This window comes from Rhineura floridana, chromosome 10 (genome assembly GCF_030035675.1).
Source record: "Rhineura floridana isolate rRhiFlo1 chromosome 10, rRhiFlo1.hap2, whole genome shotgun sequence".
NCBI classification, from domain to species: Eukaryota; Metazoa; Chordata; class Lepidosauria; order Squamata; family Rhineuridae; genus Rhineura; species Rhineura floridana.
Window position 1 is genome coordinate 57653856 of NC_084489.1, and position 563676 is coordinate 58217531.

General features: G+C 42.3%; 2 protein-coding genes across 4 annotated transcripts; both read right to left on the reverse strand.

Annotated features, from left to right (window-relative positions):
- Window positions 1-73596: 73596 nt before the first annotated feature.
- Window positions 73597-289712, reverse strand: ITGA8 (integrin subunit alpha 8). 3 transcript variants are annotated; one of them, XM_061586063.1, is made up of 30 exons: window positions 289190-289712; window positions 282549-282673; window positions 255186-255286; window positions 241666-241789; window positions 240684-240745; window positions 238781-238826; window positions 236231-236356; window positions 233171-233215; window positions 230047-230090; window positions 227520-227576; window positions 227289-227341; window positions 220354-220559; window positions 219446-219637; window positions 207629-207674; window positions 204657-204764; window positions 192390-192445; window positions 190074-190228; window positions 189077-189214; window positions 188514-188581; window positions 184877-185024; window positions 176380-176472; window positions 168775-168854; window positions 166444-166524; window positions 159801-159906; window positions 156190-156348; window positions 153590-153712; window positions 148362-148475; window positions 127956-128057; window positions 83998-84120; window positions 73597-77684 (listed from the first exon to the last, which is right to left on the reverse strand). In XM_061586063.1, exons 1-30 carry the CDS (start codon window positions 289441-289443, stop codon window positions 77598-77600), a joined length of 3222 nt encoding a protein of 1073 aa, XP_061442047.1. In that variant the 5' UTR covers window positions 289444-289712; the 3' UTR covers window positions 73597-77597. The 3 variants fall into 3 exon arrangements, 2 of the variants coding, with proteins under 2 accessions (XP_061442047.1, XP_061442048.1); XR_009758065.1 differs by lacking the exons at window positions 73597-77684; window positions 83998-84120 and adding exons at window positions 102401-102683; window positions 104653-104767; XM_061586064.1 differs by lacking the exons at window positions 73597-77684; window positions 83998-84120 and adding an exon at window positions 102402-102683.
- A 6701-nt stretch (window positions 289713-296413) lies between these two features.
- MINDY3 (MINDY lysine 48 deubiquitinase 3) lies at window positions 296414-341052 on the reverse strand. The gene is made up of 16 exons (XM_061586743.1): window positions 340840-341052; window positions 340215-340530; window positions 334439-334518; window positions 332633-332690; window positions 330571-330744; window positions 326490-326541; window positions 325109-325223; window positions 323266-323339; window positions 322813-322892; window positions 318225-318295; window positions 316662-316742; window positions 302784-302856; window positions 301973-302045; window positions 300933-301020; window positions 298172-298243; window positions 296414-297584 (listed from the first exon to the last, which is right to left on the reverse strand). Exons 2-16 carry the CDS (start codon window positions 340309-340311, stop codon window positions 297435-297437), a joined length of 1338 nt encoding a protein of 445 aa, XP_061442727.1. The 5' UTR covers window positions 340312-340530; window positions 340840-341052; the 3' UTR covers window positions 296414-297434.
- Window positions 341053-563676: the final 222624 nt, after the last annotated feature.

The following is a 563676-nucleotide window of genomic DNA, read 5'->3' on the forward strand; positions in this document are numbered from 1 at the left end:
CACCAACAGATTACAGACGGTATTAATCTGGGACCCATATTAGAGACGCCAATTAAAAACGTATTTTATTTGTTCAGATCTCTGGCAACATTTACATTCTGAACATCCGGCATACAATTTATCTGTGTGTTTTTTTATTTTGTCATCTCTCTATTTTTTCATTGATCTTTATTATTGTTGTGTTATTTTAATTTTATTTTTATTCTACATTACAGGGTGTGTTTCTATCGCTATGCCGTTTAAATTATTGGTTGTAAGCCGCTGGGAAGGCATTGATGGTGGAAAAACAAAGTGCAAATGCTTTCAGTAAATGTCATGCTTCAAGCTGTTTACTGTGTGCTTTGCTGCCACCACGAGCCAGAGGTTACATTACATTTGCCATAGGGGGAGGTGCCATAAAAAAAGCCTCCCTCTTCTAAAACATCTAGAACGGAAGTGGGAAACCTCAGGCCCAGGGGCCAAATGCAGCCTTCTCTATCTGGCCCTAGGGACTCACTCTAGGCTACATCCCTTTCTCAGCCACATCCTCTCGTTAGCCCTACTTTGCCCCCTCCCAGCACCTTGGATAGCTCCGTGAAAGTTTAAAAGAAAACCCGAAGCAGATTCCGCTGCCCCACTGACATGGAGCCACGAGCTGCCACTGCACCTTCCTCAAATGTTTTTGCCTGGCTGGAATATGTCCTTGGAACTCTGACAATGCCTCTTGCTTGCCTGAAAGAAAGAGAGAGGGCTGAGCATATGTGTGTAGAAACTAGCCTGCTGTGCAAAAGAAACAATTACATTCGTTGCTCCTGCTTTTGCCTCTGGCACCATCAACTACTGGCATGTGGCCCCTAGGAGGCTGCTTGGAAGGGAATGTGGCCCTCAGTCTGAAAAAGGTTCCCCACCCTAGAGCTACTCACCACATAGATCACTCCCACCATAATCCTATTATTATCTTTCCAGCGCCAAGTTAAAACCTTCCTCTTCTCTGAGGCATTTTAATTTAAGTTAATTTAATTTTAAATGTGTTGTAATCTGATTTTAGATTTTGTACTTTTTATATGCTCTGTTGTATTACTGTGTAATTTTATTGTATTTTTTGTTGTTCACCGCCCAGAGAGCTATTGCTAGTCGGGCGGTATATAAGTTTAATAAATAATAATAAATAATATCAAGTTAACAACCAAACTGCTGAGGGGGAGAGCTCTCTTATCCTAGGGTATCTTGGTTGCCTACCATCCTGCCAAAACATGGCAGCGGCTCTTCAGGCCTGCAGAGGGGGGGCAGATAAAGCTCTGTCCCCCAGAGCCAAAAAGGTCCCACACTTCTGACATGAAGCCCTTAACAGCTTGGGACCAGTCTATCTAAAGGATTGCCTTATCCCATGTATGCCTGCTTGAGTGATTTGATCTGCAGAACTGGCACTTTTATGATTACCATGTAATGTGCATATTGCACTTGCAGGGAACTGATCCTTCATTGTGGCAATACTATACTGTGGAACTCCCTGCCCATTGATATTAGGCAGGCACCTTCACTGTATTGTTTGCAGCACCTCCTAAAAACTTTCTGTGTTTAGGCAAGCCTGCACAAACATGTAATTTAACATGTAATTTTATCTTATGATGTACATTTTTAACAACTGCTGATCATACTTATGTTGTAATAATTTGTTTGTAACGTTTGATTTTATCAATATTTTAATGAGCATTTTATATTCTATGTAAACCGCTTAGATGTTGTTAATGATTAAATGCCACATCAATCCTGTTAAATAAATAGATACTGTGGATATTATCATATAGCAGAAAGACCAATAAAGAAGCATCACTCCTCAGTGTGAAAGCAGCCATCTCCAATATGGCCCTTTTTTCTCCATCTGTAGATTCATTTTGGATATTTCTTTTCTTTTTCTTCCTTGCAGGAACAGGAAAAGTTCTATGTCTGCAAGGAGAAAAATGGATGACCTAAGAGCAAATGCCAACTGTGTTGCATCACAGAAAACAAAGCTTTTCAATGTGCTCTTGAAATCAAAATTATAAATGAGTGTGCCAGCTTAGCTCCTGACCCTTGTTAACACATTTAAAAAATGGTACATTATTTGGCTGTAAATGTATCATGTCTGGCTGTTTTTGTGAAATCGGTGGAGAATGCCATTGGTCTACCAAAAATATGTCAGATGGTTAAAATGCAGGGTGAAAGATCTTACAAACCGCACTTTAAAACTACTGTTATTGTGGCCTGGGTCACATAACAAGCTTAGTACTAATCGCAGTAAAACTGCCTTACTTTTCTTTTCAAATGCTGATGGAAAAGCAGGTGCCTGGGAAGACTGCCCAGATTTTGAATTGGTGGGTACAATCCTGAATTAACAGCAGGTGTTAGGAAACCCAATGCCTGTAACTAATGCTGTGTTCCTTTAGCATGTAGAGCAGAGTGGCCAACCTGGCACCCTCCAGATATTGTTGGAATGCAACTCCTATCATCCATGATAATTAGCCAAGCTGGCTAGGGATGATGGGAGTTAAAGTCCAAGAGCAACTTGGAGGGCACCATGCTATCTATCCCTGATTCTCAGGTCCCTTCATCATTAAACTGGAGAAAATGGGGTACAGGGAGAGGTCAGGAATTGACAAAAGTATATAGTTAAGATGGGACTTCTAAGGTACTATTCTTCAACCTAGAGTCCCCAGAGGTTGTTGGACTACAACTGCTATTATCCTTGGCCATTGGCTAAGCTGGCTGGGGTTGATGGGAGTTGTAGTCCAACAACATATAAGGACCCAATGTTGAAGAACACTGTTCTAGAGGAGAATGTATCATACTTAAAAGTTACACTGTTTTAGACAGTCATATTTTTTCTTCAAGAGTGCATACATCCAAGCAACTGTAACTGGTTTGTATTTTTAACAATGCATTCATAAAAAAGTGAAAACAAAGTAAATGTGCTCTATGATTCTACAAGCAAGGCATTAGAAAAGTATGTGGGCTAGTTCATGTGTTCCTATCACAGCTTATGTGATAGGCCTTACCATTTGGCAGAGTGAGTCAACAACCTGAGGCAGCTGTTTTTGAGTCTCATGGAAAGAAAGCAAAGTGATACATTGAAAGCTCATTATAACACAGGAGGCAGGGGACAAAGGATGCATCCATGGTATAAGGCTTGCGTGTTATGAAAATTGCATGGAAATGGTTAAAACCAGCAAGTACTGGTTCCTAAAGAGGCCAAAAACCTCTGCTGCTGTGGCTGACGAACAGAGTGGGAAGGAAGAAGCAGGAAGGGTAACAGAGAGGGAAAAACAAGTTAATAAAAATAAAGTTTCACAGAAGTAATATGAGAAGGCTTGAAAGATAAGTGTCCCATAGGAAAAAAATGTCATGAAGGGAGGGAGGTGGACGTCAGGAAAGAGATTTTTAAAAAGAACACTGAGAAGAAAAAACTCAGAAATATCTAGGGGAAGCAAAGAGAGGACTTACCAGGAACAAGGAGCACAGAGGATGAAAAAATGAAGTATAATAAACAGAAAACAGGGTATACAGTATTTTACTTGGGAGGCATGGTCATAGCCACAGTATATCCAAATCTGTGGTACAGTGAGAAGTGTCATGAGTTTCCACTGTATTTGTTATTATTGTAATTTTTACTGTCAGGGATGGGGAGAACTTGTATTTTCTTGCCTCAGATGCCAAAATTACTAGGCTAGCTTTGAGAACTGTACACCTTGACTATTTTTTGAAGGTGGTATCACTTTCTGCATTGCCCTAAAATTTCTTGGACCATCCCTATTATTAAGCCAAGTGGCAGACTCCATTCTCATGATATTCTCTCCTCCCTTCTTCATGTGTCATGATACAACACTTCTTGGGTTATTTAACCATAGTTTCCTGTTACATACAAACCAAGAAATTATGTTTGTCAGGAACTGAAGTAGCCAAGATCTTAAACATAGCTATTATTTGGATTTTGTACTTCTACAAGACTTGTGATGAAGTTTTCAGGTTGAAAAAGTACCAAAATGCATTTTTTAGGATAAAATACATTTAGAAATGCACATTAGCTGAGAAAATGTAAATACAGTTTTTGTATTAGGTTTTTTAAAGTATCAGATTAGTGCAGAAATAGACTGGAATGGGCTTATAAAATGAATACATGCAGAAATGCCACAGACAGGAAATAGACTGATCTGCCCAGCCAAACTTAAAGTGACACCGAGTGATATCATAATCCAGCAAGGTCTATCCTGGCAAACAGAAAATCTCCACCTTGGTATAGCATGATTACATTTGATCATAATTAAGCTACTTGTCTGACCTTTGGACATTCTCAGTAAGAAGGACCTTTTCTCATTTGATGTGCCAGCAAATCCCCTCAGCTGTTTTGGACAGTCGTTACAGAAACATCCTGTATGATCAAAGATGCTCTATTTATGGCACATAAGTTGCAGAGTACCTCCATCATGATTTATTTCACTGTTCTATTTATAAACTTCAGAAATTGACTGCATTTTGTAAACAGAACATTGAAATAAATGATGTCCCACATCATACTGCAAATACAAGGTTTTTGATCACACAGGATTTCTAAGGCTGCATTCCTATACTAGACACACCCGGGAGTCCCACTGAACTCAGTTGGTCCTATTTCTGAGTAGACATATATAGATATCATTATGTGATAAGACAATTTTCCCCACTCCACATGGCTTCCTTGCCATTTTCACTTCCAGTCTGATTTCCACCCACCCCAACCCATTCCCCATATCAATTTTTAAATTGGGAGACAAGTTGATGGGGAAGGTAGCAATTTTTGCTTCATAGCAGAAAGATTCAGACAAGCCTATATAAATAAAGATGCTTATGATTTTTTTTAAAGGATGCCTGTTATTTAAACTATTCTTACTTTTCTGCTGTTTACTGTCAGGACCTATGATTAAGTAACATATTCCTACTAATATATGATCTAATCTGCAGGAAACTGGGCATTTACTTGCCAATAGTAACAGCAAACGTCATTTTATTTACTTTTTTGGCAGTAAAACTATAATCAGTCTATCTTGGATATGTATGTAGTAACAGAGCTTGGAAGATTACTTTTAAAAAGCAATAAATTACTGTTACATGGCCCCAAAATGGAATAAATTATTATTACAATTACAATTGTTCTGAAAGGAATTGATTACTTTATCATTACTCAAAAGTAATCACTACAATTACACTTAAGTTACTTTTTAAAAAGCTAGAATGCCTCCAAGGTGCTGGCTTTGGCTGCTTAAAGTAGCTTAAAACAACATTAAAAATAAATACACACATACAGAAGTAGTAGAATCAGGGCTGGTACCAGGCGTGATTTGTCCCTTGGGCACCAGCCTGCCCTAGGCCTGCAGTGCCGTAGCTCAACACACACCCCATACAGGCAGCATGGGACTAATAAGCCCGCCATGTGCTCCACCTTCCTCTTATGTCATGTGAATGATGTGTGCGCATAATGCACATGTCTGCCATCAACCAAGATGGCAGTGGGGGCATTAGCCCCTTAGGAAAGCCCCACCACCCTCTTGGGTGATGGCAGGCATACTCACACAGCATTCAGACTGATGAAAGAGGTAGGTGGTGCATGCGTGGGGGCTTATTGAAGCCCATGCTATCAGTATGGGGGGATGTTTGGGAGCTCCCTTTCCATGATCCATGGCAGGGTCAGGTTACAGGACCCGATGCTGCTGTGGATCACAGAATGGGAGCTCCACCCTCCCACCCTAAGGAGGGGCCCCTCTGGGCTGCAGGGGCCCAACCTGGCCACCCTCTGGTGCCAGCCCTGTGTAGCATAATTATTTTTATCCATAAGACAGCAGTGGTGGTCTCTCCACTGGTAAGGGAGGCGGGGAGGGAGGCAGAGACTACTGCTCAGATCTTTGCATACCAAACCAAGTGCAACCCACACACTCTCTCTCTTTCATCCAGCAAGCGTCATCTCTCTCACTCAACCACATCCCAGATCCTGCCCTGCCACCAACTAAGGCACACCCATCCAAGCAAACATTTTCCCCTGGGGTACAAAAAAGTTAAAACACTGCAAATGTAGCAAAGTACCCAGAGAGGGCGGCAGAGGCTGTTTCATGCACCAAGTGCAAACACAGTATTAACACACACATACATCGTCTCTCACCTCCACAGTTCTTTATCTCAATTCCTCTGCTGCCTCCATCTCCTACTTCATCTATGTCCTTGCCCTCAGGCTTCTTTCTCCTTCCACTCCATTCTTCTCCACCACTGTCCATTTTTTAAACAATTGTTTTCTCCACTCCACCCACATTTCACTCTCTACTTCTTCCCTCGTTGCCTCCTACCCACCCAGAGAGCATGAGGGAAGAATGAGGCTGTGCAAAAGTCCAGTTTGAGGCGCATGATTTTCATCCACGAATCTGAGGAGCAGAAGACTTCCCCTGCTCCCACCCCCAGTAACTCCCAAAAGTAATGCTGGAAACATTACAATTACTTCTCAAAAGTACTCCTCACTCTATTACAATCAACATGTAAAGAGATTACCCACTCATTCCTCAAAACAAGTAATAGATTACAAGCAATTCATTTTTAAACTAATTACTTCCAAGCTCTGTGTAGTAGAATGTTAACAAGGTCTACTGATAGGACTCTCAGACAATTTCAACAAAAAGAGAAACGGGAGTGGAAATTGCTGATTAGGGCCAGCACCAAGCATAAGCGGGCCCTTAGGCACCACCACCCCCATAGTTGGTGTAGACTTAAATAGGCCCGGCCACCCTGCCTCCCGTGTTATCATATCAGCACACTATCGTGTTGCAAGTACATGCCTTCACACACACTGGCATGGCAACATGGGAGGCGAGGTGATGGGGCCTATTTAAGCCCGTACTGGCTGTATGGGGGCAGGCATTGTCGGGGGGGGGTGGAACTCCATGATCCGTGCCTGCATCAGGTTGTGGAGCTTGATTTGCAACATAGAGTAAGGGGTTGACATTTACCACAAATCATGTCCCTTGACCTGACGCTATCACTGAGTAGTAGCTCTACGCTCCCAGAGGACCTTGGGCCCTTGCCCTACCTGGCCATCTACTAGCACCGGGCCTGTTGCTGATGTTCACTTATTCATCTCATGTCCAGAACAGAAATCAATCTAGTGAAGGCAATTTGTATTTACAGTTCTTGTTTTACTCCATAATACATAATTGATTACATTTTCCCTCCATTTGCATTATGTTTCCTTTGTATTAAAATAAAAGGGGTGAATTAACATAATGACAATGTAAATTGCATAATTTATGTAATTAATTATATAAAGACTCAATATGGATCAGTTCAACATCACAGGGCTCAATTTCCTCCCCCTTGGGTCCTTAGATAATGGACACAAAAAGAGTGGGAAGACTCAACAATACAGGTGTATGCCAATAAAAAAGACAGTCAAAGTCCAAATGAGGCTGGGTCAGGTTAACTAGACCCAGCGGCCTAATTCCACTTTCAGTTCTTCAAGGCTCTGAGTTCTGACTTCCTCAAAGTTACTTGCCACTTGGAGCTGTACCTGTTGTCACTTAGCTTCTTGTTGTCTTGACTGGTTTGTCTGGTAAAGATACAGTTGTAGCAGCTTTAGTTCAGTCAGGCTCCAGCTATGGCTCTGTTCCTGGGCCCATCTGTTTATTGCCTCAGCACTTCAGAGAAGGCAGGCCCAACCATTAGACAGAGTGAGGCACCTCCCTTGGGTAACAGATAATGGGGTAGGGAGCAGCAGCTCCTTGCCATTCTTCCTGAGCTCCCTAGCCATTTCCTCTGTTGGAGGGCAGATCTATGTGTGCCATGCAGTCTTCTCTGCTTGCTATGGCTGATGGGAATTGTAGCTGAGCAACATCTGGATGGCCAAAGGTTCCCCATAGCTGCCTTAGATGGATCCACACTGACTTCATCCATCTGGCTTCAGCTCACTTTCAGCGTTTGACCTGCTCTTAGCTTCCTCACTAGCCTGTGGATGTGTCCATCGTCTAGCCCCATTCCTCTGTCCTGTCCTGAGCTTCCTTCCAGGTATTGCACTGTCTCTTGACTCCACTTCCAGCCAACTCTCTCAGCCCACAACTCACATGGAGGCTTTGGAATTCTTACCTTTCAAACATACTATGAAGCTTACCAGCTCAGGCAATTAATTAATTGCACTGAACTAGATGACATATACATAGGCTCAGATACCAATGCAAGACTGGGTAACCCATCTCCCATCCTTGAGAGCTATACCTTCTGCTCTTCTTCGATAACCTGTCCCTAATGATTTCACAAGAGCTTCAAGAATACAGACCAAGAAATTAGCTCTTGCTGTCTCCCTTTTAATTCCTGTTCTAAAGCACCCAATTTTTTATGACAGCAGTAAGTACCACCAGCTAGTGTCCTGGCCCAGAAAGGGGCTATACAGATTCAAAGATCTGCTTGCTCATAACCTGCTTGTCTTTTCCAAACAGCCGTCTACACCGTCTTGGGCAACACTCACCTATGAGGGTTCAGATACATCAAGTGTAACATATTGTCACCAATCCAATGATACAATCTTCAGCATATGCACTCACTGATTTTGAATAATTGCATTCAGTCTGCATAGTTCACAAAGTTTGCTTTTTCTATATTAGATATATTAATTGAAATCACTTGTTGGAAATACTGAAGGACCAGGGAATGTAAATTTCACCTGAAAAGTGGTCTGCATTATGAATTAGGAAATGGGGTTGACTAAATATTACTACTTCTTATGTTGACACCTGTTGCCTTAGAACAGTAATACGGTAGCTGTGGCCCTCTGGACGTTGTTTGACTCTATCTCCTATCAGCCCAAGGTAGCATGGCCAAGGATGAGGGATGATGGGAGCTGTTGTCTAACAGTATCCAGAGGTACACAGGTCACAATGGAGAAAGTCACATTTTAAGTATGTTTGTCCAAAATCTGAACATTTCTTTATTATTATTTATTTTTGACTTACAAACATCTCTTGAAGACTTTTTTTTGTGTGTTGACAGACCTATGCAGCTGTTTAAAGTGGTCTTTTTATAGTAGCCAGTCATTTTAATGATTGTTTTATATTGCTTTTAAAAGTTTTATGTTGCTTTACACTGCCCTGATGTTTTGCAAGAGGGCAATATATAAATAAAATACAATAAAATAAATCACTACTATTACTGTTAATAATAATCATTTCATTTATTAATCACTTCCCATGAGGCATCTTGAAGCAATTTTAAATATAATAAAAACATTAAAAAAACCTTTAGATATATAAAAAACATTTAAAGCAATTGCATATATAAGAACAATATTTAAAACACACACACACACACATTTTAAAACAACAACAGCACATACATAAAATCAATTCAAATCCATTTCAGATACCAAGTGGTATATTAAATGGTAAATACCCACAGACGATACAAAAAGGTATTATGAGCATGCAGCCATCCACTAAATATCTTTCTTCTTTTCCATATTTTCAAATTCTTTCTCACATTGTTTATATTGTGAATGTAATCTCCTTCAGTAACCTTGTTGTATGTATTGTAAGCCAAAGGAAATAATTACGGATTTTGTTTAGTCATTTTATATTCTTGCTCTTGCTAAAGACTTCATATACAATGATTAGATCTAGACTGAGTAATACTTTGTTACTCTTCCACCGATTTCAATGGGTATACTCTAAGTGTGACTTAAGTTTGAAGCAAATCGCAAAACTTTCCAGTAAAAAAGGTTTTAAATGATAAATAAATAAAGCAACAAATGTGTGCTTTGGAGTCGTTTCTTGATACAGGGTGCAGGATGGCCCTTCATGATATTGTTATGTGCACCCCAATCTCTGAGACGCCAGGAATTCCAGGCTTACCCAGGATTCAGTTTCCTTGGAATGAAGGTCACTGGAGACTGTGGTATCTTTATGATATACGGTTTTATATACACATATATACAACCCGAGCGTAAGTGGAAAGGCTCACAGCATTAACACTCCAACAGATCTTGCTTCCCCATTAGGTTTCCAGGGAGCCCTCCTCCCAAATCCATAACTTTTGTTTCAGGTCAAACCTCTTTCCAGCTCCCAGATCCAGACCATACTAGCAAAGGCTAGCCCCTGGTCTCATACCTCTAGGATAGGAGTGGGGAACCTTTTTGGCTCCACAGGCCAAATCCTTATCAGGTTCAACCTACTAAATCCTGCTGCCTTGGCCGCGCAATCCTATTCCTTGCTGGGAACAGGCGTATAGTCAAGGCAGGATTAAACCCTCTCCTCCTACCCATTAGCTGATATCACCAGTGGGGGAAATGGCCTTGTGGGGGGGGGGCAAGAGTGGCCTACAAGTTGGAGATTCCCCAACCCTACTCTAGGATGACATGGCCTCCAGCCAGGTGAGGGGGAAAAGACTAACCCCCTTCTTCTGGAAGCATCATTAGCTAGTTGTTTCTGTGCCAGTATGGTCCACTTTTTAATCATGCTGATAGGATGCATACCAGACTTGGCCAGGGCCCATATCTTAACAAAGAGGCTAGTTGCCACATCACTCTACTCTTACAGATACAAAACTGCAGGACTGGAGGGGACCCAAGGACATCATACAAGCTAAGCCCCAATTTTATAATACTATTGTTAGTAGCATCATTAGCTAGAAATTGACTGATACATGCAGGCATTCATTTCCATTACATGATTATAATCATGTGAGGCTGAGTTTAAGCATGCCCCATCTCCTTGTCACACCACAATATCCATATTTACAGCCCCTCATGAGTTGAGGGGCATTCTCTTGAAGTGAGGCGGGGGGCATCTGAACTCGTAAAGGCACTCCTCACATGCCTAGTGCCAGAGGGCGGCTAGGTTGGGTCCTGGCCGAGGGCTCCTGCAGCTCAGAGGGGCCCCTGAAGGGCCCTTCCTTAGGGTGGAACAGTGGCACTTCCATTCTGTGATCTGCAGTAGCATCAGGTCCTACAACTCAACCCTGCCGTGGATTGCAGAGAGGGAGCTCCCAGGCACCTCTCCAATATAGACAGTGTAGACTTCAGTAAGCCCACAAGCATGCCCCACCCCACCTACCTGTCCCATCAGTGTGAATGCTGTGTGCGCTGTGTGCGCATGCCTGCCATCACCCAAGGTGGCAATGGAAGCTTCCCTAAGGGACAGACACCCTTGCTGCAATCATGGCTGGTGGCAGGCATGCGCACAACACATGCACATAATTCATACAACACGTAGGTTGTGTGTGCAGGCAGGGTTATTAGCCCTAAACCGCCTGTATTAGGTGTGTGTTGGGCTACAGAGCTACAGGCCCGGGGCAGGCTGGTGCCCAAGGGCCCAGTCATGCCTGATGCCAGCCCGGATCCCCACAATCTAGCATGCAGTTGATGCAAATTTCTAAATTGCAGGAGAGCCTCCACAAATTCAGGAGGCCTCTGCTTCAGAAAAAGGAAAGGTTTTAGATATGGGGACTGTGACATGTCAGAGGAGCAGGGCTTCCCAGTGCAGTCCTGCCGTTCCTCACAAGATTATAATCATGCAAGGGAAATTAATGCCCAAATAGTACTCTTCTCTCTGTCTCTCCCTCTCTCTTTAAAAATATTATTTTATTCTTAAATATATTACATTCTTAGTACTCATACCATAATATTTGTATAATTTATTTATATTAATAATACAAAGATGTCAGTAAATATTCATACTATGCACCAATAAATAAAATAATGGAAGGATAATTAAAAGTTAATTATCAGGTTTTTCCTGAACTCCTGAGATACTAACATCACCTTCCACTCTTTCGTTAAATAATTTATTTAACTCAAAAAACCCCTCAAAAATGAAATCCCCTGACCTTAAATTTTTAATTTGTTCTTTACATACTCAGTTACTAAACTCCAACTATTAATCACCTTTCAGGACTGTTCTTTCTCCTTAAACATTGAATGCAGAAGGTCTCAGCTTCAGTCCCTAGCATCTCCAGTTCTGAGAGAGAGAGAGAGAGAGAGAGGATCAGGTAGCAGAGGAAGAGCAAAGCCATCCTGGAGAGCTGATGTCAGTTACAGCAGATGACAGTGTGAACTAGCTCAACAAATAGTCTGACCTGGTATAAGGCAGCTTCCTATGTTATTTTCAGATATGTGACTTCCACAATCTACACTTCTACCTATCCAATATTTTTTACAGTTATTATGAACCTTAATTACAATATTATTTACTGTTATTATGAAACTTAATCATCCAACTCAAGCTACATCTTGATTTTTTTAAATGGATCAAAATAGCATGACTATTTGGAACTGGTGGTAGAACCCATGGCCTGCAGATTCTGCAAAACTTCACCCATTCTCACAGCTGATTTTTATGGAGCCTTGACACCAGACTACATAAGGACTCATCTCTAATTTTGACTCAGTTGTCATACAGCGTTGGTCTCCCAATACATCTCCCATGCATATCTTCTCTTGCAGGTACTTATTCAGTTCTACTGGATTCTATGGCATCTGTAGCTATAACAAATTTACAAAAGGCTCATTCCCTTTGATGCACAGAAAGAATTAATGGCAAGAACACAATATAGGCGAGTTCTCTTCCTGCAACGACTAGATTTAAATTCACTTTTTGTTGTTGTTATATGTCTTCAAGTTGATTATGACTTATGGCAACCCTATGAATCAGCGACCTCCAATAGCATCTGTCGTGAACCACCCTGTTCAGATCTTGTAAGTTCAGGTCTGTGGCTTCCTTGATGGAATCAATCCATCTCTTGTTTGGCCTTCCTCTTTTTCTACTCCCTTCTCTTTTCCCCCAACATTATTGTCTTTTCTAGTGAATCATGTCTTCTCATTATGTGTCCAAAGTATGATAACCTCAGTTTCATCATTTTAGCTTCTAATGATAGTTCTGGTTTAATTTGTTCTAACACCCAATTATTTGTCTTTTTGGGGGTCCATGGTATCCGCAAAGCTCTCCTCCAACACCACATTTCAAATGAGTTGATTTTTCTCTTATCCGCTTTTTTCACTGTTCAACTTTCACATCCATACATAGAGATTGGGAATACCATGGTCTGAATGATCCTGCCTGTAGTGTTCAGTGGTACATCTTTGCATCTGAGGACCTTTTCTAGTTCTCTCATAGCTGCCCTCGCAGTCCTAGCCTTCTGATTTCTTGACTATTGTCTCCATTTTAGTTAATGACTGTGCCAAGGTATTGATAATCCTTGACAAGTTCAATGTCCTCGTTGTCAACTGTAAAGTTACAAAAATCTTCTGTTGTCATTACATTAGTTTTCTTCACGTTCAGCTGTAGTCCTGCTTTTGTGCTTTCCTCTTTCACTTTAATGAACATTCATTTCAAATCATTACTGGTTTCTGCTAGTAGTATGGTATCATCTGCATATCTTAAATTATTGATATTTCTCCCTCCAATTTTCACACCTCCATCTTGGTCCAATCCCTCTTTGAGTATAATATGTTCTGCATATAGATTAAACAAGTAGGGTGATAAAATACACCCTTGTCTCACGCCCTTTCTGATTGGGAACCAATAGATTTCTCCATATTCTGTCCTTACAATAGCCTCTTGTCCAGAGTATAGGTTGCGCATCAGAACAATCAGATGTTGTGGCACCCCCATTTCTTTTAAAGCATTCCATATTTTTTCATGATCTACACAATCAAAGGCTTTGCTGTAATCTATAAAGCGCAGGGTGATTTCCTTCTGAAATTCCTTAGTCCGTTCCATTATCTCACGTACTGTTATGAGTTTGGAGGGGGTTGGAATGGATGATACCTGTGGGTCCCCTTCCAGCCTCTGATTTGGAGACTTGCACCTGGGGGAAAAGAAGCTCGCTCTGCTGGTCAGATGAGTCTCTCCCTTGTTAAATAAATAGAGTGGCCAGGTAGGCTGATGGGATTATTGGTGCCCAGCAACTGGTGAATGGGCCAGGAAGACCCTTTTGTCATTTAAACTCTTCAGGAGAGCATCCCCCCCCCGGAGCCCAGGAGAAGCTTGTAGTTTTAGTTGTGTCTGGAGAATGCTGGGAGACTGGAGGCAGGCAGAGAGACTGGCTCTCTGCACCATGGCATTTGGGGTGCCTCCTAAAATACCAATGGAAAAGCTGGATATTGGGCTGCTGATGCCTTGAACCCCTCCATCCTAAGCTCAGGTTGGAATGTGTGTAAATAAATAAACCATATTTCATAAAGACACCGCAGTCTCCGCTGACCTTCTTCCCAAAGGAAACCAAACCCTGGATGAGTGCAGGCACCCCAGAAATCTCACCGCTTGGAGATTGGGGAGGCGCACAACAGTGTGTTTGCGATATGATCTCTTGTGCCTCTTCCCTTTCAAAATCCAGCTTGGACATCTGGCATTTCTCGCTCCATATATGGTAAAAGCCTTAGTTGTAGAAACTTGAACATTACTTTACTTGCATGGGATATTAAGGCAATAGTTCGAAAATTACTGCATTCCCTGGGATCCCTTTGTTTGGAATTGGGATGTATATTGAATGCTTCCAGTCTGTGGGCCATTGTATAGTTTTCCATATTTGTTGACAATTTTTTGTCAAAATTTTGACATATTCAGTCTCAGTAACTTGTAGTAACTCTATTGGTATGCCATCTGTTCCTGGTGATTTGTTTCTTCCAAGTATTTTAAGAGCAGCTTTCACCTCACATTCCAAAAATTCTGGTTCTTCATCATATGGTTCCTAACAGACAAAAAATCCTTGCAGTTTAAGAACGTACTTATAGCCCACAGATATTTCTATCAAACTTTGAAAAGCAGGGAAATTGGGCAGCTATCGTGAATGCACAAGGGGATCAGGAAGCCTGACCTCCTGTCTGATATATTGTACTGCCCTACAAATTTGTAAAACTTCAAACACAATTTGGGTTGGTCTTTCACAGTCCAATCCACTTCCTCTGTAGCTTGGAAGATTTGGGTAACATGTGGCTCTGAGCATATGGTGAGTGGTGGCAACACCTGCAATCAGCCCAAATAAAAGATACAAGACATGTGCAGTGCTGATCTTGTTTTAGCGGGGAAGAAGCAACAATATCAAGACAGATGATATAGTTCAGATAGTCACTTTAAATATGTTTGATTTATTTTGCAATGTTAGCGAAGCATTTTATTTTGCTTCTGTTTCTGTGAATACATAAAGTACAGCAACACTTTTCATAATTTACATTAAAAAACTCCAAAAACAATTGTGGAATAAATGGCACTGACTATTCTGCAGAATAGTCTCCAATGGACATCAGGAGTGTTTCAGTTTGCACAAGATAAAACAGTAGGAGGTGAAATTATACAGCCAAGAAAGTGCTCCCCTTGTGCATTCACTATACCTGTCCAATTTCCCTGCTTTTTAAAGTTTGATAGAAATATCGGTTGGCTATAGGTATGTTTTTAAACCACTAGGGTTTTGGGGTTTTTTGCTTATGAGAGAATTTATCTGCTTTTTAATTTTAATTAAGAAATGAGATCCTGAGCAAGTTTGCTGAGAATGGATTGATAATTTGCATGTTTATTGAGTTCAGTGGGATTTACTCCCCTGCAATCATGCTTAGGATAGGTGAAACTCACCATGGGGGAGGAGGAGAAAGGGGGAGGGAAATGGAAGGGGAGGGGTGGGGGTGGGAGGGAGGAAGTGGAGGGGATAGGAGGGAGGAAGTGGAGGGGATAGGAGGGAGGAGGGAAGTGTAGGTTTGATCATTTGCATGCTTATTGAGTTCTATGAGATTTACTCCCGTGCAATCATGCTTAGGATAGGTAAAACTAACCATGGGGAAAGAAGGGAGGGGAGAGGGGAGGGGGAGGGAGGGTAAAAGGAAGCGGGAGGGAAGGGGCAAGAGAGAGGAGATAGAGGGAGGAGAAGGGGAGGGAAGGTTTGATCATTTGCATGCTTTCTGAGTTCAGTGGGATTTACTCCTGTACAATCATGCTTAGGATAGGTGAAACTGACCAGGAAGAGCAGGGAGGGGGGAGAAGGGGGAAGTGGGAGAGAAGGGGAGGAAGGGTAGGGGTAGGGAGGAAGGGGGAAGGGTGGAAGAGGGGAGGAGATTGGGTGGCCACATCCACACCAGACCTTTATTTCACTTTAGACAGTCATGGCTTACCCCAAAGAATCCTAGGAACTATAGTTTGTGAAGAGTGCTGAGAGTTGCTAGGAGAAGACCTATTCCCCTCACAGAGCTGCAATCCCCAGAAGAGGAGCTGACTGTTCAATGACTCTGGCCATTGGAGCTCTGTCAGGGAAATAGGAGTCTCCTAACAACTCTCAGCACCCTTCACACACTACACTTCTCAGGATTCTTTGAGGGAAGCCATGACTGTTTCAGATGAAATAAATGTCTGGCATAGGTGTGGCCACCTGATTAGCCAAGCCCAACTGCTATGAGTCTGGCTTTAAAAACACTGACAGTTGGTTCTTGCTGAGCTTGCTGGGCGCTATACTAGACTTCAATGTTAAATTTATTAAATTAATTAAAAATCAGCCAGGCATTTGTTTAACTTTTAAATTGCAGAAGATGAAGATCAGAGTATGAGGCAAGGTCAGTAATAGAATTACAGATACTCTGTGAACATGGCTGATTTTTAATTAATTTCAACAAATTATGACTGACAAAAAAATCCAACAGGGATCTGGATTTTTTTCTGTTGTTTTACACTTTGAACTCTCATTTCTTTCTGAGTGTTTTGTATATTGCTGTGAAAACTCAGAAGGATGTTAAGCAAATGTTTCTGAGTTCAGGACTATAAGTTTTGTAAAGTTTCATTTTGAAATGAGCTTCTGGGAAGCAGCAGAATGGCATGGGGGGTATTTTCAATTTAACATTGCAGAATGCGAAAAATCCATGCTGGCTATAGCATACAGCCACTCTTGTGGCTGTATACCTAGATAGTTTAAACCATCACTTAACTCCAACTCGATCTAAATTGGCTATTTAGACACTACTAGTAGTTCAGTCAACTGAACAGTAGATGGTGATGGTGTACTTCCAACAGATTTCAAATGAAACAATGGTGATTATACTCTTGGTTAACGCATATGACATTATTACTCATGACAAATAATGATTGCTAAGCATACCTGACCTTTTAGGTACTTAATACAGCAGAAGAAATCAGATATATCTGTTTGCTTTGGCTGCCTTGCAAACATTTATTTTATCTGTCCCCTGTAATTTTTTTTTAATTAACAGGAAGTGTAACTTCTCTTCCTCCCAAAAGTAAATGTAGTATTTGAAACCAATGTATCATAGAAGTAGGGTTGGATGGATCAGTCTGTTTCCATTCATGTTAATTTTACAGGTGTTCATTCATAAATCAGTTCTGTCTCATTTCTGTTGGTTGTTGTTATGTGCCTTCAAGTCCATTTCAACTTAGGGCAACCCTATGAATCACCACATTTCAAATGAGTTGATTTTTCTCTTATGCACTTTTTTTGCTGTCCAACTTTCACATCCATGCATTGAGATCAGGAATACCATGGTCTGAATGATCCTGACTTTGATGTTCAGTGACACATCATTGCATTTGAAGACCTTTTCTAGTTCTCTCACAGCTGCCCTCCCCAGTCCTAGCCGCCTTCTGATTTCTTGACTATTGTCTCCATTTTGGTTAATGACTGTGTCAAGGTATTGATAATCCTTGACAAGTTAAATGTCCTCATTGTCAACTTTAAAGTTACATAAATCTTCTGTTGTCATTATTTAGTCTTCTTGATGCTCAGCTGTAGTCCTGCTTTTGTGCTTTCCTCTTTAACTTTCATCAGCATTCGTTTCAAATCACTAATGGTTTCTACTAGTAGTATGGTATCGTCTACATATCTTAAATTTGATATTTCTGCCTCCAGTTTTCACACCTCCTTCAGCTTGGTCCAATCCTGCTTTCCATATGATATGTTCTGCATATACATTAAACAAATAGGATGATATAATACACCCCTGTCTCTCACCCTTTCTGATTGGGAACCAATCGATTTCTCCATATTCTGTCCTTACAGCAGCCTCTTGTCCAGCATATAGGTTGCACATCAAGACAATTAGATGCTGTGGCACCCTAATTTATTTTAAAGCATTCCATATTTTTTTCATGATCTACATAATCAAAGGCTTTGCTGTAATCTATAAAACACAGGGTGATTTTCTTCTGAAATTCTTTAGTCTGTTCCATTATCCAACGTATGTTTGCAATATGATCTCTGGTACCTCTTCCTTTTCTAAATCCAGCCTGGACATCTGGCATTTCTCACTCCATATATGGTAATAGCCTTAGTTGTAGAATCTTGAGCATTACTTTACTTGCATGGGATATTAAGGCAATAGTTCAATAATTACTGCATTCTCTGGAATCCCCTTTCTTTGGAATTGGGATGTATATGGAATGCTTCCAGTCTGTGGGCCATTGTTTAGTTTTCCATATTTCTTGACAGATTTTAGTCAAAATTTGGACAGATTCAGTCTCAGTAACTTGTAGCAACTCTGTTGGTATGCCATCTGTTCCTGGTGATTTGTTTTTCCAAGTATTTTAAGAGCAACTTTTACCTCACACCCTAAAATTTCTGGTTCTTCATCATATTGTTCCTCTGTGACTGAATCTGTCATCTGTGCATCTCTTTTATATAGTTCTTCAATGTATTGCTTCCACCTTCCTTTTATTTCACCTCGGTCAGTCAATCCCCTGTGGATTATTCAACATCCCTACTTTTGATTTAAATTTCCCTTTAATTTCTCTGATCTTTTGGAATAGGACTCTTGTTCTAGCTTTTTTGTTGTCCTCTTCTATTTCTATACAATAACTATTGTAATAGTTCTCTTTGTTCCTAAGTAGTAGTCGCTGTATCATTGCATTTAGGTTTCTAGCTGTGTTTCTATCTCCTTTTGCTTTTGCTTTCCTTCTCTCTTTAACCATATTAAGAGTTTCGTCACTCATACATTGAGTTCTTTCTCTCTTTTTAACTGGAGGTATTATCTTTTTACATTCTTCCCTGATAATGTCTCTGACTTCAGTCCATACTTCTTCTGGTTCTCTACCAACTAAGTTTAAAGCCTCAAATCTGTTCCTTATTTGATCGTTATATTCTTCTGGGATGTTATTTAAATTGTATTTTGGCATTATGACTGCTTTGTTGGTCTTCTTTAGCTTTACTCTGATTTTCGATACGACCAGTCCATGATCTGTACCACAGTCTGCTCCTGGTCTCATTTTCACAGAAAGTATGGAACTTCTCTATCTTCTGCTACCAATTATATAATCAATTTGATTCTTATATTGACCATTTGGTAATGTCCACATGTACAGTCATCTTTTCGGTTGCTCAAAAAATGTGTTTGCAAGAAACAAATTATTGGCTTCACAGAATTCAATAAGTCTCTCTCTTGCTTCATTTCTATCTCCTAAGCCCCATTTCCCCACAATTTCTAGTTCTTCTCTGTTCCCTACTTTTGCATTCCAGTCCCCCATGATTATCAGCACATCTTGTTTTGGTGTGTGATCAATTTCTTCTTGTACTTCTGTGTAAAATCTCTCCAATTCCTCTTCTTCTGCATTTGACATCGGAGCATAGACTTGGATGATCGTTATGTTGATAGGTTTCCCATTTAATCTCATTGATATCACTCACTCAGACCTTGCATTGGTTATCCCTTACACCAGCATTCAAATACAGAATGAATCCCTTCTTGTGTTGAAAAGACATGGTGGATATGGCACTTGAGGGTGGCCTGTGAAATAGCTCTGTTGAAGGGCAGCATTGATTTCTGTAATAAATGAGATAAGTGGGGGATTTGCCTGAATTAGTTTTTGGAGGGCTGACGCTTACTGTTTCTCTGAAGTAGTGCTAAAGCACTGTGAACCTCTGTGTAGCATTACAAGCTCAGATCTTAAGGTAAGTTAACGAAGTCCCCACAGGTAAGTTTCCCAATGCCTTCTGTGCCTTCCAATCCCCTGTGCTCCCCCAAAAGCCCCTTTGGAGGGTCAGAGACCCCTTCTCAATGATGTATGATGGGGTGGGAGGACTGCAAAAAGGAGGAGGAGAATAAGAAACCTTCTTTCCATGAACTTTGTTAACTTAACTGAAGATCCAAGTCCAATTCTGAATGATTGGACAATGGAACCAATGACCTACGATGGTGGTGGGCTTTCCAAGACTGGAGGCATTTAGGGGGCAGCTGGACAGCCACCTGTCAAGTATGCTTTAAGTCGGATTCCTCCATTGAGCAGAGGATTGGACTTGATGGCCTTATACACCCCTTCCAACTCTACAATTTCATGATTCTATGATTCTAGAGTGTCCTATACCTCATCACACATTGTTTAGGAGGGGAACTCAACACTCGAGGCAGACTTTTTGTGGGGAGGGGGTACAGATTGCTGCAGGGAGAAGGGAGAGGTGGGAAACTTTCCTTCCAAAAAATTCCTCCAATGAACTTACCTTAGGGTCCAGGTCTTCATCAAGTTTAATGATCTCAGAGCCAAGTTATTCCCCATGTAAACTATCTCATCTGCTGAAATAATTAGATGAATTATCTAATTCAGTGGGAGGGGCAAGGCAGCAGGGGAGGTTGGTGCTGTGGAATCTTGTGTTTCCCACCCACCCTTCCTTCATAGTTGGCAAACTTCAGCTTACAAAGGTTTCTAATTGAAGGTGAAAAGTCTTTGTAATTAAAAAAACACATGACCTTAATTAAGTTTAGAAATTTTTACTAGACTTCCTCTCATGTGTCCTTTCCAGCTTTCTTTGGCTTCATCTGGTATATTATGTGTGTTTGTTTTGTATCAAGGAAAGGCATTACTGATAATCCAAGAAAAATTTCTCCAAGGAATTGTACAATGCACACACACACTTCAGCATACTGTAAGAGGGGAAGGCAGAAAGAACTGAGCTGTGCTGAGATACCTTAACAATGACCAACATGGAAAGTGTTCAGTTCAGAGACTCAGCTGTGTGCAATGGGCAACTATAACGATGGGCTGTAATTGGATGTGCGGATATGGGTATGCGTTTATACCAGATCCAAAGTTAAATCCTAATTTGTGGCTGACTACATCCAGCTCCCAATCTGCCGGCATTAGTTCCCCTGTTTTTGCGTATGCAGCTGCATCCAGTGTGAGTCTGTATGCAAGGAACAGCTGTACTGTGTTCTCAAGTTCCTACCACAGGTGTAGTCGTAATGTTGGAAGTGCAGAAGATCATCATGACAGTCCCCATAGCCATATCCTCAAGGCTCTGTTGATGCATTGTATGCTCACACCTTGAAGAGCAGCAGTACATAGCGTAATAACCAGTTGATTAGGTTTAGCATGACTACAGTCCTGTGCATAGTTTCCTTGGAGTAAGCTCCATTTAACTCAGTGGGGCTTACTGTTGTCTGCATAGCATCAGCTTGTCAAACAAACTGAGCTTTAACAAAAAATCTTCAGCCAGCTGAAATGCAACCCTTGGCACTTAATTTTAGAAATGCAAACTATCTTGCAAAGAAGCAGGAACCCATATAAAAAAGGGGAAAGTATCTAGACTCTGGTTATGTTGCTAATTCTCTGACTTCCACAATGCTGACCGATCACAAATTCAAAAGACACATTATCATGTCATTCACTTGCCAGAGCATGGAGGCTCTGTTAATTGGCCTGGTACTCCAGCAGATGATACCATAAATCCTGCTCTGAAAAAAGTCTCCAAGACATAATCGCCCTGCATTCCCCTTCCACTACACTACTGGCCCCTACCACACATGAAAGCTGACTGGAGGATCAGGTTCAAGGCAGGCAGGAAAAATTACCAACATCTGTTCGTTCGGACACCTGAGATAGGCTGAAAGTGAAGGCTCAGGACCAATCAGGCCTCAAACATATGGATCAACAGGCTTGACATATGCAGGAAGCATCCTTGGGCAGTTGTTGAGGGTTTGCTACTACTGATGAAGTTGCTGTGGGCTCCCTTTTCTGGTGCTCCAAAGAGTGTTGGGCAGCTCTCATTGTAATTGTTTATAATGTGATGGAGTAAAGCAATGTTGCTCTCACTGGCAGTGGTGGATGGTGGGGTGGGATGGGGTGGGGTGGGGTGGGGCGGGGTGGGCCAGCACCGCCTACCTGACCTCCCAGTAGCGAAGTCTTTGCTGCTTACCGGGAGGGTGGGAAGGACAAGGCATCAGGGAGGCACTGTGGAAATGTACCAGCAGGAGCACCATATTGGCTCCACCAGTGCATTTGCACAGCACCACCCACCACCTCGCCTTGCCCTTCCCACTTTCCCTCCTGATAAGCAGCAGAGGGGTCAATTCCACAGGGTGCAGGTGATGCTCTGCAAGTAGCTGTCCCTAAAGGAAAGCTGTTGAGCAGAGGGGTTGATTCTGCACGATGTGGGTGATGTTCTGCAAGTGGCTTCCTTTAGGAAAGCCATTTGTTGAGCATCACCCACACAGGATCAAGCCATCTGCTCAAGAGTTGTGCAGCAAAGGGGTTGATTCTGCAGGGTGCTGTGATGCCTCCCCCTGATCAATGCCTCCTCTGAGGCATTGATCAACGGGAGGGAAAGCATCACAGTACTGTGCAGAATTTACCCCTGTCTTGGTTGGGAGGAAGGGAAGGAGACACAAGGACTTCTTTCCCCATCCCTCTCCCAGCTATATGTTTAATCTGGGTTCTAAACCTCTAATTAAGCCCCACCCCCAAACTTATTCGGGACTGGATCTGGGGCAGGGATGGTGGTCCCCAGGTAAGGATGGCTGAGAAATTCAATTCAATTCCCATTTGAAGCTGAATCTTTCAAATCTGTGCTTTCTGAAACAATACAAGAATCAAAACGCAGCCATCCTTTAAAATTTGCACGTTTACAAGTTTTGCAATGCAGTTTGCCAACCAATGTTTACAAAAATGTATATGTAACGGGAAAGTGTACATAAAAATGAATATGAGTGAAAATAACACACACACAAAAGCATTATATAACAAGAAATGGCTAGCAAAAATGTGTATGTTAGTCAAAAGTGCTTACACAAATTTGTTTCCAAGGAGAAATTCGCACTAAAATACCAGAGAATTTTCATGAGGATTTTAAAGAAAACAAAACTCACAAATTGCTGCAGAAATGTGGAGAACTGAATTTAAGACTGGAAAAATGAGAATCAGAATGGACTTTCCATCCCTATCCCCAGGTCAACCCAGGGCAGGTCAGCCTGATGCTCCCCTGGATCAGAGCCACAGGGCAGATGGGCAGGGTGTGTTTGTGTAGCCCTACTTGTATTGAATCATAAGTAAAGACCTGTCTTAATTGTTCCTGATATTAAAAGAGATAATGAGTGCCACCATCTGACTTATTCCTTAACTCTAAAACCGTAGCCTAATGCATACAGGGTTGCATAGGGGCTGCCAATGTGATACGCTCTAGATGGTCATCATCCCTGACCTTTGCTGCCTGTGGCTGATGGGAGTCGTAGTCCAAAACATCCGGAGGACACCACGTTGGCTATATCTGTGATAATAGCTATTATCTGTGATAATAGCTCCTCTTTCAGAGGGTTTCCAAAGCCTTTAATAAAAAAAAAATAAGGAAAGAGAAACATGTGTTAGAATGCATAACATTTGACAGAGAATGAGATGCCTTTTGCAGCATAAATTGTTGACTCCCTTTATGCACAAAAAAACCCACTATTCTGCATTTGGAATTTATTCCAACAGCTTCTGCTTGTACTTTTTGGAGTAAACATTAGTGTTTTATTTATAGAATGGGATATTGCTCATTTTTTCTGCTTTTCATATCTCCCAGTCCTACATTCATGAACAATCCTAAATTGTTGATTCCAAAAGGGAATTCTGCTTGTTCCGCTTAAGCCTAAGTTGGCTCAAATACTTTCATATTGGAACAGATTTGTGGTTCTCCTTTAGGGTTGAGGCATAATCCCCTTCACAGAACTAAAACATTTTATGTTTTTTGGCCACCTTCATTATATTGTCTCAAAGATGTATCTAAGCCAGTCTTTAAAACTTACGCTTAGTGCTTTTGAAATCAGAGACAGAATTAACTTTTTGGACTATGTGTAGTTCTGTAAATCAATAAGCTTCACAAAAAGCTGCATGTGTGCTCCTGTGCGTGAGAACTCCAAGCATGTATTAGCCAAAATATTGTCTGGGCTGTTGACCAATTACCAGTTGCCTGATTTTGGTTGAGGGCAGGTTGACGTGAAAAGCAGAAGTCTCAATTCAGTTGCCCACCTTTCCCAACAGGTGAGAGTTACTGCTAGTTGGTCCCAGGTTATGGTCTGAAGGTGCATGAGGCTATCACCTTGCTGAAGCTAAGCAGGACTGGGTCTGATCAGGGCCTGGATGGGAGACCGCTTGGGAACCGCATGTATGCTGCCTTGGGTTCCATGGTGAGAGAAAGGCAGGGTATAAATGTAATAAATAAATAAATTGCTGGAGGTTTAGGACAAGCATTTATTTTATTTATTTATTTATTTTATTTAATTACATTTCTAGACCGCCCTATAGCAGAAAGCTCTCAGGGCGGTGTACAACAAATAAAATCACAATTAAAATATGAGCAAGTGTGGAAAATATAACATGATAAAAATCCAAAATAGAATTACCATGAGTTTATAAATTAAAATCCATATTAGGTTTAAAATTAAATTTAAAATGTTTAAAAAGCCTGGGCGAAAAGGTAGGTTTTTACCTGGTGCCGAAAAGATAACAAAGAAGGCGCCAGGCGTATCTCGTCTGGGAGGGCATTCCATAGTTCGGGGGCCACCACCGAGAAGGCCCTAGATCTAGTTGTTGATCTCCGGGCCTCTTTATGAGTTGGGACCCGGAGAAGGGCCTTCGACGTCGAGCGTAGTGAACGGGTAGGTACATAGCGAGAGAGGCGTTCCACCAGATATTGCGGTCCGATGCCGTTTAGGGCTTTATAGGTAAGAACCAACACTTTGAATCTGGCCCGGAAACATATCGGTAGCCAGTGCAGCTGCGCCAGGACAGGTGTTATATGGTCAAATTTCTTTGTCCCAGTGAGAACTCTGGCCGCAGCATTTTGCACTAGCTGAAGTTTCCGAACCGTCTTCACAGGTAGCCCCACGTAGAGTGCATTACAGTAGTCCAATCTAGAGGTTACCATAGCATGGATAACTGAGGCGAGATTCTCCCTGTCCAGATAGGGTCGTAGTTGGGCTACCAGCCGAAGCTGGTAGAATGCATTCCGTGCCACCGAGGCTACCTGAGCCTCAAGTGACAGGAGCGGATCTAATAAGACCCCCAAACTACGTACCTGCTCCTTTAGGGGGAGTGTAACCCCATCTAGGGCAGGTCGAACGTCAACCATCTGGGCAGAGGGCCCTCCCACCAACAGCATCTCAGTCTTGTTAGGATTGAGTTTCAGTTTATTAGCTCTCATCCAGCCCATTATCGCAGCCAGGCAGCGGTCTAGTACATCAACAGCCTCACCTGACGAAGATGAAAAGGAGTAGTAGAGCTGCGTATCATCAGCATATTGCTGGAAACGCACTCCAAAACTCCTGATGACCTCACCCAGCGGCTTCATATAGATATTGAAAAGCATGGGGGACAGAACTGAACCCTGCGGGACTCCATATTGGAGTACCCAGGGACTCGAGTAATGTTCCCCCAGCATCACCTTCTGGAGACGATTCCCGAGATAGGAGCAGAGCCACCGCCAAGCAGTGCCTCCCACTCCTAAATCCGTAAGTCGCTCCAGAAGGATACCATGGTCGATGGTATCAAACGCCGCTGAGAGATCAAGGAGAACCAACAGAGTTACACTCCCTCTGTCTTTCTCCCGACAGAGGTCATCATACAGGGCGACCAAGGCCGTTTCTGTACCAAACCCCGGCCGAAAGCCCGATTGAAATGGGTCCAGATAATCAGTTTCATCCAAGAGAGCCTGGAGTTGGCGAGCGACCACACGCTCTAGGACCTTGCCCAGGAATGGAACATTTGCTACCGGCCTATAGTTGTCCAAATTATCAGGGTCCAAGGAGGGTTTTTTTAGGAGCGGTCTCACCACCGCCTGTTTCAGGCAGGATGGGACCACTTCCTCTCGTAAAGAGGCATTAATCACCTCCTTGGCCCAGCCGGCTGTTCCATTCCTGCTAGCTTTTATTAGCCATGAGGGGCAAGGATCCAGAGCAGAAGTGGTCGCCCGCACCTGTCCAAGCACCTTGTCCACATCCTCGAGCTGTACCAACTGAAACTCATCCAGTAAAACAGGACAAGACTGTGCTCTGGACACCTCATTAGGATCAACTGCTACAATAATGGAGTCAAGGTCCCGGCGGATGTTCATGATCTTATCACAAAAGTGTCGCGCAAACTCATTACAGCGGGCAATTGATGGTGTTATTGCGTCCTGGGGACCAGAGTGTAAAAGTCCCCGGACAACTTTATAAAGTTCCGCTGGGCGGTTAAGAGATGACTGAATAGAGACAGCAAAGTATTGCTTCTTTGCTGCTCTCACTGCCTTCACATAGAGTTTGGTAGAGACCCTCACAAGTGCATGATTACAGCCGTCGGGAGTTCGCCTCCATTTGCACTCAAGCCGTCTCCTTTCTTGCTTCATCACTCTTAGCTCCGGGGTAAACCAGGGAGCCAATTGAGCTCTGCAACGGAGAGGGCGCACCGGGGCGATCGTGTCAACTGCCCGGGCCATTTCTGTATTCCACAGCGTGGCCAGGGTTTCAACAGGACCGTCAATTCTATCAGCCGGAAAATTCCCTAGAGCCATCAGAAAACCCTCAGGATTCATTAGTCTCCGGGGACGGACCATCTTAATTGGTCCTCCACCCTTGCAGAGGGGAGAAGACAATGTTAGTCTAAACCTTAATAGGCGGTGATCTGACCATGACAAAGGAATAGATGTAAAATTCCTCACTCTCAGATCACCATCCCCTAATCCAGAGGCAAAAATCAAGTCCAGAGTGTGCCCCGACACATGCGTAGGGCCAGTAGCAAATTGAGACAGCCCCATGGCTGTCATGGAGGTCATGAAGTCCTGAGCTGCTCCAGATAAAGCGGCCTCAGCATGAATGTTGAGATCCCCCAATACCAAAAGTTTGGGGGAACGCAACAATAGATCCGAGACCACCTCTGTCAGCTCAGTTAGGGAGGCTGTTGGGCAGCAGGGTGGACGGTACACCAACAGTATTCCCAGTCTGTCTCGCTGACCCAACGTTATGTGTAGACACTCTAGACCATTAGCCACCTGGATAGGGTGCCTAACAAGAGGGATGGAACTTCTATAGACCACAGCGATTCCCCCTCCCCGACCCTCGGATCTACCCAGATGCTGAACCGAATACCCAGGTGGGCACAACTGGGAGAGATTAATACCTCCCAGATCGCTCACCCAGGTCTCGGTAATACATGCCAGATCGGCCGCCTCATCCACAATTAGGTCATGGATGAGGGAGGTTTTATTATTTACTGATCTGGCATTGAAAAGCAGCAACTGGAGATCCGAGGGTTGGCTGATAGAACTACCAGCAATCCTGTGGGTGTGGGGAGGACCGGAACACGTCACAGCCACCAGTTGTCTGGGGCGAGTTCCCCTTAACTGGCATGTCCTACTCACAGCACCATACCTCCCATTACCCGTCACTACACTAATAGGGGCCCCCTTTGGTCCACCCTCCCACAACACTGTCCCCTCGCCCAGGCACATAATAAAAATAAAATAAATAATAAAACTCATGGCATATACACACAATCACACACTCACTCATACAACCCACTCATACATTCAGACAGCACAGCAGCATCCGAGGGGCTTCAGCAACCGGCAGTCCGTAGTAGCTGATGTAATAGGGGCCCAAAAGCGATGGACAGCAGGCAATGGGTCTCCCAAGCCCCCTCAGCCAGCCGGCTTATATATCCCCTCCAAAGAAGGGACAGATGGAACAGTATCAGGCACAGCTGGCTGAGTACCTGAGGCCTGGTCCTGCAAGGTGCCCACGTGCAGAGCAGGAGCCCAAGAAGGAGAGAGCAGAGATGTTGACCAAGCAGCAAAGCAGGCAGATGGCTCTCCCTCCCTGGGTGGTGATGGTCCTCTTCCCTTGCAGGCACTGGCTTCATTTAGCAAGGGCCCAGATTCTGAATGCATTTCCCCCCTCCAGTACACCAAAGAGTGCAGCTAGGAAGGCAATTTGCATTTGGAAGCCTTCATCCACCTGCAAATCATGACTGATGAATGGGGTTTTGGAATCAAGTCTTGGACAAACATTTTATTTATTTGCTTATTTAATTGCATTTCTTTCTTGCCTTTCTTCATGGCAACATTCATAGTGTTTCCCCATTTTATCCTTGCAAGTGAGATAGGTCAAGCTGAGAGACAGTGACTGGCCCGAGGTCACTCAGTGAGCTTCATGAATCAGTAAGGATTTTGTTGGAAGTGGGGCAAGAACAACTCCTGTTTGAGTTCTTTTGTTTGTATTCCAGAAGGAAGATAGAGTTAGGGTCCTCCAGCTGGCTAGGCTTGCCTACCTTTACCTGTGCTCTTCTCTACCTGACTTCCTTCCTTCCGTTGTAAACTGGAAGCTGGAAGCTGACCTGCCCCTCCTTCCTTTGTCTTCTTCTTCGACTGTCCGAGGAGAGAAGAGACATCTTTGTCTTTGCTCTCTCTCCTGAGCCATGAGGACAATACCCAAGCCTAGGCACTGCGCCCCCAACTTAGTTAGTTAGAACTAGGAATGTGTTGAGCCCCAACTCCCCCAGGAGGAGCAAGAAGAGGAGACGGTCGAGCCCCAACTCCCCCAGATAGATCAGGGAGAGGAGCCAGAGGTAGATGAGGTTTTCGAAGGCATTGAGGGAGGGGGTGAAGTCGACAGCCCACCAGTTTCCACGGACAGTCCTCCTATCAAAGCAGAGCTTGCTCCACCTACAGGCACCCCAACAGAGCCGTTAGGGGACAACCTCTCACGCGAGCCAACTCCACCCCCCAGGACTCCCTGCCTGGCACTTCAAACGCTTCCTTGCCAGCGGGTTCCCCGCCCCCTGAAGTCAAGCCGACACCAAGCGAGCCTGTACTGTCAGATGAGCAGGCGAAGGCAAGATGCCATGAGAAGTGGGTCGGTCAGAAGGTGGAACTTCAAAGGAGTCAGAGATTATGGGCAAAGACCTTTCCTGTTTAGGGCGGCACCCCCCTGACTGGGGTGCTGAGTCAACTTACTCCACATGCTGCAGAGCATGCTTAGGTAGTCTAGTTAGGGCCAGTAGTGAGCCCGCATTGAGAGGTCTATGAAGCGCACTGCTTTCAATTTAACCATTTCTCTAATAAAACAAGAATTAATTCCAGTCTCGTCTCCATCTCATCTCCCGGACTCTGGGCAGGACAGTATGCCTTTCCTATCTACTATGTATTTCTGTAAATAAAGTAGCTTTTCTTATTTTACTAAGTTTCAGTTATCTAAATGCAGGGTAAAAGCTTGCTACTTAGGTAAATACACACACACACAGCTCAGACACTGAGTACCTCTGCACATTTCCATAACAGATTTGAATCTCTGTCTCCCCGGTCCTAGTTCAGCGCTCTAACTGTTACACTCTAACTAAGGAATGGCTGTAGCTCAGTGGTACAGCATCTGCTTTGTATCCAGAAGGTTCCAAATTCAATCCCTGGCATCTCTAGGTAAGACTGGGAAAGATTCCCTGCCTAAAACCCTGGAGAGATGTCACTAGTCAGCATAGTCAATACTGAGCTTGATGGACCAGTGGTCTGACTCAGAAAAAGATAGTTTCCTATGTTCCTATGTACCACACTGACTTTTCTAAGCCATGTGCTCATGAGACTCTCTTCTCTGCGTGGGCCCCCCAAGGGAGGTATGAAGGGTGGCCACAGGAGAATGGGCCTTTTCAGTGGTGGTCCCTCATCTGGGGAATGCTCTTTATAGGAGATGAGCCTGGCACCATCACTGTCAGCTTTTAGACAGGTGTGTTTTCGCAATGCGATACTTTTTTTTTTGCAGGCTGCCCCTTCCTGGAGTCCCTCTGTCTCTACAGCCAATCAAGTTGCGGAATTACCATGTGATAAGTGTGCATTTCCTGGTTGCCTTGGGACAGAAGAGAGAGTCACGAGGACCTGAGAGATAGAAGTTTACATAGAGAGGAGGGTGGACAGCCAGGTACTCACTTTCTTATGATCACTGCAAGCTCAGGCTGCCGGCCAGCAGCAAGCTTTGGAGGAGTGATTGGGGCTTGCTTTTTTAAAATGTGAAGAATGGAGCAGCATATGGGTCCTTGCATGCTGAAGATGCTGTTGTCTGCCAGTGAGTGCTTCCCTTCCCTTTGTCCCAGGGAGCCCAAAGCCAGGTGTTAGGAAGGGAAAGAGAGAGAAAATAAGTTGGGGAAGGGGGATATGTGTGTATGTGCGCACGTGCGCAGATCGATAGCAGCTGGATGTGAGTCAGGATTAGGGTTGCCAGGTTCAGGGCCTGAGACTGATCCTGTATCTTTAGGAGAAGAGAAAGTCAGCCAAGAGCAAGTGTTCTTGCAACACTGTAATGGAAAAAACCACAAGGTGGAATTCTCCCTTCCCCCTACACAACTTTTAAAGATACAGAAGACCTCTTGGAGGCTGGGCCTGGCAACCAAGAGGTCTTCTCTATCTTTAAAAGTTGTGCAGGGAGAAGGGAGAATTCCACCTCGTGGTTTTTCCCATTACAGTGTTGCAAAAACACCTGCACTTGGCTGATTTTCTCTTCTCCTAAAGATACAGGATCAGTCTCAGGCCCTGAACCTGGCAACCCTATCTTCACTATTCCATAACGTTTTGGAGGAACACCTGACCACAGTTCGAGAAGCTCTGATTGAAGACAGAAAGGTGTACAGGTGTACTCTGTACTGTCTTGCTGTGCTCTCCCTGTGTATATGGAAGTGTGTGTGTATAAGAGCATGTATCACATCTGAGTATGTGTCTTTTACACGACATGCAATCCTAACTATGTAAAACAATGGGCATTTCATCGCCAATGTAAATGATGTTTAGACCAGTATGCCTTTGAAGGCATTACAACACTGTTCTTCAACCTTGGGTCCCCAGATGTTGCTGGACTACAACTCACATCATCCATGGCCATTGGCTAAGCTGACTGGGGTTGATGGGAGTTGCAGTCCAACAATATATGGGGACCCAAGGTTGAAGAATAGTGCACTTAGAACATAAGAAGAGTCTTGCTGGATCAGGCTAAAAGCTCATCCAGTCCAGCATCCCATTATCCTAGTGGCCAACCAGATGCCTATGAGAACCCAACAAGCAGCAACTGAGTGCAACAGTGCTCTCTCCACTTGTGATTCCCAGCAACTGATATTCAAAGGCATAATGCAAAACAGAAGATAATACATGTCAACTGAAGCTTGTTCATAAGCCTTCATTTCATAAGTTTGCACAGGAGAACTTCCCAGTGGACTGTGTCCAAACTGAGCTCTACTCAAAGACCTTTCCTTACAGTATTTGTCTTAACAAAATAAATGGAATATAGCTATCTCATGTGGCACTACTAGCACTCACATACCTCTTTGTGTGATTTTGTGCTATGCTGGGGGTGGGAGAGAGAGAGAGAGTGAGGGATCTACACGTTTTGAAGCCAATCTTTTATGGAAAGTCAATGGTTAACAAAAACCCGTGCAGTAAAACTAAGTAGAAAACAAGACACCAGAAAAGGAAATAATGGTCTTGAGATTGAAATCTAATACAGAATGGAATAAATACTGGCTTTCTTTGTGGATTCCAGGGCCTCATGGATACATTATCATGTCAGCTTTGGCCAGAGGCTATTGTGAAGAGGTTTAAATCTCAGGAACCCAGATAGAAAATAATAAAAAAGAATGCAAACGTAAAACGTATAAGCACAACTCTGATTTAACTTTCATCCACAGGTTGCATTTGAGAATGCAAAGAAGGAAATGCTCTTTTAGGTTAGTCCTCTAAGCATTTAAAGTTTTCATATTTATTTTGGGAGTCAGAGACCCTTTCTGAGATTTTTATGTTCCAATAAACTAGGTGTAACTAATATAAAGAATGCAGTAAACCACATGATGCAAAGAATACGAGCCTAGTTTATTCACAGCACAAATCTTCAAAAGAGCAAACGAAGAACTATTTTAAGGAACATTGAGCCAAGCAAAGTTCAACTGGATGAAGTTCTCAGATTTGCCACACAAGTATGTGGCTATACTTCACATCACTTGTGCAGAATTGCACCCCATTACAGAGTGTTATTGCTATGTATTTGCAGAGCCCTTGGATCTTTCAATGGAAAGATCCGGTTTTCAAAATTCATATTCATACAACTGACCCCTGCAACAAAATGTTGCAGTGTTGAGCACTGCTGTCAAGAACTGTAATCGCTCCATTCTGTTCTCTCTCTTCCCTCCCCCAGTTTTCCATTTCCCACCAGCAGTCAGCCAGCATTACATGCCCATTGATAATGAGCATGCTCAGTCTCACTGGGTTGTTTTGGATTTCTCTCCTCCAGTCTCGTTCTGGTCTTTTTGAGAGGGAGAGGTGCACACTCTGGTGCCCAGTCTCAGCTGCCTTAACATCTTGGATTTCTTCATTGTGTTCCATTGGTAGTTTTCACTTCCATCCCCAGGGACATTGAAAAATAGCTTCTCAATGTGAACCAGGAAATGACCCATCCAGACAATGAGATGGTTCTAATATGTATAAATCACTCCATTCCTCCTCTCTCCCAGTTTTCAGTGTTCCCCATCTCACCCACTCAGCATTCTGTTCTGTGGCCACTGAGTCCTCGTCATAGGGCTGGTTTTTTTTTAAAAAAACTCCACACCTCTGAAGACTTTCTGTACCTCTGCAAACCTCTGGGTTACCGTGAGTCTACTTATACCTCCTTCTTATGTATGGGTGATAGTTGCAATTTTGGCTACTTTGGCGTATGCATATGAAGATGTGATTGGAAATTGGGGGGAAACAAGAGGAACTTGCAATAAAATGCTGCAGTGTGAAGCACTCCTGTTCGTGGCTAGCTGGCTGGATCCCTGTCTGCTTTCTGGATACTCCTTTTCACTGCCCCTCTCCCCCAATGTTCTGTTTTGTGTTTTCTTTTTCTTCCCTCTAAAAGTAAGCCACCATTAAACATGCAATGCATATGCTCTGCCACTGAGTTATGGTAGATATGTTTAAAATTAGACGTGGCATGTAGAAAGTGGCTCAGGAGATCTTTTTCTCCTTCATAATGCTGAAACAGAACCATCCATTGAAGCTGTATGTCCCACAAGATGTCCTGAGGGCCACCAACTTGGACGGCTTCAAAAGCAGATTAGACAAATCCATGGAGGCTACTAGCCATGATGGCTGTGTGCTGTCTCCACTATCGGAGGCAGTGTGCCTCTGGATACCAGTTGCTGGGAATCACAAGTGGGGAGAGTGCTCTTGCAAGCCGGTCCTACTTATGGGTTTCTGAGAGGTGCCTGGGAGCATGCCTGTCATCAACCAAGATGGCAGCGGAGGCATCAGCCCCTTAGGGAAGCCTCAGCCACCATCTTGGTTGATGGCGGGCATGCGTGCCCAGTGCGCCCAGTATTCACTTCAAGAGAAAAGTAGGTGGAGTGAGTGGGCGGGTGCCAGGGCCTGGGATAGGCTGGTGCCCAAGGGCCTCAGCCTGCCTGCCACCATCTCTGAATATTTAGATGGTATCATCTGCCCTCAATGCATTCCACATAGGTAAGAATATAAGAAAAGACTGCTGGATCAGGCCAATGACCCATCTAGTCCAGCATCCTGTTCTCACAATGGCAAACCAGATGCCTGTGGGAAGCCCACAAATAGGACTTGAGCACAAGATAAGGTTATAAATAGTTACTTGTAATCAGAGCTTGGAAAGCCAAGGCAGCACACAACAAGAAATAAATCCATTTAAAATCGAACCACCATAAAAACAAAAACTAAAAAGTTGCAAAACAGCTTAAAATGGCATGATTCTGAATTTTGGGTTGGGTGAATGAAGTTGCTTATCATTGAATTGCAGGCCTATGCATGCTTCCCTGTCTGAGTAAGCCTCATTGAATACATTGGGACTTGCCTCTGAGTAAACATGTATAGGATTGCACTATAAATATCTTTACGGGTTGTGTAAATAATAAACATCTTTGACAGTCAGGCTTATACAAATATTTCTTCAGTAAGAAATATTTCTGCTCCTGCTTGCTTCACTTGCCAACCCTGCTTACTATCACAAGTGCTCCCCACATGGGTCACCAGGACTCCCCCTCCCTCCCTGCACATGGGTTGCCAGCGCTCCCCTCCCTCCTCTCTGCACATGGGTCACCAGCACTCCCTGTCGTGAGCCCTGCTGGAGGGGGGTGGACTGATGAGAATGAAACGGAGGAGGAGGAGGAGGAGGACTTAGAGTGGGATGGTCAAGCTGGTGAAGGGCTGAGTGGGGAGTTGGACTCAGAAGGTGCCCCAGCTCTGGACTTTGACAGTTCAACTCCAGCAGCTCCAGGTATCCCTGTGGAGAGTCAACCTGGCCAGCCAGTTGTTTCCCAGCCTGACACTTCCTCTCTCCCTGTGCCCGCAGGCAGCTCTCCTTCCTCTGAGGGGCAAGACGGGACAGTGTCAGAGGCTCTGCCTTCGCCTCATGCCAGGAGGTGAATGTGGTGGGAAATTCAACAGACACAGTTGAAGTGGGGTCTTCGCCTGTGCATGTGCACCCAACAGTGATAGCACACGCAAGCAGGGTGCCCGCCCAGACTTGCTTAAGCTGAGGGAGGGAGGGAGATGTTGCTGAGTTAAAGTCTTAGTGCAGCAAAGTTGTGCATAGTCAGACGTAGAGAGTTGCTGAGCTCTGAGTAAGCCGTAGGTAGATTCATGAAGCGCATTGAATTGAAACGTTTTCTTACTTCAATAAAAGAAAAAAAACACAGCCGTGTCTGAGTCTGAGTTCTTTGAGTTGAGGCAGGACACTCCCACTCCCTCCAGCCTTCCACCTATGGGTCACCAGCATTCTCACCTCCCTCCTTCCCTGCACATGGGTCGCCAGCACTCCCCCTCCCTCCTACCAGGTCATCAAAACATCCCTTCCTCCTCTTCATATGTGTCACCAGTGATCCCCCTCCCTCCCCCCACAGGTCACCAGCACCCCCCACAGGTCTCCCGCCTACCCACCGAGGCCCAGGCCCAGAGCACAGCCGCCTCAGCCGGCACAGCCTCAGCCCCCCCTGCCCCCCCTCTGCCTCCGCACCTCTTTCTTTCTTGCTGGCACACCTTACTTGTTGGTACGTCTTACCTGCTGCCACCCTGCTCGCTGCAATGCTTGCTCGCTGCCACATCTCTCTCACTGCCACCGCCATTACCTCTGGGTGCCTCGTGCTCGCTGCAATGCTTGCTGGCTGCCACCGCTGGACACCTCATGCTCACTGTCATGCCTTGGTCATTGCTGTTGCCAGGCACCCCAAACTCTCTGGTGTGCTCACTCACTGCTGCCACTGCCGAGCACCTCTTGCAGGGCCGGCTCCAGGAATGCCGGAGCCCTTGGGCATCAGCTTGCCCTGGGCCACAGCATGTGTGTGTGCGTGTGTGTGCTCATGCACGCACGCACGCAGCCCCCCACCTACGTGTCTGCTGTCTTTTACCATTGCCCTTAATGAAGATGGCGGCCACGGTTTCCGTACGGGGATGATGCCTCTGCCGCCATCTTTGTGGATGGCATACGTGCATGCTACGCGCATGCATCTCTGCCATCAACTAAGATGGCAGCAGGGGCTTCAGTACCTTAGGGAAACCACAGCCGCCATCTTCGTTAAGGGCAATGGTAAAAGACAGCAGACACGTAGGTGGGGGGCAGTGGATCGCGGAAGGGGAGCGGAGGAGTGGCTGAGGGGCCCCCTGTAGCTCCAGGGTCCATCAGACCAGTGCCCCACCTGGCTGCCCTTTAGAACAGGCCCTGACCTCTTGTTTCTTGTTGTGCCTTGCTCTCTGCTGCTGGGCACTTCATGCTCGCCACTGTGACCACCACTGGGCATTTTGTGCTTACTGTTGTGCCTCACTTGCTACCAGGCACCTTGCACTCACTGCCACCCCACCTCGTCCCACCTCTAAGCATCACGCTACCCATGAACACACCTGTGGAGAAGCATTCACAGGTAGCATGATGCTTAGAAAAATATATAGTAGGAAATATATGTCTCTATAAGTATCTGATTTCTCACTATGGTTGTACATTACTATTTCCTCTACATTTTAAGTGCGTCCTTCCTTGGGGTGGTCATGGCTCCCCTCTGTTGTTTTCACACTGGGGGGCAGGTTAGACTGAGCCACATAGAACTCAATAGGACTTATTTCTGAGTATATATGGTTAGGATCGTGCTGTTGGTAAGGCTTAACTAGGGATCCTCTGCAAGGATATCCATATCAAAAGAGGGTTGGCAACCCCCTGCATGGGATGCCCTGCCTGCCTTTTAACGTGGCTCCTCCAAACATCTTTACAGACTTGACCCTCCACTGCAGAGAGAGGTTGGAGAAATGAATAAGAAGATTCTCTACCCTTTCCTGCCTACCCTGTGGACTGCTATAAACTCGCTGACAGCCAACCCAATTCCAGTGAGTAATAACTGACAAAGAGAAAACACACACGGTTTGGTCTACCTTCACAGGCATCCCACAACCAGTCAGGGTCCCTAACCAAAAATCAAACTAAAAGAATCCTGGTAGCCAGTCAGCCAAAGTCACAGAAATCCCCATGCAGCACAACTTGACCCAGGAGCTGCGGTTAGTGCAGAATGCTGCAGCATGATTGCTAACATGAGTGAGACCCTATCAGTACATAATACCTCTGCTCTGAAATCTGCACTGCTTGCCAATTTGCTACCAGGCCAAGTTCAAAGTGTGCTTTCCATGTTACAGGTGCCACATAGTACTTTTTCTGATCTTGTAAGAAATCGATCCTTTAGCTTGGCAGCACCTACACTTTGGAGCTCCCTGCCTATTAACATTAGGCAGGTGCCTTCATTGCACTCTTTTTGGCACCTGCTAAAAACATTTTTGCTTAGGCAAGCCTACCCAAGCATGTAGAAGCTATTATATTTTATCTCATTATTGGTCTTATTGTTTTGAATGTTTTTAAATACCTGACTTTAACTGTTTTTGCCAATAATTTTATTGTTTTAATTCTTTCTGTTAACCACTTTGAGGTTTTTTTTACAATAAAGCCGTATATAACTGTTGTAAATAAAATACATAAACAAATTTTGGAATCACTGTGATCCTTGGGTCCCTTGCCTCTTTTAGGAACAAAGGAATCTGCCTTATACCGACTCAAGCCATTTGGTACCATCTAGCTCAGTATTGATGACATGGACTAGCATTGGCTCTCCAGGATTCCCAGCAATAGTATTTTCCAGTGATTGGATTTTGGACCTTTGCATGCAAAGTATGGGTCCTACCACTGAACTATAGCCCTTTCCCTGTTTAAAAATTATGTTTTAAAATTGTTGTTTTCAATTCACTAATGCACAGCATACCTAGGGCTGATCCACACTATGTATTTGAAGCATATTCAACATACATTTGAAGTGCATGAATCCCACCACAGAATCTTATTATCTTTTTTTAAATTTCTGTGATTATATGATGCATAATCAACAGGAAAACCCTCATAAATATGTGCATACAATAAGACAGGTAATGTAATACAAAAACAACTTGCTTAGAACAACAGCAGCAGCAACAACAGCAACATGTAACACTTCATACCAATTAAATAGGCAGCATGATATTATGGTACATGCTGTCTTTTCTTCCTTTTCCTATAGATGGCACTAAAATGTTAAAATGATAAGGGCATCTCGGATTTCTCAAGTACTTTCTGTTATGGTTCCTATATGGAATTTGAAAATGTAACAAAATTGAAGCTCAATGGAAGGGGGAGAATAGCTTTACCTGCTTGTTCTACTGGAGAGAAATTTCCCCTTCTAAAGTTGCACAAGGCTATTGTGGATGGAAGGGCAATGCAATGTTGTCTAATGTTCAGGAGTGGAATAAGAATCAGTTGACTATCCTTGAAAGCTCTCTTTCCAATTTGGTGTGCCTTTTCTTTTTTTGCCTTCCCAGAGAGATTAATTTGACAGTCTTCAGGAAAAGAGACAAAGGAAATAATAGCGAAAGAGTAGAGAGATTCATATCAGTGAACTTAGTTGTAAGCATTTTCTTTCTTTAAGAGCAGGGACACTCAAAGGGACGTTTCATGAGTCTAAATATCTGCACGCAACAAAGACTTCAGAGTGTGTTCTTCAGTGATGCAAGGGAAAGGCCATGTTGTCACTTTCAGCTGCTAGTCACCAAATGCGATGACATCAGAGGCAGAGACAGGAGGCAATGTAAATGCATTTGTGAATCAGCCATAGAATTCATAGATGGATTTATTTTTAAGGGGGAAAGTATCTTTAGTAGCTCCCCTTACATCTTACCTCAGCAGTGGAACACTCGGCCCACACTAAAGCAGCAAAGCTGTGCCCTGACACCACCATTCGAAGGATCTTGAAGTTCCATACTGATTGGCTACACTCAGACATATCTCAGTTTACTATGATATACACAAGCCTTTTGCTTGCACGTGGTGCTCCTTTGGTCTTCCCTTTGCCATAAGCCATGATTAAACTAGGAAGCCTCTTATTAACCATAGTTTTCTGTAGCACCCAAACCAAGAAACTATGGTTACCAGCTTCAGGACCAGCCAGGATATTAAAAATGGTTTGAAGGTGGTTTAATATTCTGATCTTCCAATGATTATAACCATAGTTTCCCAGTTAAGATGAAACAGGAAACTATGGTTAATTAGAGGCTTCCTGCTTTAATGGTGGTTTACAGCGGAGGGGGGAGCAAAGAGGTTGCATGTGGGGGTAAAAACTTTGTGCATATCTTGGCTTAATAAGGGGTGATATGATCACCTGAACCAGGCTGTTGTTTGTTCCACCTGATGACCAAAACAACCCTGGTTTCCATGTGTTGATGTATATTTAAATAAGGTTGTAAATGGCAATTTTCCCACAGCAAGGTTAGTCACGTTGTCCACTATGTGGATGTGGAACATTTTAGGGTGACATTTGGTTAGGATTTTTTATTTAACATATTTATAAATTGCCAGTCTGTAAAAATATTCTAAACTATGTACAAAAACCAAGAGATCAACAATAATAAAAAATTAAAAGCAGCAGATTTATTTACTTATTTGTATCTATGCTGCGCCATAACCAGAGTTCTCTAAGTGGCTGACATTAAAAATTAAAATTCAGTCAAAAGCCAGTAAAAGTACAAAAGCAAATGTCAGCAGAGGTAAAAAAAAACAAAACCAGTAAGTAAGATCTTCTAAAAAAATCTAAATAAACCTTAAAAGGAAAGGCAGAGGATTATTTTTAACAATGTCATTCAAAACAAACTATAGCATTAAAAGCACACCACTACAAAATGTAAGGACTGATAAAAGCTATTAAATGCCTCAGTGAACAAGTTCATTTAAATTTGTCTCCTGATTATTTCTCAGGAAAGTGCATTGCATAAATTGGGGTGCCACTACTGAGACAGTTGCCACCTGCCTCATTTCATCTGGTGGTAGAATTCTGGGAAGGACTTTGGAGTCATTCATATTAGAGAACATGGCCCTTCAAGTGTCCAAATCCCAAGCTGTTGAGGGCTTCAGAGGTTAAGACCAGCACCTGGAGCTGATCCTGGAAAGACACTGGAAGGATTTGGATGATCAATTTTTAAAATAAACACTCCGAAAATGACCTCAAAGCTGTGAACTTTCTGTATCATAAACAGCTATCTATAGGGACGGGGAACCTGAGGCCCAGGAGCCATATGTGGTCCTCAAGTCCTCTCTGTTAGGTCCTCATGACTCCCCTAGGCCACACCCCCTCCCCAGCCACCCCCCTTTCTCCAGGCCACACCCCTTACTAGCCCTGCTTTATTACCCTCCTTGAGTGTTTTTACCCAGTTGGAAATGTCCTTGAGCTCTCTGATAATGCCTTTTGATTGCTTGAATGGAGGATAGAGAGGGCAGCATGAGTGTATATAGAAACAAGCCTGCTGTATGAAAAGACAAAACTCATATCTGTTACTTTGCCCATTTTTGCCTCTGGCTCCCGCATGACTGGCATGCCCCCCCCGACATTTGCTGAGAAGGAAATGCAGCTCTCAGGCTGGAAAAGGTTCTTCACCCTTGTATTGTCTCCATACAGAGACAATTCCTTTTACTTCTCAGCAGAAGTGTAGTCGTCCAGGGTCTCAGGGGGTTTTAGACCCCTTGTTTTTTTAGGAGCAGGGTCCTAACAGAGTCCCTATGTCTCCGGCATCCTGTGAGCCAATCAGCATGAACAGGGAGAGTGTTAGCCACTGAAAAGAGTCTGCTAACATGCTTCCTTGTCCTTTCCTGCTGCTTGGAGACAATCAGAGTGAAAGGAGGTGAGTCAGTCACTGAGAAGACTCTTCTCAGTAGCTAACACACTCCTTTTTCATGCTCATTGGCTCCTAGGAACATCTGTTGTGGTGGGCGAAGGCATTAACAAGGTTGTCATTCTTGTCCCAGCAGCAAAAAAAGGAGAGGGAGGGGAGGGGAGGGGGCATGGATGTGACTATCATGAAGGGACCCTGCACTTCTGAATTTGCCACTACACTACCACTTCTCGGCCTCCATTCAAGGAGCCCTTCTGGAAATGCATTGCTGAGCTAATGACAATGCAGTGATGTTTTAGTAATACTGTTGTGTTTTACCAGTTTGCTTTCAGTCCCCACGGGTAAGATATTTCCATAAGAAAATGGTGTGTTTCTTTTTTGTTGGCGGCCAGCCCCCAGCATTCAGATTGGTGAAAGGTGAGAAGGATCCAGAACTCATATAGCGCTGTTTGCTCTTCCAGCACAACATCCTTTAGAGACAGAGTGGCTGACTTTAGATGTTATTTGCAACCTACGGTCAGGGAATGACCTCCCTTTGATCTTGCTCCTTTGCATTGTGGCATCCAGCCACCACCTGCTGATACCAAAGCCACAGGGTAGCCGGCCCGGGGTTCTGCTGGCAAAGAAGACATAGTCAGATAGTGGACAGCCTTAATGAGAATCTGAGCAGGCTAAGGAGGGAGCCTTGGAGGCTCAAGGGAGAGGAAAAGGCCTACGAGACTCAGAGGAGAATCCGAGTGAAACAGTATCTCTACCTAGACAAGGAAGATCACAGGAGGAAAATGCAGAGATCACAGGAGGAAAATGCAGAGAATGAGCTAGTGCTGTCAGAAGGAATTCACATGAAAGCCACAGAAATTCAGAATAAACAAAAGTAGGGTAGCTTGAATCCTGAGGCCCCATCTGCACTATACATTTAAAGCAGCATTGTACCACTTTAAACCATCATGGCTTTCCCTAAAGAATCCTGGGAACTGTAATTTGTTAAGGGTGCTGAGAGTTGTTAGGAGACCCTATTCCCCTCACAGAGCTCTTCCTGTCTCTAGGAAGAGGAACTGATTGTTAAGCCACTCTGGAAATCGTAGCTCTGTGACAGAGCTTGGAAAAGTTACTTTTTTTGAACTACAACTCCCATCAGCCCCAGCCAGCATGGCCACTGGATTGGACTAAAGGGAGTTGTAGTTCAAAAAAGTAACTTTTCCAAGCTCTCCTCTGTAAGGGGAATAAGAGTCCACTAACAACTCTCAGCCCCCTTAGCAAACTACTTTTCCCAGGATTCTTTGGGGGAAGCTGTCATTATTTAAAGTGGTATAACAGTGCTTTAAATATAGAGCGTAGCTGGGGACCTCCTTTACAGAGAACAATCCTCTGTTTAAAAGGCTGACAGAAGATAGCCCTTTATTTGAAGGTGTCTTCTGTTTGAAGGGCTGTCTGGTCTAAATCCAGTTTAAAGACAGAGAAAGTCCAGTTTAAAGAGAAAGAACTCTAAGAAGGGTTAGAAGCAGGGTTGAGCACATTGCCCATCAACAGCTAGCACCCGGGCAACATACTGAGCAGGTCCAGAGCTCACCTGCCCACTGCCTTCCCCATTATGATGAGAGGTGCTGTAGTTGGATGTAAATTCAATTAGCAGATGGAAGTTGTATGCAAATCAGTGTCCTCTGTTTTGCCAATGTGTAAGTGGCCATCAATAAAAGCCAAAGGAGCAGTTTCACTCTCTTCCCCTTATTTGATCCCTACCTTCAGCCTTCAAAAGCTGCTGTGAAAACCAATAACCTGGGGCCCTCTCAATGCCCCCAAGATACAGTAAATTTCATACAGATATACAACCACAACCACAAGGTGACAAATCCTTATTCTTCTGGATCCCCATTTGATGTTAATAAAACTTTCTCACTTCCCCTGGCCTTTATTTTTATTACACCATGTGGTGGTGTACTTGTAAGATTATATAAGCAGAAAAGAATCACAGGGATTCCTCAGCTCAAGGTGCTACTTCCCTGTCTTGTAAGATGTCTATTTGGGTGGCTTTCATAGTATATGCACTCAAAGTGGATAGATAGATAGATAGATAGATAGATAGATAGATAGATAGATAGATAGATAGATAGATAGATAGATAGATAGATAGATAGATAGATAGATAGATAGTCCCTCTCCTAGTGGTGACTGGTGGCTCCATGTCAAAGGGGCAGTGGAATCTGCTCCGGGTTTTAGCCGGAACTTTCAAGGACCTATCCAAGGTGCTGAACCTATTTTGGACTTAGACTTAAGGTGCTGGACCTATTTTGGGATTAGACTTATGCACCTTGGACAGTGCCTTAAAAGTTTAGAGTAAAGCGTGGAGAGGATTCTACTGCCCCACTGATATGGAGCCACCAGCTGCCAGTGCCCTCTCCTGACCCTTCTTCTATCCTTCCTTTTTCATTCTTTTTTTTTTAAAAATAGGACCCCTTTTCTGGTGTTCTGAATGGGGTTTAAATAAACATACAAGAAGGGAAGATTCCCCATGAGTGTGCTAGCTCTGCACCACTGTTCCCACATCCTTCATGTGTTCAAGACTGATTGACTGCTCCAGGAAAGTCCTCCAGTACTCATGCAGGCTGCCACCCATGGAACTTTGATTCCTCCATGAGTGCAGGAGGCTTCCCTGCTGAATATGTCACCCTTGAACACAGGGAGGCTGATGGGGGTGGAGACAGAATGATTGTGCACACTCTTCCCTTTTTGCATGTTTACTTAAGCCCCATTTGGAACATCTGAACAGGGCTAAGGAATTTGCATCACTGCATCTACAAAATTAGGGGGCTTGCTAATTTTGTCTCCTATTTCATAATCCCAAAGCCTAACAATTTCACTATCCAATCTCAAAATTCAGTCCCCCACCACATAAATGTTTATTCTCCTTCAATGCTCTGTTTACTGACCAGTGAGTGTCCTGGGATTCATGAGAGATACAGAGTCGCTCTGGGCCTCATCATTTCAGGCTGGACCTTCAGTCCTCTGTGTGGACAGGTGGGAGGTACACTCACAAATAAACACATTTTTTTCAGTCACCATGGTGATGAAAACACATTTTGAACAGTTCAGCAAATGCAAATTGCATCAGTTTGCGCTGGGCATAATCTGTGCTCTCCACCATTCACTGCAGCACATCGGTTTAGTGTTAAGTTTTAAACATCTAAGATGGGGATTTGAACATACTCACAACAGGAACAATATTTTTTGAAAAGGAAAAACTCACAAGTTATATATATTAAACTGCTTATTCTCCAGGTGTTCTTCCTTCAGACAAACCACTTTAAATAGTTTCCAGGTTTCTTTGCAAACAATGTTAGATTTGCTAGTTTATAGTTTCCTGCCTTGAGGCCCATTAACATGTATTTGAATCAATCTTACTACTCTGTAATCTTTGGGACTCTCCCTTAAATCTAGTGCACTTTTTAAAGTGCCATTAAAGGTTCCTCACTGTCTAACCCACTACAGTTTCATAGATGTACATTATCTGGACCTGGAGCTTTGTCTATATAGACACGGGAAAACGTTCAACGAGTTTACATAATGTTTTTATTGCCACTGCCATTCTTATCTGTGTTGTCATCTGTGGGTGAGTGATCCCTGACGTGGGTAGGCTACACATCCCCATTCCTTTGTATGGACAGATACAAATGAGCTGTTTCACAGACATGCCATTTCCTATCATGCTATATCCGCTTGCTGCTATCTTTCTGCAATGCACCCAACAGTTATCCTTTGCCCATTGTGTATATGTCTGAAACACAACATTTGTTATACTAACCATGCAGAGCTTGCAGTGCCCTAGGAAACCACGGTCACTCCTTCAGTAAGAATGAGTAAGAGCATTGAGAGAGAGAGAGAGAGCTGTGCTTTAGAGTTAGGATGGTTTCATATGTAATAGTTTTACTGCTAGACTTCAATAGCAGCCTAGTTCGACACTGACTGCAGTCTCAGGATAAGTATACCCTGCCTCAGGGACAGGAAGCTTTTTTCAGATTCAGGGCATTTCTTTGCGGGCAACCTTCTAGGGGCAGCACTAGTGGGTAAGACCAGATGTCAAAGTGGGCAGGGCAAAGATATGGGATGGAAGAATCTGTCAGTTTTGGTTCTCTGTTCCTCATCTTTCCAAACTTAAATTCAGCCCTCTACATCTCTGCAGCAATTTGTGAGTTTTTTTTAAATTGTCATGAAAATTCTTCAGCATTTTAGTGTGAAGTTTAACGTACACAGCAAACAATTTACCTTAATATAATGTACTTTTGTATGTTATTTTCATAATATATTCATTTTTATGCACCCTTTCTCCTACTAGATGAATTTTTGTAAACATTGTTTGGATGGAGAACTCAGATGTGTGAATTTCGAAGGATGTCTGTGTTTTGGTTCTCATATTGTTTTTGAAAGTGCAAATGTGATCGATTCAGCTTTGAATGTGAACTGAATTGAATTTCTCCCCCATCCTTAGGCAATATGTAGGGATGGACAAATTTGCCAGTTTTGGTTTCTGCTAATTTCTCATTTTTCCAAACTTGTTCAGTTCTCCATTTATACATCAATTTGTGATTTTTTAGAAGTCCTCATAGAAATTCCTTTTAGTGCTAATTTCTCTTAATATACATGTTTATGTGTGCAATTTTGCCCATTATACATATTTTTGCAAAGCTAATTTCCCTAATTAATAAGATGTATTTTTGCAAAAGTTGGCATTTGTTTTTATTGTATTTTTAATGTTTTTATTGTATGAGGTTTTTTTAAACTTGTAAACTGCTTTGACGTCTTTAACAAAATAGTGGTATACAAATATATTTGTAAATATAAATAAATATAAAATATAATACCTTTTTCTGTTATTTTCAGTAATATATGCATTTATATGCACAGTTTACACTAGTACATGCATTTTTTTACAGATTACTTGAGTGGAGAACTGCACTGCAAAATTCAGAGAAGTGCAAATATTGGAGGATTGTTGCGTTCTACTTCACATATCATTTCAGAAAGTGTAAATTAGGTAAGTTCCCTTTTGAATGTGAACTGAATTGAATTCCGCCCCCCTATAAAGATGTGACTCTTACCTTTTCTATAGTAGGGTACGTTAGAGCATCACCACCACCCATCCCTTCATCTTCCATCCAGGCAAGCAAAAGGGATGATCACAGTCTAAAGATACGTTCCAGTGAGGCAAGGGCACTCAAGGGGAGTATAGAGCAAGACTGATAATGGCCTTGGGAGGGTCTCAGAGGCCAAATAGGCTTGGGGAGCTGCATTTGGCTCCCAGGCTTGTGGTTCCCCACTCCTACCCTACTGAACTGAAGACTAAGCATATGGAACTATATTTGCTTGCATTCATCCATTGTTCCCTTTGGCCCTTCCTCTGTTGTCCCCCTTCAAATGGTTACAAAAATTACATTGTAAGTTCCTTGTGACAAGTGGCTTTTGTGCCTTTGTAAAGGGCTATGTACAACATTCCATGAATGGAACACAAATCTTGCAATGGATCTTTCCCTTTCCGTCTTACCCCTGCAGACCCCGAAAAGCCTCTCCAGAGGGCCTGGGAGGATCTGCCAAACATTCTGGGTTTTGCCATCCAGAGCTGCAACGGGAAATGGAGGAATCACCCAAAATGTAGTGGAGGGATGTTGCACAAATGCTGGGCAGGTCCCCTAGTCCCCTGGAGAGGCTTTTGGAGGGCTGCAAGGGGAGGAGATCCACTGCACAATCTTAGCTTCTGCTCATGAAATATGTGATACAACTCATAGGAAGTTACCAAATACCAAGTCAGGCCAGTAGTCCATCCTTCTCTACACCAGATTTCCCAGCCAGCCTGGCCAGTGGTGGCATCAGAGATTATGGGAGCTGTAATCCAATAACATCTGGAGTTCACCAGGTGAGTGAAGCCGGGTCTATACTGACTAGAGACAGCTCCCCAGAATTCAGACAGGAGCCTCTCTGAGCCCTCCCTGGAGCTGCCAGGAATTGAACTGGGGACCTTTTGAATGCAGAGCATGTGCTCTCCTCCTGAGCAATAGCCTTTCCCGAATGTATGCCAAAGCCACCATAAACATAAATATCCATGTTTAGATGCAACATAGTTGTGTGTGCCAGATGGTGGGACAAACATCAGGAAAGCCTCTTTGCTTGATGCCCTGCTTGTTAGCATCCTAGAAGCATCTGATTGGCGGCTGCTGGATGCAGAATACAAGACAACATATGCAGCTGGTCCAACGAGACTCTTTTTATGGTTGTATGTAGATTAGCTATTCCTGAGAAATGTGGTGCATGAAGGAATCCATGTCTGTAAAGGAGCCTGTTTTCAATCCTCGTGTCGGGAGGAAAAGAATCTGACCTTTCCTTGAAGAAAACTCCCTTTGATCAGAATGATTTCATGTTTGACTCTTCTCTCATCCATACACATGAGTTCCAAATTGCAGTTGCAACCCATGGCCAAATCTGCCCAGACAAACTTGTCTAGGCTGTTTGAGTCACAAAAATTCTACCTCCAGTAGATGGCTGTCAGTAAGGCTAAGCCTTGCCATTTTGATATAAAGGCATGAAGTACTTCAGATTTCTTGATTATTTCCAGAAGTTCTCAAGATGAGGTGTCTGCAGTATGCAGACTGTTGTGCTTATCAGCAGCTACCCTCCGTTCATTTTGAAGAGTATCTTAGCTACCAAAATAGTAGCATCAGGGCAGTATGATGTTATGTGCCTGCTTTTGTACACTGGCACCAAGAGTGGCATCCTGTCATTCTCAAGGTCCCAGAGAACGCACTTTCAGGTTCAAGTCCAAGCAGAACAATTAATTCTAACCTTTGCAAGCTTCAGGAACACATAGCCTTGAACTGCATGCATTTTCTGTGGGCTTTCACAGATCGAATATGAAAAAAGGACCCATAGTCAATTTTGTGGAGGATGGTATGTAAAGGAAATCCTTATCATTTCCATTGGATATTTCAGGATTAGTGCAATGGGTTGGAGCCAAACCAACCGTACAATCATCTGCACGTCTGCTAGAAGCAGCTCTCGCTGTGTACAATGGGACTTACTCCTAGGTGTGGGTTTGTAGGGCTGCTGTCTAAACTAAACCCTATTTAGACATTTCTCTAGGTGAAGAAAGATTTGGGGCTACAATTCCCATCAGCCCCAGCCAGTTTGGCCAATGGTTAAGGAAGATAGGAATTGTAGTCAAAAACATCTGCAGGGCACTACATTGCCTATCCCTAGGGTAAAGCTTTCAATAGTAAATACATCTTTATTATATTCACACTATTGTTTTTATGGTGATCAGGTCTATGGTACTAAGGAATGTGTGTTAGGAGTGAACAAAAGAGTGGACTAAGAAGCAGCTGTGTTTATTGTGACCTCTCATAATAATATAAGAAGAGCCTGCTGGATCAGGCCAAAGGTCCATCTAGTCCACAGTTCTGTTCACACAGTGGCCAACCAGATGCCTTTGCGAAGCCTGCAAGCAAGTCCTGAGTGCAACAGCCTTTTTTTAATGTAGGTTCCTGTGCTGGTTTCTGTTAGAAACTATAATATGGAAAGTACGGGGTGGGAAGGTTTGCCGGAACCCACCTTATTCACTACATCATGCCTAATCATAGTGGTTCATCTGCTTCTCTGCTGGTCAGCCAGAGAAAGCAACACTGTTTAGGCTTTTTGACAACTTGAATGAACTCTGACCAATTTCTGCTATTGGAAATAATGAGGTGGTTCAGATGTACCACCTTACCAAGGTTTGTAAAACCAAATCATGGCTTGTCATGATAGCCAAACCAGCACCATCTGATAGTTTGTGAGTGGCTGGCCAACCAGGTTTGTTAAACCTTTTTTCAAAGTTGGCTTGCCAACCACAGTTTAGAAAAACTGATGTCACATCCAAACTGACATACAATGGCTTGGGCCACTGTTTTGCCCTTAGAGGATGCTGTTTGGGATAGTATTCAGAGATTCCCAGGAAAGATAGGGGAAGACGGGAACAACACAAAATGAAGTTGGCCTGCACATCTGGAACACAAATAATGGGCTGGAATTCAAGCTACAGTTTGCACAAACCATGGGTTTACACTATATCTGAACCATCCCCACATGTGGTAACAGGTCTGCCTGATCTCATGCAGATATGATAGTCATTTATACCTTAAACCAGCCTTTCCCAACCAGTGTGCCTCCAGATGTTGTTGGACCACAATTCTCATCTTTCCTGACCATTGGCAATGCTGGCTGAGGCTGATGGGAGTTGTGGTCCAACAACATCTGGAGGCACACTGGTTGGGAAAGGCTGCCTTAAACAAACAAGCAAAAATACCTTTTGTGAAGCTTCTTTGCCTTGTTATCTGGAAGAAGTTTATACTGATGATAAAAAGCTAGGCAAGTAACTATTTATGATTCTGTACTGGAGGAACTCTGTAAGAATAGCTCTTTCTTGCACTTCATAGGTTATGCTGTAATGGCAAATTCTGAAGTGCCGGGTCCCTTCATAACAGTCACAGTATGCTCCCTCACAGCCATGCCCCTAGGATTCACCATCTCTTCTGCGATTACAGAATTACAGACCAGAATAAAACTGCTGTGTGCATAGGCTTCCTCCCCCCATCACTCAATCTCTCTCTGTAGGGGCTAAATGTTGACAGAAGTATTTTGATTTTCTAAAGTGAAGCCCTGTGTGGGACTAGGATTTGGGAGACTAAGCTCCTTTGCCATGAACTCACCCTAGGAGCCCATCAGCATGAAAGGGGAGGTGTGTGTTGGCTACTGAAAACAGTCTTCTCAGTGACTTACTCACCTTTCGCTGTGATTGGCTCCAATCAGCATGAAAGGACAAGGAAACATGTTGTTAGCCAAATGAGACGTCTCTCCTCGTGGCCAACACACTCCCCTTTCGTGCTGATTGGCTCATAGATAGTGACTGCTAGGACCCTGCTCCCCAAAAAGGAAGGAGTCTACGGCCCCCACGACCCTGGATGACCACACCTCTGCTGCTGCAATCTTTTAGGTTTGTGTCAAGTATTTGGAATATGAAAAAATGGTCTGCTGATTTACACAATCTACTAAAAGTTGGTAAAAAAAATAAGAAAATGAAAGTAATGTCACATCTGCATTACCTGTTACTTTGATCTCATCTGCTCAGTGGACATGCTTTGAATGCAGAAGGTCCCTGGTTCAATCCCTGGCATCTTTAAGTAGGCCTAGGATAGGCCCCAGTCTGAAACCCTGCAGATACATTGCCAGGAATTGCAGACAATACGAAACTAGTTCAACCAATGTACACTCTATCTAAGTGTAAGGCAAATCTCTATGTTCCTAGACTTAAACATGGTAGACTATGAGCAGGACTGCAGCTTTCAAATTAATATCTGGAGGTTTCATGGACAGGATAACATCTCCCACTCCTCACAACCTTGCAGAAACATTTGGGATTTCTCCTTACCTCATACTTTGGTAATGCATGTTGGTTTTGTCATGCCAATTAACTTTCTTTGAGTTTCTTTGTAAAGGAAAATGGGATATTTTTACTCAAGAGAAACAGACAGGAGGCAAAGATGATTTTGATAAGGCCAACTCTTGTTTCAGTTCAGCAAGATCTGGGGCCACACCAGGCCACACCTCATCAGGCAAACTGTTGTGCAAAACATCTAACATTTTATTTATTTTAAATGCATATCCCATTTTAAAAAAGAAGTATATAAATGGGCTTTTGGCCTGTTTTATCTAATAACTGTGTGAGGTGAAAATTTAGCTTTATCTAGCTAATTAAAGGGAAAATTAAGTTTATCTACATAATTAAAATCACAGTGCAATCCTATGCATGTCTGCTCAGAAGCTGTGTTCCAGCTAAGTGTGCATAGGATTGCTGCTTGAGTGTTCAACATGATGTTTTGAGATTTGAATTAGAATAGACAATCCTGTCCTGTAATGTCAAGCTTATTAAGGGAGAGTCAGTAAGTGGAGATCTAATACAGAATCAGTGGTGTAGTGATACATTTTGAGGTGCAGGAGCTCATCATGGCTACCCCCAGAGTAAGAAAAAATGCAAGCAGCTGGCTGTGTTGTTCCATATATCCATATACATACACCCCCCTCAAAGAGCAGCAATACAGAGCACAACGATCAATTTATTAGGATCAGACAGTTCTTCATAGGTTAGATGTTTATAGAATAAATTCAGCTTGTAAAGGGGATTTAATAGAAGGTCTTGAGCCAGCTGAAATGCAACCTCTAACCCAGCAGTTCTTAACCTTTTTGGGGTTGTGGACCCCTTTGAGAATCTGATGAAAGTTAATTTTATTGCACTGGAAATTGATTTTTTTTTGCATCCCATTCATGGAACCCATGAAGCCCATCCATGGACCTCCTATAGGTCCATGGACCACAGATTAAGAACCCTAACTTTATCCTTTTGACCTTTCAGTTTAGAAAGGCAACCAAACTTGCACAGGAGGGTTACCATTTAAACCGTTAAAGTGAGGTAGGAAACCCACTGAAGCAAATGAAAGGGCTATCCAGCCTCTGCTTGATTATTTTCCTTACTCTCCGCATTCTCCAGTGCTCATCTGTCACAAACAAACTTGAAAGCTGCATTATCACCTCATTCACTTTCCAGATCAAGGAGGGCCCATCAATTTCCGTGGCCCTCTGGCAGATGACATCACCAGGCCTGCTCTGGAAACGGCCCTGCAGTCCCACTTCCTCGTGTTCCTTCTCCACAACACCACAGTACAGAATATAGAAGCTGCTCAGATTCTTCTTTGATAAGAATGTTCGATCATTTAAAAATACTATTTGTCCATGCTGGTCACTGACCGTAACAATAAAGAATTGAATTTAATACTACTTGTTTCAAAAAGCTAGAGGCCCCACTCACCATCCTGTTATCCTTTTGTTCTGTAACTAATCTAGAAAAGAAAACATGTTCTGCCGATATCTTTTTTTAATTTAAGGGGGTGTTTTGGGGTAACGTTCTCATGAGTACGCCTCTTCTCCTGACCTTCTGACCTACGTTCTGGTGACAGGAAGTCAGTTGGATTTTGGAGGAGGGGTTTTGATTTCAGGGATGCTGTTGCTGCTCTCCAAAAAAGCTAGCAATCGTTTGAGGTCACCGGGTCTTCAACATACCTTCCTCTTTGTTTTCCTGTCCTCGGGGGCAATAGCTTTGAATAACAACTCTTCCCTTCTCATCACTGAGGACATAAAAAACACTCTCAGAGGCTCAGATCCTGGACTTTACAAGCAAGGTTCTCAGCATGCATTAGACTCCAGCTATTGTGTCTGTTTTGCATTGTGTGATGGCTGCCTTTATATTATTGACCCTGCTGTAGACTGTAATCAAGACCAAGCCCCATTGTGCTAAGAAAGGATGGTGGGGAAACATAAGAAGCTGTGATCTTAGCCTCAAAGGGGACAGCGCTGAACATAATCAGGGGAAGGGTAGGAACAAGAGGCAACAGACAAAGCAACATTTTAGCTCCCTTTTCCAGACCCACCAGCAGCAGCAGCACACAGCTGCCCCATCAGTGGCGCTGTGGTGAATCACAAGAGCTTATGCTTCAAGCTGTACAGCTGGGACCTCTGATAACATAGAGGGCAATCCCCAGGTGAATTTATCTCTTTCTTCAGTCTCTCCTACTGAAACCGATGGGACCTGAAAGCTGAGCGGTGAATGGATTGCTGCAATCGGAACGGATTTTCATTTTTTGATAAAGTTGTCAAAAAGCAAAAAAATGATTATGATTGTAGCAGTCCATCCGAAGTTAAACTTCTAGGCCTCAGTGATTTTAATCAGGCTTTTGAGTGTGCCAAGCGCTTCATATGCCTTACACTATGCAAGCCCCCACGAGCAGCAGATGTCGGTGATTGCAAAGTGCTGCACACGCAGGAGTGGGGAAAAGCAAGAGATGGCAAGGATAAGAACAGAAAGGATAAGAGTGTTTGCTTAAGAAAAATGTTGGAGCCTGGCCTGCAAACCCCTCCCTTCTCCAAACTCCACTTCTCCAAACTCCACTACCCACTTTTGCTGCTAGACTGTCCTTCATGTTCTTGAACAGACAGATGGGTTTGTGTTCAAGGTGCAGAGCTGGCCAGGCAGGAATCTCCCCCCAATTTTTTTTAAGTGTTTTTAAATCTGTATATTTGTTTTTAATGTTTTTAATTGTTGTAAACTGCCCAGAGAGCTTCGGCTATGGGGTGGTATACAAGTGTAATAAATAATAATAATAATAATAATAATAATAATAATAATAATAATAATAAATAACTCCTCCCCACAGTCTTCGAGGGAAACTGATAGGAACCAGCATAGATGTGGGTCATGAACAAAAAGAGTTTCTGAGCGCTTTTTTATACACAGCTCCTGCTACCTATGACAATAACTACACCCAAGATGGTATAAGTCACCACCAGGGGTGTAGTCCTCTGGGGTCCTGGTGGGGGGATGTTTCAGACCCCTTACTTATTTTGGAAGCCAGGTCCCAGCAGGAGCCCTGTGTCTCCAGCATCCTACGAGCCGACCAGCATGAAAGGGGTATGTGTTAGCCACTGAGAAGAGTCCCAATGAGTGTCGATTACAAACAAGCAGTTATTAATTCCTACTTCAAAAGCCAAGACAAGTTGTAGAGCATGAGAATTCTGTCATTGCAGAAGAAGAGACAGTGAATCCCAATGACAGCATCCCATCTACATCATCAAGCAGTTTGGTTAGCATCAGGAGAGAAATGTATAGACACTGAACTCAGGAATTCAAGCAATCTCTCTGACAGTGAGAAAGGAGAGAAGCAGAAAGCAGTATTAAAGTGTGGCCAGATTATTCTATAATTTTAGGAAGCTGTATAATCTTAGAAGGGGCATGCCTATGAAGGGACTTGGCTGTGGGCATCATGAAAGACCCTGCTCTTCTGAATTTGCCACTATACAACTAGACTCACCACAGCCATCACTTCGATTTTTTTTTAAAGATCATGAACTCAAAAGAGCAGACAACACATTTGTATAGCCAGTAAACATAGGGGGCAAATCAGATCACGCCTGCCATCTCTGCTTCCAACTTCCATGCATTCACTGGACAGTCTGAATGAATCATATGCGCCCATGCAAGTTGTCCATGCAATTGGAAACAGGGTCTCCTCACTTGTCCATAAGGAGCCTATTTGCATGCAGCTGTACATGCATGAGCTCTGTAAAACTTCAGCTGAACTCAGGGAGCAGCAATGAGCTTGATTGTCCCTCACATTCACCCAACAGGGAAAAAAGGACTTATATCCTCTGCAAATTGAGTTTCAAATTCACACTGGCAAATTATTAAGGAGACCTCCTCTTTTTTTCTTTTGCAAATATTGATTTTGCAGTATGAGTGTCTCTCCTTTGCTCATCTTTGAAACCATATATTTCTGCTATATTAAATGCAGCAACCTGATGCTTTGAAGATAAATTGCACTGGTGATGGCAATACCATAGTTTAATGGCTATTTTTTTCCTTCGCTATGACCTAAGGTCACATGAGGTTGCTTCAGAGTCAAAGGCCGGTAATAATCTGTATGTCACAGATCAACATGCACCTCCTGTAAGTTCAACACTGAGTTGTTTCTTGTACCCCTAGTCGAAATGAAACATATATAGGTTTCTTTACACATATATAAACACCTATATGGAAATAAACAACATTGCAAGCTTCAGAAATTCTTCCCTTTGTGTGTAAACGGGACATATTTGCTGAAACTTCCAAGAGAATGTAAAACAGTTTTAATGGCACATGTTATAGGCAACTCAAATTTATATCACAAAGTTCCTTCTTCCAACAAAAGGAGTATGACAAGAACATTACTTTTATTATTATTATTGCTATTATTTTGTTTACTAGTATTTCCCAAAGAAGAGAACATTTCTGAAAAGCTGTGAGAGAGACGTATTTTACACACACACTTACTTCAGTGTCCTTGAGTTCCCTCTAAAATCTGGGAAATGTCTTTATTTAACTCTTTATGAGTGGGTGGAAGACAGATCAGCATTTGGAAACAATTTGGTTCAGAAACCCCATGTGGCTAAATCAATAGGCTTTGTGCCCCAGGCTCACAATCAGTTCCTGCTTGATGTTCTCAAACATACATCTACAAGATGCTTCTTAGAGGGCTTTTGCTTCACTGTGAGGCAAAAGGAGCTGTTTTACACTGCCAAATTCCTCCATGCTCTCACATATACAGGTACACAGATGTGTCAAGGAAACATAGTGCGAACTGAGCTTTGAATGCAGGCAACCATGTCTGGCTGTAGCCACATTCACACTGCAGATTTATTCCACTGTTCTTCCACTTTAAAAAGTCATGGCCTTCTCCCAAACAATCCTGGAAAATATAGTTTGATAAGGTGGTGAGAGTTGTTAGGAGACTCCTATTCTCCTCCTAGAGCTACAATTCACCAAGCGGTTAACAGTCAGCCTCTCTTCCCAGAGAACGCTGGGACCTATAGCTCTGTGAGGGGAATGGAAGGGGGGATCTCATAACAACTCTCAGTACCCTTCACAAACAACACTTCCCAGGATTCTTTGGGGGAAAACATGAAAGTGGAATAATAGTGGAGTAAATGCATGGTGTGAATGTGGCCTGTGGTTGTAAGAATATGTGCACCCACAATGGCAAAGTAGCTGCCAGCTCTTCCTACTGAAGCCTTCCCCAACTTGGTGCCCCCCAAGATGTTTTGGACTGCCACTCCCATCAGCCCAGGCCAGCATGGGCCTTGTAGGTACATTCATTAGAATGCCTGAAGAACGTCTATTGGCAGTTATAGAAACCCAGTTGCTGGAACCTGCCTTATTCTTGCAAGGCTTATCTTGTAGTCTTGTAGCAATGTTTGCTTTGGAAAGTCAAAGATAGGTGTTACAAGAAGAATTACGTGAGAAGGGTTAACAGGGACTTTCACAGGAAGTGTTTGCCAATTCCAAAGGGAGAGTGATGGGGAAACTTTGCGTCTGTGGACTCTAAATAAATCTGGAAATGTTTGTGCAGATTTTTTCCCCCTGCACTCTGTACTCCTTTATATATTTATTTTCAAAAACATCAGTAGCAAAAATGACCGCTCAATATTTTTAAATACTATGTTCAGTGATGAAGGTAGCAGATGCTGTTCTAGCCAGTTGCACAAAGAAAGGAAAAGATATTATTTATTCATTCATTCATTTTTTCTGTCCATTTAAAATATTTGATAAAAATATAGTGGCCGTATTATCAGTCAAGGGGCTTGCAAGTCTGAGACAAGAATCTGAAATCCTGCAATCAGAAAAAATGAATTTCTCACTTCGAAGGAGCAATACTTGAAAGGTTGTCATGCAGAGGAGGGCCAAGATCTTTTCTCAATCATCCCAGGAGCACAGGATATGGAATAATGGGCTCAATTTATAGGAAGCCAGATTTTGGCTGAATATCAGGAAAAACTTCCTAACTGTTAGAGGGGTACAACAATGGAACCAATTATCTAGAGAGGTGGTGGGGTCTCCAACACTGGAGGCATTCAAGAGGCAACTGGACAGCCACCTATCGGGTATGTTTTAAGTTGGATTCCTGCATTAACCAGGGGGTTGGACTCTAGGCCTTCCAACTCTACTGTTCTATGATTCTATATTCATTTGTATAACTTCAAGTTTCATTTTGGTAGTTTCGGGGGTGTGGTGTTAGGTAGTAGCTAGTGCTGGTCTCCATGATCCACCAAATCCGGCTTGACCGGATGTAAACATGGGCAGGCTGGAAGTGTTTGGCAATGCTCTTTCCTACCCCATCAGCATATAGAGGCGAACGGCAGCTGGGGAAGGGAGAAAGAATTGTGTTTCTCAGCTGTGGTGGAACAAGACTTATCTTTGCCACTTCAGGGTCTGTCTCAGGGACGTCTTTAAAAGACAAGGGAAGCTGCAAGGTACAGAACCTTATTGGGATAAGGGACCCACTGGAGCCTTATATATAACCATATCTACTCAGAAGTAAGTCCTACTGAATTCAGTGAGGCTTACTCCCAGGTAAGTGAGTTTAGGATTGTAGCCTCAGTGAATGCAACTTTGACTTCGGGTATAGTCAGAGCTTGGAAAAGTTACTTTTTTGAACTACAACTCCCATCAGCCCAATCCAGTGGCCATGCTGGCTGGGGCTGATGGGAGTTGTAGTTCAAAAAAGTAACTTTTCCAAGCTCTGGGTATAGTGGAACAAAAATAGGTGAGGGAAGCATTGGGAAGCAGCAGGGTGAGAGGACACAGACAAACAAAAGAGAACCTGATGATGAGCTGAATCTCAGCCTTCCTAACTAAAGGAAAAGGGGATTAGGGATGAGTGAGAAATTCAATCTGGTTCGCATTTCAAGCTGAATCTATCAAATCTGCACTTTCCAAAACAATATGAGAATCGAAACATGGCTACCCCTCAAAATTTGCGCTTATTTGAATTTCGCAATACAGTTCACCAACCCATGTTTACAAAAATGTGTATGTTAGGGGAACGTGTACAAAAAATGAACATCTGAGTGAAAATCATATTCATAAAGGCATTATGTTAGAAGAAAGTGCTTGCGAAAATGGGTACTTTAGACAAAACTGCCCACAAAAATGTGGAGGAATTTGCAGGAAAATGTTGGAGAATTTTCATGAGGATTTTTTTTTAAAGTCCGCAAATTGCTGCAGAAATGTGGAGAACTGAGTTTAAAATGAGAAACTGGAGGAATTAAACTGACAGATCTTTCCAACCCTAAAAAGGGCTCACCAGTCCTCTATAGCAAGAGGGAGGAGGTTAGTGGTCTGAGGGCACTGCGAATATGATACCATAGAGAAAGCTCCTTTTGACATTCAGATTGATTTTCATCTTAATTTTTTAGAAATAATTGAATTCTGGGTTATCTGGAATTTGCATTTTCTTTGATTAGATAATGAACATCTTCATTTAAAACAGTAACAACTAACAATGCAATCCTATGCATACCTTCTCAGAAGTAAATCCACTCGGACAATATCCAGCATTTGGTTTCCACTCATGCAATGGGACTTTTCCTTCCTCTCCTCCCTCCTGTAGCCCCCGATGCTGTTCCTAAATCTGTTTCAGAGGGTCTCAGGTTTGGTTAAGGTGGAAGCAGGGATGGAGAACTGGAAACCATTCCACAAACATTGCCCATTCCACTGGCAGGCAGACATGGTTGCATATCACCCACTGAGCTCCTGGGTAAGAAGGTATAAGACTGCAGGGTGAGTATCTATAGGATGCATTTATGAAGTGCGCAAGCACTTTATTTGGGTACCATGAGATTGCAATAAAATCATTGGATGTGTTATTTTCATGCAAGCTGCCTTATATACAGATGCAGTCTTTTATTAAACATGTCCTAGAGAAGGAATGAATAAACATTAACCAGCAATTCTGATGTCCCTTAAGCTTTTACCATAAAGCTATCTCATAATTTATTTGATTTTTAAAAAGGATTTGTTTATCAGATGAATCAGCAAATGTATGCATAAAAGGAGGTCATCAGTCAAGAGTAGATTGTGTGTGCGTGTGTGTGTGCGCGCGCGCACCTATGCTCCTAATTCCCTTACCCCCAAACCAAAACATTTCCATTGGTATCATGACAAATCTGAAAAAAACCTGCTCTGTTGGCACTTCAAGGACCTCTGCTGTCCTTCCAAACTTAAATCTGCCAAGTGCTGACACAAAATCTAAGGTGGGATAAGACATCTAGATTTTTATGTCTTTTAGAGCATCTGGGATCTTTAAAACCAGGAAAGGCTTTATGATTTATTGTCTTTAATTGTCTCACACGGATGTTAGACAGAATAGATTCTTGCAAGAAACCAACATAATGCAGATGTTCCACTGCTAACACTTTGCTGGAGGGAGTATTTCTCCCCCTCTTTAGGAAATAAATAAATAAGAATCTTATCTTTTCCCATTTTTCTTGACACATTTTCTATTTTTGTCCATACTTGGAGAGACATTTATGGACAAAATCAAAGCTGCAGAGCTAACTTTCTTACAGACATGTTCAGTGTCCTAAAGCCCTGCCGATTGTGAACTCAACAGGAAACCATCCCACAAAGTTGCTTCATTCCACTGTGAAAATAGATATCTCCAAGTGGGAGGGAGGCTCTTCCCTTGTGCATTGCTGTAGCTACTAATCTGTGTTTGATTTTTACTGTGGTCTTCCTACAGCTTTGCTGGTCTCTCGGGAAATGAATAGGTACAGAATAGGGATAGACAAATCAGTCAGTTTTCGTTTATCTCACTCACTGTTCCAACCTTAAGTTCAGGTTATTCCATTTCTCCATTATTTTGCTTTTTTAAAATAAAAGTCTGTGCAAAACTTCATAAGCATTTTCATGCACATTTATCCTAATATATGCAGCTTTCCTACAGGATTTTGCCTTAATATATGCATTTTTAAAGCACTTTTACTTAATATAATGCACTTTTGAAGATTATGTCCTCTAAAATATGCATTCTATTACTTTGATTGGAGAACTGCATCAGAAACTCAGAGACATGTGAATTTCAAAGGAAGACTGCATTTCAGTTCACATATTGATTCAGGAATTGGGAAGGTTTGCATCAAAATATGAACTGAACGAATTTCTTTCCCTGCACTACTAGAAAACATTGCAGCATGTTGCTGAAGATCACCATGTAACTACACAGCATCATCCTTATCACAGTTTAAATATGAGTAAAAGATTCACATTCAGAGCATTTCTACAGCAGTCGTCTGATTCTTTAGGTGGTAGCATTCCAGATGTGAATTATCCATGCCATACTGCCATCCCAAACTAGAAAACATAAAAGAAATGGTCACTACTAGATGTGACCATTTCTTATCCAGATGTGACTGTTAGCATAATTATGCTTCTGGACAGGGTCTAAAATAGAATCAAATGCAAGGACATTATTTTCCTGCACAGCACCATTCTTCCTCTGAGAGGTATGGTCTACTCATACTAGGGATGGGTGAATCTGTCCATTTCAGTTTTTCTCATTTTCTCATTTTTCTTATTCTTTGCATCTCCACATCAGATTGTTAATTTTTAATAAAAAATTATTCATGAAAATTCATCAGCATTTTAAGTATATATCCTTATACACATTATTGCAAAGAATATTCCTGTAATATAATACATGTTTGCACCTTATTTTCACTAATATACAATTTTTATGCATACTTTGCTGTAGTATATGCATTTTTGTACACATTATTTGGCTTGAGAACTGCACGGCAAACTCTGGAGAAATGCAAATTTCAGAGGATGGCTGTGTTTCGGTTCACTTATTGTTTCGGAAAGTGTGAATTAGGTACGTTCACCTTTAAATGTGAACTAAATCAAATTTCTCCCCTGTCCTTATTTTATCCCCCCTCTTCTCTTCAGTTTACTACATCAATAGTAGGAATGGCAGGGGGCGAAGACAGCCTGAGCTGATGGCGTGAATTCAGACCTTGTAAGAACGAAACCTGAAATATCCACTATCTAGCAACAGTACATTCACTGTAACTATTCTCTTTTTACAACATCTTTGATGGTTTCATATGATTTGCATAAGTCTCTTGCCTAGTTGCCATCCCAGATGATGTACAAGAAGGTAAGAACAGGCTTTCTTGAAAGCATGGATTTGTCCTGCTGTGCTGTGTCTTGCTGTGCTCAGAAACAGCAGGCACCGAAATTAATGTTTACAAGGCCAAAGAGACTGCAGAGTTTAATGTTCTGGGTTCGCCATGCAAAGATAAAGCCAAACCCCATACAAGTTCTCCTTTGCGGGCTGCGCCCTGTTTTTCCAGTCCAGGATGAATGTTTGGATGTCTTCTGCAACCATCTAGCTACTTTAGGAAATCAGCCAGGATCTATGGAATGGATTATTCATGGCACAGGGATGCAGCAAAAATCTGGAAAAGATATATTGCGGTGACATGGGATGGAGTCAGCCTTTGCAGATTTGGGGAAGGACAATAGCTAGGCCTCAATGAGTAATAGTTGAAGCTCTGCATATTGACGCAAGTGGGTGTTGGCATTTGTCAACTCCCATCAACATGCATGCCCTCAGGCTGAGCTGAGCAAGGCTCATCTATCCCACTCAGGTCTAGAAATAATCTGGTGGGCGTGGGTTATATTTGGACTGTCCCGATGGGAATCATTCATCCCTAATGATCAACACTTGTTCATGGCTGGCATCTAGTGGGAAGGTAGGAACCGATTCTGGAAGATATAGAGATTAATGAGATCAAAGAGGAGCATTATTAGACTTGAAGGGCACATTTCAGCCAGGCAAAAGTACTAGAGGAGGATATTGAGTGGGGCCAGTGAAATCCCAAGGGCCAGACAGAGAGACTGGGGTGACTATATCTGGCCACCATGCCTGAGGCTCCCCCCTCCTGCCCTATGGAACGCAGTTTGCCAGAACCATTTGTGATGTTCCTGTATTAGTGTATATATGGTAACTGTTGTTTGTTTAGAAGATACATGGTAAGTGGAGTGAAAGAGGAGGGGGAGTGAATGGGCAGTAGAATGCTAGATGATTGGCTGAGTGTTTAAAATGGCTGAGGGTATAAATGGAAGGATGACAGTGGAATCAGGGGGAGGTGATGAAAGTGAGTGGGTTGTTTTGGTGGGTTTGAGAGAGTTGTTTGTCAGGAGAGCGTGGAGAAGGAGGGGGGTGGAGTTCGGATTAGTATTAGATAAAACCATATGCTTATGTGCCTTATGAAGTAATCTTGTTATCTTTGTTATCTTTGTTATTTAATAAATACTTAATTTGGTTTACCAAAGGCCTGATCCTTGGCTGGGGTTTCACAGACAAGAAGGGAGGGTAAGGTAATGACCAAGGCTGAAGGGAAACTATAACAAATGGTGGCAGCGGTGAAGAGAATAACACCACAAGTATTCAGAGTCTCTGGGAATACGGGTTATAGGACGTGACTGGTGGTGCTGCCTAACAGGGGGATCTGTTGAGATCTGTGCTAGAGCGGGGAGAGAAACCATAAAAAAGGACAGTCCAGACTGGTGGAGTCCCTGGTGGTGCCTAGTGACAGGCAGTAACCACGAGCAGGTAGGAACCTGACAGGGAGAGCCAGGGAAGGGCGTCACACCATTCAGGATTATTTAGCAAGCTCAATCCCTTTCCTATAAGCATCTGGGATGGTGAACTTTTGCCATCTTCATGTCTCTTGATAAAATATCTGATTGCCTTCTGGCCTGTTCCAACCCATCAATATTTACATCTAATAGCTGTTTCCCCCCCACCCCACCACCACTCTGGCCAAATAATACTTTTCTATGGAAATAATTGCATGCCAGGATGTTCACATTTATAGAGCAGACCACTTAAAACTGTTGCCAGGGCTTTAATGTATTCCAAGTTTGTGTATTCCTGAGGCGATAGTTATCATGCAGGCAGCCCCTGTGCAGTGTGGTCCCTTTCATTCCAAAATGTGAGTTTTAATTTAGGTCTCTCCTTGGTTTGCTTTTCTCCTTCGGTTTTGTGTTTATCTGTGTCTCCAGATTTCTGAGTGGTGGCAGGAGGATGGTGGTACCGATAAAGATGCACGAGATCAAAGGCTGATCTAGCCCAACGCCCTGTTTCCAACACCAGCCATCCAGATGTCTAAGGGTTCATATAAGCAGGACAGCAAAGTTAGGGATGAACAAATATGTCCATTTTGGTTTTTCATTTTCTTCCTCTTTTTCAGTTTTCCACATTTTCACATCAGCTTGAAAATTTTGTTTTTAAAGTCCTTGTGAAAATCTATCGGCATTTTTGTGCATGTTTCTCCAGCTATACACATCTTTGTATGCACTTCCTTCCAAATATATACATTGTTGCAAGCAGTCTTCCTGAATATAATACATGTTTGTGTTGTTTTCAAGAACATGTGCATTTATATGCACACTTTATCCTAGTATGCCTATTTTTGTACACGTTGCTTGGTTGGAGAGCCACACTAAAAATTCAAAGAAGTGTGAATTTTGAAAGATGAGTGTGTTTCAGTTCATGTATTGCTTTGGAACGTTGAATTAGGTATGTTCACTTTTAAATGTGAGCTGAACTGACGTTCCCTTTCATCCCTAATCAAAGTAATCACCTTCTACCCTTATATTTCCTTGGTATCTTTTACTTAGAGATAAACACGGAAGTTCCTTTTTTTTCTGGTACAAGTGGATGGTGCCATTTTAGCTACATGAAAATACATACCCAGGAAATAAAAGATTACAGTGTGGAATGTAGTTGTTCAGGGTTCCAGCCAGCCATGCTCTTTCTCAGGATACTCCGTTCCATTTCCTCTCTCTCTGGTTTTCTGTGTCTCCTCAACAGACGCTCAGCATTCCTTGCCCACTTGGCATGCTCAGTCCTCATAGGACTGTTTGGGATTCCCCCCCACCCTCTGGCCCTGGTGCTGGTACTCGTACCTTGACAAAGTGCCATGGGTGCCACCACAAAATGGCTGCCATGGGAAACAAAATAAAAGAGGTGCCAGTACTCTGTTCTGGTAAGTACTGTTACCCCCTCCAAAAAAGCTCTGGGGATGGGACAGGGTGAAGCAGCAGTGGTGAAGTTGGGGGAGGTCTGGGGTGGCAGCCCACAGGTATTTCTACTTATGGGGCTGCCAGTGCCTTGCAATTCCTCAGACTTCACCATCCTTTCCCATCCCAATGAGCACAGCACCACCCCCAGGAGGATGCCACCGCTCCCTTGCCCCCCACTTCCACCGCTGCTGCTGCTGCCATCTCCCTCTTATTTAAAAGCAGTTATAAGCTGTTTAATATTTCAAGAATCTCTAGCTACATAAAGGCCCACAGTCTGAGAATCAGTTCACTATTTATACATAAAGGGTTTGATTATTTATTAATTAGTATTTTTATTGAACACATTTATCTCTCACATTTCCTCCAAAGGTGCTCAAGGTTTTCCCACCATTCTTCTATAATAATAATAGCCTACCTTAAAGGGTTGATGTATGGATTATTGGGACAGGCAAAGTTCTTTCGGCATTGAGGAAAGGGGTTTGCTGTTTTGGGAGGTAAGGAAAGAAAGTTATGTTTTTTTAAAAAATCTAATATGGCTGCTTCAAGGAGGCTGAAGACCACTTTCTCCACACAACTTGAGTGTAACCATCAGTCTTGAATTTGAAGGTAATAATTTAAATTTTTAGCCTAATTAAGATCAGCTAGATTGTTTACTTGCGTCTTTTTTCATTTCTATATCTGTTCATCATGGGCAAAGTAGCAGTGGCACGTGGCAGAACTGGAACACAAAAAGATGCATCAGGGAACCAAGGCAAGCAGATTTGTATTCAACAGTATTCTCACATACCATTGGAATTTCCACAAGGCCTGGATTCACTGAAACGAAGCAGCCCCTTTCTGCAATCTCCCTGAAGAAAACAACATGGCTATATACAAGAAGTCTCCGTGTTGCCGACATTTCAGCTGTCTCTAAGCCACAGCATTTAACTCTCTCCAGATGTAACCCTTCAGTTTCCACTCTTTTTACAAGTCTATTCTCCTTAAAAATAATAAAAGCATGGGAAAAGGTTTTGGCAGATGCCGATCAAAGTGAAAGTGGCCTTCTATAAGGAATTAAGTTGCTCCTCATTTTCCTCCCCATATGCGGCCCCGAAAAAAATGTTCCCCAACCCAAAGCCCTGTTCTTCCTGCAGAGCCTCCTAAGCTTGAATAGCTCTGGATTTCAGAGTAAGTAGGTCTCCCTGTTCCCCACTGAACAGCGGCTCTGCACATGTGCGCATGGGGGCAGCTCTGCACATGTACGCAAAAGAATATAGCTGCAGACTTGTCAGTTTCCATTTATGTGAATGGGGCAACCATTCATCAAGAATGTCACTTTTATGTAATTATTCCTTTTTAATGTAGCAGCATCCATTGGTCTATCCAGCTCAGTGTTGTCTAGGCTGACTGACAGTTACCTCTCCAGGGTTACAGACAGGAATCTTTCCAAGCCCTACCTGGAGATGTAGGGTATTGAGCATGGGACTCCCCACCCCAGCAGGCCAAACATGTGTTTCATCACTGAGCTAGGGCCCTTCATAGGTAGGTAAATAGACAGACAGACAGGGTGTTTTCAACAAGCGTTTATTATAGGATTGGTTCTTCTCATACATGCAAGATTTTTGCAGCGCCCAGGGAAAATCCAGTAAGTTCAAATAAGCAAAAACCCTGTTGTCAATGACCCATTTGTGATATTTCAAGAACCCATTTATAATATTAAGATAGATATTGATTGCTCTTGGTTCTCTGTTGGTGCACAGAAACTGCATGAAGAACTGCTTTTTCATTTTGCTTTGGGCTGTATTCTTTTTCAATTAATTATTTTATTGTTATTATCATTGCTTTAATTACAACCACAAGATGAAAAAGCAAGAGGATAGCAAAATTTACTATGCTTATACAGTATATAAAGGCAAGAACTAAAGATTCAACATTTGTCACGTAAACCCATCCCTGTTCTGCCTAGAGTGCATATTAGATGTTTCAATTAATTCAATAACATTAACACAGCCACTGAAATGTTATCATTGTTTTTAGTGCTAAGAGCAGCATATAAAAGCATATGATGTATAATGTAAGCTTAGCCACTGCTGTATAAAATGTTTATATCTTAAATTAATAAAGCAACACCCTTTGATTGAACAAATCATGAGTTCCTTTTGCAATATTCAATAAATGAATCCCGCTTTACAATGAATTTATCTTATTGCTGTTCGTTGTGCTCTGTTTTTATAAAATTGCATGAATTTTGCCATTAAGGTGAATTCTCAAACTCAAAGGGGGGGGGGAGCACCCCTCAAAAGACTGGTACCACATATTATGGAACAGAGTGTCCCTCTGACAATATTTTACGGATGTCGGGCTTCCCATAGATATCTGGCTGGCCGCTCTGAGAAGAGGAGGCTGGACTGGATGGCCCATGTTCTTAAAACAATTATGTGGGAGGTCCTTTGCGACAAATCTTAGGAATGCAGGAATATAGAAAGCTTCCTTATACTGAGTCCAACTAGCTCAACACCCCTAAGTTGTGGAACTCCCTCCCCACTGAGGTGTGTCTGGCAACTTCATTGTACAAGTTTTGGCAAATGCTGAAGACACACCTCTTTACCCTGGCCTTCGACACCTGAGATGTGTATTTTTAGGGCTTACCTGGTTTTCTGTGATGTTGTGTTAGATGCTGTTGACACGATGGATAATAGTTCCTGTGTTGGTTGCTTTCCTTGGATGTAGCATCAGAGGATTATAGAGCTGGGGGGGATCTTGGAGGCCATCTAGTCTAACCCGCTGCTCAGTGAAAGATCTACCATGCAGGGAGTAAGTCTAAGAAAAAAAATGAGAAATGTATCTCAAAGATGCTAGAAAGCGTGAATGTTTATTTTAAACGAGCCCATCACATTTTGGCTCAAATGCCTCAAAAAGGGCTTAAACAGAACAACAGTTGCTAAATACATATTAAAAAACCTTTAAAAAACAATAAGATATCATTATAAAAAACTAATTTTCAAGTCAAATGAATAGAAAGAAACCTATTTTAACTAGATCCAGCCATATCTTGTAGCCCATACAAACATACTCATTTGTTTCTTCCACACTGTGCAGAAACCGTGTGTTTCAATCATTCTAGTTATATCTCTTTGAGACAATATTTCTATTTTTTGTTCACAGCATTGGATGCTTCCTGTTCTGTGTGTGTTTCCTTTAGGCTGAAACCAGAGCTTGGAAAAGTTACTTTTTTGAACTACAGCTCCCATCAGCCCCAGCCAGCATGGTGCTGGCTGGGGCAGATGGGAGCTGTAGTTCAAAAAAGTAACTTTTCCAAGCTCTGGCTGAAACTACAGCATCCCTTGGAGGTGGCCATCCAGCTTCTGCTCAAATACCTCCTGCCTTGCCACCTGCTTTCAGATCCAGCTCTTGGGTAGCAGAGGCAGACCTCTTTGCCCCTCAGACAAGTGAGCCGCATCAACTGGAAGCTCTTCCAGAGGTCAAGGACTAGTGCTTGAACAACTCTGGCCTGTCAGTGCAATGCTTGTTCCCTTTTTTTTTTTTTCATTTGGCCAGAGCCTGGGGGAGCACACAGCTTAATCCACTCCCTGATAGCTTTCAGGTCACTAGCAGGCTCAAGTCCAAACAGTTATCCAAGCATGATTCTTTCAGTGGAGAGGGCAAATCTACATATGCCAATGAAGACACACACATGGAACTGCTACATCAATTGAAATGGGAAAGGCCTTGTGGACATAGTGACTCCCACAGGAAAGTGTTGTACGTTTTGGTGGTATATCCTATTGTATTCTTCCCTAACCTGCTGCCCTTAAGGTATAGTTCACCAACTCTAGCCAACATGGCTAATGACAAGGGATAACAGAAGTAGTAGTCCAAAACATCTAGAAGCACAAGTTGGGCAATGGCTGTCCAACTGCAAAAACTCTGCTGGCTCTGATCCTACAGGTTCACTGTATCAGGGATGGGGATGTGAGGCTCTCCAGATTTTGTTGGACTCCCATCATCCCATGACCATGCTGGATGTGGCTGATGGGAGTTGGAGCCCAAAACATCTGCCCCCCCCCAGATTTCTCAACCCTGCCCCGCCCTATATAATGGCTGATTCCCATCCTCACGCAGACACCATACTGCTCATAGAATCCAAGTGTGTATTTGATTCCTCTCTATTTTTCTTAAGTCCTTTGCTTGGAGCACTGCAGCCATTCAAGCACAGAAAAGAGGTATAACATATCGGCTAACAAAAAAATAAATAAATCAAAAGCACAGTTTAGCTTTGTTCCCAATGAAAACTTTGTAGCCAAGTTCCACATGCCACATCAACTTTCTTGATAAATAGGGTCCTTTAAGAAGGACCAAGGGCAGATCCCGATAGGACCTGTGATTTGGAAGTGGAAAGGATTTTATTGAATATTAATGGCTCCCACCCACCTGGCAGGCTATACACAACAGCCTGGGAAACAATTATCTGATGGCACTGAAATCTCTTAATGTTTGCACTGAAATATGAGTTCAGCTGGTTTCAGGCTGATGGTAATGGAATAAACAGACCTTCCAAATTTTAGGAATGAAGTCCAACTCGAGTCCTGGTGCCCATTAATAATAAACCTAGTTCATTAAATAGGTTTATTATATGACATCAGTAAAAATGGTTGCCTTTTTGTGAAGCAAAGACGAACTATTTAAAAACAAGATAAAACCAGCCACTTTAATATTACATTTTACAACAGGCTGAGAAATCATCAGCAACAAGCAATTAGGGTAATAATAATGCATCCAGAGATTAAACAATCTCCCCTAAATGTATTTGATGCTCAAACAAAAAAAGTGAAATGCAGTTACTGCCTTACAGTTCTTTCAGCTTCCTAGATCTTACTCCTAGATTTCATCAGTACCAAATATCTGTAAGTCATACCTGCGTTTTGTGCTGTTTAAACCTACTTTAATATCAGTGTATCAGCATATTGTTGGCCTGCTACATTAGCTCAAGCACCCCGTCCTATCTGCCTATTTTCTAATGCAGTACACTGAAGGGTCAGGCTGTTACAGAAGCCACTGAAACCTCCCATTATATTGGCAAGGAGTTTAGGACTCTGCGTGGACCAATCATGCATACACACTGGAAATTGGGGGATGTGTCCTCTAAGCCCAAAAAGCGAGAAGCTTCCAGATGATAACAGAATTTTTTTTCCCCTCTCAAATACCTATGTTTTCATTACAAGCTGCTTATCTCAAAATAGTACGCTGAGAGCCTGAATGGGCTTCCAGATTTGGGATGCACGCAAGAACAGGTCTTCCTGTTTCTCAAAAAGAAAGTCAGTGATGCTTTGAGTTTAACTACAATTTCAATGGGATGATAGGTAATGAGCAGGCAGGAAACTTAATTTCTATGATCCTCTCCCATGGATTTGTCAGTGTTCTTGGTTCAGGGAGAAGATTCTTTCTGGAGAAGCAGTACAGCATTGGCATATCCCTGTTTATATAGGGAAAAAACCCCAAGAGTATGATGATTACTAAGTATCTTACTCTGATAAATGTTGGGTAATTAATTTCTATGGAATACAGTGGGGTGAACTGAATGCTGAATTTGATCTCCCCCAAGTCTTTCTCCAAATCAGCTTATTTTTTTGCACACCGTAGGGCAGCAATGCAGAACAGCAATGTCTCTGCAATACAATATGAAGTCAGTCAAAACAAGCACCAGTCCTTAGATATTAAAAACATTCCTGCTGTGTCACATCATGGCGCCGGTGAAAGCTAAAGTCAAGACTTTATATTGTCAAGAGGCACTAACTTCAGACTGCATTACAACATGGATGTTTGCCAGCAAGCATAAATAAAGAACTTGCTCATAAACAATATCTTGAGGCTGTATGTCAAGCATTTTTTTTTCTTTTGCAGAAAAAGCTTGCTACAAGCATTTAAGTACCTAGCATGATCATCTGTTTGGGACTCTCCATTGTCCTGTTGACCGTTGAGTTTTAAGACAAGCTTTATAGCAGTTCCCAGATGCTGGCGTATCTGGCAAGGGTACGTATAAGAAAATAAATGATTAAACCGTTTGTACAGCCTATGGCTTGCTAGCGCCAGAGTTCTTCATGTTCTTTTGTATATATCCAGATTCGGGCTGAGGGAGAAAATCAATTCAGTTCACAGCTAAAGCTGAATTTATCAAATTTGCACTTTTGAAAAACAATATGGGTACCAAAACACAGCCGACCTTCAAAATTCACATTTATCCAAGTTTTGTAGTGCAGTTCTCCAGCCAATGGCTACAAGAATGCATATATTAGGGGAAAGTGTGCATGAAAATGAACACATTAGTGAAAATAACACACAAAATGCAGATCTGAACACATTCTAAATCTTGACCGTAGTAGGCCTTTGAGGAACTTTGGGCTTGCCTAAGGTAAAATAGGATCTGTATGAAACTGCACAAATCAAAGCAGGGACTCCTGAAGTGTTTTGTGGTCCAGGCCTCAAAAAATGTTGCTGGCAAGCACCTGCTAATAGAAAACCAGTGTCTCTAAACCTACCATATAAGGGAAGCATCAAGGTGTGGGAGAAGCGGAGAGAGAGCTTTGTAAAATCAACACTTCTCCAGTTTAAGGGAAATGCCAGAATCAAGAGGGGTGTGGAGGAGCTTTTTCGCAACAGATAGGTGTAGCTTATAACCAGAGGGAACTATGTTACCTGGAATGTGAATGCCCTTTAGAAGCAGTTTTACAGGCACTTAGTGCAAAAGCCTTTGGACCTATTTGTCTGCAATTTGGCAGGGATATCTCTCTCATGCTTGCAATTTTCAGACCAATTGCCCACAAAAGACTAAGGGAGATTAACTGAACAAACTAACTCAGGGGAAGCTGGTGTAAGTTGTGCTGGAGCAACAGAAGGCGACATAAAGTTCTGCCATATCCAATTGCCATTCAGGAGCCTCTGGGTTGGCTGAACACCAGCTCAGTCAGGAGCTGTGTGCAGGGAACAGAAAGGAAAAGCCTGCTCTCCCAAATACCCCTATGGGGGAGTAAGCCCTATCCATTGACTTCTATTGCAAGTATTTTCTTAGACTGACTTTTTCCCTGGCGTAACTTTTGCCTGAACTGGGACCAGCAGCAGCACTCCAAACATGAGTTGGATGTGGCCTAAGTCCCCTCACCTTGGCTCCTCCCCTGACACACCCACGACATGCCCCTTTCTGGTCCGTACACCACCTTAACCTGGCTCCACTTGCACAGGTCATGGCTAAGCTGGCTGGGTCACAGCTGAGCTGAGCTGAGGGACTTATGCTGGCATAGCTCAGCCGAACTGGGACTCAGCTGGAGATCCACTGCATCCAACTCCCCTCACCCAGCATAAATGAAGTTGGATTGCATCCTAAGTTATTCTTCTTTTTTTTTACCCATCCTAAAGCTGTAATACTACCCTTGCAGGAAAAACACTGCAGCTAACCTTCAGAAATCTGGCACGATTCATTCGCTGGGAAGGAGAAACCATATGTAAATTTCATCCAATTCTCCACCCAAATAAAAGTTACAACCCCTTTTTAAAAGTATCCAGCACAAAAGCCCCTGGACCTATTTCCCAATAGTGAAAGGGGGACAAAGGGAGACAAGGAGTGGACCCGGATGGATCTCAAGCCAATTTGGGCAGCCAGTGAAGCTCATTGGGCTATTTTCCAAAACACCAATTTGGGGTCCAAACTGAACTTTGTGGATGGTGCATACTCCTATCATTTAGGTGGAGCAAAGAAGATACATTGCAAAGCTGCCCTCCAATATAATATTCTCAGGATGACTCACACAATATATATAAAACCAATATCATAACAATATCATAAGCATAAAACAGCAGATGAAAACTGGCAGCAATAAAGTGATCACACCTTAATCATTAAAAGTCTGGGGAGAAAGTCTCTACCTGGTGCAAAAAAATAATAATGGTAAACAGGGCTGGTTCTAAAGGGCAGCCTGATTGGGTACTGGCCCGAGGGCCCTGGAGCTACAGGAGCCCCTGAGGGGCCCTCCGCTCCCCTTCCATGATCCGCCCCCCACACCCCCCACTTACATGTCAGCCGGCTTTTTAGCATTGCCTTTAATGAAGATGGCGGCCGCAGCTTCCCTAAGGTACTGAAGCCGCTGCCACCATCTTAGTTGATGGCAGAGATGTGCGTGCGTAGCACACACGTGTGCCATCAACAAAGATGGCGGCGGAGGCTTCATTCCCCTTAGGGAAACTGCGGCCGCCATCTTCATTAAGGGCAATGGTAAAGACTAGACAGGTAGGGGGGCTGTGGGGGGTGGGGGCACTTGCACGTACGCTCACGCACACACACACACACACACTCCGACCTGGGGGCCAGGGCAAGCTGATGCCCAAGGGCCCCCGCATGCCTGGAGCTGGCCTGATAGTATAGTAGGCACTAGACAAGCCTCCCTGGGAGGATTATTCCATAAATTCTTTGTTTGGATTGATATATTGTGTTTGGATCGACATTGGACTGTTATTGTAATGGTATATTGATATGCATTTTTTCTGTTGTGTTGTGAGCCACTTTGGGTGCATTCGTGTGGAAATATGTGAGCGCCACCACTGAGAAGGCCAAAATCCTCCAGTCACCACCCACTTCAACTCTGATGACAGGCCATCCATCTCAGATGACAATTTCAGCACATTAGCTAATGCGGAGGAGGCAGGCATTCCTTCTGGTACCTTGGTCCCAAATCACACAGGGCTTGAAAAGTAAACACCAACACTTGGATTTGTAATCAGAAATAAATTGGAAACTGTCTAAGAGAGGATGAGATATTGTCACACCTATTTGTTCCCATCAAAGCTCTCTATGCTCCATCCAGATCATGTATGATTTATCATAAGACACGCCCAATATCTGTGGCCAGCTCCCTATTTCTACAATACTGAAATCAACAATCCAGTGGTCTGCATGGCAAAGACACATTGCCTTCTGTTTATTTCTTTAAAGAAGGGGTTACTGACATCTGTGGAGGACCTTGCTATTGTTATGAGTTTTTTTTTTAAAAAAAAACAGAACCAAAATATTATTAAAACACTTTTTTTTTGGCAGTTTCATCTTGAATACATCCAAGAGTGGGACTTTGAACCTTGCCCTTCCAAATTCAAAATGGATCCTGTCTGGCCTCCATCAACTCCTGACCTACACTGCTTTTATCCATCTATAGCTGCATCCTGTGTTGGTTTGTGCTATGGAGCAGCCTTCCCCATCCTGCTGCCCTCCAGATATTGATGGGCAATGGCCAGGGATGATGGGGGTTTCAGGCCAACAACATCTGGATGGCACCTGGTTGGGATTGTTGCTATGGAGGGTCTAGTGTGCCAATATAGTATTTCACTATATGCATCAATACTGATCACATTGCTTTGGCTTAGTAAGAGGGAACTAAGCTTAGCCCCCTTTTGATCATCACAAAAGGTTGTATCCAGTGTTAGTTCTACTCAGAGTTAAAATTAATGGGCATGCCTGAGTTGGGTCCATTAATTTCAATGTGTCTACTCTGCACAGATGTTAATTGGATACAGCTCTTGGTGTTTAAGTCAGACAAAGAAAACAGAAAACTGGGCAATCTTGTCAAGTGATACACATTTCCAGGATTGCACTCTGGCACATGAACTAGGTTCCATGGTCTGAGTACCAATTAAGACATGGTAATACCCACACCTGCACATATATATAAGATTTCTGAGCTTCCTATTTCCAATATCAACAAATCTGAGGAAACTGCTAAAAAGCTACAGGCCCTGACAGCAGAAAGCTACAAATATTATAGTGGGGAGTTTAATATGGCAAGGAACAGAAATCTGAAAGTAAGCAATGTCAGATCATGCGCCTCCAACTTGCTTTCCTGTGACACTGTGCAGCTGCAACAAATGGACTTCAGCCAAACTAGTCATGACTGATGTTGTTGTTTCCATTTCTGTAGCCTCCCATTATTGCTCTTCATTCACATAAATGTTAATGCCTAGGAACTAGGGATGGGAGAGAAATTTGCTTCGGTTTGCATTTTAATGTGATTCTACTTAATCGGTGCTTCCCCAAAACAAGATGTGAACTGAAATGCAGCCATCCTTTGTACTTCTCCAAATTTTGTGATGTGGTTCTCTAATAGAAAAATGTGTATAAAATGCATATATTAGGCAAAAGTGTACATAAAAAGGCATCTATTATTGAACATGACAGATATATTAGGGAATATTGCTTGCAAAAATGTGTATAAGGCAAACCTGCATGCAAGAGTGTGTGCAAAGACAAATGCACACAAAGCTGCAAATATGTGAGAGTACTTTTTTAAAGTAAAGAAAATGCAGACTGAGGCAGAAACATGATTCAAACATAAAACTGGAAAAATGAGAAGCTAACTTTTGTGCATCCCAAGGAGGAACTGAATTCAGTACAAATTCACTTCAATCCCAATTGCTCTGGATGCTTCAATGCATGTACAATTGCCCTCTTGCACTGTATTGATTCCATTCATTTCAGTGGCGGAGCAGATCTGTAGGACATGTTGAAATGAATGGCTCATTAGGGTAGTACTTATGGGTGGAGTCAGCACTGGAATTCCCAGGGAAACAATGGACTCTTAGTTCCACCGACTCTTAATTCATCTTGCTTCATATACAACTGAAAACATTTTAAACACATGCTAACAAAGACAGGGAAGATTTTTTTATTTGTTTGTTAATCAATATATCCAAAAGTTTTTAAAGAACCACAAATGCCAGTGTAAACATGTGTCAGGTATATAGTTAATATAAAGTATTGCACATAGAAGAAGAAAAAACTTCCATATTTCCCAATGATATTTCATCCATCTAAGAGGGTTGTCTGTAGTCAATGTGCAGGTGTTCAGTCAAGCCATAATTCTGGATAAACTATGAGTATAAGTCAATAATTCATTATTTACAAAAGAGATGCAATTCATTTATTTTTCACGGGTGGATATGAGTAAGCTGGGAAGTGTGTAGAAATCTGCAAAGTGTTTTGATTGCTGAGGTGGCCATCCTTTGCATGTTATGAGAGCATAAGAGAAGTAAAAAGGTTTTAGCAAGAAGCCCCGATATTCACAGTTCTACCTGGATTCATTTTTCCCCCTGGCTGGGTGTCTGTAATAACATAGATCTACAGTAAATCTGATGGTAGAGCAGGTGAGAATTTCAGTGCAAAAACTGCAACAAGCTTGAGGACCTTAAGGCCTAGCAAAGGAATGGGGTTAGGCCTCTGGCTTTCCAATTGTTGGGCACCAATTCCCATCAGCCCTAGCTAGCATGCTCACTGGTCAGAGATAATGTGAGTTATAGTCTAACAATGGGTTCCCAACCCTTAGACTAGCAGATGCATGAGATTTCACTGAACAGACTCCATTTCTTTGGGTGCATGAAGTGCTATTCTCAGAAAAGCACTTCATGTATGTAAGGCTTTCATAGAATTGCCCCAAACTGTATTTATTGCATTTCATAGCCATTTGGCCCCACTGTTTACAAGAGACATGGTGACCCTCTAGGATGTATCCCAAATTAAGCCTGTCAGGGGTCCTAATTTGGCCTAAAAGGCTGGTTTTCTTCAGCTATGCTCACCTGCTCCACACCTGGCATCATGATGAAGCCACTCCCTGCCACACTGGGATTGATTCTACTCCAATCCATGTTTAAGCAGAGCTTGCACTTGGTGCTGAATGCAAGCCCACTTTTGGCAGGAACCTTTGCAGCCCTGGCTTGAATTCAAGGCAGGGATGCAAAGGAAGAATCTAGAGCGTACTTAGAGCTCCCAATTCCCCTTTTAAGTTGAATTACTTGACCTCATATGATGTCAGATTGATAGGTAGGTGGCACTGCCCACCTGCCCAACGCGGCCTGTAGAGGGTAAGGCAGTTCTGGATCTGTCCATCATCGGCTGATAATTGCATTTGAGGAAATGGACTCTAGTTCACAAAAGCTTACAGCGTAATAATAAATCTGTTAGTCTGACAGCCAAAAGACACGGTTGTTTTTGTCGCAACAGGACTAGCAAGACTATTCCTGTGCAAGTTGTTAATAGGATAGGACAGTAGTTTTCAAACTTTGTGCCCTTAGGGGAGGGGCTGGAACCTGTGGCTCTTCAGACACTGCTGGGCTACAACTCCCATCATCCCTGACATTTGGCTATGCTGGCTCAGGCCGAGGGAAGTTGGTGTTCAACATCTGGAGGGCCATGGGTTACCTGTCCCTTCCATAGGAAATTCATTCCACCTAGTCTGCTAAGCAGCCATTTGCATGTTGCAGTAGATTCTGGGCTGAATTCAAAGGATCATACTCAGCTCATGTGGAACACCAGCCAAGCCTGCTGTGCCGTCTAGGGAACTGGACATGCACTTTAAAATGTGTCTTATACACTCTTACAACTGGGTATTGCATGGGAAGAGTCATATAGGCCCACAAGTCTGTGGTCCGTTACTGATCTTCTGAATGAGGAAACCTGGATAAGCTTCTGAGGAACCAATGGATTCTTCATTTTTTTTTTTACAATCCACTGGGATAGATTTTGAACTTCCCTGAGCCAAGGATCTCTGATTTCCACATCCTCCCCATAGTTCCCCATTCGTGTGAAACATATCTGTTGCAGTGAATTCACAGGAAGCAGACATCCTATCCAATTTTATATCACTCAAAAGGCAGTTCATTTATGTATATGCTGCTATTCATAATGTGAATTTGGATCAGGATGCATCAATATAACCAATTCCAGGAATACATGCCATTTTATCTCACGGAACTGGAAAATAAAAAGGTGAAATTCTCCTTCCCCTGGAAGACTTTAAGAAAAAGTATTCTAAAAGCATGACTGGAAAGCCACAATGAATGCTGCCAGTTTATGTTAGGAATTATGATCGGGATTAACGTCTTGGTATCTTCTAGCTATTGACTTTGTTTTGAGGCTACTTAAAACAAGCTCAGCTGTGGCTGGGCAGAATGGGATGTCCTACTGAGCCTTTTGAAGTGCCTTTGTCCGGGGGTCAGCAAGTATGATGTGAGCTAACACCATCTCTACATGGGAAAAAGGCTGGAAAAATATCCATTTATGATCCATTTTAGAGGCAGAATGGGGCTCAGGGGTCAATTGTCTTTTCTCTCTTTCCAGCCTTCTGACAATATACACTATATAGTAGTTCTGGTTTTTGGCAAGGCAAAAGTTAGGATTACTGGAACAGTTGAATCTGGGTCATATGGTGCTAAGCATGAAGTCAACAAGCCAGCCAGGGAGGAAGACAAGAAAGAAAAAGAAAGCAGTTGGAAAGTACTAACATTTCTACATTGTGCATTTTACTTGTGGATTCAGAAGATACAAGTAGACTAAAGGAACATAGGAAGCCCAAATGCTTCATGCAGATGCTTTTCACCACTGGCACAAGCACATTTGGAAGCTATCCAGGTTTTTTAGGCAGGGGACATTCCCAGCCTTAACTGGAAATGCCAGGGATTGAACCAGGGACTTTCTGCAAAGCAAGACCCACTATGCCAGTGGAAGGTACTCTGGTCCAGCCATTTCAAAGCCTATGGGCTGGTGGCTATTGCAGAAGTTGGTGTTTATAGGAAAGCTTGCTGGATTTGGTCCAGTGGTCCGTTGCACTCTATAGTTAAGAGAGGATACAATGGGTTGCATCCAACTAAGTTATACTCAATGTAACCCCATTGAAATTAATGGACTTGAAGTTAGTTATATCCATTAATTTCAATTGACCAACTCTGAATAGGACTAACACTGGATACAACCCAGTGCATTCGTAAGAGTCAACAGAGAAACAAGTCAATTGTGGATAATAATTATAAAAAAGAACATCCCAATTCAGATGTGTATATGGCTTTCTTCCATGCACAATGTCCTAATTCATCTCAATGCTACCATGTTTGTCTTCACACATGAAAAATAAATGCACACAGATTGGCTCTCTCTCCCCAGGCCTGTGATTCTATGATTCTTTATTATATACTCCATCCTATAAAACAATGTATCATTTTGCTTCCCTTCAAATTCTTATAACTGGTATATGGAATGTGCAGGATACATTCACTCTATTTACATGCAAAGTAATGCAACTATTTACCATCAGTATAAAACCTCAGAGCCTAGTTTTGTTAGGATGCCCAGTCTACAAAAGATGGAAAAATAAATAATTGTGCCTCGCTTATGAAAAGTATTTTTAAAGGCTACTTTTGCTCTTTTTTTCAGAAGTACTTTCACAGTACCAACAATATTGCTTGTCTCCCTGAGCCAGAGTTTCACCAAAGTTCCTATCCTTAGGGAGGCGCCACAACATTCTGCCATTATACAGTAGAGATTTGTCTTGTTTGTCCTTAAGCCGTACATCAACACAGGCTTTTTATCTCCACATGGTCCGGACTAAAAGAGTGCTTCTAATGCAACCCATGTGTGCATGACTCAAGTGATGTTTTTAAATAAAACCTTTTTTTGTATTGCTCATCAGCTGGTTATGTTTTTGAGGCAGTGATAGCGTTCTTTTCTTCCATCTATGGCCATTATGTAGTGAATGTGTGGAATGTTGCATAGTTCGGATTACAACAACATCTTGGCAGTCTTGAGTTCAAAGGAAGGTTCCTGATAGATTGAATCTGTAGCACATTTCTGCTCTCGATCAGGACTCTCCTCTTCCTATGCGTCAGTAGTCTTGTCACTTGTCAGTTGCACCCTGTCAGCCATATCATCTCTGGGAGGTCTTGCTCTGTCAAAGAAGCCACACTAGAACAGAACAAACAGTCAAGAGTGGGCAAGCTGGGAAAGCAACCATGTGACTGCCATACCACCTTTTCTGATCTTTCCCTCAGACTCCCATTAGGGCTTCGTTGTACACACCTGTACAAACACATAGCGGGGGGAAAGTATGCATTGGCAGGGCTTTTGCCTTCACTTTTAATTGATCTTCTCCATACAAAAAGCAATGTGGAAAATTGTTGCGAGATCTTTTTAAGGATTAAAAAAGATCTCAAACCAAATCCCCAAATTTCTTTTCATACGGAGAAGATTGATTAAAAAAACAGGTCCACAAGGCTTGGATGTGATACATTTCCAACCCCGCTAGGAACAGTGGCAAGACAAAAATGCTCATCCTTTTCACAAACTCTTGCCAGCCTCAACAACGACACGGAATTCAAAATGTCACATTCCGCATGTGGAGACCATAGAAAAATGTGCATGCACGGCTCAGAGGCAGTAGCTGTTGAAATCCTATGACTGCGGTCGGCCCTGCTCACGAGGAGTTTCCCAGAGCTGTTGGCATGGAGTCTATCCATGGAATCAAGGCCATTCCAGTGGTAAGTGGATTTCAGACATGAAGTCTCCCTAACATGCAGAAGCTGTTTTTAAAGGCCCCCACAAAAATGTGTGAATGTGTAAGAGTACCATGTAAGTGAACAGGCCCTTAAAAAGCAGCCTGGACTGTCTGTGGCACCAATTGCTGAAAGGAAATATTTCAGAAAAAATCAAGTGTGGTATAGATTGCTTGCAGCCACTGAGTTCAATCAGGCTACTCTGGAGTAGGAGTTTGCACCTTGCCAGATCAAGCAAAAAGTGAATTCATATGAACAGTCAAGGGTGTAACTGAGATGGAGAAGGCACTACAAGGTGATTTTTTTAGGAGGCAAAGGGACTGTCACAGTCACGTAGTGAGACTGCAGCCTGCAAAATCTTGAGTCCCTTGTAGATGTGGGGTCAGCCAGCACATGTGGAGCTTTTGCCTGCAATCTTATGCACACTTGCCAGAGAGAAAGCCCATTGAAAGTAATAGGAATTGCTTTTGAGTAAGGATTGAGCGGCATCCCTCATAACAGGGCTGTGGCAGTCCAAAGTGCTGAAACCCATTCCCAAAATAGGTTTCAGCACCTTGGACAGCTTTGGGAAAACCCCAAAGTGGATTTCACTGCCCCAATGACATGGAGCCACCAGCTTCCACTGGATGTGGGTGTCCTAACAGCTACACTCAGACAACTTAATGAAGCATGGTGTTATTCCAGATGTTACTACAGGGATATATCAACAATGCTGTTGAAAAATACAGTGGAACGGATGTTTTGGATTGGGGAAATAGCTTTGCTATAATTCTTCATCTTTGCAATGCGAAAAACCTTTTGTTTTATGATGATGACAGTGGATTGAGTGCTCCTATGGAAGAAATGCTGGTGAAAACCAGGTGTTCAGTATCAGTTTTTAAAAAAGTTTCACACAGGAGAGCTAGCCTGCAACTCTTCACAGCTGTGTGCCATGAATCATCCAGTGGGGCAGATCAAAATAAATGGCGAGTGCTCTGCTGAATCTTATCTGTGCACTTGCCATTTCATACAAACTTGCACTACAGCTGACCTGTCCTGCAGCTGACCTGTTCTCCAACTATGGAGGCAAAAAGTAAGCACAGGGCAAATGACGAAATGATGAGAGTGTGGTGTTGGGTAAGAGCCACTCACCTGCTTGAATAGCTATTCTAAGTGACTGGATTTGATTATCTGCCCCACCATGTCGGGATCTTTTAAGTCCAAACAGAGATGATATAAAGGAATGGAATGTATTTTTATTAGATCTCTGCATGGCAGTTTTTGAAAACATCTGCTGGAAGGGTGAATAAGAACAAGAACCATGCATACTCTGTTCTCCTGAAAGAGCTCTTGTGCCAAGCCTGGGCAACTTGTGACCCACCAAGTTGAAAACAGCCCACCCACCTTTCTGCCCAGGGGCTCCAAAGAGCTCCTGTTTTCAGAGCCTGGCGCAATTGCAACAAACAAACAAACAAAAACAGGGGGTATCAAACATCTGGCCAGATCTGATCAGATGCTGTACAAGTCTATCTTCCATGTATGGAGGATTTCCTTGTTGAACTGCTAACATACATACCCTTAGGTTTGCCATATTGCCTAGTTAGCTGGATTTTACCCAGATTCTAGCCATGCTACGAAGTCCCACTTAGCCCATTTGGTGGCCCAGATTCCCATTGTTCATTTTTTTTAAAAAGCAAGTCTCACAAGGCAAAACGTGGAGGCAGTTTTCTTCCCAAACATTTTATGAGAAATCAATCTACTCCCGCCTTCCATTGTTCTTAGCCAATGAGGGACACCACAGCTGTCCTGGGAAAATCCAGACTTTTAGCTTGCTTGCCTGCTGCATATGCAGAATTTAGGCAGTTTAACCTCTCTATAGAAAAGGCTGCAGTATTAGCGTTTGCATTTTCTGGCCCTGGCCCCACCCTGTTAAATGGTGCTGACTCCTAAGTAAACTTGCATTGGAATGCAGCCTCGCTCACCCTGTTGCCTGCGACACAGCTTCTCTTCAGAAAAGGCTAAGAAGTATTTTTAATACATATCCTTCTACAAAATGACTGGCAGGCATCTCCCTACCAAAGATCATCCTCCTTCATTTCCTCCCCAGGGATGGATGTGTGCGTGCGCATACACACATGTATGTTATTTATTTATTTGATTTATATCCTGCCCCACACTCATCACCCTAGGAAAACTTATTTGCTTACTATGTGCCATTTTTTCCTGTTGGTGCTACAAGTCTGTCCCCTGGCAGTGACTGAGATCTTTGCCATTCCCACTCCTATGCCAGGTTCTTGGGGGGAAATATGGGCTGGGGATTTAGTTCCTTCAGGGGACACCACCGGCATCATTATTCATGGACATCAGAAAATGGCTGGCTGGGTAAGATACATCCCCCTTTCTCACTATAAGCTGTCCTGTCTAATGCTAACACAGCTTGCTAGGTCTCCAGAATTCACTGCATATTTGCATTTTTTTTAAAAAAAATTCCTGATTTCTATCTGCATTACAGCTATGGTCATTTCACATTTCCTAATTGTTGGTACAGAATATTACCTTCATTGAGGTTTTGCTGGTTTTTTGTTTTATCCTGGATTTTTATACTGCTGCCCTGAATTGTTTTTTGTTTTTGTTTCCATTTTGTAGTTTTATTATGTTTTTATATTGATTGTGTATTTTTAGTGTTTTTATTACGTTTATAAGCTGCCCTGAGCTCTGTTTTTAACATTGGAAGGACAGGATAGAAATCCTCTAGAAACTAGAGTCTTGGCATTTAATGCTGAAAATGTAAGTTAAAAAAAATCCTCCCCGTTTTTGGTGGTAATTACGAGGCACAAAACCAAAACAACAGGACAATGCAACAATTAATATGCTTCATTTGCACAATATGCAAATTAGTCTGCCCAGATTTGTGGAACTGGAATATGGTAACCCTAGATATCCTGGACCTCACATGACTTTTTTCAGGAGCTAAAAATCAATGTGAGAGTTACTAAACATTTTATACATTGTTAATATTCATATTTTTTAAAAAAATTAAGAAATTAAGAAAAGTAAGACGTTTATGATGGACGAACCAAGTAGCAAGGTAGATACTTTTTTTAAGAACCCAAATCAGATGTTTCTGATTTTTCTTTAAAAAATCTGTGTTGTGTCATTTAAAAAATATTTTAATATTATATTAAAAAATATAACCAAGTTCAAAATCAAAGCTGAAATTAATACAAACAAACATTTAAAACTGAATTCATGACCATCTGTCAAACACTTTCTTTTTTACATTTAACTTACTTTTTATGTTGGGAAAACCCTGGGGAACAATATTTGACTTCTGATGTCAAGCATTAAAAATATTAAATATGATGTCAAGCATTAAAACATAAACCATGTATTGTATTTATTATTGTTGCCAATTATAAATATTAATAACTCTTATCTACCAAACAACATGAACATTATGTTTCATCTCACAGAGAAACACTGTTTGACTCAGTAATTGTCAGTTTTGCTTCTAGAAAGTTCTGGGCACAGTCTAGCACACTTAACTCTCCTGAATTACGGTCCATGTCTTCTATTAAATGATTTGCTTAGAGTCCTCGCATGTGTACAGAGAGTAAACACTAAATCTATTAAATTCATGCAAAACAAACATCACTCTGTAGTGCAAAAGATGTGGTGGGCTACATAACATAGGCTTTGGAAAAAATAATTTCATTCCTTTGTATCATCTGTGTTTGGATTTAAAATGGAAATGGACTGCCTTCAAGTCGATTCCGACTTATGGCGACCCTATGAATAGGGTTTTCATGGTAAGCGGTATTCAGAGGTGGTTTACCATTACTCTGAGGCTGAGAGGCAGTGACTGGCCCAAGGTCACCCAGTGAGCTTCATGGCTGTGTGGGGATTCGAACCCTGGTCTCCCAGGCCGTAGTCCAACACTCTAACCACTACACCACACTGGCTCTCATGTTTGGACTTAAAACATCCCCAAACAATGGTGCAGATAATCAAATAGGAAATGTCCAGTATGAATACATTTATCAGGATGGAATGCCAGATGGTATGAATGCAAGGCAACATTAGGACTGAAGGAGGGAATCTATATCAATTATTTAATTGGTCTTTTTTATCTTGGGGATTTAAGTAATCATTTAAATTGCTAACACTATAAATGGTGTTATAACAGACTTAAAGTATGTCCAAACCAGTTGGTTTTCTGGATTTTGCCATCAAGAACAAAGGGTGGCATTCAATGCTAGTCCTACTAAAAAAAAGACCTATTGAAGTTAATAGATATAACTAACCTAGGTTCATTTATTTCAATGGATCTACTCTTAGGATTTAGTTTAGTACTACCCAAAGTATCTAGAAGCCATGCATGTGAAAGGCAAGAATAACTTTCATGTGTTAGCTGATCTTTCAGAAGATTGCTGTTATTGATTTAAGATGCCTTATATATTTTGTTGTTTGTGACAATTAGTCAACTCACAGCAGGGATGGTAAATCTGTGGCCCTCCAGATGTCACTGGATGGCAACTCCCATCAGCACCATCCAAAATGACTAATGGTAAGGGCTGATGGGAGTTGCAGTCCAGCAACATCTGGAGGCCCATAGGTTCTCCATCCCTGCTATGTAGAAAACATCTTCATTAGTGCCAAACTGAAAATGTCTAGTACAAATATACTTCTCAAGAGAGAATGCCAGATGGTATGAATTCAACGCAACATTAAGACTGAAGGAGGAATCTATATTAGTAGGCAAATATGAATTTAAAGAGCTGGTGTGTTAAACTAGGACCTGGAGACTAGGGTCCAAAACCCAGCTGTGAAGGTCACCTGGTAATCTTGGGCCAATCACTCTCTTTCATCCTAACCTACCTCCCAGGGTTTTTGTGAGGATAAAATGGAGAGGGGAGAATAATGGATGCTGCCTTGACCTTGTTGGGGGAAAGGTGGGAATATAAATGAAATAAATACAAATCTAACTTTATTTTTAATTACTCATAATTTTAGTATGTGGTGTTTTATTTTAGTAATGCTCACCAAGAGGAAAAGATTGAAGGAAAGAGGAAAATGAAATAACTGGGGAAAAACTGGATTATGATTCAGAACCCAATGTGGTCACTGATCTGCATGATCAAGATCACTGGGAAATGACACCCATCATGCTGGAATTAAAACTATGTCTGTGATGTGTAAATGTTATGTTTTTAGATACTTTGAAGTCTATTGTTTCCAAGTCCCTGAAACAAAAATTCGTACATTGCTAGTGACTCAGTGACTTTAGTGACATAGTAAAAACATCAAACGGAACCTACCAATATTAAAATAAAATCACTTGCAGCCTTAAAAAGATAACATTTATTTCCCTCTAAATAGGGTGCCAGATCATGTTTCAAAAGATAATTCCTTGAGGTTTTGGGAAGAAACAAACCTTGAGATGGTTCTTTGTAACATACTGCAGAAGTCTGAACTTCCCGGGCAATGGAAGATCATAGGTCTTGGGAATCACAGCCAATCTCTCACTGCTCATTTTATAATATAATAACAATGCAAGACTTTGAAAACATGCCTCCTCTTTTTAAAGGTCAAAACCACAAACATGTCAGCGATCCAAAATAAACAACATACCCATCTTGTACATATGTGATTATTTTGCTCAGATGAACACACAGTTTCCCCCCTGCCCACCTCCCAGTTTTGTTTTGGTAGCATCCTCTCTAGCTCAACACCAATACATAACATACCTTCCACAAAGCTAAGGTCAACATAGCCAAAACCAGCAGTCCAAGGAGTATGGCTAATATTATAACCCACAGGGGGATTATAAAGGAAATGTTTGGAGTAGCCCAAATGACAGATGTTTTGATCTGAAATGGAAGATGGGGGGGGGAAAGTGAAAGGGTAAGTGAAGAGGAATGACCATGTAACAGAAAGTGATTATATATGCAGAATTAGAAACCAACAGTGTATTCTTAAAGTTGCTGTTTGAAAAACTCATCATACAACTTTAGTTATTTATTAAATTTATATCCCACCGTTCCTCCCAGAAGGAGCCCAAGGCAGCAAACAAAACAATAAAAACACTCTAAAGCATCTTAAAAACACTTTAAATAAAACCAAACATCTTTAAAAACATTTTAAAACTAAACATCTTTTAAAACAACTTTAAAAAGAAAGCTTTTAAAACATCTTAAAAAGCAATTTCAACACAGACACAGACTGGGATAAGACCTCTACTTAAAAGGCTTGTTGAAAGAGGAAAGCCTTCAGTAGGGGCCGAAAAGAACAAAGATGGCCATGCCTGTCTAATATTTAAGGGGAGGGAATTCCAAAGGGTAGGCGCCACAACACTAAAGGCCTGATTCCTATGTGGTGTGGAATGGACCTCCTGATAAGATGGTATCTGCAGGAGGCCCTCACCTGAAGAGTGCAGTGATTGACTGGACATACAAGGGGTAAGACGATCTTTCAAGTGTCATGATCCCATGCTGCATAGGGCTTTGCACACCAAAACCAGAATCTTGAACTTGGCCCTGTAGCTAATGTGCAGCCCGTACAATTCTTTCAACAGCAGGGTGGCATGGTGGCGATACCCTGCCATAGTGAGCAGTCACACCACTGCATTTTGCTCCAGCTGCAGCCTCCAGAACAACCTCAAGGACAGCCCCACACAGAGTGCATTACAGTAATCCAGTCTGGAGGTTACCAGCGCATGGACAACAGTGATCAGGCTATCCCAGAAATGGCCATACCTGTCTTACCAACTGAAGCTGGTAAAAGGCACTCCTAGCCACGGAGATCACCTGGGCCTCTAGTAACGAAGATGGATCCAAGAGTACTACCCACACTATGAACCTGCTCTTTCAGAGGAAGTACAACCCCATCCAAAGCAGGCAACTGACCAATTATTTGAACTCGGGAACCACTAACCCACAGCGCCTCTGTCTTGCTAGGATTCAGATTCAGTTTATTGGCCCTCATCCAGCCCACTACTGGGTCCAAGCACCAGTCCATGGTTTGCACGGCCTCTCCTGATTCAGATGTTATAGAGAAATAGGGCTGGGTATCATCAGTGTACTGCTGACACCTCACCCCAAATCTCCTGATGACTGCTCCCAAGGGCTTCATGTGGATGTTAAACAGCATCAGGAGCAAGATGGTACCCTGCGGCAACCCAAAGCCCAATTGCCAGAGGCCGAAAGACACTCATCCAATGCTATTCTCTGAAAACAACCCTGGAAGTAAGATAGGAATCACTGTAAATCATTACCCATCTCACTAAGTCGGCTCAGAAGGATACCATGGTCAACAGTATCAAAAGCTGCCGGAGATCAAGTAAGAATAACAGGGTAGCACTCCCCCTGTCCTTTTTCTGATAAAGGTCATCTATCAGGGCGACCACGGCCGATTCAGTCCCATAATCAGGCCTGAACCCAGATTGGAATGGGTCAGGATAATCTGTTTCATCCAAGAGTACTTGCAATTGTTGTGCCACAACCCTCTCAATCACCTTCCCTAAAAAGGAGGAATTTGCGACAGGGCAGTAGTTCTCACAAACCAATGAATCCAGGGTGGGCTTTTTCAGGAATGGTCAGATCACTGCCTCTTTCAGGGCAGCTGGGACCACTCCCTCCCGCAAATATGCACTGACCACACCCTGGATCCACTTGATTATATCCCCTTGGCAAGCTTTAATAAGCCAAGAAGGACAAGCATTGAGAGGACATGTTGCTAGTCGCATCGCCACAAGCACCTTGTCCATGTCATCAGGCCATATCACCTGAAACTAATCCCAAGAAGTTGCAGCAGACATTGCACTGGATACCCCACTGGGGACTACAGTAGATGTGGATGGGGCATTAAGATGGCTATGGAGGAGAGCAACTTTACCCTCAAAATGCCTTGCAAACAATTCACAGTGGGCCTCCGAGGGGTCTAAAATTCCATTTCCTGGAGATGATGTCAACAGACCTCTGACAATACAGAAAAGTTCCACTGGACTGCTACTTGAGGATGCGATGGAGGCAGAGAAGTGGGCCTTCTTCGCCGCCCTCACCGCCACACAATAAGCATGGTAATGATGTTTTACTCATGTCTGATCAGCCTCACAGCATGTCTTTCGCCACTTGCGCTCTAGCCATCATCCAGTCTGTTTCATCGCCCTTGGTTCAATGGTGTACAAGGTGCAAACCAGGCTCCACAATGCTGAAGAGGGGGCTCAGGGGCAACAGTGTTAATTAAATTTGTATCCCACCCTTCTTCCCAGAAAGAACCCAGGGTGGCAAACAAAAACACTTAAAGCACTCTAAAGTATCTTTAAAAACAAAAGACTTTAAAACACATTAAAACAAAACATCTTTAAAAAATGGGCTCCGCAATGCCGGAGAGGGTGCTCAGGGGCAACCATGTTAAGAGCCCAATGCTGCTCGTTGTTCCACAGCATAACAAGGACTTCAACAGTCACCTGCTCTATCTACAGGAAACTCCCCCAGGCCATTCAGGAATCCAGTGGGTTCCATTAGTCTCCGGAGGCGGACCATCTGTCATAACTTCACAAAACTCAGTTCTAAAATTAGAGAGTGCATATCTATTAGGCTGTATCCAACTAAGTTTCACTTAGAGTAGACCTGCTGAAATGAATGGACCTAAGTTAGTAATGCCCATTAATTCCAATGGGCCTATTCCAAGTGTTCCCCTAATTTGGAGTCCCTGAGGGCTTAGCAGAAAAGGTGGGATACATATGATTAGATTAGAGCAGGGGGAGCCAACATGGTGGCAGTGGGAGCTACAACTACCATCATCCCTTACAATTGTCCATACTGGCTGAGGCTGATGGGCATTGGAGTCCAACAACATTAGGAAGGCGCCACAGTGGCTTCTCCTGGATTAGAAATCCATATACCTCTCCCAAACTACAATTGTCAGGGTTCTTGGAGCTGAGGCCACGACACCTCAATTTATTCTACTGATAAGAACATAAGAACATAAGAAGAGCCTGCTGGATCAGGCCAGTGGCCCATCTAGTCCAGCATCCTGTTCTCACAGTGGCCAACCAGGTGCCTGGGGGAAGCCCGCAAGCAGGACCCGAGTGCAAGAACACTCTCCCCTCCTGAGGCTTCCAGCAACTGGTTTTCAGAAGCATGCTGCCTTTGACTAGGGTGGCAGAGCACAGCCATCACAGCTAGTAGCCATTGATAGCCCTGTCCTCCATGAATTTGTCTAATCTTCTTTTAAAGCCATCCAAGCTGGTGGCCATTACTGCATCTTGTGGGAGCAAATTCCATAGTTTAACTATGCGCTGAGTAAAGAAGTACTTCCTTTTGTCTGTCCTGAATCTTCCAACATTCAGCTTCTTTGAATGTCCACGAGTTCTAGTATGATGAGAGAGGGAGAAGAACTTTTCTCTATCCACTTTCTCAATGCCATGCATAATTTTATACACTTCTATCATGTCTCCTCTGACCCGCCTTTTCTCTAAACTAAAAAGCCCCAAATGCTGCAACCTTTCCTCGTAAGGGAGTCGCTCCATCCCCTTGATCATTCTGGTTGCCCTCTTCTGAACCTTTTCCAACTCTAGAATATCCTTTTTCAGATGAGGCGACCAGAACTGTACACAGTATTCCAAATGCGGCCGCACCATAGATTTATACAACGGCATTATGATATCGGCTGTTTTATTTTCAATACCTTTCCTAATTATCGCTAGCATGGAATTTGCCTTTTTCACAGCTGCTGCACACTGGGTCGACATTTTCATCGTGCTGTCCACTACAACCCCAAGGTCTCTCTCCTGGTCGGTCACCGCCAGTTCAGACCCCATGAGCGTATATGTGAAATTAAGATTTTTTGCTCCAATATGCATAATTTTACACTTGTTTATATTGAATTGCATTTGCCATTTTTCTGCCCATTCACTCAGTTTGGAGAGGTCTTTTTGGAGCTCTTCGCAATCCCTTTTTGTTTTAACAACCCTGAACAATTTAGTGTCATCAGCAAACTTGGCCACTTCACTGCTCACTCCTAATTCTAGGTCATTAATGAACAAGTTGAAAAGTACAGGTCCCAATACCGATCCTTGAGGGACTCCACTTTCTACAGCCCTCCATTGGGAGAACTGTCCGTTTATTCCTACTCTCTGCTTTCTGCTTCTTAACCAATTCCTTATCCACAAGAGGACCTCTCCTCTTATTCCATGACTGCTAAGCTTCCTCAGAAGCCTTTGGTGAGGTACCTTGTCAAACGCTTTTTGAAAGTCTAAGTACACTATGTCCACTGGATCACCTCTATCTATATGCTTGTTGACACTCTCAAAGAATTCTAATAGGTTACTGAGACAGGACTTTCCCTTGCAGAAGCCATGCTGGCTCTGCTTCAGCAAGGCTTGTTCTTCTATGTGCTTAGTTAATCTAGCTTTAATAATACTTTCTACCAGTTTTCCAGGGACAGAAGTTAAGCTAACTGGCCTGTAATTTCCGGGATCCCCTCTGGATCCCTTTTTGAAGACTGGCGTTACATTTGCCACTTTCCAGTCCTCAGGCACGGAGGAGGACCCAAGGGACAAGTTACATATTTTAGTTAGCAGATCAGCAATTTCACATTTGAGTTCTTTGAGAACTCTCGGGTGGATGCCATCCGGGCCCGGTGATTTGTCAGTTTTTATATTGTCCATTAAGCTTAGAACTTCCTCTCTCGTTACCACTATTTGTCTCAGTTCCTCAGAATCCCTTCCTGCAAATGTTAGTTCAGGTTCAGGGATCTGCCCTATATCTTCCACTGTGAAGACAGATGCAAAGAATTCATTTTGAATGAATCCCAGCATACCTACAGAACACTACACACCTCTTTAATCAGCTGACAATCCTTGACTGACTATAGCCTTGATTGACTATAGCCTGCTTGAAGGCTTGCTGGAGGCATCAGGTAGGATCAAATTAAATTCTATCCTTAAAACAACCCTGTGGGATATGTCAGGTGGACAGATAGTGAGCTGTCCAAGGTCACCCACTAAGTTTTGCTGTTGAGCAGCGATTTGAATCTGGGTCTCCCAGGTCAAAGCTCAGCATTGTAACCACTACATCAATGGGTCTCAACTTGGTTTTACAGCCACAGCTTCACCTCCAAGATCCCTGAATACTGTAGTTTATGTGGAGAGTAGGGATCTCAAATTATCAAGGGTAGACACCACCATTTTGCATTTCTATGCTTGTATTGGCCTTCCCCAATGTGTTGGCCTTCCCCAATACCTGGCCCTCCAGATCACTCCCATCACCCCTGACCATTGGCCATGTTGGCTGGGGCTGATGGGAGACAGTCCTATTGCATTTGGAAGACATCAGGTTGAGGAAGAATGGCTTGGCCAATCACTTCTGAATCAGACACATGTAGAAATCACTACTTTAAACACATGTAATTGTTAGGAAGTATGTATACTTTGTACTTGGGTATCTACCTAAATGCAATACGTCAGCTGAAGTGGGACTCAGAAAACCACAGTACCTGGGATTGCTACAGTTAAACAGGTTTAAGTTTATATTATGGGTTAAACTAATAAATCTGAGCCTCTTTAGGCAAATGCACAAGCAAGAACCAAATTCAACATATCTATGGTTTGTATTAGACATTGTGGTCTCAGACAGTTGACGCAGCTACATACCTTGGACAAAATGCCCCTTAACAAGACTTCTAAGACAAAAAAATACACAGTCTTCTCGTTACAGGAATAACATGAAAAAGGTATCAATTGGGCTTTTTTCCCTTTGAAAAAATAGTCTACGTCATTTATAAAGACAGGCTAGCAAACTTGTAGAATGGCAGGTAACAGTCTTAGATTGCACATCCCATATAAAAATAACTCAAAATTCAACAGAAATATAAAATGCATTAACACCATTCTCCTGCATTCCGGCTTAGCCCTGACCACAAAAGCTGGACCAAATCAAAAGAGTTGCAAAGCTTTTGAAATATATTTAAGTTTTATAATAATAATAATAATAATAATATTTAATTTGTTTGTTGCCTATCTGGCAATTAGCCACTCTAGGCGACGTACATTAAAAGAGATAAAATACAATAACAGATGTAATCACATTAATAACAATAAGTAAAATACTGGACAGTCATCAATACATATAAAAGCAATTATAATAACAACATACGATAAATGACAGAATCATGGTGATTTACCCAATGACCTCAAAGGCTTGCTGGAATAGCCACGTCTTCAGGGCCTTGCGGAATACATCTAGGGAAGGGGCATGTCGAAGATCATATGGGAGGGAGTTCCAGAGAGTGGGGGCCACCACAGAAAAGGCCTTCTCCCTAGTACCCACCAACCTAGCTGTTTTGGTTGGAGGGATTGAGAGAAGGCCTTGTGTGGCTGATCTAGTTGGGCGGCATAATTGGTGGCGGTGGAGGCGCTCTTTCTTTTGGCTTTGTTGGGTCTCCCGAGGAAAATTATGTGCTTTCCAGCAAAGGGAAATTATATATTTTTCCAACCCTGCACATTTCCAACATTCTAAAGCTTTCTTTCCATAGATATGTATATGAAATACTGAATTTCCATCTATCTGAGGTTTATGGTACTGCTGAACTCTGATATCGCCCACTCAGATTAATGGTGTGTTAACTGAAATTTGAATACAGAAGGCCTCCTCATACTTCCTGTGGTGTGTGCATGTGGGGATACTGTAGATGCAAGCACCACTAAGGATTTCAAATGTGTGCTTGCAATGTTGGCTTGTGGATCTTACCTACAGTCAGATCGGTGATCTACAGTGGATGTGGGAGCACACAGCTCTGACCACAGGTGAGGTCCACAATGCCAACAGATTCTAAGCTGAAATATAGTTCCAAGTTAATGCTACTCCTTGATTTTTGTCTACTCTCATTTTTCTTATCTCCTAAGCCACTTTATTTGGAACACCACCAACTCATCCTCTCCCTAAAGCAACCTGCAGTCACTCAGTATGAGCTTTTCTGAATCAGCCAATTACCTCCCATTGCGAACAGCAGGTGGTGGTGGTGGGGAAAGGGAATTCCAATTGGGACCATGCCAGAGGTACAGGATTCAACTCCTCTATCCAGCCCCCCATGCCACCAACATCAAACTCTGCAACCACCTTCACATCTGGTTCAGCCCTCATAAGGGCCATCTATGACAGGGATGGGGAACCTCAGGCCCAGGGAACAAATGCAGCCCCCCAAGCCTCTCTATCTGGCCCTCAGAACTCTGAGTCACACCTCTCACTAGCCCTGCTTTACCCCCTAAGTGTTTTTGCCAGGCTGGATTGTGTCCTTGAACTCTAATAGTGCTCCTTGCTTGCCTGGATGGAGGACAGAGAAGGGTGTGTGTGAACGCTAAGCTACTGTTCAAAAGTAAAGTGTACTTTGGCTTCTCTGCCCACTTTTGCCTCTTGCCCCACCCACCATTAGAGACACATGACCAACAGCCACTTCAGAGCTTTACCCAATGGGCCTCTTGCATTCTGATTGCATTCAGACAGCAGCTGTTAGGCAGAATGGTAGATATGTACTAGGGATGGGGTTCTCTATCTGATTCTGTTCCATTTTTCAATTCGTCAAATAGGATGCCAGTTCCTATTTGCTATAAATTGTGTTCCACCAGTGAACCGTGATTCCCGGTTCTCCTCCCCCCCCGTTATTTTTTCCAAAAAATTCCGTAGTTTTCTCTGCTATTCCTTATGCTGCTGTATAGTTATATATCATATACAGCAGCAGCGGATTACAAAAATAATTACATAATTCTCGCCGTGCATTTTTTAAAAAAAATCACGGTGTCGCTAACGGCCACAAACGCACGCAAAGAGTGGGAGTCTGTCCGATGATAAGACAAACTTGTGGATTATCCCAGAATTTGATACCAAATCTGATTTTGCAAATATTCTATACCAACCCTAATATGTACACTTTAAATATGAAAATAAAATATCCCAAAGTACTGGTCTAGGGGAATATGCAGAACGTCATTGGCAGTTCAGAGAAATTCTAATACCAAATCCCCAACACAACCAAGTACATGGCATAATGTGAATTTAAACAGCTCGCTCTTTAGGGTTTTTTTTTTTTGAGCACTGATCATTAATTGTGGAGGCTTCCTAGGTCAGTAAGTCCGGTGGTCACAGTGGTAGAAGGGGCTCATTTTAATTAGCTAATAAATATTGTTGAATGGCTTTCCTTGTGTTCCTTAATAATGCTCTCTCTAGCTGGCATGAAAATATAAGGGCAGGATGAGCAAGAAAAAGGTCAGTGGCTCTATTTGCAGCATTCTACACAGAACACTCAGTCAAGGAGACAAATTAACTAGTGCAGAAGGTCTCAGGATGTGAACATAACAGACATTACAACATCTGAGACCAACTTGGCCAGAGCACAGAAGCAAGGATTTTTCTCTCCTTCATGACAGATCTCGCTCAACAGATATTTATGTTCTTTGTTACAGTACGAGACATCTTAGCAGCACTCTTAGGCATATAGCTATATTATTACATGCTCCCTATTCTCCAAAGTCAGGGAAGGGGAACCATTTTGGTTCCATGGACCAGATCTTTATTAAGATCGGTCTTCCGGGCCAAATTTGACAGGTGGGCAGGGCTTGTGCCGGGCTTCAAGTGTCAGACAGCTAGCTGGTTGTTGGGCACTAGGGAAACTGCAATGGCTTCAAAGCCTTTTTGTTGTTTGCAGATGGCTTTAATACATCCTCTCGCTCCCATCTGACCCTCTGGAGCCTCAAATGGGAGTGGAGGGTGGCTATCTGAAAGCACTTTGCAAAAGCATTATATGAAGCAGCATCCCCCTCCTTTAAACATTTCTTGGCTGAATAAGCAGTGGAGAGTTAAGACGGCGGTGAGGAACTGGATTTAGCCAGTGACCCAGATCCTTATTTCTCCCGCTCCCTGCAGGCCAAGCTTGACAGGTGGGCAGAGCAGCCCATCAGCTTATCACCTGATGCCACAGTGACATCAGGTGACCTATTTTCACCCACACAGCACTTTGAAGCCCTGACAACCAGGCACAGCAAATCCCCTTTTGGCCTCACCTCGCCTGCACTTTCCCCACCCCTCAAATACGATGTCTGGTGTAGGACAGGTGGGTGTGACTGGGCAGAAACAGCCTCACAGGCCAAATGGGGAGACCTTGTGGGCCTAATTAAGTCTGTGGACCTGAGGCGCTCCACCACTAACTTAAGGGGTCTTTGTAATGTATTCTTTATTTACAAATATACACACAGAGCACAAACAGGCACCTGTGAGATAGATGACTCCACAAATAGCCATTTGGCCCAAACCAGAGGCTGTTCTCCCTTGCTTCAGGTAGCTGCAGTTCGAAATGCACAGCTCTCACTCTCTCTGTCGCTCTTCTAAGCTGCCGATAGCTGTTTCTGTCACCTCTCTGCCTGTTCTCCTTGGTCAGAATGCTCCAAGCTCTGATGGGGATCTCATTCAAAAGCACACAGAGAGTCCTAACTACCAGGAGACGATCTTCTAAACTGTAGTTCCCACTGACAAAATGCTAGCTGCTCACCCTGGACTGGAGGCTGCCTGGTTGGCACTGACCCACAACGGGGCCTTTTCAGTAGCAGTTCCATTTGTGGAATGTCCTCCCTGGTGATGTGTCTCTCTGTCGCCCTCATTATTGACTTTCCAGAGGAATTTAAAAACATTCTGTTTACCCAAGCATTTGATGGTTGAAAGACACTGTTCCTGGCAATTGTTAAATCACTGGTTAAGATAATGTTTTTAACAGTTTTTATAAAAATGTGAAAGTAATTTTTAAAAAATTATTATTGGTATGTTTGTCATCTTGGGCTGATTCAGGAGGAAGGGTGGGATATAAGCTGAGCTTGAATCCTGGTAAGATGGAGGCGCTGTGAGTGAGTGCTTCCTGTGTTGGACAGATTGGTCAATTGCCTCCCCTGGGCGGGGAGGCACTCCCCCTGAAGGAGCAGGTATGTAATCTGGGGGTGCTCTGGACCTGGCTTTGTCACTGGAACTTCAGGTAACCTCAGTGGCAACAATTGCCTTTTATCAGCTGTGCCTGGTACGATAGCTATGGCCATTCTTGGACTGGGAGAGGTGGACCGCAGTAGTTCAGGCACTGATGACTTTAAGACTAGATTAGTGCAATGCACTCTCTGTGAAAGTTCAACTGCACTTGACCTGAAAAAACTGCAGTTAGTGCAGAACACGGCAGCAATATTGTTGACAGGATTGAGATACCGGCAGCATATAACATCTCTGTTCAGAGATCTGTACTAGCTGCTGATTTGTTACTGGGCTAAGGTCAAGGTGTTATGATTGGAATATAAGACCCTTAACCGCTTGGGACCAGTTTACCTGCAGATCACCTTATCCCATATGTGCCCACTCGATCTTGGAACTGGCACTGTCACAGGTACCACATAATACTTATTCCACACTTGTAAGAAATCATTATTTTAGTGTTGCAGCACCTATTCTTTGGAACTCCCTGCCTAGTGACATCAGGCAGGTGCCTTCACTATATTCTTTTTGGGGCCCTGCTTAAACATTTCTGTTTAGGCAAGCCTATCCAGACACACAGAATTTGAGGTGTTTTTGTCTTTTTTATGTCTATTGCTGTTTTTAATTGTTTTTTAAATGTTTCTAACTTGTTTTTAACTGTTATTGACGATTCCAATGTTTCTTGGAAACCACTTAGAGGTTTTTCACAATCAAGTGGCGTATCATTTTATTAAATAAATGATCAAATTGAATAAATAAATAATAAATAATATTAACCAGCACTCCACCTAGCAAAACACACACACACACACACACACACATCTATATCTATAATCAATTGCAGAGGAGTCAGTTGCATCATATATCAATGGGAACAAGTAAACAAATAGGCTGCAATAAAAAAAAAATGATGTTCTACCCACACCTACTCTTGGGACAACCTGTGTCTGAGGCAGGGGGAGGGGTGTTTCTGCTTCCACCTCTAGTCCTTTAACTTCCTCTTGGGTCTTGCCAATGGTCACTCCTACCCTACATAATTCCCTTCCCAGAACTTAAGAGCCCTTCTAGATGAGACTAAAGTCCCATCTGGTTTGACATTCTGTTCCCACAGTGGCCAGCCAAGTGCATAAAGGAAGTCCACAAGAAGGACATGAATGCCATGGCCCTCTCCTGCTAATGTTTCCCAGGAACTGGTACAGGGAGACATACTGCCTCTGATACTGGCGGCAATATATAGCTATCATGACTAATAGGCATTGGTAGAATGCAAAAAGACCTCTAGTTAAAAAGAGAGAAAGACAATGGATAACTGACAAAACTCTTAAAATGGTTAAAGAGAAGAAAAGCAAAAGCAAAAGGAGACAGAAACACGGTCAGAACCGTAAATGCAATAATACGGCAACTAGTACGTAGGGACAAAGAGAACTATTACAATAGTAATAGAAATAGAAGAGAATAATAGAAAAGGGAAATTCAAACCAAGAGTAGGGATGTTGAATAATCAACAGGGGAACACACTGACTGACGGAGATAAAATAAAAGGAAGATGGACACAATACACTGAAGAACTATAAAAGAGATGTAAGAATGACGGATTCATTCACAGAGGAACTGTATGATGAAGAACCAGAAATTTTAGAATGTGAGGTGAAAGCTGCTCTTAAAGTACTTAGAAGAAACAAATCATCAGGAACAGATGGCATACCAATAGAGTTGCTACAAGTTACTGAGACTGAATCTGTCCAAATTTTGACAAAAATTTGTCAACAAATATGGAAAAGAAAACAATGGCCCACAGACTGGAAGCGTTCAATATACATCCTAATTCCAAAGAAAGGGGATCCCAGGGAGTGCAGTAATTATCAAATGATTGCCTTAATATTCCAGCTGAACATGAAGAAGACTAAAGCTGAATATCAAGAAGACTAAAGTAATGACAACAGAAGATTTATGTAACTTTAAAGTCGACAATGAGGACTTGTCAAGGATTATCAATACTTTGGCAGAGATTAACCAAAATGGAGACAATAGTAAAGAAATTAGCAGAAGGCTAGGACTGGTGAGGGCATCTATGAGAGAACTAGATAAGGTCTTCAAATGCAAAGATCTATCACTGAACCCTAAAGTCAGGATCATTCAGATCATGGTATTTAAAGAACATCTAAGATGGTGAAGATCTTGGCAGCTACAGTGTCCGCTGTCTCTCAGCACCACTTCTTCTGCCAGTTACAAGGGGGAGGTTAGCCCGAAATTGCCGATACTACCTGGTGTTTATGCACTGTTACTTCGGCTTGAAGCCAGCAGCCAATGCTACTGTGGCCATCTCCCCCAGCATGACAGAGAAGGTGAGGAGGGGTGCCTGGAGGTGTCCAGCACAATGCCTGGGACGAGGGGCCACCTGCCATGCCATACGCAAGGTTGCCAATTCCACCCGCCTGCCTGCAGTCACCGCGTCATGGACCCTGGTGCAGAAGGGTGGGGTATCAAACAACGGAGTGGGGACGCTGGGGGGTGCCGTGTTGTGTATTGTGGGGAGCATTTGTCCGAGCTCTGGGTGCTCTGTTTTGTCAGAGGTGCTAACTTGTCCAGTGTCTTGCCTTTCTGCAGTGTCCATCTGGATGCTTTCTGGGGGAGCCTACAAGCAATAGCCCTCTCCCACTGTGGCTTCTCTCCAGCCACCGGTGCCTGGAGTCAGTCTGCCTCTGAACATGGAATCTTCATATAACAACAGCCATCAGCAGAGACTCTTAACATTAATGTTTTAATTGATTGATAGCTTGTTTTATAATGTTTAATGATGACTTTAAATGTAATAATGCTTAGGTAATCAATTGGAGTTATTGTTGGATTGTTATGTTCTGAATTGATTTGAAACGATTGTTATGTTTTTGCACTGATTGCTATTGATGTCGTCATTTGCATTTTTGTAAGCCAATTTGGGCATATTTGTATGGAAAAGTGACATATAAATTCAAGTAATAAATAAATCCCCGATCTCTATGTATGGATCTGACAGTTGGACAGTGAGAAAGTGGATAAGATAAAAATAAACTCATTTGAAATGTGGTGTTGGAGGAGAGCTTTGCGTATACCATGGACTGCAAAAAAGATGAACAATTGGGTGTTAGAACAAATTAAACCAGAACTATCACTAGAAGCTAAAATGATGAAACTGAGGTTATCATACTTTGGACACATTATGAGAAGACATGATTCACTAGAAAAGACAATAATGCTCGGAAAAACAGAAGGGAGTAGAAAAAGAGGAAGGCCAAACAAGAGATGGATTGATTCCATAAAGGAAGCCACAGACCTGAACTTACAAGATCTGAACAGGATGGTTTAGAACAGATGCTCTTGGAGGTCGCTGATTCACAGTGTCGCCATATGTTGAAATTGACTTGAAGGCACATAACAAAACAATTTATACACTCCCCCTTTAAAGCCATGTGGTGGAATAAATTATTTATTTATTTATTTCATTTGTATACCGCCACGTAGCCGAAGCTCTCTGGGCAGTTTACAACAATTAAAAACATTAAAAACAAATATACAAATTTAAAAACACATTTTTAAAAAGCAATTTAAAAACACATGTTAAAATGCCTGGGAGAATAGGAAAGTCTTGACCTGGCGCTGCAAAGATAACAGTGTTGGCGCCAAGCACACCTTGTCAAGGAGATCGTTCCACAACTTGGGGGCCACCACTGAGAAGGCCCTCTCCCTTGTTGCCAGACTACCAGCTTCCCTCGGAGGAGGCACCCAGAGGAGGGCCTTGGATGTTCAGCGTATTGTACGGGTGGGTTCGTGTTGGGTGAGGCGTTCCATCAGGTATTGTGGTCCTAAGCTGTGTAAGGCTTTATAGGTTAAAACCAGCACCTTGAATTGAGCTTGGAAACATACAGGCAGCCAATGCAAGTGGGCCAGAATCGGTTTTATATGTTCAAACCATCTGGTCCCTGTTACCAATCTGGCTGCTGCATTTTGCACAAGCTGCAGTTTCTGAATCGTCTTCAAAGGCAGCCCCACATAGAGCTCATTGCAGTAATCTAGCTTGGAGGTTACCAGAGCATGGACAACTGAAGCCAGGTTATCTGTTCAGCTAGGGGCGTAGCTGGGCCACCAACTGAAGTTGGTAGAAGGCACTCCATGCCACCGAGGCTGAGCCTCAAGTGACAGAGTTGGTTCTAGGAGAACCCCCAAGCTACGAACCTGCTCCTTCAGGGGGAGTGCAACTCCATCCAGGACAGGTTGTACATCCACCATCTGGTCAGAAGAACCACCCACTAGCAGCATCTCAGTCTTGTCTGAATTGAGCCTCAGTTTATTAGCCCTCATCCAGTCCATTGTCTCAGCCAGGCACTGGTTCAGCACATTGACAGCCTCACCTGAAGATTCAAAGGAGAAATAGAGCTGCATGTCATCAGCGTACTGATGGCAATGCACTCCAAAGCTCTGGATTACCACCCCCAATGGTTTCATGTAGATGTTGAACAGCATGGGGACAGAACTGACCCCTGTGGAATCCCATACTGGAGAGTCCAGGGTGCCGAGCAATGTTCCCCAAGCATCACCTTCTGGAGCTGACCCGCCAAGTAGGAACGGAACCACCGCCATGCAGTCCCACTCCCAACTGGGCCAGTCTTCCCAGAAGGATATCATGGTTGATAGTGTCGAAAGCCGGTGAGAGATCAAGGAAAATCAACAGAGTCACACTCCCCGTCTCTCTCCCGACAGAGGTCATCATACAGGGCGACCAAGGCTGTTTCCATGCCAACACCAGGCCTGAAACCCTTTCAGAAGTTTGGGGTGGTGGCGGCCTGGGAGAGGGCATTCTCTGTGGCAGCCCCCAAGTAGTGGAATTCCCTCCCTAGGAAGGTGTGCCTGGCACCTTCACTGTACAGTTTTCAGCAAATGCTAAAGATATGAAATAAAACTAGGGATCACCTGGGGTAAATTATACACTGTATCTATTATTTTATGATATACCCAACGTATTAATTTAACAACTGGTACTTTATTTTTATTATTCTGCATGATTGGACTGATGTAATATGGAACTGATATTGATATGGGATATACAGCTACTCTGTATTGTATTTTGTACTGTAATTTAAGGTTAGCTTAAAAACTGAAATAAAAACATTAAAAAAAGGTTTAATTACTACATCTTGTGATAGCGACTTCCATAGTTTAACTATGTGCTATGTGAAGAAGTACTTTTTAAAATCTGTCCTGAATCTTCCCACAATCAGCTTCATTGGATGACACCAAGTTCTAGTATTAGCAGAAACCTCTCTCTATCCACTTTCTCCACACCATGCTGAAAAATACAGCTGGCTTCAGATTTTAAAGAAAGTTTTAAAAAACATTTTAAACCATATGTTTCCACGGGCTGTTAATTGAAAATTTTATTTTATATACTGCTGCTGAGGTTTCCTGGTAAATGCATTGTGTTTATTTAAATTGATTGTTTTATTGTAAACTGAATTGCATATTTTAATGATTGTATATATGTTATTAATGTAAGGCACCTTGGAAATGCTGAAGTCTTGAAAGGTGGTTTAGAGATATTTGAAATATATGAACAAACATCTTCCATTGATACAGATTTCACCAGAAACAAACCTAATAATAATTCTACCTTTAAGGATCCAGAGAGAGAGAGAGAGAGGGAGAGAGAGATACATCTGGAGCTATATGCTGGAAAGATTTTTCTTTGCCACAACTTTATAAGCAAAACAGCCTTTCTTGTATGGGAATCTGTAACTAATTTTACTCATATCAGTTTTACTCTGGTGTAACACTGGAGTCCAGAATTTCATGCTATAGCATAAAAATAAAATAAAAATGAAAGCCTGGTATCAGAATAAAATAATGCAAACCAGGTAACATTGCATATTTTTAAAGAAAACTGTACAGCATATCCTTGGGGGAATCATGTACGGGATCTGTTTGAAAGGCGTAGCAGTTGAATTAGGAAATAATAGGTATGTAAAGCTATGCAACCATGGAGCGGCAAGGAAATGTTGAAGGGTAGGAATGGGCAAATCTGTCTATTTTGGTTTCTTTCAGTTTCTCATTTTTTTCAAATCTTAAATTCAGTTCTCTACATCAGTTTGTGATTTTTAAAAAAAGTTCTCATGAAACTTTACCAGCACCCAGTGTGAATTTCTCTTAATACAACATTTTTGTATGCAATTTTGCCTAATATGAACATTTTCCCCACAGCAATTACCCATAATACAATGCATTTTGTATGTTATTTTCACTAATATATGCATTTTTACCAACAGTTTTTCTACACATGCATTTTTGTACAGATTACTTGGCTGGAGAACTGCATTGCAAAGTTCAGAGAAGTGCAAATTACAAAGAATGGCTGTATTTCAGTTTATGAATTGTTTTGGAAAGTGCAAATTAGGAAGGTTTGCCTTTAAATGCAAACTGAATTGAATTTCTCCTCCATTTCAACTGAGAGGATTGTTCATTTCATGGTCACTGTATGTACCACCTATAGAAGAATAATTATTTTCATTATAAGGTGTGTATGGCATTTCTATAGAATGTTCTGAGATGCTAAGTACTTTAACATTCAAGTACTTTACAAAGTACTGGAAGGTGGGTTAGGCTGAGATGATGATGATGTATCTAAGGCCACTCACTCAGTGACCTTTATGAATGAACAAAGATTTTGCACCTGGGTTTTCCATGTGTGACCCCAAAAACTTTTCTATTACATCACTTGAAGCTTCTTGGCCTTCAGGATGTTCTGTAATTTTTGTACACATGTTTTCAGTTTTTTCTCCACTACCCTGAGGACTAGGAATACTTTCTTTGACAAGAGAGAGAGAAGCTATTGTTCCCACAACTCTGACGAAGCCATCATATTTTGCACCTCAAAATCAGACTGCATGTTGTAAGGTCAGATGGCAGCCAGGCATAGTTTGGTTTTAAATATGTACGAAGGAGAAGAGCAGCTAATACTTTGACAGTTCAGTTGTCACCCTTATTGATGACTTTCCCATGCCAGATAAAGGTGTTTGTGTTCAATCGTGTTTTGGGGGACAGCTGAAAATGGAAACCATATTTGGACACTAGAATGCTATGGAGATACTGAAGCCTTCTCCTGTGTTTAATTTTTTACAGCTGGTTTTAGATTTTCTTCTCATATTTTATGAGGTGCTGTATTTAATGGATTGTATAAACTGTCCTGGGGTTTGGTTGGATGAATGGCTGGGGAGAAATGAAACTAAACTAACCAACTCAGTAAAATACTTTGTGCTCTGCCTAGTAATCCTGGTCACAGGAAAACGCACGAAGTGAGATATCACACTTCCTTCCGTATACCATCCAGTGGAAGGTGAGTCGCATACCTATGAACTTCAAATGCAGCATCACAGTAACAACATAGGAAGCTGCCTATTACTAAGTAAGGCCTATCAAGCTCGGTACTGTCTACACTGAGAGGCAGTGGCTCTCCAGGGTTTCAGACAGGGATCTCTCCCAGCCTCACCTGGGGATGCCAGGGACTGAACCTCGGATCTTCTGCATGCAAGGCAGATGCTCTACAACTGAGCTATGGCCCTTCCTAGCTATTACTGAAAGTGGTGTCATATACCAATCTGGAAAAACATGCAACAGGGCCTTTTTCATTTAATGCAGAGACATGACTTCATGACAGGAAAGCTACCGGCACTCATAGAAACATGAATGCATCACACTGAGGGCAAAGGGATGGAGGCATCTGCCAAGTGTGTGTATGCGCCCATAATTACAAAGCAGTCCACATGCTATCCCCAAAGAGCATTTCATTTATGAGTTCATGTAGATGTGTGTTCTTCAGCTTGGATGGCTCCTGTATTTTCCCATGTGGTTTTAGGTTTAATACTAGGCTATGAGCCTATAGCCTGTAATAGTTCAAAAGTGCTTTATCTCTTTTAACAATTTTTATTGCACTTGAAAAAAATTACAATGGAAGAATACTTCTTAAAAGTTAGAAATGAAACCACTCAACTAATATTCTTTTGCTCATCCTTTTATCCAAGGTGGTCAGTGATGCAGCTGTGGATTTTTTAAATATACATCATATGCTGTTTTTGGCAGAGCATTTGTGGCACAGACTGCCTTCTTCACATGACCAGTGTAAAAAAAAACAAAAAAAACCTCCTTATGCTTAACACAGAGAAGGCTTCTCTATCAAGGCAAAGAACGGTTATGGGTGGAGAAATGAAGCCGTGCTGAAGGGAGTGACTTGCAGCAGCTCTCCAGGGTCTCAGGCGGGAGTCTCTGCCATCTCAGCTACTTGAGGTCCTTTAACTCAGGGGTGGCAAACCCGTGGCCCAACAGATACTGTTGGGCTCCACCTCCCATCAGATCCCAACCAGAATGTCCAATGGTCAGGGATAATGAAATATATAGTCCAACAGCATCTGGGGACAGGGAAGGAGGACTCTGTCAATTTTTTTCTCTCATTGTCCCAATCATACGTACAGTTTGCCACATTTCTGCAGTTTGCTTTTTTTTTAAAGAACTCACAAAAAACTCAGCATTTTTGAGTGCATTTCTTCTAATATATTATAACCATTTTTGTATGCTATTTTGTATATATATATAGAATGCACTTTCCACCATGCACATGTTATTTTCATGACTATGAGTATTTCCCTGCATACTTTTCCCCAATATACACATTTTTGTACAATTTTTTTGTTGAAGAATTGTGGCACAAAATTCAGAGAAGTGTAAATTACCAAGGCTAGCTGCATTTCAGTTCACAAATTGTTGGGAAGGGCAACATTCCCAAGGTAGGCTTGCATTCAAATGTGAACCAAATCAATTTCTTCTCCCATTCTTAAGGGAAACAAGGTTATGCATCTCTGCTTCAACTTGAGATTGCCAAAGATTGACTCTGGGACCTTTTGAACACAAAGCATGCACTCTGCCACCGAGTTATGGTTGCTATCCATATGAGGATAGAAAGTGGGTAGAAGACTGGTCGCAAAGAATATGAACAAGACCTAAAGGCTAAAAGAAAATATGGCAAATACTTTTAATGTGCCTTCAGAAAAGAAGCAGTAAAGATAGGACTGATCTACATTCTCTATAATAGATCTAGACACTCACTCAAAAGTCCAGAAATAAATTCAGTTCTGCCATCTCATGACAAAATGAAAATATTGATGTATCACTTGGCAGTGATCTGGTTACTGCTACTCATGGTTGTTTCCAGTGCGCTGTGGGAAGCATCAAGACCACTGGGAGCACATGGAAGGGGGCTGATAATCTGGTTTTTTTCACGTCAGCATTAGAGCTCCTTCAGTGTGGGGAAATACCTCCATGGAAATTTAACCACATTGTCAATCACTCCCACATTCTCTCAATTACGGGAGTGTTGCAGGAAGTAAACCAGGAAGTAGCAACCACACTGCTCCAGGTGATGTATAAATGAGGCCTTCTGTCACTTCCTGCATTGGGGTGCTAAACAGCAGACGGTACAGGAAGCTGTGACGTAATTGAGGAAGCAGGCATTGCACAAAGGCAAAACTCTTTGGTTGTCTTTCCAGAGTACAAAAATTAGGGAGTGTTATTACACTGGAAGGTGAATACCTACCTGAAGACCTCCTCGGTGGGGCTGGGAGAGATCCCTGCCTGAAACGCTGGAGATAAATCTGGACAGGAGTTACAGAGCAAACTTTGAGGATTTGATACACTTCTCAAATCCTGAATGTTTTATTTTTTATTATTTTTTTGTAAATGGCAACTGAATTACCACACTGATCTATCTGCCACAGATTTAGAATTACAGTAGCTTTTGATTTACAGTAAATGAGTTATTCCTGTCATGCCATTGGTGCTTGTGTATACAATAGCTCTTTCTCTGATCTTTAATCATTTCTGCTTACAGGGGTTGAAAGATCATAAATTACTCTTTAATAGTCCTGCATGTCACTCTCAAACAAACATTTGCATTTTTTTCTGTTTTGAAAAAGGGCCCAAAGCAGTATCTAAAAGCTCCTCTGAGCTTAGACACGTAATTGATATTGACACGTGAATTTGCATATTATAACTCCCTTGTATAAATAGGGAGCCCAAACATTTAAAATAAATATGCCTGGAGCTTGATTTTGTAGAAGCAGCACTTAAAATGCAGAGCATTTAAACCTCCAGTGTCTATACGCTATGCCAATAGTACCCTAGGTGACACCAGTTACATAATTCAAGTATATTTATTCCTTCTCCTCCAAATATTTGTTTAAGAGTATTTACAAATGGCACAATCCATTGCAAGTTAAGCATGTTTTTAAAATCCTACTAAAAACTGGTGGGAATTAAGTATTTTACTTTGAACTTTACTTTGAGGAAAAATATTGTTGACTATGACAGGAATGTCAAAATTACCTTGCATCTTCTTCCCTCAAACTGCAATTTCTTAAAGGTCTCCTGAAGATGTTGGAAACTATTATTAATCTTTGGAGCTCTTTGGATCAGGCCCCAAATATAATCCAAGTATGGCCTGATGTAAGAGAACAGTGATACATTCAGCAATTAAGTTCACAATCTATTTTCTCCATTTATGCACATGGTGACTGGATGAAGCAGCCTTTCCCAACCAGTGTGCCTCCAGATGTTGTTGGACCACAATTCCCATCTTTCCTGACCATTGGCAATGCTGGCTGAGGCTGATGGGAGTTCTGGTCCAACAACATCTGGAGGCACACTGGTTGGGAAAGGCTGGGATGAAGAATAACAAATATGGGCTGGGAATGCTTAGTGAAGTCAACGGAACACACATCAGGCACAAAGATGAGAAAGCAGAGCCATACATTGCTTTAGCATCATGACTAAAAGGTCCATTAAGAATGTTAGATAGCATATACTATACACATAGAGGGTATGTTTACACCAACCTTCACTAACCTGATGCCCCCCAGATGTTTTGGACCACAACGTCCGTCACTCACTGGTGGCCCCATGTCAGTGGGGCAGTGGAATCCGCTCTGGGCTTTTTTAGTCCAAACTTTCAAGGAGCTGTCCAAGGTGCTTCAGCAGAAAGTCTGAACTAAAACCTGGAGCGGAACCTGCTGCCCAACTCATGTGGAGCCACCAGCTGCCACTGCCATCAGCCCCAGATAGGTGACCGCTAGTTTACATCATGCATTATATTAGTCACAACAGCTAAAAGTCGGAGGCTACTGCTTTTCTGCCCAGCTTGTAAGCTTTCTAGGGCTATCTGGCTGGCCACTATCCTTTCCAACAACACTAACGGGCACTTCACTTCTTCACATAATAGAATTTGCTGTCATAGGGACTCCTAGTCTGAAACCTTGGAGAGCTGCTGCCAGTCATTGTATACAACATTGAGTTTGATGGACCAGTAGTCTGAGTCAGTGTAAGACAGCCTCCTGTGTTCCTATTCATGTTAGCTATATGCTACTCAGGGATCCGAATACAGCAAAAGGACTGTAGCTCAGTGCTAGAACGCCGCTACATTTGAATGCAGAGGGTTCCAGGTTCAATCCCTGGCATCTCCAGCTAGGGCTGGAAAAAGACTCCATGTCTGAGAGCTACAGCCCTCCCTGCTACTGCCAATCAGTGTCAACAACACTGAACTAGATGGACCAATGGTCTGACTCAGTATAAGGCAACTTTGTATGTTCCTACACAGCAATTGCTGGGAAACAATCTCCTGCTTGTGGATGTCCCACAGAGCAGCGGTGGGGAACCTGTGGCCTTCCAGATGTTGTTAGAGTATGGCCAGCGATGATGGGAGTTGTAGTTCAACATCTGGAGGGCCACAGGTTGCCTATCAGTGTCACAGACATTGGCTGCCAAACAAAGAGGAAGGCCCCCAATATAAGAGCAAAAAGGAAGAAAATATAGGAACCAATCAGCAAGAGTAAAGTGCTGTTAATGTGACTTTGTACAGATAATTCAGGCAAAGAAGGACCAAAATATGAAGGGATAATAAATTATTTTTTAGGCAGTATTTGAATTTCTCTTTTGTGAAATTTTCACCCCCTGGATTATGGTTTGTATGCATTTATTATTTCATTAATATAATTTTTGATATGGTTTACTACCTGACACTGATTTTTCATTTTATTAGAGTGGTTCGGTTATAACCACTGAAGTTATCCACATGTTTGGATGGCAGGTGCAGAATTGCAACAGGTAAATTCACTGTATTATTGATATTTTTCTACAAACAAATTTAGTTTTTGGGTAATTATTTACTTATTATATATTTTCACAATCTAGTCTTAGGACATATTCCTGAAGAAACTAATACATTAACCAAGAATTTGAGGCAATGGGGGTTTTAAGAAAACAGTACCTGACACGTAGGCATTAGACACAGACATAGACATCTGCAGGAAAAACTCCATATGCTTTTTTAAAGTTTTTATTTTTACAGGTGTTTTGTTTTAATATGTTTTTAAAGATGTTTTGTTTTAATATATTTTAAAGTCTGTTTTTAAGATGTTTTGTTTGCTGCCCTGGGCTCCTTCTGGAAAGAAGGGCAAGATAGAGGATATAAATTTAATAATAAATAAATAAAATAAATATGTGCATAGGCTTTCCATGTGAGCTGGAATCTTCCGTGACTGGGATTCAAGCACACATGGAAAACATGCAGATGTTCATGCCTAATACATGGACATTGAAGGTGAGGGCAGGAGAAGTCCATGCATGAAGGTAGCTTAGATTTCACATAGAAGGAACTTGAACTAAAACCAATCAATTTAACTGAAACATAGGTCTGATTTATACAGGATGCAAACTTTGGACAAATCTTTTGTCCATATACCACGCACATCCCATAGTATACTATACAGTATATATGCACTTTTGCCATTTATGTGTGCTGTTAGCACACCATCATTTGATGAAGGCGTGGGGAATCTTTGATCCTCGAGATGTTGCTGAACTGCAACTCCCATCATCTCTGAACATTAGTTCTCTGTGTTAGGGATACTGGGAATTATAGTTCAGCAACATCTGGAGGGCAACAGGTTCCCCACACCTGATTTAATAACTGTGTGGATATGCTTCTGGAACTCTCATGGTACACATAACTGGGCCAACTTGCATAGAAAGAGGATTGAATGTTTCATGGGTGAGGACTTTATTTGTAGCTTATGTCCTACATAAGCTTTATAACAAATGGGTAAAGAAATTGCATGAAACCAAGAACAAATATATTAACCCTATTAATACATCAATATTTATGTATTACTCTTACCACTGAAATAGTTCTGTAAATATAAAATGGTAACCATTTCCCCAGATTCAGTTAGAAGGAACGGTCAAAAGCAAAATGAGCAGTATCTGTCTGGATCACTTTCATTTTGCAGAAAACATGGTATCAGAATTGCCCAAACTCTGTTCTTCTGAACAATTTGCCTGTGCTGATGGCCAATGGATTGACAGTAGCGTGGCCTATGATTACCAGCTGGACTATCTCGATGGAAGTGATGAAGATGCAGCAGCTTCATTACTTCCATTAACCAGCTAAATCACTTCTTCTGAAGGTGATACAGTAGCAGACTAGTGAAAACATATAGCTACAGCCAGGAATAACTAAAAGGCAACCTCAAGCAGGGATTTTCTGGAGAATGTTAGGGCCCTATATAAGGGCCCTATACAAGTGCTCTAGTTATGTCTCTAAGATGCATACTCATTGATCACATAGGACCCTTTCTAAATCTCTCCATCCTGCTTTGAACTCTGCAAGAGTCCCTGTTCAGACATCCTGAAGATCCTCTGATTACTTTCTTAGGGGCAAAAGAAGACGAAAAGAGAAGCCTCTCTAATTCCTTGTCACTGGTTAACTAGGATTTCAAAGACAAATCTGTCTCTGTGTTTGATTGGTTTGAATCACACAGGGGTCCCCATGTAGGGTTCTAACTGAAGTACAAATCCCTTCCCCTGCCCCTTCCTACTACTACTTGTTTTTTGTTGTTGCTAAAGGCACACTCTCAACCCCCACTGAAGCCTTTTTTCCTTTGGTGTTGGGGCCATCAAAATTACATTATTATTTGTGGGAGCAGTTTTTATTTCATGTTTGTAAGCAGGCTCTTCTACTGGGAAAGCAGGCTATCCCTTTAAAAGAAAGCCTCACATAGGTAAGACCTCTGAGATCACAATGACTGTTGCTTACACAAAAGCGTTCAGAGTTCCAGCTGGAGTCACCTCAACTGTTGCTTTACATTTCTAAGAGCAGTTAGAACAGTTGGGGAGCACCAAGGGCCACAGAGATTGTTGCTAGGTTCCTAGTTAAGTTTCTTTTCTTTACCTGCAGGGTGAATTTATGTTTTCTTTATATGTCCATAGTGTTATTCAGTTATTCAGGTATTAGTGACTAAGGCAGAGACGTCAGGTAGCAGGCTAGTGAAGCTGTGGCATTTGACTGTGTTCATGAAGGCAAAAACCTAAGATCTCTTGCTTAGGCTTCTGAGTCAGCAAGGCAGGCAAACTTCTTTATTGCCTACTGGTAGGATTTTTTCATTTGATTTGTGTGAGATGCCTTGTGGGCTATTGTTGCAGAAAAACAGCATATCTGTTTTAAAATAGTTTTATGTTAACTAACTCTATGAGGTCACAATAATGCTTGCCAAACAATGCCCTGAGTAATGTCATCACCAGACAGTTGCTGCTTGGATGTGCTTGTTCCTAACTGAAGTGCTGGTGAAGTTGAAGAGATTTTGAAACATTTACCTACTCTTTTCATTTGGTCTGGTTAAAATGTTTGTGTGTGTTAGGTTTATACTGAGTTCATTACACATTGTGTTTACAGAGAGGATTTTGTTTGTATTTCATGTACTCATTCACAGCAAAAACTGAAGTAAACATCACAAAGTCATTTCTGACTGAGCCAATGGTGCAGGTAGAGAACAGAGTGGGTTATATCTGTTGTATATATTTGAATTTGATAACTGTCTAGCTTTATTGTTAGTTTACCTATGCATCCTACTTTTACTCACAGGAATTGCTTTGTCTTCCTTTTACATATTTATGATGATACTTAGTAGTTCAATGTTTAAGGTATTATTAACTTATGAAGAAAGGTTAGGTAGGACGGTTAATATATGATATGTGAGTCTGTTCCTTCACACAGGTATAGCCATCCATGAGGTAAGGCTCCAAAATATTTTCTTATAGAGTTTCTTTAAATAAAAAATAAGTGAATTTTTGGGGAAGGAGCGCAGATCAGTCTTTAAAGAGAGACCTTCCTGGTTAGCTGTGACAAGTTTATTATTTCCTCCAGGCCATTAGAGAAGGAAACATGAATAAGTTTGGGCTTTATTTTTAAAGGATTGTTCTTTACATTTTCATCTGTGATTCTTTTCATAGGTTTACACAGGTAAGTTAATATGTTGTGTGTGTGTGTGTGTGTGTTTTTACATTTAACTGTGTTCCTTCATTGTGCAGGCAAATACTTCATTTACCAGGTAAGAGATCAAAACTAATCATATTTTATTGCAGGTTTTCTGCACAACTGGTAAGTAAACTGGTAAGTAAACACATGCACCACTCACACACACAATCTCCCTGTCCACAAGACTGTGCAAGCACAGAGACACTGCCCACATGCACGAACACACATGCCAAATGCAGACACCACACATGCACACACAACACACACTGACATTGCATACATACAAACACTGCAGACACACATTACACATGCAGACGCTCTCTACACGCACAAAATCCAACCACACCACAGATTGTCATTGCATGCACACATCACAGACAGACATCATATACACACAAAAACCACATGCAGACACTGCACACACACGTACACACTAACACTGCACACTGGCACAGACACCACATGCACATGCAGTAACCACACACACCACCCAAGCACACATGCACAGAGGCACTGCACATACAGACCCAAACAATGGGTGCATAGACACTTCACACACAAACACCACACACACATGAACACACCACACATGCCACACACAGGCAGACATTGCACACAAACACCACCCATGCATACACACAGTTCACACACACACACCACATATGCACACACAAAATACAGACACTACACAAGCACACACCACTGCACACTGCATACACCACACACAGATACCACACGCACACACAGTGATGGCACACACATAAACCATGCACACACCTCCACTGTGCATGCACAGGCACAGCACCCACACGTGAACATGCCATCCACAGGCAGACATGCACACACGCAGACACCGCCCATGCACACATGCACAGGGAGATACTGCACACGCATACACACACACACAAAGAGCACACATATATAGATACACACAGACACACATTCATGCACATTGCACAACACATACAGATATGTGCACACACTACACACACTGCATACACATGCACACATAGAAATCACATGCAAAGATACACAGGCACTGCACACGCACACATTACACATGTCCCCTCACACCACGCAAACATACACACACAGCGTAAACACACACAGCAACTGTGAGCACATGCCAAACAGACACACACACACAGATGCACTGTCACTACATAAGCACACATCACACAGCAAACAGCACACACAGACACCATATACACGCACAGAGACCACATGCACAGACACTGCACACGCAGTTACACTGCACACTCATACACAGGCACCACCCAAGCACACACAGAGACACTATACATCCACACACAGAGACACCATACAGAGTCACTACACAAACACACACTGCACACAGACACCATAAACACACCATACACGCGCACACAGATACAAACACTGGGTGCACTCACACAAACCACACAGACACCACACACATGTAAACACGTCACACACAGGCAGACATTGTACACACAAATGCAGACACCACCCATGCACAGGCACACAGACACTACACACACACACATAACATACACTGCATAAGTGCACACCACACTCACACATGTGCAGATACACAGGCACATTGCACACACCACACACAAACACTGCATGCAGTTGTGGACACACACACACATACACACACACAGTGCATGCATAGGCACTGCTGGCACATGCGAACATGCCACACACAGATACCACATGCACATGCAGTAACCGCAGACACCACACACACAGAGGCACCGCACATACACACAAACACACAAAGACACCACATACACATGAACACACCATACATGTCACACACAGGCAGACATTGCACACACACAAACACCGCACAGGCACACATACACAGAACCACACACTGCATGTACACACGACATACAGACACTACACAAGCACACACCATGCACACCCAGAGACAACATTCACAGCCACTGGGCACACACACACATGTACCATGTAGATACCCCCACTCTGCATGCACATGCACAGCACACACACATGAATATGCCATCAGAGGAAGACATGCACATACAGACACTACCCATGTGCACACAGAGAAACCACACACACCGCACAAGCACACACAGACACAGTACAAACACACTGCACATGTACACATGCCAAACACAGACACCACACACGTATATACATCCCACATGTATACACACATGTGCAGAAACCACAGACACTGCGTACATGCACACACAGCCCACACACAGATACTGCCCACACAAACACACAGATACCCTACAGGCAAACATACCACACACTGACACTGTACAAGCACACAGACAACGCACATAGAAAGGCACACCTCAAATACACACACAACATATAGACACCGCACATGCACACAGACACTGCACACACATAATACAGATACCAATCCTCCACAAACGCTGCACAGATACAGCAGCTGCACACACACAATCCAGACACCAGACACTGTTACTGGACACATGCACAGACTTCACATATGCAAATAGTGCATATAGATGAACACACAGATATACCCTGCAGACACACACAGACAGTTGGCAAATGTACTATGCATACCGCCCACCCAGACATTCTGCACATAGACACAGAGAGGGGGGCACTTTGCAATGCACACTACATATGCACACGCAAACCACATAGGGACTACACATGCAGACACTGACACCAGGGATGCACACACAAATTCCATACACACTACACACTGTACAGTGTGTGCAGAAACCGCATGGTGTATGTGTGTGCATGTGTCTGTGTGTGAGGTATCTGGATGTACATGTACAGTGTGCATATATATATATATATATATATATATATATATGGGGTCTATGTGTAGTGTCTGTGTGTGCAGTTTATGTGTATATGCTGTAGGTGCATGGCATTTGTATATGCAGTATTGATGTCTGTGTGAAGAGCCTCTGTGTGCGTGCACACACATGCTTGCAGTGTCTGTGTGAATGTGGGCATGGTGTATGTGTGTCCGGGGTCTGTGCGTTTGTATTCCCACATGGTGTCGTCGTGTGTGTGATATGTATGTGGAATGTGTGTATGATGTCTGCCTGTGAAGTGTGTGTGCAGTATCTGTGTTTGTATGGTGCCAGTGTGTGAGTGTATCTTTGCAGTGTGTGCGTCTGTGTTGCAATGTCTGTGTATATATGTGTGCCACTGTGTGGTGTCTGCGTGTACACATGTGCAGTGTGTGTCTCTGTGTGCAGTGCATGAGCAGTGTCTGTGTACAGTGTCTCTCTGTGTGTGTTGACCACCTGAATGTGTAATGTATCTGTGTGTTTGCGTGCGGCACCTGTGCATTTGTGTGAAGTATGTGTGTGCACGGTCGGTGTTTCTCTGTGTGTGGTGTGCCTGCATGTGCATGCTGCGTGTGTGTGTGGCCTGTGTGTGCAGTGTCTCTGTGTGTGAAGTGTATATTCAAGGTCTCTGTGTGTGTGCATTTGGTATCTGTGTGCACATGTGCAGTATCTGTGTGCATGTGCAAGTGGTTCTGTGTTTGCATGTGTAGTGTCTGCATGCGTGTGTGTGCTTGGGTGGTGTGTGTGGAGTCTGTGTGCTTGCAGTGTCAGTGTGTGATGTGTTTGCATGTCCATGCATGTGTGCAGTGTGCATGAATGTGTGGTGTCTGTGTACATGTTTATATGTGCAGTGTATGTGTTTCTCTGCAGTGTATGTGCATGTTTGTGTGTGTCTGCATGCATGGGTGGCGTCTATGTATGTGCAGTGTCTGCCTGTGTGTGGCGTGTTTGCATGCGTGTGCTGTGCCTATTCATGCATTGTGTGTGTGTCTATCGCTGTGTGCAGTGTTTCTGTGTGTTGAGTGTGCAGTGTGCCTGTGCATCTGCACACATGTGAGTGTATTGTGCAGTTGTGTAGTGTATGTTATGCGTGTGCACGTATGTGGTGTGTATACTGTCTGTGTGCCTGTGCATGGGTGGTGTCTGCATTTGTGTTTGTGTACAATGGCTGCCTGTGTGTGGCATGTTTACATGTGTGTGGTGTCTGTGTGGTTTGTGTGTGAGTGACTGCACCCAGTGTTTGTATCTGTGTGTGGCGTATACTGTGTGTGTGCAGTGTCTGTCTGTGTAGTGACTGTATGGCGTCTCTGTGTGTGGATGTGTAGTGTCTATATGTGTGCTTGGGTGGTGCCTGTGAGTGTGCAGTGTCAGCGTGTAAGTGCGTGTGCAGTGTCTGTGCATGTGGTCTCTGTGCGTGTATATGGTGTCTGTGTGTGCTGTTTGCTGTGTGATGTGTGCTTATGTAGTGACAGTGCATCTGTGTGTGTGTGTCTCTTTGGCATGTGCTCACAGTTGCTGTGTGTGTTTACGCTGTGTGTATATGTTTGCGTGGTGTGAGGGGGCATGTGTAATGTGTGTGTGTGCAGTGCCTGTGTATCTTTGCATGTGATTTCTATGTGTGCATGTGTATGCAGTGTGTGTAGTGTGTGCACATATCTGTATGTGTTGTGCAATGTGCATGAATGTGTGTATCTATATATGTGTGCTCTTTGTGTGTTTGTATGCGTGTGCAGTATCTCCCTTTGTGTGTTTGTGTGTATGTGCGGTGCCTCTGTGTGTGTGGTGTCTGCGGTTACTGCATGTGCATGTGGTATCTGTGTGTGGCATGTTCGCATGTGCCAGCAGTGCCTATGCATGCACTGTGTGTGTGTATGTGTGTGTGTGTCCACAACTGCATGCAGTGTTTGTGTGTGGTGTGTGCAATGTGCCTGTGTATCTGCACATGTGTGAGTGTGGTGTGCACTTATGCAGTGTATGTTATGTGTGTGTGTGTAGTGTCTGTGTGCCTGTGCATGGGTGGTGTCTGCATTTGTGTGTACAATGTCTGCCTGTGTGTGACGTGTTTACATGTGTGTGGTGTCTGTGTGGTTTGTGTGAGTGCACCCAGTGTTTGTATCTGTGTGCGCGTGTATGGTGTGTTTATGGTGTCTGTGTGCAGTGTGTGTTTGTGTAGTGACTCTGTATGGTGTCTCTGTGTGTGGATGTATAGTGTCTCTGTGTGTGCTTGGGTGGTGCCTGTGTATGAGTGTGCAGTGTAACTGCGTGTGCAGTGTCTGTGCATGTGGTCTCTGTGCGTGTATATGGTGTCTGTGTGTGCTGTTTGCTGTGTGATGTGTGCTTATGTAGTGACAGTGCATCTGTGTGTGTGTGTCTGTTTGCCATGTGCTCACAGTTGCTGTGTGTGTTTACACTGTGTGTGTATGTTTGCGTGGTGTGAGGGGACATGTGTAATGTGTGCGTCTGCAGTGCCTGTGTATCTTTGCATGTGATTTCTATGTGTGCATGTGTATGCAGTGTGTGTAGTGTGTGCACATATCTGTATGTGTTGTGCAATGTGCATGAATGTGTGTCTGTGTGTATCTATATATGTGTGCTCTTTGTGTGTGTGTATGCGTGTGCAGTATCTCCCTGTGCGTGTGTGCATGGGCGGTGTCTGCGTGTGTGCATGTCTGCCTGTGGATGGCATGTTCACGTGTGGGTGCTGTGCCTGTGCATGCACAGTGGAGGTGTGTGCATGGTTTATGTGTGTGCCATCACTGTGTGTGCGTGTGGTATCTGTGTGTGGTGTATGCAGTGTGCAGTGGTGTGTGCTTGTGTAGTGTCTGTATTTTGTGTGTGCATATGCGGGGTGTGTGTGTGAACTGTGTGTATGCATGGGTGGTGTTTGTGTGCAATGTCTGCCTGTGTGTGGCATGTGTGGTGTGTTCATGTGTGTGTGGTGTTTGTGTGTGAAGTGTCTGTGCACCCATTGTTTGGGTCTGTATGTGCAGTGCCTCTGTGCATGTGTGCTTGGGTGGTGTGTGTGGTTACTGCATGTGCATGTGGTGTCTGTGCCAGTGTGCAGTGTTAGTGTGTACGTGTGTGTGCAGTGTCTGCATGTGGTTTCTGTGTGTATATGATGTCTGTCTGTGATGTGTGCATGCAATGACAATCTGTGGTGTGGTTGGATTTTGTGCGTGTAGAGAGCGTCTGCATGTGTAGTGTGTGTCTGCAGTGTTTGTATGTATGCAATGTCGGTGTGTGTTGTGTGTGCACGTGTGGTGTCTGCATTTGGCATGTGTGTCCGTGCATGTGGGCAGTGTCTCTGTGCTTGCACAGTCTTGTGGACAGGGAGATTGTGTGTGTGAGTGGTGCATGTGTTTACTTACCAGTTTACTTACCAGTTGTGCAGAAAACCTGCAATAAAATATGATTAGTTTTGATCTCTTACCTGGTAAATGAAGTATTTGCCTGCACAATGAAGGAACACAGTTAAATGTAAAAAAAAAAAAACACACACACAACATATTAACTTACCTGTGTAAACCTATGAAAAGAATCACAGATGAAAATGTAAAGAACAATCCTTTAAAAATAAAGCCCAAACTTATTCATGTTTCCTTCTCTAATGGCCTGGAGGAAATAATAAACTTGTCACAGCTAACCAGGAAGGTCTCTCTTTAAAGACTGATCTGCGCTCCTTCCCCAAAAATTCACTTATTTTTTATTTAAAGAAACTCTATAAGAAAATATTTTGGAGCCTTACCTCATGGATGGCTATACCTGTGTGAAGGAACAGACTCACATATCATATATTAACCATCCTACCTAACCTTCCTTCATAAGTTAATAATACCTTAAACATTGAACTACTAAGTATCATCATAAATATGTAAAAGGAAGACAAAGCAATTCCTGTGAGTAAAAGTAGGATGCATAGGTAAACTAACAATAAAGCTAGACAGTTATCAAATTCAAATATATACAACAGATATAACCCACTCTGTTCTCTACCTGCACCATTGGCTCAGTCAGAAATGACTTTGTGATGTTTACTTCAGTTTTTGCTGTGAATGAGTACATGAAATACAAACAAAATCCTCTCTGTAAACACAATGTGTAATGAACTCAGTATAAACCTAACACACACAAACATTTTAACCAGACCAAATGAAAAGAGTAGGTAAATGTTTCAAAATCTCTTCAACTTCACCAGCACTTCAGTTAGGAACAAGCACATCCAAGCAGCAACTGTCTGGTGATGACATTACTCAGGGCATTGTTTGGCAAGCATTATTGTGACCTCATAGAGTTAGTTAACAAAAAACTATTTTAAAACAGATATGCTGTTTTTCTGCAACAATAGCCCACAAGGCATCTCACACAAATCAAATGAAAAAATCCTACCAGTAGGCAATAAAGAAGTTTGCCTGCCTTGCTGACTCAGAAGCCTAAGCAAGAGATCTTAGGTTTTTGCCTTCATGAACACAGTCAAATGCCACAGCTTCACTAGCCTGCTACCTGACGTCTCTGCCTTAGTCACTAATACCTGAATAACTGAATAACACTATGGACATATAAAGAAAACATAAATTCACCCTGCAGGTAAAGAAAAGAAACTTAACTAGGAACCTAGCAACAATCTCTGTGGCCCTTGGTGCTCCCCAACTGTTCTAACTGCTCTTAGAAATGTAAAGCAACAGTTGAGGTGACTCCAGCTGGAACTCTGAACGCTTTTGTGTAAGCAACAGTCATTGTGATCTCAGAGGTCTTACCTATGTGAGGCTTTCTTTTAAAGGGATAGCCTGCTTTCCCAGTAGAAGTGCCTGCTTATAATATTGCTATTTTAATGATTGGCTTCTCCACTACAGTCATGATTGCAATGATTATAACATTGCTATTACTATCACAACAAAAAGTATATTGTCTGCTTAACTTTGCTCACAATAAACTTATTGATGAGGATGTTCGGGTTTTTTTATTGATGTATTGAATTGCTTGACTGTCCATAATTTCACACTATCCTTTTGGGAGGACCATGAAGAGTCAGACTTCAGTAACTCCCTCTGCCTAGGATTACTGGTTTGCAACCGTAAGACTCACTTTTTAAATTACAGATCTTGCAGCAGATGAAGCAGCTGCAGCTTCTGTCTCCTGTTCTTTCCTTGGTCCTCTCAATAAAACTCTCTCACTTTTTGCAATCCACAGAAATCAAAGTGTGCTGCACAACACGTGGAGAAGCAAGATAGAGAAGACACTTCATTGGGGATCTCCAGATTGCAATGTTGCAACTCTATTTTGACCCTTTTGTGTTTTCAATATATAAAAACAGATGCCATACTGTTATAAGCGTCTAATAAAAAAATGGGGGAATTTTTTAAAGCCTTGGGATCAGGGGTTGCCAAACTGTGGTCCGTAGACCACTGGTGGTCCCCAAGCTTTATTCAGGTGGTCCATGGAATGTCCGTAAAAATACATTTAAAAATCATGCAGCATCTAGCACAATGCATCACAGGAAGAAAAATCCTTAAGTGGTCTGCCAAGATCTTTGGCAATTTTCAAGTGGTCTGTGGTGAAAAAGGTTTGGGAATCCCTGCCTGAGATAGATGCAAGATCTGGTATATCCATTTAGTTTTTTTCTCTGAGAAAAAAACCCCTCCATGAATTTCCTAAATGGCAATGTTTTCGATTTGTGATTTTTATTAAGCTTCTTTCGTTTCCACTTCATACAGTTGTTCCCCTGGAAACAAAACTGTCTTAGGTTCTGCTCACTGAAATTAAAAGGCGTGTGTGTATGTTTGTGAAGACTCTCAACAATCAAGCATATGTTCTACTGTAACTTATTTATCTGTAAAATGAGTAATGAAAATAACGGTGATTATGCCTGCTAATCTTTTATTATTGATTATCATTCTCTGTATAAGAATATATACTACAACTGTAGACTGAATATAAGAGATCTCTCTTTTGCCCGGTGTCCTACACAATACATTCTCAAAATGTCAGTCAAAGACAAAGCACACTTTCCTTCCTATCACCCTATTCATACGCATCCATGCATGGTTCATGGACCAACCCTGTAGGTATACTGGGAACGATCAAGAAACCAGAAGCAAAGCAGTTTATAGCATCTTATGCAAGGGCGGTAAACAAGCACATAGGAATGCCACAGCAAGGTCTGAAGGGAGTTTCTATGTGTGTTTGACAGAACACTTAGAATACTCTGTGACCAGGAATCCTCATGAAGCAGGATTCCCGATTGTCTGTAGGCTTCTAGGCACATTCAGTTGAATGCACTTATGGGCCATGCTCAGATCTCCCCATTCAGAAAGGTCACGTTTACATTCTGGAGTCAAAAGCTAAAGTATGACTTGGCTAAGAACAGCGAGAGCTGATGAACTTTGTGGGAGTCAAAGTTTTCTGTGAAATGGAACACAACCTAGAAATTAATGCAGTGACGAGAGAGATGGCTGATGACCCCAAAGTCCCTGTTTTATTGCTGAGATCCGAGATTAACAATGAACAGTCAGTCAAGAGGGGGAGGGGATGGCAGAGAATCCGACTGCAATGGAGAAGGCAGTAAAGTAACAAAGGTTGGGTGGTGGTGGTGAATAAAGTTTTTTTAACAAGAACATAAGAGCAGGCTACTCTCATATAAGCTTTTAGAGGCCCTTCTCCACATCTCATATCAGTGGAGGATCAACATGCATGCATAAAGGGTATAACCTTCTCTGTGGCGGTGCCTGGATTGTGGAGATCCTTCTCTTGGTGGTCTTCCATGCTTCCTCTTTCTCTGTATTTAGACATGCCCATAAGGCCTGGGTCTATGCAAGTAACAGAATGAGGAGACAGAATCTTGAGTTGGCAGGATGGATTGCACCCCTTCAGGTTGGAGCCAGCAGATGCTATTTTGAATTCTCCATTGAGTGAGCCAACTCAGCTAGAATTTAGCATGGCTCAGATGAGCTTTGGTGTCACTGGTACCGCCATTATCTGTCTGCTCCCATACCCCATTGCACGACCTTGGGGAGAGAGGAAGAGGGAGTGGCACAGCAATGGCACCAAAGATCTGGGTGAGCAGGAGGTGCACTTCAGGAGGATATGAGGCACTGCCTCACCTCCCTGGGTATTACTGAACCAGCCCTAGTGGAGGCTTGAAAATCAGAGCAGCAGCAACCATGGCCTAGAGGAACATACCAATGAGGTGAGGTTCCTTTCCTTGTTACTTGATATTCTGGGGAGACTCAGGGAGTGTGACTAATAGAAGCCATGCGGTCAGGGCTGGGTCTTCTGAGGCATGGGCAGAGAGGTCATCCTTGTGCATCCTCCACAGTGGTGGCTGGTGCCTACTAGACCTGGTGGGGATGCTAAGAGGTCAAGGGTGTGTGGCCAGGTTGTTCTGGTTTTCTCCCCATCCTCTCTTGCAAAGTTATTGTACACACTCACACATTATTATTATTATTATCATCATCATTATTTTTATCCCGCCCTTTTTCCAAAACTGGAACTCACGGCGGCTTCCAGATAAAAGCACACATATAATTAAAAACATACAAAAGTCTAGATTAAAATCAAATTAAACAATTTACAGTATTAAAACCATTCATACATACAGTTAAAATAATTCAAACTCAGTTTAAAATAATACAGTTAGGCAATGCAGCACCCTTCAAGACCTGTCCTTAACAGCTTTCAGTTCCAAAGGCTTGTTGAAATAAAAAAGTCTTTGCTTGCCGACGGAAGGACTGCAAGGAGGGGGCCATTCTTGCTTCCCTAGGAAGGGAGTTCCAAAGCCTCAGGGCAGCCACCGAAAAGGCCCTATCTCGCGTCCCCACTAGTCGTGCTTGTGAGGACGTAGGTATTGAGAGAAGGGCCTCTCCTGAGGATCTCAGGGCCCAGGCAGGCTCATATAGGGAGATACAGTCTGACAGTTAGCCTGGACCTAAGCCATATAGGGCTTTATATGTCATCACCAGCACTTTGAATTGTGTCCGGAAACAGAGTGGCAACCAGTGGAGCTTTTGTAACAGGGGAGTCGTATGGTCCCTGTAACCAGCCCCAGTTAACATTCTGGCTGCAGCACGTTGCACCAACTGAAGTTTCCAAACAGTCTTCAGAGGCAGCCCCACATAGAGCGCGTTACAGTAATCTAAGTGGGATGTAACTAAGGCATGTGTCACCGTGGCCAGATCAGACGGCTCAAGGAATGGGCGCAGTTGGCGCACTAATCTTAACTGTGCAAAAGCACTCCTGGCCACCGCAGAAACCTGGGCCTCCAAATTTAAAGCTGAGTCCAGGAGCACACCCAAACTGCATTGCTGTTTTACAAATAGTTTAGCATCTAACTAAAGTGAGAAACGTCTTACTTTGGTTCAGAAGGGCCCCCTGCAGCCACAGTTGCTTCTCTGCTGGCAGAAGAGCTGTGTGGCCCCCACCCTATCCTCCTTTGCAAAGAAAGAGTGGACACTTAAACATTGCCGTTTTATTAACGCTTAGAACATTCTGTTGGTTCAGGAGGGGTCCCTGCTGTCACAATTTCTAGTGCGAATTTATGCCAGAATAGCTGTACATTACTCAGAGCTCTACACCCCCACTGAATTCCATGGCGATTGTTCACTGGCAAGTATGTCTAAGATTACAGCCTGAATTTGTTAGTTTTAAAGGTGCCATGCGTGACTGTTAACAAGGGACCTCACACATTTCCACACCTGTGCGAAAGTATTATTTCCCCCCTCCCCCAGTGTATTCATTTCCACAGTGTGGAATAAAATGCAGAGACATTAAGTGGGCTTGGACCTTGAAGACTACAGTTTAAATCACCACTCAGCCATGAAGCTCACTGTATGACCTCGGTCTAGTCACTGTCTCTCACCCTGACCTACCTCACAGGGTTGTGAGGATAACATGGAGAAAAGAAGGCCCATGAATGCCACCTTTAGCACCTCAGAGAAAAGGTGGAATGGATATAAACATAATACTGATAAATAAGGAATAAACAAAAAAACATTTCGCTCCAGCCTGTCTGCCCCCGATTCTGAACTGGAGAAGGGTACCCAGGTTTGGAATCATGAAAAACACTTAACCTAAAAATCAAAGAAAAAAATCTGGGACACAACCAGGATATTCAGGCCTATAAACATTGGACTTTACATGTAGGTCCCTGGCCAATTCAATGTGTGGCTGTCTGCTAGGATGAGCTTGCCTGGGTGGGATGTGCAGGCAGGGTGCAATCCATGATTTTGTAGTACATAAAGGTGTTGCACACTGAGTACTCCTCTGAACAAGCCTGTGCACCATCCTACTTTTTGTAATAACATTTTAAGTTTACCAAATTGTTTTATAGTCTTTTTATCCTCACAGCTACCCTGTAAAGTAGATCATAGTGCAATGTTAACAAAACAACCAAAAGAACAGTACTAGCACTTTAAAAAACCCAACAAATGGTATAAGCTTTGGGGGGCTAAAGTCCATTTAATCAGATGCATAATTCTTGGTAATCCATGAAATCTTATGGAATAATGTATTTGCTAGCCTACAAAGTGTTATTGTTTAATTTCAGCTATAAGCCATGGCTAGCTGCTACCCCTTTGATTGAAAGAATACCAGAATGATGTCTCCAAGAACCCACAATGAGCCAGTAACAGAGAGGAGGATTTTTAAGTTTTGAGATCGTCTGGTGTGTTTGTTTTTTAAAGGTATGAAGACAAGGAGATTCTTGCCAGTTGGCTTACTGGGAAGGAGGCACTATTCTACTGAATCAAAGTGTGATGCAGCCCAAAGGGGTTAACTATAAGCACCACCAACTCCTCCTTGCAAACCACAGCCTCCTCTCACAGACTTAGAGGAGACATGATTAAAAACTGTAAGCCTCAGAAATAAATGGCATGAGCATGCACAGAGTGCACATGACTCACTAATATAGAACCTCTGTTTGTATTTAATAAGATGATTCCACAACAGGTATCCTTTGCATAAACAGTACATCTCATAATCAACCACAGTAGAAGAGCCTGCTGGATCAGGCCAAAGGTCCATCTAGTCCAGCATCCTGTTCTCATAGTAGCCAACTAAAAAAACACACAAGCATTTGTAAATCTAAAGAAAAAGGAATGCAAAAGCGCCATACATCTCTCATATCTAAAAGGCACACATACATTTATATCTGCACTTCCAAACTTAAACACAACACACAGGGACACAGAGCATTTTTTTTTCAAAACTAAAGAAAAACAGAAATGCAAAATATCATACTTCTCTCAAACCTAGAGCCCCACAAACCCCACAGTTCCAACAATGCTCAAGTTGCATGTACAAAATCGACCCATTTCTTCTCCCAGTCTTCCTCCCCCATTCATGTACATAAATGTAAATGATTAAGTAAAAAATAGATATTATAGAAAGATACTTACACATTCTGTCCACTATTGCTTTTTAAACTTTTTTTTAAAGACCACACTGCTCAACATAGCAACCACCCTTCTTCTAGCTAGCTATAAACAACATACTTCTAGGTGCGGCCTTCAAAAAAATAACTCTGAGCATGCTCAGAACCACAGCTACCATATTGGGGGGCTCTTAGAAGCAGCCCGCTCTCACTCCTCCCTAATTTGCTATACAGGTTGTATTAGATAGCCCTCATAACAACAGATGAAATAGAAATGGGCTGGAACAGGCAGACCCCTCCATCACATGGCTTTTCTGCTTAGAGACTTTGCCATAGTCTTTTGCATTTGGATTGACTGAGTGGTGCAGAGACGTGATTGGCCAGAGAACAGGAGATTGACAGACATGCCCCCCCAAGCCTCTGGAAGTTCATAGAAGTATAAAATGTCTTTGGGACAGGAAAGAGTGTGTGGCTTTGAGGAGGGAGATTCTTGTTTTTTTTTAAAAAAGCTTGACATTCACCTTAGGAGGGCTATGCTCCAGAACCCCTAGTGGAGCAACCTCCACTGCATCCTTGTACAATCTCCATTTTCCATCTGAGGAAGTAGGAAATGAGATGCAATCCAGGAGATCTTGTTAATAACTGGAACATTTGGAGTACTTTGTTGTGTCTATTTGGTAGCTAATCAATGCCTGGCTAACTGCATCTGGAATATTTGGAGTATGTTATTCAAGTCTATGTGGTAGCTTATCAATGATTTATTATCCTTTCATATTTTGCTTCTTCCCTGCCTGTATTATCTGTACAAGTTCATATTAACAGCACTTTATTCTTGCCTGTTGGTTTCTCTTTAGATCATTGGCCACTGAAGGAAACAGGATGCAGAACTAAAGAGGCATTTCATCTAACCCAGCAGGGCTCTTTTGTTCGCACATTACAAGCTTGGCACATAACTGTGTGTAATCCATAACGTGTGCAATGAAGACATTCATACATAAGACAGAAACAAGGAGAGAGGTATGACAGCTAAGTGAAATTTCCAAGTCCAGAGACAGTATATCTTTGAATACCAAATGCTGGGGAAAGAACTACAGAAGAGGGATGTTGCCTTCCGACCCTGCTTGTAAGCTTCCTAGAAGCATCTGGATGACCAGTGTTGGGGAAAAGAAGGGTCATAGCTCAGTGGTAGAACATCTCTTTGTATGCAGAAGATCCCAGGTTCAATCTCCAGCATCTCCAGGTAGGAGACCCCCTGCCTGAAATCCTGGAGAGCCACTGCCAGTCAGTGTAGACAATACTGAGCTAAATGGACCATTGGTCTGATTCAGTATAAGGCACCTCCCTATGTTCCCATGTTCCTATGAATGCTGGACTAGATGGGGTCTTTGGTCTGATTTAGGAAGACTCTTATGCTTTTATCCTAGAATAAGGCACTGAATTAATGGCAGCTTCTGATTCATTTATATGCTGCAGGGGCTGGTCTAGGTTGAAGTGAGCTGAAAGAGTCAACAACCCGTGACAAGATCAGGCGTTCTTGGCTCATGTCTGATTTTCATTTATCAAGGGGCCATACAAACAATTGCAAGATTGTTTCCTCTAAAGCATGGAACTGATTGTTCTGCAGAGAAATGGTGCCTCTTCAATGACACAGAATAGCAAGGTTGGTTGGTTGAAACACTGGAGCTTTTTATTCAAGTATTTCAAGACAACAACCTTGTCAGGGCAATGTCTGAACCTTGATTCTATCAGCACAGTGTAAAGAGCAAAAATTCAAGCGCATGTGATCATCATTCTGAATTATAACAATGAAGCATTAATGAATGTCCAAATGCTTTCCGTACTTACATCTCATTAAAAAGCCTCCTTTTGATAAACCCTCCTAGACAAATCCTCACTAGACAAACCCTCCTAGACAAACAAGGAATCCACTACTGATTGACTTCAGGAGAAGCGAACATAAAAAGTATTGCCAACAGAAACTTCAAAAGAACTTCTGCCTACAACACATCAAGCTGTATTGTTGGCAAACCTCCACTGCCATGGTCAGATCTGAAATGGACATAAAAGCACCATAATTTTTCAAGAGTTTACAGTTGCTGTTTTGGGCATCTGGCAGTAAATCAACTCTGTGGAATAATTTGCCTCATTCTCAAGTAGTACTATAAAAATGCTTATCTGATCATTCAGTATATCTTCAGAGATTTGTTGAGAACAGCAGGCTATCACCTGTGGCAGAATACCATTGAACAGATGGAGACAGTACTTAGTAGCCATTTTGAGCAACATGTGTTTCTGCTACAGAACATATGTGGGTGGGTTGGGGGGAGTAGAAAGTGCCAGAATTTATCTTTGACTGTGGTATCTTTGAACCTCTTTGGATGAGCAATGAATATTAAGGATCAAAACATTCCACTTTCCAGCCTAAAGGTAAATCATCCCTGTACAGTGGGCATCAAAGAGAGAAGCCAGCCATGAGCTAGACAAAAAATCCTGTCTATTGGCTGCATCCTTCCCCATCTCCCAATGCTTTTCTCATTATGGTATTAGTTCTGCTGTATGGAGGAAGACACCTTTGCTCTTAATAACACACAATATGGACAGTTACTTTTCTCTCTTTCTTTCTTTCTTTGTCATATAAAAAGACATATAAAAGTCTTTTAATTTCTTAACATCTTAAGGAAAAGGAATATCCTGAATACTTTATATAAGTCTAATTCATATATCCTTATTTGTGTGTGGTATAAGAACATCACAGCTGGATCAGACCAAATGCCCATCTAGTCCAGCATCCTGTTCTCACAGTGGGCAACCAATGGGAAGCCTGCAAGAAGGACCTAATGCAACAGCAGTCTCCTTACTTGTGATCCCCAGCAACTGATATTTAGAGGCATATTGTCTCTGACAGTGGAGGCACAGCATAGCCATTGTGGCTAGTAGCTACTAGCCAGTGATAGCCTTATCCTCCATGTATTTGTCTAATGCTCTTCACTACATCCTGAGGGAACGAAGTCCTTAATTATGTACTGTGTGAAGATGCACTTTCTTGTGTCCAACCTAAATCTTCCAACCTTTATTTTGATCATTTTGGTTGCCCTTTTCTGAACCTTTATCAACTCTACATTATCCTTTTTGAGGTGATATGACGTGAACTATACTTAGTATTCAAAGTGTGGTTGCACCATAGAATTGTATTATGATACTGACAGTTTCATTTTCAGTCCCTTTTCTAATGATCCCTAACAGGGATTTTGCCTTTTACACAGTTGCCACACGCTGGGTTGACATCTTCACTAAGCTATCCACTAGGATTCCAAGGTCTCATTCCTGGTCAGTCAATGCCAGTTCAGACCCTATTAGCATATATGTGTAATTAGGATTTTTTGTCCCAATGTGCATCATGTTGTACTTGCTTACACTGAATTTGATTTGGCATTTTATTGCCCTTTCACCCAGTTAAGGGAGATCCTTTTGGAGGTCCTCACAATCTCTTTTTGTTTTAACCACCTTGAACAATTTGGTATCACCAGCAAACTTGGCTATCTCACTTCTTACCCCTAACTCTAGATCATCATTCATGAACAAGCTGCCTTATTGACAAATTATAAATTGGCAAATCACCAGGTCCAGTTGGCATCCAGCTGAGATAATAATGACAATTATATATATAGATATAGATATATATAAGACAGTTTTGAAAGCAACAAACAGAACTTCACTCAAGCTTGCTCTGGATCCCTATAAGGATTCCGTTAATCACCTAAAATATATATAAACATAATTGTGATTAACCAAACAGAGGTTTTTATTATATTAACAAAACGTTTCAGCTTCCGCCTTCATCAGCTGCTAACATACAAAATTTTATATATATAAAATTGTCATTATTATCAAGGTACAGGATCTTAGATCCTGTACCTTGAACAGTTCCTCCTTTTTAGAATAGTTGCTCACAATTAGAATGGGAAGTTCATATCAATTTGGCAAGGTGCTTCTCTCTCAAATGCATCAGACAGATTTTGTCAGCATTATAGATGCAGCTAGTTTAAGCCAATCAGCTCAATTTAGGAATGGAATGTGTGTCTGATACAGGCCCCATCTGCACTATATGTTCAAAGCAGTATCATACCACTTTAAACAGCCATTCCTTTTTCTAAGGAATTCCCAGAACTGTTGTTTGTTAAGGGTGTTGAGAGTTGTTAGGTGACCCATATTCCCTTCAGAGCTACAATTCCCAGAGTTCCCTGGGAAGAGGGATTGGTTGTTAAACCAGTCTGGGAATTGTAGTTCTGTGGGTGGAACAGGTGGCTCCTATCATGACTCTTTAAAATGGTATGACACTGCTTTAAATTTATAGTGCAAGTGGGGTCACAGAAATGTCAAGAAAGCCCATGAGGAAACAAGAGGGGCTCACAACATATAAAGTTTGCAATCTGGAAGGTATGAAACCAGGAAGAGCTGAGGATGCCTTGACATCCACCTGTTCCATCTCCAATTAGAAACAGGAAATGAGATCACTATCTCTTTATGAATGAGCAAAGATTGGTTGAACTATTTTTAGGAATGAACACAAAAATAAATCATAGAAGCCTAGGACTGCAAGCTCAAACCTGCTTTTCTGGAGTAATCTTACCATTTCCAAAGGGCCTATTCTTGGGATAGATGGCAGCAGACAGCCACAGATGTTCAGCCTCCAAACAGAAGACAGTGTCCCCTAATGCAGGGCCCTGCAGTTGCTGTTAGACTCCAACTCCCCCCAGGCGCAGCCAACATGGCCAATGGTCAGGGATGGTGGGAGGTGCAGTCCAGGAACATCTGGAGGGCCACAGGTTCCCCATCCCTGTCCTAACCCTATAGACAATCAATGCAGGTTCCGATTCTCACGCTATATGAACTGAGTTCTGTCTGGATTAGTCCACTCCCCCCTCTAAGCATCATTATAATAGAAACACAACCACTTAACAAATGTTAGGATTATTTTAAACTCTCCCACATAAATAACCTTTAAATAACATTCAAACCTGCACTAGAAACACAGGAAGAGGACTTATCTTGGATTTCCCATCTATAAATATCTTATACAGCAGCAATCAGGATGACCTAAACAATGCACGTGTTTTGCATCAATGTGTTATTTGTTTTCTCTGCTACTCACTGCTATGCTTCCTTCGGGGAGGTTTGTTGGCTGAACTTTGTAAGGCATCTTCTTTACTTCGAATGACACATTGACGGAAAGCGAGTAGTGGTCATTTTTCCTCTGGGGGGGAAAAATATACAGACAGGGGTTTTCAAACAATGTTTTAATTAGTGTTTCTGAGTTGAAATATCAGTTTGATCTCCCTTAGGGCCACATCTCATGTTAATGGAAATAGCATATACATGTGTTGTACCATGTGTAACTAAAATGTTCCCCATAATATGAAAGAGTCACTGGCTACATTTGCACAATCAAATTGTGGCTTAATACATCAGGATATGCATGAGTTGCATGTACCCACACTAGGGATGGAAAGTTTTGCCAGTTTTGGTTCTCTCAGTTTCTCATTTTTCCAATCTTAACTTCGCTTCTCCACATTTCTTTTTTCTTTTTTACTTCTCCACATTTCTGCAGCAATCTGCAATTTTTTTTAAAAAAAATCCTCATGAAAATTCTCCAGCATTTTAGTGCAAATTTCTCCTAATAAACACATTTTTGTAGGCAGTTTTGTTAATGTACACATTTTTGCAAGCATTTTCCGGTCACATAATGCATTTTATATGTTATTTTCACATATATTCATTTTTATGCACACTTTCCCCTAATATATACATTTTTGTAAACATTGATGGGGGAACTGCTTTGCAAAATTCAAAGAAGTGCAAATTTCGAACAATGGCTGTGTTTCAGTTCTCATGTTTTGGAAAGTGCAAAATTGATAGATTTGGCTTGAAATGTGAACTGAATTGAATTTTTCGCCCATCCCTAACCCACACATATTCCCTTAGTGCAAGTGGGGGGGAAAGCCAGGAAACCACAGTTTACTATAGCTTTTGATTTTGCATGCACTGGGAAACTATGGTTGGTGGCTTCCAAATAAGCCTCTGGCCCTTTAGATGTTGGACTACAATTCTACATCGCCCCCACCCCCAAAAAAACCTTTGACAATTGGCTGGGACTGATGGGAGTTGGAGTCGAGCAAAGTCTGGAAGGCCACCCATTCCCTATCCCTTCTATACACACTTTCCTCAGGATAAGTTCCACTGAACTCACTGGGGCTCTTTTCTACTTAGACATGTGTAGGATTGCACAGCAAGGGTCTTATTCTCAAATGCTCCTCCATAGTTTGGCACCAGCAGCTCACAGACTTCATTAGTGGCCAAGGAATGAATTGGCAACGCACCCGAATTATCCTAACAATATGATCCAAACACAGGTTTTGACTGAATCCACATGCAAAGCTCACTTTCATTACAATTAAAATCACAACAGGCCCATGATGAAGTCTGTTTGGTAAATAAAAAAATGACAAAAAACAAAAACTTAAATTTCTGTTCTTCTGAAAGTATAGTTTCATGCAAAAAGAAACATAATACACACCACTTTCGGATGCATTTTGGACAATACTGATATCATACATAATCACTGCATTTCATATTTTGTCTTTCTCTCGGTTACAGCTTTGGCAGAATTCAAGAGCTGAAACTTCATTGTCCGTTTTAAATCCTGCACCTGGGAAACTCTTCTTTGTTTCTAAGGAGGGGATCTGCCTTCTCTGCTTCAGGACAAACAGATTCTGGGGCTCTCTGTTGCACATTTTCAGTGAGGCCAGCATTCTCATCTCACCATTGCAGTGTTTATATTCTTTGGAATTTCCTGCAGCATCAGCTTGCTCCCCCATTATTTTAGTGATACTGTCTCTCCCTCTGCAGCTGCTGTTCAGTGCAGGCCTCCTTAAGTTATTTTATCTCTCATCAGTAAAGAGGATTTATGAGTACACTAATCCCTGACCTCTGCACTTGAGGGCGGGGCTTATACAAACACACACTCATTTCAAGGGACATGTACATTTGAAAAATGTGCCATTGTTCCCCAAAGTTGAGAGCTGCTTCTTTAGTTTTAATTTTAGTAACAAGAAGTCAGCTAACCAATTCTCTTCTCTCTGAATTTAAACGTTGACATCTTAACTTCAGTGCCTTTTAAACATTTTGTCTTTAGGACCAAAGAGCTAACAAAAGGAACCTTTCTAGACTTGGGGAAGGAGAGGGTGATTCCCTTCCATATACTCTGCCACTTGCTCTTAGATTCATTTTTCTGATTTCTACCACGGATACATTCAAAAATTATTTTAGAACTCAAGACTCCGGATCCAGAGAAAGCCTTGCTGCCTATAAGGAACACAGCAGGGAAGGGGAGCCTGTGGCCCTCCAAATGCTCTTGGACTCCAACTCCCATCAGTCACCAGATGTTGTTGGAGTTTATCTCCCATCAACCCCAGCCACCATGGCCAATAGTCAGGGATGATGAAATACCAGATGTGATGAGAAGAGAAGCATGTTTTAAAAGACTTATTATTTTATGCTGAACAAGGCTTTTTGGTTCAGCCCAGAGGGGAAGACTGGAGTCTGGATGGGAGATGAAGGCAAAGGTTCTTATTTTACTCTCCTGTCTTTCTTCTCTCATTCTCGGTGCCACCCCATTGTGTCAAACTCACTAGTACTGTTTTGGTTTCCCTTTCTTGAGTTGGATCTAGGCTTAGTTTTAATTAGGTTCCACTGAAATCAGTGTGAAAAATTAGTCATGATTTCATTTCTGTTCAGATGAACAAGGGCATCTACAGTGTGGTTCCAACCCTTTACTCTGAACATTAGCATGGAGCACAAGCATAAGAACAGTACAAATTCAGAGGCAAAGGCCTGAACATTGGCCTTTCTGCACCCTACTGCATCTAGCTATTGGTCTTGAGAGATGCTTTGGTGTTGGGAAGCGTTAGGAACATAGGATGCTGCCGTACACTGAGTCAGACCCATTGGTCCATTTAGCTCAGTATTGCCAAGGTGGACTAGCAGCAGCTGTCAGGGTTGCAGACTTGGGACATTGCCAGGCTTATCTGGAGATACTGGGAACTGAATCTGGGAACTTCTGCATGCAAAGGAGATATTTCATCCCTGAGCTACAGTCCTTCCCCTACGTTGCACCTTAACACTTTGTGGTTTAACTTGTGATGGCCAGTTCATCCCCCAAAGCCTCTTATCTGCTGCCTCCCCTTTCCTAAGTAAACCTCCACCTCACATGTTCTTAGAGGGAGAAACAATCCTGAGGAAACTGGATTTGAATAGAAAGATCAGGGGAATAGAGCTTTGTCAGATTAGTATGTATAAGAAATCTTAATGGCCAATGTTCAGGCCTTTGCCTCTGAATTTGTACTGTTCTTATGCTTGTGCTCCATGCTAATGTTCAGAGTAAAGGGTTGGAACCACACTGTTCATCTGTACAGAAATGAAATCATGACTAATTTTTCACACTGATTTCAGTGGAACCTAATTAAAACTAAGCCTAGATCCAACTCAAGAAAGGGAAACCAAAACAGTACTAGTGAGTTTGACACAATGGGGTGGCATTCAATGCTAGTTTTACTCAGAGTAGACCCATTGAAGTTAATGGATGTGACAAACTTAGGCACATTTATTTCAATGTGTCTACTCTGAGTAAGTTGAATACAACCCTAGGGATGTCAGAGAATTCCAATAAAAATGGGAAAGGAAGCAGAGATTGCTGCAGTTCGTGTGTTCGGCTGTGTTCATGAAAAAAATCAGTCAAGTGAATACGACTGGCATTCATTCACATAATTGTTCTTGTTTACACATAATGTTGTTGACACATAATGAGGTTTTTAAAAACACTGTTTTGATGTTTCAAATGAATGCAAGTTACACAAGTTACATAGTTATGTAACTTACACTAAAGAGCGTCAGCAAGGAAAATACTATAATATTTGACAGAAACTCAACTGCAGCAGAACGGAAACAGCACTGATTGTGATGAATACAGGTTGGAATGGAAATCACTGCCTTCTTGCATCCCTATCTGATATTGATTAGAGTCACAGGACTGGAGGACATCTGGTTACAACATCTAATGCCCTGCTCCGGCATCTTCTCCAGTCCAGATGACAGTATATTGCAGGAATGGGCTGTAAGCAGAGCTGGGTCAGAACAGTCTTTTACATGTTGTCTTCACCTTCATCATTGTCAAGAAGCCAAATTTCAGCTTTCTAGATTGTTTGGCAATAGCTCCATTGTTTGGGAGTGCACTTTGAGTATCCCATTTTGAGGGGAAAAACTATAAATGCCCAGTTTTCAGATTTTTCTAGGAACCATTCTGTCTTGGGTTATGCATGTGCCAAATTTCCACACTTCCTGATTGCTTGTCAGAAAGTAACGAGCAAATCTGATACTCTCACAAGCCCCCAAGTGTCTTTACAAACATAAGGCCAGCACTTTTACTTATAAATGAGAGACCTTCCTGTGATTCCCAGGTTTTGGGCCATTCTATAACCACAAGGTTTCAACCTAATACAACACTCCCACACCAGCACATGACCCCCTATGACATTTTTGTATATCATCCTTATTAGATCTTGTCCCTTGTCTGTTGTTTCCAGCTACTGAATCACCGGATGATATCAAACATGTTTAGTATTAGCACCCAAGTATATGACTATAACATTTTTTGGCTAGTCAGTCTCATGCCGTTTCTATTACTTGAGTTCATGAGGTTGTCCCATTTACCCTATATAATTTCTTGACCCTCATCTGTAGTAATAATACTGCCTCCCTATTTGGGTTATCAGCAAATGTCATCAATGTACTCCTACTTCCCTTGTACTTGCATTCCCTATAATAAAATGGGTCCCACACTGGTCCTGGAGGAGCTCTATTAATTACTTGCCTTCAACTTAAAAGTCTACTTTCTGGCAAAAGCAAAAAAAGAGAAAGTCTCATTTCCTTTAACCAGTTCCTAACCATTTTACTATGCCTGCTTATACCCATGTTTTCCAATCTGATTGGTTACCCTCTATATGCTATTGCTGAAATTTAAATTTCTGTTGTATTTCCTTTGGGGTGACATTTGGCTAAAACTCTTAAAACAAAAAAACTATTTAATGATCTAGCTATATGAAAAATTAAGAAAAGCTATTTAATGAATGTATATGCATATGACAGTCTTTAAGATAAATTAGAAGGAAATGTAACGTTAAAATGTTGACAATAAGATCCTATAAATACTCTGCCTTTTCACATTTTCTAAATTCTGGAGAGTGAGCATTCCAAAGCTTATATTAGGCAATTTAGCACCTCACACCTCAGGAAGCATTGCATGCTCAACTGCTCATGTCCAGGCAAGCTAGTAAGCATACTGTATATAATTTCTAGAGAGATCTTGAATGAACACCATATCCTGTCTTCCTCATTAATTTGATTTTATCAGACCATGGAGCAATATCCCACAGGGTCCGATTGATGGATGAGCAGTTAAGGGTATTAGCCATTTCCAAAGACCCTTTACAGTAAAGGGTCATCAACCATTAAAAAAACCACACTTTATTTCACCACTGTATACATTTAGTTCAGTTTTAGGCCTATATTACTAGCAGCAACCCCACCACAGGGCATTTCCTGGGAATTAACATCTGCCAGAACTTAAAAAAAAAAACCACCTTGAACTGTGCCTTGGGCCTCTGAATCCCCACAGCCGCTTCTCAAGCTCCAAGAAGTATTCTGGAATTCAATTTCGATCACTGAATAGAAACTGAAATTGTGTATGTGTATCTGTATGTGTGTTCGGGAGGAGTGGGGAATGGTACAATGTCTTATTTCAACATCCACAGAGCCATTTGTGTGTGATAGAAGAGCACTCATACAATGAGCAGTCAGCAACAACCTGAAAGCGAATCCTCTGGTATTGTCCAGACTTCTCTGGGATACAGACACCTATTTATGTTTTCCCTACTCATGTATTCTGCTGGAGAATTCTCAGTTCAATATCCAGGTGCAATATTTCATCCATCAGAGAACAAGATTTAAGCCTCCTGTGCTCAAACACTCAGTTTTTGCAGGAAGAGCAGATATTAGTAGTATAGAATTGCAGAAGAGGTAGTAGCTATGCAACAAACAGATCTGCCTCCAGATTTGTTTTCCAGTAAAACTTTAGCCTTATTCAGAAACTGCCTTCCACACCTAGGGCTAAATGCACAGAGAGGGAACAGAACTGTGTTTCATTCTCTGCCTCTAACGTATGAACATCGGAAGTCGCCTTATACTGAGTCAGACCACTGGCCCATCCAGCTCAGTATTGTCTACACTGACTGGCAGCATTTGTTTAGGATGTCAGACATGTGTCTCACCAGCCCCACTTCCAATGTTCACAGAGTGCCCATCTAATCACATCCAGCTGAATGTGTCTAGGTGCTCCATATGACCGGGACTCTTGTGTAACAACTGTGGGTCCTGATCTCATGGAATACCTACCTATGTCCAGCTGAATGCAAGTTGATGCCCCTATGGAGATGTTTGTGCTCAATATGCAGACGTCAAGTAGGTGGGGCAAGTAGCATAAACTATGTCAGGGCAGGGTGTGTTGCCCTTATCCATGTATTTATGAGTAACATGTTATTGGAACAAATATAAAACATGTTTCCCTCTCTTCAGCGCTGTAGTTCACAGACCAGTGGAGGCTAATCTATTAAGTCAGGTTGCGTACTAACCCACCAACCCCACTCTGCTGTCACCTAGCTCCCACCTGTCCACCTTCTTTCTTACACCCAGGGCAGGGGGTGGTTGTGCTACCTGTAAGCTTCCTCTTCCTTAGGCTGTGTGTTGCACTTGTAGAAGTCAGCAGGGAGGAGGATGGGGACAAACTAGAATTAGTTGGCTCTGCTTGTCATTGGCTCTGCCTCCACTACTCTTCGGGCTCCCTGCATTTCATCCCACCAGTCTCGAAGGGTACCAGCTATCACTGCACAGAATGAGGTGATCAGGGATCTAAAGAGCTTCATGATCTTAGCCTACCATTGCACTGATATCTTTATCACTGTCAGGAGGACCAGGGGGACCTAACCTTGGTATGTTTAAACACAGAAGTTCAATTATGATATTGAAAAATCAGACCTCTTGTTTTGGCCATTGAAAAACACATGAGTACCTGGATGCAAAATAGTTAGGCACTTCCAACACACATTTGAGAACAGTAACTGTCTGCATACTAGCCAGACACATGCAGAGGTAATTTGGAAAGCACACCAGTCTCCCAGCCCACCTAAGTAGTAAAAAACAATTTAAACGAGTTCTTGGTAGGCATGTTGATGGATGATGCTGCCTGCTTTGGTCTCAATGAAGCACAACAGCAGAAGTCAATAACCCACTCCAAAAGATGTAAGGTGGAGGCCAAGCAAGGTACATAAGGACAAAGAGAGAGAGAGAAAGAAACTTGCATCTGGCTTGCAGGTGGGAATGTTGGAGGAGGAAGAAGTGAAATATGTTGTTTTAGCCACATGGAACGGTTACCTGCATCAAGTAGGGTTCTTATTTTCCTCTCAGATGATCCAGCCTTTGAAAATGTATTAGCTACTGCACCAGAGAGCCCAGCCCCATTGAACTTCATCTTGTTGAATTATGTTTGAGGGATAGCTTTCCTTTTCAGGAGGGAGTGCCAGTTGCTGGGAATCGCAAGTGGGGAGAGATCTGTTACACTAAGATCCCACTTCTGGGCTTCCCACTGGCATCTTGTTGACCACTGTGAGAACTGGATGCTGAACTAGATGGGCCATTGGCCTGATTCAGCAGAGCTTATGTTCTTTTGACAGTATCATCAACCTTCCTAAAAGGGAGAAACTGACAAAAATCTGCTTTCCTTAATTGAGGTCTTGTGGTAGTTCTGAACTTTGCTCCCCCTAATTGAAGCGCACTGTGAAATAACATTTTCTGATCATGTTATTGTAATAATGTTAGTCCTGCTTCATTGAAAATAGGGACAGAGAGAGGGAGGTTACACCTCATTTCCACTGAAGTCAAGCCACATTTAGATGGAGGAGAGTGAGGAATGTAATGTTGCCATTGAAACGTGCACTTTGGGACTTCATTAGCACTCCTTCTCAGCTTGAGATCCAACTACTAGGAACCAAGCAACTGCCAAGAAAATGCCCCTGAACGAATGTACGTAATAAAAGTCATGCAATATTTTACTCCGAGAATACATTTTGTAAAAATGTGTTTACCATTGCCTGGAGAGAGACCATTATGCATAAATATAATTTATAAGAGGTAAAATTTTCCTGAAGACTGAATGCAACCTGATGGCGTTCTCAGTGAACCTCATTCCAGGTATTAATTTGTTAGGATGTGTATTATCTATTTATTTAAAAGGAAATGCTTAGAGGAATTCAAATAAGAATAAGACAAAGCAAAAAGCAAAATTGGGTGGTGGTAGTACAGAAAATGGAAATGGACTGCCTTCAAGACGATCCCGACTTATGGCGACCCTATGAATAGGGATTTCATGGTAAGCGGTATTCAGAGAGGGTTAACCATTGCCTCCCTCTGAGGCTAGTCCTCCCCAGCTGGCTAGGGACTGCTCAGCTTGCCACAGCTGCACAAGCCAGCCCCTTTCTTGTCCGCAACTGCCAGCTGGGGGGCAACTGGGCTCCTTGGGACTGTGCAGCTTGCCCATGGCTGCACAGGTGGCAGGGCACGTAACCCCTGAGCCACTCACTGTGGGGGTGATCTTTAGCTGGCCCTTGACACCCAGGAGAAACGAGTGGGGATTTGAACTCACAGACCCTGGACCAGGCCAGGCTCTCCTCCCCACTGTGCTATACCAGCTGTTGGTAGTAGAGAAGCCCTAGCAAAATACCCTTTATACTAAAGGATGGAGAACCACTGGCCCTCCAGATGCTGTTGGACTCCAACTCCCATCAGCCCTAGCCAGCACAGGCATTGGTCAGGGATGATGGTAGTTGGAGTCCAACAACCCAATTCATAGGGCCAGACATTCCCCTTCCCTGCTTTATACTGTTGGGTTTACGCTATGCAGTCAGGAATACAAAATATTGCAAGAATGGATTATAAGAATAAACAAACAGTGACCACTCTTAAATATGAAATGTAGAGAAACCCACTGGGCTATTACTTTTGCATCTTTGTGGGCCTGGATGTGCTTGGGACCATGTTTCTAAGAATGACTACACAAGCCTCAGCAACACAGCTGAAAATGAGTTGTTATTAGAGATTCAGTAGAGATAATAATTGAAGGGAGGAAAAGCTTGGAAGGGTATCACAAGGAAGAGATGGTACATTTAATTGCACATGTATGAAATTTAGAAGGCTGTGGATAGGAATTCAAATTTGGCATCTAGCTGAAGTGCGCGAACTTGACTGTTATAAATTAATGCGATTGCTAACACACTCTCCACCATGGTTAATAGTTTGAGAATGGGCTGTGGGATTGCTTATTACCTTCAGAAAATTCTTCTTTATTTTAACCATGGTTTAAATATTTTGACGGCAGTTACGTTAACCATGGTTAAGGCTAAAACAGGGTTCCCATGTAACCAGCATTTGAAACTAGAATTTCAAGCTGGTGAGAAAACCCTGGTTAAGTGGAAACCTATCTTGCTCTAAATATGGTTAATGCTGCTGCTGGAATGTTTATCCATGGTTACAGTCGGACAGTAAAATTTCCTACTGAGGAAGGAGGATGTTGTCTCCTTCAGACAATAAGAACTGTGAAGTTAAAATCTACCTTAACATAAATACAGTGCTCCAAAAAATGGTTAAGGTACAAGCATATAATGCAATATTATAAAATAATATAAAAATTTTAATATATATATAAACAAGCAATATAAAATCCTTATAGGTGTTCTCATATAGTAGTACAAAGATGGCAAAACAATTTTTTTGTAAACAACTCAGTGCCCATTGTGATGTTCCTGTATTAGTGTAAATAGGGTAAGTGCTGTTTGTATAGGAGATACATGGTAAGTAGAATGAAAGAGGAAGGGGGAGTGAATGGGCAGTAGAATGCTGGATGATTGGCTGAATGTTTAAAATGGCTGACAGTATAAAAGGAAGTATGACAGGTAAATCTGGGTGGATAGGTGGTGAACGTTGGAGTGGATGTTGATAGGTTGTTTTGGTGGGTTTGAGAGAGTTGTTTGTCAGGAGAGCGTGGAGAAGGAGGGGGGTAGAGTTCGGATTAGTATTAGATAAAACCATATGCTTATGTGCCTTATGAAGTAATCTTGTTATCTTTGTTATCTGTGTTATTTAATAAATACTTAATTTGGTTTACCAAAGGCCTGATCCTTGGCTGGGGTTTCACAGACCAGAAGGGAGGGTGAGGTAAATAACCAAGGCTGAAGGGAAACTATAACAAATGGTGGCAGCGGGGAAGGGAAGAATAACACCACAAGTATTCAGAGCAAACCAGAATTATAAGCAGTCTGAGTAAACCAAGGGATTGGGACAGCTTAAGCACGCAGTCACAGAGGTAACCTAATTGAGGGAGACTCAGGCAGAGTCTCTGGGACTACTGGTTATAGGACGTGACTGGTGGTGCTGCCTAGCAGGGGGATCTGTTGAGATCTGTGCTAGAGCGGGGAGAGAAACCATAAGAGAGGACAGTCCGGACTGGTGGAGTCCCTGGTGGTGCCTAGTGACAGGCAGTAACCACGAGCAGGTAGGAACCTGACAGGGAGAGCCAGGGAAGGACGCCTCACACCCATACACAATAAAGAATACACAATACACAATAATATGGTCAAAACAATATCAATATGGACATAAAGGGCAACTTTTAAACAATGGCCAATATACATAACTCAATGCCCATGGAATGCAAAATGTATAAACTAGCCAAACTCGTTTCGACAATTAGTCTTCTTCAGAGGCCTTCAAGATGGATAGCCAAGAGGCTAGACTCCAAGCAGGGGCACCCAAGGTGGAATGGTCAAAGCTGAAACACCAGACTAAGATGCATCCAAACTCAGAGGAAGGCAATGGTAAACCACCTCTGAGTATCTCTTACCACGAAAACCCTATCAACAGAGTATCCAAAATGCAACACAAGATAGTGCTGGAAGATGAGACTCCCAGGTCAGAAGGCACTCACCGAGCTACTGGGGAAGAACAAAGAACAAGTACGAGTAGCACTGTGACTAATGACGCAGCTGCGTCAAACCCGAAAGGAAGCCCAGAGGCTGATGTGCACTGATGCGAAAGGAGAGTCCGGAGTTGTATGATGCACACAATAGGAACATGGAATGTGAGAAGCATGAACCAGGGAAAGTTAGAAATTGTCAAGCAAGAAATGGAACGCATCAACATTACAATACTTGGTGTGAGCGAACTAAAACGGATGGAAATGGGACATTTCCAATCAGGCAACTACAAAATATTTTATGCAGGAAATGAAAAATTAAGAAGAAATGGGGTTGCTTTAATAGTGAGAAGTGATGTAGCAAGAGCAATTAGGAGCTGCAACGCAAGGTCTAAGTGAGTGATATCAATGAGATTAAAAGGGAAACCTATCAACATAACCATCATCCAAGTCTATGCTCCGCCAGCAAATGCAGAAGAAGAGGAATTGGAGAGATTTTATGCAGAGGTACCAGAAGAAATTGATCACACACCAAAACAAGATGTGCTGATAATCATGGGGGATTGGAATGCAAAAGTAGGGAACAGAGAAGAATTAGGAATTGTGGGGAAATGGGGCCTAGGAGACAGAAACAAAGCAGAAGAAAAAGACTTATTGAATTCTGTGAAGCCAATAATTTGTTTCTTGTGAACACATTTTTTGAACAACCGAAAAGACGACTATACACATGGACATTACCAAATGGTCAATATAGGAATCAAATTGATTATATAATTGGTAGCAGAAGGTGGAGAAGTTCCATACTTTCTGCAAAAACAAGACCAGGAGCAGACTGCGGTACAGATCATGGTCGTATCGAAAATCAGAGTAAAGCTAAAGAAGACCAACAAAGCAATCATAACGCCAAAATACAATTTAAATAACATCCCAGAAGCATATAAAGATCAAATAAGGAACAGGTTTGAGGCTTTAAACTTAGTTGACAGAGAACCAGAAGAACTATGAAATGAAGTCAGAGGCAAAAATGCAAAAAGACAAAACCTCTAGTTAAAAAGAGAGAAAGACCCCAATGGATGACTGAAGAAACTCTTCACATGGTTAAAGAGAGAAGGAAAGCAAAAGGAGATAGAAACACAGTCAGAACCCTAAATGCTACAATACAGCAACTAATACGTAGGGACAAAGAGAACTATTACAATAGTTACTGTATAGAAATAGAAGAGGACAACAAAAAGGGTGGAACAAGAGCCCTGTTCCAAAAGATTAGAGAAATGAAAGGGAAATTTAAACCAAGAGTAGGGATGTTGAATAATCAACAGGGGAACACACTGAATGACCAAGATGAAATAAAAGGAAGATGGAAGCAATACACTGAAAAACTCTATAAAAGAGATGCCAGGATGACAGATTCATTCACGGAGGAACCATATGATGAAGAACCAGAAATTTTAGAATGCGAGGTGAAAGGTGCTCTTAAAATACTTGGAAGAAACAAATCACCAGGAATAGATGGCATACCAACAGAGTTGCTACAAGCTACTGAGACTGAATCTGTCCAAATTTTGACTAAAACCTGTCAAGAAATATGGAAAACTAAACAATGGCCCACAGACTGGAAGCGTTCCATATACATTCCAATTCCAAAGAAAGGGGATCCCAGGGAATGCAGTCATAATCGAACTATTGCCTTAATATCCCATGCAAGTAAAGTAATGCTCAAGATTCTACAACAAAGGCTCTTGCCATATATGGAGCGAGAAATGCCAGATGTCCAAGCTGGATTTAGAAAGGGAAGAGGTACCAGAGATCATATCGCAAACATACGTTGGATAATGGAACGGACCAAGGAATTTCAGAAGAAAATCACCCTGTGCTTTATAGATTACAGCAAAGCCTTTGACTGTGTAGATCATGAAAAACTATGGAATGCTTTAAAAGAAACAGGGGTGCCACAGCAACTGATTGTCCTGATGCGCAACCTATACTCTGGACAAGAGGCTACTGTAAGGACAGAATATGGAGAAACCAATTGGTTCCCCATCGGAAAGGGTGTGAGACAGGGGTATATTTTATCACCCTATTTATTTAATCTATACGCAGAACATATATGGAAAGCAGGACCAAGAAGGAGGTGTGAAAATTGAAGGGAAGATATGCAGACGATACCATACTACTAGCAGAAACCAATAATGATTTGAAACGAATGCTGATGAAAGTTAAAGAGGAAAGCACAAAAGCAGGACTACAGCTGAATGTCAAGAAGACTAAAGTAATGACAACAGAAGATTTATGCAACTTTACAATTGACAATGAGGACATTGAACTTGTCAAGGATTATCAATGTCTTGGCACAATCATTAACCAAAATGGAGACAATAGTCAAGAAATCAGAAGAAGGCTAGGACTGGAGAGGGCAGCTGTGAGAGAACTAGAAAAGGTTCTCAAATGCAAAGGTGTATCACTGAACACTAAAGTCAGGATCATTCAGACCATGGTATTTCCGATCTCTATGTATGGATGTGAAAGTTGGACAGTGAAAAAAGCTGATAAGAGAAAAATCAACGCATTTGAAATGTGGTGTTGGAGAACAGCTTTGCGGATACCATGGACTGCAAAAAAGACGAACAATTGGGTGTTAGAACAAATTAAACCAGAACTATCACTAGAAGCTAAAATGATGAAACTGAGGTTATCATACTTTGGACACATAATGAGAAGACATGATTCATTAGAAAAGATAATAATGCTGGGAAAAACAGAAGGAAGTAGAAAAAGAGGAAGGCCAAACAAGAGATGGATTGATTCCATCAAGGAAGCCACAGACCTGAACTTACAAGATGTGAACAGGGTGGTTCATGACAGATGCTCTTGGAGGGCACTGATTCATAGGGTCGCCATAAGTCGTAGGAGGCACATAACAACAACAACAAGGTAAAATTGAGTTATGTATATTGGCCATTGTTTAAAAGTTGCCCTTTATGTCCATATTGATATTGTTTTGACCATATTATATATTTCGTTCTTTATTGTGTATGGGCACTCAGTTGTTTACAAAACATTTTTTTGGCCATCTTTGTACTACTATATGAGAACACCTATAAGGATTTTATATTGATTGTTTATATATATATTAAATTTTTAATATTATTTTATAATATTGCATTTTATACTTGTACCTTAACCGTCTCCTTCAGACAAGGCACAAGCTGTAAACTAAGAACAAAGTTTTGTTGCAGCTCATTGTTTCTTTGGAGTGAGAGAAACCATGAGCCCAGGTTTGGATGACAAGTTAAGTCAAACCATTGTTTAGCCCTAGGTAGTGCAGAAGTAGGAGGAACAGGGGAAGAATGCAGCATTCCCCTTCAAGAATCCACATGTTTACGCATTCACCCTAACCCATGGTTTGGCTTCACGTTATATGCGAACCAGGTCATTAAGTCTGCACAAATCCTCAAATGAAAATACCACACACACGCACACACACACGTACGTTAGAGGCAAAGTACACAGATGGTTTATGTTCAGAAAAGCAGCTGCTGGAGGCTGCCATTTAGAGTGGAAAAGTAGTGCGGAGTTGCTTAATCATGTCCTCCTTCATTCCTTCTCAACTCCAAATCTTCCGGCAAGCAGCTCCCCCTCCCTGAAATATAGGGGGTGGGGAAAATATGAAGTACGCCCTTCCCTTGTTGATTCTCCACTTCAAATCACAGTCTTCCAAAGCAGGTTTTTCAGGGCATCACCCCATATGTTTGTATATGCATTGTTTACCTCTTGACTAGAGTTTATTTTATAAACACATCAGATATCCCATAAATTACATAGATGGAAAACTAATATAAGCCATAGTGGAAACATAATGCACTCTCTCCAAATAAGGCTATTCCTTCTTTGTACAAATTAGGCAATTAAGAACATAAGAACATAAGAAGAGCCTGCTGGATCAGGCCAGTGGCCCATCTAGTCCAGCATCCTGTTCTCACAGTGGCCAACCAGGTGCCTGGGGGAAGCCCACAAGCAGGACCCGAGTGCAAGAACACTCTCCCCTCCTGAGGCTTCCGGCAACTGGTTTTCAGAAGCATGCTGCCTCTGACTAGGGTGGCAGAGCACAGCCATCATGGCTAGTAGCCATTGATAGCCCTGTCCTCCATGAATTTGTCTAATCTTCTTTTAAAGCCATCCAAGCTGGTGGCCATTACTGCATCTTGTGGGAGCAAATTCCATAGTTTAACTATGCGCTGAGTAAAGAAGTACTTCCTTTTGTCTGTCCTGAATCTTCCAACATTCAGCTTCTTTGAATGTCCACGAGTTCTAGTATGATGAGAGAGGGAGAAGAACTTTTCTCTATCCACTTTCTCAATGCCATGCATAATTTTATACACTTCTATCATGTCTCCTCTGACCCGCCTTTTCTCTAAACTAGAAAGCCCCAAATGCTGCAACCTTTCCTCATAAGGGAGTCGCTCCATCCCCTTGATCATTCTGGTTGCCCTCTTCTGAACCTTTTCCAACTCTAGAATATCCTTTTTGAGATGAGGCGACCAGAACTGTACACAGTATTCCAAATGCGGCCGCACCATAGATTTATACAACGGCATTATGATATCGGCTGTTTTATTTTCAATACCTTTCCTAATTATTGCTAGCATGGAACTTGCCTTTTTCACAGCTGCCGCACACTGGGTCGACATTTTCATCGTGCTGTCCACTACAACCCCGAGGCCTCTCTCCTGGTCGGTCACCGCCAGTTCAGACCCCATGAGCGTATATGTGAAATTAAGATTTTTTGCTCCAATATGCATAATTTTACACTTGTTTATATTGAATTGCATTTGCCATTTTTCCACCCATTCACTCAGTTTGGAGAGGTCTTTTTGGAGCTCTTCGCAATCCCTTTGTGTTTTAACAACCCTGAACAATTTAGTGTCGTCAGCAAACTTGGCCACTTCACTGCTCACTCCTAATTCTAGGTCATTAATGAACAAGTTGAAAAGTACAGGTCCCAATACCGATCCTTGAGGGACTCCACTTTCTACAGCCCTCCATTGGGAGAATTGTCCGTTTATTCCTACTCTCTGCTTTCAGCTTCTTAACCAATTCCTTATCCACAAGAGGACCTCTCCTCTTATTCCATGACTGCTAAGCTTCCTCAGAAGCCTTTGGTGAGGTACCTTGTCAAACGCTTTTTGAAAGTCTAAGTACACTATGTCCACTGGATCACCTCTATCTATATGCTTGTTGACACTCTCAAAGAATTCTAATAGGTTACTAAGACAGGACTTTCCCTTGCAGAAGCCATGCTGGCTCTGCTTCAGCAAGGCTTGTTCTTCTATGTGCTTGGTTAATCTAGCTTTAATAATACTTTCTACCAGTTTTCCAGGGACAGAAGTTAAGCTAACTGGCCTGTAATTTCCGGGATCCCCTCTGGATCCCTTTTTGAAGATTGGTGTTACATTTGCCACTTTCCAGTCCTCAGGCACGGAGGAGGACCCAAGGGACAAGTTACATATTTTAGTTAGCAGATCAGCAATTTCACCTTTGAGTTCTTTGAGAACTCTCGGGTGGATGCCATCCGGGCCCGGTGATTTGTCAGTTTTTATATTGTCCATTAAGCTTAGAACTTCCTCTCTCGTTACCACTATTTGCCTTAGTTCCTCAGAATCCCTTCCTGCAAATGTTAGTTCAGGTTCAGGGATCTGCCCTATATCTTCCACTGTGAAGACAGATGCAAAGAATTCATTTAGCTTCTCTGCAATCTCCTTATCGTTCTTTAGTACACCTTTGACTCCCTTATCATCCAAGGGTCCAATTGTCTCCCTAGATGGTCTCCTGCTTTGAATATATTTATAGAATTTCTTGTTGTTGGTTTTTATGTTCTTAGCAATGTGCTCCTCAAATTCTTTTTTAGCATCCCTTATTGTCTTCTTGCATTTCTTTTGCCAGAGTTTGTGTTCTTTTTTATTTTCTTCATTTGGACAAGACTTCCATTTTCTGAAGGAAGACTTTTTGCCTCTAAGAGCTTCCTTGACTTTGCTTGTTAACCATGCTGGCATCTTCTTGGCCCTGGCGGTACTTTTTCTGATCTGCGGTATGCACTCCAGTTGAGCTTCTAATATAGTGTTTTTAAACAACTTCCAAGCACTTTCGAGTGATGTGACCCTCTGGACTTTGTTTTTCAGCTTTCTTTTTACCAATCCCCTCATTTTTGTGAAGTTTCCTCTTTTGAAGTCAAATGTGACCGTGTTGGATTTTCTTGGCAATTGGCCAGTTACATGTATGTTTAATTTGATAGCACTGTGGTCACTGCTCCCAGTCGGTTCAACAACACTTACATCTCGCACCAGGTCCCGGTCCCCACTGAGGATTAAGTCCAGGGTTGCCGTCCCTCTGGTCGGTTCCATGACCAACTGATCTAGGGAATAGTCATTTAGAATATCTAGAAACTTTGCTTCTTTGTCATGACTGGAACACATATGCAGCCAGTCTATGTCCGGGTAGTTGAAGTCACCCATTACTACCACATTTCCTAGTTTGGATGCTTCCTCAATTTCATATCTCATCTCAAGGTCTCCCTGAGCATTTTGATCAGGGGGACGATAGATCGTTCCCAGTATTAAGTCCCTCCTGGGGCACGGTATCACCACCCACAACGATTCTGTGGAGGAGTCTGCCTCTTTTGGGGTTTCGAGCTTGCTGGATTCAATGCCTTCTTTCACGTATAGAGCGACTCCACCACCAATACGTCCTTCCCTGTCCTTCCGATATAGTTTATATCCAGGGATAACCGTATCCCACTGGTTTTCTCCATTCCACCAGGTCTCGGTTATGCTCACTATATCAATGCTCTTCTCTAAGACCAAGCACTCCAGTTCTCCCATCTTGGTTCGGAGGCTCCTAGCATTAGCGTACAGGCACTTGTAAGCAGTGTCTCTCTTCAAGTGTCTTTGGCACTTGTGGTTAGGCCTGTGGTAATTTTGCTCTTCTGAATTTATATCCTGTGCCCCTGCTCTCACAATGCCTACTTCTAGGCCTACCCCTTTTAAAATTTCATCATTTCTTTGGTTTTTATCCCAGGGGGGAGGTTTATTCCGAACCGGACCTTTCTCAGCTCCTGTCGGGTTTCCCCCCTCAGTTAGTTTAAAAGCTGCTCTGCTACCTTTTTAATTTTAAGTGCCAGCAGTCTGGTTCCATTCTGGTTCAAGTGGAGCCCGTCCCTTTTGTACAGGCCCGGCTTGTCCCAAAATGTTCCCCAGTGCCTAACAAATCCAAACCGTTCCACCCGACACCATCGTCTCATCCACGCATTGAGACTGCATTGATGATTTGCTGGTTCAGCTAGGCTGACTACAAAATTTAACATATGTTCTTATGTGCTTCCAAGCTTTGAAGAAAAGCCAAAAACGATCCTGTCCCTTCTTGGCATTGATTCAACTGCCTTCATTATCTTTGTTGCCTCATTGGGAGACCCTGGGCTGCTTGTTTACCCAAACATGCTTAATCATCTCACTTCTTTTAAGTGCAGTTTGTGATAAAATTTTAGGTTTTTAGGTGGCAGACTGCAACATGCAGTGACAGATGTCATTTTAACATGGCAAATGTCATTTCAATACTGCAGAAAGTTAGACAGTCATTGAATACATTGCCAAAATATCTATATAATTAATTCATTCTTTGAAATTAAACATGCTGTTCTTTATTCCAAAAATAAATAAATAAATCAGAATGGATTAAATGCTCATCAGGAATACACTTTTGTATCTGGAAATAGCAGCTGTTCCATTATTATGTATCATGTCATATTGGACCAATTGGGTAGGGTACTTTGGAGAAGAAGAAAAAGTGCCTCTCTTTTTTTTTTTAATTCCTCCATCAGATATTTTGCACAGATTGTTGCGTAGACAGACAGGCAGATAAAGACTGTGCAAGGCAATTTTAGGGGAATCAGATATATTAATAATTCATTTTATGTGATCCCTGAAGTGTTTCAGCCTATGCAGATGATGGCAATTCTGGCAGGATTTACATAGTTTCAGGAGGAATGTTATTGCTGGATCTAATCTGCATGACATAGGTCTCTGCTGGTAGTGAATGGCGTGGTAGGGCAATGGCACTCACCTGACCTCCTGACAGCTGAGGTGCTGCTGCTTATTAAGAGGGGAAGCGGCAAGATGGCAGGGAGGATGGTACAGTCCAAATGCAATGGCAGGAGTGCTGTTACATCTGCAGTGTGCCAACCTCTCTGTTGCCCTGTCCCTTTCCTGGGAAACAGCAGCAATTCAGTGGTTGGGAGGTCAGGTGAGCACCACTGCCCAATCAGGGCATCTGCTACTGGTCCCTGCAACATTCCTGAGAGCCAAAGTCGCCCAGTGGATAATTGGAAATGAAGTCAAATGAAATTTGCCATAGTTTCAAGGCTGCTTCACACATTATATTTAGTTTATGGAATGCTCTCCTCAGGGAGACATGCCTGGTACCATTGTTATCTATCTTTAGGCACCAGGCAAAAGACATTTCTCTTCTCCCAGACATTTGGCTCTTAATTTTGGAAGGCTTTTGGAGGGTTTTTGATGTAGCCTCTTTGAGGAGGTGGGCTGTCCCACTGCCTTTTAGATTTATGTATGGTGTTTTTAAAAACGTTTTATCTGTTTAGTTTTTTATATTGGTTTTCATTCTTTGAAATGTAAGTTGCTTTGAGTTCACTATTGTGAAGAAAATCAACAAATAAATTTAATAAATAATAATAAAATAGTATTTCTTGGTATACTGTTTACTAGAAAAAGTCTAAAAATTAAGCATTTGTAAAGATTTCTCTTAAAAGGTAGGGACCAAGTTTGCATCCTAAAACAGTTAAGTTGCTTCCACATCATTTAGAAACTTCAGCCTTCTAGAAGGCCCAACCCAGAATAGCTGATTACCAGAGAACTGTGTGTGATATTTTGACTGTCTCTCCTTTGGAATGGATGGGATTCCCAAAGGCACTTCAACATTAGTTAGAAAGCTGAAATATGGTACATACAAAAATGGCATACATTGTGTTACATTTTAATGCCGAGACATCTAGTTTACCCCAAACTGGCCCTCTGGAACAGAGAAAACCATGGTGCACATGGAAGAAAGAATTGGGGTTTTGAAGTTCAGTTTCCCCTTCACACACTTGAATCAGGGTTAGACTGGGGGAGATGAGATTTCTAGTATTTTGTTGCTGGACTCCAGCTCCTATCAGCCTCAGCCAGCATGGCCAATGGTGAGGAATGATGGGATTTGAGTCCAACAACATCTAGACGGCCACAGGTTTCCCTATCCCTGACCTAGGAGCAGCCTGCAGCTATGCTTTCAGAAGCAAGAGGCAAGCTTCATTTTGTAGAACACAATACACATGCACACACAAACTTGAAATCCTTTCCATTATTTTAGCTTGCATTTCCTTACCTGTAGAAATGTTGAGGCCCACAAACGGGACCGTATTTTCAGTGCAGCACTTTTTCCTCTTTCTAAGAGTCCAACTGAACAAGTGATCATTAAGCATTCCACATTTGTGCAATTCTGTGTAAGAAATAATACAACATTCTAACTATCCTTTGGTATCTAGATAAGGTCATTAACAGATATTGTGTCCTGCATGGAATGTGCAATCCCAGCATAATGGGCTTTCATTTTTTAAAGGAAAAATAAGCTGAATTTATTTTTAAAAAGAAAATGAAAATGCATTACTTAAAATGCATATATACTGTAGTCAGAAGAAGAGTCTGGGTTTCCTTGGCAGGAAATTTCATTCAATATTCATTCACAATATTTTCATGGTTTATACTAAAAAAAACCCCTCCAACTTTCCCTGTAAACTTTAAAAATGAGGAAACTACAATTTTTTTGCTGTATTTTAGTGGTGTCTTCATTTTGTTGGGCTCTAACACACTCCTTGAGTAGGTGTGGAGATCATGAAACATACACGGACATGTCATCTAGTTACGCTAAGACTACAGAAGAAGTTTATGATGAGAATTATCAATAATGTAAGCAGTAAGGAGATTAGCAACACTGAGAGTTGATCAGCTAAAAGCGAGGATTGATTAAAGGGGTTGATGGAGCCACCTGCAACATTACATGACAGAATAAACACCATCTTGTAAGGCTTTTCTGCTATCCCTGACTCCCCAAACATAGAAATTGATGCTTTAATTTAGTTTCTGTAAAATTACACTCTTTCTGTAGAACTGTTATCTCAGGAGAGGATTTGAATGCACGTAATTGCAAACTGTCCCAAATGGCAGTGGAAAGTTAAATTTGTTCACAGAATTATACGACGTTATACAGAACGGTCCTACGTTAAAACTGAATGTACGATTGTGCTTTCTTAGCTCCCATCTACTTCCTCAGCAGGGCCTTGATTATACAGAACCTACTGAAAGCCAATGTTTAGAGGACGTGTTTGTTTAGTTTCTCTTATTTAATCACTCTTTAATCTAGCCTGATTTGTTTATTTCTCTGTCTTGTAGCAGCAAGTGAGGTATGTTTTATTTTTTAATTCATAATCGCACCAGACCAAAAAAGAGTCACATAATGAAAGGTTCAGCAGATACTCTTATTTTTTTCAGATGTATTCAACTTGCATGCTAAGGGTGATTTTGTTGTTGTTAATGTTGCAGGAATTGAATGAGCTTTTGGCCCAGGATCCAAAGAACCTCGCAACTACTTTTCTGCACTCAAGGCCCCCTGCATTCCGTATGGTAACTCTGCTTTTGAAACTTCCCTCTCTTTCAAACACTGTTTGGCATGGAGCTTGCTGTTAAGAGGGGGAAAATATGTCAAAAATTCAACTGTGCTAAGGCAAACCATGTGGCTTGCCAGAAGTAGCTTTTCTGAATCCTAGCCATGGGCTGCAATCCATGGCTGTAATGCAGCACAAGACTCTAGGTAAGCAAGATGTTTGTTCCTCTCCATGTTGGGGAATGCTCCATGTGCACAATGGAATTGCACATGTGGGGCATTCCTCGTCCAAGACAGAGAACATGGTAGTCTCTCAACAGAGCTCCTGTATGAGTACTGGAATCACTAAAGGGGGATGCTGAGGCAAGTAAACAATACAGCACAAGAAAAACGATGTGGTTTTCTCTCCTCTTAATTGTCTCTGGTTATTACTATCCAAAATATGATTTGTGAAAGAGACACCATACCAAATGCTGTCAGGCTAAATCCAAATACAATAAGCTTGGATCAAACTACTGAATAAAAGATATGGTTCTGTTTATTTTTACTATACAAAATGCAGATCTCCCACACAGTTAACATTGGGACTAACCATTTGCAGTTGTTGAATTTGTAACGGCAAATACAAAGATTAGTCATCGTGAAAGAGAATAGATAATGAGGCATTAACAGTTTTTATGGCAGTGTGGCAATTATTAAAAAGGTGGTCTCCATGGGATTTAGAATTCGTTTCAGTTTGGCCTTGATGATCAGAATAAGAAACCAAGGTAACTGAGAAGATACTCTTTTAAAAATCAAATTAAATCGCTTAATAATTTCAGGCTTTTCTCCTACAACAAAACAAAACTTGATCTCTCTGTTAAGAAAAGAGGTATGGAGATGTGCTTGTATTAAATTTCATGCAGAATCTAACTTTTTCTGTGCCATATTATTTTCTCTATTTGCAAAGTTCAGGGGAGATGGATGAACCTTATGTAGCCAAAATGGCACTATCCATGCAAAAGAGGGAGATATTAGCAGGCTTGATGCAACCCCATGGTTTGCAAAAGTATAAACAACAACAACAACAAAACCTTATGGAGAGAAAAAAACCCTGAAGGTGGGAGAAAACAACTCCTTCGCAAATCACAGAATGATTTTTTTTGTATCTGGAAGGAACAGCTGTTCCATTCTTATTTTCAAGAAACAATAAAATGAAAACTTAAATTTAGGTAATTTTGTTTTTAATATAAAAGAACTGGGAAACAAATAAGCTGAGTTCCCTTTTGGCAGCTACCCTAGCGGTACTTCTAACAGCTGTTAAACACAATCCCTCTTCAGGTGTTCCAAAAGAACACATGAGAGCTCAAACTGGGGAGGATGGATGGATGTGCACTGCACATGTCCATTTCATCCTGACCTTCCTGTATTGAGCGGGAATAACTGAAGAGAGCTCCTACGTGTGTTCAGCTGAATATACGTAGAGGCCATCTTGTGTTTAGCAACCCTGATAATGCAGGGTTCCTGACTATATTGAGGCTCCTAAGCCCATTCAGCTGCACATGTTTATGTCCCCTTCAGACTCTCCCACTCACTGTGCGAAGGTCGGGGATACAGTGGGATTGCCCGATGTGAATGGGCAATCCCTCCCTGAGATAAACGGCATGCAGCTTATTTGGGTAAAGAACCAACAACTCACAAAGCTCCCTAAGCCTGATTGGCCTGGGGCCCTTTTGCCATATCCTTAATCCCAGGGCTGGGTTTCTTGCCATGCTGGGCAGGCCTAAAACTCCTAAATCTAGAGCAGCTGGAGAAGGCATGTGACCCCCCACAAATGGGGCATTCCTGCCACAAAATCCCTTGGCACTGAACAGAGCAGGTGGGGTTGAACCCCCTACCCCATGACCCATTATTGTTCAGGCCTGTTTGGACTTTTGGAGTTATTCAACAGAGTTGGCCCTGGACCTTAATTATTTGGTTGGACATGCTTCCCAAGTGGGTTTAGAGGGCTGAGGGAGACCCTAGGTGCCTTAATCAGGCCTGTAAAAAAGTAAATAGGGAAATCCACCTTGCCCTTGCAGACTTGCATGGGGAGGTTGTTCTTCACCCTGGGGTGAAGTGTTCAAGGGTGAAACTCTGTCAGCTGAATGGAGTTCATTCGTCAGACTTGGGCAACAATTTCTTTCTGAAGGATCTGCAGTGTGCCCTGCATGACATTATTCCCTGCAGGTGGAGAAAAGAGGGCGAAGCAGAGGCTTGTCCTCTTCTGTGGCAGCTATGTGCGGGAGGTTTACAGATTAGGTTATTGGCGAGCACCCTTAGGCATCTTTAAGGTGAAAGGTGACACCGAAGACTGGCCTTTGGGTTTGTGGTGGTCTGTTGGCAGGGTAGGGATCTGGGCTAACCTGTGCTACCCACTCGGAGCTGTGTGGCACCAGGAGGGGGTGAGTCAGGAAGGCCTCCCTATTTATCTTTAGGGTAGGGCCGATGAAAAGGGGGTGGAAGTTAGGCACACACACACCCTTTTATATGGCAAGGTGGGTCTCGTCCAAGGGATTGAATATCTGGTTTCCCACACATGCACACTGCACACAGTTTGTTCATTTAATAAAGTTTATTAAAGTTAAGTTTAATAAACATGGGCCAATTTTTCACCCAACTTCACCTGTGTCTTGCCTCTTTATTTCATGATTGTGGTTGCAATGAGAAGCACACAGTGAGAATCAGGGGTTTTGCATGGATAATAGTGGATATCTTTAAAAAAGGTTCAAAACAGGGATATCATATAAACATATGAAGGTGCCTTTCACTGAGAAAGACCATTGATACATTTAGTCTAGTACTGTCTAACTGGCATCAGCTTTCCAGGGTCTTAGGCAGAGATTTTTCCTAGCCCTGTTACTTGAGATTCTTTAATAGGAGAGACTGGGGACTGAACCTGGGACCTTCCACATATAGTAGTGTAGTGGGAAATTCAGAAGTGCAGGGTCCCTTCAGGATTGTCACGTCATGCCCCCTCACAGTCATGCCTCCAGGATTCAATCTCTCTTCCACAATTACAGAATTATAAATCCAGAATAAAACTGCTGTGTGCATCGGCTTTCCCCCTCACCCCCACTCAGTCTCTCTCTCTATGGGGGCTAAACGTTGCCAGATATGTTTTAAGAATTCTGAAATGAAGCCAAGTGTGGGACTACGGTATGGGAGACCAAGGTACTTTGCCTTCTCACTTACCCTAGGGACCCATCAGCATGAAAGGGGATGCATGTGTTTGCTGCTGAGAAGAGTCTTCTCACGGACTGACTCACCTCCTTTCACTCTGATTGGCTCCAATCACCACAAAAGGACTAGGAAGCATGTTGTTAGGCAAGTGAGAAGAGTCTTCTCACTGGCTAACATGCTCCTCTTTTCACTGACTGGTTTGTACATTGGGACCCTGCTCCCCAAAAAGTAAGGTCTATACCTGCTTGCAACCCTGGATAGCTACACCCCTGTCTACATGCTAAGTATGTGCTCTACCAGCCTACCTATGGACGCTCCTTCACAATCCCTGAAAATGAGAGAAGCCTGAGAGATACATGAATCTGAGAAGCAAATGTTATCTCTGATTGTGCATGATGCTCACCACATTTGTATTACTGTTGGTAATTTCATATTCAGCTTAACACTAAAAATTGGCCCTCAGAACTCCAGATCTGTGTGGTTGATTGCCAGAAGTTTATTTAGACACGGGATGGAGTTATATGTGGTACCCAATAACTAGTACCTGAGTGTTTCTGCATCTAGTTCTTTGTTTACGTAAGAACAGATAGTTAAAGCTTACAGCATAATCCTGCCCCCCCAATACTAAGGGAAGTGGAATTGTTGCTGGCCATACCAACATCAGAATAAAAGCAATCCTCCACTCCGCCCCATCCTTAAAACTGCGTTCAGAAGCTTTCAGTATGTGGCACTACAACCTTCAGCTATCTCACCAGAACTTTTGCAGAGTTCTTTTGATACTCCACCACTTTGGCTTCCCTCCGTCCAACATAGTGAGGAATGGAGGAGTTGCGCAAAAAAGCAGCAAGTTCTGGAGTGTCCTCTGGGACAGCAAACTGCAAAGGGAAAGAAAAGAGAGCTGTAAACATACTCTACAATTGCTCTAACAGAGATCGTGGGTTTGATACTAACTTTTCTTCTTTTCATTTAACAGCTCTTTTCTGAAAGCTTATACTTTGCGCTCTTCAACCAGCAGGAGGATTAACTACTGCCCAGAAAGATGTTGTAAAATATTTTGTTTAAAAAGACTAGATAACTTCTTTTTTTTTTGCTGTTTGAATAACTCTTGTGATTATATTTTGTATTAGTTAAGCTCTTGGATCTCGGTTCTGTCCATTGTCATGCAGATGGAAACTGAGCAACACTCTACTGGTGTCTAGAAATCCTGTGGGTAGTAGTGAATAGTTTTACTGGCACCAGTAAATACTTTTGGTATGATCACTTTTTTAAAAAAAACTTTCTGGAAACCTAATTATTCCAATTGAGGTTTTCTGAATTGGGGGGGGGGGAACCCGCTGGACAAATGGCTCCAGATATAACATATGTTGAAGAAATCTTAGAACTAACATTTGTTTTTGTTGATATTTGGGTTTTTGTTCCTAATTACAATAATTATTTTTTATTCATTTTTGTTTTTCTGCAAATGGAGGATTTCGGAAGAAACAGAGAAATTATTTTCTGATGTGAGTCTTGCGACTAGAGTAAATCTGAACTTTTTTTAACAGGGTTGAACAAATTAAATCAAAACATTATACAGCTCATACTTTGATGCTGGCAACAAAAGTGATCTTGGTATTACTTCAGAAACAAAGAACTGGGAAGATCTCAGAGGAGAACAATGAAGATAATGAAACAATTTAGAACACATCACGCATAACAGAAAGAAGAAAGGCAGAAAGAAAAAGGCACAACCTAGTCAATAAAAAAAGAGACACCACATAAAGGGAGGGGCAAATCTGTCAGTTTTGGTTTCCCTCATTTTCTCCCTTTTCCAATCTTCAGTTCTCCGCATTTCCACATCAGTTTGCTTTTTTTAAAAAACCTTTTGAAAATTCATCAGCATTTTAGTGTGAATTTCTCTGAATATCATTTTTGTATACAATTTTGCCTCATATATTGCATTTTTATGCATTCCCCTCTAATGTAATGTCTTTTTGTACGTTATTTTCACCAATGCATGCATTTTTATGTACACAACCCTCGTATGTAAGTTTTTGTGCACATTAATTGGCCTGAGAACTGCATGGCACAGAAGTGTCAATTTTGAAGGATGACTATGTTTCAGTTCACATATTGTTTCAGAAAGTGTGAATTAGGTAAGTTTACCTTTAGATGCAAGCTGAATCAAATATTTGTCCCTTCCCCAACAACATAGCAAATGAAACTATGAGACTGGGTGTGGTCCTAGAGAATTCATAGCCTCTTTGCTCCTATGCAGGATCTTTACTGCCAGGCCACACTGAGCTAAGCCAATCTTTGGCTTAGCATGCCATGTGATCTAGGACTTATGGTTTAGCTCTCTCCTCACTAGCCAGGAGCTGCATTCTTCCCCAGGCATTTTTCCACAGAAGAAAATAATTGTATTACAATTGGCTCATGGATGGCTTAAATCTAGACCATCCTGCATTTGCCCAGGGACAAACTGAATGCTCCATGACATATTCGCCAACATTGTTCAAGCTACAGGAGGATTATTTTGACAAATTAAAAATGGACTTCCACAAGCATTGCTTGGGGAAGATTTTGGTATGAGGACAGGATTAATTCCGGTGTGTTTTGGGGGGAAAATCCACAAGCAACCATTTATACTCACAGCATAACACAATACATTTACAGTGAAATCCTAAACCATGTCTGCTCTGGGGTAAATCCTATTGAATTCAACTGGGCTCACTTCCACATAAGTGAGGTTAGGACTGCAGCCTCAGCCAACGATTCTCTCTACACCGTGGAAGAATGGCTACTGGTGCCTAAGAATAGATAACAATGACACCAAGAAGTTACTTCTTTGGGGCTGATTCAATCATACCAGCAGCTGCATTAGAGGTCACCTGAAATAAAACCATGGGAAAACTGCTCCACCTGCCAGGCTCTTCATGTCGAACAGTTTCCCTTGTAGTTGTGGCATCTTCACTGTACACCTGCAAACTAGCAAAAATTGAGGGTTTGTGCTAGTATCACCCAGTGGTTGGAAATAGATGGTAAGCCATTTCCTATGCTCTGTATGGAGCAGCTGCCACATGCTGTGGTCCTTAGATGAAAACAGTCTAGAACAGGGGCGGGGAGCCTCTGGTCCTCCTCATGTTGTTCTTGGACTCCAACTCCCATCAGCACCTGCTAGTATGGCCACTGGTGAGGGATGATAGTTGTTTTAGTCCAGCAGTTTTCCCATCCCTGCTCTGTGGGACTTCAATGAAAATAGTCTAAAACTACTTCTAGCAGTAACTTATTTGAGAGACAAAATTTAGAGGAGTCCAAATAAAGAGACGTTTACCATATAGGTGAACTAAGAAATTCCATGTAAACATCCTACCTTTATTTCCAAACTGTTGATTGCAGAGCTGGTTTGACACTGGAGAGGACCATGTGACTGAATGTGAAGGATGTAAAGGAGGAATTCCTTTCTGCTCAGAACTGGCCATTCCACATACAAGACAGTGTCATTGATGGCACTTGGTCCGACATTGTGCAACTATGGATTAAAAAAAATGAAAATAAATTAAACTAGGAACCTGCAAGCCAATGATTCTGCTTGTTGGTTCACATCAATTCTGTCCTCGCCCTGCCCCAATATTTTTTGGCTCTCGTTGTCAAGTTGCTACAACTGTCATAATTCCCTTGCTCCAGACTCTAGGCCTAGACACTAGTCCCACTTCCTCACTAGTCCTTTCTTTCCATGCCCACTTCCTTCTAGACAATTGTTCATAGGCCTTCATTTCTCTAGGCCTTTTGCATAGTTTTTGCCCCAACCTACTTTCTTCTAGACTCCTTCTTTCAACTCTGTATCTCCCTCATTGTTTCCTTGGAGTCTTGCTTCTCAGATCACTGCCAATGTTCTTCCCCCCCTTTTTTTTATTCAGTAGTGAATAAACTTTGGCCCTCTAGATGTTGTTGGACTCCAACCCATAAGCCCCAACCAGTATGGTTAATCATCAGGGATGATGGGAGCTGTAGTTCAGTAGCATCTGGAGGGCCACAGGTTCCCCTCCCTTTTTTTGGCTATTTTCTTGACCAGTTTCCCTAGCATTCTTCTCTCCCGGCTCCAATAGTGTACAGCTCCTCAGTCTTAAGTGTTTTGAAGTTTCTGCAAAGCTTCTTCTTTAATTAATCTCCTCTTTCCTCAATTTCTTTTCCTGAAGCCTCATGCTTCATCTACACTTCCTTCAGGTTCCCCTTCCTCAGTCCAGTGCCTACTCTGTACCTGTCCTTCAGCCACCTACCTTCTGGGCTCCCTGTTCCTTCCTTGCCTCATACTGCCGCTTCCCAAGTCTCAGCCAAACTAGTTTTAATGCCAGCTAAAATGACAATGTTCACAGAAGCAAGTCTGCAAACTTCTTTCTTTCCTGAAGAACTGAACATTCTGAGTTGAACATTCAGCCAATCAGTGCCATAGGCTTCACCACCACAAGCACAGTACAATACAATACAGATGTGACATGTTCCAAGAACATGACTAATTTCTTAATTAGCATATATCCATTTTCTTAATTAGCATATATCCATTTTCTTGGAAAGAAACATCCTTACAATCATATATCACTCACTATTCCTTTTTTAGTTTTAACTTATGGGGAACAGAATAATAAAGGAACAAAGTGAGTGGATTAGGATAGTTGATTATCCTGTGGAAGAGGTATGTTTTTCCATATTACAGTGACCAAGACTATTTGGCAACTTAACACCCAGTCCATATGTGTTTTAAGCTGACTGGAACCTTGTTCTAAACATTAGTATTGCCATATCTGCATGCGAGGCCAATGTTCCAAATGTTTCCAGAGTGCCTGAGAATCAGGTGCAACTGTGCAAGGGATCATCAGCTAGCAGAATTCCACATCCATTGATGCTGCACCACAAGCCAGACTTTCCCCTTGAACTTACATATGCATCAGCAGCAGCCAACTGTATTGCTGTGCTGGCCTATAAGAAACAAATATGTGAATGTGATCCCAGTCCAGCCAGTATCTCAAACCTCATTGCAAATTGTTGAAATTTGCTGGTCTCCTTTTGCCCTTGATATGATATCAGCATATTTCACATCTGGCTTCTTACCACTATTACAACCTCAAATCAAATTACTTAGAGCCATCACCTGGATTTGTATTTCCCAAGAAATGGTCTTTCTAAAGGATCACAGTCTAAGATCATGATGGGAGTGTTCATCATACAAGCTAATCAGAGTATTAGACATGATTCCAAATTATGAACAGAATAATTGGCCCTGTCTTGAGATTTCTTAATATATAACACAACTACAACACGATTGCAAGGTTTGGACTGCCATCCTATAAATGTATACTCAACAGTAAGATCCACTAAGTAATGAGACTTACTCCTATTGAAGTGTGTATAGGACTGCAGCATTAAGCTCATAATTTTGTTTATGTTTTCTCATCTATAGTTCCTTCTGAAATTACCCACTCTGTCTTGCCTACTGGCTTGTAAACAGGGACCATATGTAAAACATACTGTTTCACCCTCAAACATGAGCTATCCATCAATTTAGAAATAATTTTCCAATTCGTTACTGCTCCTCCCACCCGCACCCCAAATGTTCATTTTTGGGTGCCTGCTTGTGTTTTAATCAGTGAATCTTTAGGATAAGATAGTGATGATGATTTATATTTCTTACCCATCCTTCATAGAAGGTCCCAGGGTAGGTTACAGCATTATTATACAGCCACGAGAGTGGCTGTATGGTATAGCCAGCATGGATTTTTCACGTTCCGGCATGTTAAATTGAAAACATCCCCCATGCTATTCTGCTATTTCCCATACGCTCATTTCAAAACAAAACCTTATAAGACTTACAGTCCTGAACTCAGAAATGCTTAGCAACCCTCTAAGTTTTAATAGTGACACACAAAACACTCAGAGAGAATTGAAAGTTTAAAGTGTAAAACAAGAGAAAAAAATCCAGACCCATTGGACTTTTTTCTGTCAGTGGTTTCATAATTTGTTGAAATTAATTAAAAATCAGCCATGTTTACAGAGTACCTGTAATCCTATTACTGACCTTGCCTCATACTCTGACCTTCATCTTCTGCAGTTTAAAAAAATCATGGCTGAAATTTAACATTGGAGTCTATGATAGTGCAGGCATGCTCAGTAAGAACCAACAGTCAGTGTTCTAAAAGCCAGACTAACAGCTGTATGGCTTGGCTAATCAGGGGACCACACCCATGCCAGACATTTATTCCACTTTAAACAGTCATGGCTTCCCCCATAGAATCTGGAGAAGTGTAGTTTGTGAAGGGTGCTGGGAGTTGTTAGGAGACTACTCCTAGTCCCCTGACAGAGCTCCAGTGGCCAGAGTGGTTTAACAGGCAGCCCCTCTTCTGGGGAATGTAGCTCTGTGAGGGGAATCAACCAAGATGGCAGCAGAGGCTTCAGCCCCTTTGGGAAACCTCAGCCGCCATCTTGATTGATGGCAAACCTGTGCGCGCAGCCGCAAAAAACAGCAGAGAGAAAGATAGGTGAAGCAGGGGAATGGCGGGCAGCTCTGAAGCTCCTGCCCTGCTATCTGCGGCAGCAATCCTGCCGCGGATTGCAGAAGAGGAGCGCAGGGGCCCTCGGCCAGTGCCCCACTTGGCCACCCCTTAGAACCGGCCCTGATCCTAAGCATGATTGCATAGGAGTAAATGCCATTGAACTCAATAAGCATGCAAATGATCAGACCTGCCTTTCCCCTCCTCCCCCTCCCTCTCTCCTTCCTTCCCGCTATCTCCTTCCCCTCCCCTTCTCCCTCCCTCCCCTCCTCTTCCCTTCTTCCTCCTGTCCTGCCCTGTTTGGATGCTAGATGGAGATTGTGGCTCTGATTATAGATACAAACACTGGCAGAGAAGAATTTCATTTGTGCATCTGCGGAAACATTATTCCATAAATCCCTTGAATGTCAAGGGTTTCAATGTGTGTGATATATCGTACCTCATATATATGCTCTACCAAAGGTCCAATCTCATCTTCTTTAGTAGGTTCATCCTTTGGTTCCCAGTTATGAATTGGCAGAACAATTTGTGGAGGATGAGAGACTCTGAAATGGTCCAAAATCATTGCCATGTTGGATGAATTGTCACTTATACTATGTTTAACAAACGCAAAGCATTAAATCTGATTCAAACTATAAAATAAAAATAAAAATGGATATCAACTGGAAATTGACAGTAAGAGACTGGGAATTTTTCAATGAACTCATCCATGTCTATGTCTTTAAAAACAGTGGGAATGTGGTATAATGTTTAGAGCACGGGTGGGGAGCCTCTGGCCTATTAGGCTAATTAGGTCTGGCAGGGCCCTAATTTGACCTGGGAGGCCATTTCCACCAAACCACATCCACCTGCCCTACCCTGATGTCATATATGATGTCAGATGTGAAGCAAGTAAAGGTGTAGCTGCCATCACTTTGAAGTCTGCTTGTAAGCTGTTTCTATCGTAAATGCATATAAACTTCAAAGTGATATCACTTAGTGCCCATCAGCTGATTGGTGCTGAGACATTTCACCTTTGAAGTCCATTTGCAAGTGGTTTATATTAAAACCTCTTCCAAACAGAATTTCAAGTTGTCATGTGAAGTCATAATGGCATCAGGTGACTAGCACTGCCCATCTGTCAAGATCCATTTCCCCTCCTCCGCAGTTTAGAGTGTTGGTCTGTAACAGGGGTAGGGAATACCTGTGGCTGATATTCTTTATTTTATTTATTATTATATTTATATCTTGCCCTTCCTCCAAAAAGGAGCCCAGGGTGGTAAATAAAAAGTAAAAACAAACATCTTAAAAACAACTGCAATACAGATGCCACCTGGGAAAGATCTCCCACGCAGCTCCCATAATTCCTTGCTTTGCTGGCAGGGACTGATGGGATTTGTAGTCCAACAGCATCTGGAGAGCCACAGTTTCCTTACCCCTTATCTAGAACCAGAGAGATACACATTTAAATTCCTGTTGAGCCATGAAGCTCACTGGATGACCTGGGGCTGGTCACTCTCTCTCTCTCTCTCTTTCGCACAGCCTGACCTATTTCGTGAGGACAAAAGGAGGAGTGTAGAAAATTGCCAGGAACTCCTTGGAGATAATGAGAGCTATAAATACAATAAATAGTTAAAATTTTAAAATAAGGGTAAAATCCATTAAGAGCAAACATATAAAGGGAAAATCCATTAAATGTAATACACCAGAAGCTGACTGTAATCTGGTTTGGTACATTTTGCTACTTATTGATTTATATGTAAACCACAGAAGAATCTGCAATGAAGATGATGGTGCCAATATATCCCCCAGCCTACTATGTTTGTACAGTTATGAAGCTACTGGTGGCAGATCAGGGATTTTGCTACACTAGCAAGGTGGGGTGGAAGTTGGGGAAAGTTGCTTCTGTTGCTTTATAGAAATAATTCCCTGTACACAACCGTAGAAGTATGAAAGTAAAAGATTATGTGTTTTTCCCTTTTAAAGTCCCATTTTGGTTAATTCTGGCTAGTACATCTGGGAACTGGTCCTGCCCAGAATTACATTTCTGTATTTATTAACAGTAATCAGGTTTAAGTAGTATCCAGACCCCACAGCAGTTAACACCTACAGCAGTGTTGCTGTAAAAACAGTTCTGTGCTGATTTTAAAGTTGCCACTGCTGCAGATGGTTTTGCCATTTTAACTCATTTTTCTCTGTACTTTGAGCTATAAGCAAATACAAAGAAACAATTATATAAAGCAATTGAATACTAATTTCAAACACATAGTATCGCAATCTATCAATATCTGTTTTAACATAGATGCTCCCCAGTGAGTGGCGCATGAGACCAGCTAATTGGGCCTTGTTCAGCCCAGTCAATGATGAGTCAGCGGCTATGCTTTTAAAAGTTAGTTGCATGTCTTCCTTGGCCCTCAGCAGGTCCCACCCAACTTTGACAATGCAGATGTTTGTATAGATGCATCTCTATCATTTACACTTAACAGGCAGGTTCAGATGTAACACCATACCATCAGTTGATGCTATGTGAATGAGACTTAAAGACCTTGAACTGTGCACTTCCCTCCCACACACACAAACTTGCCATGATTCCTCCTCCTTCAGTGGTTTGCGCTGAACCATAGTTTATATTTTCATCCAAATTGCAAACCATTGTTTCTGCTTGACCTGCAAATTAGGCTTGCAAACCAGGATCAAACAGGGGTTTGCAGGGCATACACAAAGCATAATGTCCAGTGCAATGTCTGCTGCAACTTCTTGGGAAAGGTTTCAGTTGATGCAGCCTGATGACGTAGACAAGGTGCTTGCGATGATGTGGCCAGCAATGTGTCCTCTCGACCCTTGCCCTTCTTGGCTTATTAAAGCTTGCCAAGGGGGTTTCACCGAGTGGATCCAAGGTGTGGTCAATGCACCTTTGCGAGAGGGAATGGTTCCAGCCGCCCTGAACCGTTCCTGAAAAAGCCCACCCTGGACCCATTGGTCTGCGACAATTACCGACTGGTTGCAAATACCCCCTTCTTAGGGAACGTGATTGATAGGGTTGTGGCACAGCAATTGCAAGTACTCTTGGATGAAACAGATTATCTTGACGCATTCCAGTCTGGGTTCAGGCCTGGTTATGGGACTGAATTGGCCTTGGTCGCCCTGATGGATGACCTTTATCAGGAGGACAGAGGAGTGCGACCCTGTTATTCTTACTTGATCTCTCAGAGGCTTTTGATACCATTAACCATGGTATCCTTCTGGGGTGACTTGGTGAGATGGGTATTGGAGGCACTGTTTTACAGTGGTTCTGATCCTATCTCCAGGGTCGCTTCAGAGAATAGCATGGGCGATTGTATTTTGGCCTCCTGGCAGTTCTGCTGTTGGGTGCCGCGGGGCACCATCTTGTCCCCCATGCTGTTTAACATCTATATGAAGCCTTTGGGAGCAGTCATCAGGAGATTTGGGGCAAGATATCAGCAGTACACTGATGATACCCAGCTCTATTTCTCTGTAACATCTGAATTGGGAGAGGCTGTGCAAGCCCTGGACAACTGCCTGGACTTGGTGGTGGGCTGGATGAGGGCCAATAGACTGAGTCTGAATCCTAGCAAGACAGAGGTGCTGTGGGTTGGTGGTTCCCAAGTTCAGATAATTGGTCAGTTGCCTGCTTTGGATGAGGTTGTACTCCCTCTGAAAGAGCCGGTTTGTAGTCTGGGGGTGCTCCTGGATCCATCTTTGTTGCTAGAGGCCCAGGTGACCTCAGTGGCTAGGAGTGCCTTTTACCAGCTTCGTCCGTTTCTGTACCGAGATAGCCTGATCACTGTTGTCCACGCACTGGTAACCTCCAGGCTGGATTACTGTAATGCGCATTATGTGGGGCTGTCCTTGAGGTTGGCCTAGAAGCTGCCACTGGTGCAGTGAGACTGCTCACTGGGGCAGGGTATTGCCAACATGTCACCCCACTGCTGAAAGAAATGTAGTGGCTGCCCATTTGCTACCAGGCCAAGTTAAAGGTTCTAGTCTTGGTGTACAAAGCTCTATACAGCTTGGGAACAGGATACCTGAAAGACCATCTTATCCCTTATATACCCAGTCGATCACTGCGCTCTGCAGGTGAGGGCCTCCTGCAGATACCATCAGAAAGTCCGTTCCACACAACATAGGAAATGGACCTTTAGTGTGGCGGCACCTACCCTGTGGAATTCCCCACCTTTAAACATTAGACAGGTGCCATCTCTGTTATCTTCTTGGCGCCTATTGAAGACCTTCTTCTTTCAACAAGCCTTTTAAGTTGAGACCTTATCCCAGTCTGCGTCTGTGCTGGAATTGCTTTTTAATATTTTTTAAACCTTTTTTTAAAAAACAATATGTTTTTAACCTTTTAAAAAAAGATGTCTTGAAAGCTTTTTAAAAAACTGTTTTTAATGAAGTTTTATTTTAATGTATTTTAAAGTCTGTTTTTATGATGTTTTAAAGTGTTTTTAGTGCTTTGGTTTGCCGCCCTGGGCTCCTGTTGGGAGGAAGGGAGGGATATAAACAAACAAACAAACATAGCTAACAAGTAAATCAATAGTTTGTCAGTTTGGATGAAACAATAAACTATGGTTTATCACAAACCAACGAGGAGAGGGGGGAACTGCATCACGCAATAGGAGGAGAAAGCACATGAACCCAAGGGTCCTTCAGGTCCCATTTGTGTAGCACCAAAACCATAGTTTGATATTATACCTAAACCAATCCTAGTATGGAAAACACCTATGTATCTGCAGCAAACATGACTGCTGTGTAAAGCAGTCCTAAGTTTTGGTACTCCATATGGCAGACATGGTCTGGGTTCAGCCTATCTCCTCCCCACTGTATCTCCCACAATTCCATTTCCCATCTGTGGGGTTCTCCACCACAGCCAAGCTGGGTACTCAATATCCATGTTTGAGTCAAATGGGGGGGGGAAGTGATGAATGCATAGATAATTGCCTAGTAGTAGTGCTTTCTTGTACTCTCCCTGCCCCCAAACAATACAACAGCTTTCCAAGGCTCTAAGTACAGCAGAGAGGAAGGGCAGGAATGTTGGTTTCATCCTCGTGACATGGAACTCCAGGCTTTAAGGAAGAGGCAGGTGTGCATGAACCTAATCACAGGCTTCTTCCAAACAGGGCATTGCTCCAAATTTACACAAATATCTTAAGGGGACATCTCTTAGATAAATAGTTAATAACAAATACAAATAACCAGACTGGAAAAATTACAATATATCCATTTAAACTCACCCATGAAGAGCACCAAGGACCAATAATAAACAGTTAGGGTGGTATTCAATGCTAGTCCTACTCAGAGTATACCCACTGAAGTTAATAGACATGACTAACGGGCTCATTGATTTCAATGGGTCTAATCTGAGGATTTAATTGTATACAACTTCTACTTTTTAAAGGGAATGTTTTGCAACAAGCAACAAAAAGAAGCATGGACATTTTAAGTGGTTTGTTTGGCCAAAATAGAAAAATGGACTGCCTTCAAGTCGATTCCGACTTATGGTGACCCTATGAATAGGGTTTTTATGGTAAGCGGTATTCAGAGGGGGTTTACCATTGCCTTCCTCTGAGGCTGAGAGGCAATGACTGGCCCTAGGTCACACAGTAAGCTTCATGGCTGTGTGGGGATTCAAACCCTAGTCTCCCAGGTCGTAGTCCAACACTCTAACCACTTTGTCAAAGATGTATTATTTCACAAACAACATCTATTTTAACATCTCTTTGGAGATCAGAAAATGGTTTCATTTTATGCAAAGTTCGTAAAGGCTAAACAGGCAGGATATACCTATAGGAGCCACAAAAACATTGCTTAGACTGGCTATGTTGAGCCATCAGATTTTAATGTCCGGTACTATTCTTTGTATTCCATGACCTGCATCCTTCTTAGCAACAGATGTTTAATTTTAGACACTTGGTTCAAAGTAGATGTGTAGGAATATGCAAACTTTTTCATTAAAGTATACTTAAGATTGCCAATATCTTATTAAAGAAAGTGGCCACTGTCCAGTGAATTGCACAATTAGTTCCATGAGTTATGTGGGCCTTAGGCCATCTTTTTGGGAAGAAGTGTTCTCCACGCTGCAATGTAAACTAGTTTGGAAACTTGGAGAAGTTTTAGAAGCGATCTGTGAGGCTGTGGGAATGCTGCACTAAGGGAATCCCACTGAGTGCACAGAGTGCAACCTCAAGGAGCTCTCTGGACTATGACCCACATCTAAACTCTATTAAGAAAACAAAGGCATTGGGTCTGCCAGCTCTATTCTCTCTAACTTTTAATTGCTTTCCATATTTTCAGTTTAGGAGTTCTGAATGTAAAGAAGCACTAATGCCCTGCACTAATCCAAATGTGCTTGGGTAAACCAGAAACAACCACTATGAACGAATGGGATGTGTGGTCACAATGTGCAACCTGTCATGTAGCCCAGAACTATGTTGAGAGAAGAGGAACAAAGGCCCTTTTTTACAACCATTTTTTTTATTCTCCACAGTGAAGTTAATATACCCACTTGTATATATGCAATCTGCCCTTTGGATGATAGGGTAGTATCAGAACTCCAGGCTCCTATGCATTAAACCTTTTGTGAGAAGAATTGTTTTGGTAAAATGAGAAACCAGTGGAACTTCTAAACTAGAAAGATATTTTGAGCAGGGATGGCCTCAGACATTTTGCTGCCTGAGGCAAAGATGCCCCCCCTCCATTCCAATTACAGAAGATGACTGGGCTGGAAATTGATTCTTACATCAACTATGGCAATGGGAGTCTTTCCTCTAACACACTTGAGGACAGCAAGATGAAAGGGGACAGAGCAGGCTGGGGGGGGGGCACAGAGCACAGATATGTCCTCCACCAGAGAGGAATGGCTGGGGGGGCTCCGGACAAATAGATGGGATTCCCCCTTGCATTCCAGCATCTGCAATCTGCTGCCTTACCCTGCCTAATGGTAGGATCAACTCTCTGTTTGAGTTTAATCCAGTCTTTGACCGAATCAACACTGTGGCCTAAATATTGCCCAATCGCAGTAAACTAAATTAAGCAAACAGTTATAGTTAGTTTTTTATGTCCAGGGTGAAAATAAATGTACTTACCCTCTGACCTGTACTTGAGCTACTGCACTTATGTCGATTTGAAGGTCAACCAAATTACTGTTGGGATTAACCTTGTTGGAACTGAAATACATTTGTGCAAACGTTAATTATGTTTCAAATACATAAACCTGAAAGCATTTTAACTTCAGTCTATCATGCTCAAGGCTGTAGCATTTATTAGATTAACAATTCTTTCTTTCAGAGATGGAACAGTGTAGTGGAAGCTGCACCTCATTGTCTGGGGCCACTGAGATAATGGATAATGGTCTCCATGACATGGGGAAATGGCTCATGTATGAAGGTCTTGAGAACTCTGGAGGAACCGGCTCTCATAACATGCCCCCCATGCTCTCATAACATCTTAATTATAACCTACCCAAATTAGGATATAGATTATGAAACATTCTCCCCAAATATGATTGGACAATAGCTGTTGCTTAGGGCAGTGGCTAACACTCTTCAATAAAAAGAAAAATATTAGGCCAGTAGTATTCTGTGTTTGCACCATCCTTTGAAGGCACAAGAGTTTACAAATACCTCCAGAGGGTCCCTGCACCACCTAGCTAACAACGAATACACTTGGAAGTATCAACTGTTGCATGGGTTTGAATCTTTTAAAACTATCACTACAGACTAGCTTCTTCCAGTGTCACTTTGTCTGGAGATAAATCACAGCTCTACTACATTACTGCCTACTAACACTGGCTGATTTCACAAATTTAAAAAGGACTAATAATATAGGTACATATTTAAATGAATATGAAAATGCATTTGCTGAAAACTGAGAAATGTGTTCATAATGCCACAACTCATACAGCATTACTGTATATTATTATATCAACATGAAAATATATTTACTATTATAGTAATCAGATTACATGTTCCAGTGATGCAACCAGATCAAGGACTTCAGAAGACAAATCTTTTTATGTGGTTATGACACATATCCAGAGTGATGACAGCTACACTTTGGAAACTTTCCTTTTTAGCCCCATTACATACAGTAGGGCCCCGCTTTACGGCGCTTCGCTTTACAGCGCTTCGCTAATGCGGCGGCTTTCAATTAGGGAAAGTCCCCACATTAAGGCGCTTGTTCTGTTTTTACGGTGGTTTTTTTCCGTCGCGCGCCATTTTGACGTCATTGTCGTGCGATGCGTCCCATTATCGTCAATGGGTTTTGCTTTACGGCGATTTCCGCTTTACGGCGGGGGTCCGGAACGGAAACCGCTGTATGAGCAGGGCCTTACTGTATGTATATTTTTATCCAGCAGTCTTTGCTTGTATACCAACTGCACCAAATTCATTGACATTTAGATAGGACTAGTGGTAACTTATCTTCTGCTTTGTAAGCTTTGCTTTGAACATTCCTTAAAGATGTAACTGCTGAGAATGATGAAGAAACTCCCAAGGAAAACAATACTTTTCAGAGGTTCTCCTACCCTTTCAAGGGAAGAAAAACCAAGTTTCTTTATCATCTCTCTGTCAATGACATACCACAGAGCAGGGATTATGAACACAGCACCTGTAGGTCTTCCCCTGGTGCTCACAAAGACTTTGAGTTCCCCCCACTAACCTACTAAAGAAGGAATTTGGAAAAGTGACCCTCTTTCCCACTTCTTCTTTCAGCTCGATGTGGTTTTTAATGCTCAGATTGATTCTACTGGATCTGACTTTTACAGAGATCCCTTGGAAAAGTAAAATGCGTGTGTGCATGTGGCTACACTTTTCCTTCCTTCCTTCCTTCCTTCCTTCCTTCCTTCCTTCCCTCCCTCCTTCCTCCCTCCCTCTCTCTCTGTGGGCTGATTCAAAAATGGGGAGAGAGAAGTGACCAGAGGGAATGACACTCATGACACTTGCTCAAAATCTCCAAATGTGTCTGTGGCCTTAAAATGTTGACAACCCTTCTTATAAGGAACCATTAATTTTCTTCTAAACCAAGGGTGAGGAATCTATGGCCCTCTAGATGTTGTTGGAATACAACTCCCATCACCCCTGGCCCTTGATCATGCTGGCTGGGGCTGATGGAAATTGGAATCCAACAGCATCTGGAGGACTATGGGTTCTTCATCTCCGTTGTAAACTCAGAAATTACATTCTTGCTTCTACCCCAAAGAGCAAAAACTGAATTATCACAATAAACACATTTATTTTGTATAACTTTCTCTATTTCCTAGATTCAAGTGTTCAATCACTTTGGAATATTCTAGCAAGAAACTGGTAATTGGGACAGGAAACAAGCATATGAACTAGATCAAAATAAATCAGTGAATCAGACATGGGTATAGAGAGCCAGGCAACTGTGCTCTTGGTTAAAAACAAAAAACTGCTTACCTTCTCACTTGCAGTTCAAACTGGATGCTGAATTCGGCATTTTCAAAACGCTGAACAGTAAATCTGATGCCTGTAGAAAACTAGGAATCAGAATTCAATAATTAGAAGACTGAACTACACATGAGATTTAAGGGGATAGGTCTCAGTTGACCTACACTGCTCCTGAGTGGTACTATTAAGCAGCCATTTTGAAATATAAGGTATGTAAATGCAGTGTTGCAAATAATTATTCAGGCTCTGGTTGCCCACCCCCTGCTCACTTCCTAACTTTAAAGAGCCAACAGCTCTTTTACTCTGGGCTCCATAAACAAAGAAGATTACCAGATGGGCTATTCAAGGTTAGAAGGAAGAATGACAAATTGTCCTCATGCTCTGCATGAGCTTTGCATAGGCACCTGTATGGCCACCAATGGAAGAACAGGTTACTGGACTAGATCAGCCTCTGGACTGATCCAGTAGAGCTTTTCTTATATTCTTAATGCAATATTACCTAAATTGTGCCATTTGGGTAGGTGCATCAGGGCACTCCTCACTGGCCAGGCTTCCCTGCCAATGACAGACCTTGCTGCTGGTGGAGGCTGGCAGATCTGGGCAGGGCTGGGCAGAGGGACACTTCTGCTCCATGCAAGCCCCCTCCAGCATATCAGAAGTTTCAATTGTTCCACTCATAGCCTAACCAGAATGCATTATTTTTTTTAGTAACAGACCCTTGCTTGGATTATATAACAGAAATCTAGAGTGGCCAACAACACCAAACTATAATTACAACAGAAATACCTCATAATAATTACATAATAACATCAAAATCAACAATTGATGGATATAGCTATTATGAATATGTATATTTATGCATTTGGATTTTTCTTCATGTAAATCACGTACATTGTGTTTATTGTATATTTATTTATTTATTCATTTGGATTTTTCTTTATTGCAAACTGCTTTGAGGTCTGTAGATAGCAAGCAGTCTGTATAAATGGACTTTATACATAAATGTATGAAATGAATATCCATCAAATGATTGCAGAGTAAAGAATCCAAGTATACACTGGTCATCATCATCAACAACAACCAAGTGCTGGCCCACTATGCTGTACAGCTATTCCACAGTAAACATCTACTGCAGTTTTAAGGACATGTCTATAGCATCTGCCTCTGGCAACAGGCTGTGTAGTAATCCAGTTCCTTGAGATCCACTGGAGCTGATGCATACCACAGTTCTGATGATCTCTGAGACCACACCACATTAGACTCACTTTAATACTTTAAACAAAACTGCACTCCTGTTGTAAGAAACTAATGAGCAGCAGATGGTGCCTTTGTGTGGCAATGAGTTTTAAAGGTGGCTTGTAGTCCTTGATACTCCTACTAATAATGGGCAAATGTGGTTTGCATACGCCAGCAATAAAACTCCATAGTTTAATGCACAGAGTTAATGCATAGAGTTTTACTCAGTTTAGTAAGTAAGAAAATAAGAAGAGCCCTGCTGAATCAGACCAAAAGCCCATCTAGTTCAGCATCCTGTTCTCACAGTAACCAACCAGGAACTTATGGGAAGCCCACAAGCAGGACCTGAGCACAAGAGCACTCTCATAAGAACATAAGAACATAAGAAGAGCCTGCTGGATCAGGCCAGTGGCCCATCTAGTCCAGCATCCTGTTCTCACAGTGGCCAACCAGGTGCCTGGGGGAAGCCCGCAAGCAGGACCCGAGTGCAAGAACACTCTCCCCTCCTGAGGCTTCCGGCAACTGGTTTTCAGAAGCATGCTGCCTCTGACTAGGGTGGCAGAGCACAGCCATCATGGCTAGTAGCCATTGATAGCCCTGTCCTCCATGAATTTGTCTAATCTTCTTTTAAAGCCGTCCAAGCTGGTGGCCATTACTGCATTCTGTGGGAGCAAATTCCATAGTTTAACTATACGCTGAGTAAAGAAGTACTTCCTTTTGTCTGTCCTGAATCTTCCAACATTCAGCTTCTTTGAATGTCCACGAGTTCTAGTATTATGAGAGAGGGAGAAGAACTTTTCTCTATCCACTTTCTCAATGCCATGCATAATTTTATACACTTCTATCATGTCTCCTCTGACCCGCCTTTTCTCTAAACTAAAAAGCCCCAAATGCTGCAACCTTTCCTCGTAAGGGAGTCGCTCCATCCCCTTGATCATTCTGGTTGCCCTCTTCTGAACCTTTTCCAACTCTAGAATATCCTTTTTGAGATGAGGCGACCAGAACTGTACACAGTATTCCAAATGCGGCCGCACCATAGATTTATACAATGGCATTATGATATTGGCTGTTTTATTTTCAATACCTTTCCTAATTATTGCTAGCATGGAACTTGCCTTTTTCACAGCTGCCGCACACTGGGTCGACATTTTCATCGTGCTGTCCACTACAACCCCGAGGTCTCTCTCCTGGTCGGTCACCGCCAGTTCAGACCCCATGAGCGTATATGTGAAATTAAGATTTTTTGCTCCAATATGCATAATTTTACACTTGTTTATATTGAATTGCATTTGCCATTTTTCCACCCATTCACTCAGTTTGGAGAGGTCTTTTTGGAGCTCTTCGCAATCCCTTTGTGTTTTAACAACCCTGAACAATTTAGTGTCGTCAGCAAACTTGGCCACTTCACTGCTGACTCCTAATTCTAGGTCATAAATGAACAAGTTGAAAAGTACAGGTCCCAATACCGATCCTTGAGGGACTCCACTTTCTACAGCCCTCCATTGGGAGAACTGTCCGTTTATTCCTACTCTCTGCTTTCTGCTTCTTAACCAATTCCTTATCCACAAGAGGACCTCTCCTCTTATTCCATGACTGCTAAGCTTCCTCAGAAGCCTTTGGTGAGGTACCTTGTCAAACGCTTTTTGAAAGTCTAAGTACACTATGTCCACTGGATCACCTCTATCTATATGCTTGTTGACACTCTCAAAGAATTCTAATAGGTTACTGAGACAGGACTTTCCCTTGCAGAAGCCATGCTGGCTCTGCTTCAGCAAGGCTTGTTCTTCTATGTGCTTAGTTAATCTAGCTTTAATCATACTTTCTACCAGTTTTCCAGGGACAGAAGTTAAGCTAACTGGCCTGTAATTTCCAGGATCCCCTCTGGATCCCTTTTTGAAGATTGGCGTTACATTTGCCACTTTCCAGTCCTCAGGCACGGAGGAGGACCCAAGGGACAAGTTACATATTTTAGTTAGCAGATCAGCAATTTCACCTTTGAGTTCTTTGAGAACTCTCGGGTGGATGCCATCCGGGCCCGGTGATTTGTCAGTTTTTATATTGTCCATTAAGCTTAGAACTTCCTCTCTCGTTACCACTATTTGTCTCAGTTCCTCAGAATCCCTTCCTGCAAATGTTAGTTCAGGTTCAGGGATCTGCCCTATATCTTCCACTGTGAAGACAGATGCAAAGAATTCATTTAGCTTCTCTGCAATCTCCTTATCGTTCTTTAGTACACCTTTGACTCCCTTATCATCCAAGGGTCCAACTGTCTCCCTAGATGGTCTCCTGCTTTGAATGTATTTATAGAATTTTTTGTTGTTGGTTTTTATGTTCTTAGCAATGTGCTCCTCAAATTCTTTTTTAGCATCCCTTATTGTCTTCTTGCATTTCTTTTGCCAGAGTTTGTGTTCTTTTTTATTTTCTTCATTTGGACAAGACTTCCATTTTTTGAAGGAAGACTTTTTGCCTCTAAGAGCTTCCTTGACTTTGCTCGTTAACCATGCTGGCATCTTCTTGTCCCTGGCGGTACCTTTTCTGATCTGCGGTATGCACTCCAGTTGAGCTTCTAATATAGTGTTTTTAAACAACTTCCAAGCACTTTCGAGTGATGTGACCCTCTGGACTTTGTTTTTCAGCTTTCTTTTTACCAATCCCCTCATTTTTGTGAAGTTTCCTCTTTTGAAGTCAAATGTGACCGTGTTGGATTTTCTTGGCAATTGGCCAGTTACATGTATGTTTAATTTAATAGCACTGTGGTCACTGCTCCCAATCGGTTCAACAACACTTACATCTCGCACCAGGTCCCGGTCTCCACTGAGGATTAAGTCCAGGGTTGCCGTCCCTCTGGTCGGTTCCATGACCAACTGCTCTAGGGAATAGTCATTTAGAATATCTAGAAACTTTGCTTCTTTGTCATGACTGGAACACATATGCGGTCAGTCTATGTCCGGGTAGTTGAAGTCACCCATTACTACCACATTTCCTAGTTTGGATGCTCCCTCAATTTCATATCTCATCTCAAGGTCTCCCTGAGCATTTTGATCAGGGGGACGATAGATCGTTCCCAGTATTAAGTCCCTCCTTGGGCACGGTATCACCACCCACAACGATTCTGTGGAGGAGTCTGCCTCTTTTGGGGTTTCGAGCTTGCTGGATTCAATGCCTTCTTTCACGTATAGAGCGACTCCGCCACCAATACGTCCTTCCCTGTCCTTCCGATATAGTTTATATCCAGGGATAACCGTATCCCACTGGTTTTCTCCATTCCACCAGGTCTCCGTTATGCTCACTATATCAATGCTCTCCTCTAAGACCAAGCACTCCAGTTCTCCCATCTTGGTTCGCAGGCTCCTAGCATTAGCGTACAGGCACTTGTAAGCAGTGTCTCTCTTCAAGTGTCTTTGGCACTTGTGGTTAGGCCTGTGGTAATTTTGCTCTTCTGAATTTATATCCTGTGCCCCTGCTCTCACAATGCCTACTTCTAGGCCTACCCCTTTTAAAATTTCATCATTTCTTTGGTTTTTATCCCAGGGGGGAGGTTTATTCCGAACCGGACCTTTCTCAGCTCCTGTCGGGTTTCCCCCCTCAGTCAGTTTAAAAGCTGCTCTGCCACCTTTTTAATTTTAAGTGCCAGCAGTCTGGTTCCATTCTGGTTCAAGTGGAGCCCGTCCCTTTTGTACAGGCCCGGCTTGTCCCAAAATGTTCTCCAGTGCCTAACAAATCCGAACCCTTCCACCCGACACCATCGTCTCATCCACGCATTGAGACTGCGAAGCTGGGCCTGTCTGGCTGGTCCTGCGCGTGGAACCGGTAGCATTTCAGAGAAAGCCACCTTGGAGGTCCTGGCTTTCAGCATCCTACCTAGCAACCTAAATTTTGCTTCCAGGACCTCACGGCTGCATTTCCCCATGTCGTTGGTGCCAACGTGCACCACGACCACTGACTCCTTCCCAGCACTGTCTACCAAACTGTCTAAACGACGGGCGATATCCGCAACCTTCGCACCAGGCAGGCAAAACACCTTGCGGTCTACACGCCCATCACACACCCCACTGTCTATGTTCCTAATGATCGAATCACCCACTACAAGGATCCCTCCACCCCCTGGAGATATATCCTCAGCACGAGAGGATAGCTGCTCATCCCCCAAGGAATGGGTCCCTTCTAAGGGATCGTTTCCCTCTTCCTCAGCTGGATGCTCTCCTTCCCCGAGACCATCGTTCTCCATGATAGCAGGAGAGCTATCATTGTTGGAGTGGGACACAGCTATAACGTCCCTGAAGGCCTCCTCCACACACCTCTCGGCCTCTCTCAGCTTTTCCAGGTCCGCCACCTTGGCCTCAAGGAAATGAAGTCATTCCCGGAGAGCCAGGAGCTCATTGCACCGAGAGCATACCCATGACTTCTGTCCAACAGGCAGATAGTCGTACATGCTGCAGGCGGTGCAAAACACTGGAAAGCCCCCACACCCCTGCTGGCTTCTTACCTGCATAGTTTTGTTTAAGGTGGGTTGGAGACTGCGGTTCAGTTGAGGTCAGGGAACAGACGGGCAGAGTGGGGGGCCCTGGCCTCCTCGCCCTGCTGCCGAACTCACTCTGCTGCTTAACTCGCCTTGACGCTTCGTCAGCTGGGGCTCCCTCTAGCTCGTGGAGCAGGCTCCCTCGCTAGGGTGCTCTGACTTTATATGTGTGGCTGGTTCCTCCCAGCTACTGCTGCCAGCCAATGATGTGTTACTTGAGGCTGATGGCTATCAGCTGGGGCTTAACTCTTTAGTATTCTCTCAGGCTTCCTTCCTGAGCGAGGGGCGGGGCTGTTTAAGCTTTTGGCTGCTTTTAATCTCAGCAAGGGGCTGCGCCTTCCAGGCAAGTCTTTTGTGTTTGTTGTTTTCCCACCTAGAACAGCCCACTTGTGTTCCCCAGCAACTGGTATTCAGGGGCATATCACATCTGATATTGGAGGTAGTAAACAACCATCATGACTAGTAGCCATTGACAACCTTCTCCTCCATGAATTTGCCTAACCTTATATATAACCCTTATACAGCCATCCAGGTTGCTGGCCATCATTACAGCGTACGCAATGAATTTCACAGTTTAAGTAATCACTGTGATTTAAGTAATCACTGTGTGTGTACTTTCTTTTGTCTGTCCTGAAACTTCCAGTATTCAACTCCTTAGGATAGCTGCAGATTCTAATATCATGAGACAAGCAAACAAACTTCTCACTATCCACTTTCTCCACACCATACCTAATTTTTCTATACCTCTGTCATGACACCTCTTACAGAACTTTTTTTTTAAACTAAAATTTCCCAAATGTTGCAGCCTTTCCTCATAGGGGAACTGATCCAGCCCCACCATCAGGTCTCAGGAACCTATCCATGAAGAGATTTTACCTCAGTGACATAATTCTAACCAAGCACATAATTTTTTAAAAAATGTAATGAATTTTGGTTGGATTGTTTATATATCCAATGGCGTTTCATACATATATAATGACCTTAAAGTCCATCCCATCATCGAATATTGAATGGGTATCAGCAATTCTTATAAAGGTATATATTTACCTATAAATATAGGGAACCAGTAGACTGCAGCGTAGAGATAAATGTGCTAGAATTCAAAAGTTCAAGTACTTTGCTGAAACTTAGTTTGGTATAGAAGCCTTTGAGTGGAAACTTTTGAAAAACCCCATCTTTAATAAAGAAGTTTAAAATTTCATGACAAGTAAATAATAATTATGTGATTCTAACATTAATTGTGATTCTAGTGGCTCTGGTGTAAGCAAACCATAGTAAGAACCAAGTGTAACATTTTAGTGCTTCTTCCATAACAGAACAAATAATATAATCAGACTATGGAAATTCACATGTGACTTGTCCTTAGTAGAGTCATTCCTTTCTTACTCAAATGTACCTACTACATTCAGAAATTGTTCATAAGGGACGCAGTCCAGAGTATATTGAATTATCATTGACAGTGCAAGCCTTTACATGCCTATTCAGAAGTGAGCTTCATTGAGTTCAGTGGGGCTCGCTCTCAGGTAAGCGGATAGGATTAGAGTCTAAAACTCAAGGGAAGCAATGGGACAAACATACACTTAAGTACTCAAGTCCAATTAATTTCAGCAGAATATGATCTGATTACTTCAGCTGGATTGTGGCCTGGGTCATAAATAAGTTCACCAATCAGTTTATTATCTTTTACAAAAATATATCGTAATACTGTCTTCTATTATACAAACAATTTCCTGGCCAAAGACTTTTTTTTTAAGCTGCCACTTATTGACACAAATCCCCCTAATTGAGGTAGTTTTCCATTAACTCCCCAAACAATTCAATTTGATAAAAATCAGCAAATGTTTCTGGTTTTGTCTTACATTTGTTCCAGCTGCCATGGGGTTCCCAAGGTCACAAATAACCATTCTAGTTTCATTTTCCATCTTGTAATCGCAGCTCAGCACACGCAGTGCCTGTAACAAAAGAACACCAACATGGAGGTCAAAGGTCAATTCTGTTGGCAAAACGAATGTTTTTTAGATGGCAAGATTACTTGTGATTCCAAACACCTGTACAGAGGCCCAGTATTTCATTCATGCTGCAGCTTGACAACTGGAAGAGAATAAACGATATCTGTCAATTTTTGAAAGGATAGGGAAAGAGAAGATTTGCATATTTTATTTCTTGTATTGCTGTTTCATTGCAGATGCAAAAGGAAAATATAAATATAGAACAAAGCCATGCTAGTAGACTAGTAAAGTTGTCTTGACTCCGTATTGCTTTTACAGCATGGCTGAGCTTTAGGGCAATTTTTTTTTTTCTGCAATACCCAAGAGCTTTGCAAAAGTTGATGGGAATACTTTACCTTTTCAAATGGCAGTAGTTCAACTTCTATATTAATTTCAGGGGTGATGTTTGTGCTGCTGATTGAAAAGGAAGGTTCCCCACGGGAGGCTGTCAAGTGTACTTTCTCATGCCGACGAACCATGCAGTGCCCTAACATTTAAATAAAAGTTTCCTACCTGGGCTGGGTGCTGTCCCCTATATGTGCAATACTTGCAATGCAGCACAACCACTCTCTGGGATACACAATGCTTGCATGTAGAGACTGTGGATATATAGGTTAGTGCATGAAGTAAGATCAGTTAGTGGTTTCCATGCTGGGGTTTTACTATTTGGGAAGGGCCATAGCTAGCGACAGAGCAAATGCTTTGCATACAGGAGATCCTAGGTTCAAACACTGACAGCTCCAGGTAGGGCTTGGAAAGACTCCTGCTCGAATTCCTGGAAAGCCGCTGCTAGTCAGTGTTGACAGTATTGAGCTTGATGGAGCAAGAGTCTGACTCGGTATGAGGCAACTTCCTAAGTTTCTAGAAGGCCCCAAGAAGAAAAGATGGAAGAGGATGCCTTTCAGTGAAGACAGACACAGGATTTCAAAAGCAGTCACAGCAGCTTCTTCACCAGTGCTGTTTCTCAATCAGCACTGTAGACATGCAACCAACAAACAAGTGACTGCCTGAGTGCTTTGGACTGGCTGCAACGTGTCCTTGAACAATGAGAATGCTGTGCAAAAAATAAGAGCCACATCCATTGCACTTTTGCCTTGGGCCATGCCCATGTTTGGCTCTGGCGCCACCCACCATGGCATGTGGCCCCCAGAAGAGAGTTCACAACAGAATGTGGCCTTGGGCTGAAAAAGGTTCCATATGGTGACATCACAGGCACTATCCAATAGCCAACCTTCAACAGAGTTTTCACCATTCAACTTGAGGCTCCTTGAAGATATGCACAGCTTTAAAAAAAAACAAAAAACTCTCCCTGGGGCCTCCCTTGGAAGAAGTGGGAAAAGTACATTTCTTTACAGATGACAGAGGCACCATTGAGCTATTTCTGTTAGTCTTAAATTATTCCATCTGTCTTCACCTTCTGAAAGGGCTCCATTTATTTCTGCCCAAGAGAAGTAATTACACTCTACCCCAGAACTGTTCACATCTTTGTTTTTCTCAAACACCCCAAGGGAAACACTGCTGACTAGTGATGGATGTTCCAAAAGTGGTGAGGGCACATCTAGTGGTAAACCTTCAATAAATCACTAATTACTAGTACGAACGCAACCAAGGGTTGTGAAGTTAGTGCAAGGGTGGGGAACCTCAGGCCTAGGGGCCAGATGCGGCCCTCTAGGCCTCTCTCTATGGACCTCAGAACTCTCCCTAGGCTGCACTCCCTTCCCAGCCACACCTCCCCAGGGCACACCCCTCACTTGCCCTGCTTTGCACTCTGGCAGTTTTTCCCTGGCTGGAACTCTGAAGATGTCTCTTGCTTGCCTGGATGAGGATAGAGAGGTTGAGCGAATCTGTGTAGAAGCTGGCCTACTGCACAAAAGGCAAGATTTACATTCATCGTTCTGCCGACATTTGTCTCTGGCCCCACCCACCACTGGCATGTGACCCCTGGAAAGTTAGAATCCCAGAATAGTAGAGTTGGAAGGGGCCTGTAAGGCCATCGAGTCCAGCAACCTCCTGCTCAATGCAGGAATCCAAGTTGCCCAGAAGGGAATGTGGCCCCTGGGCTGAAAAAGGCTCCCCATCCCTGAGTTAGGGTTATGCCATCTCTGTGTCCTGACTTTCAGCCTATCTCAGGCTATTTTTGATGTTTTGATGATGCTCTTATTTCTTTTACTTTTTTAAAAAATAAAGACACTTCTGATCTTCCTGTTTATTATTATCTCTGGCCTCCATTCTCTAGCCAGGTCATCTGTATAAACACAAGGAAACAGAGGGAGAAAGAACAGGGAGCTGCAAGACAGGAGAAGTTACATAACATGGACTTAGAACAAAACAAAAATCAGTCTTATTTGCCTTTCTGTTTTGGCATTGTTAGCTACAGAAATAAAATCGCATGAGGAATGTATGCGGAAGTAGTTCTGAAAATCATAATGTGCTGTGTGCATCCCAATCGGAGTGCTTTTGCAAACGGTGGCTCCAAAATGTGAGGGACCCTATTCTTTACATAACATCAAGCCAATTTATCAATAAGGGGCAAGCTAGTTGCTCCTAAGCAGCAGTTTCAAATGTGGTGCTTGTGGGGGAATGTATGCCTGCTGCGGCCTTCCTGGTGCCCAACGGGTCTCCTCCCCCCACCCCACCCCACCCCACCCCACCCCACTGAAATTGGGCTTGAAAGAAGCCCGTATAATAGGTTGCAGTGTGTGTTTGGTTGTGGCATGTGGGTGTGGTGCACACAACAGCTCCTCCGGATTGCAAATATGCCCACAGGCCCAAAAAAGGTTGGCAACTCCTAAAGGAATTTCAGGAATGTAGTTGTGTCATGTCAACCTAGGTTCTTTCCTGACATCATCTGAAAGACTACCTCCTTCCCTTCATGTGTTAAGATTGTCAGAGGGGCTTTTGATGGTTCTACCACCCTTAGAAGTTTGGGAGGTATGCTAAAGCATGCCTCTTCGCTCAAGATATATATACCCACCCTCATCTTCTGATTATAAAAGGTGTTATGCAATGCTTGTCCTACTCAGAGATAATAGACACAACTAACTTAGTTGAATACAAACCAAATTGTTTTAATTGAATTTAATCTTGTATTTGGATGTTGTTGCCCTCAGACCCTACGATGAACACAGTGAGGAGGGGATGTTCAAGTCAGCTGATACTCAGGGTTGCTTCACATCATGTGAAAAAGAGGGGTTTGGAACATAGAAAACTGCCTTGTCCCAGATTAGACTACTAGTCCCTCTAACCCAAAACTGTCTACTTTGACTGGTCTTGTCTTGGACAAGAAGCTGATTCATTCTAACTCAAGATGCCAGGGATTGAACCTGCAAAGCATGTGCTCTACCACTGAGTTACAGATCCTCCCCTTAAGGGTAGGGAAAGCCTCTCACTTCACTGAATAACATTAAAACACCTGAGCGAGCATCACTGGGCATGATACCTAAATGGACATGAGACAGACAGACAGACACACACACAGACACACACACACACACACAGAGAGAGAGAGAGAGAGAGAGAGAATTGTGTAAAGCAGCCTTCAGTCTCCTTCTTTAGGTAGACATGGTAGCAGTGACCTGATGCACCAGATTACAAACTTTCTGTATTCAGAGAGCCTTTGCATATTAACTTTTTTGCCAAAGACCCCAAAGCAGAGGATCTTAGAGTATGCCCTTCATTCATATTGACTACATTTATTTTATGTATTTATTTTTCCATTTTTTAAAGACAGCTAAACATCAATACAGCAGTGTATAAAAAATATAAACGAAGAAACACATCAATAACAGAATAGTATAAAAGCACAATATTCTAGTTTGCCATCAAAATGGGGACCAGGAGAAAGAGGTCAGCCTCTTTGTAGTCAGAAGCTGGGGTGGCTGTTAATCCTTACCTTCAACATAAGTTCTCCCTCTGTCTCACAGCCAAAGATGAGACCCAAAAGGTGGTGGCAGCAAATGGTTAAAGCCAATGAAGGCACAACATGCAGTCCTACCTAACAAGGTTGGTGTGTGCCCAAGAAGCATTACACCACTGAGCTAAATGAGTAACAGCTCTGTTCCCACCAAGTAACCATAGTTTAAACCCACATAGCTCAAGGGATGGCAAGTTTGCAGAAATCTGTGTTTGTACTGGAGAATCTGGGTTTTGCAAAGGAGAACAACTGACACATGTTTGATTGGGGCTCTCCTGATCACATATGCTAATCCATTAGCACCTCTGAATAGTAGCCACACTAGCCTTTTATTAGACCCTAGGAATGATTCCTCCCCCCCTCTTTATAGAAACACATGGCCATTCTGAACAGTAGCAAAACCTGACCAATTAGCATTAGCACAACCTGGATCTTATTTGAAGAGGAAACAACAGGAAGACAGATAAAAATAGGCAATCTAGCAGAACTCTTGGATTCATAAAGCTGTGTAGATTTTAAAACTAGCTGAGCTGCTTGCATGATGATGATTAATCACTGACCACAATGGATTTCCCCAAAGGTCTGGATATTAATGAACTGAGTGTTAGCTGTTGACATTCAAACACCCAGATGTGGCATGGAAAGCCACATGGCATTAAGTACCACTAGAATCAAGGACACCTGGCTCCTGGAGTTAGTGTATTTAAGACTTGGAAACTAGTACTTCTTCTCTTCCCTTCACCTCCTAGGTGGTGGTGACTCTAATTAAGCTAATTATTATTTTTTAGCTAGCAGATAAAACACCTCTCCCAAATGAGCAAAAAACACACACACACACACACACACACACACACACACACACACACACACACACACACACACACACACACACACACACACACACACACACACACACACACACACACACACACACACACACACACACACACACACACACACACACACACACACACACACACACACACACACACACACACACACACACACACACACACACACACACACACACACACACACACACACACACACAGAGAGAGAGAGAGAGAGAGAGAGAGAGAGATGTTGAGTTCCTGCTTTGAGTGCCCCCACAGCTTGATGATGACGATGATTTATTCATTGCTTTCTGAAAAAATGTCTCAAAGTGACTTACAAAATATATAAAATGTCAAACGTCAACCATTTACAAACCAGATTCATGGATTAAACATACAACAAAACAAAAAGTGTTCATCCAACAATAAGAATAAAAACAACGAATCCTTTCCCATCCTATGAAAATATGAGCACCAAAACAAGTCCATAAATCATACAGCAGTATGGTCGACTTTAAGAACCAAAAGCCTGGGCAACAAGGAATGTCTTTGCCTGGCACTTAAAAGCTGACAATGTTGGCACCAAGTGTGTTTCCTTGGGGGAGCATTCCACAATCAGGGAGTCACCACTGAAAAGGCCTCCCATTGCTACCTTCTGCACCTAGGATAGGCACTTTTTTGCAGTGGTACTGAAGCTGCGGAATTCCCTTCCCAGGGAAGGTGGTCTCCCACATTGTCTTTTAGATGCCAGGGGAAGGAGGTCCTTTATCAATGGCCTTTTAGGTTGCCCTGATTAACTTCCTCCTTCGTTTCTGCTGCTTTGATCAATATCGCTGCTAATTAGTATTGATAGGGGGGGTGTTGTTTTTTGATCCAGCATATTTTAAAATTATTTTGTACAGTTTTTAGTAATGTATTGTTCATCACCTTGGAGGCTTTTAGTCAAGAGGCAGGTTACAAATTATTTAAATTTAATAAATGATGTTTCTCTCAAAAACTGCTCAGGACTTATCCCAGTAGTAGGTGGTCATTGCAAATGCAACAAACATGAGCTTCCTTATACATTTTGGCCAATCCACGCCCATGATCTGTAATTGTTTTCTACTCACCCACCTCCCCACAAGGAGACAAAGACAGGGTTACATCACACATTACAAAATACCTGATTTCTCTCAGAACTTAAAAGCCACCACGCAAAATACAGAGTAAGTGATCTTACATCACCATGGCCTTTCCTCCAAATGACTGATAAAACTACTTCATTGCTTTCCTTCGTTACCTTTTGAAAATCTTAGAAACTTGTCATTAAGCACTGATAACTTGTAGATAAGTGGGCTGTTGTGTGATAGAAATATTGCATTGTATGCTCTCTGTTGTGCCTGCTTCATGTTCTGGTTTATAACCAATTTCAGCACCAGTCTGGAGTATACTTTATGGTTTCTTTTCCAAGTAATTTGGAGCATAGTGTGAGTTGGAGATACACTTGCACATGTCATGTTCATTGCCTAGGGCCTAGGCCAAAAGTGCCAAACTCAGATAGGCTGGGAGGCCAAATTTGATATCCATCAGCTGCTTGGGGGATTCAGTCTGCTAACTGAAAGATGTGAATCCCATCAGTAAACCATTAATTCTACCTCAATTAGACACTAAAAATGGGGGTGTGTTGAGCCCTGGCTCCCCCAGGTAGACCAGGGAGAAGTGTCGGAGGAGGACCAGGTTTTCGAGGGCATTGAGGGAGGGGGAGATGTCGACAGCCCACAAGTTCCCACAGACAGCCCTCTTGCTGATGGATCCCGCTCTGTCAGCAAGCGCTCCAACAGAGCCATTGGGAAGCGACCCTGCACACGTGCCAACTCCACCCCCCTGGATTCCCCGCCTGGCACTTCAAACACTTCCCCGCCAACCTGCTTCCCACTCCCTGGGTTTGAGGTGGCACCTAGCGAGCCTGTGCTGTCAGATGTATGAGAAGCGGGACAGTCAGAAGGTGGTACTTCGGAGGAGTCAGAGATTATGAGCAAAGACCTTTCCTACTTAAGGCAGCGCTCCCCTGATTGGGGTGCTGAGTCAACTTACTCTACACGCTGCAGAGCATCACACTCTGGGCAGGACAGGGTGGAAGCGGGGAAAGGAAACAGCCCAGAAATAGTTAATGCAGTCCTGGCAAGTTATCTTTCCTAATTCTTGCAGAACCAATTTTATTACATTTATATACCACCTTTCCTCCAAGGAGTTCAAGGTGGCATGCATAGTTCTCCCCCCTCCCTATTTCATCCTCACAAGAACCCTGTGAGGTAGGTTTGGCTGAGAGACAGTGACTGTTGCAAGGTCACCCATCAAGCTTCATGGCTGAGTGAGGATTTAAACCCCACTTTCCCAAGTCATAGTCCAACACTTTAACCACTGCACCTCACTGGCTCTCTAACCGAAAGGTACTGCAGAAACACACGTTTATCCAGCTGTATACATAAGAACCAGAAAACAAGCACTTTCTTTTTCCTTAAAGCCTGCTGTCAAAACATGGATCAAAACTCAGCAAGGGGTGCTGCTGCACCTGCGGAGTTAGCCTTTGAGCTCTAGGAGTGCCCGCCATCAAATGATGGATCGTCTCCATAGTTCTAACAATGTTGACAACCTAGACTCTCATAATATGATAATAAAGCTTCATGCGGTAATAAAACTTCATTACATGAGGGAGACAGGACAAAAACACCAAAATACATTTGGTAGCAAGGGGTCAGGATTATTTTTAAAAGATGGGTCTACAAACACAAGATGAACCTTTGTTTAATTCAACAATACAGTTTCCAAGAATAGCACAGTTCCTTTCTTGTCAGTCGTTGTAGAGGGCTCTTTCTCTCCCCCCCCCTCTCTTCAGTGAGTTTTACATCAGCAAATCAGGTTTAGGGAGAGGAGCAGGAAGTTATTTTCAGCACAACAAAAATATTTGTTCCTTGAAAGGAAATTAACTTGGCACACCTTGGTTCCTTTTTTGGGGTGTCATGCTTTGAACCATCCAAAATAAAGTTCATGGCGTATTACTTTGCGGCTTTGTAGTCAGATGAGTTGATACATACTTTTTACCCAGTAGTGAGCACAAGAACTGTCTGTGTACTTAGGGGATAGAATTTCTTCTCAGCTTCTCCAAAAGCACCCCCTCCTTGTGCCTCCAAAACCTTTCAAGTAAAATGAACTATGCCCAGCTCAGTTCAAGCTTGGCTGTTTAACAACATTACGATAAAACAATATTCCCCTATGTGATACCCTCCAGAAGGTGTTGAACTACAAGTCCCATCAGTCCAAGCCAGCATAGCCAATCATCAGGGATGACTGGAGTAGCAGTCTGAAACATCTGGAGGGCATCAGGTTGGGGGAAGGCTGCTATACATCTTAGTTATTCCGTGTGCCTCAGAAATGGATCTTTGAAAAAGTTTTGTGTTTGAGTGAAAAACGTGTTATTTTAAGATTTAGGCCACCTATCCATTATCCCACTTAGTTCAAGTAAATGTAATTCATATAGAGTATCTAGGACTGCCATTGACAAAGGGTCTGTATAGGTTTCTGATATGCAGCCTCTGCCAGGGGAAAAAAGATGGCAACCCAATAAATGGCTGCTTAATGTTACCTTGTTGTTACGCTCAACACCAGTGTAATCTGCCTCCGGAGGTATCTTTATATGCAGTTCAGCCTCATAGGCACCTTCGCCTTCATTTCTTGAATTGATCATAAGCGTGACATAGTTTTCCTCCCCGATTATGATCTGATCTCTATCTCTGGAAAAGGAAAACACATTTTTACAACCGATTTTTCAAGCATGCCATTGTGCTTATTTTTAAGCAAACCAAGATCCATAACACCCATCACGTTCTGTAGATGTGAGGAGTCATCCCCAAGTCTGTGTCCCTAAGCCACACATTACATAGACCACTATATACAAATACACTGGAATGACTCCCATGCTTCAGCAGAATGTAAAACCTTCCTTTTCAAATATCATGATAATGAGTCAATATTAGGGATGGGCAAATCTAACAGTTTCAGTTTCTCCCTATTAGCTACCAAGCCATGATTCTGGTTTTGGTATACAAAGGCGTACATAGCTTGGGACCAGGATACCTGAAAGATCGTCTCACCCCTTTATACACCCAGTCAATCATTGTGCTATGCAGGTGCGGGCCTCCTGCAGATGCTGTCTTATCAGGAGGTCCATTCCACACAACATAGGAAGCAGACCTTTAGTGTTGTGGCACCTACCCTTTGGAATTCCCTCCCCATAAATATTAGACAGGTGCCATCTCTGTTATCTTTTCGGCGCTTGCTGAAGACCTTCCTCTTTCAACAAGCCTTTTAAGTAGAAACTTTATCCTAGTCTGCATCTGTGTTGGAAATGCTTTTTAAGATACTTTAAAAAACTTTAAAAAAAATTTTAAAAGATTTTTGTTTTAATGTGTTTTTAAAGATTTTTGTTTTAATATGTTTTTAAAGATGTTTTGTTTTAATATGCTGGCCAGAGCAGATTGTGGCGTTTCAGGGGTAGCCGGTGGAGGGGGGGGGTTCAGCAGAGGAGGAGCCAGCCACTTGCTGCTCAGGAGCCGCCAGCCCAGCTGAACATAGGCTCCATCAGTAAAGGTATGCGGGAGCCGCAAGGGAAGAGCCGGCTCCCACAAATAGCACTACCGGGGAGTAAGCGGTCCCCACAGAGCACCAATGGAATTGTTTTCCTCTGCCTACCTTTTTGCCGGTGGAATTATCACACAGATCAGGACCCGAGGGAGCGCTCCATGTACAGCTCCTCCCCTGCCACATCCCCAGAACACTCTGTTTTCAGGACTACTGCCAGCTTCCGCCAGCTCTCAGTCCACCAGGCTGGCCATCCCCAACGGATCCTCTGGCTGAGCTGGCAGGGTCCCAGCAGTGCTGTGGCTGAGCTGGGATGAGGGCTTCTGCCAGCGGTGTTTGGCGGCACTGGAAGCCTGCCAACTCAACTGGGGGTCTGCCACATGCAACTCCTCCCAGCCTGGTGTAAACTCAAGTTGGATTGCTCCCTTAAAGTCTTTTGTTTTTAGGATTCCCTGGGCTCCTTCTGGGAGGAAGGGAGGGATATAAAATAAATAAATAAATAACATTTTCCAATCTTATGTTCAGTACCCCACATTTTCACTTCAGTTTGCAATTGTGTTTTTTTTAAAACGTCCTCATGAAAATTTATAAGGATTTTAGTGCAGCTTTCTCCTAATACACACATATTTGTATGCAATTTTGCCTAACACATTTTTGCATGTTATTTTTACTAACACATGCATTTTATGGACCCTTTACCCTAGTAAAGTAGTATATTTTTGTGCACATTACTTGGCTGGAGAACTGCTTTGCAAAATTAGGAGAAGTGCAAATTTCAAAGGATGGCTGTGTTTCAGTTTGTGTAGTTTTGGAAAGTGTGAACTAGGTAGGTTCACAGTTAAATGTGAAATGAATTGAATTTCTCCCCCATCCTACTCAGTATGCAAGAAGAGAGCAATCTTTTTCTGCATTGCCAGTTTGGTGTGTTTCCTCATCATTTCCAGCTCATCCACATCCCCGCTGCAGCCCCATTTCCCCTCGCTTCTCAGCTGTTGAAACCTCAACATTTTAAAGCTTTGCTGGCAGGACAATAATAAAAGTGGTGGAATTGGGCTGGGGGCAATAAGTCGGTGAGGGAAGAGGGGGCATGGCCTGTAGAGAATGCTTGGGGGTGGTGATCATTTGAAAGGCCTGATAGGCTGGATTTGGACCATGGGCTGGAGGTTCCCCATCCCTCATCTAGGGGTACAGCACAGAGAACAGATGACACTAATCCTAACTGTGTCTACAAGACCCAGGGTGTTGCAATGGTTCCCTGGTTGGCGCTGAGCAGTGGTGGCTCTCTGTTTGTGGAATGCCCTCCCCAATGAGATGTGTCTGTTTCCATCACTACTGACTTTAAGGAGGAAGTTGAAAGCATTCCTGTTTACCCAGGCAATTGATGGTGGAAGGGAACTGTTCCTGGCATCTTGGAGATCATTAGATGGAAGAATGTTTTTAAACTGTAACTGTGTTTTAGAATGTTTTAAACCATTTTTCTTCTTGTTGCTGTTAAATGGTTTTGTGATGCTTGCTGCCCTGGGCTCCTTCAGGCGAAAGGGCAGAATATTAATAAATAAATTGGACTTGGGGAGACCAGGGTTCAAATCCTCACTGGGCGATCTTAGGCAAGTCAAGATCAGCTTGACTTTCTTCTCAGGGTTGTTGTGAGGATAAAATGGGAAGGGAGAAGGAGAAACAATCAAATGGTTTCTGTGACAAGGCGAAGAAGAAAACCGTGGGAAAGGCATATTCAGTGAAACCATCACTCAGATTCCAGTCTTGGAGGAAAGAGTGCAGGAATAGAGTGGATGTTGCAACAAACCCCAAGGTTGGCCCAAGGCGTTTTGCTGCCTGAGGCAAAAGGACAAGATAGTGCCCTCCCATTCGGTGTACAGAAGCCAACCAGGCTGGCAGATGAATCTTACTTGAAACATTAGCAATGGGACAGTATCCTCCACTTCATCTGAGGATAGCAAGCTAGCTGAGGGGATAACAGGGCAAGTATGGGACACAAAGCTCTATCTGCCACCCACCCAGCATCTGCCACCTGAGGCAGCTGCCTCATTCTTCCTAATGGTAGAGCTGCCTCGGCACCCATTCTTATGATTCTCTGCAGAGCTTCCCTGAAGTCTCTTTGTGTCTTTCCATCAGGGTAAAGTAGTACCTTGGATACATGATATGAGGCTAGAATCGCTCCAGGGAATGCCCTGAGAATGCAGGGAGTTTATTCACCCTCATCCAGAATAAAAAAAAATGCTTCTTCTCTAATAGTATCCTTTCGACACCGATGTCAAAAGAAAAGGCTGCAATCTTGAGGGAAACTAATTACACGTGTTTTTGCTTAGAAAGGGTATCTAAAACTTTTTTTTTTTTGCTGAAAAAAGGAAAATCCAAGCAAATAAAGAAGTACGGGGCAAATTCATTTTGTTTTGCTTTTAGATGTGACAAACCATTGAAGCTACACACTTGAGGAATATAAAAAAAGGGAACAGCAGACTTAAAAACCCATCTCAGCATGTGGTGGTTGAATGATCTCCTTCCTATGCCCGGGCGACCCTGATGGGTTTCTCCACCCACACCCACCCCAAAGCAGTTTTTTTTTCTAATGAACGTCTTTACTCCATTAAGTGTAATACACAAGTTTATTTGTTCAAACTTACGGCACAGCGGAAAGTTTCAAGTCAGGAATGCACACGTTGTCTTCTCCACAATCCACAAGAATGTAAGCCTGCATTGTCCAAAATATGCATCACTCATATTAGGGTTCTGTTTGACAGGAATTCCAGCCATTTCCTTTCCTTTCTTTTGTGTGTGTTTGTTTGATAGCCATTAAAAATATCCCCCCTCCCAAAAGACTGGATCCTTCCAAACTCCCGGTCCCCATGCAAAGAGCCAGTGGTGACTGCTTATATATGTAAAGCCATGTTAACGTTCAGCATATTAAAGGGTGAGTACATCTTTCTTTCATTCCTGCAAGGAATATGACTTGCAGGCTGTTACAGTTAGCTAGGACTAAGAGAATGAGAACATTTAGAAAATGCAGCCTGGAAGAATTTTGAGAAATTTTAGATAGATCTGGTTCAATTAGCTCACCATAATGAACAAATTAAGCTCTTGTTGCGTATACTGAAAGAATGATGAAACCTTGAACAAAGCCACTCAATAAAGGATGCCACACAGCACGATAGCTGTTGTTTGGAGGTATGAGATATAGGAGCCATACCTGCTCCCCAATTATGCTTTCTTGGTAGTAGTTCAATATTGGGTTCACAGCTAAACCATTTGAAAAAGTGGACTCATCCAAGCTGTAATTCAGACTAATGCTGATTGGAGACAACTTATCTCGGAATTCAGTTTCATCCTAGGGGAGGCAAATTACAGGGAAGCCCTTCAAAATACATACATTGCGCTTCATTAACATACAAAACAATTGTTTTGGTCTTTGTTTCAATAATATAGCAATTAACACCCCAATCCTATAACTTTCTACTCAAAGGTGAGGACTAGCTGCATTACCACTGGTGAACTGATATTGTCATAGAAACATGGGAAGCTGCCTTATACTGAGTCAGACCATTGGTCCATCAAACTGCGTATTGTCTACACTGATTGGCATTGGCTCTCCCCATTGGGAGACACCAGGGATTGAACCTGGGACCTTCTGCATGCAAAGCAGATGCTCTGCTACTGAGCTACAGCTTTTTGTCCAAGTTCTGGACACTAGTCACATATTTATGCAAAAGGCCCTGAAAGGGCTGGGGGAGGGCATAAAGAGCAGGGAAGGAGCAAAAGAAGAAGTAAAAACTCGTAGGAAATAGTGGTGGCTCAGTGGGAGAGCACATGCTTTGCATGCAGAAGGTCCAGGATCAATCTTCAGTATCTCCAGATAAGGTTGGAAAACACTCCAGTCCGAAATCCTGGAGAGCCACTGCAGGCAATGTAGACAGTACTGAGATAGAAGGCCTGGTGGTCTGATTTAGTTCAATGGAGCTTCCTATGTTCCTAAATATGTCCCAGATTTGTGTCATCGAGGTATATTCAGGCCTTCCATAAAGCTATATGTGCAGCCCAAGTAAGGAATTATGAGGATGACACTAACTTCTGCAGATGATGCAACATGCAACTGTTTTCTTTTGCTTGCATCCAGATAATGGCTATATTCTGAAAGAACTGCCCCCCAAATAATGATCATCTTGGCCCAGCAAAAGAATAAAACTTACTCTGAGATAAACCACAAAGTCCTTACAAGTGAGCCACTTCTGCCTGTGTATCGTGAAGAGGAAGACATGTTGGGACTGATGGTAATCAAGGAAGAGCGTCCGCTTAACAGCTCCTTTCACTTTTAACACATCTAGCTGTAGTTCTGCTCTCAGAGCTAAAAGAATGTAGGCAAACCAAACATCAGAAAAACAGTCAATTGCAGGCTCGGGTTAAAACTCTGCTCTGGTTTTATAAAAAGCTGGATTTTTTTTTTGGCAAAGTTTGTTCAACTGACCAAAAATGATTCCCCAAAAGGAAGCTGTGCAGATACTTCTTGCATCATTTGCCATTTCAAAATAAGGTACAAAAATGCATGTAATGTTCTTTCAAGTAAAACATTTTAACCAAGCTTGATGATAGCACTCAGAGACCATAAGCCCCAGAGGCAGGGCTAGCCCACTCCAAGAGATTTAGCTACCTGAGGTGCAAAGGAAGGCCTTCGGAAAGGGCCATAGCTCAGTGGTAAAACATCTGCTTTGCATGCAGAAAGTCCCAGGTCCAATCCTTGTTATCCCCAGGTCGGACTGGGAGAGATCCTTGTCTGGTTCCCAGGAGAACCATTGCCAGTCAGTGTGGACAATACTGAGCTTGATGGACCAACCGTCTTGACTCAGTATAAGGCAGATTCCCATGTCCCTATGGACAGCCCCCTCGCCCTCCAATAAGTAAAAGGGCATCGTATCGAAAGCCAGCCCTGTTATTTTGAGGCAGAAAAAAACCCCAGGAGCACCTATCTCTTCCTGGCAGTAAAAAGAAAACAATAATCAATTCAACTATGATGCCATTTCATGGCATCCTACACCTGGTACTTGAAGGGGCCATCTCACTCTACCTAATGGAAGGGCTGGCCCTGTCCAGAGGGGGCCATTGCAGCTGACATGAGCCTTTAAAAAAAATGACCTGGTGCTATGAAGAGAAGCAGACAAGAGCAGGTACAGGGCCCAGCAGCATTAGGGACAATGAAGACGGCAGCTGCCTCACCTGGTGCTTCTCTTCACAGGGCTGGGCTGAGGGCATCCCAGGAGGCGGGAGCTCCACTGTTTCATGACCATTGCCTGCCCCCCCCTGCAATTTTCCACCAGTGCTGCCTGTCCCTATCCATCCCCATCCACCCACTGGTTAGCTTTGGAGGCCATCAAGTGGTGCTGGTGTGGCCACTGGAAGCCACATTTTTGAGAGCCTCATTAAACCTAGTGGAGCTGCATATTTAAATGCATGGACAATTGCTGGTTAAGAGAAAATGCTATGCATAAATACATGAAATCAGTAGGACTTACTCCTGAGTGATCACATAGAGGACCGTGGTCAACACAAGATACAAACTCAGGCTGCTATCCTGCTCCCAATTAACATGCATTTTAGACCACATCCACACCATACATTTAAAGCAATATCATAACATTTTCAACAGTCATGGCTTCCCCCAAAGAATCCTGGGAAGTGTAGTTTGTGAATGGAGACTCCTATTCCCTAACAGAGCAACAATCCCCAGAAGAGGGGCTGACTGACCACTCTGGCCACTGGAGCTCTGTCAAGGGAATAGGGCATCTTCTAGCAACTCTCAGTACCCTTCACAAACTACACTTCTCAGGATCCTTTGGGGGAAGCCATGACTGTCTAAAGTGAAAGATATTTTGTCTAAAGATATTTCTATGAAACTTTAAAAAGCAGGGAAATTGAGCAGCTATAGTGAATGCACCAAGGGAGCAGGAGACCTGACCTCCCCTCTGAGATATTGAACTGCCCTACAAATTTGTCAAAATGCAAACACAATTTGGGTTGGTCTTTCACAGTCCTATGTAGCTTGGAAGAATTTGGTAACATGTGCCTCTGAGCATTCTGGTGCATTCACTATAGCTGCCCAATTTCCCTGCTTTTTAAAGTTTCACAGAAATATCTTTTGGCTATAGGTACATTCTTAAACTACAAGGGTTTTTTTGCCTATTAGTGAATATTTTTGAAACTAAGAACCAAATTAGATGTGATGTTAATTGTGTGAATGTAACGTGGGTACTTCCCTTGAATGCAAATAGCACCTATGGAGAGCCAATATGTGACAAGTTTGTGGAAAGGAAACTCCCCTTCCCCATCCCATCTCCACATAGTTATTTACATATGTATATATAATATGACAATCAATTAATGTCATGTCCAGTTTGGCGTTTGGCCCTTGGCCCTATGGCAGCCTAACACTGCAAGTCTTGAAGCCACATTTAAATATTCCAAAAGGAGGTCAGTTAATCTTAAATCACAGTCATGCAAGCAAAACGTCTTACCTATTTTTTCTGAAATACCTGGACCTTCAAAAGCCACACAGACGGTTACAGTAAAACTACAGAGAAAATGGAGACAATGCACTTGTTAAAATGATACACAAATATATCTTCATCTATCTGCCTATCTATATATAATGACTATTGGGTTTCACTTCTGCCGTTTCAAAAGCCTGCCCCAGAAAGTAACCATCTCAAGAGCCACAATGCAGTCCTGTGATTTAATAATTATTCCACCATTACAGGGATCTCAGGAAATTCTAGTTATGTAGAGGGAATTTAGTAATTCTTTAACCTACAGTTCTTTGAATATTCACCAAATGGCTATGCTCAGAGAACCACAAATATTTAAATGGAAGCCCTTGATAGAACAGAGAGTCCTAAAGACTTTCCAAAGCCTGGACTACAATTGCTGAGGCTGGCTGCCATGTCTGAGGGATCACCCTTTCCCCTCCCTTGGAAGTAACTCCTACTGAAGAAATAGGGACTTTGTCTTCTCCTTGCTCTGAGGAAAGAGTGTTAAACTGCTTCCCTTTTCCTTGCCCACAGAAGACAATGGAAGTGTTGCACATGTGGGCCTTTATTTTATGTATTACATTTATTTCCTGCCTTTTCTCCATGGAGCTCAACGAATCAACAGTTCATCGTCTCTGTAACCCTGTTAGGTAGGTTAGGCTAAGAGACAATGACTGGCCGAGGGTCATCCAGTGAGCTTTGTGGGGATCTGAACCTGGGCCTCCCCAGCTGAAGTCCAACACAATAATCTCCACTTTGATGTTGATTACATATTGATGTTGTATTAACAACAATACAACGTTGAACAGAATAGAATGTTGAAGAAGGACTGGTCTTCATTCTATAAAGCTAGAATAAACCAGCTAATATAAATATGGCCCTATTTTCTAAGTCCAGTCACACAAGGAACATGATTTAAGCCACATATTTGACATAGCCCATTTCCTCTGACCTGCCAAATTAGCCAAACCATCCCAAATTGAAAAGCATTTGAACAGCAAAACTTTCCCTTGGGTTATGAAAAGATAAATGTTTAATCAGGCTGCATTGAAAGGCTTTCACAAACAACCTCAGATGATTAGGTTAAATCATTATAACAAACTCTGTCCTGTTAGAAAAGTACAATTTCCTGCTAATCAGTGTTGCTGGAAACCCATCATTTGTGACTTGCTCCTCATGACAGGCCAATCTATATGCTCAGAGCTGAAACTTGAAAAACAAAACTATGCAAACTAAACATCCTTAGAGTAGCAGTAAAAAGTTCCCTACATGGAACCTGAAAAGACTTCATTGGAGGGGGGGGGGAGATGCTATGATCTATGTAAAGAGTTCAAGTTTACCAGATATTTTTCACCACACATTATTTTACAAAAACCTGAAAATTAAGCAGAAGAACGCTCCTTGAGTAAAACCCAATATTTTTGCATTAGTTGTTTCTTTTTAGTCCCATGTTATTAGATAGATATCTACATACACTGGAAGTTCAGAACTAGCAACATCACCTCTGAAATAACCTCTAATTTTATTAGAATTCAGTATGAGCTTCCTCTGACAGTCCTGATGAAAATGTGCCACATCTGGGTTTCATATATCGTGCATGACCTTATTCCACTTCTTCCTTCAGGGCAAACTATTTGCCACATATCATGAAACAGGGCTTTCCTGTAAACTCCAAAGGTTGTTATGAAGGTTTATTTCAGGGCCTCAGAGAATTCACAAATTCTGACCCATTTCCATTTCCTTTGGAATTGCCAAGAGATGAATAATTGAACATTGCTTAATTTATAGGGCAGTATGGGGGAGAAAATAAGAGGAGAAAGATATGCATGCGATTTAATGATTAAACCTGATCACAAAATAATACTTTATTATGGCACAAATAGATCAACAACACAGGATGTATAAGGAAGAGTGATGGCATTAGTTCTGGTTCACATACGAAAACATCATTTTGTAGAAATGCCATTCATCTGTATAGGTAGAATTAGCAAAATCTTTATATCTCCTTTACTCATAGTTAGCCCTCAGTTCTCACGATTCCACAACTCCACACATTCCTTGCGAAAAACACTGAAGAAATCACTGTTCACACACCACAATCTGTTCTGAAGTTGCTTTACAGTTGCTTGTTTTCCTCTTCCCTCCTCATCTCTTTTTACTTTTGTGTTGTGCCCTTTAGATTATAAACCTGCAGGCAGGGATTGACTTGTTCTTATTCTTATGTAAACTGCTCTGGGAATCATTCTGGCTGAAGAGTGAGGTAGAAGCCCTTTAAAGAAATATCCAGTCAGCTAAACAAAACCCTGGTTCATTCTGGTTCCTCCCCCACCTTGATTACTGAAACTGTCTTCACTTTGGCCTTCCTTTGTCTCACCTTTAACCCTTCACTTCTATCTAGAACTCAGCTGCCACAATCACATCTCATATTGCTCAGATTGTGCAACATCAAATCCCTAGACTTGCTTCCCATTCCTTCTGCACTGAGCACAATGCTTTTGTCTTAAAACACTTTATTGCCTTGGCCCATACTGGTTGCTAACAATAAACTATGGTTTATCATTATGTGAATTACCATGGGCTTGCATACTCCCCTCCTCTTTTGGTGTGGCATAGGAGATTGTTTTCAATTAACTGCTGTTTAGGGTTATGTCCAAACCTGGATAAACTGTGGTTAGACTTAACTATGGCTCACTAAAAACAAGCTAACTTGCAACTTTCTGTTTGTGAAGCTGGCTCTTATGGTCCCTGATCCCAAGGGCTCACAGTTCCCTGAGGAAGACTGAGGAAGACAAAATTCAGGCTGCTTCATTCAGAGAACTTCCATTACCTTCTCCCAGACCAAAATTAGGCACAGGCCCTTTAGAAAACACTGAGAGGTGTGGCCAATTATAGCTTTCCACTTAGGCTGCACCCATGCTAGTTGCTTCAAAAGCAGCCAGACCATTTTCTCTTTGAAATTTTCTTACTTTGAAACTCTCCCTACAGCTGGACACATCTCTTTTCCTCACTGCTGATTAGGACCACCCACAGCAAAGCACTGGGCCAATCACTGTGTCTGCCTGAGCCCACAGCAAAGCATTTTCATTGGATACACTTGGGATGGCAACAGGGTTGATGGCCAATCTGTTTTGAAGTCTGTGTAAAGCGCGCTGGAACTGCAACTTCTGAGGTTTCAGAGTAAAAGGGGGAGGAGTTTGCCTGGTGCCGTGTGTGCCCCCAGAAAACAGAGGTGAAGGTGCACTGAAGCCAGCAAAACCACAATTGTGTCTCTACCCTGAGACAACATCCCTCTGTGGCTGCAACAGGAGAGAGAACTCTAACCAGGACCCACTGGGAGCTGTCCATGGTCCTACCCTCAGCTTGAAAATGGAAATGGACTGCCTGCAAGTTGATCCCAACTTATGGTGACCCTATGAATAGGGTTTTCATGGTAAGCGGTATTCAGAGGGGGTTTACCATTGCCTTCCTCTGAGGCTGAGAGGCAGTGACTGGCCCAAGGTCACCCAGTAAACTTCATGCCTGTGTGGGGATTTGAACCTTGGTCTCCCAAGTCATAGTCCAACACTTTAACCACTATGCCACTTTGCCTGTCCAGAAGACACTTGGCCTGCCCATATCTACTTCCCCCTATGTGCCTCAAGCCTCGGTGGAACAGGTTAATGACTTATTTCAATAAACCGTAGTTAAGATTCACCAATTTTGGGGATTGGACATAACACTGAATGCTGGTTAGCTGGAAACAGACATAAAGGCTTCCAAGATGGGAGGAAGGAATGCACAAGCCTGGAACTATTGTACATAATGATGAACCATAGTTTATTATTGTGTCTGAATGCAGCCACTATCTTTGTACTGTTATTTCCTTGTCAATGACCATTACTTCTCCAACTTTACCAACCTCAGCACCCCCTCCTGATCTGTTTCCTCATGTTACCTCTTATGTGTGGAAACCCCACCCAGAACTTCTTACTCTCCTTTCGAAGCCCCCCAGAGAAAACGTATTTTCTATGAAGCCTTTTGCTTTGTCCTCAGCACCATCTCAAACGAGCCCCTCAGTATGTGATGCTGCATTTGATTACATTCATGCTTTGCTAAGCTTGCTTCTCCCATTCCTCTGCTATCGAAAGGAAAAAACTGAACCCAAGAGGCCAGACTTTAGGAAGTTGGCTTAGAAGTCAGAGACTCAGAAGTGAACTGAGAGGCTTTACGAACATGGAAAGTAATTTATAACTCTGGAGAAAAACACATGCCGTGACTAGACCTATTCATACATGTCAGTTGTAGAACAATTAACGGATGAAAATAACAGCAGATATGAAAAAATAAGGAAATCAGACCCCTCTCCAGCACCAGCACCCTGCATCTGGGTTGCCCTGTCTGTAATAACCCTTGTGTGCAAAGCTTATGTCCTTTTGGTGGCAAAGGGTCTAACACTTCCCTTACAATACGTGACTGATAAAAGCTCTATACAATGGACCACTGTAGTGATGGAGACAGAGCTTATAAATGAGACGTTTCCTTCCCCTCGTCTGAGATTAGTCAAGAAGGCTGGATTAAAACAGCTATTTCCTTTCAACACTGCCAGTGAATTGTTACACACACATATTTATAAGACAGACAGATTTATAAATACGTGTTTGTAAATCAATGCATTTTCCAACTTGTGTTGTTCCTCCAGATAGTGCTGCTTTATTGCTGCAATCCTATGAATGCTTACTTGGAACTAAGTCCTGCTATATTCCTTGGAGCTTGCTCCCTAATAAGGTGTGTAGGATTGCATCCTTAGATGATGCTGCATTATGCCTTCTATTTCATGCCTTCAGTGTTCAGAGTGCAAAAATGTGTACTAATGCTCACAAGCTGTAACATCAGTAAATATGAATTATTAAGCTCTGCTGTGGTTTGAGCTTCTAATTCAAAACTGGGGCCCCTCAGGCCTGGGGGCCAAATGTGGCCTTCCAGGTCTCTCTATCTGGCCCTCGGGGCTTTCCCCAGGCCATACCCCTCCTTGAGTGCTTTGGCCTGGCTGGAATGAGTCTTCGAACTTTGAGAATGCCTCTTGGTTGCTTGGATGGAGGACAGAGAGGGGTGTGTGAGTGTGGGTAGAAACGAGCCTACTGAACAAAGAGAAAATGTGCATTTGTTGCTTCATCCACTTTTGCTCCTGGCCATGCCCACTGCTCCCATGTTGCTCTTCGAAGGTTGTCCAGATGAGAATGTGACCTTTGGGTCTGGAAAAGTTCCCCAACCCTTCTCCCAATTCAATGCCTGTGATGTTCCCCAAGAGGGAATATGATTGCTTACATATTATAAGCCATGTTTGTGTGTGCTGCTCACATGCAAAGGCTGCAGGGCAAGTGGGGCAGGGATGAATGCTCTAAGCTCTGCCCGCCCCCGCCTGTCACCCTATGAAGAAGGGAACCTCCTCTACTCATGGAGGCTCCCTGTATGATTTAGAACCCTGCAAAACTGGGGTTATAAATCACACAGGGAAACTCCAGGAGTCAGGGAAGTTCCTCACTTCAGACTTCACCCTCCAACTCATGGAGAGTGACAGGCATGGTCACACGGGGGCGGAGTTTACCAAGCTCATCCCTGGTCACATGGATCCCTTGCTTGCGAGAAGGATGTCCAGATAGGGGTAAAAGCTACGCAAAGCCACAAAAAAACCAGTGTCTATTCACATCAAGATTAGAACAAGTCCTCTCAAAATCTTTTGAACCTGAGCACCTGACTATAAACCTAAAAACTTCATCCTGGCTGGTGTCTGTTTTCAATTTGAATAGATTTTATGTATGTGCTATTGTGATAAACCGTTTTTACATTTATAATTTAAAAAAAAGTGTGTGTGTGTGTGTGTGTATGTGTGTATATATATATATATATGCAACTGTTAACTGTTATTTGTATGTTATTATATTGTAAATTGCTCTGGTATGCCTCATGGGAAGCGATTCATAAATGAAATAAATAATAAAAATAAATAAAATGAGCTCAGAAAAACATTCAAATTGTAAGAAATCTTTAAGTTGAGATCACCTTTGCTCAGCCATAATTCATAAACGAAAGAAAAACCTGCACCCCTTCCTCATCCTCTGTTTATAACTTCAAATTTAACACATTCTAAGGCATGCTTGGTTTTAAATTAAGTATTGCAAAAAATTTCCCTCTGTAGGAAAACAAAACATACACATTTTAATAACAATTTCCCACATGGTTAAAACAATATTTTCCTTATACTGGAACGGTGCACAGTAATCCACATCTTTAGACTTCCTGAGCCTTTTCTGGTTAAGATTATCTCTTTTCATTCATTTTATTGTGAAATGTCAATCAACGGGCATTTTGCACAAGTTGCACAGCTGGCTAAGAGATACAGAAATCTTTCCCATGGGGCAGAGGAAATATTTGTCTGTTGGAGTTTCCCTAATAATTGTTTGCATATGTACAACACGAGGTTATAACAACTACAGAGAAAAATTACAGCCTGGAAAACTAACAGCTGCTCTTCAATCATTTTGGAGACTGGATTAAATCTTGTATAGTAGGTATAAAATCTTTAGGGAAGCATATTTTATAACATAATGGTCAGAACCATAACCATCTATCTGCAGTGACACCTATATAACATACACACTTAAATATATCTATGAGAACACTCACATTCAAGCAGTTCCTTTCCTATACAGTCAAGTTCTAGGGAAGCGACAGAAATCAGAATGCAGTTCTGGTGTCTCCAGACTTCCCTAAATATGCAGGAGAATGAAGTGGTAGAATCCTGAAATGGTAAAATGGCCTATGCCACTTCAAACGATTGGTGAGGAATGTCATTTTGAATGCTCCCCCATATAATAATTCTTTGCACTTAAAAATCAACAATAGCGCACCAGGGAGAAGAGTTCTAGAACAGCCTTTTCCACCTTTTGGGTCCCTAGATGTTGCTTGACTACAGTTCCCATCATTCCTGACCATTGGCCATGCTGGCTGGGGCTGATGGGAGTTGTAATCCAACAACATCTGGGGACCTAAAGGTTGGGAAAGGCTGTTCTAAACCACTTCATTTCCTGTGCGCTGGTTTTCTATTTCCATGGACTAGTTATATTTTATTTGCTCTCCACAATAGGTGAAAAATTTAAAAAGTGACACTCCTCTCCATGATGTGAAGTGGAACATTCCATTTCACACCCTCAAGGCTCTGCCAGAACCTCATGCATATCTCATTGTGATACATGTGTAGATCAGACATAAGTTTATGGCTCCATCACTTGTTCCTAGTCAAGATTCCAGAAGGCTCCAGTGGCTGGCTAATCCATTTCAATTCCTCCACTGTACTTGTAGACTTGGATGCCTTCTGGGGATAAAAGGGGCAGGTAGTAATATATACATTACACACACACAGCTTGCCAACCCTGCCTACTGTTGCCAGTGCACTCCCCACACCAGAGCTTCACCACTCCCCCTCCTTCCTCCTGCACACGGGTGAACAGCGCTCCCCCTTCCTCCCCTCCTATGGGTCCCCAGCCTTCTTGTCTTCCCTCCCTCCCCCCAATGGTCACCCTCCCTCTCCCCCCATGGGTCTCCCTCCCTCTTCCCCCTTAGGTCACCAGCCAGCCAGCCCTCCCTCCTCTCATGGGTCATCAGCCCTCCTCCCTCCCTCCTTCCCTCTATGGGTCACTGCTCACCTGCTGTCCCATGGTCCCCCTCCCTCCTCCATACATCCCACCTCCCTCCTTGCACATAGGTCAACAACACTCCCCCTTCCTCTCCTCCCATGGGTCCCCAGCCCTCTTGCCTTCCCTCCCTGCCTCCCCCCTTGGTCGCCCTCCCTCATGGGTCCCCCACCCTCTTCCCCCACAGGTCACCAGCCAGCCAGCCAGCCAGCCCTCTCTCCTCCCATGGGTTACCAGCCCTCCTCCCTCCCTTCCCCCAAGTGTCACCGCCCACCTGCCCCCTCCTCCCATAGTCCCCCTCCCTCCTCCAGGGTCCTCCCTCCCCCTCCCTCTTCCCCTGGGTCTCCTCCCATGGATACCCCTCCCTCCCGCTGACTGACTGACCAGCTGAGTGACCAAGGGCCAGGCCTGGCCAGGCCCACCCACCGCCGGATGCCTCTCTCACCTCCGCCAATGCCCCACTCATTCAGTCACCTGCTCACTGCAGGAGCCGCCACCATTGGACACCTCAGGCACTGCTGCTGCCGCCACCACTACGAGACACAGGGTGCCTTGTGCTGTGATTGGGTGCGCTGCCACCGCCAGGTGCCTCAGGGGGCTCGTGTGCCATCACTGGGCACCTTGGGTGAGCAGGGGCATCATTGCCACTGCTGCCCCACCTCGCAGCATCACGCTACACGTGAATGCTTCTGTGCAGGCTTGCGCCTGAGCAGAAGCGTGTCTTTAGGAAAATATTATATAGGATTATATATATATATATATATTAAAAAAACAGTTTTGAAAGCAACAAACAGAAATTCATTCAAGCTTGCTCTGGATCCCTATAAGGATTCCATTAATCACCTAAAAATATATATGAACGTAATTGTGATTAATAAAACAGAGGCATATATATATGCCTCTATCCTCTATGGATCCAGAGACAGTAACACTGTCCATTATTTGTTACTTGCTTAAAACTTCAAGCACTGATGTCTATTATTTCTGATAGTTCTGACAGACCCACAGCATTCAGTACTCTAGAGGATCCAATCCACATAATTTACATCTGAGCTTCCATTTACATTACTGCACTCTTCCACTGACTTGGGAATTATTATAACTTTTAAGGAATGTTAAAACTCTTCACATAGTAGACGCTGAAAAGCACTTCTCGGTTACGGCACGCCATGTGGTAGACGTTACCCTTAAAAGCCTATTGCCCTGTGCTGTAGTCCAAGCACATGCAATGCCTCCCTGCCAGCAAGAAATGTCTTCCAGCATGTGCAGGGCAGGCAAGAACATGTGTAGTCATGTGTCTGGGACAAATGTATACTATGCAGTGAATGCATAATCCAAATCAAGATTCCATATTATAGACAGGTGTGATTTCCCCCTTCAAAAATATTTTCTCTGTTTAAAAGCTGTTAATTGGGTTTTATTTATTCCACAGGAACTATGGAGATTCAAGATTATAAGGCAAGAGGATGGTCCAAGGAAGCTGCAATAGGAAGGAGCTTGAAAGGAGAAGGCAATTGCCTGGGAGGAAGGATGGGATTTAAATCAAATAATAAATAAATAAATAAATAAATAAATAAATGCCACAGCCTAGACTTGGGCTGCCAGTACAGCAGCTCTGGTGCATATATGCTCACTTGCAAGTAGAGATGTTGAAGAATTCTGATGAAAGCAATGGAAGCAAACAGAAATTGCTGACATTCACTTATTCATCCCATCCCTGGAAAGGAAATCAATCCAGCAAATACAATCGATATTTGCTGCTACTGCAGCGTTGAGTCCGCAAACGATATGTAATTGATTACGCCCCCCCATCTGTATCGTGTTTCCTTTGCATTGAAATGAATGGGGTAGAATAACATAATGACAATGTAACTTACATAATTTACATAATTAATAATGTAACTTACATAATTTATGTAATTTTGCCACAGCATATAGCAAGGCAAATTATACAGCCGCGAGAGTGGCTGTATACTATAGCCAGCATGGAATTTTTGCATTCTGCAATGTTAAATCAAAAATACCCCCCATGCCATTCTGATGCTTCCCATAAGCTCATTTCAAAACAAAACCTTAAAAAATTTATAGTCCTGAACTTAGAAACGCTTGCTTAACAACCCTCTAAAGTTTCAGGGCGATACACGAAACAGTCAGAGAGAATCGAGAGTTCAAAGGGTAAAAAGAGAGAGAAAAAACCAGACCCCTTCTGGACTTTTTTCTGTCAGTTCTCATAATCTGTTGAAATAAATTAAAAATCAGCCATGTTCACAGAGTATCTGTAATCCTATTACTGACCTTGCCCCATACTCTGAACTTCATCTTCTGCAGTTTAAAAAAATGCCTGACTGATTTTTAATTAATTTAAGAAATTTAGAATTGAACTCAATGATAAGGTCGGGCATGCTCAGTAAGAACCAACTATCAGTGTTCTAAAAGCCAGATTCACAGTTGATGGGCTTGCCTAATCAGGGGACCACACCCACACCAGCCTTGAATTCACTTTAGACAGTCGTGGCTTTCCCCAAAGAATCCTGGGAAGTGTAGTTTGTGAAGGGTACTGAGAGGAGACTCCTATTCCACTGACAGAGCTGCAGTGGCCACAAGAGTCAGCTGCTCTGATTGAAGCTCTGTGGGGGGAACAGGGCCTCTCCTAGCAACTCTCAGCACCCTTCACTAACTACACTTCTCAGGATTCTTCCCAGGGAATGACTATCTAAAGGGAAATAAAGGTCTGGTGTGGTTGTGACCATGGACAGCTTTGGTTTAAATTTGGGTGGGAGGCTACATGTGCCTGCTGTAGAATAAAAAGGTGTGGGAAACCCTGGAAAAGAATGATACTGTTCACAGTGCTTTCCTTTTGGAAAGGAAAGTGTATTCCTATCTGTCCAGTTCCCACCCATCCAATCTCTTCCCCTCCCCCTCCTTCCCTCCCCCTCTTCCCTCCCCCTCTTCCCTCCCTGCCCCTCCCCCAGGTCAGTTTCACCTATCCTAAGCATCATTGTACAGGAGTAAATCCCACTTAACTCGAAAAGAATGCAAATGATCAAACCTGCCCTCCCCTACTCCTCTCCTCCCATCCCATTCCTCTTGCCCCTTCCCTCCCCTCCTTCCCCTCCCCTCTGCCCTCCCCCTCCTCCTCCCCCATGGTCAGTTTTACCTATCCCAGTACTACGACCTGGGAGACCAGGGTTCAAATCCTCACACAGCCAGGAAGCTCACTGGGTGACCTTAGGCCACTCAGTGTCTCTCAGCCTCAGAGGAAGGCAATGGTAAACCACCTCTGAATACCGCTTACCATGAAAACCCTATTCATAGGGTCACCATAAGTTGGGATCGACTTGAAGGCAGTCCATTTCATTTTCAAGCATGATTGTACAGGAGTAAATCCCACTGAGCTCAATAAGCATGCAAATGATCAAACTTGTCCTCCCCTCCTCCTCTCTCCCATCACCTCTTTTTTGTCCCTTACCTCCCCCTTCCTTCATCCCTCCCCCTCCCCTTCTTCCCCCTTCCTCTTTCCCTCTACTCTCCCCATCCCCTCTTCCTTCCCCATGGTCAGGTTTACCTATCCTAGCCATGATTGCATGGGAGTAAATCCCACTAAACTCAACAAGCATGCAAATGATCAGACCTGCCTTTTCCCTCCTTCCCCTCTCCTCTCCCTTCCTCCTCCCCTTCTCTCTTCTTTCTTCCTCCTCCCCTGGACCACTCCAGCCCTCCCTCCCTCCCTCCTCCTCTCCCTGGGGCAGTTTTACATATGCTAAGCATGACTGCATGGGAGTAAATCCTATTGAACTGAATAAGCATGCAAATGATCAGATCTGCCTTTCCGTTCCTTCCCTTCTCCTCTCCCTTCATCCTCCCTTCTTCCTCTCCTCCCCTCTTCCTTATTCCTCCTCCCCTGCCCACTTCATGCCTCCCTCCCCAAGGTCAGTTTTACCTATCCTAAGCATGATTGCATGGGAGTAAATCCCACTGAACTCAATAAGCATGCAAATGATCAATCCATTCTCAGCAAATTTGCACAGGATCCCATTTCTTACCTCCCAGATTAAAAAGCAGAGGCACATGTTACCAAATTCTTCCAAGCTACGCAGGAAGTGGATTGGACTGTGAAAGACCAACCCAAATTCTGTTTGCATTTTGACAAATTTGTAGGGCAGTACAATATCTGAGAGGAGGTCAGGTCTCCTGCTTCCCTGGTGCATTCACTATAGCTGCTCAATTTCCCTGCTTTTTAAAGTTTGATAGAAATATCTGTTGGCTATAGGTACATTCTTAAACCGCAAGGTTTTTTGCCTATTAGTGAATAATATAGTATTTGGCAGAAGACCAACTGCAGCAGAATGGAAACAGTGCTGCATGTGCTGAATACAGGGTGGGACAGAAAACAATGCCTTCTTACATCCCTATCTACCATCCATACTCATTTAATTCAGCAGAGGTACTATGTGAACACACAAAGATATGCCTCCTCAAGATATGCACATGAAGGAATTCAGTGTGTCCCTTCCTTCCTGTGAGTGCAGGGCTCTGGATCAGAATGACTGGCGTGAACAATTTTCTGCTGTTATTACCAACTTACCAAGTCACCAAAGTCCCTGAGTCAGGAAGATGACAAGTTTTATTTTCTGGATTGACAATCACTGGGGTGAGCAAGAGCTGAGCACTGACTGTCACAACCGGTCTTGCTCTGCAGGGAAGAAAAGCAAAAGCTGAACACATAGAAAAAAAATAGGCTACAAAAAAGAAGAGGAAGAATATATAGTTACTGTGGATGTTAATAACATGTGGGAATACAGAAAGCATGAGTCACACTTCCTGTATTAGTGCATATAAAAAATCAAACTCCTGGTGGGAAATGCACACACAAGACCCACATTAGGAGCACATGCATCTTTCTACAGGGACAATGTACAAGCCCATGCTTTGGAGGTTAATGACACACTCATGTTTCCTGTGCTTTTACATCTGATTAAGATCTATTCTAACTCTGTTAATAGTGATTAGCTAAATACATCTACACATACAGAGGGACACTTATGTGGACTGGGATAATATTAGAGCAATGTATACATCACTTTCCAGCAAGGCTCCAAGCCAAAAGGTTAAAGGGTTGTTTTGTACAATTTTAACATGATACAATATAAAACAATTTGAAATCCAATCAAATAAGCAGCTCAGATATTGAAAGTATACTAAAAATTGCTTACACACAAAACAAGTGCACAGAAATTGTCAAACAACTTTCCCAAACCGGGTGGTTTTACATTATCTTTTGAAAAACTGGATGATCAGGATGAGGGAAGCTTCTTCTTCGGGAACCATATTGCACAAGGAAGAAATTACCATTGTTAAGACCCAATCTGAACCTTTTACTGATTTCACTTTTAACAGAGACTGTTTCCATTCAATGGAAATTGAATTTCCATTCAATGACAGCTTTATCTGCTTTCTGGAAAATTAAGATTTTGTGAGAACTGCTGTAAATGTTAGTCAAGCTCCGAGTAAACCCAATGAAATCAACAAGCTTAAGTGCAATATTTCAGTGGGTCTACTCTAAGTATAACTTGGTTGAATATGGTTATCTTAAAGCTGAGCATCTGAGTTGACCATTTATATTTCATTTATATTTGAAAGAAGCTACTAACAGCATGTCTCATAGTCATCTGGGCAGTGGGTTAAGCCCAGGCTTCTAGTGTGAAATTCAGAAGAGTCATGGTTTGTGAAGACAACATCCTAAAGCCACTTCCTGCTTGATGAGATAGTTGGCATGGCTGGGAAAAAGTAGGAAAGTCCTCAAATGTTTTGGCCCATGAAGACAATATTATAACCTTGCCTTGGTGCTCCATGCTGGCATTCAGATTCCCGTCTTACAATTCAGTCTCAAACTCTCTCCTCTTGCTCTGCTGCACTCTGTCTTACCCTCTTGCTCTCCTCCAATTCTCTCCCCGCTAGCTAATGGTGTGGTAAACGAACATCTTACTCATCAGCTATTATGGAAGGCAAGAGTAACAGCTCTGGTGGTGGATGAATATGATTGACCCAACCCTACCAAAACTGAAAGTCATAGTTATCAGGGGAGGGATCTGGGATGGGAAATTAAAGGCATGTTGCTGGGTGGCTGCAGTGTTCCAATGGGTGTGAGGAGAATGTCACAATGTTCCAAAGTGCAGCAAAAATTATTGGCTACAGGCTTGTACTTTAGCTCTTATGCACACATTCTAAAATCTAGGTCGAGAACTGCAGGGAACAGGGAACAGCTTGTTGTGCCTTCTGTACTGAGCTGATGCATATACTTGTGCACGCACAGGCTTCCTGTATTTAATCAAAGATCCTGAATGTGTGTATAAGAACCTATGCATGTAGGTTGAGTATACAGCAGCCTTGTAAATGAATCCAGAAAAGTTACTAGCCTCCAAACAAAATTTCCTAACTTCCTGGGTGTTGGCAGAGGAGGGATGTATTACTGTGCTGGGTGCAAAGGAGGGGGCTTCCCTCCTCTAGCAGTCTGCTTGGCTTTTATGTGGGCACAAAAGGAGCCTCCTCTGCCAGCCTGCTCACTCACCTGCATGAAATTCCTGGTCAACTATAGCTACCAGACTAGTGCTTAAATACAAGACTGGTATACAGAGTCTGATCCAGAAATAGCCAGCAAGATACCCTCAAGATGTTGCTAAACTACAACTTCCAACAGCCTCAGACAGACTTGCCAATGGTCAGGGAGCGGTAATACAACAATATCTGAAGGATTACCCCATTGGCTACCCCTGGTCCGGTCAATGCATAGAGGTCAGGAGTGGGGCCTACTACTGCAATCCCACTCCCCTACAACACATTGATCAGACCAACTTTGAGAATGTCCATAGGGGACAGCTGCTGTCTCTCAACAACCCAATGTTGTTTGATAAAAGAGAGATATTCTGTTATAGTTTTGCCACATTTTGCATTTCTGTTTCATTTGATTTGGGAAGGAGAAAGGAAACTTTCTTCAAACTGTTCTATGATACAAAGTAGCTAACAGATCCTAAGCCAAATGGTCTACAAGCCAAAAAAAGAAGTCATAATAGAAAAAACAGCTGGAAACAGCCATAGCTACATAAATTTTACTTAGATTCTCTCCAAGTAACTGCTACTAATTAACTGCATACCTTTAATGCAACTCCCTAGAACAAAACTGTATGAAGAAAGGTGAGAAGTGAGCATAGCTTCCCTTCCAAATCCACAGACCGTTAGAGATGCATAGATAAAATGCTCCCTTAGATGAGTAGGTAAGAAATTAGCTGTGTAAAATCAATGAAAATTCTTTAATAAAATGCTAACAATACAAGCATGACTTCTGTTATTAGATTTTTTCAAACAAACTGTATTCAAACTGTAATGGCAATTTTTCTTGCTCGGTTCTATATAGTTTTACTGTAATATTTGAAATGCTTTTTCAAAATGCATTTTTATTTTTGGTTGGGCTAAATGCTTGAATCCAGTTTTTTGTTTTTTTAAAAAAATGATCCTGGGAGAGAACCTGTTAGAGAAGAACACAGATAAAGTAGTACATACCTGTAAACAACTACTTTTCCGGCTCCAAATGCACCTACAATTAAATCTGGAAAATTAAAAAAAAGAGAGCTCAAAACACTGGAAAAAATGACAAAATATTGTTATCAGCCTAAAATTATTTCTACTGAAAATTAATAAATTAACACAGGTTCAAGGTGAAAGCCCTGAAAATTCACAGAAACAACCATTTTTTACAATTCATGTTAAATTCCGTCACCCTCCTTTTTCCACACTCCTGCCTACCAACTACACACACAAGTGCTCTGAGGTGCTCTTCCAAACAGATCTCTGTCATTCAGTTTTCATCAGGATGCAAAATAATCATCCCTGAGGAGGTTGAGGGTATTCTTTAGCCCTCTTTGCCACTCTGTTCCCCTTTTGACCAACAGGAGACAGACCATTCCTTGCTCAGGGTCTGTACAATGTCTTTCCTCTAGAACAGGGGTGGGGTCTCCATTGAGCCCATGAGACTGCTTTCCCCAGATCATGCCCACGTCCCTGTCACCTGACATTATATGTGTCACAGCCCTGTAGCCAGGGTGGAGCAAATGAGTGCACTGCCTGAGCTGTGCTTCGCACTTCCCTAATTTTTTGGGGGGAATTATCTTTTTAATTCATGACATGACAGACAATGACAAGCCTCCATTTAAAGAATGGCAGGTTGATTTAAGAACAGGAGCAATTTAACAATAGGACCCTCTGAAAAATTTGGTGAATAAGGCAGGGTGAGTGCACAACAAAAGCCTCATCTGGAAGAGCCCCCAAAAGTCTTCTCACTCAAGACTTTCCTGGTGCATTTTTCATGATCACAGTCACCCTATAATTACTTTAGTGATTCTGAGAAAAAACCAAATCACCAGCCTGTATAGTAAGTAACATGATCCTTGAAGAGTTAAATATTAGAAGTTTGTATGGGCTAGAGTTAGATTCCACCCCTTAGATTTCCTTTTGCTCTGCTTTGCAGTTTCAGCTTCAGTTGTGTTCTCTCCCCAACCAGCAATAAACATGTTTCTTTGTTTGCAGTAAGAGGTTGTTTATTCTGCAGGTATTATCGTAAGTATAGCAGGACTAGGTGTTTATTGCTAAAGGGTGAAATAAAGAGGTAACAAAGTAATCTGAAGAAACATCTGCCCTAAATTATCCTTTACTCTTTGACAGCACCCACTAAGTTTTATGGGTCCTTTTCAAATGAAACCTGAAGAAAATTTCATGAACGGGACAATTAAATTATACTATTTCATTTACTAGGGATTTTACTTTTACTTTTCAAAAAAAGGAGAACAAATCTCTGTGGCTTTGATCTCAGGAAATAATTGCCTATAAATCACTACTAGGACATAGCTGACACTCCACAATGTTTTTGTAGATGATATTCCAGCTCTGAATTCCATGCATGCATTTCCACCTCCTAAAGGGAGTCATCATCTGCTCTCCATATAGATAATGAATAATACCCATTGGTGCCCAGGGGCTATGACAGAGTACTTAGGAAATAATGAAATAAACATGGACAACTTAAAAAAAAAAGTCCATCAAATAAGGTCCCAAGACCCCTCGACTACTGACAAGGGACACTTTCAGTCATCCTCTGTGACCCCCATTTGTTGACACAGGGTTACAACATGCAATAGTGCTAAAGAGACATAGTGCACTCTGCTGAATGATGTATTCATGTACATTGGCCAGGATTGCTTACGGAGGTGATTTGATACAGTTGCTGTTTGCTAACCTGTGCTGATGTTATTACAAGAGTTCCATATGAATGTGGTGATCACCAGCCTTTCAGGAACTACTAGAAGTAATGAATTCCAGAAGGGTAGCCATGCTAATCTGTTGCAACAAAAGCAACAAACAGACTTGTGGCATTTTAATGACTAATACATTTATTGTGGTCTACACTTCTGTGGATTACAGTCCCCTTTATCAAATGCATGGTCTAGACAAGGGATGTCAGAGAATTCCAATGAAAATGGAAATGGGAGTGGAAACTGATGATGTTCACTTATTCGTTCCATGTATGGAACGGAAATCAATCCAGTAAATACAATCAATATTCACTGTTGTGGCTTTCAGTCTACATACATAATTATGTCCCCCTCCCCCATTTTTATTGTGCTTCCTTGACACTGAAATCAATGGAGTGGAATAATATAATAGCAATGTTATTTATATAGTTAATTACATAGATTATGTAAATTGTGTAATTTCGTCACAATGGATAGTGAGACCAGTAAGGTAGTTTTTGGAGGAAGCAGAATGGAAACGGTACTGCAGGTGGCAAATACAGGGCGGAACAGAAAAAAATGCCTTCTTGCATCCTTACACTAGACACTGATTTTTCATGTCCACTGCCTCTGTGGGGTTGGACAACAGCAGCCTTGCCTTGTTCACTATACTCTCCCCAAGACGAAAGCATATAGGAATTCAGAGGAAGAAGGCATTTGCAATGAACTGGATGGTGACAAGCCACTTTGCAAACACAGTCATAGTGTAGATTTTCATCAAAGCACTTCCTTATTTTTCCATTCTTTCTTTTCCTACTTACTCTTGTGTTGAATAAGTCTCCTGAATGGATTCCATGATAAGATATATATTAGTTTGGTTGAAAGCTTGGTAGGTGGAGAACTGTTGGCACCTACAATAGCTTACAACTCTCTGCATACTTTAAATCCTGCAAAAAGTCCCTGCCACTAAGAAGGGTTTCTTCCTGCTGTAGACTTTGATGTGCTTAACAGATGAAACCAGCCTATACACACCAATCTAGGATTAAACCGAAGTTCGACAGTGGGTAGGCTGAGACGTGTGTGTGTGTGTGTGTGTGTGTGTGAGAGAGAGAGAGAGAGAGAGAGAGAGAGAGAAAGAGAGAGAGAGAGAAAGAGAGAGAGAGAGAGAGAGAGAGAGAGAGAGAGAGGGTGGTGGTGGAATGGGATGGGGAGGCCATAGCTCACCTGAGAAGGGGCACAGCTTTGGCTGTGTGCACACCATACATTTAAAGCACATTTCTCCCTCGCTAAAGAAATTCTGGGAACTGTAGTTTGTCAAGGATGCTGGGAAGTATAGATCTATGAGATGTAAACTACAGTTCCCAGGATTGTTGGGTGGGGGAATGTGTTCCAAAACTGCTTTAAATGCATGGTGCATACGCAGCCTCAGTGGTAGAACATCTGCATAGGATGCAGAAGGTTCCAGATTCAATCCCAGACATTTGCAGCTAGCACTGGAACTGATCCTTGTCTGAAATCCAGCCAGTGTAGACAACACTAAGCTAGATGGAATGTTGGTCTGACTCAGTATAAGGCAGCTTCCTATATTATTATGAGAGAGAGAGAGAGAATGAGAAAGCAGGGATGCCTTTGACGAGGGATCTTCAGTGAGATTCCATAGCCTGGAAGAAATGGGGCACCAAAACACAGAATTCTCCCCCACTTCCTCTGCTCTTTTGGATGCTCTTTATTATCTGAGAATGATGGGGGTGGAGGGGCTGGCCCTTTCTTTTCCTAATATCAGGGGCCCAGGCAAGTGTCCAACCATGCCATCCTCTGGACTTGGCCTGCTTAAATGAACAGCAGAGGTGGTGATGACTAAAGTCCCCACCCCACTCCCCAATATTATTTATTGGCTAAGTGGCTCTTCACTGTGAGTACCCCACAGTGCAGTTATATTTAGCAAGCTGGCTTTATCTGGTGAACGTTCCCACCCAGACTAAATGAGATGATAGCCCACATATACATCAATAGCATGGTATTACTCAGCCCGATCTGTCATTAAATGGTATAAGAAGTGTTTAGGAGAGAGCAAGATAAACATCCCAGTAAATAAATATAAGGAATTCTGACTAGAAGTATTTGTGTGTGTTTCTCCGAAGAGTGAAAATGGTATATGCTATCTGAGCCAACAAAGCTAATGTGTCAGGTTTTTAAAAATTAAAAACAGGGATGAGTTGCTGCTTAAATTCACATCAGCAATGTAAAAGGTACAGATGCTACTCATCTGTGTGTAAGGATACTGGAGCACCAGTAGCCTATGAGCATTCAGTGAGATGGCAGGATCATAGAAATGTACGGACATAGGAATCTGCCTTATACCAAGCCAATAGAGTCGACAGAGACTAGCAGCAGCACTCCAGGGTCTCTCCCAATCCTACCTGGAGATGCCGGGGATTGAACTTGGGACTTCTGTATGAAAAACAGATGCACTTCCACTGAGCTATGCATTTACCTTCACTGAGATACAGCTCTGGGTCAGGGGGGTGGCGCAGTTACACAGATCTCTCATTTCTGATAAATGGCTGCATACACTGCAGAGTCCTTGAAATGATGCACACTCAGCCAAAGCTTGAAGGGCGGGAGGAGTTAGAGGGCTCAGTTAGGTGCAATAGAAATCCCCTCCCACATTGTACAGGGGGATCATGCCCTGTTTAATAATGTCTTTGAAGACAGTGCCCAGCACAGTGCCCCATCATATCCCCCCGATTCCCCACAAACATCCATCTTCCTCTCATGTGTGTAAGTTGGAGGGGGGCTGTGCATGCCCCAATGTGTGCTTAGGGCATGGACTTAACTATGCCTAAAGTATCTATTCTAGACACTGGGCATGAAAATACTTAGAAGGAAAAAGATATCAAAAGTAGTCGGACTAAATTCAGAAATTATCTCGACATTTTTTAACACATCACAACAGCCAAAATGGACACCATGCAGATTAATCATTTAGGTGTTTACATTCTCTGTGTGAGACTTATTATTTTAGTAGTTCACTGAAAATCTGTTAGAGAGCACAGTTAGGTTTTTGTTTTTTAAAGGCTCATTTTGAAGGTTAAATGCCTCTCCAAACTTTTTTTAATGTTCAGAATTTAAGAGGAAATCTCCAACATTGAATATATATTCTAATCCAGCCTTTGCCAACCTGGTGCCCTCCAGATGTTTTAGACTACAAGTCCATGAGATGCAGCTAGCTATTTCTAATCAGAATACTTGACCTTGGACTTTGCCTCAAGATAATTTTCAAGGTGGACTTTAATGTGAAATATTTAAGCAAAGGAAAACACATATCATGCTGAGTCTAGCTATAACTGCTAATTCTGACAAATATATCCACTTCCATTCTTCAGATTCAAATACAACTTGGAAGATTATGTTTCAAAATAGTTTAAAGCTGCTGTCCTCAAACCTTCTATCTTCATTTTCATTGGCATAAACAGGTTTATTCTGAATCGACATATTTTTAAAATGGACATATTGACAGATTCCTCTCCCCCACCAGCACAGCTATTATTATAAAACTGTACAGCTGGAAAGGACTTGGGCAGAGCAATCCAAATAACAGGGAGCTCACAGAAGGGGAGCCAGCGGAGGGGGAGCTGGTGGAAAGCCGTGTGGGATCTTTCTCCCACTCGGGAGCCGCCAGCCTGTCTAAATGCCAGCTCCATTAGGAGCCGTGCACACAAGCTGGCTGGGAAGCACCGGCTCCCATGAACAGGTCTCCCAGGGAGTAAGCGCTCCCTGTAGGCCTCCATGGTAATGTTTTAACTTGCACTGGCATTTTAGCCAGCTGAGGAGAGGGCTCTGAACTCAAGGAGGATCTCATGCAAGTCCCCCCCCCCGCACCCCTACCCCTGGAACGCCACAGCAGTGGGCTGCTACCAGCAGAGGCCAGCAGCACCAGGAGTCTGCCAGAGCAGCCGGGAATCCATGGCATCCAATTCCCCCCAGCCCGGTGGAAAGGTAAGTTGGATTGTGCCCTAAGGTGATTTGGCACAATTCTAAAATTTGGATTGTTGCCTGTTCATTCATTTACTTACTTAAAAGACTTCTATGCAATCCTTTAGCAAATTTCCAAAACAGTTTACAAAAACAAAATAATGCACAAATAATACATAACATCATTTAAAAAAATCCAGCCCACTCGAAGATTATGATACGTTAAAATGTCTGTGGGAAGAAAAACAAAAAGGTAACAATGTCAGAATGAGCAGGGCCTCTCTGGAGAGGGGATTCCACAAATAGGGCACCACCACTAAGAAGCCTCTTTCTCTGCTCACCAGCTGCCTTAGCATTTTGGCTAAGGGCGCAATCCAACTGACCTTGCCACCAGGCTGGGGTGAGTTGGATGTTGCGGATCCCTGGCAGCACCGGCAGGTCCCCCGCTGTGCTGGGCTGTGCCAGGCTCCGCCAGCAGCAGCCCTCCACTGTAGCAGAGTCACGGCGCTGTCAGGGACAAAGGGCTGGCAGAAGCTGGCGGAAGCCTTGAAAAACGGGGCATTCTGGGGGCATGGCAGGGGAGGAGCTGTGAGGGGGAGACTTATGTGAGATCCTCCTCATGTTCAGACCCCTCCGTCAGTTCTCGATCCTCCTGCAAACTCTGCTGGCCAAAAGGCCAGCACAATAAAATTATTTTCATAAATGTCCATTATGGCCTATGGAGAGTGCTTGCTCCCCGAGAAGCCTGTTCTTTGGAGCTGGTGCTTCCCAGCCAGCTTGTGCATGTGGTTCCTGATGGAGCCCGCGTTCAGCTGGGGCAGCAGTTCCTGAGCGGGAGGAGGATCCTGCGGAGCTTTCTGCTGGCTCCTCCTCCGCCAGCCCCCTTTCCGTTGGCTCCCCAGCATTCGGATTGCTCTGTAAGAAATCTCAGGCAACTAAAATTCTTTAAAAGGATTAAATATGCATAAAAATAAATATTCTAATAAATAAAAAAGAGAAAATTACTTGTCTTTAGGGGAAGACACGCCACAGCATTCACTTGTGCTTGAGAGAGAAGAGGGAGCTCCCTCTTTGAAGATAATGTCAGTCCCCCACAGCTTTTGCCAGTTTTTGTATTAAAATAATTAACATTTTTTTAAAATACTGCCCAGTGACCTGGGGGGGGGCGGGACATGAACAAAAGTGTTTAATTGAATTCTCTAACTGGCTAATTGGCTAAACCCTGCAATCCTACTTAAAACGAAACCTCCTTCAATTAAAAATTAAGAAAGGCTTAAAGTGATATGGATTGTTGGCCTGTTATGGATGTATCAATACAGATAAAATGAAAAAAAGATTGTATTAAAAAAGTTACAATACAAAAAGCAAACAACAATATACTTCTGGTTAATGATTGTAACATCTTATTTTTGCAACTAATAGAGCAGAGGTAGTGTATCAAGGAGCCATCAGGTCAATATTTATGGGGTTTTTTGTATTTGTCTTATATAATAAAAACTTTAAAAATTTATTATGACAAAGTAAACATTCAGAAAATTGCTCTATAATGAGTCACCTGTTAAGAAGAACAAAATATGTGATTATAGGAATACTTCTATTGCAACAGACAGACAGAGATATACACACAGTCATTGTATGGAAAAATACAATTAAGGCTACAACTAAATATTCATAAACATGAACATTGTAACTGAACACGGTGATAATGAATACAGGAATATAGTCAACTTACCTGGGAACACACAGCAAACTATCTGATACAAAAGCTCTCCTTTCCTCCTTTCCCAACACTGACATTTTCCTTATACGGCAAGCTTGGGGAGAAATATTTCTTTCCCCCCTTTTTTTCAAGCACACAGTCTGCACAGGTTTACTTTAAACAACTAAATCTCCAATACACCCCAAATTACTTTGGTAGTCCCTGCTTCAGTTCCAGGTGCTTTGGAGAGATCCCACATCAGCTTGGACAAGCTCCAAAACAACCTGCAGCCCTGGAGCCAGTGGGCAGCCAGGTTGGGCACGAGCCTGAGGGCCCCTGCAGCTCAGGATGGCTCCGGCCTAAATCTATAAACTGGGGCTGGGAGGGAGGAGTTCCACAATCCATGCCACTGTTGGGTCACAGGGTGTGATGTATGACCTGGGGTAAAGGGTTGATGCCCCCAAGATGGCACTGGTGCACTGATGTGATGATGCAGGAGGTAGGGTGGCCAGGCCTATTTAAGCCCGTGCCAGCTGCATGGGTAGGGGTGTTGGTGCCTGAGAGCCCGCTCATGCCTGGCGCCGGCCCTTGCAACCTGCTTCATTTTGGGATTCATCCAGATCTGACCCCTTCCCCCTTCACTGTAGAGCAATCATTTCCAAGCACAGTTAACTCTGTCTCATGCCTGGCCTCTATCCTGGCTCAAGAAGAGTTCCTCATTCATTTCAAAAGAGAAAGCTGGCATATGCACAACTTCCTTTATGCAGGTGGGATGTCTCCCTCCACTGGAATGAATGGGGAAACATGTGCAATCAGGCAGAATTCTGTGTCAAGGAGAGGAAATTATTTCTATTTCCAACACCATCCTAAACAGATCTACTTGGAAGTAATGACCAAACTATATATTGTATGGGAAATCAATGACTGGATCTTCCAATATTTCTTCTAAGCAAAAGCAGCTTGCGAGATAGTGAAGTGTGTATGTGTCTCAGGGAGGATGATTGGATCAGGGCAGCAGCATTGAGGGAGATTATTTAAAATATTTAACTGTTTCTAGGATTAAAATCGCTCCTCCCCAGTGTTTTTCCCCCACCAAGACTAACAATACAGGTATGTTCCCCCTACCCCCACATTGGGGCACATCTGTTCTTTTCCCCTGCTTCCACATTTGGGCTTATAAGTTTACTGGGAGAGGATATTTCAATCAGGGAAACTGTGCTGCTCCAACTGATCTCACACACATACACCTCTGCAGCTGCTTTTAAAAAAAGAAAAGAAAATTAAGTCAGGATATCTGATTGGTGCCAGGAGGCTGGATCGTATTATACCTATATTGAACCAGTTGCACTGGTTGCCAGTGTGTTTCTGAGCCCAATGTAAAGTTTGTGTGATGACCTTTAAAGCCCTAAAAATGGTTTGGGACTGGGTTACTGAAGGACTGCTTTCACCCACACCACATCAGAAGTCTGCATCAGAGATCCTGCTTGTGTGCCTGTCTGTGAGAACAATTAGGGTGGTGGGCCTTCTCAGCCATGGCCCCAGATCTATGGAATTTGCTTCCAGATGAGATCAGATGTATCCCATCCCTACACATTTTCAAGCAGGCTCTGGAGACACATCTGATCTGCCCCTTGTATGGAGTGATCTCATGTAGGCTGCTGAAGTTGTGGGGCTGTTGTATTCTGCTTGTACTGTAGGGGTCCTCACATGTTATCTTGTACCTGTGTACAGGTCATCTGTATCTGGGTTCAGTGACTCCTGAGGAAGAGTCTAGATGTGTTGATGTTAAAAATCACCATGTGTTTTTGTCCCTTGAAGAAAGAGGTATTTTGCTCACATGATGTTTTTCCCTGCGTGCTCTCCACATGGCTTTGGTCGTGAGCAGTTTTCCTGTTTTATGGCTGTGCTGTGTGGATTGTTGCTTTTATGGGCTGACTAATTTTGACATTTTTGGGTGTTTCAGAGCATAAAGTTTTAAATTGTTTCAAATTGTTCTTATGTTTGCTGCTTTGAGAGGAGATTTGCCCAAATATTGGAATATAAATCTATCCAAATAAAGGAACATCTAACTGGTCTCCCAGGTGATTTGGCCCAAGTCCTCTTGAGTTCAGTGGAACTTGTTTCCAAGTATGGGATGATGAAGATTAAGCATTTGTAGCACTAAAGAAAACCCAAAGGGGATAGAACACCACACATTTTGATCCTCACCTTCTCCCTTTTTTGCAAAAGCAATGCAGAGGAGAACACCAGACTACAACCCCAGCCAGCTGAATTAAGGGAAACAAAGGGAGCTGGTGGCCGGGGGGGGGGTAATCAGTGAAACAGTCATAGAACATAAACTATCTAAAAACATTAGTACAGTTGGTTAACAGAGCACAGTGGCAAGGATATTCCAGGATGTCCATCCAGCATTGTCTCATTAATTACATCAGGGCCTCTGCCAGCAAAGCAATTCTAAGGCTTGGACTACAGCACTTCTACTGTGTGGGTTATGTTACAAATGCAGAGCCTTTCCAAAGCCCGACAAAGAGAAATGCTGTGGTCTGCTTTATGCTTGATCCCAGAGAAGGAAGGAGGGGGAAATGGGAGAAAAATCAAATTAAAATGATGTTGTGCATTTAGACTACAGATGGTGTTGGAACGCTGCCCCAAACTGGATAAGCTCCACTTCAAAAATAAAGAGCGAAAGCTCCAGTACTGAAGCGGTGTTGATAAATACCAGATGACATCAGTAAAATATTAATAGTTAAGGGAAAACATTTAAAACCAAACTAATTAAGGAAGGAAGATCAGGGCAAATGAGCAATGCAGGAATATCTATAACGAGAAGAACTTCTTACCCTTCCTGTTTCCAATAACATTATTTAATGTTAAATATTTAAATAATGCTTTCCCCTAAGTGCTCAAAGTGCTTAACATGCTCTTTTAGTAATCCTTACAATAACCTGGCAAGGTAGTCAAGGTAGTTATTATTTCCCTTGCTCAGGCTGAAAGACAGATGTTTGCCTAAAGTCATCGTTTGAGTTCACAGATTAGTAAACTTCCAGCTCTTAGCTCATCCCCTTAACCATAATGCTATATGATGTGGTAACTTCATTGTAAGTAGGACAAATCTGTCAAGATCTGTTTCTTTCAGGCCCCATTTGCACTTTGCATTTAAAGCAGTATCATACCACTTTAAAAAGGCATGGCTACAATTCTGAGTGGTTGAACTGCCAATCCCACTTCCCAGGGAACACTTTTTTTAAAAAAAAATAAAGTCCGCATGAAAAGTCATCAGCATTTTAGTGTGAATTTCCCCTAATACACATTTTTGTATGCAGTTTTGCCTAATAAACACATTTTTGCACAGCTTTTTCCCCTAACATGGACTATTTTTGTATGTTATTTTTGTCAACATATTAATTTTTATGGACACTTTACCCCGGTTTATGCACCCATGACTTGACTGGAGGATGGCACGGAAACATTCGCAGAGAGGGTGAATTCTGAAGGATGGCTGTGCTTCGATCTGGGTATAGTTTATGGAAATGGACTGCCTTCAAGTCGATCCCGACTTATGGCTACCCTGTGAATAGGGATTTCATGGTAAGCGGTATTCAGAGGGGGGTTACCATTGCCTCCCTCTGAAGCTAGTCCTCCCCAGCTGGCTAGGGCCTGCTCAGCTTGCCACAGTTTCACAAGCCAGCCCCTTTCTTGTCTGCAACTGCAAGCTGGGGGGCAACTGGGCTCCTTGGGACTATGCAGCTTGCCCACAGCTGCACAGGTGGCAGGGCACGTAACCCCTGAGCCATTGATCTTTAGCTGGCCCTTGACACCCAGGAGACACGAGCGGGGATTTGAACTCACAGACTCTGGACTCCCAGCCAGGCTCTCCTCCCCACTGTGCTATATCAGCGTGTCGGGTATAGTTTAAGGTACTACAAATTAGAGAGGTTCACCTTTAAATGTGAACCAAAGTGATTTCCCCCCTCATCCTTAATCTGCTTTACAGACACAACTTTTGGTCTGTTACCTATTTTGGGAATCTTCACAGTTAAGATGCGAGATTTTTTTTTAAAATAAAAACAAAAATCTGATGTGCAGAAAAACAACTTTTCCATCCAGGTTTTTGACAGGGAACTGAAGGGTTACTCTTTCTTTCTTCAATTCTTTCTTCGTAACAATCTACTGTTTTATGTTAATGTATCTGTTTCAGCCTTTCTTGCATTTCTGGTGATTTCTCACCACAGGAAAGGGAGTATTTGTTCTGTCCAACTCCAGATTCTCAGAGAAGCAAAGCTAGATCTGCACACAAAAGCAGAGCCTATTTAGTATTCTGACCTCTGCCTTCCAAAAAAAGACAACAGTTTTGGAATGATGTGTTTTCCAGAGATACTAAAGATGAAATCTCATCTCTCTTGTGTAGAAGAACCTTACCTGGGTAATCATTCTTGTCTATGTCAGAGTCTCCTCTTAGTGTAAAACCAAATCCCGCAGGCATTGATTGGGAGGCCCACATACCACCGAGAACCTGGGAAGGCTTTGGATTTAACCCATTGCTGGCTCCATTGTAAATGAGGACTTTCCCCCTTCTGTCTTCTCCAGCAAATGGTGCGCCAATTGCAATGTCTGCAAAAGAAGGAGAGTTGGAAAAGCTTGTAAGCATGGCTGATTTAATCCCTCTTGGGATGGAAGATCAGAATGGCCAATGCATCAGTTGCCACTATTATTTTGAATGCTTTAGTTTTGTTTCTGTACTGTAACTATGTTCTAAAGCTACCTTCGGGAGGTAAATAATACCCTAAAAGGCAATTTTTTAAAAGAAAAGAAAAATCTATTAAATAAATAAAATAAATCCAGACAAAAAAGAATGTCTGTGAGGTGCTTCAAATGTGCAGGACACATTTCAGAAACATTTTTCCCCACATGAAACATATCCCCCTTTGGGGTAATTTTTCAAAACTTTTTGAAAAGGTATAGAACAGTTTAAATGGGGGTGGGTATCACACATGTGAGGGAGAGGGAATGCATCATCATTGCCAAGGCACAGGAACATGGGAACCATCCTATCCAAGACCCATTTAAATCACACCCATACGGCCACATGGGCATAGCACATCACCCTTAAAGGATGGTGTTTAATGTGGTTATGTCATCACACAGTCACTTTGGGGGAAGCAGCAGTCTGTCAAGATAGAGGCTCTTAACAACTCCTGGCTCAACACAAACATAGAAAGTACATTCATTTCTTCGGCCACCGCAAAGCAAACTGTCTTTGCAATGGAAGCATTTCCATATTCAGCGGTCTTAAGCAATTTATGATCAAAGAAGATTTGATGTATTACCATTAAATCCATCCTGGTTCAGATCTCCAAGATGTGCAATGGAATTGCCAAATCTTCCAAACACCTCAGTGCCAGATAGTGCCTGTGCTTCTCTGAAGTACAAGGCACTCTCTTGCAGGTATAGATACACCTGTCCAACTTCCTTAGGATTGCTCTCAAATTCACGTTCCATAAAAAGAGGAGCACCAACTAGGATGTCATCCAACCTGAAGAGAGGAAAACAAGAGGAAGAGTCAGTGCAAAATTCAGAGAAATCCTTTTAAAGTATATAGATCCTTTTAAAATTAATAATATGTATGCTTTAAACCAGCCATCCTCACCCTGGTGCCCTTTAGACATTGTTGCACTCCAGCTCCCATCAGCCCCAGCCAGCACAGCCAATGCTCAGCGATTATGGGAGTTGTGGTCCTTACATCATCTAGAGGGCCATAAGTTCCCATCCCTATTATATGGAGAGGGACTGTGGGGAACATCGGCGGGGGGGGGTTCCAGCTACTCCACCTTTGGAAGCCTTAATGCTGCCTGAATTGGTGATGCCAAAGGGGCAGTGAACCTCTGGGGGAAGCTAAGGCCTTGACATTTGGTCAGGCTCACCTGATTCTTGGCTATTTGTAGGGGACTTAGAAGGCATGGCTGGAACATCTAGGACCAAGGTGAATCTGTTTAAAGTCCTTTGTTGTTTTGCTACTGCCAGGTGTAATATAGCTGCAATTATTGTACTGAAATAGTTTTTTATGTTATCATTTGCTATTACATTGCTGTTTTATTGTTGCTGTTATGATGAAATTGTTCTTGCATTTGTTAATTGCTGTTCTTGTCAGCTGCTTTGAGCATGTGTGTGTCTGCGTGTGCGTGTAATGGTGGCATACAAATAAAGTGGTGGATGTTAGATAGGCAATATACTATTTTAGGTCAACATCCAAGGGAGTCAGGCAATATAACTGTATGTTCAGTCAATGTTTTCTTGTGAGTTTTCATCACTGTAGTTCTCATGGCCAACATGGGAAGGTACAGTTTAATCTTAGATCAAAAAAGGCTTGAGTATTTACAGCCCTTTGACATGGCCTTACACCCAAAGTGGATCATTTGGACTTAAGGCCAAAGTAGATTGTTCTTTGGAGTCCTTCCAAATCCTTTCTTCTGTGACTCTGACCTACTTCTTATAGGATGGATCACAGAAATTACACTCTGGCCAGATTCAGATGGAACAATAAACTATGGTTTAGCATTATATGAATGAGCCTCAGCTCCTCCCACCTTCTCCTCCTCTGGCAAAGATTGGAAGCTTTGGCTTCCATTTTTAACTAACTACAGTTAAGTATTATATCTAAACCAGAGCTTGGAAAAGTTACTTTTTTGAACTACATCTCCCATCAGCCCAGTCCAGTGGCCATGCTGGCTGGGGCTGATGGGAATTGTAGTTTAAAAAAGTAACTTTTCCAAGCTCTGATAAACCCAGACAGATATAGGTAGTCTTAACTACAGTTTACTGAAACAAGCTAACTTCAAATTGTGATTTATGAAGTTGACTTGTTTCAGTATGCCATTGTTAAAATTAATCACCATTTAACATTCAGATACAATGCTAACATGCGGTTAATTGAAAATGGAAATAAAAGCTTCTGATCTCCTCCTTCTGGCACTACTGGAGGAAAGGGAAGTGCAGCTCATGCATATAATGCTAATCCATAGTTTAGCAATTACATCCAAACCAGGCTACAGACAACAAGTATGTTTGTCCTTTATTGTGCTCAGATTTGACACTGAAATCCCTGGTTCTTCACTCCTAGCACATATAACAAAACTCTGGCAATTGCCTTGTGCTAAGTGCTATATAGCTAATGGCACTGGTCTGACATGAGGATGGACTGTACCCTTGCATAGGCACTGTCATCTCTGGTATGACAAGCCCTTCTATCAGTGCAATAGCTCGTCATGTCGGACTGTTCTTGTCACCGCTGATGAACTTTGCTGTGTTTTGTTTTCCATGTCCTGATTTGGATAACCAAAACAATGATGTCAATTTCACTCCTATTTGTTCTTTCTCCCTCACCCCACCCCTGTCCCTCCTCCACTGTTCAAACAGTGTGTGGGGAGTTGTATGTTTTAAAACATCTGTTTGCAGTAGATTTTTTTAAAAAACAAACATACACTGAGGAACATTTCTGCTTGTCTTCAGTTATAAATAGTTTCATTTTTCGAGCCAAAATCAGGCTAAAAAGGCAAGAGAAACTATGCTATGGTCGCGTTCAGTAGTGATAGGATTGTTGGATCCAGAACAGTGTTTTACTGTTGTGCTGCTTTCCTGGCTGTGCCACAACATTGAATGCATGCACCACAAATCAAGCAATTTGTTTGTTCCTGAGCATTCACATAGGAGAGGCAGGTTTGCTTCCTTTTTCACAGAGCAGTGTTCAAAAGCACAAGCTGACCACCTGCTGAAATTTTATGCAATTCCTTTTGTGTGCCGCTAGGCAGTTAACAGCAGGAGCACAGGGCAGGGTCAAGAGGTGAGGCCCTAAGTATTTGGTTTTGATATAGTACAAATAAAAGTTTGCTAATGTATTTTTATTAGACACGCGGTTTAACCCAGCATAAATAAGTCTCTTCTGTGCTATGAATCTTGTGTGCATACATTGCTGTCTACCTGGCTCTGCTCATTTCACATACTTGCATCTATTGAAGCAGCATTAAGAAACTGCAGGGATACCAGCGGAATAGATACTTTGCACTCCTGGCTTTTAAGGGAGGGTGTGCAGCTCAGTGGGTAGAGCACACCTGCTTTGCATTCCAAAACGTCCCAGATTCAATCCTTGGCTCTTCCAGGGAGGGTTAGGAAAGGCTCCTGTATGAAAGGCTAAAGGAGAACTTCAGCTTTAGTGTAGACCTAGGGTCACCAATGTCTGTCTTGAGTGGTGGGATGGAGTGACCTAGGGGAAGGGGAAGAGGAAACGGAGAAAAGGAACTAGTAGGGTTTCCAAGATGGTTGGAAATCCCAAGTTTAGACTGGAGTGGGGAACCTTAGCCCTAGAGGTCAAATGTGGCCCTCCAGGCCTCTTCCCAGACCACATGCCCTCCTAGGGGGCCACACCCTCCTTGAGGGCTTTTGCCTATCCAGAATGTATCTTTGAACTGTGCCTCTTGATTGCTTAGAAGGAAGATGGAGGGCTCTCTCTCTCTCTCTGTGTAGTAACCTATGACTTCTGCAAGACTGGAATGTAACCTCCTGTTCAAAGGTAAGAGTCACATTCATGGCTCGGCCCACCTTTGCATCCGCTCCCACCCACCACCAGGGATGGCAGGATCTATTCATTTCACTTCTCGCAGCTTCTCATTCTTCCAATCTAAAACTCAGCTCCCCACATTTCTGCAGCTTTATGCATACTTTGTTTTACAAAATCCTCCTGGAAATTCTACACTATCTTAGTGTAAAGTTATCCTAATAAACACACGTTGGTATGCACTTTTCACTAACGTACACCTTTTTGCAAGCAATTTTCCTTAAAATAATGCATTTTGTATATGATTTTCACTAATATATTCATTTATATGCACACTTTCCCCTAATCTATGCATTTTTGTAAACATGGTTTGGCTGCAGAACAGCATCACCAATTCAGAAGGGTGTGCATGTCAAAGGATGGCTGTGTTTCAGTTCTCATATTTTTTCAGAAAGTGCAGATTTCATCAATTCAGCTTTAAATTGAACCAAATCAATTTTCCTCTCCTTCCCTACCCCAGAAGGTTGCCTATGATGGAATATGGCCTTCAGGCTGAAAAGGATTCCCTCCCCCTGGTGTAGCCAATGCTGACCTAGATGGACCATTGGTCTGATTTGATAGAAGGCAGCTTCCTATCCCTTTCAAACCAAAATCCAGTCCAGAACCTTTCTCAATTTAGCACTCTATAGAAAAAATGTGAAGGGCCTTAAGAAAATATTTTCAACTCATCCCTGTTTTTCTTAAACATGTTAAAAGAGTCAGGTCTCAGACCTTTCGTTTTTCATCCCCTCCCACCTCCAGCTGCACGAGAGTTCCTTACAGATCTCACAGTCTTCCCTTCCTCTTAGCCAAGTTTCTTGAACTACTGTTTCTGACAGTTTCTCCAGTTTTGGGAAAAACTGGCTGAACCAGCAGCTGGACCAGCAAAAGTAAAAAAAAAAATTGGTGGCCTGGGGTGAGCTGTGAAAGGAGTTGGGAGAACAACAACTGGCTTTTTTATTTTGTTGGGAATTAGGGGGAGTTTTTCTCATAATGCTTTAAGGTTCTTTCTTTCTTTCTTTCTTTCTTTCTTTCTTTCTTTCTTTCTTTCTTTCTTTCTTTCTTTCTTTCTTTCTACCTTAAAAATGTATCCTGCCTTCAGGAATACAAATCTCCCCCCCCCCAAAGTAACATTTTCATTTCACAACCCAATGGCAATTGCCAAAGCTCAAAAATGAATCCCTTTCTTGATCTAAATCCAGTGCTAAAGTGAGTTCTCCTAAAACTTAAACTTTGTGTGTATTTCCTTCATGTTCTCCCTTCCCCAAGTTTGAAGCTGAGGGCACAACCTTATGGTCCTTGGTAGGGCATCCCAGAGGCTATGAGATACAGCAGTTCTCCCCCTCTGCCCATGAAGGGGGAAGATCCATGGGTGGAGGAGGAGATCTGCCCTGCAAGTCATCCCATCATGAGTGCAGAAACCATCACCCTTGCCATTCTGCTGTAATGCTCCAGTGCCAATACTGGCAACAGAGGTGGGGTGCCCTTTCTCTTGACCCATCCTCAGAATGGTGAGGAAAAATAAAGCAGATCTGGCATGCTTATTTTCCCTCCCACTGGGATCAACAGAAGGAAAAATCTGCAAAAGAAAAAACCAGCTCCCAAAGGAAGTGAGGTATTGCTGGTGTGTACCCGGTAGGATTGGTAGGGTGGAAGGCACAGAGGTCAACAGTAGGTGGAACCAGAGCCAATGACAGGCAGAGTCACTGGTTTTGCCTCCATCGTCCTCTCTGCTGAGTTCTGCAATGGCAACATTGAGACTAAGGAGGAGGAAGCTGCCAGCCAGTGCCATCCCATGGACTGGATGTAAGCAAGAAGGCAGACAAGTATGGCCTAGGTGAGGGCAGACTGAACGTCATCAGGCAGCAACCCTTTCACCCTTGTGGACCAGCCTCAAATGAAAAAGAAGAAGGACCCACCTCATACCTTCTGCCCTGACAGTGAGAGCCTGGCAGGGTTTGGATTTGGTGGTCCCTCTGCCTCCAGTTCTCCTTACCCCCATCCCATTTGAAGTGCTCTGCCTATGGGAATATCTACTGGGGGAGTACATTGGGAAGCACTTGGCCTCTAACTTAATAAATTAACATTTTTAATACAAATGAAAGATTCTCAAAATGGTGCGTGCATGGTATGGAAGAATGTGTTGCTTGCCATCCGTGGTGCCACTGACATTAGCCAGTAGATGCCTTGATGACACTTGTGCAGCCACAGTGCATGTGGCATTCCAAGCTGCAACCTACACAGTTGTGCGGTGGAATGGGATTATTTTCCAGTGATGAACTATTGCAGGCTTGTAAATATAAGCTAACAAAAAGCCTATAAATAAAATAAAATAAAATTGCTAGCCTCTTGGAGTTGGCATAGGAGGGATGGAGAATTCCATCTCTTCGCTGGCAGCCCATTTGGTGTCTGTGCTTGGCACAGAGCAGGGACAGTGTGCTCCGTCACTCCTCTCTAGGCCCCTTGCTCACCTACATTTATTATTTATTTATTACATTTATATATTTCCCTTCCTCCTAGAAGAAGCCCAGGCTGACAAACAAAAACACTAAAACCACTCTAAAACACGTTAGAAACAAAAGACCTAAAAACATCTTAAAACAAAGCACCTTTAAAAACGTATTAAAACAAAGCATCTTAAAAACATTTTTTTTAAAAAAAGCTTTTAAACATCTTAAAAAGCAATTCCAACACAGACGCAGATTGGGATAAGGTCTCTGCTTAAAAGGCTTGTTGAAAGAGAATGTCTTCAGTAGGCGCTGAAAAGATAACAGAGATGGCTCCTGCCTAATATTTAACAGGAGGGAATTCTAAAGTGTCGGTGCCACAACACTAAAGGTTCGCTTCCTATGTTGTGCGGAGCAGACCTCCTGATAAGATGGTATCTGCAGGAGGCCCTCACCTGCAGAGTGCAATGATAGACTGGGTTTAAAAGGGGTAAGAAGATTTTTCATGTATCCTGGTCCCAAGATGCATAGGGCTTTGTACACCAAAACCAGAACCTTGAACATGAAATTCCAGGCCTTGCCTGCATGCAGTTCTTTGCTGCATGCAATTCCTAAGGCTTGCTGACTATGTGCTGAAATGCAAGATTGATTTATTGCAGTTTATTGCTGGAAAACTGAAATTCCATAGCAACAGATTCACTAGCTAGGGGAAAAGTGAATGGATATCTGCAACACCCAAGTACTGATAATCTGAAAATGATTTTATTTTATTTTATTTATTTATTTATTTATTTTATTTATTAAACTTATATACCGCCCCATAGCCGAAGCTCTCTGGGCGGGAAAACACCTCTCCACAAAGCTGAGAAAAAAACAGAAAACCAAGGAATAAAACCACACAAAAGAAAGACTGAGAAATGTATTTCTTTTCGCTTTTCAGATTGATATTACTTTTTAGAAATACAAAATGATAACCTATAACATCTACTAATGCTGGAAATTTTAGAAGGAATGAAAAGATTTAGGAGTATAATTCTAACTAAATATAAATAGCTAAGCTATTATCTCCCTTAAGGCATTTAGTCCACGGTGGTCTTGGAATAGTCCCATGGACTTCAGAGGGACAATTTAAGATTAAGTGGCTCAAATCTACTTGAAAACCCTAAATTAAACCATGCAGAAGCAGAAAATGGAGTACAGAATGCAGATGTTGTTAGTAGCAATTTACCCATCATTGTTAATGTCTGATACTGCAACAGTGTATCCAAAGTAAGATGCCATCTGTAAAAAAGAAAGAAAGAACATTCATGTTTATATCAATAATCCCTTTAAAAGGTCTGTTTTCAACTGGCAAAATCCCATCAAACCCCAAATTATATTTCAAAGGAGACTTCCAGACAGTCAGCATTGGATTCCCTCTCTTGAAATGCTGGTATGTTGAATTATTGAAAGTTATTACCTGTTTACCAGTGAAATTCTGAATAAAGGTCAAATCTGTAGAATTTATAATTGAAACCTGGAAAAAAATGGAAAGCTGTCAGCCATGGCTCAAAGGGTTACATTCTAGAATAACTGCAAGGCTCCATTTTAAACTTATATCCACACTGTTCTAAATATAATATCTCCCATTATTTCAAATAAGTAGTTAAGGGACAGACCTATGTAGTTCTGCTCAGAAGTAAGTTAATAGGGGTAAGTCCTGTTGAACCCAGTTGGGCTTCATCAGAAGACCTGTACAGGATTGTTCTGCCCCTTAATTACTTATTTGGAATAGTGGCAGCATATAGGATTGTAGCCTAAGTAAGTTAGTAAACAGCAGTGAGCCTTTGGCCACCTTCCCTTGGAAAGGCACCCTTGGGGCAAGATCGCCCTTGTTGCTCTGCTCTCAGTGCTCTGATTCCAGGGCTGGATGCACAGGATCCAAAGCTGTCTGGATGCCCAAACATGCCTTTAGAATGGGGGCGGGGGCAGAGAAATATCAGCCCTAAAGATGATATACTGCTTTTCTATCCTTTTGGAACCATTTGGAGGGACAATCTGGAAGAAAAGACATAGGGAGGGGGAGCAGAGAGATGTTGCCTCCTCTAGTATTCCTCCCTACTGACATGAGCCTAGCAGAGCTTTGGATCCACCTTACATTCTCGCCACTCCCACTGCCATGGTAAGATTACTCTGCCTGCCCACAACTGACAGATTTATTATGGCATAGCTTTTGTGAAGTTGAGTGTCCATGCTGTCAAATGCAGCATATAATGAATAAATACTGTAATTCTGTCTTGTCCTACTTTACAGAATAATTCCTCTCTGTATCCTTGATAGGCACTGACACCTTTTTAAAAATTTCTCCAGAATTAACTTTACCTTAATTGGTTATTGACATGTCCACATACAAAAAAATGCACATCTTCTCTGAATTTTCTCTAGCCTGACTGCACCTTTCAAGGGTTGCAATTTGAGATTTCTGTGCCCTGAGCAGTCTCAAATCTGCCCACTCCCACCCCATTTTGATTTTTGAGCAAAAACTCAGCAGTTACAGTTCTGTAACTAACCAAAGCATAAACAACTTTCCTTCCTCAGACCCAGCTTGCCATCTTCCAACAGTACTAAGATTGGTCGTTGTGGCTGTCAGCCAACTGGAACGATTCTGCCCTGCTTTCTTCCCTAAAAATGTGGCAGCAAGACTGGCAGGGCCAACCCCTACTATTTGGCAGAGTGAGGCAGCCATTTCAGGTGGCAGATCCTGAGGGGAGGAGAATGACGGCAAGGTGTTGGAGGAGAGTGCTGTGTGCACTACATATGGCCTGCCCTGCAACTCCTAAGCTAACCGGCTGCCTTCAAGTGTGTTGGAGGATGTGGTGTAGTCGCAGCCTTTCTCAATCTTTGGGTCTCCAGATGATGCTGGACTACAACTCCCATCAGCCCCAGCCAGCATGGCCAATGGTGAGGGATGATGGGAACTATATCTCGATACCCAAAGGCTGGGAAAGGCTGATGTAGTGGTTAGGGTGTTGAACTAGGACCTGGGCGACCAAGGTTCAAATGACCGCTCAGACTTGAAGCTGATTGGGTGACCTAGGGCCAGCCACAGTCTCTCAGCCTAAGCTACCTCACAGCATTGTTGTGAGGATAAAATGGGGATGGGGAGAAGCATGTACACAACATTGAACTCTTAGAGGAGGGAAGATGGGATCTAAAAGTAAGTAAGAATGAATGATGCCATCCCATTGCCAAAGCTGAAATAAGATTCAACTGCCACTCTGGCCAGATTCTGTCTATCAAGGATGGGAAACATGTGTTTTCTCCAGAGGTTGCTGAACAGTGACTCCTGTCACCCCTGACCATTGGCCATACTGACTGGGGCTGATGGTAGTTGGAGTCTAACAACATCTGGAGACTTAGAGGTTCCCTCTCTCTGCTATACACACTGAGAGAGGGGGACACTATCTTGTTCTTTGCCTCCGGGAGCAACATGTCTGGATCTGAAAACCAGGCACGTCCCAATGAGTGCTGAGGGTACCAGGGTACCATTTGTTTTGAGACCTACAGTTTAGAGAACTGCACAGTTAACTCTTTATCTCCAGCATTTTTTTAAAATTAAAACAAAAAACAAAAACCCTGTTTACATGAGAAGTCACTGGAGAAGTGTATATTCAAAGCCTTGTCCACATTGGGTGTGTATAAGGCATAACTAAATGAGCACACTGTCTTGAGTTTTGAATTACACATTCCCTTTCCTCTTTGTAGTATCTGTAGCACCTTTGCTGAAATCCTATTTTAGTGTTTACTAAGAGTGCATTTCAGGGTAAAAGGTGTTCAATCGAGGTTAGCAAGCAAGAGTGCTTTTTTAATTAGTAGCAGGCAAGACATAAATGGGATTACTTTTTTTTTTTAAAGCATTTATTTCTGTCTTTGGAGAAAACAAATACAGCTTGTTCAATTCTCATTGTAAGACAGGAGAGGGATAAAACATTTGGTAGATTACATACATAGCCAAAGTTCTGTGCACCTCTTGGGACGCCAGCCACCAGCTCTAAAGGGAAATCAACAACGATTCATTTAGGGCAATACCTGCTGACACAGTAATTGCTCAGAAACTGCTAGTGGATAACCTTTATGTTTGAGGGGAATACCAGCACTATTAAGAATACCATAAATATTCATGCATATTTATTGTTTGATACCAATATTCAGGAAAAGATCAGTTGCTAGAACCCCTAGGTTGATGTGCAAAATAGTAAATCTTATCCTGAAATATTAACATCCAGATCCTCAATTCAATTCATCTAAGCTCTGCTGTAGTCCAGCAGTGACTTAGAGATCTGCCCATGAGTCATGCCTGGCAGAACTCTACATACTAAGCCAGAGACCAAACCATGTCATTTGTTTTTATCGAGTACAATATCCTTAATAGACCACCAGCAGTTTCAGGGTCCTTAATACTACTATGAGGAGAGGGGGGGGGGAAATCAGCTCCATGCACATTTATTTATTTATTAGTCGCCCATCTGGCTGGTTGTCCAGCCACTCTGGGCGACGTACAAGATATAAAACAATACATTAAAACGTTAAAATTTAAAATCATAACAGTAAAAACCTAACCCACCCCAAAAGCCTGCCTGAAGAGCCAGGTCTTCAAGGCCCGGCAGAAGCTCATCATAGAAGGGGCATGGCGGAGATCATTTGGGAGAGAGTTCCACAGGGTGGGGGCCACTATTGAAAAAGCCCTCTCTCTAGTCCTCACCAGTCTAGCTGTTTTAACCGGTGGGATCGAGAGAAGGTCTTCTGAGGCTGATCTTGTTGAGCGGCATCCCTGACGATGCTGGAGGCACTCCTTCAGATAGACTGGGCTAAAACCGTGTAGGGTTTTAAAGGTCAAAACCAACACCTTGAACTGGGCCCGGTAAACAACCGGTAGCCAGTGCAACTCCTTCAGCACTGGAGTGATGTGATCTTGTTGGCGGCTGCCTTTAATCAGACGAGCTGCAGCATTCTGTACCAGTTGCAGCTTCCGGACCGTTTTCAAGGGTAACCCCACGTACAGCGCATTACAGTAGTCTAGGCGAGAGGTGACCAGGGCATGTACCACCGGTGGGAGCAGATGGTTGCGAAAGTAGGGGCGCAGCCTCCGTATCAGATGGAGTTGATACAGCGCCACCCGGCTCACAGCCGAGACTTGAGCCTCCATGGACAGCTGGGAGTCAAGAATGACCCCCAGGCTGCGGACCTGGTCTTTCAGGGGCAATCGTACCCCATTGAGCACCAGGTCCACATCCCCCAGCCTTCCCTTGTCTCCCACAAACAGTACCTCGGTTTTGTCAGGGTTCAGCTTCAGCTTATTCCTTCCCATCCAGCCACTCACCGACTCCAGGCACTTGGACAGGGTTTCTACAGCCAACCTCGATGAAGATTTAAATGAGAGATAGAGCTGCGTGTCATCCGCATACTGATGACATTGCAGCCCAAATCTCCTGATGATTGCCCCTAGCGGCTTTATATAGATGTTGAACAGCATCAGGGAGAGGATGGAACCCTGTGGCACCCCACAAGTGAGAGGCCAAGGATCCAAGACCTCATCCTCCAATGCCACTCTTTGGTACCTACCAGAGAGGAAGGAATGGAACCACTGCAATACAGTGCCCCCCATGCCTAACCTCTTCAGGCGGTCCAGGAGGATAACGTGGTCAACGGTATCGAAAGCCGCTGAGAGATCAAGGAGGACAAGGAAGGTGCATTCACCCCTATCCCACGCCCTCCTCATATCATCTACCAAGGCGACCAAGGCTGTTTCAGTCCCATGTCCAGGCCTGAAGCCCGATTGAAATGGAATCTACAAATGAATCTACACTCATGAACTTCAGAATCTGATCCAGATATCTGCAGGACATGGCCTGGTACAGTAATAGCATTGTGATTCTTTGTAGGCATATGGGCTTCAACACCTGGAAGATGCACAAAAAACGTACAGAAGCTAACTCAAGGAGAAGCTCCATGTACATAGGGAGCTCTAGATCAGAGACCAAGTGTATAACTCATTCACACATTACATTCCTGTGTCATGGGAACCACTGAAGAATACACAAAAACGCTACCCATTTCATTGTCCTACTAAGTTTAATGACTCTGAGCTGTGTGTATATGGGGGTTGATTCACACAACACATTTTTATGTCCAAGTAAGTAATTGTTACCTTCTAAAGCAGGGGTGGGAAAGCTTTTTCAGCTGAAGGGCCACATTCCCTCATGGGCAGCATTCCAAGGGCGATAAGCCAGTGGCAGGTGGGGCCAGAGGGAAAAAGTGGGCAGAGCAATGGAAGTGATTCTCACTTTTGCAAAGAGGGTGACACAAAAACCAGAGGTTTCTACAGGCATGCCCACCTCTCTCCATCCTCTAGCCAGGCAGAAGCACTCAAGGAAGGTGCAGAGCAGGGCTGGGGAGAAGTATAGCCTGGGGAGAGAATGTGTGGCCTGGGGAAGAGGGATGACCTAGGGAAAGTCCTAAGGGCCAGACAGTGAGGCCGGGAGGAACACATTTGGCCCCTGGACCTGAGATCACCCACCCCTGTTCTAAAGATATGCCCTCAAGTCAGCAACTGTAATGAGCGGGGTTGTATTCAACTAACTTTTCCTCAGAGTAGACCCAATTAAATTACTGGCCCTAAGTTCGTCATGGCTATTAATTTTACTGGATATAGATTAAGTAAAAGTTAACTGAATATAACCCAGTAAACATGGCTGAGGTCATCCACCATTCCTCTGAATGCTATGGCTGGATGAGTGTTGCCACAATCATGGGAACTGATGCAAGCCACATCCATGTTCACACATTACATTTTTCTAAAGATAGCATATCTCAGCAGTGTAAGTACTGCTGTTATTGAATGGGAAATGCATTGTGCAAATTGGCCCTAAGTGTGTACAAGACTGCAGCCTAAATATTTAAGCATCTTCTTATTAAGAGAAAGGAGCAGAATAAATAACCAGGGCTGCAATTCTATACACAGCTACCAGGGAGTAGATCCTGTTGAACTCAATGGAGCTCCCATCTGAGTAGACATGTATAGGACTGCACTGTTAATCACAGATGGTAGACTGGATATTATTGGCTTCTTACCTTGTTGAAAATCTCCAGTAAATTCACCAGCAGCCACTGAGTAACCTGTTTAAAAACAAATCAGCAACTATGAAGCCCAACAAACCACTTATGTCTGCGGTGACTCATTGCTGGACAACCAGATCTACCCTCTGTTTCAATAATCTTCATTACAAAAAAACAAGCACCTTTATAAACTAGAGTATCTGAGGCCAGGGAAAGGAAAACAATTTGTCAGGATTTTATGGCTAACTTGGTTATATGTCTCAGAAGCTCAATATAACTACAAAATGAAATAATGAAAAAGCATGACTGTAATTCTTTCTCAAGATGAACTCTAACAGCATTAATGCTTTGCAATGCACCTAGAAGCAATAACATTTTGTCACTAGTAAGGATGTAAAAAGGCATTGTTTTCCATTCTGACCCATGTTTGTTGCATGCAGCACTGTCTCCATTCTGCTGCAGTTCGTCTTCTGACAAAAGCAACGTTATTCGCCTTGCTGTCAGCTGTGGCAAAATTATGTAACTAACATAATTAATTATGTAAATTCTGTTGCAATTACATTATTCCACCCCATTCACTTCAATGCAAAGGAAGTGTGATACTAATGGGGGGAAACGTAATCAGTTGTTCATCATTTGTGGGCTGAAAGCAACAACAAAAAATACTGATAATGTTCACTGGGTTGATTTCTGTTCCGGACATGGAACAAATGAACATCAGCACTTTCTACTCCCATTTCCATCTATGTCGGAATTCTTCCAATTCCCAAGTTGCTACTGGGAACATATAGCAGGAGATAGCCCTGGGGGTCTAAGCCTAGGGTCTTTTGCCCTGCACCCTGACTCTTCTGCCCCTTTTCCTTCCTTTTGTAAAGCTTTTTTTTAAAAAACAAACACAACAAAACACTTTGTTTACAAGGTGGTTGAGTACACATAAAACGCAGTTCTGATGAGACCCTGGCCAGCCACCATCTTAATTTGCCCAGAGACATGTATACATCTAAATTAGCACATGCACATTTGTGTCAAGGACCCCGTTAACAGCAGCTCTTATTCAAGATTCACCTGTGTTGCCTTGCCACTCTAACCTTTCCAGACCACTAACTACGCTAACCTAGCAAGCTGAATGGCTAGTTGATGAAGGTCAGAGGACCTCTTGTTCTGTAGGCATCTTTAACTATGACTGGAATACCAGTGCATTTTGCCAGAGGTTATAATGCACAAGGTCTGCTAAGAAGGAATTAAATTTAAAAAAAAAACAATATTGGTCCATGGGCAATACCTTCATTAGGACCAACCAAAATTTCACAAAATAGCAAGGAAGCTTCAGTGTTCTCTGGGACACTTCATTAGGCTAAATGTCACACAAGGGATGGGAGGAAAAACAAACATTAGACTAGATGTAGATCTCATGGCTACAACATGCAACCTTATTCTTTTTTTAACTTGGAGGGGTCTTCCCCTAACCCCCTCACCTCCTGCTTTGTGTAACATTGTTGTGCCTCCCCTCTCACCCACCACCACCTTGTAGATGAGGGGGCACGCAACCTGTTTTCCCCCCAATACACTTTTATATATAGCAATGCTATTCTGTTTCTCCAGCTTCCAGGCAAGCCTCACCCCTCTGTGCCACCTTATGTACTTTTCCTAAAGGCCACAGCTTTGGGTTAACTTCCTTCACTTGCCACTGTAACTCAGAGTTACTTGTCGCTGCCACCATTTGATACTACATACAACACTCTTGGTTTTGTTTTGCCACCTTGGCACTTCTTTAGTAGCTGGCCAAGAACCAGGTGTGTTTTTGAAAACAAACAAATTCATTTAAAGAACAGATTTTACTTTAACAAGAATCCTTTTGGTTCACGTACTTAAGCATGTGGTTTCAATTATACGTTCCTCACTTTAATATAGTCCACACAATAACTTACTCAGTTACCAATGCCAATATCACCCTGCCTACCTTATCCCACTACAATTAATTCCAGCTCCCACACACTTTCCCTCCAAAGTCAAGTCCCATCTCCTGTTAACTGACAATCCTTCAAAATATAAACCAGTCATCCCACATTCACTTAGCCAATCAAATGCAGCATATACCAACATTCCAACCACTCATTTCCCCCTCCCAACACCCACCAATTACCATAACAATCTGTTAAGCATAACTTACCATATTTACTATAATACGGAGACATTAAAACATTCTTATCAGAACACAGAACATCGCAAGCATCTAGCCTGATGAAGAGTTCTGGAGAGCTCAAAAGCTTGCTCACTATTTTGTGACATTTTGGTGGGACCTAACAAAGGCAGTGACCAGCTGTGGTAATTCAAATAAAGAATCTCTTCCAAGTGTTTGGATGATCAAGTTTTTAACATCAATAATTGTCTGTTTTCATTAAAAAGGATTGAACACATAATTTACCATGATCTCCAATCCAGCTGCAATCATTACACTAATAGCAGGTATGGATTGGTGCCTCTGGATTAAGAATAGAAGGATCTATCAATTTTGGTTCTTTCAGTTTCTAATTTTTCCAATATTAAATTCAGTTCTCCACATTTCTGCAGCAATTTGTGAATTTGTCATTTTAAAAAATCACGAATATTCTTCAGCATTCCAGTGCAAATTCCTCCTAACATACACATTTCTATATGCAATTTTGACTAATGTACAGATTTTTATACACTCTTTCCCCTAATATATGCATTTTTGTAATCATTGGTTGGTTGGAGAACTGAATCGCAAAATTTTGGTTTGTGCAAATTTCAAAGGATGGCTATGTTTCGGTTCTCATATTGTTTTGGAAAGTGTGGATTTGATAGATTCGGCTTTAAATGCTAACTACCAGTTTCTTCCCCATCCCTACTTTGGATGCAACCCCATTTACATCAAAAGATACATTCAGTAAGTTCAGTAGACATAGGGTGACCATCCTGATTTGCATCCACAACAATACTGGCAACATAGGCAGAAGGCTTCTTACACACTGGATCTCTCTTGCAGGACCAGAGTGAGTATGTTTTCATATCACATTCCCCAACAAGCCTCATCATCATTACGATGTAACTTACCCAGATAGTTGTCATCATATATTGATGGTGCCACTCCAGTTTGTTTTTCTCGGGACAGTTTCTTTAGAATATTCTTGAATGAGTAGTCTGTGATAATATCTGCAATGCTACTTGTGATAATCTGACCTGTGATTCAAAAATGCAACCGATTAAAGAGACCTACAGGGCAGTCAATTAAAGAGTAGCAATTAGGGCTACATTTCTAAACTATCATCATCATCATCCGTTATTTATAAAGCAACTACTATTCCGAGTACTGTACAGAAATACACACACACACACACACACACACACACACACACACACGCATGCCCAATCTAAACAATTATACATGAGACGAGAAGAGAGGCAAGTTGGAGGGAACGGGGGATACTTTGCATAAGCTGGGGGGAGCATAAGAAGGAAGAAAACATTGTCAAATGTACTTTCCTCTTTAATAACTACTTTGCTTGTTGCCAGATGTAAATGGCTGCAGTAAAGCATGCTAGTCCAATTTGCACATCATCGTAAACCAGGAGCGGGGAACCTCAGGCTGAGGGTTCAAATGTGGCCCTCCAGGCCTCTGTATCTGACCCTCAGACCTCTCCTCAGGCCACCCTCAGGGTTTGAGTAAATACAAGGGTTTTTGCCTAGCTGGAATGTGTCCTCGAATTCTAATAATGCTCTTGCTTTACTGGATGAAGAGTAGATGTGTGTGTTTGCTGAAACTAGCCTACTGTACAAAGGTAAAATTTACTTCTGTTGTTCCATCCACTTTTACTTCTAATCCTGCCCACTACTGGTATGTGGCCCTTGGTAGGTTACCCAGAGTGTCATGTGGCCCTTGGTGTGAATATAAGGTTCCCCACCCTTTTGGTAAACTATTGTCCTGTTTCTGCAACTGGAAGTCCATTGCACAAGTGGGACACCACCGTTGGATGTTATCCATGGACTTTAGCAATCCTGAAATTTAGCACTTAATTCTTGAATTACTACCAGATTTTGCAATAATAAATTGTCTAATCACCATCATCCATTGTCTGAATTAGTTTCTACTGTCCTATTTATTACTGGGTTATTATTTGGAGCACAGATGCAACCAATGAGAAAAGATTTTCCTGTTAAGTGTTCTATCCCAAATACCTCCCAAGAAAGATATAGGAACAGATTTTTCCACACCAACGTCTGCACCTTTTTTTCCTGAACATGCCATACCCCACTTCCCAATTTTAAACTGTCCCAACAGTTGTCCCTCCCATTTAATGTGAATTTCATGCAGCACTATTAATATTGCCTTTAAACAAAAGTTTGTTAGGGAAATTATATTGATTGATAAAAGTTGTTATATATCACCCAGCCATAAAATACCAGGGCAGTGTACAGCAATATAAAAACATAAAAAAACACTAGAAGCAATACAAAACAATCACTAAAACGACTAGCCACTCAAGAAAATTTTAAACAACTGCATAGAACAGTCAGTATAACAAGGTCTTTAAGAGACGCCTGAAAGTCAAAACCGAGGATGCCTCTGCTGGAAGAGTGTTCCACAGAATAAGGCCAGCAACCCTAAATGCATGATTTCTAGTTGAGGCCAGTTAGGCCTCTTTAGCATGGGGGACAGACAAGTAACAGTGCTCCTCTGGCTGACCTTAGTGATCAGGCTGGGTTTATCACCCTTCACAGTGAGTGATAAAACTTCATTTTCACCAGGGGAGGAGTGAAGATGGAGCAATTGGGTTAAGCGCACATGCTCAGACACAGTACGGTTCATTAAGCTGAGGTTCTTGCCTTACCGTTACATGCTAACATGGCCAATGCACATGGGTTCTGCAAACATTAAAAGGCACATGAACTACAGGTATGGCAAGACAATGGGTGGTAGATGTATCATGATGAACAATGCAAAAGTCAACCCTTATATAATATAACATACTGTGGCAAAGGAAAATTAAGGGTTGTCCTTCTCTTTGCCCTCTGTCCTAAACAGTTTTCTTTATTACATTAATATCCTGTTTTTCTTCCAATGGGTTCAAAGTGGCATACTGGCTTCTTCCTTCCTCCCCATTATATCCTCACAACAATCCTGTGAAAGAGGCTAGGTTGGGAGATACTGAGTGGCCCAAGATCATCCAGTGAGCTTCATGGCTGAGTGGAGATTTGAATCTGGGTCTCCCCAGTCCAAGACCAGCACTTTAACTTTTATATCCACTCTGGCTCTCTGGTGCAATGATTCTACATATAAAATGTTATATGCAAAAAAGAAAACGTCGACTGCATTTCCTTTTTTGTGTGCAATCTGATTCTGACCTCTCATCCCACTCGTAAACTGAAAGGCCTGCATTGTTACTGGTGCCAATTTGGACTCAAAGTTAACACAGTTGTGCAGTGGAATGTCTCCTGTATCCTACTCAGAAGGAAGCCACACTGTGTTCAATGGGGCTTGTTCCATAGAAAGCATGGCTACGACCACAATCTCTTAATTGATGGCCTTTAAAAGCATTAATTTCACTTCACTTGTCATGTCATTCGTCATTTTTTAATTTTTGCTATATAAATAGAGGAACATACCTTGCCAATAAAAACTTCCAGGTCCCCCTACTATGAGGTCTCCATTCTATATATACATGACAGATAAAAGCAGCATTAAATTATGATTAATAATATATCTGAGAGACCAAAAGTAAACATGTGGAAAATGATGCAAATAATTAATGTTCATCAAATGACATTGTTTAGCCCAGCTCCTCCAACCTGATGCTGTCCAGATGTCTTGGACTACAAGCCCCATCAACCTCATCCAGCAGATTTGTAGTCCAAAACATCTGCAGGGCACCAGGTTGGAGGAGGCTGATTGACTTTGTGCTTTAGGGAGAAGCTGATTTAGCTGGTCTTCATGGGGTGTGGGAGGGACTTTAGGACAAAGGCCACTGTTTAGGAACCTTTGGAGTATATGTAACATTCCAACTGGAGCCAGTGCAGTTGGCTTAAATTTTGCCACTGAACAGAAGATTCCTTATTTGAGTTGCAGAAAGGAAGTCAAGTCTCACATCCTCGTTACAGAATGATGGGCTGGATCCAAAGCTAGTCCTACTCAGCTAGACCCAATGAAATGAACAGATGTGACTTAGTTTCTTAGTTTCACTAATTTGCTGCCCCAGGGCTCCTTTTAGGAGGAAGGGAAATGTATTTATTAAACACATTTAGTAAATAAAATAGCTTCACTGGGTCTATTCTGAGTAGGGCTACCATTAGATACAACCCTAAGTTTTCATTTTTTGGTACAGTACACAAAGTATCAAGCATAATGAGTGCATAACAATAGAGTAAGTTTGTCAACCAAAAATTCTGTTATTGTCAGGAGTGGCCTGTGTGGAAGGTGCTGCACGCGCACAGCCCCAAACTCACCACTACTCTGCATGGTCTCTGCCCTATTCCAGTAAGCAGCACTCACACCTATGTCGGGAGGTTGACACACACCCCGCACTACCCCACCGTGTCAGTCACTCCCAGTTATTGCTCTTATTAGATACATATATCCCACTTTAACGTGCCATATGGATCTTTATCTTTTTAATCTTCACAATGTGAGAAAGGAAATTATAATTTCCATTCAACAGTGGCTCCAGAGTGGATGAAAGCTGGGGACTCGTGCCTTTCCCAGCAGGCATTAGTTGACTGCATCAGAGGCAGCTGGAGTAACACTGTGCAGGCACAGGTAGTCATGTGCAATTTCAACTACCCCTGCTTCTGCTGCCACCAAAAGGCACTTGGGGGTCATTGCAGGGCCCCTTGACTGTTGTTCAGTGGTAGTAACCACATACTGCAGCAGTCTTCCCCAACCTGCTGCCCTCCAAATGCTCTGGACAGCAAGTTCCATCAGCCTCAGGGAGCATGACCAGTGATCAGGGATGACAGAAGTTGTAGTTCAACCCCATCTGGTAGGCACTAGGTTGGGGAAAGCTGTACTACAGCTAGTTTCCCTGGTTTTCATTCCAAACATGGACAACAGATATTGAGAAAAATGTGCTTGTGTAAGTCCCTCTATGGAAGTCCTTTATGACATTTGCTGGTGAACCACATTAATATTCACTTGGTACACTAGGGTCTTTCCTACAAAATGTGATATTTTTATTAGGGTTATCAATAAACTTCAGAATTTTTAAATGAATTAATCATCTGCCCTTTAATCAATTACTTAATGAAAATATGCTCTCCCTTGGGTGCATGGACACTGCTGCTGATTTCTCTTTGCATATTTTGAGTCCTGCCTATGGTTAATATAAGAAAGGGGGTGAAATACTAGTTTTTAAGAGTATATGAATGAAAGCTTATAGGTTTTAGATACCCAGTACTATGTAAGGCATTTTTAGACAATATTTTAAAATGATGGAGGGGAAGGGCATGCAGTTTCAGAGTGAAGATGGAAGTGGTTAGAAGGTCCAGAGACAAGTTAACCATTGGGGACTCTCACCTTGTAAAACTCTAAGCTGAATCCTGCTTGACAGTAACCTTGTCCCTCAGGATCCGGATTGTCTGAAAATATTGAAGTAGGAACCCTGAATTAGCTTCAGAATATGGAGTTCAACATTACCCCAGCAAATGGGGGAAGGCTTCCAAGAAGAAAGAGCTAACAGGCTGCAAATCTGATATGTTGTTGGTTTTTGTGCTGAAATCCAAGTACCAATTTCTGAGCTGAATGCTAGTTTCAAAGTGACATCAAAACCAGTATGTGAATTTTGCCAGGGAAATTTGAACCCATACAACAAGTTCATGCTTGAAAACTGCTTTGGCAGATCCAAAGATAAATTTGAGATGTCCCATTTGTTTTACCCAGAGTCAGAAAAATGACCTTGGATTGCATAGACTTTCACTGTAGTCCTGTGTTACATTCCTGAATAAACTGTTGTCTTTGGGGTGTGACAGACTCCGTCACTGAGCAGTGACAGTCATTAGGTGTGCAGGAGTTGCACAGTTTTCAGTTACTTAACAGTTTCCCATCCCATGCTGCAATGCAATCGACAGCTTGCTTGCTCAAAAAGTTCTATAAACAGAAAGAAAGAAAGAGGGGGGGAGGGAGAGAGAGAGAGAGAGAGAGAGAGAGAGAGAGAGAGAGAGAGATTTCCATTTGGAATAATCAGCTGCTTTTAAAAGCTGGCTTCTGCTTATCAAGATCTATTTGCTACATTTTAAAGCTCTTTTAAATTAAGCCAATTCTGTCTCTACATGTCAGCGTAGTAGCACCGGCCTCATCTCTGCTCTTTTAATTAAATTTAAAATTATCCATGTGGAAAGATATAATTTGATATCTTTTTTATACTGAGATTGCCTTTGCAAGGAAATGTCTCTCTGAATAAGAACCATTTGGCTATGGTACACCTGATCTTAACGCATGAGAGCACAGATTGCAACCTCAGCTCTACATCAGCCAAATCATGAAAAAACAAACAACTTACTGTTGCGACATGGAGAGTATTCAGCATAGGTGCTGAAATTCTGAATTGCTACGTAGCAGGTGCCAACTGGATCCTTTTCAGGGATCACCTTCAGGGTCCTCCAGTGATACAAGGGAGCACATGCCTATCAAAACATGAATTGCATGGCAAAGACCTTTTAGGTGTCATGATTATTTGGTTAGGTTCCTCCTGTCCCCATCCATTACACATTAGATATGTCATTATAATCATTCTTATAATACTAGGGCATAAACTTACTTTTGTCCCTGTGCTAAGCAGACGTAGATGGGATTTTGATGGGGCCTTCTTTACATGCATAAAGTCCAACTCCCAACAACAAACTTATAAACAGGTGATAATGTAGCTCCTAGGACAGGTGTGAGAAATCTTTGGACCTCCAGATATTGCTGAACTACAACTCCCATCAGCCCAAGCAAGCATGGTCATTGGCCAGGCATGATGGGAGCTGTAATTCAGTAACATCTGGAGGGCCAAAGGTTCCCCATGCCTATTCTACTGGATCTGAATCCATTTTCAGTCTTGCTTATGAGATGGACAGTAAAAGCAATAATGTTAGACATTGTCCTCCATGGGAATTTATCTTATGTCAAGTGTCTGAAATAATTTATCTGTAGTTAACGTGGACAAATTATAGTCTAACCCAGCCTTTCCCAACCAGTGAGCCTCCAGATGTTGTTGGACCACAACTCCCATCAGCCTCAGCCAGCATTGCCAATGGTCAGGAAAGATGGGAATTGTGGTCCAACAACATCTGGAGGCACACTGGTTGGGAAAGGCTGGTCTAGCCTGATGACCAAGGAGGCAAAATCCAGCCTAATCATCGGATTTTCCTTTCCCAGCCTTTACCCAGAGGCATAAGAACTTAGGAAGCTGCTTTATACTGAGTCAGACCATTGATCTATTTAGCTCCAATGACCTTTCCTAGCACTACCTGCAGATACCAGGGATGGAACTTGCCACCTTCTGCAGGCAAGGCAAATGCTCTACAACTGAGCTACAGTCCTTACCACAGGACGATGCACAGGGGTGCCCCAATTTCAAGTTAAGGGTGAAAATGATTGCATGGAGAGAAATGAAGTTTGGGATCTGCAGCATCTGATTGCAGGATGAAGTTGGAGTGGACTGTTGCCAGGGCTGATGCAAATCACTGCACTGCCTGAGGCTAGTGGCTCCATCGCTGTCCCCTCTCCTTCTCCTCTCCCCCCTTGCCACCTCTTCTCTCCTACTTACTTTGACAGTGTTTTGCTGCTGCATTAGTGGTGGTAGCGACAGTTGTCTCTCCCTTCCCCTCCTTGCTGCTTTGCCCTGAGAAAGGTTCAGAGTTCTTCCTAGAACACGTAATTTGAAGTCAGGAGGCCCTAGAGAGAATGCCACTGCTGCTTTGCCACACTAGCTAGAAATTCTGTTGTCACATTAGTTAAAAGTGTTCAACGGCTACTAGCTATAATGGCTATTTTCTACTTCCACTTTTACTAGGAATCACAAGTGGTGGAGAGTGCCATCGCACTCAGGTCGTGCTTGCAGGCTTTCCACAGGTGTCTATTTGGCCACTCTGAGGACAGGATGCTGGACTAGATGGGCCTTTGGTCTGATCCAGCAGACTCTAAGAACATAAGAACATAAGAAGAGCCTGCTGGATCAGGCCAGTGGCCCATCTAGTCCAGCATCCTGTTCTCACAGTGGCCAACCAGGTGCCTGGGGGAAGCCCGCAAGCAGGACCCAAGTGCAAGAACACTCTCCCCTCCTGAGGCTTCCGGCAACTGGTTTTCAGAAGCATGCTGCCTCTGACTAGGGTGGCAGAGCACAGCCATCACGGCTAGTAGCCATTGATAGCCCCATCCTCCATGAATTTGTCTAATCTTTTAAAGCCATCCAAGCTGGTGGCCATTACTGCATCTTGTGGGAGCAAATTCCATAGTTTAACTATGCGCTGAGTAAAGAAGTACTTCCTTTTGTCTGTCCTGAATCTTCCAACATTCAGCTTCTTTAAATGTCCCCGAGTTCTTGTATTATGAGAGAGGGAGAAGAACTTTTCTCTATTCACTTTCTCAATGCCATGCATAATTTTATACACTTCTATCATGTCTCCTCTGACCCGCCTTTTCTCTAAACTAAAAAGCCCCAAATGCTGCAACCTTTCCTCATAAGGGAGTCGCTCCATCCCCTTGATCATTCTGGTTGCCCTCTTCTGAACCTTTTCCAACTCTATAATATCCTTTTTGAGATGAGGCGACCAGAACTGTACACAGTATTCCAAATGCGGCCGCACCATAGATTTATACAATGGCATTATGATATTGGCTGTTTTATTTTCAATACCTTTCCTAATTATCGCTAGCATGGAATTTGCCTTTTTCACAGCTGCCGCACACTGGGTCGACATTTTCATCGTGCTGTCCACTACAACCCCAAGGTCTCTCTCCTGGTCGGTCACCGCCAGTTCAGACCCCATGAGCGTATATGTGAAATTCAGATTTTTTGCTCCAATATGCATAATTTTACACTTGTTTATATTGAATTGCATTTGCCATTTTTCTGCCCATTCACTCAGTTCGGAGAGGTCTTTTTGGAGCTCTTCGCAATCCCTTTTTGTTTTAACAACCCTGAACAATTTAGTGTCGTCAGCAAACTTGGCCACTTCACTGCTCACTCCTAATTCTAGGTCATTAATGAACAAGTTGAAAAGTACAGGACCCAATACCGATCCTTGAGGGACTCCACTTTCTACAGCCCTCCATTGGGAGAACTGTCCGTTTATTCCTACTCTCTGCTTCTTAACCAATTCCTTATCCACAAGAGGACCTTTCCTCTTATTCCATGACCGCTAAGCTTCCTCAGAAGTCTTTGGTGAGGTACCTTGTCAAATGCTTTTTGAAAGTCTAAGTACACTCTGTCCACTGGATCACCTCTATCTATATGCTTGTTGACACTCTCAAAGAATTCTAGTAGGTTACTGAGACAGGACTTTCCCTTGCAGAAGCCATGCTGGCTCTGCTTCAGCAAGGCTTGTTCTTCTATGTGCTTAGTTAATCTAGCTTTAATAATACTTTCTACCAGTTTTCCAGGGACAGAAGTTAAGCTAACTGGCCTGTAATTTCCAGGATCCCCTCTGGATCCCTTTTTGAAGATTGGTGTTACATTTGCCACTTTCCAGTCCTCAGCCTCAGAGGAGGACCCGAGGGACAAGTTACATATTTTAGTTAGCAGATCAGCAATTTCACCTTTGAGTTCTTTGAGAACTCTCGGGTGGATGCCATCCGGGCCTGGTGATTTGTCAGTTTTTATATTGTCCATTAAGCCTAGAACTTCCTCTCTCATTACCACTATTTGTCTCAGTTCCTCAGAATCCCTTCCTGCAAATGTTAGTTCAGGTTCAGGGATCTGCCCTATATCTTCCACTGTGAAGACAGATGCAAAGAATTCATTTAGCTTCTCTGCAATCTCCTTATCGTTCTTTAGTACGCCTTTGACTCCCTTATCATCCAAGGGTCCAATCGCCTCCCTAGATGGTCTCCTTCTTATGTTTTCGTGTTACTTTTACCTAATTTTAAAGACAGAATTTCTAGCCTCGGTGACAAAGTGGCAGGGACTCAGTTGGGACCCCCTTGCCCCAAATGCCTCACTCTGAGTAAGGAACCTCTTCCTCAGATTGAGGCATGGCTGGGTAGGTGGGCAGCAGCAGTAGTAGCAGTGGCTGGTGTGTGGGGCCCCCAGGGGTGCTAATTTGCTGGTCACCTAGCCCCTGCCTCCTGAGCCAGTTTGCCTTCTGGACGTGCCAGTTCAGACTGGAGCTGTTGTGGTCCTGCAGGTTGACAAGTGAAATGACTGCATGTTATTGAAATTTATAATAACCTGGTGTGGAATACCATTTTTTTGCAGCTTGCAATGCTTGGGTGTATCATGTATTATGAAGTGATTGAGCAATGTTTCCTAAGAAGCTTAATGGCAAAGCCCATGCTGTGAATGCAGGAGGTCTCAGGTTCATCCCCCAGATAGCAAAGAACCAGATAGCAAGTGATGGAAAGGATCTCTGCCTGAGATCCTGGAAGCCACTGTCAGCCTGAGGAGACAACATTGGACAAATAATCTGACCTTGTATAAGGCAGTGTCCTGTGTTCTTCTCCAGCTTGGAATGTACATCAAGACTCTGCACATCTAATGTCATCCATTGTTTAGTAAGTGCATGTGCTTGCATTGAACAAATGAGCAAATGGCACATGAATGGGAATTGTTTATATATTTTTAGTCCATGCCCTGTACATTGATCACAGCTTGTACAGATTTGTGCAAAAGTATCCAGTGGAACACTTGTAAGGCTCCAAAGATCTGTGATGTCTCTGAACTATTGAAATGATCCTGAGTTCAGCTGAGAAGAGCTTGAGGTACCGGAAAGATTGGACCACTATGGTTTTTATTAAAATCATTTAAATAAATGTAACTGGTGGAGTTGTCTTTCTACCAAATATATCCAAGGTGAATTACTAATATAATTAAACAATTCCAATGCTAAAAACAAAAGCAAAACAAAAAGCAAATGCAATCTAGACATCTTTAAAATGGTAAAGCCAGGAATCAGTAAATCATCAATTAAAAGTCTTAAAAAAACTAGGCAACTCATTCATCATCATTGGCGATCACTCGTGGCCAAGTAAGATTGTCTTTCAGAGTAAGGTCTTTAACAATGGGTCCGTAAGTGACTGTGGAGGCCAGTTCTGGATCCACACAGCCTCCCACAGTGAGGACATAGGTTTCCAGATGGAAGATGGTCACAATGAGGATTTGCTTGATGTGCCTTCCGCTTAGCTTGTTTGTCCCTTTCACCCTGTACTCGTGCTTCTTCAAAGTCCACAGCAGCTTTGATAATGGCCGACCTCCAATTGGGACGCTCATGGGCCAAGGCTTCCCAGTTCTTGATGCTTATGTTACATTTTTTTAGATTAGCTTGAGAACATCTTTAAACCTCTTTTGCTGTCCACCGATATTCCATCTTCCATCCTTAAGTTGGGAGTAAAGTACCTGCTTTGGAAGATGGTGATCAGGCATTCGAACAACATGGCCGGCCCAGCGAAGTTGATGTTGGAGGATCATTGTTTCAGCACTGGTGGTCTTTGCTTCTTCCAATACGCTAACATTAGTCTGCCTATCTTCCCAAGTAATTTGAAGAATTTTCCAGAGGCAGCGTTGGTGGAATCTTTCAAGAAGTTGGGAGTGGCGTTTATAGATGGTCCATGTTTCACAGGCGTACAGTAAGGTAGGTAGTACAATGGCTTTGTAAATAAGCATTTTGGTCTCCCTGCAAATGTCCCGATCCTCGATCACTCTACGCTTCATTCGGGAGAATGCAGCACTCGCAGAGCTCAGATGATGCTGAATTTCAGCGTCGATGTCAGCTTTTACAGAGAGATGGCTGCCAAGATAAGAAAAGTGATAGACATTCTCCAGTATGGCACCATTAAGCTGGATTGATGGGGCTACAGAGGGATTAGTTTGCACTTGCTGATGAAGCACTTTGGTTTTTTTGATGTTAAGCGAGAGGCTAAGCTTTTCATATGCTTCTGCAAAGACATTTAGGATAGTTTGAAGATCTTCCTCTGAATGTGCGGAGACTACATTATCATCGGCATATTGAAGTTCTATGACAGAGGTTGTAATTACCTTACTTTTTGCTTTCAGCCTACTGAGATGAAAAAGCTTTCCATCTGTTCGATATGCGATTTCCACACCAGTGGGAAGTTTCCCCTCAACAAGGTGTAGAATCATGGCGATGAAAATAGCAAATAAGGTCGGAGCAATGACACATCCCTGTTTGACGCCTGATCCCACTTTGAATGGATCACTTTGAGAGCCATTGTTATCCAAAATTGTCACCGTCATGTTATCATGGAGGAGTGGCAAAATATTCACAAATTTATCAGGGCATCCAATTTTCAGAAGGATGGTCCAGAGAGCAGTTCCATTTACAGTATCAAAGGCCATAGTCAGATCAATAAACGCCATATACGGAGGTCAGTTTTGCTCCCTGCATTTTTCTTGAAGCTGTTGTGCAGTGAAGATCATGTCCACTGTCCCCCTGGAAGGGCGGAAACCATTTTGGGATTCAGGGAGGATGTCTTCTGAGATAGGTAGGAGGCGATTTGAGAGGATCCTTGCAAGGATTTTACCTGCGGTAGCTAGAACAAAGATGCCTCAGTAGTTCCCACAATCTGTTCTATCACCCTTCTTGAAAAGAGTGATAATTATGGCATCCCTAAAGTCTTCTGGGATCTCCTCCCTCATCCAGATTTTTTCGATGAGCTTATGAAGTTGTTGTGTAAGTTCAGGCCCACCTTCTTTAAAGACATCAGCAGGAATCCCATCAGGTCCACTAGCTTTGTTATTCTTCATTTAATTAATGGCTTTACTGACTTCATCCAAATTAGGGGATACTGCAAGCTCATCTCTAATTTGTTGTTGTGGGATTTGCGAGAAGACCTCATCAGCCACAATAGAGTTACGATTAAGGAGGTCGTGGTAATGCTCTTTCCAACGCAGTGCAATAGACTCTTTGTCCTTTAGAAGTCTGGTACCATCTATTGAATGTAAGGGATTTGTACCATAATTTGTTGGTCTGTAGATGGCCTTTGTGGCATTAAAAAAGCCCCGTGCATCATGAGCATCTGCAAAGTGCTGGATTTCTTGAGCTTTCTTTATCCACCAGGTGCTCTTAAGTTCTCTAGTTCTTCTTTAGACCTCAGCCTTTGCACTGGCATAGATTTTTTTCTAAGCAGCACAGTTAATGTCTTTTTGCCATATCTGGAAGGCTTTCCTTTTCTTGTCAATGATATGTTCAATCTCACTATCATTCTCATCAAAGCAATCCTGATGTTTCTTAGTTTGGTATCCAATAGTTTCTTCACATGCTGCAATAATGGAAGTCTTCAGTTTAATCCAGTGTTCCTCAGCGTTTTCAGGGAGTTCCGAAGGTAGATGTTTCTTGAGAGTTGTTTGAAAGCAAGTTCATTTAATAGGATCTTGAAGGGCATGGATGTTCATTTTATGCCTTGGTTTTCTTCCTTGGAGCCGACGTTGAGGAACAATATTAATGGCCATAGTGGATCGAATTAATCGGTGCTCTGTCCAGCAGTCATCGGCGCTTGTCATGGCCCTGGTGAGGAGTACATCATGACGATCTCTCGCACGGACAATTACATAATTCAGGAGATGCCAGTGCTTCAACTGAAGGTGCTTCCATGATGTTTTAAATTTATCTTTCTGGCGAAAGAGTGTGTTTGTAATAACAAGATTATGCTCTGCACATTTCTTCAGAAGTAGAATGCCATTCAGGTTGCTGTTGCCAACTCCTTCTTTCCCAATGGTTTCTGGCCATAAATCAAAATCACGCCCAACTCTTGCACTGAAATCGCCCAGGAGGATAATTTTATCCTCCTTAGGTATCTCTGATAAGATGGTGTCCAGCTGGGTATAAAAATTTTCCTTGATGTCTTCATCAGTGTCTAATGTTGGTGCACAAGCACTTAGAATAGTTGTCTGCTGGGTTTTGGCGAGTTTTAATCAAAGAGTTGAGAGTCATTCATTAATGCCAGTAGGAACTTCTGACAAGAGCTTCACAAGATCATTTTTAATAGCAAAGCCTACTCCATGTATTCGTTGTTCTTGTTCAGGCAGTCCTTTCCAGAAGAAGGTGTAACCTCCTTTTTCCTCCGTCAGTTGTCCCTCTCCTGCTCTTCGAGTTTCTTGGAGTGCTGTTATGTCAATATTAAAATGTCTCAATTCCCTCACAATGATGGCAGTCCTGCATTCAGGATGTTCACTATATGTATTGTCGAGCAATGTCCGTATATTCCACATTCCAAAGTTCATTTGTCTTTTGCGACCGCTAAGTGGTGACCCCACTGGACGTGGTAATCCAGTAAGGGAGAGAGATGAGGCAGACTATGTTTAGGGCACCTTTTCTAGCCCACTCCCCAAGCGGGGTGAGCACAGTGGATCCTGAATAGGACTGTTCAGTCATGGATATAGCTGCTGAACTACTCAACTGCCTCGGTCCTTGAGCCAGGATGACTGAGTCTGTATCCACCACCCATGTGCCGGTCCATGACTAGGGGCTTCCAGATTTCACAGTCCTGCCCCCGTTGCCATTCACCGATCGCCATGGGACTTTTGGTTTGGTTTGGTTTGGTTGGAAGACGCCTGTGCGTGAATTTGTTTTATGTGGGGAGATTGGCACATGACGATCAACACACAATCTTGACAGAAAAAGTCTTTGATCCAATGGCATGGATACCACGACGATTGGAAGTCTTTTATCTGCTGCAGCCTTCATCCGCCTTCACAGCCGTTGTAACATACACATTGTTATCCTCTGCCTGTTCTGCCATTGAGGACTTTCTTGGATCGTTCTTTGTCTGGTTCCTCTCCCTTGACCTTACCACCATGGGTGACCCTGCTGGGAGTAAATGACTCCCGACGGCATCGCTCACAGGGTTCACTGGAACACTCAAGCCCACTCAGCACTGCAAGGTGACGATCCAGCGAGGCAACTAAAGATCATCAATGAAGATGCCTCACAGATCTGTCTGGGAAAGTTGTTCCAAAGGGGAGAGGCCACTGTTGAGGCCCTTCCTTTGGTAGTCACCCACCTCGCCTCACCAGGTGGGGACATCCGACGAAAGGCTTCCTAAGATGATATGGGAGGAGATGGTCCTTCAGCTACGCAGTTTCAAGTCATTTAGCACTTTAACATTTAACAACACCAATTGATGTACATTATAAGTGTGTTGAGTAGATGAAAGGATGTGCAGGAACCTCCCTATTTTTCAGAGTTGCTTTGTTCCCTCTTTATATCAAAGAAGCAAAACAAAGGAGAAATTGTGAACTCTTCTGTCCTACTAGAAAAAAAATCTGACAAGTGGTGCAAACCACTGACTGACAGATTTTGCAAATAAACCCATTATGCATCTTGCAATGAGCAGAAATTGATTATCATTACGTGAAGATGCAAATAAGCTACTTCATCAGTCCTGTTGCCTTTCTTGAAGCTGTACTCTATAAATGGTGGCCTTTGGCAGGGGCGGCAGAGGCCAGGTTGCTTTAATCACAGGGGGCTCAATCAGGATTATAATGCAGACAGGATTTTTTTCAATCCTTTATCTCTGCACTGCGGGTCCCAAGCCCCTGCCCCAAGCTACTATTTATGTGTGTGTGAGGGGAAACTTGCTGATGGCTCCAATGCCCCCACCAACTCAAACAGCTTAGGCAGTGGATTTTTGTTGGGATCACAGTGTAGACCTAAAGAATTAAAAACAAAAACCCTCCATGTACACTACAGTTCTGATCCCCTCCCCATTATTAAAGTAAAAATAATAGAGATATAAGGCAAACTGTGCAGTTAATGTAATAATGTTCTAATTTGGCCCAAGTCAAGCACATGATAGTGTGCAAGCTGCAAGATTTGAATTGTTGGGGGCCAGGGAGAGACATCTCATCTGAGTGGCGAAGACTATGAGCAGATCACTTGTGTGCCTGCTCAGCCTGCTATTCAGATGCTAATTGTTGATGGGCAAATTCCAGGCTCCTGCTCTCCCTCTTTACAACCATTCTGCCAGTGACCTGATTGTTAGTTTCCTATAGGCATCTGGTAGGCTACTGTGAGGATGCTGGACTAGATGCACCTTTGGTCTGATCCAGCAGGGCTCTTCTTATGCTATGTTTCTCTTTATTAAACCAGGCTTGGGATGCATACACACTATAAAGTTAAAACACGTCATTTCCTCCAAAGAATTCTGGAAACAGTAGTATATCCCTCACAGAGCTACAATTTCCAACACCCTTAACAAACTACTGTTCCCAGGACTCTTTGGAGGAAATAGTGTGCTTTAAATGCATGGAGTGTACATAGCCTTGAGTTCTTTAAAGAGTGGACTCTTTCAAACAGAGCACTGTCCGCTGAGAATCCTTCAGACACAGAACTGTCCCCTATAAAGTTGGACACAGGGTCACCCTATTCTCATTCACTACAAGACTCACAAAGCTACATACTGTTTTACAGTGGCTCTGGTCCTACCTGATGGACAGGACCCAGAAAGTGGTGCTGGGAGGCTACTGCTTCTCCCTCTGGTCTTTGGCCTACAGGGTACTGCATGGTTCCACTCTGTCTCCCATGCTCTTTAAAATTTATATGAAATCACTGGGAGAGATCATCTGGAGATTTGGAGTACAATGTCATCAATATGCTGATGACACTCAACTCTATCTCTCCCTACCACCTGATTGCAGGGAGGGAGTGCTCATCCTAAACCAGTGCCTGGAGGCTGTGAAGGGCTGGATGTGGGCTAACAAACTGAAATTTAATCCAGACAAGACAGAAGTGTTGCTGGTCAAGGGGAAAACTGTGCCAGGAATAGGGTTGCAACCTATTCTGGATGGGGTTGCACTCCCCTTGAAGGAGCAGGTCCACAGTTTGGGAGTCCTCCTGGATCCTGCACTGCTGCTTGAATATCAGGTGGCGGCAGTAGCCAGGGGTTCTTCTGGCCAGCTCAGACTGGTCTACCAGCTGCATCCGTTCCTGGAAGCAGTTCACTTGGCCACAGTGACACATGCATTGGTGACATCGAGACTTGATTACTGTAACGCACTCTATGTGAGGGTGCCTTTGAAAACGGTTTAGAAATTACAGTTGGTTCAAAATGCAGCAGCCAGAATGTTAACGGGAGCACGGAGCAGGGAGCATATCACCCCTGTGCTTTATCGACTCCACTGGCTCCCAATTTGTTTCCGGGTACAATTCAGCTGGTTCTGACCTATAAAGCCCTAAACGGCCTTGGACCAATGTACCTGAGGGACCACTTACACCCATATGTACCTGCCCAGGATTTAAGATCATCTGCCTCTAGTCTCTTCTGCGTGCCTGGAATAAAAGATGTTAGCCTGACAGGCACGCAGGAGACAGCCTTTTCAGCTCTGGCCCCCATGCGCTGGAATACCCTACCCCAAGAAGCCCTCTCTGCTCCCTCCCTGTTGGTTTTCCGGAGACTTCTGAAAACAGTCTTGTTCTGGAGAGCCTTTGGGAGGGACCGAGGGTAGAGCCTGACACTGATTTTATGCCTTCTATGTTAATTTTTACCTCGGTAGTCCCTTCAGTACCTCTCTCTCTCTCTCTCTCTCTCTCTCTCTCTCTGTGTGTGTGTGTATTATATGCATTTTATGTATTTTAATTTATTTTAATGTTTTTGTGATCTTTATTGTGTACAATTTTATTATGTACACGTTCGATTTTATTGTAAGCCGTCCTGAGTGCCCGATTATAGGGTAGAAGGGCGGGATAGAAATATTTTAAATAAATAAAATAAATAAATAAGTAATAAATACTGTGGAGATATACATGTTTGATCTTACACTTTGGAAGAAAATGGTCCTTGGTTTGATCATTATGATTGACAACAACCAAGGTATGTGAGGTAATGTGCATGCATATGTAGGACTTATTTTTGACAGTTATTTTCTACAAGGAAAGCAACTTTGCATTAAAAGAGGGAAGAGAGTATATGCCAAAGGAGGGGTAGACTGAAGGTACTAATTTTGGAATCTGAGAGCTGTGATTGCCAAGTGGGAAGGCTGCTGGGAATCCAACATACATGCTAGCTCTGTAACCGGAGAGGGTGATGTTTTATTCATCACCTGTTTTATGACAAAAATCCTTTTCTGGGGTTAACCACATGAGTGAATATTTAAAGCAAGGCATTTCCTTTAGATACACTATCCATTAAGAAATAATTCAAACCATTTTAAAACAAATCCCAAGACGACACTTGTTGCTTCATTAATTGTTTTGGAAAATTAAGCATGACCAAACTCAAGGTTCACAGCACAATATGTTTTGTGATCATTTATGAAGGTTTTTTCCCCTTCTAAATCCTATGCATTAGCTGTTAATGTAAAATGCTTGTCTGTGCAGAGAACACATCACCATTGCCTTACTTGCTTGACAGACACAAGTAGATCATTATGGATTTCCACCTGGGGGTTTCTAGTGGTGCTTGTAAAAAGACCTATAAAATCCCAACATATACACCAACGTTTTTGAAATAAAACTTTGGATGTGGAGCCATGGCTCCATTAAGCCCACCATAGTATAGCCACGGTTCTGCAACTGTAAGGGAGGGACAAAGCTGAGGTCCAGGAAACTGCTAGAGGAAACCCAAACTCTTTCCTGGTCTCTCAAAGCCATTGTATTGATTAGACCACCCTAATCACCAGCTACATACTCATCAACTTTGGAGGAAAATATCTGCTGAAGATCATCAAGCAACAAGTTGTTGCCTCCCCTAAATATACAACACACTGAATATTTGGCAGCTGCTGAAGATGCTGGCCCCTAAGGTACTCATACTGGCCATGAAGGATTGTTCCAGGAATAACATACTAAGATGTTGTAGGTTGTTAAAAATGTCATTATATGTTTAAGAAACCCAATTCCTGTTGCTCCTGAAATTCTCTCTCTACCCACCCCTCATATATAGTTTGATCTCTCTGGTAGCCATGTTCCAGGCCAAACTTATCCAACCACCTGGTACTCTCCAGATGTTGGACTACAGCTCCCATCATTCCTGATGATTGCCATGCTGACTAGGGCTGGTGAGAGTTGTAGTCTAAAACATCTGAAATGCACTAGGTATGGGAAGGCTGTTCTAGGCTATGTTGGAGGTGGAATAAAGGTTGCTGTTCTGTTAAATCTTTGGTGCATCTTCCTGATTCCTGACTCCGAGGACAGATTTTCTGGGAGCTGAACTATATAGATCTGTGTGCCACCAGAACTCACATATAAACAAAAATATATAGGATTTAGGCAGCTGGTGATCTTTGTACATTGGTAACAGAGTGAAGTCTTATTATGTAGGGCTGGTGTGAGCAGATGGAGTGTACTTCTTTGAAATAGGTCCAGTGGGAAACAGCATGGGCTAGAGCCTTTGCCAGTATTCTGGTAAAGTTATTCGAATAAGATCTGGAAATGTGGGGCAAAAAATTGATGAAGGCCCAAATATTGCAAACTGAAGTTATTGAAATTAAGTTCATTTATGAACATTTTCCTGATTATTCTGAGCACACAATTTAGCCCTCCTTGGAATATGGGTTGTTTTGGCCGACATGGCCCTGTGAGCACCCAACCACAGGTATTGGTTCAAAATGATTCCACTGTTATAACAATGCCACTATTTAGTGGAATGATGAAATTACTATATCAAGAAGGGCATCCAGATTATTCCAACCTAACATGAGAAACAACTTAAGACCTAATTTACAATTAAAGACAGCATACACTGAATAGGCTCTGAAAGATCAAGATCAAATTCCTTTGTGTTTTGATAAATGCCATTCTTCAATATTGTCAGAAGTTTCAACAGAATGTTCCTTGAAAATGTAATTTAATATGAGAATCATATGTGATTGAATCAGAAGAAACATTTCAGCAAAATGAATTTGCAAAAAGTGTAAAAACATACCACAACTTTTCCTTTATGAGCTCTGACTGTTGCTCCAAACCACTGCTTGGATTTAAACTCAATGGGCTCCCTTGTGCCATTGACCTTAATTTTTCTGTTGTCTGGAAAAGAGAGAGAGAAAAAGTAAGATGTTGGTATTTTTATTTACTAGTCCAGTTGTCATCATGTCCAGGGAAGAACAGAAAGGTAAATGATTATTTTCAGGATCATCTTACTTAAGTTGTTGGTACTTACAATGAGTTGGATCCAGACCAAGTTAGTTGAACTTAGGTCCCAGTGAAATCAATGGGACAAGTTTAGTTAAGTCATGACTTAAGCATCCGTTTTCCCATCATACATCCTTATTTCACAGCAGGGATGGGGAACCCATGCACCTCCAAAAGTGATCAGACTACAGCTCCTATTATCCCTGGTCACTGGCCATGTTGGAGGGAGCTGGTGGGGGTTGGAGTCCAACAACATCTGGTGGGCCACAGGTTCCCCATCTCTGTTATGCAGGTTGAAAATTAAGACTAAGAGGCTTTGACACACCCAAATTCACCTAGAAAGGTTACAGTTGAGCAAGGCTTGAACCTAGGTCTTCCAAACCTATTATCCTGTTGGGACACACTGTCAGCCCACTTCCTGGTGATCACATGGACTCTGACACACACATGGAGCTCCTGTGCATGGCTTTGACACACCCAAATTCACCTAGAAAGGTTACAGTTGAGCAAGGCTTGAACCTAGGTCTTCCAAACCTATTATCCTGTTGGGACACACTGTCAGCCCACTTCCTGGTGATCACATGGACTTTGACACACACATGGAGCTCCTGTGCATGGAATATTTCCTGTTCACAAAGCAATGCAGAACAGAGCTATCTCCCACATTGAGAAGAAGAGGAATGCTCCAGGCGTGCTCTGCAAGCACATAAGGAGCTCTGCATCAGGGTGAGTATCTGCAAATAAAGCCCTGAACACACTTCTTTTTCTGTACATATTCAAAACAGGGAGCAGTAGGATTCACTTCCAAATAACAGGCTTAGGATCAGGTCAGAATATAAGTAGTTACCAAACTTTTCCTTATTTCAGCATCATTCAGGCATGCAGTTGGATTTAAAAGAAAAAGAAAAAGAAAATGAGAGAGAAATAGAATTATGTTTCTTGCCATATTTTGTTTAGCTACAATAAAAATAATTGGGGAATTAATGTAAAAGCCATCCTGCCCAGCAGCAATGTTACAAGAAATCCATGTAGCCAAGAGATTCCAGAACTCGCTGGTATTCTGATTTTAAATGAAACAAAGATGTAAACAAGACAAATTTTAAAGAAGTCCCTTTGATCCCCCCCTCCCTTTTGGGACAAGCCACAAAAGTACAGTCCAGTTTAACTCAGGGCAGAGCAGTTTCTCACCATCTGTTATTCTCCAACTAGTGCTAAGGACAGCACCAGTCTTAATTTTGAGCAACATTACATGTGTATTCCACTGACACAAGAGACAGCTCTTTAACACTGCTTTATATACAAGTTGCAGATGTCAGCATAAGAAAAGCCATCTGGGGGGGAAAAAAAACTCAGCCCAATTATAATGCATTTCAGGTTTTTTAATAAAAAGCAGACCTTCCTTTCTTTCACCCCCAGTCATCTGAAGTAAACTGATTTCCCACATGTTCCTAAATGATGTTTCTCCTTTGCCAGTCACTCCTAAAGAACTTCTCTATTTATACCCACAAGCAAATACGGAGTCTCCCCCTGGCCCTCTCGTATCTGGGGAGCCCTGCATTTGTTTCTGGTTCATATCAAGCAGCCCTTTGACGGAATCTGACTTTTGTTATTTGAGCTAAGTAAAAATAAAAACACACATGCTGTCAAATAAGGAATTTAAAGTATTTTTTTTCAGTGTCAAAGTGAATTTATTTACAAAGCTATTTACAAAACTGAAACACCAATGCATATTGGTGGTGGTTGTTGTTATGTGCCTTCAAGTTGATTTTGACTTATGGCGACTATGAATCAGTGACCTCCAATAGCATCTGTTATAAACCAGATCTTGTAAGTTCAGGTCTGTGGCTTCCTTTATGAAATCAATCCATCTCTTGTTTGGTCTTCCTCTTTTTCTATTCCCTTCTGTTTTTCCCACCATTATTGTCTTTTCTACTGAATCAAGTCTTCCAATTATGTGTCCAAAGTTATGGTAACCTCAGTTTCATCATTTTAGCTTCTAGTGATAGTCCTGGTTTAATTTGTTGTATCCTCCAATTATCTGTCTTTTTCGAGGTCCATGGTATCCGCAAAGCTCTCCTCCAACATTACATTTCAAATGAGTTTATTTTTCTCTTACCTGCTTTTTTCACTGTCCAACTTTCACATATTGGTAGAGTTGTCAATATTTGGATCCAGTGCAGACACAATGTTTCCAGTCACCTAACTATAGTGGCTTGTGTGTTCCTCATTCCTGCTCTCTCCCTTCTACAGGGTGCTTTAACTGTTGTTGTTTTTAATACTATTTTTATTAAATTTTTCCAAATAGATAACAAGGAAACAACACAAGCCCAAAAGGGCCTAAAACAAAACTAATAAAGAAAAAACCAGAAAGAGATGCACAAGACAATATAATAGAAAAGAGAAGAATCCAGAGTCTGATCAAGAATTTCAAAAGTCCTGAGATATTGGCAGAACTTGGTGTTGTAACTGATGCATAGTAACATATGAAATAAAGTCACACCGAACAATACGAAATGAATAAAACTTGGCATGTCCTGGAAGCGAATGTAAAGGAAGTGTAATTTTTTCTAGAAGAACAACAGTCCAGGTGTTCTTATACCATAACAGAAGTTCTAAATTGTCCAGGGTGCTTTAACTGTTGAATAGCATTGGCTGCTTCAGCCCTAACATGATTGGGTTCACAGTGGGGAGCAAGACAGGGAGGGGGGCAGGGAGAATGAAAGCTGGGTTTAAAACAGACCACAACATTTTTGCTTACAGCCAGAGATATCTCTCCCTCCAGGCATCTCTATCTCATCCTTGGGACTCCCCCTAGCCACCACACCCTCTCTCCCCAAACCACAAATCTCACTGGCCTTATTTCACACCCTTCTTGAGTGCTTATGGTCTGGCTCAAATGTGTCCCTACATTCTGATCATGCTTTTGAATTGCCTGATGAAAGATACAGAGAGATGTGACCACCATCACTCTGCTCACTTTTGCCTCTGGCTCCATTTACAACTGGCATGTGGCCCTTGGAAGATTGCTGAGAAGGGAATATGGCCCTCTGCTGAAAAAAAGGTTCCCTTATCCCTGACGTACAGCTTTCATGAATTTGCCATTGGAGGGAAACGCCAATATCGCTGCAGCTGATTGCCGACAGTGAAAATAATAGGGCTGTGCTCTGTATTCGGCCAAGTCAGACTGAGATAGAGCCGGATCATTATGGGTTGGGTATGGCAGCTGACAGTAATATGGGGCTATTGTGGTGCCCTTGTAAATGTTGTACAGTAATTATGGTAAGTGTCGGTTTTGTAGGGTAAATGTGGTAAGTAGAGTGAGTGAGAGGGGGAAGTACATATGTTGGAATGTTGAGGAATGCGGAGTTGTGATTGGCTGAGTATCTGGGTAGTTGAAGGTATAAATAAGAGAATGACAGATAGTTGTTGTGGGTTCTGGGTTTTGGAGGGGTGGATTTGTGTAGGCGGGTAGTGAGGCAGCTTTTAGGACTAAAAGATATAAAGAGAAAACTATTTTATGTAACCACATGCACGTTGACTGAATTTAAAAGTAACCTTGTTTATTCCTTGTGTTAATAAATAAACAGTTTTGGTTTAACAACACGCCTGATCCTTGGCTGGGATATTACAGACCAGAAGGGTGGGCAGAGCAAATACCAAAGCTGGGAACAGTATCAATCGTGGCAGTGGTGAAGGGATAGTAAAACAGCAGCAGGTATCCAAAAGCAACCCAGGGCTGTAATCTTTAAAGGAAGAAAGATACAGGGGTGTGTGGCCTGTAAGTGCACCCAGACACTACATAGCAATCGGTAAGGAGGAGACTAAGGCAGTCTCAGGGCAGTATTGCGTTACAGAGTGTCAGGTGGTGGCACCTAGTAGTGGGATCATGAGAGACCTGTGCTGGGGCCAGTGTGAGAGATCCATTACAAGACCAGACCCAGAGTAGGGGTCTGACAGCTATCAAGGGGTGAGGCATAGAGTAGGAAGAAGAGACAGGCACGGACAGGAAGAAAAAGGTTGGATGGGAAAGGCATCTCTTCCCGGGAGAAGATAAGTGCCTGCCTTTTCCTCCCCATCTCTCCTGCTTCCTTCCAGACCTCCCCAAGCCCTGCTCACCAAATCCCCTTTGCAAGCGGCTTCCCTGCATGCATGCTGATAAGTGGGAGGATTCATTCTGTATGGTGTCAGTCACTGCTCGTTTGCGGGGCGCTTCCCTGCATGCAGAGAAGCTGCTCACAAAGCAGCAGCGACCGGCAACACTCAGGATGGAACTGTCCTTTTGCCAGCTAGTCAGCAAAACAGTTCCATCCTGAGATGGTCGCACCCGCCTGCTCTCAGTCCTCCAGACCATATTTTTAATTTTAAAAAAACCTTAGCCCCACCCCCAAATAACTTGGGTGATGGATCTGGGGCAAAGTGGGTAGTACCATATTTGGGACAGGGCAGATTGGCTTTCCTCGGGGCCCACAGATCGAGGCCACAAGGCAGATAGGGAGGGCTACAAAACTCTCAACCCACCTGAGTGACCCAGGGAGAAAGAGGTGCTTAAGACAACAGATAGCCTGAGCCACTCCACTGTCCCCAACCTCACCCGTCTACAGAATCGATAGGCTTTGAACTTTCACATGGCACAGAAACCGTAGGCAAATGACAAAGGATCTGCCCTGCGTACAGAAAATATCTGGTTCAATCCCTGGTGTTTCCAGCTAGGGATGGGAAAAGCTCCTGCCTGATGAGCTGCTGCCAGTGAAAGCAGGTATGAGCTAGAGGGACCAATGGTCTGACTCAGTGTAAGGTGGCTTCCTATAATCCTAGGTAAGACGGAACTCAGTCTCAGTGGGCAGAGTGCAGGGCAAGAGCAGGACGTTTGGCGGCCTGAGGCAGAGCAACAAATGATACTCCCCGCCAACCCCCCCCCCCCGTCTGCTGCATGAATCAGTGATCCGACTGCATGAGTCTGAAGAGGCCAATGGCCAGTCTCCTGGAAAGGGTGCTGATAGGTTAGATGCCTTTCCCAACCAGTGTGCCTCCAGATGTTGTTGGACCACAATTCCCATCTTTCCTGACCATTGGCAATGCTGGCTGAGGCTGATGGGAGTTGTGGTCCAACAACATCTGGAGGCACACTGGTTGGGAAAGGCTGGGTTAAAACCTTCCTGTGCTAGGTAGGAAAGTCTCGGGAAGGAGGAGAGGGAGACAAGGACAACTTTTTGTCATCCAACCTTCCAGACCTCCTACTCCTGATACATAACAATCCTAAAGAGAGTTTAGGATTGGGAGGTATGTATTATTTAAAAAAAACTTCTTTCCCTATGCTATGTAGGGTTTTTTTTGAGGGGGGACACACATGTTCCTTAAAACTGCCTTCTCCAGCTATATCACAGTGCTCAGATAAGGGGCTGACAGTCAGCCCCAAACCTCTCTCCCACACTTAATTCAAACTTTTCTATACCACTTACTGACCCTACCAAAGGTACCCCAGAGAAGCTCACAACCGTACAATCTCAATGCTATTAAAAAAGAGAACAGGAGCCTGAGTAAAAACAAACAAACCAGGCAATCTTTTAAAAAAATAAAAACATAACCACCCCCATTAAAGGCAAGAGAGAAGGGGTCAGAGTAACCGCCTTGGGGAAAGAGAGTCCCACAGTTAGGGTGCTGCCACCAAAAAGGCCCTTTTGCTGCATCTTACAGGTTACACCCTTCTTGGTGGCAGAATGCAGAGCGGGCCTTCTGAAGATGACAATTGACAAGCCTCTTAGCATCATATACCACAGCAGGTGTAGATTTCAAGAGGGCATTCCTTTTTCCCTTCTGGAAATTCTGTGAACAGCACTACAAGCTCCTTTTTTGCCACTGTTTGAAATCTTGACTAGAAGCATTCCTAAGGGGATGGGGATATACAGCAACATTTTGTCAGAAGCTACTCCCCCCCCCCGCCGGTTCTGTCCAATTGCTCAACGAAATAACCAACCAAAACATACCTTCCCGCACAACTAGACTACTGGCATGAATGAAACTTTTTTTTAAAGTATGAAATAATCTTAAATATACTAGATTACTCATATTGAGATTTTTTTTTCATGTTTGGCATTGCATTCCCGTCCTTAGCCTCTATCATTACCACACTGTTGCCACCATTGCAGCCACCACTGCCAGAAGTCTGGCTAGAGGACTGTGAAAGGTGGAATGTGGTATAGTGGTTAGAGTGTTGGACTAGGACCAGGAGACCAGGGTTTAAATCCCTCACTCAGCCATGAAGCTCACTGAGTGACCTTGAGCCAGTCACTGTCTCTCGGCATAACCTACCTCATAGCGTTGTTGTGAGGATAAAATGGGGAACAGGAGAACCATGTATGCCCTCTTGATGTCTTTGGACGAAAGGTAGGATATACAGTAAATTCAACTTTACAAATAATAAATAATATCTTGTAAACTGCTCAATTGGGGGAGGAACCATAGCTCAGTGGTGGATCCAGGGCTGGCTCTAGGATAAATGGCACTCTCCCCCGGTCAGTTCTACGGTGTTGCCAAGTTGTGTGGCTTGTTCAGGATTGCAAAACTTAGCCTACTGCTTCCAGGCTTTTCCAGCCATGTCCCTGAAAAGGACTCAGAACAGCTTCAAAATAATTTCGCCCTGACTCACTGCAGACAACACAGTCAACACACACCAAGCTATGAAGCTCAGCTTGGAGGCCTCTTCGGCTTCTTGCCAGGACAAGTGTCCAGCTTGCCCACCCACAACGCCAGCCCTGGGGAGAGCACATGCTTTGCAGAAAGAGGATCCCAGGTTCAGTCCCTGATATCTCCAGCCAAAAGGATCAAGTGGAAAGTCTGCTGCCCGAGACCCTGGAGAACTGCTGCCAGTCACTGGCCAAGACAACCTGCCTTGGAATAAGGTAGGAATCCTGGGTTCCTACATAAGGGGATTTTTCTGACTAGAGGAACGTCATCCATGGTCCACCCTGAATGGAAAGCCCATAAAAACAAACTATTTTTTGACTAACAAGGCAGATGAAGCCAAATGAGCAAAGTCTCATGTTTTAAAGGTTTTCTTTTTGATGAAGCTAGCATATTTGAACACAAACGTTGTTCAAGTATGCAGTCTTGATTGAAAACAAAAACATTCAAAGCCTGAAACACAGACATGACCTTGGCTTAAAGGGAACAAGTCTTAGTCTCCTTCTAAGGGGCAAATACTTAGCAGTCTTTTCTTTTTTAACTTCAAGGGAAAGAAAAGGGCAATGCATATGAGTATACATAAACATCCTATTCAGGCACAAAAAAAAGGCATCTGGGATGAGCAAGAAATGATGCTTTACTGCCAAAAGCAATTTTACAGCATTATCTCTTCTGAGAATGAATCCAATATGGTGGGCGGGAGTTTGTAAACTCTGCAGGGCCTGATAAAATACAAAAACGTAAGAAGAGACCTGCTGGATCCAACCAAAGGTCCATCTAGTCCTGCGGTGTGAAACCTCTGGATGATTGGACTAATCAGGCCATCAGCCCATTTTGGACAAGCCACACCCACCTGCCATACACCTGGTGTCATATACGATGTCAGGTGTGGGACAATAAAGTCACAGCTCTCTGCCGAAAGCAGGGGTTGCAGGCACTGCCAATCAGTTGGGCACTGTTGCCTGCAAAGCCCTGTGCCTTTGCCTGTGTGGTTCAATTGCAACCATTCGGGCATAGGAAAATGGGTTATCTGATATTATTGTGATTGTCAGGTGATTGACAAGTGGGTAGCCCCGCCCACCTGCCAAAGATAGCCTGTTGGGGAGGTGTTTGGAAGTCAGTTCTCCACTCCAACATCTTCCTTCTCAGAGTGGCCATAAAGATGGTTCCAGGAAGCCCACAAACAGGGCTAAAGAGCAACAATCCACCTTCACTCTTGCTCTCCAGCAACTAGTATTCAGCATCATAATCCAGAACCAAGTATTAAAGCTACCATGTGAGCACTTGTCACAACCAGTGGTGCAGTTAGGTCATTTTGGACTCCGGACTTATTGCTCATATTGTGGATAAAAGGGCCCGTTGGATGGTACAGTACATTATTCAGTGACTTTGAAAGGTGAAAAGCCAGCCATACTGCATATGGGAGCCTTCCTGCACATTCTGCTGAGTGAAGCTCTGGACATCTGCCCAAAAGTCATGCCCTGATGGCACCACTGGGCCCAACCTTATGCATTATCTTAATGGAGCGTTTGGCCACCGACTTTTCTTTTTATTCCTGATGAGTAATTTCAGGTAAACATTTCCAGATGATGCCAGCCAACCTAGGCCATTCTGCTTCACTCTCTGGAGCTCCATCCACTGCTCACCTTCCTTACCTCCACTTTCTCTCTTGCCTCTTACTTGTTTGACCCCAGGAGACTCCTTACAGAGCTGCTCTTTTAGAAAGAACACTCCTGGCTGCCTCAAGATTGGGTTCATAGCCCCAGTTCAAACATTACCTCTCCCACGTGGACATCACATGCATACACAAAGCATTCCTACGGCATAGTGCTCTGTTGGGCTTATTACAAAAGCCAGCTCAGCCACGCTGAATTTCTCCACGCCAGTGTCAACTGCTCTGTGATACTGCCAGGGAAGTGCAGTGCAGAGGAAGTGTATGTGGTTAGGATAGCATAGGGCTCCTTCAGAGTTTATTGAGCATTCATCCTGATTTTCTTGCACAAAGCTTATGCAGAGGCTACACAATGCCTGCTTTTGCCTCAGCCTTCAATCTGATTTGTTTGCAGGGAGGTTACACATCAATGGATATCCATCCTGATCTGCTTGTGGGGTACCTATCTGTCTTCCCATAAATCATTTGTTCATTCCACACTTTTCAAGGCATTCCCCCGTCAGTTTTCTAACAACAAACAGTCAGGGGTTTTTGTTTTGTTGTTAAAGTGGATTTGTTGTGCTAGGGCACATAACACTTTAATCCACTTTGATTGTACAAACCTAAATTTCCTGGTATGCACTTGAATCCCCCCCCCCACACACAAAATAGTGACAGTCTGGAGGCACTCTTATGTAGTAAATCCAGCACAAATGTTCGGTGCTCCACATAGAAGTAATTTTTGTCAGGCCCCTTACAAGAGGAGCAATATTTGAACAAGGCTATAGTCCCTCCTGTTCCTGGACAGAATAGGTGCAATGCTCATAAGCTATTCTTTTTTAAAATAATTTTTATTTGTGTATTTTCAGTAGTAAACACACACAAAAAGTCTTACTCCAAAGAACCGCTTACACCCCCCTCTGCCCCAAGCTTCCTATGTGTATGCATCATTCACAAAGAGGTAAGTTATTTAACCAGTCATGTGTAAAAGTCGTGGTCAATTGTAGGCATTAGTTATTATCACATTCATTGTCTCAGCAGGTTACTCCAGAGATTGCTATGAGTTAATGGCGGTATCCTAGTCATGTTGCCTCCAATGTGTTGAATAAAGATGTACCACATTTCCTCAAAATCATCTTTGCTGGATGTATCTTTTAGAGCCTTAAGTTGCTTAGAGCGTTTTTTCCCCATTAGCACAATGGTCCAGATCTTCTCATACTAGTGTCACTTTAGCAGCTGTCTTGCAATTCTGAGCTAAAACCTATTTGGCAGCTACCATAAAAAAGGGTTAGTAATTCTTTGAACAATAACATAACAATCCAAATGCCAGTGAGCCAGCGGAAGGGGAGCTGGCAGAGGAGGAGCTGGCGGAAAGCTCTGCAGGATCCCCCTCCTGCTCGGGAGCTGCCGGCCGGACTTAATGCCGACTCCATGAGGAACCACGCACATGAGTTGTCTGGGAAGTGCCGGCTCCCACAAATCGGCCTCCCAGGGAGTAAGTGCTCCCTGTAGAGGCCCATTACAATTTTTTACTCCACTGGCCTTTTGGCTGGCGGAGTTTCCAGGTGGAGTGGAACCTGGGGGAGGGCTCTAAATGTGAGGAGGATCTCGCGTAAGTCCCCCCCCTCGCAGCTCCTCCCCCACCACACCCCTGGAATGCCCCATTTTCAGGGCTTCCACCAGCCTTCTGTCCGCTGGACTGGCTGTTCCCATCAGATCCCGGGTAGTGCCGGCAGGCTCCTGGTGGTGCCACGACTCAACCGCAGTGGAGGGCTGTTGCTGGCAGAGCCCGGCAGAGTCGGGAGCCTGCTGGAGATGATGGAGATCCACAGCATCTAACTCACCCCAGCCCGGCAGAAAGATGAGTTGGATTGCACCTTTAGTCCTTTAAATCTTCTGTAAACAAGTTCAATAATGTTACCCTGGGATAACAACGAACCAGTTGACCTGTAATAAGACTTACTTCATCTGTTATTAAACTCCAGAAATGTTGAACCTTCTCACAGCTCCACCACATGTGATAATAAGATCACATATGCTATTCCTGAAGTAAACAGCATATTGGCTGCAAGGGTATTACCATCCGGATACAAAATAACATGTTCTCATGCCACTCAAGATGATATCTGCAGCGTCATGGGAACTCCAACCACGTTACTCTTCCTAGTAATATGTAAATAGTCCTCAGTAACTTACTTAAATGTGTTCTTTGGAAGTGAACAAGGAAAAGGCATATACTTTTTAAAAAAAAAATAACATACAGTAGGGCCCCGCTTTACAGCGTTCCGTTTTCCGGTGTTTCTGCTTAGGGGAAATTCCCCATTTTAAAGCCGATTTTGAGCTTTCGCAGCATTTTGCGGCATTTTCACGCGACACAACCCATTATAATCAATGGGTTCCGCTTTACGGCAATTTCCACTTTACGGCGGGGGCCTGGTCCCTAACCCGCCATATAAGTGGGGCCCTACTATATTACCAAACACAATTTCACTTTAAGATTAGCACAAGGCGCTATAGGATTAGGGATGGGATCCATTGGGCAGTGCTGGTTCAAAAGCATTCCGTTGACCTAACAAGCTGGCATCGATCTGAGTTTGTTATATGGTCTGCTGCTGCTTTTACCAATCCGTTTCCCCTCCCCTCAGAAAAAAATGATATTAATATTGATATTTTTAAGGAAATGTTGATATTTTGAAAGACAATACTGATATTTTGAAAGGAAATGTTTATAAATTAAAGGAATTATTGATAAATTGAAGGAAATACTGATAAGAATAACAATATTAATATCAATATTTTACATGGTGTTTTTTTAAAAAAAAATCCATTTCTGAAAATAGCCATGGAAAATCACTACATAAAAATGTACATAAAAATGTATTTTATCACCCTATTTGTTTAACCTATATGCAGGACATATTATACGGAAAGTGGGATTGGACCAAGATGAAGGAGGTGTGAAAATTGGAGGGAGAAATATCAATAATTTAAGATATGCAGACGATACCATACTACTAGCAGAAACCAGTAATGATTTGAAACGAAAGTTAGAAGAAAGCACAAAAGCAGGACTACAGCAGAATGTCAAAAAGACTAAACTAATGACAACAGAAGATTTATGTAACTTTACAGTTGACAATGAGGACATTGAACTTGTCAAGGATTATCAATACCTCGGCACAGTCATTAATCAAAATGGAGACAATAGTCAAGGAATCAGAAGAAGGCTAGGACTGGGGAGGGCAGCTATGACAGAACCAGAAAAAGTCCTCAACTGCAAAGATGTATCACTGAACACTAAAGTCAGGATCATTCAGACCATGGTATTTCTGATCTCTATGTATGGATGTGAAAGATGGACAGTGAAAAAAACTGATAAGAGAAAAATCAACGCATTTGAAATGTGGTGTTGGAGGAGAGCTTTGCGGGCACCATGGACCGCGAAAAAGACAAATAATTGGGTGTCAGAACAAATTAAACCAGAACTGTCACTAGAAGCTAAAATGATGAAACTGAGGTTATCTTACTTTGTTTTTTTTTTTTTTTTTTTCAATAATTTTTATTCAGATTTTCATAAAACATACAAGACAAAATCATAAAACATTCAAAGACAAGAAACAAAATCAAAAATAGTTAAACAAAAAGAAAAAAAGAAAAAAAAAAACAAAAATAAAAAATAAAGAGTAAAATATTGACTTCCCATTTGTCAAAGATCAAATCAGTTATAAGTCTATAATATATAACAATCCTGTCTCTTAAGTCATATTATAAAATCACTTTCCTCCAGTAGTTATCTTACTTAATCATCAAATCTCATAAACATTACTTTATTCTTTCCACAAAAAGTCAAAGAGAGGTTTCAATTCTTTAAGAAATATATCTATCAATTTTTTTTTCCAGATAAGCATATCGATTAATCCATCTCATTACTAATTATGATAATCTTATTGTCATAACCATAGTCAAAATAAACATTTCAATTAATCCATCACATCAGAATCTGTTAGGTTCAATAATTTCAGTAGCCATTGTTCTATTATCTCTATTAGTTCCATTTTCCATCTTCCATCTTCAGTAGTCTTGTTAAGTCCAGTAATTTCAATATCCAATCTTCCATTATCAGTATTCCATAATAATCTTGCTGTCAAAGCCATAGTCATATAGTAAGAGTCTGATGGGGATTACCTCTATCCCAAATATTTTCTTGCCATCCATTCTGAATAGGTTGCTGAAATACTGCTGTAAAATCATATCTCTGTTCTTTTTTTCAAAATACACTGGGTCATCTCTTAAAAGTTTTTCCATTGTCACATGGCTGCAGATAATTCCATAGATTTTCTCTATATTGGGCTCCATCACATCATTCCAGTCCAGAAGATTATCCATGCCATTGATAACTTTATCTCTAGAATCTTCATTCATTTCTTCAGAGATAACATTGAGTTCCAAACAATAGATTTTATTTCTAAAGTCCATAGACTCCAAATCTTGTTCCTGTTCCACATTGGTTCCAATCTCCGGGATCTCCTCTCTCACAGGGACCCCTATTCCAGTCTCCAGGGTCGCCTCTCTCACAGGGACCCCTGTTCCAATCTCCGGGGTCTCCTCTCTCACAGGGACCCCTTCCAGGGTCACCTCTCTCACAGGGACCCTTATATCTTTAATCTCCTGCTTCATTTTACTCAATTCAATTTTCATTATCTCAATCTCATCCATTATTTTCTGAAACATAGTTATTTCCAGATTTTCAGCCACTTTCTTAATTGCCATTTTAAAAGAAAAATATAGGAAAACCACTTCTTATTTCAGCAACAATTGGGTTAATACTCCAAACTTGGTGACATCACAGTATAAACAGAGCAGACAGCCTTATCTCTCCAATAGTTAAGTAAACAAAATGCAGTTCCCAGGATCGAAACAATTAATGGCAATCGTCAAGAAACAGATTCGTCAAAATAAAATAGACCAAAAAGAGAGTAGTCTCAAAACAGTATAATATTTTTCAAAATAAAAATCTGGAATAGAAATCCCTCTTCTGTGTATATCTTTAGAATGCAAATCCAGGACAGCTTTTTGCAACAAAAACAGAGATAAGCTATTAATTAGTGCGTAGCAGAGAGAAGTTATGGCTCCCCAGTGAGATGTCAAAAACTGATCAATCTGGCAAATCTCTTTTAAACAGCAACAATTTAAGTCAAGTAAAAGAAAAATATAGAAAGAAGGGTGCTTGCCTGTTAGTGCGTTCTCTCTTAGAAGATAAGGTGAACGTTCGCTTTATCAGATAGAGCTTGCTGTTAAAAATCCGTCCCACCTTCGTCGGCTGGACCTCGTCCCATAAATTAATGAGATCTGGTCGTCCCAACAAAAATAGGCTTTGAGGTTAATCTCTTCGTTTCTCCCTACCCGGGAGAAGTTTAATCAGTCAAAAAAAAAAGAAAAAACTGACTGATATATCTGAATAAGCTTCTTTTGAGGCAGGAGCCCGTCTCAAAAGCAGGCACAGGCTAAGTCACCCTTCCCGGAAGTCTGAGGTTATCTTACTTTGGACACATCATGAGAAGACATGATTCATTAGAAAAGACAATAATGCTGGGGAAAACAGAAGGGAGTAGAAAAAGAGGAAGGCCAAACAAGAGATGGATTGATTCCATAAAGGAAGCCACAGACCTGAACTTGCAAGATCTGAACAGGGTGGTTCATGACAAATGCTGTTGGAGGTCGCTGATTTGTAGGGTCACCATAAGTCGTAGTCCACTTGAAGGCACATAATAACAACAAAAATCCAATCCACAATGATAGCGAATAAGTGAATTAATGGAAAATTCGGTAACTCCAAATTGGGCAGAGTTCTAGCACATAATTAGATAGGACAGCTTAATGAAATACACCATTGAGTCTCCAGTTTTCTTTAGCTAAAAAAAAGGTTAGAAAGATGGAATCTTCAGAATTAGGTCTCCCTGCCCCCGACAAATGATTCCAAGAACTATTGAGGCCAGACACGATGTCAACACTTGGCACGGTGGGCAAATCCCAGGGTCCACGGGCTCCAGTGGGTCCACGGCTGCTGATTCTTTATAACTTGTGTATTTTAAAATCTTTATTTTTTTGATGACCTGGTGCATCAAATAGAAGTACCAGGTAGCAGGGCCGAAAGACATTCTGGGAAAATTAAGATGGTGGCTGCTACAGTCACCTCACGCAGTGCTTCTCTTCAGAGAACCAGGCTGCATGCTACTACCTTCCCCTTTGCTGCTTACCATAGCTCAGGGATAGAGCAATCTCTGGTATCTTCAGGTTGGCTTGGGAGGGACCCGTCCGAACACCCTGAAAAGCTGCCACCAGTCTGTGTTAACAATACTGAGGTCAGAGCTTGGAAAAGTTACTTTTTTAAACTACAACTCCTATCAGCCCCAGCCATCATGTCCACTGGATTGGGTTGATGGGAGTTGTAGTTCAAAAAAGTAACTTTTCCAAGCTCTGCATATAAGGCAGTTTTCTATGTTGCTATGCCTCCCTCCACACCATGAAGGTGGTGTTAGCGATGGGGCTCCAGACCTTGCTGAGATAAGATATTACACAGTGCTCCTGAGACTCTTGCTCACACAAGCCAACATCCTCCTTTACACTCTTACCAATATGGACTTTATTTGTTCCTCCAATGGCTCTCTATTCCGAGACTCAGAACTGCTCCCACACATTGATGGCTGAGGCTTCCCGTACATGTGATGTGCAACAACACAGTTGAACGTACCATCATCAAATGTGACATTCTACACATGGCTGTGCCAAATGTTTCTGACATGGAATTAATTTCCATTCATGGCAGCCTGAAATGGCCAATGGAATCTAGGAAAACATGGCAAGTAATTAGAAGCAGAGAGACTAGGATTCTGCAAATCCATAAAAGTACCACAACTTATGGAATACAGCTTAAAGAGCACTAAATTTAGTCTACATGCTTTTTTTTAGGGCACAGGATGAAATATTAAAAAACATAAAATATTCTTCATGTGAATTACTTTAACTCACCCAAATCTGAAAGTTCAGGGGCATTTCCCCTGAAGTCAGAAATTGCTTTACACAAGACAATATCAACACGGTGATCCCAAAACCCAATTTGCGCTAGAATATCAACTTGTGCAATTTTTTTTTTTTTTGCCTGCATAGGGAGTCCATTTATTAAATCAAGGACGTGGCCCTCCTGATGTTGTTGGACTGTATCTCCCATCATCTCTAACCATTGGCCATGCTAGCTGGGTCTAATAGGAGTTGGAGTCCACCAGCATCCAGAGGGCCAGTGGAGACTGGTGGCTCCGATGTCAGTGGGGCAGTGAATCTGCTTTGGGTTTTAGTCAACCTTTCAAAGACAGCTCCTTGAAAATATGGACTAAAACCCAGAGTGGATTTACTGCTCCACTAACATTGGGGCCACCAGTCTCCACTGTGGAGGGCCACAGGTTTCTCATCCCTAGGCTTAAGTAGACAGCGGGGGTGAATGTTTTCAACCTTGGATCCACGTTAGCTGTATCTCTTAACTCCTTAAGAGTAACCCTCAGGAAACCATACAAGCACCATAAATACTTTGCCTATACATGGTTAGAGGAGAAACTGGCACTCCCAAATCTCTGGTGTCAAAAAGCAGAGAGATGAGCATTCCATTTCTCAGACTTTTCTCTTGAAATAAATCCTGTTTTTCAGTAATGTCCCAGAGGATATCACCATCTTCATAGTGAATAGCTTCTTCATGTAATTAAATCCCTGGAGTCTCACAATACATCCTCTCCTCTCCTTAAAGAAGTACCTGGCTCTTGTTACAATCATCTCTGCTTCTGGCCAAACTGGCTCATGTTTTATCTCAGTGGCAGACTTTGCCAAAGATTTCCCCTTTTTATTCCTGACAGTGATTCAGAAACCACAACCTGTTTCACGAAGATGTGATTGAGTACACTCACAGTAACAAACACACACACACATAATCTTTCATGATTAGCAAAATCACATTCCAGCAATTCTGAGCTTTAACATTAGTCTGAACAGAAAGAAAAGAAGCTACTATGCAGTAAATAAATAGGGTTTTTTAAGTGTGTGCGTATGTGTGTGTAAGGATTCAGAGGTCACACTGAACACATTCTTAAATTTAGTATTTTTAAGCCAAGGAAGTGAAGTATTTTATGTTGCTCTCTAGCTACCCCTTCTGCCCACTTTGGAGAACTACAATGCAGTCTTTAGCATGTTCAAAGGCAGGTTGCATTTATTTATTTATTAAAATATTTATATTGCACTTTTGCATCAAGAAAACAAAGTTAAAATAAAAACTGTCCTTCAAGTGGTGAGGGCAAATACAGCAGCACCTCCAAAGAAGTTCTGAATATATGTATAGATGAAGTTAGAGACAAGACTTCTCAGTGTATTATTATTATTATTATTTATTATTTATTTAATTTATTAGTCGCCCATCTGGCTGGTTGTCCAGCCACTCTGGGCGACGTACAAGATATAAAACAATACATTAAAACGTTAAAATTTAAAACCATAACTGTAAAAACCTAACCCACCCCAAAAGCCTGCCTGAAGAGCCAGGTCTTCAAGGCCCGGCGGAAGCTCATCATAGAAGGGGCATGGCGGAGATCATTTGGGAGAGAGTTCCACAGGGTGGGGGCCACTATTGAAAAAGCCCTCTCTCTAGTCCTCACCAGTCTAGCTGTTTTAACCGGTGGGATCGAGAGAAGGTCTTCTGAGGCTGATCTTGTTGAGCGGCATCCCTGACGATGCTGGAGGCGCTCCTTCAGATAGACTGGGCTAAAACCGTGTAGGGTTTTAAAGGTCAAAACCAACACCTTGAATTGGGCCCGGTAAACAACCGGTAGCCAGTGCAACTCCTTCAGCACTGGAGTGATGTGATCTTGCCGGCGGCTGCCTTTAATCAGACGAGCCGCCGCATTCTGTACCAGTTGCAGCTTCCGGACCGTTTTCAAGGGTAACCCCATGTACAGCGCATTACAGTAGTCTAGGCGAGAGGTGACCAGGGCATGTACCACCGGTGGGAGCAGATGGTTGGGAAGGTAGGGGCGCAGCCTCTGTATCAGATGGAGTTGATACAGCGCCGCCCGGCTCACAGCCGACACTTGAGCCTCCATGGTCAGCTGGGAGTCAAGAATGACCCCCAGGCTGCGGACTTGGTCTTTCAGGGGCAAACGTACCCCGTTGAGCACCAGGTCCACATCCCCCAGCCTTCCCTTGTCTCCCACAAACAGTACCTCGGTTTTGTCAGGGTTCAGCTTCAGCTTATTCCTTCCCATCCAGCCACTCACCGACTCCAGGCACTTGGACAGGGTTTCTACAGCCAACCTCGGTGAAGATTTAAATTTATTTATTTATTTATTTATTAGATTTTTATACTGCCCGACAAGCGATAGCTCTCTGGGCGGTGAACAACAGAAATAGAAATGAGAGATAGAGCTGCGTGTCATCCGCATACTGATGACATTGCAGCCCAAATCTCCTGATGATTGCCCCTAGCGGCTTTATATAGATGTTGAACAGCATCAGGGAGAGGATGGAACCCTGTGGGACCCCACAAGTGAGAGGCCAAGGATCCAAGACCTCATCCTCCAATGCCACTCTTTGGTACCTACCAGAGAGGAAGGAATGGAACCACTGCAATACAGTGCCCCCCATGCCTAACCTCTTCAGGCGGTCCAGGAGGATAACATGGTCAACGGTATCGAAAGCCGCTGAGAGACCAAGGAGGACAAGGAAGGTGCATTCGCCCCTATCCCACGCCCTCCTCATATCATCTACCAAGGCGACCAAGGCTATTTCAGTCCCATGTCCAGGCCTGAAGCCCGATTGAAATGGATCCAGATAATCCGCTTCCTCCAAGTGCGCTTGCAACTGTTTTGCCACCACCCGCTCAATCGCCTTGCCTAAGAATGGCAAATTTGAGACTGGGCGAAAGTTGTTCAGATCTTGGGGATCCAAGGAGGGCTTCTTTAAGATTGGTTTTATTACTGCCTCCTTGAGCGATGATGGCATTACTCCCTCTTCGAGAGATGTATTTACCACCATCTTGATCCCCTCACCCAGTCTATCTTTGCAGCTCATAATGAGCCACGATGGGCAAGGATCGAGTAAGCAAGTGGTTGGCTTTAAGGTTGAAAGCACCTTGTCCACTTCATCAGATGGAAGAAGCTGGAACCGATCCCACACCACCAGAGCACCACTGGTCACCTCTGGCTCGCTCACTGTGTCCACAGCACACAGAATAGCACTCTTAATACGATCAATTTTCTCCGCAAAGTGTTTAGCAAACTCGTCACAGGAGGCCTTAGCATGTTCCATTGGTTCCGGAGCAACTGGACCGACCAGGCTCCGGACCACTTGGAACAGTCTCCTGGGACAGCACTCTGCAGATGCAATAGAGGCAGCATAAAATTCTTTTTTTGCTGCCCTTATTGCCACATGATAGGCTGCCGCAGCCGCTCTAACATGTGTCCGATCATCGTCAGAGCGAGATTTCCGCCACCGGCGCTCTAGCTGTCTCACCTCCCGCCTCAGAGTTCGCAACCATGGGGTGAACCACAGTGCCGTCTGAGTTCTATTCAGGGGGAGACGGCGTTTCGGAGCCACCCGGTCTAATGCCCTGGCGATTGCGGCATTCCACCCCTCCACCAGGGTCTCAGCCGAGTGGCTGTGTGCATGCTCCAGAGAATCCCCAAGTGCATTCAGGAGTCCATCAGACGCCTGGGGCGGACCATTTTAATAGGTCCTCCACCCCCACGGAGGGTTTGTGGCACCGAAAGGTCCAACCTCACCAAGTAGTGGTCTGACCATGACAAGGGGGTGATGGATGTACCCCCAATTTTCAGATCACTCCCCTCCTCTCCCGAGACAAACACAAGGTCGAGTGCATGACCGGCTACATGGGTGGGCCCCATTGTAATAAGGTGCAGCTCCCAGGAAGCCATGGTTTCCATGAAGTCCCGAGGCGCCCCAGTAAGGATGGCCTCTGAATGTACATTGAAGTCCCCCAATACCAACAGGTTTGGGGACTGTACACGCACAGCCGAGACCACCTCCAGCACCTCAGCCAGGGAGTCCGTCGTGCAGCGGGGTGGGCGGTACACGAGAAGAATCCCTAGACTGCCCTTTGGGCCCAACCTCCAGTACATGCAATCTGCCACCTTGGTCTCACAGAGAGGAGGTCTGGTGAGAACCAGCAGTAGCCAATGTGGTGCCCTCCAGATGTTGTGGACTACACCACCCAACATATATTTGGTTTAAAATGAAATAGAAACAGTTTAGTAGCTCTGTTTCTTAGAAGAATATATATTTTGCAAAGCGGAATGAGAATTAACCAGTCCCCCTCATACAGACTAGCTCAATGAAAGCTACTAAAAGAAATAGAGAGAGAGAGATTCCACAAAGGTGTTTCCAAACTGGGTGAATGGGCAATGAAATGGTAATTGTAGTTAAATATAAGTAAGTGAAAAGCAATGCAAATTGGGACAATTCCCCCCCCCTCCACAACTTCACATATACACTGATGGGACCTGAACTGATGGTAACTAAGCAGGAAAGAGATCTTGGAGTCGTAGTGGACACTCAATGAAAGTGATGACCTAATGGCAGCTGCATACATGGCAAATTCCACATGAGGTACCATCAGGAAAGGGACTGAAAATAAAAATTGCCAATATTGTAATGCCTTTATACAAATTTATGTTGTGATCACAGCTGGAATATTGTGGACAGTTCCTCAACAAAGGATATGGTAGAACTGGAAAAGGTTCAGAAAAGGGCAATCAAGTGATCAAGGGGCTGAAGCAACTATCATAATAACACTTGGGTCTTTTTTGTTTGGAAAGGTGTGTAAGGCAGAGCATGATAAATGTTTATAAAATTAAGCAAAGAGTGAAGGCAGTAGCCAAACTCCCCGTAATATTACGTTAGTACTCTGGGGCATCCAGTAAAGCTGAACGGGGGGCGTTTCAGGAGATGCAAAAGAAAGTACTTCTTCACATGGTGTGTAGTTAACCTATGGAATCTGTACTGTAAGATGAGGCTATGGTCACTAATCTGCATGGCTTTCACATTCATGGAGGATAAGGCTATCCCTCCTAGTCAAGACGGCTGTGTGCTACCTCCAAGTCCAGGAACAGAAAAGTGCATGCCTCTGAGTATCAGCTGCTAGGGAACAACAGCAAAAGAGGCTCTTGCCCTCATGTCCTGGTTGCAGGTTTCCCACGGGCATCTGGTTTTGCCACTATGGAAAACAGGATGCCAGACTAGATAGGCCTTTAGTCTGATCCAACAGGCTCTTCTTACGTTCCAGTCCCAAGTAGCAGCCATTTATAAACTTCCAACACTGATGTGAAGGCCCTGCAAGTGAGACCACACCATTGCTCTGTGTTGGCCATGCATTGTAAAGCTTGGATGACAATGCTGCGATAGTTTCAAACAGGTGCAAATCAGAGCTGTTATTGTTGCTCTTTCATAAAGGCCACCCGGAGGAAGGGTTCTCTTTCCTCCTACTGCTCCGTTAATTGTATGACAATTATTGGTGGCAGTAGAAGTGAGGAACTCATCCAAGTGTGCTGTGCAGTCTCCCCACATTGAAAGATTACAAGTCCCATAAAGCATCTAAAAGCCAGCTTACTCAGGTGAGGGTGGCTGGGGGCAGAGGGAACAGCACACCCCCTAAAGTGTGAAAAACCTGTCCATGGAGTCCTCTGGGCTCCTGCTGAGAGGAAGGGCAGGATATAAATCAAGTAATAAATAAATAAATAAAGGAGTCCTGCACTCAGTATTTGAGGACAAACTGGAACCAGAGACCACAGTGTGGATTTTTGAACCATTAGAGGATTGGGAAATTCAGGCCTGGGGGCTCAATGTGGCCCTCCAGACCTCTCTCTCTCTGACCCTTAATGCTCTTCTCAGACTACACCCCTCACAGGCCCTGCTCCAAGCCCTCCTCGAGTGATGTCACCTTTCTGGAATGAGTCCCTGAATTGTGATGATGCCTCTCGCTGGCCTGGATAGAGAAGCATGGCTTTGTCTGTATAGCAGCTTGATACTTTTACATTGCTGGGCTGTAGCCTACTGTCACATCCAGTTTTCCCTCTGGTCCTTCCCACCACTGGCATATGAGTGCTGAAAGGTTGCTAATAGGGGAGTGTGGTTCTCCGACTGAGAAAGGTTCTCCACCCTGACTTAACCTTCTTGCTTGTGGTCTATCATTTCTTCCCACGTAACGATAACCATCAATTATTGATTGCCTTTTGGTAGAAAGATTAAAGTCTAGTGAAGCTGAACTTAAATTTATGTCCAAACTTTTGTTGTTGTTGAACACTCAGCATTTGGATATTCAGACCTAAAATATTCTGCTTAAACACATCCCCTTCCCCCCTCACACTCATACGGTTATGGCGGTCTCACCCAGAACTTTGATATTAGCAAACCCAAAGTCTCCTATAACATGTCTGCAGTGTTTGAACCAGTCCCATTTTTTTGTAATTAAAGCCAGTTGGAGTCTATTCCCAAGTTCTACTACCCTTTAGTAACTTTGAAGATTTTGTTTTGTGAGAGAGGGAGGACTGTGATGTAAGTCATCAGAGATTCTGTTTGGTACCATCAAAATATTTCCTCGTGTGACTCTGACTAGCCATATCAAAAGGACTTTTTTTTTACTGCAAGATTTATAGCCCAAAGTTTGGTCAAATAAACTCCAAGAAAACACGTAGCAGATTAAAACAATACAAGCAACATGGCTGCAGAAGAAACGTGGCTCCAGGCTCACCCCTTTGTGGTGGGCAGTTCAGAGAGAGAGACTGGAGGGATGTGGTGTTACCATCTCTCCTTTTCTCTCTGGTATTCCTGCTGTCCTTACATGGCCAACAGTTAGCCCAGGGAAAACGGTGCCCTAGTAGTAATGTGGGGAGAGTGTTAATGTGGGGATGTGGTTTTTCCACATCAAGACCTGATGGAATGTGACTCCTGGCTTGTCTCTGGGTTTGTGTGACTAAGTGTGATGCAGGGGTGGACAAATCTGTCAATTTCAGTTTCTCTTATTCTCATTTTACCAATCTTGTATTCAGTTCTCCGCCTTTCCACATCAGTTCATTATGAATTTTTTTTTAAAAGTCCTCACAAAAATTTATCAGCATTTCAGAGCATGTTTTCCTAATGTAGACACATTTTTGCATGCAGTTTCCTTAATATAATGCATTTTGTATGCTGTTTCTACTTATATATGCATTTTTATGCACAGTCCCCAGATGTTGTTGGACTCCAGCTTCCATCCTCCCTGACCATTGGCTGGCGATGATGGAAGTTGTATGTCCAACAATGTCTGGGGACCCAAGATTTGAGAACATGGGATTCGGGTAGCTTAACATGTCATGAGCTTCTGTTGAAGAGGTTGTGCAAGCAAGTCCTGATATTCTCTCTTTTTTTTAACATTAATTTTTATTCAAATTTTCAAAAACAAAAGAAAAGAAAAAGAACAAATTAATAACTAATACAATAAAAACTATTGACTTCCGATTTATCATAGATCAGCTATAAGTCTATAATATATAACAAACCTGTCTCTTAATAGATTATAAAATCACCTTCCTCCAGTGGTTATCTTAATTGGTATCAAATCACATTAACATCATATCATTTCATTCTTTCAAGAAAAAGTCAAAGAGAAGCTTCCAATCCTTGAGATATATATCCATCAATTTTTCTCCAAATAGGCATGTCAATTAATCCATCTCTTCAAGTCTACTAAATCCAGTAATTTCAATAGCTCCTTCCATTATCCGCGTTGATTCCATCTTCCATCTTTGCGCACCCAATAATCTTGCTGTCGTAGTCATATAATAAGAGTCTGATAGGAATTTCCTTCATCATAAATATTTCCTTGCCATCAATTCCAAACGTATCACTGAGATATTGTTGCAAAGCCGCATCTCTGTTCCTCTTTTTTACAGAATGCACTAGCACATCTCTTGAAAGTTTTTCCATTGTCACAAATCTGGAATTAATTCTGTAAACTTTCTCCATTTCAAGTTCCATCAAATCCTTCCAGTCCAGGAATTTTTTCGAACCGATGATATCTTTATCTCCAATCTCTTCACCAATTCCTTCAGGGACAGCGCTGAGTTCCAAACAGTAATATTTGTCTCCAGGATCCATCACAGCCATAAAATCCAAATCTTTTTCCAAGTCCATATTTAATAAATCTATTCCAATCTCCAGGGCTTGAACCTTCCCTTTAATTTTTCTTTCATCTCCTTTTATTTGTCCAGTTATATCTTTGGTCCCATCTACCTCCATTCTCGTAGAATCCTCTATTTCTGTCAGCTCCTGTCTCATTCTGCCAAATTCAATTTTCATCTCTTGTCTGCTCTGTCTCATCTCTTGTTTGATTAGCTTAATCTCATTCATTATTTTCTGAAACATATCTAGAGAGGAAATCCCTTCCTGTACATCCAGGGTCTCAGCCACCTTCTTGATTGTCATTCTTAAAACCCAAAGAACAAAACACCTTCATTTTCCAATTATAGCCACTATTCCCAAGTAAAGAACAGTTTATTTCTTTTTCCAGTCACAAAGGTGTTAATCTTCCAAACCTGATGACATCAGTCCTCTAGACAGCACAAACTGCCTTATCTCTTATGTGTCCAAAAGTGCAAAACAAATTTAGTTCACAGCATCCAAATAATTAGTGGCATAAAGAATAAGCAGATTCGTTAAAAAGAAGTAGACCAGAAAAAATAGTTCCAGACATGTAAAATTCAAATATCAAATAAATCAAATTTTCTCTCTTCAAATCAGATGCCCCTCATCCATTTATATCTTTATAATGCCCAATTCCATGCCAGCTTTTTGCAATAAAAACAAAGATAGGTTTTTTCGATTTTCTTCCTCCTAGTTCCGAGTGTAGAAGAGAAAGTTATAACTCACCCAGGAATTCTTGTTGCTAATTCCTTGACAAATCTCTTTTGCTATAACGATTTAAGCTAGATAATAATAGACAGAAGAATGCTTGCCTGTTAGAACGTTTTTCTTTGAAGAAAAAAAAACGTCTCGCTTAATCAGTTTGAGCTTGTTGTAATCCCTAGCTCCGTCCGATGCTTGCTGGCTAGACCTTCATTCATAGACGATCCTGATGAATTCCAGCCCCCAACAAACACCACGGAACTTCTGTGGATAATCTCTACGTTTCTCCCTTGCCTGGGAGAAAATTTTCCCAGTCAAAAAAAAACTTCTGACTGGTTTTAAAAACTGAAAAAGCTTCCTCTGAGACGAGAGCTCGTCCTAGAGGCAAGCACAAGTGGAGCGATCCTCCTGGGAAGTCCCGCAAGTCCTGATATTCTCCATGCCACGCCATACCACACAATAGCTAGACCATCCAGTGACAGATTAATATCACAGTTAATCATCATTTCCCTCTCTGTAGGAAAATACACAAACACAGAAAATATGTAAACTCAACTTTCTGGTCACACAACATGGACTTTTCCTCATTCACTGTACCCATTTCTCCATCCTGACAATCAGGAATGGGCAAATTTCAGGCTAGTAAATCTACTTTGTTTTTACTAAAGCCCCAAGATCCACCATATGGAGCCAGTTGCAAAATAGTGGCTGGGGAGATGGCAGCTTAGAATGAAGGAGCAGGACACCTCTGAGCACAAGCTCAGCTCATGAATGTCTTTTTGGTACCAGAGCTGAGTTCACAACCTTTTCGTGCAAAACTCCACTCCCAATTTTTCTCTTTTAAGCTGTCTTCATTTTAGCAACCCAATTAAAGGCAAAAAAGAAAACCCTTTTTGTTGTTGTTGGACCTGTAACACAATTGGGAATCAGGAACTGCTGCTGATCTACCACAGATCACCCAGTAAATCCTGGTCTATCTCCTTCCCACCCCAGCTGTAGATCCAAAATAAAACAGCTGAGAAATGAAATTACAGATGAAAAATACCCTATAACCTGGTCAAACATGTCTCCCATCTGGACAGACTATCCCTGTTGTCTTGTTCAAATAAAACATTGACAACACATATAAAAGTCTTGGAACTATGCATGAGAATTCATAAAGCTATTGAAGGCAAAAAGCCATTGTTTCTTCATAACTGAGTCATAACAAGGGACTGTGCAGGCCGTGCATCATTCTGTAAGATTTAGCTTTCCATTGTCCCACAACTATTTCATGTGCTCAGGCAGGGCTTGTGGCCAATTACACTATGGATGCACACACACTAACCCATTTGTAGCACAAAAATGTAGTTTTTCTCAATCTGGAATGATTCATGCTTGTCCTCAACATGCTGCTTTTAATCTAGATTGATTCTAGATCCTGCCATCCACAAGGGTGGGTATGGTTACTTGACACACATCTGAAAATTTTCCCCTTGATTAAGTTTACTCACACCGTTTCCTCCCTCCACATGCCCCAGGTGAATGAAGAAGGAAGTGGTGGTTGCGATCTTGGTATACACCCACTCACAACATCATTGGGCAGGTGTGGATACCCCACACACAACACTACCCTGGCTGCTTACATCTGTTTTCAAATGGGCACACTGTAGGGCAACGCAGAATCAATCTGCAATGAGCATTAATTTTTTGAATGAAAGCAGTCTCTCAAGAAGTACTTTTCATGGACAAAAAATATGCAATAGATCTAGATTGTGTGTGGACTGCACAGAAAAACAAGTACTCAGTCTCCATTGATTCTAGAATAAAATGTTCTGTGTATACAGCCTGTTCGTTCACCCAGAGTCTTGTGCTCATCAAGACCTTGCCTGTTAAGCGGAGTTTCACTTCTAGCCATCTCATTTGTGCCTAAAGGAGATTTCTCCCAGAAGATGCTGGTATGTCCAAGGTTTCCCCTTCCTTATTTCCCCTCCAACACACACCCCCTGCTCTCTCTCCCCAAGACATTTTGAAATCGATGTTGGTAGAAATGAGGTTGGATATACTCATGCACGCAAGGAACTGCCATTAAAGTTAAACTGAACTTCATGAATCATAGCCCTGTCCCTTCTAAAGATCCGATCTGACTAAATTAAAACCTTTCAAGTTTAATGTTTCAGAAGACACTAGCACTAAATGGCTTTCAAGGGCCATAAAGGGAAAACAACAGCAAACATAAACAGCCCAAATTGTCTCAAATGTGTTTCCCCTTTAATTAAATAAGAACCATCTGTTGGTGGGGAGGGGTTTGAAGTGGATGAAATCCATCCATATTATGCCTCCATTGGTTTCAACCCAGCCTCCGTTATTCTGAAAGAACGTTCTCCCCTTCTGAAAAGAATTAAATAAGCATGCAACACCAGGGTACCTTTTGCTCTACCCAATCAGACAGAAATCCCCTTGTATACAGGGATGCAAAATACTGGGTGCTAAGCACTGACTACCGGCAGATTTCAACTTCAGAGAAGAATACTGAACAAGCAACTTGTTATGTCAATCTCAAAGTTGATCCTCTTAAAAAAGCAAAACAAAACAAGGACTCCAGTGTAAGTCACATTGCATGGTAACACTGGGGAAAAACAACAGGGATCTTAGTTAAGATGAAGAAACTAAGTTCAAGCATTGGAGGCCATACCATTGTTATTTCTCTAGGGACCATTAAACACATCGCCACAAAGCACATACATACAAACATCCAAGCGTGGTGTTTCCTCCTGGGAGCTGCAGAGAGTTAGATCAGACGAATGGCCATAATTGGAGGGAGCATCTAGTCTGCTCTTTGGGGGGGGGGACAGCCTCATCAGTACGACATTCAACTGAACATGCAGATGACCGATGCAGAGCCGTTTTACTTACTTGTGTTATCAAAAGGGATCGGTTTGCACTCAGCTTCTGGCCAAGGGCAATAGTAGACTGCTCCTCCTTCCACTATGTCTGGCTGGGTAGTGTTGGCTTTTGGAGCTCCGACTAGGACACTGACTCTGCAAAACATTCACGGAAGTTTGTGAGAACAAGGATGCATCTGAAATATCAAAGCCTGGCTGTTTTGTTGAAAGACTGCTTGCAGAACTCTAGCTCAACAGCAATAATAGTAATAAAACCTAATGAGCTTGCAACAACAACAAACAGCCAAGGAACTAGCACAGATTTTTAAAAAATTAATACTCTGAATTCTTCTCGATATCATCAAGGTCAAATGAGAGCATATGGCTCTCGTGCAGCTGGAGTGGTGTTGGTTTTGAAATCAATAGGGAGACCAACAGCAAGAGAGCGGGATATAATTATTAATTTGAACAGTGTTTTCCTGACACTTTTCCTGGGAACTTGTTTGCTTACAGAAGGAGAGAAGGAGGGCCGGTCCTGGGCAAGGGCATCAGATTCCATTGGAGTGGTGGCTTTGACTCACAGCTTTGCCCGTTGACCAGGCTGGCATCATGCTGATTCATATGTTATATTTTAACTTACAGATATATAGCCACATATGCACCTTACATTTAAAGCACTCTTAGACCACTTTAAATAGTCATGGCTTCCCTCAAAGAATCCTGGGAACTGTCATTTCTTACGGGTGCTGAGAGTTGTTAGGGGACCCCTTTTCCCCTCACAGAGCCATGATTTCCAGACTGGTTTAACAACCAATCCCTTTTCCCAGGGAATGCTGGGAATTGTAGCTCTGTGAGGGGATCAGAGGTCTCCTAACAACTCTCTAAATGTAAGTTGCAGATGCTTAAACACCTGTGTTGGCAGATACGTGTCAAACATAATTTGAGAATGATCAAGTACGTCTCTGTTTCAGTACGAAACTTTAAATGGAATGCAGTTATTTATTTAGAGTTACATCCAACCAAAAAGGCTACAGTAAAATGCATAGAAAATACATCTTTGGATGCCCTTTCCGTTGAGATACATGTGGCTTCATAATTGCTGGTTTTTAAAAATAACTTCAAAGAAATATTTCTTTCTAGTCTGCATTTAACTAATTTACTCTGCTGGAAAAAAATAATTGCTGCAGACTTCTGATTTTGCATTTTATTTTATATTTTTATAAATGGTTCATGGTTAATTAACTTGCTATGTTAGAAAATTTTAACAGCTTCTGGTTTCTAATTTTGAAATGGTATTTTCAAAGGGATGTAGCTCAGTGGTAGAGCATCTGTCTTGCATGCAGAAGGTCCCAGATTCAATCCCCCACATCTCCAAGTAGGACTGAGAGAGACTCCTCCCTAAAATCCTGAACAGCTGCTGCCAGTTGTGTAGACAATACTGAGCTAGATACACCAACGGTCTAATTTGGTATAAGGCAGCTTCCTATGTTCCTATGCATTACTGTGTTTTGACATTATACGTAAGTGTCTTGTGAGGGCAATGCGCCCTGAAAAGCAGGGCAGGAATGTATGAAAAAATAAATAAATGAAGTGTAAGAGATTAGATGCTCACAGGGTCCTTTAGATTTCCTCAATGGGGAAAAAAGCAGCTTCAGAGGGTTGGGGGGAATGGTGTTAAAGCCTCCTTCTCCCTCAGCACTGCTGTTCCAGTTAAAATTGGAGTGTTACCCAGTTGCCTTTAATGTAAAATAGGAACGTCTGGACAGCCAATCACAGATCTGTAGTCCTATTCATGCATTCAAAGAACACATGGAGGAGAAGAGTTTGGAGAGGAAGGCATGCACCAGCTGTGCCCCCAACAGTGTCTTGTCTCCACCTCCACCGTCCTGCACTGAGGGGGAAGTCTGGAGGAGGATTACTTGTGCAATTGGCTGATCACGCTGAGGATCCTCCCTGAGAACCATGGAGAGAATTTTAAAAAGGTTCAGCAGAACGTGAAGCAGTAGGCCTCCTGACAGCTGAGTCACTGCTGCTTGCCAGGAAGGCGACGAGAAAGGGCGAGGCGACAGGGAGGTTAGCATGATGCAAACACACTAGCAAGAGCAGTGGAATTGGCTCTGCCACTGTGTTTGTGCCATGCCAGCCTCCCCTATGCCTTGCCCCCCCCTCCTTCCTGGTAAGCAGCAGTGACTCAGTTGCTGGGAGGTGAGGTGAACACCACCCCCACTGCACCACACTGCGTGGTGCAAGGTGCAAAAAATGCCCTTTCAGTGCTCCAGCCTCAACCCACGAAGGTCAGGGTAGAGCCAGTGGGGGCAGAGAAGTTGGGGCTAGGGATGGCATACATGCTCCTGCTTCCATTTCATGCTACCCCCCCATGTGTTCTTTGAACACCTTAATAGAGCTACAGGACAACTTCCCCACACAACTCATCACTAGCTTTTCTTGAAAAAAAGATTTAAGGGATTCACAGGGGATAGGTCTGTCAGTGATCATGACATGGCTAAAAACAGTAGCTCTGTCTTCAGAGACAGCATAGCATGCACCAGAAGTTAGGAACAAACAAACAGCCAGGGATTATGAACTGAGTGTGAGCCTTTCGGGGCAACTGGTGTATAAACAGACTTTGGGTCTCAGCAGGCAAGGAAATTCTGTTGAACTCAGTAAAAAGGTATCAGCTCTCACATCAGCCTCATCCATTGGAGGCTGGCCCATTAGGGCAAATGGGGCAGTGCCCCACCAACCTCAGCCTGCCCCCATCTGCTTGCCCTCTTACTTACCAACAGTCAGAGGGTGGCTCTGCCTGTCATTGGCTCTGGTTTCACCTGCTGTTGGTCTGCCTGCCTTCCGCCCTACCAGTCCCAATGTACACCAGTCACCACCGTCATTATCGTATGCCATAAATGCTGAAGGCAAAGCGGAGGTATCAAGGTTCTTGGTCCCATTCACGTGTGAGAATGCTTACTGACAAGGCTGCAGACGGATTGCTTTGTTTCTTGCATCCATTTTGCCAAGTCCTGACAACCTGCCGAAGAACCAATATTAATTCATCTACACGGGTAGCTGAAGCCTGCTAATACGGGGAATCATTTCCAGATCCTAAAGTCGGAGGCTTAGAAATAGCGTTGATAAAAATTAATATTTTAATTTTTTAAAAAAACTGATTTTTAATCGGATTTTTTAAATTTAAATCAGATTTCAAAACTTTCTTGAAATAATTAGTAAAGAAAGAGCCTAGATCAGAGATATTATGAATATTAATTATATAACTTCTAATCATACTCTATGAATATATTAATAGTAGTTTATGGAGATGGGAGATAACCTGATCAGTCTGCAGGTGGTGTACATGAAGTGTATGCTCTCTCTTGCTCTTGCCCAAGGCCTTGCCTCTCTCTAAGTGCAAAGATAGAGAAGGTCAATGAATAGAGAATTTGGGGAGATGGAGTAGATCTGAACAAGGAGGAGACCACTGAAGTGGTAATCCAACTCTTAACAGCAGTAGCCTTTTCTGCAGGCGTAGAGAGAATATTTTCTTCCTTTGGACTAATTCATTCTAAATTGAGAAGTAAGTTGGGAACTAAAAAAATAAATAGGAAAGCCTGTATTCTTTTCCAGACAATGAACAAGAAATACTAAAGTGGCTGAGTTAGCTGTACCCCCAATATTTTAAGTTTCTCTTGTTGACTTGCTTGAAATTGCCTAAATTTTATTTTTTAAATAACTTTATTATTTATTTGTTTATTTATTACATTTATATACCGCCCCATAACCAAAGCTATCTAAAAACTGAAATAGTTAACCATTCAAAAATCCCTGTGCATGTTTTGTTTATGTTGTTTGTTGTTGAAGAAGATAAATAACCAGAAGAATAAACAATCTTATTAGTACCATTTAAAAGCCTATTTGGTGGTGACGATTCTGGCACATCATGACAAAAATATCATGATTAATTGAACAGTTGGAGCTGGTTCATCTCCTGAATGACTTCACAAGTTCATTCTTCTTTAGTATTAAAATGACCAAATTATCATCCAATATGTTTTGGTGAAAATTAATCTGAAAACGATGCAGAATAATTGCTTAGTGTATGCCTACCTTCTAATGAAACCTAGACTTCTGAATATGTAATAAAGTTATATTAAACAATAATGTACTTCTACTAAAAAGATGATTAAGGAAAATCCTCACTAGCAATTTAAACTGTGATTTTAATCATTAAAATCACGTCCTGACCAGGTCATCTGTATAGTGCTTTCAAGTGTTCAAAGTACTTTACTTATATTATCTAAATGTGATCCTTACAACCACACTTTAAGGTAGGGATGGGGAACCTACGGCCCTCCAGATATTGTTGGATTCCAGCTCCCATCAGCCCAGCTAGCATGGCCAATAGTCAGGGATGATGGCAGTTGCTGTCTAGTAACATCCAAAGGGCCACGGTTTTCCCATCTCTGCTTTAAGGTACTATCACCCATATTGCAGATAGAGGAACTGAGGTTGAAAGCGAATGGCTTGTTAAGGCTTCCCTTGAGTTCATGTTGGAAGCAAGATTTAAACAAGGGACTTCCTGATTCACAGTTCAGTCTCATAGCCCTTATGTTCCATTAGCTCAGTACAGGCCCCTGAACAAAAGCTGGCCAATCATCTTCCTTGCCCAATGTAACCACTCTATCCTCGCACCATCACATCTCACAAGACTATGGCCATGGTGAAGCATACAGCTTTCAGTGTGACCCCAACACTTCATGATTCGTTCCTCAAATATTAAGGTGACTATCTCCTGCGCCCCATCCAAATCCTCTCCAAAAATTTGAGGCACACAGGATCCATTCACACATGTATGATGACTGCAAACACCAAGTGTCTGTGAGAATGGGACATCACAGATCAAATGCCACCAACAGAACTTCCATATCACTCCACATCATCCCAATGCCATGCTTTTCAGTGGAGTAGTTCTGTAAATTCAGGGTTGTAGCCAGTGCCAGTTCTACTCAGAGTAGACCCATGGACATGACAAACTTAGGTCTATTAATTTCAATGGGTCGACTACTCTGAAGAAGACTTAGTTGGTTACAGCCCTCAGCTACCATGTGCACAGTAATAAAGTGTGGAGAAATCAACTGATGCATATTGTGCCTGTAGCCGCACCCACACTTGTTCAACCACACCAATCCGCAGCTTACAAGAGAGTTGTTTCTCTGCAGCCCCACTGCCATCTAAGGAGAGAGTCCATGGGAAACAATAGAAAACTGCTGTGCACCTAAACCCAGACAACCGCAGCTTGATTTCCTGCCCAGTTAAGGCAAAGTAATTGGCTTTAGTCCTGTCAACTTCAGTAGGGCTGGATCAGCAGAAATCCATTTCTTTAAAAAAAAAAAAAAGTGTAGAAAGCACTACGCTAGAATACACACATATATGCACAACTTGCTCTGGATCAACTTCACAGATGTTCTAGGAAATGTATACAAACCTTCTCTGGAATAGGTGGCTAATGTATTTTCAGGAGAGGTCAATCTTCTAAACCCAGGAGTACAGCTCAAGTGGCTTGCAGGTGACATTGTCAGACTGAGCCACTCATCATAGGCATGCCCCTGACACAGCCTCATAAAAGCTCCTACTTAAATCTAAGAGACTTCTGATGATTTCAGCACCACCAAATCCACTTCAACCCACAGTTGCACTCCACAGACCTGTGTGTTGTTATGACACTGCTCTGGCACAAAGGATACCAGATGCATTGTGATCTATCTACCGGCATCACAGCCCAGTTAAATGACAGGAGACGCTGCATTTGTGTCAACTTTATGCCGGTGGGATCAGTCCAGATTCTGCAAACCACAATAAATGATACACTGAACTCCCTGGGACTCTACACTGAAGCTGAAGGTTGATGGGACTCAAAAACTCTCTGGAGCATTTTTACAGAAGTTTCACCAGTGGATTCTATAGGGCTTCTTACAAGTCAGGTGTAATCTCTCATCTGAGGTACTAAGGGCACAATCCTATATATGACTTACTATTCATTAAGTCCCACTGAGTTCAATGAAGTTACTCCTAGATACCTGGGCAGTCTTGGACAGTAATTCACACACTTACTGCAAAGTATGTCTCACTGGGCTCAGTGGAGCTTACTTTCAAGTAAGCCTGCATAGGACTGTGTTGCCCAGCTACAATCCATACACTTACTCAGAAGTAAGTCCAAAGAAGTACTTACTCCCAAGGAACCACACATAGGAGAATGACGCTGGAAAAGAGTGCCTGGATCCTGCCCCCCACTGAAAGGGCCCTAACTCGGTGGTTGGGCATCTATTGTGCATGCAAAGGGTCTCTGGTTCAAACCCCAGCACTTCCAGTTAAGGCTGGGGAAGACTCCTGCCCAAAACCCTGGAGAGCCTCTGCCAGTCAGAGTAGACAATACGGAGCTAGACGGACCAATGGTCTGAGTAGGTATAAGGCAGCTTCCCACGTTCCTATCTTCCCCAAAGCAGTCAGCCCTATCTGGGCTAGCGGCTCCTGAGGATGGATGGCCATTATAGATCCAAGATGATTCGTTTCACGTAGTAGGTGAGCCAAGGCGCGGCGCGCTAAAGTGGGTGCTGAGCCGTTTCTGCGCCGACCGTTTCCGAGAAGCGTGTGTGCCCCTGACTACAGAAGGGCGCTACTTACGCGTGCGGGGCAGGGCTGTAGAAATCCAGCGCGTAGCCGAAGTAGCTGCCGTCGGGGCCGCTGTAGACGGCGAGCTTCTCCTGGTCCAGGTTGAAGGCGCGCAGCGTCCCGGCCAGCGGCGCCAGGAGCAGCAGCAAGGAGAGGAGCGCGCCGTCGCCCGCCGCGCAGCGCCCGCACCAAGAGGACGAGGACGGCGCGAGCAGCAGCAGCAGCAGCAGCGGCACCAGCAGCAACCTCCGCCGCCGCCTCCACATCCTCCAGGCAGCGGCTCCCTCCCTCCGTCGCTCCTGTTCTCCCGAGGAGTCCCAAGCGGCGAGTCGGAGGAGTTGAAAGGCGCCGCCGCTACCGCTGGGAGCCTCGCCGGGCTACCTCTGGCCGCCGCAGCCGCCACCCCCGCGTCTCGCTCTGCGCGCGCCGCCCGCCCGCCAGCCAAGAGATGGCATGGCGAGGGAGGCGCAAAGCCATTCGCCGCCGCCAACCTTCGCGAGCCGCGAGCTGCGGCGAAGAGCTGGCGCGCAAGGCTTGACCTCTCATGGCGCCCCCTGGTGGCCTTCGCGGGACCACGCTGTCGTGGTAGAACCGCGCAGGGATTGTGGCGGCGCTAGAGAGAAGAGATGGCGGAGGCAGCCAAGGGCGGACGCCTCCGCTGATAGACTTTCCAGAAGAAAGTCAGTGCGGGAGGTTTCCCCCTCAGAATCATCAAACTGGTGTAACCTTGTGCTGCGAGGAGGGTGGGGGTGCAGGCGTCTGAATGCTACTTTTGTGAATGCTCATCACTGACCATATATTGCATCCGTTGATCTAAGCTGGACGTAGAATTGTCACAGGCTTTACTTACTTATTTATTATTTGATTTATATCCCGCCCTTCCTCCCAGCAGGAGCCCAGGGCGGCAACTTGCATTTGGAGGCCATTTAACTCCTCCCCGCCCCCAATTTATTTCCTCCCTGTGCCCCAATATATGTCTGCCTGCCTACTGAGGGCCTATTTCTGCATCCAATGAACAGGGGTGTAGTTGTCCAGGATCTCAAGGGTCTTAGAACCTTTACTTTTTTGGGAGCAGGGTCCCTATGCCTCCAGCATCCTATGAGTCAATCAGCATGAAAGGAGAATGTGTTAGCCACTGAGAAGTGTCTTCTAGCATGCTTCTTTGTCCTTTTCTGCTGATTGGAGCTAATCAGAGTGAAAGGAGGCAAGTAAGCCACTCAAAACTAAATATATATATTTGTTTTTAAAGTGTTGTAAATATTGTTGCTCTCATTCCACTGTGACTCCAGCAAACACACATTCAGGAGCCTTTCCCCCCATTCCCCGCAAACTAACAAGGCTACACTTCTGACATTTCCCCAAAAGTCAAGCTGGGAATTCTTTCCCCAGAAAGAAGAATGAGATGTTATGCCTACCTGTTTCTTTTTCTGTTTTTATATTTTTATATTTATATTTCTATATATATATATTTATACGCACACACACACAAAATTAATTGCAATTGTGCTGCTGTGAAGCCTGTCCTACCATTAGGCGTAGTGAGGCAGCTGCATCAGGTGTAGATGTTGGAGGGAAAGCTGAGGCAAGATGTTGGAGGACAGAGCTGTGCAGCCTGCCCTGCAGCCCTTAAGCTAATCTCTGCCATCAAGAATGGTGGGGGACACTGTCCCATAGTCCTTGTTGAAGTAAGATTCAAATGTCAGTCTAGTTGACTTCTGTACATGAAATGCGAGCCACCTTCTCCTTCATCTCAGGGAGGAAAATATATTGGGCCAGCCCTGTGCTGTTGCATAGAAAACAAGTGTGGTGTCAGACTCAGACAGAGAAATCCAAGTTCAAACTCCTGTCAGCAATAAAGCTTATTGGATGACTTTGAGCCAGTAATTATCTCTCATCCTAAGCTACCTTACAGGGTTGTTGTGAGACTAGAAAACACGCTGTACACACTACCCTGAGCTCCTTGGAATAAGTTTTGGATGACAGTAAAATTATGACAATTGGCTCAGACAGTGATGCCAAATTCATGACCCTTGGCCCTCCACTCACTTGCAGCATTACTGCCTCATTATGGGTTAGCCTACTTGCCTGCTAATGCTCCTGCTGCTGGTGACACCAGTACCCCCCCCCACTAAACTGAGTTTCTCTGCCCTCCCTCAGCCTCCTCCCTGCCTTGTTCTGAGGAATGACCAAGGAGTCCTTCCTCAGAGTGCAGCATTCTAAGCGATGTCGCCTGGAGAGTCTTTGTGCCACCACCATGGTTTGCCACAACAGCTAAACACACTGTTTCAATTCAGAGACTGTTTTTAAGGTACTTAAAGGAACTTTGAAATCTTTGCTAAGTATAAAAGGATTTTGAGCAGGCACTCTTGGAGCAACCTCGCCCAGAAGGCCTCATTCTGAGGAACGGCCTCCTTGGCCCATGGCAATGTAGAAACCACCAGCACTGCCCCCGCCAATGTGGTGGCAAAACAAGAGGAGAAAAGCAGGGGACAGGAGAGGAAGAGAGTGGCGAAGAGGCAAAGTGGGTGGTGGCAGCAGGAAGAGGAGGAGTGGGGGTGGTAGAATCACTTGAGCTGGTCCTTGTCTTGTGATGTGAACTTTTTAAAAGTTTTTACATTTTTTTAAAGCTATACCTATTCAGCGTGGTAGTCCCAGACTATAGCATTAAACTAAATACATCTTCACTCCATAGACTATGATACATTAATGGGAATTCTCCAACCCTGCAGGGGTGTGGAGGAGAAAATCCTCAGACAATAAGACATTTTTTCTCAACTCAATGACATGGCTTCAGGTAGGATGGAAACCAGAGGTTCCCTAGATGTTGCTGGACTCCAGTCCCCATCAATCCCAGCCAACATGGCCAATAGTCAGGGATGATGGGACTCGTAGTCCAGCAACATCTGGAGGAGCACCAGTTCCCCATCCCTGGTTAAAGCAAGCTATTGCCCACTCTTTAAAAATATTTCCTTTTTTGCGAGCAATTTATGAATGTTGTTGATAGAGATGTCATTTGCTTGGATTCTAGTTTTTGCTACCCTAAAGGACAGAGCCAGAGCAAAAGAGCCCAGTTGTCTCATGTTCTTTTCTCCTGCGGCACAAAGGAAGAGGTCTCAGTCCTCTTCCTCACACTCATCTGAGTGCTTCTCCTCTAAGACTAACTTATCATGCAGTTTTTGACAGGACAAACAAAAAGTAACAGAAAGAGAAATATTGAGGAGTAAATTGAGAACATCCGGAGTGAAGACATTTAAAACAAAGCCCAAGACGTTATAGGGTGCATATATATGAGTGGTGTCAAACGCATGTGGGCTGCAGGCAGATTTACTTGGCCATGTCCAACAACTGCAAGCAAAGAGTGAAATTTATTTCTAAGGTTAAGTGTAGTGCCCTAAGCTGTCATCACCAGCTTGCACTGGCTCATAATATTCGACTGTTGAGACGCTCCTATCAGCCGCTGTGTGAAGTGATACATCAGAGCTATTGTGCAGCTATTCTACGGTGAAAGGAACAAACCAGCTTCCCATAGCCATGGGACTGGAGCCATAGAAGCCTCTCAAATTCAAGAGGGGAAGGGGAATGTTTGGCCCTCCTTCAGCTGGAATTCTAAAAACAGAATAAAATTAGCTGATTTTTTTAAAAAAAGCTTAGAAGACAAACTTATAACACCTTTTTTTTCAAATGCGTTGAATAGGTTAAATATGGTTTGACAGTGCAGTAGCTAAGGCTTGTCTTGAGGCCAAGTCTAGATGGAGCGCCAAGTCAGAACTTTTTCAGCCCAAGGGCCGCGTTCCTTTCTGGGCAACCTTCCCGGGGCCACATGCCACAAGCAGGTAGAACAATGGATTTAGATTGTACCTTTGCATAATTGGTCCCCACCCCTCTTTTTTTTTTTTATTCAGGCAAGCAAACATAATTATTAAAGTTCCAGGAGACGTTCCAGGTGCAAAGCAGGGCTGGTGAGGGGGTGTGGTCTAGCAAGGGAGAAGTGTGACTGAGGAGGTGGTGAGGCCCCAGGGAGAGTCTCAAGGACCTGATAGATTTGGAGGGCCACATTTGGCCCCCAGGCCTAAAGTTCCCCACCCTTCCTCTAAGGACTCTACTGCTGGTTCCTGGTTTTTGAGTGAAATCCAGCAGTGTAGTGACAAATTCAAAAGTGCAGGATCCCTTCATGCCAGTTGTGCCATGCCCCCAGGATTACAGAATGACAGAACCAGAATAAAACTACTGTGTGCATAGGCTTCCTCCCACTCAGTCTCTCTCTGTGGGGGCTAAACTTTGCTCTCCTCCTGCCCATGGAGGTGGTGCATGGACCTTTGGTTCCTTCTGTCTTCTTCAGACATGGTAGTTCTGAACCATCAGTAAGTTTTGCAATGTTTCTGGTTTTAATGGGGAGAATAAAGCAAAAAGAATTAAAAACAAAACACACAGTGGCAGCAATACTGTCTGGTAACAGAAGGAAATGGTTACCTCTCTCCCTTATTCTATCTCTTGAGGAAAAACAAGCCAGTCATTGTGAAATGTGGAGAGGCAGCTGACCTTGAACCTCTTATTCTCCTGAAGTAGTGAGTGCACTGAAATAAAGCAGGAAAAGAAACAATGTCACTCCCACCCACCCCAAATTACCCTAACAAAACCCCTTATCTCTCACTTTCACAGAAAGGCTAGGGGCTCTGAAAGAGGGGTGAGGGGCAAGGGGATTTCCAAAGGAAACTGATCAAGCCAAACAGACTCTTCCCCCAGAAAGCCTGAGTTTATTTTACAGGGTCCTTGCCCACCCAGAAGAACAAACAAATCTAAGCGAAATCCCAGAGCTGTCTCTGGCCTTCAAAGTCAACATGGAAAAACCGGGCCATCTTAAAACACAAACAAGATAGCATTTGTGCACTCTAAGACCTTTTGGCTTTGGTGCCTATGGATGCCTCAAGTGCCTTCAACTTGTTCTCTTTGCAGCTGGTCCAATTTCATTGGAAAAAATTTAGCTGCTCTTGATTTTCTCCATTCAGAAACATTTCCTGGTAGAATTTAGCCACAAATGTTCACACATCAGCCCTGAACACTCTACTTCGCTTCTCTTTGGGTGCCATTGGGCAATGCAAATGACAATGATAAAATGTGTGTGTCTGTGAGAAATGTTTAGATATAGAGCTGGAAGCTGAATTGTAGTCATCGTCAAATATAGTGCAAACTGGCATGATGAAGTTATAAGTGGTCTTCAGATCAAATCTTGGGCCCACATGCAATAAGGAATCTACTCTGAATACTTTAAATTTACCTTATTTGAAAAAAACTTTCTCCCTTTCCTTCCCCTTCCCTGAGACTCTCTAACAAGCCTTGCTCCCAACTTTAAGTTCTACCCTTACACCATCATGACCAGGACCAGAATGAATCCTGACCCCCCTATTTATTCGCCAAGTGTGTGTCAAACCAACACATTACAAGCTTCTTGGGGGGGGGGGGTTGCATAGGCTACTGTTTCTTTCACTTTGGAATTCAAAGACCAACCTCCAATATATTCTGAGAATTGTGTCAAAAACTGATTAAACAAGCATTGGATGTAAGGGACGGGATACTTCATGTGGGATTTTTTGTTTTGGGATTTGATGGTTAAGAAACCGATTAGGTGTCCTACTAATAATATGTTTCAGACCTTCACGGAGGAGACTGGAGCATATGGAGAAATCTATTTTGGTTTCTTTCCATTTTTCAAATTTTAAATTCAGTTCTCCACATCCATTTGCAAGTTTTGTATGCAATGTCCTCTAACAATGCAAATATACAGTACATGTTTGGTTGGAAAGCAGCATTGTAAAAGTACATATATCGAAGGATCTCTGTGTTTTGGTTCATGTATTGCTTCAGGTGTGAATTAAGTATTTTTGCATTATAACCAAACCAAATTTCTTCCTCATGCATACTAAGAAGTACAAAGACAGATTTCTGGGGTGGAAAATGATGTTCCTTGGATATTATAACACAGAACTAAAGATTACAGTGCCAGTTACATGATCATGAGACTGGGTGTGGGTTGCAACCCTCTAATAAATGTAACTGGAACTCCAAATTCCTTCAACAGTCATTTTATTGCTATTAAATCACATACTAAAACTTTGACATATGACTCCTGTATAACAGTACATTTGTGTGTACATATAATCTTCAATAATATAAATGCCTTTTTTTTGCTGCAGTCCAAGCATTTCCATCTCTCCCCAACATTTTGTGTTTTTTTTGGGGGGGGGGAGAGTAAGTGCAAGCCATGAGCAGCTGAGGCAATCCCAGGGATGATTAGCATAATGCATACTTCTAAGAGTGATTTTGTATATACCCAAGTACAGCACTGTCAATTTAAAAAAAATCCAGATTCCCATGTTGAAACAAGCAAACAGTTCTCACCTTTTGAATAAGGTCCCATCGTAGTAATGGAATATCTGAACATCTTTCCCACTACAAATGTGGTAAAGTAGCCTATTTATTAAAAAGGAAAAGATTATCTACTGCCACATTCCTTAGAATTAAGTCTAAGTGTTTTTTGAAATAAAAATTCTGTGTAAAATCAATGGTACTTCGGCTCAGTGAGTTTTTATGAAGGCAAAAGCTCCATGCATGTGATACTACTTCCATTGAAGTTAATAGAGAAACCTTTACACACAGGAACTTGGGGAGGTGGGGGGAATGAATCATTGGACATGGTGCATCACTCCGAAGGTCTTTTATTACCAGCCTGTTCCCAGGAATTAGGTTTAGTTGTTTGCAGTGAGTATTTTTCAAAAACAGTGGTCTGGATCCAGACTTTGTCATGCTCAGAGAAGATCAGTGCAAGTTTATTGTGAATGGCCACGTCTAAACTTTTCTACATCTCATTTCCTTTATGTCACTGTTAACAATCCTTCATTCAACCATGTGTATTCATAATTGCAGATGAAGATACCACTACATACATTTGACTGTAGATTATTATAGTCCATGAAAATTTGTGTTAAAAACAGTATTTTAAAAGGTGCCACAAGACTTTCTTTTGTTGCAAAGGATTAACACAGTCACCCCTCAGGAGAATGAAATAAATGTTCGTTGTGACTATAGTTCCATTGATTTAAATGGGTCTACTCTTAAGTATGACTAAGTATAATCCAAACTGGTATAATACCTTACTCAATATCCATATATTCCCTTTACAAAATTTTAAGAAAATTGATTCTGATCAAATCAGATAGGCAAGGAAGCAAAACCACTAGATCACTATTTGGGTAGATTTTTTATTTACGCCCTGTTAGATAATAAATAATGGACTATACTACTGGAATAACAGATGTTTTCATGCATGTAACAAGTACAATAGTGCTGGCTTATGCTTTTGTTAGGACATGTTGAGAAGAGGTATTTGGCAATAATAACATGAACAGCTTCAAAAATCATAGCACAAAATCTCTCTGCTGTTAGGGGTTTTTTACATTTCCTTTATACAACAATGAATATTATTAATATTCTATTTTTCTTAAATCCTGCTTTGACTCTCAATGTGCCAAACAGATAAACCCTGGGAACAGTATCTTCCAATAAATAGTGTTTATCATTTATAATTAGCCTTAAAAAAGCCATCATTTTTGCTGTTTGTGCAAAGCTATGTAGATGAGAGTTAAGATTTCTAGAAGAAAACAGCTGAAATTTAACTCATCTAAACATATTCAGTGCAAATGCCATTCTAGTCCCAAAGCTGTGATACTGTGGTATATGCCACAACCCACCCAACAGCTCCCCTGTGCAAACCCTGGGAACTGTGCAAGAGCTACTATGCTCTTGCGCAGCCCTCATTCATTTTTGTAGGGCTTGTGTATGAGAATTCCCAGATGGGTTGTGCCCTAAAACAGAATAATCCAAGTAAAACATATGGCCAAACAAGTGTACGTACAGGTGAATACTATGATATTTAAGACAAATTTCATCTAATTTGCAGATATTGTACCACTAGACCATTCCGAGGTTATTTTTAGGCTCAACAAGAAGGCTTCTGGGTGAGAACTCACATTGACTGCACTATGATGGCCAAAGAGAAACTAGCTGGTATAATACAAATCAATCCAATTTTTTTTTTAAAAATTAAATATTCTAATTAACACTGAAAAGTGTTTTACATTTTCTCAGTGACACCAGTGTATAGCCACAGAGTCAAAGCATAGTTTGTTTGTTTTTTTTTAAATACAGGCAGCTGCCTCATTCAATATACTGGATATTATTAGTGTAAGGTCTCTTCTCCACATCAATTTAATGAAGGGGATCGATCTGTGGTCCAGAGTAGTTCTATGTATGGCCATTTTGTCTGCAAACAGCGCTTGATTGGAGTATCATCAGTCTGTAGCATGGGGTCTTCAAAGCCCATAATTACTGCTGTACCTTCAACATACATGACCTGTCAAAATGGAATTATCTAATTTAATCTACTGTTTCAAAGAAATGCCATGTTATTTTTAGACCAAAACCAAACCACCAAGAGCAAAGGCTCAAATCAATTTATGCCAAACTATGCCAAGTTATATTGCAGGCATTTAAAACACTTAACATGAAAGTGGTAGAGAAAACCCCACAATGATTGGACACAACAGATTAACCCATAAAATGAAAACTAGTTCCAGAGTAATTTTCCTGTCAATAAAGCAAAGTTGGAAAATTGTTTAGTGATTAATACAACTATCTAGGCCCCCCTCAAAACTGTTTGGTTGACATTTTGAAGCATCACTATTTAAAATTGAATAACAATTCTGCTTCATATTCGCTGGAGAAACTGGTAATAAAACTGTTTGCACTGACATTTCTGAACATCTCAGTAATCATGTGCATTTCCTTGGTTTTCTATTTGTACACCAGAAGAATGGTGGCATCTGATGACGCTGTGGGCTGTCCACTTGGAAACAAGTTGAAACCAACTTCTTTTCATAGGGTATCTGCTATAAGATGCAACTGCCTAAATAGTTATACCTGAAGTCACTGCTACCATACCTTTTCATTATAATTAGATTGCTTCAATCCATTGTAGTGGTATACAGTAAATGATTCTTGAACCTTGGACTCCTAAGAACAAACAGGAGACAGTCACTCTCAAGTCATAGGTAAATATCATTGAGGATATTTGTTCCCTTTCTCCACTTTACATTTATAGCTTGCTCTAACACATGGGAAGAACATACGCAGGTCTGGAAAAAGAAAAGATAAAACTAATATGTAGTATCATGAAGATCTTCCGGGTCCTGGAAATTAATCACAAGAGCAAAAGCATCCCAACAGCTCTTTTCATTTTTAACTGGTCCATTGGTCTCAGACCTTAAAACAATTAATTCAGTATACGGAGTCACTGAGAATCATGCCTCTAATGCCCAAGTAGGCAACTCAATGTGAGGCTGGGTCAATCTTGGATGAACAACCAAGGGAAAACATCTTATGTCTCTCCTACACTCAATAAGCCCATCCAGCAAATTACTGTCTACACCAGGGATAAGGAACCAGTTTCAACCCCAGGATCACATTCCCTTGTGGGCAACCTTTCAGGGTCTACATGCCAGCGATGGATGGGGCCAGAGGCAAAAGTGGGCAGAGCAATGGATTCCTCCCTTTCTACAGTAGGCTACATTCCAAAGATATGCAAGTCAGAGGTTTCTACCCACCCCACACCTTGATCTCTTCATCCAGTACAAGGGGCATTTGTTTTATACATTTATAAACTGTGATTGCATAAGAAATGTAACAAGGCAGTGTACAAGAAATGTAACAAGGCAGTGGGTTTCTACCCACCCCACACCTTGATCTCTTCATCCAGTACAAGGGGCATTTGTTTTATACATTTATAAACTGTGATTGCATAAGAAATGTAACAAGGCAGTGTACAACATAAAAACAAAATACTAGAACATCGTCAGTAAAAACATCAATAGTATGTCAATAAACTAGTTGGTAAAAATTTTCAAGTTCTAAATTCTCCAAAAAGATGTCTAAAAGCAGGAATGATTCCCGCGGGACTTCTATTGGCAAGGAGTTCCACAGAGCAGGGCTTGCCACACTAAAAGCTCAGTCTCTGGTGAAGGCAGACCAAACCTCAGGGCCACAGAGGAACCACCAAAAGTGCCCCATCAGAAGACGTCAGTGACTGAGCTGGAGCATAACAAATCAGGCAGTCCTGAAGGTACTTTGCGCCCAAATTGTATAGGGCTTTGTGAATTAACACAAATGGCCCAGTAGCAAATTGGCAATGAGTGCTTTTCTCACAGCAAAGGAGTTCCTGTGAACAGTCTGGCCACTGCATTCTGCACTAGTTGCAGCTTCTGGACCAGATAAAAGGGCGGCTCCACATAAAACACATTAGTAATCAAGTCTTACCAATATATGAAAACTGTGGTCAGGCTATCCTAGTTCAGAAATGGTTGTAGCTGATTAACCGCTAAAAGCTGATAAAAGCACAGCTTCTAAACACAGAAGTTACTTGGGCCTCTAATGACAAAGAGGACCCCAAGCTGTGGATCTGGTCCACAACCAGCGGTTGACCTCCCAGACATGGAAACAACCCACCCACAAGGTCTCTGTCTTTCCACGAGTCAAGCTCACATTTACTAATCCTCATCCAGTCCGCCACTGCATCCAGAGACCAGTCCAGGGCTTGAACAGACTCTCCTGACTCAGATGTAATGCAGAAATAGAGCTGGGCATCATCAGCTCAAGGGCACATTCAAGCCAACAAAAAAGCATTTGAGGAGGGCACGGAGCAGGGTTGTCAGTAGGGCAGCCTGGAGACGAGACATGATCTGGGAAGAGTTTCAAGGGCCAGACAGAGGGGTATAAAGGGCCCATCCCAAACTACACTGTCTTGCAGCACCTCTCCAGTGTTTGAGACAGGCTCTTTGGGTAATAGGAACTAGAGCTTGATCTGCAATTCAACTGAGACCTTTTGCATGCAAAAATATGCCCTTACCACTGAGCTATAGCACTTTCCTCTAAAAAAATTCTAAAAATATCTCTGTCCCCAAGCACGGAGGCTTATCTGGGAAGTGCTGATTGTGCACGAATTTACAGTGTTCCTGCCTCTCAAGTGGCAGCATCTACCGTGTAAATTTTCAGCCAGCTTCATTGCACCTGGGTCAGGAAGAGTTATCAGAAAAGGAATGGAGAAAAGTAAGTAGGGAAGTTGTTTACAGTTCTTGGGCAACCACAAACTTGTCCTAATGTTTTGAGATATTAGAAAAGCATTTTGTAAATTGCAGTATACAAAATGGGGAGAGGGAAGAAAAGGGAGGAAGGCGAATGAGAGGATAAAGGAACTTAAAAGTTTGGACCATATTATCACAGCTTAATAAGCACGTAAACAAGCCAGGAAGTCTTCCATTAACTACAATTTCTCATTTAATCTGAACTGGGAATTTATTATTATCGGCTGTGGAACAAACCATGATATTAAGCTAACTCTAAACCATAGCTTAAAATCCTGGCTTCTTCTGAAGCTATTAACCATAGTTTCCCTGTTTGGATGAAGCAAGAAACTATAGCTAATAGAAGAGTTCTTAGTTTCTTTGCTACTTATGAAGGAAGGACTGAAGTGCTGCGTCAAGAGGCTGTGTTGTGACTATATGGATCACTCCTATCTTGACTATAAGTGAAGATATTATTGCCCAAATGCAGCCATAATATGTATTAAATATAAAATGGTGAATGCATAATTAACCCAAATTTGTTTAAAATGCCCTCTCATAAGAAGAGAAATATATTGTTGCATTACCTGTTCAGGGAAAAATTCTTGAAGAAAGGGACCTAGTAGTATGATTCCTAGTCCTTCTGGATCTAATTTTGTCTTCATGAGATTTACACTAAGATAAGATGAAAGACACAAAATATCAGTGTGGTGCATTCATATTATTGCATGACTAATTCCTATGGTTCTACAACACTTTTAACTGCCAAAAAGAATCACATTGTTGTACTTAGCATCCTAATGGCAAATGCAAAAGAATGGCATCTTGTTGCCAAAGAAAAGAGTTATTTTTAAACCAAAGTAATCTCATTTAATATCAAAGTAGCAATAACAATTGACACACTATTCCTTATTAGGTAAAGCTTTCAGAAAAAGTACACTGTCTAATTCCTGGGATTACACTGCAGAAGACTTAATGGATACTACAGACAGTCTTGAACATTAACACACCCATCTTGCAAATTGTCCTGGAAAGACCAAGCCTCGTTTTATCGATTTGACAGGCCACAATGGACAGAATGAAGCATGCACTAAAGCAGGGACGGGGAACCTGTGGCCCTCCAGATGTTACTAGACTAGAGCTTCCATCATCCCTGACAATGGGCCATACTGGCTGGGACTGATGGGAGTCCAACAATATAGAGGGCCACAGGCATTAAAATATTAGAAGAACTAGAAAGAATATTGCAGTTACAATTTCAAAGAAACAAGTGTTATTATTTTGAATATTCAAACCTGCATGCAAATTTTGCTCGAAAAAATATGTTTTGACATTAAGTTAATTTTATAGGATGTGGTTTAAAAATACTCCCCGTTATATTACTATAAGCAATAAATATGCAGGTCTAAACTGAACTCATTTTATAACACATATTTCATCTAGACTAGATCTGCCACAATTCATATTACACTTTGATACAATGTACATCAATTGTATGAAGGAAATAATCCAGCACTCCTCCACAACACACATTTAAATGAATTAAAGAAAACACTCTTAGGTGGACTTTTATCCTGGTAAAGGCTATTAAAATGGTGCTCTAAAACAATAGCCCATTTATACTTACTATTCAGGATCTGATACAAGGTCCAAAGCCTTCATTACATCTTCTAGAAGAGTGTCTGGTATAAAACCATTATCTGAAAAAAGAACCATAATTAGGAGATGTCCAAGCATGAAAAATGTTTATATGGGCTAATGAATTCTACCTGTTCTGGACTGGGAAGCAATGCACATTTTCCTAAATATGATTATGATACAGCAGCCTTTGAAAGTGCCACTTCTTGGAAATATTCACTTCTCCAATGTTTTTCAACAGTATAATTGCAACACAATAGTAATGCATGAAAATCCTTGCCCAATGCCGTGAAATAAAGTGTTGCAATTCTAATCAAGCACAAGTGAGCATAATACTTTTAGAACTAGAGAACTGTAGCCCTGCAAGAGAGGTCACTGAACAATGTGAAGTCTCATTTAAGGAGTCAAGATACAATAGTACCCAACACAATAAGAAACAAGAAAACATTACTATATTTATATATATTATAATAATACTTGATATGGAAGTCCATGCAATTTATATTCTCTGAGGGAGTAAAAGGGATAATTGAAAAGTATTTTGCATGCTTTTAGAAGCACAATTTTTATCATAATTTCAAAACCTTAATTATGAACTAGTCAGAGAACTCTTTTTTACCATCATGTCACAATGCAGACTCTTTTACTGTTCACTAAAAGCAGAAATTTCTTAATTTTATGCCTGCTTACTTTCAGATATCTGATTGCCCTAATTTGGCATCTTAACCTATGTTTAAGAGTAAATTCAGTGGGCCTTGGTTCCAAAATAAATATGTACAGGATCACACTACATATCTTACCTTCAGGGTCGTATGTTTGAAAGACTCGTCTGGCTTGTTCTGAGGGAGCTTCAGGAGCAACCAGAGCTAAATCCTTAAGAGAGAATTTCAAAGACTAAATTAATCACTGTGCAATCAATGGAAGACATTAAACACCAAAAATGAAAAATCCAGCATGGCAGCTTCCTAAATGCAACTGGGAAAGCGAGCTGCACATTTAGTTTTATTACAAGAAACTGGCAATTAATGATCAAATCCTAAAGTACAGAGAGGCCCTTCTGCTGCTAAGGTAGAAGGTGTATATTCTAGTAGGTAAAAGGCTGCAATGGTTCAATTCAGACATCATATCAAACAACAGGTAAGAAAATGCTACTATGGCTTTGTGTCATGTCTAAGTTGACAAACCATGGTTTACAATCTACCACAAACTAAAATCACAAATCTTAGTTTGAAATGACTTTGCAGGGCAAGGCTTGGTGCAATGTAAACTGACCAGTCATAATCACGATTACATCTGCCTCCAGAGCCCAATGCATGCAGAAACTGGTGTGCTGAGCAGACAAGCAGTTCTAAACCATGCCTTGCCAATCTAGATCAGTGGTGCCCAACCTAGGGGTTGCGACCCCCAGGAGGTCACAAAATCATCCTGGGGGGGGTGCCAAGAGAAGATTTATTAATTTTAAAATTAATTAATGGCTGGTCTGTGTACCACCAACTTGTGAGCCTGCACTGTATGTGCATGCAGGCGCTTCTACTTCCCCTTCCTTTATTGCAGCCGGCACAGTCAGTTTCCATCACATAGAGAGCTGAACAGCACAGCACCCGAGTGAGTACATCCAGAGAAGGAGCCAGCTGGGCTTATTTATGCTGCAGTGCCTCTCCCGCCCCCTCTTTTGCCAGCAGCAGTAAGGGAAGATCAGTTGAGCTGATTAGCTCTGGCTGTAGAGAAAGAGAGACTTGGAGGAGGCCATCTGCCAAAAAAGTAATGGGACAGAGTCCCAGAGTCCCCCCATGAATACACAACTAGGCACTCATTAAAAAATTACTGTATAGTTAACCTATAGTATAATGTATACTGAAGTTGATCTCTTCATATTTAATGGGGTTATTCCCAGGTAAATCAAACTGAAGTAATCAGACCAGACTAAGATTCTGTTGAACTTTGAAGCTGTACTACTTTTGGGGGCGGGGGATGGGGCTTTATAGTACAAAAATGCATCATTCTGGTTAAAGGATGTAAAAATTTATATCTATAATATAAGGACTTAGGCTGCAATCCTAATCAGGTCTACTCAGAAATAAGTCCTAGTGAATTCAATAGAGCAACATCCATATGAGGTAGGTTAGGCTGAGAGTGGCTGAACCAAGGTAGTGAGCAAAAAATAATGGGTAAAGTAATTTTTAAAAATGCAAAATTGCACATGCTCAGTGCTTTTTTGTTGCTGTTTATCAAGGCTTTGAGACTGTTGTTATACAGTTGTAGATGTTCATTTTAAAATATTTTAAAATATGTTAAATTGTCCAAATTTTGTTGTTTTCACTCTTGAGTTCTTTGTGTGGTTTAGGATTGGCAGGGCTCTTGTGCCTTTAACAGTTGTGTGGCAGGCAGAAATTAAATTAAGTCTTTTCTAATATGGAAATACAATTATGGGGAAAACTTCACCTGTTGACATTCTGTTAGACATCTTATTATTGTCATATGTAGCTTCTTGAACCAAGTGCTGCGGAAGATGCATCGTTGTATTCAGTTGGTACACTTAAAACCAGAGTCCAAATGCCCTGGCATCAAGCAGGTTCTGTTCACCACTATGAGTGGTTTACTTTTATCTCCTTCCTTTCATTTCCTTCAAAATTTGTTTATATTGCTATAACCTACCTGGGGACCTTCTGGTGAAGGGCAGGTAATAAATATCATATATTTGTTTTTGTGATTAATAAAAGTGACATTATTTAAGGCTTCATTATGTGTTTTTTCAATTAACAGACTAAAATTACAACAATTAGCATGTGGGGGGTCACAAAAAGTTTTAAGGTTAGAAACGGGGTTCTTACTCATAAAGGCTGGGAACCATTGATCTAGATTATTATTAGCGCAGTTACTGATGTGGACAAGGTGCTGGCTTATTAAGTCTAGCAGAGGGGGTTCAACTGGTTGGGTCCAGAGTGTGGTTAATGCTTTACTGATAAGGGGGTGGTCCCTGCGGACTTGAAAGAAGTGGTGGCAAGGTCACTCCTAAAGAAACTGGCCCTGGATCCCCTGGTTTAGAATAACTATCACCCAGTTGCATATGCCCTCTTCTTGGGGAAGGTGGTGGACAGAATAGTAGTGGGGCAGCTGCAGGCATTCTTGGGTGACACAGATTATCTAGATCCATTCCAATCTAGGTTCAGGCCTGGCCATGAGCCTGAGTCAACCTTGGTTGCCCTGATGACCTCCACAGAGAGCAGGACAGGGGCAGTGCGACCGTGCTCCTGCTTCTCGATCTCTGTGACTTTTGATACCGTTACCATGGTATCCTCCTGAACTGGCTCCGTGTAATTGGAACTGAGGACTCTGTGAGTCCAGAGAGCAGCACTGGGTGATTGTTTTTTGGCCCCCTGGCAGCTGTGCTATGGAGAGCCGTAGGGTAGCATCCTATCCCCGTGTTTTTTAATACATATATGAAGCCGGTGGGAGTGGTCATTCAGAGTTTCAGGGCAATGTATCATCAGTATGCTGATGGCACTCAGCTCTACTTCTCCATAACATCTGAATCAGGAGAGGCTATGCAGGCCCTGGACATGGTGGGATGGATGAAGGAAAATAAGCTGAGCTTGAATCCTGGTGAGACACAGACACTGTGGGTGACTGGGTCCCATGTCCAAGAAATTGATCAATTGCCTACTCTGGATGGAGCTGCATTCTGCCTGAAAGAGCAGCAACACAGTCTTGGGTGCTTCTGGATCCAGCGCTGTCACTGGAATCCCCGGTAGTCTCAGTGGCTAATGTGTCTTTTATCAGCTGTACCTAGTCAGACAACTACAGCCATTCCTGGTCCGGGAGAGCTTGACCCCAGTAGTTCAGGCATTATTTTATTTATTTATTTATTTATTTTAATTTATATACCGCCCTAAGCCCGAAGGCTCTCTGGGCGGTGTACATAAAAGGTAAAAGCAGGCACAATATATAAATACAATAAATATAATAACTCAAAAAAACAAAAACACACAAACAATACGAGAACCAAACAACATCCAGAATACAACATACTAATAAAATACTGTAAAAATACACTTTAAAATGCCTGGGAGTATAAAAAGGTTTTCACCTGGCGCCGAAAAGATAGCAGCGTCTTGATGACTTCAAGACAAGATTACTGCAATGCAATCTGTGTATAGCTTCCCTTGCAAGTAACCCAGAAACTACAGTTAGTCCAGAATGCTGCAGCCAGATTGCTGATGACAGTGAGACCCTGTCAGCATAGAACACGTCTGCTCAGAAATTTGCACTGGTTGTCAATTTATTACTGGGCCAAGTTCAAGGTTTTACTACTGGTATATAAAGCCCTTAACAGCTCGGGAATAGTTTACTTGAAAGACTGTTTTACCCCATATGTGCCTGATTGAGCACTTTGATCTGTGGAACAAGCACTGTTACAGGTGCCGTCTAATACTCATTCTGCACTTGTAAGAAATTGTTCTTTTAGTGTAGCAGCACCTACTCTTTGGAACTCCCTGCCTATTCACATCAGGTAGGCACCTTCACTGTATTCCTTTTGGCACCTGCTTAAAACTTAAAAGCCTATCGAGACATGTATATATTGATCCATTTTAATTTTAAAAAAATTAGTAGCTGTTTTAACTGTTTTTAATTACCTGTTTTTAACTGATAATTTTAATGTTTTTTGTAAACCATTTAGTGGTCTTTACATTCAAGCAATATAGAAATAAATAAAACAAAACAATAGAGCAACCATCTAACATTGAGCCATATAGGCATTCTGTACCAGAAATAGTGCATAAAGGGGCTTCCTGGATTATACAAAGAAATAAAGTAATGACAACACATCTCACAAAGCAGTTAACACAAAAAAATGTTGCTGTTTTCAATTTTAGTCTAGGATCTGAAGCATGTTATGGACAACTGAACTGGAGATTTGGGGATTTTCAATCAAACAATTCTTATGAGTCAAACAGTTAGCTGCTCCTTTTCTCCTAATTCCCCTCCTTTTCCCCACCCCCACTGCCAATTTTCAGGTCATTAAGATTTTAATGATTATTATAAATGTTATGATATAATTCTTAACATGGCAAATCTTCTGGTTAAGGGAAAAAAGCAGTTTCTTCTCAATCCTAAACTAAGCTTGAGATAGAGAAAGAAGTTCCAGAGATGGTATTTGCTCCAAGAAAACATGAGGGCAGATCTAGGAATGGAAGAAGTAGGTCTGGCAGTGATCCTTGTTCTGCCAAAAGCAACACTCTTTATGATTTATGGGGGTAGGTGGGGAGATGGAAGAAAAGGCTCCACTTCACCTCCCAGTCTTATTATCCATCCACTGATGTGCTTGCTGCAGACACAAGCGGAACAGCCTGCTTCTACAGTCCTGTCTTACAGAAGGCTTGGTGTGCAGCAAATCCAGTCTCGTCTCCACCCAATCAATCAAAAAGTACAGCTTTGATTTTTGCAGCTTGTAAAAAGCAAGCAATTCAGTCACTTTGGGCATTAACACATTAAAAAAGTGAAATATCCCCAAAAATGTACTTAATCTGCCAACCCTCCATAAATGCTTCCAAATACAAGCACCCAGGTCTTGCAAATTGTTGTCTAAAAACATCCTAACCTCAAACTTTCCATAGAAAGAAATCCTATCATTAGTTTACCAAACATTATTTTCAAGTACACCATGTCCCAAAGGCAAGAAAAAAATCATGTTTCAACCTTTGGACTTAATATTCCTACCAAAAACCATTTTACTATATTTTAAATGCTGTTCTCTGATAATACAAGTTTATTTTAGGATCTCATGTTTATCCTTGGAGGTAAACACACACACTCTGTTAGTACATTGTAAAACTTCTCAGCTGTTTTCATTCTCAAAAATTGAAACCAGCACATTCAATGTCTATAATAAGTGCAGAGATGATAAATGACCTTTTAAAAAGAAGAATGCATCACTGGATTTTTTACTTTCTAAATCAGATTGCTCTATAATGATACAAAATTGTGGACAGATGCAACTAGTTAAGAGACAAAATCCATATGAATTTCTCTGCTGCCCAAACTTCTATACTATTATGGGAAGGAACAATACGTGCTTTGGGCTTGCAAAATATTCAAAATTCTTAGGAGCCAGCACCATATAGGACTGATTCCTGCCTGAAGCTTAACTCACGTTTTAATTTATACCTTTATAGTGAAGCAATTGGAAGACACTATTAATTTCAGAAACTTGCATTTTAAAAACAGCAAGTAGAGATGTGTACAGCAGATTCAGTATCCCCAAAACTGCAAAACTAGTTGCATGAGCCAAAGCAAGCTTTAGACTTGTTTCTTCTCAAACAGGTGCCTGTCCCCTCTGTGCCTCATGGCATACTACTTTTGAAACAGGGAAGTCTCAAAAACAGTTTGTGATTTATGACATGAGGGGGTATGTGTCAGCTGTTCAGACCCACTGAACTATTGTAGACTCCTTGTTGCATGACTCCAAGTAGCTCTTTAGATTCCAACCAAGTAGTCATAAGGATATCAGGCATATCAAATCAGGACCCAGACCTACAGTTTGACAACCTTAACTAGTGGTAACAAAAGATATGGCATAAAATAGTCTAACCAGCAGCTTTGTATGTTCAGTTATTAGTCAATACAGCCTAATATTGTCTACTCAATGGGTGGGGATCTAGTTTCTGCCATCATTATATCAGGTGACAACCTGAAAGTGAGTCCCTTTGAAGACTGCTTCAGCGCCAGTCAGCTGAAGGGCACTGAGGCCGCTTTTAAAGAGGACGACACTCAGCACCCATCAGCTGACAGCCACATTGTCTTCCCAAGGAGCTCTTCCTGGGGAATGCCTTAGTGCAGATGAGCCCAGTGGGGCTTCCTGCCTATGCCAATCAGCACTGAGAGGCAGTCCCATTTGCCAAGGAGCAAACAGGGACGTACTGTACTTTAAGCTCACAATTGTTGCTTCGCAGCCATGTCTTTACTTGCCCCACTATGTGGCATCACATATGACATGAGTTTGGGGGCAGGTGGGCCTGATGCAGCAATGTGCCCCACCGCATGCCCTCTGGAACCCTGCCCATCGTGGCTGTTCAAAGCAGAGGGATGGCTGGATGGGTCCAGGGTGCATCATTGTATGCGATACATCTGCTAAAACATGTGCAGTAGCTGCCCATATGCTACTGGGCCAGGTCCAAGGTCCTTATATTAATATACAAACAGCCTGAACAACTTGGGTCCAGGATACCTTAAGGACTGCCTTAAGCAGCTCAATCACTGAGATGATCTGGTGCAGCCTTTCCCAACTAGTGGGCCACCAGATGTTGTTGGACCACAATTCCCATCTTTCTTGACCATTGGCAATGCTGGCTGAGGCTGATGGGAGCTGTGGTCCAACAACGTCTGGTGGCCCACTAGTTGGGAAAGGCTGATCTGGTGTGTGTTAGTTGTTCCCTGTCTTTCAGAAGCTCAAAGAGTTTCAACTAGAAGCCACTCATTTAGTACCACAGGCTCCAAGCTGTGCAATACTCTTCCTGCATGCAACCTCGCTGCTAACCCTGAGAAGTCTCTTGAAAACTTTTTAAAAAATGTCAACAGGCCTATTCAGTGGTTTAAACTGCTCAAGCCTCAACTGCAATGTACAGTAGGGCCCTGCTTCTTGGCACCCCACTTTTCAGCGTTCCACTAATATGGCACCAGCAGGGCGATCAGCTGAAGTGGGGGCTAGAGCTCCCTGCGCTCCAACTGATCTCGCCAGAGGAGGGGAAGATCAGCTGTAGCGCACTGCAGCTGATCTTCTCCTCTTCCGGGGAGATCAGACCCCTGCTACAGCACGCTACAGCTGATTTTCCCCTCCTCCGGCACGATCAGCGGGTTAGGTTCCAGACCTCCACGCTACAGCTGATCCGTTTTTCGGCAGTTTTCGCTTTTCGGTGGGGGTCTGGAACCTAACCTGCCATATTTTACCATGATTTTACCATTATCGCTTTTAGATTTTAATGTTATTGTATTGGTGTCATTTTGTGTTATTTTGTTCATTTTGTACGTCGCCCAGAGTGGCTGGGTGGCCAGCCAGATGGGCGACTAAGAAATCCAATAAATTAAATATGAATGGGGCCCTACTGTACATTTAAAGCAGTATCATACCACTTTAAATATTCATAGCTTCCCCCAAAGAATCCTGGAAACTGTAGTTTGTTAAGGGTGCTGTAATTCCCAGAGTTCCTGGGAAGGGGGATTAATTGTTAAAACCACTCTGAGAACTGTACCTCTGTGGGGGGATAGGGATCTCCTAATTAGGCCCAGAGGCCAGAGGTTCCCCACTCCTGGTCTATTCTGTTTGGCAATAGTTCACTGTACACTTGCCACAGACTCTTCCAGCTACATCCTAAATCTGAATTAAGCCAGAAGGGTAGAACAAACGTGACTGCAGCATGTTATGCATGCGCTACAGAAGTATGATATACTGCACATTCAAACTTTCCCAAATGCAGCTGAGCTGATGTTATACTACAGCCATCACAAGGCTGAAAAATTACACTTAAGTTACAGCTTGCCGCCTTGGGCTTCTACTGGGAGAAAGGGAGGTATATAAATCTAATAAAAACTAAAACTAAAACGTAAGGCATTAATATGACCGTCATTTATTTAGCTCAAAGCAGCAGATGCTACTGTCAACAGGAGGCCTGCTTAAGCATTTCAGAACTATGCTTTCTCCCTGGTTGATGAGGCAAGACACAACTTTTACAGAGGGGCTATTCCACAGATTATAGCAAGTTTTTCATTTTTTAGAATTATTTTCCTGTTTAACAGGGTTTTTTTCCTGAACAACAGCATTAATTTTATTGTAAATCTGTATAAATTCTTATTCCCTTTCTATAGGCCTGAAGTAGGTTACAAATTAAACAATAAAATTTAAACATAGGATGTCATTAAATGTATACTTTTTTGCTATTGTCCATTCAGCAAGGATGATATATGAGTAGCTCATCCTTCTGAATTGGGCCCTACGCATGCAAAAGGATGCAGTATGCACTCTGGGTGAAATACAAGTCAGTCATACCCAGAGCAGACCCACAGAAATTAATGTTTCTTAAGTCCATTAATTTCAATAGTTCTACTCCATTTACTTCTATCATCAGAGCAAAATCAACATATTTTATCTGAAAATATTATGCTTTGTGTAAACATTGGTTCTAAAATTCATGATGTCATTTCCCAAATAAGAACTGATGTAATCTAGGTATATACCGTGCAATATCCTGTGCTAAAAAAGCAAAAGATAAAGATTGAATAGTTCTGGATTAATCAGTATGCCTTAGCAGGAAGACTTAAAAACTCTTTACAACACTTACACATCCTTCTTGTCTGAAACTGCTACCTTATGAGAGCATCAAAAGCATTAATATGTAATACGTTGGATAATGGAATAGACCAAGGAATTTCAGAAGAAAATCACCCTGTGCTTTATAGATTACAGCAAAGCCTTTGACTGTGTAGATCATGAAAAACTATGGAATGCTTTAAAAGAAATGGAGGTGCCACAGCATCTGATTGTCCTGATGCGCAACCTATATTCTGGACAAGAGACTACTGTAAGGACAGAATATGGAGAAATCAATTGGTTCCCCTTGGGAAAGGGTGTGAGACAGGGGTGTATTTTATCACCCTATTTATTTAATCTATACACAGAACATATCATACGGAAAGCAGGATTGGACCAAGATGGAGGCGTGAAAATTGGAGGGAGAAATATCAATAATTTAAGATACGCAGACGATACCATACTACTAGCAAAACCCAGTAATGATTTGAAACGAATGCTGATGAAAGTTAAAGAGGAAACCACAAAAGCAGGACCTACAGCTGAACATCAAAAAGACTAAACTAATGACAACAGAAGATTTATGTAACTTTAAAGCTGACAATGAGGACATTGAACTTGTCAAGGATTATCAATACCTTGGCACAGTCATTAACCAAAATGGAGACAATAGTCAAAAAATCAGAAGAAGGCTAGAACTGAGGAGGGCAGCTGTGAAAGAACCAGAAAAGGTCCTCAAATGCAAAGATGTATCACTGAAGACTAAAGTCAGGATCGTTCAGACCATGGTATTTCCGATCTCTATGTATGGATGTGAAAATTGGACAGTGAAAAAAGCAGATAAGAGAAAAATCAACTCATTTGAAATGTGGTGTTGGAGGAGAGCTTTGCGGATACCATGGACCCCCAAAAAGACAAATAATTGGGTGTTAGAACAAATTAAACCAGAACTATCACTAGAAGCTAAAATGACAAAACTGAGGTTATCCTACTTTGGACACATAATAAGACATGATTCACTAGAAAAAGACAATAATGCTGGGAAAAACAGAAGGGAGTAGAAAAAGAGGAAGGCCAAACAAGAGATGGATTTATTCCATCAAGGAAGCCACAAACTTATTTTTTATTTTTATTATTTATTTTATTCAGCTTATATCCCACCCGACTAGCAAACAGCTCTCTGGGCGGCAAACATAGAAACATATACAATAATAAAATTACAAGATCAATATAACAAATATAAAAGTACATCATCTAAAATACCAATTACAACATTTACATAAATAACTTAGATTAAAATGCCTCAGAGAAGAGAAAGGTTTTAACCTGGCGCCGAAAAGATAATAGTGTCGGCGCCAGGCGTACCTCCTCGGGGAGACTATTCCACAATTCGGGGGCCACCACTGAGAAGGCCCTAGATCTTGTAACTACCCTCCGGGCCTCCCTATGGGTCGGGACCCAGAGGAGGGCCTTCGTAGTAGACCGTAGTGTACGAGCCGGTTCATAACGGGAGAGGCGTTCCTGCAGGTATCGTGGTCCCGCGCCGTATAAGGCTTTATAGGTTAATACCAACACTTTGAATCTGGCCCGGTAGCATATTGGAAGCCAGTGCAGGCGAGCCAGAACAGGTGTTATATGCTCAGACTGCTTAGTTCTTGTTAGCAGTCTGGCCGCCGTATTTTGCACTAGCTGTAGCTTCCGAACCGTCTTCAGAGGTAGCCCTACGTAGAGCGCGTTGCAGTAGTCCAAACGTGAGGTTACCAGAGCATGAACCACTGATGTAAGGTCCTCCTTACTCAGATAGGGATGTAGCTGGGCTACCAACCGAAGTTGGTAAAACGCATTCCGTGCCACCGAGGCTACATGGGCCTCGAGTGATAGGGAAGAGTCTAAAATGACTCCCAAACTACAAACCTGATCCTTTAGGGGGAGTGTAACCCCGTCCAGGACAGGGTATGTATCCACCATCTGACCAGAGAAACCATCCACCAGCAGCATCTCAGTCTTATCCGGATTGAGTCTCAGTTTGTTAGTTCTCATCCAGTCCATTGTCGCGTCCAGACAACGGTTCAGCACATCGACCGCCTCACCTGAATAAGATGAAAAGGAGAAGTAGAGCTGCGTGTCATCAGCGTACTGATGACAACGCACTCCAAAACTCCGGATGACTGCACCCAACGGCTTCATATAGATATTAAAGAGCATGGGAGACAAGACCGAACCCTGCGGGACCCCATATTGGAGAACCCACGGGGTCGAGCAATGTTCCCCAAGTATTATCTTCTGGAGACGGCCCGCCAAGTAGGAGCGGAACCACTGCCAAGCAGTGCCTCCAACACCCAACTCCGCAAGTCTCTCCAGAAGGATACCATGGTCGATGGTATCAAAAGCCGCTGAGAGATCAAGGAGAATCAACAGAGTTACACTCCCTCTGTCTCTCTCCCGATATAGGTCATCACACAGGGCGACCAAGGCCGTCTCAGTGCCAAAACCAGGTCTGAAACCCGACTGAAATGGATCTAGATAATCGGTTTCATCCAATAGCGCCTGGAGCTGGTCAGCAACCACTCGTTCCAAGACCTTGCCCAAGAATGGAACATTTGCCACTGGTCTATAGTTGTTAAAGTCCTCTGGGTCCAAGGAAGGTTTTTTCAGGAGTGGTCTCACCGCCGCTTCTTTCAGACAGCCAGGGACCACTCCCTCTCGTAAAGAGGCATTTATCACTTCCTTGGCCCAGCCAGCTGTTCCATCCTTGCTAGTTTTTATAAGCCAAGAGGGGCAAGGATCAAGTACCGAAGTGGTTGCACGTACCTGTCCAAGCACCTTGTCCACGTCCTCGAACTGAACCGACTGAAACTCATCCAACAAAACATGACTACACTGTGTTCCAGACACCTCATTAGGACTAACTGTCATAAAATGGGAATCTAGACTTGAACTTACAAGATCTGAACAGGGTGGTTCATGACCGATGCTGTTGGAGGTCGCTGATTCATAGGGTCGCCATAAGTCGTAGTTGACTTGGAGGCACATAACATAAACCTCTTCATCACAACACAGAGGAGACAATTTAGAGACTGCAAAACTAGTTTCTCACCACTTCAAAAGAGAGCATGAAATGGGTTTACAAGGGTATTAATTGCACTTGAATGAAGCAGCAAGAATGAAACTGAATGCTGTATTCAAGGCTATATGCAATGTAGGTGGGCAGTCAGCAGCTGTCGTATGCATTACCTTTTGCACAATGATCAAATGGCTAACAGAAGACAAACTGATTTCAGGGAACTTTTGTCATCCATGTGATTATATTAGTGTCCACAAAGCTGGCTACACAAATCCAAATGAATGTCTACAGAGTAATGCTTCATAAACACTCAGGAATACAGTGGGAACTGAAGAGCTTCTTCCGATACTTGCTAGCACTTGGGCTGCATTAGGTGCTATACTGGACATCAACTCTCTTGTTAGTTTTTTAGGTGGTTGGTGGGATGGGGAGATGCAGCACATACATGAAAAGAAAACTGTTCTTTGGATTCTGGCAATATATATAGTAATGCATCTACAGAGATGAGAGAAGGACGCAACCACTTCATTCTCAAGTAGTACAGTCTAAACAAGGCTGTATTGCAAGCTTTGTCCTCTCTGTAGATCAGACCTTATTTATATAAGCTCAAAATACAGTCCATAGATCTTACATAATATTAATTAATTAGTGAATTATATTACAGTGCATTACATTTTAATTCAACTACTATGGAATGTATTACTTAACACCACATACTTTTAGAATGGCATTACACACACACCACACACACACACCACACACACACACCACACACACACACCACACACACACACAGGTCTTTAGCTAAATGGTTTCCTGGTACTGAATTATATTACAACAGAATATCATAAAATTAAGACATAACACAAATCCAACACAGAAACATTCTAGTGATTAAATTCCTGGAATTTAAGAGATCTAAAATTGTGAACTTCCACTTTTGCTCGTAATGTTTACACAATTTGACCCTGTAATACTTGAGAATGTAATCTGAAAACAGATTAGTATATCTTTAGTTATAAACCATTCTTTCCCATACTTTCTGAATATTTGTATTTCAACACTTTAGTATTCTATACCTAGAGAACATATAAAACCTTTTCCTGCTATTTAATGTTATGCTGCTAAAATCTTGAAGTAAAACAGATGGAAATAGATACTCCCCCACCCCAAGGAAATAATTTGATCAACCCCCTAAGGGTATATAAAATTGCATTTTTGTAGTCTAGATTCAGCCATGAACAGTGACCTTTCAGACCACCATATTTAAAGCCTATACAGTGACAAGGTTAGTTAGCAAAAACTTTAAGAGTGCTGAAATCTGTTAAGCAGAAGTAGGGTTGACGTGCAGACCCAATTCTCTTTTGCAGTAAATGCTACTTATTTAATAGATGAGGCAGACCTTAAAGGAAGTCTGACAAATGAATTGGCACATTACAGATTACTGCAATAATGTACCATGAGCGCCCAACAATGTCCTTAGATCTTCTTTAATGTGGCCTGGAAATGCTATACTGATCTTCAGCTTTGACTAAAACGTTTGTGAAGGCTCCATTGCTGAAAAATAATTAAAGTTTCTCTGGCCTTCTTAAAAGTTTGAGAACACTCTGAGGCAAACAGAAGCCAATTCTTCCTTCTTAGTATTAATAAAAAATGCAAATTTTGCCTTGAATTCCCTAGCTCCCCCCTCCCCAAGTACTCCTGTTCTTCCACGCTTTCCTACATATTCCCTTTTGACTTTTTTTTTTAAATCCACACAAGTCCTACAGTTTACGTGTATCCAGCAGTTGGCTACAACAGCGGATTGGATGCCAGTGAATAGATTTGAAACCAGACAAGTCTTAAACAAATGGTGAACAATAAGATCAATGCAACACAAACATCGGCAAGCTCCATCCCTTGTTTTGAACAGGAGCACAGGGATCAATCAGAGAAAAATTCATCGTCTCCACTACTGATAAATCATAAATTACAATACTCATTGCATAGCTTTGCACAAATATCCATGTACGGTAATAGTTTTAGCTAAACAGAACTATTAAGGGTCCTTGGGACTTACTTCCTAGCCACACAGAAGAACTCAAGAAGATCTTGAAGATGACTCTTGAGCTACTTTCAATCATACTGAACTGGCTGCTTTTACATTCTCTTAGAAATCCAGGACATTTTCATATAACTTAAAAAGTAATAAAATGTTTTAAACCTTCAGAACTGTTTTGGAAAAAAAGTATACTTTAGAAAAGATTTGAACAGTAGACTTAAAATAGGATGTATTTGGCCTAGAGTGATGAAATACAAAGAAAGGAATCCTACCTTGGCAAAAAAGACTGTGAGATGAGTTTCACTGCCAAGTATCCAAATAGGGAACTTTGGGGACTTCAAATAGGAGCCAACCTAAAAAAGAAAAGAACTATGTAGAAAGTTCATAACCAAATACCATAAAACCTTCTGTCCTCAAATACTGCAACATAAGCTGGGCTCCTAATACTCTGTTATGGGGGTGTAAACAGCTCCATATTCTGAGAAAAGGAAAATCAGACAAGTTTTGGAACTACTGCTTTGCTATTCAGCTTGGATTTATGCATGTGCGTGGAGGAGTTCAGTAGGAAAGGACTAAAGTAGGATACTGGTATAAAAGTTGAGGACGGCCAGCTGTGTAAGATATTCACCACTATGAACCCTGATCACTGGGTGCTGTGTTCTGATCCTGGCAGATTTACTAGACAAAATACTACATGCTGCAAGGTTCTCTCCATGGTTCTAACAGTAATAGAGAATGTTTGTATAAAGAAGTGAAATCAGAATTCTCAGGCTGAATTCTATATAACGATGAATGTCATACCAGCATGGCAACCAAAGATGTGCAAAATCCAAATTTTGGGTTCTAAAAATGGATTGTTTTTCTATGTATGAAACAAGTGAGCATGCTGAAGAGGTGAACAAGTCTAATTTGTCCATGAATGATTGTAAGAGGGATAAATTAGAGTTGGTACTTCAGAGAAGTTGCACAGCTACTAAATGAAGCAAAATATTATGGACAGGCACTGTTAAAACAACAGCATTCACTATCACAAGATATAGTGATGGCCACCAGCTTGGATGACTTTAAAAGGCAATCTACCCATCAATGGCTACACACGACCTCCATTATCTAACGCACCATGCCTCTTACTATTAATTGCTAGGGAACAAAAGCGAGATAACCTGATTGCCTTCATTTGTTGCTTGTGGGCATCTGGTTGGTTATTGTGAGAAACAGGAAGCTAGATTCAATAGGAATAGGATGCTCAGAGCAAATAATTAATGGTCTGGACTCTGGAGTATAACTTACTCTTTAATGAGGCAAGAGGGCAATCTGGATGGAAACGTCAGAGGTGCACATGAATATCCCATTTAATTTAAGAACCTCTCATAGACAAGGGAAGGTGAGAAAACAGCCAATTATTGACCCTATGAGAATTCTCTGTCTTGGGTGGACTAGATTATGCCCTTTAGATTCTTGTGACAGGAGCAGGGAACAAGATGCAGATATACCTAACAGCTCTGAAAAAAATATTTTTTCATTGTTTACCCATTAATGAGGCTAATGCCTTTGACAAATACTAATGCAAGAAATAAAGTAACTTCTCACAGAGATTTGAGAATTATAAATGCCATACGCTTCATCTGTGGCTTCTCTTCAACTGTTCAAGAGTGAAATCGAAATACCAAACTTCCAAAGGAATTTCCTCCTGGTAATAGCAGCCATACTTTCACAAAAAGGGTGATATCCAACTAAGTCATACTAAGAGTACAAATGGACTTTTTTTATTTCAATAGGTCTACTCTGAGTATGAGTAACATTGCATAACACCGAGGGACTTTAAAGTATCTTACCTTACAGTATCTTAGAGATTCCATAAGTGTTAAAAAACCAACAGTGGCTTGTTTATGTATTCCAAGTAGCTCTGAAAGAATACAAAACCCTCTATTAGGCTGCAAACTTTGAGTCAAACTCCTGTTCCTTATTTAAAACATGTCATGACACTTTGGCCTACAACCATATAACCAAGGACATAAAAACTAGATATAGAAACCAGCCCTTATCTTAGTCCCACCACCCTCATAAAGCTTGACCCAAGCTCTATTACAAAATTTCAAGAATACATAATTGAAATCAAGTCATAACAAAAAAAACCCAACGACCTGATAATCATGTACAATATAATAATTATTTTTTTGTTTATAAGAAGCTTTTTTTCTTTGTAACAAAGCAAATGAAGACAAATGTACGATGAACTCTTAAAAATAAAAAATGCAAAAAACTAAACATCTTTATAAACAGGCTTGTTATTTCCATATCAAACTTGCCCCTCTGCCCTCTCAATAGTTGGGATGAGTTGCTTATTGTTAGAGAAAGTTGGTTTGCAAAAAGGCCCCTTTGAGAAAGACTGAAGGCAGAGAGTTAGTGCAGTACAAATTCTTCTGAACTAAAGAGCATGCTTCTAATATATCGGAGTAATCAATATGAGCTGCCAAAAATCTGCCTGCTTAACTCCAGGGCAACTAATTATTATTGATTATTAACAACAACAACAGAAACAACAACATCCTGCAAGGGAGAATTATGTAATATCTCAAGAAAGGAACACACATGTTCTACCTGGATGATGGGAAAGCCTGATGGAATAAAATTAGGGGTGTGCAGAAGCTACAGGATTCACCTTGTACCTATAGCATTTGGAAGCAGTGCAACCTGCTTTGCATTCACTCTGTGTTGTTCCAATTTCATTAGATATTTGGGTTCAAATCCGATCTGATAAATTCAGAATTCTGTTCCACCCTCATTTATAATGAGGAATTTAAAAACAGCTATAGCTTTTTTGTTTTTAGATGTGGATGAAATTTGCAGGCAAAGGAGTCTGCCAAAATTCTGGCAGATCCATCCAGGGAAACTTTCATAGAGGGAAACTTTCAAGGTTATTTTTTATTTTTAAGAAAAAAGCAAACTTTCTTATTTTCTGCCACAACAGATGCAATTACCCCTTTTGAGAGGATAAAACCCTGCAAAAGTTCAGAAAGATAGCTGCAGCGGTTCTCCACAAGGACAAACTTTACTTGTTTTGGGATGGGAAAATAGGAGTCACATTTCCTCCCCTATTTTGAGGGAGCAATCAGTTTGAAACTGAGGGCACAAGGGAGGTTTCCTTGAGTAAGAAACCTGCCAGAGTTCAGACAGATAGGTCCAAGGGCTATCATCCTAGCTGACTTTAACCTTGTTACAAACAATTAACAAGCTATTTTTTTTAATTGTTAGGGAAAAGACCAGTTCAAAAATGCAGGCCAACCTAAAAGTCTAATGCTGTTGCTTATGCCCTGTGCTCACAGTCAAAACGTGGAGAATGATAACCCATGTGAAGAACTCTGTTTATTTTCATTTCAACATCCCTCCCCCAAGTTACTGTGATTGGTGTATTCTGAGAAAATAATTAACTGTGATTAAAAGCTAGGCCTGTCTTGTCAAAATAAAATATAAATAAAATAAAATTCCCTCTCAAGCATATGTGTATGTATGTTGCGGGGAGGGGTCATGCATTTCATGTTTGGCCATAGCGCTTCTTGGAAGGTTGGGGACTCCTTGATCCACTTCGACACAGCTTAACAGTGCAACCCAACTTGAGAATGGGAGAATCTGCTCAGAATACATTAATTTGCCATGTTATTTGGGTTACACGCAGAGCCAATGCACATCCCTAGTACAAATCACTATGATGGAAGCATAAAATTAAAGATTGGTCTCGGGAACACCAGCAGAGGACCCGCCCCCCTCAAAAAAGGGTAAAGACCTTTTTGTTTACACAGTCCTTTGGTAATTACATTGCCTTCTATAGCTCATCTTTTAGTGGGGTGGGTAGGATTTGCCATTATTAATAAGTTGCTGGATGAGTATTTTAAATTTTTGGTTTTAATTTGCTTTTATGTAGTATATTTTATCTTGTCAAGTCACTTTCTTTGTATAAAGCAACTGATAAATGTAATAAATAATAATGTTACCATGAGGAACAGAATCCAAGAGCGAGTCAGAATTTTAAATCTTTTCTCAAAAATGTTTTGACACTTGTGCAATTAGTTCAGCCCCTATTCAGAGCAGGTATAGGGTATGCAGGGGTCGCCTATCCAGCACCCATTAATGCCTTCATTGGTACCCCAGGCAGGGAACCCAGACTCTGAACTTTTTTTTTAAGTCTCTAGCCCTCCTAGAAAAAAGTTATGAAGCAAAATGTGCAGGTACCTTTCTAAGCAATTTCTGTGAAACGAAACAGTCAGGCTGCTCCAGCCTGTCACTGTTTTTAGCCAATAAGTTTGTATAGTATGGCCACCTAGGGTTTGGGAAAGGCAGGGTTCTTGTTTCTTTAACAGTAACAGTAGTATCACCACTGTCAGGACCACCATGACATAGCTGACTTCAAATGGTGAACATGAGATGGGCAGGGGAAGAGAAGCAGCATTTAGTATACTCTCTCTAATTTTGTGTTATGCAACACTCTCATGGTAGCCATTTTGTGACTGACAGCTTCTGCACCTTCTCAAAATTCAAGGTGTGCCAACTGGTCCAAAACGGTTGGTGACGTCTAGGGTATGCCATGAAGACACCCTAACCATAAAGCTGCTTAGGTCTGCATCTGGATAGATATAAATATATAGTCTTATTCATCCCATTAAAAAGCTGGGAGGTTCCCCAGAACCCTTTCTAATTTGTTCATCTATGTGTCCCTCCATCTGTCCACACCCCCATAAGTGTTGAAGTCTACTATTTAAGTTCTATTATTCCTGATCTAGGTTTCAGTCTGGTTTCATCTTCATACTCAGGAAAACTTTATCATGAACTGACATTTTTTTCTTGTTTGCCCAGCAGCTTCATGCCACCACTGATTTAAAGGACTGATGTATAATTTTCTCCATATGCAAACAGTGGCAAATACATGGTAGCAAGGTTGTATGGCAGTTTACATAGAGTACTTTGCATCAGAAAATGTTCAGTTTGCATCGGAAATGTTTTTATGTACTAGAGAGTGATCTAATTTAACATGTTCATTTTACTTGTATTTAGTAAACAAAGCTAAAAACTTTGAAATTGCCAAACTTGTCCAATATTTATTTGTAACTGCCATCCATTCATTGTTACTAATGAAGTTAGCAGAGAGTCAGCATATTGCCTTCATTGGACCTCTGTATCATTTCAGTTTGTGTTAGGGGCAAACTATAAGTTATACATAAAAGTGTGAAAGGAAAACTCAAGAGTTATTTTCATAGAAAATAAAAAGCAGGATAAGAATGCGTGTGGAACTCCACAGGAATGTAATTTTAGGGAGGAGCCAGTATGGAACAGAAAAACAAGTTGGCAAGGAACGGATTAAGCACCTCCCCCATGGGAACTTTTCATTTTTTAACAACTTGTCTTCAGGGCTTCACTGTATGCATTTATGTGTAACACACAATTTGACCCAAAGAATACTTTATTGTGCTGTGTCCAGTCTATATCTGATCTTTGTAATGGTCAGTATTATCATCCACTCTATACTGATTTTCCCCATTGTTAATCTTAACATTCTGCCTGGAAAAACAAAATGAACTACATTGTTAAAGTTTCAAGTTTCCTAATCATTCTTCAATGATTCATTTATAACCAAATGGCTAAAAATGGCAATAAATTAGAGACAAACACTTTGTGGGAGAACAGAAACGTAAACAAAAGCAACATGGGAATTAAATTAGTGAATCACCTGCATGCATTTATTTTTCATTTCAATAAGGCCACAACCCCTAGATTCAAGAACTGATTCTGTCAGGTTTCTTATGAGCACGTTGTCAAGATGGTTTGGTGACATAAAACCACTAACAGCCTTCCTACTTCAAGATATAAATGCTTATCAATGGGAGGCAAAGGCATTACATTCTTATCCTGCAGAAACTATCTTGTAAAATGTCTTTCATAGCTACTAAAAGATTTTGAAGATGATTCCCTCCCCCACCAACATGGCAATTCTAAAATCTTTACTTCCTTAGGGCTTACTGCCATCTTGTGGTAAACCAAAGAACGTAAGTTTACTTAAAAAGCACAGATACACAAGTACAATATACATGTTAATTAGCTAAAAATGGACAAAAGCCAAGTCCCGATTCTCTATATTATTCTATTCCTTTAGAAATCCAACAACTTTTTCTAGCATTCAAATCTCACAGAATTTCAGGGGGAGCCAGTTTACCAAGAACACCTGACTAGAATTTGGCAACCAAGAAGCATGACAACGAAAGTGGAATAATGTAAGATGGCAATAATAATGAAATAACCATAGTACAAGCATTCTTATAAAGCCACAGCTTTAGTTTATAAGATCTGTATACAATTCAAATTCAAAATAAGTCAATATTTAATATACAAATTCTTTATGCCACATCACAGCAAACACAAATCTAAACTTACTCATTCCTGAGCATTCCCTGTCTCCATCCCAAACGTTAGATACAGCATGCCCCGTCAACAGGAGGTTAATTAAGCTTTGGCTTAATAGGAAGAAAACAAGCGTTTAGATTTGCAAATTAAATTATGTTTATTGTTTTCTAAACAAAGTAATTCAGATGGTGCTAACAAATAGTTTCTTTAAAAGTAGGAGATACTGTGAAGTGCAACATGCACTTAACGTGTACTTTTTTCTGATGGCCGGGGCATCCATTTTAGTTTATGAGGTCTAAATGCATACATACCTCCCAACACAAATCAATAGGTGTTAAAAATACAAGAGATCTCCAGATAAAATACTGTCCAACACATTTGCCATCAATTTATTTGTAGTTAATACTTAACTGTATTTCTAGTGTCATTTGTTCAGAAAATAAGACAGTACTTTGCTTAAGTATAAGAAAAACCAGAGCTTACCTTCCATGACCGTAAACTGGGTCTATCAACGGCTCAGTTGAATCTTCAATTTCATTTTTTATATTTTCAATGCCCTAGAAACCAGAAAAACTTTCTGTATATTTACTGGTATAGTGGCCGTATCTTCCTGCTACTTACATCCATGTCTTTCTTTTAACATGAATAACTACCCCTTAAATTTCTCCCACAAACCTAAAAATTGGTAGCAGAAAGTACAGGTACTGATGACTAGTTTGTCCTTCACTTTGACCAATTTGTTCTGACAAGACAATTGAATTGCTAACCACAGCCATGTTCAGATGTTCACTGAACATGGGAAAGTTAAACTGGGCAAGCAAGCCCCACTCCCAATGTTCCCAGGGAAGTCAGCTGCTATCTAGGTCTTCATACAGTTAATGTAAAGGTCTGCATGGGTTTTCAACTGTGTTCCATTTAATGTGCTAAGAAGCTGCCCCCACAGTTGGAAAACCTTATAAGCCAGAGTTCCAATTCACAGGGAGGTTTCAAAATACATTCAATCAAACCAAACCTCAGACCTATACACTAATCACACTAAGATCTAAAAAGCAGCTGGCATCTTTTCACTTTTGGGGAGATGCTGGGGGTGGGGCTCAGGGGCACCCCTACTCTATCCACAATTTAACCCTTCCCATGTACAGGCTTAGGTTTATCCAACATCCATTTTCCCCATAACGTAAAATAAACTTTTACCAATATTAAAAAGTCTAACCATAGATTACTGAAGCCAAATGTGAAGATTAGGTCAGACAGTGGGGACTGTAATGATTCAGGGTATGAGAAGATCAGCCTGCACCTGCCCCATGCAGTAATACACATCACATGGAAATGAAGGGGATGGGCATAGGGAACAGTGTCCCTTCATCTCCTTTCTTCCATCAACCCAGGAATCCCCCAATAAGGCAATATCATAGCCTCAACCCATATTCTTTGAGAAACCTCCTTAAGTGAAGGAAGACTAAAGGATTGTTATTTTTCTCCATCCTCTTGGTAGCAGGGTTGAGTAAGATGCCCATTAGCTACTGGGCCAAGTTCAAGGTTCTGGTTTTGGTATACAAACCCTTTACAGCTTGGAAAGCTCGTCTTACCCCTTTATATACCCAGTTGATCACTGCTGAAGGTGAGGGCCTCCTGCAGATACCATGTTATCAGGAGGCTCCATTCCACACAACATAGGAAGCAGACCTTTAGCAGCACCAACCCTTTAGAATTCCCTCCCCGGTGCCCTCTCTGTTATCTTTTCAGCATCTACTGAAGACCTCCTCTTTCAACAAGCCTTTTAAGTAGAGACTTTATCCCAGTCTGCATCTGCGTTGGAATTGCTTTTAAAGATGTTTAAGCTTTTGTTTTTAAGTTGTTTTTAAAGACATTTTGTTTAACGTTTTTAAAAAGATGTTTTGACTTAATATATTTCAAAGTCTATTTTTAAGATGTTTTAGAGTTTTTGTTTCCTGTTCTCAGCTCCTACTGGGAGGAAGGGTGGGATATTAAAGAAAGAAAGAAATAAGCAAGCAAGCTCTGATGAAACACTGAATTACCCTGCTTATGTACTAAATACTACCACCAATACCAGTCAGTAAAGTACAAAACATTATCTTTTAACTAAGATGAGTTTAACATTAAGTTATAGTCAGGTGGGGGAAGGAGAGGACAGAGATCCTAAAACACAGGTTTTAAAAGCATATCTGTTTTAGAAGCCTAACTACTACAAATTAAGGAGGGCATTTTACAGATTCTAAAGTGAAATTTCATTCATTTTACATTTCCAGAGACTTGTTCATAGTTGGCTTAAGAAAATGAACATTTTTTTAAAATAAAAACAAACCTTTGTCAGTATCACAGAATACAGAAAAAGCAATACTCCAAATTTGTTTGTCCAGACTGAATGCTGATTCCAAACTGCTTCTTTGAAATCAGGAAAGGTTGTGAACGATTGCTTGCTGAAGATTAAAAACAAAAGCCAGTCAGACATTGTGTTGGGCTCTGAGAGTTAACTACAGAGTCCAAGTTTGTATTTGATAACACACTAAGTAACACAAGGTGCAACTGAATGCTTAGGGCATGCAGTAGTATCTATGAGCAATACATTTGCAACACAATTAGCAGCAATTGCCTACTGGAGAAAAATAGTTATAGCATGTGCACAGTACTAGTAATGTTGATATGGCAGTATGTGTCAGTTTTAGAAGCCTGGTTTTGTATTCTGACCTGAAAAATTCTTATATGACAAAGAAAATTGTCAGCATTTATTTTAGGTCATCACAACATTAAAGGCTATTTAAATTTTGTTCTTGCAGATAATGACATAATGGGCAGAAATAGCAGAGCTTGGAAAAGATACTTTTTTTAAACTACAACTCCCATCAGCCCCAGCCAGCATGACCACTGGATTGGGCTGATGGGAGTTGTAGTTCAAAAAAAGTAACTTTTCCAAGCTCTGTATTTGCTCTTGTAAACAAATATTCTCAAACAATATAAGACTAGGGAAGCTAGTGGCCCCCTTGTGGACACAGTGCAGAAAACTGTAGGCACAGAAGGCCATATGCCTATTGCTGTTCTTACACAATGCCCTCTTCCATCACTACCTCACACATTTAATTGGCAGTGTAAGTTCAGGTGCCCCTTCTTCACTGCTCCTAAGAGCTGAATTGTGCCAAAAGCCTTCATTCAGAAGTCTCTCACAGCATAGGTTGGTTAGTAAGGGGACACTTATGAAAGCCTGCCCTCAAAGTGTGAATCCCTGGTTGCTAGGGATGGTGTCTGTCCATCCTCCTGTACCAATTTAGCTTTTGAGCATCTGGGAAGTGTAATCTGAGTTTAAGTTAAGATAGCTATTGCTCAATTGTGGTGATTAAGTAAGTTCACGGTCTACTTAAAATCATGCAGTTTTTGTAAATATGTCATTCAAAACACAATTTTGTATTCAGGACCACTTTAGATGCTCAACTATGAATCTTCTAAGTTGATGCTGAAACTTTAAAATAAGCCCTTGAATTAAGGCCTCAACAAAATCAAGTTAAAAGTACAGATTTGGACAGCTGTCACATTTGTTTTTGATCTTTAAAGCAATAGCTTGCTTGAGCCTGTTTATGTTTTAAACCTTGACGTTCAACTGCATTAAGATGAATAGCTTATACTTTAAAGAAGTTTTGTTTATTGGGGAACTACAAGATAGTGTATTTTAAGTGTTCCAACATGTTACTTACTGAATTAATGAATGAAATCGCTCAAAGCCAAGCTCTTCGACAGCCAAGGCAGCTATACACAAGAGACACTTTTCAGCACTACACACGGCAAAAAGTGACACAAGAAACACACAGCAAGCTAGAATACATCCAAGCTTTTCATAATTTAACTCCACCCCCACCCTCTTTTGGACCAACTTCCACTCACATAGTTAAATGGCACAATCTATTTTAATGCAACTCCGTTAGGTCTCCACAATATAGGTATAAGCAATTTGGCAATACCGAGTCTAGTCTAGCAAACCATTTCAATAGCCTTGAAAACTTTCACGGTCTCTTTTGCATAAGTTATTACACCCATGGCAGCAAGGTCACCAAGTGCAAGCATACTGAACACGCAATTCTGCTAATTAAGTAAATTTTCTAGAAAGCACCTTCTACAAATCATTTCAGAGATGAATCAGCATTGAGAAAGCTGTATTTTCATTCCATTTCTCTCAATACAATGAATTAGGAATGTATATTTTAAGTAATGTTTTTGTCTGTTTTAAAACTATCGTACTCAAGCATGTGCTAAATAACCAAACAGTTGAAAAAAAATACAGCATTTAGTGTCTTCTCAGGTTCAGACTTTACATCACCATTCCTTTGTAATTAAATTAGAAGTACGCATTTCCTATACCCAACTGATGCCTTCTCAGTTAGCTACTGTGCTTACCAAGTATGAGGGAAATGGGTCTAACTACTGACTCTTGAACTTAGATAATGAGGATACGATTAAGTTAGCCTTCCATAAAAATGATTTACATCTAAAACGTAGGTCGCAGGGTATGTTCAGAAGGGACGTGAGGCCACCACCTTGTTGAAAGTACGCCGGCTGGGGTACTGTCAGCAAGGTGGTGGCCTCATGTCCCTTCTGAATGTACCCTGCAACCTAAGTGAGTGCCTGGATGGGTGGCTACCTGGGAACTACATGTACACTACCTTGAGTAACAGGGAGAAAAGATGGGATGTAAAGAAAGAAAGAAAATAAAGCTCAATGTCTAGGAAACCAGTGCAGACAGAACAGAGCTTGGAAAAGTTACTTTTTTGAACTACAACTCCCATCAGCCCAATCCAGTGGCCATGCTGGCTGGGGCTGATGCGAGCTGTAGTTCAAAAAAGTAACTTTTCCAAGCTCTGAGACAGAATTCTACTTTACTAAGATTAACTGTAACATGGATAACAAAAGGTTGTAAGAACAAAGTCATACCTTCAGCTTCTGCAACGTGTATTACATTACAAGAATGACAAGCCCTTAAAATTTGCCAGATTAATCTTCCGTAGAAGAACTCTTTGAACTGTACTCATTAAAAATAGGGTGACTTTTGGACGTGAAGAACATGGAAACATTCTAATTTCTATTGTAAAATGAACGAATGAATGCACTGATTGCATCCAATAAAAACAAATTATGAACACCACAGCCTGGGGGAATAATGATATAAAGATACCTCTGAACCTGTGAATTAGCACTATTACAATCAATGAATGGCAAACACGTCATAGGTGTGCACGACATAAAGCAGATGAAGCAAGTAGACTTTGAATTGGCAATCTGTGGACCAGTTACTGTTGCCAGTTTCACTGATCCTGCTGAACTGAATGGAATGGCAGGAATAGTATGTTAAGAGATGAATGAACTATGAACAGAGGAACACAAATACTGTTGAAAAGAAAAGTCCCGTGTAAAACAGGAAAGTTTGAATTATATAGCCATTTCACTATTTAAAGATGTATATAAAGGGGAATGTGAAAACTTTTTATGAAGTCAGATCTGTACAAAAAACACGATTTACTAAAGTTTCAACTTTTTTTTGCAGTTACCAACACACACTATAAAATATATTAAGGTTCTATGACTATTAGAATAAGAACTACAATTATATTTTTATTCCATCAGAAGTGCATAGTCAAACAAGGACAACAGTCACTGGCTTTCTAGCTAACAGCTTTTTCTACTTCTGTCCTTTTAGAGAAGAGGAAGAAATCACAAGCCATAAACATTACATAAAGATATTAATTACTACTTATCAGCACGTAAGTGGGGAAGGTTTGAAATTGCCAATTTTTCCTTCTGGCAGGTGAGCCTCATGGGGTGCTATTACCAGAAAGGTGATCTGAAAAATCTCTGTGTAGAATACTGCAGGTGGTGCTTTGGGTCCTGGTATTCCAATTTTAAGTCTTCACATCTATTCCCAAATATACATGCCATGCTTCCTACAATACACTGGGTTACAATAAGCTGTGGCTTTAAAATTAATATGAGTGAAAGAAAATGAAAGTTTAAGTAAAAGTTAATTATGAAGAAATGGCCTGACTGGCAAAATGCAAGCAGATGATCTGGTGCTAGTGTAGAAAGAGAGGAAGTAGAAAGTTACATATGTTTATTTTCTTTACAAGTTACAAGGAAATATTCTGTCTAGTGACTTTCAATATTACATCCCATTTTATGAACTCATAGCCAATTTCTACACTGCATTTTATAGTCATTTTGTGCAACCAAGAACAACGCCCCCCCCAGCTTTAACTAACTATATGACAAAGACATAGTGGTGTGAGCAAGAACACCAGGGTACATCTGGTTAGCTGACATGAAATGGCAGTCATCTTAAAAATATTACTTAGACTTTCATAGAGAGAATGTGGGGGGGGGGGAGGAGAAGATATTGTGTGTCTATAGAGCTCCACAACTTGGAGAAGTAGAACCACACTGCTGGCCTTGACCCTAATGCTGCATGTCTCCTCATTCCTGCTTTTCCTGCACTGAACATGGACATCTAAAGTAGTTATACTCATAACACTATATAGTCCATCTTCTCCTTTGCTTTGTAGATCTCTGTGGGCCTCCCAAATAACTGCAGAGGTGTGGAAGTGGAGGGACACCTCCTACCAATTTTAACCCTCTACAGGAGCCTTACTCCCAGAGCCACACTGACCTCAGAGAGCCTTACTTCCAACAATATGCACGTAAGAGCTACCAATTATAATATTAGAGGTATCAGTTAGATCACAAATAATAATTTAGAATTCAAAATGTTGTGTTGTGTTTTCTCAAATAAAATTTGAGTTGCAATTGAATGACCACATATTTATGTTTTCATTAGAATAGGGAACATCCAGTGGTGTCTGTCTACCACAGGAACAGACTTATGTTCACACAATGGACATACTCTTAATCTGCTCCCCCTTGCAGCACTCTGCATGCCTCCAATTGCTCCAGAGGGCTAGGGGATGCTCTGGAAAGATGGGAGGGATGTATGGGGAGGAGGGTACGGACAAGTCTAAATTATGTAAGATTAAACAAATGTTAGAGTAACTCAAAGGAACCACAGGACAGTAAAGTAACTTGGAGGGCTGCAAGTTGTCTGCAAATCACCCACTTCTGGTCTTCTTCAATGAAATTGATCAGTTGATCAAGCTTATGATTTTTAATCAATATTAAAATAGATGCAAATTTGCATATAAGAGATACTTCTTAAGTTCTTAGATTACACACATCACATCAAGCACCGTCTTACAAGGTGGGGGAGAGACTGGGGAATGACTCTTCTCAGATGCCTGTCATCATCAGAATTTCTAAATTCTTATGAAAGAAAAATATTGCTATAAAATCTGCTGCCTGATTCATTAGGGCACAATTTCATTTAATCAAAGGGTTTTTAATATAATCTTTATAAGATATGGGTTGCTTAGCACCATAAAATGGGGTGCAACACTAGGTCTAAGAGTGTTTGTGGATAGCCTTAGATCAGGAGTGGCTAACCTGTAACTCTCCAGATGTTGACTACAACTCCCATCCACCTCAGCCAGAATGGCCAATGGTCAGGGATTATGCGAGTTGGAGTCTAGCAACATGGGGAGGCAGACTAGTCACGCTTGTCTTAGATCAATGGCACTTAAATTAGTCTGTACTGAGCTTAATATTAGTACCAATTAGTACCATAAGAGAACTGGAACAGAAGAAAAGATCAACAATACAATAAAAACAAATTTACAGAATAAAGCTTGTAAACGAAAACGAAAGAGTGCTCGGAATCATGTTACACAAGACATATCTTACAAGGCTGATCTTCTTGATGGCTTGACTCAGCTGGACTCTCAGAAATACTAGCAGTTTCTTCAGCAGACTTTCCTCTTTGCCATGTTACCAAACAGTATGATTCTGAATGATCAGAGCAAGCCAGTTCCAAAATTTCAGTTAAGGTATGACAGAGGAGATTCTTCTGCTCTTCCTCTGAAATATTCAAAGTCAGAACAAACAGAATTTTTGAGAGGGCATTTATATGAAAACACCTACCAATATTTATTATTTAATCTCACCCAGTGTTTTCCTTACAACCTGGCAGATTTAAGGCAGCTTAGAAGAAGGAATGGCAACTGGCAGTTTCCCAATCAAATCTATACTTTGAGGCTACCTTGATACCTCAGCTACCAATCCAAGTTCTCTACTTGATTCAAGTGTTGAGCCACAGGAGAAAAGGGAGGAAGACATTCAGGCATGCAAAGATCTCTTCCTCGTATTGGTTCACTCCCTCTTTCAGTCATGTGGTTCTCACTGATTCCAGCATAATGCTAAAACATTGTTTAGAGAAACAGGAATGAGCCAGGGTAAGTTTTGGTTCACATACTCCTCCCTCCCCTCCTCCAATGCAGCCACAGAGGAGGAGATTGGAAGCATCAATTTACAGGTTTAAACTACAGTTTATTGTTTGATTCAGAACCAACGGTGGCTTGTTTAAACTATGGGATATTGAAACAGGCCCAAGTCGTAAGCCATGGTCTGATACTGTTTCATATAAGCCATAGTATAAACTAGTTACAGTTTGGTATGAATGTAAAAATAAAAGTTAGTTTAAACCAGGAAATGGGTGCCAACTATCTCCTCTGTGTACCATGCCAGAGGAAGAGAGAGGGCTTGAACCCACGTAGTCTCCTTCACACAACCATTGTTTAGCATTATGTCCAAACCAGACCACCACCTTCTCTCACACACCCCTCCAACTCCTGTCAGCAGGGAGGGGAGAAGTAAGAAAAAGGAGCAAGGGAGGCATGATGAAGAGAAAGGCCACAGCTAAGATTTCTTTGCTTGTGGGACACCTCCGGGAGCTAATTCAGAGTAAGTCACTTGATAAATTCAGCCTCTCTTAAAAATGCTATTAGCACTTAATATATACAGTACATATTTTTATCTGTTTGCAATATAAATTAATTCAACCTTAAGAACCTATTTTTATGTGTGCTTACAAGCTGATAGCTTTGGCAGATCCCTGTTCGCTATTTCTTCTAGAAAAAGCTACACATAGGTAATTTCTGCTAAGCCTTAGAAAATCAAGGTGGCGAACAAAGGTCCCAGAGTTCCAAGAGCTTCCACTTATCCCTGCTGAACACAATGATACATTAGATAAGGCCACCTTCTGCAGTCCCAAGATAAAATCACCAACAAGTTTTGTAAAAACAAGACAAATTGTCCAGTCAGAATAAAACACATACAGTGACATTTCTGCCACTTGTCTAATTTGCATGATGATTTTGTTTGTAGGCTTTGGCCTTTCTTGAGCCCCACTTAAAAGTTTGTAATGCTGAATTCTGTATCCTCCATTTTGAAATAATCAGCAAACATTGCAATTAGTGTACAAATGCATTGTTATATTACTGCAAAAGCACATTGCTCATGAAAAATGAATGGAAATGGACTGCCTTCAAGTCAATTCTGACTTACGGTGACCCTATGAATAGGGTTTTCATGGTAAGCGGTATTCAGAAGGGGTTTACCATTGCCATCCTCTGAGGCTGAGGGGCAGTGACCGGCCCAAGGTCACCCAGTGAGCTTCATGGCTGTGTGGGGATTCAAACCCTGGTCTCCCAGGTCGTAGTCCAACACTCTAACCCAGCCTTTCCCAACCAGTGTGCCTCCAGATGTTGTTGGACCACAATTCACATCTTTCCTGACCATTGGCAATGCTGGCTGAGGCTGATGGGAGTTGTAGTCCAACAACATCTGGAGGCACACTGGTTGAGAAACGCTGCTCTAACCACTAGTGAATTATAATTAGCTCAGCACCACATAATTTGCTGACAAGCACGGCATTAAAACCCTTTTGGGGAAGTAAGTTTATGATTACCTTGACATTGTCTCCAGGTAGATTTTTCACAAGTAAAAAGCTTCTTCAGAAGGAATGCCTTATATTAAAGACAATATTGACATATCAGATATGCATGATTTGTTCTTTAGTAACGCAAAGTGTTCAATTTTTCAATAAATAAAGAATACATTTCTAGTTACTGAAGTCCTTTTCCTCTATACAAAGATACAATTTACTTTTTGCTCTCTATTGCTGAATTATCGATAGCTGTACAATTATAAATTATTTAACTATAAGAGAATTCTATACAAAGCATGATAAATTTTCTCATGCAATTGTGTTATCATCTTTCAACCTGACAATGTCTGAAGCAATTGACAGCCTGGTAGTTGCGCTGTCTTGTCCCCAATGCTGTTTAACATCTATATGAAGCCCTTGGGAGCGATTATCAGGAGATTTGGGGCAAGGTGTCAGCAATACGCTGACCATACCCAGCTCTATTTCTTTGTAACATCTGAATCAGGAGAGGCTGTGCAAGCCCTGGATCGCTGCCTGGACTCAGTGGTCGACTGGATGAAGGCCAATAAACTGACTCTGATTCCTACCAAGATGGGGGTGCTGTGGGTTGGTGGTTCCCGAGTTTGGATAATTGGTCAACTGCCTGCTTTGGATGGGGTTGTACTCCTCTGAAAGAGTAGGCTTGTAGTCTGGGGGGTGCTCCTTGATCAAGGAGACTTCAGTGGCTAGAGTGCCTTTTATTAGCTTCGGCTGGTAAGACAGCTGCGACCATTTCTGGACTGGGATAGCCTGAGCATTGTTGTCCATGTACTGGTAAAATCCAGACTGGATTACTGTAACACGCTCTATGTGGGGCTACCCTTGAGGTTGGTCCAGAAGCTACAACTGGTGCAAAATGCAGCAGCGCAACTGCTCACTGGGGAAGGGTATCACCAACATGTCACCCCACTACTGAAAGAATTGCACTGGCTGCCCATTAGCTACCGGGCCAAGTTCTGGTATTGGTGTATGAAGCTCTAAACAGCTTAGGACTAGGATACCTAAAAGATCGTCTTACCTCTTACATACCCAGTTGATCACTGTGCTCTGCAGTTGAGGGCCTCCTGCAGATACTATTTCATCAGGAGGTCCATTCCACACAACAGAGGAAGGGGACCTTTAGTGCTGTGCTACCTGCCCTTTGAAATTCCCTCCCCTTAAATATTAGACAGGTGCCCTCTGTTATCTTTTTGTCACCTACTGAAGACCTTCCTCCTTCAACAAGCCTTTTAAGTCAAGACCTTATCCCAGTATGAGTCTGTGTTGGAATTGCTGTTTAAGATACTTTTAAAAGATTTTTTTTAAAAAAAGATGTTTCTAAAGATGTTTTGTTTTAATATATTTTAAAGTCTGTTTAAGATGTTTTGAAGTGTTTGTGTTTGCTGCTCCAACTGGAAGGGCGGGATATAAATTTAAGGAATAAGTAAGTACGGAACTATAAATCTGTTCCTACCTGCAATGATTAAAACATTGATTACCTTTATCAAGAGTTAAATGCTGCAGAAAGACATGGAACAGATTAGTTCTCAGACACCTATCTACAACTGCAAGTGTTTAGATTTTATGTTTTCTATTAATGCTGCAGATAACAATAGCTTGAAATATCAGCATTGATAGCATCAAATCAGTACTACTTACAACAGGTCTACATACAGAGGGTAGCCACCTAAAGTAAACCCACCCACTTGCCTATTGTGTGCACTTTATGTTATCATGTAAGCTAAAGGACAAAAGGTGAAAACAGAAATTTCAAATCTACCTAGTTTCCACAAGTTTCTGTAGTATTACCTGAATGGGTGCAATCACAGCACAAGGGCCTCCTTCAAATTGTTCTAATGCAGTAGATTCCGATTCACTAAATACAAACCCTAATAGGAGGAACCAAGATAGTGTTAATGGTCACTTTGCTTTGGAAACAACTAACAGCCTCCCATGCTTATTCCTTATCAAGAACAAACTACAGAGTGCTACTTTCAATATTCTGTCTCTGCCTAATAAATCCCAAACCCTACTCCACTCTTTTCACAGTATCAATTCATTGTACTGATGTTCTTGGGAACGTACATCAACCTAATTCTATTTGGGAAGTGGTAGTAAGCAACTTTCATTTCTTGAGCATTCATATCCTTATTCTTCCCACCTTCTTTCTGTTAAAAATGTGACAGTATAGACAAGTGGCTAGAGCAATGAGATTTAGTTTTGCCATCGCTTAGCTGCCAAATCACTTGCTTTGGTAAGGATCAACTAAGCATTCTAGATGCCTGTCAGTCCTGCCACCCTGGGCTCCTTCTGAGAGGAGAGGCGGGATAAAAATTTAATTAATGAATAACATAATTAAATATGCCTTTTCCTACACCAGGTATATCAATAACTTTCATTTGGCTCTTGACCCATTCTGCAAATTTTGCTTTGTCTGGTTTGGCAAGGGCCATTTGGAATTTGTTACAACCTCATGCTAATACAAGCGTTACAGCCATTGACAAACCTGTATTCTTTTTTTTTTAATCATATCCCACTACTTCTCTTCTTAAACAAGAACTGAAGTGGGTTCTTCAAGTCCAACTATTAATAATAATTTCATTTATGAACTGCTTCCCATGAGGCATTCCAAAGCAGTTTACAATATAACAACATATATAAAACAGTTATATAAATAAAACAGGTAAAACCATTTTCTGACTCAATAACTGAAGCCTGTATTAAGACAAAGGTAGTGCAGAGCTTGCAAGCTTCTACTCCAACCCAATATAAATGGCGAGTGGGGGCTGGGGAAAGAGAAGGTACATCAGAACCACAAGAAGAACCAGCCAAATGAGGAGAGCGGGAAGTAAAGTATAAAATATATTACCCAAGTCAACAGGACAGATGGCAACAGTTTATTCAATCAATATTGTGGCATATATTTGTGGCAGGAATGATTATCCAGTCTTACCAAAAGCAAAAAAGAGCACTTCACACTTTTCTCTTACATACAATCACAAAACCACTTGTTTCAGGTTTTGCAAACACAGAAACTGCAGCTATGTCCACAGTCAGCCAAGTTTACACATTGTCTACATGAGTAGGTACCAGATAATGTGACACTTTATTGTGTACACAAAAGGTCTGGGGGTGTGGAAAATAGTGAAAACCAAGTCTATCACACAAAGTGAATACCCAGTATTAGACACTTTGCTACAATGCCAACATCCAACCGAATGTTTTTACCCATCCTTGCAAAAGAACCCTCCTTTAAAATAATTATGTCGTTGGGTTTTCTTCATCTTATGCTTCCAACTTATTGTTCTTTCAAACATTCTGACCAAAATATTTCAGTACAGTTGATAATTTTGAATTAAATAGTTTGGAATCTTGCCAACCAATGTGAATCTTCTCATACAAGCCTGTCCAAACTCTGAGATTTTCGGGGGAGGCACATCCCTTGGTCCCACCACCCTCACAGGCACATCTGGTGGGAACACGAGAGGACCTTCTCAGTGGCTGCCCCCAGGCTCTGGAACCTCCTTCCTACAGAGGTTAGACTAGCTCCCTTCTTGTTGTCCTTCTGTCAGCAGGGGAAGACTTTTCTATTCCGAAGGCTTTTGGGAACTGACTGCAAGGGCTAATTAATCAGGTGCCATTTTACAGATTTTTATTTTGTGTGGGTTTTTTGTTATGTTTTAAATGGTTTAAATTCTATAGTTTTAATAAGATTTTAATTATATCTTTCTGTAAGTTTTATTTATATGTTTTGAGCTGTTTGTTTTCATTTTTGTAAGCCGCCTTGCATCCCAATTCTGGGGAAAAGGCTGGTTATAAAATAATAACAACAACGTGAGAATATAAGGTTTCATCCTTTTTCTTTGGTTAATGCACTTCAGAGATTTGTGACCGTTCATATGTGAGATTTCAAATACCTAAAGCCACAAGCCTGTCCACTCTTGCAAGTGTGTTCTGAATACAACACATGCACCCCCCCGTCCTCTTATACACTAACAGAACTCTAGCCAGCCCTCAAAAACTAATAATTTGATCCATGCATAACTTCCTTCAGCCCCTCAAAATAGCGAAATGTCAACTATCAGGGAACACTGGCTGCCCTGCCCTCTTACCAACATGTTATCCTGTTGCTAAAACTTGAAGAGGTCCCCTACCCAGACTTCAGCAAAAAAGCCCTAACAGAACCAGGCAAACAACAGGGCATAAGGCAATAGCTTAACAGTAACTAATGACAGATAGCCACAAGCGCATATACGTTCCAGAAAGTTAACTGAGCACACACATAGAAATGTAACAAACAAATAATGCAATATCCAAACCCCCATACCTATGCAAAGCAGAAAAAAAGAGGGAAATAGCAGTTCCCAAACTGGGAAACTGAATGTACAAGAGAACAACATAATATGGGATTATGCTGTTTCATCACACAAAGAACACCTGTAGAAAACATGGAAGACAGGCTTCCTCTAAACAAACTATGAGTGGTAACCAAGTTTTGTTCTTGGCTTACCATTTGTTATTTGCTTGAGGGAAATGGACCTCAAGCCCAGGTCTGAATAACATGACAAGCCATCTGGCTTGTTTCGTCTGTGGCGCAGCAGCAGGATTGAAGGAGGAGTACCTTGGGAACTTTTGAGCAGTACAAACCAGCACACTGCTCATTCACATCAAACCACAGTCTATCGTTTAAATGTGACATATGAAGTGGACCACTGAAAGCAAACAAGGGCAGCTCTGTAATTCTTGGGTTCTGAGATTCCAATGGTTATTGTGTACACAGATACAAATATCAGTTAACACATTTGGAACATGATCATAGCTGTAAATGCATGTTTTGTTGATAAGAAAACACATCAACTGTGGACAAGATTGCATGTAGGAAAGCAAACAGGAGCAGCTTCCCACAGCAAGAAGCCAAGTGTCCGAACAATAATTCTTATACTCTTTCTTCAGATAACTTTTATTTCAAAACAAATATTTCACTAGTGTGGTTTGTCTTGCATTTCAGATTCAAATTGAGGGAAATAATGGAATGGGTTAAGTTATTGCCTCATTAGGAGGTTTCTTGCCTGTAGAGCTGCCAAGGAGTTACCTGGGTACAGTAGGGCCCCGCTAATACGGCGGGTTAGGGACCAGGCCCCCGCCGTAAAGCAGAAATCGCCGTAAAGTGGGGCCCCATAGACTATAATGGGCCACGTCACGCAAAAATGACATCAAAATGGCACACGACGGAAAAAAACCGCCGTATTAGTGGAACAAGCACTGTAGGAGCGGGGCCTTTCCCTGACTGAAAACCGCCGCATGAACGAAGTGCCGTAAAGCGGGGTCCTACTGTACAACATTTTGATTAGTGAAGATGTTGCCTTCTACAAAGACAAGAGCAGCTGTGCATGCGATTGTTGCATTCATTCATCAACATGTTTTACTTTCCCACTTATTGTTACTGCTGCATAAGTATATATACAGGCTAGGTTGTATCAGTGGTTATTTTAAACGGGCTACAGGATTGAATCTTAAGATAAATAGTTACAATCTTGCACTGTTCACAGATTTAGCAGCTTCTATTTAGTCAATGGCTACAAACATTTTTAAGAGAATATAATAAAAACATTACCAAGTAGAAACAATCCATAGCTTCTTTCTATCTATCAAGATCAAAACGCATTAACATTCAGGTTAGAAAATATCCCCCCCCCAAAAAAGGAAAAAAGTTATTAACTTGCAAGGTTTTTATATTCATTATTGATGAGCAAACTACTGATAAACAACATTATCAACGCAATCAATGTTGCACCATTACTTGTGTCAAGAAAGCGAAGGTCAAGCTTGGAGCAGAGAAAATGTTGAAGCCTTTTTCTATATAGGCTGTAGGGATCTAATATTCTATGTGAAAGGACACTAAAAGGATATCATATCCCAAGCAGTTCTTAAAAGCAACCCTTGCTAGGAGACCAAAAATATTTCAGATATACTAGCACCAATTTTCTAGGTGTCTGCATAGCCAAGGCATCAGGCATTCTCTCAACCTTGTCAAGCAAGATAGAAAGCATAACATGCAGGAAGACATTTTGGAAACCCAGCAGAACAACTAGTGGTTAGAATGACCATTATAAGGAAGCCTGGGACACTTGACTTACACACGTGACCAAATACAACCAATACCATTCATTGAAACAATGTGGGATAGTTATTACAAATAGCAATAAAACTGTGCTGAACACAGTAGCACTGTTTACCACACAGAGCAGGAAGAAAATGCTATTCTGTTCATGGCCACAGGCAAAGGAGTAGAAAAAGATGCATTTGATCTCCTACTGGAGATAACAAATACACCAGTTTGTAGTAGTAACTATGTCAGTGATTCTTACAGACCAAGAGAGAGGGTTTCCCAACCTCATAGTGTAAAAGGTATGGGAGAGGAAAGAGATATTAACATCTATCATTATTATGCCTTCACGTGGTATATTTGGATCCCTTTCTGCCTGTTTAAGAAAAGGGAAAGATATCTGAAGGAATAAATATTAAGGGGAGAGGATATATCTCATCTCACTAGTGCAGTACAACAATTGAGGAGAGTGGAGAGAGACAGAGGAAGAAAGGAGATATAAATGACAAAAACCCTTATTCTCTAAGCCACAAAGTATGCAAGTCTCTGCCAGTAGGATTTAATAAATAGGAACAATGCCACAACTACTATGAATGCCTTGCCTTTCTTATGAGCTAGAGGTGGCAAACCTCCGGACTGCAGGCCAGACTTGGCTCACCAGGCCTCTCCTTTTGGCTCGCAACGTGAAGTGTGGAATAAGTAAGGGCAGGATGGGCTGCCAATTGTTCCTCTGGAGCAAGGCATGCTCAAAACCACCCATCAATTGATGCACAGTAGGAGTGTGCCTTACTTGAGGACGGCGAGCAGTTTCCATTCAATAGAAACTGCTTCTCCCTGCCCACCTTAAACATCTGATTTCCGAGGTTTAAAGCAGCAGCACAGAGTGGCTTCCAAAGTGCTTTGCAAGGCACCCCACCCAGCTCCTTTAAGTCTTCAAAATCAGAAGTTTAAAAGAGCCAGGCAGAGTGCCTTAAATCCCTTTGGAAGCCACTTCATGCTGCCCCTTTAAACCTCCAAAATCAGAGGTTTAAAGGAGCAGCATGGGGAGGCAGATGCAGTTTCCATTGAATGGAAATCACTTTCCCCTCCTCCAGCAAGGCACCAAGCTGCTTCCAAAAAGGCTTTCAAACCCCGCGCTGCACTTTGAAGTCCTGACAACTATGACATCAGGTAATTGACAGATGGGTGGTCGTGTCCACCTGTCAAGTTTGGCCCACCAAGGGGTGGGGCGATAACAACCAGGTCCGCTGGCCAGGCCAGCACGGAATTCCCCACGCCAGCTAATAAATCCCTCTGAGTTAGAAGATTAATGTAATAAATCCTGGGTCCCTGGGAAGATCTGGAGTGAAGATAAAACCTTGTTTCAGAGAACTGATAGTGACGTGTGTGAAGGATGCGAGGCAAAAGGAAAATTTACAAAGTGAATGAAGGAAAAGGAAGGGGGGGTAGTAGGAGAAAGAGGGCGGGGCGGTGAAGTACCTTGCGCCCAGCGGCAGAAGATGGTATCTGCGAGGCCCTGCGAGGTGGGCTTCTTGCCCCACACCAGGTGGACGACCTCCTGCCCCAACTCAGCCATGGCGGCGTCAGCGGGGGCGGCTCTCGGGCCGGGCGGCTGGGGAGGCCACTCCCGGTGGTGGAAAGGCAGCGGCGGCAGACGGGCGGCAGCGGCGGATGAGAGGCGGCTGCGAACCGGTTTTCCCTGAACATGGGCAGGTGCGGGAGGCGGAAAACCGGCGGCCGGGGCGAGGTGATCTCAAACGGCGGCGGCTCCTCCTCACACTCTGGGCTGCCAGGCCTAAAAGAGAGCAGTTTAAGCGGCGGGTGCTCAACAGGAGATGTCCAAAAGGGCAGGAGGGGAAAAGGGGGGGTGGAGAGAAAGAAGAGGCCCAGCAGGAGCAGCGAAGGCGCTTTCCCCGCCCCCCTCACACGAGGGCCAAGCTGAGCAGCGCCGCCCTCTCGCAGCCGGAAATTTCCTCAGAGAACGTATTTGCTTCAGTGTGTAAAAACTGAGGAAGCCGCCCCCACCAACGCGTCTCCCCACCCTCCGTGCGAGGAGCGCCTCTATCCATCTCTCTGTCCGTGTATGTTGTGGTGAGATACTGACCCGCCTTTCCGCTCTTCTCCCCTCACCCCTGTCTCTCTGAGTCGCTCGCTCCCTTCCGTCCCCTGAGCTCAGTAATAATACTGAATGGCGGGGTTGGGCACTACGGGTGGTTTTCATTGGAGCAGCCACTGACATACAAATGCCCGATCAAATCAGAGGCAGCAAAGCAAGGGCTCTTCTCCCCGCCTTTCTGGATTCAGGGAGCAGAACACGGCCAGAATGGGGCCGGGTGAACAGCATACACATAAACACGCTCAGCACACGCCAATCGACAATAGGACTGGGGCTGGCTCTGATTTGACTAAGCTGCATGACAGGCACGAAGGCGAGCCAATCAACGGAGTGTAGTGGAAGTCGGAGACGGGACTAGCTACTATAGGTTGTAATCATTCATGGGTAGGAGGCAGGATAGCACAAAGAAGTATTTTGAAAAATGGAAGAGTTGTTCACGGTTGTCGCTTCCTGTTAGAATGCTCTATGAGCATAGAGATAACTATGAAGAGGCGTTCACATGGACTGGATTTAATTTTTTATTTTTTTGACAATTTAAAATATTGCAAAATAGAAAGAAGACAAACAACTCAAAACCATATCAACCACAATACAGTAATATATGTAAGAACACATAAAACAAGCAAGAGAGAAATAAATAAAAGCATAACATTATACAATATCTTCACATTTACCATTTAAATTCTAATCACAGTGAAGTCAAAATTCTTACATTGCCATGTTGAATCTAATATATTTAGCTTGATGAAGAGAAGATTGGGGGGGGGGAGGACATTATAGCAGTCTTCAAATATCTGAAGGACTGACACATATTAGATGGCACAGACTTCTTCTCTGAGGCACCAGAAGGACAAGACTAGAAACAACTGATCAAAATGGCAGAGAATCATATTTAGGAGAAACTTCCCAACTGTATCAGCTGTGCAACAGTGGAACAGGCTGCCTCAGGAGATGGTGGACTCTCTGCTAGAAGTATTTAAGCAGAGCCTGGACAGTAGCCTGTCAGGGACACTGTGGCTGCATCTTACCTTACAGATCCTGCACTGGTCAGGAGACTGAATGGCCTCCAGGATCCCCTCCAACTTTATGATTCTATGAATCATACTGTTTGAATTTTTTTTATCTTTATTGTGTGGTCAGTAAACACGTATCCTAAGCTCTTATTAAGTGAGGGATATTCTGGTGACAAAAATTCTTCATCTCAATTCAGGCCACAAGTGATGGGATTGAACTTCTTGATAAATTGTAATTCAGCAGTTCCACACTGGAGTTAATCTCTCTTCCAACACTATTTGTTCAATAGCCAGTTTAAGGTCTGCAAATCAAATATTTCCATTTATTAGTGACTTTCAAAGTTGTGGGTTCCATAAATGTTATCAATATTTCCTTCCCCTCCCCCAAGTTATGTTCTAGAAGGATAGTTGTTATGAATACTCAAGAACTATAGTCAGGAAATATCCATTTATAACACATTTTTCTTAGGAGATAATAGAAAGCCCCACCATCACAATCCATTTTTTTATTTTTTTAAAAAATCTGGAAAGATTAGCAGGTACTATGCCAGCTAAAAAAACAGACAAAGATCCCTGCTGCATCTGACCATATGTCCATATAGTCTAGCATCCTGTTCTCACACATGTCCACCAGATGCCTGTGGGAAGCCTTCAAGTAGGACATGAGTACAACAGCACTCTCCTGGTTTATGTTCTCTAGCAACTTGCATTCAGAGATACGCCACAGTACACAGCAATCATGCCTAGTAGCTATTCCCCATTAATTTGTCTAACCTCCTTGTAAAGCCATTCCAGTGAGTAGTCACGAGCCCTCTTCCATGAAAACTAAAAAATGGACATACACAGTTTTATGGGTTATTATTCTACCCCAAGCCAATTCAGATGTTTCTTGGGGTTGTAAAATATCCTAGTGTCAAGAATACCTAACTTTGGTCAAGCTGAAATGGGTCAACCAGAGAGAATTCTGGGAGCCTGTGGATCCCTGGGACACCCTACTGGGGGAGATCCGCGGCTCAGTGTCAGACAGACAATTTGCAACCTTGCAAGAAGATGCAACTGGCCCTTAGCTGTTATCCCTTATCAGCTTCCTGAGATCAAAAGTCAGGAAGAGGGGGTGTTGTAGATCAGGACCCCTGGGTGATGCTGTCTAGCCCCCTTATCTTCAAAGGCTTCAAAGGAGTGCATCACGGCAGGGGCAGAATATGGCTATTTGTGGGCTGAGAAACTCCATAAAAATGAAGGATATTCCTTCAGTTGTTCTCTATTTCCATCTACTCTACTCACCTGAAGCTTTACAGAAAAGAAAAGCAGTTTGGGGACCAGGCTATACTGTGAGTATAGGATCTTAGCTTAGCAAGCTCTTTGTTATATTCTTTGTCTGTACTGCACCTCTCACCTTTGTTATGCCAATGTTTCTCTTGTAGCCCAGCTGGGGGCAATTAGCTTTAAGGAAACAATTGCTGCTCTCTTTTTGTATATACCTTTCTTTTCTTTTAAATAAACTACTCTTTTATAGATGGTGTGTATTGATTTGAAACTAATGATTCTAAATCTAGTCCTTGATCGCTGAACACTACTGATTACTGTTGATTAATGTAGGTTAATACCCTTAGAACTCACATAGCTCTCTGAGATCCCCTTGCTTAGAGAAGGGAGCTGGAAAGAGGGGTGGTGGCAGTTCTACCTTTGATTTAATCCTGAAGGAGGGATAGTTTACCTGAGAAGCAGAGACCCAAAGGTATTGGGACTGTTCTTGGAAGCAAAGAACCCCCCTTGGGGTGCTAAGGGCAAGGGACCCCAGGGGGACAATTCTTTGACACCGAGAACAAGGCCACATGTGTTATGCCAGAAGAAGGACACTTATCTGCTTCCCTGGGTTAATTTTTGCTTGAAAAGTCACATTGGACATTTTTTACCCCAGCCCTACAGCATAGTTTACCTAATTTGACTGTAACAGTGACCTCAGAGTGGATTCCAGCCCTGTTTTCCTGGGAAAATGTTACTACATCTTGTGGTGGCAAATTCTATCATTTAACTAGATGCTGTCTGAAGAAATACTTCCTTTTGCCTGTCCCGAATCTTCTCACTTTCAGCTTCATTGGATGGCCCCAAGTTCTAGCATTATGAGGGGGGGTCTACCTCCTGTAAGCCATGCATAAACCTACACACCACTATCATGCCCCTGCTCCATTATCCCCCCCCATTACATACCCTTTTTCTAAATTAGGCTGCGCCAAATGTTGTAACTTTTCCTCCTAGGGGAGCTGTTCCAGCCCCATGATCATTTCAGCCATCTTCTTTGGACAACATAGCTTCAAGAATGACTGCTTGAGGGGTGTGTGATTAGCAGCTTACAATGTTTCCCACTTCTTGTGTGGAACCAGACACAGAGACAGTTTTAAAAGCCATTTAATTTTCAAAGCAGTACTGGTGATCTAACACCAGGTGTCAATGCTGCTCTTCCACCGACAGTGTTCATGCGTAGGACCATTTCATTAATGGTCTGCAGCACTTCCTCTGGCCTTTGACTTTGGTTTGGGTCCATTAACTGCCATTTTGTACCAACTCTATAAATATTTGATATGGCGGGTGCATGAAATGCCCTACTGCATCTGCTCACAGGGCTTTTCATTGCAGTCTTGCAGAACCTGGATAAGAGTTTAAATCAGGATTAACTCCAGTTTAATTCAAGCTGTGAACACAAAAGTCACCAGAACAAAGTGTTTCCATTAGCCACACCTTGAGGGGGAACGCTGATTTGCTGATCAGTTGCAAAATCTCTTTGAAGCCGATTTTTTTCAAAAACACACACGCTTGAGCTGATCCCACCAGGTTTTACATTACAAAGGCGTGGGGTTTATATTAAAAAGTATTGTATGCCCCCGTTTGTAATCATGTCCATTAGCTTCAATGGTTCTACTCTGAGTAGAACTAACATTGAATATCACCCATAATTTGCAAGTGAAGCGCACTGAACTTGGGGAAAGTCACTATCAATACGAACAATTTCAGAAGATTATTACTAAATCCCCACTCTTTATATGCAAATAAATAACAAGGCACAAAAGCCATATATTTCAATTTATTTAATGACTTCCTCAGACTGAGAGCCACATTCCCTCATTGGCATATTTCCTGGGGCCACATGCCAGTGATACCCGAGGCAGAAGTGGGCAGAGTATTGAATACATATATACTTCTTACCTTTTTGTTGTAGACTACATTGCAACAATGCAAAAAGTTTCAATACACACACACACACCATCCAGACAAGTAAAAGGCATGATCACAGTTCAAGTACACATCTGAGCCAGGCAACAGGGCTGAGGTTCCCCACCTTTACTCTAAGCTGCCCGTTCCATAAATCCCATTAGTGCTTCAGATGAATAGTTGGTTATGAATGCTCACGAACTGTCTTATCTCAGAGCAAACAATCACAACAATACCATGGGAGAAAGTAGAATGGTGGAAGAGGCAATCTTACTATCAAGGCACTAATTGTATTGTGGTGTTGTATTTAGATCAGGCACAGTGCATCAACAGCATCTCCTAATGTACACCCCAGAAACCCCCTTTCCTTCTTGGCCCTTGAACTAAGATACACCCTTCTGCTCCTGTCAGGGATCTGTATATAATCCCTGAAAAACCATTCTCACTGCTTTTGAAGGGACTAGTGTGCCCAGTGCCCACAGCCTTTCTGGAGGTACCTACTCTGTTTAGATATAGGCTATTTTCCAACTGAGGTAGAGTTGTACTTTGAATTGTATTGGTCTGTGTGGGGGCCTATCAATATATATATATGATATGGCTTGGTAGTGGTAGACAACTTGCAAGCTCACAATAGCTGTACGCTGTGCATGAACAGAGTGTTGTCTGTGGTCATCACATCTTAATCTGCTAGGCCCTGCCTCCTGTCCACTAAATCCTACTTCCTGAGCAGGTGCATCCTTTTGACTCTTGGCCTGCAAGTTTCTGCCTCTTGAGCCACTAGACTCAAAATGCCTTGCCAGGGTGAGTGGGACTTGTAGCACTCACACTGTGCCCTTCAAGGTTCTGCCAGACAGAATTGGAGAAGCTCTGGCAAATGTATAAGGCAGCATGCATTTATTAACCAATGTCATAAAACAGATTTCTCAGGACTCTAAAGCTATTACATGAAACAGATAGCTGATATCACATATTTATACTGTTCCTTTTAGTGCTTCAGATTATCCGAAGGACAAAATTCTAAAGCCAGTGAAAATGCATCCTTTTGTAAAAAATAAAAAATTAACTTCACTGTATTTATTATTAGTATATTCTGAAGATAATAACCAAAACAGATTTAAAGAAAAAGAAAAGCAGACAACAACATTAAAGAATATATGCCCTGGCCATGTAAGCCCTAATTCCACAAGTCAATCTTGCAAAAAAGTGTCACCGTTTGAACTGCTAACATGAAGTACGAACCACATCAAATAAAAGATGTGTCCAGCCTCTGCTTGATCGTTTTCCACATGTGCTGACTTCCTCTATGTTAATATGTCACAAGCATAGTATTAATATCATTAATATGGTGTTAATATCATTATGTGGTGTTCCAGCACTTAACATCATCACTTCTATTCTGAAAAAAGTTCTGGAGCTGTGCTCTCCAGTGTTCTCTGTTCCCTCCAGGCCCCTACACTGCTGGTAATGAACATAAAATCACTATCATCACAATGAAAACATTGAAAACATAATGTTCATGCAAGGAGCACGGGGCAAATGTCCACAACAGTGGTGGAGAGTGGCTCCATGTCTTTGGGGCAGTGGAATTCTCTCCAAGTTTTAGTCTGAACTTTCAAGGAGCTTAAAGTTCAGACTAAAACCCGGAATGGATTCCACTGCTCCAATGACATGGAGCCCCTGCCACTTCTGGTCCACAAAAGTATCTCGGAGACCTTGAACAACAAATCCCGTTATGGGGATATGGCAGCAAAACCAATGAGCAGCAGTCTTAGTTATTAATGCTGCCTCTCCATGCATAGTTCAAGAACATTATTTATTTATTTTGTATCCCGCCCTTCCTCCCAGCAGGAGCCCAGGGCGGCAAAAAAAGCACCAAAAAACTTTAAAACTTCATAAAAACAGATCTTAAAATACATTAATACAAAACAGCATTAAAAACAATTTAAAAAACAACCTTAAAAAGGGTTAAAAACATTATTAAAAGCATATTAAACAATTCTGACACAGATGCAGACTGGGATAGGTCTCAACTTAAAACATTGCCTGATTGTTAACGTGTGGCCTTATGACTTGATTCAGCTCCCAAGCAGCTTCATGGTTGAGTCACCCTGATATTAATGGTTTGGAAACAGATTTCAAACAACAGAAACAACTTGCAGGCAATATTAAATCTGGATGCTGAGACAATAAGGGGATGGGGCATGGAAATATACCAAGCTTTCATATAGGGTTTTCTCATGTAGATAGCTTGTATATGGCAAGTGGAATTCAGTATAAACAAATAGAAAATAATTAATCTGGGACCAAGAGACCAGTCCAGGAAATGTATGCCAAATAGAGCAATCAGCCCATATACTGTATTGGCGACATAGCATCTGTGACAACCAAGGGTGAGCAATCGACATGGTTGAATAACATATCCACACAAAATACAAAAATGAAAGGAACGGAACTTTAGTTAGAACACAAAGGGATAACTGTCAGAACTGTATCCTGAACTGTCCAGGAGTGTGTGCAGATATCCACAGTTTGAGCAGTGAGCCCACCCTGGAAATGCTCTCACCATATTTAGGGCAGTGCTGATTAGTGGTGTGCCAAAAAATTCTCCATCAACTGACAAGGAAATAAATTGCATTTGGAAAGTATCAAAGGGGAGAGAAATGTTTGGCGAAATTCTCATGGATTGGGGTGCAGGGCTTTTGTTGTGCTTAGATGACTTTCAAGGTGTCCAAGGGATGCTTGTGAGTGTCCTTTAATTCATCCTACAAAGATCTCAGCTGACTGCACTCTGCAGCTCCTTGGGTTCCCATGCTTCCTGAAAACCCCTTTATGTCCTTGGCTAGGCTCTCCTGTAAGAGCAGAAAGCAGGGATTCTGCCTACCATGTGCTTGGCCGTTCATTGTTATTTTCCCTTTTTAAAGAAACCATTGCAGAAAGAGATAAACGGTCAAGGAAAAAGAGGACATCTGTTAAATACAAAATCTTCAACTTCACTGATCTCAGGCAATAGACAGCCACCTCCCCTGGCTTCCCACATTTTGATTAAACCCAGGGGAAGATGTGATGGAAGTAACTCTTCCCATACACTTTTTTTGGATCAGGAAGCTCAGGTAGCAGGGGAAGCTGCAGTGCTCTGGATAAATGTTTAAGTGGGCAGAACACACACACCACCACTGCACAATCATTTAGGTATGTTCAGTTCTACACTCACCAAAATTCCCAGGAATTTATGAAATGTCCTGCAAATAGGGATGGCATAGAATTCTGATTCAGTTCACGTTTAAAGGTGAAACCCCCTAACACAAACTGAAACACAGCCATTCTTTGATATTTGCATGTCTATGAATTTTGCAATGCAATTCTCCAAGCCAAGTAATGTGTGCAAAAGTGTATATACTAGAATAAAATATGTATATACATCCATATGTTAGTGAAAATATCATACAAAAATGCCTTCTGTTCCAGCAAATTGCTTTGCAAAAATGTGTATATTAGGCAAAAGTGCATTTTGTTGTTATTATGTGCCTTCAAGTCGATTATGACTTATGGCGACCCTATGAATCAGCGACCTCCAATAGCATTTGTTATAAACTACCCTGTTCAGATCTTGTAAGTTCAGGTCTGTGGCTTCCTTTATGGAATCAATCCATCTCTTGTTTGGTCTTCCTCTTTTTCTACTCTCTTCTGTTTTCCCCAGCATTATTGTCTTTTTCTAGTGAGTCATGTCTTCTCATTATATGTCCAAAGTCTGTTTCATCATTTTAGCTTCTAATGATAGTTCTGGTTTAATTTGTTCTAACACCCAATTATTTGTCTTTTTCACAAATAATTTAGTATGCGCAAAGCTCTCCTCCAACACCACATTTCAAATGAGTTGATTTTTCTCTTATCTGCCTTTTTCACTGTCCAACTTTCACGCCCACATAGAGATCAGGAATACCATGGTCTGAGTGATCCTGACTTTAGTGTTCAGTGATACATTTTTGCATTTGAGGACCTTTTCTGGTTCTCTCATAGCTGCCCTCCCCAGTCCTAGCCTTCTTCTGATTTCTTGACTATTATCTCCATTTTGGTTAAGGACTGTGCCAAGGTATTGATCCTTGACAAGTTCAATGTCCTCATTAACTTTAAAGTTATATAAATCTTCTGTTGTCATTACTTTGATCTTCTTGACATTCAGCTGTAGTCCTGCTTTTGTGCTTTCCTCTTTAACTTTCAACAGCATTAATTTCAAATCATTACTGGTTTCTGCTAGTAGTATGGTATTGTCTGCATATCTGAAATTATTGATATTTCACTTCCTACATCTTGGTCCAATCCTGCTTTCCGTATGATATGTTCTGCATATAGATTAAGCAAATAGGGTGATAAAAAAACCCTGTCTCACACCCTTTCAATTGGGGAACCAATCGGTTTCTCCATATTCTGTCCTTACAGTAGCCTCTTGTCCAGAGTATAGGTTGTGGATCAGGACAATCAGATGCTGTGGCACCCCCATTTCTTTTAAAACCTTCCATAGTTTTCATGATCTACACAATTAAAGGCTTTGTTGTAATCTATAAAGAACAGGGTGATTTTCTTCTGAAATGCCTTTGTCCATTCCATTATCCAACGTATGTTTGCGATAAGATATCTGGTACCTCTTCCCTTTCTAAATCCAGCTTGGACATCTGGCATTTCTCACTCCATATATGGTAAGAGCCTTTGTTGTAGAATCTTGAGCATTACTTTACTTGCATGGGACATTAAGGCAATAGTTGGATAATTACTGCATTCCCTGGGATCCCCTTTCTTTGGAATTGGAATGTATATTAAATGCTTCCAGTCTATGGGCCATTGTTTAGTTTTCCATATTTGTTGACAAATTCTGTCAAAATTTGGACAGATTCAGTCTCAGTAGCTTATAGCAGTTCTACTGGTATGCCCTCTGTTCCTGGTGATTTGTTTCTTCCAAGTATTTTAAGAGCAGCTTTCACCTCACATTCTAAAATTTCTGGTTCTTCATCATACGGTTTCTCGGTGAATGAATCTATCATCCTGGCATCTCTTTTATAGAGTTTTTCAGTGTATTGCTTCCATCTTCCTTTTATTTTATCTTAGTCAATCATTGTGTTCCCCTGTTGATTCAACATCCCTACTCTTGGTTTGAATTTCCCTTTAATTTCTCTAATCTTTTGGAATAGGGCTCTTGTTCTTCCCTTTTTGTTGTCCTCTGTCTATGCAATAACTATTGTAATAGTTCTCTTTGTCCCTACGTACTAGTCGCTGTACCGAACCCTATTGCATTTAGGGTTCTGACTGTGGTTCTGTCTCCTTTTGCATTTGCTTTCCTTCTCTCTTTAACCATTTTAAGAGTTTTGTCAGTCATCCATTGAGGTCTTTCTTTTTAACTAGAGGTACTGTCTTTTTGGATTCTTCCCTGATAATGTCTCTGACTTCAATCCATAGTTCTTCTGGTTCTCTATCAACTAAGTTTAAAGCCTCAAATCTGTTCCTTATTTGACCTTTATATTCTTCTGGGATGTTATTTTTTTTTTTTTTTCAATAATTTTTATTCAGATTTTCATAAAACATACAAGACAAAATCATAAAACATTCAAAGACAAAAAACAAAATCAAAAATAGTTAAACAAAAAGAAAAAAAGAAAAGAAAAAACAAAAATAAAAAATAAAGAGTAAAATATTGACTTCCCATTTGTCAAAGATCAAATCAGTTATAAGTCTATAATATATAACAATCCTGTCTCTTAAGTCATATTATAAAATCACTTTCCTCCAGTAGTTATCTTACTTAATCATCAAATCTCATAAACATTACTTTATTCTTTCCACAAAAAGTCAAAGAGAGGTTTCAATTCTTTAAGAAATATATCTATCAATTTTTTTTTCCAGATAAGCATATCGATTAATCCATCTCATTACTAATTATGATAATCTTATTGTCATAACCATAGTCAAAATAAACATTTCAATTAATCCATCACATCAGAATCTGTTAGGTTCAATAATTTCAGTAGCCATTGTTCTATTATCTCTATTAGTTCCATTTTCCATCTTCCATCTTCAGTAGTCTTGTTAAGTCCAGTAATTTCAATATCCAATCTTCCATTATCAGTATTCCATAATAATCTTGCTGTCAAAGCCATAGTCATATAGTAAGAGTCTGATGGGAATTACCTCTATCCCAAATATTTTCTTGCCATCCATTCTGAATAGGTTGCTGAAATACTGCTGTAAAATCATATCTCTGTTCTTTTTTTCAAAATACACTGGGTCATCTCTTAAAAGTTTTTCCATTGTCACATGGCTGCAGTTAATTCCATAGATTTTCTCTATATTGGGCTCCATCACATCATTCCAGTCCAGAAGATTATCCATGCCATTGATAACTTTATCTCTAGAATCTTCATTCATTTCTTCAGAGATAACATTGAGTTCCAAACAATAGATTTTATTTCTAAAGTCCATAGACTCCAAATCTTGTTCCTGTTCCACGTTGGTTCCAATCTCCGGGATCTCCTCTCTCACAGGGACCCCTATTCCAGTCTCCAGGGTCTCCTCTCTCACAGGGACCCCTGTTCCAATCTCCGGGGTCTCCTCTCTCACAGGGACCCCTTCCAGGGTCACCTCTCTCACAGGGACCCTTATATCTTTAATCTCCTGCTTCATTTTACTCAATTCAATTTTCATTATCTCAATCTCATCCATTATTTTCTGAAACATAGTTATTTCCAGATTTTCAGCCACTTTCTTAATTGCCATTTTAAAAGAAAAATATAGGAAAACCACTTCTTATTTCAGCAACAATTGGGTTAATACTCCAAACTTGGTGACATCACAGTATAAACAGAGCAGACAGCCTTATCTCTCCAATAGTTAAGTAAACAAAATGCAGTTCCCAGGATCGAAACAATTAATGGCAATCGTCAAGAAACAGATTCGTCAAAATAAAATAGACCAAAAAGAGAGTAGTCTCAAAACAGTATAATATTTTTCAAAATAAAAATCTGGAATAGAAATCCCTCTTCTGTGTATATCTTTAGAATGCAAATCCAGGACAGCTTTTTGCAACAAAAACAGAGATAAGCTATTAATTAGTGCGTAGCAGAGAGAAGTTATGGCTCCCCAGTGAGATGTCAAAAACTGATCAATCTGGCAAATCTCTTTTAAACAGCAACAATTTAAGTCAAGTAAAAGAAAAATATAGAAAGAAGGGTGCTTGCCTGTTAGTGCGTTCTCTCTTAGAAGATAAGATGAACGTTCGCTTTAACAGATAGAGCTTGCTGTTGAAAATCCGTCCCACCTTCGTCGGCTGGACCTCGTCCCATAAATTAATGAGATCTGGTCGTCCCAACAAAAATAGGCTTTGAGGTTAATCTCTTCGTTTCTCCCTACCCGGGAGAAGTTTAATCAGTCAAAAAAAAAAGAAAAAACTGACTGATATATCTGAATAAGCTTCTTTTGAGGCAGGAGCCCGTCTCAAAAGCAGGCACAGGCTAAGTCACCCTTCCCGGAAGTCCTTCTGGGATGTTATTTAAATTGTATTTTGGCATTATGATTACATTGTTCTTCTTCTTTAGCTTTACACTGATTTTTGATATGACTGGTTCGTGATCTGTACCGCCGTATGTTCCTGGTCTTGTTTTTGCAGAAAGTATGAAATATCTCCATTTTCTGCTAACAATTTTATAATCAATTTGATTCCTATATTGACCATTTGGTGATGTCCACATGTACAATCATCTTTTCGGTTGCTCAAAAAATGTGTTTGCAAGAAACAAATTATTGGCTTCAAAGAATTCAATAAGTCTTTCTCCTGCTTCATTTCTATCTTCTAAGCCCCATTTTCTAACAATTTCTAGTTCTCTGTTCCCTATTTTGCATTCTAGTCTCCCATGATTATCAGCACATCTTGTTTTGGTGTGTGATCAATTTCATCCTGTACTTCTGCATAACATCTCTCCAGTTCCTCTTCTTCTGTGTTTGCCGTTGGAGCGTAGACTTGGATGATGGTTATATTAATAGGTTTCTCGTTTAATCTCATTGATATAACTTGCTCAGACATTGCATTATAGCTCCTAATTGCTTTTGATACATCACTTCTCTCTATTAAAGCAATCCTGTTTCTTCTTAATTTCTTATTTCCTGTATAAAATATTTTGTAGTTGCCTGATTGAAAATGTCCCATTCCTGTCCACTCACACCAAGTATTGTAATGTTGATGCGTTCTATTTCTTGCTTGACAATTTCTAACTTTCCCTGGTTCATGCTTCTCACATTCCATGTTCCTATTGCTTGTGTCGTACAACTCCAGACTCTCCTTTCGCATCTGTGCGCATCAGCTTCTGGGCTTTTTTTTGGTTTTGACCCAGCTGCCTCATTATTTTATTTATTTATTTATTTATTTATTTTATTTCATTTATAAACCTCCCATAGCGAGTAGCTCTCTGGGCGGTGAACAAAACAAGATTAAAATACAGTATTACAATAAAATCAATAACAAACAGCAGCAAATTAAACGAAAAACATTAAATATAAAACATTGAACATTAAAATGCCTGGGAGTATAGCCAGGTCTTAACCTGGCGCCTAAAAGAAAGTACCGTAGGCGCCAGGCGTATCTCCTCAGGTAGGCTGTTCCACAGTTCGGGGGCCACCACAGAAAAGGCCCTAGATCTAATAACAATCCTCCGGGCATCCTGGTGAGTTGGTACCCGGAGGAGGGCCTTGGATACTGAACGAAGTGAACGCGTAGGTTCATAGCGGGAGAGGCGTTCCACAAGGTATTGCGGTCCCACACTGTGTAAGGCTTTATAGGTCAAAACCAGCACCTTGAATCTGGCTCGGAAACAGATAGGCAGCCAGTGCAAACGGGCCAGGACAGGTGTTATATGCGCGGACCAACGGGTCCTCGTCAACAACCTGGCTGCCGCGTTTTGCACTAGCTGAAGTTTCCGAACAGTCTTCAAGGGCAGCCCTACGTAGAGCGCATTACAGTAGTCCAGTCTAGAAGTTACCAGAGCGTGAACAACTGAGGTGAGATCGTCACTGTCCAGATAGGGGCGTAGCTGGGCTACTAAGCGAAGATGGTAAAACGCATTCCGTGCCACCGAGGCCACTTGAGCCTCAAGCGACAAGGAAGGGTCAAAAAGGACCCCCAAACTACGAACCTGTTCCTTCAAGGGGAGTGTAACCCCATCTAGAACAGGATGAACATCCACCATCTGGGCAGGTAAAGAGCTCACCAACAGTGTCTCAGTCTTGTCTGGATTGAGTTTCAGTTTATTAGCTCTCATCCAGTCCATTATCGCGGTCAGGCAACGGTTCAGCACATCAACAGCCTCACCTGAAGAAGGTGAAAAGGAGAAGTAGAGTTGCGTGTCATCAGCGTACTGATGGCAACGCACTCCAGAACTCCTGATGACCGCACCCAGAGGCTGCATGTAGATGTTAAAGAGCATGGGGGACAAGACCGACCCCTGAGGGACTCCACAATGGAGAGTCCAGGGTGTCGAGCAATGTTCCCCAAGCACTACCTTCTGACGACAATCCGCTAAGTAGGAGCAGAGCCACTGCCAAGCAGTGCCCCCAACTCCCAACTCCGCGAGCCTCCCCAGAAGGATACCATGGTCGATGGTATCAAACGCCGCTGAGAGATCAAGGAGAATCAACAGAGTCACACTCCCCCTGTCCCTCTCCCGACAAAGGTCATCATACAGGGCGACCAAGGCTGTTTCAGTGCCAAAACCAGGCCTAAAACCGGATTGAAACGGATCCAGATAATCGGTTTCATCCAAAAGCGCCTGGAGCTGGCCGGCGACCACCCGCTCCAAGACCTTGCCCAAAAAAGGGACATTCGCCACCGGTCTATAATTGTTCAAAATGTCTGGGTCCAAAGAAGGTTTCTTTAGAAGAGGTCTCACTACTGCCTCCTTGAGACTACCAGGGACTACTCCCTCTCAAGGAGGCATTTATCACCTCTTTGGCCCAGCCGGTGGTTACAGCCCTGCCGGCCTTCACCAGCCAAGATGGGCAAGGGTCCAGGGCAGACGTGGTTGCCCGCACCATTCCAAGCACCTTGTCTACTTCCTCGAGCTGCACCAACTGAAACTCATCCAACAATGAAGGACAAGACCGCATTCTGGACACTTCAATGGAGTCATCTGTCATAACATCAGAGTCTAAGTCCCGACGGATGCAAGCAATCTTGTCCTGGAAGTGCTCCGCAAATTCGTTGCAGCGGGCTTCCGATGTTTCCTTAGTGTCATGAGGGCCAGAATGTAAGAGCCCTCGTACCACCCTAAAAAGCTCCGCTGGGCGGCAAAGAGATGATCTAATGGTGGCAGCAAAATATGACTTTTTTGCCGCCCTAACCGCTTTTACATACAACTTAGTGGAAGCACTCACCAAAGAATGACTACATCCGTCAGGAGTTCGCCTCCACCTGCACTCTAGCCTCCTTCTGTCTTGCTTCATCACTCTCAGCTCCGGGGTATACCACGGTGCTGTTTGAGTTCTGCACCGAAGGGGGCGCGCGGGAGCGATCATGTCAATGGCCCGGGTCATCTCCGTATTCCACAGGTCGACCATGGCCTCGACAGGAGCGCCAGTGCTATCAGGCGGAAAAACTCCCAGAGCGCTCTGGAAAGCAACGGGATCCATAAGCCTCCGGGAGCGGACCAACTTAATAGGTCCCCCACCTCTGCAGAGGGAAAGGGCTGTCGTGAGTCTAAAACTCAGCAAGCGGTGATCTGTCCATAACAATGGAGTAGATGAAAAATACCCCACCCTCAGATCACCATCTCCATGACCAGTGGCGAAGATCAAATCAAGAGTATGTCCTGATACATGCGTCGGGCCAGTAACAACTTGAGACAGCCCCATGGTTGTCATGGAGGCCATGAAGTCCTGAGCCGCCCCGAACAAGACAGCCTCGGCATGAATGTTGACATCCCCCAGTACCACAAGTCTGGGGGATCTCAACAATACCTCCGAGACTATCTCCGTCAGCTCAGCTAGGGAAGCCGTTGGGCAGCAAGGTGGGCGGTACACCAACAGTATTCCCAATCTGTCTCCTTGGCCCAGCACAAGATGAAGACACTCCAAACCAGTTGCCGCCTGGACAGGGTACTTGGTGAAAGAGAAAGAACTCTGATAGACCACAGCAACCCCACCTCCCCGGCCCTCAGATCTACCACAGTGCTGCACCGAATACCCAGGTGGGCAAAGCTGGGAAAGAGCAACTCCTCCCTGCTCACCCACCCAGGTCTCGGTAATACACGCAAGATCGGCGCCCTTCTCCACAATCAAATCGTGGATAAGGGGTTTTTTATTAGCGACCGACCTAGCATTTAAAAGCAGCACCTGGAGATCCGAGAGCTGGCTGACAGTACAACCAACAGTCCTGTGGATACGAGTCACAGCGCTACTCCTACTTGTCCCCCAGTAGCTCATAAGTATCACATAATTATTAATATAGCAAGAAAAAGTACCTGTGAAGGGGGGAAAACCATGTACCCTTTTATGTGAATATTTGGGAGAACAGGAAGATGCCAAGCACTTACCAATGCACCACTCTTAATTATAGTAAGTGTGTGACCTACTGGGGATATAAAACATCCTATTGATTTCTCTTGCAGCTTGTATAAGTGGTAATAATCTTTTATCTAGAGGGAATTGAAAATAGAGTGATTTATAGCTGTTTCTTTGGACGCTCATAATTCTAATTGCCAACAGTCTTTTTAAAACAAACAAACAAACAAAAAACCCGTTCTTATGTTAAAGTCTGACAATATGTTTTTGGCCCAGAGGAACATTTTGATGTTTGCACTCAGCTTGAACCAGACATTCACATACTATCAGTGGATGGGTATGTGCCACAGACTGATAACCACTTGATCTAGCATAATACCCAGTTCAGTAGGATCAGCATGACTGCTATCCTGTGCATAGTTTCCTTGGAGTAACTATATTTGAACTCAGTTATGCTTATTTCTGAATGCATTGGTTTAGCTTGGAAAACACACTGAGCTTTAGCAAAAGATCTTTGGCCTGCTGAAATGCAACCATTAGCTTTTAATTAGAAACATTGCAAAGCAGTGTTGCCATTTAAACTGCTAGCGTGAAGCTCACCAAAGAAAAAGTATCCAGCCTCTGTTTGATGATTTCCCTCATTCTCTGACTTTCTCTATGCTAAGCATATAGTAAAATTTGATAACTTCATTAGTACCTCATTGACTTGCTAGAGCAAGGAAGATTCATCCTGCTTCTGAGCAGTGAAGCGCCCTCCTCTGCTCCAATTACAGTAAATGTTTCCACTTAACAGCATAGCAATTGCAGATATTTTAAAGGCTTAGAAGAGGCCATAAGTACTGACTTAAATTTCATACTTAGAGCCATTTAAAATATTAAAGCTACAATCCTATGCTCACTTACCTGGAAATAAACTCAATGACACTTATTTCTGAATATTAAGGAAATGGAATATCAAGTCCACAATTAGGAATATAAAATATCTTGGAAATCTAGTCAGTTATCTAGTAGTATAATATGGCTGAACACAGATCTAAGTAACATCCCACAGATAAACCACAATAAATTAATGGCAAACTTAGAAAATAAGTTAAATTTCCAGTCAGCTTTTCCAGTATCATGGATGGCCACTATCCAGATGAACATCTTACTGTGTATTATTATTTTTAAATATACCCATATTAGTGGATGTCTCCATTGTAGATGCTTGGCAAAAGATGTTGTTGGAGTTTATTTCTACGCTGCCATTCAGCAAAAAAAAAAAGGTCCACAAGGCAGTTCACAAAGGGTAACACATAAATACAAAATTCAAATAAAATACACACGCATGCGTGCGCACACGCACACTTTACAAGAATTTAAGATAAGTTTTATTAGAAAAGACTAAAGCCAAATACATCCATGTTTCTACCGAAAGGTAAAGGACAGTTCCCACAAAGATGTCAAAGAGAGTAGGAACAAATCCGTAGAGAGCACAGCAGCTCCTCCTCATAAAAGTCTCAGGCAGTGGGATCGGGCAGAACAGGTGGAAAAACCTAGCCCATTGATAGTCAAGCACAATCTCTCTCCTGCGGTATTAAAGTTTGTATAGGTTAGGAAACATCCAAGAGTAAGGCAGGAATGGGGAACCTGTGGCACTCCTGAAGTTGTCTATCGAATCCCATCATGCCCAGCCAGCATGGCCAGTGGGAAGGGATATTTATTTACTTATTTATTTATTAAATTTATATCCCGCCCTTTCTCCCAAAGGGAGACCAAGTGGATGATGGGAGTTCCGCTCCAACATCTGGAAGTCCATAGGTTCCCTATACCTGATCTAAGGTCTTACATAAAAGTGTGGATAAAGTTGGAATGGGGCTGCGTTATGTTAAACTCTACTACCCATATATCTATGTTGGCTTCTTTGAGTTATTCCTCCTCCTGCCTCTTACTGGGAAGGGCATAAGAGCTCATCAAGGGTGGTTAAGTCACAACCTGATAAGCTTAGTGGTTTAAGGAGAGATCCTTGCAATACTAATAAACCAAGGGTAAGCCTGTCCACCCCACACTAAGTTTTGGTATATAAATATCAATTCAGGCTGAGTCCAGGATTATCCTACGATCTGAATTTTACATAATGAGTAAAAGCAATTTCTTTGACTTGCTTGGAGATGCTGATTTCTGGACAAGGTTTGAGATGATCTTTATTAAAAGCTTGCTTAATAGTGGGTTATTCTTGTTTTTGCAGAAAATAATCAAATTGTTAGGTGAGACCAGAACCCCTCTGTTTAATGTAGCAATGGTGTAAGAAAATATGGTGATTTAACATCTGAAACTCAATTTGAGTTAGAAATAAGAGTGGGTATCTTCTATGATCTTTTTTTTGCCAAAATGCATAAAACGTTATCAAAACTGTCTGAAGGAAAAAACTATTTTACAAATGGAGAAATTGTGTAGGTCAGATACGATGCTTCTGGAGGAATATTCCTTCTCTAGATTGATCTCAGTAGAATTAAAGGGATTTTAAAAATATAAAATACAATATTTGTGGTGTCTTACACCACATTTGTCAGCCTTGTCTGATCTGGTGCCCTCCAGATGTTGGTGGGCTACAGCTTCCATCAGCCCGAGCCAGCATGGCTAATGGGAATTGTAGTCCAAATCATCTGGAGGGCACCAGCTTAGGAAAGGCTGCCATAGATAATGCCATATTTGTGACTCAGGCCACAATGTTGGTGATGCTTTGTGTCACCAGCAGTTTCCTTTCATATTTTGATGGCATATCCTGGAGAATGATTATTGGAAAATGTGAAGAAATCATAGGCTATTTCCTACCAGTTGATTCAAAAGTGATTCTGTTTTGTTATTTGAAAGATATACTGATCAGTCTTCTGACTGCAGCTAAGATTTACAGTGCAGGCTTTTGGAAAAGAGATATGGTTCCCCCAGTTTTGGAATGGTATTTGAAAATATGGCACATCCCTGTCATGTTCAAGGATGTCCCTGAAACTTGTTTTTCAGGGAATCAGAAGGATACAAATGCTGATAGGCTTATGCAAAAGGGGCTTTTATTGGTTACTTTTTGGGATGGCATTTCAAATTGCTATACTGTACAGTGATATTTGTCTCTGTATTGTGAATTGTTATGTGTGTATTATAATATAGAGGGTTTTAATCAATTTTAGAGTAGACTCATTGAAATTAATAGATATGACTAACTTAGGTTCATTAATTTCAGAGTTTGAGTAAAACTTAGTTGGATATAACCCACGATGATTAAAGATATACAGATGCTGTATAATTTGTTTGCATTAGAGTTTCTATTTTTAAGTAATAAATAAATGTTATTTTTAAAAAGAGAGAGAAAAGAATTAATGAAATAAAGAGTGGCACTCAGTGGAAAATTAGGGAACATATGGTCCCATAAATGAAAAAACAACAACGTAAAAGTTTCCAATTGCTAACTATGCCAAGACTCATTGTGTATACTCCTGACCACATCGATCAATGGGGATGTTGCCATTGATTTCAAGAAGAGGAAAGTGTCATGTGTTCTGCTTCTTTGGCATAACGACTGTTACAAAAATTAGTATTTATTTATGGACAATAATCAATAGTTAGTGATAATAAGAAACAGTTTTGAAAGTTACAAACTTATTAATGTTGTCAAGAAGTAAAAAACAATAGATGCATATTTTGTTTATTCATTTATCTTTAGCTCTTCAAAAGAATCAAGCCATGTGTGCTTTGATCTACTTAAAAAAACTGCAGGAACATTACTAGAAAATGCTGACCAAATCCCCAGCTTATGTAATAGGTGTGTAATAAAAGACATGTGCCACCTGCCCCCAACCTCCAGATACTGTTGGACTCCAACTCTCATCAACCCTAGAGAACATGGCTAATGGTCAAGGATGATGGGAGTTGTAGTCCAACAACATCTGGAAGGCACCAGGTTGGGGATGGCTGTTGTATGACTACACTGACATTTGTCAGCTTTCCCCTGGAGCCTCCTGGCTCTGCTGTTTCTCCTTTTCCTTGCTGTCACTGCTTGTTCTTCACCAAGCATGCAAGCAGTGACAAGAATGGGGAGAAGGGGCAGCGTTGCTCCCTCCCCTTGCACTCTGTTTTTGGTAGCTCTGAAGACTGGGCCCAAGGGGTGAAGGCTAGTGAATGGGCAGTGCTGAAGATGGTAAGGAACGGAGGAAGGACCCCAGCTCAGTGGGAGAGCAACTGCTTTGGATGCAGAAGGTCCCATGCTCAATCCTCGGTATCTTCAGGTAGGGGTGGGCGAGATTCCTATCTGAAATCCTGGAGAGCCTCTGTTGTCAGTGTTGACAATATCGTGCTAGAGGCTCTGACTCAGTATAAGGTGGCTTCCTATGATTTTATGAAGGTGGGCCCACTCAGGGAAGGTATCCTTTTGTGAACCTTTCGCCCAAGGGCTCCCCAAAACCTGAAGCCAGCTTTGGTTGCAAGGTGCATAGAGCGACCAAGCTATTTTTGCTTCATCTGTCAGGGAACCCATGGTGGCTCACACCCAGGTGCTTCCCAGTCACTGAAGAGACCTAGACCTGCTTAGCTTCAGCAAGATGGTCACCTCTTGTGTTTATCCTGAGGTTTCTAAACCCTGCCTCTACATGCTATATTGTTAGATGCAGCAGTAACTTTGAACACTCCCGTTCTTTTAAAAGATAATGTAGAAATGGGCTTCAGTTCATTTACGAATCATTCTATCAGACATTTCTGCCCGCTAGAGGGCACTGTAGTTCTTAACATACTATGTGCATCAGGGCTGTTTAATTTGCCAAACTCAATGCAAACTCCTGTGGTAGAACAAGCAAGTAGAAAGGAATGTTAAGTACCAGTGAGAGATGCTGGTTTCTGCTGGTTGAGGACAGTGAGCTGAAACTTGTCCTATAATTTCTCGAAAGTTTTGTTCTGCAATGAGAGAGGGTTTCATTGCCTCTACCCATTTCTCAGGGTACTTTAGAATTCTGAATATCATATAAGTTTGGTGGGCACAGGGTTGAGCTTACCATATTGCTGCAAGGTGACTGTGGCTGGTGTGCATGTTTTTTTCCCTTTAAGCATTTATCTAGCACTCTGCAGCCTCCTTAGCTGCCTATTCTGAAAAAGGCCCATGTGAGAAGTGACCTCTTGCCATCTTCCCATGAGTTTTAATTGAAGTATGCAAAGCTAGGAAGGCAGGCTACCAAGTACCTGAGAATGTGTGACTGCTATTTTGTTTTTAAGGGAAGCTCTACCTTTTTTAAATAATTTTAATTAATTTTTCATATAAACAGTAAACAAATAACAAGAAGAGAAACAAACATACATAGTCATGGAGGAGATTAATAATGTATCTGGTTTGTCAAGTCCAGGTCAGGATTAGACCACATATATTTCCATGATCCAAGTACATTTTCCCATAATTTTCCATGAGTAGATAGTGGGTTGCATGGATTATCCCTAGAAGATTCATATTCAATAAACTTATACCTGTTAAAAAATTCTATAAAAATTCACACTGATTTCTTTAAAAGAAAAAAGAAACACATTTGGCTTATATAAAAAGAACAGCTGTCAGATGCACAGTAGACAGCCTCCTCACCTGTCCGTGCTTACAGGAAACCCCAGCTGAGGATGTCATGGTTTTTTTCAGGAAATGCCAGCACCCAGGAAGGCTGCAGAATACAGATCACTGGAGCGTTGATTTGAAGAATGAAAGAAAGGACATTCACAAACACCCCTTGGCCACCTTGAAAGTCAGGCAAGCACAACAAAAAACCTGCACCTTTCTCATGAGAATTTCACTGGAATTTTCTTTCCTCTTTCATAAAGTTTTCAAATGTAATTTCTTTCCTCATACATTGATAATAGTCAGGTGAGGAAAAAACAGGAGAAATGTTCAGCACAGCATGAGCTGAGGACCTGGCTTGAAATACACAAACGTTAAGCAGCTCACCTATGACGTTCCACAGCAACCCTGCCTCAACTGTGCTGCACACAGTTCTTCTAGATAAGCTACTGGGGGCCAAACTACATGCGGCGCTATTCATGCTGTTTGTTTGAAGTTTGCTTAATCTGGCCACCTTTTTATTTGAAGAAAAATCTGAATGTGCTCCCAATCTAGATCAGGACCAGTGCCAGTTTCCCATCAAACCCCCCCCAAAATGGCTGTTTGGAGTAAACATCAGCACCTTTGAGGTAAATATAAGCTGGAGGGTGGGAATGACTGGCGGGAAGGAAATGGGCATAGGGCCCAGATCCAGCTTAGATGTTGCAGATCAGGATCTCAATATTGCTTTCCTTTTTTGTAATACTAGTTTATAAAAATATTTCTAGGCTGCCTTTTTGGACATAGCTCACTGAAGATGGCTTACACAGCATAAAAATACAACTTCAAAATGTACAATCACAATGGCTAGGGATGGAGAAGTTCAGTTCAGTTCACATTTTCATGCAAACTTAGCTAATTTTACTTCCCAAAACAATATGTGAACCAAAATGCAGGTATCCTTTGACATTCCCAAGCTCCTGGGGCCCTCAGCCAGTGCCCGACCTGGCTGACTGCTGGTGCAAGGCCTGGCTACATAAACAATGACGCGCACAGCCTGAACATCAGAAAGAGAGGGAATGCTGCCAGGATTTAGCTTGTGAAAGCCACTGTGGATGCAGCCTAAAATCCTACTGCTGCTATGCATTTTAATCCTATGAAAATTCCAGTGACTCAAATGCTTGGTGATCTTTCCAGGACTGATTGATCCAATAAAAGATACAATTGCACCAATTCCACTTCGAAAAGAGATTGGTGTGAGGACAACCAAGAGAAATTTCATCCTAATATATATTTCCCCCCCTACACAAGAAAAATGTCTGCAAGTGAGAACGAAGGTATATAGCAAAAGGGCCAGTATGCCTCCACACTGCCAGAAGAGCTCTGCAAGTCTGTTATTATGATGGTACAAAAGGAAGAGAGTGAATAGATGATACAGAGACATTATGACAAAGATTGTCTGGAGATGTCGTAGCCATTCTTTGGAGACTTGATGAGAAAGAGCCTGACATTCAGATACTCCACTGGGTGATGGGACATAGCTGAGCTGAAATGCGTTCTATTGAATAACATGAAGCTCAATGGCAGTGAAGTGTATCGCAGCCGATATTGTTATTTTGATCTAAGGAGTGCACTGGCATCACATTATCCAACCTTGAGTATAAAATAGAGAGGATGGGGCTGAATTGCAGACTCCCTTCCTCGCCAGAATGAGAGGCAAGGGAGAAAATGTAACACTGCATTGGCATACTTTGAAAATAGCTTTTAATGCTGCTTCCCTGTAAACCCTATTTAAAATTTGCAGGGGAGGGGGAACCTCCACACCCATCTCTTTCAGCACAAAAACTGTTCTCTCTAACGTTGAACTCGGGTGGTGACAGAACTGGAGCCAAAACAGAGCCACTGAGAAGAGGTAGCATCGTGCTTGAATACTGCAGAACTACCAAAAAAGGGATGTTAAAACATTAGTGGGCAGCACTCCCTCAGCAATCCAGTGAAGATTGAGCTTGCTAGCCGCAGAATACTGTGTATGAGCTGGAAAAGAAAACCAGGGAGGGAGAGGAAAAGTAGGCTGTGAACACAGTAGTTGCCAGAGCAAAGTATTTCTATTAGCCACACCTGGAGGGGAAACGTTTTGATCTGCCAGCCAGTTGTGAAATCTCTTTGAAGCTGAATTTTTTTACAAAAATGCTCTCAAGCGGCTCCCGCTAGGTTTTACAGTAAAAAATGGTGGAGTTTGACTAGGGTTGTGTGCGCCTGATTTCAGAAGAGAGAGGTGGAGATGCACTGAAACTGAGCATATTTCTCCCTGTAGAGTGCTCTGACTGGCTGGCACCCTGTTAGGAGGGAGCCTAGAATATACTGCAGTATTTTGTTGCAGGCTTCATTTGTTTCATCTGAACAATAAAATCGCAAAGGCCGATTCATATGCCCAAGTGGCGACTTGTGTGGAGGATGTTCCACGGATGGATGGAAGCTCTGTAGTAGATAAAATACTTTGCACGCAGAAGGTCCCCGATCTTCAGCTATAAGGCAGTGAAGGGAAAGACTTCTGCCTGAGACCCAGGAGAGCTGCTGCCAGCAGAGTAGGTGATACTAAGCTAGATGGACGAACAGTGGTAGAGTTGTCCAGCTTCCTCTGTTCCTAATGTAGCTGGGCTGATATTCTCCATGCTGCTTCAAACTTTTTGTTTTGTTTTTGCAGTGCCATAGCGACATATGGAGGATGTGCATGGTGAGCACCTAACACACAGCCCTAAGATATGCTTTACCAACATATTGGGATGAGGAGTACTAACAAATAAGCTGGTGTGTCATAAAATAACACGGAATGCTTGGCCAGTTGTGCAGAGAGGCAATGGAGAGAATGATAGCACAAACCTTTAGGGTAGTTCGTGCTACAAGGCTGATCTAGTGACCCCTCTCTCCCTCAGCCCTTTTAAAGTTAGGTATATACAAATATAGGGATGAAGGAGAAATTAGATTCAGTTCTCATTTGAAGCCAAACCTACTGAATTTGCACACAAACTGAAGCACGGCAATTCTTCAAGAGGTGCAGTTCTCCAAATTTTGCAGGGCAGTTCTCCAGCCAAGTAATGTGTACAAAAATGCATATACCAGGGTAAAGTGTGCATATGAATGCATATATTGTTAAAAAAAATACAAAATGTATTATGCTAGGAGAAATTGCTTTGCAAAAATGTGTGTATTAGGCAAAATTGCATACAAAGATGTGTACATGAGAAGAAATTCACACTAATGAATGTTCAAGAAAAGATTGGGGAAAATAGAAACGGAGATAAACCATAATTGACAGGTTCACTCATCCCTAGTAAACACGAATAGTAAATTGACAAATCAATATACTTTAGTTTAATAGTCAGCAGTTGCAGCCCATGGGCCAAATCTAGCCTCTCAGTGCTTTGGAGGGGGCTTGAGCCAATGCACACCTTCTCCTCGCTGCTATTGCTGTTGCCCATTTGTTTGCCCTCTGGGCCCAATCTCCAGGACTACCCAGAGGAAGAGGGCAAGGTTAAGGTTTGCTGCTGCTCTGTACTGTAGTGGCAAATTTAGAAGTGCAGGATCCCTTCATGATAGTCACACAATGCCCCCCTCTAAGGTTATACAATAAAAATAAGCTTTCCGTCTCTGTGATTGAAAAGTAAGTTGTCTGGAAACCAGGAATCCCTGGGGTCCTATAGATTTGCTGTTTTCCCCTTCCCTGCATTTGGATAGTGGCTTTTATCTCCTTGTAGTCCCCATTTGAGATCAGGTATCACCTATAAATGACTGTCTGCAGATTCTACTACACAGCAAGTGTGGGTGGATGTTAAAAAAACTCCCATGGTATACATGTCTCTATGTCTTTAATGGGGCTTACTTCCAAGTAATTGGGTACAGGATTGTAGCCTAGGCTTTCTTTGTCAAAATCCAAAAAGCTACCATATAATTTTTGTGCAGGATACTGACCTCTTTAACCCTAGATATATTAAAAACATTTAACTTTCTGAATTTATTTTTTATGGTAACTTTTCCTCCCTGCCCCATGTTATATTCCTATATTTAATTTTATTCAGAAGTAAATGGTAGTTATAAAATATTGTCTCAGTGGGGAACTAAAGAAATCAACAAAGCAGAGGGCAAAGGCATCTAAATCATGGCCAAATACTCCATCAACTTGCAACTTTACATTCATTAAATAAGGCATATATATATAGTTACCAAGGTGGCAGTTATAGAGCTTTGAGGATGGAATGCTCAGAGGGGCTTCATTTGCAGAAGCTAAGTAGTGGTGGTACTGTCCTCCAGGTTCAGGCCATGTGGTGCCAATGTGTCCAGAGAGTATATCCAAAAGTTCTCAGTTTTAGTCAATGCTGCTGGATCTGTTGGCATCTCTACAGCTGTTATAGAAAAGCCGCCATGAGTTCCAGTTTTGGAAAAATGGCAGGGTATAAATAAAGATAAAGATAATAATAATAATAATAATAATAATAATAATAATAATAATAATAATAATAATAATAATAATAATAATAGAAAAGTCCAACTGGCTGTGCCCCTCAATGTTGAAATGTTTTGCAATTGGTTGCTCCACTTTTTTTGGTAAGATTGCCAATTTGTGGTTTCTGAAGCATGTGTGTAGGTCAGTTGTGGTTTTTCCTAAGTATTGGATATGACATCCTGTTCTTTTGCATTCAGTGACATAAATTACATTGCAGGACCTGCAGGTGATGTTCTGTTTGATGTAATATGCCCTGCCTGGCCATCAACAAACCACTTATATGGTGGCGATACACTTATGAGATCTTAATGGTCTGACAAATGGTAAAGAGAGTTTACATCAACTCTATCCATCCATCTATTACGTTTACATTTAATAGTACAAATGACAATCCGCACATCCCTTTTCTGGATGTTCTTCTCACCACTGAAAACAACAAAATAGCCACTGATCTCTACAGCAAACTCACTGATGCCCATACCTATTTAAACTGGAAATCCTGCCATCCTAAGCATATAAAGAAAAACATTGTGTATAGCTTAGCTCTGAGAATCAAAGTTATTTGCAACACTGAAGATAAATACCAGAGAAGGATCAGTGAACTTAAAGAACACCTTCTTCTAAGAGGATATCCTCCACATATTATTGATTGCAATATCCACCGAGCCTCCATTCTGTCCAGAGAAAACCTTCTCCATCATACTGAGGTGTCAAAGACAGAGAGCAAAGGATCCCATTTGTGGTAGATTTCCATCCAGCATCTCCTAACTATCACCAAGCAATCAGGGAGAGCTACCCATTGCTGGCAAACTCTAAACATCTTGCTAGAGCCATCAACAGGCCTCCTATTGTAGCATTTCGCCAGCCTCCTAATTTGCACAGACTGTTAGTGAGAGCTGTGCTTAAGCCACCTATCATCAATCCTGGGTCTCATCCTTGTCACTCCAAACGCTGTATCACCTGTGTGTACCTCAGGGAGACAGCTACTTTTACAAGCACTAGGACAGGACTAGGCACCTTCTGAAACAATACGAGAACCGAAACAACTATCCTTCAAAATTTACACTTCTCCAAATTTCTCAGCGCAGCTGTCCAGCCAATGTGTACAAAAATGCATCTTTAAGGGATAGAGTGCCCATCAAAATAACATTATTGCACCATGTATGAAATTTTGCCTAAAATACACATTTTTGCAAAGCAATTTCCCCATAAATCATGCATTTTGCATGTTATTTTCACTAATGTATGCACACTTTACCCTGGAATATGCATTTTTGTAGACATTAATTGTCTGGAGAACTGTACTGGAAAATTCAGAGAAATGTGACTTTTGACAGATGCCTGTGTTTCAGTCTGCATATTGGTTTGGAAAGCGTGAATTAAGTAGGTTTGCCTTTCAGTGCAAACTGAATTGAATTTCTCCTCCATGTATACAGTTCCTTCCTTCCTTCCTTCCTTCCTTCCTTCCTTCAACATTGGTTATTTCCAATGTGCAACTACACATCATTACTGCTGTGAATAACTGAGCAGACTTTTTTTTGCACTAATGTGCAAACACTCATCTGAGTAGCTCTGCTGCTGCTATGCCCAACTTTCAGAAAGGCTCTAGCAGCACCAAGGAATTTATCTTTTAGACATTTTGGGGCCTAGGGAAGCAGAAGGTTCAAGAGCAAGTGCATGCTCATTATTTAGTATCAGAGCTTAGTATCCCATGCTACCAGTGGAGACTGGTGGCTCCGATGTCAGTGGAACAGTGATTCTGCTCCATGTTTTAGTCTGAAATTTCAAGGAACTGTCCAAGGTGCTTTCAGATAAAACCCAGAACAGATTCTCTGCTGCATGCTACTGTAATATCAGGGGGAAGGAAGAATGGTTTATTTCATCCCTGGGCAATAATTTCTTGTGGCCAATTCTCTATTTCTAGTGATGTATCAGAGTCTGAACAGTTAAAAGAAAAGAAAGAACCCCATGAGTTCTGGAAAAGATCCAGGAAGGGGGGGGAACTGGTAGATGTATTATTGCTCACTACAGTTTTTTAGATTTCCAGGTCCCTGAAGAGATTCCATTGACACCATCCACAAAATGCTCTCTGTAGCTAATCCTCTCCTCAGGTGCACAAGAGAGAGAAAAAGTGAGACCTCAAAGCCATCTTCTTCTTCTTATGAACTACCTACTCTAACCATTGTTGTGTGGCACAAAATCACACAATGAATGCAACTGATTTATTTCAATTCTGCTTGGCTTATGAGCTCAAGATCACCCAGCGAGGTTCATGGCCAAGTGGGGACTTGAACCTGGGTTTCCCAGCTCCAAGGCCACATTTATTCCACCATTATTCTACTTTAAACAGTCATGGCTTCTCCCCAGAATTTCTGGGAAGTGTACTTAGTGAAGGGTGCTGAGAGATTTTGGGAGACTCCTGTTCCCCTGTCAGAGCTCTGCTTTATTAATTTTACTATTTAGTTAGTTATTAAATTTATATCCCGTCCTTCCTCCCAGAAGAAGCCCAGAGTGGTTAAACAGTCAGTCCCTCTTCCCAGTTAACCCTGGAAATTCTCTGAGGGGAATAGGGATTTCCTAAAAGCTCTCAGCACTCTTCACAAACTATGCTTCCCAGGATTCTTTTGGGGAAAACACGACAGTTTAAAGTGGAATAACAGTGGAATAAATGTATGGTATGAATGTGTTCCAAGTCTAACACTCTAAGCTCTACGTCACTCTGAGTCTGATACAGTGAATACAGCCCAATAGTCACTGCCACGTGGAATATAGTGTCAATTCCATTTAGAACAATTAGCAGCACAGTAATGCCTCAGAAACAAAAGGGTTTCCAGTGTGGACAGGTCCCACGTGATCTCTTTTCTCGCACGGAAACGGACCCGCAAGAGGAGTTTCTCACTGCTTGGTGAAAGAGGAGCAAAACGATTCTGGTTTAGTTTCTGGTTTAGTTTCCTTCTGATGAAACTTGTCGTTGATAAAAGAGAGTTCAAGCTTCACTAAACCAATTAAAATGCTTTTTTTGCCTCAGGAGGTAAATAAAAACACATGATAGAACTAAAGCAGAGTGGAGAGTGGTAATCAGTACAGTAGTTCAGTATTGAACAATATTGAACACTGTAACAATAACACATAATAAATCATTTTGAAAGCTGCATTCGATATATTTTTTCCAAGGACGAACAAAGTATACTCACGAGGATTGAAAGGAGGCTCTCTGTTGGTTTCATGATTTGTTTTAGGAAGAAATGGCAATTTCTTTTTAAAGGAAGACTTTCCCCTCTTGCACTATGCAAAGTCCCTGAAAGCAGTGTGGCTCTATAGGGGGAAGGTGGTGGATCTGGTTAGAATCTTGTGCTTCCCATACGTTTGAACCACTACACACCAGTGGTGTAGTGGCAGATTCAGAAGTGCAGGGTCTCTTCATGATAGTCACTCCACAGCCCCTCAAAGCCATGCCCCGTTTCCCACTTTCCCTCATCTTGCTTGCTCTCCGTCTTGTCTCCAAGTCCACACCCCGCTACAACAGACATCCCTAGGAGCCCATCAGCATGAAAGGGGAGGCTGTGTGTTAGCTATTGAGAAGGGTCTTCTTCATAGCTGACTCACCTCCTTTCACTCTGATTGGCTCCACTCATCATGAAAGGACAAGGGCTCTTCACGCTGGCTAATACACTCCCCTTTCATGCTAATTGTCTTGTACATTGGGGACCTAGCTGGACCTGGCTCCCTAAAAAGTAAAGGGTCTACAACCCCCCACGACCCTGGATGGCTGCACCCCTGCTTCACACCTTTGAGCTGCTGCACACATTGACTAGGAGAACACCAAATCATTGTGATTGTGATAAGCACAGGCTTGCAAACAAGGACTGAAGGGGCATGGCCAGACATGCTGAGATATGCCTGCAGTTGTAGCCCCTTTGCTCCTGTCTTTGAGGCACAAGCAATCAAACCGGGAAGCCTCTCATTCACGGGTGGGTTACCTTTTTCAGCCAGAGGGTCACATTGCTCTATTACAACACCCCTGGGGGGTGCATGCCAGTGGTGGGCATGTCCCAAAAGTGGTGTGGGTCTTTCCACAATCTTACATGTGTATGCACACACCATAAGCTCCTCCAGATGACCTGTTTATTCAGCATTCATCCTGATTTGTTGCACAAAGCTTATGCGGTGATTAGACTATCTCTGGTCTTTATTGAGCATTGGTCCTGATTTGTTTGCAAGGTGTTTGTGTAATCCCTTGCAGGTTCTTAAGGGCCAAAAGAAATGAATTTGCAAAGATTCAGTGAATAACTAGTGAACTTTTTTTCCGTTTAAAGAAGAAAACACAACATTAAATACATTACAATTTTATCTGATCCCCAAATACTTAAAAGATCCTTGTCCATGAGTCCTTTTCATGGCAAATATCTTTGCAGTCAACTGAAAAATTCTTTCTTCAAGCTTAAGGAGATGAATCACTCTGTCCTGCCACTCTGAACAACTGCAGTTTCAGCAAGGCCAAGAAAGTCCATGGGTTCAAATGGAAATGGACTGCCTTCATGTCAGTCCCGACTTATGGCTACCTTATGAATAGGGATTTCATGGTAAGTGGTATTCAGAGTGGGTTTACCATTGCCTCCCTCTGAGGCTAGTCCTCCCCAGCTGGCTAGGGCCTGCTCAGCTTGCCACAGCTGCACAAGCCAGCCCCTTCCTTGTCTGCAACTGCCAGCTGGGGGGCAACTGGGCTCCTTGGGACTATGCAGCTTGCCCACGGCTGCACAAGTGGCTGGGCACGTAACCCCTAAGCCACTCACTGTGGGGGTGATCTTTAGCTGGTCCTTGACACTGAGGAGACACAAGCGGGGATTTGAACTCACAGACTCTGGACTCACAGCCAGGATCTCCTCCCCACTGTGCTATACCAGCTGTTCAATCAAGGGGAAAAAGGCTAACTAAATAGTAGCTTCCCCAGCAGCCACACCCAGGGCCATCTTTCTGCACCACACTTGCCCTTTCTTCTTCTTCCTTCCATGAGTAGAGTTTGCTGCTACTGAACCCAACCCACAACACTGAATCAACTGAAACAAGATGGTGGGGGCGACATTTGCACATCTTCCTGTTAACCTTCACCCCACCCTATTCAGTGCATTTCCCCATCACTTTTCTAGCCACAAAAAGTCTTTCTGGGTTTTGTTTTTAAGTGGATTTCTTGCACCAAGATGACAGAGCACTTTAATGGCACGAACCCAAATTTCTGGTATGCAGAAATTTACAAAATAATGCCCTCCTACGAAATAATGCAATTTTCTTACACAGCACAGCACCGCTGGACCACACAGTGGTGGCTTGCCACTCCATGCTTTCATTAACCATTGTTTCCCATTTCAGCCATATGGAGAAACTATGGTTATCAGCTTCTGGACAAGCAGTGATCCTAAACTAACTTTAATCTGTGTTCACAATCTGTAAGTGGCAGCAAAAAACAATGAGGAGAATTTCCCTGAGAATTCCCAGTCCCTCACACTCAGATTAGAAATACCTCAGTGCCGAAGGCCAGAATATGAAAAACCACCAGGAAATTATTGGGGGGGGGAATGTAGAATGAGAGCAAATACTCATAGATGAAATATCATGTGAAGCTCTTTACCAGATTAAATTTGACCAGGTTACTGTTGTGGAGATTTGGAAGAAGGCGGGTCAGCTAAACTGTTATATAGCTTGCTCTTAAGCTGGACTTTCCCACACAATCCAAACTCCTATGGGAAATATCCTTGATTTGGTTTTCATTCCCAGAGGGCAGCAGTCGTCATCATGAGAAGCATCACAAGGCTCAATTAGCCTTTGCTGCTCAGTGAAAAAGCCCACACACAACATTTTCTGTCTTTCCCGAGGGACTGTCAGAGGTCAAATGCAGAGGGTACAATCTGGTGAGGTGCTATACAATGCCCTTCACCATACAGACTTTGTCCAGGGGAATGTTTTTGAGTGGCAGATTCTGTTTTGCCAAGTCTAGCAACTCCATTGTATATAAATATTTACACTGACACTCTTGGGGGGAAAATAACTTTAAAACGACCCATAGTGTAATTAACAGTATCTGTTGCTGTGACGTTTTTCACACTATAGTACAAGTGGAACTGGAATTCACTCTGATTATGGACTAAGAAAGAATTGCTTTGCATTGCAGACCTTCAAATGAGGACTCTTAAGGCCTCCCTGAGAAGGGTGTGGGCAGTTTCAGCCCTATCATTAGACAGGTGGGGACAGCCACTTTGGGCAGCTACTTGTGGGTGTCTTGAAAGGCCAGCAAATGGTTAAATTATTTAATGTATTGTTACTGCATTTTCACTGCCATGGAGCCTTGGATGATGATGATGATAATGAGGGTGAAGTTGTTGTTAATTTATATGCCATTTAATGCCAAAATAGGATTCTATGTGATTTACAAGTATAAAAAGCAAACACAGAAGCATTACTATGCACCGTAATGGTGGGGAGGAGCCATGTACTGCACTGCTTCCAGGATCAAATGTCTTGGGCCAGCTCTGAGATACCTGGAACTCCTCTGCCAACCCCATTTGTGAACATAACAAAGTTGCAGAGTTAAACTGGATCAAAAGTCATTCCCCTTTCCTAGAGATTCCTGACAATCTGTGGTGGCAGTGTTGGGGGCATGAGGTCATGTCTAGGAATCTCTAACAGAGCTCAGTCAGCACTTTACCAGACTACAATTTCCAGAATTCTTTGGGAAAAGCCAGGGAAGAGGAACCTGGGTTCCTCCAGATGTTTCTGGACTCCAAATCCCATCATCCCTCACTATGCACCATCCTGCTAGGACTGATGAGAGTTAGAGTCCAACGGTATCTGGAGGGCCACAGGTTTCCCATCCCTGTGTTGTACTATAGATAGGGCTTGAGCTTATGTGTGCATGCTTTACTAAAGATGCTACTGCTTATTTTATTTTTTAAAATGGGGCAATGTCAGGCTTTCTCAGAAGTATGCCCGTTGGATTTCAGCAGAACTTTAAAAAATATGCTTGCATCTTAGTAAATGTTAACTGGTCTTGTTTGAAAACCATGGAAGGAAAGAAATATTCCTCTTAAATATAAGATTATGTTACAATTTGATAAATGAAGGAGGGAAAGGGACAGGGACTTAATGAGAACTAGGGATGCGGGAGAAAATCAATTCAGTTGACATTGAAAGCCAAATCTATCAAATTCACACTTTCTGAAACAGTATGAGAACCAAAACACAGTCATCCTTCAGAATTCACACTTATCAGAATTTTACAATGCAGTTCTCCCACCAATGTTTACAAAAATGCATATATTAGGGGAAAGTGTGCATAAAAATTAATATATTAGTGAAAATAACATTTAACAATGCATTATATTAGGTGAAAGAACTTGAAAAAAATTGTTTATTAGGAGACATTTGGAGCACTAGGTTGGCTGTGCCACTGTATTTGCACCACACCAACCTTGCCTCTTCCTTGCCCCTCTCTCTCCCAGTAAGCTGTAACAATGGGGGTGTTGGGAGGTCAGGTAAGCACTGCCACCACACTCCACTGACCTCTACTTCTTTTAATACTGCTGCCTTTGTTTTATTTATTTAAGTATGTATGTATTGATTGACTGGTTGTATATCCCACCCTTCCTCCCAGAAGGAGCACAGGTTGGCAAACAAGTGATAAACCACTAAAAGCGTCTTACAAACATCTTTTTAAAAAAATCTTCGAAAACATCTTAAAAACAAATCCAGCACAGTTGCAGACTATCTGTTAATCTTGATTATTTTGGATGGGTGCATTTATTGTGATTTTATTATATTGTGAGCCACATTAAGTGGTGCAGTGCCATAAATCTTCAAGAAAATTGTATTTCAAAGAGGTTTATGTTGGTGGCGCACACACTTACTCCTTCCATGCCTAGGGATCCTTTCTGGACCAGAAGGCATATAACTGGTTAATGCTTAATATTCTCTGACTGGTTGTATTGTTATATAAGTGATGTATGTAATGTCCCCTATAGCATGCCTAGTTTAGTGTATTTAGGGGCTTGAACCCATGCTTATTAGAAGGCATTATATGAGGCTTATATTGTTAACCAGAGTTACTAAGTAGAATGCCTTCCTTAAGGGGCCAAATTAGTTTTCTTGCAGTTCTCACAGTGCTAGGCTGTGAGCTGCAAACTCAGCACTCAGCTCGAGAGCTTGTGCCAGGTAGCAGGTGTATTATCAGTATGTTATGACTACAGTAGGATTGCCAGGCTCTGGGCCTGAGACTGATCCTGTATCTTTAGGAGAAGAGAAAGTCAGCCAAGTGCAGGTGTTCTTGCAACACTGTAATGGGAAAAACCACAAGGTGGAATTTTCTCTTTCCCCTGCACAACTTTTAAAGATACAGAAGACTTCCTGGAGGACAGGCCCCGGCCTCCAAGAGGTCTTCTGTATCTTTAAAATTTGGGAACTCAGTGTAGATCCAAGATCCCAGGATGGTGTGCTGTGTAGCTCCTATAGGGGTCAATTTGCTGTTGTTCTGGAAGGTCTCCTGACAGTAACAGGAATGTGAGATCACTTTGCTTTTTATATTTATATACTTTGCTTAGGAGTTAATAAACCTGTGACTTTTCACCCTATCTGTGTTGTTATTGTATCCAAGTCAGGAAAGAATCTTGCCCTTGGGCATTATACCTTGGCCTGGACAATACAGGTGGTCTGAGCCCCCAAAGGTGGGATATAATAATTTCTAAAACTACCCTGTCTACCCTGAAAGACAAAAGAGGAAAAGCAGATTTGTCCCCGCTCCCTTTTTCCCAGTGGTCCCCAACCCCCAAGTGGCCAAAAGTTCTCTTTTGATAACTTTCATCCCATCACTATTAGTATCAACAACCCAGAACCAAACTAGTATTAACATGTGAAAACAGTACTAATATATCACTTTTCCAAAAACAAAATAAAAAAATCAGACAGGCTGCAAAAAGCATGAAATGTTGGAAGTACCCACTCAAGGATAAATGTGGTCCTTTAAAAAATATTGCAATAGAAACTTTGGATGGCAGAAATGGAAAATGTCCAGAGCTTGGAAAAGTTATTTTGAACTACAACTCCCATCAGCCCCAGCCAGCATGGCCACTGGATTGGGCTGATGGGAGTTGTAGTTCAAAAAAGTAACTTTTCCAAGTTCTGAAAACGTCACAGTACTTTACAACATGTGCTTTACGCATTCTGCAGCTGGCAGTTCAGCACAGCTTTACTATCCCCAATTAATTGCAGAAAAATAGTGCGTCCTTTAGTAGTAATGTATAAGGTAGCCTAGCACTAATGATAATAAACTGCAAAATGGCACGATTCTTTAAATTACCTTTTACCTTGCAATATGAATGTGGTTGAACATAGTTTAACCCCCCAAATTCCATTTTTTGTCTGTATGTGCTCCTTTGTTTTGCATGATGTCATTATACCTAGCTCATACAATGTCAGGTTCATAATAATTATATTCTAATATTAATGCAAGGAGGAAAAAAAGTATACATTTTGATGAATAATGGACCTGTGCTTTTGGATCTCCTTGCCAAGTCATATTAAAATGACAAATAATTGCAATTGCTTTGTAGAGGAATGGGACAGGCTCTGTAGTCCAAAAGCACATTAGGGGACCAGTGGTGTCTATTTGTTATCCTTTGTCAGGAAAACATGGTTCTTAATTAAAGGGAACGAAGGGACACTGATTGAGGACAGTGACACTGAGCCTCTTTCTCAGCAAGAGCTCTGACATGGGTATTAAGAAGCAGACTGAAAGGTTAAGACACAACTTTGGAAACTTAAGAATCTGAAATAATACACCTCTTGTCATTTGCCAAGACTGTCACTGAAGCAGCAGCAGCCTGCTGTATGTGCCCTGATCATCCAAGGATACAACGGACAGAAAGCAGATCAGAGATGCTGCAAATAAATGCCCTTTGAAAAACAGAGCCAAGAAAGGGTTTTTTATTTTAAAAAAGGAGCCTTGTTTCCATTTCCCCTGCATGTCTTCCTAAGTGTATGTCTTCACTTCCCTTAGATCTCTCCCTCACTACCACTCCTGCAGCTAACGGCATCAGCCAGGGCAGTTCTTGAGTATTAATGAGTATATTTGAAAGTGTTGATGGTCTGCAGTACAGTCCAAACTGATGGGACATAATCAGCCATTTGGATAACAGATCTTCAGCTGGCACTGATGGTTGGTTGGCCCATTGAACTCAACAGGCACATGCCAATTTTATAAAACCCCAGCTGCTGGCTGGCCCTGCTGCTCCCCAAAGCCACTAAAACTGAGCTCTCATATGCTTTTACCTGGCAAGAAGAACCCAGATCCTGGCCATGAGCAGCAACAAAGCTCCTCTCCTCTCTTTCACAGCATTGCCTTTTCCTCCGCAGGGAACCACAGCACTATCTGTCTGAAACCAGAAAGGAAACATTGGTAACCCAGGTACGTGATCATGAGTCCCTTTTGAAGAGAGTTGCTTTATGCAGCAGAGTTCATTGGAGATATAAAAGAATATGAAAGAGTGTGGTGTTTATCTTAAATAAAAAGAAACTCATTTTATTAAGAAAGTACACGTGGATAGGAAAGCCTAATCATCTATGCTATTCAAAAGGTAGGGAGAGAGGGAATTGTGGGAAGGAGAAGGAGGAACTGGATGTGAATTCAAAAAATAGGGAATTGTGGGAAGAAGGAGAAGGAACTGGGTGTGATGATAGCCCTGAGGATATCAGTCTAACCCAGCCTTTCCCAACCAGTGTGCCTCCAGATGTTGTTGGACCACAATTCCCATTTTTCCTGACCATTGGCAATGCTGGCTTGAGGCTGATTTAATCAATGAACCAAGAACACATAATCACATTGAAAGCCACTGAAACTCTGACTAGAAGTATTAAATGTTAGTGAAATTGAACAAAAACAGTAGACCATAAGGGCACATTACACAATAATTCTTAGGGTTTTTACAAACCACCAGCCTTTCTGAAGAAACATCTTAACAAAATCTCTCTCCCTGTACACTGTGATCTCTGGATCTTCATTCTTGTTTTCATAGGAATTCTGCTGCAACAGGGCATGGATCATAAGCAGCAGTTTTTAATTTTAATTTGCTTTTTAATTCATGTATTTCCTGGTGGGTGGGCAGACTAGTAAAATTTTTGCTAGACTAGTAATTGTGTAAATGCATTTGAAAGGCCGTATTCACTCCCTGTTGTTGCCCTAACTGATTTCATGCTGCTGTGATTAATGATCGTTCTGATTTTATTGTATTTTATCCAGAGCTTGGAAAAGTTACTTTTTTGAACTACAGCTCCCATCAGCCCCAGCCAGCATGGCCACTGGATTGGGCTGATGGGAGTTGTAGTTAAAAAAAGTAACTTTTCCAAGCTCTGATTTTATCTGTATTGTATTGTAATTTACTGAATTTTAGTTTGTACGTCGCCTAGAGTGGCTTCGGCCAGATAGGCGACACAAAAATTAAATTTATTATTTATTATTATTATTGTGGGGTTTTTTTAAGTTTAAACCATTTTCACCTCTATCCGAATGTCAGGGATTGTGCCTGATAGACTTCCATGTGCAAGCTATGTGAATTTAACCCCATAACAATTCCTTTAGAAATGCCCTAATAGACTCAGACTTTTGATGGAAGAAGAGGAAAGGAGGCAATTAGCTGATTTTTCCTTTCCCTTAAAGCCCTCTGGAGCAGCCTTACAGGAAACTGCAGAGGGGAAGGTGGCAAAAATGCCCTCCCCTTCCCTTTCTCCAGCACAGGGGTGGGGAACAGTTTTCCACCCGAGCGCTGCATTCCCTCCTGGGGGCTACATACCATAAGTGTGTGAGGTAATGGCTATGACTCTTGTCTTTGTACAGTAGGCTACAGTTCAGCCATGAAAAAGCTGAGGTTTTTACATGTACATTTCTGCATCCAGGCAAGCAGGAGGCATTATTACAGTTCAAGGACACAGTCCAACCTGGCAAAAAAATGGAAGCAGGATGAGTGAGGGGTGTGGCCTAGGTAGGCACCCAAAGGCCAGATACAGGGGCCTGGAGGGCTGCATTTGGCCATTAGGCCTGCTCCAACAGGAACACCCTGTGAGCTGAGTGCTTCACTCACAGGAACTCTGGATCCCAGCCATTGTTAAAAGTTAAGAGCAGTAGTCAGACATCAATAGTACAGTGTGAAGGCAGTAATGCTCAAATCTGATTGGGAAGATCTCTCTCTCACACACACACACACACAAAACAGCAGGTGACTGATTAAAAGTAAGCCTTTTAAAAAAATTAAAATTAAAATTCCAAAGGTGCCACAGAACTCTTTGACGTTTTAACAACAGACTTACACAGCCATCTCTCTGTCTTTTTTGAGCGGTAACAAGTTTTCATTAAATACACATCAGCTGATAATCTAGCAATTTGTCTTTTTTCCCCTTTCCTCGCTGGCAATTCTTTCACATGGAGCCAACATAGAAACTGGAATGTTAAGGGTTTCACCGTGCCATCTGTCTCCTTTTCTCTCCCTCCACTTTTTCCTTCTTTTCTTTTCTTTTCTTCCCCCAGTCTCTTTCTTTTCTGCCCTTTCCCCTGCCTTAATTCAATAGGAAAGCCAGTCACACAAGATGCCAGGCAGACAAATGTACTGAAGCCCTGTTAACATTTAATCTCTTTTTTGATAGATGCAAATATCTTTGTCAATGGTATCGGAGCCAAGTCCAGCAATCATTCAAGAAGCCTGCTCATCCATTTTCGAAGCCTGCACTCATTACAATCAGTCATTGAAAATTGTGATCCAGAATATTCGTTCTTGACGAAAACAATAGAATTAAGCCACCCCAGCTTCAGAAAATTGCTTTCATATTCAAGCAGCGCTACAGACACACAGACACCTTGCTGATGATTTTACTGCCCTGAAGAAAATATATTGCTCCTGCCAGAAACCTGTCTTTTGGTGCTTTGTCACATACAAGTGGTGATAAAATTCCAACAGAGAGACTTCTTTTTAATCTTACAGGTCATCGTTTGTACTCTGGACAATCCTCCCTTTTGTCCCCATTTAGCCTAGATAAGGAGGAAATTCTTTTTAGTTGCCTCCAAACTTTAAAAGCACACACTAAATCCAAAATCAAGTTTTGAATTGAGTACGCCTTTAAACAAAAGTACTTTTGTGTTATTCTGCACCTCCACACACACTGCCTTTTGTATGGATAATGTTTTAAATAATATTTAGGAAATTGCATTACAAGGTACACTTCAGAGAGATAGATAGATTCATAGATTCTTAGATTCATTTGGTAGTTGAAATGAAATCTAATCCATGCAATACCTTGAAGAACACCAGTTGCAGAATAGTAATAGACTTGTTTACACATTACACCGAACACAGGTACACAGTATCTCTACACAGGTACAAGTGTCTATGTGAAAGAGTGTACACTTGTTGATTTGTACTGTTCAGCTATTATGTACATGGGCTGTACACTCACTGAATGTTATAAACACTCCTATTATCAACCAATTTTGGTCCGCCATTATTGTGAAATTCTTACAGAAACATTTCTCCTTTGTCTAATCCAGGAACATGGAGTTGCCAGAAGAAAATGACTGAAATTGCTGTTCTGCAATTTTCTTACAAATATTGAAGGAAAGGATTGCTGCAAAGAAGTAAACTTAAAAGAGTTTATTGGAAGAAGCATCAGATTTTAGGTATCCAGTCATAGTCATAGTCAGTGTTCACCTTGCTGTTATCTATCTATATAAAAATCATTTCCCAGCCTTCCATCCAGGGGTGTAGTCATTCAGGGTCTCAGGGGGTCTTAGAATTTTTATGTTTTGAAGAGCCAGGTCCCAACAGGGTCCCTGTGTCAGTATGAAAGGGGAGTGTGTTAGCCACTAAGAAGAGTCTTCGAACTTGCTGTTTTGTCATATACTGCTAATTGGAACTAGAGTGGAAGGACTTCCTATTTGTTTTACTTCAAAAAGCCAAATTGTGGAGAGTAAGAATTCTGTAAATGCAGAAGAAGAGACAGTGAATCCCAATGATAACATCACATCTACATCATCCAAGCAGTTTGGTAGCAGCAGGAGAGAAACGTGTAGACACCGAATTCAGTAATTCAAGCAATATCTCTGTCAGTGAGAAAAGGCAGTCAAATGATGAAAGTGATAGAGAAGCAGAAAGCAATATTCAGTCCTGGCCAGATTATTATTTAATCTTAGAAGGTTGTATTATTTAAGAAGGGGTATGGCTATGAGGGGGCATGGCTGTGACTATCATGAAGGGACCCTGCATTTCCGAATTTGCCATTACACTACTGCTGTGTCTCATTGATATGCTGTTAGAGTCTCAAAACTTTGCTGGTGCTCCCAATGTTGTCTCACAGTCTAGGACAGGGTAGCTCGCCAAATGACTACAACTCCCATCATCTATAACTTTTGGCTGTGGTGGCTGGGGCTGATGGGAATTGGAGTCCAACAGCATCTTGAGGGCACCATATTGGCTATTCCTGCTGTAGCATCATATCAAGGAATAATCCAAGATGGACATATGCACATGAAGAGATGGGGCTATGTAGGTAGGGGCAGGGGCAGTTTCAGGTTGGAGGGGGGCCCTGGTCAAACTGTCCTCTGATGGTTCCCATTCTCAGGCAGTGATCCTTGATGGATTTATCTGGCTCCAGTGACAGTGCTGAAAGTTAGACAGGTTGCATCTGGTGACATTTACATTTCCCACAATGCCTCTGAAATATGGTAGGATAAAGCCACCTGACTCTTCTTTAGGGTGCTGGGCCAAAAAATATATATTAGGAATGCCCTAGGCAGGCATCAGCAGTGGGCCCTACCAGCTGCTAGGGCCCTGGTAGTTGCCCAAGGATGCCAGTTGCTTATGCTGGCTGTAAATGGTGACACTGCTAGTTATGCAATAAATGTAAACCATCTATTTTAATATAAACACAGTTGAGGCAAGAGCTTCTAACAACTGTCAGTCTTCTTATTAATAACACAAACAATAACCAGGGGCTTTTCTTCCCATGCTGGCCCTCAAAGGCAGATGGTCCCTCCTACAATGATTAACCCTTTACCCCCCCAATACCACTGCAGGCACTTTACCACAACAGCTTACAACATCAAAAATGAAACATCAAACATATCAAGAACACAATCTAAAAACTAGACAGCACAAAACAGCAAGATGAAACATGCCCTCCAAATATAGCAGCAGAAATCCAACAATGCCAACATCAATGAACACCTAAATAACAGCAGCATAAAACAATATTAGTAAAACTACCAGCAGGAGACCTGGTGTAAGATAGTGGCTAAGGAAATAAGCTATAAATCAAAAAGCACTTCTCTTTCTCTCTCTCCCCCTCAGTGCCTTCTCCTGCAATATGGGGCAAAATAATACTTACAGGGTTGTTATTACAACTAGGTAATGTACATGAAGTGCTTAGAACAGAGGTTCCCAAACTGTGGTCTGTGGACCCACAAGCTTTATTCAGGTGGTACGCAGCATGTCCATATTAGTGATCAGTAAAGGAAAATGTTTGGGACCCTGCGGCTTAACATTTGAAAGTACTATATAAATGTTATAGTATTATTAGATTAAAAACAGAGCAAAGTGTTATAGGCAAAGGACCTTCTGAAGGGAAAGGTCTCTGCCGACTAGTTAAAGATCATAAAGAGCAGGAATAAAATGAACTTCCTTTGGAATAAACAGTCTTTAATTCCTACATGCAATGCACACACCCCTTGCAAAGTTCTATCTAAATTCTTTTAAGCATCCCTGCTAATCACTGTGGATAGCCCTATCCACAAAAGGAATCTCTTAACGAAGAAGAAAAGAAGAAGCAATCTGGTTGTGAAACTTTGTACAAAACTCACCAGCTGCTCTGATTCAGTGTGACACAGCCAACATTAATTGTCTGCCGATGATGTCTGCTTCAGTGTCATGTCAATGGTAAATGCAGTTATGACAGAGAGATCTTAAAGACATCTTCACACTCAAGGATAAAGCTGCCAAATTCTAAGGGAAAACCAAGTGGGAGGGGTTTAAATTAAAGGATTATGCCAATGGTAATTGCCTTCTGTCCAAGATTTGGAGAAAAGTATTGTCAGAGCTTGGAAGTAACTCGTTATTTTTAACGAGTTACTTGTAATTCGTTACAATTTTAAATAATGAGTGGGTAATTCCATTACATTTGGCAAGTAACGGAACGACTAGTAATTTCCCTACTTTTCAGCTGCAACTTTAACGTTTCCACATTAGGTTGCACGTTACTTGGGGGCGGGAACAAGGGGAAGACAGCTCCTGGCTGTGATTGGTTAACACAAGACATGTGCCTCACACTGATTGGACCTCTGCGCAGACTCTCTCTTCCCTCATGATCTGTGTTAGGATGCACGAGGGAAGAGGTGAATAGGCAGGGCCTGCTAGCGTCTGAGAGGACAAAATGGATGCCGGAGTAAAAAGCCAGGGCAAGGACAATGGAGGAGAAGGCAGCAGCAGAATGGCAAAGAGCTGTGGAGGTGAGTGACGATGATTTGTGTGTGTGTGTGTGCATGTGTGCCCCCCCGCGGCACCGTTCTGCCCCCCCGCCCCCCGTGGCACCATTCTGCTCCCCCCACTGCCTCTCCTTGCCTCTGCTGCCCCCTCCATCAATCACAAGGCACTTCCAAAACTTCAGCCTACTCAGAGCTTGGAAAAGTTACTTTTTTGAACTACAACTCCGATCAGCCCTAGGCAACATGGCCACTGGATTAGGCTGATGGGAGCTGTAGTTCAAAAAAGTAACTTTTCCAAGCTCTGGCCTACTTCTCTTCCTTCCCCCACTTTTTGAACTCTCCCCCTTGTTCCCATGCATACCTGTGTGCTGTATTTATCCAGACAGAGCACTCCTGCCTTTTAAAATGCCGGCTAGCTTTTTATTGTATATTTATTTGAACTCCATCTTTCTTTTTATTTGTATTTTTGTCCTGTTTAATCACAAGACTGAATTGTATGTGGGACAAAAACTGTCTCAGTAATAATAATAATAAAAATAAAAAACCATTAGGCGTATAATAAATGGCTTAAGGCTGATTTTTTTTGTTCTTGGCAGAGATGAGGTGAGAAGTAGGGTCCTTGCAGCTCCTCCTCTGTCCCCCAGCTCTCAAACTCATGTTCTGTGAGAAAGAGAGAGATTCCCAGTCCCAGACAGAGATAGACTGTTGACAATCTCTGCTAATATCTATACAAATGTACATAACATGCATCACCTGAACTCACATGATCTAGAGTTACCTTAGATCTTGCAAGATTTGCAAATGAGAAGCAATAGGGTTTTATATTAGTTCTGATTGTCTATTGGGCTATCATAGGTTATATGTTTATTTCATTTTCTATGGCAAAAACTCCAACTTCAGTGGAATTTATGTGATGTGTTCTAATCATTTGAATTTGGCTAATGAATGCTTTATTCTTTCATCAGAACTTTAGCAGTAGTACTAAAATATTAATAAAAAAGAAAAGGGAAAGAAAAAATACTTTACATACATCATTCAGCTGTATTGCTAATTGTAGATATAGATATAAAAGATAAACAGCATTTTGTCAAAAGTATTTTTGTCTACATTTTATACCTCATCCTTGGTTTTCCAAGCTTGGCATGGAATGCTTCTCATACAGAATTAATTTGAAATGCTGCATATTTATTATCATAATCATCATATTCAAAATAAAAAATATATGTACCGCCTTCAAGTTGATTCCAACTTATGGTGACCCTATGAATAGGGTTTTCATGAGGCTGAGAGGCAGTGACTGGCCCAAGGTCATCCAGTGAGCTTCATGGCTATGTGGGGATTTGAACCCTAGTCTCATTTTGTTCTCACAACAACCCTGTGAGATAGTAGGTTAGACTGGCCCAGGCAGGGTTATTCAGTGAGCAAAAATGATGCAAATAGGATCTCTTTTAATTGTGCTATCGACCTGCTTACTTCCACTCTGACTGGGGGATCTTGCAGCATGGGGAAGAGATGGGGGCACATCACAGCTGAAGTTCACCCATATAGGAGTATTATCTCTTGTTTATTACAGAGACGCCTGTTGCAGGTTTTGCTGCTGAGAGCAGCAGTCAGTCAGTGCGGCCACTTGAGTCACAGCTTGTTGATCCTGAGGAGGCAAAACTAGAAAGTGAGGTTGAGAAAGGAGGCCCTGTGCATGAGGAGGAGGAGGGCATGAAGCAGTGCCAGTTGCCCACAGCCACATCTGCAGAACAGCAAGTACCATGGTTTGGCTTTGAGAAAGCGTGTACATTTGTGAGCCAGAGTGGGAAAAATGTTGTTGTACGATGCAATTACTGCCTTCCAAGGATCAAAAATCTGAGACCAGCTGTTTCCTCCTCATCCAATGTGAAGAAACTTTTTGAGGTAAGCCTTTGTCATGCTGGTCCTCAAAGAGTGTCCATTGTCTATTTATGTTTAAATTGTGAAGTTCCTCTTCCATTTTTTCTTGGATTCATGCTTTGTTCTTCTTCCTCAGAGGGCACACCCTGAGAAGCTGAGAGCAATTGAAGAAGCAATAAAGGCAAGGAGACGTGGCCTTCCTGAACCAATGCATGACACCCCTCCTCCCAAAATGCTGAAGCAGCAGCAGACAACCCTTGAGAGGTGGGGATCTGGCAGGGAGCCTGTCACCCAGAGCAATCTCGACAGGAGAATCATTGATTTCATTGTAGAGGAGACATTACCACTTCAGACTGTGGACAAACCATCATTCATTAATCTGGTTCGCATTGGACTCCCCAAAGATCTCACCATCATATGTGCCAAGACTCTGAGAGACAGAATTGAGAAGAGAGCATGCCACATGAGAGAAACTCTTGCAAACCAAATGGGTGCTGTGGCATATATAGCAACCACTGCAGATTGTTGGACCAATGGCAAGAAGAGTTACTTTGGGGTAACAGCCCACTGGATCAACCCAACTACCCTGAAACGTGAGGTCGGGGCCTTGGCTTGTAAGCGTCTGAAGGGGCGCCATACATACGATGTCCTTTCAAAAGCATTGCATGATGTACATGTGCAGTACAGGATCCACAACAAAGTTATGTGCACTACTACAGACTATGGCTCCAACTTTGTGAAAGTGTTCAGAGTTTTCATGGCCGAAGAACCAGTGGAAGCTGCAGGCACCAGTGATGATGATGGTGATAACCAGGAGGAGGAGGAGGCTGAGGTGGAGTTTGTGCCTATCTGTGAGATCCTGGACACAGGACCTGAGGCAGAGGAAGAAGCTGCAGACTCAGGAGAGGATTTTGTTTTACCACCACACCAGAGATGTGCTAGCCACACCCTCAACCTTGTGGCAACACAAGACGTAGAGGCCATGCTTTCTGACTCCTCCAAAAGTAGTCTTCTTGGTCCTTTCAAGAAACAGTTTCGTTCCTTGATGGGAAAGTGCAGCAAGTTGTGGTCCAAGCAGAACCAGTCAGCACAGATTGCTGAGTATATCCATGCGCAATATGGTGTGTATCTGAAGGTACCGAATAAGACCAGGTGGAATTCCACCTTTGATGCGTTGAAGCAACTACATGAGCTCCTGTCAACTGTGCCACTAAAAATGCATGCCATAATGGACCGCTGCTCCTTGTCCAGGATCACAGCTGCTGAGATTGAAGTGGTACAGGAATACACAGAAATTATGGAGCCACTAGCCCAGTCCCTAGATATCCTGCAACGGGAGAACGGCATGTTCATGGGGTATTTGCTACCAACGCTCTGCAATCTGGACCGCAAGTTAGAAGGACTGGAAAACAAACCTGAGAGGTACACATACTGTTTCAGCTGCTGAGAGGTGTGCGCGAAGCCCTAAGAAAGCAGTTTGCAGCTATCTGGGAGGACAAGAGGCTTCTTCTGGCAGCCTGCCTACACCCTCGCTTCAAACTAGATTGGCTGGAATCGTGTCAGGCCGCCACCCATACCAACAAGTAAGAACATTAGGGAAGCCCTTTGGGTGGATTACTCCAAGGGAAATGTTGTCTCAAGGGAGGCATCAGAGGGCTTAAGGTGGTAGGCAGGGGCTGGGCCTTTTCTTCCTGGGGCTCCTCATCACAACCTTGGGTTGCTGCAGGTAATCCTTAAGGGTCTGCTGTGCTGCCCCATGAGTGTGGTGACTTGGTCACCTTCCTACCTTCCATGTCATCATCCACAGGCTCAGGCTGGACCCTGAACCAGGGGACATGACAAGCATCAGGAAATGAAGAGCAGATGATATATATGTGTTAACATATCCTCTCTCTTTCTTAGATACACAATGGAAGCCTTGTTGAAAGCTGAAATAAAGATGGGTGTACTTAATGAGGACAGTGATCAGTCTTCAGATAAAGACCAGGAAGGAGATGACTTAGCAGATGACTTCTTTAACTTTCTGCCCCAGGGCAAGAAGTCAGCAGTGGACACTGCTGAGGAGGAACTGGTGAGGTACCTGAGGTCTCCCAGCAGGGAAGTGTCATCACTCCATGGCTTTCCACGTGTGCTGCGGTGTTTTTTGCAGCACAACACAGGCATGCCTTCAAGCTCCACAGTAGAACGCCTGTTCAGTACTGGTGGCAACGTAATGACTGTAAAAAGACATTCCTTGTCTGACATGGTCTTTGAGCATCTTGTTCTTTTGAGACATAACAGAAACATATTATAAAAGCATTTCAAGTGTAAAATTTGATTTCAAGAGTTGGGGTATCTTCATTGCTTGGGGGGATGTGAGATTCTGTTATGCCATTATGTTAATCTTATGGATAAAATTTTTTATTCTACTACCCCCTGTGTGTGTGTGTTTATTTTTAATATTGTTTTAGGCTTCTTAGATGTGCAGCAGGCAAGGCCAGCACCTTGTAGGAGTTTTTTTTAAAAAGTAACTGAAATGTAATTGTAGTGATTACTTTTGAGAAAAAGTAAAGTAATCAGTTACTTTCAGAGCAATTGTAACTGTAACGGTAATTACTACTTTTTTGGGCCAAGTAATTGTAACTGTAATTTATTACTTTTTAAAAGTAATCTTCCAAGCTCTGAGTATTGTAGCATTGCTTAGTTCATGGGTGGGCAGAAGGTAGGTTGGGATCTACTGGAAGATCTCTGGGTGATTTGCAGAAGACCAGTAAAAATCTCTGACTCTTGTTTAACAATAGTAATAACAAAATGATGTATTTAACCTAAATTTGGCTGCTGAAATGAAGAAAGCTAACCAGGAATAAACTTTTCTTTGAAAGGCCTCTGAGCTCAGTTCAGTTTGGTGCTAAATACCAATTCCTAGGGTCAGAATGTGCTCAAAGGCACCCTAATTCTAACAGTATGTCTTTGGCACTTAGTTCTGGTTGGCAGATCTTGTGGTTTGAGTAAAAATGAAGTAAATCCAACAAACCAGAAGTCTGTCCACCCCAAGCTTAGATTACTGTGTACTTGACCATCACAATACTTTCTTATTTTTACAAACAACTTCAGCTGCGCTTGTTGGACTTATTAGGTGAGAACGTATTAGGTGAGATAAGTGTTCAAGTTTCCTTTGCAAGAAATGTGATACAATTTGTCTCTCTCCCCACCAGATTTATTGCTTTTGATAAAAGGCTACAAGGGTGACTGAGATCTGTCAAGGGTGCAAACAATCATATATTTCCCTAGTGTTTTTCTTGCTTATAACCCAACAGTGTGATTCTGTACATGTCTATTCAGAAGTAAGCCACACTGAATTCAGTGGGGCTTACTCTTATGTGCTTCAATAGGATCTTAGCCTGTGTCTTTTTACCCTGTTTCCTATGAGCAGAAGCAAAGGAAAAAGTGTCTCCACACCACAAATGAATATTAATCAAGTTTAGAAGTGTAATGTCTTGGGGAGGAGGAAGGGAGATGCTTCAAAGCTCTTGGCTATATATAAAAGCTAATTAGTGACTTCCGTATAATTGTGGCTTTGATCACTAGCTATACATCTGTTTGCTGTTAATTTACTTTTGCATCTCAGTTCCCAGTGTAGGAATAACTAAATTAAAACTCGGTCCAATAATAAGAAATTGAGGACTTAAGAGACCTTGAAATAATTATTAATATTTAGTAATCAACACTGAATAATCAATACACACAAAGAAAGATCAGTAAAGGAGGAAGTTCTTTTTGTATCGACAGTTTTGCCCCCTACACTGAAATGAATGGTGAAAGCCAATTGTGCAGGAATTCCATGCGAACCTTAGAGCTCATATGGGACTCTGGTTCAGGGTAAATGCCTTTAAATATTTTTCATTTTGGTTTGTCGTTTCAGCATTCAGCCCACTATAATAATGTCTTCATCCTACTTTCTTCTTTTTCTTTTATGTTTGGACCGGAGTCAAATGTGGCCCTCCAGGCCTCTCTGTCTGGCCCTCGGGATTCTCCTCAGGCCACGTACCTTCCCGAGCCACACCTCACACCAACCTAGAGTGTTTTTCCCTGGTTGGAATATGTCCTTGAATTCTGTTGATGATTCCTGCTTGTCTAGATGGAGGATAGAGAGGGGTATGTGAGTGTAGAAAGTAGCCTATTGTACAAAGGTAAAATTCACATTTATTGCTCTGCCCACTTTTACCTTTGGCCTTGTTCACCACTGGCACGTGACCCTGGAAGGTTGTCCAGAAGGGAATGTGGCCCTTAGGATGAAAATGCTCCCCAGCTCTGATATATACTAACAGTGATCTCAATTCTCTGAGTGCAGGCCCTTATGTACCAAAAGAGCACCATCCAGAAACAAGAGGGAGGTAATACCAGGTTTGAGGGATTTGGAGCAGTTCAAAAAAGAAGAAGAAAGAAATTAAGGGGAAAATAACCATTGGAAGGTAAATACTTCCCCAAACAGCCTGAGGACTAAGCAAGGCAAGGAACGCCAACTAACTATTGGAGAGGACAAAAAAGACATGGGTGGGGGTGGGGAATAGAATGGTGTTCTGAAAGAAGGCAGGGTTCCAACTTACTGGCCATGTACGGGGTATGCACACTGTAATACTTTGTTGCCGCTCCCAGTGGTTAGTCCTTAATAGTGTAGATTATCTATTTTAAATTACATTTACTTGTCATGCTCTTTGATTAATTCCTGGTGTTTGTTTATAAGTTTTCTCTCATTTTTAAAAAGAGTAATAACATATCATTAGCCCTATTTGGGGGAGGGAGAAATCCTATTTTGCAATTTGTCCAAAAATGGCACCAAAAGGCATTGCATTATTTTTGAAAAAAATAGTGTGCAGTGCTGCCAAGATGATGTATTGCAATTCTCAGCTAAGTAGAATATTTTACTTTTTACCCAATTTTACCCACGATTTTGAACTAAAAAGCTAGGAATACCCATAATCTGGATTATAACAATGTAATTTAGGAGCGGACGGACTCTCAAATCTCATTCTTTCCTCAATGAAGAAAGCAAACAAAATTCTTAGGCAAGAAGGATGCATAGAGGTGAGAAATCCTTATTAGTCACAATATTATAGGGGTGTGTATTTGTGTGTGTGTGTGTGATTTGTTTCTAAATAATAGTTCTGAGCCACTGTGTATTGACAAATAAATATCAGACATGTATTTGCTTTTTGGGACTCACAAGAATGGCTTTGATTGGCCTGAAAGCTAGCTTTGTTTGAAGGTTATGTGAAGCCTTTATCATTCAATGTCAGCACTGACAAGCTGTGTCCTCTGAAAAGTTTGTCTGAATTCTAGCAGAGAAGACATACTAGATGTGATGTTCAATTATATAGTTGTGCCATTACCACTCATTAAAAGCCCTGTACAATCCGGAGTTTTTGTCTCTGGTTACTCAGGGTCACTGAATGTACAAGAGTTTAATCATCAATAAACACTACGTGATTGCATGGATGAGATTCTGCAAATACAGAACAAAGGGTATGGAGTATTATTTAGTAAAAAGTATGGCTAGATAAATCTGTCAACTTTGGTTTCTCTTCATTTCTCATTTTCCCAATCTTTCCAAGTCCTCCTGAAAATTTGCCAGCATTTGAGTGCACATTTCTCCACATATATACATTTTTTGCAAGCAATTTTGTCTAATGCATTTAAAAACATTTTTTTTCAGTAACAGATGCATTTTTTTGTATACACTTTCCCCAACGTACCCAATTCTGTACACTTTTTTCTCGGCTGGAAAAGTGCATCACAAAATTTGGAGATGTGCAGACTTGGAAGGACAGCTGTGCTTTGGGTTGCATATTGTTTTGGGAAGTGCAAATTAGGTAGGCTATAGAATCATAAAATAGTAGAGTTCGAAGGGTTCACATTAAAATACAAACAGAACCAAATTCCTCCCCCATCCCTAGTAATGCCGAAGTGATGCCAAATGTGGGAAGAACCAACAAGTACAGATTTATTAACACAGAAAGATCTTATTTTTCATTCATTAGGTAGAGTTCTTCTATTATAAGCTTCTGCTGTTCTAGAATTGGCATAATGCAAAATAGAATGTTTTATACATGGATGTTGATGGCATTGCGAGAAGAAAAAAATCTAGCTCCTCTCTCCATTTGAAATTTTGAAAACTGAGATACTAAGCCCGCTTATCTGTGGTCACTGGAAGGTGTCCCAGGGACTATAAGAAGCATCAGATCTCTCTCTAAGCGGGCTGAGAGGGAAATCCAGTGCCTCCTTCCCATTGCCATGAAAATCTCTGTGGTTCTTGCCTTCAAGACATCAAAGGCGGGGAGCATAGATCCAAAGGTGCCAAAGCCTTCCACGTGCCTTCAAAGTAGGGACAAAATTACAACAGGCTGGGAGCTGGCATAGTGAATTTCCCTCCCATTATTCCCAATGGAAAGGAAGGGGAACGGGGAAAGGATACAGGAGTGCAAAAGCACTGCTTTGCCCTTCTGCCCTGTCAGCATGAGCCTGGAAGGGCATTGGATGGGGTGGCTCAGTTGTGTTTGGTTCTTGCCCCACCTGTAGAATTGCAGCCCCAGAAAACAGAAGAAAGCATCAGGGGTAATAATCTTAAGCCTCATCTGCATTGTGCATTGAAAGCACTATTATACCACTTTAAACAGTCATTGCTTCCTTCAAAGAATCCCAGGAACTGTAGTTTGTAAAGGGTGGTGAGAGTTGTTAGGAGATCCCTCTTCCCCCCACAGAGTTACAATTCCCAAAGTTCTCTGAGAAGGGAGATTGATTGTTCAACCAGTCTAAAAATTGTAGATCTGTGAGGGGAAAGGGGGGGGCTCCTAACCATTTTCAGCATCCTTAACAAACTACAGTTCCTGGGATACTTTGGGGAAAGCCATGACTGCTAAAGTGGTATAATACTGCTTGAAATGTATACTGCAGATAGGACCTTACAGTTATATGGAAACAAAAACTGTGATATATAACTACTGTTTTAAAAAATTAGTGACTTTGTATGGAATATTTATATCACATAATCTCGAGATATTAGAAGGCATGAAAAACCACAGGCCAATAGTGGGGAGAGGGGGATATAAAATCCTGGCACCACTATCATTGAATACACAGGATTACTTGATTTATGGGAATTTATGAAGTTTCAAGGTGCCCAAGGCAGAAGACTTTGCAGGTAACAATGAGTATATATTTGATTATGGAAATTGTTGTACCAAGTCTCAATCATTCTTTTAGAAACTGTCCTGAAAAAAAACCTTTTCCATGACTGGTAAGGAAATGAAGCTTGCATTGTGGAAGCACAAACTATTGTTCCTAGATGCATTTAGGAAGTGGCCCTTCTTCCAAATCCACATCTGCAGGGGTAGCCAATATGGTACCTTCCTGGTGTTTTGGACTACAACTTCCACCATATCTGACCATTGGTTATCCTGGGTGGGGCTATGTAACTTGGAAGAATATTGTAATCAGTCTGATTTTACATCAAATGGCAGTTTCAGATTCAACTGTTAATGCACCCAAAATAGAAATAGAACTGTCTTCACCATCATGTGGCATTGACCAGCAAAAAGGCTTTGAAATTAATAAAAATAAATTTGACACAGATTTCTAGGATGAATAATGAGAGAAATATAATTTTCTAGGTTAGATTCTCTCTACAGTAGTAACACAGGAAAGAAGCAAAGTAAGAAGAACACCAGTAGTTCTCCATCTTTGGAGATGGCAGGTGTTGCCACCACTCACCATATGCTCAGAGGCACACAAGAAGTGGATTGCACTGTGAAAAGCCAACCCAAATTGTGTTTGCATTTTTACAAATTTATAGGGCAGTACAATATCTCAGAGATGAGGTCAAGTCTCCCACTCCCCTGGTGCATTCACTATAGCTGCCCAATTTACCTGCTTTTTAAAGTTTGATAGAAATATCTGTTGGCTATAAGTACATTTTTAAACCACAAGGTTTTTTTTTGCCTATTAGTGCTTTTTAATCTGGGAGGTAAGAAATAGGATCCTGTGCAAGTTTGCTGACAATAGATTGACTGTTTGCATGCTTATTGAGTTCAGTGGGATTTACTCCCCTGCAATCATGCTTAGGTTAGGTGAAACTCACCACAGGGGATGGGGAGGGGAGGAGGAGGAAGGGCAGAGGTAGGGGGAGGAGGGAGGAGAGGAAGGGTAGAGGGGAATGGGAGGAGGCATGAGGGGGAGAGGAGGAGGAAGGCAGATTGATCATTGGCATGCTTATTGAGTTCAGTGGGATTTACTACCATGTAATCATGCTTAGGATAGGTAAAACTGACCATGGGGAGGGAGGAGAAGAGGGAGGGGGGAGGGCTGGAGTGAGCAGGGGAAGAGGAAGAAGAATGAGGGGAGGGGAGGAAGAAGGGAGAGGAGAGGGGAAGGACGGGAAAGGCAGGTCTGATCATTTGCATGCTTATTGAGTTCAATGTGATTTACTCCCATGCAATCATGGTTAGGATGGGTAAAACTGACCATGGGGGAGGGGGAGGGGAGGAAGGAGGAGGAGGGGGAAGGAAGGGATTGGAAGCGGAGAGGGAAGGCATGGCAAAGGAAGGGGGAGGGAAGAGGAAGAGGGGGGATAAGAGGGAGGAGGAGGGTAGGGTAGGTTTGATCATTTGCATGCTTTTTTAGTTCAATGGGATTTACTCCTGTGCAATCATGCTTAGGATAGGTTAAACTTATCTGGGGGAGGGGCAGGGAAGGGAGGAGGAGAGCAGGAAGGGGAAGGGAAAGGGGAAGGGGAAGGGGAAGGGGAGGAGATTGGGTGAGTGGACACTGAACAGATGGGAAGCCTCTTTCCTTTCCAAAAGGAAAACATTGTGAACAGTATCATTCTTTTTCAGGGTTTCCCCCACCTTTTTATTCTAATCAGGCACATGTAGCTTCCCACGCAAATTTAAACCAAAGCTGTCCCTGGCCACATCCATACAAGACCTTTATTTCATTTTAGACAGTCATGGCTTCTCCCAAAGAAGCCTGGGAAGCGTAGTTAGTGAAGGTGCTGAGAGTTGCTAGGAGATACCCTGTTCCCCTCACAGAGCTTCAGCCAGAGCAGCTGACTGTTAAACCACTCCGGCCACTGGAGTTCTGTCAGGAGCATTTTTTTTAACTTTTAAACTGCAGAAGATGAAGGTCAGAGTATGGGGCAAGGTCAGTAATAGGATTACAGGTACTCTGTGAACATGGCTGATTTTTAATTAATTTCAACAAATTATGAGAACACTCACAGAAAAAAGTCCAGCAGGAGTCTGGGTTTTCTCTCTCTCTTTTTACGCGTTGAACTCGCAATTCTGTCTGTTTTGTGTATCACCATGAAATTGTAGAGGGTTGTTACGCAAGTGTTTCTGAGTTCAAGACAATAAGTTTTGTAAGGTTTTGTTTTGAAATGAGCTTATGGGAAGCATCAGAATGGCATGAGGGGGTATTTTCATTTTAACATTGAGGAACACGAAAAATCCATGCTGGCTATAGTATACAGCCACTCTTGTGGCTGTATAATAAGGGAGTTATGTGGACACTGGGCCATAAAAATACCTGGCGTCCTAAAGAGCTGCTGTTTTGCCTTTCCTTTTAGTGCATTTTTCTGCTTATGTCTTTTTCCCCAGTCCTTGGAATCTCCATAGTTTGCACTTCTTTTTTCACTAGAAACCAGGATGGGTTCACCTGAGATTGGCTAGTGCCTAGAAATTATTTTCTGCAAATATTACTACACCATAAGTGTGGGTGAATGTTAAAGAAACCTCATCCCCCAAAAGACAAATGTGAAAACCTTACAAAGAGGCTTAGGCATGTCTCATGCTTTGTTGGAGCTAAAGACCAGGGGCTCTTAATGTAGTTAACAGCTTAGTCTGTTTGTCTTTAATGTGGCTTACTTCCAGGTACATGGGTACAGGATAGCAACCCAGACTTTGGTTTAGGGTTAACATTACGGAAAAACAGGATTCTTGTGTCTTTAACAGCTGTCAGGCAGAACTTCAACATGCTTTTCTAGCAAGGAAATACAATTATTGAAAAATCTGCACTATGACTGCTCTCTAATTTTGTGTTTGCCCTGCCCCCCATGGCAGCCATTTTATGACTGGTGCCCCCAGTACCCTCTCAAAATTTGAAATATGCCCTCTGGTCCAAAAAGGCTGGCAACCCCTGGTCTAGTAGTACTTTAACCGTTTGAGGGTTAAACAATTTAAGTCTCCTGTTTTTGTTGTTGTTAAATGTATACCCCCCTTCCTCCAAAAAGGAACTCTGGGCAGTTTTAAGGGAGAGATGTACAAATGTCTTCTCCGCCCCTCCCTTGCAACCTTTTTTGTAATGATCGAGGTCCTGAAATGTATAAAGTTGCTCCAGATGATCTGTTTATCAGTTTGGTTGCGGGGAGTTTAGATGATGTCAGGTATTTATTTAGCATTCACTCTGATTTGTTTGCAGGGAGATTAGATGACGCTGTATCAAAGAAAATGTTATCTCACCCTTTCCAGGACATTTCCCCATCTCTTTCTTTATTACATGTCCAATTTTTTTTTGCCCGGGGGAAAACAGGTTTGTTGTGTGGAAGCTCCAAGACAACTTTAATTGCACAACCTAAAGTTCCCAGTATTTGATTGAATCCCACCTGAAAATAGCAACAGTCTAGAAGTACCCTAAATTTCACATTTTAGCTTCTCAGTTGGAGCAGGGAATACTTTAACAATTTCCCTGTTTTGAGGGGGAGAAGTACAAATGAATTATTTTCATATGTAGTAGTGGGGATCTTGGATATTTTGTCTGAGGTCTGAATAACTGGGAAGTATCTCCCCCCCCCATGCAACAGAAGATGCCTTTGGCATATTTCTGACAGATTTACAGTAGTTTTGCACGAAACACTTTATGTCTGGATTGTTATCCACTGAATTAGTAAATACATAAGGATCACACAAGGAATAAGTCTAAATATGTGTTGAAGTGTCAAGTCATCTTCAAAATTACATCTGAACTTCATCTTTTGGACAGAGAATGACTGGAATTACTGATGGGACATGAAAGGAAACACAGTGTTGTGACCCAGGATGGGAGGGGAGGCTTCGAGATGCCAGATTCTGACATTGAGGACTGGAATGATGAGCTGGGGGAAGGGACTAGCAGAAAGGATAGACTACAGAGCGCAGATCCCTGTCACTGACAGCTCGACACACCCCAATTCTGCCCCCCCACTGAAGTGCAAACAGAGCTGTCAGAGACTGCCCCATTGGAGACTGCTCCATTAGATACACCCCTGGTGCTTGCACCCACGTTGGAGGCTTCTCCTGCTTCACCTGTCATTTCCCAGCCAGGCGCCCTGCAGCTTCCCATGACTGAGCAAGCCAACTGACCACAACTCTCAGAGGGGGAAGCTGAGAACCAGCCTTCTTCACCCCACACCTGGCGGAGGCTGAAGCGGGAGGTTCAACAGATGTTGAGAAGGAGCCAACGTTTACACACGAAAGCCAAGCCTACTTAAGTTGACTCTGGGGAGGGTTCGTGCTGAGTCAACGTCGGAGCACTGCGAAGTCACGCTTAGTCAGAGTAGCCAGGGCAAAAGTTCTTAGAAAGCTTAGTTAGGTTAATGAGGTACACCGGTACGGTGGGATTGGTTTCAGCCTCTTCCCTCTGAGGAAGTGGACAAGGTGCTCTCTACTGTGAAGCCAACCACCTCTCTGTTGGATCCTTGCCCCTCGTGGCTCATTATGAGCTGCAAAGAGAGACTGAGCAAAGGGATCAAGGCAATAGTAAATGCATCCTTGGAAGAGGGTGCAATGCCATTAGCCTTCAAGGAGGCAGTCATAAAGCCCATCTTGAAAAAGTCCTCCTTGGATCCCCAAGAGTTGAATAACTTCCGCCCAGTCTCTAATTTACCATTTCTGGGCAAGGTGATTGAGCGGGTGGTGGCCAAACAGTTACAGACACACTTGGATGAAGCAGATTATTTAGACCCATTCCAATCAGGCTTCAGGACTGGACATGGAACGGAAACAGCCTTGGTCGCCCTGGTGGATGATATGAGGTGGGCGCTGGATAAGGGAGAATTCACCTTCCTCGTCCTCCTGGATCTCTCAGCGGCTTTTGATACCGTTGACCACAGTATCCTTTTAGATCGCCTGGAGGGATTAGGAATAGGGGGCACTGTTTTACGGTGGCTCCGTTCCTATATCTCCAACAGGCACCAACGGGTAGCATTGGGGGATGAGGTTTCAGACCCTTGGCCTCTCAATTGTGGAGTGCCACAGGGTTCTATCCTCTCCCCCATGCTATTCAACATCTATGTAAAGCCGCTGGGGGCCATCATCAGGAGATTTGGGCTGCGGTGCCACCAATATGCGGATGACACTCAGCTCTATCTCTCGTTTAAGTCCTCACCAGAGTTGGCTGTGGACACCATTTCCAAGTGCCTGGAATCCGTAAGTGAATGGATGGGAAGGAATAGGCTGAAGCTAAATCCTGACAAGACCGAGGTGTTGCTCGTGGGAGACAGGGGCAGGTTGGGGGATATAGACCTGGTGTTCAATGGAGTAAAATTGCCCCTAAAAGACCAGGTCCGCAGCCTCGGGGTCATTCTTGACTCCCAGCTGTCCATGGAGGCTCAGGTCTCGGCAGTGAGCTGGGCAGCTTGGTATCAATTACATCTGATAAGGAGACTGCAACCCTACCTTCCTGCCCACTTGCTCCCATGGGTGATACATGCCCTGGTCTTCTCCCGCTTAGACTACTGTAATGCGCTCTACGTGGAGTTACCCCTGAAAACGGTCCGGAAATTACAACTGATACAGAATGCGGCGGCACGTTTGATTAAGAACAGCCGTCGCCATGATCATATCACTCCGGTGTTAGTAGATCTGCACTGGCTACCAGTTGTTTACCGGGCCCAATTCAAGGTGTTGGTGTTGACCTTCAAAGCCCTATACGGTTTTGGCCCAGTTTATCTGAAGGAGTGCCTCCAGCATCACCAATTATGCCGCCTGACGAGATCAGCCACACAAGACCTTCTCTCGGTCCCACCAGTTAAGATAGTGAGGCTGGTGGACTTCCGGGAAGGGTGACTTCGCTTGTGCCTGCTTTTGGGACAGGCTCCCGCCTCAAAAGAAGCTTATTCAGATATAAATCAGTCAGAACTTTTTTTTTTTGACTGATGAAATTTCTCCCGGGCAGGGAGAAACGTAGAGATCAACCTCAAAAGCCTGTTTTTGTTGGGAGGACTGGATTTCATTAATTTATGAGATAAGGTCCAGCCAACAATGCCGGACGGACTTCCGAACAAGCTCTATCTGTTTAAGCGATACGTTTATCTTTTCTTTAAAGAGAGAACGGACTAACAGGCAAGCACCCTTCTTTCTATTATTTTTTTTACTTGGTTTAAATTGTTGCAGCCAAAGGAGATTTGTCAGATTGATCGGCTTTGGACAACTTCTGGGTGAGCTATAACTCTTCTCTGTTATTCACGAAATTAACAGCTTATCTCTGTTTCTGTCGCAAAAAGCTGTCCTGGAAGTGCATTCTAAAGATATAAACAGAAGAGGGATTTCTATTCCTGATTTCTATTCCGAAGAATATTATATTGTCTGGGACTATTCTCTTTTTGGTCTATTTTATTTTGACGAATCTGCTTCTTCACAACGCCACTAGCTGTTTTGATGCTGGGAACTAAATTTGTTTTGCATTCTTGAACATAGAGAGATAAGGCAGGCTGCTCTGTTTATACTGTGATGTCATCAAGCCTGGAATATTAACCCAATTGTTGCTGAAATAAGAAGTGGTTCTTCTTTATTTTTGTTTTGCTTTGTTTTCGTGGTTTTAAAAATGGCAATCAAGAAAGTGGCTGAGAATCTGGAAGTAATTATGTTTCAGAAAATAATGGATGAGATTGAGATAACGAAACAAACCCTGCGACAGGGTAGTAAGGAGCTGAAAATTGAACTGAGCAAAATGACGCAGGAGCTTAAAGAAATAGGGGATCCTGTGAGAGAGGAGAATGAGATCAGAGATGAGAAAAGAAAAAATAAAGGGAAGATACAAGCCCTGGAGATTGGAACAAATGTGGAATTGGAAAAAGATCTGGAGTTTATGGATTTTAGAAATAAAATCTACTGTTTGGAATTTAACGTTATCTCTGAAGAAATTAATGAAGATATTAGAGATAAAGTTATCAATGGCTTGGATAATCTTTTGGACTGGAATGACGTGATGGAGTTTGATATAGAGAAAATCTATGGAATTAACTGCAGCCATGTGACAATGGAAAAACTCTCAAGAGATGAGCCAGTGCATTTTGTAAAAAAGAAGAACAGAGATATGACTTTACAACAGTATTTCAGCAACTTATTCAGAATGGATGGCAAGAAAATATTTGGGATAGAGGAAATTCCCATCAGACTCTTATTATATGACTATGGCTACGACAGCAAGATTATTATGGAATACTGATAATGGAAGATTGGACACTGAAATTACTGGACTTAACAGGACTATTGAAGATGGAAGATGGAACTAATAGGGATAATGGAATAATGGCTATTGAAATTATTGAACCTAACAGATTTTGATGAGATGGATTAATCGAAATGTTTATTTGGACTATGGTTATGACAATAAGATTATTATAATTATTAACGAGATGGATTAATTGACATGTTTATTTGGAGAAAAATTGATAGATATATTTCTTAAAGAATTGAAACCTCTCTGACTTTTTGTGGAAAGAATAAAGTAATGTTTATGAGATTTGATGATTAATTAAGATAACTACTGGAGGAAAGTGATTTTATAATATGATTTAAGAGACAGGATTGTTATATATTGTAGACCTATAACTGATTTGATCTGTGACAAATGGGAAGTCAATATTTTATTTTTTGTTGTTTAATTATTTTTGTTTTGTTTTGTTTTTTGTCTTTGAATGTTTTATGATTTTGTTTTGTATGTTTTATGAAAATTTGAATAAAAATTATTGTAAAAAAAAAAAGATAGTGAGGCTGGTACGGACCAGAGAAAGGGCATTTTCGATTGTGGCCCCTACCCTTTGGAATTCCCTTCCTTTTGACCTTCCCTGATAGGTTTCCGCCGGGCCTTGAAGACCTGGCTGTTAAGGCAGGCCTATGGGATCTCTGGGGTGGGTTGTTTTTAATACCGGTATATTAATTATTGTTTTGGTTTTCATTGGTTTTTATTGTATTTTATTACGTGAATGTACGTCGCCTAGAGTGGCCGTTAATTCGGCCAGATAGGCGACTCATAAATAAAATTTTATTATTATTATTATTATGTAACTGTAACTTTAATAAAAAGAGTAAAAATCACAGCAGCATCTGAGGCTGGATCTCTACTTTGGGCAGGACACACAGCAGGCAGTTGGTCAAGGATTGTTAGAAAATCCTTTCTAATAGACTTACACTCACCACTGTTGGTCATGCTATGGGTGAGAACATAAGGTTGGATTCAGACAGGTCCCATTTAAATCAATGGGACAAGTTAGTCCTAAATTCCATTAATTTCCATTAATTGCAACTAGTTTACCCAGGTGGATCCAATCCATAGATTTGAGATGGCTAACAATGAAGTGTAGAGGGCCTTGAAATCACTGTGATGGTGTTGCCTACCTGATTCTGTTTGGCTGAGGAAATGGAGAAGAATTTCCCTTGGGTAAGGAATGGGAGGGGGTAGATTGGAGGGACAACAAGTCTTTCATAGGATTCTGAGCATGTAATCCCATCCTAGGCCAGGCCATATGCCCTCTTCCTATGAAAACTCAAAGAATGTAAGATAAAAGAAAGTAGTGTAAGGTGACTATGCAGTTGAGTATCAGTTGCCTGGATATTGTAATGGCCAGGATAATTGTCCAATTCACGGTATGTAAAATGAAGAAGGGTTGCAGACAGAAACCTTGGACGAAGAGATAGGTGCTTGTATGGATGAGCCAGGCCTTACTTCCAAAGAAATGTGTTTAGACATTAATTAGGCATTTAATTTATATGCTACCTTTCCACATAAGAATGTTTTCTGTAGAATTTGGCATGCCAGTTTTGTTCCCAACAAATCCGTATTCTCAGTAAAGAGATTGGGATTTTGACAAAGATCTTTGCTGTTTGCATCACAGATGCAGCACAAATGTCTTTTTCTGGATATATTTGAAAGCCCAGTGCTATGAAACGTCCCCCTGGCAGAATTAATTTGCCAGAAAAAAATTAATTCACAGAGTTCAACTCATGCGATGTCCTAAGAAAAAACACACAACTTCAGAATCCTATGGCTCATCATACTTGAGGAAACTACGGGAGACAAAAGAGAAAAGAAAATGGTCAGAGAGAATGTTAAGATTTTTGCACATGTTGAGAGCAAGCCATGCTTTATTTAAATAAAAAGAGGATTTTTTAAAAAACAAAACAAAATGAATGGCACGTGTATCTGGGAAATTTGCTACGAGTTCTGTTAAGTCTTAAGAGATCTCTCTCACCTCAACTGTTGGCTACACTCCAAAACTCTTGCCACTTCGGTACAGACCTGTGTACAATTTGGCATTGGACTTGCACTGCTGCCCACATGGCATCACTGAAGATGTATCTTCCTTTGCTAAAACGAGCCATTAGATTTATCTCTTTCAGTATCATAGGTCTTCATTCAGTCAAATAAACCATATTTTGATTACCACCCTGGAAAGATATAAATGCTAAATACTGTTTAACTTTATTTTATGAGATGGAATAGTAGATATTTTTCCCTTTCTAGTGACCTTTTATTGCCTTGCGAATAAAAAAATAATTTACCCGGCAGAAATAACAGCCAGAGGAAGAGGCGATTTATGAGCATGCCAACTCCACTAAAACCAAAGGATAAACATAATGGTCTCAGGATAAAAATAGTGGATTATCTATTTCCACAGTCTCAAAATATGGGGGGGGGAGGCAGAACCACCTTTGCGCCAAAAATTAGAGACTACCTCATTTCATTACTTTGTGGAGGAAACAGCTGATGTTCACTTCTCTCTATATTTAAAACTCTGGTCTGCTAACCTGAAAATGAAACTAGAAAAGTATGAACTTTTAACCGATCCTGTAACAGTTCATGCAAGGGGGCGGGGGAATAAGCAGCTGGTTTTGAGTCCTAGAGTGTCAGTAAAGTTAGATTACCTTGGTTAGTTCTAAAATTCTCTTTGCTGAAGTATAAAAGGCTCTTTGGGGGTTCAGATGAAACTGCTTCAGTCCTCTTTCACTGAAAGAATAGGTCAGGGGGTTATTGAGCCACAGAAGCTAGCCTTGTTCCTTCCCACCAACCTGCCCAGTGACTACCCCCATGCCATATATATGTTTAGTCAGCATGTGAAGAATCTCTACACACATACCAATATATTCACATAGAGCAAGGCTGGGAAATCTTTGGCCCTCCAGATGTTGATGGACTACAATTCCCATCATCCCAAACCATTGGCCTTGCTGACTGGGGCTGATGGGAACTGGAGCTGGACAACATCTGGAGAGCTAAAGATTCCCCAGCCCCAATGTAAAGCTCCTTCATTCAAGGGGGACCCTGATTGGGCCAAGGTTGTCCCCACTCAGATGTAGGACTCTACATGTGTAGACTCTTCACATGCTGTCTGAATGTGCAGATAGTGGGTGGGTGAGGATACTGGGTACATTGGCAGCAGGGGCAGCACCCATGACCACACAACTCTCCTCATGCACTCTTTCATTGTTGAGGGGGGAATCTGAACTCCACTCTCTGCTTTAGAGTAGCAGGCAGAACACTTTTAAAAGGAAAAGGCCACACTGGGAGGTGGAAATTGGGTTATAGAAGCAACAGAGGGTGCAAGCCCATCCAGTACAGGCTGAAGCTCACATCCTTGATCAGATGAATCACTTAACAATAGCTGCTTCACTTTGTGTGAATGGAGTTTTAGTTAGTATTTTAGTTTAGTATTATCATTATGATTTACAACCCGCCCTTCACCCTAAGGTCCTGAAGGAGTTCACTACATTAAAAACAGTTTAAAACAAATTAAAACAGTAGTAGGATTTAGCTCTGCAAGCTGTGGTTTGGCATTTAATACATTCATTCCAGGTTTATTAACACGCTGTGAACTTTATTAAGGCAAATTAGTGGAGGTCTTCTAATGCTTGTTTCAGTATCGCTATCTGTTGGAGGTCACTTCTCTTGAGAAAGGGAGGAATCTGATAGGAGAGAAGAACAGGGTAGCAGGGTGAAGTGGCCTGTGAATGGGGGAGAGGATTATATCAGAGAGGGTTCAGAGTGGTGAATTCACATAGATGCTGGCAATATATTGTTGCTGATGTCTCTTTGAGGCATTTGATGTGGGCCTGTCCTATAGTGTCCAATTTGGACAGAAGTGACTGTATTAACTTTGTTTTTTGGGGGAAATCCTTGATATTTGTGGATGTTCACACACTTAAATTATATTTCTGTGATGTGAGGCCCAATAGATGGACAACAAAAGTGGATCCTGAGAGCCCTTATACTTGCAAAGAGAAGAAAGGGGGCAGGGGGGCAAAATCCCTGGGGCCTGGACCCCTGAAGGGCCTGGACTGTGGGGAAAAATACATTACAAAATAAATTTTGGTATCTCAACTGACCAGACAGTGGCTATAATGCCTGTTGCTGAATCTCAGCATATTCACTGCAACCATCAGCATTTTTTAATATGATTTAGACATGGCAAAGTGCAACCATACACCTTGAGACCAGAACTACTAGGCCCCAGTTTACAGTTCACAGAACTACAAGGCCCCAGTTCACATTTACTCCATACGCTTGTCACAGTCTTAACTTGTGTGGGGTGCATGCTGCTGAGTGCTGCCCTGAAGCAGTGGCTTTTTTTCATAGAGCAGCAACTTTATAATCTGTTTAGTTTTGTCCCCAACAATGGGGAATTCTGAAAGAGTGTGTTGGAAGTTCTCTACATTCAGTGTCTGATAGCCAGTGGAGTGCATGGGTGCAATTACAGCTCATTTAGATAACATTCCCATTGCTGTGGACTCTTTGAATAAACTACATTTTGTCTGTAGACCCATGTTCTGTGCTGCAGGGTGTTTTGGAATATATCAAATCATTCAAGTGCACATTCTTGGCATCAATCTGGTTAAAGTTGCTGGTATCAACTGACTACACAAGTAAATTGCTATAAGCTTGAACAACCTCTGATGTTGAACTCCAGAATGCTGAAAGTTGACTTAAGCTTTATTTGAGAAAACTGGAATGCCACACTCTCTGAATCTAAAGCCAATGCAATGAATATTGACCCTAGGGTTGCCAGGTCAGAACTATCCCAAACCCTGAGATTTCAGGCGTGGGCCCTAGTGATGTCACAGGGGTGGGCCTGATTGATGTTACAGGGGCAAGCCCAAGTGATATCATTAAGCATGATACATTAAGCATCAACCACAGTTGCTTGGAGCATACACTTCAAACAAAAACATTTCTCTGATTGGAAATGAAGATAGAAATCTTAGCTAAAAGATGGAGCATGGGTAGAGAACATTTAATCTAGCCTACTTGCTTCTGGCAAGAAGGGTTTAAGTGCCCTCAGGCCAATGTTGGAACAAAGGAGCCTAGTGTTGTGGAGATGTTAGATGGAAGCACTCAGAAGTAAAGATGGATGCCCCTGAACGCAGCAATTCTAAACACACTAAGGGACTAAAACCTGTACAACTCAATAGGACTTACTTCTGAATAGATATAGTTTGGCTTGTGCTGTTGGTAAAGCTTGACTAGGAATCCTTTGCAAAGATATCCATATCCAAATAGGGATGGAAAGATCTGCCAATTTTGGTTCTCTCAGTTTCTCACTTTTCTAATGTTAAATTCGGTCCTCTGCATTTCTGCAGCAATCTGTGAATGTTTTTTTAACAAAAATCCTGATGAAAGTTCTCCACCATTTTAGTGCAAATATCTCCAAATAAACACATTTTTGTACGCAGTTTTGACAAAGGTACACATTGCACCCACACCGAAGAAGACTCGTGACACACTAGTGGAATAATGTTATATTTATTAAATATAACATACTACATCAAATGCAAATCAGCCAATTATTCAAATCTAAATTACTTCGGGCAGGTGAGGCTGAACCTAACTGTTAGGGAATACTCCCTCGCCTTCTAAAGGCAAATAATTCTCTTCAGACTAAAACTCCTGAGTCAAGGATGCGGGAGAATTCCTCCCTCCTTGCTATTGGAGTCCGTTGTGGTTCTAACCTCCGCACCATGGCCCCGCTGTACAGGCGTTCACCATAATCCTCAAGCCAGTTCCACGAGGACACACCCCAGATTCCCACCAGGAATTAAGCCCTGATGGTTCCCTAGGGGGCGCCCTTTACCATAATGCCTTAACCGCCTCAATTTAACCCCCAATATACCTCACCTGCCCGAATTCCATGCCACAAGAGGGAATCAGCTAAAGCTTGGTCCCCTCAACCCAAAGAAGAAAACAATCCCCCAAGGCCCCTCCTAATATCCTCCAGAAACAAATCACACCCTTGTTCCGAAAGATGAACCCCATCATCCCGAAACAAGTGTGGAGAATGGAACCTAATCCTATCGTGAGGAATAAAAGCCCCACCCATGGACAAAACCAAATCCCTAACTTTCCTATTGATCCATTTCTGTGACCTATCGATCCTGTTGGGGTGAATTGCACCCCTCCACACCCGTCTGACAAGCATGTCAGACCAGACAAATATGAGATCAGGATAAGAGCGAATGAGCCACGTGAGATCACGAGAGACCTTGAGCAGCAGATCCATACCAGGCCACTGCACCAAGTCGTTTTCCCCCAAATGGATTAGCAAAACATGAGGCCGGCTAGCCGAAGACATGATCCGGCACACCGCTGGCATCAGCGCATCCCATAACATGCCCCTCTGAGCCTCCCAACTAACTGTAGCCCAAGCGGAAAGCTGGAGCTGTGTCCCAGAAACAGTCGAAGAGGCCCTCCGGTGAGCCCAAAACAGGATTGAATGGCCACACAGGATGATCCTGGCAGGGACTGGAAGGCTCAGGACACCTAAAGAAAACAAAATGAACAAGTACTTAACATCAATACCTAACATAAGACTTGAAATCAGGGGAACGCCACCTGCCAATTGCCTGTATATCACTAACGCACATGCCCACAAGGGCAGCGGCCGTAGCCGCTCCAATCCGAAAGGAATGGAGCCCATAGACTCCAGCATCGCGTCCACTGGCCAACAAGGCCCACCGAACAACAGCCCAGAATTGAAAACGAGTCAGGGCAGAGCCATCAGCATGTATGAATAGATAACGCTGGCCAAACGGCCGTATTGACAGAAATTGACACATTGCAGACACAGGGCATAATTCAAGGACCTGGCAACCGTGTAATGAAACAATAGCGCCACGGCCCTTCTGATCAGTCTTGACCATATCTGCACCTAACGTGCAATCGCCAAAGCATAAGGCACGATATGACACATCGCTCTTACAGAGGACTAAAACTTCACTAGGGCGAAAAGCACCTTAGAACATTGTCAGAGTTACTGCGGCGAAAAGGTGCAACTCATACTGGGATGAGCATAAAGAGCGAAACAATGCCAGGATCTGGAGGAGGACATCGGGCGTGATTGGCCTCCTCCGGTCAGCGGGCCTGGGAGTGGAACGCGACCAACCCTCAAGGACCTTTCTGACCCTAAAATCTACAGAATGATCCGGCAGTCCCCGTGCCTTAGAAATAAAGGCCAGCGCAGAGAGGTGTCCAGCGATAGTAGAAACAGAATTATTTTGCCCTTTTAAATATTTTGCCCTTTTAAATATAACATAAACTGCAATAATTGAGAAGCAGGAATGGGCCACGCCTTAGGTATATCATTGCCAGTTTGAAAAGCCTGGAACTTCGCAAAAGAACGCTCATACGCTTTTTGAGTACTGGGAGCAAGGGCAGAAGCAATAGCGGCCCCGACTTCTAATTGCCAAGGCTCCACAGGAAAGGTGGGACCGGGACTGGATCCAGAGCTGCTCCAGGTGCAAGCTCGCGGAAGCGCGCCATCTGTAAGCGGGAAAGAGCATCAGCAACACAGTTCTGTAAACCTGGAACATGCCGTGCGATGAATAGGATATTAAATCGCAAACATTGCAAAACGAATGCACGCACCAGGCGCATCACGCGAGGAGATTTAGAAGTCTGAGCGTTGATGACACACACTGTGGACAAATTGTCACACCAAAAACGCACTGTGCGATTCTGGAATGCCAAGGGCCAGACGTGAACTGCTACCACAATTGGAAAAAATTCCAAAAATGTCATGTCAGCAGTGACCCCAGTGGCCAGCCACTTAGAAGACCACCTCTCAGCGCACCACTGGGATCTGAAAATTACACCAAAACCAAGGCCCCCAGCAGCATTGGAATGTACCTGTAATTCAGCTTCCAAAAGTAATTCATCACGCCAAAAGGAGAGACCATTAAAATCGTCTAAAAATTCAAGCCACATCTGTAAATCCGCTCTCATCCCAGCAGTGACCCTGATCAAGTGGAAACGAGAGCGAACTCCCTTCATGGCATCACAGAGACGCCTGAGGAATGCACGACCAGGGGAATGACTTTGGAAGCAAAAACTAAATGGCCTACAAGTTCCTGCAACTGGGCCAATGTGATCTTCCTCAAGACCAGTGCTGAGCGAAGGCGTTACCGCAAGACAAGCAACTTATCTTGTGGCAAACTGGAAGACTGAGCCACAGTATCCACATAAATACCTAAAAAGGTAAGGGAAGTGGAAGGGCCCTCAGTCTTTTCTGGAGCTAAAGGGACACCTAACTCAGAGGTTAAAGCTTCAAAGGATTGCATCAAATATTGGCAATGGGAAGACCCAGCCTGCCCCACAAACAGAAAATCATCCAAATAATGAGCAGAAAAGGAGGACGAAGCCCTCCTTTGCAATGCCCACTCAAGGAAAGTGCTAAATGCTTCAAAAGCAGCACAAGACACGGAACAACCCATAGGCATGGCCCTATCGACATAGAACTGGCCTTGAAATTTGAAACCTAGCAAATCTACATCAGCAGGGTGTACTGGAAGGAGACGGAAAGCGGATTTAATATCACACTTCGCCAATAAAGCACCCATACCAGCCCTACGGACTACCCTCACGGCCTCATCAAAAGATGTATATTTGACCGATGCATAAATTGGAGAAATGCCATCATTAACAGAGGCACCTTTAGGAAATGACAAATTATGAATAAGGCGATATTTGCCAGGCTGCTTTTTCGGGACAATACCCAACAGAGAAATCCTCATTTTTTTTAACGGAGGAAAGGGGAAGGGGCCTGAAATACGATCAGCAAGTATCTCTTTAGTAAGTTTAGCTAACACTGCTGGGCAGAGCTTGGAAAAGTTACTTTTTTAAACTACAACTCCCATCAGCCCAATCCAGTGGCCATGCTAGCTGGGGCTGATGGGAGCTGTAGTTCAAAAAAGTAACTTTTCCAAGCTCTGCTACCGGGGCCATAGTCCTAAGGGAGGGCTGATTGGCAGAGTTAAAAGCCACCCTAGGACCCACAAAAGGGATGTGAAAACCTTCAGTAAATCCCCGCAGCAGAAAACTAGCAGCTTGCCTATTAGGATAAACTTCCAACAGCCCAGCAAGAGGAATCAACTTAATAGGGCTACTGGCCTTGCGACGTACCGCCGCTATTGCCAAACCCACGTTTGGAACGTTGTTGTTCCCCTGACCCCTGGCGAGCCTGCCGGGCACACTGGCATGAAGAACTGGGGTGGGTGCCACCACACAGTCCGCAGGCGTGTCGGAACCTACAAGGACGCCAAAGGCATCGGCTGGTACTATTAAATGACCAACAGGCTTGCTGGGATTGAACCCATTGCCCGCCTTGGCCGAAGCCAGAGGCGGAAGTCTGCACACGAGCCAAAAGATGCCCACTATCGGCTCTATCACAGAGAGTGGGTCTTGCGGGTGTCATGGAGCGCAGCCACAGACCAGGAGTGGGGTCCAATGCCGCTCTTTGCCTGAAATTCTCGTCATACCGCAACCAAGCGGTTCCAGAGAATTCACAAAAGGCCCGGTGGATAATGTCCTGATATTTTATCATGGACAAGGCCCTAGACGGATAAGCCTGCGTCATGACGCCCATATAAATGGTATAGGCATTCAGCCAGTTAGGCCATACGCGATCGACCCTCTTTTTCATGGCTGCCTCCCGCTCCTTTAAATCTTGACCTTCCTTAGGTTTGATCTCATTTTCATGAAAAAGGAGAATAAACAAATCAATGTACTCTCCGCGCCAGATCTTTTCCTTCGTTGTTACCAGTAAATGGTCTCCTAGAGGAAGAGAGGTATCACCTTGTGGGTAAACACCCTGAGGAAGAGGCAAAAAAAAACTGGGGACGAACTAGAGGAAGCCAAGGATGGCTGCCATGGAGACACGGCCGTAGCAGGCCATGGAAGCTGTGGCTGCTGCGGAACCAACCCCCCCCATAAACACAAAAGGTTGTGTAACAGCGCCCGGCAGCTGAGAACCTGTTGTGGGAGTATCTAGAGCCAGAACACCAGGAGCCAGAACCTGTGTATCGTGAGCATGAGATGCAATATGCTCACCTGTATAAGCAGCGGGAGAGGCGACCACGTGTGGTGCAACGCACCCAGCAGCCTCAGCAGGTATAGGCGGGATCCCAGGCAAATGAGAGGAAAGCTGTCCTTGAAGTGGCCTGGCAGTAGCCGGGACTGGGAGCATGGAAGAGGAAATCATTGTTGAAACCGCAGGCAGACCAACCGAAGGGATTGGAACAGCAGGCTTAGGAACAGGTGCTGCAGCCTCCAGAACACCAATCCTGGAAACTAAATCAGCAAGAATAGTCGACTTAGAACTCTTGGCGGCCAAGCGGGCAGATTTCTTACCTGAAGGGGCGGAACTCGGACCCGCCTCCATATCCTGTGGCTGCCTACATTCCCTTTCCAAAGCATCCACCCTTGCCACCAGAGCTCGGATGGTGCCCATATCTTCATCTTCATCCGACGAGTGGTGCTGTTGAGATGGAGGGCTCTTAGAAGCCTGCTTCACGATACGAACCCCTTTTTTGTTGTTGTTGGACCTTCCTGGGCGGCATGTTTAAAATTTCAGACCGGAAATAGCAACACAGAATTAACAATAATGTAAATAATCACTAAATTGCTGAAAGCAAAACAGCCTAAAATTAGAAAATAAATAAGGAACAGGAAGCAACCCAAACTTCAACAATTAGAAGCTAAACAAGCAAAAATGGAACCAAATTCTTTTTTTTTTTTGGAAGGGAGGGTTATTTTATATATTTAATATTTTTATGCAATATGGAATTAAATTAGCAAACTGAACCTGAAATTATAAATTCAAACAACCCTAACAACAATAATATAAAATACTTTGAGCAATTAAATATCTAACCTTATAATAACCTATAAGCAATATAAAACAAACAATAAAAAACACACAAGCTATAGACTATTATAACAATACTTGGGCAAACCTGAATTAAAGGGGGAGGGGATAACGTGAACGAATCAAATTAATAACAAAAGGAGGGGAGTGGGTTTTTTTTTTCAAGATATAGAATTAACCAGGAACGTTGCCACCAACAGACCCTTTAATAAACAAAAAACACACTGGGCTAATAAACAACAACAGACGCTTTAAACTGCCGAGGAATCAATAAGTGAGCAAACAGCCGGCCAGCCGGCAGGAAGCCGCCGGGCGCGTGGGTGGATGCCCGCAGCCCAGCTGATAGGCAGGAATCCGAGGCAAAGAAATGAATGGGAAGCAACACAAAGAATGGAATCAGACAGCAGCAAACAATAATCAAGCAAATATACAAGGAAACAATCACCAACGAAACGCTGAGGAGCCCTTGCGAACGAGGACCAGCAGAAGCTGCCGCAAGGAAAAAAAGGCAAACGCTGAGGGGAGGGAGCAGCCTTATATCTGCTGCTCAAACCCCTACCTGATTGGTGAAACCATCCCACGTGGCACAAACGCATACCTTCGCGAGCCTTCGCGAGCCTTCTATCTAATTAGGGTGGCTGCAAAAACACCCCTGGAACAGGAACGCCATTTTTGCAAGCAATTTCTCATCATATCGTGCCTTTTTGCATATTAGTTTCACTCATATATTCATTTTAATGCACACTTTCCCCTAATATATGCATTTTTGTAAATATTGTTTAGTTGGCAAACTGCATCCCAAAATTCTAATAAATGTGAATTTCGAAGGATAGCTGTGTTTCGGTTCTCATATTGTTTCAGAAAGTGCGAATTTTGATAAATTCTGCTTGAAATGCTAACTGAATCGAAATTCTCACCCTATATCTAAGCAGGGTTGGCAACCCCTTGCCTGTAATGCCCTGTCCCTACCTTTTAATATGGCCGCTCCAAACTTCATTACAGATTTGACCCTTCACTTCAGAAAGAGGTCTGAGAAATGAGCAAGAGTAAGACATTCTCTACCCTTTTTGTCTACCCTGTGGGCTGCTAGAAACTCACTTTGACAGTCAACCCAATTTCAGTGAGTAATAATTGACAGAGAGAAAACACACATGGTTTGGTCTACCAGTCAGCAGCTTATGAATTATGGGCAAGAAACAAGCTGTCATGCAACCAACAAGGTGCATCATCAGTGGGTTTAAGAGGGTTGAGCTGAGTGCATGGAACCATTGGTGTTGCTTCTATGGATGTAAGGGAGTGAGATTAATGGTAAATGAAATACAAATAAAAAAAGAAAAAAGACAGTGATGATTTCTTAAATGCAATACCATACCAACCACAACAAGATTCCTTTGAGTAAGGCAGAAAACTCAGCATCCCACAACCAGACAGGATTCCTAACCAAAAACCAAAACTAAAAACGTACTGGCAGCAAGGTAGCCAAGGTCACAGAAATCCCCATGCAGAACAATCTGGCCCAGGGGCTGCACTTAGTGCAGAATGCTGTGGCACGATTGCTAACATGAGTGAGACCCTATCAACACTGAAATCTGCACTGGTTGCTGATTTGCTACCATGCCAAGTTCAAAGTGTGCTTTCCATGTTATGGGTGCCACATAATACTTGTTCTGCTCTTGTAAGAAATCAGTCCTTCAGTGTGACAGCACCTACACTTTGGAACTCCCTGTCTATTGACATTAGGCAGACACCTTCATTGTACTCTTTTCAGCCACTGCTAAAAACATTTTTGTTTAGGCAAGTTTACCCAGGCAGGTAGAAGTTATTGTGTTTTTAATATATTTTTAACTCATTGTTAGTTTTATTATTTTGAATGTTTTTAAATACCGGTCTTTTAACTGTTTTTGCCAATAATTTTATTGTTTTAATTCCTTCTGTAAACTGCTTTAAGATTTTTTTACAATAAAGCGGTATATAAATGTTGTAAATACAATATAGTACATAAACAAATTTTGTAGTCACTGTGGCCCTTGGGTCTCTTTCCAATTTTAGGAACAAAGGAATCTACCTTATATCGACTCAGGCCATTTGATACCATCTAGCGCAGTACTGATGACATAGTATTTTCCAGAGATTGAATTTTGGATCTTTGCATCCCAAGCTTATGCCCTGCCACTGAGCTACAGCCGTTTCCCTGTTTAAAAAAGTATCTTTTAAAATTGTTCTTTTCAATTCACTAATGAATGCAAATCATACCTAGGGCAAATCCACACCATTCATTTAAAGCACATTCAACACACATTTGAAGCACATGAATCCCACCACAGAATCATGGGAACTGTAGTTTGTTAAGGGTGGTAGGAACTATAACTGTGAGGGGGAAACTACACTTCCCAGGATACTTTAGGGGAAGTGATGTGCTTTACATACAAGTTGGATATGCTTTAAATGTATTGTGTGGATCTACTTCATAAATGTTGCCTGCATGTAAATTGTTTTAATTAATGTTTTTAAATGTAAATGAGCTACAAAGTTTACTGGGTGACCATGGGTTACTCACCATCTCTCAGTCTAATCTGCCCCTCAGGATGAAAACAACAGAAGGGAACCATGACTGCCCCAAGGAAGAAGGGCACACTGAAAATGTAGAGGAAATAATGATGTACAACCATAGTGTGAAATCAGATACTTATCGGGACATAGTATGAAGAAATATTTATATAAGCATGACTGTGAAAGATGTTTATTATTTATACAACCTGTAAAGATATTTATAGTGCAATCCTGTGTTTGTTTACTCAGAAGCAAGTCCCAATGTACAGTAGGGCCCCGCTTATACAGCAGGTTAGGGACCAGGCCCCCGCCGTAAAGCGGAAATCACCGTAAAGCAGAACTCATTGACTTTAATGGGTCGTGTCACGCAAAAATGCCACGAAAATGCCACAAAATGCCGCAAAACTGCAAAATTGGCTTTAAAACAGGGAATTTCCCCTGATTGAAAGCTGCCGCATCAGTGGAACGCCGGAAAGTGGAATGCCGGAAAGCGGAGCCCTATTGTATTCAATGAGGCTTACTCAAACAGTGCACAGAACTGCAACCTCATGTGATAAGGAACATCACTCATCCAACCCAAAATTCAGAATCATGCCACTTTACGCTGCTTTGCAACTGTTTATACTTGTTTTTATGGATATTGGATTTTAAAGGGATTTATTTCTTATTGTAAGCTGCCTTGATTTCTAGTCAGCAACCCTACCTCACAGGGTTGTTGGAAAGACTCCATATATATACACGCTGGATATGTAAAAATACATACACCCAATATAATAGTTTATTGTCAAAACCAATTGGTCATTGGAGAACATTTTTTTAAAAATCAGTATTAGTTTCCTACATAATAAAAACAGTGATACCTAAATAAGACCTGCCTGCTTTAAAAAATAGGATTGGAGAGGGAGAGAAAGATTTACAACACAGCCACAGTTCTTTGCTATGTTCACACAAAAGTCCCATTAATGTATAGCACAATCCTAACCAAATCTATTCAAAAGTAAGTTCTCTTGAAATGGGTTTACTCCGAGTATGTGGGATTAGCACTGCAGCTTTACTCTCAGAAAAGCGAGTATCGGGTTAAATCTTCATATTGGGAAGGTTTTCAAAACACTGCCCTCTTCAACAGCCCAGGAAAACTTAAACATGTTTGACTCCTGCACACAAGAGAGAAAAAGACTGAACGCTATATACTTACTTAATTTATGAGATTTTCAGATAAGCAGGAAAAAACAAGTTTTCTGGCATTGCAATGGGATCTACATACTTCCTGGAGGTCAACAAATCCCTTGTCAATCACAACCCCGACTTCACTTATTGGTTACAAATCTGAAAGGGCGGGGTTAGAGCAGCCTGCTATGAGCTCATTCAACAGAACTTGTGGGGGTGGCAGCTGACGTTTTAGTGTATATCTCTTGCACTAGACCACCTAGAAACTTAATTTTTAAAAAAATGAAAGCTGAGAGTCCAAGGTTTAAGGTGATTCACTTGTGTGAAGAAATTAAATATCTGAAAGCAATTTCCCCCTCTCCTCTCCTCTCCTCCCCCTCTTCCTTCTTCCTCCTCCCCTGCCTACTCCAGACCTCCCTTTCTCTCTCCTTCTCCTCCCCCATGGTCAGTTTCACCTATCCTAAGCATCCCACTGAATTCAATAAGTATGCAAATGATCAAACCTGCCCTCCTCCCCCCTCTCCCTCCTGCATGCTCCCCTCCACCCTCCACCCTTTTTCCTCCCCTCCCCTCCCTCTCCTCCCCTCCCTCCCCTCGCTCCTCCTCCCCCGTGGTCAGTTTCACCTATCCTAAGCTTGATTGCAGGGGAGTAAATCCCATTGAACTCAGTAAGCATGCAAATCACTGCGCTCTGCAGGTGAGGGCCTCCTGCAGATATCATCTTATCAGGAGGTTCGTTCTGCACAATATAGGAAACGGACCTTTAGTGTGGCGGCACCTACCCTGTGGAATTCCCTCCTTTTGAATATTAGGCAGGCACCATCTCTGCTATCTTTTTGGCGCCTTTTGAAGACTTTCCTCTTTCAACAAGCCTTTTAAGTTGAGACCTATCCCAGTCTGCATCTGTCAGAATTGTTTAATATGTTTTTTAATTTTTTAAACCCTTTTTAAAGGTTTTTTTTAAAATGTTTTTAATGCTGTTTTGTTTTAATGTATTTTAAGATCTGTTTTTATGATGTTTTAAAGTGTTTTAGGGCTTTGTTTGCCGCCCTGGGCTCCTGCTGGGAGGAAGGGCGGGATACAAATAAAATAATTAATAATAATAAATAATCAATCCATTCGCAGCAAACTTGCACAGGATCCCATTTCTTATATCCCAGATTAAAAAGCAGAGAAATTAACTAACAAGCAAAACCTCCTTGCGGTGAAAGAACGTACCTATCAGGACTGCATCTCCAAAGATGGAGAATTACATTCTTTGTATGTTTGTTGGTGTTCTTCTTACTTTGCTTCTTTCTTGTGTTACTGCTGTTTCTACAGAGAATCTAACTTAGAAAATTATATTTCACTCAATATTCATCCTAGAAACCTGTGTCAAATTTATTTTTCTTAATTTCAAAGCCTTTTTATTGGTCAATTTCATATGATGGTGAAGACAGCCTTTTGTGTTTCAAACTGAAGCACATATTCTATTTCTATTTTGGGTGTATTAGTTGAATCTGAAACTGCGGTTTGATGTAACATCAGACTGATTACAATATTTTGCTACTTAAGCAATGAATCTACCTGTTGGAAAAAACATACCTCACCTGTCCAAGATGCTTGTGTTCAGCCTGCTATGCTTAAATCACTCTACTTAAGGAAGGTTGGGCATGGACAATTAAAAACATAGACATTTGCTAGAATATATTTCAACTCCCACTGTTTTATCTTGTGCAAACTGAGGTACTCCTCATGTCCATTGGAGACTATTCTACAGAATAGCCAGTGCCATTATCCCACAATTATTTTTGGAGTTTTTTTTAGTGTAAATTATAGAGTGTCACTGTTCTTGACATATTCACAGAAACAGAAGCAAAAGAAAATAATTTACTATAGGAAACTTCACTAAAATTGCAAAGTAAATCAAACATATTTAAAGTGACTACCTGAACTATATCATCTGTCTTATTACTATTGCTTCCTCCCTTCTAAAACAAGATCAGCACAGCACATGTCTTGTTTCTGTTATTTGGGCTGATCACAGGTGTTGCCACCACTCACCATATGCTACGTTCCCAAATTCTTCCAAGCTACACAGAAAGTGGATTGGACTGTGAAAGACCAATCTAAATTCTGTTTGCATTTTTACAAATTTGTAGGGCAGTGCAATATCTCAGAGAGGAGGTCAGGCCTCCTGCTCCCCTGGTGCATTCACTATAGCTGCCCAATTTCCTTGCTTTTTAAAGTTTGATAGAAATATCTGTTGCCTATAGGTACATTCTTAAACTGCGAGCATTTTTTTGCCCATTAGTGAATATATAGTAGATTAAATGGCATCATGGTGAATAACTTGTTTTGATACAGAGTAAAGGAAATATACATTAATTTTAACAATGCATCTAAAAAAAGAAACTTGCTAATGGTATTACAATACATTTTATTCCTTTTGAAATCTTTGCAGTCAGGACTCTTCTGTTTTTCGAGGAATGATTCAAAGAGTATTGATTCTGCTGCATATGCAGATCAATGCTAGAGCAAACACTTCCTTGACCTAAAGTCTGGAAAATTATTTTCTGTAGAGCAACAGTCAAAAGTGTTGCCTTGATTTGCAGCCAAAGTATGTTGTTAGAACTCTGCAGGTTTTGCCAATGAGTACAGGCCTTATCACCAGCTGGGTGGCTAGTTAGCTATCAGAGTCCTTTCTTATTGATTTGCCTGAAATCTTTTCTCACTTTGCAGATATGAGTGGCTCGAAGGAACTCTACCTGAAACGTTTAAATTCCAGATTCCTGAAGCCAGTTTTAAAGCTGAAGGTACTTAAGTATCTCTAAGGTACTATCAGCCGGTCTGGTCATAAATCACTGAGCCTTGTTGTTTACTACTCTGACTGACCTCCAAGACTAGGATCAATGTAGCTCATTCCTCAAATCTGAAACAAGCACATATAAGAGAAGATGTCAGGAAAGACCATTTTAAAAACAAGGTCATGCTTAACTGCATCTCAGGCCCTAGAAACATTTCTTACAGCCCCCTGTGTCGCTTTGGAGGCCTACATTGTACTGGCTGTGAAGACAAGAAATGTTTTGTGGTGTTATTCTAACGGATCCCATAAAGCAAGGGGGTTGAAAGTTCCTGTTAAAAGCCACGTTCCCTCTGAGGTAATCTGTTGGGGGCCTTGTGCCATCAGTGGGTGGATCCAAAGCCAGTGGTGGGCAGGGCCAGAATAAACGGGGTGGGGCCACCCTTTGTCCCTCTCCCTTTCTTCTCCTTTCTGACCCCCACCTCATTCCTTATTCTTCCCCACCTAGTGGGCTGCTGAGAGTGGGATAAATCATTCTTAACAGAAGTCTGAATTGACTGCTTGAAGATGGCTTTTCCCCCTATCATTCCGTCACTCCACCTATTTTCTTTCAATCCCCGCTCCCATCGTCCTCGCCTTTTGTGCTCCCTGGCTCCCTTGCTTGAAATCAGGCCCATATGAAATCAGCTGAGGATTGCATGCATCCATTGGTCCAAAGGCTACCCTACCCTGCTGTAAAGCAAGTCTCAGCCACAGTTCCCTCCCCGTCTTTGCAGACTCACCTAGCATTTCTCTCTCTCTCTCTCTGCACACCTCCAGCAGTGTAGTGGCAGGTTCAGAAGTGCAGGGTCTCTTCACAATAGTCACACCATGCCCCCTCACAGCCATGACCCCTTTCCCCCTTTCCCTCATTTCCCTTCCTCTCCATGTCCTCTCCAAGTCCACACTACACTGCAACAGACATCTCTAGAAGCCTATCAGCATAAAAGGGGAAGCTATATGTTAGCTACTGAGAAGAGTCTTCTCAGTGGCTGACTCACCTCCTTTCACTCTGATTGGCTCTAGTCAGCATGAAAGGACAAAGACTTTTTTCAGTGGCTAACATGTTCCCCTTTCATGCTAATTATCTTGTAAATAGGGGCAGTACCGCCCCTAGGCACCAGGAAGCGGGGCAGTTGCCCCAGGCCCCACGCATTGGGGGGGCGTGCTTGGCGATCCGATTTTGTTTAAGATGTGTGTGTGGGCGGGTGAGCACGCAGGTGAGCGCGGGAATCCTGTGAGGTAGTGCGAAAGAGGCGGCCGGGGAGGTGGCGTCGCGGTCCTTGGGCGTCAAATCATGAGCGGCGCTTTCTGATCCTTGTCTCTCTATGAGCCACACAGCCTGAACTTCCTGTATTCAGTTGGAAGTCGCTCTCGGCCGTGGTTCTCTGTGGACGCTGGAACATCTGCTGCTCTAGCCTTTTTGGCATCTCTATGGTGAAAGCCTTCACTGCTTCCAGAAGGAGCAGGAAACCCTCGCCCATCAAGAGCATGTATAGCTCTAAACGACAGATTTGGGGGCGGTTACTAATATGCGGGGACTGTCAACACCCAATTATTTATTTATTTATTTATTTTATTTTATTAAATTTATATACCGCCCCATAGCCGAAGCTCTCTGGGCGGTTCACAACAATCAAACATCAATACAAAACCCACAAATTTAAACAATTTAAAAACAATTTTAAAATTTGTAAATTCTTAGAAAAGTTAAAAAACAATTTTAACACATACTAAAATGCCTGGGAGAAGAGGAAAGTTTTAACCTGGCGCCAAAAAGATAGTAATGTTGGTGCCAGGCGTACCTCCTCAGGAAGATTGTTCCATAATTCAGGGGCCACCACTGAAAAGGCCCTTTTTCTTGTTACTACCCTCCGAGCTTCCCTATGTGTAGGCACCCGGAGGAGGGTCTTCGATGTTGAGCGTAGTGTATGGGTAGGTTCATATCGGGGAAGGTGTTCCATCAGGTATTGTGGTCCCGAGCCGTATAAGGCTTTATAGGTTAGCATCAGCACTTTGAATCGGGCCCGGAAACATATAGGCAGCCAATGCAAGCGGGCCAGAATCGGTGTTATATGTTCGGACCACCAGGTCCCTGTTATCAATCTGGCCGCTGCATTTTGCACGAACTGCAGTTTCCGAACCGTCTTCAAAGGCAGCCCCACGTAGAGCGCATTGCAGTAATCTAATTTAGAGGTTACCAGAGCATAAACAACTGAAGCGAGGTTCTCTCTGTCTAGATAGGGATGTAGCTGGGCCACCAGCCAAAGTTGGTAAAAAGCACTCCGTGCCACCGAGGCTACCTGTGCCTCAAGTGACAGGGATGGTTCTAAAAGAACTCCCAAGGTACGAACCTGCTCCTTCAGGGGGAGTGCAACCCCATCCAGAACAGGTCGAACATCCGCCATCCGGTCAGGAGACCCCCCCCACTAACAGCATCTCAGTGTTGTCTGGATTGAGCCTCAGTTTGTTAGCTCTCATCCAGTCCATTGTCGCAGCCAGGCACTGGTTCAGCACATTGACAGCCTCACCTGAAAAAGATGAAAAAGAGAAGTAGAGCTGCGTGTCATCAGCATACTGATGGCAACGCACCCCAAAACTTCTGATGACCGCACCCAGTGGCTTCATGTAGATATTAAAAAGCATGGGGGACAGAACTGACCCCTGCAGAACTCCATACTGGAGGGCCCAGGATGTCGAGCAATGCTCCCCCAGCACTACCCTCTGGAGACAGCCCGCCAAGTAGGAGCGGAACCACTGCCAAGCAGTGCCGCCAACTCCCAAATCAGCGAGTCTCCCCAGAAGGATACCATGGTCGATGGTATCGAAAGCCGCTGAGAGATCAAGGAGAATCAACAGAGTCACACTCCCCCTGTCTTTCTCCCGACAAAGGTCATCATACAGGGCGACCAAGGCTGTCTCCGTACCAAAACCAGGCCTGAAGCCCGACTGAAATGGATCCAGATAATGTGTGTGGGGGAAGCAGAAAGTGGGAGGGTCAGACATTCATTCTAACAGCTGCCCATCATGCTTTATGGGGTGCTGGTCCCCTATATTTAGTGTTTTAAAATGAGCCCTTCCTAGTCATTGGTTCAGCTGCTCAGGGGTAAACATTCTCACTGCTCAGAAGGTTTTTGGGGGAAAAACCCTGTCAACTGCACAAGGCCTAGGGACAGATGAGGCTTTGTCCTGATGGTGGGAAGAGATGTGACAGAGAAGGGAGCAGCCAGGTAGCCTTGTCCAAGTGTTGGCCAGTTGTTAACAATGTCTGCAATCCTAATCACACTTACCTGGAAGTAAGACAAACCTCTTCCAAGGATGCATTTACCACTGCCTTGATCCTTTTGTTCAGCCTCTCTTTACAGCTCATAATGAGCCATGATGGGCAAGGATCCAGTAGACAGGTGGTTGGCTTCACAGTAGAGAGCACCTTGTCCACTTCCTCAGAAGGAAGAGGCTGAAATCGATCCCATTGGACCGGAATGCAAGTGGCCGGCTCTGGCACATTCCCTGTATCCACGGCGCACGGAATCGTGTTCTTCAGATGCTCGATTTTATTGGCAAAGTGTTTAGCAAACATGTCACAGGAGGCTTTAGAGTGTTCCATGGATCCCTGGGCAACTGGACCGACCAGGCTTCGGACCACTTGGAACAACCTCCTGGGACAACACTCTGCAGACGCAATAGAAGCAGCAAAGAATTCTCTCTTTGTTGCCTTTGTTGCCACCTGGTAGGCAGCTATTGCTGCTCTAACCAGTGTCCGATCATCTTCAGAGCGAGATTTCCGCCACCGGCGCTCTAGTCGTCTCACCTCCTGTCTCAGACCTCGCAACCGTGGTGTATACCAGGGTGCTGTCTGAGTTCTATTCAGGGGGAGAGGACGTTTCAGAGCCACTTGGTCTACTGCCCTAGTGATCTCCCCATTCTACTCCATCACCAGGGCTTCGACCGAGCGGCCTTCAGCAGGCTCCAAATCTCCCAGTGCATTCAGGAATCCTATGGGATCCATCAGGCGTCTGGGGTGGACCATCCTAATAGGTCCTTGTCCCCTACAGAGGGTGTGTGGCATTGAGAGGTCTATATTCACCAGATAGTGATCTGACCATGATCTGATTCACATGTGTACCAGGAATTTAGGTTTGTATAATTAAAGTAGATTAAAGTGCTCTGTTTCCAAAGTGCCAAACAGCCTTTTAGCATTTAGGAAAGTGCTGAGAACATGCACTGAATAAAGTGAGGGATGAATGAATGACATATAAACAACCCATAACCAAATCAGTATGAATACTCAGTAAAGACCAGACATAGGTCCCAAAATCATTGGCTTCCCCCAAAGAATACTGGGAATCGTAGTTTGTTAAGGGTGCTGAGAGTTGTTTGGAGACCCCATTCTCCTTACAGAACTACAAATTTCAGAGTGGTTTAACAATCAATCCCTCTTCCCAGAGATCTATGCAAACTGGGGGACTAGGGGTGTCCAAACAACTCTCAACACCCTTAGCAAACTACAGTTCCCAGGATTCTTTGGGGGCAGCCCTGACAAAAGTGGTATGATACTGCTTTAAATGTATGGTGCAGATGGGGCCATAGTCTAACCTCCACGTAAGCTTTGAGCAAGCAAATCAGGATGAATGCTCAATAAACAGTTTGACTGGAAGAACCCTGGGAGCTCCTGGAGAGCCATATGAACCTTTCCCCACACTACACAAAGAGGCACATGGAGGAGTTTCTAGTTTTCTGGGCCAACTCACTCTTCAAATGTTTAGGTATGCAATAAGCTGTGTGAAGCATGCACCTAAACAAGTAAAGTGCGCATGCAAATACATGTGTTATCGAGGTATTGCACACTCCTAAGGGGCAGTGATGGGGAACCAGCCCGAGGCTCACTCCCAAAATCAATTGGGCTCAAAGGCTTGGAGATACAAGTAGAACTGAGGTGGTAGGAGTTGCTTGCTACAGGCTATGCTATGTAGGCATAGATTCTGCTTGCGTGATCTTAAGGAGAAGGCTTTCATAGCTGTCTGGCTACTCTGCTTCAAGGTCTTGTCCTATCTGTAGGTCTCCATGATTGGCTGTAGCTCTTGGTTATCAGTACACTTAGTGGAACTCTGGGTTTCCCTCGGCATTATGTGTCAAATAGCCCTTAATCTGGAGAGTGTAAAGTTGCAGCATCAAGTAAAATGCTGCACAAACCTGCTAAATAAAAATCAGCAAAAGATTTCTTAGTGTGGGAGCAGTGAGTTGCTCATTTTCCAAAATAGTGATTACATAATTCTCTTATTTTGCATAATTTATTCTGGTGTTATTAGTTATGGGGAGGGGCAAGGCATTACACAGAGCACAGAAGCCCCATTTTCAAATATCCGAAATCTATTCAGGTGAATTGGCATTGCCCACAGGGTTTCAAGATGATTTTTTATCCACAAGGACTAGAAACTTTAAAAAACCTGAAAGCTGGTATTCTTTAAAAAGCTGAATTCAATGTCTGATACCACAATCTGTGTGCTGTTTGTTGCTTTTGCATTATTTGTTCCAGCAGTCACACAGCCCTGGTTATTAACCTGTTTGTGCTCAGTAAATATTCAAATTCTGTGTCTTAGTTCACCTTTTTTGTTTTTGTGCAAGATGCAAAAGACACCAGAACATCTTGGGGATAACTGCTTTTCTACTAATTTGATGTGGTGATGATATCCACACCTTTTTTATGAAGCAAATATTTTATTTTTATTAAGCTTGTGCTTTCTCTTCCCTTTGATGTTTTTCCTGATGTCTGAGAGCATTACAGCTTTCCTGTTGGAACTGTGCCTCTGCTACACGTCATACTCCAAAAGGAATCATTTACAGGGATGCTCTAAAGGCCAGCTGCTGCTCTTTGTAGAGAGAAAAAGGGACTTCAGATAGAAAGTTGGTCAGTGATAGATTGTAATGGTGGAGGCAGTGGCGACCTCCTGGTGGAGAAGCTCAATTGTTGGGATAGGATGTGGTGAGGTGAGATAGTGAGAGCTCTGGTTTAGCAGCAGCATCCCCTGACCTCACTGGCACTGCCTTGACCCATGAGTGCACCCAGTGAAATCTGGTGGCTCCATGTCAGTGGTGCAATGGAATTCACTCTGGGTTTTCCCCAGAGCTGTCCAAGACACTGAAACCTATCTTGGGAATGGGTTTCAACACCTTGGACAGCTATGGGAAATACTGGAGTGGATTCTAGTGCCCCACTGACATAGAGCCACCAGCCTCCACTGAGTACACCACCACTGGGATGACACCACTTATCCCTCCTGAGCCCTCTACTGAACTTTGTAGCAGAAGTGTTTGCTAGATAAAAAAGCCCCAACTGCACTATACATTTCAAGCAGTATCATACCACTTTAAACAGCCATGGCTTCCATTAAAGAAACCCAGAACCTATTCCCCTCACAGAGCTACAATTCCAAGAGTTCCTTGGGAAGTAGGATTGATTGTTAAACCGCTCTGGGAATTGTAGCTGTGTGAGGGGAAGGGATCTTTCTGAAACAATACAGAAACCGAAACACTGTTATCCTTTGAAATAGCAAAGGAATGTGTATAAAAATGCGTTTGCTAGGGTAAAGTGTGCAAACAAATGTATAGTGAAAATTACATACAAAAATGCATTGTATTAGGGAAAATTGCTTTGCAAAAATGTGTATATTAGGAGAAATTTGCACCAAAATTCTGAAGCATTTTCACAACTTTTCTTCTTTTTTAATCAAACTGACGTGGAAATGTGGGGAACTGAACTTAAAACTGGAAAAATGAGAAACTGAGAGAAACCAGCATTGACAGATTCACCCCTCCCTATGTGCACCTGACCTAAATTTTAGAGAGTCGTAGTTCAAACGGATGAGTTTCTGTGGAAATATAATATACCTACGAATAACACCCCTTCCCCCTCTCCAGTGTATCCATTTCATTCAATTTTTCCTGACTGTTGAGGGCCTCTCTAAAGCCCATTGCAGGACAGACAGTAAGAGCAATGCCACACACATACAGTGTGAATTTTGGCAGTAAACTACAAGGGTGGCTTTTCCCCAGCACAGTCTGAGAAAATATGTCTAGGGTTGCAAAAGTCTGAAATGCTCTGCTTGTACGCTTTCTGGTTTGCAACACAAAAATAGGTCCTCCCTTCTTGTGTCAATAAGGATAATGAACCATTTTAAGAGGTAAAATGGTAATAAGTAGATGTACAATAGAAACAAATGCTACTTCTCCAATGTGCATGGCCAGCAATGGTGCCTTACTTTTCTAATTGGTTTTGTTTTTTAAGAAAAGCTTCCAGGAAAGCAAAATTCCTGTTGAATAATGCTGATTACACTCCTCTTCAAGAAGAAATAATGGAAAGGAATCAGCTGATAAAGGAAATGAATGGTGTCTGATTACAGCAAATGGTGATAAATAGAAACACATTGGAGTTGCCTACATTTGCACTAATGTGACCTAGTTAGCCTAATGTATATTTATTTATTTGCTTTCTTTTTGTTAAAAAAAATGGGACAGCCTGTTGTTCCAGACCTAATGTTAAAATGATAAACTGGGAGAAGTAAGTCTGTCTAATCAGGAAGCAGACTGCAATATACGGGGGGGGGGGGAATCCCAGCTGAATTTAAACTGCTACCAATCTCAGCTACTTCACAAGCTCTGTTTCCTGCATTCGTTTTAAGGACGTGATTCTACATCCACAAGGACAACAGGAAACCCCTGTCTGGCCCTGCTCTCTCCTTTACTTCATTGTCCCCTACACCCGTCCCTGACTTCCATATGGTCCTCCTGTACTCATGGAAACCCTCTGTGTAGCATGGAATCCTGAATGATCATGTTGGGAACCTCCATAAGTACAGTTTGAGACACTATTATGGACACTTTCCCTGCACCCCATAAAATCCCAATCCCACCCAGGCAACATTTCCCCCTAAAAAACCCAAACTCAGCCACATGTTGTGGTCTGTGGTGCAGCAAGGTAGGGCCCAACCCAACCATGGCATTAGACAAGGCAAGGCAAAGCAAGTTTATTTATTTATTTCATTTATACCCCGCTCTTCCTTGCAGAAGGAGCCCAGAGCGGCAAACAAAAACACTGAGCACTTGAAAACATCTTGAAAACAAAAGACTTTAAAGCAAAACATCTTAAAAAGAAATTCTAACATAGACACAGACTGGGATAAGTTTCCAGCTGGATGTGAGGCAAGACACTGCTCTGGGGAACACAGAACTCTGACGTTGCTCCAGCAAGAATCTGACTCCAGTGTCATGACACCAGGCAACATCTCTCTGCAAAGTCCACACAGATGCACCCAGCCAACACAGCACACCCACAAACATTTACAAAATTAAAACAGGCAACGCTCCCCAGCGCTCCTCCCATTCCTCCCCCGCCAGTGCTTACCAAGTAGCAGCAAGTCCCCCCTGTTCTCTTTTCAAACAAAAAAAACAGGCAACTTGCCTGGGCACACTGTCAAGCAAGCCACCAGCTTCAACTGCCCCTCCCTCTTCCTCTCCAACACAGCTCCTACAAGGGCCCCTGGGAGGAGAGAAGATGATGTCTGGGTGGCTGGAAGCTAGAGCTTGCCTTCTAAAGGTTAAAATAAATAAATAAATGTTAAAAACAAAACAACAAAATTCCCTCTCAAATTAAATGAATGAAGATGGGCAGGGAGCCTGCGGGGCATCAAGAACAGGCATGCATGTTGGTGACTCCAGAACTGGGGAGACCTGGGTTTAAATCCCAACTCAATTGTGAAGCTTACCGGGGGACCCCTAGGCAAGCCACTGTCTCTCTGCCTAACCTATTTAATAGGCAAGTCCTTTGGGGGGGATGGGGTAGTTGCCTTGGGAGTCATACATGGGGGATGGGGAGCATATAAGCATTAACATAATGCAGAAGAAAACAGTAGCGCATCTTAGAAAAGGCATTTCCCCTTTTCCTCACACAGAGGAGGGGATGCCTCTATTAAGATGATCATAGAATCATAGAATAGTAGAGTTGGAAGGGGCCTACATGCTTGCCTTCTGCAGTTTTGGGATGTACATAGATAGAAAAGTATAGATCTGGATATGTAAAATTTGCCAGCTTAACCTTAATGCAATCTTATGGGGTCCATGTGGACTGGTGACAAGGGTGGTGGGCATCCACAAAAGCAGGGAATGGAGAAAGGGGGGGGAACCCAGGATGCCATAGGAAGAAAATGCAGATAAAAAGATTCCAATGATTTTATTTGAAAAAGTAAAAAAGCGTGGGCACACACTATGGGCACACACTATTCCTATGGCATCCTGGGTCCCCCCCCTTTCTCCGGGGTCCATGTCAACCCCAGGTGCAGTTTTCATTGTGTAATTTGCACATAAGAAGGCCTGCGGGGGTTGCCCTTCTAGGACACTGTCACAAACTGTCACTTGTACAATGTCCCCAAATTTCATCCAGTTACCACGTACCGTTTTCCTTCTGGAAACAAAAAACACCACTAGGGTCCAAAACTACCCCCATTTACTCAATATGCATGGAGAAGGAGCCAACGTATACGGCTCAGAAAAAATTGACCTCTTCTGAATAAGTGCCTTTGGGGGCTCAAGGTGCTTGAGTAGTGTCAAGCACACTTGTAGTGATCAAAAACAAAACAAAAGGTCTCTGGGGTACAAAGTGATCCCATCCTTCCATTGGAAATCTCACTGGGGTCCAAATTTACCCCAAGGTCAGTCAGTATTAATATTTTTTTCAACAGTCTGGATTTAATGGGGAAGAACTTTTTAGTAAACCAAAATTGATGAGTTGGTTGATTTAACTTGACAGCTCTAATTTCAGCCCCTATCAACACTACAGTATTTGTTATGTTTAGTTGGTATTGATTATGTTTAGTGAGTGAGTTAAGAGTTTATTTCTATGGTGCCTTTTGGCCCCAACGACATCTCAAAAGGGTTAACACAAATACAGAATCCAAGCAATGCAAAGCAACTTACACAAATATCAGACAACAAAATCCGGTCTCCTTTAAAAACAAGCAAAAGCCAAATACATCCATCCTCCTGCCCAAAGGCAAAGGTAGATAACTGCCCCCAGCACTTCATATAAAGATCCCAAGCAGGGAGTGAGGCAGGCCCTTGGCCCTTGATGATCCAACACAATCTGCCCCCCTAGAGCAATGTTTAAATCAGGGCTTGGAAAAGTTATTTTTTTTGAACTACAACTCCCATCAGCCCAATCCAGTGGCCATGCTGGCTGGGGCAGATGGGAGTTGTAGTTTTAAAAAAAGTAATTTTTCCAAGCTCTGATAAATTGCACCCTTCCTCCTCCCCCCCCAAAAAAACCCTCAGGGAGGTATATATGCATCACCCCCACCTTTACACATCACGAATATGAGTGCAGAACCTCTTTAAGCCTCTGGAAGGTTTGGGGGCTGAATGCTCATTTGTGGGCGGGGGGGCTTTCTTCATTCCCCCTTCCTGCTCATAGGGCTGTTACATGTACTGATTAATCAGGTTAATGTTTAAGCCATAGCCATAATGAAACTGAATGGAAGCCAAATAGATCCTCATGTGAATTTCCATTGTCTACACTGTAAACATTCTATTTGTAACGGACAATTAAAAATTGCAGCATGGCCTGTGTCTACTTTAGCTCAGTTGCAGCTGTGTAAGCATCTGTGGCGACACACTGAGACAATTTATGGCAGTTGCACAAACGGCTGACCCGAGTGCGGTGGCAGTTATCTATTCCCCCCACTGGCAACAAGCAGCCTTCCTAGCATTTAAGTTTCCTGAGAGATGCCTCGTTATTTCAAATTGATGGAGAAGGAAAGAGATCCAAAAAGACACCAGATGAAGGTGGATTCAAGTGTTGTATTAAAAAAAAAAGAGCAAAACAGATTCTCAGATTGCAAGTATCCACATTGTAGCCTATCCTTTCAGCTTCATAGGATGCCTCCTTATACTGAGTCAGACCATTGGTCCATCTAGTTCCATATTGTCAACCCTGACTGGCAGCAGCAGCTCTCCGCAGTTTCAGATGGGACATTCCCAGCCCTATCTGGAACTGCCAGGGATTGAACTTGGGACGTTCTGCATATAAAGCAGATGCCTACCACTGAGCTATGGGCTTTCCCCTTAATGGATTCCAAACCCCCGGCTACTTAAAGCTAATCCATATGTATGCTTTTTAGGTGAGGCACACTTGAGTAAGCACTGTACCACCTTACATGTTTTTTATGGGAAGGCATTTGTAAAACTGTTGTGGGCATGACAGATCTTACATATGAGTGAGAAAGCTTTAAAACTTAAGTTTCTTAAAGAAGAAACTATACTTCTCAAAAATAACTTCAGATGTGAACAAGGTATTCCTCATTAAGAGAGATATCCAAATGCACTGTCCAAATTAAATACAGTCTTTTGGATAGATGATATTAAGGTTTGAAGGTGACTCTCATGGCCCAGGATTCAGGACCTTGCACTTCTCAATCATCGTGGGAAGCAGCTACTTAGAAAACCCTCTTGTCAAATGGCCACAGATGAGAAGGGGGAAGAACCCCAAAGGGACTGGGATGCCTCCATCTCCTGCTGTTTTCACACAGCTCTTTTTGCATAGGATTAGTGCAGGCATTCATATTGATGTGTCTGGAAGTCAGGAGTGGGGACAGAAGGTGTGATCCCGATTCCTCCCTTCTTTACATTTACTAAACGTCTGAAAAGACTAGAGCAGCCTTTGCCAAGCTAGTGCACTCCAGATGTTTTGAACTAGGGCTGTTGGGAGTTGCAGTCCAAAGTATCTGGAGGGCACCATCTTGGCAAAGGCTGGACTAGAGGCTTAGCTTTGGCTAACATAGTGCACTGGCCAAGGTGCTGATTTAGGCCTTCCATTGCGAGGATTGTACCCAGCTAAGTTGTACTCCAGGTGCACCCATTAAAATTAATAGAACTAAGGTTAGACATGCCCATTAATTTCAGTGGGTCTACTCTATGGCTAGCATTGGATATAGCTCTATGATCTTACTTCCCATGCAAGGCCCAGACTGCTGCTGCTATTAATAGAGAGTTATGGCCAATTGGTGGTGCAGTTAGGTAATTTTAGACTCTGGACTTAATGTTCTTATGAGAGGAGGTGGCTTGTTAGATGGCAATGCATATTACTGCACTTACTTCAAAATCTGGAAAGCCAGCCCTGCTGTGGAACTTGGGTGCCATCCTGCTCATTCTACTGAGTGGGGTCATTGCTGGCTTCCAATTTAGTACCAGAAATTCAAGCTGAGTGTCACTCTAGTCATTTTCTATGAGTATGCATCCACCATTTATGGCAAGATGTAGGGCAGGATGTGCCCTAAAGTTTTTGTAGTTTTCATAGCAGCTCTAAGAAGGATTTTACTATGTTGTTGTAATGTCATCCCCTTGCATTTGCCTGGGGAGGGAGCAGATATTCTTTTATGATGAGGTCACATAAGCAATAAAATTTGACACCAGCTGTGCTAGTTAATGTGGCTTTATTCAGCTAACAGATTGTACTTCAGCATTACATATGAGATTCTTCATTGCAGATTAGTCTTTATCAGTCTCAACTATGGGGGAGGCCCCTCCCCTGTATTACAGGGAATGGAGCCTCCTGTGGATCAGTTCAACAGCCCTCTCTAGGCTTCCACAGAGTTTGAGCTAGTGGTTTGCAATGGTTGATATCCACTGTCTCAATAAGAACCAGTTCACTTTGCTGGTGTCCAGAGGATGAGCAAGAACAGGCAATTAAGAGGTAGCAGGTTTGGAATGTGACCTGCTGAAATTATTTACTTCTCAGAACAATAGGGACAGCAAGGACAGAGACAGCAGACCTCAATCATCGCACATCAATGGTACAGACTTGGTGGAGGCCTAGGGAGGCTGCTTAACTGACCCACAGGAGGATCCCTTCCCTGTAATATAGGGAAGGGGGCCTCCCCCATAGCTGAGATTGGTAAAGAATAATTTGCAGTGAAGGATCTCATATGTAATGCTGAAGTATAATCTGTCAGCTGAATAAAGCCCCATTAACTAGCACAGCTGGTGTCAAACTTTACTGCTTATCTGACCTCACCATAAAAGAACACCTGCCTCCTCCCCAGGCAAAGGCAAGGGGGACAGGAAAAGTCATGGGGCTTTGCAAGCACTGCTGATTGTCAGTGCCTGCAAAGCTCTGTTCCTTTTCTCCATGCAATTTGATTTCAAACCTGAGGGCAAAGGAAAATGGGTCACCTGACATCATTGTGACACCAGGTGCTTCATAGGTGGACTGCCCCACTCACCTGTCAAACTTGGCCTGCGGTGTGAGTAAGGATCCATTCTGCTGATTGGGCTAGTTCCTCATGCTCTGTGATAGGCAGATATCAATCAGCACTACTGCATTAAGCTCGCTAAGAACCGCTTTGACCATTGTCAAAAGAGCACTATCAGCTGAATGAGACATCACTCTTTTACTCAGGTAGCAGAGCTTCCTGTAACACCTGAAGGAGACTCTGGAGAATTATTTATTATTTGTTTATTAACCCAATTTAATAATTAAATTATTAGTCCAATTATTTCTAGACCATCCTTCATTACAGTGTAATCCCAGGGCAATTTCCAATAAAAGTCTAAAACATAATACAGTAAAACACATCACTGCATAATACAATGAAATCTGTCACTACATAGCAACCTGCCGGTGGGACAGCAGACACCTCCCCTCCTTCCATTCTCAAGGCTTGTTTCTGCCTGCAAAGAAAAAGATGCTTGAACAGGTACCTGGGTCTCATGATGTTCAGGGCTTTGTAAGTAGAAACTTTAAATTGGGACTTGTAACATATAGGCAGCCTGTACAGATTCTATAGAACAGGAGTGGCATGGCTGCATGGAGGAGCATCTGCCATCATTTAGCAGCAGCATTCTGCAACAGCTATAGTTTCCAAACCATCTTCTAGGGAAGTCTCAATTGTAGTGCATTGCAGTAGTCAAGACACAAGTTACCAGGGCATGTTCACATCTACAACCTGCTGTGCTTTTTCTCTATGCAAATCTTTTTACTACCAAATTCTGCTGAAGTCACACATGCATTTGAGTGTTGGCACTTCAGATTATATTCAAAGCCAAAATGTCTCTTTATTTTTTATCCAGTTTATCTAAGGTTGGCTCAAGATACTATACAGGTCAGCAGATCTTATGAGTGAATTGCAACAAGATCAAAAGGTGTGAGTTTGTGAATGTTTTCAAAGAGATTTTCTTCTACCCGGTGCTCTGAAGCACAGCAAAAGTTTGCATTCAATTAGTTTGAGAGTGTTTGCTTTTCAAAGCTAAAGTGCTCTGTTTTGCTGAGCTGGGTCATCAGTGGAGGAATGTAACATCCATCTTGCAGCCTACTTGAGTCAGGTCCTTTAATTAATGACTTGGGAATCTGCTTTATCTTTAAAAAAAGATAAAATCTAATTGTGGTTCAAATTAGACTGTCTAATGAACGTGACCACAAAGCAATTGATCAAAAGATATAGGGGAATAGCGGTGACTACATTAATAAGCCTCTTGTTTGTTTTGCATAAGCATCTGAGAGGATCATCACTAGCTATATTGATGCATTCTTTAGTGGAATTTCAGCCAATTATATTCAGTACTTCGAGGACTTTTAAACACACATTTAAAGACTTGCAAGGGCAAATGTATTGTTCATAAACCTTTTATAGGTAGTGTGGACAAAAAAGCACGACCCAGCCAAAGTAAACACTTCTAATGTATTTACCTAATTATGTCAATGGGAGTGTTGATCACATTCGGAAGCCTGCCCTGTTGAAATCTGTGGGACAAAGTGCTCAACTTTGGCAGGAACATGGCCATAGTACCTGCTTAAATGGCACTGCACTAGCTATCTGGTTTTCATAGGAAAGTTATCTCTGTTTCATTAAAAGTATAAATATGCCCCCTTTCAACTGGACTTGAGGATTTGTTTACTTGAACACTCAGTGTCTGATTTTATTTTTCAAAGTAAGTCTTGAAAGCTGTAATCTCGTGAAAGTGTAAGACAGGGACACTAGCAATTGGTGTTGCTCAGGAATTCTAAGAAACAAAAAAAATCAGGGCTGTTTTAAAATCAGTGATTAAAATCAGTGCAGTTTTAAGAGGTTCAGTCTGCCAACTTGATTCAAAATGGCATCCAATTGTTTACAGCAAAAAGAGAGGAAGGGGTCTCCCAATATAAGTAACAAGAAGACAAAGTCACAGGAACCCAGGTGACAATAAAATGGTATCAAAATTATTGTTCATACCACTTTATTATCACTTGATATCCACTTGCATCCAAACATAGATGAAAACCTGCTCCTTGATCTCAGGAACCAGCATGCAAAATTTGGTTACAGTATCTTAGGAGGTTTCCCAACGTATAGTGAACAGAGAAACAGAACAAACAACTGTCCAAAATATCTAGTTGATAGGAAGCTGCCTTATTCTGAGTCAGACCATTGGTTCTCCATCCTGACTAGCAGTAGCTCTCCAGGATTTCAGTCAAGGTTCTCTGCCAGGGACTGAACCTGGGACCTTCTGCAAATGGTGTACCACCAAGCTACAGCCCTTTGCCGTTGTGAGGGAGGCTGTGCTGGCTGGCTTTGATGGGGGTTGTAGTTCAACACCCGGAGTGCGCAAGGTTGGGGAAGGCTGGTTCAAATTTCACACAACAGCCCTCGTCCAGAAGTAGACCTTCTTCATTTCTTCTGGTTTTAAGACACAGTGAAGGGCAGTTTCTGCTCTGCTAAAGTTTTTACAGTTAATTACCCATTTTTCAGAGAGTTAACCATAATTATACCCTATATATGAATATCCATCTCAGTTCTTCAAGTGCTAGTTGTTATGTACCCGAGACAACAATGCCCCCACACAGCTAGCAACTATGGGAACCCCTGAAGGTTGTAGAAGTATATAAAAAAAATTAGTGGAAAAAATCCCGAGACTTAAACCGCCCAATGAGGACTGAGTATGCTCAGTCGACACGTGATGCTGATTGTTGGGGAAGGAGGTACAGAAAAATGAGGAGTGAAATGGAGTGGCCGAAATCCTGAACAGCAGCACTCCACATCACCACGTTTTGTTGCAGATCCTAGGTGTTATGTAGAGTAGTAATTTCACCTGGTGCTTTCACTTGTATTTCATTAATTCATTCATTCAAAGCCTTCAGGGAAGATCGTAAACAAATTTATTTAAAACACTATTCATTTGAAACACAGTTAACATCCATTGAACCCATAAAATTAAGCCGGAGAAAACAGTACAATAAAAAGATTATAACAGTTTTTTTTAAAAAAACTCCAGCAGCTAAAAAACAGATAAAACAGAGCTTTAAAATACCGTTAAAGGCACAAGAGAACAGGGCAGGGCAGATTGTGCTTTGGTCTGAAAAGACAACTATGATGGCGCCAGCCAGATATTGGTGGTTAGGAGACCCACAGAAACAAAAGTCCCTTTCACTGACATGGATCCAGTCACCTTACCCAGTCTGCTACATGGGTGCTAAGTATTGATGGGCAACTTCTAGGCGCTTCCCCTCCCTTTGGGTTTTCTTTTCAATTTTAAAAACCAAATATGGACCAGACAGCCCTGTTTTCTGGCAGCTGTTCAAATAGAGGGCTGCCCTCTGTAAAGCATGGCACATGGCCACCCTAGAACATAGAATAGGCTTCTGAAGATGATCTCATGTGTGTTGGAGTGGGGGACAAGTTCATATGGCTGAATGCAATCCTTTATATACCTTGGACACAGGCGGTTTAGGGATTTAAGACTGCAGTCCTATACACTTATCTGGAAATAAGCTCCATTGAGCTTAATGGGATTTATTTGAGTGTAGATTATACTGCAAAGATCAAAACCCATGCTTTCAACTGAGATGGAAACATACTGGGAGCAGAGCTTGGAAAAGTTACTTTTTTGAACTACAACTCTCATCAGCCCCAGCCTGCATGGCCACTGGATTGGGCTGATGGGAGTTGTAGTTCAAAAAAGTAACTTTTCCAAGCTCTGACTGGGAGTCAGTGAAGATATTTTTAAACTCTGGGGTAATATCTTAATGGGAGTTCCTGTGGTATTTAGAGCAAGGATAGGGGAGGCTGGTAGCCTGCCAGGCGTTTTTACACTATACCTCCCATCATCCCTAACTATTGGCCATGCCGCATGGGGGTGATGGGAGTTGCAGTCCAGCAATATCTGGAGGGCCACAGGTTCTTCATTCCTGATTTAGAGCATAATTTAGAGGCTAGCTAGAGTAGATGTGAACACATATGGGGAACTTTATTTATTTATTTAAAGAATAGATGTGATGGGAAGCCTCAGTACAGCTTGGGGCTGTGGTACAGGAGACAGGAGTTAACCCTTTTGAGTTTGCTTTTCCCCCCAATGAAAATGCCTCCCCAGCTGTTGTGTCACCCAGAAGGGAAACTGCTGTGGTCACAAATAGCAGCTTTCTTTTCTGGCAAATGACAGCTCTGGGGTGAAAGGAGGATTTTTGTCAGGAAGACTGTTAGAGAAAAAGGGTTAATCTCATTTCCCTGCACTGTGGTTCCACAGCAGCTATTTGCTACATCAAAACAAAGTAAAGATTTGGAAATGTGATCCTGCCTTTAGCTTATCATATAATTTGGCATTTACATGGTGAGCCTTAATAGCGTTTCCATCGTTTGTTTCCAGAATTGATTCGTTTTATTCACAATGCTTCAAAAATAGCCTAAATGGGAAGGGGAATCTTGCTTCCTTTTTATTAGGCTAGAAACAAACTGTTTTATAGCATGTGAATAAAGGATGGACAACTGACATAAAGGCACAAAGGTTCATGAAGCTGAAGACACCCCAAAGAAGGTGGATGTTGCAGCATGAAGGAAAGACTGCATTCAACAGCTGCAATATTTAACCATGCCAGCTACTGCACAAAACCTTATATGATAAAAAGGAATAACTCAGTATCAATTCCTTATGGTAGAGGAAGCGGTGGAGATTGGTGGGTATGACATAAGTGCACCTTGGACAGCTCCTTGACAGTTTGGACTAAAACCCGGAGCAGATTCAGTGTCCCACTGACAACGGAGCCACCAGCCTCCACTGAGAGGAAGGAATTCATATCCCCAAACAAGGCCCCATTTTCCTTTAATGAATAACAAAGGAGAGAGCGGATATCAGAAGGGCAAACTAAGGCAAGGGATAGCAGATATTTTGCTTTTGGAGAGTGTCAATCTGTAAAATATGAGATCTCAAAATAAAAGTGTTGAATCAGCATAATAAACAAAAGGGTGGTGCTGTATGCATATGTGGGGGGGACCGGGGATGGAACAAAGCAGAACACCAGGAGCAGAAAAAAATGAGAAAGTGCAATACATTGACAAATTGACTTCACAGTAAGAAATGCAGCTGTCACACTCCGGTTTGTTTCAGAAACTCGAGAAAATGACACTAATTTGTGTAACTTGTCAGTTTTCTGGAGAAAATGGAAAAAGATTCTATAAGGAACTGCAATGAACTCTTTACTTTTATTCCAAAATACGTTTTATTAGCATGAATAATAATGCTCAGCATTTATGTGGCACTTTGTGGAGTGTTCAAAGTGATTCCGTGAACATTAGTTCAGATCTCCTTACAATAACCTTGTAAGAGAGGTGAGTGTCATTAGTCCTATGCTGCAGCTGGAAGGCCTGGAGAACAGTAGGCAGCCTAAAGCCACCAAATGAATCCATAATCCCAGAACCTCCCAGATCACACTCTTAGCCACTGTGCTACCCAGATTTGAAATTAGAATTGCAAGAATGCTCATCGTCTTTGGATCCAAACCATCAGAGTAAAGTATGAGCAGGGAAGGCTTCAGGGGCCCTCTGGCCAAGTACATTCTGGAGGGCCTCCTCCTACATCAGTGGGTTCTGATGATCTTACCTGACAGTGGCAACAAGAACTAGCAACAGTGCTCTGAATCAGCACCAGATGGCTGGAAGCCATCATTTCCCATAATGCTTCAGATGAATCTGTCAGGGGCATTCTGGGAAATTAAATGGCAGCTCCTGGCAGTTTTTTAAAGGGGGGCTCAGAATAGTTGTCAGTGGGGGTCCTGGCAGCTGCCTGAGGATAATGGATGAAGGGAAGAGCTTGGTTTGCCCCTGGATAATTCACACTAAACCTATCTATATATAATTTTCAATATAGCAGGTGGCAAACATCATCTTAAAAGAGGCATTCCAGTATATGAAGAATACCTCTTCCAAGATGATTCCCCTTACAACATATGCAGGCATCCTATAAAAACAAAACAAAATAAATGCTTCATAACTGTTGTTTTTACCCATTTGCAAATTCATGCAAGTTTAATGATTACTTCACCAGAATGCATATTTTATAGACTAAGGCCCTATCTGCACTGTAAATTTAAAGCAGTATCATGCCACTTTAAGTAGTCATGGCTTCCTCCCAAAGAATCCTGGGAACTGTAGTTTGTTAAGGGTGCTAAGAGTTGTTTGGAGACCCCTATTCCCTTCACAGAGCTACAATTCTCAGAGTGGTTTAACAATCAATTCCTCTTCCCAGGAAATTCTGGGAAGGGGAAGGCAGAGGGCCCTGGTGACCCATATGGGGCAGGAAGGGGGGAAGGGGGAGGGCCCTGGCAACAGTAGGCAGGGTTGGCGAGGAAAGCAACCAGGGGCAGTAGCTCCTAGTAGTATCATAAGAATGTAAGAAGAGCATGCTGGATCAGGCCAATGGCCCATGTAATCCAGTATCCTGTTCTCACAGTTACCAAAGAGTTGCCCATGGAAAACCTGCAAGCAGGACCTGAGTTCAAAGAGCTCTCTCCCCTCCAGCGGTTTCTAGTAACTGATATTTGAAAGCATACCACTTCCATCTATGGAGGCAGAGCATAGCCATGACTAGTAGCCACTGACAACCTTTTCCTCCAAGAATCTGTCTAATCCTCTTTTAAATCCATCCAAGTTGGTGGATCCCTGCAGAAGCCCCCCAAAAGCCCCCAAATGGGGTATTCCAGGGGTGGGGTGGGACTCAAGTGGCTCAGGATCTTGTGGATGCTGAGCCAACCTCACTGTTGTGAGGTTTGACAACAGGGCTATGGATATGGTGGTGACCCTGCTGCTCTGTTAAACCCCTTTGTTGCCCTTCCAGGGTTTGGATTAGAGTGTTAGCACTCATTAATCAGGTAACAGGCCTAATTAAAGCTAATGCAGAGATCTTATATCATGCAGAAATTTCAATGGGGGAAAAAAGGAGACCTCATAAAATGCTTTATGATTCTTGGAAAGATGACAAATCTCTATTTATTTATTAGTTTGCATCTCAGCCTCCCCAGGCCTCCCCATGGAGCTGAGAGCAACAGAGACAGTTCCATTTTGCATTTCCCCCCAGCTAGATGCAACCCTAAACACATAATTAGCTAACATACCCTCTGTGTGTGTTTAAAAAATTAAGAGCAGGAAATAGTTGTGAATCATTAAGCTTTCTAATACATGAATAGCAGAAAGATTAAACACCCTCCTCCCCAAAAGTAAATTCACAATTTTAAGTCCACCACCATATTCAGTGTGGTGGTCAGAGGAAAGGTGAGTCTGGAGGACTCCAGTGCCCTGATTCTCCATGAAAGTCACAGAAGAGAGTTGGGCAAATGTCTTGTCTATCAGCTTAACTTACCTTTCAGGGCCAAACTAAGATGCGATATATGTGTCATTAGTAATCACATATGTGTGCTTTTTAAATTAATAGCAGGCAGGAGAGGTGATTTTCATTGGGGTCACAGTGCACAGAAAAAGGGGAGATTTATCCATTTCCTCCCCTGCCATATTCCTGATAAAATGCCTCCCTGCAAGATGTTATTAGTCCAAGAAGGAAATATCTCATTGTCACGAATAGGAGCTTTCTTTGCCCACCTGGATAAGGAAAGGAAAGCAGATAGGAAAGGGAGTGAGTTTTACTGGAGGAGGAAAGAGTTAAACTGCCCCTCCCATCTTGCTATGGTCCCAGTGTAAACAACCCTCTCTATGCCTACTATTAATTTAAATTGAAAACCCCAGACATGGTTATAATGATACATTTGGAGCTATATCTAGTTTGGCCCAGTGAAGTAAATTAGGCTGATAGAGATTTAATCCAAGGTACTTGTGTCTTCCACTTGCAGCACTTCTTGTCCTCTGTACCACATTGAACATGTTGGTGGAATATAAAATTGTGTTATATATGCTTTTAAAAACATTTTTTATTTGGGTAGCTGAAAAATGTGTTTAACCTTCCTGCTATTCATGTTTTAGATGGCTCCATGGTTCACAACTGTTTTCTGGTTGTTCAATATTCATTCCATGCTAATAATTGTTGATATTAAAGAAAAAACCAAACCACTATAGTTTTGGAACAAATGATCAATGTCGAACAAATCACTTTGCTGACAAGGAAAGAGATATGGGCAATATGAGCCTTTCAAATAGTTCAGGCAGAGATGTGAAGAATAAGATTAGGATCTAAAAGTGATTTGATCGCCATCATCTCAACAACAGGATGTTGACAGCTAGAATAAATAACTTCTCAGGAGCGACTTGTTAAACTGGGTTAAAAAAAGGGACATGTAATGATGTGACCCACTCCAATGCCTCCTCCCAATCAGATTATATTTTATTACTCAGCCGAACTGTACAGCATGATTCAGTTTGCGGTTAACTAAAGGGGGTCGCAAGACATAAAAACCTCATATCTCCTAGTAGTATCTTGGCAGAAATTGCAGATGGAAGAGAAAGTGGCTGATGTCAGGAGAACACAGGAAGCAGCCTTATACCAGGTCAGATTATTTGTCCATCTAGCACAGATTTGTCTGTTCTGAGTGGTGGTGGTATTTCAGGGTCTCCAAACAAATGTATTCCAACCACCTGCTCTTAGGGATGGCCAGAATAGGGATGTAAGAAGGCATTTTTCCCTGTTCTGGCCTATATTTGTTGCATGCAGCACTGTTTCTGTTCCACCACAGTTTGTCTTCCATCATAAACTATATTATTCATCTTGCTGTCTTGCTGTAGCAAAATTACATATCTTATGTAACTAAGTGGTCATTACTTTATTCCACCACATTCATTTCAGTGCAAAGGACACACGATGCAAATGGGGAAAAACATAATCAACCATGTATCATTTACAGACTGATAGGATCAGAGCTTGGAAAAGTTACTTTTTTGAACTACAACTCCCATCAGCCCATTCCAGTGGCCATGCTGGCTGGGGCTGATGGGAGTTGTAGTTCAAAAAAGTAACTTTTCCAAGCTCTGGATAGGATCAGCAACAGTGAATACCAATTGTATTCACTAGATTGATTTCCATTCCAGACATGGGGCAAAGAAATCAACACTGGCAATTTCTGCTCCCATTTTTGTCTGATTTCTTTGATATCTCTGAGACAGATCGTTCTGTTTCTGATCCATGTCACTTCCATGTGTGCACATTTGTACACCTGTTCCGTCCCATTTTTGCATCAAACTGCTTTTTTAAAAAAATTGAAAAACCACATGAAAATTTATATTTAGATATGTATTTTTAAAATATGTATTTCAGTAATATTTTATCTCAATGTACACGTTCTAGATATATATTTTATTCTAAAATATGTATTTTTAAACATTTTGCTATGTTTGAGCTGAGAAGTGTATTGTAACATTTGGAGAAGTGAGAAATCTAAAGGATAATTATGTTCTGTTAGTCTGGGAGGTGTAAATTAGGTCAGCTTGCTTAAAACAGCAAACTGAACAAAAAAAAATGCTTTTATCCCTACCTGATTCTTTTAACTGGAGATGCCAGGGTTTGAACCTGGCACCTTCTGCATGCAAAGCGTGTGGCATACCACTGAAGTGGAATTTTCCACTTTACTGTCATGATGGGAGTATGTACTAGCACGTAGAAATAAGAGTGGTGTGTGGGAAGAGTTATGAACTGTTTCAAATGTCCCGCCTGTATCTAACTGTCTGCAGGGAATTACTGCGCATCCTTTGCAGAGCACGTCGCAGCTAAGAATTCTCCTGTTTGCTGTATGGGATCATGTCATTAAAAGTCACTGGGGTATATAAGACTGTGCTGATGTCTGTTCTGGCAGACATGCTTGTGTGATCGCTGTCTGCTTACATAAGTAATAAAACCTAGCTTTCTGTCTGGAAGTCTCGTGTGCACTAATTTCCTGGGAAAGAATCATCTTAAAGGTGGTGTCACAAATTTCCACCACACCACTGTGCTACAGTCCCTCTCCTTGAAGGGAGAGAGAGAGAGAGAGAGAGAGAGAGAGAGTAATGGATGGATGGGTCCTTTTAAAGCTATTAATGCTAGAAAACAATATTATCTTTGAAATCTAACTAAGATATCTAGTGTTGTGGCTACTATGATAAAATACAGGTCTTACAAAACCTGCCATACTAAAACGGGCCATGAGGTGCACCTCCCTGGGCAGCGCATCCCACAAGTACAGAGTCAACACTGAGAAGGCCTGTTCTTGCAGTGCCTCCTTCTGTGCCTCCCTCAGAAAGGGCACACAGAGAAGGGCCTCAGATGAAGAACGCATGATTTGAGTTGGTTCAAGTAGAGGGAGGAGGTCCTTGAGGTATTGGGGTCCTGAGTTGCGTAAGGCTTTATAGGTCAAAACCCGTGCTTTGAATTGAGCCCAGAAGCTCATTGGTAGCCAGTGCAGAAGTGCCAGAATTGGTGTAATAGATGTTTCGACCATCCTACCCTGGTCAACAATCTGGCTGCTAAATTCTGCACCAGCTGCAGTTCCAAACTGTCTTCAAAGGCAGCCCCACATGTCATACATTTCAGTAATTTGCTGCTGGGAATCTGTACTTGGACCTCCTGGCTGATTAGCCACTTCTTGTTACCCACCTGGTTTGGGCCAGTTTTCTCCATGCCAGGAATATATTCCATTTTGGGGTGGCCCTAGGCTTGGCTCCTGGCAGGTACTGGTGTGAAGCTCAAATGGCTTCTTGTCTAGTACTGGCTCCATGTGATTTGGAACAAAATTATAGTGGGCTGCTGCCAGACAGGAGTGACAGAGGTGGCAGTTCACATTCCTGGTTAGGCCTCATCTTGAATACTGTGTCCAGCTCTGGTCTCTGCACTTCAAGAAGGATGCAGACAAACTGGAACAGGTTCAGAGGAGGGCAACAAGGATGATCAGGGGACTAAAAACCAAGCCCTATGAGGAGAGACTGAAAGAACTGGGCATGTTTAGCCTGGAGAAGAGAAGACTGAGGGGAGATATGATAGCACTCTTCAAGTACATGAAAGGTTGTCACACAGAGGAGGGCCGGGATCTCTTCTCGATCATCCCAGAGTGCAGGACACGGAATAATGGGCTCAAGTTGCAGGAAGCCAGATTTAGACTGGACATCAGGAAAAACTTCCTAATTGTTAGAGCCATATGACAATTGAACCAATAACCTAGAGAGGTAGTGGGCTCTCTGACACTGGAAGCATTCAAGAGGCAGCTGGACAGCCATCTGTCAGGAATGCTTTGATTTGGATTCCTGCATTGAGCAGGGGGTTGATGGCCTTATAGGCCCCTTCCAACTCTACTATTCTATTATTCTATTCTATGAAATCATGACAGCCATAATCATTTAACAACATAAGAAGAGCCCTGCTGGATTGGGGCAATGGCCCATCTGGTCCAACATCCTGTTCTCACAGTGGCCAACTAGATGCCCATGGGAAGCCAGAAAGAAGGACCTGAGCACAACAGTACTCTGTCTGCTTGCTATTCCCAGCAACTGATATTCGGAGACATCCTGCCTCTGCCACTGGACATTTAACAAATCTCTCATGCTTTCCCCCCTTACTTTATATTAGCTGGGGGGGGGGAGGACTGAACTAAGTCAAGGCAGCACCATTCATTTATTTATACAGTGCTTTGCGATGTTTGAGAGGGCAGATCCCTGCCCCAAAGAGGCTACAATATTAAAAAATTGAAAAAACAGAGGAAGGGTAGGGAAGTGGAGGGGCAGGGGAGTAACAAGGGAAGCAATATTCCATTTTTAATGTTGTAAGTTGCTTTGAGTTTTCAGTTTGGAAAAAAATGAAATAACAACAATAATAAGCATTTTTTAGTTACAGGTGCTTAGGGTTATCATGGCAGTGGATATGCTATTTCCCCAGTCAGTGCCATTTCCCCAGTCAAAACACACAAAACATTTTTCCCTACCTCTTTCAATAAAACAACACCCAAGGTGGCTAGCAAACAATACATTAATGCAACCAATCTAAAACAAATACAGCAATGAAAATAACCAAGTAGAAGTTGCACTGCAGTAATACAGTAACAATTTATTTATTTATTTATTTATTTATTAGATTTATTAGTTGTCCATCTGGCTGGTTGTCCAGCCGCTCTGGGCGACGTACAGAATAAAAACATACAAATACATTAAAGCATTAAAACAACAAATGAGCAATAAAAGCAGAGTTGCGATAGTATCCAATAAAAGCTTGGGAGATGAAAATAGTATCCACCTGGTGTTTAACAGCTAATAAAAGGTGCCAGATAGGTATCCCTGGGAAGAGCATTCCACATCCGGAACACCACCACATAGAAGGCTCTTTCTCCAGTTGTCACCTGTCTAACCCCTAAAACAGGAGTGAGGATGCTATGGCTATCCAGATGCTGTTGGACCACCTCATCCCTGAGCATTACCATCCTATAACAATTCCAAAATATAACTAAAACAAATGAACAAAACTCAGGGATCCATTTCATGTGTAGAATGACAATATATTATGAATATAAGATCAGCAATCACTCCTGGCATATTAAATAGTTTAATATAACCCAGACAACATCTGCAAATATATAGTACACAAAATGCCAGAGACCATGCAAAAATAACAACAGAAAGAAATTTTAATTCTTTCTCTCACTGCTTTTTAAATTGGAACAACTCTCCCTGCCTTGTCCCCTTTCTCTGAAATGGAAGGCTAACTGTGCAATCACACCATCTTCAACTCATCTTTACTCCTTTTTTTCTTCTTTGCTGGGGAGCCCTAATTAGTTAAACCTTTGTTCTCTCTCTCCATACTTCCTGCTGGCTCTTCTTTCTCATTTGGTCTGCCAAAGCAATACTTTATCTATGATTTTAAACAGTGCTTTTTTGGGAGGGTAAAAAATGAGGTTCCTGCTTTGATATAAGTGCTGTGAGTGCCAGCACAAAATAGTTGCTATGGGCAGCAAAGAAAAAAGGTGCCAGTACTCCATACCAGTGAGTGAAAATGGAAATGGTCTGCCTTCAAGTTGATTCCGACTCATGGTGACCCTATGAATGGGGTTTTCATGGTAAGCGGTAATCAGAAGGGGTTTACCATTGCCTTCCTCTGAGGCTGAGAGGCAGTGACTTGCCCAAGGTCACCCAGTGTGCTTCTTGGCTGTGTGGGGATTCGACCCCCGGTCTCCCAGGTCGTAGTCCAAAATAGTGCTGGTTTTAAACCAATCATTGCCAGACTAATCTAAACACATGTATGTTCTTTAAATCTCTCTGTAATTAACCATATATACAGTATCATAGATCTGCTCCCTTTAGTCTCTTTCCCATTCTGCTAAAGATCCAAACATGTGTCTCTTGGGTTTATATGTATATTGCCATTCACAAGGATGATATGTTAACATGATGCAACATCTCTCATTGGCCTAGATCTCCTGAGTTCTCCTAGCTGAGCTTCTCTTAGTTCCAGACTCTGCTGTTACTGAAAAGTGCAGTGTGTACATTGTTACTTAGCTTTTGGTGACCAAGGAGCTGATCTGGCACACAGATATTATTTCCCAACAACCTTGTAGCACGGAAGAATAGCTCTAGTCTTGCACAACAGCATGCCCTATGACAGGGATGGGGAAACCTGTGCCTCCCAGCTGTTGTTCGACTCCCAACTCCCATATACCCCAGCCTGCATTACCAATGGTCAGGAATGATGGGAACTGTAGTCCAATAACAACTTGAGGGCCACAGATTCCCCACCCCAGTTCTATAAGATCTACCGTCAAAGGACAACAGGTCAGGACAGACCCACAGGGAAGTTCATCTGATCATCCTTCCTGACCCAAAATGGGTTGAGCCATCCCGCATTTGCCATAGGATGCACCTCAAACAGTATCATGTGCAAAGATTTTTTTTTTCTTTTAGACATAAGCAAAGAAATGAATTATTCCATTCCTTCATACAAATGTGCATTGAAGCAGGGTGAAGGTCAAGTCAAAAAGCACTGGACTAATGAAGTTTAGAAGCAGAGGCAATATTCTTCAGAGTACCATGTGCTAGGCAACTGAGAAAGCTAGTGCCCTGCTTGTGGGTTTCCTGGAGTCATCATGCTGGCACCTGTTTTTCTACTGTGGTAACAGGATGCTGGACTAGGTGGACATTTGATTTGACCCAACAGGGTTCTCCTTATGTTCTTATGACATATTAAAACTGACATCTGTTTATCCATCCCTGATTTTGGTTTTTCAACATTTCCTAGGTGGAAAAAAAAAAGAATAGAACTTCTGCAGTCCTGCCTCTTCCAAGTTGACACCATCTCAGCCAATTCTGGAGAGATGGCACAGTCCAGCAACATTCAGAAAATAGCAATTAGATGGTCACCTAAAATGAATGAGCAAGCTATTTCCCAGCAGGAGTCACACACTGCTGTAATTATGAAGGAGACAGTAAGAGGCACTAGGAGGCCATAGTGAGAAAAATAAATTAAAATTAGACCAGTTCACAATTGCTCTGTTCTCTGCAGACTAGCTCAGTGTGCCTGACTGGGATTGTAAGCAGCATGCTCTGAATTCCAGTTTTTTTTTTCTTTTGTCGTTTGTTTTTTTTGGAGGGGCTGTTCATGCTTTATCTTGGCTTTTCCTGAATGTATTCTTCCGTCCAATAGCTGTTGACAGGTCTAGCCCTGCAACCATCTGGCTCGTGAAGTAATGAGACCAAATGAAATGGAGCTTGAAAAAAATATATTAACGTTCTTTCCATAATCTATTAATAACTGAAAAGTGTTGATTTTGGTGACAGCCTGATACTTGATTGTGAAGCATATTGGTTAATTAGGAGAATCATAATGAAGGTTATATGAAAATGTGTACATCCCTCCAGAAATATACATTTAAAAAATGAAATAAAATAAGTACGGCTTGATTTATTCTCACAGGCAGAAAAACTGATCACCAAGAACTTCACATATGAATAATAATAATTGCCAAAAAAGAAAATAACATTTGTTATCCAGCCTCTTTGATGGTGGTGGTTTATGGAGGTAGCTCAAATGAAGCTGCTGCTTAAAGTCTTTTACAAATGGAAGGATTTACAAGCCCCACCCCATTCCTTTCCACAGTTTACTGATTTTTTAGGTGTTGCTTGGTGACAATGTCTATCATAACTGGAGCCTGGCCATTAAAAAAATCTCAATTGCTTCTACTTTCCTTTTGGTTGTGATAATTTTGTGTGGGGAAAAGTCAATGCCTCTCCCACACAGATCTATTACCGGCAACACACTGCTCATTTCCCCCCACAAAACCGAAGGCAGAGCTCCTTCAGAAAGTGCAAGCTATTGCTGCAGAAGATGCACATTTATTCTTGATTTGTCCCAGATCATTTATCTCTGCGTGTTGATTGGGCCAGGAGATGGAATTAAACCTTCTTTTGGTTCTAGGAGATCGATGTCAGATACTGGGATCAACAAAGTTATATCCCTAGGTGTGTAACTATACAACATGGTCTAGCAAGCCAAACACAACCAAGGTCATACCACACATTTAAAGCACATTTAGTGCAAATGGCTTCCTACAAAGAATCCTGGGAACTGTAGTTTATTAAGGGTGCTGGGAATTGTAATTTGGTGAGGGGTAAACTACAGTTCCCAAGATTCTTTGGGGGAAGCCAGGAGCTTTGAATGTATGGTGTGGATGGTGTACAAAATGTATGGTGGTCCACACAGTGGTGCCATCAGGGTAACACTTTGGGGCAGAGGTTCAGGGTCTCACTTAGTGGAATGGATATGGAAAGCCCCCAAACACAACCAGGCTGACTTACCACCTTTTGAAGTGAGTTAAATAATGCCTACCACCATCCAATGATTGGGGGGGAGGTGTAAAGCCATTAATTAAATCCAGAGCATAAAATGACCTAATTGCCCCTCTGGACCCACATATGATGTCTTGGCTTTGCTGCACAGTGAGCCTGGGGGTGGGGAAGTATGTGGGAAGTCAAAATGCTTGACTTGTGAGCTGTGTTTAGCTTGGCAGATCACAGTTGTGTAGTCCTGTTTTTGTCCTTAACTTATGTATTTGTCTGATTGTTACCTGAAGAAGTTGGGAAAACCACAAAAACCTGTATTGCACAATGGTCAACTGGCTTCAGGTCAGTTTCAGTTCATCTAAAACATCATGCCCTTTATTCCTTAACTTCCCTCTCTCATCTGTCTAGATCAGGGGTGGAGAACCTGTGTGGCCCTCCAGATGTTGTTAGATTCCATCTCCCATCAGCCTCAATCAGCATGGCCAATAGTTGGGCATGATGACAGCAACATCTGGAGGGCCACAGGTTCCCCCCACCACTGGACTAGACCTCTCCATCCCTTCATCTAACTTCATTTCCTCCTCTCCTTCACCTTGGCTTCTTCTTTTACTTTCTGAGCCAGACTGTAATCCTATACCCACTTACCTGGGAGGCATAGATAGGATTGTGCTGTTAGTGACTTCTTTTGATCTTACAGTTTTGAGACTTGAATTCCAGGGACCTTGATCTGAATTCTTGCCTTTTCAATAGATAGGCAAATTTGAATGCCAGACCTAAGTGCTTCCTGGGAACTACTTTTGTGATGGTTAAATTAATTAATTGTCACATGCTTATCCTTCCTCTACCAGTGTGTGACATTTCCTGGCATCTGCATAACATTTCCCTGTCATCAATGAAGCACTGATTTCACATATAAATGACCCATATCTAAGGATGGAGGAGAAATTTGATTCAGTTCACATTTAAAGGCGAGCCTACCTAATTCACACTTTCCAAAACAATGTCCGAATCGAAGCATTGCCATTCTTTGCAATTTGCACTTCTACAGATTTTACAGTGCTGTCCTCCAGCCATGCAATGTACAGGAAAATGCAAATATTAGGCTAAAATGTGTATAAAATGCATATATTTGTGAAAATAACATACAAAAGTGTGTTCTATTAGAGGAAAAGGCTTTGGAAAACATGTATATTAGGGGAAATTATATGCAAAAATGGTCAGTGGTAGAGCATCTGCCTTGCATGCAGAAAGTCAATCCACAGCATCTCCAGGTAGGACAGAAAGAGTCCTGCCTAAAATCCTGGAGAGCTGCTGCCAGTCAGCTAGATAGACCAATGGTCTGATTCGGTATAGCATAGCTTCCTATGTTCCTATATTAGAAGAAATGTGCACTAAAATGCTGTTGAATTTTCATGAGGACTTTTTTTAAAAAATCACTAACTAATGTGGAAAAACGAGAAACTGAAAACAAAAGTGACAGATTCTCCCATCCTTGTTCTCCAGACTGGATTATAATGCAAACCAGAACTTCTAAATGGAGTTCCAGTTCCATGATAGAATCCAATTTAATTCACATCAGCTCAAAACTATTTTGCCATTTTGGGTGTGTGTGAAATCTTGGCTTAATCTGAGCCAATTCAAGGTGAATTGGGGGGGCGGTGAGGCAACCTATGGGTATCCCCCAAGTCAAACAGCCTCTATCACCACTGTTTCTCCTGCTGCTGCTAACATGAATAGTCAAGGCTGAAAAGCTAGGCCCAGCCACTTTTCCTACTCATCCGAGTCTGCAGGGACAGTTCTGTATTAGCAACCTTTGACCAACAAATGTCCAGTCTTTCTGAACTGAACATTGTTGGGCATTTGGATAACAGCTAGGCAGCCAGCAAGTATTTTCTCCTTTTGTTTTTCAGAAAAGAGCAAAAGGAGAGGATTTGTCCACTTGGAGCCAACTTGTTCTCTCCAGTCCCAGCAGGCAGGACTAGATCTAGTGGGTTGAAATGGCCAGGGAGTTGATTTGGGCGAAAGGTTAGGAGAGGCTTCTTAACTGTAAGAGCTTAATAACAGGCCATTCATTGGAGGTATTTCAAGCAAAGACTGGACAACCTTAGCTGTAGTTTTCTGCACTGGGCAGGGGGCTGGACTGGATGATATCAGTGGTGGAGCATTTGCTTTGCAAGCAGAAGGACCTTGGTATGCCGCACTCCAGCCAAGCAAAAGTCAGACGTGTGTAGAAACACACACAGCTCTCTATCCTCCAGCCAGGCAAGAAAGAGATATTAGCATAGTTCAAGGACACATTACAGTCAGGGGGAAAAAAACACGTGGCGGTGGGCAACTAGAGGAATGATGTGTTCTTGGAAGAGGAATTGTGTCCTGTGGAGAGTCTCAGCTAAAGAAGCCTGGAGGGCTGCCTTTGGTTCCTGGGCCTAAGGTTCCCCACTCCTGGCTTAAAGCTTAGCAGCTTACTCTTACATTTTAAACAGTATTTTTGCTACAGCAGCAAAGTGGTCAGCAGTGCTCCAAGGGCTCCTAGGCCTCTCTCACCTCATTGTCCCAATGCCTCACTTTCAGAGGAACCATATGGCATGAGGGACCTTTCTTAGAGTGAGGCATTATGGGACAAGATGGCCTCCTGAGGAGCTTTTAGGACTGCTCGTTTAGTGGCAAAAACTGCAAGAATAGCAGCAGTAAGCGTAGAAGCCAAGAGTTGGTTTACCAAGGGCCAGCTAAAGATCACCCCCACAGTGAGTGGCTCAGGGGTTACGTGCCCTGCCACCAGTGCAGTCATGGGCAAGCTGCACAGTCCCAAGGAGCCTGGTTGCCCCCCAGCTGGCAGTTGCAGACAAGGAAGAAGCTGGCTTGTGCAGCTGTGGCAAGCTGAGCAGGCCCTAGCCAGCTGTGGAGGACTAGCCTCAGAGGGAGGCAATGGTAAACCCCCTCTGAATACCGCTTACCATGAAATCCCTATTCATAGGGCTGCCATAAGTCGGGATCAATTTGAAGGCAGTCCATCCATTACCATGGGGTGGAAGAAGGAAAGGAAGAGAGGTTAACAGGAGAGGCAGTATTTGCTGGTGTATCTCGGGTGGTGAAATGTTTTGGGGTACCGGGCAGGGAGCAGAAATAGCTGGAGAGAGAGAAGAGAGAGTAGGATTGATTCTATCAAGTTCTGCTTCCATATTTCCTATGATCATTTTAAAGGTCTTTTCCCCATTTAATCTAGCATACTATAGACTGTGCATACTTCTGTATAAAGACACTACTGAATTAGTTGCGAAGTTTCTCTATGTAGCTCAGACTTTACGGAAAAGGCCAATCTGTACTACCCTGGCCTCTTGCTAAATTATTATTGTTAATACTGTATTTGGTTTTAATCTTGTTTGTTTAACTGACTGCTTAATCATTTGTACTGTGGGTCTATGACAGCATAATAAAATTTGATTTGATTTGACTTCTGTACTGTATGGTCCATCTTCTGGGGAAGTCACGAGCCCTTTCGACTTGTAGCACATGTGCTTCAGGTTGGCCATCTATAGGAAGCTGATATATACCGCCAAGTCAGACTTATTGGCAAACCCTCTCCAGGGTTTCAGGCAGAGGTTTTTCCCAGATTTACCTGGAGCTGCTGGTGATTGAACCTGGAATATTCTGCATACAATGTTATGTGCTCTACAACTGAGCCTTTGGCCCTTTCCCCATGTCCTACTACACAATGCGACTGGATTTTTCTGGCAGTGTTATATGAGGCTCATCTACACAGTGATTTAATGTGTGTTTGGTGCTACTCACATCCCCTTTTAATTCGCATGGTTCACATGACGTTACTGGCAAACAGAAGCTATCACACAGTGTTCCCCTTGTAAATCCATGCTAACCCAATCCTCTGATAATACGAAAAGGGAAGGAAAAACCATCTTCACTCTGTATCTCTAGTGCTTGCAGATGCTTTGCTCCTATGCTTTTAGGTGGGTGTGGCAGTTGTTTCCCTCTCCACGCCTACTCCCTCTTCCTTCTTTCATTTCGTTTCCTGTGGGCTGACAACAACTTCCGGCTGCTCTCCCCCATTCTGCAAGCCTTTTTTATGTTGCTGCAAACAACATATTATTTTTCTTTCCCCCCTAACCTGTGCACAAAAGCATAACACTGTTCATACAAAAATTTGTATTTCAGCTGTATCCTACCAGGGAAAATACAAATAATTGCACTTCTGAGTTGCTGTTTTTTTAAATGAAACTTACTGATAGAACAAACTGAGCATGTACAATTGCCAAGTAACCAGAGGGAGTGGAAATGTTAAATTAGAAGGTGTGGTCATTAGGAAACTGCGTGATTGATCCTTCCCCTCAGTGAGAATAGAAAACACAGTGTTTGCAGCTGGCATTGAGCCCTTACTGTGGATGGTGCAAATAGAAAATGGAGGTAAAAACAGTGTCTTTAGTAGAAAGTAATGCTCCCATGTGGATAAGTCCATGCTGACAGTGCCTTGAAGGTATGCTGAGAAACCTACAACAACCTGCTATTCTTTTTAAAAAAAGATTTTTTATTGCTTTCCAATAAACAATAACATAAAACACTAACAATCAACATACATCCAAATGATGAGCAGCACATGTAGTATGATGATGCCCATCAGATAATACAAGCATGACAGTAGCCCCAGATGTTACCCCCCCCTGCTAGTGATAGAAGCAAGTCTCTCCAAACTTTCTTGCAGGACTCAGGAGGATCCTGGTTCTATGAGTCCATGCTCACACAGAACAAGGTTGGGGAACCTGTAACCATGAAGATACTAGACTCCCAAATCCCATCAGTCCCAGCCAGTGTGGCCAGTGGTCAGGAATTATGGAGTTTAAGTTGAATTATGGAGGGCTATGGGTTTCCCATGCATGATGTAGAGTATGATGGAAGCCAGGTATCACTAATGTTGTTGGGATTGGTCCAAGACATTTTTGCTGCATGAAGTGGAACAGCAAGTGGCATCCCCCTCAGCAATTCAAAATATCTAGTACCCAAAGCTAGCCAAATTAATTTGACACCTGAGGCAGAACTGCTCCCTTAGACAACTGCTCCCCTGGAGTAAAAATACAGTAAATAGTTTAAACACACACAATTCTCAAAATTAACTGCCTAAGCAGCTCTCTCATTATGCCTAATGATAGGGCTGGCCCTGAAGCAGTCATGATACCCCCTCTCTTAAAACTCTAAAAGTTTGGTTTCCCAAGAGTATCTGCCACCTTTTGTGAATATGGTTGTCTGCGGCATGTGTGTGGCTACTTGGATGCTCATTTTGAAGCCCCCCCCCCCGGTAACTAAATTCATTTGTCTTTTAAACAAATATTTTGTCCATGCTTCTAGTTTCTGCTGAGGACAGAGACATGACCCATTGACTTCATTCTGTGGTGAAGCCTATGTGGAATCCAATTTCATGAATAACCATATGAACTGAACTTTAATCCAAATTGTACTTTGTTGTACATAATCTTTGTTCATCCAGTGGAAGAAAAGTTAGAAGAGTATGATATTTTAAAATACTTTGGGAGTCAATGCAAAACCAGTTGTGTTCTCAAGTGATGGAGATGGGAGGTCTTCACTATATACCCAAGCAAAGGCTTAGTGCAGGCTAAATTTCACAAGATATAAATGCATTGCAACAGGTCAGATATGAGTCCTAAACCCCTTTTGATCCACAAGGTGGTGCCACTGTGATAAGCATTCTAGAGCAGAATGAATGCCTAAAAAATTAAAGTTAAATGGCAAAGTAATTACTGAGATTCAGGATCTGATAAATTTTACATATAATGTATATGTATATATATTGTATATATAATGTATATGTATATACATATATAATGTATATGTATATACATATATAATGTATATGTATATGTACATATACATACATACATATACATATATATCCGAAAGCGATTTAACAATAAAAGCATCAACATTGGAAGCATATTTAAAAACAATTCCAATACAATTCCTACAGACTGGGGAAAAATCTCCACTTAAAAGTTTTGTTGGAAAACATGCAAATGGATTTAGGTTTGCAAACAGTTTAAAGGATGACTGCTGCTTAGGAATGAGCTCCAGAAGTCTAAGATTAATGTTACCAATGATTTATTAACTGTGTGCACCATAGTTATAGCACTCTCCTCTGCATATTTATTCAGAAGTAAGTCCCACTGTATTCATCGGGCTTATTCCTTAGTTATTGGGTTCAGGATTGCAGTCTTGGTGAATAAATACATTATAAACCTGGGCCAAATTCTGACTCCAAGTTTTAGGCATACTTAAACCTTGAAATCAATAGGCTCAAGTTTGCTTGACTCAGCGTTGGATTGTGGCTCTAAGTGGGTACATGTAATGATTGCAGAAAATGAAAAAATGGAATAGGATTTTCATGGTAAGCGATATTCAGAGGTGGTTTACTATTGCCTTCCTCTGAGGCTGAGAGGCAGTGACTGGCCCAAGGTCACCCAGTCAGCTTCATGGTTGTGTGAGGATTCAAACCCTGGTGTCCAAGGTCATAGTCCAACACTCTAACCACTATGCCACACTGGCTCTCAATGACTGCATAACATATGAAATTATGTATGGCATTAGCATACATATTTTATGGGTAATTTGAGTGGTTAATGTGCATTAACAACCAGCCATTGTGCACATTCACCAGGCCTCATGCTGACATTTTACCTTCAAAGGAATTCAGCTGTTGATGGAAAAAAGGTTGGCCACTCCTACTCTCAATTGCGGTAGTTTTTCCAAGGGTCTAGTGGTGCATGTTGACAGGTCAGAAACATAGGCTCTATGCATAGTGTCTGAAGTGATGCCAGAGAAAAAAACATTTCTTTGCATAGCAATCCTAAGCCTGCCTGGGGAATGGCGGTGTTTAATGGAGTGGAGGGGCCAACACCACATCTGCTACCCTACTGTGTTCATGCCAGCTGGGTTTAAAGGCAGTAGGCAGGCAAATCACTTTGGGGGCAGGGAGGGACTGAACCAGACCAAATTTTGCTGCATGATGGCATCAGGCCTGATTTGGGCTCCAGGCTCGCACAATTATTTTCCTCTCCTCCCCCCACTTCCTGCCCTGGTTGAGCTGCAGATGTCACCACTGGGTGGGGCCAGAAATGGCAGTGGGTAGGACAAGAGGCACTCCACACTCTTTCTTTCTGACCACAGAATGCCCAAAATTCAGTTGCTATGTGTACATTTCTTAAGCCTAGTTGAAGATTATGGGCTGTATCCAACTACATCCTACTCAGAGTAAACCCATTGAAATCAATGGGCTTAAATTAGTCATGGACATTGTTTTTAAGGGAGCTATTCTGAATAGGAGTTAGTTGGATACAACAGTCTTCATATTGACTGGGAAATGTGCACAATTCCCTCTTTATGGGCAGGTTATTTGTATATTTTCCATGAGGTTAATGTGCACAATGGCTAGTTGTTATGCACATTAATCACTCTACTTACATTACCCCAAACATATGCCTCTCAACACAACCACAAGACCCTAATACATATAATTGTACTCACAAACATAATAATCCAGCATATATAATTGTTACAATGAGGCACACAGCCTGAAAAATACAAATCATGTAGTTCATACAACAAAGGATACATAATCTGACTCCTGAACAGTGGAGTACTGGTAATCCATCATTTCAGTACTATCTCTTTTTCAAGTCCTCCTGTAGTTAGTTTCTGATTCCTTGGGGACAGCTTTTTATTGGATTCTGTTGAAGAGACTACCCCTATTGTGTACAGATTTCTATACACATCTCACACATCAGTAAATCCCAAAGTAAAATTCTCTTATTCCATTTTGCCTCTGAATTTTTATTATTATTATTATTTAACAAAAATGATATACTCAACTGAAGACCTCCAAGTGGTTTACAAAGGACAATCTGTAACAAACCTATTGACACCTTGTTTCGTTTTTTTTTATGTTTTGTAGGTGTGGGCACGCATCACCGGAAAAAGAGGTCAAGAGAGGGTGCAGATTTGCATAATACTTGCATATGCTCATTTATATGTATAGTTGCAAAATTAGAAATAATTACTATAAATTAAATAGAAAAAGAATACCTCTCTCCGTAGGGGGAAGTGTGTGACCAGGTGACTGATGTGTTTGCTCAGTCTGTGGTACAGGTGCTACCTATTGATTGGCAACTTCTAGCCTAATTCCTTCCCCTCTTAGGGGTCTTTATCTTTAAACCAGACTTGGACCAATCTGCCCTTCAAACAAAGGACTCCTTTAAATAGATGACTGTCCTCAGACAGCCCATCACATAGAGGACTGCCCTCTGACACATGGCTCAGGGCACTGCAAAACTACCTGGGAAGCCTATGCCAGAAGCCAGGGGTGGAGAGCCTGCAGCCCTCCAGATGTTGTTGGACTCCAACTTTCATCAACCCCAGCAGGCATAGCCAGTGGTCAGGAATGATGGGAACTGTAGCTGGTCAACATCTAGAGGGTCACATGATCTCCAGTCCTGCCTTGAGCTGTTAAAACTATGGAGGAAAGATAGAATATAAATGAAAGAAATAAAGTAGCTCATCTTCATGGCATCCCTTTCCAATTTCAGAGTTTGTTGCTACAGGTTTTAGAAGGCCCAGTCAAGGTTGAAGGGATGAAGAGAGAAGCAGAAGGCAACTGTCTTCAGGGACTGAAGCTGCTGATTAGACCCAGAGCCAAAGGAGGATGAAATTTCCACTTGGCAGGTGCAAGGGAGCACCACTGTCCTTTGCAGAGTTCCTACACTTTGTAATTAAAACCTCATTTGAAGAGCCCCTGCCGTTCCCCTCTTCTTCCAGAAATGCTGACAGGGCTTCTTTGATGAACCGTGACAATATTTCTAACACCTCTGTATTTGTTTTTTTGTTTGTTTGTTATCAAGTGCCAACAAATAACAGCATCTACCTTAACGGTTGTTAAATTGCAACTCCGTGGAGAGAAAAGGGAAAAAGCAGGGAGACCTTGGACAGCTTTTTCTTGGCTGAGAAGGTTGCTGCAGAAAACAGACTCCATAATGAGAGCAGCATCTCAAGCCTGCCACCAGTTTTCCTCTTTCCTTCTGGGCACAATTCAAAGGGCTGGCAATGATCTTTAAAGTCCTAAATGGGTCAGGTCCAACCTCATGGTGCCCGTCAGAAGATGTTGGATTCCAACTCCCATCAGCCGCAGCCAGCATGGCCAATGGTGAGGGATGATGGAATTTTTATCCAGACAGCACCTGGAGGGCACCAAGTTGAGGATGGCTGTCTTAAGAATTATCTCATTCCATACCATCCTGCCCACTGTTTAAGGTTCTGCTTTAGAGTAGAAGCATGGCTGGGAGGGCCAACAGTCAGAGTCATCTGAGTGGCTGCACCCAGATCACAGAACACCTTCTCCCCATGAAGTATGGATGGCCCCATCCCTTGCTAATTTTTGCCTGTCTTTGAAAACTGTTTTTATTCAAAGCAAGGTCCTACGAGGCAGACAATGTTTTTATGATTCCGCCTCCTGCCCAGACTGCTAGCCCTGTCTCTGAGTGTGAGTCCTGAGGGTCAGACAGAGAGGCCCAGAGGGCCACATTTGACTCCCGGGCCTGAGGTTTCCTCATCCCTGTTTTATGGAATGTTAATGTTATGCCATAAGGTGCCCTGAGTGGTGTTTTTATACTAGAAGGACAGGATGGCAATGTTTCAATAAATAGATAGATAGATAGATAGATAGATAGATAGATAGATAGATAGATAGATAGATAGATAGATAGATAGATAGATAGATAGATAGATAGATAGATAGATAGATAGATAGATAGATAGATAGATAGATGCTTTTAAATGAGGCTTGGTTTTATGATGAGTTGATTGTTCTATTATTTATTTTAAATATGGCTTGTTTTATGTACACTGCTTAGAAATGCAAATGATTAAGTAGCACAGAAATATTTTAAATAAATAAATAAACGTCTTCTTTGGTTCTCAGTTGTGAAGAAAACAAATTGTTTATATTGTCTATTCAAAAGAAAGAAAGAAAGAAATTAGTGTTCTCAGGAAACACCAGAAAAGGTTAGGAAGATTTTCCGGATGTTCAACTAAAATACAGGAAGCCAGATTTTGGCTGAACATCCGGAAAAACGTCCTAACTGTTGGAGCAGTACGACAATGGAAACAATTGCCTAGGGAGGTGGTGGGCTCTCCAACACTGGAGCCGTTCAAGAGGCAGTCATCTGTCGGGAATGCTTTAATTTGAATTCCTGCATTGAGCAGGGGGTTGGACTCGATGGCCTTATAGGCCCCTTCCAAATCTACTATTCTGTTATTCTATGAAAATCCCAGCTACAACTACTCTACGAAGGTCATACTAATATCAGGATTTTTTTTCTCTTTGGCTGACACACTTGCAAAATGCACCATCATGCAGCAACCCATCCAACTGTTACATCAAGAGGCAGGATATGAGACTTATATTAGAAAATATGAATATTAGGAAGGTTTCAATGATTCAGTGAAAGTGCCCAGAAAATAATATTTTCAATTTGTGTTCCTGTGAAAAGTGAAATATTAGCAAAAAATACCACCTGCTTTGTATCTCAAAACACTAATACTCACTAGTGTTTGGCAGTACTCGCTTGCTTGAAGCAAGTTTTTGATGTCAGCAAAAGGCAGGCATGAAAGAGATTAGCATCACATATCTTTTATTTATGGATTCTGCCAATGAAAAAAATGCAGCAGTCAATGAGCAATGTACAACAGGGTGGTATAGTAGTTCGAGTGACTAGAACTGGGCAGATTGAGATTCAAATCCCCACTCAACTAGGAAGCTTACTGGATGACCTTGGGCCAATAACTTTTGCTCAGCCCAACCTACCTCACAGGGTTGTTAGGAAGATTCAGTGGGGGTGATGTGAGCCACCCTTGAGCTGAAGGGTGGGACAAAAATGTAAAGCTGAATCTCAAGGTCCTCTTGGAATGGAAATACCCAGATTCAGATGAGGGAGCTCTATAATATCTACTAAGAAGATTTGTTCATCACATTTTGGGGTTGCTATGGATCCACAAGGAAGCTGTGCTAACTACTTGAGGTTGTTATTTGTCCCCCAATACCAGAAAGTATTTATACTAATTTGCATCAATGTTCTCCCATCAGCTCAATTGGTAAAATGATTTAATGGGATTCCATATGAGACTTGTAGTCCCAGACTATGGTGAGAAGGCACATGAGGCCAGCACCCTGCCGAAGCTAAGAAGGGTCAGGTCTGGTCAGTGCTTGGATGAGAGACTGCCTCAGAACCATATGTAAGCTGCCTTGGGTTTCTATGATGAAAAAAAAGGCAGGGTATAAATGAAATAAATAAACAATGTCAGTGTAGTAATGAAGAGTTAGAAACTGTAGTGCACATATTATTAATGTGTATTTTTTAGATGTGAAAGAACCAGATATATTTATATTATTATTATTTGATGTATTAAATTATTTATTTAAGAATTTATAAACTTATTAATATCCAGTAAAGCACTGAACAGAAGTATATAAAATACGTAAGATATAATCAATCATAAAACAAAACTACAGAGCATGAGAAAAACCCTTCATTATACATAGTGTGGCTGCAAACTAAAAATGCATCACCATTCAGCTGGGGATGACTGTACATCTCCTTTGCATGCAGAAGGTCCCAAGTTCAATCCCTGGCAACACCATGTAGGAGTGGGAATGATCCCCATCCGAAAGCCTGGAAAGCCACTGCTAGTCAGTGTAGGCAATATGGAGCTAATAGCCTGGCTGGCAGCTTCCTACGTTCCTATGAAAATTCTTCAACATGTGTCTAAAGCACAACACAGGAGACTTCTTTTTTAGAGTGATATATATTATGGATATACAATCTCATGTAACTGACTCAGTTGCAAAGTTTGTATTCCAAGCTATAAATAATCTCTAAGCAGCTTTGATAACATTGTAAAGGGGTGCTCATTTTAATTTTGTCTTAATCTTTTTTGTTTTTGTTTTTTCAACACGGAAAACTGTAATGTTAGTGGGCTAGTTTTCTTGTAGTTTTGAGTTTCTTTTCACCCTGGAATCAAGTATTTGGTTTTGGAGTGTGAAGGGCTGTTTGGACTATTGCTGCATTTGAACTTAGTAAATAAATACACACTATGGTTTGCATCCAATGGCAGCTTAGTGCTTTCACATGTGCAAAGCAATCCCCCTGGTTTTTTTCCTAACCCCCCTACCAACCCCATCCCTCCATGACTACATCCAATACTGTTCCAGAAGTCTCCAAACTAACAGGAACGGCTTTTGTGGGGTTCTGGAGGGCTGCAGTGCATGGAAGGAACTGGTGGACGTAGAATATCCTTGCACAAGTAGAAGGGATTTCTGTTAGCACAAAGCTACAATACAACCCTGAATACATGAAGTAGTCCCTTGCTGTCCTCCTGTTTTCAAGGATTCCAATATTTTCCTGACGTCCTTCTTACTTCTTGGCCCCTTTTGGTCAGTTGCTTGGTGTTCCCCTCTTGGGAAAGGGCCATCAATACAGACTTCCGTTTTTCATCTGGAGACTCAGGTTTTGGGGGTCCCCTCCGGGTCTCCAGGTGACTCACCTTAATCTCCAGACTTTCAGCTTTCATTTTAAAAAGAAATTAAGTTTCTAGGTGTTCTGATTCCAGAGATATACATCAAAACGTTAGCCACTCCCCCACAACTTCTTAGTTGCTCTAAGTTCTGCTCTAATCCCTGCCCTTTCAGGTTTTTAGCTAATAAGAAGTCAGGATTGTGATTGATAAGGAATTATAGAGCCAAAAAATAAAATAGAGTCAAATTGAATTGTCTGCCTTCAAATCAATTCTGACTTATGGTGACCTTAGGAACAGGGTTTTAATGGTAAGCGGTATTCAGAAAGGGGTTTACCATTGCCTCCCTCTGAGGCTGAGAGGCAGTGACTGGCCCAAGGCTCAGAAAATGTGCTTTTTTGTGCTTTTCTGAACATCTCACAGATTGAATAAATAAGTTTTCAGTCTTTTTCTCTCTTGTGTGTAGGAGTCAGACAGGTTTAAATTTTGAAGAGGTCAGTGTTTTGCAAACTTCCCAATGTGAAGCTTTAGTCCAGTGCTTGCTTTTCCAGAGTAAACATACCCAGAGTAAACCCCATTGAATTCAATAGGACTTCCTTTTGAGTAGACATGGTTAGAATCGTGCTGTAAATTGATGGGACTTTTGAGTGAACATAGGAAAGAAGTGTGTTTGTGTTGTATATCTTTCTGTTCCCCTCCAATCCTATTTTTAAAGCAATTAGGCAGGGCTTACTTAGGTATCATCCTGATTTTTTTGTTAATGTTCTGCAGTGATCAACTGGTTTTGTCAATAAACTATTATATGGGGTGTATGTATTTTTACATCTTCAGTGTGTGTGTATATATGGGAATCTTTCCAACAACCCTGTGAGGTAGGGTTGCAGTCTGGAAACCAAGGCAGCTCACAATAAGAAATAAATCCCTTTAAAATCCAATACCCATAAAAACAAGTATAAACAGTTGCAAAACAGCTTGAAGTGGCATGATTCTGAATTTTGGGTTGCATGAATGAAGTTGCTTATCACTTGAGGTTGCAGTTCTGTCCCTGTTTGAGTAACTCCCACTGAATACATTGGGACTTGCTTCTGAATAAATAAACACAGGATTACACTATCAATGTCTTTACAGGTTGTGTAAATAAAAAACATTTGATAGTCATACTTATACAAATATTTCTTCATTTTTCATATTTTTGGTTTTTGCTTAGGAATCCTGACTAGTTGTGGGATGCTTAGTTTTCTGCCTTACTTGTAGGAATCTTGTTGTGGTTGGTATGGTATTGCATTTAAGAAATCATCACCGTCTTTTTCTATTTGCATGCCATTTACCTTTATCCTCACTCCCTTTCATCCACAGAAGCAACAACAGTGGTTCCATGCACTCAGCTCAACCTTCTTAAACCCACTGATGATGCACCTTGTTGTTTCTTTCTTGTCCAATACCACTGATGATGCACCTTGTTGTTTCTTTCTTGTCCAATAGTGGTAAAAGATAATTCACATACTGGGCAGAGTGGTTGCAATTGTTGTTGTTCCCAAGCTGCTGCCTATGAAGGTAGACCAAATCATGTGTGCTTTCTCTCTGTCAATTATATTCACTGGAATTGGGTTGGCTGATGAAGTGAATTTATAGCAGCCCACAGGGGAGGCAGAAAAGGGTAGAGAATCTTCTTACTTATTACTCAAACCTCTTTCTGAAGTGAAGGGTCAAATCTGTAAAGAAATTTGGATGTTAAAAGGTAGGGGCAGGGCATTCCAGGCAGGGGGTTGCCAATCCTACTTAGATATGGATGTCTTTGCAGAGGATCCCTAGTCAAGCTTTACCAACAACACGATCCAAAACCATATCTACTGAGAAGTAAGTCCCATTGAGTTCTATGGGGCTTAGTCCCTTAGTAAGTGTGTTTAGAATTACAGCTCTTCGGGGGCATCCAACTTTACTCCTGAGTGCTCCCATCTAACATCTCCACAACACTAGGCTCTTCCTACAATTGCCTTCTGGTTACTGGCCTAGCCTGGCCAGAGGGCACTTGAACCCTTTTTGCCAGAAGCGAATTGGCTAGATTAAATGTTCCCTACCCAGACTCCTCTTTTAGCTAAGATTTCTGTCTTAATTTCCAATCAGATAAATGTTTTTGTATGAATTGTATGCGCCAAGCAACTGTGGTTGATGCTTAATGTATCATGCTTAATGACATCACTTGGACCCGCCCTGTGACATCACTTGGACCCATCCTGTGAAGTCATTTGGACCCGCCCCATGACATCACTTGGACCCGCCTCATGACATCACTCAGGCCCGACCCCAAAATCTCAGGGTTTGGGATGCTTCTGACCTGGCAACCCTAGCCATAACACAGTGGTAGAGCAACTGCTATGCATGCAGAAAGTCCAAGGTTCAGTCCCCAACATCTCCAGATAGGGCTGAGAGAGACTCCTGCCTGAAACCTTGGAGAGACCGCCAGGGGCCAGTCACTGTAGACAACACTCAGCTAGATGGACCAATGGTCTGACTCAATATAAGGCAGCTTCCTATGATCCTATGCTCTCAGAACTAAATCTATTGGACTGAAGAGAAGGCAGACTGCTAGGCAACGCCATGCCCCGCCTTTTAACTTAATAGCTCAAGATAAAGTGCTGACTGCAGGACAATTCTTCTATTCTAACAACAGAAATGATAGTGCTCCTGGTGCCTATATCCTTAAATGGGAAGTTATGAGTTTTCATGCTGGAGGTTCAGCAAATGCTGCGGGGTCAATTCCTGCATTTCTGATTTATTGTTCATGCCTAGGGGTTGCCTCTATAAAAATGGCTATTTATGCCCAGGCTTCCTGCATTTTACTCATGAATTATATAGGGCAAATGTAAGATTGGCAGTTAAAATAAATGTATATCATAGTGATGATGTGAATTACATTTTAATTCTCCACACTTGGCTTCTTCAAAATAATTTCATAGTGCATCTGGAATGGTTGTGTGGATTTTAGTGCTCCCAACAGAATGCCAAAGAACAGAGGATGAAGCAGACATCTTCACGAGGCCTAGCTGTGGAGCAAGCTATCGCTTTAGGTTTTATTAAATTAGAATATTTTTATTGAATTAGTATTGATCATGAAGGGGCCCTCTTTACACCAACACTGTGGGACAAACAGCACATGACGCGCACAAGCGTGGGATGAAAATTTGACTTTAGTTTAATGACAATCTGACTTGGGAGGCTGCAGATCTTAACTGGTGGCAGCAAACAGAGGGGGCTTAACCCTTTCCCTTCTGTCCTGTTGTACTGCTCATAATCTTTCACCCTGTCCCCTTATAAACATGCATCGAGAATGCTTTAGGGGAGAAAGGCACTTTGGGGCTGCATTTTGAATGGCTGGTAGGGGAAGAGTTAAGTACTTTTTCCACCCTCCTCCTGAACTTCCCTCTTAACAATCAAAGCTTCCATCGTTTATTTTTTAATGTTGGGTGGGTGGGCACACACCTGTTGAGCTTCATTAAATGCATTTCATTGCCCCTCTATTATGGGATGCCCTTCTTTCTGCCATACATGAAGCACCCACCATCAGTTGCTTCAGACGTCTTGTGAAGACATCTCCCTCAGACTTTTCCTGACCCAGAAGATCAGACTCTGTTTTATATGTTTGAATCCCCTGAATTCCCTTATGTATTTCCGTTTATATCCTTTTACACTTCTGTATACTGATTGTATTTTGTTGTAATGATGCTGGTTATTGATTTCATGTTGTACACTGCTTAGAGATTTTAAAAACATTAAGCGGTTTAGAAATACTTCTACATAAATAAATAAATAAATAAATAAATAAATAAATAAATAAATAAATAAATTTTCAAGAGGCCTGATTTTTCTACTGTTTTCCTCCCAAAAATGCAATACCCGGACTCAAAAAATGCAATAGAAATATCCGGACTCAAACCAAAACCATATGAAAACTTACTATGGCAGTTTTAAACTTTACACAGCAACAGACTCAGGTTTGCTACTGTATGTTCAACAAAGAGCCCTAGTAATGCCATTTCTCTGATGAGCATTGCTTTGAATAACGTCTTGTTCTATAGAAAGATTGTAGCCTGCCAAGTTTTCCCCCATTTTCTTTTAAAAGCTGGCTGTAACTGATTTGGTTTGATCTCTGAGAGTATTAGATACATTTTGCTAATTAATTTTTTGAGTGGGGGTTAATCAGAACAGCTTCAAGAGACGTGTATCCATGTGGCAGCCCATATTTCATTCTTAATTGCTCAGCAGTGTGTTTTAATTGAAAGTTCTAGGAAAATGTGGGTTCCATTGAGTCTAGTTGTATTACTGCATACGATTTTAGCTAGCCATGATTGAACCAATCGGAGAAATGCAGCATCATATTCTGAGACCAGGCTTACCGTGTTGTATACTAATCTTTTGTTTGTCAACAGAGAAGTAAAGAGAGAGAGATCTGGATCCAGAGTTTGATTACATTTGCATCACATTTTCAGAACTGATTTGGCTGATGATAAGCCATTTGAGTCCAGAATATATGAACTTGGTTTAACCTACAGGAACTCCCATAGTTGTTCGTTGTACAGTTCTTGCTCTGCTTTGATTAATTTGTCATTTTCAAACCAACTTGCTGTTGCTGCTAATATTGCAGCTTGACAGTACCGTGTAAGATCAGGAATTCCAAGACCTCCTTTATTAGGCTGCGTATACACAATACATTTACCAGTACTTTTTTTCTGGTGGTGGTACTCACCAGTACAGAGTACCGACACCTCTTTTTTTTGTTGCCCATGACAGCTATTTTGTGCTGTGTAGTGGCACCCACGACACTTTTCTCAAGATATGTTTTTTTACCCCCAAATCACTGCATTTAACACATGTTTAAAGCGCATGGCTTTCCCCAAAGTATCATGGGAACTTTAGTTTACCCCTCATAGAGCTACAATTATCAGCATCCTTAAACTACAGCCCCAGCATGCTTTGGGGGAAGCTATGTGCTTTAAATATACTCTGAATGTATGGGGATAAACCTTGATAAAGGTTTTCAATAGCAGTTCTATGTAGCTTGCTTTCTCACATAAACGTCATGATTTTTTTTTACTGTGGGGGTGTTTTCTTGACAGCCCCCTTAGATGTGGCACATGTGTTGTTGTTTTGCTGTGGACTGACATAGCTGGATACAGACTGCTATTTACTTTCACTCCTCTTGCCTACTTCCATATCTGCATCAGATACTCTGCTGAGTATCTTTTGCAGCAAGCCTGAGGGTGATGTCGTTTGTGCACTCCCAAGGCAGGAGACAAGCTCACGCATTTGCCGGGATGTCGAGTGTGGCAAGCCATCCACTCCCAAGGTGGAGTCAACATTTTCAAACCCACTTGAAAAATTAACTTGGGTTGTCCCTCCTCATACTTTCACATGGTTCAAAAGGGAGGCCATGTTTAGCAACCCTGGCAGTTAATTGGAGCTAGGGAGGAGAAATTCATTCAGTTCACATGGAAAGCCAAATCTATCAAATTTGCATTTTCTGAAACAGTGCAAGATCCAAAACACAGCCATCCTAAATTCACATTTGTTCAAATTTTGTGATGCTGTTTTCCAACCAGTGTGTTTGCAAAAATACATATATTAGGGGAAAGTGTGCAAAAGATGACTATATTAGTGAAAATAATATACAAAATGTGTTACTTTAGGAAACATTGCTTGCAAAAATGTCTACATTAGTCAAAAATGAGAAATGCATACCGAAATGCTGAAGAATCTTCATTAGGATTTTTTTTTAACAAAATTGCAAATTGCTGCAGAAATGTGAAGAAATAAATTTAAGACTGGAAAAATGAAAAATGGAGAGAAATGAAATTGAGAGATCCTTCCATCCTTAAAAGGAAATAGTGATTAGAGAACTGTTGCTTGTAACAAGAGTGGTTCTTAAAAAAAAAAGGTTGCAGGAAATCTTGCAAGTGGCCTCTGAAAGAGCATCAAACATTCACTCCATGTTGCTCTTAATTACTGAGCCATATGCTCGCACTCTGTCTCAGTTTTCCCAGAATTAACACTGTCTCACTGGGCAATTTCTGATCTGCTGATAAAGAGAAGGCGGAATATGTGCATAGTTTCTTCAGCATTAGGATGTTGGTGCCAGCAGTGGTGGTCAAATGTGTGTGCGTGTTTGTGTGTGAGCGTCATTTTTCAAACTACAGTTGCTCAAAAATCTGGTGGATATTTTCACACTATGTAATTTGACAGAGAAATATTTTTCTGTTTCTTGGGCCTTGGACAGCCAACCTGATTCTGAAAACTAAATATTTTCATGCACAAATGTGTCAGATGGCAATCAATTATCATGGTTTGACCAGCTATTTATCTCTTTTGTGGGATACCTACCTGCTCTGCCAATTCACACCATGTGCTTGATGTGCCCTGCACTTTCTTCACTGTCCTAAATGTTTTCTTCTGCTTCCCATGTCTGGAGCAGACTTTCTTTTTATTGACAAAGCAATCATTCTGAGGTACAACTTACAGGTGACATAGGAAGAGCTGCGTCTGGGGATCCAATGGCTTGGATTCAGACTTGCCCTTCTGCAGAAGGGAATCATAGAATCATAGAATAGTAGAGTTGGAAGGGGCCTATAAGGCCATCAAGTCCAACCCCCTGCTCAATGCAGGAATCCAAATCAAAGCATTCCTGACAGATGGCTGTCCAGCTGCCTCTTGAATGCTTCCAGTGTCAGAGAGCCCACTACCTCTCTAGGTTATTGGTTCAATTGTCGTATGGCTCTAACAGTTAGGAAGTTTTTCCTGATGTCCAGTCTAAATCTGGCTTCCTGCAACTTGAGCCCATTATTCTGTGTCTTGCACTCTGGGATGATCGAGAAGAGATCCCGGCCCTCCTCTGTGTGACAACCTTTCATGTACTTGAAGAGTGCTATCATATCTCCCCTCAGTCTTCTCTTCTCCAGGCTAAACATGCCCAGTTCTTTCAGTTTCTCCTCATAGGGCTTTGTTTCCAGTCTCCTGATCATCCTGGTTGCCTTTCTCTGAACCTGTTCCAGTTTGTCCTTCTTGAAGTGCGGAGCTGGAGACCAAAACTGGACGCAGTATTCAAGATGAGGCCTAACCAGTGCAGAATAGAGGGGAACTAATACTTCACATGATTTGGAAACAATACTTCTGTTAATGCAGCCTAATATAGCATTTGACTTTTTTGCAGCCACATCACACTATTGGCTCATATTCAGCTTATGATCAATGACAATTCCAAGATCCTTCTCACATGTTGTATTGCTGAGCCAAGTATCCCCCATCTTATAACTGTGCATTTGGTTTCTTTTTCCTAAGTGTAGACCTGTGCATTTATCCCTGTTGAATTTCATTCTGTTGTTTTCAGCCCAATGCTCCAGCCTATCAAGGTCCCTTTGAATTTTGTTTCTGTCTTTCACGGAATTAGCTGTGTCCCCCAATTTTGTATCATCTGCGAATGTGATAAGCATGCTCTGTACCTCTTCATCCAAGTCGTTAATAAAAATGATGAAGAGCACTGGTTCCAGGACCGAGCCCTGTGGTACCCCAATCATAACTTCCGCCCAGTTTGAGAAGGAACCATTGCTAAGCACTCTTTGATCAGCCTGACACTGATTTTATGCCTTCTACATTAAATTGTACCTTTGTAGTCTCTTTAGTACCACTCCCTATATATATATGTATATATATGTGTGTGTGTGTGTGTGTGTGTATTGTATTTTATGTGTTTTAATTTATTTTAATGTTTTTGTGATTTTACTGTTTACAATTTTATTATGTACACGTTTGATTTTATTTTTGTAAGCCGCCCTGAGTGCCCTATTATAGGGTAGAAGGGCGGGATAGAAATATTTTAAAATAAATAAAATAAATAAATTTGAGTATGATTCTGGAGCCAACTGTTGATCCACCTGATGGTTGTTCCATCCAGCCCACATTTAGCTACCTTGCTAATCAGAATATTATGGGGCACGTTGTCAAAAGCTTTACTGAAGTCAAGATATATTATGTCCACAGCATTCCCACAGTCTACAAGGGATGTTACCCAATCAAAAAGTGAGATAAGATTAGTTTGGCAGGTTTTGTTCTTCATAAATCCGTGTTGGCTTCTTGTAATCACTGCATTGTTTTCAGGCTGCTTACAGATTGACTGCTTTATAATCTGGTCCAGAGTTTTTCCAGGGATTGATCAGAGCTTGGAAGATTACTTTTAAAAAGTAATAAATTACTGTTACAGTTACATGGCCCCAAAAAAGTAGTAATTACTGTTACAATTACAATTGCTCTGAAAGTAACTGATTACTTTACTTTTCCTCCAAAGTAATCACTACAATTACATTTCAGTTACTTAAAAAAAAGCCTACAAGGTGCTGGCCTTGGCTGCTGCCTAAAACAACATTAAAAATAAACAAACACATACAGAGGTAGTAGAATAATTATTTTTATTCATAAGATAGCAGTGGTGGTCTCTCCACTGGTAAGGGTGGTGGGGAGGGAGGCTGAGGCCACTACTCAGATCTTTGCACATCAAACCAAGTGCAACCCCCCCCCCACTCAGCCAGCCAGCATAATCACTCTCACTTAACCACCTCCCGGACCCTGCTCTGCCACCAACTAAGGGACACTCTCTCAAGCAAACATTTTCCCCTGAGATGCAAAAAAGTTAAAATACTGCAAATGCAGTCCAGTAGCCAGAGAGGGTGGTGGAGGCCACTTTGTGTGCCATGTGCAAACACAGTACTCTCTCTCTCTCTCTCTCTCTCTCTCTCTCTCTCACACACACACACACACACACACACGTTGTCATCTTTCACCTCCACAGTTCTTTATCTCCATTCTGCTGCTGCCTCCTTCTCCTCCTTTATCCATGTTCTTGACCTCCAGATCCTTTTTCCCTCCACTCCATTCTTCACCACCACTATCTGTTTTTTTAAATAATTGTTTTCTCCACTCCACCCCGTCTCACTCTCTGCCTCCTCCCTCGTCGCCTCCTACCCATCCACAGAGCATAAGGAAAGAGCAACACTGCACAGAAGCCCAGTTTGAGGCACATGATTTTCATCTACAAATCAGAGGAGCAGAAGACTTCCCCTGCTTCCCCCCAAGTAATGCCCAAAAGTAACTCTAGAAACGTTACAATTACTCCACAAAACTAGTAAAATTACTCCTAGTTCTATTACAATCAAAATGTAAAGGAATTACCCACTCATTACTCAAAAAGTAATGAATTACAAGTAATTCATTACTTGTAACTAGTTACTTCCAAGCTCTGGGATTGATGTTAGGCTGACTGGTCTGTAGTTCCCTGGTTCCTCCTTTTTGCCCTTTTTGAAGATAGGGACAACATTAGCTCTCCTCCAGTCATCTGGCACTTCACCAGTCCTCCACAATTTCGCAAAGATAATAGAGAGCGGTTCTGAGAGTTCTTCAGCCAGTTCCTTCAATACTCTAGGATGCAGTTTATCGGGCCCTGCCAATTTGAACTCGTTCAAAGTGATTAGGTATTCCTTGACCGTTTGTCTATCAATCTCAAGTTCCAATCCTGTCCCTTCTACTTCATGTTTCCTGGGAGGGTCATAGACCCTTTTTTGGGAGAAGACTGAGCCAAAGTAGGAATTGAGCAGTTCTGCATTTTCTTTGTCATCTGTTATCATTTTACCATCCTCACTGAGTAGCTGTGCCACCATTTCCTTTCTCTGTCTTTTACTATGGACATACCTGAAGAAAGCTTTTTTGTTGCTTTTAGCATCCCTTGCTAACCTCAGCTTATTCTCAGCTTTAGCCTTCCTGACACCATCCCTGCAATTCCATGATACCTGCCTGTACTCTTCCTTTGTGGCCTGGCCTTCTTTCCACTTCCTGTATCTGTCCTTTTTTGTTTTCAGGTCAGCTCTAAGCTTTTTGTGAAGCCACATTGGCTTCTTCTGCTGTTTCCCCCCTTTTTTCCTTGTTGGAATTTCTTGCCATTGCACTTTTACAATTTCTTTTTTTAGAAACTCCCACCCATCTTGGACTCCTTTTCTCATTAGGGTCGCTTGCCATGGAACTGTACTTACAATTGTTCTGAGTTTATTAAAATCAGCTTTCCTGAAGTCCAGGGTGCACGTATGGCTACTCTCAGCTTTTGCTTCTTTTAAAATCAAGAATTCAGGTATGGTGTCACTTTCCCCCAGAGTTCCCGTAACTGCCATTTCATCCACCAAATCATCTCTATTGGTTAGAATCAAGTCCAGGATAGCTGATCCTCTTGTTGTTTCTTCTACTTTCTGTAGGAGAAAGTTATCTCCAACACAAGTCAGAAATTTCTTGGAGAGGCCATGTTTGGCAGAGTTTGTCTCCCAACAGATATCAGGATAATTGAAGTCCCCCATTACTACTACATCATGCCTCCTTGAAACATTGGCAATTTGCTTTTCAAAAGTTACATTCTCTTCTTCTCATTGATTGGATGTTCAGTAGTTGACTCCAAGCACCACATTCCTTTTATTACTTGCCCTATTAATTTTAATCCAGATACTCTCGGTGGAGCTACCAAGCTCATCTTCCTGTATTTCTGTGCAGGGATATATATATTTAACATATAGCACGACTCCACCTCCCTTTTTATTCCTTCTGTTCTTTTTGAACAAGTCGTATCCTTCAATTGCTGTATTCCTTTCATGGGAGTCATCCCACTAAGTTTCACCAAGTTATATCTATCAAGTCGTAATTACCCTCCTGTATGAAGAGTTCAAGTTTGTCCTGCTTGTTTCCCATGCTCTGCAGACATCGAAGACCATGTAATTTGTGGTTTGGCTTCCTTACTACATTTTTCTGAGGACTGTTACTGGGACCTATTAGAGCCGATCAATCTGTTCCCGTTACTGTGCACAAGCCTTCATCAGTCGTTACCACCAACTTTATGTCTACCCCCCCTTAGGATCCAATTTAAAGCCCTCCTGATGAACTTTCTCCATGCTGTGGCCAAACATATTCTTCCTAGTCCTTGTGAGATGCAACCCATCACTTGCCAGCAGTCCATCTTCCAGGAAGCATAGCCCGTGGTCCCAGAGTCCAAATCTCTCACGTCGGCACCACCTTCGTAGTCATTCATTCACACGGAGTATTTTTCTTTCCCTTTCTACTCCTCTTTTAAGTACTGGAAGGATGGATGAAAAAACTGTCTGGGCCCCAAAGTCCTTGAGTTGCCTTCTCAGAACTTCAAAGTCTGATGTGATTTCTTCATAGCTTTGTTTGGCAGTATCATTTGTTCCCACATGGATGAGGAGAAAGGGATACCTGTTGGTGGGCTTGATAAGTGATGGCAACCCTTCCGTCACATCTCTAATCCGTCCTCCTGGTAGACAGCATACCTGGCGAGTCCACGGATCTTCTCGACATACTTGGGTTTTGATCCCACACAATAGGAAGTGCTCCTTCTGTTTGCAGAAGAGGCTGAGATCCAGAGAGGCTTCCAGAAGAGAAGAGGTTTTTGCAGATTCTCCCTTCTCCCCACAGCCCCCGCAGCTGACCCTCCAAAGCAGCATTTGGGGGGCAGCTGCAAGGGGAAGGGGGGATGTACAAAAATCTCCTCTCCTCTTCCTTCAGCAGAAGAGTATGATAGTCTGGATTCTTTCTTTTTTTTACTTTTAATTTATTTTCCATATGCTATATACAGGTAAGTCACTGATACTTCAGTAATGCAATGAGCATATAGAGGTAAATGATACCACAATGATAATCCAACATCTATAAGCAGAAAATAAGAATAGTAACAAACATATTTTCCCTCCCCTAGAATACACATAGATAGATTTCTGGGGCGGGACAGGGGGAGAACTGTCACTGTTAAAATGATCAGATTTTAGAATTAGAACAGCACTCAGTTAGTATCTCTTACTATTTGGGGGCTCATCTACATGGGAGCATTTCTTTGTAACAAATACACCGCTTTTACCTTCGTAATAGATTTGCACCATCCACGGTAAGTGCTCAGTGCCAGCTGCAAACATGGAGGTTTCCATTCACACCCTCTATGAAGGATCAATCATGCAGTTTCCTAATGACCACGCCCTTCAATTTACATTTGCACTCCCTCTGGTTGCCCTCTGGTTTCTAGGTAACTGAGCATGCTCAGTTTGTTCTACCAGTTTTTTAAAAACTCCGGAAGTGCAATTATTTCTAATTTCACAGGTACAATACAGCTGAAATACAGATCTTTGAGCAGTTATGCTTTTGCGCACAATCTAGGAGGAAAAGAAAAATAACTGCACCATTTGCAGCAACATAAAAAAGATCAACAGAATGGAGGAGAGTAGCTGGAAGTTGCTTGTTGGCCCACAGGAAACAAAATGAATGAAGGTAGGAGATAGTGGGCGTGGAGAAGGAAACAAATTACACACCCACCTGAAAACAGCGAAGCAAAATGCGTACAAGGAGGAGTGCAGCACAATGGAGACTTATTTTTCTTCACTTTTCATATCAGTGGATTGAGTTAGTACGAATTTATAAGGGGGAAACTGCATGATAGCTTCTGTTTGCCGGTAACATCATGTGTACCATGCAAATTAAAAGACGTGAGTAGCACCAAACACACAGTAAACCACCGTGTAGATGAGCCCTTTATATTTTACTGCGAACAACAACCAACTCTGTTAGTCACTGTAGTCTGGATTTAACCCAGTGTCATCTTCTTCTTCTTCTTACTTGAAAGATAATCTTACTCCTTCTGTACCCAATCACTGTGCTCTGCAGGTGAGGGCCTCCTGCAGATACCATCTTATCAGGAGATCTGTTCTGCACAACATAGGAAGTGGACCTTTAGTGAAGTAGCACCAGCACTTTGGAATTCCCTCTCCTTAAATATTAGACAGGTGCCATCTCTATTGTCTTTTCGGCACCTACTGATGACCTTCCTCTTTCAAGAAACCTTTTAAGTAGACCTTATCCCAATCTGTATCTGTGGTGGAATTGTTTTTAAAGATGCTTTTAAATATTTTTTTAAAAAAGATGTTTTGTTTTAATTCCCTCCCCCCCCCAGATTTTTTAAAAGATGTTTTATAGATGTTTTTAGGGTTTGTCATGTGTTTTCCACCCTGGGCTCCTTCTGGGAGGAAGGATATAAATTTAATGACTCTTCTTCTTCTTCACCACCACCACCACCACAGTGGGGATTACAGCCCTAGTGCAAATGGAGGAGGCTTTAGCTCTTTCCCCCAGTGCCAATTCTTTAGTGGAAATCCCCTTCCTCCAGGGCTCAATTTACCTGCAGAGGGGGAAACATGTAGCCTGCCTGTATGCCTTCCCTTCTATGATTAAAAGCAGCTGTTGGTGGGGAACGGGGAATCAGAACAGGGGAAAGTGTAACTCCCCTCCCACTCACATCGTGGCCCCTGTGCACATTCCCCCCCATGTGCACACACAGCTTTTGTAAGCAAAGCATTTTATTAGGGCTTTGTGACAGACTGGTTGGGAGATGGGGATAGGAAAGACAGCAGACCGGCAGACCCCCTTTTTTGCATATATCCTCCCCCAAAAGAACTAGGATAGCTTGCCACAAGTTAGGATGAACCTCCTGCCCAAACCATTAGGATTTCGGACTCTTTGGGAGGATTTCCAAACCCAGCTGGTGAGGTTCCCTCACATAAACCCTCTCTAAAAATGCAAAACTGTAAGGAGCTATAGATACACTTTCTCAAAGCCCAGTGGACACAACTGAACAAAAATGTGTGAAATATCTTTAGCACAAGAAGGTAGCTTAACAACTGTGCAGTCTAGCATGTGGGAGAAGATTTTAGTGACAAATTCCTTTCAACCCAATGAAGCCAAATATAAAAAATATACAGAATTTTATGTGGAAAAGGAGGGAGATAAAGCGAATGGACCAGAACTCGACAGTATGTGATTAAATCCCACCCGAAAATAGTGACAGTCTGGAAGCGCCCCAGATGCTTCCAAGGATCTTCAGTGGGGCTCCAGGACCCCCAACCACACCCTGCCCTTCCTGTTGGTAATCCACACCCAGTCACACCCCATAAAAATATAATGTTTCATAACAGGCTTGTAAGAAAATGGAGCTTACTTCTATAGAGCTATCTCCAGAAATGATAAATGTGCACCAGAGACAATGAACAAAGAACAAACAGTATCGGCCTTTTTGCGAACCAACATAATTGAGCTCTACAGGGCTGCTGGTATTTCACTGAAAGATGTTGGTGTCCAAATTGGCAGGAGAGAACAAATGATCAGAAAAGACGGGGGGGAGCCCACTCCCTCTTCTTCAACTATAGTTTTGCCTACACGCTGCTACCAGGCTTGTTCTTGCCTTAACTCCGTGTAGGCAAGAAAAGGAAAGGGTAACAGAAATCAAGGCATTCTTGGTGAACAAGAAGTGGGACCCCCTCAGGTTTTTTTTTAAATTACAAGAAAGTGATCCTCATTTAACTGACAGCCTGATCTGATATTCTGCTATGCAGCCACATCAGCAAACTATAAACATTGGAGTAGGAAGGGTTCCAGTGCTCAAGGGATAAGGAACACGTGGCCCTGGTTGTTTGTCTACAACTCCCATCATCCCTAACCATTGGCCAACCATTGTCTGGGGCCAATAGGAGTTGGAGTCCAACAACATCTGGACGGCCACAGGTTCCCCCATCCCTGCACAACACCTTAGGCTCCACTTTTGCCCTTTGCTCCTGCACTGGGAGCTGTGAAAGGGTGGAGGGCAGGGATAGAGACTGAGGTGAGGCAGAGGTCCTGGTGTTGTCATTTCATGTAACTACAATACAGTATTTATAGGCTGCTCTTCCAGCAGAACCCAGCAAAAGGACAGCAGAACAGGAAGAGAGAGAAATGCAGGATACTTTGCAGGAATTAGTAGGCTCCTTTTCAGAGCAGGGTTACACAATAGATCGGGGACAGGGAACCAATGGCCTTCCAGATGTTGTTGGACTCCAATTCCCATCAGCCCTAGGTAGGAAGCATGGCCAATAGTCAGGATGATGGTTGCTGTAGTCCAATAACATCTGGAGGGCCACAGGTTCCCCATTCCTGCAACATAAGCTTGTTTCTCCCTTGATGAAGAGATGTGCTCAAAACCCATTGAGATTTCTAGCTGTTGATATGGCATTGGTACATCTTGGGCTCATCTACACAGTGGTTTACTGTGTGTTTATCTAATCACGTGTCCTTTTAATTCGCATGGTCCATAAGACGTTCCTGGCAAACAGAAGCTCTCCAGGGTTTCAGGCAGAAGTTTTTCCCAGATTTACCTGGAGCTGCCGGTGATTGAACCTGGAATGTTCTGCATACAATGTTATGTGCTCTACAACTGAGCCTTTGGCCCTTCCCCCAAGCCCTACTACACAATGCGACTGGATTTTTCTGGCAGTGCTATATGGGGCTCATCTACACAGTGGTTTAGTGTGTGTTTGGTGCTACTCACACCCCCTTTTAATTCGCATGGTTCACATGACGTTACTGGCAAACAGAAGCTATCACAAAGTGTTCCCCTTGTAAATCCATGCTAACCCAATCCGCTGATAATACGAAAAGGGAAGGAAAAACCATCTTCATTCTGTATCTCTAGTGCTTGCAGATGCTTTGCTCCTATGCTTTTAGGTGGGTGTGGCAGTCGTTTCCCTCTCCATGCCCACTCTCTCCTCCTTTCTTCCTTCATTTTATTTTCTGTAGGCGGACAAGCGACCTCTGGCTGCTCTCCCCTGTTCTGCTAGCATTTCTATGTTGCTGCAAACTGTGCCTTTATTTTCTTTTCCACCCTGACTTGTGTGCAAAAGCATAATATTGCTCAAACAAAGATTTGTATTTCAGCTGTTTCCTACCAGGGAAAACACAGATATTCGTACTTCTGGTTTTTTTAAAGGAACCCACTGCAGCATGCTTGGTTGCCAAGTAACCAGAGGGAGTGGAAATTTAAATTAGAGGGCATGGTCATTACGAAACTGCATTATTGTTCCTTCCCCTCAGTGTGAATAGGAAACACCTTGTTTGCAGCTGGCATTGTGCCCTTACTGTGGATGGTGCAAATAGAAAACAGACCTAAAAACAGCGTCTTCAGTACGAAGTAATGTTCCCATGTGGATAAGCCCCTTGTCTCCTTCAAACAAATGAAGCAAATGGCTAATGAAACAAATGAGGCATTGAATCATGAAAATGAATGGAATTACACAACAAAAAACTTTCCTTCCGCACACTTCCAATTAAAGGAAGCAATCACAAGTGCATTGAAGTGGTGGGAATGTATGTCGCAGCTTAAGGAAAATGAAGCCCTCCTTTCGGGTTACTCGTGTGAAGGGCCAACATGGCTACAATGGCTCTGCAAGGCTGTGCATTTCATCCCACCCCTGAGACCATTTTTCCTGGTTCTTCACATGTTTGAAGGATAACTTGTGAAGAAGAGGGCCATTTCAATTTGTGTAGCTTCCCCTTGTGATTGAGAACCCTGATCTTGGGGAAGGAGCCAAATATGCAACTCTGCAGTCTCTTTGAACCCGTGTTGCCCTTTCCCACAGACAACCTATGAAGAGCCTGTGTCCCGAAGGAATGGTATAAGGGTTTTATGAAGGAAGTAGGGCAAGACTGCTGTCTGTGGGTGCTTCCAGATTACCTGTTTATTGAGCATTCATCCCAATTTCTTTGCAGGGAGATTAGATGACATTGGCTATTTAATGAGCACTCATTCCATTTGTTTGTAAGGAGGTAAGGTGATGTTGTGTCAAAGCATTCCCACATTCTCCAGTGCATTTTCCTGTCACTTTCCTTATCGCAAAATGTCAGATCTTTTGGAGAGGTAGGTGTGTTTGGGAAGAGTATAATTGCCCAACCAGGGCTCCTCTGGAATATTATTTACTGGTATGTGATGGTAGGATAAAGGAAGCCACAGACCTGAACTTACAAGATCTGAACAGGGTGGTTCACGACAGATGCTATTGGAGGTCACCATAAGTCGTGATCAACTTGAAGGCACATAACAACAACAAATGTGATTGTATCCTACTTCAAAATAGTGACAATCTGGAAGTGCCTTGTGCCCTGTGTTTTTGTTGGGGAGGGGGTTGTGTGTGTTTGCACAAGGTTAAGCCACCTTATCCAGATGCAAAACAAACCTTTTGTATATGCTACAGTTGTTATTGACTTGAAGGGGCTCCGAGTGGGCTTTTTGCAAATTTGAAATGGTTAAAATATTGGATGCTTATTTTGCCTTAGGTTTACTTTTCACTCGGTTCTGAAATGTCAAATATTAACTGTGACTTTTGATGCAGTCTGAAAAGCATGCAGGGTAAGGTTAATTCCCAAGGTTAAAACTTAGTGGCCTTTCCCACCCCTTTAATTTTCAGGAGTCACAGTAGCCTCATTTGAATGATCAGTTTCACCCAATGGTGCTTTGCCTAGGAATTTTGAAAGAGTAGCGAGTATAAAGGAGTAATTAAAGCAGTCTGTTTCTACAGCACGTTCTGTCTGTTTCTTCTTTTCATTATTAGATGTGATGACACATTTGCCTGTGTGGCTTCCTGCAGATGGAACTGAAATGTTGCGATCAACTGGTAAGAGTAAACCAACTGTCATCTCGGATCACAGCTTTCCATTTTGTTTCCCTTGTGTAATGGGTCTTTCGTTAATGAAGGAGTCTGCAATCTTTTTTTCTTCTTCCTCAAGTGACACTAACATACAATAAGTGAAGATGAAATATTAAAAGTTTATCACATTTAACTAGAAAGATTTGGTGCAATGTGATGCCATAGGCTAGAGAAGATGAGCAGCGTGGCAGTTTGTGCCGGCAAAACTCTCAGAGCAGGCAAAGACCCAGGGCAGGCTCCAGACTTGTGGAGGTAGGAGGCAAGAGACTTGTACCGTCCACCCCCAATTTTCCCATAGCAGGCCCCCATCATACATACAAAGCTGTACCAATTGGTGGGGCGAGTGGTGGTGCTTTCCTGACCTCCCATCTCCAGCGTCACTGTGGCTTACCAGGAGGGATGAGGTGATGGCGAGGGTGATGTGGTGCCAACGCACCAGTGGAGTTGATCCAGCACTCCCACTGGTATATTTGCACAATGCCAACCTTGCCACCATCTTGCAACTCCCCCTTCTCTCTTCTGGTAAGTTGCAGTGATGCCAGTGATGGAGGGTCAGGTAAGCACCTGTGGGCTGCTGACTGCTACTGTTACAAACACAGCTATGCTACAGTGAGGATGGGTATATGTGAAAGATTGTCAGATGACCGTTCTGTATTCAAACGAGTCCTCTACCTGAAGGACCATCCAGTCCAATTCCAGTTTACAGATTTGAGAACAGAATTGAGAACAGCAGGGGTTGCCCACTGAAAGCACCTGCACAGCAGGGATTGAGGTCATGTGGTCACAGTCTTCCCTCCTAAGGTGAGTTGTATCGTATTTCTATTAAAATTATTTCTAAATTTGCACCTCTACACTTAGGAAGCTGCCTTATTCTGAGTCAGACCTTTGGTCCACCTAACTCAGTATAGTCTACCCTGACTGGAGCCCCTCCCAGCCCTACCTGGAATTTTTTGAAATATGAAGCAGTATGCAAATACTTTTAAATAAATAACAATACCTGGAGATGCCAGGGGTATGCAAAGCAGATGCTCCACCACTGAGCTATGGCCCTCCCCCTTATAACTTAGCATGCAAATTCTCTGCAAAGCTGTGTCTTCTTTGTCCTGTTTTTTAGTGGTGGTTTTTGTTCTCCTCCAGGCTGCAGAAGTGGGCTAGCTCAAGTCTGATCCCCTCTTCTGCCTTCTTCCCCCATTTCTGGAAGCAGTAACAGCAACCATCAGTTAATCCACACAGCCATTGAATCAAGTTTCTGAGAACTGGGTATTGCTATAAGATAAACAGATTCCATCCATTACTGGGACCAGCCAGAATTTTTCCTTGTTATTCCAAGAGCAGAGAAGAGTTTGGCAAACTTGTTAAAGCAAGTGATTCATGCCCTGATATAATTCTTTCCCACTCCCCCACCTCTACAAATGATCCAGGGATAGACTCTGAATTTGACAAATGTGTTTGATATTTAAAATGGTGTTCCCTGCACCCAATCTGTGTTTCTGTGTTTTGTTTGCCAACTATTCAGTTCGGAAAACTGAGTTTGTAAATGATCACCTCGTACCAGCAATTATGTTCAAGTCCGTTAGTTTTCACCATAGCCAAGATCATCTCCAGTATGTTGCATCTGATTCTGCTTTATTTAGTACATTAGTAAAAACACAAAACAGGATAGGCCTCAAAAGAGATGCCAGGCTCTCCCTGTAGTAGCCTAAATGCTTGGAATTCTTGGGAATAAGAATCAGGAGGATGCAGAATAAGCTTAGCAAATGTAAGGTTCAATGTCCAGGTCCTATCCTTCTATGCAGCAGCCCTAGGTTCTTGCTTCTCAAATCCTTCCTTCCTTCCTTCCTAATCTAAAACAAGTCCTGGGATGGACTAGTTTAGGGATAGTCAATCTGATACCAGATGTTGTGGACTTAAACTCCCATCAGCCCCAGCCAGTGTGGCCATCAGTCAGGGATGACTGGAGTTGAAGTCCACAACTTCTGGATGCCTCTTGATAGCTTGAATGCTGATCCCTATGTATGTGTACTTCCATTTTCTCTGTGAATTTTACTTGTTCAAGCTTATCTGTGATTCTTATTCTAATGTATTGAACCCACTACCAGTTCACCAGGCACCATTATAAATATAGGGTGGTCACTTAAACATCACCAGAAATGAGGAAATGTGTCATCAAAATAAAGATACAGGGTTGTATTCAACCAAGTTCTACTCGAAATATTTTATTTTATTTATTTATTTAAAATATTTATACCCCGCCCTATTTCCAAAGAACTCAGGGCGGCTTACAGATTAAAACCACAATCAGTTAAACAAGTAATATACAATTTAAAACAGTTAAAATGGATTAAATCAACAATAAGTTAAAAAATATGACTATATTAGTTAAAAGCCCGTCTAAATAAAATAGTCTTCACCTGGGCACGAAAGGATGAAAGTGAGGCAGCCAGTCGAACCTCGCTAGGGAGGGAATTCCACAGTCTAGGGGCAGCCATCGAAAAGGCCCTATTCTGTGTTTTTACAAAGCAAACTTGTGAGATAGACCCAATAAAATTAATGAACCTATGTTAGTCATGTTTATTAAGTTCAATGAGTCTAATCTGAAAGGCTAACATTACTACCCTAAGATTTGCATATGCTAATTTATATTTGCAGATGCAAATTTAGAAAAATTGCTATAATTTAAATAGAAATGCATTACTTCTCTCCATATGGAGAAGACTTGCTCAGTCTGCTATAAAGGTGCTATCTGTTGACAGGCAACTTCCAGACCCTTGATGCTCTCCCTTCTTAGGACACTGGACTAGGACCAGACACACCTTCAAACAGAGGGCCATCCTCTATAAAGTTGGATACGTGACCATTTCCATATCAACCTGCCCATGTATTATGATATTCAGAAGACATCCTTCTATATGAAAGACCTTCTCTATGGTGGGATCTCGGAATCTGGAATGACCTTCCAAGAGAGTTATGTCTGGGACTCACATTGCATTATTTTTGGCACCAGGTTAAAACCTTTTTATTTGTCCAAGCATTTTAAATTGTTATATTGTTAGCTGGCTGAATAGATTTTATTCTTCTTTTTGTCTAATGATTAAATTTTAAAATTGTATTGTGGATTTTAAATAAAGGTCCAGTATAGAAATATTTAAATAATAAATATATAAATAATGAAATGAAAGTTTTCCTTCTTCACTGGAGGAGCAACTGCATAAAAAGCCATTTTATAATTCTGTGACTTGCTGTAACCTAGTAATGAAAATACAAATAGGCTCCAAATGATCCAGGGAGACCCTTACGGCATTGAGCTAGTGCTCGCTTATCCATTTATGTATAAAGGTGTGGAATATACATGCTTAAAATAAATAGACAAATAAAGAAGGTGACAAGTCTTCCTTCCTTCTTCCCTAGAGGACTTGTAACCTAGTGATGAAAATGACAACATAAAAGGTTTCCATATAATCCATGGAGATACCTATGGCAGTGAGCTAGTGCTCTGTCTGAAGAGATTGATTAAAAGGAGAGGTGAATCCCTTGGATCCATTGTTAGTAAATAGGCTTCCCTCATTTTTTTTCATACTCAGGGTGCTTTTTTGGGTAAGTGATCCATACTGAAACAGATATGACTATGCCATATTTGCTTGCCAAATTGGTGTTCTTTTAGATTTATTAATCTTATTAATATTTATGATCAATATTTATGAATTCATTGTTTACTGTTCACTGTTTAACTTTTTAAAAATAGTTTTGTTATATTTTATATGTCACCAAAGGCAATAATAAAAACAAAGCAGTTTTTTTAAAAATAATGTGAATTAAATATACTGTAAAATGGACACCCATAGCAGACACCTATTTATCCAGCTGGGAAGGCTTTTTGGAACAAAAATGTCTTCAGTTGTTTCTGGAAAGTGCAGATAGTTGTTGCCTGTTGTATCCTGAGAGCTGGGGCTCTGAGTTACTGTAAAGTGGGCTTTTGAGATCTTTGGAACTTGCAGGAGAAGCTCTCCTGCAGCCTGCAGTGATCTACTGGGTATATACGATGTAAGGCAGTCATTCAGGTAACCTGGTCCTGAGTTGTACATGTTAATACCAAAACTTTGAACCTGGCCTGGCGGCAGATTGGTACCAATGCAAATATTATATGTTAGCAGTAGTTTGCCCCCACAAACAACCTAGCCATCACTCTCTGGTGTTGAGATCTTGCTGCAGCAAGAAGATGCAGCACACATATACCTTAGTCCAAGAGGAGGTGCAGGTCAAGATTAAGCCTGTGAAAAAATGTTATTAAAATGAAATATCCACCCTATAATCTGACATAGCTCTCGCGTTTCTTTAATAAGTTGAAATAAACAGCTTGCTGCAAAATCAAATATTCTTCCTCAGGGTATTGTTAAATTGCTGAATGTAAATTGCAATTGGAACTGACTATTAAAGATCTTGGTAGAGTAGGTTAAACATCTGCTCAATTTATTACAATTTTATTTGTACTTTAGCTGTAACTGGAGCAATTAAGCCAATCAGAGCAAGCAAATCAAATCTAATTTGCTCTTTAATGGACTAAAAAGGAATGAATAAACACAATTCTAGTAGATCCAAATGATTAAATATGTCTCTGGGGGCATCCCCCTCTTAATCTCAGTCTACAAAAATCACAGAACTCATACTATAATTAACCACTTAGGGGTGAGGTAAACTACTCTGAACAGAGATTCATTTTTCATAGGTTTTCACAAAGGCACTAAGCTAAGTGTAGGGAATTTAATGAATTGGATTCTTGTTGGAAACTGGATAAGTTTCCACTCCTAAAATCATTTGGTTGCTATCCAAATTTGTTATGTGACTGGGAAGAAAATAAGAACTATGTTAATACAGATCCCATTTTTTTCTTTTAAGTAAAGGGAAATTAGACCAACTACTCCTTAATCACTGCTGAAAACTGAATAACTAATGACACAGTCCTGGGTTCAATGGGGCAAACATCTGAGTAGACATGAATAGGGCAGTGCTGTAAATCTAGCTGTGTCATAAGTTTTAGACCATGGATTGGGAACCTGTGGCCTTCCAGATGTTGGACTACAATCTCCTTAATCCTTGATCATTGGCCTTGCTGGCTAGAGTTCATAGAAGTTTGAATCCAAAAATATCTGGAGGGCTACAGAGTGAAGGGAAAGGAGAATCATTGCCACTAATGTGGAGTGGTAAAGGAACTGAACTTTAATTTGTCATTCATCACATTTTGCTCTGGAAAAGGACTTCACTTTCTTTCCTGTAAGAAAAATAAGATCCATAGCTGCCTAGGTCCAGTGTCGCTCTCAGGGAAAGAGAGGTCTAGGCTCAACCTTTCTCTCTCAAATGTTCATTATGTGCAAGATCTTTTAATATGGTTGTTGTACATTCACATGTGATTTGTTTCTTCATTTGAATGGTTTCCATCCCACCCAGGGCCAGCTCGACCATTATTTATTTATTTATTACATTTATATACTGCCCCATAGCCGAAGCTCTCTGAGCGGTTTACAACAATTAAAAACAAATATACACATTTTAAAACACAAAACACAATTTAAAAACACAATTAAAAAAAACAATTTAAAAGCACATGCTAAAATGCCAGGGAGAAGAAGAAATGGGGCAGCTGCCTCAAGCAGCTGATTTAGGGAATCATGGAAAGGTAACTTTTTTTTAGCTATTTATTTTGTTATTATTACTATAATGTTTACTTCTAGGAAGAGGTATGTCTGGAATTGAGTGTCTCAGATGCCAAAATACATTCATCAGCCTTGGATACTACAACTCTTGACCTGGAGAGGGGGTTATCATTTGCTGCTCGGCCCCTGGGCTCCTCTGAATCTATGAATGACCAAATATGTCAATTTCAGGTTTTATTGGTTTCTCTTTTTTTCTAATCTTAAATTCAGTTCTTCACATTTCCACTTTGGTCTGTGGGTTTAAAAAAAAATCCTTATGAAAATTCATCAGCATTTTTAGTGCGAATTTCTTCTAACATACAGATGTTTGCAAAGCAATTTCCCCTCATAAAATGTATTTTTGTATGTTATTTTAACTAATATATGCATTTTTTTTGTACACGCTACTTGGCTGGAGAACTATATTGCAAAATCTGGAGAAGTGCACATTTTGAAGGATGGATGTTGTTTCAGTTTCCATATTGTTTTGGAAAGTGCAAATTAGGTATATTCACCTTGAAATGTGAACTGAATCAAATTCCTGGTTCTATTCCTACCTAGATCCCTCCTTTAAATATGTCATTCTAAAGGAGGCTTACACATTTTAAAACTACTATTTTTTTAAAAAAGCAACACAATTCAGAATCAGCAATGTCCCTGAGAGCCATTTAAAACCAATAAACTGGTTAAAAGCCACTAAAACCCCTGAACTCCCAGGAATGGTTACAAGCCATTAACCCAAGGAAAACAAGAATGCATCCCCTGCCCCTCACAAGTGGTAGAGTCCCCCCAAAAGGGTGACCATTTTATCACGTTGCATGTCTAACTGGCTTCAACCTACCTGGAGTATGTAAGGGTTATCCTGTGTTTTAAAAGCCACATGGTCATAAATGTGTATCTGGAATTCCATATAAATTCTTTCCCCCTGCTAACTTAATTATTTGTCATAACTTCAAATTGGTTTGCCCCTTTGAAAATAAACATCTTTGCTTTGCTTTGGCAAGTTGTCCCAGCACATTGCTCAACTCCCAACTGTGATGCTGCGGAAGATTAAAAAGGTGGAGAAAAACTGCAGGCAAGCACTGAAGTTAAAATTCTGCTCTGGCCCTGAAAGATAGCATATATGCGTACAGATTTTGCTTTCTTCGGCATGATTCAGTCTGCAACAAATGTTTCAGTTTTGCATTGACATTTATCAGTAAGTTACAGTGCCACAATCTCTAATCCCTTTGGAATCAGTCTTCAAATACTTCTCAAGAAAATTCTTCTTGAAGGCAAGAAGGAATTGACACTATCGTATAGATAAAAACCAAGTTGGAAAAGAAAGTCAGGAAGAAATCAGACCTGATATCAAACTGTCACTTTAAAAAAATTGGAATATTGGAAGATGCAATACTGTTATGAAGATTTTAAACAATAAACCAAACTGCAGAGTGTATATTCTCGCCAAACCAAGGCAGCAGGCTGTGCGTTCAGTCACAGACTGCAGGGGTCTCATCCCATAATACTTGGGTTTTGGTCACTGTGAAGGCACCAGGCAGGAAGGCTTATCTCCCCCGCTGAGAGTGGAATGGAGATGAACCCTTCCTAGCATGATGGGGACTTTTGCCTGAGGTTCCTAGATCCATCGTTGGTTGGGGGAAAATCTCCATTTGAATCTTGCTGGAGGAGTGAAGAGATAAATCTGCCCTTCACATTGAGACTTAGGCTTTCCAGCTCCTGGAATTAGTTAAGGAAAAACAAGATAAATTGCTGCCTCCTACAGATTTAAGCACACATCAAATTTGGCTCTTAGATACTATTTCCCCCCACATACACACATATTTTCCCACAGTCTGAAGAGGTACATTTCAGGAAAAACATTTATTGTTTGATTCTGTTTGTGATGGATCCACTACTTGATCATCATCCAAGCTAGTGCGCCAAAAGTGCCACTGGCTAGCAGTCCATCCCAGGACTTATACTTACTTGACTTGGAGATAAAAAGGAAATCATAAAAGGACAAATAGGCCCCTTTTGCCTAAAAATATCTAATTGCAAAAGAGGAAACTCTAAAAAATGAGATGAATTCAAAGGAATAGTCAGGATGCTCCAATCTCTTCCAGATGCTTGGAAGCTATGTAAAAATCATGGTAATAGAGGCTCAGATATAATGTATACAAAAAAATAGGAAAGAAAAACACACACATGCAAACAATAGAATGCCAGCATGGTTAATGAGTAGAGTCAATAAAGTTATAGAAGGCAAGAAGAGTTCATTTTACAAAAGTGGAAGTCTTGTCTAAATGGGAAAAATAAAAAAGAACACAAACTCTGGTATAACACATGTAAGTTGACAGTAGGGATGGGTGAGTATGTCAACTCTAGATTCTCTGTTTCTCATGTTCCTAAACTTAAATTCTGTTCTCCACATTTGTATATTAGTCTGTGAATTCCGTTTTATAAAAACAGTCCTCATGAAAATTCATCAACTTTTTTTTGAGAATTTCTCCCACTATAACATTTTTAAGTGCACTGAATCAATTCCTCCCCACCACCACCTTAGTTGGCAGAAAGGCAGGGGGGGAGAGAATGCAGGATAAACTACTATATATTTAAGACAAGCAATAATTAAAACACATCAGAACTAGGAAATCAGTTAGGAAAGGCAGTGTTATGACCATTAGATGACAGCGGTGTGAAAGAATTGCCAAAAGAGGATGAGAAAGCAGGAAAGCTGAATGAATTATTTGCATCTGTCTTCACTGTGGACGATGTTGGGCAGATACTCACACCACTTAATTCAGGGAGGGTGTCTGAAGAAGTGTCATCTGCCTATCCCCTATTGGAAAGAGAATGCATTGCTGGCCTAGATGGGCCTTTGGTCTGATAAAGGACAGCTCTTACGCTTGAGGTTTCTGTGACTGAACACTGTCACCTAAGTGGAGGTTTTTAAATGTTACAGCATGGCCACATTTGTGCTCCATATGGCTTATGTAAAAGAGACGCGCTCCTTTTAGTAACACATTGTTTATTTCATTTGCTCAGCACCCCCTGCTACACACTCCTTAAAACAATCTGTTGCATTTCACGACTAACCCTTACTGATTAAGATATCTACATTTATGCTTACAACCCACCCCCCCAATAACAACAACAATGAAAGAAGCCGAACAACCTGCCATCGGCTTAAGCATATTTTTACCTTTGGTTAGTAACACCCTATGTTGTTTTTCATTTCGGTGTGCACACGTTCCTCTCTCTTTCCACCATTCAAAACATCAGTAGTTCCCTCTTAGTGAATGAACAATCTGGTTTGCTGAGCATACTCTCAGTTCTCCTTTATAGCTTTACCTGTATAAGACTCTGAATCTTACTGTCTGCATCTTCAACGAATGCCCTCCCAAATCTGGATTAGAGTTTGGGCTATCGTCGTGTCATTTACTTTCCTTCAAAATTGCTCTCTAGAAAGAATTTTTTTAAAATGCATTGCCATATCCAGACTTGAACCATTTCTTCCTCCTAGTCTGCAAACCTACAATGTCCAGAGATGCATTTCTGGGACGGAGACGCTTTCTTGACCTCTGTTTGTGGTTTCCTTTGAATTACATGGCTTTGATTTGCTGTTCTTGTTTTTCCCCTCTTATTGCCTATGAAAACGATATTCTTTCTTGTTATGCCTTCTTTTGCTAGTATCGTGGAGGGCAGAGATTAGGAACCTTTGAGATGATGGGAGGTATAGTTCAACATCTCCCCCCACCCCCAAATTAGCCACCTCTGGTTTAAATGGCTGATTCTGCATCGTCGAAGATGTCATAATATTGTTAAATGTTATGAAATGGTGTGCTTGCATTCTCGCTAATTTTTTGGAAGATGAGTAGGTGAGTTTTGAGTGGACTGGCACTTCATTGGCCAATGGCCAGAAAACTGGCTTTCCAATGAAATTGCCTCCGCATTTACATTTGCTAGAAGAACCACAAGGTGGTTCATGACAGATGCTATTGGAGGTCGCTGATTCTAGGGTCGCCATACGTCGTGATCGACTTGAAGGCACATAACAACAAGAAGAGCAAGGGCTATGGCTGAGTGGCAGAGCATCTGCTTTGGATGCTGATGGTCCGAGGTTCAATCCCTAGAATCTCCACGTAGGATTAGGAGACAACCTTGTCTGAAATCCTGGAGAGCTACTGCCAGTTAGTGTAGAGAATACTGAGCTTGAAAAACCAATGGCTTGACTTGGTATAAGGCAGCTTCTGATGTTCCTAGAGGACTGAACACCTGGCAATGCTTGCACTATAGAGGTTTGCAGCAGAGCATCTCTCTCATTTCCATCCTTCCTATCATCATCATCATCATCATCATTTTAATTTATTACCCACTCTTCACCCTGAGGTCCCAGGGAGGATTGCAACAGCTTAAAATACATCATTAAAATCAATGAAAAACAACTTAAAATCACCATCTATTTCTTTATTATTAAGTCATGTTTAAAAGCATTGATGGAGCACTTATATTTCAAAAACATCTAAACGGTGTACAGTCTTAAAAATAATTAAAACATTAACACAAAAACACAACCTAAAACCATTAAAACAGCAATGTAAAAGCACAGAAAAGCATATAAAAGTGAATAAAACAGAAATTCAGAAGATTCTGAACAGGGTCAGATTCTAAAAGAGGGTCCAATCTTAGGGATCAAGGAAAGTCTAAGCAAGAAGATATGACTTGACAAGACCTCAACAGCAGCTGAAGATTGCTACTTCATGTTTGGCAGAGGGAAGGGTATTCCATAATATGGGGCAACAGCAGGAAATGCTTGTCTTCAGGTCGCTGCCCTATGATGTTCTGTAGGGTGTGATGCCCTGAGTAAATTTCCCCCAGATGACCTAAGTGATCTTACTGGTCTATACAGAGACAGGCAGTCTTTCTGGTAGCTTGGTCCCAAGCTCTTCAGAGTTTTGTAAGTTATTAACAAGAAGACCTTGAACATAGCCCGGTAGCAGCCAATGCCATTCCCTCAGCACAGGTGTAATACGTGCACATCCAGGAGTGTGGAACCTCAGGTCTGGGAGCCAAATATGGCCATCCAGGTCTATCTGTTTGGCTCTTGGAAATGCCCTCCAGGCCATAGCCTCTCTTCCCAGGCCTCACATATCACTGACCGGCTGACTAGCAAAGGCACTCATCTGTATAGCCTAATGGAAGACTGTCAAGACATTCCTTCTGTCATGCTGAGAACAGCCATTCTGTCACTCAGAACATTTGGAGTGCCAAGTGATGGATTTGTCTCTTCTTTGCATGGCAGTTGATTCACTTGGGAGTCTTTAGTGATGGATTGGCTTTTTTTCCAGGGCAGCAGCTGCTCCAGAGATACTGTACAAATTAGGAATAATCTCTGCTCCATCTTCAAATGTGTGGGTTGGGAGGACTGGAGGCAAGAAGCCAGAAACAGTTCAGAGGGGACGGCAGCTGTGTCATGGTCACAAGCAAACTAGGTCAGCATTTCAAATGAGGATGACTGTCCAGGAGTTGTGTTTTTTTTAAATTAAGTCGCTTTGAGATCATTTTTTTGGTAGTTAAGCTACAAAATAATAATAATAATACCCCAGAGAAAAGCAGTTGTAGGGAAGCAAAGCTGGCTTGGGCAGGAAAGGACAAGATGGCTTGATGTTGCATAAAGAAACACCCATGTAAAGAGTACTAATAATGACTCTGGAGTATGCAGGATCATGGTTTTCTTTTGCAGACTGCACACTTTTGAAGAAGAAATAAAAAGGGCATGTTTCTTGGAGATTATGCATGCTGACTAGAGATTGTGCATATTGCCTGGAGAATGTACAAACTTCAGCTTTCCACAAGACCTGTTGGAGATTATGCATAATGGTACCAGAATCTATAAAATGCAGCTGAGATATGCACATTCCCCAAGGCCCGTTGTAGGTTATGATATTGACTGGGAAATATACGTAATTTTATTTATTTATTTATTTATTTATTTATGAGATTTGTTAGACGCCCATCTGGCAGAGGTTAATCTGCCACTCTGGGCGACTTACAACCAAACACAAGTACATTCCATATAGACATAATCAAAATCCTAAAAATTAGAGATTAAAAATTAAAAGCTTTAACTATAAATTTCTACAAAACACTGTCTATGATTGGATATTAGTAATGGTGAGAAATGTCTGAAAGAGAAAGGGAAATAGAACAAAATCACATCACCATCTTTTCACAAATCAGTTACAAACACAGAATACAAAAGGATAATAAATTAAAGGGTATAAACTGTAATGCTAACATCTGTATCCTCAAATACTTCATCAAGCATTGTTGAAACTCCCTCCATACTGCAAAATTCCTCTGATATTCCAGGGGCCAAGTACTCTCCTTAGTTGTACAACGTGCATAAGATGGAGGATTATGTGCATATTGTACATGAAGCCTGGTGAATGTGCATAATGGCAGGTTATTATGCACATTAACCATTCAATTTACATTCCCCTTAACATATATATTTGACCAGCAACTCTAGAAACAAACAATGGAAGTCTCCACAAATATCTGGTTGGCTGTTGCTGTTGAAAATACAACAATGGACAAGATGAACCCTTGTGCTGATCTAGCAAGGCACTTCTTATAAAAGGCAAAACCCAAAATCAGGATGTGACATGATAACTTTCTGATGTACTACAATTCAAGGAACTGATGATGAACAAGCAACAGAATATTAAATTCTGATTGAAATAAATTATTTAGAATGTAAGAAGCTCTCTACTGGATTAGACCAAAGACCTACCTAGTCCAGCATCCTGTCGGAAATCCTGTAGAATATGGTTTCCCAAACTGTGGTCTGTGAACCATCCAGTGGTTCACAAGCTTCATACTGGTGGTCCACAGTATGTCCACATTAAATATTCATACTGCTTTTTAAACTGCATGGAATGCAAATTGCAATACAAGAAAATACAATGTAAGAAAGAAAAGAAGCAATAAAATATAATTAAAAATCATAGACTATATAGCACAGTGCATTACAAGAAGCAGAAAATTAATTAAGTGGACTACCAAGATCATCAACTATTTTTAAGTGGTCCAAGGGAGAAACACCTTTAGGAACCACTGCTGTAGAGCCATGGCCAGTCAGTATAGACAATACCGAAGCAGATGAACCAAGGAACTGGCTCAGTATAAAGCAACTTCCTATGTGGTCAGCCAGATTTCTGTAGAAAGTGGACAAGCAGGACATGAAGGCAGTGGCATTCTTCTACTGTTTCTCTCCATAACTGCTATTCAGAGGCATGCTGCCTTTGATCGGGAGGTAATATATAGTCATCATGAGTAGTAGCCATTGATGAATGAATTTCGCTCTGTCTCCCTCTTACCCATACATACACCAACTGGCCATCCCTGTGAAGATGCAAGTTCCTCTCTCCACCATGCCAGGAGAAGGTGCACAGTATGTAGGTTCCTTTTTTTCCATTCAAATAAGGATTTTATTGTCATTCACTCATTCAGCATTTAACCCATCCTCCATCCAATCAGGCTCCCAGGGCAGTTTACAAAATACTAATTAAAACACCACCTCTAAAAACACTTTAAACAAGATGAAGCAATAAAACAACTAGAAATTAAAAATCAATACACAAATATAAACAGAGCAGCAGTTAATAAATGAACTAGGACTTTGAGCAATCAATTTCATCCCAATGCCTTGGTGAACAATTCTATAATGTAGGATCCATCTGCACCTTCAGGGAAAGGAGTTCCATTGATGGAATACCACCACAGAGAAGGCCTAAACCTGCATCGCCACATAACAAGCTGCAGCTATTAATGGATCAGCAAGAAGGACTTCCCCTGTCAATCTCAAGAATAAAATTATGTTTTTCAGGCTGTGTAATACCCAGAATATACTGTTAACCAATTTGTTTCCTAATTGCGATGTGCTCTTTGCTTGCAGATCTGGATTCTCTTCCCCAGTTTTATGACAATTTGCCATGTCATATGCCAGTCCGATTCTACTTTCCAGTTTTTTTGTGGTCTTAGGCTTGCAACCAATGACTCCCAATATATATTTGTGCAGCACAGAACATAATCAGTAAGCATTTGGAGCATGTAAATAATGTAAATCAGGAAATCCTATACCTTCCTCTTTCAACAAGCCTTTTAAGCACAGATCTTACCCAGTCTCCATCTATTTTGGAACTATTTTTTAAAGATGTTTTAATTATCACTTGTGTATTGGCCATCTTGGGCTCCTTTGGGAGGAAGAGCAGGATATGCATTTAATTAATAATAACCTATGACCCTCTATATGTTGTTGGACTACAACTCCCATCATCCCTAGCCATTGACAATGCCAGCCAGGGCTGATGGAGTCAAACAACATCTGGAAGGCCACAGGTTCCCCATCCCTGCTGTAAATAGTAATTACCATTACTCATATCCTCACACAGAGCATACCTCCTTTAAAAATTGGTTGTATTGTCCACAAGTCAGGAAGATAGGAAGCAATTTGCTGTTCATATTGATGGGTTAATTAGACAAGCTAGAGACATTCCTGCTTGGACAATCTTTCTTCCTGAGCCTACATATTCAAGCTTGACAGGATGCATGAAACCCTGGTTGTCAATGGTTACACAATAGTTCTTTGATGAGAGTGTATATACAAAAAATGTTACTATTGAATATTAGTGAAAATAATACTGCCTTCTCCAAAGCATGGAAGAACTCATGGAGTGGATTTGACCTTTTAAACTTGCACACAGTGAACTACACAGATTTTTAGTTAAAACAGAACTGCAGATCTGATCATTCAAAGGGCTACATTACATCATAACCACCAATATTGCATAGTGGTTAGAGTGTTGGACTATGACCTGGGAGACCAGGGTTTGAATCCCCACACAGCCATGAAGCTCACTGGGTGACCTTGGGCCAGGCACTGCCTCTCAGCCTCCGAGGAAGGCAATGGTAAACCCCCTCTGAATACCGCTTACCATGAAAACCCTATTCATAGGGTCGCCATAAGTCAGAATCAACTTGAAGGCAGTCCATTTCCATTTCAGACAGATGAAAGGAATTGTGCCAGTAGAGCTGATTTTGGGAAATGAAGCTTAGAATGTTGGTTTTATTCATTGTTGTTGATCCCGCATGTAAGTATATCTGTTCCACTGAGTAGCAGTAACTGTGACCCCCTGAAAGCATATTCCTCATGGCTACCATTCTACCCATAGCCCAGTCAGCATGCAGAAGATCACAGTTTCAATCCTTGTCATCTCCAGGTAAAGCTGGGAGCGACCCCTCTCTGAACCCTAGAGAGCTGCTGCCAGTCAGTGTGGACAATACTGAAATAGAGGAGCCAATGATCTGGCTTGCTATAAGACAACTTCCTATATTCTTATACCTGGTTTAAATCTGGAGGTAGGAAAGAAAGAGCCAGGGGGACTGGAAAAATGCTTTATTCTATTGTGGGGGGGGGGGGAAGGAAAGTTACATGAACATATAAATTAGAGCCAGTGGGTGACTTTCAGTAAAGAGGAGACCAATGGAAATCAATGGATTTAAGTTACTTACTGTAAGTCCATTAATTTCAGTGGATCTATTCCAAGCATGAATGACCCTGGATATCACCAAATGCCAGTTTTTCCCTCAAGGGTTGTGTTGCAGATGGAGGACCACTGGCAGAGCATATCCTTTGCATGAACTAAGTCCCAATTACATCTCAAAGTTGCAGTTCTGGGGAAACCTTCTGCCTGAGGCTCTGGAGACTTTTGGCAGTAGGAGTGGGCTCTGCTGAGCTAGCGAGCCACTGCTCTGGCTCAGTATGAAGCAGCTTCCTGTGTTATGTCATTCCTGATAAAATCATCATCCCTGGAAGTGGTGTTGCTTTGGGTGTTAAAAGGCTCTCTGAAGAATCAATGTGAACAGCTGTGCTAGATGCATGGATTCAAAATGTTCCCAAAGGGTTATACTACTGATTCTTCCCCAAATGCCAAAGAAGCAAACAACACCCTCTGTAGCACTGGGATGGCTGATCATCTGGCTATCCCAGCTGTGAAGCTGCTGTTTTGATTTTTTTAACAGAGAGAGAGAGAGAGAGAGGGAGAGGTATAATAGGAAACATTTTCTTATCAAAAATGCCGCCAAATGAATGGAAGCTGGAAATTTCTCATGCAGATGCTAAAAGTAGCAGTGAAAAATTCATAAAGTTTTGGCTGTAATTCCGAAAACATTCCTTTTAATTAACTTCAGACAGAGTAGCAGCAGAACAGATGAAAAGGAAGGAAGAAAATTATTGCAGCTCTTGGTGTGTGTGTTTGTAAAGTATAATCTCTTTATTGCAGCTCTAATTGCTTGGATAAAACGTTGAAAATTGAGACAAAGAGGTGCCCTGTGTTTCAGTTTCTGACATGCATTGCAATGCAAAAACAAAAAAAAAGGAAGGAAGGAATGGGATATACTTGCTGGATGAAATCCATTTACACTTATGAAACATTGAGACACCACAGAAGCTACGTAATATCCTTATTGTACTTCAGAACTGAAAGACGGGGGCCCAGGGATGACTTTACCATGAAGCAGTTAACTTGGGGCTTCAGATTCTGTTAGGGGAACCATTTACTGCTTTCAGTCTCCCAATCTGTTTTATGTTGTTGCTGTTTCAAATTAAGCTTCAGTCCAAAGTGCTGGAGCCATTTTGACTTTTTTTTTAAAGGCACGTATTGGGGCATCCCAAATGATCATTCTCCATCTTGCATACTGTGCTTTTCCTTGGAACATGTGGCTGCTCGTGATCACCAAAAAGAAGTCTTTAATTAGATGTGAGTTAATGCAGGAAAATAGTCAATTCTCTCAAAAGAACCAGGAGTAAAAATTCCAGTGGTGCTGCCAGACCGAAAGCCACAGTGCCGAGCAGACTGACAGCATAAGGCAAATGTGCACTTTCTGTAAGGAGCCATTTTGAGGGCATTTTGGTCAAGATAATGTTCTTTCAATCATCCTTCCAAAAGCTGCACAAGATGGTTCAGAAAAGAAATCTATCCTGATCGTTTTTCTTAAACTCTCCCATGATAGCTTACTTCAAAGGACTCGACACAATGTTCTGGACCTGCTAGGAGTCTGACCTGGAATCATGTTTGCTATGAAGAGTCACTCGCACAATATTCATAGGCCAGCCAACTGCTTAATTATGTGCAGCTGCGTAGCAGGAATCAAATAGCACACCACCATGTCATGCAAATGAACAAGTCATTAATTACATAAAAGTATCTTGCTCTGGAGAAATAATGAATCCTCACAGCTATAATTGACACACTGATGGTAGCTAGCCCCATTTCTGTTGTTGAATCTGCAACAGGACACTTTACAAAAAAACCCACCCTTGTTGTAATGTATATTATAGTGATGTACATTCATGTGCATACTGTTTATGTGTGTTTTGAACCACTGGAGACTTCTGATGTCATAAGGTTGTACCCAACTAAGTTCTCCTCAGAGCAGACCCCCTGAAATTAATGGACCCATTAATTTCAATGGGTCTACTCTGAGGATAACTAGCACTGGATACAACCTTTGGAGGACACCAAATGTTGTTTGTGCCAGCTGGTAAGGAATTGGAAGAGGCCAGCAAATTCACCTGCATCTCCCTTCCTGGTAGTCTTATTGTCTGTTGGGCCCATGATTTTTGTCTGGGTTGTGAAGGGGAGAGGAACACCAGTTGTGGCTCATTGACATTCTCTTTTTCTTTTGTGTTTGTTTTTTGCTCTTTTGCCACTATGGACAAGGGGTTGGAAGTTCTTTCTGTGGATACTTGTGGGCAATGATTCATACTACTCAGGGTGAGAGCCTGGATGGGTTGGAGAGTGGGGTCTGCATGTGAAAGGTGTGAAGTTGCTCAAAAGCCACCGAGTGAGAGTCTGTTAGCCCAGAGTGGGGCCCTCTTTGTGTGAGAGACAGAGGGGGAATGACAGGGGGGGCATAGCTGAAAAATGGGGTGGAAAGTGTTGCTAAGACTATAGGTTGTTTAATCTGTTTGAACGTCCTGTGTTTGGCTTTATTTTACTTAGGTTAAATTGAAAGCTTTACTTTTTGTCCTCATTGTAATTTTGCTCGTCTGCCTTCTGACAGAATTGTTAGTTTGTTTATTGGACCTGTTCATATGATTCTGTAATTTTTGTATTTTTTTGTTTCTGTTTGTCTGTATTATTTTATTCCCTGCTCTGGGACTGAAATCATTCAATGAAGAGTGGCTTATAAATACTGTAAGTAAGTAAGTAGGTAAGTAGGTAAGGAAGGTAAGGAAGTAAGGTAGTAAGGTAAGGAAGTAAGGTAGTAAGGTAAGGAAGTAAGGTAGTAAGTAAGGTAAGTAAGTAAGTAAGGTAAGTAAGTAAGTAAGGTAAGTAAGTAAAGTAAGAAATGGGAGATATAAATTTCCAGGTTAATAAACGAGAAACTAAATACAATGCTAGGGAAAGACCACTTTTGAACGACATCAACATGTCAATGTGGAACCGACTTAGTCCATTTCCTGTCATAGGCAAGGCCATTTCCTGTCAATCATAGATAGCAAAGATGAAGATTTTTGAATAATTGTAGCTGCTGCTCCTTCAACCAGTAGTAAATCCTGCTTTTACTGCCATTGTTTATTGCAGGTTTGGCAGAAGATCAGTCAGGATCTACTGGAAGATCTGTAGTAGATCAGCAACAGTTTCTAATTCCCAGTTGTTTAACTATAGCAATAATGACTTTCCCACCTAAATTAGGGTGTTGAAATGAAGAAAGCTAGCCAGGAGGGGAAATTAGTGTGAAAGGACTTTGAGCTCAGCTCAGTTCTTGTACTGAAAACAAGTTGTTAGGGTCAGAATGTGCTCAGAAGCTCCCTGTATCTTTTCTGTATGCTTATATCTGTAAAGACTGTATGTCTTCTCCACCAAACTCTAGTTCATAGATCTTTGGGTTCTAGTGGGTCTGGAAAGCCTCAGGTATGTCCATTCCTGGTTTGTTGTGTTATTACATGTACCCCAGTTTAGGGAAAGGGGTGTATGTAGCTCAGTCATCTGCTTTGCATGCAGAAGGTCTCAAGTCAAACCCGGGCATTGCCGACTCCTGTCTGAAATCTTGGAGAGCCACTGACAGTCAGTGTAGACAATACTGAGCTAGATAGACCAATGGTCTGACTTAGTATAAGGCAGCCTCCTATGTTACTATGTAATAGTAATAATAATAATACCAGCCTATTTTCTGTGATGTTGTTTAGGTTGTTTTTAACTGTTTTCAATTATATGTTTTTAAATTGTTGTAATCCGCCCTGGGACTTGTTGGTGAAGGGTGGGTAATTAATTATACTACTACTACTACCAACAACAACAACAATAATAATGTTCCTTCAGGAGGTGAGAGCGCCAAGGGTGCATCATATACTCAGGTTAGTGTTCCTTTGGAAGGAGGTCGCAGCTGGCTTACGGTTTGGCAATATTTGCACTTATTTACAAAGATATAGGCTGGACATGGGTGGAGCTTCACAGCATTAACACCACAACAGATGTTCCAAAGTTCCCTGCTCCTCCATCAGCTTTCTAAGGGTGGGAACCAGCATCCTCAGAGTTCCAGAAATCCCCACTCTGTATCAGGGCTGGTGGAGGAAATTTTGCTGCCTGAGGGAAAGGACAAGATGCCCCCTTATTCCACGTACAGAGGTACTGGGCTGGCAGCTGAATTGCATTTCAACATTGGAGACATGACAACCTTTTCCGCTGTACCTGAAGGCAGGAGGCTAGCTTAGGGGGATGCAGGGCAAGCCTTTCTGGCACACACAGCTCTGTCCCCCAGTGCCTCAATGCTACTCCCCAGCATCTATCACATGAGGCAGCTGCCTCACCCTGCTTAATGATACAGACATCTCTATTCTCTTTCTGAATCTATCATCCCTGTCTTCACACACAGATCTGGATCCCTATGTTCTTTATGGTAGGGGAGAGGAAGCCATGCCCCAATCCAGAACAAGGGGGGGCAGACTTGGGGAGGGGATTTGGCCACTCTGCTGTCGAGGCCTTGGCCACTCTGCTGTCAGGGCCATTAAGATAATCTCCAACAGTCCTACTGATTCCATTAACCCCTTTCCTGTCCAAACTCCAATTCTGCATTCAAGAATTACAGGGTTGGAAGGTAGTGGAGATTGACTTCGGTACCTCGGACAGCTCATTGACTTTTAGTCTAAAACCCAGAGTGGATTCACTGCCCTACTGACATTGGAGCCAGAAGTCTCTACTGCTGGAAGGGATCCACAGCAAATATCCAGCCCAGCCCCAGAGTCCCAAGACATCAGATATCCATGAAACTGATGAGACCACTACTCTAGGTTTGATAAAGATGAGTCCACTATACCCCAATCCTCTCTGATGGAAGGAAAACTACCCCAGAAACATCCTCTTTGAAGTTACAGCTGGTAAATATCAAAGGCTTCTGTAAGCATTCTTCAAGGACTGTCCAGTTCGGGGGGTGCTTGAGGCCCACAGGGGAAGTAGCAAGACTTTAAGTCATGAAGAGAGCCTACAGGACCTTTCACAGTATGTAGGGGATGTGCAAAGGCAGCTACCAGAGATGTTGTCTCTGCAGGGAGCTGGAACCAACTGAAGTCTTATGTAGGCTGACCAGGCACCATGCCTATGGAGGAGCTGGCTGGTTAGTTAAAGGGCCAATGGCTCCTGCAGGGCTGGAAAGGCAGAGGTACTGCAAGGATCCCAGGATTTGGAAGCAATTGAAAGATTAATAGCAGCGTTTTGGTGTGGACTAAACTAATGGTAGAGGTTGAGAGACTGAGCTATGAATTAAGAAAGTTCCTGGCAGGGCTGTAGGGGCTTACTGATCTTGACTGTTTGGCCATCTTCTCTGGCAGAGGCTTTTCTGGTGGTGGTAGCTGGTGGTGGTCTGGAAAGCTGCTCATCATTTTCAATTTTCCACAGCACTTGGAGCACCATCTAACATCTTTCTGGGGCACTATGAGAAAATGAAATACTTAGTCACTGCTGCCAGGTAAACCCACCTCTTGTCAAGGCAGCACCTTGTCAGCAATCCCCTCCAACCAGCCCTGTTCCCTGTTTCAGATCTCACCTCTGCCATGAAATCTCTAATGCACCTGAAGCTAGCTCAGGGGTTCCCAAACTGCAGTCTGTGGACCACCAGTGGTCTGCGAGCTTCATTCAGGTGGTCCGTGGTGTGTCTGTAAAAATACAATTTAAAATCATGCAGCATCTAGCACAACACGTTAGAATTGCTACAACAGGCAGAAAAATCAATTACATGGTCCACAAAGACCATCAGCAATTTTCAAGTGGTCCATGGGGGGAAAGTCTGGGAACCACAGAGCTGGCTGACACCTTTCAGTCTCAGCCCTTCTTTGCAACAGAGAGAGATAACCATCCTGAGCTACCGTAACGATTACTGAGGAAACAAATGTGAAGCATTCTGAACTCTCCCTGTCAGGGAGCAGAGCTTGGAAAAGTTACTTTTTTGAACTACAACTCCCATCAGCCCTAGGCAACATGGCCACTGGATTAGGCTGATGGGAGCTGTAGTTCAAAAAAGTAACTTTTCCAAGCTCTGTCAGGGAGTAGTAAGCAAAGACAGAGTTCAGTTCTTATGGGAGGTTCAGAGTGATCCTGGAGCCTTGTGCTTTCTGAAAGAGCTTGCAGAGCTACAGCCCTCCCCTTCAAAACAAGTGCGGTGTTGTGGTTAGAGTACTGGAGTAGGTCCGAGGAGACCCAGATTCAAATTCTCACTCAGCTATGAAGCTTGCTGGATGACCAATCTCTGGAGAAGGGCCTCAGAAGATTTAAGGGTCTGGATAGGTTCATACTGGGAGAGGCATTCCAGAAGGTAGTGGGGTCCTGAGTATCCTGAGCTCACTGCAGAAAAGGGGAGGTTACAGATGTAAATAACAGAGAAACAAGTGCAGGCGGAAACAGTTTTTGCTTTTCAAAAGTGGCTCAACCTCAGGTCCTGTTCCCATGAAAATCTCTGAAAGGGACTTGAGGGGCAGTAGCTCTCCACAATCCAGGGCTGCTCCCTGAGATCCTTAAGCTAGAGAAACAAGGTGACTGAACCTTGGACCTTAAGCATGCAAAGGATCTGCTCAACCCCTGAGACACTTCCAAGCAATAGCCGCAATATTCTTTGAAACCCTCATCTGATTATTTTTCTAACGACCGGGAGGTGGCGTGCTGCATCTTTAATTAATGAGCCTAGTGTATAAAATTGCCCATCAGTCTAAGCAGAAAACCAGGAGTCTGAACTGGTATCTTCCATGCACAGAAAAGAAAGCAGAGTGAAATTATTTAACACATATTTATACTAGTGACTCAACATCCTGCTGTTCCCTTCCCACCACCATCTCCTTTTTGGCACTGATAAAACTCAGTATACACTTAAGAAAAGGCCAGTTCTGTGTACTTCAATACTCCCTCTAAGCTTAGAATTGGTGTTGGGTAAAGAGGTCTAGAAATTAGGAACCAACCCAGCAAAAACTCTCAGCTGTCCCAACAGCTCATGCAATATGGCCCCAATTTCTTCATAGCTGTAAACAAGGAGCCTAGCTCAGAGATTTTCAGCTGTCCTAACCTTAGGTCTCCTGATCACCACAGGATGCGTTTGTAAAATTGGGAAGTGCTTCTCTCTTCACAGAATAGTCAGAGTTTGTTTTCATGTTACTGTTAATATTATTTTCTGCTATCCTACTACATTTTCCCTTTCACTGTTAATCACCTCTGTCTCTGTCTCTGTCTCTCTCTCTCACTCACTCACTCACACACACACACACACAGACAGACAGACAGACAGACACAAGAGTATTTGGATTTGGTGCTTTTGGACATACCACATACTTTTCCTTTACCAGAGACAATTTCCACAAACTATCAAGTGGGACAGGCTGCTTCCAGTATAACCTTTTAAGAGACAAAACACATGGATCTTGATGCAGTTCAGCAGCATGTAGAGTGAACAGGGATGGGAGAGAAATTTTATTCAGTTCACATTTAAAGCCAAATTTATCAAATTTGCACTTTCTGAAACAATATGAGAAGCAATACAAAGCCATCTTTCAAAATTCACACTCATCCAAATTCTGCAATGCTGTTCTCCAACCAAGCAATGTTTACAAAAACATTATTAGGAGAAAGTGCATTATATAAGGGGAAATGGCTTGCAAAACTCTGTACTTTAGTCAAAATGGCATACAAAAATGTATTTGTTAGAAGAAAGTCACACTGAAATGATGGAGAATTTTCATGAAGATTTTTTTAAAAAATAATAATAGCAAGTTGATGCAGAAATGTGGAGAAATGAATTTAAGATTGGGAAAATGAAAAATTGAGAGAACCAAAATTGAGGGAACCTCATGGGTCATACCATTTTAGTATGCATACATCTTACAGAGTTTGATTATTAAGTAGTTTATAAAACTTCATAAGAGCCCTGTCATTCCCTCCCCCCATTCTGCAATTCATATAGACACCACACCAGGTCCTTATAGGGAATGGGAGATCTCTGCATGCTCCCAATATCACCAGAAAGCCTTCTTCCTCCACATATGCTGCAGTTCTGCCATCCTATGCACACTCACATGGGAGTCAATCCCACTGATGATTGTGAGACTTACTTTCAATTGAACGTACATAGGACTGCACTGTCAGTCAAAGCATGCAAGCCTGGAGTTCCAGCCAGCCCCAGCTGGTCAGGAACGATGGGAGTTGGATATCCCTGCTTTTGAAGGTGTCACAATCATTTTTGTACAGATGATGTACACAACGCACTTGATGGATTAGTTATTATACAGTTTCCATTCACATCAGTGGAGCTTGTGTGGGAGACTTTTTTGGCTTCTATTCTGCAATAAGAGAGCCATCGTTTGACCTTTAAACACAATGGCTACAATTCAATCATATGCAAGAGGAAGGAGGGGCCTTGATCCAGTTCTTAAACAGATCATTGTTGCTATCACTGACTGTCTGACAGACACTGTGTATGCACAGACCTGGCTGCTGGAGCAAGCAGTAAACTATACGTTTGCCACTTGTGTGCATGCACACCATTCTTCACCCAGAGAAGGCTGCACTCTTGATGTGTGCATGTGAGTGAGTGAGAAAGCATTGGGACAGCAAGGTGGAAGTAAGGGCAGAAGGAAGCTCTTGCATTCCTCCATTTCTTTCCTGGTCAAAAATAAAATATAAAAACATTTTTATGTTTACAAAAGAGATTGTGAGTCTAAATTTCCTCACAAATTTCGGGCTGGTAGGGCTTTTTCTCCTGTGGCTCCAAGCCACTTCCCAGAATACCTCTGGAACACCCACCAAATGCCTCCTTTTTGTACCTACCAATGTCAGAGCTCTGGGAGACATTTGTGGCAGGCTGATTTGTGTATGCTTCTAATGGATTTCAAGGTGAGTGTTCTTCAATTCATCTCTAACAACAAAACCTTCCAGCTTCAGAGCAGCAGAGTCTTTTTTCTGATTTGATTCAGAGTTAGAGATGGTAGAAATGCTTTGCAGAGCTAGAGAGAACTGTTAAAAATGTCCATGATTCATGCACATGAATGCTCACTCCTTGAAGCACATCCATATCCCACTGCCAAATGTGTTAGGAGTGTGGGGAGGGGGGAATCAATTAATGGTTTATGATTAAATGTGGAACACAGGATCAAATTTTTGGTAATTAACACAAAGTAATATTAACGTTAATAATGCCTGCAGGCGTTTGAACCTCCGTTGTCACCCACTCAGTTTGGCACCATTTCATCCATGAAAAACTTATGGCATTTGAGTTAGTAATATCTTCTCGTATTCCCACTGCAGGCTTAACTTGCAATTTGTCATCCGGTAACATTCGCAGTTCATCTGTTTGTCAATTCTTTTTTTTCCTTCAAAGTAAGAAAATTTAGTGCTTCTGAAAGGAAGAGAAAGGAATGCTTGGAATAGTTCAGAGTCAATGTACACACATTATGCAGACTCAGATGGTAAACTGAGGCGCTAGAATTCCGGACTCGATCACTTCCAAGTGGGGAGTATATTTTGAATTCTCTCCCACTAAGATGCACCCTACATGTAGCAGTCTAGCACACTTGGGAAAGAGCTACACTCCATTTCCCTTCCCTCCTCTGGTGTGCTAATTAACTACAGAACGGGAGATTCTCGCATGGGGGAGCATCGAAAATTATGTTGACCTGTCACCTGCATTGGAAGTGGAATGGTCCGGAATTCCACTGCCTCATTTTGCATAATGAGGGAAGGGAATATTTTTCAGCCTAAGGGCCATGTTGTCTCACTGGCAGCCTTCTGAGGGCCACATGCTAGCAGTGGGGGGGGGGCAGAAGCAAAAGTGGGTGGAGCAACAGGTGTGACTTTCACCTTTGTACAGTAGGCTACATTCTAGCTGTGCAAAATCCAGAGATTTCTACACGGAGGTGCCTCACAGACATCTCTTTGTCCTCCATCCAGGTAAGCAAGAGGCATGATCACAGTTCAAGGGCACATTCCGATCAGGCAAATGCACTCAAGGAGGTCATGGAGCAGAACCAGTGTGGGGAGTGGCCTGTGGGAGATGTGCAGTCTGGGGAGGTCTGAAGGGCAAAATAGAGAGGCCTGGAGGACCACATGCAGACTTTGGGGATGAGGTTTCCCACCACTGCTGTACAATGCCTAACCTGGCTCTGCAGCTTCTTGCATACATTACCATGCAATGGCTATTGGGTTTATATTCATACTGATCTGTAGTACAACTGTTGCTCCCACCCTAGGCACTGACCTAGTCAAACATAGCCATGATTGTTCAGGTCCCCCTCTGAAGGAGGCTCAGAGGGTGGTGACAAGGGAGAGGACCTTTTCAATTGTGGCTACATCTATGGGATGCACTCCCTAGTGAGGTCCTCCTGGTGCCTTTGTTGATATCTTTTCAATGCCAGGTAAAGGCTTATCTTCCCCCCCCCAGGCTTTTGATATGCTAAGATGATACTGTCTGTTATGTGTGTGCTGCCAAAGCTTCCTATGGCTGTTATGGGGGTTGTTGCCCTTGTCTTACTGGTTTGTTATGGTATGATATATTTATTTGTATTTTAACAATGTTGTAAGTTGCTTGGAGACCTTTAGGTAACAAGTGAATAATAATAATAATAATAATAATAATAATAATAATAATAATAATAATAATAATAATAATAATAATAATAGCGGCGCTCACTGCGAGGGAGAAGGGACTCGGGATTCCTGACCCTGAAAGACTTGGGAGGCAGCTGACCAAGAGAGGAGGAGGAGCTCTGGTGAGGTAAGCAGCTCATCTGCATACTTTCTTTCCCACCAGGCTCGGCGGCGCGCACCTGACAGGGGCGCACGAATTAAACACACAGACACACACACAAACTACAATTCGTTCAACTAATTCCTGGCACTGACAACAGGAATATCAAGACTGCCACTGACAACAGGAATAGTAAACAACAAACAGAAAATGGAGGGGGATCAATCAGTTGTTGTCACCTGCAAGGTGTGCGCTATGTTCATCTTCTTGACGGAAACCAGCCGCGATTACACTTGCGGCAAGTGCAGATTGGTGGCGCTCCTAGAAGAAAAGGTCAGGGGGCTGCAGCAATGCATCGACACCCTGAAACTTATCAGAGAAGATGAGGACTTCCTCAATAGAACACAAGAGGAATTAAGGGAACGACACAAAGTACAGGAAGAAAGTGACAAGGAAGAAGAGGACTGCAACAGCAACAAATCCCCATGGAGGACTGTCACTGTAAGGGCAAGGAAAAACAGGAGGGATTCAGAACTGCTGCAACTAACAAATCGCTTTTAGCGTCTCTCGGCAGACAGCACCTCTGAAGAGCCTCAACAAACTCACCTGCATCAAGAGCCACTGGCTGCAAAGGAAGACTCCACACCCCAGAAGAAGGAAGCTGATGCAACCACCGCTCGCGGCAAAAAGAGGAGGGTGCTGGTGGTTGGAGACTCGTTGCTCAGGGGGGTAGAGGCACCGGTATGCCAGCCGGACAAAATGAATCAGGAAGTCTGTTGTCTCCCTGGGGCACGCATCCGGGACGTCGCTGACAACCTGCCGAGGCTCATTGGGAACCAAGATAGGTACCCCTTTCTCCTCATCCATGTGGGCACAAATGACACGGCCAGAAACACCTTGCAACAGATCACCTTGGACTATGAGGCTCTGGGTAGGAAGGTCAAGGATTTTGGGGCGCAGGTGGTCTTCTCATCAATTCTTCCCGTGAAGGATAACGGACTACAAAGGGAAAGGAAGATACTGCAGGTCAATGACTGGTTATGCAGATGGTGTCGACGGGAGAGGTTTGGATTCTGGGACCATGGTCTAAGCTTCTTGGAGGGGGGACTGTTGGCAAGAGATGGACTGCACCTCACGAGGACTGGGAAGAATCTCTTTGGCAGAAGTATGGCAAAACTCATCAAGAGGGCTTTAAACTAAAGCCTCTGGGGGGTGGAGATGATAGCTTAAATACCAATCCAAAGACAGCGGGTTGTAAACGCAAGGATTTGAAGGGTACAGGAGACACTGGCAGAGAGAAAGGGATGCACGGCAAACCTCACGGTATATTAACGGAGGAATCCAATCAGGACAAAAGAGACTTCTGGTGTCTATATACCAACGCGCGGAGCTTGGGAAATAAGCAAGAGGAGCTTGAAGTCTTAGTGCATCAAGGCAAATATGACTTCATAGGGATAACAGAGACTTGGTGGGATGACTCCCATGATTGGAATATAGCCATTCAAGGATATAAACTCTACAGAAAGAATAGAAGCAACAGAAAAGGAGGGGGAGTAGCGTTATACGTCAAAGACAAATACACCTCTATGGAAATCCAAGAGAGCGAACAAAGTGGTCCGATAGAGACCATTTGGGTAAAAATAAATGGAGAAACAAATAAAACCAACATGGTAGTAGGTGTCTACTACAGACCCCCTGGCCAAGAAGAGGTGGTAGACGAGGCCTTTCTCAAACAAAGCTCTGAAATCTCAAGGAGGCAAGAAGTAGTAGTGATGGGGGACTTCAACTACCTGGATATCTGCTGGGAGACAAACTCTGCGAAGCACAAAGCCTCCAACAAATTCCTGATGGGCCTTGCTGATAATTTCCTCTTTCAAAAAGTAGAAGAAGGAACAAGGGGATCGGCAATCCTGGACCTGATCTTAACTAACAGGGACGAATTGGTCACGGGAATTAAAGCGGTCGCTACCTTGGGGGAAAGTGACCATGTAATGCTGGAATTCGTTATTCTGGGGAAAGCCAAAGAAGAATATAGTCAAATATGGACCTTGGATTTCAGGAAAGCCGATTTTAGCAAGCTCAGGGAAAAGATGGGTAGGATCCCGTGGCTAGATAGACTAAAGAAAAAAGGAGCCCAAGAAGTGTGGGAGTTCATGAAGAACGTATTACAAAAAGTGCAATCGCAAACAATTCCAAAGAGGAAGAAAAATGGAAGACATCGGAAAAAGCCAATCTGGCTACACGGAAGACTGGTGGAGGAAGTAAAAATAAAAAAGAGCATGTATAAAGAATGGAAGGAAGGACGCATCACCAAGGAAGAGTACCGATGAGCGGCTCGGGCTTGCAGGAATAGCGTAAGGAAAGCTAAAACCCAGAATGAGCTGAGGCTGGCGAGGGAAGCGAGGAACAACAAAAAGGTTTTTTTCAGATATGTTGGAAGCAAGAGAAAGACCAAGGAAATGGTGGGACTGCTGCTCAATGAGGATGGCAAAATGTTGACAGATAACAAGGAAAAGGCAGAACTGCTCAACGCCTATTTTGCCTCCGTTTTCTCCCAAAAAGGGAACAGTGTGAAACCTTGCAATCTCAGTAAGGGGTCGGGACTGCAGTTCAACATTGATAAGGAGATAGTCAGGAAATACCTAGTTAACCTAAATGAGTTCAAATCTCCAGGGCCTGATGAACTGCATCCCAGAGTATTGAAGGAACTTGCTGATGTACTCTCGGAACCTCTTGCCATCATCTTTGAGAAATCCTGGAGAACGGGAGAGGTGCCGGAGGATTGGAGACAGGCAAACGTCGTCCCACTCTTTAAAAAGGGTAAAAAAGAAGATCCGGGGAATTACAGGCCGGTCAGTCTGACTTCAATACCGGGAAAGATATTAGAACAGATAATAAAAGAGTCCACTGGCAACTTTCTAGATGACAATGCTGTGATTAGTAGGAGCCAGCATGGGTTTGTCAAGAAAAAATCCTGTCAAACTAATCTCATCTCTTTTTTTGATCGGGCTTAGTAGATGGTGGAAATGCTGTAGATGTCATCTATCTAGATTTCAGCAAAGCATTTGACAAAGTCTCCCACAATCTTTTGATTAGCAAACTGGTCAAATGCGGACTAGATGGGAATACTGTCAGGTGGATTCACAACTGGTTGGAAAACCGTACTCAAAGAGTGGTCATCGGTGGCTCTGCTTCGGACTGGAAGGAGGTTTGAGTGGAGTGCCACAGGGTTCTGTCCTGTCTTCAACATTTTTATCAATGACTTAGATGATGGGGTGGAGGGAAGCCTTATGAAGTTTGCGGATTATACGAAACTGGGAGGGATAGCTAACACAATGGAAGACAGGAATAAAATCCAAAGGGACCTGGATAGACTAGAAAATTGGGCTGAAATTAATAAAATGACATTCAATAAAGACAAATGCAAGATTCTGCATTTAGGCCACAAAAACAAAATGCACGGGTACAGGATGGGAAATACCCGGCTTAGCAGTAGTGCGTGTGAGAAGGACCTTGGAATTGTAGTGGATCGTAAGTTGAACATGACCCAGCAGTGTGATGCTGCGGCAAAAAAGGCAAACGCGGTTTTGGGCTGCATAAACAGAGCTATAATTTCCAGGTCGAGGGAAGTGATAGTCCCACTATATCCTGCATTAGTCAGGCCTCATCTGGAATACTGCGTTCAGTTCTGGGCACCTCATTTTAAGAAAGATATAGACAAGTTAGAGCGGGTTCAGAAGAGGGCAACGAGGATGATAGTCGGTATGGAGAACAAGTCTTATGAGGAAAGGTTGAAGGAACTTGGCATGTTCAGTCTGGTGAAGAGAAGGCTGAGGGGTGACATGATTGCACTCTTTAAGTACCTGAAGGGCTGTCACATACAGGAGGGTACAGATTTGTTCTCTGCTGCCCCAGAGGGTAGAACTAGGTCTAATGGTTTTAAGTTGCAGGAGCGTAGATTCAGATTGGACATTAGAAGGAACTTCTTGACAGTAAGGGCAGTTCGGCAATGGAACCGACTGCCTAGGGAGGTGGTGGGATCCCCTTCGCTGGATGTCTTCAAGCAGAGGCTGGACAGCTATCTGTGGGAGATGCTCTAGCTGTGGATTTCCTGCTGTGAGCAGGGAGTTGGACTCAATGGCCTACAAGGCCCCTTCCAACTCTATGATTCTATGATTCTAATAGCTGCAATCCTGTAATTTCAGTAGGACTTGCCTTTGAGTAGACATGGCTAGGATTGTGCTGTTTGCTATTTAAAAGATGTCATTGGGCCCTATCCAAAAAACACTGATGGCTGGTTCACATTGTGGAATCAAGAGAGCCCTGAGGAGACATCCCCACAGCCAGAAATACCATTACCTCAAAGAAGCCAGAGGCTACAGAAGAAGGTGCCGGCCCTTTAAATGGTCAGGAGGGAGGGGGTGGGGCTTCAAGTCAATGATTACTTAGCCCTACTTCAGTTGCTTCAGGATATTGATGGGACAACTTGGTTGTTTGGTGCCAAGACCACCACTATCCATGGTCCTCAACCCCCTCTTTGCTCTCCCTCTGAAGTGTTGGGCTGGCCTTCCCATTTTATGTGTCTGGGCAACCAACAACTACCAGTGTCCCCTTGCTTGGGTCATCATCACTCCCTGTTGGTGGCCATTCCTGTAGATCATGACATGATCCATATTTTGCTGATTCTACAGGTAACATTGTAAAAAAAATAAAATACGAAGCTGAGGATGAGTTCACAGTCAACCTCACTGATACACCAGGATTGCTTTCACACTGCACGTTATTTTGTTTTTCTGACGATTTCTTACCTGGTAATTTGCACATTATATTTGATCTTTCACATGATGTACAAGCTAGTGCCGGCAATCTAGTGGAATATAGTGGAGGTTTAGTGCTAATTTCCATGATAAATAATACTAGAAATGATCTGTTTGCAAGGCTGGGACCTTGGAAGATTGCAGGAGATTTGCGCTTTCAGCCTGTCACATGACAGGCATCCAAGCTTCCTCTCTGTAGCCTCACTATATTTCTGTATTGTTTAACTCATTCCTGCCTGTGTCTGCTCCCTATTTGCCTTTGGTGACTCCTCCTTACATTGTTTTTCTGAGTTTTACCTCTGATCTGTGCCTTGGAAGTCCCGTTCTTTCCCACCTCTTCCCCCTCCTTCCCCCATTGAGCTGGGCGGCTGCTAAAAGATCTAATAGATCTTACCCACCTTTTTTCTCTTCTCTGTGTTCACTTAATCCTAGCTAGTTTCCCCTGGCTGCTTTTAGACACGAGGCTTGTTGTGTATGATAGTTGCTGAAGTTGCTTTTCGTGTCTTTTCAAGTCCTTTTCTATTGTGTTTAAGCCCTCCTTCTTTCAGTCTTTTTTTTAACTTGAGCTGGAGCAGCTTGTATTTTTAAAGTGACCACTTTCCCCCCTTTTCTGGCTCTTTCTTTTTGGAGTTTTTACTTTCTTGCTGTTTCTTTTGCCTTTCTCACCTGATCCTTGTGTCTCCAGCTGCAGCAATGTGAAATACATCTGCTAGTATTATCAGGCACTGCAGTGTGAAAGGAATTTTAGACATTGGAACAGAAGTGCTACCATTTTTAGACGAACACAATAAGCCCCATATGTGAAAGCAGCCCAGCACTGCTAGTCAACTAACAAATTGTTCCAGAAAACCAATTGAGAAAGGTTCAGGTCTGCACTGTCATAGACTAGGAGTCCAGCATTCAAATGCCGTCTTCCATGACAATTGCTACGCCCTCCTTCATGGTTTACCGATACAAGCAGGCTACTTCCACCCCAACATGATACTGGCCAACTGGACACTTCTTTTTCCAATTGGTTCTTCCATGTTTATTGTGTGTCAGGAGCTGCTGACCACTGCCCCATGTGGTAAGCTGCATAAGTGCGTCCTCCCAGGGAAGAGTCTTTCAGATGTGGCCTAGCTGACCATTGGCTTTTCCTGGGGAAGAAGGAATATATAAAGACTTTCTTGCTGAGCCTTGCTTGAGCAACAAGGTCTACCTGGGCTGTAGAGGGTTTTTTTTGCATTTTTGGTCATACCCCTGACTTGTTCTCTGGTTTGCAGTGGTGGCTGATCTATTAGGGCAAATGGGGCACTGCCCCATCAACCTCAGTCTGCCTTCAGCCAATTCCCACCTGTCTTCCTCCTTACGTACAGCCAGTCCAGGGTGTGGCCCTGGCTGTCACCTTCCTCAGTCTTAGTGTTGTCCTTGTAGAACTCAGCAGGGAGGAGGATGGGGATACAATTAAAATTAACTGGCTCTGCCTGTCATTGCCTTTGGCTGCACCTACTGTTGGCCTTCCTGCCTTCCGCCCTACCAGGCTCAATAGGGACCAGCCACCACTGCTGGTTTGCCCTCTGATCCCAATTGCTCTGCTGTCCTGGCCCTTGGCTTGTTCTCCAGTCCTGTTGTCTGGATTGTACTCTGATCCTGATTGCCCTTGGGCCCTGGGTTCTAGTTCTCAGCACCTGACTCTTTCCAGACTGCTACCCGTGGCCCAGTATGGAGACCTCCCTCCCAGCCACTCATGTTATCGGAGACAGTTATTTTAACAAGGATCAGGGAAGAGTTTGAATGGAAAGCATTAGGACTTTACCTAAGACACATCTGAATGAACACTCTAGAGGGGAAAGATGGCAGAGATATTCACTCAGTTTTTATACATCTAACAGAATTAGTAACTCTTGCCATACAAAACTTTTTTCTGAGTGTGGGAGGGTGTGAACATTTCCAGCTCTTAGAAATGAATGCCTTGGCACAGATCATGGTATGAAATCTTTCTTAATGTTACTCTGAAAAAGTCAGCTTCCCATAGCTTGTTACTGGACTCAGATCTCATTTTCACATAATATACATGCAAATGCAACATAGGGAAATTTGCCCCCATGGAAGTCTCAGGCATATCCTGGAAACAAAGGGTAACACTTTTTTTAAAAAAGAGGAAAAGCTGGATCATAAAAAAAAAAAGATTCCTAAACAATAAATATATCTCAAATTGTATTTGCTTTCCGCCCCAGTGATCCGCAAGGTTAAAAGCCAGTCCGTACATTCAGATATATCTGTGGCCAATACAGTGTAAAAATAGTAATATTAAATACAAATCCTAATCAGTGAAAAAAAATATCAGATAATGGTTTGCATCCTGTACTGTAATTAGGCTACAAGCAGAGCATTCTTGCAAATAATATAGTACATATTAAAACTGAATGGCCCTAGAATGTTAATTGTGTTCTCTCTTATGTTACCAAGGCAGAACTAATGCCAGGGATCTGAAACAAATAGTACTTAACCTTCTGAGCCCCAGATGAAAAGGAAGATGGATGTTTACTTTTGATTGTCCTGGTCTTTTCATGAGCTGAATCAATAAGTACTCCTTTATAGCTTTGAGTCATGATTCTAATTAGTCACCCTCTTGGGCCCAGTTTACAAAGTAAAATCTAAGTCCAACATGCATTTGGAAATCTCAACAAGCAATCTGAACCAATGCCAACTCAATAAAATAATTAAAATACCATCAGCCTGTTAACATGCTCTCCTCTCTGCCAACACACACACACGCACACACATACACACTATCAAATGTCAAACTGCACTTGAAATTATAAAGGAAAATATATTTTGAAGTTCTTCTGGCTGAAAGAAACTGTCAGATTTAAAATACAGATGGAGTTCTGCAGAAATGAGATTTTTATTCTTATGGAGTCACAATGTTATCAATGAGCAGGACCAAACCAACAAGGATGGGGAACTCTGTGATCCCCCCTCCAGATGTTGTTAGACTCTAACTCACATCAGCCACAGCCAGTGGCACCAGCGGACCAGGAATTATGCGAGTTGGAAACCAACAGCATCTGGAGGGCCACAGAGTTCTCCATCCCTGCTCTAGGCCTTGCTGTCTCTAGGCCTGCTGATCATAGGCTCGATCTGATGGGAGTCACAGTCTGAAACATCAGGAGGGCACCAGGCTGGTGAAGGCTGCTCTATGTACTTCTGGGCAGCTGTTTAGGATGAAGCGGGGGTGAGTGCAATGGAGGCTGGTGGCTCTGATGAAAGTGGGCCAGTGAATCCACTCCAGGTTTTGGTCTGAAATTTCAAGCAGCTGTCCAAGGTTCTTTCAGCTCCTTGAAATTACAGACTAAAACCCAGAGCGGATTCAGTGCCCCGCTGACATTGGAGCCACCAGCCTGCACTGGTTGGGTGAGCAGTCATTAATAGAGTAAGACATTTTAGCAATGGGCAGAGGAAGGAATGGAGGGTCGGAGATAATGAACAGAGGGGCAGCTGAAGGAGTGGATGCTGGGGCTAAACAATGAGAAATGAGGAAGTGTTGCTAAACCCTGGAGGGATGTGCCTTTGTTTAATCCAGAAGAAAAAAATACACACAATGAGCCCCATTCGTGTTCCAACAGTCACCATCGGGGCTTCTGAAGGGCCATCTTGCCTGAGGGGAGGGAAGAAGAAAGAAACAGCCTGGTGAGCTCCCACTATCCAGCTCCTAGTAGCATCCACACAACTGCCATCCAGGTGCTTCTGAAGGAACATTTTGCCCCGAGTCCAGCAGGGGGGAGAAAAACAGCCTGGTGAGTGGCCACCATCCAGCTTTCAGCGATAGCTCTGCTCTCCTCCAGCTGTCATCACAGGGATTTCTGCAGAACCATCAAGCCCTGAGGGCAATGAGAAGCAGCAGTTACAGCTTCTTCTACAGCAGGGGTGGGGAACCCGTGGGCCTTCAGATGTTGCTAATCCCTGCCTCTGGGCCATGCTTCCTGGGGCTGATGGGAATTGTTCTACACCAATAGTTGTATTTTCCATTTTATTGTATCCCCTTGCCCCCCTGACCCAATGCATATTCTTGTAATAATCTTGGGTAAACTGCTTTGTGAGATCAGCCAGAAAAGAGGAACATAAACGCCATAAATAAAAAAATATTTAATTCAGAATTAAATTTAATAAATATAAATTAAAATTAATCCAAATTTTCTTTCTTTCTTTCTTTCTTTCTTTCTTTCTTTCTTTCTTTCTTTCTTTCTTTCTTTCTTTCTTTCAGGATTATTTTGCTTGAATTTCATGGTTTGCACTTTCTATTGGTTCTTAAAAGCTGGAAAAAGTTGAAACAATGTCCGCACTTGCACATCATGAAGCATAGCTTACCACATCACTCCTCCCCATTCCTCCTGCCTTGCTCTGAGAGGAAACAAATGGCAATCCCTAGTTCACCTTTACATCCAAATGAGGGATCATGGTTTGTTTTGCTCCCAGCAAGCCATGATCTGTAGACAAGGTGTGTTTATTTATTTAGATAATTTATATAACTGCACAAACCACTGGGTAGTTTACAAGAGGGGAATAGAATTTTAAAAATTCATAAAATAAAACAATCCTTAAAAATGCATAACAGATCACTAAAAACAGTTATTGATAACAGCAACAGCAACCAGGTCTCTTCTCCAAGCACCTGCCAAAAAAGATGCATCTTAACTAGATACCTAAAATTAAAGAACACCTCAGTAGGAGGGAGTTCCAAACGGAAGGAGCTGCCACTGAAACAGCCCTTCTCAGGCCTCCATGCCATATATCTCATACTGAAGAGGAACCACCAGGAGGACCTCATCTGCTGATTTTAAAGCATGGCATGTTGATGTGGAAGGAGGTATTCTTGGTTTACTGATTGTGATTTGTTGGAGCAAAACAAACCACAATCCCTGATTAAGACAGCACTAAGCCATAGATCGCGGCTTGTTTAGTCCACCTGCTAGCTGGGAGGTCAGGAGACAAACAGCTCAGATAGGCACATTCATGGTAATCCACGGTTTACCATGATGTGTGAACAGAGCAAATGCATTCAGTGAGAAGGGAGAAAGACAATCAGTAAGCTCTGAAAGTGACAGAGAAGTTCTCCAATGTGCATCAAGAAAGCATTTGTCTCATTTGTATCAAAAAGTCTCCTGTCATCTGATTGGTGTTCTTCCACATCACCCTGTTCTATAACACACACACGCACACACCCCCCACACGCTTTGCTCCTAAAGACCCGCTAGATGAGTCAGAAATGAGAGCATTTTAATTTCTAACAGCTGAACGAGTAAGTCTGCAAATGATGGCATGTAAACCATCAAAATGTACATCTTATCTGTTCAAATGCTTGCTTCTTTGAATGATTCCACTTCCATGAATGTTCTCCCTGGTATTTTGAAGGGACTTATTCTTCTAGTCTAAAATAGTGGAAACACATTGTGAATACCAAAACAAATTATATCTCGCAGCCTTCCTAGGCCTCATGAATTGGCAAATGATTGCCGCCACCGACACTCTAGAGAAAATGGACTGAACACCAGTGCATTTACACCAGAGTTGTAAAGACAAGCTATGATATCAGTGACATGGTGCCCACACTAAAGAAATAGTGGGAGTCATATCAACTATCACAGACTGCTAAGCTCTTAACACCTTAGGCAATTAGGAATGATTCCCAAAAAATTGAGAATAATTTTTTCTCAATTTACATATACCCAAAATAACCGCAATCATTTGCTAGTCCTTTTTCTCAGAGAGCTGTATCATTTTTGTGTCTGAGAAAAGTAGGCTTCCCATTGATGTATATGCAGATAAATACATAACTTTAAGTGGTCCAGTTTGTTGTGCTAGCAGCTAAATGTAAGGCAAGATGTTGTGGAAGGTAATATAGCACATTGCAGAGGAGACAGTCAGGATATCTATCTCATTTTTTCTCATCCCCCTTCTTCACCTTCATCTTCTGATACCAATCTGTTATTATTGAATGTGTATTTTTATATGTTTATCCATTTTATCTTATATTTTGAAGACTTAGTGCTTTACAGTAAACGACTGCCATTGCTTTAAACATACACTGACACTAAAACCACTCAGACATTTCCATAGAATCAATTGCAAGAGTTTTTGAAGATAGATGTCAAAAAGCAAATATTCAGAATTGCATAAGAAACATTCAGATGCAGCCGCACAAAGGCATGAAATTGATAATGTGAGCCATAGGACAGCTTTCTTTGAAATGTACATCAATATTTTAACACCATAAGACAACACAATGACTGTGGCTGTTGGAGAATTCCAAAGGAAACAGGAGCAGAAATTGCCATTGTCATCTTATTCATCCCATGTTTGGAACAGAAATCAATTCAGTAAATATGATCTGTATTTGCTGTTGTTGCTTTCAGTCCACAAATGAGACATTTTTTGTCCCTTTGCATTGGAATGAATGGGGTGGAATAACACAATGACATCATTTATGCCATTTACATAATTAATTACATAAATTACGTTTCATTCATCACAGCAGACAGTGAGATGAATGATGTAGATTTAGACAGAATTTAGACAAATCGCAGTGGAATGGAACCAGTGCTGCATATGACGAATACAGGGAGGAATGGAAACAATGACTTCTTACATCCTTTTTGTGGATACATATGGATGGATGCAGTTGAACAGCCAAGGAAGAACACTAACCATATTGTATACACAGACTTACAATTCCCTATCTAGAATCAGGTTCGGGGGAAACCAGTTTGGTCAATTTGTAGTAGAAGCCAGTTTTGTAAGCTACTGAGGTACTATATCTTGGCCACATTCATAACATACATTTATTCCACTATTATTCCATTTTCAACAGCCATGGCTTCCTCCAGAGAATCCTGGGAAGTGTAGTCTGTGACGGGTCCTGAGACTTGTTAGGAGACCCTCTATTCCCCTCGCAGAGCTATAATTCCCAGAATAGTTTTAACAGTCTCTCTTCCCAGAAAACTCTGAGAACTGTTGCTCTGTGAGGGGAATAGGGGTCTCCTAACAACTCTCGGGACCCTTCAAAAACTACACTTCCCAGGACTCTTTGGGGGAAGCCATGACTGTTGAAAGTGGAATAATAGTGAAATAAGTGTATGGTGTGAATGTGGTCCCTGAGCCATCACAAGCCCACTTTTCCTCTAACCCCTAGTCACTTTTTTAGTGACCTCTTATGTATTTTTAAGGATTATCTAGAAGCTATTTTTTTTAAAAAAAGTCCTCTTTAAAAAGAAACACAATGAAGGTTTAAGTGAATAGATGTTCATGTTGCACTTAAAAAAAATACTACACACAAGATGGTGTGGATAGGGAGAGATCAGCTTTCAAACCACCAATAGTTGTGACTGCCAAATGTGTTACGAAGGCAAGAGGGAAGCCTGTGTGTGTGAGAGAAAGGACATACCCAAGTCCTGTTTAAAGTGATACCTGTATATCCCCCGAGAGACTCCAATGGCCCAATTCAGATGTAACAATAAACCAGAATCTGAAATTGGATGAAACTATGGGTTGAGCACACTATAGTTTGCCAAAATTGGATGAAACTATAAATGATAAAATAACCTCATAAAGGGGAAAGACAGAATTGTTCCATCTATACTGAGCTACTAAGACCAAAACACTGCAACAAAGAGAACCTCTTTAAGTGCAAGTCTGTATGAGGACCAGCACACCAACAGCTCGAGATCTGTACACATATTTTTCATTATAGCCACAAATGTGATTCAAATGTTTTATGTACTCTTTGGTACCCCCTCATAAGTTACTTCCTTCATTACATTATAGTTATACACATGCACACCTACATCCTCCAAACACACACGCAGGAGGCATTCCAGCCTAGCAGAAGCTAGGAGTTCCAAAGTGTAGGTGTTGCCACACTATAAGACTGATTTCTTACAACTGCAGAATGAATATTATATGGCACCTGTAACAGTGTCCGTTCTGCAGATCGAAGCAGTCAAATGGGCATATATAGGCTAAGGTGATCCCGTAAGTAAATCAAGGGATGATAGGAGTTGTAGTCCAAAACCATCTGGAGGACACCACACTGGTGGCCCCAGTTCTAAGGCTACTAGGATGTAGGGCTCATACTCAGTTCATGTGGGACATTGTCCAGGTGCTGAGCTTTACTGTTGTCCCATTTGAGCTACGACTGTGACCTAGATCACATCCAGTATGCCCCTGAAGATATACATTGCAGGGGAGTATCAGTAGTGGAGAGCAAGCTGTCTTTCATTATCTTCTAAGTGGGATCCAATTTGAATGTCACTGCTCCAAGCAGAGAGTAAAAATGCATAGATTGCACAATGTATTATCCAGTAATTTTAGTATTAAGGTAGGAAGACTGAAAGTAAATATTACTTTGAAATACAAATTCTCTTGCTTACTTCTCTGGAGGCTGAAAAGATATACAATTTATATTGCAAAATTAATAACCATTTCTCTGTTACCTTTTAAAGTGTATAATGAAAAGGAATATTTGAACTGACTATCTATACACACAAAGAAACAATAGCAGTCTGTTGATTTTACTGAAATGCAACGTTTGCATGAATTTAGAATGAGAATCTAAAAAATATCATGTTGTTCACATGCATAAAACTTTAATTAGAATAGACATGCCTAGGTATAATTTTCTACACAGATATATTGGTCTGAAAAATGTGTGACCACATTCTGCATGCATGCACATGATAACATGGAAAAGGGAATGCTCAAAATTATTCACTATAATTAATATTTGAATGTAATGACTATGGTGATAGCTATATTGGAGAATTCAGACAGAAATGGAAATAGGAATGGACATTGCCTGTGTTTGCTTCCCCCCCTCCCCCATATCCAGAACCAACATCAATCCAGCAAATATTATCAGTATTTGCTGTTGTTATTTTAGGTGGCAAATGATACATAACTGAATATATTCCTACCCCCATTTGAATTGTGTTTCCTTTGCATTGAAATGAATGGTATGGAATAACATAAAGATAACATTAATTATGCAGAATTTTACCATGGCAGACAGCAAGACTAACAACATTGCTTTTGTCAGAAGCCAAACTGCAGCAGAATGGAAACAGCGCTGCATGTGATGAAAATGGGTCAGAATGAAAATCAATGTCTTCTTACATCCCTAATGGTGCCTATCTCTTTACATCTGCTTATCCTAAAAATAAGTAAATTTTTACACTGCAATCCCATGCATGTCTAAGCAAAAATAAAACTCATTGAGCTCGAGTAAGTCAATAAGGATGTAGGTGCAAATGCACCTTAAAGATATCACATATTAATAAGAATGTAAGAAGAGCCTGCTGGATTAGGCCAATGCCCCATCTGGTCCATATCCTGTTCTCACAGTGGTCAACCAGCTGCCTATGAGAAGCCAACAAGCAGGACCTGAGCGCAAGAGCATTCTCCCCTCCTGTGGTTTCCAGCAACTGGTATTCGGAAGCATACTGCCTCTGACTGTGGAGGTAGAGCATAGCCGTCATGGGTAATAACCACTGATAGCATTTTCCTCCATGAATTTGTCTAATCCTCTTTTAAAGCCGTCCAAGTTGGTGGTCATCGTTGCCTCTTATGGTAGTGAATTACATAGTTTAACTATGTGCTGCATGAACAAGTACTTTCTTTTGTCTGTCCTGAATCTTCCAACACATAACTTCATTGGATGTCCAAAGTTCCAGTGTTATGAGACAGGGAGAAAAACTTTTCTTGATCCACTTTCTCCATGCCATGCATAATTTTATACATGCCACCTCACTTGCATTTTCTCTAAATTTGAAAACCCCAAAGGTTGCAACTGTTCCTCTTAGGGAAATGCTTATTTCACATGCTTATTGGTCAGCTTTTTGAGCATTCCTGAAGCTATGCAGGAACAGTGTATGCATTTTTATTCCATGAACCTTGACCCTCTTAGATACTCACTGGAGAGCACAGTAAACTTCTGCTCAGTGTTGCACTAGCACATTACGCAAACATTTCAGGGCTCAAGGTCAACAGCAGCCACTGTCCTACTAAGACTCAAGGTTTTCAATCTTGATGCTTGGGAGTTCACCTATTAAGCTTCCCTAGCCCATAAATTGTCCTTGTCATTAGGATTCCAGCCAAGCATCTGGGAGTCCACCCGCAATGAGGGCTATTCAAATTGCAGATCTGAAAAATCTTAAAAGTAAAAGAAGGCTGTTGATGCCATAATTCCATGCTCCAGTTCCCCACCACAACCACCCTGACTGGATCTGGAGGAGCTTCAGTGCTTGGTGTTTTGAAATAATTATAGAGACCTGGTGTGTAAATGTCAAAATGAATGAAATTTAGCAGAAAATGCAGGAGAAATGGCCAGATCTCCCTATTAGCCCTTGCTGTACATCTCACAAGACAGCTGATTCCCAGCTCTGTATGGGTTCCAGCATCCAGTGATTTATTGGGTAATTCAACATTTGCCAGTATGTCTTGTGCTAATTAAATGCATCGCACTCCATTCAGAAATGTCACAATTGATTTGTCTTCTGCAAGCACTGACTTTATTTCAATCTTCTAAAAAAGATTTTATGAGCCCCAGATAACTTATCCTGGCACATTCATCTCCCCGGGGCAGCTTCTGTGTGTGAGGCCAGGATCAGACAAAACCAAACAGCCAATGCAGATGTCATTTTGGACAGCTTGTTTATCTGTTAGAAGTTGTACATCTAGGCCGATATATGCCACATATGTATTGCAAATTTTTATAATAACCCATAAAAATGATCAAATGAGACAGAAGCTAACATATGCTATCAGTGAATTTTATTGGCTGAAGGAGTTGGCAAACAAGGGAGCTTGTAATCTGTACAAAATGTGTTTTATTTATTAACCATGTTAGCATTTAATGTGGCTGTTAATTAATACAAAGTCAACACCAGCAGAAACAGAACCTGCTGAGAAGTTCTCCTGTCCAAGACCCAATGCATGGGGCCTGTTCAAGAACATTATTTAAAGGATCACCTGTGCTCATATCAATCTGTCCATGCTTGAATATCAGCATCAGGCTATGTGAGAGACAGTGAGAGAGAGTGTACAGGGCTCCATTATGCTGAAAGACCAACACTACCAGGCTCCTCCCTCAACTGTCATCATTAGCATTCCATTAAGCTGATGGAGAGGTAGAGAGATGAAACTGCAGTGCCTCTCCATCTGCTTTGCTGAAACACCAGCAACTTTTGGCTCCACCTCTTGAAATCTTTCCATTCCAATTGCAAACTACAATAATTCTGTAACTAAAAATAGTGCCTGCGTTTGCTTTTTTCATCCCTCCCAGTTTCTTTTCCTTTTGTGTCAGTTCTTTAAGATTGCAATTCTGAGGGCAGGAACAATGTTATCATTGACATTTGTAAGAACATAAGAACAATCTGCTGGGTCAGGCCAAGTGGCCCATCTAGTCCAGCATCCTGTTCTCACGCTGGCCAACGAGATGCCTATGGGAAGCCTGCAAGCAGGACCAGAGTGCAAAAGCACTCTTTCCTCCTGCTGTTTCCAGCAACTGGTATTCAGAAGATAGCGCCTCTGACAGTGGAGGTAGAACATAGCCATCAGGTTAGTAGCCACTGATAGCCTTATCCTCCATGAATTTGTCTAATCCTCTTTTAAACTATCCAAGTTGGTGGTGGTCACTGCCACTGGAAGTCCTTTCTTTTTAACTGAAGGATGGGACAAAATGTTTAAAATTAATACATAAATAAGAACTGTATTATTGGCAGGTTCTAGGGACAGACCCTTCTCAGTCATGTCCCCTACATCAAGGGATGTGTGGTTGGTCCCTTCATTTGCAATATTTAAAAGGAATTTAAAGACCCATCTTTTAAAATGTGATTGGCCCAGAAAGGTGGCTTATATGGATTTGTGCCTTTGCTTTGCTTGCTTGTTGGAGAAGTCCCCTTTATTTGTTTATAACTAGGGATGGGGGAGAAATTAGATTCCATTTGCATTTACACTATGAGAACCAACACACAGCCATCCTTCAAAATTTGCATTTATCCACATTTTATTATGCAGTTCTCCAGTCAAACAGTGTTTACAAAAATGCATCTATCAGGGGAAAGTGTGCATAAAAATGAATATTTTCATTGAATACCAATAGCATTCAATACCATCCTAAATGCATTATATTAGGAGAAATTGCTTGCAAAAATGTGTACATTAGTGAAAACTGCTTACAAAAGTGTGTTTATTAGGAGAAAGTCACACTAAAAGCATTTTCATTTTTTAAAAAAAGAAACCTGCAAATTGCTGCAGAAATGTAGTGAACTGAATTTAAGACTGGAAAAATTAGAAACTGAGAGAACCAAAAAGCACAGATCCTTCCATCACTATTCAGGATCAAAATACATGTGGCACCAGAGATCTGTGATCAGATCTCACATCCTTTACTGAGTTCAGTGGAGCTTACTCCCAGGACATTAGGCATAAGATTGCAACCATGATGATACTAATATGATGATCCAATATGATGATTCTAATATGATGAACCAGCCATGAGGTTCAAGGTTCTAGTTTTGGTGTACAAAGCTCTATACAGCTTGGGACCAGGATACCTGAAAGACCGTCTTATCCCTTATATACCCAGTCGATCACTGCGCTCTGCAGGTGAGGGCCTCCTGCAGTTACCACCTTATCAGGAGGTCTGTTCTGCACAATATAGGAAATGGACCTTTAGTGTAGTGGAGCCTACCCTTTGGAATTCCCTCCCCTTAAATATTAGACAGGCCCCATCTCTGTTATCTTTTCAGCGCCTACTGAAGACCTTCCTCTTCCAACAAGCCTTTTAAGTAAAGACCTTATCCCAGTCTGCGTCTGTGTTGGAATTGCTTTTTAATATGTTTTTAAACCTTTTTTTTTAAAAAAATATGTTTTTCAACATGTTCTGTTTTAATATATTTTAAAGTCTAGTTTTATGATGCTTTCAAGTGTTTTTAGTGCTTTTGCTTGCCGTCCTTGGGTCCTACTGGGAGGAAAGGTGGGATATGAACAAACAAACAAATAAATAGGGTATTATTGCAATATACTGATGCTCTTTGGTATGTGTGTATAAATTAATTGATCAACACAGTCACCTCCATTTCTGGAGTCTCTTTGTGGGGTGGAGGATGAGGGCTGTCATTATGAGTTCCTGCACTTGAAAGCTTGCTTACCTCTATACCTCTGTTCCATGTGTCATGGGTGGGGGGAGAGAATAACGGTGGGTGGCAACTGCTGAGTGCTGCAATAAGCTTCTGTGCCCCTAAAAGTATCCACAACAAATTGATGACATTGCCCCCCATTTTTGCCATGAATAAATGGGGTGGTGAATGTGTGTGTATGTGCAACCTTTTGCAACATCTCTATGGCAGGATATCCCATCACAGACCCACTGTAGAAAACTGCTTAAGTTTGGAAGAAACCATTACTGACATTACAGGTTTCTCATTTGAATTGAAAATCTGGACAGTGAATAAGAGGAATTACCTTGGATGTGACAATGAGAAAGAACCATTATTGACTGACAGTCTGATGGGGCTACTCAAAACAAAATGTAGAAAAGAAAAATGACAAAATGGACATCTCAAAATTGCACACTTGGAAAAGGGTGTCTGGATTGCAGATTGAGATTCATACTGAAAGTTCAAAATTATATGTAGAAGAGATATATGATCATATTTTAAAATGTGTGTTTTAGAAATAATGGCAATCAAAGTATGCTTGTTGGATCATTAGAAAAGTGTTTATTTTCCTTTAAGTTTCATGATCACTTCTGAAAATCCTGATTGTGAAAATAATTGTTTCTAGTTGGGTAATGTGCTCAGTAATATTTCTATAGAAACACCATGAAGTCACTGTATGTTTCGCCAAACTAGCGAGGAACAGGATCTCAGGGGAAATATGTGGGTTATATTCAACTTGGTCCTACTCAAAGTAGACCCACTCAAATTAATGAACCTGTTAGTCATATTTATTAACTTCAATGGGTCTACTCTGAATAGGACTAGCATTGAATACCATCCTATATTTTTACAGCAAAGCTCATAGTAAGATCTGATGCAGAGGCTGGTTGACTCTTAAATGTTGCTTGTAGCTGGTTTAGTTTATGCAAAAGACATTTAAGGTCACCAACAATAAGAGAGGACAAGGCAAATGGTTCAACAAGACTATACCCCTAAGTTATTTTCAGTCTGGAAAAAAAAAGCAAAAAACTCTCTGCTTGCAAACTGTACTGCTGAAGGAAAAGGGAAAAAGAAAGAAAGACGTCGCTGTTGCTTTGGTGAGGGCATCAGGAGAAAAAACCAAGCTGGACCTTAATAACAGTTCTAGGGAACGAGAACAATATTTGTTTATTTATTTAGACTTCAGGGATCTACTTTTAAAAAATTAAAATCCCAATATCCATCAGCCTATGTGCAAAAGACATACAGTTAAGCCCCTTTCAGGTGCTGCAATTAAGTGTTCAATTAGCATGTGAAGGGGTGAGTAGGGACAAGTGCCCTGGTTCCACCCCACCACCATTCCTGTCACCCTCCAACTTGTGGAGGCTGATTATCTGAAACGGGGGAAGGCTCCTGCACTTGTGAAGACATGTGGTGGCGAGACTGCTCACTGGGGCAGGGTATTGTCAACATGTCACCTTGCTGCTGAAAGAATTGCACCAGCTGCCCATTAGCTACTGGCCTAAGTTCATGTTTTGGTGTACAAAGCCCTACACAGCTTGAGACCAGGATACCTGAAATATCATCTTACCCCTTAATTACCCAATCATTATGCTGCACAGGTGAGGGCCTCCTGCAGATACCACCTTATCAGGAGGTCCGTTCTGCACCACATAGGAAGTGGACCTTTAGTGTAGTGGCACCTACCCTTTAGATTTCCCTCCCCTTAAATATTAGACAGGCTCCATCTCTGTTGTCGTTTTGGCGCCTACGGAAGACCTTCCTCTTTCAACAAGCCTTTTAAGTAGGGACTTTATCCCAGTTTGCGTCTGTGTTGGAGTTGCTTTTTAAGATGGTTTTAAAGCTTTATTTAAAAATATGTTTTTAAAGATGTTTTGTTTTAATATATTTTAAAGTCTGTTTTTATGATGTTTTGTTTTTAGTGTTTTTGTTTGCAGCCCTGGGCTCCTAGTGGGAGGAAGGGTGGGATATAAATTTATGGATGGATGGACAGATGGATAGATGGCCAAGATGGCTATATATTACCTCCAGTATTAGAGGCAGTATGTCTCTGTGAACCAGTTGCTGGGGAACACAAATTGGAGAGTGCTGTTGTACTCATCTGCTTGTGGACTTCCTGCAGGCATCCAGTTGCCCACTAAGGGAAGAGAATGCTGGATAGGTCTTTGGTTTGACCGAGCAGGGCTCTTCTTATGTTCTCTGGGGCTAATAGCAGCTCAGCATAGCGTGGGGAGGGTGGGGGAATGGGTCAACTGTGGCATGAGAAGAAGAAGCCTCATCTAAACTAGGGGGCCTCACAGTTGCTTCTACAAAAAGAAAATTACATTGGAAGCCCCAAGGTAATGTGCAGTTGTGTTACCTGGTGCAGTTCCTGGTGCAGTTTTTTAGGGATATGCTTAAAATTTCCCAATGGGCACCTTTTCCCATCACAGTGTTACCTGCCAGGATTTGCTCTTCTGAGCTAGCCCTTAAGGCAGATGCACTCGCTCAGATGACTCTTTTCCCACCATGGAGTCACAGTGGTGGGGTAAATACCATCAGCTGAATGTCAGCTGTCATGCTGTGTTAAAATGCCCAGAGAGCTCGCTTTAGAAGTAGACACTGAGAGTCAGCACTATATTGCACCTGCCAAGGCCCACACCCCACTAGGGGCCCCAGAGCCAATCCCTGCAGCCTTCTGGCCCTGCCGTTCCTCTTCCTTGCTGTTCCTGCCGGCTGAACAGGTGAGCAGTGAGAAGAGCGAGGAGAAAGAGTGGTAGCCTCTGCACACCTTGAACTCTCTTTCTGGAAAATGGTACCAACTGGGCTCAGAGGGAGGAGCAAGGAAAGGAACATATTATAGGAACATAGAAAGCTGCCTTATACCAACACAGGCCATTGGTCCATCTAACTCAGCATTGGCAAGGACTGCCTGGCGGCAGCCTGACCAAACATCACCAGAGATTTTTTTTTTTGGAAAAAACCTTTATAGACAAAGCAAAAAAGAAAGAAAATAATATCCATTCTGATCCTGCAAAATATAGGAAGCTTCCTTCTGCCGAGTCTGCCCATTGGTCCATCTAGCAGCTCTCCAGAATTTCAGAGATTTCTCTCCCAGCTCTACCTGAAAATGTGGGGGATTGAACCTGGGACCTTCTGCATTCAGAGCAGATGCTCTGTCACTGAGCTATGGCCCTCCCCGACTAGGATGAAGCCCTGTCACTGTTGTTTTGGATGTTTGTTTCTGTGAAATGATACTTCTTGCCATGCGTGAGGATGGGGTGTTCTCTCCCCGCCACCTCCATGATTGCCAGCACTTCTCTGACAGGAGTATGAATGAGAATTAACCCCTCCAGTCTGCCCAGCTGGAACAGAGTCAGAATTCCTTGGCGTTCAAGCCATTTGTTTTTCCCTGTTGCTCTTGGAGGGAGTGCTGTGGCAAACAGGATGAACAGAAAGGACTGTGGGAGGTTGCTGAGGAAACTCTCCCCACCCCAAAGCTTTCAACAGGAAATACAGAGGAGTGAATCAAAATAGGAAGAAAGAGGAAAAATGAGCTAACAGGCCACATGCATTGGGAAGCTCTGGGGCTAAGAAGTAAAAAAACAAACAAAGATTCTAACAAGAGAAAAGGGGAATAAAAATGAAACAAATCTGAGGTAAAATGAAGATTTAGGAAGACCGAAATCCATGCACACTTTTTTTGGGAGCAAGCCCCATTAAACAGCGAGACTTACTTTTGAGTAAGTATACATAAGGTTGCATTTAATGACTGCAGTCCTAAATACACTTACCAGGGAGCAAGCCCTGCTGAACTGGATGGAACTTACTTCCCAAGTAGGGATGGAAAGATTGGACAATTTCACATCTCTCCATTTCTCATTTTTCCAGTCTTAAATTCAGTTGTCCACATTTCTGCAGTAATATGCATTTTTTTAAAAAAAATATATATAAAATATAAAATTCTCCAGCATTTTAGTGTGAATTTCTCCTAATAAACACATTTTTATAGGTAGTTTTGGCTAACATACCCATTTTTGCAAGTAATTTCTTGTCATGTAATACATATTTATATGTTATTTTCACTCTCATATTCATTTTTATGCACACTTTCCTCCAACCTATGCATTTTTTCAGAGCTTGGAAAAGTTACTTTTTTGAACTACAGCTCCTATCAGCCCAATCCTGTGGCCATGCTGGCTGGGGCTGATGGGAGTTGTAGTTTTAAAAAGTAACTTTTCCAAGCTCTGCATTTTTTGGCAATCATTGGTTGGTTGGCAAACTGAGTTGCAAAATTCAAATAAGTGCAAATTTCAAAGGGTGGCTGTGTTTTGGTTCTCATATTGTTTCAGAAAGTGCAAATTTGATAGATTTGGCCTGAGATGTGAACTATATTGAATTTCTCACCCATTCCTACTTGCCAGGGAGCAAGCCCTGTTGAACTCAGTGGAACTCACTTCCCAGTAAACATGCAGTGGATTGCGCTATGCCAAGTTTAAGGCTGGAATTCTCTGTCCAGTTATACCTCTGAATACCATTTACTAGGAACCGTAAGTGGGGAGAGTGCTGTTGTGCTCAGATCCTGCTTTTGGGCATTCCATAAGCATCTGGTTGGCTGCTGAGAGTACAGCATGGTAGATTAGATGGGCCTTTGGCCTGATCCAGCAGGGCTTGGCCTGTGTTCATATATCCCTTTGGATATGGCAAAGTTCATATATCCCTTTGATTTAACTGGGAGCGTTTCCTGGGATTCAGTCGCATGCTGGCAAATTCAGTTTGTGCAATTATAGTTGAGTGGGAGGTCTTGCACAACAAACCAGATTCCCAACTATCAGACGTTTTGCGACAAGGAAAGTGACAGGAAAATGCAACATCATCTAACCAAACAAATCAGAATAAACACTTATTAAATAGTCAGCTTCATCTAATCTCCCTAGAAAAAAAAACACACAGGATGAATGCTCAATAAACAGGTCATCTGGAAGCACCCTGAGAGTTAGGGTCACCACCTTCGGGCGGGGGCAGTGGTTTTAACAGGCACTTAAGTATACGATGTTTCTCCCATTACTTAATCTCCATGCTAGGAAAAGCTTTACTTGCTATGATTCAGTGTGTCTGGCTGCTCTTGAAGGCATAGGATTTTTGCACCGTGCTGAGCTCCTCATGTCTCAGCCCTCCCCCCTTCAGGAGCTAGCAGCTATGCTCAGACTGGGAAGGCAGGTGAGCAATGCCACCCTGCCTTCACTGCTTGCTGCCTGCTACTGAACCAACCTGATGCACACTTCCCAGATTAGTATGCAGATGTATGCAGATCAGCACACACTTATCTTTTTGTGTTTGCACTTCTCTGAATCTTGCAATACAATTCTCATTTAAAAAAGCATGCCAACTTGCCGACAACAATGTGTATTTTTCATTTGAATGTGTAAAAAAAAAAGTCTATTCTAGGATAACGAGCACCCAGAATTGTGTATTTTGTGAAGAATATGTTAAAAAAAAATGTGGGTGTTTTAAATAAACAGGGGCTTACTGGATTGTTGACAGAAATGTGTTTCATAATGGAATAGTAAAATGCAGTATAAAATATTGGGGAAGAAGTATTGGAAATAATATAGGATTTTTATTAAAATATATATTTATAAAAGTAAGGAGGGGGGGAGAGAGTAAAAGCATTGCAACAGCAGTTCTTGTTTTTGAGGAATTATGTCCCCCTATTTTATATTGGAGTTTGTTATCAGGAAAGCCCACTGGTTTGATACTACTACGGTTTTCAATGTGCTGTGCTATTATGTCTTAGTGTAGCAGGGTAGGGTTAAGATGGAATGTAAATTGTATCATCTAAATTGGGAAAGAAATTCACAGAATGATGCAGGAACAGGGTAGAGCAGACTTTTGAATGAACACGTGTGAAGTTGAGATGGTGCAGAAATAGGCTGATCTTGTCATCTCTCTCCCCCCACTGTACACTTTAGAAATCCTTCAAATGTGATATTTCCAGGGTGAGAGGCCCATATTAAACCACACCTACAGTTGAAAACAGCCCCCATCTGTGTGTGATACTAGACATTCTTCTCTCCTCCTTCTCTCAACAGTGATTGCCCGGCGTGCAAAAGATATTTGCATGCAATCGAGAGAGAGAAAGCAATTGAGGGGGAAAAAATGTCTCCAAAGACAATCAAGAGAGAAAAATCATTTCTTCATTCTCATTGAAAGTCTACCCCCTCGGTAAGGTCAGTGGATGACTGATAGACCTGTATGACAGTCAGGACACGGGCTAGCAGTCAGATTGCATCTCCTGGGAAGTTCACACAATCCGTTCTGTGTCCTTTACACAACCCTAATGAGCTTACCATGAAATTTGCTGAACCCAAACATGCAGCAATTTCACAATTAGGAGCTGAAAATGTCGGATTCTTGTACATTATTGTCACACGTTAATTTTCAGCATTCTTAGGAGCGCCTTCATTCTCGTCTTTGGCTGCTCAATTACTCATTTCTTTTAGGCCGGGGATTTGGGGTGCGGAGGGGGGCAGAGAAAATGATTAACTGACAGGCAACATGTCGTAAAAGGCTTTTAATCATGATTAATTAATTTGGTGTTGCATAATTTCTTAAACACACGATGCATTAATTTAGCCTAATTATGGATATAACACAAAAGTCCCCAGATGGCAGCTATAATTGAGCATTAATTAATTTGCTTGCTATACTTATGGTTCACAAAATCTCACTGAAAAGAAGAGCTGTGATGAAACTTAAACCCCCCCACCAAAACACCCTCTCTGTCAACTACAACAAAAGTCATAATAAAAAAAAGAAAAAACAGAAAGGATGGAAGAACCATTATTGTAATACAGTCCCCATGTGTGCTATACATTTAAAGCAGTATCACACCGCTTTAAAAAATCATGGCTTCCCCAAAGAATCTTGGGAACTGTAGTTTGTTAAGGGTGCTGAGAGTGCTGAGAGTGCTGAGGGTGCTCACAGAGCAACAGTTCCCAAGATTCCCTGGGAAGAGAGATTGACTGTTAAACCACTCTGGAAATTGTAGGTCTGTCTACGCTCAGCAGCCTTAACAAACTACAGTTTCCAGCATTCTTTGGGGGAAGCCATGACTGTTTAAAGTAGTATGATACTGCTGTAAATGTATAGTGCAGATGGGGTTAAACATTGAGATTACCCACTCTGGTCCTCAAAAAGGTAAAGCAATTAAAAAACACACTGACAATTCTAAATTGAAAAACAACTGTAATTCTGTAACTGGTTCTTTTCCCTCAACTGGCAGAATTCTGGAAAGTTCTATTTCTCTTTTTATTACAACAATGGGCAGATAGACCATAGAAAACTGCCTTAGGGTCCCTCCAGACATCCTTTTCATCTGGCATTCATGATCATTTGTGCTCATGATGCTATTGGCATGGTCACACATGATCCTACTTTTAATACTGTTTGTGCCTGTAAACATTTTGGGGAGGTACGCTGCTTCATTTCCAATCAGAGAATGTCCCTTAACTTCCTGCTGAAATCCCATAACTGTTTATACCACAAATGTTCTGGTTAATTTGTGTTCAGCTTCTGCTTCACTCTACCCCTCTGGATAGCAACAATGCAGAAGCATTGGGGAAGCATCACAGGACAAACTAAAGCAGAATAAATTCACCACTAATGCACTATTATGACATATATTTTGCAATACAGATCTTCATTCAAACTCTGTTTTCAGCAATGCATGTATTAGGAGAAAGTGTGCATAAAATGAATATATTAGTGGAAATAACATACAAAAATGCATTATGAGAAATTGCTTGCAAAAATGTGTACATTAGCCAAAAAATCTGCAAGTTGCTGCAGAAATGTGAAGAACTAAATTTAATATTGGAAAAATGCGAAATAGAGAGAACTGAAATTGACAGCTTGTTCCATCTTTAAACCCAGTTCTAAGCAAGTTGATTTATGTCAATTTCTCTGTACTTTAAGATCTTATACTGAAGCCAGTGGAGGCTGGTGGCTCCATGTCAGTAAGGGGCAGTAGAACCCACTCTGAGTGTTTCCTAGAGCTGTCCAAGGTGGTGAAATCAATTCCCAAAATAGGTTTCATCACCGTGGACAGCTCTGGGGCAACACCGGCGTGGATTCCACTGCACCACTGACATGGAGCCATCAGCCTCCACTGGCTGAGGCCCTTCTCCAGGTACTTCCTGTATTAGAATTGTCCAATTAAACCACAAAAGAAATGCCTTTCTTTTCATGACCCCAGACTGCAGCAGTGATGGAGACATTGAGTCCCAAACCATAGAATCAATGGCTAAGGTGCCAGACCAGGTTCCATGCTCTGATACTGATGATTAAAGGACCACTGAACTAGAGACTGAGGGACAGAAGCCCACTGAACCAGATGCCACAAAACCAGGGCCAATAGAATTGGGTCCAGGACCATTACAGATGCTTTCCCCTGGGCTTGAGGAACTGAGTGCCTCCCACAGTACCTTATTAGTCCAAACAGACAGAAGGTGGCTGCTTCAGGCAAAGTACGCTGGAGGTTGGGGAGAACCAGCAAGGTGTGGGAGGACAAAGCTCTGTGTGACACATGGTCTGCCTGATGTGTCCCCTTAAGCTAGCTTCCTTACCTAAGGTGTGGTGGAGGATGCTGTGCTGTCACACCTGTTGAAGCAAGACCGATGCCCAGCTGACCTTTAGGAGGAATGGGAGGAACCATTTTGACCATTGGTTCAGGCACCAATATATTTTAAGCCAGCCTTAAATATACCAGAGGTTCCCTAAATGTGGTCCGTGCGCTTCATTTAGGTGTTCCGTGACATGTCTGCATTAAATATTTGCATTGATTTTTAATTGTGTTTTCATTGCTTCTTCTATTTCTTATATCGTATTTCATTATATTACAATCTTAATCCCATGGAATGCAAATTGTACAATATAAGAAAGAAAAGAAGCAATAAAATCATACAGCATCTATCACTGCCTACAACTGGCAGAAAAATCATTAAATGGTCAGCAGTGGTCTAGGGGGAACCACTGTGCTAGACTGCATTTATAATTCAGCTGTAGACTGCTGTACCTAGCTGTATTTGTACAGTGATACAATTGGTTGAACACCACCCCGAAATCCTAAATTGGACAAAGGGCAGTATAGAAATGTTTCAAATGAATAAATAAGTCCCCCCAATTTCCAATATATTTACTTCTAATTAAGTCTGCACACTGACCTGGGAGTAAGCCCCATTGCACACCATGAGCCATATTTCTGAGTAAGCATGTATAGGATTGCAGGCCAAGTCATCAGTTTATTGAGGACAGGGACAGGGAACATTTTTCAGCCCGAGGGCGACATGGGTAATGTTCTGATGGTTGCATGCCAATGATGGGAGGGACCAAAGGCAAAAGGGGGTGGGGCAACAGATGTGACTCTTACCTTTGTAGAGTTGACTACACTCCAGCCATGCAAAAGTCAGAGGCTTCTACACACACACACACCCTTCCATCTTGGTAAGCGAAAGGCATTAGCACAGTTCAAGGGCACATCCCAGCCAGGGAAAAGCATCAAGGCAGGTAGAGAGCAGGCCTACAAAGGGGTGTGGCCTGGGGAAACTGGGTGTGTCTAGGGAGGAGTGTGACCTAGGGAGAGTGTTGAGGGCCGAGATAGAGAGATATTTGCCCCCTGGACCCGAGGTTCCCCATCCCAAGAATGCCATGTTCGTAATCTGGTCCGAATTGGGGAAGGAGGAAGTGAATATCCTATTCTATTCCATGTTTATAGGCTTCCATGAAGGTACTGTGGAGGCGCTTCTTCAACAACAGAAGAGGTGGGGAAACCCAATGGCAAATTAGCCTCAAGAAAGGATTTGTTTCAGGGGCGTCACTACTGGGGTGCAGAGGGTGCAGACCGTACCCAGGTGACACCATGAGGGGGGTGACACCCAAAGCCGCCCCGCACTGCCCCGCGCTGTTGCCCGGCAAAGGAGCTGAGAAGCGCTCTGGGTCGGCGTTGGAGCAGCCAACTCCCCCTCGAAGGCGGGCAGGCGGGCGGGCGAGACCAAAAGCAGGCGCCTGCTCGCTGGCGGTGAAGCCTGGAGCGCATGGTGAGTGCGCGCGCCAGAGGTCTGCACCCCACCGCACTCCCACTAGTGATGCTGCTGATTTGTTTCATTCTTCTCTCCCTCCTTGCTTGCATGGGTAAAATGATCAGTCAGCCGGCATCAAGATTCATGTGGGGAAATAGCCATTTGTGTGTGCAAGTGCTGGGGATGACAGTGCAAACAAGTACAACAAATGGCACATATTGAGTGACATTTCATTGTGCAGCAGGGATCACCACTGAGAAACAAAGAGAAAAGACAGAAGAGCCTATACTCTTCAAATGAATGGTGGAGTGGTGCCACAGCCAGAATTTCTGGCATTTTTTCATTTCTCAGGTACCTCTCTCAGCCCTGCCGTGTGATGTGGTGTCCAAGACAAAATGGAGGGATTAGCAGGCTGGGCATTAATTAAGTAATATAATTTTTACCCCGCTCCGAACGCAGGAAAAAGGGCTCCCAGGCTGTCATTGCAGATCAGTGAAAACAAGACAGTCTCTCTCCTTAGGCTTGCAATCCAAAAGACATGGCACAAAAGGAAAATGAGCTGGGCGAGAGGAGGAAATAAACAAACTGAGGTACTGGCTCTTAGTTACAAGGTTTTTTCCCTAACTGGCCAGGTGGGATGAAAACACATCAAGAAGGAGAGGAGTAAAAAGTGGCCCCTCCCTCCGTAGTACTGATGGAATGGCCTTCCTCCCTTCTCTCTCCTCCTCTGCTGCAGCCGGATGGAATGGCTGCTGCCCAGTGACAGCTGCTCTAAGGAGGAACTGGGCTTCTTGGCATTGCTGACAGTGTTGGTGGCTCCAGTGGGGCAGTGGAACCAATCCCAGTCTTCCCCTAAGCTATCCAAGGTCCTGAAACCTATTTTGGAAACGGATTTCAGCACCTTGGGCAGCTCTGGGAAAAACATAGAGTGGATTCTGCTGCCCAGCTGACATGGAGCCACCAGCCACCTGGGTGGCCCTTCATCACTCCTCCTTCTGCTATTACCTGATAGAATGGCCCTTTGCTCAGATCATATGCTGGCAGAGAGGCAATGGAGTGGAGGCAGGGCAGGGAAGGAGGGCACGCATGCATATAATTTATTTCTTTATTTTATGATGCTTATATCCCATCTTTCTTCCATGACAGACCTCAAGCAATGATGCAGTCCGTAATATTAAACTAGGGATTGTAAACCTGCCCACCGGTACCTCCTAGGCACCCACAAAAGGTCTCTGTAAATGAAGCTGATTCAGGACAGGGAAAGGAAAGTACTTTTCCACATAGGGGTTAGTTAACATGCTGGATCTGCTAGGACAAGATGAAGTGATGGCCACCAACTCATATGGCTTTTAAAAGGGAGATTAATTCGTGGAGGTTAAGGCTGTTAGTGACTACTAGTCAGATGGCCGCATATGGCCTCTGGGATCAGAAGCAGTATGCTTCAGAAAGCAGCTGTTACGGAACACAAACAGGAGACTGCTATTGTGCTCTGTCAGGACCAACGCTGGACTTCAGGAGGCCCTCAGCATGGTGCTGCTGAAAGCGCCTGTGATGATCCTGTATTAGTGTAAATAGGATAAGTGCTGTTTGTTTAGAAGATACATGGTAAGTAGAATGGAAGAGGAGGGGGGAGTGAATGGGCAGTAGAATGCTGGATGATTGGCTGAATGTTTAAAATGGCTGAGAGTATAAAAGGAAGAATGTCAGGTAAAAGTGGGTGGACGTGAGGTGGATGTGAAGTGGATGTGAGGTGGACGTTGGTGGACGTTGGTGGACTTGAGAGGGTTGTTTTGGTGGGTTTTGAGAGGAGATTGTGTGGAGAGTTGGTGGATGTGAGGAGAGGGTGGAGTTCGGATTAATACTAAGACCAGTACCTCAGGAATAGATGTAACCATATGCTTAAGTGCCTTTTAAAGAAATCTTGTTATCTTTGTTATTCAATAAATACTTTTGGTTTACCAAAGGCCTGATCCTTGGCTGGGGTTTCACAGACCAGAAGGGAGGGTAAGGTAAATACCAAGGCTGAAGGATAACAAATGGTGGCAGCGGGGAAGGGTAGAATAACACCACAAGCAGTCTGAGTAAATCAAAGGGATTGGGACAGCTTAAGCACGCAGTCACAGAGGTAACCTAATTGAGGGAGACTCAGGCCGAGTCTCTGGGACTACTGGTTATAGGACGTGACTGGTGGTGCTGCCTAGCAGGGGGATCTGTTGAGATCTGTGCTAGAGCGGGGAGAGAAACCATAAAAAAGGACAGTCCGGACTGGTGGAGTCCCTGGTGGTGCCTAGAGACAGGCAGTAACCACGAGCAGGTAGGAACCTGACAGGGAGAGCCAGGGAAGGGCGTCACAGTGCCCCCTGCTGGCAATGTCTCCTATATGCAGATGATGGACACTCAAAACCAGAAAATCCTCAAAACCTGCCCTGCTCTTTGGTCCTGCTGCTGACCAGTGCAAGACTGGCACCAGGTCTGCCACCATCCCATCCTCATTTTTGTGACAGCAGTGCTATCATCCTCTACTCCCCCCCCATTCCTCCTCCTTCCCCTACCTCTCTTACTGTTTTCTTTTCTATTACATTCTTCTCCATTGCAATAGTGGTGACAGTGCTAGTGGCCTTTCTGCCTTTTCTCCATCTTACTTTGCCTGGGCTCTGAGAAAGAGACAAGGGGGTCCTTCATTCTGGTTGTCATGCCAGGAGAATGCCTGCCCCACTGCTGTGGTTTGCTGTGGCAGCTAGAAAGACTTTAAAATGTTTTTTAAGTAAAAAAAGAGAGACTTTCTAGATGTTATCATGGCACAGACATACTCCTAGCCACTTCCCCAAGAATGCCTGGCTCTGAAGAAAGATCTCGTGGTCCTTTCTCAGAGCCCAGGCAAGGCAGGGAGGCGGAGGCAGATAGCTTTCTGGCTGCTGTGGATGGAAGCTGAGCTTGGCTCCCATTCAAATGCCACACCTATACATCAACATCACTAAAACACATTCAGTCCAGAGTCTGGCAGAGGGGTTGTGAGTGAGTGGGTAGCAGAGTTGGGTTGGTGAAGGGCCCTTCTGAGCCCCAGGGCTGGTAACTAGTGCCCAATCTGGCCAACTGCTGGCACTGGACCTGGCTCATAAGCATCTGGTTGCTCACTGTGAAAAAAGGAGGCTGGAATAGATAACATTTGGTTAGATTCAGTAGGGCTCTTTTGTAAAACCTTTCTCTTGGCCTTGGTGATTGTGATCACAGTGCATGTATTGTGAGCACAGTACATGAGTACCCCAATCATGAACTTTATGCAAACCCCATTAGGGCCCATCCGCGACATTGTTGTCCAACCACAGGAGACATAAAAGAAATGCCTAAATTTGAAATAAAGCAAGTATATCAGAATCCTATTTTTTTTTTTGGTCATTCATTCATCTAATTTCCAAGAAGAAGCTGTTGCAAAATAATGTACCTTGAAGCACACTTAGTGGGCAGTCTTTGATTTGAGCCCCTTCAGGGCTCCATTAGGTTGGTGTCCATTGGGAAGACTAACAAATCTCAAGTCCCATTGCCCTTTTGTCTAGCATTATTTCATTACAGCAAACCAATCAAGCTGCTGCTTCAGTCATGAAAGATTAGCATCACTTTGCTTACATCTGTCAATCGTAGGCAGGTTACTCTGCAGCAAGTGACGACACGTAATTATAATGTTTTCATCTGTCTGTTTGTTCAGCACCCTGTCAGTCATCTGCTACACACATCTTCAGTTGGAAATATGCTGCAATGCTCAGCAACTGAATTTTTAACACTATCAACCTTATAAGACAAACACTGACCAGAACTGCTCAATCTGATTACAAGTTCAACAAGTCCTTGTTCAACCCTCAGCCATGCTGGAAGAAAAGGGGATGGGATTCCAGGAAATATGTAGTTAGAGGTATTGGACAAAACCTCTCCAGTTAACATTAGAGATGGGGAAGAAATTTGATTTGGTTTACATTTAAAGGCAAACTTGCCGAATTCACACTTTCTGAAAAAATATGTGAACTGAAATGCAGCCTTCGGATTTAGTAAAAAGTTAAGAACTCTGTCCTGGAAAGAAATATTTACTACCTCACCTCCGGTGATAAGACTTAGTTGGGTATTTAAAATGCTCCAGCACCTTGAACAGCTCATTGAAAGTTTGGCCTAAAACCTGAAGCAGATACCACTGCCCCCCTGATATGGAATCAGCAGCTGCCACTGTCCTGAACACTTATGTTTTCCTTAAAATTTCTCCTCAAAATCACATCTCTTAGGAAGCCTTTGATTAATCTTACCCCTGACTAAATAGGCTATAACAGAAGGGCTCAGTGGCAGAGATGCTCATTGGCAGAGTATCTGCTTTGCATGCAGAAGGTCCCATGTTCAATTCCTGGCATCTCAAGTTAGGGCTGGAAGAGACCTCTTGCCTGGAACCCTAAAAAGTCAATGCCAGTCAGTATAGACAATACTGAGGTAGATGAATCAATGGGTCTGACTCTCTATAAGGCAGATGACTGTGTTCCTGTGTTTGTGGCATACATCACTTACTATTCCGCTCCTGACACCTTTTCCTCAACCATCCATTCTTTCTCAACTTCCATTGAAATTTTCATTGTAAGCATGTCAGGGCAGAGACCTCTCCCATTTGTTTAGGTTAGCCTACAGTATGCTATGGCACTTCTCAGGTTTGGATACCAATGAGAACATCATGTATGTATTTATAATAAGCAAACTACAGTTTGCTTCCTTAAGAACCATACAGTCAAGTTTTCTGGACATAGACCCTAGAATACACAATTCCTAGGCAAGCAATTTGCCTGTATTATAGATTCACACATTATGTTTTCACAGACATACTCAAATCTCCTGTGAGAATGACTCCTGGCACTGAAAATGTGAGAAGACGAATGTTGTGTGATCAGTGCATATCACCATGGAAGGTGGCTGGTTCAGCGTCACAGCCACATATGCTTGTATTTAACCAAAGGGCAGACACTTTGTTACTTGTCTGATATAAATGCTTTCAAAGCTATGGTACACTGTTGCTTGAAAATATACATCACTTTTCAGAAAATGAAAGACTGGAAAGGTGGAAGGGGTGAGGGAACTGTGTTTGTTCAGCTGGCTGATATAATTTGTACAAAACTATATAAAAATGAAGCCTGTCTTGTCTACTGGAATGGGACTGCTGAGATGTATTTGTTAAAAATTCATGTGTGCTCATGTCAGAATTCCCCTCCAAAAAGGAAAGTTAATAATAAGGGCTGAACAAAAAACACAGGCCTATGTTGCAATGTCATAGTAACAAACCTCAGAACATCACACTGACATCACTCTGGACACCACATAAATATACAAAGCTTATTTCCCACTTGTGTGGGCAATGCTGAAACCTTTTTATAAAATAGAACCCAGTTTGTTTAAACCGTTTGCTTCCTAAGGAGAAAGGGTCACCCTTCTGTCCAAGCCTCTCATTTAGTACTAATAAGAATCAAATAATCTAGCAAGACCAACACATTAAAGTCCAAAGACTTTTCTTCAGGAACGTCCATAGTAAAAGACAGTGAAAAGAAATGGTGGTACAGCTACTCAATGAAGATGGCAAAATTATAATAAATGACAAAGAAAAGGCAGAAGTGCTCAATTCCTACTTTGGCTCAGTCTTCTCCCAAAAGAGGGTGTATGACCCTCCTGGCAATTGTGAAGTTGAAGGGACAAGTTTGCAGCTTGAAATTGATAGACAAATGGTCAAGGAATACCTAATCACTTTGAACGAGTTTAAATCTGCAGGGCCCCATGAACTGCATCATAGAGCATTGAAGGAACTGGCTGAAGAACTCTCAGAACCGCTGTCTATTATCTTTGTGAAATCACGAAGGATGGGTGAAGTGCCGGATGACTGGAGGGCTAATTTATTTATTTATTGCATTAGTATACCACCCCATAGCCGAAGCTCTCTGGGCAGTTTACAACCATTAAAAACATTAAAAACAAATGTACAAATTTTAAAACACATTTTTAAAAAGCAATTTAAAAATACATGCTAAAATACCTGGGAGAATAGGAAAGTCTTGACCTGGCGCTGAAAAGATAACAGTGTTGGCGCCAGGTGCACCTCATCAGGGAGATCATTCCATAATTTGGGGGCCACCACTGAGAAGGCCCTCTCCTTTGTTGTCAGACTCCCAGCTTCCCTTGGAGTAGGCACCTGGAGGAGGCCCTTGGATGTTGAGCGTAGTGTACGGGTGGGTCAGGGGCGTCACTACCGGGGTGTGGGGGGTGCGGATTGCACCCGGGTGACACCATGAGGAGGTGACACCCAGAGCCGCACCCCCCCGCACTCCTGCTAGTGATGCCGCTGCCCCCCGGCACCCGGTCCAGTGTGCGCCGACAGCAGGCGTCCGCTCGCTGGTGGTGAAGCCTGGACGGGCGAGATCAGCCACCGCTGTCCATTCCCCTGGGAGGGCGCGTGCCGGAGGTCCGCACCCTCCCGCACTCCCGCAAGTGATGCCGCTGGGGTGCGTTTGTGTCAGGAGAGGCATTCCATCAGGTATTGTGGTCCTAAGCCGTGTAAGGCTTTATAGGTTAAAACCAGCACCTTGAATTGAGCTCGGAAACATACAGGCAGCCAATGCAAGCGGGCCGGAATTGGTTTTATATGTTCGAACTGTCTGGTTCCTGTTACCAATCTGACCACTGCGTTTTGCACAAGCTGCAGTTTCCGAACTGTCTTCAAAGGCAGCCCCACATAGAGTGCATTGCAGTAATCTAGCTTGCAGGTTACCAGAGCATGGACAACTGAAGCCAGGTTATCCCTGTCCAGATAGGGGCATAGCTGGGCCACCAACCAAAGTTGGTAGAAGGCACTGCATGCCACCGAGGCTACCTGAGCCTCAAGTGACAGAGATGGTTCTAGGAGAACCCCCAAGCTACGAACCTGCTCCTTCAGGGGGAGTGCAACCCCATCCAGGACAGGTTGTACATCCACCATCTGGTCAGAAGAACCACCCACTAGCAGCATCTCAGCCTTGTCTGGATTGAGCCTCAGTTTATTACCCCTCATCCAGTCCATTGTCGCAGCCAGGCACTGGTTCAGCACATTGACAGCCTCACCAGAAGAAGATGAAAAGGAGAAATAGAGCTGTGTGTCATCAGCATACTGATAGCAACACACTCCAAAGCTCCGGATGACTGCACCCAACGGTTTCATGTAGATGTTGAACAGCATGGGGAACAGAACTGACCCCTGTGGAACCCCATACTGGAGAGTCCAGGGTGCCAAGCAGTGTTCCCCAAGCACCACCTTCTGGAGCTGACCCGCCAAGTAGGAGCGGAACCACCGCAATGCAGTCCCTCCCACTCCCAACTCAGCCAGTCTTCCCAGAAGGATACCATGGTCGATGGCATTGAAAGCCGCTGAGAGATCAAGGAGAATCAACAGAGTCACACTTCCCCTGTCTCTCTCCCGAAAGAGGTTATCATACAGGGCGACCAAGATTGTTTCCGTGCCAAAACCAGGCCTGAAACCCAACTGAAATGGATCCAGATAATCGGTCTCATCCAAGAGTGTCTGGAGCTGGCCTGCAACCACTCGTTCAAGGACCTTGCCCAGGAATGGAACATTAGTTACTAAGATTTTCTGGGTCCAGGGAGAGTCTCTTCAGAAGTGGTCTCACTACCGCCTCTTTCAAGCAGCCAGGGACCACCCCATCTCGCATAGAGGCATTAATCACTTTCCCGGCCCAGCCAGCTGTTCCATCCCTGCTGGCTTTTATTAGCCAAGAAAGGGAAGGATCCAGCACAGAAGTGGTTGCACGAACCTGTCCAAGCACCTTGTCAATGTCCTCAAGCTGTACCAACTGAAACTCATCCAAGAAATTGGGACAAGGCTGTGCTCTGGATACCCCGCTTGATTCACCTGCTATAACACTGGAGTCTAAGTCCTGGCAGATGCTAAATATTTTATCCTGGAAGTGCCTAGCAAATTCATTACAGCGGGCCTCAGATGGTTCTACCATGTCCTTGGGGCCAGAGTGTAATAGCCCCCGGACAATTCTGAAGAGCTCCGCTGGGCAGCAAATTGATGATTTGATAGTGGCAGCAAAATATTTCTGTATTCCACAGTTAAACCAGGGTTTTGACAGGAGTGCCAGCCCTATCAGCCGGAAAACTCCCCAGAGCCCTTTGGAAACCATCCGGATCCATTAGTCTCTGGGGGTGGACCAACTTAATAGGTCCCCCACCCTTGCAGAGGGTAAAAGCCGCTGTAAGTCTAAACTTCTGCAAGCAGTGATCTGTTCATGACAGAGGGACTGATGTAAGGCCCCCCACATTCAGATCACCATCTCCATGTTCAGTTGCAAAAACCAAGTCTAGAATATGCCCTGTGTTGGGCCAATGGCATATTGGTACAGTCCCATGGTTGTCATGGAGACCATGAAATCCTGAGCTGCCCCGGATAAGGTGGCCTTGGCATGAATGTTGACATCCCCCAGAACCAACAGTCTGGGGAATCTCAACAGTACACCCGAGACCACCTCTGTCAGCTCAGCTAGGGAGTCTGTTGGACAGCGGGGTGGGCAGTACACCAACAGAATCCCCAGTCTGTCCCGCTGACCACAGCAACCCCCCTTCCCTGACCCTCAGGTCTACCCTGATGCTGAACCAGGTATCCTGGAGGACATAGCTGGGAGACTGACTCCTCCCTGCTCACCCACCCAGGTCTTGGTTATACATGCCAGATCGGCTGCCTCAGCCACAATTAAATCATGAATGAGGGAGATCTTATTATACACTGATCTGGCATTTAGGAGCAGCATCCGGAGGTCTGAAAGCTGGCTGATAGCACAACCAACAAACCTGCGGATGTGGGGAGGACCAGAACAAGGCACAGTCGTTAACTGCCTGGGCCGCGTTCCCCTTACCTGGCAAGTCCTCCTCACAATGCCATATCTCCCTCTACCTGTCACTACACTAATTGGGGCCCCCTCAAGTCTCCCCACTTGGCTCTGAGTCCTGTCTCCCAGGCACATGACTCAAGACCCACAAAAAGCCAGGCAATCTGCAAGCAGGAGCCACCTCAGCCAGCCAGCTTATATATCCCCTCCAGGGAAGGGACAGGTGGATGATATCAGCAACAGCTGGCTGAGTACCTGGGGGGCTGGTCCTGCAAGGTGTGACAGAGCAGAGCAGAAGTCCAACAGGGAGAGGGCCGTGGTAGTAGCCAAGCAGCAGCAAGCAAGCAGGCAGGCAGACAGCAGCAGCAAACAGCTCTCCTTCTTCCCTGGGTGATGGTGGTCCCCTTCCTCCTGCAGGCACTGGGTCTCTAATGTTGTCCCTATCTTCAAAAGGGGTAAAAAGGAGGAACCTGGGAACTACAGACCAGTCAACCTGACTTTGATCCTTGGGAACATTCTGGATCAGATTATAAAGCAGTCAATCTGTAAGAACCTTGAAAACAATGCAGTGATTACTAGAAGCCAACATGGATTTTTCAAGAACAAATCCTAGAAGACTAATCTTATCTTAGTTTTTGATCAGGTAACCTCCCTGATAGACTGTAGGAATGCTGTGGACATAATATATCTCAACTTCAGCAAACGCTTTTGACAAAGTGCCCCATGATATTCTAATTAGCAAACTAGCTAAATGTGGGAACAATCAGGTGGATCCACAGATGGCTACAGAATTGTACTCAAAGAGTGTTTATCAATGTTCCTTCTCAAACTGGGGGGAGGTAATGAATGGGGTATCATAGGGCTCAGTCCTGGGCCCAATGCTGTTTTATTAATGACTTGAATGAGGAGGTGCAGGGACCACTTAACAGACCTGCAGATGATACAAAACTGGGAGGGACAGCTAATACCCTGGAAGACAGAAACAAAATTTAGAGGGATTTTGATAGGCTGGAGTGAAACAACAGAATGAAATTTAATAGGGATAAGTGCAAAGTTCTACACCTAGGAAAAAGAAACCAAATGCACAGTTATCAGATGGGGGATACTTGGCTCAGCAATGCTACATGCCAGAAGGATCTTGGAATTGTTGATCACAAGCTGAATATGAGCCAACAGTGTGATGTGGCTGCAAAAAAGTCAAATGCTATTTTAGGCTGCATTAACAAGTATATCCAAATGTGTGGAGTATTATTTCCCCTCTATTTGGCACTGGTTAGGCCTCATATTGAGTACTGTGTCCAGTTCTGGACACCACACTATAAGAAGGATGCAGACAAACTGGAAAAGGTTCAGAGGAGGGCAATAAGGATGATCAGGGGACTGGAAACAAAGCCCTCTGAGGACAGACTGAAAGAACTGGGCATGTTTAGCCTTGAGAAGAGAAGACAGGGAGATATGATAGCACCTTTTAAGTACTTGAAAGGTTGCCACACAGAGGAGGGCCAGGATCTCTTCCCAATTCTCCCAGAGTATGGGACACAGAAGAATGGGCTCAAGTTACAGGAAGCCAGATTTTGACTCAACATGAGGAAATAACTTCCTGACTGTTAGAGCAGTATGACAATAGAACCAATTACCAACATTGGACATATTCAAGAGGCAGCTAGACAGCTACCTGTCGGGTACACTTTAAGTAGGATTCCTGCATTCAGCAGGGGGTTGGACTTGATGGCCTTATAGGCCCCTTCCAAGTCTACTATTCTATGATTCTAAGACAGAGGCAACCCACATGTTGTTATGTTGTTGTTTGTGGCACTAAGGAAGCTGCCACGTACCAGGTCAGACTGCTTGCCTATCTAGCCTATTATTTCTTGGGAAAGCCCAATGCATTTCGGCCTCGAATGTATTGGGGCTTTGTGAGAGGCTATAAAGAAGACAGAACACTACATTAATACATAAATCACAACAGAAAATACAGCATTAAAATACAGGTAGTTCATATATCACTAAATAATAATTGGAAAATATTTTGTAAATACATAACATTTTCAGTAGAGGTCTCTAACAGCAAAAATCTTAAATATTTAATGATAACTAAAAGAGGAGAACTGAATGCAAACAGATATAAACATATCGCGAAGTAGAACTGATTTGCCTTCCTGCAAGATTCTGTGCTTTGCTTTTATTTTGTATGATGACATCCGGTCGCATAGTGAGTATCACTAGATCTTACGGAGAGGAAATGCTCTTACATTGGCAACCCCACTTTCTGCTCAAAGGTCTAGTTGTATCCCAATGCACCTCAGCAACTTCAGTAACCAGCGTATTGCATCTTTGGTGGTACTTCATATGGCAGTGCTGTTGTTTTTATAAAAGAAATATATGGAAAAGGCAGCTAGTGGTGTGTGATCAGTTCTCCACATGAAAGCTACGTGCCTGTTTCAAGGTCCCTGGTATTGTGCCTATGCCGTTCCTTCCGTTTCCATGCAGCTTTACTATAGTGAGACAAGCACCATGTAATTAGGTTAATGGATGCTGAAGGACACAGAACTATTCCAGAAGATGAAATATCCATATTATCTGTATTGCTTTCTGAAATGCTAGCAGGGTCTATGGAACTGTACTGGACCAAAAGTAATGTCGTGCTCAAGTAGTCTTCCTCTTAGGAATGTTTAATTTTGTTACATTACCTAGCACTTGAATATACTTGACTTAATAGATTCCATAGGGGCATTGCCTTGATCCTTTAAAACAGGGGTGGGGAACCATTTTTAGCCAGAGGGCCGCATTCTCCCATGGGTCACTTCCTGGGGAGGTTTGATCTTGCAGAAACAATTTTCCCCTGTAGGGGTGGGAGACCGGTTAGGATGGTCTGCCCCCAGAAACTGATGGAATTTGATAGATTCCTGACCGCTCTGGGGGATTTTCCAGCGGATGGAGCAGATGATCCTGGGGAGGCACTAGTCTCACTATGGAAAGATGAGACTCCTAAAGCCATTGACACAATCGCTCCTGAGGGCCCTCTCCAGTACTGTGGAGCCCACTTTGTTCCTTAATATAGTGAGGAGCTGCGGTTGATGAATGGGCTGGGAGAGGGCTAGAGCGCAAGTGGCCTAGATCTCACTCCAGAGCCAACCGAGCACATGCTCAGTTTCACAATTGGGCCTACCACATGGCGGTGGGGGCAGCAAAGAGATCCTACTTTGCTACCTCCATTGCGTCCTCAAGGAGCCATCCGGCTGTTCTGTGTGGTCCAGAGGCTGGTCACTCCTGACCAGGGAACAGACCCCTAGAGCACATGGTGTCCAGCTGTAACCAGCTGGCTTAACACTTCAAGGTAAAGTTGCTTGGCTCCGCAGTGATTTAAACTCTGCTATTGTGGCAGTTCCAGCCAAGGTGCCCAATGCAACGTCGAACCCAGCGTTGTGAGATCAATTCAAGTTAATGCAGCCTGATGATATGGACAAGATGCTTGCAGTAATGTGCCTGACCACCTGCTCATTAGATCCTTGTCCATCCGGGTTTATTAAAGCTAGCCAGAGTGGGATGACTGAATGGGTCACAGGTGTAGTAAATGCATCTTTGTGTGATGGTGTGATGCCCACTGACCTTAAAGAGGCGGTGGTGCGTCAACTTCTTAAAAAGCCCACACTGGACCCAATGGAGTGTAACAACTATAGACCAGTCTCCAAAATGGCTTTCTTGGCAAAAGTAGTGGAGGAGGTGGTTGCACAGCAATTGCAAGTATTCCTAGATGAAATTGATTATCTAGATCACAATCTGGATTCAGACCTGGTTTCAGAACAGAATCAGCCTTGGTTGCCCTGATGGATGACCTTTATCATGAGAGAGACAGGAGGATTGCGACCCTGTTACTTCTGCTCAGTCTCTCAGTGGCATTTGCTACCATTGATCATGGTATCCTCCTGGACCTGCTCAGTGGGATGGGTACTGGAGGCACTGTATTATGGTGGTTCCACTCTTACTTTCAGGGTTGTGTCCAGACTGAGTCAGTGTTCCTTACCTCCCTGGCACTTATGCTGTGGGGTTCCACAGAGTACTATTCTCTCTCCAGTGCTATTTAACATCTATATGAAGCCATTGGGAGTAGTCATTAGGAGTTTTGGAGCAAGGTGTCAGCAACATGCTGATGACAAGCAGCTCTATTTCTCCATAACATCTGAATCAAGAGAGGCTGTGAATGCTCTGGATCTGAATGCTGTAATGGACTGTATGAGGGCCAATAAACTGTGCTTGAATCCTGGGAAGATGGAGGCTCTTTGGGTAGGTGGTTCCCATGTCAAGGAAACAGGCAGGTTATGTGTTCTGGATGGCTCACTGAGATCATCTGCTGGAGCAACTCTGGTCATCCCCCGAGTTGGCAAGGCTCATTTAACATCAACACGATATCGAGCCTTCAGTGTCATTGGCCTGTTTCTCTGGAATGCTCTGCCAACAGAGATTCATCAGATTCTGTTTTAACTTTTAAGTGCCTGCTGAAAACCTTTCTGTTCCGCCAGGTTTATGCAGGCAATTAAGAAAAAGCTTTTTTTTTTTGCAACAGTTGACTTTTGTTTTTATTGTATTTTTAATGTTTCCATTCTATATTTTTTCAAAAATGTGTTGCAAACCGCTTTGATGTTTTTATGAAATGTTGTTGTTGTTGTTGTTGTTATGTGCCTTCAAATTGATTATGATTTATGGTGACCCTATGAATCAGCGACCTCCAAGAGCATCTGTCATGAACCACCTTGTTCAGATTTTGTATTTATGAAATAGCAGTATACAAATATTTTTATAAATAATAAATAAATAGGAGCCAATCAAAGTGAAAGGAGGTAAGTCGGCCACTGAGAAGACTCTTTCAGCTAACACTCCCTTTTTCATGCTTATGGCAAACTGAGTGAATGGGCGGAAAAATGGCAAATGCAATTCAATATAAACAAGTGTAAAATTATGCATATTGGGGCAAAAACATCTGAATTTCACATATACGCTCATGGGGTCTGAACTGGCGGTGACCGACCAGGAGAGAGACCTCGGGGTTGTAGTGGACAGCACGATGAAAATGTCGACCCAGTGTGCGGCAGCTGTGAAAAAGGCAAATTCCATGCTAGCAATAATTAGGAAAGGTATTGAAAATAAAACAGCCGATATCATAATGCCGTTGTATAAATCTATGGTGCGGCCGCATTTGGAATACTGTGTACAGTTCTGGTCGCCTCATCTCAAAAAGGATATTATAGAGTTGGAAAAGGTTCAGAAGAGGGCAACCAGAATGATCAAGGGGATGGAGCGACTCCCTTACGAGGAAAGGTTGCAGCATTTGGGGCTTTTTAGTTTAGAGAAAAGGCGGGTCAGAGGAGACATGATAGAAGTGTATAAAATTATGCATGGCATTGAGAAAGTGGATAGAGAAAAGTTCTTCTCCCTCTCTCATAATACTAAAACTCGTGGACATTCAAAGAAGCTGAATGTTGGAAGATTCAGGACAGACAAAAGGAAGTACTTCTTTACTGAGCGCATAGTTAAACTATGGAATTTGCTCCCACAAGATGCAGTAATGGCCACCAGCTTGGATGGCTTTAAAAGAAGATTAGACAAATTCATGTAGGACAGGGCTATCAATGGCTACTAGCCGTGATGGCTGTGCTCTGCCACCCTAGTCAGAGGCAGCATGCTTCTGAAAACCAGTTGCCGGAAGCCTCAGGAGGGGAGAGTGTTCTTGCACTCGGGTCCTGCTTGCGGGCTTCCCCCAGGCACCTGGTAGGCCACTGTGAGAACAGGATGCTGGACTAGATGGGCCACTGGCCTGATCCAGCAGGCTCTTCTTATGTTCTTATGTTCTTACTGGCTCCTAGGGACGTCTGCTGTTGTGGGAGAAGACATTAACAAGGATCTCATTCTCAACCCAGCAGCAAAAAAAGGGGGAGGGGGCGTGGCTCTCACTAATATGAAGGGAGCCTGCACTTCTGAATATGCCACTACACTACTGCCCATAGGCACCTTCCAGGGGTCAGATGCCAGTGGTGCGTGGTGCCAAATGCAAAAGTAGACAGAGCAAAGCATGTGATTCTATTTGATCAGATGATTACATTCTCGCCATGCAAAACACACATGCATACCTCTTTATCCTCCTTCCAGGCAGCAGGATAATGCAGGAGGCATTATCATTATCACAAATTCAAGTCCAGCACCTAAGGATGGTGTAGCATGTGAGAGGGGAATGGCGGAGAAAGTCCCAAGCAAAGTCCAAATAGAAATGCCTAGAGGGCTACATTTGGCCCCTGGGCCTGAAATTCCCCACTGCTGCTTTAAAACACTTAATGACCTGCCACCTGAGTACCTTAAGGACTCCTTCTTCTGTATGTTCCTTCCCATATGCTCTGACCATCATCTGAAGGCCAGCTCCAGATCCCATGATCGTATGAGAAGCTTGTGTCAACCAAGGTTAGGGCTTTCACTACTGTAGCATTGTTAGCAAGCCTCAGCATCTGTTTTGTGGAATGCCTTGCCAAACAAGGTGTGTCAGGCCCCATAGTTTGACAACTTCAGGTTATATAGATAAAATGGCCTTTGGCTGATCAATTTTATCTCTGGATTAGTTTGATGTGTATGTTAATGGCCGATTTAGAGTTAATGCTGTTTTTTGTTTTATGTTAATGTGATTTTGTGACTGGGTTTAAATTGGGGCGCTTATTTGTTTTCTATTGTTCTGTTTATTGACATGCTAACTTGCCTTGAGTTTCTTTGGAAAATTAGACAGGATAGAAATTTTTAGATAAGTTAAAACAATAATCAAGGATACTTAAGCCTCATGAAATAAGAACCTTTCTTGTTCATGAAAAATAATGTTTATGTGCACAATGAGTTGTTAATGCTGAATAGAAACGGGAAGAGTACCATTTTTAAACTGATTGTACGCCCTAGTTAATGTATCATTTATATTTGCATTACATCTGTGTAGGGAAAGGAGGGGGAAGTGCTTATGAAGCCCAATCCTATACAAGTTTGCTTTGAAGTATGTCCCACTAATAGAGTAAGTGGCATTGGACTGCAACCTTATCATGTGTGAAAAGCCTGAGATATGTTTGCTTACCATGACATTTGCTGCTTATGGTTGCATGCTCATAGATCAAAATCCTTCCTTAACATTCTGAGACTATTTAACCTACTCGTATTACTTGCAATTCTTTTTGTGTGCTTAGAGACATATCCTGAGCTTGCATGGATTGGGCTTCTCTTGGGCAGTTGGGGACCCAAAATTATATGGACAAATGAGGTGGCCTTATACTGAGTGACACCATTAGTCCACCTAGCCTAGTACTGTTATGTTTTGTCTCCCTGTGATCCTTGCCAAGTGTCCTTGTGTATACATTTAAGAGGGAAAAAACACCACTATAAATCAGCAGGACTGGTCCAAGACATTCTGGGTAGAGCTTCCATCCCCTATTTGTGCACTGCCTCTACGCACTGACCTCATGGCTGTGAAATACAGCCGCTACTGCTTACTTGTGCACCACCTTCATTCACTGACTGACCTCATGGGTGTGAGATACATTTTCTGCTGCCAGGAACGTTTGCATTCCGGTCCCAATCTTAAAACAAGAGCCATTCTAGGATAGCACCTGCCCATAAATTAAACTGCAAACATTAGAGCTGCCTTTTCTCTTTCTGGCCTTTTGACACACCTTATTATCTTAATCTGTTAAGTATTCATTTGATATATTTTCCCAAAGGCATGGCTATCCTCTCCAAGCAAAGCTGCCATCAGAAATCAAATATAGATGGTGACATTTAACTTAAGCAATTAATCATTATTAATTGCCTTGGTATTCACAGGAACAATAGTATTTAGCTCATCTGAATGTAAAGCATTCTTTCACAAAAATAGGACAGACTGTGTTGCAGCAGATACCCAGTCCAACTTGATGATGAAGCAAACTGAATCTGCTGGATCAAGAATTGCATTTGCATGGATCCCCCGCCCCCCCCAGCTCTTCATATTAGATCATCATTTTGTAAAAACTGAATGTAGAAATCTCCTCAAACATCTGCACATTTTGATTTGGAGAAAAAAACTTGAATAAAAATAACTTTTAAGATTTTTTGTGATGTTATTTGGGTGAAAAAATTCTAAATGGTGATGTTGAGACTGAAGTTTCATTTCATTTGTTTGATTTTGTCCCCTAAATATGAAAATCTGACAAATTTTGAAAATAAACAAAATGTAATTTCATTTAGTCACTAAACCCGCTATTATATATTACACCCATTTAGTCACTAAACTAAATCCATAAAACCGTCTGGACCCAGCTTAAGTGAATAACCCTCCTTAAAGGGCAATTATATTTTTTTGTTATTCTGCCCCTATTGCTTATAGTAGTAAACACAGACAGAAACAATCTACATTGGGGAGAGAAATTCTTAGGTTAAGAACTGCTTCATTCTCTGATCTCTTCTATACACTTTTGCCCTGTGGAGTGATGATGTCACTCCCAATGGCAAAACGTTAGGGGGTATTTTTAACCAAGTTAGAGTACACCTACCGAAATCAGTGGACTTCATTGTTTAGTGCAGATGGGGGCATATGTAAAGTATCCAGAGTAGACTCATTGAAATCAATGGTCTACTTTGGGACTCTGCCAGGTTACTGTAAGCTATAGGGGCTGAAACCAGGCACTCTGCTCCCCCTTGTCTTCCTACCCCCACCCATCCTTCGTTTTTCTTTTCGAACTTACACTCAGCAAACTGTGGCAGCTGAGGATGCTCAGTCTTCATTAGACTGTCCTTGGGGGTTTGCACTCTTGAGCATGCATTATGCCTCCCCCCCTTTTTTTTCAGTGGGTTTCCATTTGGTTCCAGTCCTGCTGGTTTACCAGCTGAGTTCACGATTTGATAAGGTGCTGCTGCTGCTGCATTTATTTAGGAGTTACCAAAACGTTACACGGTTCCTCCTCCCCAATACCTTTCCTGCACCTATTTCTCCCATGCTATTTCTCTCCCTTCCCCCCCCCCCACTCTCTGTTCCCAGGTATGCATACAAGCAGAATAGTGAGATACTGGGATCTTCTTTTGAGCAGTTCTGTGGGAGCCTGTGGAGATGAACAGCTGCAAATAAGACACATAGATAAAAGAGACCTTCAAGAGGAAGAATAAAGACTGGTAGAAGATGTGGGAAACACTGGTTTTTTAAATGTAAACACAGATTATTTTTGAAAGAAATGTATAGCTGATTTTTTTTATTACTGTAATTCTTGGACTCCCGTGTTGGTGTATTCCCATGCATTTCAATTAGGCATTTACCTTTTGCAGTACATTTTCTTCCTTGTGAACTTATGGGTTGCGATCTTAAGTGCATGAAACTTGAGTAACAAACACTAATGAACTATGAATTAAAAATAAATGTTTCTGGGAGATAATAAAGCTATTTGTGGGTATCAATTTATATTCCCATTTCTGATTTATTTATTACTTTAAAGCAAAAATAAAATTAAAAAAATGTAATGGTGGAAAATGCTGGTATTTGCTTTGCCTTCACCTTGCCTGTGGAAAATTCTCTGCATACCTAGTCAATGCTCAGACATAGAGTTGGTGGCGATGATACTATGCAGATGCATTTCTCCATAATATCTCAAAGCATAGGTTTACAAACACTCTCTTTCCAGTTTGAGAAGTTTTAATTAAAATAGCCTTCAACTGCCCTAGCCTAGGATAAAAATAGCTTTGTGGCATATACATTAAAAAGTGATATGAGCAGGTTTACAAAAATCTAGATATCCAGTTGTCAATTGGCACCTAATAAAAAAAGTGCTGCTGGAGCCTAGGTTGCTAAAGAAGGCATGTTATTTCTCCTCCCATGTGAGCTGCTGTGTCTGGGAACAACTGGCCACCTCCTCATCTTACATCCTTCTATCCAAATCTCCTAGATAGGGTTGAGCTCTGGAACTTTTCAGTTAAGTACTGCTTGTAAAAAGGGGACAGGATGAAATATCAGAATACCCCAGCAAGGTTAGGTAGTCTTTTTCCTTTTGTTCATGCAACAAGGCCATGTACAGGTGACATGTGGGGGAAATGATGTGTATCAGAATTGAGTCCACTGGTCCCATCCCTTACCCATGTATGTTCAATAGAGGTTGTAAACAGAACTCTATGTGCATACAAACAGCACAGCCTTTGTATGTGGAATCTGGAACCTTGCAAAAAGCCACATCCCTAAATGTGCAGATATGTTCACACAGTTTGGACATCCACAGGATCTGTGCACAAAATCTTTTGAATGTATATAAGTTGGGGGCAAGAGCAACCCAGCTGCATGAATTGGTATTGTCAGGTCTCTGTCATTGTCTCCTTTCAAGTTATCTCCTAGAAACTATCTGGTTCCTAAATTTTTAACAAATAATCAACCCCTGGGTGTGTTTGCCCTGGTCCAGAATAAATGATCGATGCCCTTTTGTTACTGAAAGCATAGCATAGCTGGAATTCAGCACCCAAGAGCAGAATCTCGTGGAATTATGTAACAAGCTCAAGCAGCTTCAAGAACATCCTATCAACATTGCAAAAAGTACTGCCACAGGAATAATCAAAGTCTAATTTTAACCTTAAAAATGACATTCAAAGCCTTTAAAAAATTGATTATAGAGTGACACTGAAAAATGATTCTAAGCTTGCAACTAAAAAAAAGGGGGAATAAAATTTAGAACTGAAATATTAGAGGGCAAAAAGTGGGGAAGGAAAACTAGGCTGCAATTCTAACCATGGCTATTCAGAACTAGAATAGGGCTTACTCCCAGGTAAGTGGGGTTAGGAGGGATTGAATCCCTTACAGTGCAATCCAATGCATACTCAGAGGTACGTCTTACTGTGTTCGATGGGCTTTACTCTCTCGTAAGTGTGTTTAGGATTGCAGCCTTAGGTGTTTTTTTTTTAAGTCTTGCTATTTTTTCCTTGTTTGCTTCCCCTTTTCTTTGAGAATGCCAGTGAGTATGTGGATACTGGTAATTTGAGCTATATATTGCACTTGAATTATCAGAAACTCTTTCATAATAGAGGAGAAATCCTTAATAATGAATGGACCAGCAAGTGATTTATGGGAGAAAGGGAGAGAGTTATTAGGGAGAAAAAGGGCACAATTCAGTGGTAACTTAACTTCTCCATCTCTGCTTTTGTGCACCTCCCATTCCTCAATATGACCATTAAGATTGCCCAGATGACAGTACTTGGGTCTGTCGCAGTCAATAAAAGTAACCTGCAGCAAAATGGATAGAAAACAATGCATACAATACAATAAAAGATCACTGTCTTAAGTTCTCTGCAATGTGTGCAATTCTGATCAATGCTTTAAAAAGAAGACAAGTGGAACAGGAACAGCCTAGCCCAGCATGCAGAATGATCCAACGGAATAGTTTCAGAAGAATAGCTGAGCTGGAAGGGGCCTTTAAGGCCATTGAGTCCTCCAACCCCAAGAGAAAAGAGAATGGTAAAAGACTGGGACATTTCAGCTTAAAATGGCATTGTTGGGAATTAGTTCAAGATTTATTTAGGCTGCTAGGATGATCATTTGCTATAAATGGGAAGAAGAAGAAGAAGAAGAAGAAGAAGACCAACATTGAATGAATGGATAACTAAAGTATGGGATATTGTAAATACAGTTGAAATACAGTGAAATACAAACATTGTAAGAGTTAGAGAGGGAAGACATTCTGATCATTTTATTGTTGTTGAAAAATTGACCCTATTTATCATTTACTGATGTAATAAGGTACAAGAGAATGCAAACCCACATAATACTACTGGGAGTATTATGAACAATATGAGATGGTCTTAGTGGTTTGTAAACTGCAATTATAATTGTTCTTATCTCTTTATGCACAGCTTTATACTTTTCTTTTCTGTACTATGGATGGTATCTTCTAGAGGTACCAGTGAACAAATAACAACAACAACAACAACAACAATAATGGATGGGGATCATGACAGATCTATACAAGATCATATCCTGTTCCAGCAATTTATAAACATTCTACTAGGGACAAGAGGAACAATGTTAGCATTTGTTTGGCATCATGATATGATGTGGATGCTATGCCCATTACAGTTTTTGTGTGGCAGACATTGCCAACATGACCATTGCTTGGCAACTTGTACACGTTTTCCAGGAAACTTGATGGGTCTTGATCTACCATTTGAGGATCCTAATTAATCCTGTCTTCTGAGAAAAGAACAAAGGAACATCTGCTGGCAACACTAGAAAAATATGTTGAACCAGCAATAGTTTCCCATGTGCTAGGAGGAAACAAGCCACTTGAAGGAGATTTGTGCACATTCAGAGAGTCTTAGGGAGGCTGCATAAGGATGTGTAGACTACTGTAGACAAAGGTTTTATGCAACCTATATACGTATCTTAATGTTTCTCACGGCATACCTTTTGGAGTGTGGGCCAAAAGTCACTTCCATTCTTCTGTGCTCCTTAGGATGCCCTGCCTAATGACATTTACAATGGTTGGCTGTGGGTTGTATCAGGGATGGGGAGCCTCTGGCCCTTCAGATGTTGTTGGACTCCTATCGGTCCCTTCTAGCATGGCCAATGTATGTATGATGGGAACTGCAGTCCAACCATGTCTGGAGAGTCACAAGTTAGCACCCCCCCCCAGTTTTAAATGTTTAATTCAACATTCTGGAAGAGGTCATAATATCATTACAATATGATGTTATGATGTTAAGTGAAAAGATGTTTTAGAATACAAGTTGGTGAGTTTTGAAAGGACATGCCCTTCAGTGGCCAATGGCCTGAAAAGTAGCTTTGCCGTCAATTTGTCCCAGCACTTCCCTTTGCTAGAAGACAGGACTAAACACCTGGAGATACTATTACTGGACTATGGAGATATGTACACTTCTTCCGATGCATCCATTACTGGCCATTATTGGATATACAAGACTGTGCTAGGTGGGCTGTTGATGTGACACACTATGGCAGTTCATTTGTTCACATCAATGTTACATGCAATTGCTACAGCAAAGGGCTAAACACTGACCTGCCACTGGTCATACTGTAGCTGCTCTCTAGATAAATAGAGTTAAGTCTCTAGGGCTGTTAATCTGACATTTTTCATGAAAACTAAATTCACACTATAAAGAAGTAAAAAGAAAAAATACCCAGCCTGGTTTAATAAAATGATGTTGAGTTGTACAGTTCTGTAATAAACCAATAAAACTGGGGAAGTGGCTCTATTTTCAGAGCTGTTGAAAAGGTGTTTTCAGAGCAGCACACTAAACAAAACTAATTTATTCTGGAAGTGTTTCCAGATGGACAAAGGCATTCTGAAAGGAACCCATTTTAAATTTAGTGGCAAGCTTACAGAGGTTTTCTGTGACTGGAAAACAATGGTAGTGGCAAAACTTTTGCAGATAATGGCACTGACATGGAAAAATGTATTCCTATGGCACTGGTATCAAAATAATAAAATTATTTCTATGCGATAATTGCATTTTTGTATCAATTGCATCCCTAATAAGACACTACAATCACTATTACATGGGAGCTCCTTTGCTAGATCAACAAAATTAGAAGAGACAGGCACCACTTTAAGGTACTTGGTGCAATTTGCTTTGACATAATAGAGCCTTTCTGGGGGACTAAGGATAGAAGTATAAGACATACAGTGTATTCCCATTTCAGTTTAGTTAGATGGACCTGCTTCTTTTCATATTACTGATTACAGAGGTTTTAACTTGGTAGGTCAGTTTCTTTTACACCACATTATCTTGTTCTCATTTTATCTTTCAAAACTTCCCATCAAAGGCCACATCCATACCATATATTTAAAGCACATGGTTTCCCTCAAAGAATCCTGGGAAGTGTAGTTTGTTAAGGGTGCTGGGAATTGTAGCTCTGTGAGGGGTGAACTACAGTTCCCAGGATTCTTTGGGGTAAGCCATGTCTGTTAAAATGGTATAAATGTGCTTTAAATATATGGTGTGCTTGTGATTGAAGTATAATGCAGTTAATTATAAGGTTCCTCCTAGTTCTGTTGCAGACACTTTCAGGAGCTATATACATCTTTGGCATCCACATTTATTCATAGGAATCATGGTGTGTTATATATCCCCGATTAATAATGGTGTGTGTATGTGTGTGTTCACTCATGTGTGCATGCACGCATTTTAAATGGCCCTACTGTCATTGAGCAATGATTTTGTCAAAAGCTGCTGCCAGATGGGACATAATACTACACACTGGTGTAATAAACAGCATGTCTAGTATTTGATGTCAACTATGATTGAAAATATTTGAGGCACAATCTACAAACATTTCTTGTTGTGCTGCTATGTTGGTCCCCACCTATTTTCCCCATGTCAGCACACATAGTCAAGCCAAGCTCTGACATACCCCCCATGAACATATTTGAAGCGACTTTACATCAGGCTATTTCTCCATCCAGTTTGTCTATAGTGATGGACAGAGGCTCTCTAGGGCAGCCTTTCCCAACCTGTGTGCCTCCAGATGCTGTTGCCAATGGCTGAGGCTGATGGGAGTTGTGGTCCAACAACATCTGGAGGCACACCGGTTGGGAAAGGCTGCTCTAGGGTCTCAGGCACAGCTCCTTTCCCATCCTCAGCTACCTGATCCTTTTGACTGGAGATGATGGGGGTCGAATGTGGAAACTTCAACATAGAAATCATGTGCTCTACCAGTAAGCTATTGCCTTTCCAGACCTAGACTACCTACCCAGCACCCAGAGCTTGGAAGTAACTAGTTACAAGTAACGAATTACTTGTAATTCATTACTTTTTTGAGTAACGAGTGGGTAATTCCTTTACATTTTGATTGTAATAGAACTAGGAGTAATTTTATTACTTTTGTGGAGTAACTGTAACGTTTCCAGAATTACTTTTGGGCATTACTTGGGGGGGAGCAGGGGAAGTCTTCTGCTCCTCTGATTTGTGGATGAAAATCATGTGCCTCAAACTGGGCTTCTGTGCAGTGTCGCTCTTTCCTCATGCTCTGTGGGTGGGTAGGAGGCGACGAGGGAGGAGGCGGAGAGTGAGACGGGGTGGAGTGGAAAAAACAATTATTTAAAAAAACTGTTAGTGGTGGTGAAGAATGGAGTGGAGGGAAAAAGGATCCGGAGGTCAAGAACATGGATAAAGGAGAAGGAGGCAGCAGCAAAATGGAGATAAAGAACTGAGGAGGTGAAAGATGACAACGTGTGTTTGGTGTGCGTGTGCGTGTGTGTGTGAATACTGTGTTTGCACTTGGCACACAAAGTGGCCTCCACCACCTTCTCTGGCTACTGTGCTGCATTTGCAGTATTTTAACTTTTTTGCATCTCAGGGGAAAATGTTGGCTTTAGTGAGTGTCCCTTAGTTGGTGGCAGGGCAGGGTCCGGGAAGTGGTTAAGTGAGAGAGATTATGCTGGCTGGGGGTTGCACTTGGTTTGACGTGCAAAGATTTGAGTAGTGGCCTCAGCCTCCCTCCCCATCACCCTTACCAGCAGAGAGACTACCATTGCTATCTTATGAATAAAAATAATTATTCTACTACCTCTGTATGTGTTTTGTTTATTTTTAATGTTGTTTTAGCTACTCAGATGTGCAGCAGCCAAGGCCAGCACCTTGTAGGCTTTTTTTTTAAAGTAACTGAAATGTAATTGTAGTGATTACTTCAGAGGAAAAGTAAAATAATCAGTTACTTTCAGAGCAATTGTAATTGTAATGGTAATTACTACTTTTTTGTGCCATGTAACTGTAACTTATTACTTTTTAAAATTAATCTTCCAAGCTCTGCCAGCACCATTGCCCTGTGACAACATCCAGCACTGCAAGCAAAGAACTGCTGGCTTTTCCCTCTTATTTTTAATTATCCTCGTTTTAGAGCTATTTTTCTATTTATTTAAAATTACAAAAAGTGCTAGCCCTGTTGGCATCTGTGACATTCCTGTGTCTCTGGGATTATACCTACTGATTCCCAAATGCCTGGATCAGGAAATCCACAGAAAGTCTGCCTCAGTCAGATATACCCTCTGAACCACAAGCTTCAGCCCCACCACCATTTCCCAAAAAGGTGACCACTGGTTTACTCTGTCTGTCAGATTGGCCTAGGTATAGGTACAGAATAGGACCTTAGCATGGTAGCACTCTTGACCAAGCTGACGTGGGCTTTTGAATCGAACAAATAAACCTTGTTTTGAATCAAACAAGTATACAAGATGTCAAATATGATAGTGAATGAAAGTTGCTATTGTCCCTATCCTACCTACCTATCCTACCCCACTAATCCCAATGAAATTCTCCCCCCAAATCCCAGCCCTTCTAACTAGATGTTTCTTCTCGATCCCTAACCCTATCTAACTCTGTCAAACCCCAATGATTTTCTCTTCAAAATGTCCCTCAGAATTCTCATTCACACACCACTCCCACCTGTCAGTCATATTTCATCTGCACCTACTAACATTCTATTAACATTTTCTTACCTGAACACAATTTCAAAAGTTTTAAACACACATAAATAATCCTGATTTTGTTACAACATCCATACCTACCTGTTATAATTCACTAGAACAAGAACCACTCTACTGGGGTAGACAATTGAAAGCTTAGAGCCATATTCAGCCCCCAGTATAGCCTGATTCCAAGGATTTCCACCAGCACATACTCAGATATGTACCCCAGCAACTGTCCTAGACTAAGACATAGTAAATGGCTTGGTTCAGACCCAAATACCTGAAGGTATCCTCTTGGCCATGCCTTAAGATTTCTGAGGATGTTTTTGTCTGTGTGCCACTTTTGGAGGAGATCTGCTATATGGTTTCCTGAGAGAAAGCCTTCTTTGCAGTGGCATCCCCATTATGGAATGCTCCCCCTGCCCCACTTAGAAATCTGCTTGATGCCAACCCTTCTGTCATTTCAGTGCCACGCAAGGCCCTATCTATTTGCCCAGGCATTTTAAAGGACTAGAAGTGGAGTGATAATAGACAGCCTGCTTTATTGTTTTAGCTGCATTTTAGTGTTTTTATGACTGTGGATTGTATTCAGATAAGTCCTACTCAGAATTTACAATTGGAATTAATGAATCTAAGTTAGTCATGTCTATTAACTTCAATGGGTCTACTCTAGGGCTAGTATTGAATACCACCCTGTATATCTCATGGTATTTTATATTATTGTATGTTATTTTTAGTATGTGTTTGCATGCTGCCTTGGGATTCTTGGGGATGAAGGGCAGGTTAAAAGTAGCCAAATAAATACAATAAAAAGATTATTTAACATCCCCCCGCTCCTGCAGAATAAACAGCAAGAGAAGGTTTGGAAGAGCTCTCACCTTTATTCTGTACCCCATTACTGAGCACAGACATAGGAAAATGGTAGGATGCAACTAAGGCTGCATATATGTGACATTTTATTCTAGAATCAATGGAGACTGAGTACTTGTTTTTTCTACATAGTCCACAAACAATCTAAATCTATTGCAGAATTTGTTACTCCTGAAAACCACTTCTAGAGAAACTGGTTTCATTCCAAAGCTCATTGCAGATTGATTCTGTGTTGCTCTGCAGTATGTCCATTTGAAAATAGATGTAGGTGGTTCCTGGTATCTGCACCCGCCCAATGACATTGTGGATGGGCATATACTAAGATCATGATCACCACTTCCTTCTTCATTCACCTGGGGCATGTGCAGGGAGGAAAAGGCATGGATAACCTAACAAAGAAGAGGGTTTTCAAATGAGTATCAAGTAACCACACCCATCCTTCTGGATGGCAGATTCAAGAATCAATCCTGTTTGAAAGCAACATGTTGAATGATTCTGGATTGAGAAAAACTACACTTCTGGACTACAAGTGAGTTTGTGTGTACACAGCCAAAGAATGATATGCTTAAGGAAGGGATCTGCAAAATCTTCAGTTAATGCTGTTGACACTGAGGGAGAAGAGCTTACAGAGCCCTTTTTAAGAGTCTCAGCCCATGCAGGCATAGAGCCAGTGTTGCTGGCACCTGAGCCCTTGCTAGGTTGAAAGGCTACTGTTAAAAAGTGGTACAGACTCCTGTCTGTACCATCCATTTGTTATTGCCTATGTGCACGCTAGTTGTTTCAAAAGCAGCAACACCATTTTGTCTGACTGCGTTTTGAAATGTATTTGTTCATGGCTGGGCACATCTCCCTTCCCCACTGCTGGTGTCAGACCTTTTGGAAAAGACCACAGCAAAGCATTGGGCTAATCATTGTCTCTGCCTGAGCCTTCAGCAAAGCATTTCTGTTGGACACACCTGGAGTGGCAATGAAGTTGATAGCCAATCAGGTTTGAAGTCTGTGTGAAGCTGACTTCAAGGTAAAACACACTCAAACTCCAATTTCCCATGTTTTAGAGTAAAAACAAGTGAAGTTTGACTAACTGTGTGCCTCCCAGTTTCAGAAAAACAGAGGTGGAGACAACCTGAAACCAGTACAACTGCAAGTGCGTCCCCAGCCATTGTTAAAGCTCAGCCTCCTATTGAACAGCACATCACATATGTCCTTTCTGACTAGTTGTGTCTAGCTTACTTCTTATTGGATGCTAACAGGTATATAATAAGCCTAAATGCAAAAGCAACATTTTTTTCATATTCTGATATCTACCTTCTGTAGTGCATCATGCACACAGTTTATTCCAAACTGTTAGCTGGGCCCTTGGGGCTATATATACTTCTCTATTCTGATCAAGCTGCCAGTTTCCTTGTGCAGACCTAGCCACCTGTTCCATAACACAGTTTGCCTGACTGAGATAATCTAATATGTAGAACAGTGCAGTGCAGATTTCATCCTTAAAATGTAATAGATTTTATTTATCCATGATCAACAAACAGCATCACAACTATAATGAAAACAATGCAAAATCCAACTTTCTTTGCTGCCCAAGGGAATACAAGAGACAATAAATCAAAGCAATTGCAGCAGCCAAATGGGTGATTGGTTTCAATTAAAAGAAAATAGACCTTACTTTTCCTTGTCAGGATACACACCTAAGAACATACTAAATAATCAAGTTAGAACTTCTACTTTAGGCACAGTTTTTTTAAATGGAAAACTCTCAATGAATAAAAAATAGAAGGATAAAGCCTTTAACATATAACAATTTATGTTTGCATTCAGAAATGTGTTAACATCTCAAGTAGACAATGTCAACAAATTTGAATTTAAAATATGCACATCATGTTGCTCAATCCTAGGTAGACTGATTTACTCAGGAGTAAGTCACAGTTTTCTTTTCTGTGTTTTCTTTTTTCTTTGACAAAAATGAATTTTAAAAAATAGAAGTAAGTCACAATGAATTCAAGGGGATTTATGCGCAGGCAAATGTGCATAAAACTACAGCCTGCATAGACTGCACATACATAGACAGGCACTATCAATTTGAAAAGGTAATAAATTAAAAACATTTAAAAATAGTTCCCAATTCTACAGATGCTCTTGAGGGCCTTGCTTATTTTTTTGAAGTTTTTCATGCCATTCCAATACAATTTTTGCCCAAGATGAATAGTTTAATTTTCTTTGAATGAGCTTCATGTAAACATCAGAGGAAAATTATTAAAATTCTGCCTCCAGTTCTATCTTCCCCATACTGTTTCATGATCTGTCAGAATATAATGATACCTACTAGAAGTAATAATACTTTAAATTATATTTAAGTAAATGTTTAGTGGCAGGGAATAAATATGGATCATTTTAATTATATGATTTTGCAATAATTTAGACCAGTGGTTCCCAAACTTTTTTTCCCCATGGACCAGTTGAAAATTGTTGATGGTCTTGGAGGACCACTTAATGATTTTTCTGCCGGTTGTAGCAATTGTAATGCACCGTGCTAGGTGCTATATGCTTTTAGAAATTGTACTTTTATTGCTTCTTTCATTTCTTAGATTGTATTTTATTGTATTACAGTTTGAATTCCACAGAATTCAAACTATAATACAAGAAAATACAATAGAACAGATAAAAGAAATAATAAAACCACAGATAAAAATCAATCCAAATATTTAATATGGACATGCCACGGACCACATGAATGAAGGTCGCTGACCACTGGTGATCTACAGCCCACAGTTTGGGAGCTTCTGATTATACAGCCACAATAGTGACTGTATACTATAGTCAGCATGGATTTTTCGCATTCTGCAATGTTAAATTGAAGATACCCTCCATGCCATTCTGATGCTTCCCATAAGCTCATTTCAAAACAAAACCTTACAAAACTTATAGTCCTGAACTGAGAAATGCTTGCTTAACAATCCTCTAAATTTTCACGGCGATACACAAAACAGTCAGAGAGAATTGAGAGTTCAAAATGTAAAGAGAGAGAGAGAAAAACCAGACCCTTTTTGGACTTTTTTCTCTGAGAGTTCTCATAATCTGTTGAAATTCATTAAAAATCAGCCATGATCACAGAATACCTGTAATCCTATTACTGACCTTGCCCTATACTCTGACCTTTATCTTCTGCAGTTAAAAAAAATGCCTGGCTGATTTTTAATTAATTTAAGAAATTTTGCATTGAACTCAATGATAATGTTGGGCATGCTCAGTAAGAACCAACTGTCAGTGTTCTAAAAGACTCAGAGCTGCTGGGCTTGCCTAATCAGGAGGCCACACCCACACCAGACCTTTCTTTCACTTGAGGCAGTCATGCCTTCCCCCAAAGAATCTTGAGAAGTGTAGTTTGTGAAGGGTGCTAAGAGGAGACTCTTATTCCCCTGACAGTGGCCAGAGTAGTTTAACAGTCAGCCATTGTGATTGAAGCTCTGTGAGGGGAACAGGGCGTCTCCTAGCAACTCTCTGCACCCTTCACTAACTACACTTCCCAGGATTCTTTGGGGAAGCCATGACTGTCTAAAGTGAAACAAAGGCCTGGTGTGGATGTGGCCAGGGACAGCTTTGATTTAAATTTGCATGGGAAGCTACATGTGCCTGCTGTAAAATAAAAAGGTGGGGGAAACGCTGAAAAAGGATGATACTGATCACAATGTTTTCCTTTTGGAAAGGAAAGGGGCTTCCCCTCTGCCCGGTGCCCACCCATCCAACCTCTTCCTCTTCCCCTCCCATTTCTGCCCTCCTCCTCCCCTCCCTGCCCCTCCCCCAGGTCAGTGTGACCTATCCTAAGCATGATTGCACAGGAGTAAATCCCACTGAACTCAAAAAGCATGCAAATGATCAAACCTGCCCTCCCCTCCTCCTCCCTCTTATCCCCCTTCCCCCACCTTCTGTCTCCCCCTTCCCTACCAATCCCCTCCTTTCCCTTCCCCCCCTTTCTGCTCTCCTCTCCCCTTCTTCCTCCTTCCCTCTACTCTCCCCTCCTCCTCCCCCATGGTCAGTTTTACCTATCCTAGCTATGATTGCACAGGAGTAAATCCCACTGAACTTAATACGCATGCAAATTATCAGACCTGCTTTACCCCTCCTACCCCTCTCCTCTCCCTTCCTCCTCCCACCCCTCTTCCTTTTTCCTCCTCCCCTGCCCACTCCAGACCTCTCTCCCCATGGTCAGTTTTACCTATCCTAAGCATGATTGCACAGGAGTAAATCCCACTGAACTCAATAAAGATGCAAATGATCAAACCTGCCCCCCTCCTCTCCCTCCTGCCTGTTCCCCTCCCCCTCCTCCCCTCCCCCTTCCCTGTGGTCAGTTTCACCTATCCTTAGCATGATTGCAGGGCAGTAAGTCCCATTGAACTCAATAAGCATGCAAATGATCAATCCATTCTCGGCACACTTGCACAAGATCCCATTTCCTACCTCTTGGATTAAAAAGCAGAGAAATTCACTAATAGGCAAAAAAAACGTGCAGTTTAAGAATGTACCTATAGCCCACAGATATTTCTATCAAACTTTAAAAAGCAGGGAAATTGGGCAGCTATAGTGAATGCACCAGGAGAGCAGGAGACCCGACTTCCTCTCTGAGATATTGTACTGCCCTTACAAATTTGTCAAAATGCAAACACAATTTGGGTTGGTCTTTCACAGTCCAATCCACTTCCTATGTAGCTTGGAAGTTGGTAATGTGCCTCTGAGCATATGGTGAGTGGTGGCAACACCTGCCATGTCTAAAGATAGAGAATTACATTTTTGTATGTTTGTTGGTGTTCTTCTTACTTTGCTTCTTTTCTGTGTTACTACTGTTTTTACAGAGAATCTAACCTAGAAAATTATATTTCTCTCATTATTCATCCTAGAAATCTGTGTCAAATTTATTTTTATTAATTTCAAAGCTTTTTTATTGGTCAGTGTCATATGATGATTTTAAATATTTTTGATAGAAATATCTGTTGGCTATAGGTATGTTCTTGAACCACAAAGTTTTTTGCCTATTAGTGAAGTTAGACTATACTGAACACACAAAGGCAAACAAGCACTAGATTCCTTTGTAGCAGAAGTTCCTTACTTATATGCAGTTTGGCCCAAAATATGTGTGATAGTAAGCGCATGGTTTAATGCTGTGTGTCTTTTTAAAAACTATAAATAGCTGCCAAGGGGGTCTGCATTAAGATCATAACATGCCGAAGGAGGGGGTTAAATCTTTTCTTCCAGCATCACAGTCCCAGCAACCCCCTCCCCCTATCCCCCAAGCTGCTATTCTCCCCAGGAGAGAAGCTTTGTTGTCAAATACAGATTTACACGAAGTAAAATGTTTGCTACTTTTTCTCAATGAGTTTGATGAAGATCAAACAGAGACAACCAACGCCAAGTGGTAATTTACCTCAGTGTTCATAAAACCACCACCAGCTAGTGAATCTGTCTGTCTGTCTGTCCTACTGCTCTCTTGATTTCTGACTAGGTGCAAAAGTGTGGTGAGAGATTCCTCACACCACTTGGTAGGACACTATTTTACCATGTAATTTGTAACTTCTCCACTAGGCAATGGTCATTTGTTCAGTGGAGTCATATGCACCCCAGAATTACTCCTTGAAAATCATCTCTGACGTGCACTGTCAGCATAGAATTGTTTCATACCAAAGAATTTGTCTGAGGACGTAGGTGCTATGAAAGTGGGTGGGAGGGGGTTTCTCTGTTAACCTTATTAACCAACTTTTCTGAAGTGGGCTGGTTTTGGGGCTGTCTTTGAAGGCATGCCACTTTAATCATACTACTGGAAATAGATGCTTCCGCCTATTGTCAAAGCTAACAAATTTCAGCCTGAAAAATGAACACCTAAAGTTCTACTCTTCCCCTCCTCCTCCCCCCTTGTCCCTGGTCCCAGAGCAATCTTGCTGCGTTAACAAAATCTTAACTTTATTTATTTATTTTATTTATTTTATTAAATTTATACCCCGCCTTATGGCCCAAAGGCCCTCAAGGCGGCTTACAAAAAAACACAAACATAATGCATCAATAAAACATAATACATCAATAAAATAATACAGTTCTCAAAATTAAATAACAAATAACATTTGCAGTAACTAACTATAAAATAAGGTGATTCCCGCATCATAACGTAACAGTCAGCAAAAAATAAAAAAATAAATAAAAACAAAACAGAACAAAGCAGTAAAAACAAAGAATCTTCCATGGTCTTCTTCTCCAAGGTAACCTCAAGGCGACTCCAAGTGCGACGCTAAGTGCGCACTCAGCGTTGCACTTTGTGCGATGCTGAGGCGCTGCCTCAGGCAGCCCCTCTCCTTTATATACCTGGAGCAGAGAAAAAACAGGATGGCTGAGTTGTGGAGTAAGTGGCCACAGCTGCAGCAGCATACAGTCTCTCAAACACAGCATCCTTCCACACACACGGTCTCTCCGGATCAAGTCAAATGAGGACAAAGTACAACATTATAAAAGGCCTCACATGAGGCCCTGGAATAATTAAAATTCAATGTAATATAGTATTAGGGCTCCAGCTTGAGAAATTTTTCAGTTGATGTAAATAATTTCGGATCCATCTGTCTCTCTTCTGAAAATACAGTATGTTAACAATAGATACTACTGAAGTACCCACAACAGCTGTATATGTTTAATTTATGTTCTATATCCTCACAAAAATGGGGTAAGGTGAACAGGGTGCCACAAAAAAATATTCCATATGAAAAGTGTAGAAGCAGACATCATGGTTCTTCTCTAAACCTTTTGATTTTGTTTTGCTTTCAGATGCACAATATTTTTAAAGCTCTAAAGCTTCCTATGAAGAAAAAAATCACCACCTAGGTTATAGAAAATTCAATTAAATTTAAAAGACATCCATTAATCTGATTTGTTGTTGTTATGTGCTTTCAAGTCGATTATGACTTATGGCGACCCTATGAATAGTTAATTTTTTTATCATTAAAGATTGCCTGTTCATTCCTCTTTTAGATTTCGCACAAACACATGAGATCTAATCTTTACCCTCTCACTTTACTTTACTGTGAGAGGGTGAAGATTATATACTATGCAGTGAAATTATTAGAGTCTAATTTTGATTAATAATTAGACAAAATCCTGGCAAGATGGAGGCACTGTGGGTTCTTAGGTGCAAGAAACTGGTCAACTGCCTTTCTTGGATAAGGCTGCACTCCCCCTGAAGGGGCAGATATGCAGTCTGGGGATGCTTCTGTATCCAGCTTTGACACTGGAAGCCAGCTAGTTT

Coding starts and splice junctions, on each gene's coding strand:
- ITGA8 (XM_061586063.1), bottom strand. CDS start 289,443: ATGTGGAGGCGGCGGCGGAGGTTGCTGCTGGTGCCGCTGCTGCTGCTG. Junction 255,287..282,548: donor GATCCCTTTTGATAACACAA/GTAAGTAAAACG, acceptor TCTCTTTTCCAG/ACAACAGAAAAATTAAGGTC. Junction 219,638..220,353: donor GAACCAGGATGGATTTAATG/GTAATACATCAA, acceptor CTTCTTTTGCAG/ACATTGCAATTGGCGCACCA.
- MINDY3 (XM_061586743.1), bottom strand. CDS start 340,311: ATGGCTGAGTTGGGGCAGGAGGTCGTCCACCTGGTGTGGGGCAAGAAG. Junction 323,340..325,108: donor ATTCTGTGATACTGACAAAG/GTTTGTTTTTAT, acceptor TCTGGTTTCTAG/GGCATTGAAAATATAAAAAA. Junction 302,046..302,783: donor TCAAACATACGACCCTGAAG/GTAAGATATGTA, acceptor TTCTTTTTTCAG/ATAATGGTTTTATACCAGAC.